This window comes from Mustelus asterias, chromosome 14 (assembly GCF_964213995.1).
Source record: "Mustelus asterias chromosome 14, sMusAst1.hap1.1, whole genome shotgun sequence".
In the NCBI taxonomy this organism is placed as follows: domain Eukaryota; kingdom Metazoa; phylum Chordata; class Chondrichthyes; order Carcharhiniformes; family Triakidae; genus Mustelus; species Mustelus asterias.
The window spans coordinates 49,866,479-50,325,800 of NC_135814.1; the positions used below are offsets into that span (position 1 = coordinate 49,866,479).

Sequence of the window (459,322 nt, forward strand, 5' to 3'; positions counted from 1 at the left end):
TCGACACAGCAGCTAGCAGGGGTCAGCATTATGTTTTACATTCCATGGTACATTATAATCTTTCCAATGTAGATTCTTAAATGATCACTTGGAATCCCACTAAATACTTCATTTGTAAGGATACAAATATACCAGTTTCAAAACGGAAATTTTAGGAAGTTTTAGGAATTATACATATGCTAACATTAAAAACTTGAATGTTTAAAGATATTTGAGTAAATAAAAAAATATATGACAGCTTAAATTAAGTCACAGGAATAGTAACTATGGGATTTGCTGAAAAATGATGTGAAACTAGGATTTCCTATGGTAGAGAATTTCAAGATTAGCGTAAGCAGCTAAAGCAGGTATCCAAAATGTGTTTGTGTGATAGAAATTGTTCAAAAATAGTTATTCTTTGGTATATAGTAACAATAATCTGTACAATACATCAATGAAAAATGTAACCGAACTCTTGTTTTATAATTGTATTGAAATGTGCAGTGTGTGAAGTTTAATTTTAAATTTTACAAATCTTTATATTACAACCTGAAACAGTCTATTCATATCACTATAAATGGTTGGACATTAGGATGACTTCCAAAAAATTGGTTGGCAAAAACAACTCACTTAAAATTTAAAATACTCAACCCTAACTCCCTTTACTTGGACTGATGCTGTCCATCATCCAGACTAAAATTGGCTTAACTTCTCCATTTCACAGGTTATATAACATTCAATATTATACATGTTGTGAGCTTAGATATAAATTTGACACAACAGTGATTATGATGTGTGCACTTTGCAGTTAATCCATGGTCAGCAATTTTTGGCTTTTTTGGCAAAGTATCAATTCAAATTTATAGGTGGGAAGCTGGTCCAGATCAGCAAAGGTGGTTGAGTTGGTCCGTGATATAGACTCGGCTGAATTGGCACAGAGAGTGGATGATACTGAATTTTCCAACAGGACTACCTCCCCCTAACTTGAATTGAATGGTAAGCCTCACCATAGCTTGTTATTAAAGGGAAATTTATGGCATTGATAGAAACAATGATACATTGTTGACAATGGCATAGCTGAACATGTCGGCTGTATTGCTACCACTGGTGCAGAAAGCTTAGAGGTCTTACAGCAGCAGCTCCACCCAAGGAAAGTTTTCCTATTGGTAGCTGCAGCCCAATTTCTAGTCAAATGTTCCAGATGAAATTAGCATGGAGAGATGTCATTGACTCAAGCAATACAGCCAACCCGTTCCCTTATAACTGGTTCCAAGTGAGGAATAACCCTTCTATGTCAGGAGGAAGGTGAAAGTAACTACTCTCAGTTTAGCTCTTAATTCTTGTGGGGACCACATGTACAAACTTAAGTTGGGATTTGCTACACTGTCTGGATGATTCCATTTGAAACACTGTATTTTCCTTGAAAATAGTTTAATCAACAGCAAACATATTATTGACATACTTTTGTGTTGAAGGGTTTCTCAGTAGGATCAGCAGTGGGGATGCAGAAGATCGCCAGCAATCCAATGTTTTCTCAACTTCAAACAAAATGTGGGCACTGCAGGCTGCCATGTAATGAAGACATCATGTCTCCTTCTTAGATAATGGCCACAGATATACATGGTGATATTTCTGTGGTGAATTATCACCTGAACAGTCATTGAATAAAACTGTCTCCGTACATGTAGGCCAAATGTTTGCTATGAGGTGTCATGATGCTTGCACAAGTGCCATCAAAACATATTTCACTCAAGGAGAATTTGTCATCCAGTGAAAGCTAGGTGACCTGTACAGTTGCTGCCTCCTCAACACAGGAAAACTGATGCTTTGCCTCTTCCTGATACAGCAGATGTCCATTGTGATGTATTGGAAGTATGAGGGATGGAAACTTCATGCTGTGGTCGTTTCGCTTTCTTTGAAATACCTGTTTCTCTTCCAAATATTGCCTACACATTTCTATGTTGGTTACTCTTGTGAACAAAGATATTTTTCTCTCTGAAACAAGTAAGCGTGGAAAACATTGGCCCTGGAGGCAGTGCTGAATGCAGGGTAAAATAGCTCTGCTATATTTGCATCTTCAATTGTTGAACTCTTCATTTAGAACCAAATTCTTCTCTGAGTTTTGCACTGTTTTTGGACCGCCTGAAGGAATACTGTGCCAATTAGCAAGGAACAATTTAAAAGTCGGAAGAGAAACCAAGAATAATAAAGGAAAACATTGGCAAGGTAAAAACAACAAAATAAGGAAACCTGCAAGAGTAATTAATGGGAAATGTAATTAAAAATGCAAAGAAGAATTGAAATGGGACCCAAAATGTTCAGAGCAATGGGAATTGAGACATGAAGTGAAAGCTGGATTTTCCAATGTGTTCTTTGCCAGCCAAGCTCCACACTGTGGGTGAAACCTCAGAGATTTAGGACTTCTGAGTTTAAGTGCAGGGATTCTCTAGCTCATCAACAAGCAACTGGATTAGACAATGCTAAACACTCAACTTGAATTTTAGTTCAGTACTATCTAACAATACACTTCGCAATGTCTTATGGCATTATCCTTACATACAAGTTGTATAAGTTTGTGAGTTCCATTCTCAATGTTGGTTTTAGATTCAAAGTGCACATTGTAAAGTGATACAGCAATATTAAAAATAATTTCCTGTTTAATTTTCAAACAGCAGGATTTGGTAACCGATGTTACATTTCTGTGATGTTTACATTCGTAGGGTTTTATTATAAATCAGAAACCAAGCTGTATGTTGTGTGTAGTAATAAAAATGAATAGCTGCTTGGTGAAAGGAAGATGAGGGTGTTGAACTCCTGTTTGAGATCTGTGTTACAAAACCAGTAAAAGCATCAACTGGGTTATTGTCAAAAAATCATATGTGACACATAAAAAGCAATGTGAAAACATTAAAAAATGTAAAAGGTGCAGTGTAATGTAAACAAAATATGTGTTTAAAATATCTTTTGGATCACAGAAAGTTCCATACATCTGCAAGTGAAGACGGTGGATGAGATCCATAAACAAGAATTCATCAGCCTCTCATACATCTGTACATGCAAATTGGGATGTACAAAGAACTGGGTCAATGAACCAAATGATTAAATTGGCAGGTTTCAAAATAACTGGTTTAGAAACATTAGGTCCAAAGAATTCATAAATCCCTCTGAGAAAGAAAGTGATTATTGCTGTAAGTTGGTAAATGTGGGTGAAACTGAATGTTGAATATATAGTACATATGTTGTGGTGTTCACATGGTGATATATCCATCATTAGGTAAGTGGGTGGGTTGTAATCTTAAATTTCTGGGCATGACTGCAGTATTCTGTAGTGATTTCATAGGCATAGAATGCATATATTCATAAACATCTTCCATCCCCTGGAAATATACAAAGAACGTTGCATAGTCAAACCTTTTTTTTTTACATGGGCTTTAGTAGTATAGAATCTAACATCAAATAAAAGGCACATCCAAACAAGCAACACTTTTAATTTGATTCAGTGTTACTCATCTTGCCTTCTTTCATCGTTTCCACAATGAGCTCAGATGTCCAGGTTTCTTCTCCTAGGCTATTGATGGCCTTGCAAGTATATTTACCATCATCGTGTGCAGATACCTCAGAAATAATCAAACAGCAGTTTCCATCTTCATCATATTCAATTTGGTAATGACGAGACTCCTTGATAGGGTGTTCACCCTTGAACCAGATAACTTCAGGATCAGGGTAGCCTATAAATAATACGAAATGACTCTGTTAGAAATACTCATACACACAGATTTTGCAGTTATTTTTCAATAAATAAACACCAATTGTTACCGATGGATTAACTCTTCAGTGCAGTTTATAACTTACCATAATTCTTATCTGAAAATGATTGAATTTTTGGCTGGAATGCTCTATTATAATGTATTTGCTATGCGTAGAGCGCATATTTCAAAATTCTCCACACTCACCTTTGAGGTTCTGAGCAATAACTTTAATGGTTGGAAAATCAAGGGGGCGGTTCTCCCAGAAATAGTCTAAGTGTCAAATTTGTGTGAAAACTGGAGTAAATCACGCTAGTTTTTTCAGCGGGACTTTAAAAATGAATCTCCCACTCTCTGTGCACTGCAGAGTGCACTGGCATGAATCACTTTAACAAGCAGTGGGCAGGGCCTATTCGCGCTGGAGAGGCCGGCAGCATAGCGCTGAGTGGGCCACTGCTCATGCGCCGATCTTTCAATGCCGAGATCAGCGCATATGCAGTGGCCCCTGTCTGCCAGCCTCCCAATCACTGGCCAGCCACGTCCCTGGCAAGACCTGTGACCCCCATATCGCTGGCCCTCTGACTCCCCCCCACGGCCCAATCCCTGGTCTCCCAGACATGTCTGGGCCAGCCTTAACAACCCCTCCCCCCCCCAAACTCTCGGCCTGCCTCGATCCCCTGCCACCCCCCTCAGTGCCAAACCGCACCCCCCTGCAGCCCCAACCCCCCCAGCGGGCTGCCATCCCCCACCCTGGTGGCCAGCCCCAATCACTAGGCTCCCTCCCACCCCCACCGATCCCGAATGCAAAGTGGCAGCAGAACCCTCCATTACCACAGACTCCCCCCCCAGAGTCCCCCCACCCCTCTCCCCCCCCCCAATCAGGCCTTGCCCCCCATTAGGCCCCAACACCTGGCACTGCCTGATGCCCAGTGGACTGTGCCAAGGTGCCCCCTGGGCATTGACATCTTTCCCCTTAGGCAGTGCTGGGCTTTGATTGCCTCCCCTTCACTCCAGCGAGGTCAGGCTGCCAGCTCCCTGTTCGCTAGAATAAACCCCGCTGGAGTGAAATACTCCTGGCGGAGGGCGGGGTGGGGGGGGGGGGGGGGGGGGGGGGTGAGGGGGGAAGAGGTTAGCGGACCCCGAGACTTCAATCCCAGGCGGTTAATTATATTTACATTATATTAATATCAGTGTCTGCATATATAATGCAGCTCCGTGCCGATTTCTGGCGCAAAGCTGATGACGCTGGAAATCTGGCGCTGGGAGACGCACTCAGGGCCGGTCACCCAGGGCCAATTGAGCAAATCAGCTGCTGCTCGAATCTCCCGGCCCACTGCGCACAGCGCCCCGATGTTTGCTGTCTTTATAAAATGAATTATTATACTGTTTTTCCAAGTTCACAGGTGTGAAATTGCCCTGGATGATTTTATCTACAGTATCAAACCTTTCAAATATGAACAGAAAGATTAAGCATTAAGGATGCATTCATTTGTGCTCACATTTCCTACTCATTGGTTGTTATTTATGACTTTAAAAAATTCTTTCATGGGATGTGGGCATCACTGGCTGGGCCAGCATTTATTGCCCATCCCTAATTGACCTTCAGGGGGCATTTAGGAGTCAACCACATTGACATAGGAATTGCATCTTTTAAAAGAGATTAATATTTGTAAGAATACATTGGAATGTTAGGAAATATAGGAAATTAAGACAACAAAGTGATATATCAACATTGCATAAGTAGCGAATTAGATCCAAACTGCAGACAATTTGGATGATGCAGTTGCCAAGGTGGAGCTTCTGAATATGACCAATTGCCAAGTTCACAAAGTAGGCAGGTAAGCAGGGCATTTAGCCGATCTTACATCAAATTGCTCTTGATGCAATATCCCATTAGATCAGTTCCTAGCTCAGCATTTAAGGTGGTGCATGGGATGCTCCTCAAGGTGGTTGCTTTGTTTAGCATGGTGTCGAGATTCTTTAGTATTATTGGAACTGCACTCATCCAGGCAAGTTAACATTATTCCAGCACACTCCTGTGCCTTGTAGATGGTGGCTTTGGGCTGTAAGGAGGTGAGTTATTTGTCACAGAATTTCCAACCTCTGACCCCTTGGAGCCACAGTACTTATATGGCCAGTCTAGTTCAGTTTGTTGTCAGAGGTAGCCCCTAGTTGTTGATGGAAGATTCAGCAATGAGACTGCCATTAAATGTCAAGGAGCGATAGTTAGATTTTCTCTTTTTGGAGATGGTCATTACTGGCACTTGTACAGTGCAAATGTTACTTGCTACTTATCAGCCCAAACCTGAATGTTGCCCAGGTCTTGCTGCATATGGGCACAGGCTACTTTGGAATCTGAGGAGTCGTGAATGCTACTGAACACTCTGCGGTCATCAATGAACATTCCACTTCTGGCTTTATGATGGCAGGTAGGTCCCTTAATAAAATGGTTGGGCCCTGAACGCCAGCCTGAGGAACTCCTGCAGTGATATCCTGGGGCTGGGATGTTTGGCCTCCAACAAAAACTTCAAGAGCAGTCACTCTCACCTCATCTTCTGAATTGAGCTCCTTTTGTCCATGCTCGGTTAAAGATTTTAATGAGGTCAGGTGTCGAGTTTCTCTGCTAGAGCCCACTGTTGAGTGGTTTATTGCTGTGTGAGCGTCACTTGATAGCACTGCTGCTGGCACCTGCCATGCCTTTGTTGATGATCAAGAAGTTTGGATTCGCGTTGCTTTTTGTAAACAGGACACTCCTGGGCAATTTCCCCATTGTTGGGTAGATGCCATTGTTGTAGTTGTACGAGAACAACTTAATCAAAACATATGATCAAAGAGGTATGTTTTCAGCAACATCTCAAAGGAAGAGAGGGAATGGCGAGATGTAGCCATTTTGGAACAGAAGGGACATTAGGGGTCCAATTTTACCACCGCATTGCACGAAAACTTGGTAAAGTTGGGTGTGAGGCGCGTAGCATGATCCGTGCCCGCTTCCATGCCAGTTCCGCCTTTACCACGGCTCGAAAATTGCCGCAATTGGGATTGTGCCCGAAATGGGTGCGACAGCCATTTAAATGTATTTGCATGCATTTAGATAGACTTAATGGGCTGCACGCCCAACTCTACCGGCACTTCCCCCTTTACCACCGCATTCGCCAATCCAGAATCAGCGCGAAACAGGCATGCTCCACAAAAATCTGATTTGGGCGCTCCAGTTAGTGAGGAGGTAGGTGCCGAGCGTCCGATAGCTCTCTGCTTAAGATCAGTGGGCGGGAAGGGGGGGTCCGCTATCACCCTGCCTGAGATCAGTGGGGGGAGGGGGGTCCGCTGCCCCTCTGCCTGTGATCAGTGACGGGGAAGTGGGGTCTGCTGCCACTGTGCCTGAGATCAGTGGGGGGGGGGGGAGGGGGGGGGGGCGGGGAAGAGGGGTCCGCTGCCACTCTGCCTGAGATCAGTGGGGGGGAAGTGGGGTCCGCTGCCACTCTGCCTGAGATCAGTGGGGGGGAAAGGGAGGGTCCGCTGCCACTCTGCCTGTGATCAGAGAGGGAGAAGTGGGGTCTGCCGCCACTCTGCCTGAGATCGGTGGGGGGGAAGGGGGGGGGGGGGGGTGAGGCCCGCATTTGGCCTGGGAGGTGGAGGGGGTGGGGGGATAAGGGGGTCAGTAATACTGTGGGGGTGGGGCAATGTCTGTGGGGGCCGGGGGGAGGCATTATCCAGCCCAGGAGGAATGTGGCAGGGGAGCCGCATTCTATCATTTATTTTTCTGCGCATGCGCAGTTGGATTCGAAATCACTGATATTTTTTCAGGCCGAGTGCGTATGGGAGCGCCTGAGAACGAGTCTAAAAGTCAAATCTGAAACATATCCCAGTTTCAAGTCTGCCCAGCACTTAGAATCAAAATGATAAAACAGGGCCTTAGGACTTTGATGGCTGAAGGCACACCTGCCATTGGTGAGGTGACAGAAGAGAGGATGTATCAGAGGTGTTTATTTAAAAAGAGAAGGCGACCCATTCACAGTGAGATGCCACGCCAGATTTTGCACTTGCAACCTGATTAATTATGCACAGCTGAGTTCCCCTCTGAGTCACCTGGTGGGACGACAGCTGATTCGTCCACTCCCTGTCAGCTGATGAGTTCAAAGTTCTCAGTGCCATATTTAAATATCAATCCAGCACACTCGTATTACTATTTCCAGCCCACCTGTCATAACCCGGATGTGCAAGATGTCAGCAACCCAGAAGGAAGAGGCAAGCAGCCTCAATAAGAAATCTGTTCTCCGATTCAACCATCCTCTCCCTGAGCCCATCGCCTGTGAAGTCCCCAGTGCTTCACTTGGACCTTTACCCACCGCATCTGGCGTCTTTATTCATCCCTTTCGAGAAAGCAATGTGGTATCCCATTGAGCCCCTGGTTTGTGAGCTTTTATACGGCCATGCCAGGGTCGAGCTTCCTTCCCTTCGGTTTTCCCTCTGCCTTCCATTGTTCATCTTCTTCATCCACCTCCTTGTCCCTCTCCCTGCCATTGTGAACCTTCATCCTCACCCCCACCTTACACAGCCCTCCCTCTGCATTACGCTCCTTGTCTTTGTTAGGCGACACTCCTCTGCCCTCACCTTGCACTCCGCTCCCGGTCGAACCTCAGACCTTTGTTGCGTTGGCTGCATGAGTCCCGCAGTGTTGTCCAGAAAGATACCGGTGTGTGGCACCAGGGGGAAGGAGACCCCTGTACTTCCCAGCTTCAAGCGCAGTACTGATCTGACTCAGTCACCCAGGAGGTCCATGGGTCCAGTAGCAAGGATCAGCTCAGCATGGAGGTGTTGGCAGGAACATGCCTGCCCTGGCACAGTGGTGAAGAGTGCATCAGGAGCAGTGCAGCACTATGGCAGAGAATTGTTGCACTCACCCTGAAGTCTCTGGCAAACAGAGGACCATCTTGTGCATACCCCTCTTTAGCAATTGGGTTTGACAACAACATAATTTCCCGCTGGGGTGACGTAAGATTGAAAGGCCTAACAGGATGCTGGCTGTCAAATGTTTTAATGAGAATGCACGGGATGCAAATTAATACAAATGAAATTAATTTGCATCCCGTGAATGCTCATTAAAACCTGCCCCCAGAAAGAGTGACCCGTTATTAACCCGCAATTGGGAGAATTGCAACGTGATTTTACACCGGCAAGTTTCTGATTTTTTTGCCTCTTGCCAGATTCTGTGCCTGCCCGGCCACCAACAAACCTGCCGCGGGTGGGTTGGGAGGATTCCACCCGTAATTTAACTGAATTGACAAATAAGGCTAATGCACAAAACGTAAAGTGCATGAATTTTCACAAATGGTTCTACAAGAGACCTCTTCGAAAAATTAGACACAGGATGAAAGAAGTAACGTAGCAGCATGGACGGAGAGGAAACAAAGAGGGCAAAGGAACATTACTCAGAATGAAAAAATGATGCTAGGGATGGACATCTATAGTTCCAAGGTCAAATCTGAAATGCTGGAAATATTTTCACTCAAGCAGTGGTAAAGAAAAGATTTAATAGAAATACAGTGCAGCCCCGTTGTAACGCGATGGTTGGGGTCCATAAAATGTTATCGCGAATGTTATCGGGGTCGCGCTAAATCGGGGTCGCGCTAAATCACTAAACCGGAAAGAGCAAAAAAAAGGGTCCAATGATCCATCGCGTCATATCCGATTTCACGCTAAATCGGGCGCGTAAAATCAGGGTTATACTGTATTTAAAATTACAAATGCTTTAATCAGTATGAATAGGACAACTATTTCCTGTTTGGCAGTCTGTGCCAACCATTGCAAATGTAAAATTGTCACTAAGTGAGTATAGAGTTGAGGAGAAATTTCTTTATGCACTGGGTTGTTAAATGATGGAACACATTTCCACAGAGATTGGCTGAGGCAATGACAACAATATCGTTCTGTAGAAAAGTGGACAACATTTTGAACAGGGGAAGGACCAGCACCACGGGGAGAAAGTAGGAAATAGTTTTGGGTTGCTCTGGTAGAAGTGGACCATAAGGACTCTGTAAACTTTTATAGTTCTGTGGTCTCTTGCAGCACTTCCCTAAAAAAATATAGCTTCATTTACATGAGTGGTAATTTAACATTTTGATATTCCAATGGCCCTTTGTGCTGTGTTTCAATTCTCTTGTCAACAAGAATCATTGAAGTTATATCAAATAATCTGAATAAATGTTCCATGGCACAAGAAGGCTTTGCTCTTGTGGAATTTGGAATGCATTGGTTCCTCTTGAAAAAAAATTAAATTATTCACCAACAATGATAAACAAAACATGGCTGTTTCACATTGAAATCTGTGCATATGTTTCTCAATGAAAGATTCTGCAAACCACAACCGATGCATTCTGATTCTGAGTCAGAATCTGTGAATTTACCTTCGATCTTGCAGTCAAAGCGAGCAGCACTGCCATCTACAACTTCAGCGTCTTTAAAGGTCTTGGAAAAATATGGCTTAAAATTTTGCCTTTCTTCGGAAACTGCCTCAAGAAGCATCTTGGCTTCATCAGCTGAGATAAGGAAAAACAAAACATTTAAACAGAATATCCATTTTTGGTCACTGTGTGAACATAATACCCGCACATATTGGGCAAATGCCAACGTTAGAGCAGCTGAAGCATGCATTCTACTTTCTACCAGTTGTCAAGAGCCTGAGCTAAAAGTGAAGATTATTACTGTTAATCCATATTTATTGAAATGCATGTTCTAGTGCCAATTTATATTGGGGCTTGTTCAATTAAACTGTCCCATTTTCCACTGGCTATCAGCCAAGTGGGAATGTTGAAATCCACAATGCTACCAAGTTTCTGAAGTTCACACACTGACTTTCCAAATGGTGGCAATACGGTGCTATTGATGATACATGGGGAAAGGTTGCAGACACGGTTCCAAGGCCGAGTCTCCAGTGCATGTCAGGCTTTTCAAATCAATTTAAACTGCTGGCAACGAGCAAAGAAAGGGTTGGAGGGATGCATGCAGATCACAATTTAATTTATTGCTGCTGCACAGGAAAAGTTGTATATATTTTCCCAGCCCACGTGAGGCAGGAACACAACAAGGGGGCAGTTTAATCAGGGGGAGCCCTGTTCGATTGGCTCCTCAACGATGTATCACCATCAGGGAATTTTATCAACTGGGGGATTGGCAACTGGCTTCCCGCTGCAAGGAGGTGGGAAACAATTTTAAATCTTGCGATGTCTACTCCGTGCCATTTTACCAGGCTGCCGGCAGTAGATTGACCCTTGACTGTGTGGGGGAGGCTGCCGTCTGAATGCAGGAGGCCTCCCAGCAGCAGCCTAGAGGGAAAGCATTTTATTATTCAAAGAGGAGGCTGTGGGCAGAGAAGGCAACCCCAGCAATTACCTTGGAGGGGTTTTCCCTCCGCACAACTAACATTCATGTCTTCTTAAATTTTCTTTGGCCTTCCCAGTGTGGACTGCAGGACCCTTATCTTCCTCAGCCGTGGCCCCCATACCTGATGGCACTGCTGGGGCTCGTGAGTGGCTTGTCCTCTGATTGGGCCGATTCTCCTAAGGGACAGGCAACTGTCCTGAACAGCAGCTTATTCATGAGCTGCTATCCATAAGATTTTGGGGGATATCTTGTCAGCTGTCGTACATGTTGCCAACGTGCATTTCTAGCCAAGCTCAATATAGAATCCCTACAGTGCAAAAGGAGGCCAGTTGGCCCATCGAGTCTGCATCATCTCTGACAGAGTATCTTACCCAGGCCCCCTCCTCCACCCTATCCCAGTAACCCTACACATTTACCATGACTAATCCATCTAATCTACGCATCTTGGGACACTAAGGGGCAATCCACCTAATTTACAAGTCTTTGGACTGTGGGAGGAAACTGGAGCACCCAAAGGAAACCCATGCAGGTACATGGAGAGCGTGCAAACTCCACACAGTCACCCAAGGCCGGAATTGAACCCAGGTCCCTGGTGCTGTGAGGCAGCAGTGCTAACCACTGTGCCACCATGTCACCTTTTTCAGGAAAATTTTGCCCATTCTTTCTCAACGATTTGTTCTGCTCAAAGGGCATCTCCAAGCATCCGGCAGCAGTTATGTCATTGAACAAGCTAAGTAGCAAATCACGTTGATATATTCTCACAGACAGAAACCAGGAAGCATAAATTACTCAATTCCATCACTTTTAATTTTAAAATGTTTGCAGATAGCCAATTAAATGTGGGGGACCTTTCACATAGGATTAAGTTAGAAGATAAAGATCATAAACTAACATGAATTATTTAAAAATTATTTGGAATTTCCTATTATAATGGAGAAATTCAACAATCTTAAGAAGTTCGTCTGTGAGGCCATTTAGCAGTAATTCTGAACATAGTATCACATTAAAAACCCGATTACGTCTTATTCAATAGGGTGCAATTTTTTCGATGATTTTTAAAGCAGGATAAGGGCATAAAAAAAAAAGATTTGCACTTATATAACACTGGATATCACAAAGTGCTTTACAACCGATAAAGTATTTTTAAAGTGTAGTCACTGTTGTAATATAAGAAATGCAGCAGCTAATTTCTGTGTAGCAGACAACCAATAAGAGCAATGTGATAAGCACCAGATAATCTGCTTTTGTGATGGTAATTGTGGGATAAATATTGGCCCAGGACACCACTTGTCTTCTTCAAAATAGTACCAGCGGATCTTTGACATGAACATGAGAGGGAAGACAGGACCTCATCCGAAAGATGGATTGAAAGTTCTTGTTAATTCATAGATTTCCAATTGATAGGTAGACCTTGCCAGTGTGCCAGCAGAGAAGCGCACAGCACATCATAGAATCCCTACAGTGCAGAAAGAAGCCATTCAGCCCATCAAGCCTGCACTGACAACAATCCCACCCAGGCCCTATCTACATAACCCGAGTATGTACCCTGCAAATCTCCCTGAGACTAAGGGACAATTGAGCATGGCCAATCAACCTAACCTGCACATCTTTGGACTGTGGGAGGAAACCGGAGCACCCGGAGGAAACCCACACAGACACGGAGAGAACGTGCAAACTCCACACAGGCAGTGACCCAAGCCAGGAATCGAACCCAGGTCCCTGGAGCTCTGAGGCAGCAGTGCTAACCACTGTGCCACCGTGCCGCCCACACATGTTGTCAGTTTCAGAGGGTAAGGATGAAAGGCGTGTGATGAAAGCTTCACAACCATCAAACAGGCCAAACAACCTGTCACATTGACGTATTCTCACAGACAGCAAACTAGAAAGCAAAAATCTGGGCCATTATTTGTAATAAGTGTTGACCAATTGGTCATAAAATCTCTTAAGGGTACTCAAAACAAAGTCATTGGGCTAGAAAGATGGACGGTTGTCTTGGATTTAATGGCATCAAGTAAGGGTTAAAGATTTTAGTTTCCTTCTAATTGTAGAGGAATCTCTCTGTTTATCCGTTCAGTTCCTGCCATCAGCATCCACCCAGCTGCAATTTCAGAACACTTCAGATCTCACATGTTGCAAATACTGGCTCTGTTAGGCATTGGCTACAGTTGATTTCTTGTTTTGAGGCAACATTTGAGTTCTGTTGGGACTATTACCCAGTTACTGGCTAGGTGTTGTGCAATTTGTGGGGGAATTGTGACCGTCAAAATATAAAAATAGAAATGATAAACATTTTAACCTCATGGCTGTGGTACTGATTTATGCTCTTGGTGTAAACATAATGGAATCTTGAAAAAATAAAGCCCACCAACGCCTCTACTTTCTCAGAAGACTAAGGAAATTTGACATGTCAGCTACGACTCTCACCAACTTTTACAGATGCACCATAGAAACCATTCTTTCTGGTTGTATCACAGCTTGGTATGGCTCCTGCTCTGCCCAAGACCGCAAGGAACTACAAAAGGTCGTGAATGTAGCCCAATCCATCACGCAAACCAGCCTCCCATCCATTGATTCTGGCTACACTTCCTGCTGCCTCAGCAAAACAGCCAGCATAATTAAGGACCCCATGCACCCCGGACATTCTCTCTTCCATCTTCTTCCTTCGGGAAAAAGATACAAAAGTCTGAGGTCACGTACCAACCGACTCAAGAACAGCTCTTCCCTGCTGCTGTCAGACTTTTGAATGGACTTACCTTGCATTAAGTTGATCTTTCTCTACACCCTAGCTATGACTGTAACACTACATTCTGCACTCTCACGTTTCCTTCTCTATGAACGGTACGTTTTGTCTGTATAGCGCGCAAGAAACAATGCTTTTCATTGTATGTTAATACATGTGATAATAATAAATCAAATCAAAATCAAATAAAAAACACCCTGAGTTGTATTTACTTTCAGCTTCCGGCTTTTCAGCAGAATCTGGAGGACTGGTGGGTGTGTTTCCCAGTGAGGCTTTCCTTCCACTTAGACCAGCTAGCATTGCCATTGAAGAGAGCCGCCCTATTGCCCTCACTGCATGTCCTGTTTTCTGCAAATCACAAAAGAATTGAATAACATGATATTTCCATACAAGTTTTGTTTCAGGATAAAACATATCACAAATATAATACAGTGGCACACTGTGCATTGATCATTCACTTTATCAAACTCAACAGGGCACAACTTTCAACCATTTCTAGTCTGGGCAATGTATGGCCAGCAGTTGGAGTTCAAAGGGGTGGAATCTTGATTCCCTTACTAATTTGATGTAAATTCCAAGAGGAGTTAGGCCTTCTGCCCATCCTGCCTCTGCACCTGATAGCCTCCTCACTTCTTCCAGGGTCACCCAGCTCGCTCCCCCGTGCCAAAAATCTGACATCCAGGCCGCCATTTTTAAAGTCGGGTTCACAGAGCCTGGAATTCTCTCGTCTCCGCACACCTGACCCACAGATGGGAATCTGGGCCTGAAGATGGTCTTGGCCTCAAAATGCCAGCAGCAGGTGGACAGTAATGACACTCCAGCAGTTTTGTGCCATTCTGAGCAGAAGTCGGAGAGCAATCCCATTGTGCCCCAGGAAGTCGAAAAGTAAGTAGAAAAGCAAATTACATCTAGTAGAAATATGGAAATAATTTTCTCAAAGATCAGCAAATGTAGAAAAAAATAACCCAACTCATGATGGATAGCAATGCCTTCGAACTGTAGTAGATGAGATGGAAATGCATGACTTTCATGAGGGAAGTGGAAGATTAATGGGGAAAAGGGCAACATATTTATTATTGTAAAAGGAAAAAAATGGTTCCCTAACAGTGATATGGCTTGTAATCAGCTTTCAGTCCCAACTGTTGTATGGCAGAATGGAACAATACACAGTGATTTTTTTGCTAGGATCAGGCTTGGTGTAATCTCTATATTGGTCGTTAAAGAAAACTACATGAACTGAGTTTGGGCAGTTTCAACACCACTGTTAATTGGTGGTTGGTTCACAACTCCCAAATTAATCATTGCACAAAGTGAAAGCACAAAGAAGATACCCATAGTAAATGTCACACCGGTGTGGTAAGATAGGTAAGAAACATTCCTGGGGGAGAGGAGATTCAACTTTTCCAACATCTTACTGACTTGTGCCTGATGCTTAATGCTGACAGGTGTGTTAAAAATTGGAAATGCTTCATTAAACAATCCACTTGCCATGAAGGCAAAGACGTTCTCAGGTTCAGTCTTTGCTTTGGGATGAGTTCAGAAGTTAATGTTGATCTGGATTAGGGAGGGATAAACAAAAGCTCACTCATGTTCATTATTTAGTAATCTCTGATGGAAAATGTCAGGCGAGGGTAGTTGTGATGCCAATCCTATCAACACCAACTGTTCAGCTTCATCTGTGAGTAATGACCACTTGGTCATTATTCACAGATGAAGTTGTGCCCTGTAGAGTTTGATAATGTATCAGAGGGCTACAAAACTCTGCTTTATTACAACATTTAGATGAATAGCTTGAAACAGCATCTCCAGGAAGGAAGGAGAAGAAATTTGGGTGAAAGAAAATAATAGAAACATGTTACCTTTCTGCATTTTGTCTCATATTTTCTGAGTTAGTTCAGGGAGGGTATTTCTCAGTGACTCAGTTATTACATTTGCTGTTTTTTTATTGTCAGTTGTACCTGCCATTTCCTCCTGGCCATGTACTTCTTCATTCTTTCCTTTGAAAGCTTCTTCACTGCCATGTTTTTAACATCTTTTTTCAGCCACTTGTGCTCAAGACACTGATCACAGTTCAGGCGGTGTCTGGTAATGTATGAACATATATGGAGAGTTTAGACATGATCGTGAAAATATTTTCAGCATAACATTGATATCTTGAATGACTATCTATGAAAATAATTTGATTAAAAATTAAATCCGAGATGTTGCAAGTGAAAAACTTTACTTCATGTCTTTTTTCAGTAGATTACTAATGAAGTCTTTGGCATCATCTGAAATCTCATCAAAGGCATCATCATCAAAGTCCCAGGTAGCAGACGTTACATTGGCAAGGGTTTCGTTGTCGTTATCACCCATGAATGGAGAGAGTCCACTGACCCTAGAGCACAAAATGAAAATCGCACCATAAAATACCATAAAGACTGACACTTACCAAGATTAATCCATCAAAAATACTACCTGCAGATTTGTAAACTTCCCCTTATTTCTAGAAATGTTATAACCAGATGAAACTAAGAATGGAATTAAAAGTAGTTCCAGGTTGGCTAATGCAATATTATACATTTCTACCTTAACTACAACAAAGCCATTCTAATACATTTCCACTGTATTTACTGCTTCAGTTACTGTAGAATGGGTCATTATCATCAATACAGTTTTTAGTGAAATAGATTGCTGTACAAGCATGTCTGCTGTTGATGACCTTGGAGTGAAGTCGATTTCTTAATCTCAGGTTTAGAGATTGTGCAAACATTAAAAAGGATGGCCTGTCATTATTTATTTAACCGAGCAAATAATCTATTATTACTCTCTCCTTTCTTCACAGACGTTCCCAAAGCACATAATATTACCATTTCTCGCTGAATAACATGCAGTATACTTCAATTGACCATTAAGAGGTCCACAAAACGATCTGGAATTTGTTTCCCTCTTCCCTCTACAGGAGAAGAAAATCTTCTAGACAACCCTCAGTGAGGTTCCTACCTATTGTTTGCCAAATATGACCTGGATGTTGACTGAAAATCTGGGCTTTTATCATATTTTTGACAGTCGGAATTGTCCACCCTATGTTTATCTGGGTAGATGTTTTTTCTGCACAGTATCAATATCTACCAACTCAGCCAATCATTGAGCAGAAAACCATCCAATTTACTGAGGAAGCATTACAATTCTAAATGTGGGATTTATACTTCTCTGGCAATATGTTCTTGTTCTTCTGCAATATGCTTTGCTTAGGGTACTGCAATGATTGAAATCTCAGAGGATGAACAAAGATTGAAAGGGTCAATGATGAAGGTGGAGGTAAGTGGAATAAGTGGGGGCGGCACGGTGGTTAGCATTGCAGCCTCACGTCACCCGGGACCAAGGTTCGATTCCCGGCTTGGGCCACTGTCTGTGTGGAGTTTTCACATTCTCCCAATGTCTGTGTGGGCTTCCTCTGGGTGCTCTGGTTTCCTCCCACACTCCAAAGATGTGCGGGTTAGGTGGATTGGCCATGCTAAATATTTCCTTAGTGTCAGGGGGACTAGTCAGGGGGGACTAGCTTGGCTAAATGCATGAGGTTGTGGGGATAGGGCCTGGGTGGGATTGTGGTCGATGCAGACTCAATGAGCCAAATGGCCTCCTTCTGCACTGTAGGATTCTATGATTCTATGAATCAGATAGACACAGAAAAATGGTGTTGAAGTGATAGATGAGCCATGGTATCACTGAATGGTGGAGAGGGTTCGAAGGGCTGAATGGCCTACTCCTGCTCCTATTTTGTATATTCTTAAGGCTTAGAATGACTTACGGTTTTCTGTTGAAGAGCAAAGTATGTGGAAGAGTGAGCAGAAATAGCATAAAATAATTCTTGGAATCATTTGCCACAGATATAAACATCATAGATTATCATAATGCTACAGGACAGAAATAAAACTTTTGACACAACAGCCTTCACCAATATTTTTCTTCTGGTGAGTCTCATCCCACTTTCATTTCTCAATCCAATAACTTTGACACTTCTCATTTGCAACCACATAATTTATTTTTAAAAAGACCCAAGGAGCTGGATTTTCATTCATGAAATGAGTAGTGGGAGTTGGGAAAATTCCTGGTTTTGCTCGTCCACCTTGGGAGTAAATGTCCACTGAATGGGATTTTAACTGTGGAGGAGGAGGGGGGAGAGGGTGTGGGGGTGTGTGTGGTAACCTGGAAAAAAGTTCAGAGGCAAACAAAGGGGCTGGTGCAGAGGTGGGCTGATCAAATGGCTTTCCTTGGTATTGTGCGACTTCATCCTCATAATAACAAAAATAGAAAGCTCCTCCAGTCCTCACCCTCTCACCTCCACACACTACCCATGCCACCTCATGATTCCCAGCCACCACCCTTGGCTTCTCCTGCACCAACCAATGTTCATGGCTCCTTATGCCCTCATGCTAAGGTATGCCCCCAAACTGTCTTGTATGATCCCCATTCCAAGTCATGGCACTTCCATGCCCATTCACACACTAGACATTGTATAGGACCAATAACTCATGTAGTGATAGTACGGTACGTAAAAAAGCTTAAAAAGCAGTCATGCATTGATAACATTCCATTTTCCCAACAAAAAAATCCTGCTTACTACAAACTGTCAATCATCCAAAACTTTTGGAGTACCAACAGCTGAAACTGCAAGTACTTGAAATCTCGTTACCTCGTGGAAATAAACATTGTGCAATTGACAGTATAGATCAGAAAACCAGAGCTGTCAATCAAGCATAGAGGTCATGAAGGGAATATTTTGAATTTACTTTCAAAACATTCCCTCATGCAGACTACTGTTTATAACACCTCTGAAGTGCCGTGAACCTTGATTCATTGAACAGTCACCCCTACTCCATGAAAGTTGCAGATGACTAGGTCCTGCCTATCCCTGCAATGGAGCCAACCAAGTTGGGAGCACAGGGTGTGGGTTTGTGACCTAAACCAGCCCAACTCTGGAAATGGGGTTGGAAATCCTGGAATTCGGACCCATCTCCCATTTTTAAAGGGCTTCCTAGTCATCCAGACTCAGTGAAAATCCAGCCCATGGACTCTGCTTCAACAAAGGTTTGCAATAGAAAATTTGACATTCTAACCATACTTTGTGGAAACAAGATTTTTTTTCTCTAACCTATTACTTCCTATTACTTCCTTTTGTAATTATGTTAAATTTGTTCTAATTCTTTTCTGTCTCATTGTCCAATGAAAATGATCTATCATTATTTATCCCATCATAAACCTTCAAACCTAATCTGTCAGATTATTCCTTAAACCTTTTGGCTCTGGTGAAGAATCACCAATTTGAACAATGGCTAAAATTAGCACGGGATATACAGCAGGCACCAATGACAACTATATCAGAATATCTTGTATCAGTTCTGTATCATATAACCACAACCGTCAGCTATGCATTATCCAATAGTTATATTCATGCAACTTAAATCAAAATATTTTTCAAAATCACCATAATTCAGGCATAGGCTATAAATATATTTCACTCATAGAAGATAGATTTGTAAACTGCTCTTTGCTTTAACTAATAGATTAATTTTTCAAAAGAATTTATTGGATAGATTCATTACTATATTAGATCTTTAATTCTATCTATAACTTTTCAATAGCTTACATCTCAATTTATATTAATAGTAGCACTATGCTGCATTAAAAAATCTTTATTATTCATTTTGCAGTCTGAAAAAAGTCCCAAAATACATTAAGAGAGAACATTTTACACTCATTATTTATTGGAAGAGTCCATTCTAATGATTACTCACAATTACTCATTATAGGTCACTGCGGCCAAGATATCAGAACACCCTTCAGCATTTGGACAATGTTCAAAAAGGGATGGATTGTAGAGAATAGCTGCAACAACTCAATTTGTCACAATTCAGGAAACCATACTGTCTCCCTGGATTCAGTTCAAAAAAATAGATAACATATTTGTGATTGAAAACGTGCTTGCTTGCTTTTATCTCAAGCTAGAAAAACATGTCTCAGGCTCTTCCATCTGGAAAGATCCTCTGGTGCCTTCATCATAGCATCAAATCATTTGTTAAATTATTCCATGTCTTATACCTTTGCCTCTCTATCAGTGTGTTGCTTTGAGTAGAGAATTCCTAACAGCCTGAAATTCGCCTTTGCAATTTAGAACCTGAGTCCTTGGTCAACCATCAGAATTCAGTTTGAAGTAATGGGCCAGATTCTCCGATCTTGCCCGTGGCTGGGATTCTCTGGTCCCGCTGCACTGAACGGAGATTTGGCTGAGTGCCAAATTCTCCATTCTCACTGGCAGAGCAGCCGGGCATGAACGGCTGGGGAATTCCAGCCAGTATGTCTGATCCATCTTCTTCATACAGTTTATTATCTTGTGTGCCTCGATAAGATCATTTATTAATTGTTTAATTTCAAGAGGGAAAAGGTCAAACTTCACCAATTTCTCATCATTGCTCACTCCAAGAAAAATAATTAATCTCGTGTCTCATTGAGCTGCCTCCAGGTGTGAATATCTCCCTTGGTGGCTAGAATTCCCTGTAGCACTCAAGGTGCAGTCTGACCTCAGGCCTCTACAGTTTGAGCATAACGTCCAGTGACTTGTATTCACTCTGGTCCAACTTTATTAAAATGTCTAGCTGTTTTGCAGTGCAGTCCATCGATAACCTTTTTGCACTAACAGTCCAAATTATCAAGTAAATTGAATTAAGCAATGTAAATAATACACCAAAGTTCAAAGTTAAGACTAAAAAGCTGAATAATTACATAGTTTGAATTAACCAATTTTGAACTGAAACTGTAACACATCAAAGATGTATTGGGAAAAAGACATTTGATTCTCTGTACTCCCATTGAATTGTTTCAAATATATTTAGTTAATCAGATTTTGGTCATTACTGAACTTTTCTTTTTGTAGTAAGCTGCTGGCATTTTGTCGAGTAACTACTTGTAAAATTTTCTCGAAGCAAATATTTCCCAACTGCATTCTGATTTTGGATACTTAATTTTAAAATTGCTTTTAGAACTCAGAGTTTGAAACAGAGAAGTAAACACAAGTCCACACTGATGAGAGTAGCAAATGTATTATGAATATATTGTATAAAATAATACTAATCTGATTGTTGCTTTAACATCCTAACATAATAATTGTTTAGTTTATAGAACCGTTAAGGAATTCTTTGTATTTTCGATCAGCACATTGCTTCATAGCAGTCATTTTTTGTTGCGTACATTAGATTGTATCATTTTCCCCGAAAACAGTTGCAGTAGTTTGCTTCCAGTTGCCTACTCTGTACACAAGAAGATTTTAATATCATACTTTCTCAAAATGATAAGGATGGGCTTTAATTTAGAATACACGGGAAACCACTGATGTCTCTCTGGGGAGCTCATATAATCCCTAGACAAAAAGGTTACCATGCAACAGACATTTCCATTTAAGTCAGGAGTTCGCTTGACTCAATAAGGCATTTGAAGTATGGTATTTTAAAACTGAAGAAAAACATATACAATGTAGCCCAGAACTATAACAGTAAAAGAGTTGCAAAAATTTATGGCATTAAAATTGATTTTCCATATAACAAGTCCTTAGTACAGTTAACCTGCTTTTACTTTATCAGCTCTATTAGATCTGCTTTAGTACAGAGTGTATAAATCTGGAATGAGCACTATGCTCCTTTTATATCCTTTTAAAGTTAATAACTGGTAAGAGTGGATCTACTTTCTATGGAAACAATTTTCCATCCGGAATGCAAAAATAAACTGATTTATCTTCAGACTGTCGAGGGAGCAGATGGCATTGGGCGCAAGCCATCAGCTCCTTCCTACAGTGCTCTGAATTCTTTACAATTCTAGTTTGTTTTAGAATAATTTTAAGTTTATTATCAACTTCAATTCTATTTACACGATTTCTCTTTATCTTAGTCCTTACACCCACTTAATTAATTTTGGCTCCTTTTCAAGCACAAGCTCATAAACACTGTGCTTTTTTGGGATTAAAAATGCACTTATAAACATCATTTCCTTTTAGTTAAAGCTTGCCAAGATGTTTTTTGAACCCATCTGATGAAGCCAAAAAATATAAATGCTTCTCAGTTTTTAACATAGATTACATCTCGTGTAACTTTTGAGGTGTACGGTATAAAATTCATTTCCCATATTTTAATGTTCTGTTACTTGAATGAGCATCATTTTATTATATCATTCACACGAGTTACCTGATGATAAATTAAGAGCTGTTTTATTTTTCTGCCTACTACCAGGGATTATACCAGGGATTTCAATGTGCTTCAATATTAAAAAGCTTGACACCAACCAGGACAAAACAGCCTGCTTGATTGGCACCCCATCCACAAACATTCAATCCCTCCACCACCGACGTACAGTGGCAGCAGTGTGTACCATCTATAAGATGCATTGCAGGAACTCACCAAGGCTCGTTGGCCAGCACCTTCCAAACCCACAACCACTACCATCTAGAAGGACAAGAGCAACAGACACATGGGAACATCATCATCTGCAAGTTCCCCTCCAAGCCACTCACCATCCTGACTCGGAACTATATCACCATTCCTACACTGTTGCCAGATCAAAATCCCGGAACTCCCTTCCTAACAGCACTGTGGATGTTCCTACAGCACATGGACTGCAGTGATTCAAGAAGGCAGCTCACCATCACCATCTCAAGGACAATTAGGGATGGGTAATAAATGCTGGCCTAGCCCACATCCCATGAATGAATAAAAAAACTTTATGACTGGAATGGTTAAAAACAGATAATTTTTTTTCAAAATCCAATATCACTATAAAATGGTGGCATTACTAAACTAAAATGTTTACTTTTTCAACTACAATTTGCTTTCTGCCCTTAAATAAAATCAATAATATCTGCTATTTACTAAAGTATCCCCCTAAAGATAACTGTAATCAGCATTCATCCTTTCTCCAGTTCAGACAGCAGCTGAGTGGACAATGATAACTAAATTCAAAGCTGCATAAAATGGACAAGGAGATTGCAATACATGGTTAACCCATAGCAATACAAGCAATAATCAGTACAGCAGTACTTGTGCTACCTGCTCATTTCAATGACTTCAGCATCTACTCAGTGTTAACTGGCCAATAATACAAGTAATTAAACAACAATTACAACTATACTGCACTGCTTCAAGCTGAATCTTAAAGGAAAGATGCATTATGACACAACATGGGAGAGTATGGCTGCAAGAATTTTGGATGCTGCACTGGAGGTCTTGGTGAAGGGGTTGGAAATGTGAAGAGATATTCTGTATCCACAGGGAGGCAGGAGGTTCTCCAGCCACACACTCAGAAGGCAAGATGAACAATTGGCTATTGAGGTCAATGTCAGGGGTTAGGAGCTGAGTATGGATGCGGTGCTGCACAAAGTTCAATGACCTCACAGGCGTGACCAAGGTAAATAAGAGCATCTTCTAAAGTCATATCCAACCAACTGCCCTATTAGCCTCAGATTCGGCTCATTATAGCCCCATCAATCACCTACTAACGATCTTGAACAATTAGGACATATATGTGATGCTCATATGCTGCACCTCACCCTCATTTAGCAAGCTTCCCACCCACATCTTACACACACAGCCAGCTATGACATCCACATCCCCCAAACAGATAATACCATGCTCCTAGTCACAGTCTCGTGGGACAACTGGATGCAGCAGGAGCGAACTGAAGAGGGAGAGGCATATGTGCATGTTCTACCCGCCCCCCCAAATAGGAGACAGTGTAGGCCATTATTGGAATGATCATTTCTGAAGCTAACGGCATGGCTGAAACCATCAAAGATGATGGCATCTTCATATCGAATCCACCATTCATACCATTCCACTCCCACCTCATCCTGCACTCTCCACGGCTTTACAACCTGTAGTTGGTGTAAGCATGCATATCTAACTTTGTCGCCCTCTCCACACCACAACTGTACCTTCTGCCCTTCTCGAGAAGTGCTACTGGGCCAGAGAGTGGAGGAACAGTAAAATGACAGTAATGGTGGAGACACATTGTCACTCGATTTCACATTTCACCAACTCAGATACTGACACTGCAAATAAATGGGAGGATAGCAGCTGTGAAATCTGAATGTGGTGAGGTACCAGGGACAATTTCTTTTCTTTATTCTTCCAAGGGATGTGGGTGTTGCTGGCCGGGCCATCATTTGTTACCCATTCCTAGTTACTCTTGAACTGAGTGGCTAGGTAGGTCTTTTCAGAGGGCAGTTAAGACACAACCACATTGCTGTGGGCCTGGAGTCACATGTAGGGAAGACCAGGTAAGGATAGAAGACTTCCCTCCTTAAAGGACATTGCCATTACTGAGACGTGTTTTATATTCCAGATTTAATAATTTAAGTCAATTTCCATCAGCTGCCAGAGCATTACCTTGGGGCATCTGGATTACCAGCCTAGTGATGTTACTACTACCCTAACATCTCTCCTTAATGGCCTGATGCAGAAGAGCAAGGGCTGGAACTGCACAGGAAGAGTGGGAACTGGGACAGCTCAAGGAGTGTGGAGCTGGGATAAAGCAGGGAATGTGGGAGCTGGGATAAAGCAGGGACAATGGGAGCTGGGATACAGAAGGGAGGGTGGGAGCTATGATAAAGCAGTAATGTGGGAATTGGGGTGAGAACGGCAATACCAAGGGTAGATGTTTTAAAGTGGCAATAGGCCAATTTGATTAAACCAAAAGTCAGTCCAAAAAATTGGATTGGGAACAGTTACCTGAAGAGAAATCAATGTCAGAACTGCAGGGTGCATTTAAATAGGAAGCAGCTTTCAGGACATAAATGTTCCACTAAAAGAGGGCGTGATTCACAAATGTTGCATTTTCCAAACCTCTCTGTCTACAAACCACGTGCTGGAGAACTGGAGGCCTGCTAAGGTCAAACCATAGTTTAAAAAAGACAAGAGCCTGAGTCTTTGCAGGTCAGTCAGCCTAACCTCAGTGATGGAAAACATTTTGAGTGACTCTATGAACTGTAATTTAGAGAACTATGGAAGGGAAGGTCAAAGGTCAACTCTGACTAACCTGATTGACTTTTTGAGGTAATAACAAGGAGAGTTGTTGTGGGGAGCAGATTTGATGCAGTCTACATGGATTTTGGCAAAGCTATTGATTAGGTTCCAAATGGAAGACTTATTAAAAGCTCACGGGATCTAAGGGAAGGTGGCAATTTGGAGTTTTGGGCACCATATCACAGGATGGATACGATCTGGATGCCACTCCAAATCAAGTATGGCTGACGAGGAGACTCTCCTGCTCGCCACAGGAATATTGGAAGGATTTACAAGTTGATAATCAATGTGTTTGGCTGCGTTATCAACACATCTTCCATGCCCATCAAATCTTGGATGGTGACTCGAACCTGGAGCTTCTGGCTCAGAGACAGGGATGCTACCATTGACTTAGCTGAGTCACATAAAATTATGAAGGGCACAAAGTAATTGGCAGAAGGAATGGAGGTGAGTTGAGGAAGATGTTTTTCAGCCAGATGGTGTTTGGGGTCTGGAATGCTTTGAAAGGAATAGAGACATTTCAAAAAACACCTGGATATACACTTGAGATGTCTTCGCTAACAGGAGAGCAGACCAAGAGCTGGAAAGTGGGATGAGACTGCAGAGCTTTTCCTCAGATGACACACGCATGAAAGGTTGAGTAGCCTCCTTCTGTCTCATAAATCTTCCATTGAATACAGGAAAATAGAATCTCTACAATTCAGAAGGAGGCCATTTGGCCCATTGAGTCTGCACCGACTACAATCCAGGCCCTATTCCCGTAACCATACATATTTATCCTGCTATTCCCCCGACACTAAGGGGCTAATCAATGTAACCTATACATCTATGGAATGTGGGAGGAAACTGGAGCACCCGGATGAAACCCAGGCAGTTACGGGGAGAACATGCAAACTCCACACAGAGAGTCACCTAAGGCTGGAATTGAAACCGGGTCCCTGGTGCTGCCACTGTGCTGCCCAATTTTTCTAAGCATTTGGAAGCATAACAGAAAGCAGTCATTATCAGGATACATGTATGAATCCGACATCAACTTGACACAGGCTTTGTGTGGAGTCTGCAGCCCCTCCTTTCTGGCATGGAAGGGGTCTTCGACTCCGTCAACACATGTGTAGACACAACCATGATGCAGCCTCTAATGGTTGATGTCGCAGCTTTCCATTGCACTGTAAGCAGCAGCTACCAATATTTCAGTGCTGCAGCCACTGGGGTAGCACAGTGTAGGAGAATAAGGACAGCCAGGGGCACAGAGAAAACAGGCACTAACGGAATGCACAAGAGTGATTATTGAGTTTTGCATGCAATGTGGCATGGTTTGATGTATAAATTTGGCTTTGAATGTTTATTTTGTTATGGGTTTAATTTTTGCGCTGTGGATATTGGTCTTGCACTCGGATGAGTTTCTCATGGAGAGCCTGGACAGATAAGCCCCTTTTAGGTCCTCTTTTCTTTCCCTTTTTCTTCCTCCTTGCCCTCATGTTCCTGCCCTTCAGCTGCTCTCTGAATAGCTGACGGCAAGGACTGTCCCCTCATGATATCATGATTATGCACCATGTTGCAGACCATCTTGACACCCGCTCTGCTGCATATTGCAGGCTCCTCCAAAGTGATATCGATGGCAGAAGCATGGGCTACTTGATCCATTGTTTGTGGCAGCATGGCTTTCATTGTATGTATGAAATGCGTATGGGAACCACACCAGAATCATCAGTTGTGATCAGTGGATATGCCACTCTGGTTTGGCATGGTTGTCCAAATGTGGCTGGCATGCTGGACACCTGCAAAATGAAGGCATCATGATTGCTGTCAAGTTATCAGGAATTAATCTGCATGATTTTCTGCTATGGTCCACACAGCTGGACAGCAAGGGAGTGGAATCATTTTCAGTTCCTGTACATGATAGAATTGACATGTGGTGCTTGTAAGTGATGTGCGTGCAGGCAATGACAGCCTGCACCATAGGAAAGACTGTATTCCTAAAGAAGCCATACATTTGCTCCGCCTGCTTCTCTCTGGCAAGAGAGACTGAAATTTAGTTCACCCTCATTGAAAATGGAGCCTCAGTGACCTTCCTTACATAATAGTGGACAGCAAACTGCAAGATGTTGCAAGTATCTCCAGCTCCAGTCTGCAAGAGCCGGAAGCCTAAACACTGATTACAGCGGTCACTATCAGAGCCACTGGCAATGCTGTACTCATCTGTTCTGAGGTTGCAGTTGTGGCTGTGACAGATTTCAATTAAGACGTCCATATTGAACACATATGTTGCATACTCATTGATCCTTGCTGAAATTCAGGTTGGGCAATTGCTTCCTGGACACTCTGCACAGAAATGGCCTCCTGCTGAGAGCTCATTTCCACCTCATCCTCCCTCTTCCAGCAACTTGTTCTGCTCTGTGTAACCTTTGTTCATTCTCTGTGCCATTGTGCATTCAAAGGGGAATATCAACACTTAGAATCCCTACAGTGCAGAAGGAGGCTATTTGGCCCATCGAGTCTGCACCGACAATAATCCTACCCCAGGCTCTATCCCCACAACCCCACACATTTACCCTACTAATCCCTCTAACCTACACATCCCAGGACACTAAGGGGCAATTTAGCATGGCCAATTCACCTAACCCACATCTTTGGATTGTGGGAAGAAACCGGAGCACCCGTAGGAAACCCACGCAGACACGGGAGAATGTGCAAACTCCACACAGACAGTGCCCCAAGCCGGGAATTGAACCCAGGTCCCTGGAGCTGTGAGGCAGCAGTGCTAACTACTGTGCCACCATGCTGCCCTATGGGCGTCGCTGGCAGAGCAGCATTTATTGCACATCCCTAGTTGCTGAGGGCAGTTGCGAGTCACCACATTACTGTGACTCTGGAGTCACATGTAGGCCAGACCAGGGAAGGATGATAGATTTCCTTCCTTAAAGGACATTAGTGAACCAGATGGGTTTTTCTGACAATTGACAGTGATTTTATGGTCATTAGTAGATTCTTAATTCCAAATTTATTTTGTTGAATTCAAATTCTGCCACCTGCTGTAGCAGGATTCGAACCTGAATCCCCAGAACATTAGCTGTGTTTCTGGATTAATAGTCTAGCCATAATACCGCTAGGCCATCGCTTCCAGGGTGACCAGTGCATTTACCAATATGGCATCTGGTGCAACCTGTCCCAAAGTGTGCATGAACTGTACAAATGCCAATTTGGAGCTCCAAGGAGACGCAAAGAAATGATGCAAAGTATTCCAATTTCTCGCCGCATAACTTCTAATGCCATTTTGCCCAGATAATATGACAAAATCAAGGTTTGGCAACAATTTTCAGTACTTTCTCCGAATGGGGAAAAGGAAGCTTAAACCAGTCAAACGTTGTTGACTCTGAATTAGCTAAGAAATTAACAGTGGGTTTAATGTACCCACTGTTACTTTTGCATAAATAATTCAGCAATTTATGGCAAGGAACAAATAGCCCAAACCTCACAAGTTGCTGGATGATTTGTGTCACTTTGCCTTCAGTCTTGTGAAAATGGGAGCCTGTCATGAACCTCCTAATGAGTTTCTACAATTTACTGACAGTTACTAAAGGAGACTCAATGTTCGACAGTTTTGACTTGGATGAAGGAACCAAAGCTATGGTTGCTAAGTTTGCTGATGGCACAAAGATAGATAGTGAAATGTGAAGAGGACACATGGAGGCTGCAAAGGGATATTGAGAGGTTTAGTGACTGGACAAAGACCTGAGAAATGGAGCATGGTGTGGGTGGTTGCAAAATTGTTAATTTTGGCAGGAAGAATAAATAAAAAAATATTATCGAAATGGTGAGAGACTGAAGAGGGCTGAGATGCAGAGGGATCTAGGTGTCCTGGCGCATGAATCGTAAAAGGCTGGTCTGTGGGTATAGCAAGTAATTAGCAAAGCTAATGGAATGCTACCCTTTATTGCGAGCGGAATTGAATACAGAAGAAGGGAGGTTTTGTTTCAGTTATACAGGTCATTGGTGAGACTGCATCTCCTTATTTAAGAAAGGATGTAAATGCATTGGAAGCAGTTCAGAGAAGGTTTACTAGACCTAAACAGGAGTGGGTGGGTGGTCTTATGAGGAAAGGTTGGACAGGCGAGGTTTGTATCCACTGGAGTTTAGAAGAGTCAGAGGTGACTTGATTGATCCTGAGGTGTGGAGAGAGTCTGGTACTAGTGGCCATTGTTCAAAAAAAAAAGTAATTTAGAACTGAGATATGGATATTTTTCTTTCTCTCAGAGAATTGAGTGTCTTTGGAGCTCGATTCCTGAAAAGATATTGGAAGCAAAGCCTTTGAATATTTTTGAGGCAGAGGTAGATTCCTGAAAAGCTGGGAGATGAAAGGTTAGGCGGGAATGTGGAGTTGAGGTTACAATCAGATCAGCCATGTTCTTATTGAATGGTGGAGCAGGCTTGAAGGGCTGAGTGTCTTCCCTTGATCCTAATTAAATGTTTTCTGAAGAAATGCAATAGCTTTCAGTATCAAAGTATCATATTATACTGATAACATTAAAGTAGGCAATTCAAAATGAGTCTTCATTTCAATCAATTAACACGTAGCAAGTAAGGGTGTATAATGGTGAGCATTACTGCCTCACAGCGCCAGGGACCCAGGTGATTCCCAACTTGGGTCACTGTCTCTGTGGACTTTGCACATTGCTCCGTGTCTGTGTGGGTTTCCTCCAGGTGATCCGGTTTCCACCCATAAAATATGTGCTGGTTAGGTGCATTGGCCATGCTAAATTCTCCCTCAGTGTACCTGAACAGGTGCCGGAGTGTAGCAATTAGGTGATTGTCACAGTAACTTATTTGCAGTGTTAATGTAAGCCTACTTGTGACAATAGTAAATAAACTTTAAAAATGTTGTCGAATAAACTGATCCAGAATACATTTAAACCCAATAATTTCTTTGTAGTCACATTCTCAGATTAGGTCAACAATATTATATTCACAAACCTTGGGGATGTGAATTCAAACCCCAACACAGCAATTTGTACTCAATAAATTCGATAATTGTGACTGGTACAAGATAACAAGACAAGAAGCGCTGCTGGATGACAAAAGCCTTACTTGTTCACTAATGCCAAGGTTCGCTAATGCCAAGGAAGGGAGTTTACCATCCCTCACTGTTTTGTCCTACTTGTGAGTCTAGTCCATCACCATATGATTGACTCTTAATGAGGGGTGGCAATAAATGTTGTGCCGCCAGTGCCACCCACAACCCAAGATCAAATAAAGAAAATTCCAAAGAACAATATTACAAATAATATTGCAGTAGAGTATATTATTGCAATGTGGAACAAGATAGAGCTCACACTGTTCTGTTAACTTGAAAATATGCTTGTGTTTATAAAGTTACAACAAGCTTTTAAGTTTCCGAACAAAGGTGCCTGTCAAGTTGCTATCAGACATTAAAAATAGACCCAGAGTTAGATCATTCAGATTTCGAAAACCACTCCTTTTTGCATCAATTTAAGTGAAGCCACCAATCTGATCTAAAATCAATGACACTGGGGAAATTTCCACTTCTATCATCTGCCTGTTGTAAAACACATCAGAATTTTGTCCTATTGGTTTTAAGATGATCGTGTGGGTTCCGCAACAGACATGGGATCCACATTGCCAGGTTATTGCCCAAAGCATGAAGATGAGAATTATCTCCACTAATTCCTTCAGTTACAAAAAAATGAAACAAAGCTATTTGCAACTCAATTGTGAATGAAATAGTTATTTGTGAAACAGGGTAAAAATGGAAATTTGCTTTGACAAAAATATAAAATCTATGTCCGTGTCTAATTTGCACATGCTCATGATACCGTCAGGTTCACATCATGGTTGCAATTAACTTAACTTACAAGATGTAGCAGATGACACCTATGCTCCACATATCTGTTGCATATCCAATTGGTTCATAGTTGATGACTTCAGGAGCCACAAATTCAGGTGTTCCAAATAGAACCTTTAGAGAGGATGTACTTTCTGGAAGAAATAGCAAAAGGATCATGTTATGCATCAATGCTCCATTCTGTGCTGAAACAGGTACAGACTTTGTTGAGTTCTGGCACTATAGTACCCATTGTAAAGGGTCATTTCTAGCCTTAGCAAAACATTTTCATTAACTGTCAACATTAGATAAGGTTTGCCAATGAACTGCTCCATTCATTGGAGAAGGAGTGTGAGTAAAGGTAGGATATAAAACACAATGAGCCATGATAGATGTGACATCTCAGTTTGGAGCAGAGATGCAAGGTGAAGCATTCATGAACCAGTTGCGTCAATTCTTAAAGTTTGAAGTTTATTTATTATCAGAATATATATATAGTTTATATTAAAATATAATATTGTTGATCTAATCTGAGAATGTGATTATAAAGAAATTAATGGGTTTAAATTTATTCTGGATCAATTTATTTGACTTTTTAAAAAAAGTTTATTTATTATTGTCACAATATTAAAACTGCAATAAAGTTACTATGAAAATCCCCTAGTTGCCACACTCTGGCACCTGTTCGGGTACACTGAAGGAGAATTTAGCATGGCCAATGCACCTAACCAGCACTGTGGGAGGAAACTGCAGCACTCAGAGGAAACCCACACAGACACGGGGAGAATGTGCAAACTCCACAAAGACAGTGACCCAAGCCGGGAATCGAACCTGGGTCTCTGGCGCTGTGAGGCAGCAGTGCTAACCTCTGTACCACCATGTCATGCTATGTGCCACTGCGCCGCCCTATGATTCGTAAGTGAGCGCAAGGAAAACCTATTACAAACCCAAAATGAACTACATCAAGGGTGACTTTCAACTGTTGGCTGCCTGGTTCTTGCATGCAAAATAAACAACTAGCAGTGAACAATGTGGGGAGAACCTTGGCTGGCATTTGAATCTCCAAGTTCCTGTCTTGTCTATTATTCAGGTTGGTTGTTAACCGAGCGCACGGAAATCCCACCCCCCAAAAAATAAGACTTGTGCTTATATTGCCCACCTCAGGGTCAATGCAATACTTTTGAAGTGAAGTTACTGTTGTACACTGAGAAATTCAATAGACTCTGCCCATTGGCACCAGTGTTAAGCAGCTTGCCAGGCTGACTTTATAAGGGTCACTCCCATCCATCATAGGGAAGGTGGTCCAGCAAGCTCCCAGCAGCAACATGATAATGAACAGATATCTGTTTGTGAGTGAAGTTGCCTTTGGGGATAAATATTGGATAAGATACCAGGGATAACTCTCCTGTTCTATTTCCAAATAGTGCCATGGGATCATTTACATCTACCTGGGAGATTAGATGGGAAGTTAGGTCTATTTATGCTGCAACCACAATATTCCATTTGGAAGCATGAGTTATAGTATAGGTGGAACCTCAGCCTGGGAATATGTTAATGAGGCTTTGCTGCCTGTTTGAGGATATATTCTGAGAAATTCAATGGACTCTGCCCTTTGGTACCAGTGTTAACAGTTTAACAGGCTGTCTTTAGAAGGGCCACTCCCACCCATTGCTGCAGGTGCATGTCCACTCTGACTGTCAGCTGGCAATATTCATATTTCCACTGCCTCCACTTCCAATTGGCCCAAAGCACGAGCACGAGGCCTGAGCATGGGCTGAATGATTCTGACAATGAGGGTCAACTACTCACCCATTGTGCACTTGAGCTGCAAAGTGACTTGTTCACCTCCTGGTGAGGGTCGGTTTGAGCTGCAGCTGCTTTTAGCAGGAATAAGCTAGAGGTTGCATACAGATACAAATTGGGATGTTTTCATAGAATCCCTACAATGCAGAAGGAGGCCATTCGGCCCATTGAGTCTGCTCCTACTCTTTGAAAGAGCATCTTATCCAGGCCCACCCCCCCCATCCTCGTAACCCCACACATTTATCATGCCGAATCCACCTAAGCAGCACAGCTTTGGCTTGTGGGAGGAAACTGGAGCACCCAGAGGAAACTCAAGCAGACACGAGGAGAATGTGCAAATTCTACACACTGAGGGAGAACTTAGCATGGCCATAGCATGGGGCGGGGGGAGTGAGAGAGATGGGGGGAGATGGGGGGAGGGGGGAAAAGGAGAGAGAGAAGGGGAGAGAGAGTGGAAGGGGGAGAAAGGGGGGAGGGAAAGAGGGGGAGGGGAAGAGGGAGAGTGAGGGGGGGGAGGGGAGAAAGGGGGGAGGGGAAGGGGCAGAGGAGGAGGGGGCAAAGGGGGAATGGGAGGGGTGAAGGGGAAGAGGGGGAAGGGGAGGGGGAAGAAGGGGAGGGGGGAGGGAAGGGAAGAGGAGCAGTGGAGTAGGGCAGGGGAGGAAAGGAGGAGGATGGAGGGGGGAGGAGGAGGGAGTGGGGAAGGAGAGGGGGTGGGGAGGGGGATGGAGGAGGGCAGAAGAAGAGGGAGCGGTCGAGGGGTGGAGGGGAGGGGGAGAGGGGAAGGGAGGGAGGGGAGGGGGGAGGAAGAGGGGGAGGGGGAGAGGAGGGGGGGAGGGAGGGGGACGGAGTGAGGTGGAAGTAGGGGAAGGGGGAGGGGAGGGGTCGGAGTGAGGTGGAAGTAGAGAGAGGGGGCATGGGGAGGGGGTGTGGTCCCAGGGTGGGGAGAGGGAGAGGGGGGAGTGGTCCCAGGGTGGGGGGAGGGGGAGAGGACAGAGGGGGAAGTGGTCCCAGGGTGGGGGTGTGGTAGGGCACCAGGGATAGGGGAATTGTAGGAGGTTGGGAAGGGGGGAGGTTGGGAAGGTGGGGGGTGGGCGGGAGAAGGCCCAGAGTAGGGGGGGTGGGGGAAAGACTAAGGCAGATAAAGAAGTGAGGGAAGACCCCAGGCAGGGCAGGGCGGGCAGGGAGAAGCCCTAAGTCTTCTGCAAGAAGGCATTTTCTTTATAGTTGGCTGAATTCTGAATTGACAGTTGCACCAAATTAAATGCATTGTCTTAAAGATGTTATTGTGAGTCACTTTGAATGACAAGGTTCAGAGAATACCATATCCCTTTCAGTCACATGAGTCCAAGATAACAGAATTCCTACCTTGTTCAGTGGGATCACTCATGCACAGAATCACCTGGCAATATGGAATATGACATAGTTATCAAAGCTGGTATTCTAGTGGAATAATTACCTAATCTTCGAGCAAGACCGAAATCGATAAGTTTTATCCTTGCTCCTGTTTTGTTGACACACATGATGTTTTCTGGCTTTAAGTCCAAATGTACAATTTCCTGCTTGTGGATGAATTGTACACCTTCATTAATTTGTAGCATGTATTTGATGCATTCCCTCTCAGTCAACTCGAAATCCTCATCAATTATTCTCTCAAACAGCTCCCCTCCTGAAACTCTGTGAGACAAAAATATATATAAATCATTGAAGGAGCAAGGGGAGAAGCACATTGACTGACAGGGTGTGAGTTATACATACATTTTTGGGTGGGTTTTGGGTCCATCGACTTCAACGGAGCACATAACCCGTTGGGGTGTAAAGCGGCCGCAATTCCCCCGCATTGAGACTAAGTGCCCACACCGGCGGGAATATGGGAGTGTTTCCCTCTGGCGTTGGCAGTGTCTTTCAGCTGGGATTCACCCACCTGAAAGATGAAGATGAGCTCATTTTGTGGAACCTGCCGGCCAGCCCTGCTGCTCCGAGAACAGGCCGCCATTTTTAAAGTCTCCTCGCTCAGAGACAGGGCCCTCTCCCTGTAAAAAAGGAAATGGTGTCCCCCTCACTGACCAGTGGAACACCACCAACCCCTTATCAAAGAGGGATATCCTCCCCCACCCACAAATAATGATTAACCCCCCAAAACCCCCAACACCACGCAGGCAAGAGGGCAACCCAACCTGACCATCCCCACTCAGACACTTCACTCAGCCCCCTTCCTTCTCAGACATCTCCACTCAGCTCCCCCTCAGACATCACACTTAGCCCCCCTTCCCCCTTAGACACCCTCACTCAGCCACCCTCCCTCTCAAACCCTCTACTCAGACCCTTTGCTCCCTCAGATCCCCCACTCAGCTCCCTCTTCCCCCTTACCTCACATTCAGCCATTCTCTTCCTCAGACTCTCCACACAGCCCCCCTTCCCCCCCCCAGAACCCCCTCTCAACTCCCCCCTCAGTCACTCCACTTAGCCCCCCTTCTGCCTTAGACAGCCCCTCTCAGCCACGCTCCCCCTCAGACCTTCTACTCAGCCCCCTTGCTCCCTCAGACCCCTCACTCAGTCCCCCTTCCCCCTTAGATACCCCCACTCAGTCACCTCTCCCTTAGACACCCATTCAGGGCCCCATACCCCTCAGACCTTCAAAATGATTGTGGTTTGCAAACGAGGAAGTGAAACCATAGGCTGTCAATCAGGATTAGACTCTGCCAACTTTGTGGTTAGGATTAAAGGGGTACTTGAAGTGCATTCAACCATGAAGGGAAATAAAAATAACTACAGGTGGCTAGAGGATGATAGGAATACATTGAGCTGTCAATGGAATCTTCTTCAAAGCAATGCACCGCATCTTGAATTTGTTAGAGATCATAGGATTCCATTGGACTGGAAGGGGATTCAAAGAATTGAACTTGCTAGGAAGCCTCAGCAACTTCAAATCAAAGATGTATGAATACATTGGGGTTGAGTGCACAGCTGCACAGACTGGAATTCTCCACTCATCCCACCCCCAGGTGAAATTGACATCTTCTCTCTGTCAGAGGACTTCAAAAGGGTTTGCTCACACCTGCAGCTTCTGACAGGGAGAAAGGAAAATGTCTGCTCAGAATAGAGTGCTGCAATGAGTTAAAATCCTGCCAGGTGACCAGGGGGCATGGAGGTTAAAGTGACCTGACCTGGAGGATGTCTCTCTTTAGTAAGGTCTCCACTGGTCAGTGAGGGGAGCACCATTTCATTTTTTAGGTGGAGACGGGGCTCTGGAGATCTTTAAAAATGGTGGCCTGGTCTTAGAACAGCGGGACTGGCCTGTGGGTTCTACAGAACAGCGGGTTCTGACCGCTTCAGAATTTTCACAGGTAACAGGCAGGAATGCTGATATTGATCACAGGGCAACCTGAAATCACCATGCCAGGGATGATCTTTAATTCTGCCAGGGCTAGAAAGGGCAGTCCAGCCACAACACCCCCATCCTGGCACCGAATGGCTAGTCAACCCTCTGCACCCAGCCCGAGACCACCCAACCTCCAGGACCGTTGAGGGACCCTTCCTCTGCAGCCTGACAGCAGCAGAGGGGCACATGGCCATTTGACCTACCTCTTCAAGCACCCTCAGGGCCCAAGGCACCAGGTCAAGGTGTTAGTGCCAGGGTGTCGGGGACAGTGCATTGCTGGCACTCTTTGAGGTATACATCAATGATTGAGACGTACATGTAGTGTGCAGGATTAGGAAGACTGTAGATTATATAAAAATTGGCTGAGAGGTTGATAGTGAGGAAGAAAACTGCAGACTGTCGGAAGATATCAGTGGAGTGGTCAGGTAGACATAGAAATGACAAGTGGAATTTAATCCAGAGAAGCGTGAGGTCATGCATTCGCAGAGGATAAAAAGGCAAAAGATTACAGTCGTACCAAACTGCCAGGGATACTGGATAGAATGCAACACATCAAGAAGGCAGCTCATCACTACCACCTCAAGGGTAACTAGGGATGGGCAACAAATGCTGGCCTTGCCATGACCCCCACATCCCATAAAATAATGTGAATAAAATGAATGGTTGGATACTGAGAAATATTGAGGAACAGAGGGACTTTGGAATGTATGCCCACAGATCCCTGAAGGTAGCAGGGCAGGAAGAAAAGGCAATCAAGAAGGCACACAGGATACTTTGATCTACTTGAAATAAGAGATGTTCTGCTGGAATTATATAAAACACTGGCTTGTCCAGCAGATTGAGTACTGCAGACAGCTCTGGGTTGGGATCTTATGGCCACTCTCGCACCAAGACTGGAAAATCCTGCCCGAGGTCAATGGACCTTTGCATGGTCCACCTCCCGCCCACTACATTTCCCATGGCGGGCGGGACGGGAAAACTTCACCCCTGGTCTCTGCATTACAGGAAGGATGTGCTTGCACTAGAGACGGTACAGAAGAGGTCTTGCACTAGAGAGCGTGCAGAGGAGGTTTACAAGGATGTTGCCAGGGATGGATAATGTTAGCTTTTTTCTTAATTCATTTGTGGGACATGGGTGTCGCTGGTTGGCCAGCATTTATTGCCCATCCCTAGTTGCCCTTGGAGGGCAGTTGAGAGTCAACCACATTGCTGTGGCTCTGGAGTCACATATAGGCTAGACCAGGTAAGGACAGCAGATTTCCTTCGCTAAAGGACATTAGTGAACCAGATTGGCTTTTCCAACAATTGAATTCTATTGAATTCAAATTCCACCATCTGCCTTGGCAGGATTCGAACCCGAGTACCCCCAGAACATTAGTTGAGTTTCTGGATTAATAGTCGAGCGATAGTACCACTAGACCATCACCTCTCCATAAAGGGAGGATAAAAGGGCAAAAGATTTGATAGCCTGGAGTTGTTTTCTTTGAAGCAGAGGAGATTGAGGGAAAATTTAATTCAGGTGTATAAAATTATTAGGCACATGGATAGAGTGGGTATAAAGTTCCTATTTTCCTTTAGGAGACAATGGATAGATGCAGGAAAAATAGGGTTGTTGTCGTGGGAGACTTCAATTTCCCCGGTATAGACTGGAAATCGCGTAGGGCTGGGAGTCTGAATGGGGAGGAATTTGTAAAATCCATACAGGAAGGTTCTTTGGAACAATATGTAGATAGCCCGACTAGAGAGGGGGCTGTATTGGACCTAGTACTGGGGAATGAGCCCGGTCAGGTCTTCAAAGTTTCGGTAAGGGAACATGTGGCAAATAATGACCACAATTCTGTTAGCTTTAGGATAGTGATGGAAAAGGGTGAGTGGTGTCCCAAAGGTAAGGTGTTGGATTGGGGGAAGGCTAACTTTAGTGGGATTAGGCAGAAATTGGCAGCTGTTGATTGGGAGAGGCTGTTTGAGGGTAAATCCACATCTGGCATATGGGAGTCTTTTAAGGAACAGTTGTTAGGGCTGCAGGATAGGCATGTGCCTGTAAAAAAGAAGGATAGGAAGGGTAGGATTCGAGAACCGTGGATAACCAGGGAAATTGAGGGATTGGTCAAAAAGAAAAGAGAGGCGTACGTTAGGTCCAGGCAGCTAAAAACGGAGGGAGCTCTGGAGGAATACAAAGAAAGTAGGAAAGAACTCAAATGAGGAATTAGAAGGGCAAAAAGGGGTCACGTAATGTCCTTGGCAGACAGGATTAAGGAGAAACCTAAGGCATTTTATTCATACGTTAGGAACAAAAGGGTTGTCAGGGAAAAAATCGGACCTCTCAGGGACAAAAGTGGGGAATTATGCTTAGAGCCCAAAGAAGTAGGGGAGATCCTAAATGAATACTTTGCGTCGGTATTCACAAAGGAGAGGGATGTGTTGACTGGGAGTGTCTCGGAGGGGAGTGTTGACCCGTTACAGAAAATCTCCATTACAAGGGAGAAAATGTTAGGTTTTTTAGGGAATATAAAGACTGACAAATCCCCAGGGCCTGATGGAATCTATCCAAGGCTGCTCAGGGAGACGAGAGATGAAATCGCTGGGCCTTTGACACAAATCTTTGTCTCGTCACTGGACACAGGTGAGGTCCCAGAGGATTGGAGGATAGCTAATGTGGTCCCATTATTTAAGAAGGGTAGGAAGGATAACCCGGGAAATTATGGGCCGGTGAGCTTGATGTCTGTGGTCGGGAAGTTGTTGGAGAGGATTCTTAGAGATAGGATGTATGCGCATTTAGAAGGGAATAAACTCATTAACGATAGTCAGCATGGTTTTGTGAGAGGGAGGTCATGCCTCACTAACCTGGTGGAGTTTTTTGAAGAAGTGACTAGAATGGTTGACGAGGGAAGGGCCATGGATGTCGTCTATATGGACTTTAGTAAAGCGTTTGACAAAGTCCCTCATGGTAGGTTGGTGCAAAAGGTTGGATCTCATGGGATAAAGGGGGAGGTGGCTAGATGGGTGGAGAACTGGCTTGGTCACAGAAGACAGAGGGTGGTAGTGGAAGGGTCTTTTTCCGGCTGGATGCCTGTGACTAGTGGTGTTCCACAGGGCTCTGTATTGGGACCTCTGCTGTTTGTGATTTATATAAACGATCTGGAAGAAGGTGTAACTGGGGTGATCAGTAAGTTTGCGGACGACATGAAAATGGCTGGACTTGCAGATAGAGAGGAACATTGTCAGAGGCTACAGAAGGATATAGATAGGCTGGAAATTTGGGCAAAGAAATGGCAGATGGAGTTCAATCCAGATAAATGCGAAGTGATGCATTTTGGTAGAACTAATGTAGGGGGGAGCTATACGATAAATGGCAGGACCATAAAGGGTGTAGATACGCAGAGGGACCTGCGTGTGCAAGTCCACAGATCCTTGAAGGTGACGTCACAGGTGGAGGAGGTAGTGAATAAGGCATATGGCATGCTTGCCTTTATAGGACGGGGCATAGAGTATAAAAGTTGGGGTCTGATGTTGCAGTTGTATAGAACGTTGGTTCGGCCGCATTTGGAATACTGCGCCCAGTTCTGGTCGCCACACTACCAGAAGGACGTGGAGGCTTTAGAGAGAGTGCAGAGAAGGTTTACCAGGATGTTGCCTGGTATGGAAGGGCTTAGTTATGAGGAGAGATTGGGTAAACTGGGGTTGTTCTCACTGGAAAGACGGAGGATGAGGGGTGACCTAATAGAGGTGTATAAAATTATGAAAGGCATAGATAGGGTGAACGGTGGGAAGCTTTTTCCCAGGTCGGTGGTGACGTTCACGAGGGGTCATAGGTTCAAGGTGAGGGGGAGGGGGAGGTTTAACACAGATATCAGAAGGACGTATTTTACACAGAGGGTGGTGGGGGCCTGGAATGCGCTGTCGGGCAAGGTGGTGGAGGTGGACACACTGGGAACGTTTAAGACTTATCTAGATAGCCACATGAACGGAGTGGGAATGGAGGGATACAAAAGAATGGTCTAGTTTGGACCAGGGAGTGGCGCGGGCTTGGAGGGCCGAAGGGCCTGTTCCTGTGCTGTATTGTTCTTTGTTCCTTTGAAGAGATGTCAATAACCAGGAGACATAGATCTAAAGAAAATGTTAAAAGATTAGAGGGGAGTTGAAGGTGTATTTTTCACCCAGTGGGTGGCGGATATTTGGAACTTACTGCCTGAGAGGGCCATGGAGACAGTAATTCCCAATTTTAAAAAAATCTGGATCTGCAGTTGAGAGGTTTTAACCCACAGGTGCCAGGCTGAGAGCTGTCCAGTCATTTTTCAACCAGCAAGGGCATGATGCATCAAATGGCCTGCTTTTGTGTCATTCATCTTTCTATGTTTCAAAGCTCAAAGAAATAATGGAGGAATGGATTTTGAGCTGGAAAATTGGCAAAGCCCCCAAAAAGATTATTTTCACAATTATTGCTAAGAATGGTGCGGAATTTCTGGGAACAAAAAGCAAGATACAACAACCGCTGGAAAGCATAATTAGAAATTAGCTAGTAATACTCAGCAGGTGAGGTAGAATCTGTCTAAAGAAGAGTTGAATACCCAAGAAGTCACTCAACAGATCCTGTCCAACCTGCCACTGATCCCTATTAATCTTTGCTTTGCTGGAATTACTAAGACTGGTTCTTAACCCTGTTTTCCCTGTTGCGGGTAAAATGCCTTCTGCCTTTGTTTTACCAAAGATCATCTCAAAGATCACATGATTTTGGCAAGTCATGGTACATAAAAGGCAACAGCGTACAACAGGGTACAAAGGCATTTTCTAAACATCCCCCTTTTTAAAAAAAAACAAATTTGTAAGCACTATGATTTGCAGTTACAAGTTACCCACATCTATGGCCTATAAAGAATGTCATTACACATGAACAGAAAACTTTTTTCTAGTGTTTTCTGGAATGTCATGAGTGATGAGCAGCTCTTTAGCTTGTTTAACTTGCTGTTCATTATAAGCACTGCACTGACTGATGTGGTCCTTAATCTCATTGTTCATATTTGGCCCTTGGAGCACTTCTCTTGTCTTCCTCAGACTTGACTAATTTTCTTGATGGCTTGCATAGGTCTGTTCAGCATCTCTCTTCTCATTTCTTTAGGTATAATGACTCTAGTTCCTTTGTACAAGATGCTATCTTGAGCAATCACTTTATCTCTGTATGCCCAAAACTTTCTTATCATAGAGCCATAGAGGTTCGCAGCATGGAAACAAGCCCTTCGGCTCAACTTGTCCATGCCGCCCTTTCTACCACTAAGCTAGTCCCAATTGCCTGTGTTTGGCCCATATCCCTCTAGACCCATCTTACCCATGTAACTGTCTAAATGCTTTTTGAAAGACAAAAACGCGTCTGCCTCTAATACTACTTCTGGCAGCTTGTTCCAGACACTCACCACCCTCTGTGTGAAAAAATTGGTCATCTGGACCCTCTTGTATCTCTTCCCTCTCACCTTAAACCTATGCGCTCTAGTTTTAGACTCCCCTACCTTTGGGAAAAGATGTTGACTATTTAGCTTATCTATGTCCCTCATTATTTTTTATAAGGTCACTCCTGAGCCTCCTACGCCCGAGGGAAAAAAGTCCCAGTCTATCCAGCCTCTCCTTAGAACTCAAGCCATCAAGTCCTGGTAGCATCCTAGTAAATCATTTTTGCACTCTTTCTAGTTTAATAATATCCTTTCTGTAATAGGGTGACCAGAACGGTACACAGTTTCGCAACAGGTGTGTCCTTGGTAGTTTCTGGCCATCCTTTCATCATTACTTCCTGTGGCACTTGGAGAGTTGCACTTTGTTGCATATTTTGTCTGATCTGAGCAAGACGCTAGTCTGTTAGATTCAATGTTTCTGCTGGGTTGACGATTTCCAGAGCATGATTTTCTATTGCTTCTTGTCGAGTCTGGAAGATTTCACACTCTGCACTAGCATCAAAGAGCGTGCAGCTCTTGATAGCATGTCAGTGCTACACATCTGCTTTCCCTGCTTGTACCTCACTTCCAAATGATATCTCTGCAAATGAAGCAATATCCATTGCATGTATTTCAGAGCAGATAGAAGCGATTTGAAACAGATGCTTTGAAGTGGCTTGTGGTCGGACTCCACCATCACTTTCTCTCTCTCAAACAGGTACAGATTAAACTGCTCAATCAGTGCGAAGTGTCGTTCAGCTTGTATTAACACTCTGAATGCAGACCAGTGGGTTGCTGCACAAGGGTTGCTCCAAGCCCAGTTTCGAAGGCAGCACACTGCAGAGTGATTGTGTTGTTCTTATTATCGTATCTCAGCACCGATGTCTTCACTAGTTGCTTGATGTGAGTGAAAGCTACTTCTTGTTCTATGCCCTAATATCACTGAACATGCTTTGCAATGAGCTTGCACAGAGGTTCACACTCTGATGACAAATTGGGCAAAAACCCTGCTAGGTAGTTCACAAATCCAAATGGTTGCACCGTTTTCACATCTATTGGTTGCTGCATCTCTGCTGCAGTTCACCTCTTATCAGGATTGGGGCAAAGTCCTTTCATTGTCAGTACATGATCTATATACTTGTCTTCCCTTGTCTTCAGTTGCAGCTCTTTCTTGTTCAGCTTCAGGTTCATCTGGTGAGCTTTCTCAAGCAGTCTCACTGGATTCTGTTCATGGTCTGTTATGGCCTTTTCAATCGTATCTCCACATCCATTAACTAACAGATAATCCACAATCACTTCTACTCCTGGAAGATTATTGATCATCTCACGCTGTCTGCGTTGAGACTCAGTAGAAATGTCAACTGGCATGCTTGACCATCCGTACATCCCAAATGCCATCTTGAATGTAGACAGAAAACTGCTGCTTCCATTCAACTTCACTTGCCAGTATCCATCATTTGCATCTTGGATGATACTTGTACCGTAGCAAGTTGTGGAAACATTTCTTCAATGTTTCGCATGGGGTAGTGAGATCTTTTCAAAGCTTTATTGCAATCCTTTGGATCTATGCACAATCTCAATATCCTCGGTTCTTTCACTGTTACCATGCTGCTAATCTAGTATGTAGGAGTCGTCATTTTCTTGGTTACTCCCACCTTTTCGAGTTCCTCTGTCTTTCAGGCTAGACTTGAGGACAGCTGGAACTCTTCCCGAAGATGCTGACACTCACATTCTTATCTACATGGAGGATTATTTTCCAAGCTTTTGACTTGTTTCAGCTGGGATGAGGAGATTTTGCTCAGTGTCTACTATCTAGGACTGGAGATCTTCTTCCTTCCCATTGTACTGGGCTTTCAGATTAGTTTGTCCTCTTGAGTGAGCATCGTTCCATCACTGAGCTTCAATTTTACCTCTGATGGCTCCATTTTCAGGTCATCAACTTCACATGGGCTTGTACATCTCATAATGTTGCACATAGCACCAGTGCCTATCTGACACTTCACGTTAACTTGATGCTCTCCTTCTGCAGGAAGTATCAAGTTCATAGTTCCAAATTATTTTACCCTGAGATGTGACAGTGCCAACCTGTTCTAGGTTATAGAATTGTTCTACAGATTCATCATCTGACATTTCTCTTGCTTTTTCTTCTTGCAGTTAGAGCACTGCTCTTCCCATGCTGGGCATGCTTCCTTTTCTTTTGTGTGGGGGTCCTCCACTATATTTTCACCCAGAACTCTGGCCTTGATCTTTCTACCAGCCTTTCTGTAAATAGTCCTACCTTTTCCTCGTTATCCTGTGCTTAGAAAACCTGAACTGTCTCTCAGTACAGCACAAAGTCTCATCAATTCTCCCATCAATATTCTTCAGCTGATGATTAACCACCTCCGAGTTCCTGCACACGTCAATAGCTTTTCCTGAAAGTAAACTGATATTCTCTCAGCAGATGTGCTGTCTGGGCAGGGCCTCCTGTTCCAAAGATAATCTTGTCTTTGAGCAGATCATCCTTCAGTTGCTCAAACTCACAAGGTTCAGCTAGACGTATGAGTGCAGTTACATTATATCAATATTCTCCCCTCTTCCTGAGTTCTGCTGTTGAACTCATAGCGTTCATAAATAACATTAGTAGAAGGTTCATAGTGTGTCTTGAAGGCCTCCAAAATGTCACAAGACTGGTTTTTCTGCTCCTTGGTGAAGTCTAGGCTGCGTACAATTTGCTGAACTCTTTTGCCAGAACTGATAACAAAGTTGCTACTCTTTAACACTGTGGCAATTTCACCATTCTACCATTGACACCGGAAGAATTTCCAATTAATTTTCAAATCTTTCTTCATTTCCAGGAGTCAGACTGGGAATAGAGGGTTACAAATGGATGGTCTAGTTAGGAACACATGATCGGTGTAGTCTTGGAGGGCCGAAGGGCCTGTTCCTGTGCTGTATTGTTCTTTGGAATATTAAAGCCATTAAGGTGAGAAGGATGAGATACAAAAGGTGCAGAGGGGCAATTTTTTCACACAGAGGGTGGTGAGTGTCTGGAACGGGCTGCCAGAGATATTAGTAGAGGTGGGTACAATTTTGTCTTTTGACAGTTATATGGGTATGATTGGTATAGAGGGATATAGGTCAAATGCAGGCAATTGAGACAAGCCTAATGGTAAAAACTGGGCGGCATGGACAAGTTAGGCTGAAGGACCTGTTTCCATTGTGTGAACCTCTATGACTCTATGATACTGATTCAGCCAGTAAGCCAATGACCTGTGCAACACTGCAGAGTGAAGTTTTCATTATTCTCTGCTGTTTCTTACAGCTACTGGCTCTCTTACAGCTACCACAATCCCCTCAATTACAATTGCACATGTTGTGGCTAAAATGGCTTCTTCCTCAATCCCCTGATGTCCCAAAGATGTCCTTGGCAAGCTCAATACTCAAATGGCAACAATGCACCAAGGCATTTTTCCAAACACACTTATCTCATGACCGGAGAAGCTGAAGCTCCATGAAGAGATGAAAGAGGCTACAAAAATTATCAAACCAAGTCTACTTTTTCTTCTGTTAACAATTTTGAGATCAATTGCCAAAGCATACAAGCCAATGTGAGCGATTTGCAAAGAGCCGGTACAGATGCATACAACATGGAGGGTAGCACAGAGGCGGCACGGTAGCACAGTGGTTAGCACTGCTGCCTCACAGCACCAGGGACCCGGGTTCAATTCCTGCCTTGGGTGACTGTCAGTGCAGTGTTTGCACATTCTCACCTTGTCTGCTTGGATTTCCTTCAGGTGCTCTGGTTTCCTCCCACAGTCCAAAGATGTGCAGGTTAGGTGGAATGGCCATGCTAAATTGCCCCTCAGTGTCCCAAGATGTGTAGTTTAGAGGATTAGTGGAGTAAATGTGTGGGGTTACAGCGTTAGGGTGGGGATGGGCCTGGGTAAGATGCTCTGTCAGAGGGTCAGTGCAAATTCAATGGGCCAAATGGCCTCCTTCCGCACTGTAGTGATTCTATGATTCTATGTTCAAGAGCAGGTTTCTTGTGTACTAACTATAAAGCATTTAGATAGTTCATGGGTACGATGGGTATAGAGGGATATGGGCCAAATGCGGGCAATTGGAATTAGCTTAGGGGTTTAAAAAAAAAGGGCGGCATGGACAAGTTGGGCCGAAGGGCCTGTTTCCATGCTGTAAACCTCTATGACTCTAACTGAAATTTATCAGTTAAATAATTGTACAACATTTTGTTACTAAGAACAAATCAATCATTGGAGTTTCAAGGTAGAGGTCCAGTTGTATGATTTAAAGGGATGAAAAGTCTAATGGGAGTACGTTCTTTAAAGAACTCTTTTATGTTTCTGAAAAAATAGCAATTAATATATTTGTCCCTGTTGCCTTGTGAAGAATTGTCATTTCAGTTTGTCTTCCTCTCTCAATGATTCAATAATATTGTAAAATCAGAGCAGCTCACTAGCAGCAGTTTAATGAAGGCTGAGGCTGAACTTGGTTCAGACATTAGGCCGGCACAGATCAAAAAGAGCAGAAACGAAAGGTATTAGGTTATATTATTCATCAAGTTTAACAACTGCAAGTAAATGTTGCTTTGTTCATTTGAAAGGATTCTTCACAACAGGGAACGTAGAAGTTCAGTATTTGAAGCTTCATACATATTGTATTTGTAGTGAGTTTTTTTTGCTTTCACGGGGCATGGGTATCACTGTCTGGGTCATGAATTTTATTTTCCATCCCTAATTGCCCTTGAGAAGGTGGTGGTGAGCCATCCTCTTGAATCGCTGCCGTCCATGTGGTGCAGGTTAACTCATACTGCTGTTCGGGAGGGAGTTCCAGGAGTTTGACCCAGTGGCACTAAAGGAAAAGCAATATATCTCCAAGTCAGGACGGGGAGTGGTTTGGAAGTGGTGGTGTTCTCATGTATCTGCTGCTCTTGCCCTTCTAGGTGGGAGAGGTCATGGTGTGGAAGGTGTGGTTGAAGGGGCCTCAGTGAGTGGCTGCAGAATCATGGAACCATAGAATCTTACAGTGCAGAAGGAGACCATCTGGCCCATCGAGCCTGTACCAATCACAATCCTACCCAGGCCCTATCCCCATAACCCCATGTATTCACCCTAGCTAGTCCCCCTGACACTAAGGGGCAATTTAGCATGGTCAATCCACCTAACCCGCAAATCTTTGGACCGTGGGAGGAAACCGGAGCACCCAGAGGAAGCTCACGCAGAAGTGAGGAAAACATGCAAACTCCACACAGACAGTGACCCATACCGGGAAGCGAATCCGGGTACCTGGCAATGTGAGACAGCAGTGCTAACAATTATGCCACCATTCCGCCCTGTAGATTGACAGGTGCTTGTATGAGGGAATAGAACAAACATTTTGGGATTCGCAGCTAGTTTTACATCAAGCATTCCTATATTAGATACGGCACAGCTTAGATACAATGCAGCGTTAATCTTCATTACTCTGGCAACGTACATGAATACCATCCCCACAGAATCATTCCACTTTGAAACGGTCTAACTTCACCACCTCACCACATAGCTGCCAAGTTAGTTCCAAAATTGGGATGGCCTCATATAATAGATTTATTCCGTTCCACACCAGACTGGGAGCAGCCAGACATATTTTGCTCATGACCCTTAGGATTGTCATAAAACATTCATCCTTGCGTCAAAGTTAATTTAGAGCTTAACTCCCAATGATGGGAAGTATTACTTTTTAAATCTGCAGCCCTGACATTTAATGAATGCTGTCTTGCTTTCAACTCTTTCGAAGTCTACATTTTGGAGGCTTGTTTTGGATTCACTGTTGCTGAGAGATTGCACACTCTCCACTCTGTTCACCCTGTATCAGCATCAATGGGTGGAATTCTCCCATTTGGATTGAAGTCCTGTAGCGGTGGGAGGATAGAGCAGTGTTTCCCAGTGTGGCAGCCGGAGGGAATACATGCCATACCTTCTGGCCCCAACCTTATTAATTATGCAGCCGGGCGTTTTGCGCCGTATTCCGTGTCGGGCAGCCTGACGGCACGTAGTCCGCCATCATATCAGGGTGTCACATTGAACAGGCACCCAGCACCACAGACCCAGTATTGAAGGAAAAAGATGGAACTCCTGAAAAAACAGATGGACCTCCAGGAACATTCTGAGACTGGAAGACGGGCCTTTTCCAGGACACCAAATCTGGAAGGTCCACTGCGGATGCTTCCCCCATCCACTGCTATGGTGTTCCGGAATCCAGGGTTGTTGGCTGCCTCCATCCACCTGGCAGGTCAGTCCCAACATCTGCACGCCACGTTGTTCCAGATGTGTTCTGCACCCCAACTGATATACCAGAGAATCGAGCGTAGGTGGAAGATTCTGGGCGGGCTTTCGCCTGCATCCCATTAGCAGTTTGCAACTCATTTTCACGCCGGCTTCCAGCGGGCTTCATGATCTGCCATGGCGGGCACCAGCGGAAGATACCATGGGAAATTCACGCTGGTGTGAAACCAATTTTTGCAGTTTCACCACGCTCTCTCCCTCCGCCTGCCATTGAATCCATTGGCAGGACCATGGTAGAATTCTGCCCAACGGCTCTGAGTTCTGACATTAAGCATTGAGGTACAGAGCTACAGTTCTCTGCATTCAGAACCCAAAATCCCAATTTTAAATCAGTCCACAAGGAAGAAGAATGAGGAGGTAGATCATTAAAGTGGCAGTGATTGTGCTGCATTGCTGATAACTCCCTGCCACCCTCAATTTTAACACGGCAGAACTCAGACCCGGGACAGCCTCCTTCCTAGAGGTTACTTAACAAGAGCAGCAAATTACACTTACATCGCTCCTTTAACATAGTAACAAGCATCCCAAAACTGTTCTTAAGTTGTAACCCAATGTTATAGGCTCTGCAATGTCATTTTAGGTTCAAAAGGTGAGAGGCTTGATTGGAGCCAAAATCGTTAGCAAAGCAGCAGAATGGTAAGAAGAGGCCAATGTAAGTTCCTCTTTATATAAGCATTTCTTGTAGTATTGGAGCATCACAGGTTCAGGGCCCCTCGTGAAACTGTTCAGAGAATCATAGAATCCCTATAGTGCAGAAGAAGGCCATTTGGCCCATCGAGCCTGCACCGACAACAATCCCACCCAGGCCCTGTAACCCTATATCTTTACTCTGCTAATTCCCCTGACACTAAGGGGCAATTTAGCATGGCCAATCAACCTAACCCGCACATCTTTAGACTGTGGGAGGAAACCGGAGCACCCAGAGGAAACCCACGCAGACACGGGGGGAACCTGCAAACTCCTGTGTCACTGCAAACTATGAAGGATCCTCTTGGGATGAGTGATCATAATATGGTGGAATTTCTGATACAGATGGAGGGTGAGAAAGTAGGGTCCCAAACCAGTGTCCTCTGCTTGAACAGAGGGGAGCACGATAGGATGAGGGTGGAATTGGCTAATGTAGACTGGGCGAGCAGACTGGTAGGTAGGACAGCTGAGGAACAGTGGAGGATTTTTAAGGAGATTTTTTAAAGTACTCAGCAAAAATATATTCCGGTGATAAGGAAGGACTGTAAGAAAAAGGATAACCGGACGTGGATAACGAAGGAAAAAAGGAGAGTATTAAAATAAAATCAGATGCGTACAGAGTGGCCAAAAATAGTGGAGAATTAGTGGATTGGGAAAGCTTTAAAGAAAAACAAAGAACGACTAAGAAAGCGATTAAGAAAGGAAAGATAGATTATGAAACTAAACTAGCTCAAAATATAAAAAATGATAGTAAAAGTTTTTACAAGTATATAAAAAGGAATAGAGTGGCTAGAGTGAATGTTGGACCCTTGGAAGATGAGAGGGGGGATTTAATAGTGGAAAACGAGGAAATGGCTGAGACTTTAAATAAGTTCTTTGTGTCCGTCTTCACGGTGGAAGACACAAATAGTTTGCCGAATATTAGAGATCGAGAGTTGGTGGGAGGGGAGGTCCTTAACACAATTACTGTTACTAAGGAGGTGGTGCTTGGTAGACTAATAGGACTGAAGGTAGACAAGTCCCCGGGCCCGGATGGAATGCATCCCAGGGTACTGAAAGAAATGGCTGAGGTAATAGCAGATGCGTTAGTAGTAATTTATCAAAATTCGCTGGACTCTGGGGTAGTGCCGGCTGACTGGAAAACAGCTACTGTTACACCGCTGTTTAAAAAAGGAAGTAGACAAAAGGCGGGTAACTACAGGCCGGTTAGCTTAACGTCCGTAGTTGGGAAGATGCTAGAGTCCATTATTAAAGAGGAAATAACAGAGCACCTGAATAAGAATGGTTCGATCAAGCAGACGCAGCATGGATTCATGAAGGGAAAGTCGTGTTTGACGAATCTACTGGACTTTTATGAAGATGTCACTAGTGCGGTTGACAGAGGGGAACCGGTGGATGTGGTGTTTTTAGATTTCCAGAAGGCGTTCGATAAGGTGCCTCACAAAAGGTTGCTGCAGAAGATTGGGGTACACGGAGTTAGGGGTAAGGTGTTGGCGTGGATTGGGGATTGGCTATCTAACAGGAAGCAGAGAGTTGGGATAAATGGGTGCTTTTCTGGTTGGCAGTTGGTGACCAGTGGCGTGCCGCAGGGATCGGTGCTGGGGCCTCAATTGTTTACCATTTACATAGATGATCTGGAGGAGGGGACTGAATGTAGGGTATTCAAGTTTGCTGATGACACGAAGGTGAGTGGGAAAGCGAATTGCGTGGAGGACGCGGAAAGTCTGCAGAGAGATTTGGATAGGTTGAGCGAGTGGGCGAGGATCTGGCAGATGGAATATAACGTTAGCAAATGTGAGGTTATCCACTTTGGAAGAAATAATAGTAAATTGGAATATTATTTAAATGGAGAAAAATTACATCGTGCGACTGTGCAGAGGGACCTGGGGGTCCTTGTGCACGAATCGCAAAAACTCAGTCTGCAGGTGCAGCAGGTGATCAAGAAGGCAAATGGCATGTTGGCCTTTATCGCGAGGGGGATAGAATATAAAAGCAGGGAGGTCTTGCTGCAACTGTACAAGGCACTGGTGAGGCCGCAACTGGAGTACTGTGTGCAGTTTTGGTCCCCTTATTTGCGAAAGGATATATTGGCCTTGGAGGGAGTGCAGAGAAGGTTCACCAGGTTGATACCGGAGATGAGGGGTGTAGCTTATGAGGAGAGATTAAACAGATTGGGTCTGTACTCGTTGGAGTTTAGAAGGGTGAGGGGTGATCTTATAGAGACATTAAGATAATGAAGGGGCTGGATAGGGTAGAGGTGGAGAGATTCTTTCCACTTAGAAGGGAAACCAGAACTAGAGGGCACAGCCTCAAAATAAGGGGGGGCCGGTTCAGAACAGAGTTGAGGGGGAGCTTCTTCTCTCAGAGGGTAGTGAATCTCTGGAATTCTCTGCCCATTGAAGTGGTGGAGGCTTCCTCGTTGAATATGTTTAAATCATGGGTAGATAGTTTTCTGATCGATAAGGGAATTAGGGGATATGGGGAGCAGGCGGGTAAGTGGAACTGATTCGCTTCAGATCAGCCATGATCTTGTTGAATGGCGGGGCAGGCTCGAAGGGCCAGATGGCCTACTCCTGCTCCTATTTCTTATGTTCTTATGTTCTCCACACAGACAGTCACCAGAGGCTGGAATCTAACCCAGATCCCTGGTGCTGTGAGGCAGCAGCGTTAACCACTGTGCCACCATTTCCCCAAATCCAGCTTGACCCTCTTCCTCCCATCTGTGTGTTCACTGATGTTGATGTAATTCCACCCAATTTCAGGCAGGAGACTAAGACTGGGATTTAAAATCTACCAGGCTGCACACTTTGGTGGGGGAGCTGGATGAATTGCTGCTTCTTCCCTGAATTCCTGTTCTTTGTTAAATGCAGGGCTCAACAATTTGCATCACCCCAATCTAAAAAAGTACAGGTGCTACTCCATTAGTGTTATCATATCCACTTTCAGACAGCATTGAGCTTTGTTTTATCATTCCAAACCTTGATATTTATCTAACCTGATTTTAAAGCAATTGATTGATTTTACTGGGAGACTGTGCACTGTCCCTTAATTTCTGGTCTGAAATCAAACAGTTTTTGATCATTTTTATCATCATGCACAGAATTACACTCACCCAAGGCTCCCACCCATTGACACTGTCTACACTTCCCTTTGCATCAGAAAAGCACCCAAGCATCCCAGACATACTCTCTCCTACCTTCTTCCGTCGGAAAAAAGATACAAACGTCTGAGGCCACGTACCAATCGACTCAAGAATAGCTTCTTCCTTGCTGCCATCAGACTTTTGAATGGACCTCCCTCGCATTAAGTTGGTCTTTCTCTACACCTTAGCTATTACTGTAATATGACATTCTGCACTCCTTTCCTTCTCTATGTACGGTATGCTTTTTAGGTATCGTGTGAAAGAAACAATACTTTTCACAATATACTAATACATGTGACAATAATAAATCAAAGCAAATCAAGAATTAACAATAAAAAAATTAATTTTTACTCACATTTCCAGGACCATGACTATGTCTGATCTTGATTCAAAGGCATCAACACATTGGACAAGCTTTGGATGGTGCAGACAATTCATAATACTGATTTCTTGTCTCACATTTTCCTTATCCTTTGCCGAAAAAGCTTTGAAAAACTTCCCTGCCCAAACTTTTCTAGTTTTCTTTTCAACAAGTTTGAAAACTTGTCCAAATTTGCCCCTGCAGACAAGACCACAATACTTTTGAGATACAGTTCTGCTGTTGAGTGGAATCTATTATCAATATGAAGTTGGCTACTACTGCCATATTAACAGGGGCACTCACGTTCCTATCTTCTCCAAAATATCGTAATATTCCGCAACTTTCTGATTTATGTTGATTTTAACATCGCGATAATCTGGCTCACCTTCTTTCTCGTCTGAAAGGTAAATTTTGTGGTAAAGTATCACATAGATTTTACACAATATTTAGAAAGTAAGCAGAAACTAAAAGAGAATACTTACCGTCATCAGACAGATCAGCTTCATCTCTCGGTTCTTAAAATTAAACAAAACTAAGTTAGAGCAAAATGCAACAGATTGACGTTAAAGAGAGAAAATAAACATATTGAAAAGAGTAAACAGTTGGCAGCTAATAAATCCATAAATTCTGTTAAAGCATTTTATAACAGCCCAAGTAAATATTAATAGGAATACCATCAAATTTGTATGAACTCCCTTGGTTTCAGTCCACATGGAAATGGTATTTTGGCTACTTTATGGCTGTCAACTTCAATGCAATAGCATAACTTTGAGTGGCAGCATATGGTTTAAATTAGGAGCTTACATTTTTGTGAGATAAAAAACAAGATTTCCTTTGATGCGGATGAAGCATTTGGAGACAACATAATATAAAAGGAGTCCTGGTAGATGCAGTATTATTTAACAGGACTGAACACAGGATAATAATGAAATATCTTTAAAGCATTGAAAATGTACACTATGCCAGGCATGTATTTGTTAGGGGAGAAAGTCTTGTGTGGACTATTTTACTTCCTTCAGGTAGCACTAACCTTCTTTATCTCCCACTCTGACCAAATCAGATTCTTGACTTGGCTCACTGGTCCCATAAACATTAACAGCTCGGACCCGGAATTTGTACTCTTTGTCGGGAGTTAGGTCACACACGCTGCAGGATGTGCTGCGGCAGGTGGTAAGATCTGTCCATTGGGCCTCCATGGAATTCCAAGTCTCCACATTGTAAGATTGGACAACGCTCCCTCCATCATACGTGGGGCCGTACCAGGACAGAGTCAGGGTAGAGCTACGAATGTCGGAAGAGCATGGTTTTCCAGCAGGTGGTTCGGGTCTGTCTGCAAGTAGAAAAAGGAAAAGTCAACAGCAAGATTTTACAAGGTTTCAGTGGAAGAAAATCAAAGAGTTTTCAATGTACTCCGCCATTTCCTTTATTGTTAATGTTATACCTCAACTGGATTTTTATTTTATAAATTAAAGAATCATTGAAGAGCTGATTTTGGGGGGGTCCCAGGTAGGCATAAATGGAGGGTTTGCGGATTGAAAGTTGTGTTGAGTCACTCACCACCCTTCCAGGCTGGAGCTCCGATACTGCCACCTTGGAAAAGTGGTCCAGGATTTCTGACCTGACTGCTGGCCTCTTTCATAGAGGAAGTCACTTGAGATGTAAATTTGAGTCATATAATGTACATAGGATCAGAATTGCAATTTGGAGGTAGAAATGGCTGCAGTGTGCACTTCACATGCTCCACCCCATGTTCCAGGTACAGAACAACCCGACTGGTGATCCTCACAGGGACTGCAGGAAGCTGCTCAGAAAATGACCCAGGAAATCTGTGACTTTTGTTCAGTTCCTAACTGGGCAGATCTCTTCCCGCAGACTCTGACTGTCAGCCGGTTCAACGTGGCAAAAGACAAATTTCCTGCCTTCCCAAAACCATGAGCTGTAGTAAGGCATCAGTTCGATGTCTGCAGCCTTCCAGTTGCACTTCCATGAAGCCTGGGCTGCAAAATGGGTCAAATTTAACAACAGGAACAGTTGCCAGGCAGGGTCGCTGGTTAAATCACTCCATCTGACGAAGGGGCAGCGTTCCGAAAGCTTATGGTATTTGCTACCAAATAAACCTGTTGGACTTTAACCTGGTGTTGTGAGACTTCTTACTGTAAATCACCCATATCATGGGCAACACGATGACACAGCGGTTAGCACTGCTGCCTCACAGTTCCAGAGACCAGGGTTTGATTCTTGGCTTGGGTAACTGTCTGTGTGGAGTCTGCATGTTCTCCCCATGTCTGCGTGGGTTTCCTCTGGGTACTCTGGTTTCCTCCCACAGTCCAATGACGTGCTGGTTAGGTGCATTGGCCATGTTAAATTCTCCCTTAGTGTACCTGAACAGGCGCTGGAGTGTGGAGACTAGGGGATTTTCACAGTAACTTAATTGCAGTGTTAATGTAAGCCTACTTGTGACATAAAAGATAAACTTATCAGGCCATTCTGTATTCACACGAAGCTATGCCACAGTGGATTAATGCGAGATTGATAACCCAGGTTTTTCTGCAGCACTAAAAGGTGCCATTCCGGGAAGCTGCACGCAGAATGTTTTAATGGCTTAACTTTATTCTCATTGTGTTTCATTTCTTTCAAAGGGCATTATTGGTTTTGGGTCAAGTAATATGACTCAAAGCCTCGAAAACTAAGCAATTTTCTTTTTTGGAGGACGTGAAGCAAAATACAAACTTTAAGCTAAGCTCTTTCCTCCAGTCAGTACTAAAGAAGGTTAAAGACATCAAGCTGTAATTCTGAATGTACGGCTCCAGGCATTATTAGTCTGTCTAATAAAAGTAAATTAAAGATTCTGCATATCAACCTAATTCTACATGCTGTGAATCCCTAGTATTTTCTGCTTGATTGAAGTTAACTTTCAATGTTCTTGATAAGACATGTGAGGAGAAAGTCATGAGCCCTTGAAAGAATTTTATCAGGGAAAGAATGGCAAAAATAAACTGTTAAGACAATTAATTGATATATACTCTTGTAGCCAAAATCTGAAAGGATTTTGATCTTTTGCTAAAGTTAAGCTGGTAGATCAGTGCTGAGCATCTGTCCACTTACAAGCTCTTATTCTGGGGAAAGACTCATTACTTGGAATGGAAGTATCAGACGGTTGATCCAACTGTTAAAGAGGAATTTAGCTTGCTTCACATTTACTTTATACCACTTGGATGCTCGAGGAATAGTTGGTCTTTGTTGTATATGTTCCACAGGTGTAAAACAAGTGCACAAAGATCGAATTCTGGGACACATAGAAACATAGAAGATAGAAGCAGGAGGAGGCCATTCGGCCCTTCGAGCCTGCACCGCCATTCATCACGATCATGGCTGATCGTCCAACTCAATAGCCTAATCCTGCTTTCTCCCCATAACTTTCGATCCCATTCGCCCCAAGTGTTATATCCAGCCACCTCTTGAATACATTCAATGTTTTGGCATCAACTACTCCCTGTGGTAATGAATTCCATAGGCTCACCGCTCTTTGCGTAAAGAAATGTTTCCTCATCTCCGTCCTAAATGGTCTACCGCGAATCTTCAGAGTCTTGTTCTCCAAAAATGTTTGAAATCAGGCTGCATGATGAGGAGCTTGTCTACATTGCCTATTAGATCACCTTCAAATGTCTGTTTAATTACCCACTTTAGACATTAACCCCAGGTCTGCTTTGCTCAGGTTTTCTGAATGTAGATGCAACTTTCCTCCCACAAAGAGGTGCTGTTTAGGTGCACTGGCCATGTTGAATTCTTCCTCAGTGTACCCTAACAGGCACCAGAGTGTGGCGACTAGGGGATTTTCACAGTAACTTCATTGCAGTGTTAATGTAAGCCTACTTGTGACACCAATAAATAAACTTAAAATGTAAAACCTAAACTTAAACCTAGCCAGTGGCAACCATTAAAACAGCGGATACATTTTGTTTTACTTCTAATGTGGGGCCAGAAGGACATTTTGCCTTTTTCTGGCTCTGCAGTATATCTGGCGGCTGTGATTACTTCACAATATCTCCTGCACGGGCTTATACCTGAGGTCTACTGCTAACAAGGCAGGCTACCCAAAAGTAAAGGCTTCCCTTGGGAAAGCTGTTTGTTGAGGCACAGGGAGCTCTGCCAGCTTGATCTGAATATATGGATGAGGATTGAGGATGGTGCTTTAGAAATCTTTGGACCTCTGTCTTTGACAGCTCAGTACCTGTTCCACGCTGTAAAAATGAGTCTGACTAATTGCATGGAATGACTTAGAGCATAGAGCACAGAAACAGACCATGTTAAATGTCTGATAGTCAGATGGTTAAGTAGAAAAACAAATGCCAATGCTTTCTTTAATGCCCGATTTATTTACAGAATGAAACATTACAAACGCCTGCCTCGCCCTTAATCACCACCCAGTGTTCTGGAAATTTCTCTTTATATGCTCTTCTCAAAACCAATAAAATAAACAAATAAACTGGTTAAATTGACAGCCCCTTAAAGGGCCACTGTAACAAAAAACAAAACCTTCAGAGGAAAATTTATCAAATTAAATCAAAATGGTGTTCCCTGGGCTGCCAATGCACTGCAGCCCCTGCTTTGCCCAGTCACGAAAGGCCTTGAACGTACTGGTAGGATCTGCATTCTCTCTCTCCAGGGACATCTGGGCATGAACGTAACCGAGACAGTCTCTCTTTTTTATGATCTCTAAGTTCTTAATCTATCAATGTCCTCCGCTTGTATAGTCTTAAGCCTTAACAATAATACAATAACATATCACGAACGGGTCATTTGTCTCAATCAGTCTATACTGGTGTTTACGCTCCATGCAAGCCTTGTCTCACCCTTGTTCAACTAACCCTATCATCAGAGAATTATTCCCTTCTCCCTCATATACACAGCTAGCTTCCTTTTAAAGGCATCTATAGCTCACTCTGATTGCAAGCTCCACATTTTCACCATTCTCTGGAGGTTTCCTTATTTGATTTCTTGGTAACTATTTTATATTGATTGTCTCTGGTTTTGCACTCCTCCACAAGTCAAAACAAACCCTCTGGCTGGGATTTTCCAGCCGCACTTGGTCCAAGACCAGAAAATCCCACCCAAAGTCAACAGACCCTTGCATAGTCCTGTCCCGCCTGCTACAATTCCCGTGGCGGGTGGGACTGGAAAATTCCAGCCACTGTGTTTACTCTATCAAAGCCTTTCATAATTAAAGAACAAACTTTATTAGGTTACCCCTCAGCCTTCTCCTTTCAAGAGAAAAGACATCCAGCCTGATCATTCTTTCCCCGAAACTTGCTGTTCTGTCAGCATTCTTGTAACTCGTTTTTGCACTCCCTTCAGTGCTTCAATATCCTTTTGCAATATGGGGATCAGAGATGTTCAGAGTATTCCACTTGTGGTCTCACCGAAGTTTGGTACAGATTTAATAATAACTTTTCAACTTTCCAATTTTTTCCTTTCATAAGTAAACCCTGCTTGGTTTGCTACATTTTTACAGCCTATTAACTTGTCTTATTATCGTTAATGATGAGTGTTTGTACTCCAAGATCACTTTGCTCCTCTTTCCCATTGAGATTCTTATTTTCCAAGTAATATGAAATCTCCTTATTTTTCTTAACAAAATGTAATACCTCACACTTGTTCATGCCAAAATCCGCATTTCTATAGTATCTTTAACATAGTAATACATCCAAAGATGCTTCACAGTGCAAGTCAACCTGCTGTAATGTTCCAGTGAAGCCCAATGCAAGCTTGAGGAGCAGCACCTCAATTTCTGATTAGGTACGATATAGGTTTCTGCACTCAACATTGAGCAACTTCAGACCATGAACTCTGTCCTCCATTTTATCTTTCTTTCCCCTAGTGCCAGTCTGTATCTTGCTCTCATGTTTTTGCTTTCCGACAGCATTGACTTTTATTCTGCTCTTCACACATTCTGCTATTTCATTTTCAGACAGCGCTGACCTTTATTCTACTATTAACACCTACTCTGTATCAACGTTTTGTTCCTTTACTACTAGCATTCCCACCCTCTTTGCCATTTGTCTTCCTTGAGATCTTTGCAATTTAATCTCCCCTGCCCTCTCAACTATCCCTGATCTTCCCTTTATGCTTCTGCCTTTTCAACATAAAACCTATCACATTTCTACCTCTGCAGATCCTGGAATCTGAAACAAAAACAGAAAATGCTGGAAAATCTCAGCAGGTCTGACAGCATCTGTGAAGAGAAAATAGAGCCAACAGTTCGAGTCTGGAAGACCCTTTGCCAGAGTGTCTGGTGAAGGATCTGGCAAAGGATCATCCAGACTCGAAATGTCGGCTCTGTTCTCTCTCCACAGATGCTGTCAGACCTGCTGAAAGTTTCCAGCATTTTCTGCATTTATATTTCTACCTCTCTTCAGTTCTAAAGAAGAGTCATATTGGACTTGAGACGTTGGGCAGAATTTTCCTATCCCGCCCATAGCAGCTTTGGTGGCAGGCAGGCAGGTACGGAGAATCCAGCGGGAGCCAAAAAAATCAGAAACCCGCCAGCACTAAAACAGTTTGAAATTCTCCCAGTGTCAGATTATTGGCAGGTCGGTTCTGCCTGGTGGTGTGACCGCCATTTTCATTCATTTGCATCTCATGAGTGCACATTAAAACAGCTGCTTGCTCAAATATCAGGCCTTCCAATTGTGTGTCCCATTGCCGTTGGCATCAAACACGTTTGAAAAAAAATGATGCAGACAGAGTGGAGCTCAGTTTGCTCACTTCAATGTGTGTGCATCATATGTAGCCTACCTGCCATAGCACTGAATGTCACTCTGCTGGGGAAGACCAATTTGTGCCCTTCAGCTCCGTACCGAGCTGGTTTATATGGACAGCATGGTGCTGCGGGACTCATGGACCCTCCAGTCCAACAGCCTGAAGGTCTGACGTTTGACTGGGGCTGGGGTGCCAGGTGAGGGGTGGGTGGGCTGATAAAGCCAAGGGGGGGGACAATGTTGAAGGAGGGTTGTGGAACAATGGGAGAAGGGCGAGAGTGCACAATTACAGGTAGAGGTGCAAGGAGGTGGATAAGGATGATGAATAATGGAAAGCAGAGGGAAGACTGAGGGGGAGGGTGGGGGGGGGGGGGGAATGCTGAGTCCTGACAAGTCTGCGTGAAATGCTCAAATGTAAGGGTCAAAGGGATACCACATTGTTTACCAAATCAAGAATTGCACTGGCTCCAGATGGGATGAGTAGAGGTCTCCGTGGGGCAGGAGATGGGCTCAGGGGAAGGGTGGGGATGTCCACCACAAAAATGACTGGATCTAGAACGTCTACAGGGGTCGCTGCTGGGGAATAAGGGCTGCCCACTTAAACAGTGGCTGATGACTTCAATGCACTCGTGCCAAGGAGAGATACAACACTGCTCACAACTTCACACGCTCCTTCATACAGTAGACGAAAGTAGACCATAAGACTTTGGAAGATGCAATTCAGATGCCTGGACCACTCAGGGTGCTCTATGCAATACTAACTGGAATGGGTTTCCTACATGGCACCACATCTACAAACATCCACTCCCTCCACCACCGATGCTCAGTAGCAGCAGCGTGTATTATCTACAAGATGCACTGCAGCAATTCACAAAGATCCTTAGACAGCACCTTCCAAGCCCATGACCACTTCCATCTGGAAGGACAATGGCAGCAGATACATGGGAACATCATCACCTGCAAGTTCCCCTCCAAGCCACTCACCATCCTGACTTGGAAATATATCGCCGTTCCTTCGCAGTCGTGGGGTCAAAATCCTGGAACTCCCTGTCTAATGGCATTGTGGGTCAACCTACAGCACATGGACTGCAGCGATTCAAGCAGGGGCTCACCACCACCTTTTCAAGCGCAACTAGGGATCAGCAATAAATGCTGGCCAGCGATGCCCATGTTCCACGAATGAATAAAAGATCCCAGTTTGGGCTGAATGGCCTCCATTTACACTGTAGGGATTCTGTGATTTTATGCGTGATATCCGTGAAGAGCGTCATCATTTGAGTATGTGATGCCATGCTGAGGTTGTGGGGGGAGGATGGGAATCAGCAGCTAGAAGGGAGGTGGCTCACAGCACATCCTCTCCATGCTGATTCTGAGTCCTTTGAGTGTCTGAACGATGGATCCCACCCCCATCCCTGGGAGCTCGCAAGCAACCCTGCATCGGTTCCCAACATGGCGGGGTTAATAATGGTTTCATATCAGCAGCCGTGGGATGAGGCCCTTAATTTCTCATTTAAGGACTTCAGTCAGCAGTGGAGTCGGAAGACCTTTCCGTCATGGACTTAATCGGAGTGGAGGCAGGAAGGTGGCAGGGTCCCCATCTGCCGCTCTTCTGCCTGAATAAATATCTCCCTTCCACCCCCACCCTCCCCACTGACACCCCAGGTCATTAAACATACCACAAGAGAGGACACAAGATATCACCCATTATGTGCAAAGTATGGTTGCTCTCATTAGATTAAAAGAAATGGTGGGGCAGGAGTATTGCTATGTGGCCTATCGATTCGATGTTGCTTATCAATAAGATCATGGCTGATCTGCAACCACAATTCCACTTTCCATCCTGATCCCTGTATCTTTTGATTCCCCCTCAGCTCAAACCTCCATCCAATTCAGTTTTGAACATACTCAACAAATGAGCACACGCAGAGCTTTGGGGTAGAGAATTCTAAAGATTCACAACCCACTGAGTGAAGACATTCCTCCTCGTCACAGTCCAGAACGATCGACTGCACAGGCTGCAAATATACATCCCTCGAGAAAAGATCTTCTACATTCTTTGCTCTTGACATGTCATTGTAATGTTGTGGTGTGAAAACCAAAAGTTGAAAATGGAACAAGTATTTATACAGATCCACCCCGCTCCCCCCCCCCGCTCCCTGGAAATTAAACCACAAAACAACTTCTTTGAAGATTACTTGGTTTCCCTGAAATGCAATTAAGTTTTTTTTGGCAACTATCCAGAGGGAGAATTTAAAAGCCCACAGAAGCAAATACTGCGGTATTATTTTTCATACCAAAATAACTTTCCACATGAACATATTAGTAAGTCTGCAGACACAAATTTCTTTTGATGTTTATGGAGCACAGCCTGAAAAGGCCTTTTCGAAGCACTTTCAAAATGGGTTCCCAAACTCATGCCCTAAATTGTATTTTATTTGCATAGGATGGCAATGTAGAGCCTAAAAACAAACAACATAATTCTTCAAACAGAAGTTTAAACCCCATTGTTCATACGCAGCTCAAATTGCTATTCGCCACAAGACAGTTTAGACTACATTCCAGTGTCACTAAAAGGCAGAAAAAAAATTGAAACTAACAAAAGTATGCTATTGATTTAAAAGAACAAGTACCTTAACAAATAAACCTGAGGAAGTCACTAAAGAGTTAATTATCTCTCTCCAATTTCAATCAGACACAGGCTCTTGTTATTAGTATTATTTATTTTAAGCCATTCATAATCATAGCAACATATGCCATTACTCTTTCTCCAATGAAGTAGCATTGATGTTCCAAATGTGTTACAAACTGCAGCAAGCGGTCGCTTTATTCGTTCCATGTATCTTTTCACTGTTAAAAATGTAAATACTAGATGCTACTCTTTGAGACAAGGACATGACAGAGAGAGCCAGTCTGACTATCTGGAAAAGCAAATTTGAGCTTGGAATCTGAAGGAAATTGCATGCCCACAACTTACAAACATTATGGTGAAGGCAATGAAACATTTTTCTGTCTCTACACGTTCTATTTTCCTCGACAAGCACTCCTCCATGTACTCTTTTGGTATTGTAGCTATGAAATGCCATTGGTGTGAGAACATCCAGATAAATCTGACTTGTCAATTGCCATGGAATTTAACAATAAATTCCAGTTCATCACTTGGGATTTAAATTTCATTTTGTTTTTTAAAGCATTCAATAGATCCAAAACTGTAGGAATTATCTTCCTTCAAAATCAGGCAAGATCTCAAGGTTGGAAGGAACCAGATTTATCCCATCTGCTTTTTTAGCAGTTGTATCCAACAAATTATTTATTTTCAAGGTACGTGTCCAATGTTAACTTCAGGAGATCAAAGGCAAGATGTTCTATATCTACTGGGCAATAGTAGAAATACATTCGGTTTGTTCTCTGATACTTTTTCAAGCAGGTTGGTCCAGTATTATTGGCAATGCATGCCTCAAACGGGTCAGTGGTTGATTTTAATACAAATTTGGGTGTGCATCATGTCTGCATACCATTGTTCTAGTGTGCAATACTCCTGACTTTAAAAATGCCCAGTGTAAATGGATGTTCAGAGTTTATAAGTGGCCATAAACAATGAGGTCACAGAAAGGACACAATATAAACAGGAGTGTACTCTTCGCATTTCTTTTTCCTACCAGCCAGTATGACGAGAGCTATCTCACCACATTGCTGCCAATACCATGCCTGCTTATTTTCTAAACTTACTAACAACTTTCTGAGAGTCCAAGTGGATCACATCAATATTCTCATCCTTGTTACGAGTGTGAGGGTTTATAAGATGGTTATGTTTTAAACTGCCTCCTTTAATTCAAGGCAAAATGGAGTATGGAGAGGGGAATGTGATCTCCTATTCATTCAGCCTGATGATAAGCCTATGTCACCTATTTGGAAAGGGCAATGTGGGCCCAGGTCATAGAAAGAATACATTCATAGAAACCCTACAGTGCAGAAGGAGGCCATTCGGCCCATCGAGTCTGCACCGACCACAATCCCATCCAGGCCCTACCCCCACATATTTTACCCGCTAATCCCTCTAACCTACACATCCCAGGACTCGAAGGGGCAATTTTTTTTTTAACCAGGCCAATCAACCTAACCCGCACATCTTTGGACTGTGGGAGGAAACCGGAGCACCCGGAGGAAACCCACACAGACACGAGGAGAATGTGCAAACTCCACACAGACAGTGACCCGAGCCGGGAATCGAACCCGGGACCCTGGAGCTGTGAAGCAGCAGTGCTAACCACTGTGCTACCGTGCCGCCCTGCATACCCATGCGCAAGCTTTCACACCCAGACACAAATAAAGCAGTTGACTTTGTAAAAAATAAAAGCAAATTGCTGCGGATGCTGAAATCTGAAACCAAAAGAGAAAACGCTGGAAAATCTCAGCAGGTCTGGCAGCATCTGTAAGGAGAGAAAAGAACTGATGTTTCGAATCCAGATGACCCTTTGTCAAAGCTTTGACTTTGTAGCTTGGAGACTTTCAGAGTCAGAGACCCTGGACACAGGCAGAGAGAGAGAGAGAGAGCTTAATGACACTGGAAGCTTCGGCCTGGCATGGTGGGGAAAAGGATTCACCAGAGTGGATTTTGCTGCTAGAAGTTGATGGGCAGAATTCTCCCATTTTGAAACTAAATGCCACGGTGGGTGCAGGAATATGGAGTGTTCCCTGCTGTACCGTTCAATGGGTAAACGTGTCAAATTTTCCAACGCAAAGCTCATTAATTGTGTATCCGGGTGTTTCACACTGTATTCAGTGGTGGGGCAGGACTGAATGGGATATATTCCGTCATCATGTCTGGGCACCATACTGAAAAGGTGGCTAACATCACTAACCCGCTATTGAAGAAAGAAGATGGACCATCTGAAAATGAAGAAAGATCTCCAGGAGCACTCTGAGATTGGAAGATGGACCCCTCGAGGACAATGAATCTGGAAGGTCCACTATGCCACTATCACCCTCCCATCCCCGCAGCCCCCCCCACCCCCTCCCAAATCCACCCATGGCTGTGGTGTTCCAGGGTCCAGGATTGCAGGTTGCCTCCATCCTGAACCCCAGAAGCAGCCCCAGACATTGTTCAGATGAGTCCTGGCATCTGCCCATCCATGGTTTTCTGACTATCTTTCAATGCCGGGATGTTTCCCGCTGGTACCACAGAAACTCTGCAGTGGGAAATAGGGCCTAAAACCTTTCCATTTTGTCAACTGATGTCCTTAATAGCTTTTCATGAATTTTCCCTCCCAAACCCCTTCTCATCATGTATCATTTGTATATCACCACCACTTTTTCTCAGTATTGTCGGCTTTGTTGATCATTCTGGAAGCATGGAATTGTGGAGCCCAGAAGGAGGCCATTTAGCCCATTGAGAGTAAATTGTTTCCAGTGCCCAAAAGTCCCAGCAATTTGTGACGAAGAAGAGCAATGCTATGAGTCACGACAAATTACTGGATGGTTTGTATTATTCCACCATTAGCCTTGCAAAAATGGGATCTCAGCCTTAACCTCCCCATGAATGTCATGAAGTTGCTGGATTTTTGCTGCAAATATTAATTACACCCACTGCTGTAAATTAGGTTGTAAGGACCTTTCACTGGGCTGATTTTTGGTCCCGACCTGACACTTGGGTCAGAATTCTCTAGCTGTTTACAATGGCGGGATTCTCTGGTCCTGCTGGCTACACACCCCCTGCCACAGGTTTCCCGCCAACCTGGGGGGGGGGGGGGGGGGGGGGGGGGGTGCGCGTGGCTTCAAAGGAAATTCCCATTAAGTGTGGCAGGACCAGAGTCTCCAACCACTGAGAAAATCGCTGACGAGAGGCCAGAGAATTTCACCCTTAACCTAGACAGGAAACAATTGAAACTATGCAGATTTGTTCCTGCAGATTAAAAAGTATTCCGAGAGGTTTTTTAAATTCTAAATTTTGTTCCGTGTTTTTTCAAAATTACTTTTCCCAGCCGCCTGTTTCGCTCTTTTAATCTAGAGCGTGATCTTACCTGCCGTTTACACCACACTCCCGCTTCAGCGAAGTCGGAGAATTTTTGGCAGCCAGCCAAATTTCCGTTCACTGCAGCAGGATAGGAAAATCCTGCTGGCATGAATAGTGGTAAGATTCTGGCCCTACTCTTTCTTTCCACCTTTTCATTTCTTTTTCTGTATCTTGACTCTAATCCACCCTATTTTCCTCTCTGTTGTTCCTTTCTTCCTTCATTCTTACATTTCATTGGCTCCACCATTCACCAGAGTACCAGATGTCCCATTGGCCTCACTGTGTGGTTATTAGCTCACACCTCCAGCAGTCTGAAGAGCTAAATAACTGGAGCTAAAGGGTGCAGGAAAATGTTCAACACGTGGTGCTCACTGTGAGATGCTCGGCTTCAGCAAATTATGGCCCAATAATTATTTTTATGCTGGAAAGTGATGCCAATAATGCACAACTCATTTATTCTGATGGCAAAGGTATTTGCTGTGTCTATTATAGATTATTTTTAAAGGGCCAAGCTCCCTGTATTTTCACAAGAAATATACAATTAGATGTTTAGATGCTTGAGTGGCAGATGAAGAACAGACACACACTAATATAATTTCTCTTCCTCGACTGTGCAACCACCAAAGCACTTAGTGATCAACAAGCCAACTTGAATAAAATTCATGCTGAGACTGTTGGCAACACCACTCTTTTTAAATAAATTATATGGAGAAACCGAAACCATAAAAGGCTATAATTGAAGTTTCCCTCCAACAGGAACAGCCTCCAGCTACTGACAATCTTTACTGCTTACTGCAAGATTGTTTTAAGCATACTTTTTATGGGACAATCCCTTGTTGGAAACATCTCTGTTATTTTAACAGCAAACAGGGCCTTACGAAATTTTTTTACAACGCTAACATAAAACGCAATCAATTGTGCTTTAAAAACTAGTTGAACAAAGTAGTTAACCAAGATCCATCAAATATGTACTTCACCAGAACATTCTGAATATGTTACTCAATGTTCAGCCCCAATAGAATCATAATGAAACATGTGGGCAGAGATCTCTTTTTTTCAAATTTATTTATTTATTGCTTTTATTTAACAATATTAAATTGAAAAGTGGCCGTGACCATAATGGAATGCATTCCACTGCATTGTGGCCTGAACCCTCTAGCTGTCAATGTTGTCCAACCCTATCAACTTGTGGCTTTGGCTGAACCCCTTCTACACTCCAAACCAAAGATGGACGATCAGGTGCAAATCTCCTCTGCTGCTGTTTGCAATCTCTTGCTCTTGGCTGCATTGCCTCCATTCCCCATGATTCAAAAAAGTTAACAAAAACTGGAGAGAAGAAAGAAAACCAACAAAAAGAGATAGAAGGGACAGGGGGCAGGGGAGACCTACTGAAAGAAAGTGAGGTGCAGAAAGTCGGAAGCTGAATGAATGAAGAAGAGTGAACAGAATCAGTGTACACACCAGAGAAAATGAGAGCAATTATGAGAGAAACTGTGACAAAGAAAGAGAGGAGAGAAAAATAGCATGGAGAGAGAGAGAGAGAAAATGGAGCAACTGTACTTGATGTGACCCAGTCCAAGATGACAGCCCTGGCTTTCCTCCTCACTCCTTTCTAAAGATACATGCCATGCTGCTTGGCCTGTTCCTGACCATCTGTTTCCATTGCACCTGTATCTGTCCATCACTGATTTTACATCACTCCTGAGGTAACTTGCCTCCTTTCCCTATGGAAACCCAGGACCTCATAGCACAGAGAAGCAATGGAAGAGGAATCCCAGCTTCTCGGGACTTGTCTTTTTATTCTTCTTATTTTGGTTTTCTTCTCCAACCCCTTTTCTACTTTTTTCTATTGCTGTCCTTCTGCCGTATCATGACCTGAAATCAGTACTATGTGTCAAAGACACACTGGACCTGATTTTTACCCCTGGTGGAAAACCAGGGGAAGCTCACAGCCTGTGAATCTCCTTGGGAGGTCATACCCAATTTCAAAGACTAGCACCACCCTCAGTTTACAGCTAAGTGTGTGAGGGTGAGGTTAAGCATGTGACTGTTAGTTATGAAACTGATTGATCAAGATTGCTAGTAGGTAAGAGAAGGGACTGTGTTGAATTGGGCAATATGTGAGTCTGGTGGTGCAGCTGAAGATATGTTCACTGATCTTGATCCTTCCCGTGAGCTCGCTAAATTCTTGTGGCAGTGCATCCAGATCCTCAGGGCTGGATTCCTGGCATTGACCGCCATGGCTGTCTGGTCCCACTGCCTTCACAATGTTTGTCTGGAGTGTCTCCTGGTCTCCAGTGGATGTAGGATCCCTTGCTTCCTCTACACCTCCTGCACCAAAGCCCTCACTGCAACATCAGAGAACCTTGGAGCTTACTTCCTGCCATTGAGGTCCATTGTTGTGTTGTTGCTTTGTCAGAATCAGCTGTACAAAGACTTCCAACCCCGGGTCCAGCCAGAATTCCCCCTCTCTTTCAGGGATGCAGGCTGGTTTAAGTAGTGCAGGTAAGATGTCACGCATGCTAAGCTCTTATGATTTTGTAGCCCCTGCTTTGGCATGCAGCTGTAATGACTTCAATGAGGCCCATGAGGTTGGCCTCTTGGAGTATGAGCTCCCTGATTGAGGTCATAATTGCCTGTCCAATCAGGGAGCCTCACCTGTAATAAATAATGAAGTGTCAGGTCCACTGACACTCCTGATTCTGACTTTGTATCTGAAGCACTCTAGGAGTGGAATAGAGTTTGCAAATGAAGGGAATCTGGTGAAGGGACATCGGCCTCTTAGGAGTGGCTGCTGAAATAACTCCTCAATGTGCTTTGTGCTGGCTGCATATGACAATCATTTAAATGATTAGGCATGACAACATTTACATGTTGCCTGTATCAGAAGCAACGGGCACAGTATAATTGCATTAATAATCCCCTAGCCCAATTTCAGGGGTTCTCAAACTTCAAGGCTTAAAGGTTTGCACTGTGTACCTTTTACATGCACTCTGCTCACAGCACAGCCCAAACCTCTGACTTCTACTGTGAGAAATACACCACTAACTACAAGTTCCTCTTCAGGTCACACACCTGATATGGAAATATATCACCGTTCCTTCAGTGTCACTGGGTCAATATCCAGGAAATCCCTCCCTAACAGCACTGTGGGTGCACCTACACCATAAGGATTATAGAAATTCAAGGAGGCAGCTCAAAACCACCTTCTCAAGGACTACTGGGGATGGGCAAAAAATACTGCTCGAGCTAGTGACGACCACATCCTGTGAATGAACAAAACAGAAAGTAAGTGGATTCACTTTGATGCGAAGATTGGAACTGTGGAGGAGGAAAGTAATTAAGATGTCACTGAAAGCAGGTCCATAGGTACAAAAACAATCAGAAGGATGAATGGAACATTGTCTTAAGGGGATTGGAATTCAGGAATTAGGAAGTGATGTTTCAGTTGTGCAGAGCCTTTGGCCAGGAAACATCTGAAGTTTTGCTTTCATTCTGGGCACCAAACCGCAAGTAAGATCAGTTAGCTTTGGGTTGGAGGCAGCGCACTTTCACTTGAGTGATACCAAAGCTTAAAGGGTTAAATTATGAGAAAAGGTTGCATGAACTTGGGCCTGAATTTTCACAAAGCCGGAAGGGCTCCATACGTTAGACAAAATGGTGCTGGAGCCTGAAGTCCAGGAGTCACATCCCAGGACTGCATCCACCATTTTCACTGGATGTGGGGAGAGGGTGTTTTTCATCCATCCACGGTTCACAGAAGCAACTTCACATTTAAAAGTGCAGCAGTGTTCAAACAGGATCATTTTTGAGCACCCAGGCTTCCGAATTTGCAGGCTTTAGACATTTGCGGAAAAGATCTAAACTTGCCAGAGTTATTTGGAGAGGTCATGGTACCCCGTGGGATTGTTAACAGCAGACATGAATATGCACAAAAAGTGGATAAGGTCCGTGGAACTGTCAATCATTTAAAACCCCACCCTATAAATTTTGAAAAAAAGAAACAGCCAGCTTGCTGTTGAAAAAATCAGTGTTGGCAATTTCAACAGATGTTGTTGACATAAGCCTGAGTGCCATCATTATATTACTACTTTTGTTTGATTGCTTCCACAACCTATCATTATCACTGTGGTGGGCCTGTAAGTTCATCGTTTAACCAACACTCATTAAGAGAATAATGTCTTTGATGCGGGGCTATGAATACAAATGTTTGTTTTATAAGGGATTAAGTACTTTGAAGGATTTAAATGTATTAAATAACATTTAGCAGCGAGAATGTTTATAAAATATAGTGAAGTCTGTAGTAGGTACTTAGAACTTCATTTTATTTAATTTCAGCATGGCAGTTGAAGCCCACTCACAGTGGATACTAGATGGAGGATGTAAGAACAAAGAGCACGAGTACTTGCATTGGCACTAAGTCATGAGTTGGAATGAGTGGGGCAGGGGGAGCATTTCTTGCTAGAACTAAATTCTGTCAAATTCTGGTAGGATCGCCCCCACGATTACCGAGTTAAAAACAGAATCATTGGGACACCTCCCCCATCATCTGTCCCATCTCCATTAATATTGGAAATGGGCACATTTGAGATGGGTCAGTTTATTTTCCAGATTCTTGCATTTTAACCTCTGACATAACTCCATCCACCTGTTTTTGGTTAAGTCCAATATTGGCCTAGATTTCTGTCTGCATGTCAGGTGTGCAAAGTCAGGAGACTTCCTGGCATCATGAACCCGACTTTGGATGACGTCTTACCAAATGTCAGATTTACATTTTGTGGTGCCCCTCACCACACCTTCATCCTGCCACGCCGCATCCATGCCACTCATGCCCCTCTGTCCACCTCTGTGGCCCTTTATAGCCCCTATGCCAACCTATGTTGTCTACCCACACCCCCTTGGCCCTTTAATAGCCCTTATGTAAACATAGTGCCAACCCATGCCCATGACCCATCACCCTGTGCCCTTATACCTCAAAAGAAAACTCATCCAGCACCCACCATGGGCACCTAAGGGTCCATTTTGGCACAAATAAAATAATGTTCCAAGTGACTATTGCAGACTTCATTCACAAAGACTCATTCATAAAAACCCAATTTACTATATTCACATTCCTTCAACTACATTATCCTTACAATAGCAAAGATTTAATTCAATTGTTTAATCCCTTATTAAAAAAAACAAGCATTGGAATTCATAGTCCCACTTCAAAGAGTCCATACCACATTGTGCTGTCAATCAAACTGTGAAATTGTAGGCACTCTACTGTGATAATGGACAACATAAGTCATGCAGCAGCTATCCATTAATGGAAACCCAAAGGCTTATGTCATAGGCAGAGTGAAATAGTAAGCAATCATTACTTTTAAGATTCCAGGCAGTTTTTTTCAAAGAGTTGAAGGGTAGGAGTTTTAAATGCCTTCACGGCTTGACAGCTCCTCTTGACATTTCATCTTGACACTTTTGACAGTTCTTTCTGACAGTTATCTTCACAGTTCCAATAAGTTTATATACTTTTTATGCACGTTTATGCCAACTATTAGAAATTCAAAAGGGCATGTGACCTCCCCCATGGGTGAACTGGGACCATATCCAAAGGGGTACCTTACCTCTTCAAAAGGATACCCTGGCTATCCAAACAAATCAACAACGTTCAGGTCTGCTCCTACCAGGTCTAACCTCTGCATATTGGGTTTCAGATTCCTCTCTCACCAAAGTCACGGGAGTGGAAGCAGCTGCTGATTTCAATAACAGCTGCACAGCTGCATCTCTGAAACTTGCATGAATCCTGACCAGGGCCCATTCCTGTTGCGGTGAAAATGGTCAGTGCCGTGTTCAGGGGTGGAACTATTGTATTTGGATTTCTGCCATTTTCACCATGATGGAAAGGCTCTCTGTTCTCCATCCTGGTGAAAATCCAAGCCATTGTCTTTCAGAGAGATGGTTTGCTTATGTCCAACAGGATTTTGAGAACAATATATGCAAATGAATATACAAGTGCTCTGCTTGAAAGAATTATCTACTGCCTAGCATCTAATTGTGTAAAATGCAACAAAAGTTGCTAATTTCCAGAAATATTCTGAAACAAGGATGCTTTTTGTTATCAGTCATTTGATTACATATATATCATCGAATCATGGAATCAAAGGGGGCGATTCTCCCCAAAGTGCTGAATTGGCGGGAAAACTGTTCTAGATCGTGACAATTCTGACAGTTCAGCTTCTCACCTGAATCTCCGCACTCTGTGCACTGAAGAGTCCCAGTCGTGAATCTCATTAAAAACCCAGGGGGGTGGGGCCTATTCGCGCCGGAGTCTGACAGTTCTGGAGCTCAGCGCATGCGCAGTGGCCTCAAACTGTCAAACTCCCGTTTGCTGGCCAGCCCAGGACTCCCACAGTGCTGCCCCTCCAGCCGCACCCCCCCGCCCCCCCCATGGCCCGATCGCGCCCCCACAGCAATCCCCGGGCCAGCCCTGATCCCCCCTCCCCGGCAGATCACCCCCCCCCCCCCCTCCCAGCCTGCCCCAATCGCTGCCCTCCCTCCATCCCAGGCCGATCCCAATGCAGAGTGGCAGTGGGACCCCCAACCCCCACCAATCACCCCTAAGCCTGGCCCACAGTAGGCCCCGCCCCCTTGGCACTGCCCCATGCCCTGTGCCCCCTGGGCAAGGGCACTTTGTTCCTTGGGCAGTGCCGGGGGCACAGGCTGGCACTGCCAGGATGCCCATGCCCAGGGGGCACCACACCCCCACCGCCCGACCCCCTGAGGGGCCCCGATTGCCCCCCTCTTCATTCCGGCGGGGTCTCTCGCTAGTTCTCCGAACGTGGGAAGCTACTTTAAACCTCGCCGGAATGAAGTACTCCTGGTGGGGTGGGAAAGGTCCCACCCACTGAAAGGTCCCGATAATTAACTAATTTACGTATTTAAAATAGGTTTTTAAAAGATTTAAATGACTTACCTGCCTTCTTGCCGGTTTCCAGCATGGTCTGACCGGCGACTGTTCGCCGGCTCTGGAAGATGCGCATCCACAAATCCCCATTCAGGGCCGCAGATGTGCGTCTCCCGGCCGGACCACCAGAAAAGTGGCGGGCGTGGATGGGAGAATCATGGCCATAGAATCCCGACAGTGCAGGAGGGGGCCATTCGGGCCCATCGAGCCTGCACCAACAACAATCCCACGCAGACCCTATCCTCATAACCCCACGTATTTACCTGCTAATCCCCCTGACACTAAGGGTCAATTTAGCATGGCCAATCAACCTAACCCGCACATCTTTGGACAGTGAGAAGAAACCAGAGCACTCGGAGGAAACCCACGCAGACACTGGGAGGATGTACAAATTCTACCCAAGGCCAAAATTGAACTCGGGTCCCGGCATGTGAGGCAGCAGTGCTAACCACTGTGCCACCGTGCCGACCCCATTCCGATAATTTCCTGGGTAAATTAGTGCTAATCAATTCATAACCACATTAACAAGCATTGCATTTATGAATTTGTTAAAATGACACAGTGAGGAAGTTATCAGGAGTGGCTTAATCAACTTACCAACAACTGTGAGGTTCACTTGAACTTGTTTGCTTCCTATCTTGTTTTCTGCAACTAAATTGTAACAGCCACAGTCTTCATGCTTTGTTGAAGAGATGATTAGTTTACTGCTGCAGTCTGTATTCTCGATTTTTATGTGATCAGTTTCTTTAATCTGAAATGAGAACAAAATACTGGATGGATTTTGAAGTGTACAAAATATTGGCCAAGTGAAGTGAGTTCACTACTTTAATCTTCATTTTGGACAGAATTCCAGAGACAATCACAAAGCGTCCACACCACGAGGGTGACTGTTTGAGCACAGGATGCTTCACCTGTTGCTAATGCATATCATAGGATCATAGAATCCTACAGTGTAGAAGGAGGCCATTCAGCCCATCGAGTCTGCACTGACTACAATCCCACCCAGGCCCTATCTCCACAACCCCATGCATTTACCCTAGCTAGTCCCCCTGACACTAAGGGGCAATTTAGCATGGTCAATCAACCTAACCCGCACATCGTTGGCCTATGAGAGGAAACCCACACAGACATGGGGAGAACATGCAAACTCCACACAGACAGTGACCCAAGCCGGGAATCGAACCCGGCTCCTTGGTGCTGTGAGACAGCAGTGCTAACCACTGTGCCACCATGCCAACCATGATGTCGGGCAACACAATCATGGTTTTTGAAAGTGTGTTGCAGGAAGGCCAAAGCTGTGAGCAGCAACATATCCTTGTTGTGAGAGGTGTCTGAAACCCAACATACACAGGCCCATTCATAAAATTGAAAACTACTATTAAATTAGTTGACAGGATTCTTTGATCGTGTCAGTGGCTACCCCGCTCTAAGTGAGAACGGAGAATTTGGCTTTCCAGCCGAAACTCCATTCACTTTTAGCGGCCGCAAATAATTCCCAGCCGCAAATAAGGATGAAGATTGACAGCGGATAATTCAATTGAAAGGATTGATGATGCAGTCAGTTAAACTGTTGTTTTTACCTCTGGTGTCTGGGTTTCATATTCTATTCAACCTGATGATTATTGTAAGTGAACTGCATGAAATGAGTTTATACTTTCTTAACCTTAAGAAGTGTTGCTAAGAATTAATATAATAAACCAAGAGGTTTTTATCATGTAACACAACAGAAGCTCATCTTTACAAGTCTAACTATATCAACAAAAATAATTTAATACAGATTATCAACTGCAGTCCAAAGCAAAATTTAAATTGATTTTTGTTTTAGATGATAAGATAAACTTGGCACTGACATTATAATGGTGCGTTCATTAATTTATTATAGAAGGCTGTATTGTGTGATCTAAAAAAACTGTATCAGAAGAAATAGTTTGTGGATCAGATACTTCACCCAATATGGGCCAGAGTACTCCCATCCCACCCACCACTAGAATTTTAGCAGGCGGGTTGCGGACATTATGAAACCCCATTGGGCGGGAATTTCTGGCTTTTAGACCAACGCGGCCGGAGAATTCTGCCCATGAGCTGTGGAGGATAAGGGCAATTGCAGACTCCTTTTCTCAATGGCAAACCATCTCCACTGACCTCTTACCCTTGCCTGCTCATTCTTCATCTCAAAGCCAAATATGAGAGTGATTTCATCACTAAGATCAAGACCGTTTGGGTGATCACCTGCAGTCGCTATCTTCTCTTCTACCTGTTGCTTCTTATTTCAATGTTGACCCCAGATTATTTTACAAATTCTTTCCATATGCCCCAACTCTGACAAGGCTTAAGTCTTCCTTGAAACCAATTTCCTGCTTCCTTGCCCTTGCCCCATTTAACTCTTTGCCCAAGTGTTTGCTGGTAACACAAATCGTTCCTTTGTTTGTACCTCTGGGTGCTCCAGTTTCATCCCACAGTCTGAAAGATGTGCTGGTTAGGTGCATTGGCCATGCTAAATTCTCCCTCAGTGTATCCAAACAGGTGCCGGAGTGTGGCGACTAGGGGGTTTTCACAGTAACTTCATTGCAGTGTTAATGTAAGCCTATTGTGACATAACAAATAAACTTAAAAACTAAACTTAAAATTAGTGCCTTGGGTACTCCAAGACACTAATATAAGTTATTGCTGTTATTAGGGACATGCTGTAGTAGGTTACAATAAAGATGTTGTGCTGAGGATCATTGAAAACCAGTAACGTGAGTTCCATACTTAGAGAAAACAAGTGATGGTGTAGAAGCAATCATAATGATCAGAGAGGCCAAGCTGATGTGGAATTATCAGTTCTGCAAACATGGTGGTAGACCAAGGTGATTACAATGTGTTTCCCAAGTCCAACTCAGTCTAAACATAAACAATGAACATTTTTTCCTTTAGTGTCATGGGCGGGATTTTATGGCCTCGCTCATCCTGAAACCGTAAAATCCTGCCTGAGGTCAATGGGCCTTTCCATGTTCCGCCCCTTGCCCGCTCTGATTCCCATGGTGGGTGGGGCGGTAAAATTCCGGCTATAGTTTTCAGCTGGGTCCTCATGACTTGTGATTGCATCATGTGTATTCACTCTTACCAGGGGAAGAGGTCACACCCGTTTCTCAGAGATACCCAAGCAGCAGCAGGTTAGCAAGTTAAAAAGCTAAAACTAATATTACATCTTCCTAATATCTGGGGTCAATCAACTTGACACAAATGGATCTTAATCTACCAGTTAAGGACAACATGTTAAGGATAAAGATAGCATCTGCTGCAGGAAACTTTTAATTTATGAACACCTGGCAAATTTTTAATTCCTTTGGAGAGTTTTTACCCAAAGATACAAAGCTTCTTGAACGCTCTTCTATAGAGATGGTATTCCAAAGATGTCCTATATTGATCATTTGGATGCCATTTTGGGACAGTTCACTTCTGCTTTACATTATTCTGACTGACTTTGTTATTTCCCCCCGATCTGACAAATTATAGTCTCTTCTTGGGAAATATTGAGGAAGTGATGGCCAAACAGTGATTTCCTTTGGTTGGGAGGCCTGTTATTTAGGCATCTCATTGATAAAAGCTGTATTTTTCTAAATGCAGAATGGATTTACTAATTTTATCAAGTGATCCATGTAGCTTCTGCACTTCCACATTCAGCATAATCATTAACAATATCATCATACTTGTTATTATGTGATTTCTGTTTGTGTGCAAAAGTATAATGTGTACAGAACTTTGCAAACAGCACACTTTGCATCCTGCATTTTTTCTGCAAAGCAAAAGACAGTTGTGCTATAACAGTAAAAAAAAAGAAAAAAATATTACTGGTTAAGTATCGAAACGAACATGAGTCGGCCATTTAGCCCATCAAACCTGCTCTGCCATTCAGTTAAATCTTGGTTGATCATCGGCCTCAATGCTATTTTCCTGCACCATCTCCACATCTCTTGACATCATTAGTCTCCACAAATCTATCAATTGCTGTCTTGAAAATGCTCAATGATTGAGCCATCTTCTAGGCTAGAGGATTCCAAAAATTCACCACCTACTGAATAAAGTCATTTCTTCTCATCTCAGTCTTAAATGGCCTGCCCCTTATCCTGAGATTATGTCCCCTGGTTTTACACCCACCAAAGTTGGTGGCGTTTCTTTTGAGCTAAGATTTCTCCAATTTTACATATTGTATTAGAATAGTCAACAATGTGCACTATTTTTTTCCTTCTAGAGTAAACTTAGCAGTTAAGCTAAAAAATATTAGCACCATTCCTAACCTTTATCATCACCATTTACATTTCCTTTGTCTTTTTGTCTATGCCTTTCCTATCGATTAAACTCTCCCCCCCCCCCACCACCCTTACAGTTTAATCGTGTCCTATTTTCCTTGTCTTTAGTTCTGATGAAGAGTCATCCTGACTTGAAAAGTTGGCTCTATTCTCTCTCCACAGATGCTGTCGTACCTACCGAGACTTTCCAGCATTTCCTGTTTTTGTTTCAGATCCCAGCATCCAGCAAATGTAAGTACTAAATGGAGGAATTAAACATTACCTGCTTTCTAAACTTTAGCCAAGTGTAGCTGAGCGGTTGTGTTCCAGCGAGCTTACAGAATAGTTCCGCAGATTCTCCAGCTCGGACTTTCATGCTTCCAGGACACTGAAGTATCTGTGGTGGAATAGCTGCTGAAAATGAACGTCATATTGAAAGGTGAGGAGAAGTTGGTTGCTTGCTATCTCGTATTTCATGATCATATATATGGGAAAATATTGTGTGTGTTAATCTCACTGGACAAGGTGATTAAAAACACCTGCGATTATATTTTGGTCCTTAATTCATGGTTTTAAGCAGTAATAACTGAACTGTGGTTCCAGCTTCCAGCTGGATGATTTATCCACTGAAAATAAAAATGCGATTCCCAAAAATATTATTTACAATTATTATGAAATGGTTTCAGAGCAGCTGTGTCCAAAACTCTGAGCAACAGAGCCCGGAAACGTTTAGTGATTATATCTGGCAGTTGTTCCAGATTAGAATGTCTGATCTCTTTATTAAACAATAAGATCTCATTGTATTTAAAGTGGGGAAACCAGGATCCCAGTCTTTACTGGCTTGTTAATGTGGAGATGTAGAAGTTGTCTTTGAATATTTTACTGACATTGGTGGTTATTGTAGTTGTTTCTTTAAATTTAACAAAATAAAATGCAGCATTTGCTTTTTTTTGTCAAAATATGATTCTGACATCCTGTGACATTACAAGTGACAAAATAAACAATCTTATTTAGGAGCTGCTTTATGTGCTGCCAAGGCAATGTTATATATCAAGTTTTTTATGCAAGTCTGCATACCTCGTATTGGAAATAGATAGTAAAATATGATTTAGCAAACATAAATCATAAAAACATAATAATAGAATATATTTAACAGCCTCTTAATATATTATTCACTACACTTACATTGTGATACTATATTCATTCATAATTGTCACAAGGGTGGCACGGTGGCACAGTGGTTAGCATTGCTGCCTCACTGCTCCAGGGACCTGGAGTTCGATTCCCAACTTGGGTCACTGTCTGTGTGGAGTTTGCACATTCTCCCTGTGTCTGCGTGGTTTCCTCCGGGTGCTCCGGTTTCCTCCCACAGTCCAAAGACGTGCGGGTTAGGTGCATTGGCCATGCTAAATTTCCCCTTGGTGTCCTGGGATGCCTAGCTTAGCGGGGTAAATATGTGGGGTTATGGGGATAGGGCCTGGGTGGGATTGTTGTCAGTGCAGACTCGATGGGCTGAATGGCCTCCTTCTGCACTGTAGCGTTCCTATGTTTCTCTCATGCCCTGATGATTGCTCTTTCAAACCTTTGCTCAGCAGAGTTGTAGGTTTTTGATTTTCTCCGCTAGATTGTGAATAGTTGATGTTTCATATACCTAGTCTCTTTTAGTACACTAGGATTTTGAGTGAGATTATATTTTGACAATCTTACTCTTTGACAGAGTAATTGGATTAACAATACTACCTATGGTCATAAGCAGGAGGACATGAGTTCAATTCCAACTGTAGCAGTTCAATAAATTGAATGCAATTTTTAAGAAATCTGGAAATTAAAAAGCTGGTACCATGAAAAGTAACAATGAAGTAGGTGGATCCGATATTTCATAATTTTCCCACCTAGTTTGACCTATATGTGACTCCAGTCCCACACAAATGTGGGACTCCCACATTCCCTCTGAAGTGACCAACTTAACCACCCATTTGTAAAAGAATTGCCTCAAGAAGATCCACCAACACTTATTCAAGGGCGACACGGATTGCTAATAAATCCCAGCCTTGTCAGTGATGCCGGTATTCCAAGAATTGAAAAAAGATATGAAAACATGTGCCGAAAAAAAGTAAAAGAAACCTTCAAAGAGCTAAGCTATGCCTTGGCTTTCACATTCCTCCTACAAACTCTGAGTCACATCTGAAAAACATTGATTTCATTGAACCTCACCAGCTCTGACAAAGCTGGCGGTAGCACAGTGGTTAGCACTGTGGCTTCACAGCTCCAGGGATCTGGGTTCGATTCCCAGCTTGGGTCACCGTCTGTGCGGAATTTGCACATTCTGCCCATGTCTGCGTGGGTTTCCTCCGGGTGCTCCGGTTTCCTCCCACAGTCCAAAGATGTGCGGGTTAGGTACATTGGCCACGCTAAATTCTCCCTCAGCGTAACCAACATGCTAAAATTGCCCCTTAGTGTCCTGGGATGCGTAGGTTAGAGGGATTAGCGGGTAAATGTGTAGGGATATGGGGGTAGGGCCTGGGTGGGATTGTGGTCGGTGCAGACTCGATGGGCCAAATGGCCTCTTTCTGCACTGTAGGTTTTCTAAAGCGTTAATCTCCAAACTTTCAACTTCTCTTTTTGATATGACTGATATGCTGCACGTTTCCAATTTTAGCTCAAATTTCCAGTCGTTGCAGTTTGTTGATCCTATTTGTTTAATTTCAGTGAACTGTTCCTTTCATTGTAGTTTTCATTAAATTCATTAACTATAAAAAAACTTAATTATTACATGACTGACCCACATACCTGCATTAAAACATCTTAATTTAGTCTCACTAGGCTTACTTTTGAACTTCCTGGCTTAATTCCCTTAAGTTCAAAAGCTCATGCGAGATTTTATAAACAAATACCCCAGAGGGTCCCGGCTGACTGTACGAGCATTTTCTTGTCGATCTGATAACTAAAGTAGGAAATAGTTGGTGAAACTTAAGTTTCTTGTTTGATCAGTTGTAAATTATTCGCCAGCTGCGATACGTTAAAGTCAATTTTCCACAACAAATGCAAACACGTGAAAAGAAAGAAACTAGTTCTGTATTAGGGGCTCCTGTTATTGGAGCTCCTTTAATTATAGGGTTGAAGGCCCTAGCAAGGGCAGGGAAATGTTAGCAAAAATTTTGGAATGACACAAGTTGCAAAAAGCTAGATTCCACTGTCTTGAGAATGAACAAAACATTGCGTGCCAGCTTGCAAAAAAAAAGAAAATTAAATTTACTTTCTTGTCAAGAAATATCTTACCTGGTTTGGGAGGAGTTTTGGGAGTCGGTTTCTTTTTTATGGTGGCTTCAACTGAAAGAAATTAAAAAGTATAAACTGAATACAAGGCATCTTAAAATAAATGGAGTGACAGTCCAGCATTCGGATGCTAATCCAATGCAATGTAATTGTCCCGGACTAATATCATTCCTCACTCTGTGATCAAAAGACCAATTATAAACAATTAGAGAGGTGTTTGGGCTCTATTACTATTACATTTAAATTATTCAATTTTCCCTCCCACACCTAGTGGTGCATTAAGGCAGACTTTGGTCTGTGTATAGCTAGTGAATCCTGGAACAGGTCGTTTAATCTGTCACCAGGGGCTTATAACTTGAGGGACGCCACTCCCCATCAAGCATGGATGACCAGGAGTCTCTTTACCTCTCACCGCCAACACTTGATTTGTTTGGAAGGATTTACAGGTTGACACACAGCCGGTTTGACCGCATTGAGAAAGAACCTTCCCAGTCATCAGATCCTGGGGTGGGATTCGAACCCGGAGCTACTGGCTCAGAGACAGGGATGCTAGCCACCCACTGCACCACGAGGCTTTCTTACACAGTTACACAATACAGGGACATTATTAAGGTAGACTTGCCATCCAAAAGATCAGTGTCAAAGATCTTGTGGGCAGCATGGTGGTACAGTGGTTAGCACTGCTGCCTCACAGCGCCAGGGAGCCAGGTTTGATTCTGTACTTGGGTAACTGTGTGGAGTTTACACATTCTCCCTGTGACTGCGTGGGTTTCCTCCCACAGTCCAAAGATGTGCAGGTTAGGTAGATTGGCCATGCTAAATTCTCCCTCAGAGTCCAAAGATGTGCAAGTTAGGTGGATTAGTCTTTTGCGGGATTATGGGATAAGGTGAAGGTGAAGGGGTGAAGATGGGATGCTCTTTTGGAGAGTCAGTGGACTGGATGACCTCTTTCTGCACAGGGATTCTATAGATTCTATGGCCTTGTAGAATTATATTTGAAGCATGGTTCTAACTTCTAGGCGACCATCTTCTTGTTTATGTGATGAAAACTGTTCCATCCAAATTAATATAGATGAAAAGCAAGTGAGCACAGAGCACACAAGGAAGATTTTAAATAGTGCCCTTTTCAGAATTCAGTCACTGACTAAGATAACATAGCATAGCCATCATCAAATTCTCCCTTCAGGTGATCAACTCAAAAGGGGGTTCATTAGGATTTTAAGGACTTTGATTGTTTCTGTAACTTTTGTATTAATTTATTAAGTTACAGATCAGCCATGGTCTCATCGAATGGGGGAAAAGACTTGAAGGGCTAAGTAGCCAACCTCTGTTCTTATATTCCAGTCCTCTTGAACTGGAAACATCTCACACAGATTAAATTATCTCAAAATATTGCGTAAAGCATTATCAATTTTAATGTCCAACACTTTTCGATTGATTATTCCTAAATGAAAGAACATTAGGTGCTTCCTGAACATGTCCAAAGGCTCTATTGCCCACCAGAAATCACCATTTGGAATGAGCATCAATGACCTGGGTGAGTGCTCAGGTGAGGGGATGCACACACTGCATCCTGAGTTTATGATGAGAGACTTGTCCCCACAGACACACAGCTGCAGGGTGAGAATCGCACAAGGTTGGATATTGGAGTGCCAGGGCGATGCCTGTGCCAGTGGCTGGGATGGGCTGAGCTTTGTCAGCTTGAGGTTTTGCAGTGCCTGCACTTATTGCTGAGCTTAGCAGATGCACTCTGAAAGTTGAAAATGAGGTTGACTGACAGCAGTGCACATGAACTCTGAGTATGGGGCTGATGGCATGAAAACCCTGCTGAGAGACAGACAACACATGGAGTTGCATGATATGTGACCCTTCTCCATGTGTGAACACATCTCTCCTCGTACACTGCACCCTCAACTATCGAGAATATAGAGTTAGGTTACAGATAGGAGAACACCTCTGCCTCAGTCTTACACAGCCAAGAATAAACATGACATGACCATGCAAAGCCTGGGAATGAGGTTCCTTCCACAAGCACGCTTAACATTAAGATTAAGACAGCACTGATGTCCAGAATGATGTGGAAAAAGGCACGCACATTGTGGTGATATGGAAACATACTACATAGACGAAAGGCACATGATAGTGACATCTGCGATAAGTGAGGGGGGCGGGGTGGGGGGAGGTGGGTGGGGGGGCATGAAATCGCACTTGATCGACAGCAACGCAGTTCAACATAAAAAGCAGGCAGACACAAGAGGAGATATGAAAGGGGTGCCAATCCATTTACATTTGTGAACATTATACACATGTCATGAACACCCATCCCACTGATGGGCTCCGAAATCTTTTTAACGTTCCTAACTCTACCGCTACGTTATGGTGTTTCCCCGACTTCCACAGTGGGGGTGGAGGCGGCCTTCTGACTGCTACACCCTGTTGTCTGTGATTATCTTGGACAGTCAAGACCTGGATGGCTGCGGCCTGCTTTAGATATCCTGCAGTGGGGCAGATGTACCCGCCTCAGCCTGTGGAGCTAGAGGCAATGGGGTCACAGTAAAGAGGCTATTTGAATCAGCTGGACAGCCCTGAAGTCACCAGTTTGGATGAGTCCAGATTGTCCAGCTAGTGATCCTCCTCCCCATGTGTGCCTGAGTGCCCCTGGCTGACACCTTGAGGAGAAGGGGCAGCTGGAATGCAATCAAGTTGGCCCGCCCCCTGTTGCATAGCTACTGAAGGGTGTAAGCAATGTCTCCAATGATGGAGTGCTGCTGCTGCTGCATCGGGGCAGCGCTGATGTCCTGCACTAAGGTTGTTACGGGAGATGCCAACCTGCCAGTGTTGATTTCAGTGCATTGGCATGCCAGCGCGATGACCCCAGACTGAAGGTGCATGGACTCCTCCATTGGATGTTGCAATGTGAGGAGTGGAGCTGACATCACTTCCTGATATTCCCTTCACTGCTGCTGCAGTCCGAGCAACTGATTTAGTACTGAATCCAGAGGCTTATCATCTACCTCGGACTCAAAGAACAAAGAAAATTACAGCACAGGAACAGGCCCTTCGGTACTCCAAGCCTGCACAGACCATGTTGCCCGACTGAACTAAAACCCCCTACCCTTCTGGGGACCGTATCCCTCTATTCCCATCCTATTCACGTATTTGTCAAGACGCCCCTTAAAAGTCACTATTGTATTTGCTTCCATTACCTCCCCCGGCAGCGAGTTCCAGGCACCCACGACCCTCTGTGTAAAAAACTTACCTCGTACATCTCCTTTAAACCTTGCCCCTCGCACTTTAAACCCATGCCCCCTTGTAATTGACTCTTCCACCCTAGGAAAAAACTTCTGACTATCCACTCTGTCCATGCCCCTCATAATCTTGTAGACTTCTATCGGGTTATCAACAGAATCATGGCCTCCAGCAGTCCTCCAAATGCTGGTAACCTCTGATGTCCCTGGTGCAATGACTTCATTGAGGCCCATGAGGTTGTGTTCTTGGAGTATGAGCTCCCTCATTGAGGTTATAATTGCCTGCCCAATCAGGGAGCCTCATCTGTATATAAATATGGGTCTGTCAGGTCCACTGACTTTGTACCAGAAGCACTTCAGGAGTAGAATAGAGTTTTGTAAAATAAAGGGACACTGGTCTCTGAGGAGTTAATTCACCTGCCTCCTCCTGTTGTGGACCAGGTTGTGCCCATTAAATTGTGATCCGGAGATTGCTCCAGAACTAGGCCTCACTGTGGTGTGTCTCTGTGCTGGTGGGAGGCTGAGGATGAGCACTGTGATGGGTCTTCAAAGCTGCTGCCCTCAGGTTCCTCGCCTGAGGTGTCCTCGGGGCTGGAGTTCAGGGCCTGGCTGGTTGAGGGCCTTGGCGCTTGGCAGAGGTGCCTATTCATAGAATCCGTACAGTGCAGAAGGAGGCCATTCAGCCCATCAAGTCTGCACCGACTCTCTGACAGAGCATTTTACCCAGGTCTACTCCCCCACCCTATCCCTACAACCCTGTGCATTTGCCATGGCCAATCCACCTAACCTGCACATCTTTGAACTACGAAAGAGGAGGGATAATCCTTGCATTGGAACCGAATATAAACAGGACAGTGTGCTTGCTGTAGTATTGACTGAGGGATGAGCTGATGCAGGATCCTCATGTAGGTGTTTGCTGCTGACCTCACTGTCGCCACAGGTAAGGTCCACGTCCTCTCTGGCCAGCTCAATGGCACAATTTTCAAAGAATGTGAGAACCCTGAGTTTGGCCACTCCACCCCTGGTCTGTGGCCTCTCCCTTTTTATTGTGTGGGAGTCTGCCCTGCATAAAGACAGATAGAGCGAGCGTGAGCAAAATACATGCCATGGTTGATGATAGGGATGCCTGGCCTGCGTGGGTGGTGAGTGGAACCATGGACAGGGTGAGGACATGCTCTCTGGAGGAGATAAGGCCAGATGGAGATGTGAAGGTGTGTGTGAGAGTGAGTGGTGATGTCCCTTGAGCTGGTACTGAGTGAGATCCAGGTGTGATGGGTTTGAGAGTTAGAATGATGAGATGGTTCATTTACCCTGGTGGGTGTGGATGAAATCATTCATCCTCTTTCTGCATTGGCTGGCTGACCTCTGGGCAGTGTTGGCACTGAGCACTGATGCCACTGCCTCCCAAGCTGGAGTGGTGACGTTGACGGAACTCCTGCAGCCACCATGGGGATAGAGGACATGGCAACATGCCTCCACAGCATCTAGCAGGCTTCGGACAGTGGCATCGCCAAGCCTGGGGGCTCCTTCCCTTTTGGGGCCATTTGTGGTGCATGCAGCAGTCCTGGGCTGCAGAGACTGAGAAAGCTGTGCTCCAATGCTGTTTGCATATGGCTCACAGAGAGAGGAAGCAGTGAGCCGATGGCAGGGTGGGTGACTCAGAGGCTGCCTGGCAACGATCCAGCATGCATCATTAATGAGATGGAAAGTGGACGATACAGCAGGAAAACATGCCACTGCGGCATTGGGGACACCATTTTTCATGTCCATTCCCGCATTGAGTGCGGTACAGGGAGAATCTCACCCAAAGTCTTGTCTCCACAGTGAGGCCATTCTCTAGTGCGGGGCAGCACAGCTGGCATTTCAAGTTACAGAAACGAAGAGACCTAGAATCCAAAAACTGGGCATCGATGGACAGTAGCAAAACTGTCTATCACCACAGCCGGCAACACAGGCCCCTGAACTGAAGGCACAGGTATTAATGGTGGGGGGTGCAAAATATTCTGTAATTCCTTGCCAATCACAAGTACAAGGTTGAGAGGGATATGGATCACACACAGACAAATGGGACAAGTGCAGTTTAGGAGACCTGGTCGGCATGGACGGGTTGGGCCAAAAGGCCTGTTTCCGTGCTGTATATCTCGATAACTCTCTTTCAGTTCAAAGAGAATGCTCACCAGCATCTCTTAATGTTTTCCACATTCAGAAAACAAAAGATAGAAAAGGTTAGCTGACATGCCATGTGGTAGAGGGGAATATTTCTGATCAAAGTTTGTAGGTGTGATTAGCGCCTCAGCAGCCCATTCCTCACATGAAGTTCCGAAGGACTGTCAAATGTCATGGCCAGCATTTTCTGACCCCATCGTGCTGGGAAACACTGCCGGCAATGCGATGGACCAGCCAAAAGTCCATTGACTCTTGCAAGATTGGACGATCTCAGCATTGGGCAGTGCCAGAAAACAAATTATAGAATCCCTACAGTGCAGAAGGAGGCCATTCGGCCCATCGGGTCTGCACCAACTGTCTGACTACAATCCCACCTGGCCCTATCCCTGTAACCCCTCATATTTGCCCTGCTAATCCCCCTAAGCTACACATTTTAGGACACTAAGGGGCAATTTAGCATGGCCAATCCACCTAACCTGCAGATCTTTGGAGTGTGGGAGGAAACCAGAGCACCCGAAGGAAACCCACACAGACACGGGGAGAACGTGCAAACTCCATACAGACAGTCACCCAAAGCCGGAATTGAACCTGGATCCCTGGCGCTGTGAGACAGCAGTACTAACCATCGTGCGGTCGTGCTATCCCATATGAGTTCCATTTCCTGGTGAGCTGAAATAAATATAGCTCCAGTACTCTCTTTCAGAAACTTACAGCACAGAAGGAGGCAATCTGTCCCATTGTGCTTAGCCTCATCTCACTTTTTACCCGTAACCCTGTAAATTCCTCAGCCGCAAGTTACTTTCTGAACTCCATTTAAAAATTATTAATGAAACCAAATTCCACCTTCCACCTTGTCAGGCAGAGCATTCTGTACTATCGACAATTCTCACTGGGGCAGTACGGTGGCATAGTGGTTAGCACTGCTGCCTCACAGCGCCAGGGACCCGGGTTCAATTCCCGGCTTGGGTCACTGTGTGTGTGGAGTTTGCATGTTCTCCCCGTGTCTACATAAATACATAGAACAGTACAGCACAGAACGGGCCCTTCGGCCCACAATGTTGTGCCGAGCTTTATCTGAAACCAAGATCAAGCTATCCCACTCCCTATCATCCTGGTGTGCTCCATGTGCCTATCCAATAACCGCTTAAATGTTCCTAAAGTGTCTGACTCCACTATCACTGCAGGCAGTCCATTCCACACCCCAACCACTCTCTGCGTAAAGAACCTACCTCTGATATCCTTCCTATATCTCCCACCATGAACCCTATAGTTATGCCCCCTTGTAATAGCTCCATCCACCCGAGGAAATAGTCTTTGAACGTTCACTCTATCTATCCCCTTCATCATTTTATAAACCTCTATTAAGTCTCCCCTCAGCCTCCTCCGCTCCAGAGAGAACAGCCCTAGCTCTCTCAACCTTTCCTCATAAGACCTACCCTCCAAACCAGGCAGCATCCTGGTAAATCTCCTCTGCACTCTTTCCAGCGCTTCCACATCCTTCTTATAGTGAGGTGACCAGAACTGCACACAATATTCCAAATGTGGTCTCACCAAGGTCCTGTACAGTTGCAGCATAACCCCATGGCTCTTAAACTCCAACCCCCTGTTAATAAAAGCTAACTAAAAGCCTTCTTCACAGCTCTATCCACTTGAGTGGCAACCTTTAGAGATCTGTGGATATGGACCCCAAGATCTCTCTGTTCCTCCACAGTCTTCAGAACCCTACCTTTGACCCTGTAATCCACATTTAAATTAGTCCTACCAAAATGATTCACCTCACATTTATCAGGGTTAAACTCCATTTGCCATTTTTCAGCCCAGCTTTGCATCCTATCTATGTCTCTTTGCAGCCTACAACAGCCCTCCACCTCATCCACTACTCCACCAATCTTGGTGTCATCAGCAAATTTATTGATCCACCTTCAGCCCCCTCCTCTAAGTCATTAATAAAAATCACAAAGAGCAGAGGACCAAGCACTGATCCCTGTGGCACTCCGCTAGCAACCTGCCTCCAGTCCGAAAATTTTCCATCCACCACCACCCTCTGTCTTCGATCAGATAGCCAGTTACCTATCCAATCGGCCAACTTTTCCTCTATCCCACACCTCCTTACTTTCATCATAAGCCGACCATGGGGGACCTTATCAAACACCTTACTAAAATCCATGTATATGACATCAACTGCCCTACCTTCATCAACACACTTAGTTACCTCCTCAAAAAATTCAATCAAATTTGTGAGGCACGGCTTGCCCTTCACGAATCTGTGCTGACTATCCTGGATTAATCCGCATCTTTCTAAATGGTCGTAAATCCCATCCCTAAGGACCTTTTCCATCAATTTACCAACCACCGAAGTAAGACTAACCGGTCTATAATTACCAGGGTCATTTCTATTCCCTTTCTTAAACAGAGGAACAACATTCGCCACTCTCCAGTCCTCTGGCACCATCCCCGTGGACAGTGAAGACCCAAAGATCAAAGCCAAAGGCTCTGCAATCTCATCCCTTGCCTCCCAAAGAATCCTAGGATATATTTCATCAGGCCCAGGGGACTTATCGACCTTCAGTTTATTCAAAACTGCCAGTACATCCTCCCTCCGAACATCTATTTCCTCCAGCCTATTAGCCTGTAACACCTTCTCTTCCTCAAAAACATGGCCCCTCTCCTTGGTGAACACTGAAGAAAAGTATTCATTCATCACCTCGCCTATCTCTACTGACTCCATACACAAGTTCCCACTACTGTCCTTGACCGGCCCTAACCTCACCCTGGTCAAAAGCCCACGTGTCTGCGTGGGTTTTTTCTGGGTGCTCCGGTTTCCTCCCACACTCCAAAGATGTGCAGGTTCAGTGGATTACCCCTTAATGCCAGGGGGACTAGCAGGGTAAATATGGGGGGTTACGGGGATAGGGGCTGGGTGGGATTGTGATTGTTGCAGACTCGATGGGCCAAATGACCTCCTTCTGCACTGTAAGGATTCTATGATAAATAAAGTTCCCCTCATCTTGATCTTTTGCCAATCAGTTAAAATCTATTACCTCTACCTTTGATCCACTAACCAGCTGAAATTGCTTGAAAAGCTTCACTGGATTACTGCCTAACCTTATCTGGTTTCAAGGAATACAATCCTAACTTTTCCCATCTCTGCTCATTTTAGAATGAAGTCAGATGCAGAATACAACAAGTCCTTCTCTATGTTTAACACTTACAAATGCCAGAGACTTGCCAGTCGTTAAAGTGAGATTAGCCACAATTTTCCTATTATGAGATAGACTGGAACATACACATTAAAATTCATCCAGTTTTTTTACATAAAGAAGTAAAATAAACCAATAATTTGTCATGTCTAACCAGAGCTGTTATTATTCCAAGTATTTCTTTTTGTTGCGATCCGATTCATTGTTGATGCAGTTATTGAATAGAACTGGAAAAGTCGTCAATCTTATTCTTTTGACATGCAATCTATGAATCATCAATTTACCCATATGTGGTGATTGGAGCAAGAATGCACATCCTAAATAAAATCCAACATTTAGGCATGTACCCGCAAGGATTGTTTTGTCCTTTATGAGCCCGTACTGGGTAATAAATTGAAAGCTTATGAGTACTGATGAAAAGAATCTAACACTGGGCCTCACTCTGACATGTTCCTTTCTGATTGCTTCATGAGTCTTCATGCTTCATGGGCAGGCAGCGTGCCAACAGAAAGAGCCATCTTAAGAGCGACTGCCATCAATTAGATTCTTTACTGGTTTTTGATGTTTACTAGGGTTTCCCTTCTTGAGGGCAGAAACTACAATTTCAAACTGGAATACAAAGAAGATGTTTCCCTCAATAGAATCCTCAGTACCAGCCCACAAGGGCAGTTTCAAGATAAGCCTGTGGGTTTCTGGCAGTGTTGACCAAGACAATTGCTGTTCTTCCATGTTCTCTGACATGAACACTGACCATGCTTTCCTCACACATTATGGGCAATGTGCACCGCAACTCCTCTTGACAAATTAGTTAATTAAGGCCCTCTATATGGGCAGCACATCATACCAATTTTTCCAAGATCCATGCAGTTTAGTCAGATGTTCAATACGATGCTCACTACAAACGTCATGGATGGCCTCAAAGGTTTGCTACTAATCCAGATGCAAATGTTTATAATTATAAATTATTTATATGTGTTGAATTAATCGGGTAACCAAATTTTTCATTTGAATGCAGACATACCAGGGTGGCACAGTGGTTAGCACTGCTGCCTCACAGCGCCAGGAACCCAGGTTCGATTCTGGCCTTGGGTAACCGTCTTTGTGGAGTTTGTACATTCTCCCCATGTCTGTATGGGTTTCCTCTGGATTCTCCTGTTTCCTCCCACAATCCAAGATGTGCAGTTTACATGGATTGGCCATGCTAAATTGTCCTTTAGTGTCCAAAGATGTGTAGGTTAGGGGGATTAGCCATGGCAAATATGTGGGGTTATGGGGATAGGGCCTGAGTGGGATTGTTGCTGGTGCAGGCTCAATGGGCTGAATGGCCTTATTCAGCACTAAAGGAATTCTATGATAGAAAACTAAAAGACCGATGTGTTAGCCCTTGGGAGGGAAAAGTTTTTAATAATCATTTGCTTCTGGAATGAGTCAACAGGAATTTAACATGCGATATCATTGGCAGGCAGAAACGAGAATTTCTGTAAAAACAGTGTAACATTACCAAAAAAATCCGAACCAAGATGAATTTATGATATCATTCAGATATTTAAATCCCTTTTCGCAAATGGTTTAAAATATTCTTACTGCATTTTTTTTGAAGCAAAATGGGTCATTTGAAATTTTGTACATTAAAAAAGTCTTTGTGAAAAGAGCAGCAATTGTGACATCATCATAAAGTGACCAAATGAAAATGAGGTTAAACATCTGGCAGAAAATGAAAACTTGCTTCTGAAGTTGGACACACTCGGTGCTTTGCTTGCATTACATTATTTGTCTCAATTAAAATATTTAATTGAAAGTCCATCTTCCATTCTAAGTGCCCATGTCTTTAGGCAGTATAGCATGGTTGGAATATTTTACAGAACTAATGTCTACTGTTTGCTCACATTTTGTGGGGGCATGGAAAGGTTAAGGCTACAACTTGAGAGATATCCTTTTTTGGTAATATTGAAAATAGCTATAAATATCTGTCAAGGAAATGGTTGAATACACAGGTTGTTAAACTCTCATCGTAAATGATTACTGTCCGAGGTCACTGGCAATTCATAGCAATCATTTTATGGCTGTTCCCACATCCCCTTCATCATACTATACCTGGAACCTAACCTTCAGTTTGAAATACAGGAAAACTTGGTGTATTACAATGATTCAATAATTTCCACTTAAAACAAGATGTGATTAAATTATACAATGAAATTGAAGTCTTTCAAAGTTTTGGAGAAAATATGCATTTCAATAAGAAAAATCAAATTTAACATAGCACCACCACCACTATGTATTTTGCTTCAGACACGCAGAGATTTGCAGTAGATTTTAACTTGTGTCCCTTTTTGACATCACACAGCTATCACGTGCACAAACTGAGAGGTCAGAAAATCAATGGACATTGTTCCTCAAGCCTCATCAGCATTCTCGGCTGCCAGTGCTGCTCATATCTCCACAGTGAGTGTGATAACCCCCAGGACTTGCATGGGGAATCACTGATTGACCTCCCTCTAGGACTTATTGAACATGAGCTCCCTGAGGATTGGTAATTAACTGACGAGGTGGAGCTTGTATACCGAGTCCTGTATAAAGCAGGCCCCTGAGTGGGTCCATTATTGTATTGTCCCGGTTGGGATCTGTTGTGTTTACCATAGGCTTGTGGTTTTTGCTTTACCTTATTTTGTGTAATAAAGCACTGTTCCTTTACAGCTGACTCCTGGAGTTATTATAGTGAGGAAATAAATGGGGGACCATCTGCCTCATCAACAGTGGCTGTTAGATAAGCCCCGGAGTGGGCAATGGTGATGGGTGTGGGCAACTGTGATTCCTGTTAAGTCGAAGAAACAGACAATTTGGTTAATTTGTTTCTTCCTAAATTGTCTGGTCCATATTGTAGAAAGCCTCCAGAGTGACCAAGCTGGCTGTAAATTTGCTTCAAAGTGCCAATGCTATCTTCTATGGCAGGTATGCTCCAATTGCTGCCATGCTCTGGGGTACCCTGAGCCCGAGTGTGGACGGAGTGTCTCAGTTCAGCCATTCTCTGATTTTTCTAACTGGTAGAAAAGCGGGACATTGTGTCGCAGAATGATCCCCTCATGCCAAGTGCCACACAATTTGGTGCAGACTTCCATTATCCATCTGCCAATCCTTTTATACTGCTTGACTCTCCCACTCAACTGCCACTGTGTATGGTTTGACTCCTGCTTCGATAAGCCTACAGGTTCCCACCATGTCTCCCGTGGTATTCTCTGAAAGGCTCATCAATGCACTCAGCACTGTCTCCTCATGAGCAGTAACCACAACTAACCCTTTCTAATCTCTCGCTGACATTGATTGGCACTGATTGCTCCCTTTGCTAGTTCAAATGAGGTGACAGTTTCAATGAGTTTATCCGCATTTAACGCACAATCATGTCCACTTTTAATAAACCCAAAGGGCACTTGGTCTCTCCCAAAAGTGTCTTGGAACCATATCCAAAAGAGTACTGTACATCTCTAAAAGTGTACTCTAACTTTCCAAAGGTCTCTGATAAGTTTAGACCTTATACCGCCATGCCTAATGTGCACATGTGATATTTCCTACTACCTCCTTGTTAAAATCAGATCAGATTGAAAGAAGCTGCCCTTTAACATATGCAGCTGCCTCCATGAACCACTGATGTGCAAAGTTTGACCTGCTCTGCACCCCACCCCCATCCCCGCAAAATAGATGGGGGCCCAGTTTGTGGGCAGGACTAATGGATTCAGCCTCAGGCTTTGCAATTGTCCAACAGGTTTGGGTTCAGTCAGCTTGTTTGGATGAGAGTCAGGGCTGCAGAGTGGATGAGCTGACTGACTGTGGCACTGTGGTACAGGAAGACATTCAAGTTTGGGGAGCAAAAAAGAACATAGTGGCCATAGGGGACAGTATAGTGAGGGTATTTGACACTCCTCTCGGCAGCAAAGAGCCAGAGTCCAGACGGCTGTATTACCTGCCCAGTGCCAGGGTTCAGGATGTCTGCTCAAGGCTGGAGTGGAAATTGCAGTGGGAGGGGGAAGATCCAGTAGTTGTGGTCCATGTGGGTACCAACGACATAGACAGGACAAAGAACGAGGTTCTGTTGTGTAATCAGCATGAGGAGCCAGACACCAAATTAGGCAGCACCTCAAGGATAATATTCCCTGGATTATTACCTGAATCACATGCAAATTGGCATGGGGCAAATAAAATTAGAGAAATGAACTTGTGACTCAAAGACTGGTGTGGGAGAGGGGGGTTCCAATTTGTGGGGCACTGGCATCCGTACTGGGGAAAGTGGGATCTGTATGTTGGGACGGTCTACACCTGAACCATGCACGGACCAGTGTTCTGGCAAGCTGCATAACAGGGGAAGTAGAGAGGGTTTTAAACTAAATAGTCCTGTTGAAAGTCAATGGACTTTTGGCTGCCCCACCACATCCCCCACAGTGGGTCCTGCAGTGGCGGGGCTGGAAAATCCCAGCCAAGACAAGAGAGAGAAAGATATTAATATGGAAAATGATAAACAAGCTGTGACAGGAAGTGATAGAGAATACTAATCCAAGACTGCATTGGTGAGTAAGACTAGATTCGCAAAAATAATAAAATGACAAAACTAAAGACTGAATGCATGAAACATTTGTAACAAAACATATGAACTGAGAGCACAAACAGAGATAAGTAAGTAAAATCTAATAGTCAATATAGAGACATGGCCCCAGGATGAGATAGACTGGAACCTGAATATTGAAGGGTACAGGACATTTAGGAAGGACAGGAATCTAGGAAAAAGGTGCATGAGTGGCTTTTTTAATTACTGATGGTATCAACACAATTGAGAGGGAAGACTAAAGTTCAGGAAACCAGGATATAGAAGCGGTTTGGGTAGAGATGTGAAAAGATAGAGACAGGAAGTCACTTGTGGGAGCGGTATACAGGCCGCTAACAGTAACCACATGGTATGGCAAAGTATAAAGGAAGAAATAATGGGAACTTGTCAAAAAGGCACAGCGATAATCATGGGCATTTTCATCTATGTATAGACTGGAAAAATCAGGCGGGCAAAGGTAGCCCAGATGAGGAATTCAAAGAATGTTTTAGGGATATTTTCTCAGAACAGTGCGTTCTGGAGCTAACCACAACTGGAGCTGGCTGTATTAGACATGCAAGAAGACAGGATTAATTAATGAGCTCATTATAAAGGTGCCCCTAGGGAGAAGCAAGCAAAATATGATTGAATTTTACAATCAGTTTGAGGGAGAGAAGGTTGGGTCCAAGACTAGTATTTTAAACTTAAATAAGGGCAATTATGGCAGCATGAAACCAGAGCTAGCTAAGGTGAACTGGCAAATGAGGTTAAGGGAATCGGTCAACAAGAGATGTAGTGGCAGACATTTAAAGGGTTATTTCAGGATACAAAGAATAGATATATTCCATTGAGAAAGAAAAAATCCAAGAGAAGGACCCACCATCAATGGTTAACTAATAAAAGTTAAAATAGTATCAGACATCAAGGAAAAGCATATAATTGTGCAAAGATGGGAGCAAGAATGTAAAGAACGGGAAAATAATAACAAAAAGATTAATAAGGAGCGAAGAATTAGAATACAAGAGAAAACTAGAAATATAAAGATGGATAGTAAGCATTTCTATCGGTACATAAATGAGGAAAGTGCATGTTGGTCTCATTGAAAGTGAGTCTGGGGAACTAATAATGGAAACTAAGGAGATGGCGGATGAATTAAACAGGAATTTTGCATCGGTCTTCACTACAGAAGATACAAGTAACATCCCACAAATAGTTTCAAATCAGGAAATGCAAAGGAGGGATGAACTCAAGAAAATTACAATCACCAGGGAAGTGGCACTGAACAAATTACTGGAGCTATGGGCTGACAAATCCTTGGGTCTGGATGGACTTCATCCCAGGGTCTTAAACAAATCAGTTAGTGAGAGAGTTAGTACTTTGGTTTTAATTTTCAAAATTTCCCTACATTTCAAATTTGTTTTCAAATCCTTCCATGGCTTCACTCCTCCCTCTCCCTGTAATCTCCTCCAGCTCTAAAACCCTCCAGATATCAGCTAGAGCTCTTCGCCTCTCTACCTCCCCTTCCTCCTTTGAGACACTGCATAAAACCTGTCCGTTGTTGTGGGGTGGTGATCACATCCCTGGAAAGGGTGACCTCCTTGTTTGCCTAAGTAATCACATTGATACTTAAGTGTTAAAAAGTGTGAAGGAGCTTCAGTGTTAAAAATTATGAATTACTGCAATATTCATTCGTTATGTGCATACTGTGTTCTTCATTGCAAACAGAAACCCATTGAAATGATTTTATTTATAGTCTGCTGTGTCCAGTGAGAAGCAGTGTAACGTGGGGAGTATTGGCTGGAGACAGGGTTACATAGTAGAAAAGTCAGTAGATGGAGTGCAACGTAAATTATTGAGGGAAGTAAGGGTGGAAATTACTGAGGATGTGGCCACAATTTTCCAATCCTCCTTAGATATGGGGATGGTTCCAAAGATTGGAAATGTTACACATTGTTCAAAAACAATTACGACCCAGTCAGCCTAACACTGGGAGTGGGTAAACTTCTAAAGGGAATAATCTGTGATAAAATGAATTGGTATTGGGAAAAGTATGGGCTAACAATTGAAAGTTAGTACAGATTTATCAAAGGCAAATCATGTTTGCCTAAGCTAAGTGAGTTTTTTGCTGAAGTAACGGGGGGGGAGGTTGATGAGGATGGTGTAATTGATGTTGTGTGCATGGAACTTCAAAAAGTATTTGATAAAGTACTAGATAATAGTGTTGTTTGACAAGTTAAAGCCCATGGGAGCAGAGGGAGTGGAGGTGGACACAAAATTGGCAAAGGGACAAAAAGCAAACGCTGATTTTCAGACTGTAGGGAAGTGGTGTTCCACAGGCATTGGTATTTGGACTACTGCTTTCTCTCTCTCTCTCTTAGCTTTTCCCACATGGGTCACCACAATGTTGGCTAATCACCCTTTGACCCCTCTATTCATAACAACCATAATTTGATTTGTCAGGTGGCCTTCTTGCCGCTAACCCTCCCCAACTATCTGGTCCAGGGACTGGCACTGATACACAATTGCTTTCCTGGTTGGGTTCTTCTATAACCAACAAATCCTTTAGGGGGACGCAAATCTGGAGCGTTCTGGCTCAGAAGCAAGAATGCTACTGCCTGAACCACAGACAGAAAACACCATTATTAGGACCACTGCTCTTTTTGACATTATATCAGTAACCTGGACATAAGTGTACAGAGCATCATTTCAACATTTGCAGATGACACAAATCCCAAAAATGTAATAAATAAGACAGACTGGTGAAAGGGGCAAATGCCTGACACATTAACACAGAGGAAGGAATGTGAAGTGAAATATTGTGTAGGAAGAAGAAGCAAAAGAAACTGAATGATACAGTAATAAAGGCACTGCAGGAACAAAGAGACCTAGGGTGTATGTGCACCAGGTTTCAAGATACAGGGGCAACAGACAAAGTCACCCTCGAAAGCCCCCAAAAAGCCTGAGAAAATATCAACATGGAGGCAACCAATGAGGAAAGTTGCCCACGTACATGGAAGAGACCAAGAGTGGGATTTTCTGGCCATGCTCGCCCTAAGACCGGAAAATCACACCTGAGGTCAACAGAACTTGCATGGTCTGCACCACCAACCCACCCCCCCGCCCCCGCCCACTACGATTCCCATGGGTGGGATGGGAAAATTCCACCCAGAATGTGTGAGGAGTTGCTTTCCCAGACAGCTTCTCTCCCGGGCTTGCTGCTGAGAAGCTGACTGGTAAGTCCACTCACTAAGAATGGCAGTGGGGGTGGCGGTGCTGGAAGCTGGGATGGGGAGAGAGGCTGTTAAAGACAGAAAGGTTGTGAGGAGTGGAGAGAGTTTCCGGGGGTGGGGAGGTTGGCAGATGGGGTAGAGAATTTGAAGGGGAGAGGGGGTTGTATTAGAGTCAAAGACTGCGGAGGAGAGAGAGGCTGCAGAGGGGGAGGAATGAGGCTGCGGGGTGAATGGGGGTAGAAAGGCTGTGAAGGGAGATAACAGTTTTAAAACTATTAACAAAAAGAATACTCCGCTAACTTGAAGTCACTGAGGTAATGAATTCCTTGCAAATGAATGTGGAGCCTCTCGCTTAATTGTGCATTCATTGAGGATGAAAGTGTAATGAACATTGTGTTAATTGGATAATTGAATACTAAACAGTTTCATTTCATAAGAAACATTTGTATTTATGTGTTATTATGCCTCAAAGTGTTTCACATACTGTGAATGATATGGAGTGCAGTGACTGTTAGAGACAAACGTGCAACTATTTTGCTCAGATCCAACACAATAATGAATGATTTGCATTTTATAGTGCTTTTTATAATGTTAGGACATCCCAAAGCACTTTCCAATTAATGAAATACTTTGGAAGTGAGGTTACTGTAGTAATGAAGGAAATGTCATGAGTAAATGATCAATTAATTTAGGGGAAGTCTGAGACCTGGCAGCATAATTAAAAAAAAAGAAGCAGGTCTTTCAGGAGAAATGTTATGAAACACTTCTTCACACAAAGGGTGGGTTGAAGTTTAGAAATTTCTTCCACAAACACCAACTGATGCTAGATCAATATTAATGTTAGATCAATTGTTAAATTTAAATCTGAAATTGAGCCATGAGGTGCAGTAAAAAAGGCTAGTAACGGCCTGGTTAAAATCTTGAAGCTTTGTGCGTATGCAATGAAAATGTGTTGGCTGTGACCATGCCAGTCTGTGGAATGCCTGCTCAAGGTGATGGCTATTTGTGCGTACCAGTTGCTTTTTTAAAAAATTGTTGCTTATTTATGCCTGGTGTTTTCCTGTGCCAATTTAAATACCATGGTGCCTAGGAAATTAATGCCTTCCTTGGGTGCTATGACGTTAAGTTTAATGGAGGAGCGATGATTGTTGAGGATATTGATTGATTCTTCTAATTCTGCCTCTGCGTGTGAGTCCAAATGCCCCATAATGTCAGCACAAATACAAGAGGAAATGTTACTATGTGACTGCATCATCTAATAAAGGGGATCTCTCAGAAACTTTTAAAATTCTAACAGGATTAGACAGGGTGGATTCAGAAAGAATGTTCCCAATGGTGGGGGGAGTCCAGAACTAGGGGTCATACTTTGTGGATAAGGGGTAAACCTTTTAGAACTGAGGTGAGGAGAAATTTCTTCACCCAGAGAGTGGTGAATATGTGGAATTCGCTTCAATTGAATGTAGTTGAGGCCAAAATGTTGTGTGATTTCAAGAAGAAATTAGATATAGCTCGTGGGGCTAAAGGGATCAGGGGGGTGGGGGGAAGACGGGATCAGGATATTGAATTTGATGATCAGTCACGGTCAAAATGAATGGCAGAGCAGGCTCGAAGAGCCGAATGGCCTACTCCTGCTTCTATTTTCTATGTTTCTAATGAAAAAGGAAACACTGAAAATCAAAAAGTGGCCCTTGAGTAAATCTCAAGAGCCCTCAGAAAGAAAGTTATTTTGACCCCTGATGTATACAAATCTTTGAAGGTAGTAGGATAAATTGAGAAGGCTGTTATAAAGTATATAAGATTCTTGACTTTATTATTGGAGACATTGAGTATGAAAGTAAGAATGTTATGCTAATATTTTATAAAAAGTCATTAGAATTCAGCTGGAATATTGTATTCAATTCTGCATATCACATTTTAAGGATGACAAGAGACAGTGCAGAAGAGATTCACTGGAATGGTATCTGGAATGGGGTTCAAAGCATACTATACATAGAGAAGGAAAGGAGAGGGTGCAGAATGTAGTGTCACGGTCATAGCTAGGATGTAGAGAAGAGAGTATGTTCAGGGTGCGTGGGGTCCTTAATTATGCTGGCTGCTTTTCCGAGGCAACGGTCTTCAGTTATTTGGATAAACAGGAATTGTTATCCCAGCAGAGAAGGCTAAGTGGAGATGTTAGAGGTGTTGAAAATCAGAAAGAGTGTTGATTCTTGAATGGGAGGAACTGTTTCCATGGCAGAAAGGTAAATAATCAGAAAGACAGATTTAAAGTGATTGGCAAAAGAACCTGAAGTGAGGTAGGACATTTTGTTGAGGCAGCAAGCTGTTGTGACCTGAAATGCAGTTTGTGCATGCTGGTGAAAGTAGATTTAATAATAATTTTCAATGGGAATTGGATAAATACTTGAAGGAAAGAAATAAGGCAAATGCGATGTGAGAAACAGTTTCACATTTTGGATTGGGTCTAGAATACACTGCCTGGAAGTGTGGTGGAGACAGGTTCAATTGAGGCATTAAGAGGATATTAGCTGATTATTTGAATAGAAACAATTTGCAAAGGTATGGAGAAAAGGCAGGGGAATGGCACTAAGCTATGATGCTCAATTGGAGAGTTGGTGCAGACGCGATGGGCCAAGTGGCCTCTTTCTGTTATGCAGAAAGAGCTGTGGACTGGGACTAATTGGATAGCTCTATCAAAGAGCCAGCACGGGCACAATAGATTGAATGGCCTCCTTATATGGTGCATCATTCTAAAATAATAGGCTTAATTCTCTGATCCATGCCTCATGCAAATGGGACTCACTGCTGGGAATGTGGCAGTGCTGAATTAACCACACTCGAATAATGTACAATATAGGGTATTGAATATTGTAACTGTGATATCAATATTGTTTAATTTCAAAAGTAATGCTACTTTTATTACCAACGAGAGGTAAATTATACTATTGCTCTTTTTTAAAAAAACCTTATGTTTAGGGTTAATTATCATTTTTGATTTTTTTAAAGTTCCTAATCAAAAGCTTTTTAAAAAAATAAGCTAACACATTTTATTTTCTGCCACGTCTATCGCTTGCTTAAAAGGAAGACATCCTGATTCATAATTAAGAAAAAAGTATGGAATTTGCAACAGTTAGCTTCAAACTCCTTCACATCAGCTTATGATATTTAACATTCATAGCATAGTTTGTTTCACAAAGGAGAAATTCACATATCCTGTGCCAAAGGTTAAAACAACATGGTATATCAACATTGCAGATGACAACCTCTTCAGTGAATAGCCTCTAACTAATGGGAAAATAGCTGAAAGCCCAATCCATTCCTTATTTGGAAACAGGTTCGATAAATGATCTTGACTTACCACAGTCTGTTTCTGAAGTTGGACTAGGAGTGGACTTTCCCTTCTTTGAAGTTTTCTCAGTAGTTTTGGGAGCGTTGGGTGAAGCTGCATCTGAAAAACAATCATTCTAAAATAACTTGGGTTGACTGACAAGTAATGTTTATCTTCTATTGAAGATAACAGAATTATATAGGAGTAGTTAAGAAGCACTTTGTTTTGGAGAAACTAAACAAACCTTTCTGTATAAAATTAACTCAATGCTGTTTCACCATTTGTGGTGTTATTTTTGATCGGTTCTTTGGAGAATTTTTTTAGTTTCTGGACAGTTCCACAATATTCAATGTTATATCAACAGTGATCTTATACAATTTTCAGCACTATAATAGGAAATTATTCCATCTTTGACCAACAGAGATTTTGTTTTGAAGATACCAAACAAACCTTTCCATATAAAATTAACTCAAAGCTGTTAAACCATTCGTGGTGTTATTTTTAATTGGTTGTTTGTTCATCTAGTACTCAGAGGGTAAGATTTTAACTCGTTCAAAACCCACCCAGGTGCACAGTGTTAAAATCGGATCCCAAAGGTCTTCAGGCTCCTTGGTTTTAACTGCCCGGGATCATTTTCATTTTCCATTGGGCTGTTAAACGGTTGTTTATTCTGAAGGAAACTTTGGCTCAATCTTGTGACAGTAATTTGTTTCTGCTCTCGACTGGTGGAAGGAATTTTGTTTTTAATTTTGCAGTGTACTGACAGGAAGCAAAGACAAACAACGTTGCATGCAGAGGAATGTTTTCCATTGTGAGTTCTCATGCTGTTGAATGCTCTTACCAGCCACAGTAACCGAACAAGTACATTCCGTTTTCCCTGCAGAATTCTCAGCTTTGCATTTGTACTGTCCTTTATCTTCAGGCAGAACTTCCTCAATTGTAAGTGTACAAAGTGACCCTAATGTAAATAAAAGCTTGTGAGAGTCCACAACCCATATGGATTTTAAACTAAGGTTCAAATACACTTAACTCTTCACAGTGTTTAAGGTCAAGTACACATCAATGTTCTAAACGTTCCACAAACCCTTATTATACAATATCATGTATTACAAAATAAAACTTGCATTAAGCAATATTTTGCCATTTGCAATATTGATATGCAGTTACATCAAAAATCATTAGTGATTTGTATTACCGATATGCACAGTCCTCAAGGCTTTAAAAGATTAAATAGCGATGAAAATTTTCTTAGTGCAATAATTAAATGAAATGTTATCTGATGAACAAATTCTATTGAACAATTTTTCAATACAAGTGCAGCGTACTGTTTGAATATTTACTAAGGCTTAGGATTTAATTTAAATCTTCACCTATCCTTGGAAATCAGTTACCTTCTTGAGATATATTAATGAACTTGGATGACTTGATGGCCTTTCCATTTATAGTCCAGGTGACTATTGGAGCTGGTTCGGCAACAACCCGACATTGCAACAATAACCTTTCACCATCTGCTACCTGAACATCTTTTAATGTTTCCTTAAAGACAGGTGCATTTCCTGTGCTTTTAGATTTCTGATCACCATCGACACATGAACATCCATTTTTACAATCGCCATCATCATTGATGTCCACTTTAACGGATTGAGTGCTTTCAGCAACATTGTTTGCCTCTTTGACAGCCGAAGCTTGTTTCTTTGAGTCTGCAGCACTCCTGAGGTCCGACTGTTCTTGCGTTGGTGTGATATCCTGTGATACTTTGGGGATGTTCTTTTTACCAAGTACTGCCCGGAAATCTACCTGCTGGGGGCTCGGAATCTTTTTCTCTTCTTCAAAAGCATTTGTCGTTTTAACATGTCTGGAAAGAGAGTCTCGGAAGTTCATTTGCTCTGCTGAACGTTCCTTCAGTTCTTCCTCGGAAAAACTTTTCGTGATCACTTTTTTCCCGAGCACACAACGGAAGTCTTTCTGTTCAGCCTCTTGCTGCTTGAGTTGCTCTGCTGACTGCTCTTTGGTTTCAACTTTTCTCCTGAGCACTCCACGGAATGCTTTCTCTTCGTCTGCGCTTGCTTGCGTTTCTGCCGTGCTCTCCTTGGCACTATCGAGTTTGCCAAAATTCCCTATGCCATCACCACCACCTTCCTCCTCTTGAAGGACGCTGGCGTTCCACTGCTCCTTACTGTTAACAGCGGTGAAAAGAAAAGAATTAACAAGAGGTTAGATTGAAAGCCACAGAACAGCCCCAGGCTTGATACAAGAATGTTTATAAAAGGGAAAGGCTTATTACAAGAACACAATCTATTACTGTACTACATCACTGATGACTTCAGTGACCATGTAAGGGCATGAAAAAAAGTGAGACAGACTCTAGTTGGACCATGTACTATGGCACAGCTGTGTGATGTAAACAATTTGTTTGGTCACTTCTGGGGATTAAGTTTGAATCTTTTCCAGACGAGAACTGGCCAACCTCCGTGCAGTAAGTGCAAAAATAGAACTCTCCCAAGTAATGTGGGAATCATACTTACTCTTCCTTGGCTTCTTCTCTGGAAAGGGAGCATTCTTTGACCACCAGCGACACGTGGCAGCTACACTTGCCAACTTGATTTCTGACATTTGTGAAAGAAAACGAGAATGGGGGGTGGTGAAGGGATGAAGTTAAATAATAAATGTGAAAATAATTCACAAAGACAGCGACTAATATTTGCACAAGCATCCAAAACATAGCAAATGCCAGCCCTCTTTTTTAAATGAGCATCATATTGTTTTGGTGTTTTGGTTCAAATACTTGCTATCTGTCCATCGCAATATGGGCAGCATCTGTGCACAGCAGTTTGTATTTAACTGTTCTACTGCTTAACAAAGGAAAACAAGCCTCCTACAATTAGCCGAATCAGATTTGTAAGATGAGATATAATCAGGCTGCTAACACTTCCTTTGCAAAAGAAATAAACTTCTTCTAATAATGAATGCAGTGTCCTGATGAGTTAAAGATTAACGATTGCAAGTAACAAAGCAAAGGCCCTTAATGAACTTCAGGGCCAGGATTTTACGACCCTTTCCACTTGATGGGATATTACAATTCTGTTGAAGTAGGCGGAAGTTTAAATGGCCCCCCACATCTGCATTGGGAGGTGGGGGAGACACGCTGCGGTAGGGCCCTAAAATCCTGATCCAGGAATTAATTGACTGTCTTTGAAATAACTCCTCATTGGCCGGTGTCCCTTCACCAGATTCCCTTTATTTACGAACACAATTCCACTCCTAAGAGTGCTTCAGGTACAAAGTCAGAATCCGGAGTGTTAGTAGCCCTGACACTCATATATATAATATATATATATATGTACATATATATGTACAGGTGAAGTTCCCTTATTGGGCAGGGATTCATTACCTCAATCAGGGAGCTCATTCTCCAACAGGCCAACCTGATGTGCCTCATTGAGGTCATTATAGCCTTCATTCCCCCAAAACCTCACCAAGCAGCAGAACAATATAATCAAAAAGGGTGTTAAACTTCTGATAGCTAGTTGATGAAGGAAGAATCCGTAACCGTAGCAACATTTAAGAGGCATCTAGTTGGGTACATGATAGGGAAAGAATAGAGGGATATGGACCGAGTAAGGGTAGAAGGTTTTTCTTTAGTTTAGTTAGGGCATCATGATTGGCACAGGTTTGGAGGGCAAAAGGGCCTGTTCCTGTGCTGTACTTTTCTTTGTTCTTTGTTTTTTGTAACCAGTCTTTACTTTGATAGATTTATTCACAAAATCAAACATTACAGGTAGATAGGTATCTCTTGATTCCACCAAATTCTTGTGTCAGTAAGTGTCTCTTTATACATACTCAAGTGACCATCTAATCAATGCCCTCGACCTGTGTGTGCTTCACTTCAACTGATATAAGTAACAGAGGGTCCCGGGTACAATCTTCAGTTTGTTCTGATTTACCTGTTCTCAGCTTGGGTACCAATTGTCAATTGTTGTTTTGATAGTAATATATGGAAAAATAAATGGTTTTAGTAGAATGCCTACACCCAGCCTCCTTGCTGCTTGAGGAAATGGTCACATGTGGTGGTGATTCTCCTTTGGTTGAATAGCCTGCTGGCCCACCTGGAACCCCCCTTGTCCGTGCTGCGAGCTGCTTACTGGGGGGAATCTATAAGGTAGAATTCCTTGATTTCTGAAGGTCAATAAGGGTGCTTACTTTGTTATTTGCAACTGTTAATCCTTAATGGCCACTTGGCTTATGTATAAAAGGGTGACTGACACCTATAAAAACATAGCCCAGTGAGGAATTAATGCCTTGACAAACAGCAGGGTGTGAATTAAATTGCTCAGGTTTTAAATTGCCATATGTTTTCTTTTGAAATTCAGCTTCATGGCTCCACAATCCTTAAACTGGAACTAAAGGTGCATGTTATTATTCCAACGAGATAGTCAACTGTCACACAGTTATAGTCTCAGTAACAACGTTATATGTAACTGAGTCATGCAGACCAGTCGGTTCTACCTTTGATTTTGATCTTGGCAGAGCTGGAGTGGCAATATGAATTACGATTCATCGAATCCCCACAGTGCAGAAGGGACGAATCAACCCATCGAATCTGCACCGACTCTCTGACAGAGTATCTGTAACCAATGCCCTCTCCCCGGCCCTATCCCCGTAACCCCACACACATTTCCCATGGCTAATCCATCTATTCCGCGCGTCTTGGGACACCAAAGGGCAATTTAGCATGGCCAATCCACCTAACCAGCACATCTTTGGAGTGTGGGAGGAAACCAGAGCACCCAGAGGAAACCCACACAGACATGGGGAGAACGTGCAAACTCCACACAGTCACTCAAGGTTGGAATTGAACCTGGGTCCCCAGTGCTGCGAGGCAGCAGTGCTAACCACTGCGTCAATGTATTGGTTGAAGATGAAACTAGACATTTATTGTCCTCTACACCTGGCTGCAAGGCCCACATTTGTGAATGTTGGTTAAGGCAACAACAACTTTTATTCTTATAGCACCTTTAAATGTAATCAAATGTCCCAACATCTTTCACAGGAGCGTCATCAAACAAAATTTGACACTGAACCACATAGGGAGACATTAGGGTACCAAAGGTTTGGCAAAAGATGCAGATATGGTGGAGTGCCTTAAAGGAGGAGAGAGAGAGGTAATGACAGAATGAGGCAAGGAAAAAGCTTCAAATGTGAAGAATAGCCTTTTGAGAATAATTAGGGACCCTTTGAATTGGACCCCTGTCTTCAGAATCAGAGAAAAGTCATAAAAAACAAATTAAGAGGAGGAATTTTGATTTATGCCCAGATTACCAACCTAAGGGTTTAGAGCAGATTTGGTGTCGGGACTCATTTGAATGCAAATGGTGAGCTGCATGTAACAAATGGTTGCCCAGATGCAGTTTGTACTTATTTGTACCTAATTACAACCAGCAATAGAAACCTGATATCCTGAATAAAGCAGTCGCGTGCATGTTTCAGCAAACGTTTTGATATTGATAACTAATAGTGAAATCATATGGGCGGCACGGTGGCACAGTAATTAGCACCGCAGCCTCACAGCGCCATGGACCCAGGTTCGATTCCGGCCTCAGGTGATCGTCTGTGCACATTCTCCCCGTGTCTGCTTGGGTTTCCTCTGGGTGCTCCAGTTTCCTCCCACAATCCAAATATGTGCGGGTTAGGTTGATTGGCCATACTAAATTGACTCTAGTGTCAGGGGGATTAGCGGGGTAAATATGTGGGGTTACGGGAATAGGGCCTGGGTGCGATTGTGGTTGGTGCATGCTCGAAGGGCTGAATGGCCTCCTTCTGCACTGTTGGGATTCTATGATGATAAATGCTTTCTTTATACACAATTATAATCATTCCATAAGCACTGAATACTAAAACGCGTTTAGATTGTTGCACAGCAGCTACAGACTTTAGAATGCATCTTAAACATACTTGAGCCGTATTTCGTACTGCCCAGCATGATGAAGCTGGATGTTCCTGATGAACAGTGTATACACATCCTCATTTTGGAGGACTTTGCAATCTTCATCCATGATAACCTCTTTCCCATCTTTCATCCACTTCACAGTTGGGAATGGATCTCCGGCGATGGCACATGAAATGAGGGCGTGTTCCCCTAAAGTCGAAGTCACAGCTTTTGGCTTGCTGATAAACCAGGGTTGTATCCCATCCTGAGGCTCTATAGAATCAGAAGAGACTTCTGTTTGACTTTTGTCCGATATGAAACCGCATTGGACAGCATGAAACATACAATTTATTCCTGTTCAAGCATATCATAACTTCAAGTCGGGTTGCTAATCTTCCCGAGAACTGAAGCTTAATTTCCTGGACGTGGCTGAGCAACCGCAGGGGAAAAAGCATAGTAGGTTTTTAAAAATCTGTTTGTGATTATTTTTCATTTCCTTTGAACGTTATAAAATTATTAGTGACCGGATGAAAGGACTGGTTCTCTGACAATCGAGCTCTACCCAGTCGAGTAGAAGGCATTTCACCGTGAGAATCGTTATGTGGGTGACCAATAGTGGGAGTGCGGCAATCGGAGGGAGGAAGTACTTTGATGAGACCTCCAGGAATACATCCAACCAGAGTTGGCAACCCTACTTCGAAGTCAAAAATGTCTTCATTGTGGACAAGTCTCAGGGAGCTGCTTCATCAAAGTAAGAACTCTGTCACGATCATGGAGAATGTTTAGAACTATGGAATCCTACGTTTATAATAATAGGGTAATATTGCAGGGGGAGTAGTGAATCGAGAATATTGACCTAAAAAGCCATTTGCACCATGAGACCCCTATGGCAGCCAATATGGTGCACACATGCTCATTGTCCATCAAACTCAAGTTCCACAGTCGGCATCCAAGGCAGATCACAAACATTTAAAGCATTTATTTAAATACTTAAATACCTCAGTAAGAGTTCTATGCTTCGTAGGGGCCTTTGGTAAAATCGAGCTGTCCCAACATTGCCAAGTGATAAATTCATTCCACAGTTCATGACATTGACAGGCAGAATAGACTTTTCAGCAATGCAATTTAAAGGATCTATTTACGACATACAACTGATTTGCTGTTTCAGGCTCCTGGTTAATTTCTGGATCATTTTAAGGCCATTTACTGATTTCTTTAACTTAATTCTGACTTCTAAAAATATTTCTTTTTGCTGCATTGGTTTTGGCTGCTTTCATGCAATCATGGTGGTCTGAAATGCTCCCCTTTGGGCTGAAGGATGAGCAGGACAAGCCAAGAAAAGAGAGAGCTCGGTAACAACTGGCAGAAGAGGGAGGAGGGCTCTCTTAGCAGGCCATACTCATAATGGGTCTTCAGGGAACACTCCTCATTCCACTGAGGAACCTCTTTATAAAGGAGGCAATCACTGAACCCTTTCTCCTGCTGCAGTTACCTCCTGAGCCTGAAACCAAATAATCGATAGCACTGCCTGTGGCTGTGAAGATTGCCACAAGCCTTTGTTTTCACATAACATAGCTTCTTCCAGGCTCAGCAAGTAAATCTCTGACATCTCATTGTTTGACACCCACCATTATATCAGTGAGGTCACCAAGGCTCAAGGACTGGACCGAGTAAAGTAGGTTGTAAGAACTTTAGTTTTTGCCAGGACTTAAGGTGCTTCTTTGAAAGTCAAAGCATACATAATGAGGCTTCGTTGAGAGCCCCGCCATCCATTACTCTGATGAAACACCTGAGCCCCAGGGAAAACTTTGTTTGATTGACAGGTCTGACTCTCTGATCTCTGCTATCAATTTAGTAAGGTTTATTTACATTATGTTAAGTTGTTTCAAAGGTTTTGCAGTTTCTGTTATTGATGCTTTAAAGGTCGGGATGATTGCCAATTTTACTGGGCTGCAGTGAAAGGACATTTTTTTATTTATTGGTGTCACAAGTAGGCTGACATTAACACTGCAATGAAGTTACTGTGAAAATAACTGTGAAATGTTACCTGTTTGGGTACACTGAGGGAGAATTAAGTATGGCCAATGCGCCTAACCAGCACATCTTTTGGACTGTGGGAAGAAACAGGAGCACCTGGAGGAAACCCACGCAGACACAGGGAGAACGTGTAGACTCCACACAGATGGGAATCGAACCTGGATCCCTGGCGCTCTGAGGCAGCAGTGCTAACCACTGTGCCACCATGTCTGATTTTTCAACATAGTGGAATGTAATGCATGAATGACTCTACTTAAATTTTTTTTTTACATATTTAAAGTCATTATTGGGTTTATTGGTTCATAAAGCATATAATTGGTCAATGGATATGGAACTGCCATTGTTTGGCATAAAGGCCACGGGGATGTGGTGGGTTCATAGCTTGATATAGAGGAACAAGTGGCCATAGGACTGGATGGGGGCGATAGCCTGGCATAGCGAGCATGAGGGCCATGGTGGGGAGCACAGCTTACTAAAGGGGTAATGAGGAAGATTTTTTGAACTCACCGTTTAAAATGCCCCCTCATGCAAACTGGTTCATGACACCTCTGGACTATTGTGAACCATGACTCTTTAAAAACTTGGCCCAACTCCATGAAAATTGCAGTGGAGTAGGACACGCCTGTCTACACAATGGAGCTGGCCAGGTCGTGAGTGCAGGGTGTGGGCTCAAGACCCCAACCAGCCCTCCCACTTAAAAGGCATTCTGATGAGATCATTGATCCTCCTTTGGGCTTTCAGACAGGTCCGGCCGCTAAGGTCCTGACTTTCACCTCCTCAGTGACATCTTGCGACTGGCTAGATAGGTGATTGCTGGAGACTTGCTGTCCCCTGCAGGAAAGATCCTCCAGCTCCTCTCCCCAGGCTGGACCAGAACTGTCAGTGTAACATCAGAGAATCTGGGTGCCCGATCGGGACCGCTTCAGCCATTCTTTTTCAACAAGTTTCCCTCTTGTCCACAGCCAGAATCCACCTCCCCTTTAGGATGTTCTAGCTGCTCGATTTCCCAATGAATACCGGCTGCAAGCCAGCACTTAATTAACATGGTACCTGGGGCAACCTGAACCAGGCACGTGGCTTGCTATCTATCCACATGCCTATTTCAGGTACAGTTTGATTTCTAGGTCATAAACTTTATCATGAATTGTTCTATTTTCTGTTTCATCCCATTCCCCACTAAGAAAAGCCTCATTGTAAATGATTGGTTAGTTACCAGCCCTTGATAGAAGCAGAAAGGTTTTGCTACCACGCAGAGTGGAGATGACAAGGTCTGAGTGCGATGAGGAATGAGTACCAACTTGAAAATTCGGTGCAGGTGGGAATTTGCTGCAGAAGGGGGAAGCAGGTGGTGCCTTTTATATCTTTTTTCAGCCTCCAGTAATTGGTGAGTGTTCAAAAGCATTAATTAGGGAAACAGGTGGATGAATAGTCGCTGCGTTTTAAGAATTCATCCCTCTAAATGGGGACAGTAGTTTAAACTGGTACTGGAGAAACATAGGCCGGAATTCTCCCACCTTGCCTGCAGCTGGGATTCTCCAGTCCCGCTGCAGTGGGATTTTGGTGGAGTGCCAAATGCGGCAGTAGTGGGGTGTATGACACTGGAGAATTCCAGCCATAACTTAATAACTACTGCAGTAAATTACTAGCATAACGAGCTAAACTACTTAATGTAACTGCAGATAGCAATTGAGTTATATTTCCAAACCTGTAAATGAATTGATTAAATAAAACACAATAAAGCTGGTAGGGTAGGTGATGTGTTGCAGCTGCAGCGTGGTGGTCACTAATTTGATCCACGGCAACCACATCTGCAGTAACTGCAGCTCCAGGAACTTTAGCTCAGGACCGATGAGCTTCAGTCTAAGCTTCAGACACTGCAATGCATCAGCAAAGGGGAAATTTACTTGGACACGGTTCCGGGAGGCATCGGACCGACCCCCTTAGGTGAGATATTTCTGATTTGGTCTCTGATTAGGGACAGATGGGTGTGACTGTAAATGAAGCAGGTTTGGAGATTGAGAAGGTAGCAATGGAGGAACCTCAGCTTTTGCAATTGTCCAACAGGCTGCAATTGTTCTTGCAGCTTGTGTGGGCAAGGACACGGTGGGTGAACAAACTGACCATGGCACCCGGGTTTCAAGCAGGGGGATTGAAAAGAAATATAGTTGTAGTAGTTAGGGGCTTAGATACAGTTCTCTGCAGTTGAGAGTGTAAGTCCAGATGGCGGTGTTGCCTACCCATTGCCAGTTATAAGGGCGTCTCTTCTGAGCTAATGAGGGACTTGGAATGGGAGGGGAATGTTGCAATTGTCATGTTGCATGAGCGTACCGATGACAAGTAGGATGACGGAAGAGGTTCTGCTGAGGGATTATGGGCAGCTAGGGGCTAAATTATAAAGCAGTACCACAAAGATGGGTGATTACCTGAGCCAAAACCAAATTGGCATAAATAAGATCGAAGAATTGAATGCCTGGCTGAAATAGGAGAAATGGGGTTCAATTTAGGGGGTACTGGCATCACTGTTGGAGAATGAGAGTGCTGTACCAATGGGATGAATTTCATTTGAAATCTGTGGGACCAATGTCCTGACTGGACAGAACTGGAGCTGTAAGGAGAACTTTGGGGGGGGGGGGCGCAGCATGGCGGGAAGGTGGTATTCACATGAGGGAAGAGTTGTTAAGTTGAAGAGAAAGGAAAAGGCCAGAGTGCAGGGCAGTGATACAGGTAATGGTAATCAGAATGTGACAGGAAGGGACAGAGTAAACAAACATACAGGGAAAAAAGAATATGAGAGTAAATTAACTAGGAATATAAAAACAGGTTATAAGACTCATATTAATATATGAAAATGAAGAGACTAGCTAAAGTAAAGGAATGAAGAAATGGCAGAGAAATATTTTGTGTTGGTCTTCACAGTAGAAGACACAAGTTACATACCAGCTGAGGGTAATCTAGGGGCTAATAATGAGGAAATTAAAGTACTTAATATTAGCAGAGAAAAAGTACTGGAGTAACCTAAGGGACTAAAATGTGACAAATCCCAGGACCTGGTGAATTCTAAAAGAAAAAGCTGGAAATGAATACAGTAATTTCATTCAGGAGATAGTAGACATGTTGGCAACGATTTTCCAAAGTTCCCTAGATTGGAAATGAGCAAATAAAGCACTTCTCTTCAGGAAAGGAGGGAGAGAGGAAACAGAGAATGGCAAGATAGTCTGACATTAGTGATTGGGAAAGTGCCGGATTCTATTTTTAAGGAAGTCTTCACAATGCACTTGGAAATGCGTATGTTTATCAGACAAAGTCAACCTTGCTTTATGAAAGAGAAATGCTGTGTGACATATTTCTTAGAGCTCTTTGATGATGTACCGAGTAGGGTAGATGTAGGAGAACCAGTAAATGTAGTATACTTGGCTTTCTAAAAGGCATTAAATGGGATACCACACAAAAGATTAATACACACGATAAGGGCTCATGAAGTTGGAAATGATATATTAGCTTGGCTAGAGTAATGGTCAATGGACAGGGAGTAGGGATAAAGAAGCATTTTCAAGTTGGCAGGTTGTGACTATTAGAATGCCGCAAGGAGTAGTGCTGGGGCCTCAGCTACTTACAATCTATATTTATGACTCAGGTAGAGACAGAGAGAAGTGCATGCACGATTATTGAATTATATTTAAGGCTGAGATAGAGAGATTTATGGTCTCTCAGGGAATCAAGAGATTTGGGGAACAGGCGGCAAAATGGAGTTGAAGCCCAAAATCAGCCATGATCAAATTGAATGATGGAGCAGGCTCGGTAAGCCACATAACCTACTCCTGCTCCCATTTCTTATGTTCTTATGTTCTAAATATCTAATTAAATATTATTAATCTTATTACCAATTAGTTGAGCAGATTTTTGCCTTCACCATCTGGGTATTAAAATGTATCTGGGGGCAGTACACAAAGGAATATCTGGTAGGAAGGGTCTCATTGTCACCAACAATTGATAGAAATTCAGGCCGGTTCTGTAGCTTATGTGGGATCCTCCTTGCCCAGTCTTGCTCCCTGGCAGGCTGTGCTTAATGCCTCAATGGTAAAAACAACAGTCCACCCCAATGTTTGCATAAGTGCAGGATATTAAGCGCGCACATTCAAACAGTTCAAGTCAGCATTAGATCTACATACGGAAGCCAGGCTCTCAAAATTCTGAAACATAGGCACTTCTGTGTCATGGATATGGTGAGCATGTTACGTCACACTTTCCCATGCATCCAACATGTTGTGTCACCTAAAGTTATCTATTCTGTGCTGGATGGGGTGGCACAGTTGTTAGCACTGCTGCCTCATAGCGCCAGGGAACCGGGTTCGATTTCTGGCTTGAGTCACTGCCTGTGTGGAGTCTGCACATTCTCCCTGTGTCTGTGTGGGTTTCTTCCGGGTTCTCCTGTTTCCTCCCACAGTCCGAAAGACATGCTGGTTAGGTGCATTGGCCAAGCTAAATTCTCCCTCAATGTACCCGAACAAGCGTTGGAGTGTGGTGACTGGGGATTTTCACAGTAACTCAATTTCAATGTTAATGTAAGTCTACTTGTGACACTAATAAAAAATCCTCTAAAAAATAATACTATGCTCGGAACTGATCTTACAAAGCAATGAAATAGTTCACATTATTTTCAAATCCAGCTATATAAACTACCACTCAATGGAAGTTTAAAACATTGCTTGTTTAAAAAAAAAGTCTTAAATGTTGTGACATAATTTAAAGCATTTAAATAGAAACAGATGTTACTATTTCCATAGTTTCAATTGCTTATTGAAAGCCACCAACTTCTTTCAATGAAAAGGATGATGTATGGGACACAGCTGCACACGGAATTACCATCAATTAATACTTAAACTGTTGAGATACATTTTGGAAAGACTAATACCTTGTACAGTTAGTATTGCCTGTGTCTGCGCTTCCCCAATGTCATTCCAAACTTCACATGTATATTTCCCTGTGTCTTCAGGAAATACCTCCTGAATAAAAAGGCTATATTCATTTCCATTCTTCTCAAACTGGAAGTCTTCTGATTCTTGAATTTCTTTTCCATTGTGGAGCCAGATAATTTCTGGGAGTGGGTTAGCTGATGGAATCAACACATTTATTAGCATCAGTAAATGGAAAACATAGCAATTAAGAAACGTATTGCGTATTAGGATTTTCCAGCCAAGTGCAAATTATTTTCTGAGAGAAAGCAATCACATTCCTGCACAGTACCGAAACCATTAAAACCATTAAATAAATATGCGTTAATGCATTTGTCGCAAACTGCCCTGGGGGATTTTTGGGTGAAACTTTAAAGTGAGGCCCTGTCTGTTCTCTCGGGGCAAAATCAGAGATCCCATGGCAGTATTTTGAAAATGAACAAGGGCGATCTCACTCGTGCTCTGGTCAATATTTAGCCCTCCATCAACACCACATGAACAGATTATCAGGTCATGACCATATTGCTCTTTGTGGGAGCTTGCTGTGTGTAAGTTTGCTGCCATGTTTGCTGTGTTACTACAGAGATTACGGGCCCGATTCTCCCATTGCGACCCGCAACTTTTTTGCCGGTTCCTTGGGAGAATCGCGTGTCGGCCATTTCGTGGGATTCGCACATATGCCGGGAATGCATGCGTGTCTTCCAGAGCCGGAGAACAGTCGCAGTCGAGACCATGCTGGATTTGAATCTTTTTAAATGTAGTTTAAATATATTTTGCATGTGATTATCGGGCCTGGCACAGAACTTGCCGGGCCCGAAAGCATCTCCCACCCCGCCAGGAGTACTTCAATCCAGTGGCGTTTAGATTAGCTCCCCACGTTCTGGGAACTGGCAGGAGACCCCGCCAGAATGAAGGGGAGGCAATCGAGGCCCCCCAGGGGTCAGGCGATGCCCCATGGGCACACTAGCAGTACCAGCCTGTGCCCGAGGGGCAAAGTGCCCATGCCCAGGGAGCACCTTGGCACCACCCACCAGGCATCAGGCAGTGCCAAGGAGTGGGGCCTATTGTGGGTGGGGCCTAGGGGCGATCAGTGGGGGTGGGGGGTCCCGCTGCCACTCTGCATTGGGATCGGTCTATGCTGGGGGGAGGCCAGCAATTGGGGGGGGCTGGGGGGGGAGTGGTCTGCCGGGGGGCGGGGGGGGGGGTCAGCCTCCCGGGAGGGGGGTCTGACACCCGGGGGGGATCAGCGGGATGGGGAGGCTGCCGGGTTGAGGGGGTGGGCTGGACATCGGGGCACTCCGGGACTGCAGGGATCCTGGGCTGGCCAGCGATCGAGTTGGCTAGCAAATGGGAAGACTGACAGATTGGGATCACTGCGCATGCGTAGATTTCAGGAGCTGTCAGACTCCGGCACAAGTAGGCCCCGGGTTTTTAATGAGATTCACGATTGTGACCTCTGCATTGCACAGTGTGCGGGGATTCGGGTCTGAAGTTGCACTGAAATAACAGTCGTGATCTAGACCAGTTTTCCCACCAATTCAGCACTTTTGGGAGAATCACCCCCTACATTTCAAAAGTACTTCATTGAGTAAATGGGACAATCAGGGGTCACGAAAGGTGCTACATAAATGCACATCTTTCTTTATTTTTTCCCACCAAAAAGGTCATTTTCCATCTCAAGTTGTTGCAGAACAGGTAAGTGTTTTGTCCAGAACTAACCCACCTTATTTTACAGTATTATTTTTGTTATTGATTAGTAATAATAGCAACAAGCTGACTCGTCGATGATAATTTAAACAAACATTCTTACTGATATTTTTCTATATATACATGCCATTTATTTTACTCACAATTTGTGTGATTGTGGTGATTGTCCCTTTGAGGGCAACACAGCAGAAGAGGATCATCTGGCTTGAGGGATCAATTGGGACTGAGAGTGGGTAATCACCCCAGGGGTGGAGACCTACCTTAGGCAGAAGACATCTAGGAGGCATGCAGCAGACATGCAGGGACTGGAGCAGCTGGGGGGCTGCTCCAGGGCAGTCAGAGGGCTGCCAGGCTCTGTACAGTTTTTCCTTCTTAATAAATACCCTTTGTGTTCTGAAGTCTGTAAGCTGCGTCATTACATTGGTGACAAGGATGGGATGGACACTGCCTCTAGCCCCAGACGTGTGTGTAGTGAGATGTTGAGATATTGCCAGACCCTGAGAGGTCGGTGAGGAGCAAACCTGAATTGGCCGCTTGATGCGCATTATCATGCACGAGGCTTGATGCTCAGGAAATAAAGGCTTTTATTTGCTGTAACAAAGCAGCTACCAATTATATACACGATCCCAGACTGAGGGGTCCCAGCCAGAGCAGGGACCTTTATACCTCTCCCAGGAGGCGGAGCCCGACTGGGATGTACCACAATACTACAATACAAAGGTGTAACAACCCCACCCTAACCCCAACAGCAACAAGTAGAACAACCCATCCCTAACCCAACAGCAACATATGTACATACTTGTAGTACTGGCCAGACCCTGGCTCAGTACTATCCAGTGGGAACCAACGATGGTTCACCACATTCACCCCTCCTTTGAAAACAAAGGCCGGCGGGGTACAAAAACAGAATAATTTGTCATCAGTCTATAAGTTCAGACGGTCAGGGGGACCGCACCATCGTTGTGACCTCCTCAATACCGGCGGTGACACCGGAGTAGGCACTTGCGGTGGCGTTCTCCCCAAGGCGATGTCCAGCTGTTCCTCCACAGACTCACGGGCCGGTTGACCCTGAGGTGACGGTAATCCATGGATTCCCGACACGCCCTGAAGTGGCGACCATCCTCTGGACTCAGGCAAGCTGTACACGGGAGTAAAAGGTTTAAGCAATGGTCCCGATGCTGCCCGCGCCGTGTCCGGGGGGGAACAAGAGTTATGGGGTTTGTAACAGGGGGTATGGGAGCGACAGGGGTTGCTACGTCCCCTGCTGGCGCCAGGTCTCGGATCGAGACCGTGTCCTCTCGCCCGTCAGGGTATGCCACATAGGCATATTGAGGGTTGGCGTGGAGGAGATGGACCTGTTCGACCAACGGGTCGGACTTGCGGGCCCTTACATGTCGCCGCAGGAGGACAGGTCCTGAGTACGTCAACCAAGACGGTAATGAGGTCCCCAAGGAAGACTTCCCCCCGAAGGAATGAAAACATCCTCTCATGGGGAGTAGCGTTGGTTGCCGTACACAGGAGTGAGCGAATAGAATGGAGCGCATCAGGGAGCACCTTTGCCAACGGGAGACTGGAAGGCTTTTTGACTTCAACGCCAGTAAGACAGCCTTCCAGACTGTAGCATTCTCACGTTCCACCTGTCCGTTACCCCTCGGGTTGTAGCTCGTGGTCCTACTAGAGGCAATCCCGTATGAGAGCAGGAATTGCCTCAAGTCATCGCTCATGAACGATGAGCCCCTGTCGCTGTGAATGTAGCCGGGGTACCCGAACAGGGTAAAAAGATCACGGAATGCCTTGATAACCGTGGCAGCGGATGTATCAGAGCAGGGAACAACAAAAGGGAACCTAGAGTACTCGTCAATGATGTTGAGGAAGTACACATTCCGATCTGTTGAGGGAAGGGGGCCCTTAAAATCGACACTCAGTCTCTCGAAGGGACGAGTGGCCTTGACTAAATGTGCCCGGTCAGGTCGGTAAAAGTGCGGTTTGCATTCCGTGCATACCCGGCAGCTTCTTGTTATGGACCTGACGTCCTCCACCGAGTAGGGCAGATTGCGGGCTTTTATAAAGTGGTAGAGCCGAGTGACCCCAGGATGGCATAGGTCATTATGGAGAGCCTGCAAACGGTCCTCCCATATACTGGCGCATGTTCCACGCGAGAGGGCATCCGAGGGCTCATTGAGTTTCCCTGGACGATACATGATGTCATAGTTATAGGTGGAGAGTTCAATTCTCCACCGCAAGATCTTGTCGTTCTTGATCTTGCCCCTCTGCGTGTTATTAAACATGAACGCCACGGACCGCTGGTCCGTGATCAGGGTGAACCGTTTTCCCGCCAAGTAATGGCGCCAGTGCCTGACGGCCTCCACAATGGCCTGGGCCTCCTTTTCCACCGCTGAATGCCGAATTTCGGGGCCTTGGAGGATGCGGGAAAAAAAGGCGACGGGCCTGCCCGCCTGGTTAAGTGTGGCGGCCAGGGCGAAATCAGATGCATCGCTCTCCACCTGAAAGGGGATGGACTCATCAACCGCGTGCATCGTAGCTTTCGCGATGTCGGCTTTCAATTTATCAATGGCCGATCGGGCCTCTGGCGTTAGGGGAAAAGTAGTGGACTTAATGAGCGGACGGGCTTTGTCTGCGTAATTGGGAACCCACTGCGCATAAGAAAAGAAGCCTAAGCATCTTCTCAGTGCTTTTGCACTAGTGGGCAGGGGAAGTTCAGAAAGGGGGCGCATACGGTCTGGATCAGGGCCAATGACCCCGTTTTCCACCACGTATCCTAGGATGGCTAAACGGCGCGTACGAAACACACACTTCTCCCTGTTGTATTTCAGGTTCAGGCGAGATGCAGTGCATAGGAAATTCAGGAGATTCGTGTTGTGGTCCTGCTGGTCATGGCCACAGATGGTGACATTATCCAGGTACGGGAAGGTAGCCCGCAGCCCGTTCTCGTCCACCATTCGGTCCATAGCACGCTGGAAGACCGAGACCCCATTGGTGACACCAAAGGGAACCCTGAGAAAGTGATACAAGCGACCATCCACCTCAAAAGCCGTGTATTGTCGGTCCTCTGGGCGAATGGGGAGTTGGTGGTAGGCAGACCTGACGTCTATGGTGGAGAACACCCGGTACTGCGCAATCTGATTGACCATGTCAGATATGCGCGGGAGGGGATACGCATCCAGCTGCGTGTATCGATTAATGGTCTGACTATAGTCAATGACCATCTGGGATTTGTTCCCGCTCTTGACCACCACGACCTGCGCTCTCCACGGACTAGCGCTGGGTTGTATGATCCTTTCTTTGAGGAGCCGCTGAACCTCAGATCGAATGAAGATCCGATCCTCAGCGCTGTAACGCCTACTCTTAGTCGCAATGGGCTTGCAGCCTGGCACAAGATTCTGGAACAGGGAGGGTGTGGTGATCTTCAGCATCGAGAGGCTACAGGCAATTTGGCGTTGGGCAATTTGGAGGCTGCTGTTCTCCCACTGAAAGCGAAGGGAGTGGCCCATTGTACTGTAGGGTTACACTCCTCAAGTGGACCATGAAGTTTAGTCCGAGAAGTATTGGCGCGCAAAGGTGCGGCAACACTAGGAGCTTGAAACGCTCGTAAACTGTGCCTTGCACCGTTAAAGTTACCACGCAACTCCCTAGCACGGTGACAGATCGGGACCTCGATGCCATAGAAATTGTCTGTTTGACAGGTTGAATCCGGAGTCCACACCGCTTCACAGTGCCTGGGTGGATAAAGCTCTCAGTGCTCCCGCTGTTAAACAGACAATAAATCAAGTGGTCATTTACCTTAATGTCCATCATAGATTTGTCAAGTCTATGAGGCTTGGCCTGGTCCAGGATGATCGACGCCACCGTTGGTTCATGAGCGCCACTGCAGGCAGCTGAAATTGACGAGGATGACCCCTGCTGGTCGTTCGCGGTCGGTGCTGACCAACATGGCCGCTCCCATAGGTCGCACGTGGGTGATGGCACCAAACTCAGCGACCCCTGGTGGTCACACATCTCCGACTCCGTCGACCGTAATAGCGTCATCCTGGCCTCGTACGTGGACGAAACCCTTGACGATTTCGACGACGAAGAACCGGGCTCTGAGGAATCGCAGGCCGCACTGCTGTTCCTAGATTTGGATCGGCACACTTTCAAATAGTGCCCCTTCTTAACGCAGGAGGAGCACAACACAGCTTTAGCGGGACACCATTGCCGAGTATGCTTCACTCCCCCACAGAAGTAACACCGCGGGCCGCCCGGAGCTGCTGCCGTCGTCTGGCCCGAGTGTGAGCACGCCATTACGCAGCATTTCGAACCCGAGGGACGAGGAGGGATTGGCAACTGCTCCTGCCACGTTGTCTCCACGTGGTCTTCAGGATACAATACTAGGCTTTTGGAGGCCGTCTCCAGCATCTCCGCTAGCTCTATTACCTGGGTAAGGTCAAGGTTACATTTCTCCAGTAGTTTGAGTCGAATGTACTACAATCCGACTCCCGCCACAAACGCATCTCGGGCGAGGTCGTTCATACTCTGCTCAGCCGACACAGCTTTGCAGTTACAGCCCCTGGCTAGCTGTAGGAGCTCGTTCGCGTATTCCTCCATCGTTTCGCCAGACTGCCGTCGTCAAGTGGCTAAGAGGTAACGAGCGTGTATTTCATTGGGCGGTTTGATATAATGCTTCTTCAGAAGCTCGAGGGCCTTTGTGTAATCGGTGGCCGCACGGATCGCGAGGTAGACAGTGTCGCTTACCCTCGCATGGAGGACCCGGAGTCTGTCATCATCTGTGGTGACCGCTGCGGAGGCTGCCAGGTAGTCTTCGAAACACTTCAGCCAGTGGTCGAAGGTGTTAGAGGCGCCCACCACACGTGGATCTAGTGTAAGGCGTTCCGGCTTCAGTATCTGCTCCATACTCTCTTTTTTTTTTCTTTGACGAGAGTTTATTTACAGCAAATAAAATTGATGTGCGTTATCATACACGAGGCTTGATGCTCAGGAAATAAAGGCTTTTATTTGCTGTAACAAAGCAGCTACCAATTATATACACGATCCCAGACTGAGGGGTCCCAGCCAGAGCAGGGACCTTTATACCTCTCCCAGGAGGTGGAGCCCGACTGGAATGTACCACAATACTACAATACAAAGGTGTAACAACCCCACCCTAACCCCAACAGCAACAAGTAGAACAACCCATCCCTAACCCAACAGCAACATATGTACATGCTTGTAGTACTGGCCAGACCCTGGCTCAGTACTATCCAGTGGGAACCAACGATGGTTCACCACACCGCTACAGTCAGAAGTTTAGAAATATATGGGAAAAGAAGGAAGAGAGGGTAGCCCTCAGAAGCAAGAGCTGTGATGTTGCATTTAAGGAAAAGTGGAATTTAAATTTAAGAAAAAGGACAAAGAGATGCTGCAAGTTTTTTTCTCTTAAAAAGAAAGCAAAGAGAATACAGAGCAGAGTTTTGAGTGAAAAAAGAAATGCCCCGAGGATTAAAGCTTGGCCAGTAAAGAGGCTGACGCTGGTCTCATGATCCAAGCAGAACCTATGGGATGGGGGATCCGGATAGTGGTTCCTGCACTGAGAGTCTGTAGATAGCAAGTTCCAATGTTTTAAAAACAAGTCCTCAACCTGTTCAGAAGATAAATTTAAAAGTTTTATAAAATAGCCCCTTGGACCTCGAGTGTGCTGGATCTTGCAATAAAATTGACGAAAGAAACCCAACACATCAATGGATCAGAGGAAAGAAAGCTGCAGAGATCGCTGAGAGAGTTTTCTGTCAGTAAAAAGATGAAAGGAGGACCTGCCAAGTTCACAACAAAACTTCAAAAGCACTGGAAAAGCATATCGAGAGAACTGGCAGCTGCTGACAGTTAAAAAGAAAGCTGACAGTCTTAAAGTGGTAAAGAAAAGTTTATTTATTAGTCACAAGTAGGCTTACATTAACACTGCAATGAAATTACTGTGAAAATCCTCTAGTCGCCACATTCTGGCGTCTGTTCGGGTACACTGAGGGAGAATTTAGCATGGCCAATGCACCTAACCAGCACATCTTTTGAACTGTGGGAGGAAATTGGAGCACCTGGAGGAAACCCACGCAGACACAGGGAGAATGTGCAGACTCCACGCAGACAGTGACCCAAGCTGGGAATCGAACCCGGATCCCTGGCGCTTTGAGGCAGCAGTGCTAACCACTGTGCCACTATGCCGCCCCACAGAATGCATGTAATGCATGTAAAGGGGTAATGCATTTAAAACAGCAACCACAAGAAGAATCAGAGGGCAGTGAACAGGAAATTTGCAGAAGACCCCAGATAGAGGGCAACTCTCAAAAAAGGCCACAAGCAATGAAGACCTTAAGCAACAGGCAACGCAAAACCTCAGAGGACGCAATAAGACCTCAGGGAAGAGACGCCGCGTTACCCCAGAAGAAGGGCACTGAAAGGCCCCAGGTGGGCAATGAACGACTCCAAAAGGAGAGCACTGAAAGACACTGATAGGAGGGTACTGACAGACCACAGAAGGAGGACACTGATGGACCCCAGGAGGACAAGGAAAGAATCCAGAAGGAAGACAACGAAAGGTACTAAATGACCAAATGAAGAACAATGAGAGGATTGCAGAATGGAAACAAGTCAACACTTTGTCAGAGACAGACTCGACCAACAGTGAAGCCAAAAGGGTTTGACTGAAGTTAAGACAAGATTCCATCTGTGAATTGTATATGTCCAGTAAGAACACAGTAGATTCACCTCAGAAGAAGTACAGCAATTGAAGACTTCAAAATAAACTAGGAACTCTTGAACATAACGACCAAAGAGCAAAAATAATTAAAACTTTAGAGAAGACATTGAAACAAGATGAAATGGCTGACAGCAAACTTGAAATAAAAGTTGCAAAATAAAGCTAAGAAAGAAAAATTAATGAGATAAGCTAAACGCTACAGAAACAACCAGAAAATAAGAACAAGTCGTGAAGAATTAAATCAGAATAAGAGCTTGAAGAAGGAAACTTAACAGTGAGAAATTAATCGATGAGGTAAAAACATTGAAATTGAGAGCAGAATGAGCAATTCAGACAGAGAAAGAAACTGAGATTATGTATCAGAACAAGATTGTTGAATTTGTCACACAAATGGAAAAGCAGCAAGCCTGTATGGAAGAGCTCCATGCAAGACAATGGGGAGCGATTCTCCCAAAAAAGTTCTAAGTGCTGAATTCGAGGGAAAACTGGTGTAATTCACGATTGTTTTTTCAGGGAAAAGCCTGGGAACTATAGGCCAGAGAGCCTCATATCTGTGGTGGGTAAGTTGTTGGAAGGTATTTTGAGAAACAGAATCTGCAGGCATTTAGAGACGCAAGGACTGATTAGGGACAGTTAGCATGGCTTTGTGAGTGGAAAATTATGTCTCACAAATTTGATTGAGTTTTTGAAGGGGTGACCAAGAAGGTAGATGAGGGCAGTGCAGTTGATGTTGTCTACATGGACTTTAGCAAGGCCTTTGACAAGGTACCGCATGGTAGGTTGTTGCATAAGGTTAAATCTCACGGGATCCAGGGTGAGGTAGCTAAATGGATACAAGATTGGCTTCTTGACAGAAGCCAGAGGGTGGTTGTAGAGGGTTGTTTTTCAAACTGGAGGCCTGTGACCAGTGGTGTGCCTCAGGGATCAGTGCTGGGTCCACTGTTATCTGTCATTCATATTAATGATTTGGATGAGAATATAGGAGGCATGGTTAGTAAGTTTGGAGAAGACACCAAGATTGGTGGCATAGTGGACAGTGAAGAAGGTTATCTTCGATTGCAACGGGATCTTGATCAATTGGGCCAGTGGGCTGACGAATGGCAGATGGAGTTTAATTTAGACAAATGCAAGGTGATGCATTTTGATAGGTTGAACCAGGGTAGGACTTTCTCAATTAATGGTAGGGTGCTGGGGAGAGTTACAGAACAAAGAGATCTAGGAGTACATGTTCATAGCTCCTTGAAAGTGGAGTCACAGGTAGACAGAATGGTGAAGAAGGCATTCGGCATGCTTGGTTTCATTGGTCAGAACATTGAATACAGGAATTGGGACGTCTTGTTGAAGTTGTACAAGACATTGGTAAGACCACATTGGAATACTGTGTGAGGTTCTGGTCACCCTATTATAGAAAGGATATTATTAAACTAGAAAGAGTGCAGAAAATATTTACTAGGATGCTACCGGGACTTGATGGTTTGGGTTATAAGGAGAGGCTGGTTAGACTGGGACTTTTTTCTCTGAAGTGTAGAAGGCTGAGGGGTGATCTTACAGAGGTCTATAAAATAATGAGGGGCACAGATCAGCTAGATAGTCAATATCTTTTCCCAAAAGTAGGGGAGTCTAAAACTAGAGGGCATAGGTTTAAGGTGAGAGGGGAGAGATACAAAAGTGTCCAGAGGGGCAATTTTTTCACACAGAGGGTGGTGAGTGTCTGGAACAAGCTGCCAGAGGTAGTAGTAGAGACGGGTACAATTTTATCTTTTAAAAGGCATTTAGATAGTTACATGGGTACGATGGGTAACCCTCCATCCTATTAAGTCCCATGTACTCATCCAGGAGTCTCTTAAAAGACCTTATTGAGTTTGCCTCCACCACCACTGATGGCAGCCGATTCCACTCGCCCACCACCCTCTGTGTGAAAAACTTACCCCTAACATTTCCCCTGTACCTACACCCCAGCACCTTAAACCTGTGAGCTCTCGCAGCAGCCATTTCCACCCTGGGAAAAAGCCTCTGAGAGTCCACCCGATCTATGCCTCTCAACATCTTATATACCTCTATTAGGTCTCCTCTCATCCTACGTCTCTCCAAGGAGAAAAGACCGAGCTCCCTCAGCCTATCCTCATAAGGCATGCCACTCAATCCAGGCAACATCCTTGTAAATCTCCTCTGCACCCTTTCAATCTTTTCCACATCCTTCCTGTAATGAAGCGACCAGAACTGAGCACAGTACTCCAAGTGGGGTCTGACGCGGGTCTTATATAGCTGCATCATTATCCCCGGACTCCTAAACTCAATCCCTCGATTGATAAAGGCCAGCACACCATACGCCTTCTTAACCACCTCCTCCACCTGCGGGGCCGATTTTAGAGTCCTATGGACCCAGACCCCAAGGTCCTTCTGATCCTCTACACTGCTAAGAGTCTTTCCCTTTATATTGTACTCCTTCATCCCATTTGACCTGCCAAAATGGACCACTACGCATTTATCTGGGTTGAAGTCCATCTGCCACTTCTCCGCCCAGTCTTGCATCCTATCTATGTCCCTCTGTAACTTCTGACATCCCTCCAGACTATCCACAACCCCACCAACCTTCGTGTCGGCAAACTTACCAACCCATCCCTCCACTTCCTCATCCAGGTCATTTATGAAAATGACAAACAGCAAGGGTCCCAGAACAGATCCCTGGGGCACACCAGTGGTGACCGACCTCCATTTAGAAAAAGACCCATCTATACCCACTCTCTGCCTCCTTTTGGCAAGCCAGTTCTGGATCCACAGGGCAGCAGCCCCTTGGATCCCATGCCCTCTCACTTTTTCTAGAAGCCTTGCATGGGGGACCTTATCGAACGCCTTGCTAAAATCCATATAAACCACATCTACCGCTTTCCCTTCGTCAATGTGTTTAGTCACATTTTCGAAGAACTCCACCAGGCTCGTAAGGCATGATCTGCCTTTGACAAAGCCATGCTGAGCATTCTTGAGCATACTAAACCTCTCTAAATGCTCATAAATCTTGTCCCTCAGGATCTTCTCCATCAGCTTGTTTATCAAATTGTTTAAACATTGCAGACAACTGTGTTACAAGATGCGAGGTTGGAGAATGAGAATCCCTTTGGGATGTGCCACATGACTTGAATGAGAAGGAAATAAAATTGTAAAGAGACATCACCCTTAGGCGCAAAGGCACTTCAGGAGCTGTGCACGTCTGGTGGTGCTCCAGTGTCTGAGTCTAGAGGCCATGGCCATGTATGTGGGGACATCAAGGAAATCTGTTGCTAGTCCCTTTGCTTCAGCAGTTATCTGCCGCAGGCTTATATTCAAAATGGATTGATGACTGACATTGCACTCACCAGCAGAATGGCAGCATCAATTTTTTATGCTGCTTGAACCTTGAGCCCACCATGGGGACATCAGTCAAAGCAGGTGGTCTGCTATTCACAGATGCAGAAAGCAAGTGGCAGGCACTAGGGACTTTTGGAAAAACTCAGGAATTTGTGTACTGCCTACTTCCCAGTTTAGGAGTCTGAAGACGAGTGGGTTTGTAGGGGGCCAAGCAGCCTACAGCCTTCTGATCAGGAGGAGAAGGAGGAAGACTACACAGTGGGAACTCCGTGTGCAAGCTGGAAGAAAAACTCCTTGCATGCCAACTATGTTTAGTGGATGGGTGAGTTCTGTTATTGGCCAGCTGTAGGTGTATTATGAAAGACAAAACATTGGAGTGGCCATTAATGTGACATGCATTCCCATCACTTAACTGGTGTTGCCTTCTTCTGCCCAGTTCACATATTTACAACCTTGCCATAATTACAATCAACAGGCAAGTGACAGATGAAAAAAGTCTCCATTTATTTTGTGGTAACCTGAATGATGTGCTCCCCATTCCCCAATCTTACACTTATCCTAAAGTGTGAACTGAAGTGGCAAGCTCAGAATCACGGAATTGTTATGGTGCAGAAGGAGGCCATTCGGCCCATCATGTCTCCAAATGATATAGTGCCATTTCCCATAACCCGGCATATTGTTTCTATTCAAATAATCATCTAATGCCCTCTTGGATGCCTCAATGGAACCTGCCTCCACCACACTTCCAGTCTGTGCATTCCAGACCCCAAACAACTCACTGTGTGAAAACGTTTCTTCTTATATCCCACTTGCTTCTTTTGTAAACCACTTTAAATCTGTGCCCTCTTGTTCCTGATCCTTTAACGAATGGGAACAGTTTTCCCTGTTGTGTGCCCTGGTTCCATTGGCATGCTTGTGCTTTGAGCTTCTGGGTGCAGGTTTGTGAGAGAGGAACTCTGTTCATTTGTACAACGATAAATCTCATCCACAACACTATTATGCTGCACTGCTGCACACCCTTGGACAGCTGCTGCAGGTTGTTCACAGAGACTGAAAGAAGGTTGACAACGCCTCTTGATCCTGCTTGAAGGCACTGATTCCGTGCTCATTGGAAAAGGGCGCTGGCTGGCGACTAGGTCAGCTTTTTAATTTCTTCACATGTAGTCCCCACTTGTTCCTCCTAATCTTCTCTTCAGTTGCAATCGCCCTTCACCCAGTGGTCCTTCCTCAAACTCACTGGGCAGGATATTCCCAAAATTTGTCAGAGTGTCAGGTTCAGACTGAAAAATGGTGAGTGTCTCTCCAGATGCATAGCTGAGTTTTCAGGCCTGATTTTCCAGCTCTCAATGACATCACACCGGCTGGCTGGGATGGTACATTGAGGGAGGAAGTATTAGCATTTAAGCCCTATAATGATATTCAAATTTATTATAAAATATGCAAATCAGGCCTGCACCAGTCCTGGCCGTGAACCTAATCACATCACCAGAGGGGGGGCTGGGAAGATCGCATTTGGAAATCTAACCAGCATTATATCCCATTTTTGGCCTCTTGTGATATTTAGCGGCCATTATGGGATTTGTGCCTGAGGTCAATGGGGGCATTAGATTGCGGCCACTAACTGTGAGCTTTGCAGTGCTAGCCTTTCTGCTGGAGCTAGCAGTAGGTAGTATGCCTGGTGCAATGTGCTGTGAAGTGCTTGGGGCCAAAACGTCATGGATCTCCTCAACTTGGAAATAACCTACAAGAGAAGAAGAAAATGCTTTACAATGCATCCCCGAGTTGATGGCTTGAAAGATAAGTAAAATCAATCATGCTTCCTGCAGCAGAGGAGCAATTTTAGACCATTTCTAGGATTCTGAAATAGATTTGTAATTTGAAGATCATATCAAAAGAAAAATATTTGTTGGGTGACAGCACAATGACTTCTTACCTCAAGCTCGCCAATGCCGCTGCCTGTCCAAAGAGTGAAGGCCGTCTTCTCCTGGCCCACCCTTTTCCCAATGGTTGTGTGCACCCTTCATCTGAAGCATTTTTTAAATGTATATTTATTAAAGACGTTTGCAAGTGTAGTGTGGATAAATATGATGGTCTACAATGCCACGAGTTCACATATTAGAGTTGTGGCCGTTGTTTGTTAGGAATTATTGACTACCATTCCCATTGGCGATGTGGCATGTAGATTGAAGGAAATGATGGCAACAAGGTTATTATACTAGCTTGGCTGGTCGTCTCTCTGAAGTCCAGACAAACAGACTGTTGTTTTGAGGTCACATCTTGTATAAATGTAGGCAAACGTACCTCTATTTACATTGGCATTTCTTTTGGTGCCAGTGAGGCTCTTTCTCAGCTTCAGATATGGTGACTTCCTTTACTCACCTCATGATCTCCGCCTCGGTAACTTGGGCCCCAGCTTCCAGAAGTGGACAGCCATCTGTTCCAAAGAAGGCCACTTTCCTTCACTGCATCTCATCTAACAGGATCCCCAAGGCATCATTAGTAAAAGCACGAGGCTGTCTTACAAACATCTGCAAAATATTTGCTGCTCCTCCTCCTTCGCTCAGCTGCAGCACTCCTCCACTTCCAGAGCAAACAACACCCTTTAGGTTCAGTCTGTTGGTCTAATCTCTTGCAGCCAACTAGTCTCCATGTCCTATTCTCCAAACAATTTCCATTTACAGCACGATGATTCAGAGGGTATAGCATGGTAAGGGTAGGGTATAGCATGCAGCCTTCTTGGGCCCTGAATACACCTCTCCAAAATGTCCAATGCTGGGACTGGCATCCTGCAACTCACACCGTCCCTGTATTTCAGCGCTCACCTAACCCCCATCTCCTTTCCTCCTTTTGGAAATTCAACCCACTTATACTCCCACAAGGATTCTTGATGCAATGAAGGAGGGACCCTCTGGTGGATGTCTATCGGGTAGCTGCCCAATAGGCCTACTTGGGGGTTAAAATCAGGAGCTAGGTTAATTTTAGGGGTTTTATAGTAGTCCCCTTCATCTAGGGACCACTCAGGACACCTACACTTTTTTTCCAAAGGAACCTAACATGTGTCCAGCATCCCCCAGATCCCCCTCTGCTCTCTGCCATCCAGCTACCACTGACATGGAGGAGACTTTCACAGTGGGTGTTATGCTGCCAAAAGCCAGTCCTATGGGGTCCTCCATAGCCCGGTCAATTAAAGGCAGGGTTAGTGCATTCCCAGCTGACTTTCACAGCTCTGGCCTCTGATCTCTTTCCATACTCTTTATTCCATTTACTCACAATGATTGCCTCACCTGCCACTTCCACCGTCATTCTCACTTGGCTACCATCCATAACCTGCAGGTCAGTCAGCTCCTTCAGGATGACTGGGGCAAAAGTCCTCTTGGAATCTTCAACACTTGCACTCTCGGTCTTCTTGGTGGTCTTTCTTTCTGTTAATGAAACAAAATGCATGCATAAAACCACTTTCCTGGCATTTACAAGGATTCATTTTAAGATGCAATAGCAGAGAATTTTCAACGTGTGAAACCTTCAGCAGAAGTAAGCTCGTGTATGATTCCTGCCCACTTGCTTGAAGTGGGCTGATCCAGGGGTGTCAGTCTAATTCCAACGTTTGGGACTTTCAACGATGCAACTGATTGGGAACTTGCCCATGTATGTCTAAACTTTCTACAGCAGGATTTCAACCACTCACCAAAAGATATTGAGTGCAGAGCACAACTGTCTCTCAAAGAGATGTGCCGGAGGGCAGAGGATCATCATCTCCTCTGATGATGGGATGTAGGATGAACTGAGCCAAAAGACAGAATAATGCAAGCTCCAATCAGGAGTGGAAACAGTTGTTGGTGCACTCAGTGTCACAAAGTCACAAAAATGGCAATTAACTTCCATTTAACAACGTTTAATAGTCCTCCCAGATTAGGCAAACTAAGAGCAACAAATCAAAGCTTCCAAGAATGCAATGATTCACCACAAACATCATCAAAAACACCACTGATATTTTGAAAGAATCCCATTGATCTGTTGGTGTTGGAGGTTGGAAATTAAAAGTACAGACGTGGTAATATGGGCTGATTAGGTTCTCAAGGATCATAATGGTGTACTGCGTACTGCACAATTTTGTCTTATGAAGAGAGCTTCTCCTAGGTATGTTCCAGAAGACAAAGGGCTCTATGGACAGCTGGAAAAAGGAATAGCAGCAATCCGAAAAACTACAAAGGACAACACAAGCTTGTGCCACAACAGCTTCCAAATCTGTGGCCTCTACTGGCTTGAAGAACAAGGGAAGCAAACACTTGGAATCATCACCACTTACAAAATCCCTTCCAAGTCACATGCTATCCTGACTTGAAAATATTTCACCATTCCTTCACTGTCACTGCATCGAAATCCTGGAACTCCCTCCCCAAACAGAACTGTGGGTGCACCTACACCTCAGGGTCTGCAACAGTTCAAGAAAGTGGCTCACTACCATCTTCTCAAGGACAATTATTGATGGGCAATAAATACAGATCTTGCCAATGTGCCTATATCACATGAGTGAATAAAAACATTTAAGACCTTCTTGGAACTATGTCTGACTACTGTATTAACAACCCCCTATAAATCATCTGTAGAGGTCTTGTGACGCAGTGGGTAGTGTCTCCGACTCTGAGCCTGAAGTTCTGGATTCATCCCATCCCAGGACTTGATGGCAATGGAAGGTGTGTTCATGCTGCAGCCAAACTGGTTAAGTATCAAGCTGCAAATCCTTTCAACACATACCAATGGCAGGCAGTAAGAGTGGGAGAGATTCTGAGTCAGCCAAGTGATTGAAAGAATGTTGAAGTTTCTACAATCACTATCCATGGCTCCAGTCTACAACATGCATGTAAGAAGGCATGTTGCCATAGCAACTCCCTGAATGAACTGTAATAGACCACACGAGTCCTCTATTTTTTTAACCTCAAATATGTTAACAGACCAGAATTTCCTGACATAAACAATCCAGTGTCTCATGTGCAGATTGTTCTTAGTGTACAAATTGCCCAATAATTTGTAGCAGGATTTACACAGCTCTGTTGTTGTCTTGTGAAAATGACAACTCCCTGCTAACCTCCCCTCTAATTTCAAGGAATTGCCACAGTTCTGCTGTTAAAATGAATGAAACTAGTCATAGAGAGTTAGGGGTAGTGTTTAATACGGTAAGGACAGTTTTAATGATGAGATTTATGTTTCTCAACCTCTCTGGATCAGAAAGGGAACAGCTGAAATGGTGACGTCTTGCATCTGCAGGCAGTAAAATGATTGTAGAAATTCTAAGAATTTTCTTTTACTTTTCCTCTTTGTCTCTTTTTCTCTACCTCTTAATCTAATCTTTCTTTCTCTCTTTCATTTCCTTTTTGTATCTAGTTTGACTTTAGTTCATCCTCTTCTCTTATCCATCATTCCGTTGTTTTTAAAAAATTATCCTTAAGTCTCATTTGTATTGGGGAAAAGTCATTTCTCGTTGGGGTCTTTTAAGAGACTTCTGGATGAGTACATGGGATTTAATGGGATTGAGGGCTATAGATAGGCCTAGAGGTAGGGATATGATCGGCGCAACTTGTGGGCCGAAGGGCCTGTTTGTTCTGTGGCTTTCTATGTTCTATGTTCTATTAGGCACATTGTTCACCAAGTTCCCAGATGCTCTGTAGTTGCTGCTATCAGCTTGCACTTTCAGCAATTTGCAATGGGAAACCTTCTTGAGCTGAAGTATGAGGAATAAAATCGAATGAAAGGGGTGCAGTGCAAGATGGCCGGCTTCAGCCAAATCTGAACCATTCATCTTGCGTACAATGATCACACACTAAGACATATACAGAGTATTTCTTCATAGACAATGATTAGAAAGTAGCATTCTCTGCAAAAAACTACCATTAAAACAGAATCCATAAATTATTTTCTAAAAGAATTATATTGCAGCTTGAAACGCAGAGAGTAACAAAGAGTGTGAAGTGTGAGCTAATGAGTAAAAGATGAGATGACTTAATTGGAGAAAGCCATTAATAGATTTCATGGGCTAAGTGCTTGCTTCTATACTGCAAAACTCTATGATTCAAAACATCAGTTCTGATGAAGGGTCAGCCTGACTCGAAATGTTGGCTCTATTCTCTCTCCACAGATGCTGTCAGACCTGCTGAGTTTTTCCAACATGTTTTTGTCACATTTTGTGGTGCTTTATTAATTTCAGAGATTAGATTGGATTACTGCTCATCTGAAGAGTTGATTCATGCACCTCAGTTTGGTGTAGGCATATCTAGACCCAGTTCAGGAGTCAATTTCATAGTAACACTGTCATCCAGTCTATCAATCATAATTGCCACAATTTGGATCTAAACTCAAGGATGGCACAGTGGCCCCGCGTTTGGCACTGTTGTCTCACAGTGCCAGGGACTTGGGTTCAATTCCAGCCTTGGGTGATTGTGTGGAGTTTGCACATTCTCCCCGTGTCTGCGTGAGTTTCCTCCCGGTGCTTCAGTTTCCTCCCACAGTCCAAAGATGTGCAGATTAGGTTGATTGGCCATGCTAAATTGTCCCTTAGTGTCGGGGGACTAGCTAGGGTAAAATGCATGGGGTGATGGGGTTAGGCCCTGGGTGGGGTTGTGGTCGGTGCAGACTCGATGGGCCGAATGGCCTCCTTTTGCAGTGTAAATTTTATGATTCTAAGATTCTATGTGAAGGTTAGGTTGATTGGCCATGCTAAATTGCTCCTTAGTGACAGGGGGATTAACAGGGTAAATATGTATGGTTATGGGAATAGGGCCTGAGTGGGACTGTTGTCAGTACAGGCTCGATTGGGCCGAATGGCCTCTTTCTGCACTGTAGGGATTCTAGGATTCTATGATCCTGGGCAGGCTGAACACCATTGATCATTGCAGTGCACTTAGTGGATGATTAGGAGTGTGACTGGCTGTTCATACAAGGAATGGGGATTCAATGAACATATGAAGCAATATACATGAGTTATCAGACAATTGTCACTCATAGGGAAAGGGATATTTATGACAGAAAAGATTATTCATTAATTATTCTATATCATGATGGCCATATTATTTAATGCCAGTTGAAATGAAACTCTTGTTTTCAACTGTTTTCCATACGCTTTTCAGTATGGGAATATTTTAATATTATTTTCAGCTGGTACTTGAATAGAATAGTTTATTTTTGTTCATGGTTTGAATATTTATACAATATTTGAAGAGCAGACTATTTTTCCAGTGTCTGGATGTGAATGATGTGAATAGATGGTTAAGGAGTATCTCACAGATGAATGTACAGAACTGACCTTCATTAAAGGAAATGTGTCTTCACCGTCTCCCCGTAAAGTGAAACTATCGTGAGCCATGAAAAAAGTAAAGGCTTAGGAGAGAACGGAGTTAGTTCCAGAAAATCTTCAAGGAGGAATTTCAAAAGTGTTTAATAAAAATAAAACACTCACTCATGGTCCCCTTTAGAGGTTTTGTATTTTGGGATATATTTATATTTTGGGAACAGGAACCATGACAAAGGCCCATATGGCCCGTCCCTTTTTCCATCCCACAATATCCCTCAATTCCTTCTTTCTACATAAATCAACATCCCAGTAACATGCCCATACAGCACATTTTCCACTTGCTGACTGGCCTATTATGCTCTCAATGTGGTGGCCAGGAAGAGCACACAATTTTCCTGCCGACTCTGTTTGAATAATCTGGGAGAAAATCACAGAGCCATTAAAAATAAGGGCTGAAGTTCATAGATCATAAAATCATACAGTGCAGAAGGAGGCCAGTCGGCCCATCGAGTCTGCACCAACCACAATCCCAACCAGTCTCTATCGCACTACCCGATGCTATTACCCTAGCTAGTCCCTCTGACACTAAGGGACAATTTAGCATGGCCAATCCACGTAACCCGCACATCTTTGGACTGTGGGAGGAAACCGGAGCACCTGGAGGAAACCCACAGAGAGACGGGGAGAACATGCAGAGTCCACACAGACAGTGACCCAAGCCGGGAATCAAACCCGGGTCCCTGGCGCTGTGAACATAAGAACTAAAAGCAGGAGTAAGCCATCTGGCCCCTCGAGCCTGCTCCGCCATTCAATAAGATCATTGCTGATCTTTTTGTGGACTCAGCTCCACTTACCCCCCCGCTTACCATAGCCCTTAATTCCTTTACTGTTCAAAAATGTATCTGTCCTTGCCTTAAAAACATTCAATGAGGTAGCCTCAACTGCTTCACTGGGCAGGGAATTCCACATGTTCACAACCGTTTGTGTGAAGAAGTTCCCCCTCAACTCAGTCCTGAATCTGCTTCCCCTTATTTTGAGGTCATGCCCCCAATTCTAGTTTCACCTGCCAGTGGAAACAACTTCCCTGCTTCTATCTTATCTATTCCCTTCATAATCTTGTATGTTTCTATAAGATCTCCCTTCATTCTTCTGAATTCCAATGAGTATAGTCCCAGTCTACTCAGTCACTCCTCATAAGCCAACCCTCTCAACTCCGGAATCAACCTAGTGAATCTCCTCTGCACCCCCTCCAGTGCCAGTATATCCTTTCTCAAGTAAGGAGACCAAAACTGTACACAGTACTCCAGGTGTGGCCTCACCAGCACCTTATACAGCTGCAACATAACCTCGCTGGTTTTAAACTCCATCCCTCTGGCAATGAAGGACAAAATTCCATTTGCCTTCTTAATTACCTGTTGCATCTTCAAACCAGCTCCTTGTGATTCTTGCACAAGGACACCCAGGTCCCTCTGCACAGCAATGTTGCAATTTTTTACCATTTAAATAATAGTCCATTTTACTGTTATTCCTATCAAAATGCATGACCTCACATTTACTGCAGTGAACACAGGTTTAAGAAGCTTCAAATAAAGGATTCATTCAAGGGCAATAATTGGTCTAAGTATTTGGAAGAAGAATCCCACCCCTAAGTATTTGGAAGAGAGAATGTTCGGGGTGCATGGGTCCTTAATTAGCAGCAGTGCTAACCACTGTGCCACCGTGCCGCCCACAAGTTCTTCGACTTCACCTGCAGCTGGGATTCTCCAGTCCCACTGCCACACTATAGATACAGCTCCTGCTCTGCCCAAGACCGCAAGGAACTACAAAAGGTCGTGAATGTAGCCCAATCCATCACGCAAACCAGCCTCCCATCATTGACTCTGTCTACACTTCCCGCTGCCTTGGCAAAGCAGCCAGCATAATTAAGGACCCCATGCACCCCGGACATTCTCTCTTCCACCTTCTTCCTTCAGGAAAAAGATACAAAAGTCTGAGGTCACGCCCAACTGACTCAAGAACAGCTTCTTCCCTGCTGCTGTCAGACTTTTGAATGGACCTACCTTGCATTAAGTTGATCTTTCTCTACACCCTAGCTATGACTGTAACACTACATTCTGCACTCTCTCGTTTCCTTCTCTATGAACGGTATATTTTGTCTGTATAGCATGAAAGAAACAATACTTTTCACTGTATGTTAATACATGTGACAATAATAAATCAAATCAAATCAAATCATTGAATTGATCCATGAGTGACAATATCAAGGGCACAGACTCAGGGGTGGGATGCTTCTTCCAAATACTTAGACCAATTATTGCCCTTGAATGGATCCTTTATTTGAAGCTTCTTAAACCTGTGTTCTTGCACATTTGAATTCTTCACCAATGAAAACAAAATTTTAAAGTTTATTTATTACACGATATTAACACTGCAATGAAATTACTGTGAAAATCCCCTAGTTGTCACATTCCGGCACTTGTTCGGGTACAATGAGGGAGAATTTGGCATGGTCAATGCATCTAATCAACACGTCGTTCGGACTGTGGGAGGAAACCGGAGCACCCGGAGGAAACCCACGCAGACACAGGGAGAATGTGTATTCTCTACACAGGCAGTGACCCAAGCTGAGAATTGAACCCGGGTCCCTGGCACTGTGAGACAGCAGTGCTAACCACTGTGCCACCATGCCGCCCCATTAGCTTGGATCAATTTTATGAAGCAAATTACTTTATTTTCAGTGAGCAAAAGGCAAGTGTTCCTGAGTATAAGGCTAATCAAGACAATGAACAAAATTGTAAGATTTTACTAGTGCAGTTCCTTGCCAGCCCCAGGCTCAACTCCCCAAAAGGTAAACCGGAAACATAGCAAAAAGTATCTTAATCCTTTTGCAAAAATGTCAAGTTTAAGAAGGTTTGGACACCACAGCATGTGCTGGCAATGCTGGGTTTTGTACTGTCATTTAGAAGAAGTCGAGAGCTTTGGGAACTATAAATCACATGTAAAAGATAATATCACATGGGAAAGTCAACAAGAACACATGGGTCTTCAGTAAGTTAATCTCAAAATGTCAAAATTGAGACTTCGAGATAAAAACAGCCTTAAGTAACTCACGTAACAAGCTCAAGCTTTCTCACTGGGCAATGCATTTCAAGGGACAACATTGGTAACCTTCATCAGTGAGAAACATTGATCATTTCAAATATCTAATTGCAGTGCCTAGCACCCACTGTCCCTCCATATAAAGATATGTTGAAAGGATCTATATTTTGTTTAGAGTAGGAAACTAAAAGCCACTCGACATAAAACAATCATGCGTTTGGCTTCCATTTCCATTATGGAGAACAAAAAGCAAAGCAAACAACACTTGAACAAAAATGATTTCAAAATTACAGAAGCAAAAGATGCAGCATTTGCTCTCCTGACATGCAGTCGAAAGAAAGTCAAAGCATTAAATAAATACAGCCATCATTATAATTGTACACTGACTATTGCTACATTAACTGTTTACAGAATAGTTTTCAGCACATCAGCTTTCAGTGAAAAGATTAATTGTTTAGATTTACAATCAGGGTCAAAAGTTGAATGAGGACAACAACAACAACTTGCATGTATACAGCTCCTTTAATGTAGTAAAACTTAATGGGTGGGATTTTATGGCCTCGCTCGTCCCGAAACCGTAAAATCCCACACGAGGTCAATGGACTTTTCCATGGTCTGTCCCTCGCCCGCTCCAATACCCATGGGGGGCGGGACAGTAAAATTTTGGCCAATGTGCTTCACAGGAGTATTGTCAAACGAAATGCAACGCCAAGTCGCATTAAGGAGGTATTACAGCGGATGATCAAAGGCTTTGTCAAAGAAATGGAGATACAGAAAGAGGGAATTCCAGAGTTGAGGGTTACATTGTTGAAAGCATGGCCACCAATGGTGAGTGATTTAAATTGGGGATGTGCAAGATTCCAGAATTTCAGTAGTACAAGATGCTTTAGCGGTGCGTTGGGTTAGAGGAGATTACAGAGATAGGAAACAGCGAGACCATGGAGGGCTTTGAAAATAAGGGTGAGAATTTTAAAATTGGGAGAGGATACAAGCTTGCTTCTCAGTGTCAGGGATCTGGGTTTGATTCCGGCCTGGAGTCTGTTTGTGTAGAGTTTGCACATACTCCCCGTGTCTTTGTGGGTTTTTGCCAGGTGCTCTGGTTTTCTCCCACAGCCCAAGATATACAGGTTAGGTGGATTGGCTATGCACAAATGCCCTTTAGTTTGTCTCTGTATGGCTACGCTTGATGTGGTGTAATGCCCCTCAAGCTATAAGTCCCTGGTGACAGACTAGCGTCTTGTTCCAGGAATAATTAGCTACAAAACAGATAAAAGTCTGACCTATGCACCACCAGGGTACAGAAAGATTGAGAGCCCTGGGAAAAATCACCTGCAGCATAAATCAGTTGGTTTTGTCAAAAGGAGAGAAAACCTACAAAATGTTTATTCCAGCTTTTCAAAGTGGCTTTGTAGGATAAACTAGAAATTTAGAATCCTATGGCAGAACAGAATTTTAGATGCTAAGATATAGGACACATTTTCAAACATTTCAATTGATCTAATCATCAAGCTATTTTATAAAAATATATTAGCCACAATAACTCTTTCGTAAAAATTTGTCGGGGTGATTTTCAATTTCCAAGGGCCTGAAAAGTAGTTTGCAATTGAGGGATGCAAACAATCACCAAGTGGGGACTATGCCAATTATATAAATTGGTGTCCTTTGCCATTGCAAAGCCCTGATTGTAATGAGCAGAGCTACACAGTGACATGCAACATATTTTGTACTTGATGGCCTAACTAGTGCTCTGTAAAGGGACCACTTGATGACTCCTAAACTACAAGGCTTCAAACATTCCATCAGGAATCTGGTTTCCCTTCTTCCTTATGTAGGATTAGTTTTTAAGTTTATTTATTAGTGTCACAAGTAGGCTTACATTATCACTGCCATTAAGTTACTGTGGAAATCCCCTAGTCACCACACTCTGGCGCCTGTTTGGGTACACTAAGGGAGAATTTAGCTTGGCCAATGCACCTACCAGCACGTCGTTCGGACTGTGGGAGGAAACCAGAGCACCCGGAGGAAACCCACGCAGACACGGGGAGGACATGCAGGCTCCGCACAGATAGTGACCCAAGCTGGGAATCGAAACCGGGACCCTAGTGCTGTGAGGCAGCAGTGCTAACCACTGTGCCACCATGCTGCCCACTTTTATTTTCAGTCAGTTTCCCTGCCCTCCCACAACAAGAGAGCTGCAGTGAGCTGGCTATTTGCTGCCTGCATTTTACGGGTTAACATGCACACACAGCCCAAACTAGAAAATCATTCAAGCCTCTGAATGCCAGCTTCGGGCAGGGGTTATGGCTGCTCCACTGATTTTGGGTAAAAGCCGATGACTTTCTTTCCTGATCCAAGTTGCTCTGAAGTTTCTGTAGAACTACAGAATTGTTTGCTAAAGCTATCTTTGCAATCATGGGAAAATACTCCCGAATGCAACCATCTCCTCAAGCTGATGCCTGGAGTTAGATGGAAAGAGATCAAGGCTTATTCTCCTGACAGCATTCAGCAAACCAACAATTTGCACCTCTTTTCATGGGTGCCTCCAGAGTTGAGTTAGCTCACACAATAATATTTGCATAATCAAACATATGCAGCTTTTAATGCGCAATTAAGATGTAAAGAAAAAGCTGGAAAATGTGGTTAAGATTTTCAGGAATACAGATTTTGGTCATGTTGATTAGGCACAGTATAAGTGACTGCTTCACCAATCCTGGCAATTAAAATATAATTCTAAATAAATCTCCTTGCTGCCAAGAAGAATATCACAGCAGCTCAATTCATTGCCATGGCATCTGGGTGAACATTGCTCTGAATGTAGGTTTCTACTAATTGAGGCCTACATCTGACTCTGGCAACCATTCTCTTAAATTGGCAAGTAACAATTTGCAAATCTTATAAAAAGCAGAACAAAGTAATACGAAGCAACCCTAATCAGATCAGGCATCTACTGCCTTGCTCCAGCGTAGAGTGAATTCTCATAGGCTGACCATGTCCTGTTGAAATCGTTTGAATGTCTTAACAGAAACACAGTCGGGAACAGTCACTTTCTTTCATCATTAGAAACTTAAAAATAGGCAACCATAGTTTCATTGGTCTCAGAGGTTCTGGCTATTGGAATCTGTGTTCACCAGCTTGTAATTCTTATTCTCATTGCCAATGGATGATAGGTTGGTGAATGTAGAAAGGAAAGGCTCTCCCATTAGGCCCATGCTGTAATACTTACACACTGTCCGCAGTGCATGTTAACCATTTTCAGGAAGTTTCTCTATGGGCACCAGGCTACTGTTTCTGTGAGATCACCGTTATTACAACAATTGTATGGTGCTGGGGTGTTACAGTGCACCTGGCTTCAGCTGACAAATTAGCCATATAATTGGTCACTACTTAGCCCACAATTTGGGAAATGGTAAATTCAGACTGGTTCAGTAGAGGGTGCTTTTTGGAGGGAAGTGGCTAAAATTTGATCTGCCCAGGTTTTTGGGCATGAAGTTCATGATTGGTGACCTGTGAAATCAAGGTGGGCAGTATGCACCTCATTTGACTAATAGTAGCATAGGGCCAAGTGGTTCCGCGTTGTTCCCATGCTGCACACGGCCTCTGTGCACAGCAGGAGCACCTAGCAGTGTTGTTTGAAGAGGGACAAGCAAGCTGTCCCTCTTCAAAGCTCTCTGCCTATTAAAGACCTAAAATTATCATTGATGGAAAATCATTTTGAATCATTGGAAAGATGTCACAGCAGGAAAGGTGGAGAACTGCCCAGTGTAGTGAGGTATCGCTGGATGCTCTGCACGTTAAAGTGGACTCCAGGAGGGAGGCAATGTTTGTCTGGATAGAAAGAAGCCCTCAAGCCTTAGCCTGAAGAGGGAATAGGAGCACGTCACCAGGGGAGATGGAATGCCTAAAGTCCTACGCCATGGATGTGGCAGCAGTGCAGGGAAAAATACAATGACCTCACATGAGTGGTCAAGGTGGTGAAGGAACCATCAAAGTGCATCTCATATTTATCACGCTAACAACCTGTCACGGTGCTCAACACACCACACCCCCAGCGGCACTCCGTGGCACATGGGCTGCATACATACTCCACCTCATCCACATACATCTACAAATATAGCCAGTCTCACACCCACCTCTCCACAAAAGCCTAGTTATTCAACCATGGTAGGCATATCACACAGCACAGCATCACATAATTATTATACTCTGCTGTTTTTCTTGCAAGGGAAAGTTAGCCCACCAGACCAGGGAGGGGAAACTCCACAAATTCATCTCTTGAGCCCCCAGAAGAGAGAGTCATATGCATTACAGCACCCAATGCAATGCAGTTCATGACTGTCTGGGTTGGTGATAGGTGACAGCACGAATTCCATGGTAACACCATCTGCAGCTTCCACTTGATGCCACTCCTGTGGCTGAGGGTGAGGAGGGCGTTGAGAAAGACAATAAGGCTGTCATTTATCATCGTCCTGGAGAACCCAGTGCCACTTTTCAACCCCTCCTCACCCTCATCCATAGATGTGGAAACTGCAGGTGATGTGACTATGAAATTCCTGTTCTCTCTCCGTGCCTCTTCCCTCACCCCAGCCTCCCCTTCTGCTTGCATGTTTTCCGGTACTGAAGAGCTGTTGCTTGGATAATCTCAGCAGAGACAGGATGAAGAGGAGGAACTGCCCTACAAAGGTTATGGGGAAACACTATTGCTCGATGTGGCACTGACAGCAACCAGCTCAGATACTGCCATTCAGCAAACTTTAGGGGCAAGTATAATGTTACAGTCAGCACATGGTGAGTCACAGGGCACAACTGGGTTGCTGCCAAACTTGGGTGGGGGACATAGTTGGGGGGGAGTGGGGGTGAGGATTCTTCTCTGCCAGTTCTCCGGAGGGTCAGGTCACAGACCAGAACTCTGTTGCAGAGGATTCGGATCAGGACCTCAATGGGACAGAAGGTGAATGCTGATGATGATGAACACTGAAATGCTGGGTATATTGGCAGGCCTGCCAGACTACCTCCTCTCACTGTCTAGTGTAGTGAGGCCTCCACCAGCCAGGGATGTTGGTGGGCGAGAGCATCGGGTGAGGAAACTGGTTTGCCCCTGTGGGCCCCTCCATGCTGCAAGCAGTGTCTTTGGCATGTTGTTAGGAGATGGTGGTATAACCAGATGCCATGAGAAGAGGAAGGAGGCTGGAGCAAAAGCCCAAGACTTGTGAGTTGCAGTGTGGTATGAGTCAAGGGCATGCATAGGGCTGATAGAAGACTCTGCCAGTGGCTAGAGAACTGGGAAGGGGAATTGGCAGGGAAGGTTGGACTTTAACCTGGTGTTGTTAAACTTCTTACTGTGTTTACCCCAGTCCAACGCCGGCATCTCCACATCAAGGGGAATTGGGGCAGGCATACAGTTACTGGAGACGGCAGTGGATGGTCTGGATGGTACATGAGTCCGAGATATCCCTAGTTTCTAGCAGACAATGTAATCTGGTTCACAAGGTCACAGAAAATTATCAGGGGGAGTTCCACTCTGTTCTCTGACTGTTTAGTGATCAGAGGTTACAGTACCCTGGTGGATCTGGAGTGTTGGCCACAAATATCCATTGTAAATAGTCTGTGCCTCTGGAGGACTGAAGGTCAGCAACTTTCCACCAAACCCTTGCTGCAACCAATGGGATGGACTATGTCAGGCCAAGGCATCATTGCACAAGGTGGTCCTTTCACTCTTTTTTGTATAGTTGGATGTTTTGTTACATAAAGTTGCTTGCTGTTGGTGTTATTTATTGCTGGATGTTGGCCATGGGAACATTGTGGTGGAGAGTATGAGATATTTGTGAGGGTGGTGATTGATGGGTCCAAGCGAGGATGGGAAGTTGTTGAAGTGAAAGTGGAACCCACAATCCTCTATTTGATGTTTGATTCAGTTACATGGGTCCAGGATGTCTCCGCTGTGCATCCTCCTGCTCCTGCTCCTTCTCCATTTCTCCCCCTCCTCGCAGAGCTCGCTCTCTGCCTTCTCTGTTCCATTACCAGGAAGCAAATGAAAAATTGCTCCCACACCTGGCTCATGTAGTCATTTCTCCTCCTTGGCAGCAAACATCTCCAGCAACCCAGACCCAACTAGGCTGAAGAAGAAGCCACTGCAAGTCACCAGTTTGTGGACTGGTCACTGAATTAGGTCCAGGTTCTCTCTTGCAGCTACCATTCAAGTGATGTATGAATTTTAGGGCTAGACTTTTGTCAGTAAAGAATTCAGTCACATTAGCCGATTCTGCTGTGTGACATTAGGATGGCAATGGTCCAAGCCGTTTCTCCGTGTGCAGCACATACACCTTTCTTCTGCCCTTCTGCCATGTGGACCATGCAGGAAGTGGCTGGCAATGTGCTCACACTAGGTAAGCAGTGCAAGGTCTCTGTAGCTTTGCTTGTGCAAGTCAATATCTAGCTATAAGAATATTCAGCAAAGTGGGGGTTAGATCTCTATCTGAGCGTGCTATACCTAAAGCAGAAATGCATATTATTTACACTGGGTGCAAGAAATCTAAGATCATTCAATTCACGAGCACAGACATCTCTTCCTTTGACAAGTGAAACAGGCATCAAAAGTGTTCTGGGGAGAACAAAAAAAACACTCAAAGAAGGACTCTGAAGATCTACTTGAAGCGCAGCAACATTTCCGTTAATGACTGGGAGGAATTCACTACCATTGTTCCAAATGGTGACAACTTGTCCATCAAGCTGCATCATCACTGAGTCCAAACGCTTTAACAATGAGGCAGAACATAGACAGGGAAGGAAAGAGAAGGAAAGATAAGGAAGCAAATGTGTTCCGGATCCCACTACTTCATGGGATGTCCAGCCCCATGTGCCCCGAGATCTGCCAGTTGAGAACTGGTCTTTTCAGTCACGTGTAGACACATGACAGCAACTCGTGACCCTGAATAGTCTCACCCTGGGGTCAAGGGATAACCACCACCAACCCCGATGAGGCATCACAAAAATATTCATTTCAAAAATAAAAACAGAAGTATTAAATAGTTGAGTGTTATAATTGAGACTAGACTGCATCTTATGTTATTCACTGACAATGGCATGAACAGTTCACTTCAGGGATAGAGCGAATAGAAAGCCTTTCGCAAACTCCTACAACACAGCAGAAATACTATCAGGAGATTCTGTTACTTTCAATTGTCGATGCCTGCGGAAATAAAAGCTAATCTGAGTTAAACAGCAAGCACTTACGGTAAATTAATTCAGTGTTTGGATTTCAAACACATTCTCATTTTAAGACATTTGTCTATGGAACAATGGGGCCAGCTGACAATTCAATGGAAACATTATTTTATTACTGGAAGAGGCCATGTTAGAAAGACCCAAGAACACCCTTACTCAGCAGTTGAGGCTTACCATATATGGTATTTGAATGCAGTTTTGGCAGCTCGGATAACAAATGTTATGTGGTGAGCATAAGGATTTAACTCCTAAGGAACTCCTATCCAGAAGAATCGGGCAGTCAGTAGGAGATTGAATATTCAAACTGCTGCTAATCTTTATGGTAAATATTTCAGTTTCAATGTTTTTTCAAGTTGGTTTTCAGTTTTGAGATGAGTAATTGTTTAAAGTATTCCCTCAATATCTGTGTAAATGTCTACATTTACAAACATATGTCACATATAGGCACAATTTGAAAACTAATTGTTCTTTTTAAACAAAAAGATTAATCAGTTGGAATTTTTCTGTCCCGTCCGCCACGGGATTCATAGCATGTGGGACACGGACCGTGCAAAGGTTCACTGAACTCGGGTGGGATTTTCCAGCTTTGGGGCGAGCGTGGCTGGAAAATGTTTCTACTGGCAGGCCACTTCACTCACAGCAACTTCTACTGGCTTCTGATCAGCCCCAAGGCAAGTACAAAGTGGCCATCTGCAAAGTGTCTCTTAAAGCCCTGTTTCCTCCACGTTCACCTCCAACAATAAGTGTGAGGAGCTCATGAATTTCTTTGTCACTGGGATCAAGGCTATCTGATTAGCTGCCTCTGCCATGACCCTCCCTTCCACCAATCCAGTGGGCCAAACTTCCTCAAAAGTTAGTTCCCGGCCCTGAACTTGGATATTTCTTTAGTTTCTCTCTTATTTTTCCCAATGACTTCGCTGAGCTCATCTTGTCCATGAGACCCACCTCCAGCTCTGTCAATCCTATTCCTACTAAACTGCTAACCCAACTTCCCATCTTGATCCCCAAGTTAGCTGATATTGTAACTGGCTCTCTCTCTTTAGGTGTTATAAGCCTGCCATAATCAGCCCCCTCACCCACCCTCAATGAAACAACCTTTCACCCCAATGTGCTGGCAATCTACCTCCTCATCTTCAATCTCCTTTTTTTCACCAAAGCCCTTGAATCTGTTGTCATCTCCAAAATCCTTGCCCATCTTTCCTGGAACTTCATATTTGAATCCATCCCTGATATAATACAGAAACAGTTCCCATCAAAGTCACAAATGCATCTTATCCTTCCATCCTTGTCCTTCTTGAATCAGTTTAAAGTTTATTATATTCGTGTCACAAGTAGGTTTACAGTTACACTGCAATGAAGTTACTGTGAAAATCCTCTAGTCGCCACACTCTGGTGCCTTTGGGTACACTGAGGGAGAATTTAGCATGGCTAATGCACTTAACCAGCACGTCTTTCGGACTGTGGGAGGAAACTGGAGCACCCGAAGGAAACCCACGCAGACACTGAGAGAACATACAGACTCCTAACAGTCACCAAGCCAGGAATCGAACCTGGATTCCTGGCGCTGTGAGGCTTCAGTGCTAACCAGTGTGCCACCGTGTCGCCCGTCCTTGATTCAGTTGTTCACATTATTCTCCTTTAGCACTTCTCCACTGCTGTCCAACTGGATAGCACTGCTCTCACTTGTTCCCTTCTTGTCTATCTAATTGTAACCAGAGTATCATTTGCAATGGCTGCTCTTCTTGTTCCTACACCACTGCCTCTCATCTTCCCCAAGGATCTATCCCCCCTCCCCCCCCCACATTGCCCCTTGGTGCCATCATCTGAAAGCACAGTGTTAGTTTTCACATGTACGCTGACAACACCCAGCTTTACTTCACCACCACCTCTCCTGACTCTCCCACTGTTGCTAAACTATCAGACTGCTTATTTGATATCCAGTACTGGATGAGCAGAAATTTCCTCCAATTAAATATTGAGAAGACAGAAACCATTGTTTTCAGTTCCGGCTCCAAACTCCTTTCTCCAGCTCCTGATTCCATGCTTCTCTCCAGCATGGGATTATCTCAATCTGGTCACAATCGTGGTATCATGTTTGACTCCGCAATGAGCATCCGAACAAATACTCAAATCATCACTAAAATAGCTTATTTCCTCCTCTGTGACATCGTCTAGGTTTGCCTGTCTCAGCTTATCTCCTGCTGAACCTCATTCATGCCTCTGTTACTTTTAGACTTGATTATTTCAATGTATGCCTGGTTGGCTTCCTGCATCTCTTGAGTTCAAACTCTGTCACGCGTGTCTTCACTTGCCCCTATCACTCTTGTGTTCACTTTGGCTACATTTGCAATAACTTGATTTTAAAATTCTCCTCCTTGTTTTCGAGTCCTTCCAAGGTTTCACCTGTAGTATAAGGGTAAATATAGGGTTAATATAGGACTGAGTAAAGTATTGACCACATGGTGATGTAAGAGAACTCATGACCTGCACCCAGGTCAATCTAGTATTGGATAGAGCTGTGTGTACCAACCAGCATGGAGAAAGCTCCTGTACTGTATATCTGTAAACACTTCAATAAATACAGTTAACATACGAGATTACAAAGACCTTTCAGACCTACCGAACTATGACCAACACCCTACAACATGGCGGCAGCTTGTGGAAAAACGCAAAACCTCACAGAAAACGCAGAGAAAAACATTATAGTCAATGGTCACAGGAACCAGCATACCAGTTCTGTTGGACAAAGAACTGCAGCTAAAGGACCTCTGGTTCCGAACAACAGACATACCACTCAATGGGCGCAGAGGAGTATGACTTCCAGTCATAGGCATGATTCTGGAACCACTAAGGTAATGCGGCAAACAAATCTTTGAGCTGATGTACATCGTCCATAACCAGTCTTTTTCTCTCTTGAGCAGAGATGCCTGTGTACCCCTGGATGTCCTCAAATAGCAGAAGATGTCAAGAGAACCACTGTCATTAATCATACAGATCTGCAAATTCCAGAACACTCAAACAGAAAACAGTGTCTTGACTGGGACTTCAGCTCAAAATTGTCTTCTCTCTTTGCAGAACAAGGTTCTCAGTGCCAGAAAACCTTCAATGGTCAGACCAGCCAACAACCCAGGAAGTAAGCGCGATACCTCCAGTGGAGGATGTGAAAGAGAGTGACCAGCAGTCCAATGAGCCTCAAGCTCCAGCCCTGATGGTGGTACAGCAGGTACATTGCAAACACTGAACGTACACTGTAAAGCCCAGCCAGCATGCAAAAGTCATAAAAGATGCAGGAACCTGGTAGCAGCCATCCATTGCCAACAGTGAAACGCAAAAGTAAATGCATCACTAAACCTCATTCTAGTTGCAGGAATGCTCACCCTCCATCACAGAGAACATCACTATGGCCCACAAAATGATGGAAGAAGTGAAAGAAACGACAAAGAGACAAATACAATATTCATCCATTCCACAAAAAATGAGTTAGGGCAGCAACCAATGACCAGTGCAACTGCCAAACTGACCAAGTGTGGTTCAACACAAAAATATGGAAGAAAAGGATGAAAATGTACCCAGATACCAGAACAACCTCCGAACCTACAGGAAGAACAAGCAGCAACAGACTCTACCATTCCTCAGACAGTCTTGTGAATGAGATCTGGAAGAGTTCTAGGGGCTCCAGACCACTTGACCCCTCAAATTCAAAGACTTGAAGGGGATATGGATATTGATAATGTAAATATATTAACATAGTGATAACAATGTAGGACATAGGGTAAACTATGATCACTTAAAATACATTGGATAAAGACTGGAGGGAGGTGTAGTATAAGGGTCCTATGTAAATATAAGTTGTTGTTGAATTAAAATCAGCCACTCTGGATTGCAGACTGATGATCCTTTTTGAGTGATGTTACCAGAGTGGGCTGGAGAAAAAGACAATTATAATTATGGGTCTCCAGTAAGGATGGGAAATATTAATATATATATAAAATATAAACATAGCAATGGGTGTTTTTATAATTTTGGCACAGGAATTTATGAAGTACTGTGATTGAAAAGCTGTAGACTTTTTCATTATAGCATTCATGGTAAATACTAAAACCAACTTCCAATCAAAAATCAAAGTAGAACTAGATTTTTAGTAAAATATTCAGTAAAGAAATGAAGTAATTTTCTTTAAAGATTAGAGTTTTTTTGACAGTTTACTGGAGTAAATCCTCAGCAATGACATTAAAATAAAGGCTACATTGACAAATTCTTACACTTCTGTTTATCTTAAACTCAACTATTAACACTATCCTGAGACTAACAAATGTGGGTGGCTGAACTAAATCTTTGTAATGTGTTTCTGGGTTAAAAAGGTACCGTCATACTTTAGCGCAACTGATGCCATTTAACATAATGCTTGAAATTTAATGCGTGTTTTGCTGAAAACTATTTAGTTTTGCTGGGAACCAGTGCAACTGCAGCTTTTTTCCTGAAAAAACTTGTAATGCTAAATTCTCCCTCAGTGTACCTGAACATGCGCTGGAACATGGCGATTATGGGATTTTCGCAATGACTTCATTGCAGTGTTAATGTAAGCCTACTTGTCCCACTAATAAATAAACATAAACATGAACATGATCTGTCATCTGTAACAGCAACCAATTGCAACATGTCACATAGAATTGTTTGATTAATAGTATCAGTTCTAATCATTGACCTTAATACTTATTATACATTGCGGCCAATTTTCCACATAATTGAGCGCTCTCGATTTTTAGGTGCATCACTATAGGTAGCAACAGGTACTTTGGTTGAGCCTGCTTCTCTCTACAAATATTTTCTGTAGCTATTGTACATTAGTGCAGAGTAGCAGAGGAAGACATCTAGAATCAAGACACTCAAATATTTGCTATATTGGTCACATTGACTACATGGTGCAAGAGATTATGGGTCGACAATGGTAATTCGTTGCCTTGTAGAAAGGAATAGGGGCTATTGCCATCTGGTGGCCAGGAAAAGTAACATTTAATAATCTGGAGGGAAATTTCTTCTGGAAGTATCCGAGGAAACGTTCCCTCCAAGCTGCAAAGCAGCCCAAATGTCCCCCGCGCACGACACGCACAAGTTGACACATTTTAAGATACCACACATGCGTGGCTGTGTGAAAAAGAATTAAAGAGACCAAGCATATAAACGAATCGTCCATATATGACAAAAAAATAATTAGAGGGTAGGTTGGTCTGCCGGTATTTGTAGAAAATCACATGCACCAGTGAAAGTCTAGTCTTGGTTAGGTCCCCTGCCTTGTTTGTCTGCCCTTAATAACCGCTATCATTGGACAAAAAAAGCACCTGAATTGTTATAGTCTATTCAATTATCATTGGTTTATAATATGGGAATAAGGATAAAACCATGTTTGAAAGTATGGTGGGTATGTTGTTTTCAAATGAACATGTCACATTTTGGAAAGACAGCAAAGCGCTGGATAGTTGGGTCAATGGTGTTTTTTAAAACAGATATCACTCCCAAGTTCATGACCTGGTTCAAAAACAAAGTGTATGAGAGGCCAAAGGAAGAATATTTTGGAATTTAAGTTATTAGCGGTGACTCATGGAAGACTGAAATTGCAGAATGATTCAGAATTCATAGATAAAACCAAAATAAAGTGGATACTTATATTGTCTTGGAGCTTTGCAGAAATAATGTTTTGATTTGATTTATTATTGTCACATGTATTGGGACACAGTGAAAAGTATTGTTTCCTGCGCGCTATACGGACAAAGCATACCCATACATAGAGAAGGAAAAGAGAGGGTGGAGGTGTAGAGAAAGATCAACTTAATATAAGGTATGATGTGGAGATGCCGGCGTTGGACTGGAGTGGGCACAGTAAGAAGTTTCACAACACCAGGTTAAAGTGCAACAGGCTTATTTGGTATCACAAGCTTTTGCAGTGCTGCTCACTGATGAAGGAGCAGCACTCCGAAAGCTTGTGATACCAAATAAACCTGTTGGACTTTAGCCTGGTGTTGTGAGACTTCTTAATATAAGGTAGGCGGCGAAACTGTCAGCTTTCACCATCATTACTCCTCTGGAAGTGAAAGCAATTTCTGGGGCCAGATTTTTGTCTCCTTGTGGAGGTGGGAATCAGCTCGCAAAACACAGAGCATAGTTTTCTCTGGAGGAAAAATAATTTTCCTGTGCCTTCCAAACCCCATGCCATTTAAAATGACCTTTTTGTGGGTCAGGAAAGCTTTGTGTGCAGAACGGATGTCCAACCCTGATAAACTCTGGGGTCACTATTAAAAAAAGGTCGAGGAAAGTAATTTTTCCTCACACAACATTTTCCTCTTCTGCGTACCTTATAAGCCTCTAATAAGCATGTTTCCTCATTTGGCCACCTCTGCCAGGTCTGGAAGAGTGCAGGAGGAGTGGAACAACTTCTTGCCAGTGTTTTCTCAACTTTGCCTTTCTGCAAACCAAAGGATTCCCTGCCAGGGAGGGGTAAAACAAGGAGGGGTTCTGCAGGCCATACCCAATACAGCTGCAGACCTGTCGTCTCAAGGGATCTCCATTGCAGCCTAAGAGTCTTTAGCAGTCAGATCTCCCCGTAACAAATCAACTTTTTGTCATGGGTGCAGGGCTAGACCACCTGATACACAGATGGAAAGGTGTAGCAGCAGCAACCTGAAGTGCCTCGTTGTCCACGTGCTCAGATCCAAGGCCGGGAGAACCCAGTTGCTGAGTGTCTCCAAGAAGGAGGTGTTGAATGCTGAGGCCACGCCCATGTGAACAGGTATACAGGGGCAGGGTAACTCCTCTGAACATGACTGAGGAGTAATCTCAGAAGAGGCTGCCTCTGTCTCTAGAGGTGGTGGTTGAGATTCTGCAACAAGAACTATGGCCTAGGGGATGTTAGAGGTCACTTTGATGGTGACTGTAACCCTTAATCTTCTCACTCGCAAGTCATTCCAAGTTTCTGCAGCAGATCTCTGAAACATTTCACAGGCAGCAGCACACACATGCATCCATCAAGCCACCAATGCCCAATTTTTCCAAAGTGAGGCAGTTTCTCTCGATCTCACCGGAAATCCGGGCTCAGTAAGATCGCAAGAAGCAAGAAATCGTGTACGAACCTGACATTTCACCTCTCGCACAATTTTACCGGCCCGCCCCACCCACCGACTGCCAGGGTGAGAAGGTAAGATCACCCCCACGGTGTTTATTTTTCCTATAAAAAGTTTACAATTTTGACTTCAATCAGTGGGATGTATTTCTGAAAATTTGGATAGAAGTGAACATTCGTGAGCTTTAAAACTAAGACAAAGTGTACAAAGAATTCCAAGTACAGGCTTTGGTAAGTTATGCGCTATGAGTAGGAGCAGAGGATGATGATGGAATATTGTTTTTGTGACTGGAAACCTGTGTCCAATAGTATTCCACAAGGATCGGTGCTGGGTCCCTTCTTGTTTGTTGTGTACATTAATGATCTGGACATGAATGTAGGAGGTATGATAATGAAGTTCGTAGATGATACAAAAATTGGTAGTATGGTAAATAGTGAGGAGCCAAGCCTTCAATTTCAGGATGATAAAGAAGGGCTGGTTAGATGGGCAGTCATGATGTGGAGATGCCGGCGTTGGACTGGGGTAAACACAGTAAGAAGTTTAACAACACCAGGTTAAAGTCCAACAGGTTTATTTGGTAGCAAAAGCCACACAAGCTTTCGAGGCTCTGAGCCCCTTCTTCAGGTGAGTGGGAATTCTGTTCACAAACAGAACTTATAAGACACAGACTCAATTTACATGAATAATGGTTGGAATGCGAATACTTACAACTAATCCAGTCTTTAAGAAACAAAACAATGGGAGTGGAGAGAGCATCAAGACAGGCTAAAAAGATGTGTATTGTCTCCAGACAAGACAGCCAGTGAAACTCTGCAGGTCCACGCAACTGTGGGAGTTACAAATAGTGTGACATAAATTCTGATTCTAGGATCGCATGATAAAGACTCAGGAGGAAAAAAGCAGAAATATTTATGTGAAATAGTGTGACATAAACCCAATATCCCGGTTGAGGCCGTCCTTGTGTGTGCGGAACCTGGCTATCAGTTTCTGCTCCGCGACTCTGCGCTGTCGTGTGTCGCGAAGGCCGCCTTGGAGAACGCTTACCCGAATATCAGAGGCCGAATGCCCGTGACCGCTGAAGTGCTCCCCAACAGGAAGAGAACAGTCTTGCCTGGTGATTGTCGAGCGGTGTTCATTCATCCGTTGTCGCAGCGTCTGCATAGTTTCCCCAATGTACCATGCCTCGGGACATCCTTTCTTGCAGCGTATCAGGTAGACAACGTTGGCCGAGTTGCAAGAGTATGTACCGTGTACCTGGTGGATGGTGTTCTCACGTGAGATGATGGCATCTGTGTCGATGATCCGGCACGTCTTGCAGAGGTTGCTGTGGCAGGGTTGTGTGGTGTCTTGGTCACTGTTCTCCTGAAGGCTGGGTAGTTTGCTGCGGACAATGGTCTGTTTGAGGTTGTGCGGTTGTTTGAAGGCCAAGGCCAAGGCCATCCCCACACCCCCACTTCTTGCCTTCAAACAACCGCACAACCTCAAACAGACCATTGTCCGCAGCAAACTACCCAGCCTTCAGGAGAACAGTGACCAAGACACCACACAACCCTGCCACAGCAACCTCTGCAAGACGTGCCGGATCATCGACACAGATGCCATCATCTCACGTGAGAACACCATCCACCAGGTACACGGTACATACTCTTGCAACTCGGCCAACGTTGTCTACCTGATACGCTGCAAGAAAGGATGTCCCGAGGCATGGTACATTGGGGAAACTATGCAGACGCTGCGACAACGGATGAATGAACACCGCTCGACAATCACCAGGCAAGACTGTTCTCTTCCTGTTGGGGAGCACTTCAGCGGTCACGGGCATTCGGCCTCTGATATTCGGGTAAGCGTTCTCCAAGGCGGCCTTCGCGACACACGACAGCGCAGAGTCGCGGAGCAGAAACTGATAGCCAGGTTCCGCACACACAAGGACGGCCTCAACCGGGATATTGGGTTTATGTCACACTATTTCACATAAATATTTCTGCTTTTTTCCTCCTGAGTCTTTATCATGCGATCCTAGAATCAGAATTTATGTCACACTATTTGTAACTCCCACAGTTGCGTGGACCTGCAGAGTTTCACTGGCTGTCTTGTCTGGAGACAATACACATCTTTTTAGCCTGTCTTGATGCTCTCTCCACTCCCATTGTTTTGTTTCTTAAAGACTGGATTAGTTGTAAGTATTCGCATTCCAACCATTATTCATGTAAATTGAGTCTGTGTCTTATAAGTTCTGTTTGTGAACAGAATTCCCACTCACCTGAAGAAGGGGCTCAGAGCCTCGAAAGCTTGTGTGGCTTTTGCTACCAAATAAACCTGTTGGACTTTAACCTGGTGTTGTTAAACTTCTTAGATGGGCAGAACAATGGCAAATGGAATTTAACCCTGAAAAGGGTGAGGTGATGCATTTTAGCAGGACTAACAAAGTAAGGAAATATACAATCAATGCTCAGACCCTAGGAAGTACAGAAGACCAGAGGGACCTTGGGGCGCATGTCCTTGGATCTCTGAAGTCAGCAAGGCAGTGAGATAAGGTGGTTAAAAAGGCACATGGGATACTTGCAATTATTAACCTCGGCATTGAATATAAGAACAGGGAGGTTATGATAGAACTGAATAAAATGTTGGTTAGGTCACAGCTGGAGTACTGTATGCAGTTCTGGTCGCCACACTAAAGGAAGGAAGTGATTGCACTCAGGAAGGTGCAGAGGAGATTCACCAGGATTTTGCCTGGAGTGTTTCAGCTATCAAGAGTGACTAATTAAGCTGGAGTTTTCTTTGGAGCAGAGAAGGCTGAGGGTGGACCTGATTGAGATGTACAAGATTATGAGGGGCATAGATAGGATGGATAGGAAGGAACTTTTCCCCTTAGCAGAGGGGCCAATAACCAGGGGGCATAGATTTAAGTTCAGGGGTGGGGGGTTTATAGGAGATGTGAGAAAAACATTTTCACCCAGAGGGTGGTGGGTATTTGGAACTCACTGCCTGAAAGGATGGTGGAGGTGGGAGCCCTCACAACATTTAAGAAGCATCCAGATGAGCACTTAAACTGCCAAAGCATAAAAGGCTATGGACTAAGTGGTGGAGAATGGGATTAGAGTAGATAGGTGATTGAAGGCTGGTGCGGACATGATGGGCTGAAGGGCTGCTTTCCATGCTATAAAACTCTGTGACTCTATGAGCAAAGCTATGGCTTCTGGAAATATGTATATGTTTAAATTAATAAATAAACAAAGAAAACTAAGAAAGAGGCTGTAACAAATTTATATAAAAAAGGGAGGGTCAGCCGGTGGTGTGCTCCAGTTTGCTGTATTAGGTTGTACCATACACAAGCAGAATGTACTGTTTTCCTTGTGATTCCTTGTGAACTAAGTTTCTGAGTTTTCCTATTTATATCTTGCAGAAATACCAATTAAAATAAGGGCTTTCTGCAAAAGGAAAACTGAAACAATTCTACAATATACATGTCAATACAACACTCGCACAATTAATTGTGACTAATTCAGGGTTTGTGAATGAGTTACCGATCTCCACTCTCAAAGTAAGTAACTGAGGAGCCCAAGGTGGAGAGTGGTATAACTTTTATTCCAAATTTGACTTGCTTGCAAGAATAAACTATGCATGATATTCAAAGTCTAGCTTCATGGACAGTTTAGGTCAAACTTTTCTGCCAAAATTATGGCAAGTTTGATTTGATTTGATTTATTATTGTCACATGTATTAGCATATGGTGAAAAGTATTGTTTCTTGCCCGCTATACAGACAAAGCATACCGTTCATAGAGAAGGAAATGAGAGAGTGGAGAATGTAGCGTTACAGTCATAGCTAGAGTGTAGAGAAAGATCAACTTAATGCAAGGTAGGTCCATTCAAAAGTCTGACAGCAGCCGGGGAGAAGCTGTTCTTGAGTCAGTTGTACGTGACCTCAGGCTTTTATTTCTTTTTCCCGACGGAAGAAGGTGGAAGAGAGAATGTCCGGGGTGCGTGGGGTCCTTAATGACATTATTAATGTGTAAATCGTTCAACAACTTGTGGCGAGGAGAGTTGTAAATTTGCTGGTTCCAGCATTCACCAAGGTTCCTTATTTTTTATTCGTTCATGGGATGTGGGTGTCGCTGGCTGGGCCAGCATTTATTGCCCATCGCTGAGAGCAATTAAGAGTCAATCACATTGCTGTGGATCTGGAGACACATGTAGGCCAGACCAACTAACTTCCTTCCTTGAAAGACATTGGTGAACCAGATGGGTTTTTATGACAATTGACATGGTTTCATGGTCAGCATTAGATATTTAATTCCATATTTTTATTAAATTCAAATTTCACCATCTGCTGTGGTGGGATTTGAACCCAGGTCTGCAGAACATTACCCTGGGTCTCTGGATTACCGGTCCAGCAACAATATCACTCACTACTGCCTCCCCTAGTGCCTGGTTCACCATGGAATCCATCTCACACTTCCAGGGGCGGCACAGTGGCACAGGGGCAGCACGGTGGCACACTGGTTCGCACTACTGACTCACAGCGCCAGGGACCCAGGTTCAATTCCGTCTTGGGTCACTGTCTGTGTGGAGTTTGCATGTTCTCCCCGTGTCTGCGTGGGTTTCCTCCGGGTGCTCCGGTTTCCTCCCACAGTCCAAAGATGTACAGGTTAAGTTGATTGGCCATGCTAAGTTGACCCTAGTATCAGGGGGAGTAGCAGGGTACATGTATGGGGTTGCAGGAATAGGGCCTGGGTGGGATTGTGGTCGGTACAGACTCAATGGGCCGAATGGCCTCCTTCTGTACTGTAGGGATTCTATGATTCTATGAAAGACAACTTTCTTTTGAGCTAAAGGATAAGGGAGATGTCATAGACCAGAACATTTCTAGACTAACGTTTGAGCTAGGTTGAAATAACGAAAGCAGTCCTGTGGAGTGCTTCAGCAAAGTAGTTCATGAGATTATCATTCTGACTGCATCTTTTATCGTGTGGATTTGTAAAGATCGCCTTACCTTTTACTGTCACTTTAGCAGAGCAAGATATCCTTCCACATGTGTTCTCTGCCACACAGGTATAAATAGCATCATCTTCTGGCAACGCATCTTGGATGGACAGTTTTGCGACATTATTTTCAAATGAGCAGTGAGCATACTGAATGGGTTTATCTGTGTATTAAACAGAGAGAGACATTGAAACCATAACACACATCATCTTCAAACAACACCTGTTTCATTGAACTATCACCCTGTCTCATCCAGATGGTGTTCGACAAGCCCCATTCTCCTCCTTGAGCGGTAAGGCGCATCATCAGGTTCCTGAACACCCATTATCCTGTTGGATATTTGAGCACACTTTCTCAGGATCTGGTGCCCTATTAAATTCTTTACAAAGTGAGGGTGGGGCCGCTTCTTCCCATCTCTCTTTCTAAACCCCTGAACATTGTTCGCAAGTTGAACATCTTCCAGCACGCTTCAGGATGTGTTATCTGTAGCTGTGTGCATTCAATTAATGAGGCAGCCAGGGTTGCATTGCTTTGATCTCCTCTCTCCTGAGCAGTTTCTCTATAATCCCCTCAGTTTCTAAGACATTCTCCATTAAAACATTGAACGGCACGGCTGAATGAGCCCTCGCATGCAGGAACCCCATATAATCAAAATATTCCAGTCAAATTTAGCCACAGGTGGCAGCATGGAAACGAGAGCAGGCCATTCAACCCCTCAAGCCTGTTCTGTCATTCAAATAGATGTGCATCTTGATTACATTTACTACCTTAGTTTTATAATCCTTAATACCATTGCCTAATAAAAGAAGATTTTGTTTTGAAATTTTCAGCTGACTTTGCTTTAATAACATTTTGTGAGAGAGAATTACAGATTTCCACTCACTCTGGTGTGGAGTGATGCTTCCTGACATCAGCCCTGAACAACCTACCTCTCATGTTAGTGTTATATACCTTTGTTCTGGACTCTCCCACCTGAGGGAAAGATGTCTCTTTACAATGTGTATGTCGACCTATCCTATCAAATCTTTTGATCATTTTAAACACTGATTAGACCACTCCTGAATCTTCTATTCTCAAGGGTATAAAAGCCTGGTCAATGTGTACAATTCTGGTCGCCCTGACATAGGAAGGATGCTATTAGACTGGAAAGAGTGCAAAAAAGATTTACAAGGATGTTACTGGGATTGGAAGGTTTGAATTATAAGGAGAGGCTGGAGAGGCTGGGACTTTTTTTCCTGGAGAATGAGGGGTGACCTTATAGAGGGTTATAAAATCATGAGGAGCATATTGAATAACCAAGGTCTTTTCCTCAGGGTAGAGGAGTCCGGTTTAAGGTGAGAGGGCAAATGTTTAAAGGGGATCTGAGGGGCAACTTCCTCACACAGAGGGTGGCTCATATATGGAATGAGCTGCCAGAGGAGATGGTAGAGGCGGGTACAATTTCAACATTTCAAAGATATTTGGACAGATACATGGATAAGAAAGGATTAGAGGGGGAGCAAAAAGAAGAGTGATAATGGTAGGGGATTCCATAATTAGGGGGACAGGAGCATCCTTTGGCCTCTTTTAAGGAGGGGGACGGTAGTATCCTTTGGAAGCAGGATAAAGAGTCCTGCATGGCATGTTGCCTACCCAGTGCCAGGGTAAGGGACATCTCTAACCGGCTTGAAAGCATATTGGAATGGGAAGGGGAGGGTCCTGTTGTCGTAGTCCATGTTGGGGTAAACAACATAGGCAGGAATAGGCAGGAGGACCTATTTGGGTAATATCAGGAACTAGGAACCAAATTAAAGAACAGGTCCTCAAGGGTTATAATCTCTGGATTATTACCCGAGCCATGTGTGAATCGGCAAAGAGAGAAGAAGATTAGGGAGGTAAACACGTGGCTAATGGAGTGGTATTGGAAAGAAGGGTTCCACTTTGTGGGACACTGGCATCAGTATTGGAACAGGAGAGAACTGTACCGATGGGACGGGCTCCACCTGAACTGATCTGGGACCAGTACCCGAGCGGAAAGGCCAAACAGGGAAGTCAAAGGACCTTAAACTAGTTAATGCCGGGGCTCAGTAGAAGTTAGTAAAGTTTCCAGAACTAGTCATAGGGCCCTATTTTAGATTTTAATTCTAAGTGCTGGGTGGGCTTGAAACTGGGAGTGTTTCAGATCCGACTTTTAGATCTGTTCTAAAGACCCCCATACGCACTCTGTCTGAAAAATAGCAGCGATTCTGAATCGTGCTGCAGAAGTCTGTGGGCGGGGCTTATCATGCCCAAAACGCTGCAGCTCCAATTGGAGTCTTCAACTGCGCATGCGCAGTAAAAAAAATTAAAATGCTCCCCTGCCACATCGCTCCCGGGCCAGATAATGTCTCCCCACTCGCCCCCACAGATATTGCCCCACCCCCACAACATTACTGACCCCCTTAATCCCCCAGCCTCCTGCTACCCAGATCGATCGCGGCCCCCTGCCCCCCCACCGATCACAGGCAGAGTGGCAGCGGACCCCCCTTCCCTCCACCGATCACAGGCAGAGTGGCAGCGGACCCCCCTTCCCTCCACCGATCACAGGCAGAGTGGCAGCGGACCCCCCTTCCCTCCACCGATCACAGGCAGAGTGGCAGCCGACCACCCCTTCCCCCTCACCGATCACACACAGGACGTTGGACAGAAAATAAATCAGGAGATAGAAAAGGTGTGTAAGAAAGGCAATATTACAGTAATCATGGGGGATTTCACTATGCAGGTGGACTGGGAAAATCAACTTGATAGTGGACCCCAAGATAAAGAATTTGGGGAATGCCTGCGGGATGGTTTTTTTGGAACAGCTTGTGCTAGCACCCACTAGGGAACAGGCACTTCTGGATTTGGTGATGTGTATTGAGACAGACTTGATCAGGGAACTTAAGGTGAAGGAACCCCTAGGGGGCAGTGACCACAATATGATGGAATTCACCTTACAGTTTGATGGGGAGATGTTGGAATTGGATAAACGGTGCTACAATTGAGTAAAGGAAGCTCAAGGCCATGAGGGAGGAGCTGGCCAGATTTCATTGGAAAGGGAACCTAGCAGGAAAGACTGTGGAACAACAGTGGCATGCGCTTTTGGGGATAATTCAGAAGGCACAACATAAATTTATTCCAAGGAAGAGAAAGCATGTTAAGGGGAGGATGAGGCAACCATGGCTGACAAGGGAAGTCAGGGATAACATAAAAGAGGAAAGAGCACACCTTGAGGTGAGGAATAGTGGGAAGCCGGAGTATTGGGAAGCCTTTAAAAGCAACCAGAGGACAACTAAAAAAACAATAAGGGTGGAGAAGATGAAAAATGAGGGTAAGCTAGCTAGTAATATAAAAGAAGATTGCAAGAGTTTTTTTAAAAAAACATAAAAGGTTAGAGAGAGCCAAGAATGGACATTAGACCGCTGGAAAATGAGGCTGGAGAAATAGTAATGGGGGACCAAGAAATGGCAGAAGAACTGAATGGGTACTTTACATCAGTCTTCACGGTGCAATACACCAGAACTTCCAGAATCAGGGGGCAGAGGTAAATGGCATGGCCATCACTAAGGAGAAGGTGTTAGGGAAGCTGAGAAGTCTGAAGGTGGATAAATCACCTGGACCAGATGGATTACACCCAGGGTTCTGATGGAGATAGCTGAGGAGATTATGGAGGCATTGGTGGTGATTTTTCAGGAATCACTGGAGTCAGGAAAGGTTCCCGAGGACTGGAAAAAGCCTAATGTAACACCCCTATTTAAGAAGGGAGGGAGGCAGAAGATAGGAAGTTATAAGCCAGTTAGCCTTATCTCGGTCGTGGGTGACAGCTTGGAGTCCATTATTAAGGATGAAATTACGGAGTACTTGGAAATGCATGGTAAAATAGGGCTGAGTTAGCACAGCTTCGTCAAAAAGAGGTCATGTCTGAAAAATCTGTTAGAATTCTTTGAGGAGGTGACAAAGAAGTTAGACAAAGGAGAGCCAGTGGACGTGATTTATTTGGACTTCCAGAAAGCCTTTGACAAGGTGCCTTATAGGAGGCTTCTAAATACGCTAAGAGCCAATGGTGTCAGAGGCAAGGTACTGGCATGGATAGAAGAGCGGGCCTAGAGACTTCAGTCCTGGGCCTGCTAATCTCATTTAAATTGTATGGAAATGATTATTTCAATCATTTCCGTGTCTCCCCACCGATATCCAGTGTGGATCAGACGCCGCCGGAAATCTGGCACTGGGAAACGCAAGCAGGGCGCGAACACTTGTGCGAACCCCGCAAATTGGCTGCCATGGGATTCTTTGGGCCCGCTGCACTAATTTTTTAGCGCAGAGGGTTGGGAGAATCACAGCCAATGTCTTGATTCATTCTTTGTTTCTCCTTTTCCCTTTTTGTTCACCTCTGCTACGGCCTGTTTTGTGCGACTGCTGGAATTGAATTTTAACCCTCCCATCTTTAAAATGATCATTTATGCCTCAAGCTCACAACACTTGCATTGTGTGGTTGTAATGAACTTTTGCATTCTTGTTTGTATCTGAAAACAGGGCCATCTGCTATTTGTTATGTCTGCCTGCCCTGTAAGAGTCCAACCAATCCATCCAAGTGAACTGTTGTGAACTATAAAAATATTCTTGCGCTGAATAGCGGAACTGTCCAATTTACTTTTGGCAAGCTCAATTGTTGAGAATAAACTGTTTCATGTGACCTGAACTTGGGGAAAAGCTTCCTGGTATTGACTAAAGAAATGGAATTTAGGGAGCTATAAAACAGGTCAAAGTTTAAAATTATTTTTGAAAGTAAATGTCAGTTCAGAACTTTATTTGTGGAGGAAGTTCAGTCCGTCAATTATACATATCCTGAAAATCCTTTCTCTGGGTGATTTTCACTTTATCACAGGAATTGAGAATAATCAGACTACTCTGAAACAAATGCAGTCAGGCCCAACTAAATATTATATTAACTTCATGTTGTTTAGAGCAAAGAATTAATTAAAAAAATACATAGGACATGTTCCACAAGAAGTACAACTAAACCATAGCAGAGAATGATTTTTGAGAATAGAACGGATATATTTATACTGGTATAAAACACAAAGGCCCAGATTTTTCTATACCAGTAAAGGCAAGACCATCAAGGCTCACCTTTATCACTGGGTAAAACTGGCAACAACTTCTGCCACTTCACATATGCACAGTCATATGTGAATGGTCGGACTGGCTCAAGACATTAAATGGCTTATTTCTGCTGCTGCGTTCCTACAAAATAAGCTCAAATCACAAATCCACGCATCATCAAGCCCACCTACCTCTACCTCCATGACAATGGCCAACTCTCAGCTTATCTGCTGCTAAGACCCCCTTTGTTATGCCAACTTGACTATTCCAATGCTCACTTGGTTTGTCCCCCATCTCCACAATCCATAAACTTAACTCATCTTAAATTCTGCTGCCCAGATCCTAAGTTTTATCAAGTCTCATTCACCTATCATCCCTGCGCTCACTGACCATCATCGGCTCCCAGTTAAGAAATGCCTCAATCTTGGGTTCCTATATTCATTTTAAAATCCCCCCATGGCCATGTCATTTTCTATTTCTCTGATCTCCTCCAGTCCTCTGAATCTCTAAGATATTTGCATTCCTCTAATTCTGACATCTTGAGCAACCCTGGTTTTAATTGTACCAAGCACTGGTGGTCATGCCTTCAGCCACTTAGAATATAAAGACTGGAATTTCTTTCCTAAACTCAGCTCGCTACTTCTCTTTTATTATAGAATCATAGAATCCCTGCAGTACAGAAGAGGACCATAGAGTCCTTTCAGACATTTCTTAACATCTATCTCTCTTACTCAAAGCTTTTGGTCATCTGTCCTATCATATCGTTATATGGCTCAGTATTCAATTTTGGTTGATAAAACTCCTGTTAAAGATGCTACATAAATGCAAGTTGTTGTTTTATTATAACTTTTTTATGGGAACTTGTCAAGAGATTGGGGGGAGTCAGGGATTTCAGGGCTGCAGATTGGGTGTCGTGATACATGGGTAAGGAAGCTAGGGGCAAGAGGAAGAGAGATTGTGAATCAGTGAACCCGAGATCAAGAGATCGGGGATCAAGAGTGAGAGACACAGAGAATTGGGGATCTCAGACTGGGGCAAGTTGTTTAGTTCAATGGTTTAGGTCCATCATATGCACAGGTCACTGATGAGACATGAGTGGTGGGTGTTTATGTAAAAGTATCTGAAAAAATATGATTAAGAAAACACTTTAAAGTTATGAATATTATAAACACAATTTGTTCACTTCAGTTTGAATTATATGTAGACTGGTGGTGTCTATTTTTAAAGGAGATAGCAGTGTTTTGGTGCACTTAGGCATTGCAATAAAGCAGAAAGCAAGATTTTGACTCCAAATTTGGGGTTGCATTAGATTTTTGCTGAGTGTAAAAAGGTTCTGCCTTGGATTATTAATGGCTAAAATCATGCATTACAATGGTGGAAGAATTCATTGTTATGCTGGGTGAAATGCTACTTCATCCTGCTTTAAATATTTTGCACATCACAGATCCTGTATTCCAACTCATCTCAAACTTAGATTTTTATACAGTCACAACAGTTCAATATGCTGCTTCTGCTTTTTGCTTCGCATGATAAACATTATAACACAGTCACAGGTAGGAAATAGAAGTCGAGGCATTGTGGGGTACAGAGAAAGGAGATCACTAATGAGGAATCCTCTGGAGAAAACTGAAGAGAAACAGTGAAGAGTCCTATTGGAGCTGACATGAAAACAACAGGTCAGATAGAAAAGAAAAACAGAAATACAGAAACAGCCAAAGTATATTCACACTCACTGAAAACCTTTAATGAAGACTCAAATGACATCTCTGTCACAAATTTGTGGCTGCCTTAAATATTCGCTTCAGTACCACAATGTTGGATCTGCACCACAAGACATCCAAACATTTGTTTTTCAGGAGTGTGCCTATTCTAATCGATATCTAATTATACAATAGTATAACCCAGGAGTGTAACATTGTCAGCCTCTTGAGACCTCAATTAGGTATTGTGTTTTTGCATGCGTTTACATGCTTGTTTCTCCAGTAAATGGATGAAAGGAGGCTGGTGTCACAGTGAACCCCTTCCCCACAAATAAAGGGACCCCCCCCCCCAACCCCGCAATGGAGCTCCCCCGAGCCTCCCCTGGCACTGCCCCCTGCCACCCTGCACTGCCTCTTAGTGGAGGGTTGTGGAAAATTGGGAAACGAGATCTCACTGGCCTGATTCTCATTTTCCAGCTCTTGTGTGATTTTAGAAACAAAGAAAAAAATACAGCACAAACAGGCCCTTCAGCCCACAAATTGCGCCGGTCATGTCCCTACCTACCTAGGCTTATATATAAGCTTACCTATAACCCTCAATCCTATTAAGTTCCATGTACTCATCCAGAAGTCTCTTAAAAGACGCTATCGAGTTTGCCTCCACCACCACTGACGGCAGCCGATTCCACTCACCCACCACCCTGAGTGAAAAACTTACCCCTGACATCTCCTCTGTACCTATTCCCCAGCACCTTAAACCTGTGCCCTCTCATAGCAGCCATTTCAGCCCTGGGAAAAAGCCTCCGAGAATCCACCTGATCTATACCTCTCAACATCTTGTACACCTCTATCAGGTCACCTCTCATCCTTCATCTCTCCAAGGAGAAAAGACCGAGCTCCCTCAACCTATCCTCATAAGACATGCCAACCAATCCAGGCAACATCCTTGTAAATCTTCCCTGCACCCTTTCAATAATTTCCACATCCCTCCTGTAATGAGGCGACCAGAACTGAGCACAGTACTCCAAGTGGGGTCTGGCGAGAATTTACAGCCATATTGCCATTTGTGCTCGCAGTGAACATGGGCGCAAAAATCCCCTCTCCCGCTCTGATTTAACTTTGCCCACTGGACTGGAATGGGATAGATAGGTGATTAAAATCACTGGTTTCAGACTTGCACTTCCCTGCTGCCTAACTGCATATTTATATGATTGGGACAGACACCCATCAAATGGCTGCTGAGGGCCTTATAATAAATATATTAAAATTGGGATTACACCGTACAGTTATGACCCCAGTAACATTTTAACTAATAATTGTGGAAGTCCCATCTGTCTGACCTGAAATTAAAGCCAGCTGGGATTGGTATGTCACAGTTACTGAATTGTCTGTAACTGTCAGTGGATCACAATCATTCTCACTTTGGTTTTGTATTTCCAGTTTGGCAGCTTGCTTCTTTCACACTTCTTTCAATTGACTTTGTCACCCTCAGTAAACTTTCTGTTAAGGGGAGGTGGAGGTATAGTGGTATTTTCACTGGACTAGCAATCCAGTGAACCAGGGTTATGCGATGGATGCTAGGGTTCGAATCCCACCTCGGCAAATGGTGAAATTTGAATTCAGTATAAATCTGGAATTAAAAACTTAATGCTGATCATGAAACCATTGTTTATTGTTATAAAAACCCACCTGGGTCACTTTAGGGAAGGAAATCTGTCCTCCTTACCTGGTCCTGCCTACATGTGACTCCAGATCCACAGCAATCTGGTTGACTCTGACCTCCCTCTGAAAACCACTTAGTTCAAGAACAATTAGGAATGGGCAATAAATTATGGTCCTCTGATGCCCACACTTCATGAATGAATTAAAAAGTAATCAAACATTTCAGTGGTATGCTGCTCTACACATCCTTGTCACACAAAGAGACCAGCACCTGGAGGAGGCATAACAGCAACAATGGATCTCATCCAATGAGAAAGACCAGGGAGAAATTGAGGAAGGAAAATAAGGAGAGCCAATTCTCCACCTTGCACCAAGAGGTGTGAAGGATTGGCTAATTCCACTCAATTTCTCTCACCTTTGCCCTGAAAACTTGGACAGGCCCTTACCATGAAACAGTCCTTCTTGTATCCTTCAACATTACTTTAAGACTGCATCATATCACATTCAGACTCTTTATCCAACTTACTGACAACGCAAACTCCGAAGCTGCTATAAAACCATTGATCACTGATTCAAAGGGCCTCTTCCATTATTTGGGTGAGAGCACTGAAGTTGGTGATTCCTTCCTGCAATCTTGACTTTCCTCTTTGTGTCATGCACTGTTGTAACAATAAGTGCAAATGTGTAAAGGTGGAATCTGGACGGGGAGGTGGTCAATGTAAAGGCAAGTGGGTAGAATATGAACTGCAGAAGGAGTGCTGGGGGGATTTGGTGGTTGTGTAAGTAGCAGTATGTGAGAAGAGACTGGTGGTTGTGGGTGCTGTGAAGATAAGAAAGTAAGGTGAGAATGTTTGGAAAAAGAAATAGCAATGCTGCAGAGTGGTAGAGAGGTTAGAGGCATGTTGCCAGGTGAAGTCATGTACTTGCCTTTGCTGATGTTATTGGGTCATTGAATCTTTCTCTACATTGAACACAAATCCTGGGTGTGAAGCTGGTGGTACAGACCTTGTCAGGCATTTCTATCCGGGCCTGCTTCATGATGGCCATGGGTATACCACCTTCTTGTCCTGACCTTCTCCAAAATGTGACATCTAAAACCCTAGGGACAGCCTCTCAATTAATTTGTGCTGTATAAATATGTTCTACAGTTGATAATGGAAAAATCCAAATAGGCAATACAACCTTGCTTTAAGAGGTGCATGTTCACTTTACATAGGACTTGAGATTAGCACCAGAAACTATGTGCATCCTCTTGGCAGACTGCCTGATTCCAACATGACTGGGAGGGAGGGTGGCCCATCAGCCAAATGAAAATGAATTCTGGGAGTTAAAATTGCTTGCACCTCTGCCCCCAACCCCACCCACCCCCCACCCACTTCACAACCTCACACTGCTTCCAGGTTAACATCAGGGTTTTCTATCTTTGAAAATTCTCTCTACATTTCTTCCCCTGTCTTCTTAAGGTGCTAACTGATGTGTAGCTAGAGCTCTGTCATCTGGAAATTTACTGGATTCTGAGCATTTATGCAGAAAGCATTGAAATGTGATGTAAGTCTTATGGGCAAAGTAAATAGCGATATGCAATATTTAGTTCCCTGTTGCCAATGAAATGGAGGGGGTGAAAGTCAGCTGTTGATAGTTCAAATCACAAAATTGCAAGGTACACTTTTGATCTCCTCTTTTGAGAACACTAACTGGACCAACTTCCTGTTACAGCATCTGCACATTAAATGACTTCAACGTGCTGCCCTCAAGAAACCTTGCTGGCAATCCATTACAGCTGCTGATCACACTCTCCCAAAATGGGAATTTTCCCTGACATCTGTATTGAATTAGCCTTTCACAAACTCTGTCCAGTGCCCTTTTGTCCTATTGTTCCAGCATTTACAAAAGTACCAACTTCGTTACATCTCTTCAGAGACACCACTTTTCAAAACAGAAGATTCCCTGTTTGTCTTGTTCTTCATATACTTCCCTCCTAGCTCCAAGAACTTAGAAACGTCAAAGTTGGATAAATATATAAGTGGCTAGAGGAACTGCAGATGCAGGTTAACGCAGACAGGCATAAGGGACTGCATGTTGGAAAGAAAAACACATATTCCATCTACGGTACTGGAGCAGCTCAGGATGGGACAGTCTTGATGCAAAACATGCCTAGCCAATACAGAGTAACAAACAGCAAAATAAACAGATTAAAAGGCAGAGAAAATGCTGCTCAAACTAATAGTGTGTCCAGTTCTGGTTACTGGTACACAAGGAGAAATTCAAGTACTGAAGCGAAGACTCGCTAGGTTGTTTCCTGCTTTCAATGCTGGGCTTTCAGGTTTGAGTGATATTATAGAGGTGTACAGGATAGTAAATGTCATGGAAAAGGCAAACCCTGAAAATTATCTCATCCTACTCAAATCATAAAAGGCATATTTATACCAAGGAACTCTTCTTCCCATGCAGATTGATATTTGCAAGTCAAAATAGAATCGTGGACTTGATTTCTCTGGAATCATTTAAGAAACAATTAGGTTCCCAATGGGGAGGTTATGATCCTTTTATTTCATTCATGCTGTTTTGGACTGTGCCGGAACTATCAGCAGTTTTCCAGGTGGAGACTGACCAACGCATTCTACAACATTTATCTGTCCTCTCAACATGTGAAGTTAACTTATTTGGCTACACCAACCGACCTTTTTTTTTGGTGTTTGACATTGTTTAGACATGGCTGTGAAAACGTTCGATTCCAGCAATGGGAAAATCTTGGTGTAAAGTTATTTGTCCTGGAGAATATATTGGTTGTTCCCCCCCTTCTATTAATCTTTCACTTGGGTATATCTGCTGAAGCACACATATTAAAGGGTATATCTTTGCTCATCTCCCAGTAAAATTTCCTAAGTTATCATTTAACACGTTAACGATCTCTTGTTCATCTTCACCTTAAAATCCAGGATTTTAGATTTTCACTTCCTTCTATTCTTTTGCTGTTATAGACTTGGAAAAGGTGTTTAGTTCAGAGACTTTTATACTCTCATGTTCTCTTTCAACATTCATATCCATATTCTTCATTTATCTTTTGTCTTGCTTTGGTAAAATCTTATTCTCCACTCAATGGTCACTATAAAGATGCTCGTCCACCAATTTAGAAAAACGCAACTCATTTATTTACAGGTTAAATCTATACAGAAGCTTATAGCCTTGTGGCTACAATCAGCTCCCGAGATGACTCTGAGGACAGAAGCCACACTTACCAGGATGGTCAGGGTATAGAGACAAGCCAGGGAACTACAGACCAGTCTCACATCTGTGGTTGGGAAACTACTGGAGAAGATTCTGAAGGACAGAATCTATCTCCATTTGGAGAGGCAAGGTTTGATCAGGGATAGTTAGCATGGTTTTGTCAGAGGGAGGTCATGCCTAACAAATATTTTGAGCATGTAACCAAGTGTGTGGATGAGGGGAGTGCGGTTGATGTAGTTTACATGGATTTCAGCAAAGCCTTTGACAAAGTCCCACATGGAAGACTTATTAAGAAGGCAAATGCACATGGGATACAGGGTGATCTGATAAGGTGGATTCATAATTGGCTTAGCAGTAGGAGAGAGAGGGTGAGGCTGCTTTAGTGACTGGAGGCCAGTAATTAGTGGCGTATCACAGGAATCCATGCTGGGCCCCCTCTTGTTTGTCATTTATATAAATGACATAGATGACTATGTTGCGAGTAGGATCAGTAAGTTTGCCGATGACACAAAAATTGGCCAGGTGGTTAACAGTGAGGTTGAGTGTTTTGGGGTATAGGAAGATATAGACAAAATAGTCAAATAGGCAGATAAGTGGCAGATGGAATTTAACCCTGAAAAGTGTGAGGTGATACACTTTGAAAGGAGTAATTTGAAAAAGGAAGTATACTATGAAAGGTTTGACACTGGGAAGTTCCAAAGAACAAAGGGACGTTGGCGTGTTTGTTCATAGATCTCTGAAGGCGCAAAGGCAGATTAATAGGGTGGTGAAAAAAGCATTTGGCACACTTGCCTTTATCAATCGGGGTATAGATTACAAAAGCAGAGCGGTCATGATGGAATTATATAGAATTTTGGTGAGGCCACAGCTGGAGTACTGCGTGCAGTTCTGGTCGCCAGATTATAGGAAGGATGTGGACGCGCTGGAAGGGGTGCAGAGGAGGTTCACCAGGATGTTGCCTGGGATGGAACATTTAAGTTATGAAGAGAGGTTGGATAGGCTTGGGTTGTTTTCTCTGGAGCAGAGAAGACTGAGGGGCAACCTGATTCAGGTGGTCAAGATTATGAGGGGCATGGGCAGGGTGGATAGGCAGCAGCTGTTCCCCCTAGTTGAAGGGTCAGTTATGATAGAACACAGTTAAAGGTGAGGGTTGGGAAGTTTAGGGGGGATTTGAGGAAAAACTCTTTTACCCAGAGGGTGGCGACAGTCTGGAATGCACTGCCTGGGAGGGTGGTGGAAGCGGGATGCTTCACATCCTTTAAAAAGTACCTGGATGAGTAGTTAGCATGCCATAACATTCAAGACTATGGGCCAAGTGCTGGCAAGTGGGATTAGGTGGGCAGGTCAAGGCCTTTCATGCATCGGTGCAGACTCGATGGGCTGAAGGCCCTCTTCTGCACTGAAGTATTCTGTGATTCTGATTCCAATCACCCACCCTGCTCCCCAATTGGTTCCCTGCATCATCTGACCCTTTACTCTGCAGATAGATCATTAAAGGGACAATCACCACATACTCCCCATCTCAGTCCCTTCATACAAATGTCAATATTCAGTTTACACAATCCCAGATAACTAAATATTTAGAGCAAGAATTTAGTCAAATATAAATCAAGGCTTTTAGAGGTTTCTGAATCCTTGTAGAGCAGCATAACTCCTCTGTCTGGGGCACTTCCACAGGATTGCTGAAACCACAATAATAGGTACCTCTTCAACTAGTTCAGTTCTATCTGTTTCCATGGAGATGTGGTTGTGTCTGTCAAAAGACGACCAGGTCCTTCAGTGCTAAACCAGTCGGCAACATTTTGTGATGGCAATGTACTTCCTGATAGCAAAATTGGCTGCTGGGGCGTCACTCTTTTTCTCAAACACTCTATATGTTTTTGAACAATCCTTTTTCCTATGTCCACTTGATGAGTCGGGGATCCAGTTTGAGAGACGACGGGCCCTATTTTACCATTTTGATTCTAAGTGCTGGGCGGACTTGAAATTGGGAGTGTTTCAGATCCGACTTTTAGACCCGTTCTCAGGCGCCCCCATACGCACTCTGCCTGAAAATGTAGCAGCAATTCTGAATCGCGCTGCAGAAGCCTGTGGGCGGGGCTTTTCGGGTCGGAAACACTGCAGCTCCGATCAGAGTCTTCAACTGTGCATGCGCAGTAAAAAAAATAGAAAAACGCTCCCCTGCTACATCGGTCCTGGGTTGGATAATGCCTCCTCCTGGCCCCCATAGACATTGCCCCACCCTCACAACGTAACTAACCCCCTTATCCCCCTACACCCCCGCTACTCAGATTGATCGCAGCCCCCTGCTGCCTTCCCCCCCACCGATCACCCGCAGAGTGGCAGCGAACCCCCCTTCCCCCCCACCAATCGCACGCAGAGTGTCAGCGAACCCCCCTTCCCCCCCCCACCAATCACACGCAGAGTGACAGCGGACCCCCCTGCCCCTGCCCCCCACCCCACCCACCCCCAGAGAGCCATCTGACCCATCTCCCTCCCCCACGAGAGAGCCATCTGACCCACCTCCCTCCCCACCACCAGAGAGCCATCTGATCCACCTCCCTCCCCCCCACAAAGAGCCATCTGAACCCCCACCCCTCCCCACCACCAATCTGAGTCAGAGAGCCACCGGAAGCTCTGAACTTATTTCCTTAGAAGCTGGAGCGCCCAAATCAGACCTTTGCGGACCATATCTGTTTCGTGCTGAGTCTGGATGGGTGAACGTGGTGGTAAAGGAGGAAGTGCCGGTAAGTTTGGGCGCGCAGCCCAGTAAGTGAACTTAAATGCTTGCAAATACATTTAAATTGACGTCACGCCCATTTTGGGCGCGGTCCTGACAGCAGCCATTGGTGAAGGGGGAATGGGCGCGGAGGCGGACGCGGATCGTGCTACTCGCCAAACGCCTCACATTGGTGTAATCTTTCAATGATAGCGTGCAATGTAAGAGACTTCACCTCAAAAAAGTCCATTCATTTAGAGTGTGCATTAACAATGAGCAGAAACAATGTTGCCCATGAAAGGACCAACATAATCAATGTAGACTCGTACCCATGGCTGGCCTGGCCGTTCCCAAGGGTGCAGTGGGGCTGCAGCAAGCAACCTTTACTGCAACTGGCAATATTCACAGTGTTTGACTAGGCTTTCGATGTTGGTATCAATGCCAGACCACCACAGATAACCTCTGGCGAGCATCCTCATTTTTGAGATGCCCGGATAAGCATTGTGCGTTTCCATTAGAAATGGCTCTCTGCCTGGTACAGGGGTGACTACTCTTTCTCCTCAGATTTTGATGCCATCCTGGCAATTCCATTCATCTTTGTGGGTAATGAATGGTTTCATTTCTTCAGAAACTGGCCCAACCCGTAAGTATTTTGTTTCTCACTTTGGACAGAAGTGGATCCCGAGTGGTCTAGTACCTGAATTGCTTCACTGAGACTGGCAACATGTCCAAACAATTCAACACCATGACAACTCCCTGTGTGGCACTGAAGCAGCTGTAACACTTTCTTGTAAAAGTAGGCAACCACATGCATCCGCATTCATTATGTGTGTTCCAGGTTGATGCTTGAATGTATATTCCTAGGTGGACAGAATTAATGTTGAATGCTTGCCAATATGATTGGCAGAATAGCCTTGTCCTCTTTAAAAAGACCCAAGAGCAGTTTGCAGTCAGGAATGATGGGAAAGTGCCGACCATATAAGAACTGGTGGAATTTCCTGACACCAAAACTATTGATAATCCTTCTTTCTCAATTTGTGAGTAGCCTTTTTCGGCCTCTGAGAGGGTTCTTGAGACATAGCCTATTGGCTTTTCAGATCCATTGTCCATTTCATGGGACAACACTGCACTAACACCATATGGAGAGGCATCGCAGCTCAACACCATTTCCTTAGAGGGGTCAAATGCACGAACAAGTTGGAAGAATGCAGCAATTGTTTTATCCTGTTGAAAGCTTCTTTCTGGGGAGTGTTCCAAGACCAACACTGGTGTTTCTTTAGCAGAACATGCTCGGGGGCCAATAACATCAACAAATTTGGTACAAAACGCCCACAGTAATTCACCATCCCCAAAAAAACATTTGAGCTCAGATGTGCCTCATTTATGGCCTTAGAAATATAAATAGAAACTAAAAGCAGGAGTAGGCCACTCGACCCTTCGAGCTGCTTCGCCATTCATTTTTGATCATGGCTGATCATTAAATTCAATAATACCTTGATCCCGTTTTTCCCCCAAATCCCTTCATCCCTTTAGCCCCAAGAGCTATATCTCATTATTTCTTGAAATCACAAAGCATTTTGGCCTCAACTACTTTCTGTGGTAGTGAATTCCACAGTTTCACCACTCTCTGGGTGAAGAAATTTCTCATCATCTCAGTCCTAAAAGGTTTACTCCTTATCTTCAAACGATGATCCCTAGTTCTGAACTCCTCCCATCATCGGGAACATTGGCCGTGATTCTCCCAAAAGTGCTGAATTGGCGGGAAAACTGTTCTAAATCCCGAATGATTTGTCAGTTCAGCTTCTCACCCGAATCTCCGCACTCTGTGCACTGCAGAGGTCCCAGTCAGAAATTTCATTAAAAACCCAGGGGGGCAGGGCCTATCCGCACCAGAATCTGACAGTTCTGGAACTCTGCGCACGTGCAGTGGTCCCGATCTGTCAGACTCCCCGTTTGCTGGACAGCTCAATCGTTGGTCAGCCCAGGACGCCCGCAGTGCTGCTTCTCCAGCTCCCCCCATGGCCCGATCGCGCTCCCACAGCAATTCCTGGACCAGCCCTGACCACCCTCCCACCCCCCCCGTCCTGGAGCGCCCCAAAGTACAGCCCACCTCCCCCCCCAGCAGTGGTGATCCCCCCACCCCTGTCACCCCGGCAGACCGCCCCCCACTGATCCCCCCCAGGGTCAGACCCCCCCACCAGAGGCAAGTGCCCCCCCCGGCAGACCACCCCTCGCCCCCTGCCTGCCCCAATCGCTGCCTTCCCTCTATCCCAGGCCGATTCTGTCTGCAGAGCGGCAGCAGGCCCCCCACCCCCACCATTCACCCCTAGGCCTCACCCACAATAGGCCCTGCCCCCTTGGCACTGCCCGATGCCTGATGGGCAGTGCCAAGGTGCGCCCTGGGCATGGGCACTTTGCCCCTTGGGTAGTGCCAGGGGGCATAGGCTGGCACTTTCAGGGTGCCAATGGCCAGGGGGCACCATCGCCTGATCCCCTGGGGGGCCCTGATTGTCCCCCTTTCATTCTGGTGGGGTCTCCCACTAGTTCCTCGAACATGGGGAGCTAGTCTAAACCCCACCGGAACGAAGTACTCCTGGCGGGGTGGGAGATTCAATTGGGACCCGAAAGTTCCCGACAATTAGATTTAAAACATAATTAAAATACATTTAAAAAATCTTGAAATTATTTACCTGCCTTCCCGCCAGTTTCCAGCATGGTCTGACCAGCAACTGTTCTCCGGCTCTGGGAGATGCGTATGCATTCCCGGCGCATGCGCAAATCCCGGTACAAGGCCAGCAACGTGCATCTCCCACCGCGACCCACCAGAACAGTTGTGGTTCGCAATGGGAGAATCGCGGCAATTGTTTCTGAATCTACCCTGTCTAATCCTGTTAGAATTTTATAAGTTTCTACAGCATCCCCCTCACTATTCTAAATTCCAATGAACATAAACCTAACTGACTTAATCGCTCTTCACATGAAAGTCCTGCCATCCCAGGTATTAGCCTGGTAAACCTTCACTGCACTCCGTCTATAGCAAGAAAAGCCTTCCTCAGATAAGGACACTAAGACTGCACACAAATACTCCAAGTGAGGCCTCACCAGCGCTCTATACAATTGCAGTAAAATATCTCTATTCCTCCACTCAAATCCTCTGGCTATGAAGGCCAACATATCATTTGCCTTCTTTACTGCTTGCTGTACTTCCATGTTTACTTTCAGCAACTGATGCACGAGGACACAAAGGTCTCGCTGAGTATCCACCTCTCTCAATTTACAACCATTTAATTAATAATCTGTCTTCCTATTTTTGCCACCGAAGTGGATAACCTCACATTTATCCACATTATACTGCATCTGCCATGGTGACAAAGAGTCATCCTGACTCGAATTGTTAGCTCTATTCTCCCTCTACAGATGCTGTCGCGCCTGCTGATATTTTCAAGCATTTACTGTATTTGTTTCTTCCCCACTGATATCCTGTCACAACGTGCAAACTAAATATTTTAAACTTAAAGTGGTAAGGACACCCAGCTAAAACTGGTAACCTTCTCTGAATATGTAGATCAGGCTCCAATTTCGTCTTTAGGACCCAACTATAACATAATTGGACGCCTGAGACAAAGTTGTCAGGAGGTGGAGCTAACAATAACAACAACTTATATTTAGATAGCACCATTGAATGTGGTAAAACATCGCAAGGTGCTTCACAGCAACATTATCAAACCAAAATTGACACCAAGTCAATTATGGCACGAATTGGCAATAAATTCGCAAAAGGCCATGAAGGCTGGGGAATTAGGGATGGGCAATAAACGTTGGCCTATCCAGGGGTGCCCACATCTTGTAAATGCACTTAAAAAAAGAGGAGCATAGGTTGGCATGGAGCATGTGAGGAGACATGGAGGGATGAGTGCAGGGCATGAGATGTCATGAGTTGGCGTTGGATCCAATATGGCAAGTGTGTGCGTGTGTGTGTGTGTGTGATGAAGGAGTGGGGTGGAGGTTGGGGGAGGTGGTGAGGACTAGAGGGCTGATTTTGGTTTTGTCATTTTTTTTATAGTTGGAACGAAGTCCCAAGGCACAAAGGAGGGCCCACACCTCGGCATCTGGCAGTCCCTGTGGCTGTCTCTGCACTGTTTCCAGGGCAGCATGCCCAAATCCCGCTAACACCCATCACCCCACTGCTATGCCCAACCACCCACACCAGAAAATAAATCTGAATGTCCGGGGCACTTTCTCTCAAGTCGGATTTGCGGAGTTCTCCTGATTCGTGTGATCGAAGAATTGGTCTTATGGCTCCATTCATGACCCCAAGAATCCCATTTGCTTTATTAACAGCTTCATCAACTTCTCCTACTACCTTCAAGGTTTTGTGGCTATCGACCACCGGGTCTCTCTATTCCTTTATAATTGTACCATTTTGTTCAGATTGCCTATTGTTGCAGTCCATTATTCAACGGTTGAAGACAAGATAAGGCAGCTGATAATTGATAGAAATTTCCTGTTTAACTCACCAATCACAGAATCCTGTCCTTATACAGAGTACAGAAGAAAACCATTCAGGCCATTGTGCCCATCCTAGCTCTCTGAAAGAGTTATCAATTAGACTCACTCTCCAGCTTTTTTCTCTACAGCCCAGCAAATGTTTTCCTGAGTATTTCTTAAAACATTCTATTTGAGGACACACATTTCAGATTGTAACACCCTGCTGGGTACAAAAAACTCTCCTCAGCTTCCTCCTGGCTTTTTGTTTAACCAATCACTAGATCTCTGGTTACTGACCCACTGGCTCATAAATCAGTTTCTCACAGTTCAAGACTACTCATCATTTGGAAAATCGCGATTGTATCTCACCTTAACCTTAAAATTACAAATAAATCCTGTAGATGCTGGAAATCTGAAATAAAAACAGGAAATGCTGGAAACACTCAGCATCTGTGGAGAGAGAAACAGAGTTAATGGCCGGAACTCTACTATCGCGCCTGTCACGGAATCGGCGCAGACGAGAGTCCAACAACAGAAATCTCTGTTGACCTCAGGCAAGAATTTCCAGTCTCACCAGAGCAAGGCCTTAAAATCCACCCATTGTTTCCAATCCGGATGACTCTTCTTCAGCTCTGATGCTGCCAGACCTGCCGAGTCTTCCCAGCATTTTCTGTTTTATGGCTCACCTTAACCTTCTCTGATGTTAGGTGAATAATTTCAACTCCTCCCATCTCTCCACATAGCTAAATTCCCTCATCCCTAGTAACTATTTTTGTAAATCTCTTCTGCACCTTTTCCCAAGCAGTGTGGTGCTGAGAATTGGACAGAATACTGAGGCCTGACCAGCGACTTGCAGGAGGTCTTGCAGCGCAGTGGGTAGTGTCCCTGCCGCTGAGACAGAAGCTCCGGGTTTGAGTCCGACCCCAAGATGTGACGGCCAAGGGACGTGCTTTCGTAACGCGGTCAAACAGGTTAAGTGTTCCAAACATGCTAATGGCTGGCGATAAGGGCGGGAGAGACTTCTGGTCACTTGATCTGGAGTGGCACCCCTTGATGCGCTATCAATAAGGCGAAAGACTACCGATATGCCAATATAAGTGTAGGCTTTTATTCACAACAGAATCAGGAGCAGATCCCAACAATTAACCGACCTGGACTGAACAAGGGGGAGGAGACAGCCACCTTTATACTAGGTGCTGAGGGGAGGAACCAAACTGGAAGGGGATGTGTCCAGGTATGACAAACACACACAACGGTGGTCCATATAGGACAAAGGCACAACTGAGGTCCACCACACCCCTCAAGCTATAAGCTGCTGGCGATAAGCTCGCAACCTGTTCCGGAAATTTCTAACTGTACAAATGGAGAGAAGTCTGCCTTAGTGCACCACTAGGTGCAGTAAGTGAATTGGAAACAGTGTCTTACAAAGATTTTGCATAACTTATTGCCTATTGTTGCAATCAATTATTCAATGATTGGACATTCGTGAAGCTGACAATATCATGAGCTTTATTACACGTGCATCAAATTCCAAAGTCAACACTTATAAGCTGTGTGCACAGTGCCAAAAGTAAAAATGTTGGAAACTGAGTTTAAAAGTGGCTTTTTGTTTTCTCAGACTTCATAAGAATTTGACTGCACGGTCCAGTTCATCTTATACAAACCACTGATTCATGAACGAAGAACAACAACTTGTATTTATATAGTGTCTTTAACATCATAAAATACCCTGAGGCACTTCATACAGGCTTTGGCAAACAATTTGACACAGAGACACATAAAGAGATATAATAGGGCAATTGACATTAAGGGATGTTTTAAAGGGTGCCCTAAAAAAGAAAGGGAGGTAGTGAAGTTTAGGGATAGACTTTCAGAGTTGAGGGTCTTAGCAACTGATAGCCCAGCTACCAATGGTGGAGTGATTAAAATTAGGATTGATGGTTAAGAGGCTGGAGTTGAAGGAGGAGATCTGGGAGGGTTGCAGAGCTGGAGAAGATCACAGGGATAGAGGAGGAGTGGAGTCTTGGAGAAAACTGAAAACAAGAAAGAGAATTTTAAAATTGAAGTATTGCTTATCCAGATGCTGGAATCTGAAACAAAAACAGAGGATGCTGGAAAAACTCAGCAGGTCTGGCAGCATCTGTAGTGAGAGAAAACAGAGTTAAGGTTTTGAATCCGCTTGACTCTTTGTTGGAATTATAAGGGAGGGATAATTGTTGGATATTGTGTTGTAGCCAGGAGAGATTGCAACACAGATGTAGCAAACTTAAGAACAAAAGACAGATCGCCTAGCGTTGGGGGACGGGGGTTTGCAATGAGATATATAAATTGCATGGGATATTAAAAAAGGGGTTTAAGATGGAGGAGAAAGGTCACAGTCTGAAGTTGTTGAACTCAATGTTGAGTCCTGAGGGGCTGCAATGTGCCTAGTCAGAAGATGAGATGCTGCTCCTCCAGTTTGCATTGCGCTTCACTGGAGCACTACAGCAGACCAAGGATGGACATGTGGACATAAGAGCAAGATGCTGAGTTAAAATGGCAAGTGACAGGAAGGTTGGGGTCATGCTTGCAGACTGAGCAAAGGTGTTTCACAAAGCAGTCATCCAGTCTGTGTTTAGCAAATACAGTCAATCAAATTGAAGGAGGTGCAAGTGAAATGCTGCTTAATCTGAGAGGAGTGTTTGGAACCTTCAATGGGAAGGAGGGAGGAGGTCAAGGGGCAGGTATTATACCTTCTGTGAATGTGAGGGAAGGTGGGAAAGGGTATGGGGAGTTGGGAAGCATTCTCTGTCTTTGTTTTAGGACTTAGAATGAGTTGGGAGACGGGTATCAGAATGTTAGAGACCTCAAGTTTATGGAGGGTAGAACATTTAAGGCTGGCCAGGAGGGCATTGGAAGTCAAGTTGAGAGGGAACAAAAGCATGAATGAAGGTTTCAGCAGCAATGAGTTGAATAAGGACAATGTCAGGCATGTGGTAGTGACCAAACGCTATGGGTGGGATTTTCCGGCTCGTTCCGAAACCGGAAAATCCTGCCTGAGGTCAAGGGATCTTTCCATGGTCCGTCCTTTACCTGCCACGATTCCCGTGGCGGGCGGAACAGGAAAATTCACCCTATAATTTTTAACAGTCCATCTAAATAAAAGTTCTGAAATACGTATGTTGTATTTCAGGCTTCTAATCTATTTATTCCTCAGGAATAAAAAGTTTCTGACTGATTTCAAAAGTCACATTAAAAATAGGAAAAGAACAACATTTCCAGCTCATCTCTTCTGACCTTTAATTGATCATGTGATCTGCTCAAAGCAATTAGCCTCTAATTGCCTACTGGGCGGCACAGCAAAAGAGACCTTGTGGCCTCAAGGAAACACCATTCAGGCACTTTAATAACAGAATAATGAACGTTGTGTTACACGGGGTAACAGTCCTGTCCTAATAAAACAGCATATCCTCTGACATACTGGAGCTAAGCATGACGTGGAGATGCCGGCGTTGGACTGGGGTAAACACAGTAAGAAGTTTAACAACACCAGGTTAAAGTTCAACAGGTTTATTTGGTAGCAAAAGCCACACAGGCTTTCGGAGCCCCAAGCCCCTTCTTCAGGTGAGTGGGAATTCTGTTCACAAACAGGGCATATAAAGACACAAACTCAATTTACATGAATAATGGTTGGAATGCGAATACTTACAACTAATCAAGTCTTTAAGATACAAACAATGTGAGTGGAGAGAGCCAGTGAAACTCTGCAGGTCCAGGCAAGCTGTGGGGATTACAAATAGTGTGACATGAACCCAATATCCTGGTTGAGGCCGTCCTCGTGTGTGCGGAACTTGGCTATCAGTTTCTGCTCAGCGACTGCGCTGTCGTGTGTCGTGAAGGCCGCCTTGGAGAACGCTTACCCGAATATCAGAGGCCGAATGCCCGTGACCGCTGAAGTGCTCCCCAACAGGATGGCCTCAACTGGGATATTGGGTTCATGTCACACTATTTGTAATCCCCACAGCCTGGCTGGACCTGCAGAGTTTCACTGGCTGTCCTGTCTGGAGACAATACACATCTCTTTAGCCTGTCTTGATGCTCTCTCCACTCACGTTGTTTGTATCTTAAAGACTTGATTAGCTGGAAGTATTCGCATTCCAACCATTATTCATGTAAATTGAGTTTGTGTCTTTATATGGCCTGTTTGTGAACAGAATTCCCACTCACCTGAAGAAGGGGCTTGGGGCTCCGAAAGCTTGTGTGGCTTTTGCTACCAAATAAACCTGTTGGACTTTAACCTGGTGTTGTTAAACTTCTTACTAGAGATAAACCCAAGAAAGATCGATTAGAAATACTCATACATTTGAATACATGTGACAGGAAATTTAGGTAGAATGCAGGATATTCAACAAGAGGTTAATATAATAAGCCAGAAAAAATTTAAAGTTTATAGTTTAAAGTTTATTTATTAGTGTCACAAGTAGGCTTACATTAACACTGTAATGAAGTGAAAATCCCCTCGTCGCCACACTCCGGCGCCTGTTCGGCTACACTGAGGGAGAATTTAGCATAGCCATTGCACCTAACCGGGTGAATAAAGGCACTAAGCAAAGTTTTCTAAGTATAAACATTGCTGAAATATTGGAAAATTCAGAGTCATATGCTTTGATTAACATTGTTGCACATTGCATTTCATCCTGAATTCAAAAATGCGTTTTGGCTTGTCCAGGAAGAGTAAAAGAATCAACAACCTGAATAATTTGATAAAAACTGATGTAAAGAAAGTGACCCCCGAGAAGTTTTCATTGAACTGCAACGTGGCACGTTATTATAAATCCATGACGTAAAACAGAAGCCAACTGTAAAATGGCAGTTTATTGTGTTACAGGACTGTGAAAGCTTCTCTGAAGGACCTATCGTGACGGATTGGAGACTCCTTCTGGCGTTGTTTTAGAACTACACCAAAAAGAACAGATTAAATTCTGCAGCAAATGTGAACACTTTTTACAAATGTTCACAATGATACAACCATTGTCGGTAAAGATTTTAAATCAGAACATATGGTACATTATTTTTACAACCTAGTAAATAAATTGAAAGCCATCTTAAAATTCCAGTTGAATTTCCTGTAAGGGAATCACGATCAAAGGGTGACTGATAAAAGTCTCAAAGCAAAGCTCAAGATTGTGATGTTAAGAACATAGTTGGACTTAATTGATGTCACAACTCTTCTTTATTTCCTTGTTGATTCATCCGCTTAAGGTCACGGATTTGAGCACTAATGTGTTGTATGAATGGTTCATAATAAATGGTTCAAAATAAATAATAACTTGTTACTGTGGAATACAGGTTATAGAAAACATTTAATTCGGATACTTTAATTTTCAGAATGCAATTAGTTTTTGAAAGTTAAGCACTCATACTCCTTCCTTAGCCTTTGAGAAATAGGTTTCTTATTCATCAGAACAAAATAGCTTCACAGTAATGAAAGATGAAGAAAAGTGATTTGTTAAAAGTTAAAGTTTATTTATTAGTCACAAGTAGGCTTACGCATTGCAATGAAGTTACTGTGAAAATCTTCTAGTCGCCACACTCCAGTCCCTGTTTGGGTGCACTGAGGGAGAATTTAACATGGCCAATGCATCTAACCAGCATGCCTTTCAAGAGGAAACTGGAGCACCCAGAGGAAATCCACACAAACACAGGGAGAATGTGCAGACTCTGCACAGTCACCCTAGGCTGGAATTGAACCCGGGTCTCTGGTGCTGTGAGGCAGCAGTGCTAACCACTGTGCCACCATGTGATTTGTAAAGGTTAGATTACCAATTTATACTTTCACAAACAACTTCGATTTCACAAGAACACTACTTAATATTTAATTAGCTCTTTATTTTTGGTGGTTTGATTGATGCAATTTTTGGAGCAATTTTATGTGACTAATATTAATGCAATGTCACGGATGTCCTAAAATCATCGGCTGGAATCTTACCATCGTTCACACCTGCGGGATTTTCCCATCCAGCTGCAGTGAACGGAGATTTGGCTGGGTGCCAAATTCTCCAACCTCGCTGCAGTGGGAGGAAGGCGTAAACAGCCGGTAAGATCATGCCCATAGTGTTCGAATATCAATCAAGAACTATTTAGCAGTTTGTTGCGACAGTGACCAGCATTCTCTGAGCTCGCCTGAAGCTGCGATTCTCCGGTCCCGCTGCAGTGAATGGAGGTTTGGCTGAACGCCAAATTCTCCGACCATTCCCACCCCGCTGTCACTGCCAGCAAGAACGGAGAAGTTGGCGCTCAGCCAAATCTCTAATCACAGCAGCGGGATCAGAGAATCCCAGCTGCAGGTGAGGTCAGAGAATTCCAGCCAGTGTCTGTCACAAGTCAAATTATTTTACTGCCATCTGCACCCATCTGCAGACATTTCAATGACTTCATTGACTCACTGAAATGTGTAAAGTGAAAGGTCTCAAGCTATCCATATGCATTTTAATTTTGAACTTTAGTCTAAGAAATTGGCCAGAGAGATGTTTTTATTGAATGACAAATGCTTGAATGTTGACTAAATTACCTCCTTGAATCAGTTACAGTGCAGATGTTATCCTTACCGTTCACAAGCCAAGTAATCTGAGGCCGGGGTTTGCCCCCCACAGAGCATTGCAGTACAAAATCCTGACCCTCGCTCACTTTGCATTCCTTCAGTACACTCGTGAAAAACGGTGGTAACTCCTCTTCCTGAGAACCTAAAATCGATTCATCAAAGATAATCCATTAATACTGTACACATAAATACTTTGGATTTGCCTGCTTTAAATGAGCAATATAGCCTTCACTCTGGAATTGATATAGAATAGCACTTCTCATTTAAGTAGACTATTACTGTAGGAATCACTTGCAGTGTTTGGCAAGTCGTGGCCAAGTTGCCTCGTTTCAGTTAGTTAATAATCTCCTGAAGGTAAAATTATATTACAACTAAAGCCCAGAAATTACAACATGGGATATAAATGTACTAAATTCAATGCAATTGTCAGAAACTTACTTTTTTAAGCATTAACCCATTTTAAACCGACTCATGTTTCAGCTGAAGAAGTGGAGAAAATAATTTCAGACAAGTATTCATACAGATACATCCCACAACGTAATTTCAAGGCTCATACAAGTTACCTATCATTTGCTTATATTTAGTAAATTTGAAATCATTCAACTGTGCTGCAAAATCAGAAAAACATGTCTAAAGCATAGGAATTATTGTTAATATTATTGCATAAACAGAGTGTACAAAGTGCCAGAGAATCTGGAGAGGAAACTTGGCTGTGCAGCAGGGTAGTCACACGTTGGTTTTCTCACTGAAACTCACCATCTGACAAATTATGAAAAGATTCCACCTTATGTGTGCAAGACTAGGTAGGGATGACATACTTCATTCTGAACTAAGCATACATTAGTCAATGACAATCTGGAAGTTATTGTGGCCATGACCTTTCTGTTGCTGCTAGTCCAGTGCTGCAATCACATGAACATAATCCTAATATTCAATGCACTATTAATAGTGCTTTAAAAATAACAATATGGGAAATAACTTCATGGAACTGGGCTTTTACAAGAAAGCTGGCCTCTGCGGTTTGCCATTGCAGTTATAGGAGCCATTATCTGCCATATTTCCATTGCGACGACAAAGATGCTAAATCCCATCCTTCTCACAAATTTCAACACCACCTTTTTCTTTCAGTGAAACTCCACTTTTAGTCCATTTTGTGGTATTTTCGAAACATAGGCTTGCAGACCATGCAGGTACAAACAAACAACAGCTTTATTGGAAAGGTGTTTACTCTACAGGCTGTTTGGATAGACTGCCTGTTTGCCTGTGAAAACAGCTGATGATGTCATCAATACATCACATGTTCAGACTAACTTGTTCCAACCAGGAACAACATGAATACACAACACTTTCCTCCCCAGTTACATCAGTGTTCCTGCAATGAAATACAGCATAACATTAACAAACAAAATTTACAATGTGAATAATTAATAAACACAACCATCAATAAGTTAGACATTTCGGAGGAAGTCAATTTCTGAGAGGTTGTCAGTGAACGCCAGGCGTCTGCTTTCTCGTGTTGACTGCAACCTCTGATATTTTTGATTTAGTTTGGACATTATCGGTAGTTGTCTCAAACAGAGCTGATAGAGGTTTACTCGGCGTTGAAGTGTCCTCAGCTGTGGTTCTGTCTTCCCCAACTGGTTCTGGTATTCAGGTTCTCAGGAATGTCTAGGTCTTCGCTCGGTACAGTTTGCTGTGGACTTTTGGTTGACTCTGTCTCTGGCAACTAGTTCTAGTGCCTAAAATTTGATCAGTGTGTCTTCTCCACGCTACATCATCCTGAGTTTGAGTGGTGGGGAACAGTCCTGTCTGTGCTAACACGATGGCAGGTATCCACTTCTCACTGGTGATATAGTTCCTTGCCAATACTTCCGGCCCTTTCTGAAAAACATGGCATTTAACCCTGTTCTCATGTCACAAAACTTGACTTTGCTGTTTCCTCTTAACAATTCGTTTCATCTTCAGCAAATCAAACGTTTAGCATAATTGACATTTTATCATCAGTAATGGCGGCGAACCTTGGGTTGTCGAATGTGTTGTACTCCTGTATGTCATCAGGAATTGGCTCAATCATTTAAACAATAACCCTTGCTCATGAGTTACTTCAATGAATGCTTCATTGTCTGAACAAACCTTTCAGCTAACCCATTGTGGCAGAATGGTAAGGAGCAGCTTGGATGTGACGAATTCCATTCTCCTTTAGATAATTTGTTTATTTATTTATTAGTCACAAGTAGGCTTACACTCACACTACAATGAAGTTACTGCGAAAATCCGTAGTCACCACACTCCGGCGCTGTTCAGGTGCACTGAGGGAGAATTGTGAATTCTTCAATTCTTGTGAAACTGAAAGCCCTTCAACCCCTTCCTTCTCTTCCCTCTGCTTTCTGTGACCTGTGTTCATTCTCAAGTCATGTCGTATTGCCGGGGGAATGTCTACTAGTACACCCATGTACACTTTGTGCAGAACTCTGAAGTAGCTGCCACACAATTCCACGCAGAGTTTTGTAACTTTAAACAAATATGGAAAACACCAAACACTTCTGCAATCATGGCAACAACAAGACAAAACTAACCAGTAACAAATTGTACGTAGCTGATGTTCACTTTAAGTAATGCTATTATGGGGTTTTTCCTGCTGCGGAGAAAGGAAAATCAATTTGGACCAGTATTCCTATTTCCCCTGTTTTGCTGGTGTTCCATTTTAAAGTACACAAGACCAGTTCAGACCAGTATTCTTATTTCTCCATTTTACTGTTTTTTCCTTCTGGGTGCTTGTGATAACCCCCAGGATTTGCATGGGGAATCACTGATTCACCTCCCTGTAAGACCCATTGAAAATGAGCACCTTGGAGATTGGTAATTAACTAACCAGGTGGAGCTCGTATACCGAGCCCTGTATAAAGCAGGCCCCTGAGTGGGTCCTGGTTCGGACCTGTTGTGTTCACCACAGTCTTGTGGTTTTTGCTTTACTTTATTTTGTGCAATAAAGCACTGTTCCTTTACAGCTGACCCCTGGAGTTATTATAATGCTGAATATGTGTTCAGTTATATAAGGTTAAAAGAAAGCATGAGCTCTAAAATGGCTGCACTGGATTAAATCAGTATTGCCCACTGAATGCTGTCATTGAACCTACTAACACCTGCATCTATATAGCATTAACTATGATTCACCCAAAAACATGCGCACATGCCGCAGACGCCATTTTAAAGTTCGAAGGGCAATCTTGGTGCTCCAAAAATGGGACCTAATGAGCCCAATATTGCACCCAACAAGAATTTCAGCAGAAAATAAGTTTTAAGCTTGATTAAACTTATTCCATTCTTCAGCTTGTACCAAAACATTTCCATTGCTTTTTGCATATTCAGTTCAACAAAAATCAAGCAGTTTGAGAATGCTCATTGGGATTTTGTAAACACAGCATTGTGGAGTCATTAATCCAAAGCCTGAGTGAAGGTGTACACAAGTGAAACAAAACCTATGGGTAACTGCTTTATCTACTCTTCACCATAAATATTTCTTAAAATATAGGAAAAGAACATCAATACCTACTAAGCTAATTTCAAATATATATTTCCCTGTGCACCAACATAACACAAAAATTAGCTTTTTTACCTGTTAATTTATATGGCAGTTGTTATAAAGTTATCACTTGTAGATATATATCTTGTTTATGTAAAATATATCTTATATACATTCACTTCAAAAATGTACATTGGGAGTACGTTAAAAACTAGGATAATTGTGATTGGAATGCAAATCTCAATGAAAATAAAATTACAACAGGGTCATGACTAAAAATGTTCATTGCGATAATAAAGACATGGAACATGTTATGCCACAAAACAAGTGACATCCTTTGCTCACTTACTTTTACATCTGAACTTGACCTCTTCATCCTCTACCATTGCCTGGCTTTGAGGATAAGTATGAAAGTCTGAGAGTGATCCTCTGGTCACTGGTTTTTGTTCTGTAATCTTCCTACTTTTCTCTTGCAGTTTCCCAGCCTGTGAATACTGCATGGTACTGTAACCTTCTACATTCAACCGTGGGGGGATAACTTTCTTACAGTCTTCTGTCTGTCTTCCTGGAACATCTTTTTTTTCAACGATTGACTGGTCTTCCATCTTGTGTGACTGAAGCATCAGTGTACTCTTGGATTTCTGTTGGCCTTGGCTTGTTGTGATACCTTGCATTTTCTGTTGGTTGGGGTCTGTTGTAAGGCTTTGGATTTTCTGTTGGGAGGGGGTTATTGTAGCCATTTGGGTTTTCTGTAGGATTGGGGCTGTTGTAGTTTGGGATTTCTGTAGGATTGGGGATATTGTAGTTTGAGATTTTTGTAGGATTGGGGATATTGTAGTTTTGGATTTCTGTAAGATTGGGGCTGCTGTAGTTTGGGATTTCTGTAGAGTTGAGGCTGTCATAGTTTGGGTTTTCTGAAGGGTTGGGGATATTGAAGTTTGGGATTTCTGTAGGATTGGGGATATTGAAGTTTGAGATTTCTGTAGCATTGGGGATACTGTTGATTGGGATTTTTGTAGGATTGGGGATATTGTTGTTTGGGATTTTTGTAGAGTTGGGGATGTGGCAGTTTGGGATTTCTGTACAGTTGGGGATGTGGTAGTTTGAGATTTCTGTAGAATTGGGGATGTGGTAATTTGGGATGTCAGTAGAGTTGGGGATGTGGTAGTTTGGGATTTCAGTAGGGTTTCTGCAGTAATTTGGGTTTCCTGTTGGCTGGGGGCTATTGTAGTAATCTGCGTTTTGTGTTGAACTGGGATTTTCTTTATTTCTCCTTTTGATCCTGGAAGAGTCACAGTATTTAGTCCTTTTTGTTGGAGTGTGATTTTTTTTACTTCTGTCTTTGGTTCAAAATGAGATTTGTTTTCTTTGATTGTTTTTTCTGTTCTCTGTTCAATCTCTGCTTTCTGTTTCTCAGAGGCTGCCACAGTACGTTTCACCACTTTCAAACTTTCCTTGGGTTGATTGGTGAATGTGCTGGCCCCCTCTTTCCTCATTTCAACACCATTTGTAGTTGTCTGTTTCGTTTCCAGAGGTTCAAGAGTTTTGGCTCCATTGTTTCTTTGCTGCACCGGTGCACTAGTAATGAACACAAACAATCTTGTTATCTCATTGATATGTCCACCCACAAATTAACAGACTGATACAAAGAAAATTAGAGGGACACACAGGATGACAGATGCAGTGTATATATTTAACATCTGGAATTCACGATGCTGCTTTAAGCACATACTTACATTTCAGGTGTTGAACCCACACCTGTAAAGGAAAAAAAGGAAAATTCACTTGAATGTCAGTTGTTTGAAACAAATCTGTAAGGTTTAAAAATAAATAATCAATAAAAAACTTTATTATTCCAATTTGATTAGAACTAGTTTACCAAAAATGCAAATATCTATGGGTAACAGCCGATATAGAGCTCTGGCATTCTGACCAACTCTTGGAAGAGAAATCTGAATCTGCATGGTTCCTCTATCTATAATGTGTGATACTGTGAAGGAAGCATATTAAAGGAGAAGATTCAAAACTAAAGTGAAGTACACAATGACTGGAATGGGAAGACCAACATGAGGAAATGTATATTAATGAGGTGTCTTATTAAATCAACTAGGAAAGCCTCATGTCAGTTATGCCTGTTACAATGAGATGTACCTGTCAATGTTGTGCTAGATAGATAACACCTGAAACTACTTAAACCCACAGTGGGAAAGAGTAGTATTTTGGATTTTCATGACTATGAAACTTGGGCTTGAAGCGATAGAACCATACAATGGTAACAGCACAGAAGGAGGCCATTTAGTCCATCACGTCCACACTGGCTTACTATAAGAACTACTCAGCCAGTGTCACTCCCTCGTCTTTACCCTGGAGCTCTGCAAATGTTTTCTCTTCAGATAATTATTTAAGTTTGTTTTAAAACTATAATTGAATCTGCTTCCACAACAGTCTCAGGCAGCACATTCCGTACCTTAATCACTCATTGCATGAAAAGGATTTCCTCAGCTCACCTCAATGATTTCTGAACAAACATCCCAGTTCCTATAGTCCTACACCGTCTCTCTTACTGAACTGAGTAGTGGGACTGAGTAACAGGTTTCGCTTTTCCTCATTCTTCCTACCAACATGCATTTCTTCACATTTCTCTGCATTACACCTGACATGTGTCCTTCCTTTCCATCAGCCTGTGTCTATCCTCTTGACATCTATCACTCTCCTCCTCACACTTCACAACATTTCCAAGTCTAGGGGCTGGATTTTGGCAAATACCAAAATGTCTGCCCCCGCCCTAACCCCACCAAACCCCCTCATCGCCTCAACCCAACATTCGAACAGATTCACAGAGGGGAAGCCGAAACTCACGAGGACCATTTGAACTGTGTGCTGAGTACAAACAGGGCCATTTTGGCAAAAATCGTAACCTGCGGTGTGGGAGTCACACACTGATGGTGTCTACGGTAAATGTTCTTGAAGGACAGATTGGGTCTGTTTAAATGTCATGATCTGAAGTTTATTTTAAATCTTCCCCGCTTTAAACATGAACAAACAGGCATAAAATGTCAGCGAGAGTTAAAATATCCCTCTGCTGTACAGCTTTTACTGACAGGACATCAGATGTAGGTTAGAAAGAAACACAGTCCCAAGATATGTGGATTAGGTGGATTGGTTATGCTGAATTGCTCCTTAGTGTCAGGGGGATTAGCAGGGTAAATATGTGGAGATAGGGCCTGGGTGGGATTGCGGTCGGTGCAGGCTCAATAGGCCGAATGGTCTCCTTCTGCACTATCGGGATTCTATGATTATCATGTGGTCATGAAGATTCAATAGAGGTCTTTGTTACCATTTACCCAAGGGATATCATTATATTATTATGAATACTCGGCTAAGTTTCAAAAGCCACAATTATCTCTGCTGGGAGTTCGGAGTTCACAGTATTATTGACAGTTTATACAGTCTATTAAAGAATTAGCTACCTTTGATGTGGGGTCGGAATATAGGCTTGTTTGTTTTTAATTGGAGATTAATCCCTTGAGGAGATTTAAAAGCTTTGAATAGATTTTGCAAATGGAGATTTTGAGTATCAAGGCTCCTTTGATCGGCGCTTGGTGGATACTGCATCAGTAGACATGGATGCGGCATGGGGATCTGAGGGGACATAGGAAGAGAGTGGGGGTCATGAGTTGGCATGGAGGAGCCATGGGGAGTAGGTAGAGGTGTGGTGGGACATGAGGGTTGAGGGTTAGGGGGTTTAACAGCATTGAAAACAACTGGGACAAAATTCCAGAGAACTAAGGCAGGTCTTATAGCCTGCCCACTTGGCCCCTGTGGCCACCTAGGATCTGCTTCCAGCCCAGGGTTGGCATTCCCCACCTGATCCTGTCCCTCCACCCGCAGACTGTGAATTGAGTCTAACAGCCCTGTATGTAGAGGTGGGTCTACTGGTTTGGAAATTTCCCCACTGGAGCTACCCACTTCAGGAGTATAAATCTGGCCCTAGGTCATTAACTTAGGCCAAGAAAAGTAGCAGTGCTATTATCAAATCCTAGAGAACCCCATTTATAGCTTCCTCCAGTCTGAAAAACAACTATCCATACTACTCATAGAAAATCATAGAAACCCTACAGTACAGAAAGAGACCATTCGGCCCATCGAGCCCAATGGAGACACGAGGAGAATGTGCAAACTCCACACAGACAGTGACCCAAGCCGGGAATCGAACCCAGGTCCCTGGAGCTGTGAAGCAACAGTGCTAACCACTGTGCTACCGTGCCGCCCGAACTGTCAGTTCCCCGTCACTAAACCAACTTCATATCAACACTACCACTCTCCCTTTTATGCCATAGGCTTCAATTTTGCTGACAGTCCTGTTATGTGGCACTTTGTCAAAGTGTTGTTTGGAAGTACAAGTACACCACATCAACTGCATTCCCCTCATCAACCTTCGCTGTTACTTCATCGGAAATTTCAATCAAATTAGTTAAATGCAATTTTTCCCCAATAAATCCAAATTCGCTTTCTGTAATTAATCCACATTTATCCAAGTGATTTGTTAATTTTGTCCTGGATTATCATTACTAAAAGCTTTCCCAACATTGACATTGGGTGCATTTCACTGCCTCCCCTCAGCGTTTTTCTCTGTGGCAAAAGATGGTGCGCCATTCACTAATGGCGGGATCTTCTGCTCCTGCCACTATCAATGGGCGTCCCCATTAAAGCCACCTCACACTGCTGGGAAACCTGTGACATGGGGTGCGCCACCAGCAGGACGAGAGGAATTCTCCAGTGGTCTGGCACCATCAACATATCTGAGGAGGATTGGAAGGTTATGATCAGTGCCTCTGCAATTTCCACCCTTACGTCCCACAGTATCCAATGCATCTGTTCTGGTACAGCCAGCCTTTCTAATACCTCCTCATTATCAATTTTTAGGCTATCCACTGTTCAAACTAATTCCTCTCTCATTGTGACTGTGGCAGCATTTCTTCCTTGGTAAAGACAGATACAAAGCATCTGCCCACCATACACACATCCCTTTCTTGGTCTGTAATTGGCCCCACTCTTTCTTGTACCACTCTTATTTATTATATGTTTACAAAAGACATTTGGATTCCCTTTTATGTTGACTGTCAGTCTCTCCTCATGCTCTCTCTTCACTATTCTTATTTTTTTATTCACTGCCTTTCCAAACCTTCCATATTTAGCCTTGCTTTCTTGGATTATCAACCAGACATCTGTCATGCACACCCTTTTCTGTTCCATAAGTTTAGAGCTGAAACGTTTTCAAGTTTTGTGACTGAATTTAGACCTCCCCTGCCATTCTTATGTTTAATGTCTATTCATGCCTGGTGTGTCCATTACATTTTTCTAGCTAACATTTTTCTAGATAACACCCAAAACCAAAGTATAAGTCCATAGACTGTATCGCAGAGTAGTTCAAAGGTTACAGAGAGTGAAAGGATGCTACAACGTTAGAAAGTACCAACATAAGGCCAATATGGCAGCAACTGTGAGCTTAAAAGAAACCATCTTTCTTAAGAATGGAATAAAATTAAGGACATCTTCAAGGAGAAACATTGGTAGAATGGGAGTGGCAGCAATGGGAAATGCTGTCTATAATAAGTCTAAGAGCAGAAAGAGCTAAAATAGAATGGAGAAGTGAGAACACTTCTTTACCATGGGCAAGATGACAAGAAAATTGAATTAATAACTTTTTCTTTAGGTGAACTTGCAGAAGTGCTTATAGAAGTATTTATGGTGAAATGGATGGCTTGTGGAAGTTACAAGAGTGCCTCCGAGAGGGAGAGGAAGATAGCCATTAGTACGTTGTTTCAACAGAGGTGTATTTCACAATTCATCGTGGACATACAAAGATTAAACTTAAAGTTAACTTGATGTTTCCGATTGAGTGATTAAGGTGCCTAACATAAATGGGCCTAAGTTATATGAAAAAGTATGGTTGGAAGATTCATACATTTGAAAATTACAGTCCAATTCTTTTATGGGATGGAATATTTTGCTGAATTTCTTTTGCATTCAATAACTGTCCCTGGGGAAATCAGGAATTTCTTGTGTTGAGCCTTACTAAACTGGGATTGGCTGCAATGAACATGCAGTGAAGTGTGCACAGTCATATTCTTTCCTTAGAAATACACTGGAAAGCTTTAAAGGAAGGCTGGATGCAAGGATTATCTGTTCTGTACCAAGGGTTCACTTTGTATTGCATCTTAAACTGATAATTAATCTACAATAGATGGGTTTCTGTTGACACATTGGAATATGTAGTGAGGCTGCAAAAAGGAGCAGTTAGCATTTCTTGAGGAGCTAAATTCTGTTAATTTTCATTTGCCAGAGATAAAGAAATGAGTATTGTAATGATTACTTTGCACAGATCAAGCATTAGGAAGCTAGAGTTCTAAACGCAGAATTGAAAGAAAGAAAATAATTTTCTGCATTGCCTCCAGATGTGGAATGTGGCTCCAGATCATGCAGACTCAAAACACAGGCCTAAATGAAATTATCCAATGACAATATAAAGTCTGATAGAGATATAAAAGTTAAAAGAGAATAATTCTATGATTGGAAGTTACTTTATTTTGATCAGTACTTTATCAGTACACTTTGTCATCTCAAAATTTATCGTGGTGGATTGTGATCTTTTTTCCTCCAATTAAAAGCTCAGCATTTACAAGATAGCTAAATAGACGAGGGACTTTAAAGGGGCAATGCGAAGAGTCAAGAAAAAACAATTTTCTGAAAAATAGGCCCAAATAGCATTCATACTTTGAAATATGAGCTCTACAGATGCCATTGCTTTTCCAGAATTATTCCTCACTAAACACACATAGTTTCCAGCATCCTCCGCCTGTGCAGCTCGGATTTCCAAACAGTGAATCCCAGACTTCTCAAACATGTTGAAATGATCACTTTGTTGCAACTCCACATCACCCTGGGGAAAAGAAGAGGTGTATTTTATGTTATTAACCAGATAGTTACTGCTCTGTTCTAAAAGCAAATTTTGAATAATTCTCAGCAAACAGCATTTTAATCCCATCATAACTCTCCCACTGCGCAAATTTGGCCTAACTTCAATCCTTCTTGATTCAGCCAGTCTTCGTTCTTATGGTGGGACAGTGATTAGTACTGCTGCCTCATGGTGTCAGGGACCTGGGTTTGATTCCAGCTTTGGGTGACTCTGTTTGAGTTTGCACATTCTGTGTTGGTTTCCTTCAGATGCTCCGGTTTCCAAAGATGTGCAGGTTAGGTGGATTGGCTATGCTAAATTTCCCATTAGCATCCTAAAATGTGTAAATTAGGGGGGATTAGTGGGGTAAATGTGTGGGGTTACGGGGATTTGTCAGGGGGTGGGCCTGGATAAAGTGCTCTGTGGAAGAGTGGGTGCAGACTCAATGGGCCGAATGGCCTCCTTCTGCACTGTGGGGTTCTATGATTCCATGACTCTATGATTATTCTCAGCCTCAGAGATGTTGCATGCAACAAGCATACAACTCATCAGAAAGACTCCTCAATAAAGAGAACTAATAATCAAGGGATGAATTTATTTGTGGTCACTTTCTCAGAGTTGTCTACAATGTGTTCCACTGGGTTCTGCCATTTATTCTGTGGATGTAATCCTTTCTAATGTCCTTTGCCTTTATTTCAGGTGATCCATGTTACACTGGACACAGTGGCTGGGATTTTACCGGTTCGCCCCACCCATCGATGGGTGGACAAGCCAGTAAAATTGCGTGAGAGCCGAGAAATCAGGATCACGCCCGATTTCTCGGCTCCCGTGATCTTACGGGATCTCATTATGGATTTCCTCCGGGTGCTCTGATTTCCTCCCACAGTCCAAAGGTATGTAGGTTATGTGGATTGGCCATGCTAAATTGCCCCTTAGTGTCCCAAGGTGTGTAGATTAGATGCTAAATGTGTGGGGTCACGGAGGTAGGGCAGGGGAGAGACTCTGGGAAAGATACTCTGTCAGAGAGTTGGTGCAGATTCGATGGGCCCATGGGCTCTTCTGCACTTTAGGGACTCTGTGATTCTATGGATTCTTTGATAAATCTTATAACGTCCGCTGCCCTCAATTTATTGATCAGATTGCTCATGAAGCACGTTTCCGAGGGATGAGATAAACTTACACAAGAAGTTCCCTCTGAAAAATCTGCCTTCAGTAAACAGAGCAGCCATCGAAATAGTCAGTGAAATGTACATTGTGAAAGCAAGAGTTTACGTGAAAATATTTAAAGCAATTAAATATAAATTAAAAGATAAAATCAGCCCTGTACTCCAGTTTCCCTTGTAAATTTTCATTATATATTTCTTCCAACTCAGAAGACATAACACGGGCAATTTGATTTGAAATGAAAAAGCAGAAACTGAATCCTGATGCTCTCTGCTCATTTACACGCACATGTTTTGCTTGGATTAAAATTTCTATAAAGCAGGAGTGAAATGAAAAGGGACAGTCTTGAATAGCAAGCATGAGTCTCTGACTCACTTTGATGAGTTAAATGAGAAGGGACGTGTTGGGAAAGTACATTTTATTCGAAAATTTTGTTTCACTTTAAACAAAATATGAATTTTCAGAGTTTGGATTTCAGAGAGATATGCAAAGTCCCTGCTAGGTTGTTACATGACATCACCTACTTGGAATATCCTTGTTCTGAAAGTGAATCCACATTGAAAAAAATTAGATCCACAACTTCAGAATGACATAAGCCTCATAGGATACTTTTGGCATGAGGATACAGAGTGGCGAGAGTCAATAGTGCGAGTTGCCTACTCTAGCACACGGCTTGATTTAAAGTTGCTGTCCTGTTGTTGTTAATCGAGCCATTGCTGACATTTGGGGGGGGGATTTTCCATCCGCAGTCGCCCCAAGACCGGAAAATCTCACCCAAGGTCAACCGACCTCTGTGTGGTCTTGTCCGCCCACTACGATTCCAGTGGTGGGCGGGATGGGAAAATTCCACCCTCAGTCTTGCACCTTCTTGGCTCTCTTTGAGCTCAGAAGATTGGTGCTTAAAATCTAACAACGTTTATGGGAATATATGTTTTTCTCCAAAAAGTGGGAAGCTATTTGAACAAGAAGTGCTCCACTGCCTTGGACCATCCTTCCTTAAATCATCTTTGTAAATTTCAAACGTCCACACTTGACCAGAATTAATCAGGATTTCAAATTAATAGAAAATGATATGAATTAGAAAGAAAGAAATTCCCTGGATAAAGGACTTCTCAAAGTGCTTTACTAGACAAAGTGCTTTTGAAGTGCAGTCACTGTTGTAATGCAGGAAACACAACAGCAACCAGATTGTGATAGCGAGCAGATAATTTGGTCCTGAAGGGAGGTTGCATTCTTTCTTCAGCTGATTTTTCTGCTGGATTAGAGCAGGAGGCAACTGCTGAATAATGAGTCACACATAAACCCCACAGTGATCTCTTGCCTTCCTGGAAATTGAGGGTGTGTTATATATTTAAAAAGGTTGCAGGTTGCCTTAAGAGCTGATCACATGATTTGATGGTGATGTCATTAGGGTGTTTGCAGAGGCTGCTGTTTTAATTTCAGTTTTGTATTCTGTGCAGAGCAGAGAACAGCTCCTCAATAAATCAGTTGTGTGTTAGTTTGAATGTACATGTGCAAACCAAGGCCTGGATTCTCCCAAAAAATTCTAAGTGTTGAATTTGTGTAAAAACTGGAGTAACTCCTGCTGTTTTTTAAACGGGATTTTCAAAATGAATCTCCCACACTCTGTGCACTGCAGAGTGCCTCAGAGAAATTTACGCTGAACAACTGGAGGCGGGCTTATACCCGCTGAAGAGGTCTGCAGCATAGCGCTGAGCGGGCCACTGCTCATGCGCCAATCTGTGGGTGCCAAGATCGACGAGTGCGCAGTGGCCCTGCACTGCTGGCCTCTGAATCACTGGCCAACCCAATCGCTGGCCAGCCCCAAAACCCTACATCGCTGCCCCTCCGATCCGCCCACCCCCTGGTTGCTGGCCTCCCAGATATCTCTGGGCCAGCCCCGATGTCCCCCTCCACCAGCCCCAACCTCCCTGAACATCCCCCCCCCCCCCCCCCGCCACCTGGCAGTCCAGATCTCCCTGATGGCAAATGGAATGTAATCCAGATAAATGCGAAGTGATGCATTTTGGTAGATCTAATGTAAGGGGGAGCTATACAATAAATGGCAGAACCATCAGGCGTATAGACACACAGAGGGACCTGGGTGTACAAGTCCACAGATCCTTAAAGGTGGCAGCACAGGTGGAGGGTGGTGAAGAAGGCATATGGCATGCTTGCCTTTATTGGACGGAGCATAGAATATAAAAGTTGGCATATGATGTTGCAGCTGTATAGAGCGACGGTTAGGCCACATTTGGAACACTGCGTCCAGTTCTGGTCGCCACACTACCAGAAGGACATGGAGGCTTTGGAGAGAGTACAGAGAAGGTTTACCAGGATGTTGCCTGGTATGGAGGGTCTTAGCTATGAGGAGAGATTGGGTAAACTGGGGTTGTTCTCCCTGGAAAGACGGAGGATGAGGGGAGACCTAATAGAGGTGTATAAAATTATGAGGGGCATAGATAGAGTGAACAGTGGGAAGCTTTTTCCCAAGTCGGAGGTGACGAACACAAGGGTTCAAGGTGAGGGGGGCAAGGTTCAACACAGATGTCAGGGGGGCGTATTTTACACAGAGGGTGGTGGGGGCCAAGCAAGGTGATTGAGGCGGACATGCTGGGATCATTTAAGACCTATCTAGATAACCACATGAACAGACTGGGAATAGAGGGATACAAAAGAATGGTCTAGTGGGCACATGAGCGGCGCAGGCTTGGAGGGCCGAAGGGCCTGTTCCTGTGCTGTATTGTTCTTTGCTCTTTGATATCCCCCAGCAGTCCCGAACACCCCCAGCATGCCCAACCCCACCCCCCGGCATCCCCCCCACCCTGAAGGCCAGCCCCGATTAACGCCTTCCCTCACTCTGCCACTGATCCTGATTGCCGAATGGCAACGGGACCCCTCCACCCCCAACCCACCAATCTCCCCCCATAGGTCCTGCCCCTCTGGTTCCACCCCCTTAGCACTGTCCATCAGGCAGTGCCAAGCTGCCTGCCCCTTGTGCATTGTCACTTTGCCCCTTGGGCAGTGCCAGGGCCAGGCTGGCACTGCCAAAGTGGCAATGCCCAAGGGGCATACTCCTTACCCTTGACCCTCTGGAGGGCCGCCAGCAGGGTTGGGTCACCAGCTCACCATCAGTGAGGAGCTGTTGTAAACCCTGCTGGAGTGAAACACTTCTGGTGGGGTGGTAGGGGAGGTGACTTGGGGGGGGGGGGGGGGGAGCGAGGCTAGCGGGCTGTAGACCTAAGTCCTGGGCCCACTAATCATACATAAAATATATTAAAATGGCCATTTGAAAAAATTATGCAGCTCGGTGGCGATTTTTGCTTGAGCCATTTGTCTGTGGCTAACTGCAAAATCCAGCCTGGGTACACTATGCCCCTAGACAGTCGCGTTGCTTGACTGAATAATACCTCCCCTCTTCATTACTCTGTTGCAGCCCATTGGTGCCTGACTGCTTCCCACTTTTCACAGTTCTCTTGTTTTTAAAAAGCCTGACGGGTGTCAGCTTTTAATCAGCCAAATCTCCCCTCTGCATCTCCACGCCACCCCCCCGCCATCAAATCCACTAGTTGAACATGGCAATGACCCCCCCCTTGCTGAGTTCAAATGAATGGACATGTCAAAGGGACAATAAGTGCAATCAGTGGGATGTGAAACTATCTTTTACTGCTTCTAGGAAATTGGTCAGATGCACAGCCTGAAACCTAATCTACCCCAGCCAACCCTGCTGTCCTGCAGCATTAACTCTTTGGGAGCTCGCCACATTGTACTCAACAGTTGGACTTTGAGCATGCATTGCATTCATGTCTCCCCCAGGCAGCACAGTCTGATATCATGAAAGGTAACAATAAATAAAATGAATGCGACAAATAAAGCAAGCAACACAACAACAACTTGCAGATAGCTGGAGTTATAGAATTTATTTTTGCAACATCTATGATAGAAGATGAAAGATAACATGGGTTGATTAAGGGGAACTTAGGGTGGAGATGTTCGAGAATCAATATAGACACACTTCCTCTCATGGATCTTTTCAAAGGAATAGTTGTAGCAATTCTGAGACCTTGTTACTTTAACTCAGGAATCATTAGCCTACGTGGACTCAAGAAAATCTTTTATTAGTTTTCTTTTCTCTTGTAGTTATGGAATATTGTGTCAATTACCTTAAAATGCTTTTTTTGTTATGAATTGATTGAGGATTAGAAAATTGGAGCAGTGTTTTGTGTCCCCTCCGGAGATGCGTTTGGAGGCAGAGAGGGACGGTTTGATCAGGCAGGGAGGTGCAGAGTGAAAACCAGGCATGCTCTGGATGGGAACTGTGAAGGTGGAAATGTACCAGGGAACTTACAACGCAGCACAACTACCCAGCAAACCCCATTGGGTTTACCTGTGGCCTCCCAGTACTTAGGCACTGCTGCCTCACAGCGCCCGGGACCCGGGTTCAATTCCCAGCTTGTGTCACTGTCTGTGTGGAGTTTGTATGTTCTCCCTGTGTGTGCGTGGGTTTCCTCCGCGTGATCCGGTTTCCTCCCACAGTCCGAAAGACGTGCTGGTTAGGTACATTGACCCAAACAGGCGCCATAGTGTGGCGACTAGGGGAATTTCACAGTAACTTCATTGCAGTGTTAATGTAAACTTTACTTGTGACTAATAAATAAATTTTTAAAAAACTTTAGTTCTCTGTACAGCCCAGCTCATCTAAACATTACAATGGTATTACTGCCCTCGAGGTAGTACTGAGACAAACAACAATGATTAGGTTGGGAAAGGTAAATTTTCTTTAAATAATTACGTTCAAGATGCTTTACTTCAAGTTTTCAAGCTTATGAAGGAAATCAATGAAATCCATCCAATGAAATTGACTAATTAATGAGACTTAGTTACCAAAGACTCATTTAAAAACTTCAGAAGTCAACAAATATGTTAAGTCAGACAGAAAATATATGAAAAGCTAAAGGAAGGGAGGCAACTTCAGCAATAAACACATTATTAACAGATTGGGCAAAGGCGTCACAAGAAATAGAAAGAACTTTTCAAAACATTATTCAGTTTAGTAAGTTATGAAACACAATAGTGTTGAGTTCTTTAAACGCAGTGTTGTACAATATTGGAGACCAAGCTAGCTTTACCTTCAGCCAGATGACTTGAGGATGAGGCCGGCCTGTTATCTTACAGGTAAATTTGCCATTCTGTCCTTCTTTGACGATCAGTCGGGTTGGTTTGGTAACAAATTTTGGTGGGCTTTCACCCCAAATACTTGGTCTATTTTCAATTGATGGAGTAGAATATCGACTGTAAATAAAAGAAAGCAAAGCTTTTTAAAGTACTTCTATTATTTTGCACTTTGCAAAGAAAACGATTTGGGAACTTTGAAGTAAAATTGTGGCGTTGTTCAACCATGGCTAAGACCCAAATTACAAAACGTTTCTGATGACACAAATGTCTTTTGCAGCAATGTCGACAGTCGGGGGAGAGGGTGTGGTTAGCGATGGCCTAGCGGTATTATCGTAGACTATTAATCCAGAAACTCAGCTAATGTTCTGGGGACCTGAGTTCGAATCCCACCACAGCAGCTGATGGAATTTGAATTCAATAAAAAATATCTGGAATTAAGAATCTATTGATGACAATTAAACCATTGTCAATTGTCAGAAAAACCCATCTAGTTCACTGGAAACATAGAAAAACTACAGCACAATACAGGCCCTTCAGCCCACAAAGTTGTGCCGAACATGTCCCTACCTTAGCGATTACCAGGCTTACCTATAACCCTCTATCTTACTAAGTTACATGTACTTATCTATAGAAACATAGAAAAACTACCGTCCTTTAGGGAAGGAAATCTGCCGTCCTTACCTGGTCTGGCCTACATGTGACTCCAGAGCCACAGCACTGTGGTTGACTCTCAACTGCCCTCTGAAGTGGCCTAGCAAGCCACTCAGTAAGGGCAACTAGGGATGGGCAACAAATGCTGGCCAGCCCTCGATGCCCATGTCCCACAAATGAATATACATCAAAAAATTATGATAGATATTTGGTTTCAGAATTGTTTGTTGGAGTTGCAAAAGTGCATTGTGGTGGGTTTGAAAAGGTCACTGTTATCACAAGTATTAAGAAATAAAGAAGCAGTTAAGTGCCTCATTAATCAACTGTTTCATTCAGTGCCATGAGTGAGTGCTTTGCTTCTCCCAGGAAATATCATACAGGGCCCATCTCCCAGGAAATATCATACTAAAATGTCTGCAGGATGTTGAGGGGTTGGTTTTGGTACAGAGTATGGTTCTGCACACCCAATGGTATCGGCAGGAAAGTGAATCAATTTGTTGGTTGGCTGTCTGTCTCAATAAAGTAAGAAGTCTCACAACACCAGGTTAAAGTCCAACAGGTTCTGTTGATTTATTGTGATCCCAATACTTTAACCTGTTGGACTTTAACCTGGTGTTGTGAGACTTCTTACTGTGCTTACCCCAGTCCAACGCCGGCATCTCCACATCATGTCTCAATAAAGCCCAGAGATGGAATGGAAGGCTCTTCAGCCAGAAGCCTATAATTTTTGCCCCATTACTGGGCCATTTATTGCATAAATGGGCAGTAGCAAGGCAAAAGTTGCTTGACTAGTACTTAAAATTATAAATAAATCTACTGTGAAAATTATCTGAAAAAGCTTTAGACAAAGTTTTTTCAGAATGTCTATGCACTGGCTGTGGAAGTACGATATTTTAAAGATTGTACACATACCATAGGCAGAATTTTCATCCCAATGGTGTGGTGTCTTGGAGGAGGGTTGCCAGCAAGTTTCTTGCTTAGCTGGCGTGCCAGTAGGCTCCCACCTCTAGCCTATTTTCAGACAGGCAGCTTTTGGTGAGGGTGACAGCTTCCCGCCTATCGGTGGTGGGATGGGCCCCTCCTAGCAGCATGATGGTGCGGGGACAGAGGCACATCCTGCAAAGCAACCCAGTATGGATTTACCAAGTTGTAAGGAGTAAAGCCATAGTCTCAGGCCATCCCCTGGAGAGGATCCCTCTCTGCAATGAGGGTCTGGCAGCTGTGGCCATAGTAAATATCTTGCACAATTTACAAGTTTTCAGAGGACATTCAATAATTAGTACTTAAGTTATAATTATTTAGAATCATAGAATTATAGAATCATACAGTGCAGAAGGAGGCCATTCGGCCCATCAAGTCTGCATCGACCACAATCCCATCCAGGCCCTATTCCCGTAACCTCACATATTTACCTTGCTAATCCCCCTGACACTAGGATTGATTTAGCATGGCCAATCAACCTAACCCGCACATCTTTGGATTGTGGGAGGAAACCGGAGCATCCTGAGGAAACCCACGCAGACATGGGGAGAATGTGCAAACTCCACACGGACAGTGACCTGAGGCCGGAATTGAAACTGGATCCCTGGCGCTGAGGCAGCGGTGCTAACCCCTGTGCCACCGTGCCGCCCATTTAGGTAATGAGTGAAGATATGCACAGTTCCTACTATTGGGAATGTTTAAATGCTACGAACCATTATTATGGGAGATATGATGGAAAAAGGGCATACTGGCCCCAGGTAAAATATCTTTTCAGAAACAGAGTTAATCAACAGGAGATCTGTTCTTCTGAATTTCCTTTAATTTATACCAGACAAAATGCCTGCTGGCTTGAACCCTCCACCCTACCCAGTTTCAAAAGTTGCACCTCATTCATTATAGACAAGGTGAGAACCCAACCTGGAAGTGGAGCCCATTTCTATCAAGGAAAGAGAGATATCCCAACATAGCAGTGGGACATTCATTCAAGCAACTAAAGCGATTGGAAGAGCTTTAAAGGAACAAATGAGACCTAAGGATCTGTCTCCAAAGGGCTGAGATATAAAATCAGTTAAAGTTTGAAGGATTTAGAGCGAGGAGAAGTGCTCACCATTGGGCATTCTCCTACCAAGTTCCTCCTACCTTTGCCTCAGAAACTATGACACCTATTTCCTGGCCATCCCTTGGGTCAGTGGTAGTAGGGATGGGAAGTCAAAGTGATTTGTGGGCTTAGCTCCTCACTGCAACCCAATTGCATAGGGCAGTGAGAGGCCTGCTGAGGGAAGAAACCCAAGGGTAGTGAGCCTCAAAACTAGATTTTTCCATTCAATTTGCCACATGGGAGGTCCTGAATTGGTTTTACATCTGTCAAAACAGATAAAATTGAAATTTAATCCAGAACGCAGGAGTATGTGTTTCTAAATACTTAGGGCTCAGAGTCCATTTGTGCTGCGCATTTCTGATGTATCTGTAAGGGACAATAAATGCTCGTTGATGTCACAAAAATATATATTTTTAAATTACGTTTCTATTTGGTATGTAAAACTGAAGCATTTCCCTCCAAATCTGGTACATCTCCACACCGCATTCTGGTTGGAAACCATAGTTTGCACCGCAAATCATATGATCAGTTTCACAATGTACTAAAGTTGTCAGGAATGTAAATGAAAAATGAATCAGAGATTTATAACATTCCCAGATCACAATGTCCCACTTCTGTAATTAAAAGCATGATACAAAATTACTGTAACCTAACTCCCTTTGCTCTGTATTTTTAAGACTCCAGCAAGTTATCAGACTGATGTTTGATTTGTTAAATGGGTAAGACACAGTCTTAGATCTCCTATCACCTTGTACATCTAGCTGAGAATGTTAATAATAATAATGGAGAAATTTGAGACAGTGACTCTGAATATATCTTGTGTGTGTTAGAATGACATTTTGCTGGAGTTATTATCTATATTCAACCAAAAAAATGAGCTCTTTTACTCACTGTCATTTAGATAAATGATAATTATTTTCTCTAAGTTCAGACAGTCTCCTTTATTTCCTGATTACCGGGACAGTTTCACTGTCGACTTTCATGCAATTGAAGTGTCGTGGGTTTTAAATTTATCAGCATTGCCGTCCACATTTGGATACTGTAATAATTGGTGTAATCAACTTGATGTTGGATTTTGGCAGCTCACTGCCACCTTCCCAAGGGCAATAAGGGATGGGCAATATATGCTGGCCCAGCCAGCGATGCCCACATCCACAAATAAATAGAAATATATATCGGCATACATGCTGCTATAAAAATATTTCTGCCTCTCATAGATGGTTTAGTTCCTCAAGACAATTTACACTGAGCCTCACAGAGCAAATGGTTCCAAGTTTGATTCTTGGTCTATATTGAGTTAGTTGATCTTAATTTTGGTGATAACAGGAGCACCACTCAGCTTCATGTCCGCCATATATTTTCAATTTCATCAATCCAATTACCATCTGTTAGGGACTAGATCAGAAACTCCAAGGTATATTATGAAGCTAGTCTGGTATTAATGCGAGCATAATGTGTTTCACTCCAGGTGTGATTCTATTAACCCACTCGGAAACTTGTATTAAAACAAACTTTATTTAACAATACAGTTAAAATATAACAAAAAGAACTCGCATTACTTTTACCAATTGAAATACTTAAATACAATAAGGTATAATTCTTAACAGCTAGCTATCTCTATAGTTCCAATTTAAGCAATATCCCCTCAGATATATATCCTTCTTCAGAATCAGTTAGCACAAAATCACATATGCACATGTGGGTGCTATGCTTCCAGCCTTTTAACCCCTCTGGAACAAGATACAGAGAGACACATGTCTTCTGATTCCCATACAGCAGCCTCCAGAGAAAGATCTTCAAACAGCAAAACCTCAGAGAAAGAGACCTATTTTCTAGCAGGTCCCACTCTCCAGAGAGTGAAAGAAACACACAGAGAGAGCTACTTCTCTCTAAAGGTTCCAAGTAGCAACAGAACTTTTATCTCTCTGTGAGCCTAGCCTTGCCCAGTCACATGATTTTCCCTGTCACTCAACCTAATCAAGCCCCACTCTGAAAAATCCCCAGGGGAAAACACTCAAATAACAACACCGCATTAGCCCAGATTAAAACAAACATTTCAGCAATTAGGATCAATTATGCTTCTGCAGTATTAACCTGGGCTGCTGGTAACAGACAAAGCGGCACCAGGTGAATAGAACAAACTGCAAAAAAAACTGCACAAAAAACACGACACAAATACATTTCTTAAAGGCACAGTGTCATCACATACATTATCCATAGCATTAACACTGACCGCACGGGTGGAATGATTGCTTTCTCATTATATTCATGAGGTTGGGTTTTCGCTACCAAGGTGGATAGCTCAAGTTTGGAAATTTCTCAACTTAGCAGAGCCAATTTGGTTTAAGGAGTCCCATTTGACCCAATCTTCACGTCAGAGTGTCAGGGGCAGGATAGAGTCAGGTCCACCAACCCTTAGCAGATCCTTGGTGGTCATGGAGAAGGGTGGATGCAGAGACCAGCTGGTTAGAAAGCCTGCCTCAATTCTCAGGGACTTGGCCCCAGTTGTTTTTAATGTTGTTAAGCCCACCAGCCCTCATCTATTACACCCCCACACCCCACCCCAATGCTATGTCCTCTCCTATCCCCATACCACTTTCATACCAAGTCTTGCCCCAGACCCACCCCATATTCCCTTCCACCTCCATAGTCACTCACTCACTCAATATCCACCATATTATTCATGAAGGACCTGCCTTCTTAACCTTGCCTCTCGCCTGAGGTGTGGTGACACACAGATTAAATAACTCACAGTCAGCTCTCCTCCTCAAAAGGGAAAACAGCCTATGGTCATTAAGGACTATGGCAACTTTACCTTTATCCACCATGGACAGATCTCAGGAGCCATGTGGGTATGAAAACATAAATGTTTAACAATTTAATATACCTCTAACTCATACACAGTTGATAATGAAACAACTCCCATTCAACAAGACCATTCAAAGCTTTTAAATCGCTACAAGTGAGTAATCCCTTATAAAAACAAACCTCTGTTCAGTTCCCACATCAAAGGCAACTGCTCCTTTAATAGCCTCTTTAAACTGTCAATCAAACTATTAACTCATCACCCACCATTTTTAAAGGTCTGTGGAATCTTCCCGACAGTGAAAATCTGGCCCATTGTGTACTATCCTTCATGGCCTTCTTCAGTTAGTCGATTGTAATCAGCTTGGTTCATTCTTCTCCACCATCTCTTCTCTCAGAATTATCTCAATAACACTGCCCTCATTGGCTCCATGTTACTGCTTTTGTTTGGCTCCACTACAACCTGTCTCAATATGGCCACCACATTTCCTACAATTGCATTTTAAAAATTATTTTATAAGATCTGAGCATCAGCACTTTTTCCCCTGCCCTAATCATCCTTGAGAAAGTGGTGATGAGCCACCTTCTTGAATTGCCACAGTCCGTCTCTTCCTTTTGCTTCACATTGTTACCTCGATTACATTGTTGGACCCTTTCTTTTCCATTAAATGCAAACTATTAGCAAAATCAATCATTGTTATGGAGACATCCTGTAACTATGCTGGTAACACCCAGCTCTTCCTGCTCACCATCATCCTTGGAGAATTTTTCTGCAGTTTTGACAGCCCTTCTGCCAACATTACGACGGATCGGCAAATTGTGGAAATTCACCCTTAAGAGTGTTGAGCATGCATGATAAATATTAGCAAGTTCAGATTACATCAGAATGGCTCAAAGTGGACTTATGTTCAAATTAATAAGAAAGAATAAAAACATACCCTAACTTTTTTGCAGGACGAAAAGGGGGAAGTGAATTAATGAGTAAATATAAAAACACACAGAAACAAGTTAAAACGATGGTTAGAGGGTTAAAGAAAGACCCGAAAAGAGCTTAGCTGCAGATACAAACTAAATCAGTAATAAGTTCTTCTAGTATTCCAATGATGAGGTGGCAATTAGAGGGGAGAATCATAAAAGAGGCAAACTAGCTTGAATTAAAATATGAATGCCGGATAGTAACTATTCTGAATGATTACTTCCCTTTCAGCTACTCATGAGGGAAAGCATAAGAACCCAGTTCTGGGGCGGCACGGAGCGGAGAAGAATGAACCAAGCTGATTACAACCAACTAACTGAAGAAGGCCATGAAGGATAGTACACAATGGGCCAGATTTTCACTGGCACTGCTGCCTCACTGCGCCAGGGACCCCGGTTCAATTCCAGCCTTGGGTAACTGACTGTATGGAGTTTGCACGTTCTCCCCATGTCTGCATGGGTTTCCTCCGGGTGCTCCTGTTTCCTCCCACATTCCAAAAATGTACAGGTTAGGTAAATTGGCCATGTTAAATTGCCCCTTAGTGTCAGGGAGATTAGTAGGGTAAATACGTGGGTTACGGGGATAGGGGTGGGATTTTTGTTGGTGCAGGCTCGATGGCCAAATTGCCGGTAGGGATTCTATAATACTTCTAATCTAGTCTATGATTCTCCCCAGTGAGAGTTAATCCAGGCAAAATCTTGTCTTTGATGTAATGGAGGTGGAAGTTCTGGTTAACTAAAAGGTCTGAATAGCAATAAATCCCCAAGGGTGGACTATGTTTATTCCAAGTCCCAAAAATAAATTAAAAAGGGGTGATGTTGCCAATCAGTATGAAGGAGTTCCTGGGCACTGCAGATTGGAAATAGATCTACATGATACCTATATTCAAAAGGGATGATACTCAGATTTCAAACCTCTGTAAAATAATAGGATTGGTTATAGGTGTAAAATTGAAGATTATCTATACAATAATAAATTAGCAACTTTAATGTGGACTTCAGAGAGGACAATCCTGCCTGGTGAACTTGCTGGGCTTTTTTAAGAGGAAGTGACATCCCAAGTAGATTGTGAATAGTAACTATCCAAGTAGATTGTGGTCAATATAGTCTTTACTAGACTTCAAGTCAGCACTTGACAAAGTTGCACACAAAATGCTCTCAATGCTCTAAAGAGCTTAGGGGCAAGAAATTGAGTGAAGGGCATAAAACATTGGTTAGGAGAGTTCCGCCAAATTGCAAGGACTTAGTTGGTGGGTTGCTCTGGACATTAGTGTTGCTGCCATTACCAATTTACATCAATGACTTGGTCTCAGATACTCAATTTTCCTTGAAATAATGCTCAAAGGGAGTGTGCAACTGGGGCTGGCAACTCAAATTACAGGATGAGCAGCACAAAATGTGGACATGTGCAAAAATAGGAGATAAAATTTAATTCACAAAAATTGAAACTGTTACATCAGGCGGGAAAAATGAATAGCAGAGGTATGAGCGATGTTAAAATAGTTACGAACAAAGTTTGCAGGTGGCAGGATCCTCAAGGTGATCAACCATTGTGCAGCAGCAAGCAATACAATCAAAAGAATCCTGAACCATATAGCCTGAAGCAAGTATACAAGTAAGGAAATCATCTTCAAACTGTGCAGTGATTTTTTTCCAGATTACACCTTGAGCAATGTATACTGTCTTGGTCATTAAGACACAAGGCGGCCATTCAAACCTTGGAAGCAATGCAAAGCAGAGTCAGAGGATGGTTTTTAGGGTTAGAGGTCTCAAGTACAAAAAAAGACTTGAGGTTTTTCGGTCCCTAAGCCTTCATAGGAGATGTCCGATGGATAATCTTATAAATATCTAGAAGACTGTAAATAGTATGGAAAAGGTAGTTTAATTTATAGTCATCTTCCAGGTTTACCAGAGTAGGACATGTTTTAATTTTTAAAAGCCAAATTTATAATTGGAATCAGGAATGGTTTTCTTCACACAATGAGTATCTAATACATTGAATCGATTCTCTGATTGATCAAGAATAGAGTGGTGGATGTGAAAATCTTGGAATCTCTCAGGAATAGATTGAAATGTAATAAGGGATTTCAGGTTCACTCTGAATAGTTGAGCTGAGTGGCCTTCTTCATCCAGGAGTATCTTGCGAATTATAACAATGGTTGTTTTGTGCAAAGGACTAAGTGACTGGAATAAAAGTAACAAAGAGTAAGGCGAACAGAGGTGACTGGAGTACTATAATGAGTCACTTTGTCAGACTATAGCAGCCAGTTGTATTGGGGTGAAATAGCATGGTGTCCTCACCAACTGCTCAGTAGAATACGTGGAAACCGCAGCTCTCAGCAGTAAATGTCCTCAAGGATTTTGAGTGCCCTCAACTTTATGAGATCAATTTTTAAACTTCCACTTCCATTTTTATTGCAAACGATTACTTGACATTGTATTTAATAAGCATTTACCTGGTAGCATTGGTGTTGGAAGGCCATCCATATTTCCTGTCAGTATCCTCTGTAATATAAAAAGTACAATTCATAAAAGGTCATATTTGCAAATGTAAGGTTTTCTGAACATATGATTGCATATTACATTATACAATGAATGGAGATCCTGTGGCGCAGTGGGTAGCATCCCTGCCTCTGAGCGAGAAGCTCCGAGTTTGAGTCCCACTCCAGGACTTGACGGCCAAGGAAGGCACGTTCATAACGCAGCCAAACAGGTTGAGCGTCAAGTTGCAAATCCTTCCAAACTCGCCACTTGTCAGCAGTAAGAGCGAGAGAGACTCCTGGTCAGCCATGCTTGATGCGGAGTGCCGCCCCCTCAAGCTAAATAAGCCTCTGGCAATAGACTAGTGACCTGTTCCAAGAATTACTAGCTATGGAAACAGAGGAAAGTCTGCCTTAGTGCACCATTAGGTGCAGGAAGAGAATTGGAATGGAATTTTACAATGAATAGATTCTGTGGAGTTATACATTCCCATCACATGCTGCGAAAGGGCTGAGACCTTCTGAGGCATGGGGTGTATAAGTTGCTAACACACTCGTATATTTTGGACAAACACATAAATATGACTTTTTTTGTGTGGGTTTGCTGCATATCACCCAGATACCAGTTTCTACAGAAATGATATTTAGTATTAAGCTGATGTTTCTTCAAATTTAATCAGAAAATTTGAGTTTGGTGGGAAAGATCAATGACTTAGCAAACTCTTAGTCTCAAAAACAAATCACATAAACACAGAATTTCAATTACATTTTTGACACATTAGAATTCCATTTGCTGTAGATCAACATCCCAGTTACAACATAAACGAATAACAGAAAATAAGAGATCTGGTCACTAGAATTCTGTCCCAGGGTGATGGGATAATTGAAAATGGAAGCAACTGTTCCATTTGTAGGAATGTGTTTGTCGTGCAGACCATTTCCTGCTCTATTAAATCATAGCCACGTGAAATAATCATTGAGGGTTACCAGATGGTGTTATGCAAAAATAGAAATAACCTAGTGATACTAAGGGAAGTGAATTTCAAACATTTTTTACTGATTTACCTTCATCATTGCTGGCACTACTGAATTCCCTGAGTAGAATTAGTCCATCTAAGGCAGTTTGACGAATTAGACCTAAACTAAAGAATATCAGGTAATTCAAGCGACGTGAAATGTGTTCTGTAGCTACTCACCCAAAAGTAGAGGCAAAGGTGAACATAGATAGATTTGGCAGATTATTAGTACAGGCAGAGATGCCTATTCCTAACTGAAACATGAAGAATAGACCAATGACAATACCAAGACATCGGAATGCCTGACTAGCTATAAAGCAGAATGCTTCCTCAGAAGCATCCAAATCACAATCATAGAATCATGGAAAGTTTACAGCACAGAAAGAGGCCACTTAGCCCATCACATCTGTGCCGGCTGGAAAATGAGCCACCCAGCCTAACCCTACTTTCCAGCATTTGGTCCGTAGCCCTATAGGGATAAGGCACTTGAGGTGCATATCTAAACACTTTTAAATGAGGGTTTCTGCCTCTACCAACCTACAGGCCATGAGTTCCAAACCTCTACCATTCCCTAATCTTTCTACCAATCACTTTAAATCTATGCCCCCTAGTCACTGACCTCTCTGCTAAGATAAATGGACCCATCCCATCTACTCTAGCCAGGCCCCTCACATATTTTGTACATTCAATCCCGTCAGCCTTAAAGTTTATTTATTAGTCACAAGTAAGGCTTACATTAACACTGCAATGAAGTTACTATGAAATTCCCCTAGTCGCCACAGTCCGGCACCTGTTCGGGTCAACGCACCTAACCAGCACGTCTTCCAGAATGTGGGAGGAAACCAGAGCACCCGGAGGAAACCCACGCAGACACGGGGAGAATGTGCAAACTCCACACAGACAGTGACCCGAGCCAGGAATCGAACCCAGGACCCTGGTGCTGTGAAGCAGCAGTGCTAACCACTGTGCTACTGTGCCGCCTCTCTGTTCCAAGGGGTAAAACTCCAGCCTATCCAAACTTTCCTCAGAGCTGTAATTTTCCAGCCCTGGCCAAATCCTCATATGTTGTCTCTGCACCTTCGTTAGTACAACCACATCCTTTTTGCAGTGAGATAATCAGAGTAGCACACAGTACTTTAGTTGTGTCCTAACTAATGATTTATACAGTTCCAGTACAACCTCCCTACTCTTACGTTCTATACCTCAGCTAATCAAGGAAAGCGTTCCTTATGCATTCTTAACCACCTTATCGACCTGTCCTGTTATCTTTAGGGATCTGTGTACATTCACTCTAAGGTCCCTCACTTCCTCTATATCTCTCAGTATTCTCCCATTTATTGTGTAATCCTTTGCCTTGTTTGACCTCCTCAAATGCCTGAGATGGTGCATTTGAGCTATGAAGAGAGGCTGAATAGGCTCAGGTTGATTTCTTTAGAGCAGAGAAGGCTGAGGGAGGACCTGATTAAACTGTATAAGATTATGAGGAGTATGGACAGGGTGGATAGGAAGCAGCTGTTCCCTTTAGTTGAAGGTCAATAACATGGGGGCATAATTTTAAGGTGAGCAGCAGGAGGTTTGGAGGGGATTTGAGGGAAAACATTTTCACCCAGAAGGTGGTGGAAGTCTGGAATGCATGGCCTGGGAGGATAATCGTGGCGGGAAACCTCACAACCTTTAATAAGTAAGTGGATGAAATATAACATTCAAGGCTATTGGCTTGGAAAGTAGGATTAGTGTAGATTTAGTGTAGCTTTGTCGATGCAGACTCGATGGGCCAAAGGGCCTCTTCTGTACTGTGTGACTGTATGACTATGACTCTAATATAAAACAGATGGGAAAAGAAATGAGAAAACAGAAAAATGATGATAGATCAGATAATTACAAAATGAGGAGTAAAAAAAGAAAAAGCACAAGATACAAGAAAATTAAAAGGCAGAGGGTGAATTCAAACAATTTATGAGAAAGAGAAATTGCAGGACTGAAGGTAGGCAATGCAGAATTTCTGGTTTGGGAGGAGGGGGAAATCAATCCACCAGGGGTTTGCAGCATGGTGACTCCTGCAGAATGTTGGATGAGGTCGGTCAAAATTCAGTGCTTCAGTCAAGCTTACAGGCACTGCTGCCACACCTCCCACTGATCTCCCAGCAGCTGTTTTCCTGTTTCCATGTGTGAAGACTCTTGCAAATGTTTCATAAAAATGTGAACTGTGGTTTCATGACTCAGTCAATGACATTAACCAACCAAGAGAGGGCACTACAAAAGCAGATAGCAAGCAAAGGGAAAGGCAGGAATGAATCTGTGATGGACGTGCTCAAAGGGGGAAGCAGCACTAAGGAAAAGCATGTGATAACACTTGTAAAGTTACACTCAAATCTCATGACTATAGTCCAAAAAATATTTTCTGAGGGCCACAATTTACTGGTATTAATAGGAAACTAATTCATGTGATTAGTTATGTTAATTAATATATATCCATTGTATTTTTGTTATTCATTTGTGTTTTATACACCATCCATTGTGAAAGAGTGGAGGATGTAATGTTTGATACACCCATAAAACGCAGAAACCTCAGGATAGCTGGTTTTAATCTATCTATCCTTTGCAGTGTACACCCGAACTGAGTTGATAATTTTCTCTCAGAGTGAATGCACCATCTCTCGCACAGATTATATTAATAATACAGATTGATGGATGTTGTGTCCATGACATCATTGGTCAAATGCTCTGATTCAAGCTCCAAACTGCAACCTAAAGTGTCTTCTTTCTTTAACATTTCGAGAATTTCTGTGACTTTTTTTTACAAACATTGAGAATGAATGGTATATTTTGGAACACAGTTATAATACATGAAATACTAATTGGGCATATGCCTTTGAAAGTATAGTTGATTAACTCAAAGACTCAGCTTTCATTGGGTTTATCTGTCATGATAACCATTGCATCGTTGATTTCATATATTATACTTGTTAACATTAAGGATTGGATATAATCACTTTGCTTTTGCTCACTTAACACCAGCTGAGTAGTTTCAATTTGCGACAACTGTTCCTCTGTAATTGCTGCTGGGAGCTGCTAAGATGTGATTTTTCCATGATATTAATTCCTCCAGTGCGTCATGTGCCATGTCCAATACCAAGAGCTTGATTTTCACCACAGGCGTGAGAAACCCAATTCAAAAATCCACCTCTGATGGGAAACTGATTGAAGTGCAAATTATGGTGGGGTTGAGCCCTTATTTGATAAGGAGACTGATTTTCTGTCCACATAGAACCAGTCAGGGGAGGAATGGAGCTGTTCAGGTGAAGTGAAGGAGTTGTTTAGACCCCTCACAGCAGCCATCATTGAGTTTACTGGTTGTCCTGGGAGAGGGCTACTGTGGTTTGTGCCAAAGCCTTTAGCTGCTGCACTAGGGAGAAGTGAGATGTCACAGGGAAGCCAGACCCTTGTTTCATTGATGCTAACCTGTATGAAATATTCAAGGCCCCTGCTCCTTTCTGAAGAATGGCAGGAGAAATCATTCATCAGTGACACTTCTCTGTATCAACTCCCTTCAATTCCTTCTCTGCTACTTCTTCCTCCTCCTCCCCAGATGAGCCGGCCCCTCCTGGGGCCTCACTGTCCTCTCCTGAGGGCCATGTTATAAAGAGTGCAGCAGATCACCACAATGGCTGAGACCCTTGCAGAATTGTATTGTAGGGTACCACCTGACCAGTCCAAGCATGGACATCACATCTTCAGAAGCCTGATGAACTAACTGCTCAATGTTTGTCCTGCTAAGCTGGTGACATTGGCCTCTGTGCCTCTGTCTGGGATTCTCACAGCGGTGTCAGTAAACATGTCTTCAAGAGATATCCCTCATCACTTAAATCCATTCATGCACTTTGTAGGTTGGAGTGAGAACGTGAGATAGGTTAGAATGGTGGAGGATGAAGGAGTCAAGGCAGCTGCCATTGGCACCCTGCCAGGAAAGCAGGCACACATGTACGATGCTCTTGTTCTGGTCACAGGTCAGTTGGACATTGAGAGAGTGGAAGTCCTTCCCATTGATCGGTCTCACTGGCTAGGTATTGGGTGACTTGATGGCCATATTGGGTGCAGATGATGATGTCGTGCACTTGGAGTGATCCAGAAATTATGGAAAAGCCCAGTGTCCTCTCTGAGCTTATGATATCCTATCAGTTATGAATCTGATGTATTCTCTAGCCTCGACGAAGAAGACTTCTGCCATTGGGAAAGGTACGAGTGTGCAACTGCCTGTGACACACTGCAGAGGTCTGTATTTGACCTTTGTAAGGATCCAATGGTGGTGAAATTCAAGACCAAAGTTGTTGTAATTGTTACTGGGAGGGTGTGGCTGTAAGTGGAATAAGGTGTAATATCTACACTGATGAGGGCATAGATCTCTGAGATCATGTGCCTAGAAAGTTGCAGACCCCTTTGGCACTGGCTGTTAGTGTTGTCCAGGTAGCTTCACCTCTGTCTGTCAATCCTGTGCTCAGGGTAGTGCCTCTTTATCCTTCGTCCTTCTCCTCTGGCCTCGTCATTTGCATATCATTAGTGAGCCCAGGATGGTATCATCCGGGCTCACTAATGTTTCCCAACCCGCCGGGAGAGGTCTCCACCAATGGGGACCAGGTGTGAAGGGACAGAGGCTACTGAGGCCCATCCGGCAATTGGAGGGGTCATGGAGGTCAGTGATCAGCAGGCCGGTGATGGGGGGTGGTGGGGGGGGGGTTGCAGTGCAGTGCGCATGCACTGACCTCCCGATGGACAGATCGGGGCATTGCAGTGGCTTGCTCAGCACACTGATGCCAGCCTCAGTTAGGCCCCGTTTCCCCCTTCCCAGCCTGAATCCTCCCCCCACCCCCTTGCAAATTTGCTGCAAGTGCAAACTGATAAGGGCACATCGAGAGCAGTGGGTTATCTGGGGAACTGGTCAATAACGGGTCCAACATTGGGTTCGATTTTTAACACTGTGCAAGTGAATGGGCTTTGGAATGAGGTACAACTGGGCCCATTGTACCTCCTTAAACACTTAAAAAAATTAACAGTGGAAGTCTGCGAAGGAGGGGGAATTAGAGTCAAATCGGATACAGAAAAATAAGAGAGGGAAGGAAAGAAAGAAAGATGGAATTAAGAGAGAGGGAAAACAGACAGAAAGGAAAGATATCTGAATGTTTAAAAAAGTGCAACAATTCACTGCCTAAAGAATGAGACTCTGCACTTTCCAGGCCAGAGCGATTGAATGATTAATGATTATCCTGTTGTTAAGAAGATACATGTACTCAATTACTAGACCTAATGTCGTGTTATGAGTTTAATGGCTAATAATGTCCAAATGCAGCAAACTCATGAAACTTAGGGATAGATGAAATACCAGATGCAATTTTTACACTGCCAAAGGTGAAGCAGCAGAGATTGTCCAGCAAATCATTCATGGGCTATCTCTACCTCACCACAGATTGCTGTTTGATTTGTACATTAAAAATGGTGTGACCTTCACACTTTTTTAGGCAAATTCTGCACATTCACGATTCATTCCATGAAATGGTAATTCCTGAGGACTTTCCAACTTTCAGTGAACCTGATCACACCCTCCCAGTGGCAGGCACCATGGACTATTATACATTATCATGCTCAGTAGTACCCAGCAGGAGATGCTGGAAAAATGTATCTGAAACCCATCTTTGTCACTGATATCAATCAATTCAACCCCCACGTAATAAAAAAGTAATCTCTAGAAGGTCTGAACACTGGGTGGATGTCAGGGACATTCTTCTAAGGTTTTATTAGCTTGAATTTCATCTGATTCCAAATAAATCGATACATGCCAACTACAAAACTGACAAATAGCTGCAATAAAGCAGTTCTCAAACAAAAGTATATAAACTGAATAACAGCCTTGAGGGAAGGCCTTTGACCAGTTCTGCTACTTCATGGAGACTGGATAAGTATTATTTACTTTTATTAGATTGGATTGCAGGATTTTCTATTTGAATTTTGCATTCACATTCTGTAATGTAGTGTGCTTAGGAATGAAAATTAAAGCTTTGCATTTATTAACAACAGCTTCAAGCCTTCTGAAGTTAAAACACAAGGTCCTTGTTATAAATGCATCTCCATTGAGCAAGAAGATCAATTCTTGACAGCCACCCAGATATAGCCAGTATCCTCTAAAAATACACTCTATCCACCGGGGTCAATATGCTACTTAGGTTGCTGTAAAAGCATTACTTTAAGGAAGCAAAACTTGAACTGAGCTCACCATGAAGTCACCATGAAGCGCTTAAACATACTTTACACTATTTTGAATCATTTGGGTGCATTATGCGTTTTCAGGATAACATTCTCACTATAGTTTGATTTGATTTATTATTGTCACATGTATTAACATACAGTGAAAAGTATTGTTTCTTGCGCGCTATACAGACAAAGCATACCGTTCATAGAGAAGGAAAGGAGAGAGTGCAGAATGTAGTGTTATTCATAGCTAGGGTGTAGAGAAAGATCAACTTAATGTAAGGTAAGTCCATTCAAAAGTCTGATGGCAACAGGGAAGAAACTGTTCTTGAGTCGGTTGGTACGTGACCTCAGACTTCTGTATCTTTTTCCTGACAGAAGAAGGTGGAAGAGAGAATGTCCGGGGTTCATGGGGTCCTTAATTATGCTGGCTGCTTTGCCGAGGCAGCGGGAAGTGTAGACAGAGTCAATGGATGGGAGGGTGGTTTGTGTGATGGATTGGGCTACATTCATGACCTTTTGTAGTTCCTTGTGGTCTTGGGCAGAGCAGGAGCTGTATCTATAGTGTGGCAGCTATTGTATGTTGCGCAGAATACTGCCTTCAACATTAAATGTACCTAACAAAGTACCATTTACAAGAGTAAAACAAGAGTTCCTGATGATGAGTTTTCATTGAGATGCGAACCATCACTACTGCATTAAATATTGTCATTTCATCTGAAAACTATGGCAGTTCACATAGTTGGGGTTCACATCAATGAATTTGAATTTTTCAAGTGAAACACGATGAATGAAGAGTGTTGTGGGGGGTTGGGAGTTGAGGAACAATATTTTGAGTGACAGGATTGTTATTGTCATTAACGCTTGGGGCTTCTGTGCATTTAGATAGCTTGGTGAGCTTCTAAAGTTCCAAAATCAGTTATCCCAATGGGGGAACTGTGATTACATTTTGACTGACAGTTTTAAGAAGTTATTAAAGGATTGGCTGTGATGTGGCCAGTGAATAGAAGTTTGCTTATTTTCATAACGGATTGACCATTTGAGTGGATTTAAAATCTTTGAATGCATTTTGTGAATGAGTGCCATTTTCAAATTCAAGTGTGTATGAATGAGAGCTCTCTTAGATGGTAAGAAGTTTAATTATTTTCATCTCCACGTGATTCCCGCAGTTTGACACTGGAAGAGGAAAAATAGTTTGAAGAATTTGATTGATTGCTTTGGTAGTTGTTGATTGATATTTTTAAAACAATGCTATCATTGTTATTTCTACAGGACAGCATGGTGGTACACTGCTTAGCACTGCTGTCTCACAGCGACAGGGAACCAGGTTCAATTCCAGCCTCGGATCACTGTCTGTATGGAGTTTGCACGTTCTGACCATATCTGCATAGGTTTCTTTCAGGTGCTCCAGTTTCCTACCAAAGATGTGTAGATTAGGTTGGTTGGCCATGCTAATTTGCCAATTTGTGTCAGGGGGATTAGCAGGGTAAATACGTGGGGTTACGGGGATGGCCTGGGTGGGATTATTGTCGGTACAGGCTCAATGGGCCGAATGGCCTCCGTCTGCACTGTAGTGATTCCATGATTCTAGAAGTGGGTGTATAGCTGCAAAGGCAGGTATGTCCAGTTAGGCCACAGGTCAATGATGATCTTGTTGTTTGGTGGAACAGACCCAAGGGACCACATGTTTTATTCCTGTTCCTAAGTCTCTAAGGACAAAAGGTGAATGGCCTCCTTCTGCATTGTAGAGATTCTATGATTCTATGAGATAATGGTCATATGAGAAAGAACAATTCCCTTAAAGCTAGTGGCTCATTCTTTTTCAGATGGAAACATGAGTCAATCATAATTTTTCTGTCTTTCATATACTTTTGCATGACCATTGAAGCTTTCCCATTTCCTACTAAGACTTTCGATGACGCACGCAGTACAGGCACATACTATGTGCAAAGTTTACAATTATACATGTGTATTATTATTGAGCATATTCATATCGAGAGTAAGTAAAATAGAAAGGAAGATGTGGGTGATGGGGAAGTCCATTCTGCAGTACTAACGTAGGAAAGCTCACAGCTTGCAAAGAATTCATCCTCTGTTTTCACTTTGCTTGCTGTATAATGAGTCACAATCATTATTCTACCAGATTAATCACGTGCACATACCTTGTACAGTTAACTCCACAGTTACTTGGCGAACACCACCAACATTGGCAGTTTCACATGTGTACTTTCCAGCATCTTCCTTTTGCACTTCTTTAATGACTAAGCTGAAAGTTCCACGTGTACTTTGTTCAGTAAAGTACCGATCGCTCTTTGGAACAAGCTGTCCATTCTTGTACCATGTCATGTGAGGTTCTGGACGTCCTCTGACCTGAAAGAAAGATGAATTATTCCTCACTGTGGTTGTTGATGAGTGGCAACAGCTTTTACTTTAAGCACGAGGGGCAACAGATACACCTTATTCTGCTCACTTTGTGTTCCAACGTCCGAAATGCAGCAACCTCACTGAACCAATAATTCCCCTAATTTAAAGCAAAACAGTACAGATCCTGGAAATCTAAAATGAAAACAAAAAATGCTGAAATTATTCAGGAGGTCAGACAGTGGGTAGGATTTTAGGGCCTCGCTCTTCCCAAAACAGTAAAATCCCGCCTTTCCATCGTCCGCCCCTCGCTCACTCCGAGCGGGCGGGACGGTAAAATTCCGGCCAGTGTCTTTGGAAAGAGAAACTGAGTTAGGTTCAGTTCTCAAGCATGACCCCCAGTTTCTGGCCACTTGTCATTTTAATTCACCAAGTTAGTCTCATGTTGAATTTTCCTGCGGTGTCCCAGCGAAGTTCAAAGTAAGCACGAGGAACAACATCTCACCTTTCGAATATGCACTTCACAACAGGACCTGACATTGAATTCAACAATTCAGACTGTAATTTCTGCCCCCATTTTGTTGCCATTTCTTTGCAAGGTTTGGTCTTAATCTTGCATTTGTTTCTTGAATGGCAGCTGTTCATTATTCTGTCATTCACACATCCTTTAGATATATCTTTTATTTTTATTGTTTTATTACTCATTCCATGACCATTCCACCAACATTTTTGTAATTTAATCTTTCCTGTTTTCCACCTAATACAGATCTTCCCATTTGTTCTGATTCCATCTTTCCTCTCTTACTTGCTTGAAAGCTATTACATTTCGAACTCATCCCAGTCCTGATGAAAAGTCACTGAGAAAGTTCATTTGATGCTGCCTTCCCCTAATATTGCTGTTCAGGTTTAACCTCGTTTTAAAGATGAAGTTGGCTAAACCAGGTAATTTGTAAGTGCATCTTGTTGCATGCAGTTGCTGTTTAAGTTTTATTTTTAGGAATTATTTAATTTTTTAAAAATCAAGTAAGTGTGTGGCATCTGCAGAGACAAATTTGGGCCCAATTTCAACTCTGTGTAAGTGAATGTTTTAGAATCTCATCTTCTAATGTGTGAAATTTTTATTGAGAAACCAGAGACATTTTACTGTGGTTTTAGAGACCGTTGAGGGTGGAAATTAGCTTCTATATATGCTAGACATCCATTTGACTTAAAAAATAATTCTGGTCCTGACAATTGCCTAAATGCTCCATAATTGAATGGTAACAAATTAACAACACATACACGCATACAAATTAGGAGCAGCATAGACCTGGGAGGACTAACACTCACTCTCTTTTCCTTTATAAACATCCATAGAAACTCTTACTATCTTGTAGTGAAGAAAACCAGCATGCGAGATCTGGGCATTTCAGAGAAACGTTATTGGCTAGAGAGTGCATGTTTCTCCCTTTCTATCACTTGGAGAAATGAGAAATAAATGGTACAAGGGCTGAAAAGGGAACGTAGCGTGGGTGAATTAAATGTCAAATCAGGTACAGAAAGAGAAACGAAAGAGAGCAGAAGAAAGAGAGGGTTAAAAGATATAGTACAAGGAGACAGAAAGGAATAGTTAAAACAAAGTGATTTTGATTTTACATTACACACTTTTAAATTACCCAACCACAATTATGACCTGAAGAAATGCAGCTCAAAGGGGGCGATCTTACAAAAAAGATTCTAAGTACTAAACGAGCAAAAAAGGGGAGAGTTTCAGATCCGTCTTGTCAGTGAGAGAAAAAAATCAAATCTTATGGAAAAAAATCTCATTTAAAAAAAGGAGACAAACTGTGTTTCTCACCAGTAGGGGGTGTGGACAGAGTCTATTCGTGCCAGAAAGCTAGCTGCTGGCTGCTAGGGGGCACTATTGCACATGCGCCTGATCTCCCAGTGCACAGTGTCAAGAGTACACAGTGCACTGCAAGATTGTCACTACCCCACTCTCCCACACTCCGATTGCACCCCCCCACTCGCACTGCCTCCCCTTCAGGTCCCACCCCTCCTCTTAGGCCCTGCCCCTCAGCCTTGCCTGGTGTCCAGTGAGCAGTGCCAGGATGCCTGGTGGGCACTGCCTATGTGCCAGTCTGGCAGTGCCAGGGTGCCAGTCTGACGGTGCAAGGCTGGCAGTGCCAGGTTGACACTGCCCAGGGGGCATGGCCCCCAACCACCTAGGGGCCTTAATGGTCTCCGGTCCCACCAGTGAGGCCATCACGCCAGGTCCCCGTTGCTGGGGACCATACATGATCCTTGCGGTGAGGACCTCCACCGATGAGGCCGTTAAGGCAAGTGAGCCTGGGCAATTACATTCCGGGCTCACTAATAACATTCAAATGAAGATTTAAATATTTAAATCAGCCTCGCACCCTTCCCCGGCGTGAACCTGATTTTTCGCCTCTTTCGCAATCTTACCGGCTCACCATGCTGATTGACCAGCATAACAAGCCAGTAAGATCACCCCCAAAACTTTTAATTTTCAATGCCAGAGATGTTAATTTGCAGTAATTAATAATTAATAAATTGCCAAAAGAAAAATTTCTTGCATGCTGTCCAATACTAAATATAAGCACTAGGCTTTATGAATTCTATTCTCTAGTTCTGCTGCAGCCTCTGTTAAAATGCAACAACAATATGTGCCTATTTTGTTCAAAATGTAAGTGTGCTGTTGTGCTCTTTCCTTGAAGAGCTTAAGGAGAACAGACTTCCTAGGGATCAGGGATGAACTGATTCCCCAAAAAAGGCATGGAATTCTCCAGGATTTTGATGGAAAGAGGCCCAAACGGCCTTTTTGTACTGAGGCACATCAATTCAGGAACAGAAACAGAGGAGAAATGATTGTTGCACTAAGATGCAGGGCTGAAAATGCCATTTCACCATTCCACCGCACAAGACATGCAATCAACAGAAGTATTTTGGGACCATTTTTTATAATTCAACATGGTGCCAGTTGTTCTAATTGAAACAAAACATAACGGGATGAATCAAAGGATTCCTCAAATTACAAATTCCCTCACAAACATGTCAACATACTCGACCTCTGGCCTGTCGACACAACTGTACTCCCTTAAACACGTGCAGCGGAATGTCTTAAGGATAAAATAAATTAAACACAAAGTATAATTTAATGAAAAGTCTGAGGCAACTCAAGCATAACGAGGATATAAAATCTCGTCTCCAGAAATAAAACACATCTGTTAAACCCTAGTTCTGTCTGATAGAATTTCAGGATTTACTGCTAACATTTGTACACTGACTTTCACTATATACAGCTTGTCCAGTTACACTCGTGAGTAATATCAGGGATCTTAACATTCATCTTTCAAAAGATGACTAGTGTTTCTAATTAAAATCCTAACACTGTTCCTACTAATATATCCAACTGCTATTTAATCAAATAAATGATGTGATTAATGATCAGTACTAAATCTTTTTAGTCTCTACATAAATATTATGCTTTATAATTCCTTTACCTATACTTATTATAATGCTTTATAATTTTAAACTACAGGAGAAGTTGTCCTATAACGTTATAATAAATACAGGCAAAAGCTAAACTGGCTTCCACTAAGCGCTGTATTTGTACAGAGTTGCCCACAAAGGTTACATTTTAAACAAGACAACCAAGCATGTGGTGGAGTCTTCCAAAAATACAAAATACATCTGTGCTGAACTCAGAAATTCAGGCATGTTTATTATTGGGTGCCTTAATATAAATGCGGAGGCATGAGGGGGTCCCAGATTTTGGGTCTGCAATGGCAGCCCAAACTGGTTTGTGATCTAGTTTCCAGTTAAATTATTGGATTGGATCACTGCAGTCCGGAGAGGGAAGAAGTGGGCCTTATAATCCATGATCGGGATTTGTTGGAGAATTGGTAGGAAGATTGCAAAGCTCTGGAATACTGTTGGGGTATTGACAGTGCTCTCATGGTTGGGGTGGGTGGGGACAAGGCAGCTGGAACCAGGCCAGGGCAGGGGCGGGGGAGGTGGGGGCGCTTAGAGGTCAGAATCAGCTGTGAAGTCAGAGATCTTAGGACCGGATACGATGATGATAATGGTGAGTACTTAGTTTCCTTTACTACGGTGTTTTTTAATGTTGTTTTATCCCCCAAGGCAACCAACAGTGGAATTTGCCTTAAAACAAGCCAAAGTTGAGTATGCAAATAAAGTTACACCTGCTTCAGATGTGTCATAGAGTCATAGAGGTTCACAGCACGGAAACAGGCCCTTCAGCCCAACTTGGCCATGCCACCCCTATTTTTAACGATTAAGCTTGTCCCAATTTCCCATGCTTGGCCCATATCCCTCGATAGCCATCTTACCCATGTAACTGTCTAAACACTTTTTAAAAGAGAAAATTGTACCCGCTTCTACTACTCCTCTGGCAGCTTGTTCCAGACATTCACCACCTGCTGTGTGAAAAAGTTGCCCCTCTGGACCCTTTTGTATCTCTCCCCTCTCACCTTAAACTTAGGCCCTCTAGTTTTAGACTCCCCTACCTTTGGAAAAAGATATTGACTAGCTAGCTGATCTATGCCCCTCATTATTTTATAGACCTCTATAAGATCACCCCTCAGCCTTCTATGGTCCAGAGATAAAAGTCCCAGTCTATCCAGCCTCTCCTTAAAACTCAAACCATCAAGTCCCGGTAGCATCTAGTAAATCTTTTCTGCACTCTTTCTAGTTTAATAATATCCTTTCTATAATAGGGTGACCAGAACTGTATACAGTATTCCAAGTGTGGCCTTAACGTCTTGTACCAACTTCAACAAGATGCCCCAACTCCTATATTCAATGTTCTGACCAATGAAACCAAGCATGCTGAATGCCTTCTTCACCACTCTGTCTACCTGTGACTCCACTTTCAATGAACTATGAACATGTACCCCTCGATCTCTTTGCTCTATAACTCTCCCCAACGCCCTACCGTTAACTGAGTAGGTCCTGCCCTGGTTCAATCTACCAAAATGCATCACCCTCGCATTTATCTAAATTAAACTCCATCTGTCATTCGTCAGCCCACAGGCCCAACTGATCAATCTGAGATAACCTGATTCTGTAGGTCGGCCTGCCGGGAGGATCGGGGCTGGGGGGCGGGGGGTGGAATCAGGAGATCGGGACTACCAGGAGGATGGAGATCGAGGCAGGCCGAGCGGGGTCGAGACTGGTCCAGACATATTTGGGTGGGTAAAGGAAAGCTTCTGTTTGTATTTTACCAAAATGGTGTCCACAATTCACAGCAGAGGCATGGACTATCCGGGCCCGCTAGCCTCTTCCCCTCCCCCCGGAGTGTTTCACTCCAGCGGGGTTTACAACAGTTCCCCACTTGCAGGAAGTTGGTGGCCCGACCCTGCTGGAGTGAAGGGGGGGCCATCGAGGCCCTCCAGAGGGTCAGGGGTATAGGGCATCTACCCCCTGGGCATTGCCTCCTTGTCCGTGCCAACCTGGCCCCCAGCACTGCCCAAGAGGCACCTTGACTCTGCCCACTAGGCATCAGGCAGTGCTAAGGGGGCAGGGTCTGAGGGATCAGGGCCTCTGTGGGGGGGGGAGATCGGTGGGGGTGGAATGGTCCCACTGCCACTCTGCAACTCGGTGGTGAGAGAGGGAGGGAGGCCAGCGATCGGGGCTGCCCATCGGGGTGGGGGCAGGGTCAGCCTGCCAGGAGGCTCGGGGCAGAATCAGGAGATCGGAACTACCTGGGGGGGTGCAGATTGAGGCAGGCCGGGCGGGGTCGAGGCTGGCCTGGACATGTTTGGGTGGCCAGCGATTGGGCTGTGGGGGGACTAGAGGGACAGCGTTGCGGGGTTGGCCAGTGATTGAGCTGGCCAGCGATCGGGAGGCTGGCAGTGCGAGGCTACTGTGCATGCGCCAGCTTCAGTGCTGACAGATCGGTGCTATGCTGCCGGCCTCTCCAGCGGGAATAGGCCCCACCCACTGATTTTTCACGTGAATCACACTAGTGCACTCTGCAGTGCACAGAGTGTGGGAGATTCATTTTGAAAATCCCACTGAAAAAAACAATGGGAATTTGCATTAAAACTCCAGTTTTTATGCAAATTTGACACTTAGAATTCTTTTTGGAGAATCACCCTCAATGTTTGTAGTTTAGTGGACTGAAGCAACTGGCTGAATTTTTAAAGACCAAACAATGTAACTTCAGTGACAAACTGCAGCTCTTTTAAGATGTCTGAACATTAAGAACTTTGGACCCTGTAAATTACATTCCAGTATAATCGGGCTGGGTTTCTAGAAGTAACTCACAAGAGAGAATCTAGTGAGAAGAGTGTGTATGAGCGATCTCCTGAACCATTCACAAAGCATCTAGACATAAGTTGACTATCCAGCTGGCTGTGGACTTCTTCTTTCTTCTTTGGCAGTCCCTCAGGGTCGGGGATGACTTGCTTCCACTCCAGGGAGGTGGGTTCTGCGGTGGCTGAATAGTCCAATCCTGACTCTGCCACGGGTTTGGCAGGTGATGTTTGTTGAGACGGATGGGTGGGACGCTCTGGATTCTGCGCTCTCTGCTGTTTACGTTTGATCTCCATGTGCTCCATCTAGTGGCGCGCGAGGCAATTGGCGCCTTTGTGGATGTTTCCTCTCCAGTTTGTGCGTTCTAAGGCAAGCGATTTTCACATATCGATGGGGATGTTCCATTTAGCGTTTCCTCTACCTTTCTGGTGATTGTTTGCCATTGCAGAGCTTGGAGTAGAGCACTTGTTTCGGGAGTCTTCTGTTGGGCATGCAGACAATGTGGCCCGCCCATCACAGCTGGTTGAGCCTGACCAGTGCCTTGATACTGGGGATATTGACCTGGGAGAGGATGCTCACATTGGTACACCTATCCTGCCAGTGGATTTCCAGGATTTTGCAGGGGCAACATTGATGATATCCCTCCAGGAATTTGGGATGTCTGCTGTACATTGTCCATGTTTCTGATGCATACAGAAGAGCGGGGACCTAGGCTGCTCTGTAGACCATGAGCGTGGTACTGGATTTGAGGTCTAGGGCTTTAAACATTCTGTTCCAATGGCTGCACTGGCGCACTGAAATCAATGCTGGATTTCATGATCAATGTCTGCTCTAATGGATCTGTGAACCAAGTCATTAGACAAAGTCATAGAAGCATAGAATCCCTACAGTGCAGACGAAGGTCATTCAGCCCATCGAGTCTGCACCGACCACAATCCCAACCAGTCCCCGGTCCCATAATCCCTCAGATTTACCCTGCTAATCCCCATGATACTAGGGTTAATTTAGCATGGCCAATCAACCTAACCTGCACATCTTTGGACTGTGGGAGGAAACTGGAAGACCCGGAGGAAACCCACGCAGACACAGGTTTATTTGGTAGCAAATACCATAAGCTTTCGGAGCGCTGCTCCTTCCACTCCATCTGACGAAGGAGCAGCTTATGGTATTTGCTACCAAATAAACCTGTTGGACTTTAACCTGGTGTTGTGAGACTTCTTACTGTGAGAAAGGAAATCCACCGACCATAATCTAATAAACTTTAAACAATGGAGTTGGAATCAGCTTACTATGTCCATGTTCGGGTAACTGGCCAATTTGCGACAGGAGGTCATGTGACAAGCAAGTTAACCCTCTTTGCATATTACGAAACTCTTTCTTTCCAGACCAGTCAGAGTGAGGTCAGAGAGTGAGACCAGAAAGAACCTGAGTTGATATTCTCTCTCTCCAACCATCCTGCAAGCTTGTGCCCTGCCTAGTTTTGACCAGCCAACACCACAGGCAGTGTCTAAAAGAAAATCAACTCAGCAGCTGTTAACTTCAGGGGAAGAGACTGAAATCATCCATAAACATCTTTAAATCTTCTCAACACAGTATCTGGAAAAGCGGTTGTGCCCTGCCTGAAACCTTCCATCGATCTACAGAATCCACATATTGGCTTTTTGTGGACTCTTGACCATTTAACCCACCCTCCCATATTGTAACTTATTGCAGTGAGTGTGTGTCAACTTTTGAATGTACGTGTATGTGAAGAGTTGGAATGTTTTATTTTAATTTAGCTTGGATGTTAAGTATAATGAAGTTCCAAGTTGTCCTGCCCGATTAAGTCCTGTCAAAAAAGTTACCTTTGTCTCCGAAAGACTGAATGTCACTGAGGATGTCGCAAACGAAGAGAGGGGTGACGATGAAAGAAGTACTGATAAAGTTGTAAAACTTCTTTTAAAACTTACAATCACTTAAACAGTTAAACACACTGAATTGGCAAGCAAATTCCTGCTGCAGTTAACCAAGGAATAAAAATCATAGAATCATAGAATCCTACAGCACAGAAGGAGGCCATTCAGCCCATCGAGTCTGCACCGACCACAATCCCACCCAGGCCCTATCTCCATAACCCCATGTATTTACCCCAGCTAGTCCCCTGACACTAAGGGGCAATTTAGCATGGCCAATCCACCTAACCCGCACATCTTTGGACTGTGGGATGAAACCGGAGCACCCGGGGGAAACGCACGCAGACACCGGGAGAACGTGCAAACTGCACACAGGCAGTGACCCAAGCTGGGAATCGAACCCGTGTCCCTGGCGCTGTGAGGCAGCAGTGCTAACCATTGTGCCGAATAGAAGGAAAGAGGAGCTATTCAGCTACTTCTCACCTAACTGTAACAGCAATTTGGAAGCTGTGTCCACAATCAGACCCACAGACAGGAGAAATTGAAATGGAACATCAATTTGTTCCAGAGAAATATTTAAAAACATCTGCACAGGTTTCTTTGTGGTTTACATTACAGAATACAAAACGTATCCACATCTGAGGCTACTTACAAAGAACAGAATGAAGTAACTTAGGACAGTTTAAAAGATCTATTGAAGAGTTATGGATTGTAGCTCGGCATGTGGAATTTATTGTATATCCAAATGCTAGGAAGTCTGAAATTCTTCAAACTTTTAGCTAATGGTTTTTAAATTGAACTTGAAGACCAGGAAGTAGACATGGAGTCTGAAACATGCAGATGAGCATTAGCAAAGATACAGCTGGTGCATCAGAAACCAGAGCTACAAGAAAAAGAAAGAGAAAGGCAGGAGAGAAAAGACAAAGAGGAAAGCGAGGGGCAAGAAAGAAAGGAGGAGGAAGAGTTCCAGTAAAGAGAAAGAGAAGTCAAAGTTTGAATATGAGTTAAAGACACAAACTGACTGGGAACTAAAGCAGATGGGACTGAGCAGAGAAAGCGTGGCTGTACGCAGTGTGAATGCCACGAACGAGGTAAATAACCTGAACTCAGGATCGAGCATTGAGCCCTTAATCTTTACCAAGGTTTAATGAGGAAAATGTAGAAGTATTTTTTGTCTCATTTGAAAAGCTTGCAATCAGGTTGAAGCGCCAGTGGAGGCTTGGACAATTATATGGAAAAGCAGATTTACAGGCAAAGCTCTTTAGGTTTATTTCCTATTGTCCAATGAGGATTCATCAAACTGGAGGACAAAAAGTGCTATCCTGTTTGTGTATGAGCTGCTACTGGAGGAGCACTGCCAGAAATGCTGAACTTCCTGGAAGCAGCCCAAGCAAACTTTCATTGAGTTTGAAAGGATGAAGTAACTTGCTTTGATCAATGGATAGGAGCACTTGTGATAAATCTCACTTATAAAAACATCAGGGATATGATTCTTCCCGAGGAATTCAAAAACTAATTCTCCCTTTCCTGTGGGCATTTCCCGTTACAAGCTGGTCCACAAATGTTCATCCCAAGGCAACACCTTTCTAAAAAGCTGAAAAGAATGAAAACTGGGAGAGTGATAGGAGAATAGGCAGCCATGGATAAGTAAAAATGGAAATACAGGGGATCCTCCTCAGGCTGAAAAGAAAGATGCTGAGAACAGGAGTGATGCCCAAAAGCCTACGTGTTTCCACTGTAACAAAGCTGACTTCTGGAAATTAAAGGGAAAATAATCCAGACTGGTGCAGGCAAAGGGGCCCTGCCAGAAAAGGCAGCAGACAGGGCTGTGCCTCCAACCGTGGTAGTAAATCCCTGTAAATCTACAGCTGTGAGTATAGTAGGATTTAAGAGAATTCCTGAAGGTGATCTTGGTTTCAGATAAAGCTCGGCACAACATCGTGGGCCGAAGGGCCTGTTCTGTGCTGTACTGTTCTATGTTCTATGTTACCTGGATTTTGTATTTAAAGGGAAAGTGACATAATACCTCTCAAATAAGGCAAGTAAAAGTTTATTTATTAGTGTCACAAGTAGGTTTACATTAACAAGTAGGCTTACTGCAATGAAGTTACTGTGAAAATCCCCCAGTCGCCACAGTCCGGCACCTGTTCGGGTACACTGAGGGAGAATTTAGCATGGCCAATGCACCTCACCAGCACATTTTTCAGACTGTGGGAGCACCTGAAGGAAACCCACGCAGACAAGGAGAGAATGTGCACACTCTGCACAGACAGTGAGTGAACCAAGCCGGGAATCAAACCCAGGTCCCTGGCACTATGAGGCAGCAGTACTAACCACTGTGCCACTTATAGTCCCACTTAGGAATACAGGGGCCAGACAATCCCTCTTGCTTGGAAAGGCAGGACCTCGCAACCCATGAATGCAATGACTGAAAAAGTGCTGGGGAAAAGTAATGGAGGGAGATGTATACCTGTACCTGTACTGACTACGTCACGATGCGACCTTCTTTCAGGACCGTTTACCATAGCAATTGTCCCGAGTTTGCCTGTGAATGGGATCAAGCTGCTCTTCGGTATTGACCTGGTGGGAGCTAAGGTGGCTGTATTTGCAGTAGTCTTATACAGGCTAAATGAGGTCAGGGAGATTGAGCAGTTAAAGGAGAAGGTTCCTGGCCTTTTCCCCAACTAAATGGTGACCCAGTCCATGGCCAAACAAGCTCTGTCAGAGGAGGCTGGAATGGCACTGCAAAAAGATGACTGCAATCTGGCTGTCTAAACCTTTTCTTCAAAATTTATACAGTCATAGAGGTATGCAGCACAGAAAAAGGCCATTTGGTCCATTGCGTCTGCACCGGTCAAAGACAAACCACCTAACTATTTTAATTCCATTTTCCAGCACTTGGCCCGTAGCCTTGTATGCCTTGCGGATGCCCTAACCTGCAATAAAACCATCTCCACTAATATCCATGCTGGCTTTTGGGGAACCATTCAGCAGGGAATTGGGGAAGCTGTGAGGAGCCCATGTCAAAGACAAAAGAGGGACTACCACTATCTTCTCACCATCATGGACATGGCTACCCAATTTCCAAAGATTATTCCCCTGAAAACTATCTGAGTGGTTGAGGAGCCCATTCAATTCTCTATCAGATATGGGCTGCCGACTGAGATCCAATTGGATCAGGGCACAAATTTTATGTCCTGTATTTTTCAGAAAGTTTTGATTTGATTTATTGTCATATGTATTAGTAAACAGCGAAAAGTATTGTTTCTTGCGTGCTATACAGACAAAACATACCGTTCATAGAGAAGGAAAGGAGAGAGTGCAGAATGTAGTGTTACAGTCATGGCTAGGGTGTAGAGAAAGATCAACTTAATGCAAGGTAAGTCCATTCAAAAGTCTGATGGCAGCAGATCATGAGTGACCTGGGAATAACGCAACCAAAGTCCTCAGTTTATGGCCCATTATCAGAAGGGGCTTTGCTACAGGACCACCAGATCTTAAAGGCAAAGGTCAGTGCCCGCTGCCATGAGTAACCCCATAACGGGATAAAGTGCTGAGATTCCACCTATATGTTACCAGGGACTCACCAAATGAGTCCCCCAACTTCAGCTTCTTTGAATTAGTTAATGGACTTGAGCTTTAAGGTAATCTTAAGCTAATCAAGGACAAGTTTTTTGGACAAAGGGAAGAGACTTCCTTATTAGGCTTACATAATATAAAAGCAAATTACTGCGGATGCTGAAATCTGAAACCAAAAGAGAAAATGCTGGAAAATCTCAGCAGGTCTGATGTTTTGAGTCCAGACGACCCTTTGGCAAAGCTAAACAGCATAGAAACTGGGAGATATTTATACTGCAGGGTGAGGGAATGAAAGATGAGTCATAGCCACAGAAACCAGGGGAAAAAACTGCTAATGGCTGTCCACAGAGAGAATAAAGGATGTGAATGGCCAAACGGCAGAGAAGCTAAAATGAAGATGTTGGGGGAGGCGGGGGAGGGGAATGGGTGGGACAGTGGTAAAATTTAGAAAAGGAGAAGTAAAGGGGGAGAAAATGTAAGGGTAGGGGGAAAAAGTAGGGGGGGTGAAGAAAAATGAAGAAAGACAATGAAGAAATAAAAGATAGAGGACAGTAAAAAATTAAATAAAATAGAATGAAAACAAAGGGGTCGGGGTGGAGTCGAGCAAATCATCTGAAGTTGTTGAATTCGATGTTGAGACCGGAAGGTTGTAATGTGCCTAGCCGGAAGATGAGATGCTGTTCCTCCAGTTTGCGTTGAGCTTCACTGGAACATTGCAGCAGGCCAAGGACAGACATGTGGACATGGGAGCAGGATCGTGTGTTGCAATGGCAAGCAACCGGAAGGTCAGGGTCCTGATTATTGTGCACAGACCGACGGTGCTCAGCAAAGCGATCACTCAGTCTACGCTTGGTCTCTCCGATATAGAGGAGGCCACACTGGGAGCAGCGAATGCAATACATCAAATTGAAAGAGGTGCAAGTGAAACGCTGCTTAACCTGGAATGAGTGTTTTGGACCTTGGATGGTAAGCATAGAAGAGGTAAAGGGACAGGTGTAACACCTTCTGTGATTGCATGGAAAGGTGCCATGAGTGATGGGAGAGGTGTTGGGTATAGTGGAGGAGTGGACAAGGTTATCCCGGAGGGAATGGTCTCTGTGGAATGCTGACAGCCGGAGTGAAGGGAAGATGTGTTTAGTGGTGGCATCACGCTGGGGTTGGTGAAAATGGCGGAGGATTATGCTTTGCATGTGGAGGCTGGCGGGGTGAAATGTGAGAACAAGGGGGACTCTATCCTTGTTCTGGGAGGGACGGGAGGGGGTGAGGGTCGTGGCACAGGAGATGGACTGCATGCTGTTGAGGGCCCTGTCGAACAACTGTAGATCCACGGTTGAGGAAAAAGGAGCACATATTAGAAGCACCACTTTGGAAAGTGGCATCATCGGAACAAATGCGACGGAGGCAAAGGAGCTGAGAGAAATGGATGGAGTCCTTACAGGATGTAGGGTGTGAAGAGCTGTAGTCCAGATAGCTGTGGGAGTCAGTGGGCTTGTAATGGATATTGGTAGATAGTCTATTGCCGGAAATGGAGACAGAAGGGTTAAGGGAGGGAAGGGAAGTGTCTGAGATGGACCTGGTGAAGGCATTGGAGGGGTGGAAACTGGAAGCGAAGTTGACGAATTTTTCGAGATCTGGACGAGAGCATAAAGTGGCACCAAAATAGTCATTGATGTAATGGTAAAGGAGTTGTGGAAGGGGACCTGGGTAGGCCTGGAACAAGGAATGTTCCACATACTCCATAAAAAGACAAGTGTAGCTAAGACCCATACAGGTACCCATTGCTACTCCTTTGATTTGGAGAAAGTGGGATGAGTTAAAGGAGAAGTTGTTGAGAGATAGTTCAGCCAGGCAGAGGAAAGTGGTGGTGGATGGGAATTGTTCAGGCCTCTTTTCAGAAAGAAGCAAAGAGCTCTCAGGCCGTCCTGGTGTGGGATGGAGATGTAGAGAGATTCCATATCCATGGTGAATAGGAAGCAGTTAGGGCCTGCGAACTGGAAGCTGTCAATATGACGCAGGGCATCAGAGGAATCCCGGATGTAGGGGGGCAGGGAATGGACCAAGGGAGTGAAGATGGAGTCAAGGTAAGAGGAAATAAGTCCAGTGGGGCAGGAGCATGTTGACACAATGGGCCTACCAGGACAGTCCTTTTTGTGGATTTTGGGAAGTAGGTAGAAGCGAGCTGTCCGGGGTTGGGAGACTATGAGGTTGGAAGCTGTGGGGGGAAGGCATCCGGAGGAAATGAGGTTGGTGACGGTTGGAGATAATGGCTTGATGTTCAGTGGTGTGGTGTTCTAAATTTTACCTCTGTCCCATCCATTCCACCTCCCCACCCCCTCCACCTTTTTGCTTCTGCCGTTTGGCCATTCATACCCTTTATTCTCTCTGTGGACTGTCATTAGCAGTCTTTTCCCCTGGTTTCTGTGGCTATGACTCATCTTTCATTCCCTCACCCTGCAGTATAAATATCTCCCACTTTTTATGCCTTTTAGCTTTGACAAAGGGTCATCTGGACTCGAAACATCAGCTCTTTTCTCTCCTTACAGATGCTGCCAGACCTGCTGAGATTTTCCAGCGTTTTCTCTTTTGGTTATTAGATTTACATGTCTCCATGTTCTGTACATTGCTCACAAGAGCCTGTGCTGTGATTCAAGTATACCTTAAAGCACCACAGCAATTTATGAAAAGGCAAGCAGATAAACATTTCAAGGCCTGGAAATTTAAGCGAGGGGACCAAGTGTTACTGCCAATACAGGTGAACCGTTGAAAGACAGGTTCAGTGGTCTGTACAACGTAATAAAGAGGATTGGCAAAGTAAATTATTCAATTTCCACTACAGCAGGGTGGACAAAGCAAAGGCCAAAACACTTCAAAATGTGAAAAGCAATATGGCAGCCGGGAAGGAGACAAACAAGCACAGGTATGCCAGATAGTGAGGAACGAGGAAGGCAAAGGCATAATGGAGAGTGAGCTCAAGGGAGAAAGAAGTCTAGGCAATTCCCTGCCATCCAGTAGGCTAACACTGCCCACCTCTTCTGCTGGCACTGCTGAGACTTCAGACCTGCCAGTTATCTGATTGGACTGCCATCCCGGCCCTCATTATGCCAATTAGGAGGCTGCCCACGGTAAAACTGCTGAGACATTCCCACTAGCGGTAAGTTCGGGTTCAGCACTGCCTTTTTGCCATGATGACATGTGGCTAAATTCATGCTTTAATCCGTCAAGTACATAATTTTTCTGCCCAGTTCCAAAACAGTGAGAATAGCAAACTTGCCAATAATGCAGTATTTTAGTTTACCGTTAAAATATTCTTTTTATAAATACTAACATTCTCAGTGAATCAAAAATAAAATGTGTCATTGCTCACAGAATTGTTTTAGTGCAGTATTACTTATATTAACAAAACTTTCCTTATAATCTTGCAGAATTTTGACAAAATCAACAAAGGTGAAGTTTATATATTAGAATCAGCGTCATTGCACAGAATTTCCTAAGAGTAAATCCTATTTAATTATCTGCTTTAGAACAGCACATCCCAGTTAAATTCATTTAAATAGGCAGGATATAGTTAAATTCTGTATACTATATAATGTGAAACATGCCACTGTGCTTTGATTTTTTTGCAATTGTCTTGTTTAAACTAGGACTGACATTTCTAGATATGGATTTGCCATAACCTCTATTTGATGGAAATCACTTATTGTGCAACTGTGTACCTACAAAAGAATTATCTGCATTTGCTCTGAAATCACATTGAGTTTTCCAGACTAAACATCTAAATTGTAATCAGATATACTGCACACTAGAGGCTTACTAGAAGATCATGCCTTCCAGTAAGTGTCTAGTACTGTATGGTTCTCATTGTTAATTCTTGTAAATGTATGATATAATTTCTTAAGCTGTGTGGGTACATGCCCCATCTTCGAGAGGCTAGCATTTACAGCAACATGAACTATGATGCTGACAGATAAGCTAGTATTGACTATTATCTGTACACAAGCTCCAAGATTTCCCCTGGACAGCCACCATAACTTGAAGTGTATCTGGGATTTCAACACCACCCTGAAAGGCAGATAAGGACTGGCACTACCTGCAAACTCTTCAGTTATTGCTAAAGGGATGCCTGTTTGGCTACAGATATTCTACATGTAACTGCATAGCTGAAGAACCATGAAGCAAGGATTTTTTTTTACATTCATTCATGGGACATGGGCGTTGCTGGCTGGCCAGCATTTATTGCCCATCCCTAGTTGCCCGAAGGCAGTTGAGAATCAATCACATTGCTGTGGCTCTGGAGTCACATCTAGGCCAGACCAGGTAAGGATGGCAGATTTCCTTCCTTAAAGAACATTAATGAACCAGATGGGTTTTCCTGACAATTGACAATGGTTTCATGGTCATCAGTAGATTCTTAATTCCAGATATTTTTTATTGAATTCAAATTCCACCATCTGTCATGGTGGGATTCGAACCCAGGTCTCCAGAACATTAGCTGAGTTTCTAGATTAATAGTCTGGCAATAACACCACTAGGCCATCGCTCCCCCATGTCCTCCCAAATGTCCTGTTTTTAAGGACTACAAGGAAACATAGCAGTTTAATTCCAAGAGCATATTTTACCTCCAGAGGTAGAACTGGAGACAGCACTGATGAAATGCACATAAATATTTATATTCCATAGAATTCATCCAAGCTATTGTATTTTATAACTATTATTATTTCACAATTTAACCTGATTAGCTGCTTTGGCCTTTCAAATCTCTATTTTGTGTGTATTATCTTTCCCATAGTGAATATTTGGGTCTATTGACCCCAATTTAAATACTTTAATGGAAGTCCAGTCTGCTCCAGTGAAGGCTCCGAGCAAAACCATGGCAGGCGAGAATGAACAAACGCCTTAGGAATAGAGCAGTAATCACAGCAGTGTTATTTTTAAATGACCAACTGCCCATACCTGCCGGGCAGAGTGAGTTAAAATCAAGCCCTGAGTTCCTGATGACAACTAAAAAGCATTTGACTCTTTCTTCTGTCAGACCTGATAGAGGCCTCATTATTTAATTGACAGCTATATAACCCAATGCTCACCCTCAGTCAGCAACTAATCTGTAGGAGGCAGTTCTGCAGTCTTTGGATGGTGCACATTTTATTTACCTTAAGTACACTACAGTTTCCTAAATTTTATTAGAAGAAGACTTTTCTAACCCTTTTAAGTTCATTACCTTACAGTCTGAGACAAGGAATCTGCAAGAATTAGCTTGCCAGCTAATTACATTTTTAAAATGCCATGCTTTATCTGCTCCACGCATCAGCTGCCATCAAATACAAACAGATAAAAATAGAGTACATTTGTTTTATTTTGCTCTCTCGTGCCAGAACAAAGAACAATACAGCACAGGAACAGGCCCTTCGGCCCTCCAAGCCTGCACCTATCATGTGTTCCTAACTAGACCATCCGTTTGTATCCCTCTATTCCCAGTCTGTTCATGTGGCTATCTAGATAAGTCTTAAATGATCCTAGCATGTCTGCCTCAACCACCTTGCTTGGTAGTGCATTCCAGGCCCCCACCACCCTCTGTGTAAAATACGTCCCCCACATATCTGTATTGAACCTTGCCCCCCTTACCTTGAACTTGTGACCCCTTACAGATGTCAAGTCATTTGTACATTTTTAAATCCTTCTCTATAAAGACATACTTTTACAAGAAAGTAGCTCTTAATTTGTTTTCAACATTTGAGCAAAACTGTTTTACTTATTTGGTGTCAGCTGTGGTTCAGTTGGCACTGCTCTCATCTCAGGGTCAGCAGGTTGTGGATCCATGTCTCACTCCAAAGACTTGAGCACAAAATCTAGGCTAACACTCTAGTGCAGTGCTGAGGGTGTGTTGCAGGTGCCCCTTTATGGATGAGATGTTAAACTGAGATCTGCCCTATGGTGAACGTAAGCGGGTGGCACAGTGGAGTGGTTAGCACTGCTGCCTCACAGTGCCAGGGACCCGGGTTCGATTCCCGGCTTGGGTCACTGTCTACATGGAGTTTGCACTTTCTCCCCGTGCCTGCGTGGGTTTCCTCCGGGTGCTCCGGTTTCCCCCCCACAGACTGAAAGACGTGCTGGTTAGGTACATTGACCCAAACAGGTGCCAGAGTGTGGCGACTAGGGGAATTCCACAGTAACTTCATTGCAGTGTTAATGTAAGCCTTATTTGTGACTAATAAATATACTTTAAACGTTTAAAGATCCCATGGCACAATTCCAAAGAAGAGCAGGGGAGTTCTTCCAGAGTTCTGGCCAATTTTTATTCCTCAACCAACATCGCTGAAACAGATTACCTGGTCATTATCATATTGCTATTTGTGGGAGCTTGTGTGTGCAAGTTAACTGCTGTGTTTCCGACATTGGCTGTAAAGTGGTTTGGGGCATAATAAAAAGTGCTATATAGATACAAAAAAGTCCTGCACTCACCTCAAAAGATTTTTTATTAGCACATTCAATAGTGAGCAGTATTTCAGAGTAGTTTTAATGCAACGTTCCTACCTTTCCATCAAACCTGGCTGTCCCACCAATGGGAATCCGGACATTTCTCGGAGGCAATGTGAACGCTGGTGCTTCAGGAGGGTAAGGGTCAGCCTGAGGTCTTTCCAACGTTAGTGTTGTTTTGGAAATATGAGTGGCAGTTTGAGCAATCTTAACATCTCCCATGGTTAATTATTCAATCTGACAATGTGAAGGAAACATTTTGTTAATATTTAACATATAAATGATGTGAAAAATGTGCTAGAAAACACATTGGCAAACTGGCAAGCTAACATAAATGATGAACATTAGCTAATCTGACAGCAACTCCAAATATGTCACAAAAATTACATAAAGTTTAAAATGCCTATTCCTACTTAATAATATATAACTTTTCCACCACAATTTATGGGTCTATTTAACCCTGAACTGTGCTTCTGACCATTGATATTCTTTCCATCAACAAAACCACTTACTCAAACCTCCGTAATAGCACTCATCTCAGTCAGTGCCTTGGATTATTCAGGAATTCTAATGTGTGAACTCCAGACTGTTCAGATGTATTCCTGACTGGCCTTCCATTCTCACCCCCATAAACTTGAATTCTTCCAAAACTTTGCTGTCCACCTCCTAACTCCCACCAAGTCATACAATGAATCCTTAAGGGGCTGGATTTTCTGGCACTTCCCGTCGGTGGGACCTTCTGGTGCCGCCAAAGGTGCAGGTTCCCGGCGGCAGGATGGGCAAGCCATGCACACTGCTATAGAAATTGGCAGGACTAGGGGATATTGCTGGCGGGCAATGGCAAGCTGCCTTTGTTGCTGGAAAACATGCTACAGCGGGGGGCATCTTGCCCTTGCCTCAAAAAACCTTGATTAAAAATGTTCATTTTCATATTCAAACTCCCCTGTGGGTCTGACCCTCCCTATCTCCATAATCTCCTCGAGCCCTACAACCCTTTGATATCTTTGCATTCCTCCAATTCTGGCCTCTTTTGCATCCTCAACTTCTTTCATCTCACCATTGACAGTCAAGTCTTCAATTATCTAGGCTCTAAGCCCTCGGGGCCCTCTCCGCCTTGAAGTCATTCCTTAAAGCCTACCTCTGAGGTCAAGCTTCATGTCACCTGTCCTAACATCTCCATCTTTGGCTCAGTGGCAATTTCTTTGTCTGATAATGGTCCAGTAAAGTGACTTGTGTAAAGTTACTATGTTAAAGGTGAGCTCCTTTGTTGATGTGATTGCAGAGTCTGTATTGTAGGATGGGAATTTCCAGCCTCGCTCACTTTGAAATCAGAAAATCTCGCCCAAGGTCAACAGACCTTTCCATGGTCCCCGCCTGGCCTGCTCTGATTCCCATGGCGGGCGGAGAGGGAAAATTCCGGTCGTAGAGTCAGAGGTCTGCTCGTAGGAGAGCTTCCACATATTATACAAACTGGGAATCCCTGCCGTTAAAGTCAGAAAGAAGTTTAACAACACCAGGTTAAAGTCCAACAGGTTTATTTGGTAGCAAAAGCCACACAAGCTTTCGAAGCTTTTTTCGAAATTATTTCGAATTATTTTCGAAAGCTTGTGTGGCTTTTGCTACCAAATAAACCTGTTGGACTTTAACCTGGTGTTGTTAAACTTCTTACTGTGTTTACCCCAGTCCAACGCCGGCATCTCCACATCGTTAAAGTCAGAAGCAGCTTTAAAGAAAAACCAATCCAGATTCAGATAGGAGCTGAACAAGGGAAAACGGAATCCAAATTGTGCTGAATCTTGCAATCAAATGTGTAAACACTGATTGGGCTACCAGAAAACTAATGCCAGCCTGAAATACTGATCGTGATAGGAAGGATACTATTACTTGCATATGAAAGTAAAAGCTTATAATGGAATGTCTAGATTGAATATCCATTTGATGGCTTCCTGCGATGCCTGGTAGTAAATGTTTCCCATAAATATTGGAATGGCCAGCTTAGTGTTTTGTTTTCCATGGGCATGTCTGTGCGGATTTGGTTGAGGGAAGTTGGAGCCAGGGTCCTCTGCTGTGGGCTCAGTGATGAGAATCACAGAATGAATAATCACCATCTTCAATCTACCTATAGGCTTTTCTCTTCACTACAGTCATGCCTCAATTCAAATTCGAATGATGAGTAACCATTGGGTTCATGTAAAGAATAGTAAAAGTATGAATATCTTTCAAAACAGCAACAATCTTCAGCTGATGATGATCTTTCATCAGTTAGCAGTTGATTCCGAAGGAACAGGCAAAAGGGGAGGTCTGCCTTGTGCAGCAATCATAGTCAGTGTTTCCATTCACTAAGTTATTTGAACAAGGACAAACATTGAGTGACTGTCTTCCATTCTGTTTTAATTTGGCTTCAAAGAGGCAACTCTTGGTATTTATACCAATAAATCTCTTTTCAGGCAGACTTACAGACCAAGGAAATACAAATCTCCCATCAGACTACAGAAAATGGGGCCAAAATTCCATAATCCTTCTGATTTTCCTCAGCATTCATAGAAAAATGAGGCGGAGATCCAAATATGGCAGGTCCCACCTTTCCTGGCATCCTCTCAATGGACATGTCATGGTATGGAGTCTACACCCCTTCAAAACAATGTCAGAAGCAAATGACATGGCCCCAGGACTACTGCTGATCTTAGGCAAACTGGCCAATAGTTCCCATTTACTCTTTTCTTAAACGGCAGGGTTATGTTTGCTACTTTCCAGTCCTTGGTAACTGTTCTAGAATGATGCAATGTTGTTGCAATGAAACATTTACAAGACTTCAGGAAGCGTAGTGGAGGACATGCCCCTGTCTACATCAACGAGGACAAAGTGGAAATGGTCGAGACCTTCAAGTTTCTTGGTGTCCAGATCACCAACAGCCTGTCCTGGTCCCTCCATGAACCCTCTTGTGGAGAGGGTACGGGGAATTTAATGAGGCAAGGAGGGAGTATGAGGAGGCATGGATGGGTCAGGGCAAATATGAGGTGGCATGGGGAGGGTGGTTGGGAGGTGTGAGGGCCTGATATTCATTCTTAATCCTGGGTCAATATCTCAGTAAATGAAGGCCTGCGAGGCTTGCCATGTTCCCGCCTCTGTTACTGCCTTGGGTCTTCCTCCAGAGGCAACGGGCCAGATTCCCTTCTGCCCCCGTCTTCCCAGCACAAAAATGTAGTGGATAGAGGCCTTTTCAAAAGAGAAAAGTGTGCAGCTGCCACCTCCTCCATGAAAAGTGTCTATTTAAAGGGTGTAGCTGACATTTTGCAGCAGCTTACAGCAGTCATTTGGTCCTTAAAACTACAACCTTGAAATTGCTCCTTAATTTTATTTTTAAAATGATTTCAAATTTATATCCTTTTATTTAGTTCAACTTGTTGCAATAAAACATTTACAAGTGGAGGACATGCCCCTGTCTACATCAACAAGGACAAAGTGGAAATGGTCGAGAGCTTCAAGTTTCTAGGTGTCCAGATCACCAACAGCCTGTCCTGGTCCCTCCATACCGATGCTATAGTTAAGAAAGCCCATCAACGCTTCTACTTTCCCAGGACCCTATGGAGTGGCTGTGTGGGAAGCCAGACCAATCAGGAGCGAGGGCATGGATTCTGGGATGGGGAGGACCTTCAACTGGGGCCAGAGAGGAGAAGAGAGTAGACATGTGCACATATTCTGTCGGATCTAGTATACAGTTAAATTAGTTAATTAACCCTTTGTTGTTGGAGCCATATCGAGCCGCGCCCAGTTACTGCAAGGGGTCATGTAATGTGAGCGCAGAAACAGCTGTATTTTTCGAACTCGAGCACTACTCATTTTTTAATCCTTTCTTTTATCCTGATGCTCGACTTTTAATTAGTTGATCCTGATGTGTATAATCTGTGCAATGTCTGTGGAAAATCCTGATTAACTTTTTTAACTGTGTTGCATATCATACGGAACATAAAGTTGAAAATCCTAAATAAAAACATCATTAGAAAAATTGTTCTTGTGATGAGACATCCAAAATACCTGCTCTGAAAAAACAATGGGCGGAAACCTACAAAAACTGTACAGTGTTGGATCAGGTGAGGAAAGGTCTGTGAAACCCTCTGGCTTCAAGGTGCCTTTTCTCACCTGATTAACAGCACTCTGGGCAATTTCAAAGTGATGGCGAGGATCACACAGCCAGCTGGAGGGACGGAGCCTAAACACCAGCGCGCCATCCACCTCAAATCGGGATTCTGAGATCAGGGTGTCTTTTTCAAAGGGTGCCCTGATCTCAAAGTTACATCTAAGGCCCCCCCTTCCCCCCACGGAGATCTGGACCTCTCCCCTGCCCCGAGCATCAGGGCACCCCCGCACCACAATGCCAACATCGGGGCAACAACCGCCCCTCACCCCGTTGCATTTATTGGGGCTCTCCCCCTTCCCCCTTCCCCCTTCCCCCTCCACCTCCACGCAATCTTTTGAGCTCTCACCTAACACCACCCCGCATAAGGGGAAACGCATGCCCCCAAGTGGAGGAGAGTTACCCCCTGCCAGATCCCCCAAGGCACTTCCCTTTCATGTGCCTGCTTGGCACTGCCCACTTGGCAGTGGCCCCTAGCAGTGCCCCCCAGGGGTACAGCTAGGGTGCTAGCAGCAATGTCCAGACTTGTCCCTCAATCTCCCGGGCCGCCAGGCACCTCTGATCAACCCCCAGGGCCTCCAGGCACCTCTGGCGTTGTCATCATGACTCATTGTAGCTTTTGGAAATGAGTCGTGATTCATGCCAGTATGACATCACACTGTTGAGGGGAGGACACATCATGGGCAGACACTATGGCATCAAGCCCCTTAATCATATTGAAATGTATTTAAATTCATGGAAACCAGGTTCACACCCTCACTGGCCATGAACCTGATCATGCCACCAGCAGGGGTCAGGGAAGATCACACGCAATGACAACAGTCGACATGGATTAATCAAATTCCTCAGGAAAGCACAGCCAGCAGTACTTTAAGAACTTTTTACCAAGCCAGAGAGATCAGAAATCAGAATACTGTAAAGAAAAGGCTGCAAACAAGCGGTCTCTTTCTTTCTTTCCAAAGTGTCATGCCCTGATTTGCAAAGTAAGCGTCCTGAGATGGGACATCTACTGCAAAGAAGCAGTGCCAGTGGGCAGTGTCAAGGGGGGGGGGCCCTCTGGGAGATCCATTGGGAGGGGGGTTTCCCCTTATCCATGAGGGGAGTTCCCCATGTCTATGGAGGGGCAGCTCCCCCCCCCCCCCACCCCCGTGTACGTGTGGGGTTGGGGTTTCCCTTCTGCATGTGTGAGGGTCTCCGTGTGCATGGCAGGGGCAACGGGATTCCTAATCTTTTTATTGGAGATTGTAGCGTCATTTTTTCCGCACCCCACCCACCACCCCCCACTCCCTACCCACCCCCCACCCACCCGCCAGCATGACGGTGTGGGCCATACCTGCAGATTGATTCTGCACAATATGGTGAGAAATGCCACTGTGCAGACGCTGAGTTGCACGCCTATTTTCTCATCCCAGTACGCTATAGAGAAAATTCCACCTAAAACTGCTGCAATGTAGAATGATCAGGACCAGCTAAAGAACAGTTAATTGTATCCTCCTTTATTTTATCTTCTTCTTCGAACTGTAAAAAAATCAATCATCTGTGTGTGTGCGTCTGTGTGTGTGCGTGTGTGTGTGTGCGTCTGTGTGTGTGTGTGTGGGCCCAGGGAATGCATGTGGTGTACAAATGGTGGTTGCAATTTATCTAGTTTTTTTTAAATTTGGGAAGTAGTTTCAATAAACTTATCCTATTTTCTTTGTTTAAACTCGGAATGCCTGTCTGATGAATTCTTTATAATCTGAAAGCGTACATTGTTGGTCTCCTGCCATATTGGCAAAGCACATTGTCTCTAACTTCACAAAGAAATCCTGTTGTAGTCAGATCTGGAGGGGTAGTATAAGGGAGTCATTTTTACCCCTCTTCACGTGGTTATAACACCTGGGCAGCAGGGTGACACAGTGGTTAGCACTTCTGCCTCACAGCGCCAAGGACCCGGGTTCAATTCCCAGCATGGGTCACTGTTTGTGTGGAGTTTGTACATTCTCCCAGTGTCTGCATGGGTTTCCTCTGGGTGCTCCGGTTTCCTCCCACAGTCCAAAAATGTGCGGGTTAGGTGGATTGGTCTTGCTAAATTGCCCCTTAGTGTCGGGGGACTAGTAGGGTGAATAGGTGGGATTATGGGGATCGAGCCTGGGTGGGATTGTTGTCAGTGCAGACCCGATGGTGGAATGGCCTCCTTCTGCACTGTAGAGATCCTATGATTCTGTTATGGAGAATAGAAATTTACATTGCAAATGCACATTTCCATCGAACTTGAAGAAGGGAACTATCCTCAATCATTGGCAGAAAAAGTCCTCAATCCAGGACCCAGTACAAATCTTTGCAGAACCATCTATTGAATCAAGAGGCAAATGGACTAAATGTTTAAACAGACAAACATAGAAAACAGGAGCAGGGGTAGGTCATTCGGTCCTTCAAACCAGCTAATCATTATGATCATGGCTGATCATCCAACTCAGTAACCTGTTCCCACTTTCCCCCCATATCCTTTGATCCCTTTAACAACAACAGGAGGCACAAAGTGAGCGATGTTGGTCCAAGCCCTTTTTATACCCTCCCAATTTTCCATTTCAAATGGATAAGAAGATCAGGTTTTGCATTTATTGGGGTAGTTGATTCATGATGATCCACACAATTCAGTAAGGGACACCTTCACTTAAGTAACTGTACAACAGTTCCTTGCACTTATGTCTGGATAAAAAGTTGGGATCACTACCATTGCTCTCAGCCTTGCTTCAAACCCTGATGAATACTTCTGCATTGTTGCCCAATAAAACTATTTTGCCACATCCCAAATCTTGGAATGCAGAAGGAAAGTTGACACGACAGTTAAGAAAGTATTTAAACAGGGACAATAAAAGTCATGCCAAAACTTTACAAATCACTAACTAGACTTAACTGGAATATGTGACAATTCTGGAGACCAAACTTTAGGAATGCTTTCAAAAGGATACGGAAGAGGTTTACTTGGATGATTCCAAGGACGAGAGACTTCAGTTAGTTGGAGAGATTAGAGAAGCTGGGATCATTTTTTTCACAGCAGAGAATATTTATGGGAAACCCAGTGGAGCTACTGAAAATTATAGGGAGTTTTGATTGACCAAGCAGGGAAAACCTGTTTTCTCTGGGAAGTAGGTGAATAACCAAAGGTGATAGATTTAAAATAAATGGCAAAATGACGAGAGGGGAAATGGTGAGAAACTCTTTCACGTGGTAGGTTAAGATGTGAAATGCATGACCTTGGAAAGGAGGTGGAATCAGAGTCCGAAGAAACACCCAAAATCCAGTCGACATGTACTTGAAGAGGATTAATTTTCAGGATTTGGGGGAGAAAGCTAAGGTTAATGAACTGCACAGCACAGTTCAACAAGTTCAAAAAGGGTGACCAAAAAATGAACTTGTTCTTATGAAGCACCTTCATATTCTTAGGATTTCCCAGGCTGATATCTACCTGAACAGGCAGCACACTTGCTTCAGTTAAATGTTGGGGGGGGGGGGGGGGGAGAGGGGGGAAGCAGCTCTGAAAATGTAGCACTCCAGCTTAAGATCATAGAGTGAGTTAAATCTCAAGCTCTTGACTGCCACGCAAGAGTGATCCTAACTGAGCCAGAATAACACTAAGCCAAAGAACTGAATATTTGAACTGATGCTCTTAGGTTAGTGGTCAACATCAAAATCTTTCTGTGAGTGACTTGGCCTTCTTATTTGACGATAAAACACTATTTGTACATCCACTGTTTGATTTAAGCAGCAATCAGTATGTTGTTGATGTTCAGGGATCCAGGGCACTTCCACAAGGATAAGACACATTTCTCGACCATCAACAAACCCAGAGCTACTAATCCCATGTTAGCATATGGTTCCAGTCATGATCGAGCCAATCAAAATACAGAAACTAAGATTACTTTGTAATGAAAGTAAAATATAATTGTACATTATTAGCAATAAGCATGAATCTAAATGAATGTAATGTCAGGAACGCATGCTAATAGTTTTATTATGAACTGTCAAAGGAAACAATGCTAGGGCAAAGCTTTTCTCAGCACCTACAAATTACAATGAAAGAACTTCAAAAAAACTTGTTTATTAACGGCAGTTTAAGGAACAAAAGTATTTTGCATTATCCGTAAGAATTTTGGATTCTGAATCCTAACTGTATGCTAAGTTTAGAAACACTTGACCTCGCTCTCACTTATGGAGATACATGAGTAAATATGTACACCTCTTGTGGACATACATGCATAAATATGGACACCTCTTATGGAGATACATGAGTAAATATGTACATCTCTTATGGAGATACATGAGTAAATATGTACACCTCTGATGGAGATACATGAGTAAATATGTACACCTCTTATGGAGATACATGAGTAAATATGTACACCTCTGATGGAGATACATGAGTAAATATGTACACCTCTGATGGAGATACATGAGTAAATATGTACACCTCTTATGGAGATACATGCATAAATATGTACATCTTTTCCTCTGTTCACTCAATAATGTAAATTCCAATGCAAACAAGAAGATGGTTTCCCTGTTGCTTGTGTCACTAATGTTTGAGAATGGAGGAACACACATCCTTTCCAAACTGGATTGTACTTTCACTCAGAAAAACATATTCAGCTTGATTTACGCTGCTTATCTAGAAAGGAAATATATGACTGTAGCTTTAGCCATTACACTAAGAAACAAAAAATGCATGGAAAAAACAGGACGTTCTGATGCATTTTATATTGTTAGATTGGCAGATAATTGTGGTATGGAATATATCCAAACTGATGTAACAATGGAACAAAATGTAATGCCAAAGATGAGATTGGAGATCATTTCTCGAAAGGATACAAATACTTTATTATATTATCAGACCACAAATCCTTCTATGGCCTTGCCCTCCTTATCTTTGTAACCTCCTCCAGCACCATAACTTCAATCATCTTTAGCTGCTTTACCAATGATATTTCCTCCATCAAAAGTTCATAAATAAGGGTATTTAGTTCCATTCACAATCCCTCAGATACTGAAACAGTCCATACCTGCATTCAGCAAGACTGGGCAACATTTAAGCTTAGGCTGACAAATACCAAGTAACATTTGTGCTACAAAAGTGCCAGGTAATGACCATCTCTAACAAGAGAGAATCTCCCCTTGCCTTTCGACTAGATTACCCTTGCTAAAGCTCTCAACATCAACATCATGGATCACCATTGACCAGAAACTTAACTGGACCAACCACTTAAATACTGCGGCTATAAAAGCAGGTCAGAGACTCGGAAATTCTGTGGCATCTGACTCACATCATGGCCTTTTCATCATCTACAATGGACAAATCAGGAATGTGATAGAATACTCTTCTCTAACTGGATCTAACTGGAACTGGGGACAAAGTGGAAAGGGTCGAAAGCTTCAAGTTTTTGGGTGTCCAGATCACCAACAACCTGTCCTGGTCCCCCCCATGCTGACACCATAGTTAAGAAAGCCCACCAACGCCTCTACTTTCTCAGAAGACTAAGAAAATTTGGCATGTCAGCTACGACTCTCATCAACTTTTACAGATGCACCATAGGAAGCATTCTTTCTGGTTGTAGCACAGCTTGGTATGGCTCCTGCTCTGCCCAAGACTGCAAGGAACTACAAAAGTATTGTAGCCCAATCCATCACGCAAACCAGCCTCCCATCCATTGACTCTGTCTACAGTTCCCGCTGCCTTGGCAAAGCAGCCAGCATAATTAAGGACGCCATGCACCTCAGACATTCTCTCTTCCACCTTCTTCCGTCGGGAAAAAGATACAAAAGTCTGAGGTCACATACCAACCAACTCAAGAACAGCTTCTTCCCTGCTGCTGTCAGACTTTTGAATGGACTTCCCTTGCGTTAAGTTGATCTTTCTCTACACCCTAGCTATGACTGTAACACTACATTCTGCACTGTCTCGTTTCCTTCTCTATGAATGGTATGTTTTGTCTGTACAGTGCACAGGAAACAATACTTTTCACTGTATATTAATACCTGTGACAATAATAAATCTAATCAAGTCAAATTAAATCAGTACAGCTCCAACAACACTCAAAAATGCTAACACCATCCAGCACAAAAGCAGAACATTTAATTGCCATTTCATGCACTACCTTAAACAATTACTCCCTCCAGCATCAGTACAGCATGGCTCCACTGTGTGTTAATTGCAATAATAATTGAGAATTTAATTGTATTTGGCTGTTGGGAGGGTTCACTTATGTTCTGTTTATAAGCGCAAGCTGGCATGTGGTGGTTGGGTTCAGAGGTGGATGTTTGTAATATATGCTTGATAAATGTGTAAATATTAGGCTCCAGTTCAAAGCTTCACCACCCTAGCTATCAGGATTAGGGTACCGTGTATCATCCACAAGATGCACTGCAACATCTTGCCAAGCCTCCTTCAACATCAGCTTTGAAACTCCTGACCTTTACCACTTAGGAGCAGGCACACGGGAACACCACCACCTGCAACTTTCCTTCCAAGTTACACACTTAGTCATATCCTAACTTAGAAGGATATTGTTCTTCCTTCACCCTCACTGGGTCAAAATCCCTGAACACCCTTCCTTTCAGCACTGTGAATATACCAACACCACATAGACTGCAACCATTTAAGATGGAAGTTCACTACCACATTCTCAAAGGCAATTATTGATGGGCAACTTTCCCAGCGATGCCCGCATCCCATGGACGGAAAAAATAAAAGTCTCAAATTCTGCATTCTTTTGGCTTTGCCTTCTTATGGATCTTCTACCCTGACTTTACCCAACCTCTAGTGGCTGTGCTATCAGTCATCCAAGTCCCACTCTTTGGAATTCTCTCCCTCTCTCCGCTTCCCTCTCCTCTATTTCGACTTCTTAAAACCCCAGCTCTGAACAAACCTTTGGTCACTCCTCCTAATATTTCCCTGCTTGGCTCAGCAGCTGTCTTGGAATTTCTTGGAATCTCTCTGAAGTACATTTAGGAATTCTTAAATAGATTATATAAATTGTGGTGGTTGTGATTTACTTACGTACTTAGGCAGGTCAGTAGTTCTCCCAGTAATCAAGTCAACTTCTGTCCCTTAACAAAGTGATAGATTAACTGGTGAATCACTTATTTACTCTTTGTGGGTTATTGCCATAGACACGTTGGCTTCCTGCTTGTCCACAGTGAGTGAACTACAAAGTTAACCCGTTAACTGGAAAGTGTTTTTGGAAATCCTGAGGATGTGGTAAATCAATGCATGTCTAATCTTCAATCTTTATTTACAGCTTAAAATGAACATGATGGATAATCAGAACAAATATTAATGGTAATAGAATTGATAAAGTAAGTAAAGTGACAGTATATACATGCACGCAAAGAAAATATTTGAAAAGAGAGAGAAGTTTGGAGCTACACGAAGGAGAATATGTATCTGATAACAATCTTTTGCTTTTTCAGTAGCATGAGAGGCTTGAAAAGAACCTTCAAGATAAGTAAATGGTATTCAAGTCTGGGACGAATGTTGGCCTTACTGAGAGCGAATAGTTGTTAAGGGAAAACATGTCTGGCACATAAAAGGAAACCAATCATCTAGCAATGGAAAAACGTGGGCATGCCATCGAAGGTGAAAGTTGATGGGAAATGTCTGTCAGATTTGTGTGAGATATGCAAAAGTTGTGCCTTTGAAGAAACAAATGAAGCAAAGGCATTGATTTTTAATTTGAAGGGTGAGTGGGAGGCAAGATAAAAATGCAGAAGACACTTGCTGGAATGGGTGGGGGGGGGGGGGGAAAGAGTCCATAGTGGGGAAGGCTGGACTTTCATTTGTGGGAGCCCAAGGAAGATTCTGGGTCTGCTTGAACAAAATAAAAATGTTATCTGTTTGGGCTTCTTCATTTCCTCAGCACATCCCTACTCTATCTGGCCTGGTAGTTAACTCCTTGCTCTAGTCTGAGTTAAAATCACAGAGGATCATTCAGAAGTCTGAATGATGCACTACCAATCAAGCAAAGACTAGTTAGTACGCAAGAACAAATAGGCTTTTATTCGCAAAAGACTTGGAGCACACCCATGCTGATGAACTGGTCCGGCAACTGAGGCAGGGGGGTTGGGAGCAGTCACCTTTATACCTGGACCAGAGGGGGGAGGAGTCTCAGGCAGGGCCAGCAGGGTCATGCCCAGGCATGTCACACACACACACACGCACACAGGCAATAAGCTTAACAGTGGTTTACCACATTCACCCCCTGCTTTTAAAAAAGAGTCCGGCGGGGGTGAGGTGGGTGGAACGATATTTACAGAATTACAAATTTACAAATTCAGTCTCTCTGGGGGCTTGATCTGCTACTGCGACCGCCGTAGTGCCGGTTGTGGTGTCGGTTCCGGTGGCCGCGGTGTTGCTTCAGGCACCTGGCCATAATCGCTCGAGTCGTCTGTAGTCCCTTCCGATTGTCGGGTGCGTGGTGGCGGCTCCTGGGGCTCAGGCATGCTGTATACGGGGGTTGGGGGTGTGAGGTTGTGGGTTGTCATGGTCCGTGGGGAACCTGCGGGTGCCAGGTCTCGAATGGAGACTGTGTCCTCCCGTCCGTCGGGGTATGCCACGTAGGCGTATTGGGGGTTGGCGTGGAGGAGCTGGACCCTTTCGACTAGGGGGTCCGACTTATGGGTCCTCACGTGCTTCCGGAGCAGGACAGGGTCTGGGGACGTCAGCCACAACGGTAGTGACGTCCCCGAGGAGGACTTCCTGGGGAAAACAAACATCCTTTCGTGAGGGGTAGCATTGGTAGCTGTGCAAAGGAGTGATCTAATCGAGTGTAGTGCATCAGGGAGGACCTCTTGCCAGCGGGTGACTGGCAAGAGGTCCAGCCTTAACAACTACTACTTGGGCTCTCCAGGGGCTGGTACTGACCTCGATGATCCCCTCCCCTAGGAGCTGTTGTACTTCGAACCTAATAAAAGCCCTGTCTCCAGCACTGTACCGTCTGCTCTTGGTGGCGATGGGCTTGCAGTCAGGGGTGAGATTTTCAAACCGTGAGGGCGGGGCGACTTTAAGGGTCGAGAGGCTGCAGGTGATGCGTGGTGGGCGATCTAAGAACTGGTGATTGCAAACAGAGAGCGGGGGAAAAGGCCCATTATACTCCATGGTGACGCTCGTAAGGTGACACAGGAAATCTAGCCCCAGGAGTACGGCAGCACAGAGTTGTGGCAGCACGAGGAGCCTGAAGCTTTTGTACACTGTGCCCCGTACAGTCAGGGTCGCCACGCAGTACCCGAGGACATCCACCGAGTGGGACTTTGAAGCCATGGAGATCATTTGCTTCACTGGCAGTACTGAAAGGGCGTAGCGACTCACTGTGTTCGGGTGAATAAAGCTCTCCGTACTCCCACAGTCAAATAAACAGTTTGTAGTGTGACCGTTTACCTCGGACTCGGACCTGGCGAGTGGGTGAGGCTTGGATTGGTCCAGCGTAACCGAAGCCACTGTTGGATTTTGCGACGTGGCTGACGACCTCCAAGATGGCGGCCCGCACGGCTCACACGCAGCTGAAGGCGTCCAAGATGGCGGCCCGCACGGCTCACATGCGGCTACCGGCGCCCAAGATGGCGGCCCCCGCAGGTCGCACGCGGCGCTACTGGGCTTGGAGGTCGACTTCGCCCTGCATATCTTCGCGTAATGGCCCTTCTTTCCACACCCAGAGCAGATCACATCCTTGGCCGGGCAGCGTTGTCAGGGGTGCTTCCCCAGGCCGCAGAAGTAGCACTTCGGGCCTCCAGAGACTGCCGCAGCGGTCGGGTCATTGGTGGGACATGGCGTGGCGTGGCATAGGCCTGCGGCCCTTCTGAGTACAGAGGTAGCGGCGACTGCGGCGTCCACGATGCGCCCCCATGGTCGGGGGTGTAGGCCTCGAGATTACGGAAGGCTACCTCTAACGAGTCGGCAAGCGCTACAGTCTTTTGTAGATCCAGCCCACCTTGTTCCAGCAGTCGTTGTCGGATATAGTTTGACCTGATACACGTGACATGGGCATCTCTGACTAAGTCCTGTGTTTTGGGCGGATGTTACGGTCTTGCAGTTGCAGGCCCTGCCAAGTGCTCGCAACACACGCAGGAATTGGTCACATGATTCTCCTGGCTGTTATCTGTGAGTAGCCAGAAGATGTCTGGCGTAGATTACATTCGTCTGTTTGTTGTACTGGCCTTTTAAAAGTTCGATCGCATCCTCGTAAGTTTCAGCGCCTCTAATCATCGACAATACTTGATCGCTTACCCGGGCGTGGAGCACGTGTAGCTTGTCGGTTTCGGTCCGGACGACGGAGGCGGAGGCGGTGAGGAAAGTTTCGAAACATCGCAGCCAGTGATCGAAGCTGTTAGAGGCTCCTACGGCTTGAGGATCCAATTCTAATCTATTGGGTTTTAGTATCTGCTCCATCCCCAAACTTTTTGCGAATAAAATTGATGCACTATCAATCAAGTGAACACTAGTTTGTATGCAAGAACAAATAGGCTTTTATTCGCAAAAGACTTGGAGCACACCCATGCTGAAGAACTGGTCCGGCGACTGAGGCAGCGGGGTTGGGTGCTGTCACCTTTATACCTGGACCGGGGGGGGAGGAGTCTCAGGCAGGGTCGGCAGGGGCATGCCTCGGCATGTCACACACACACATAGGCAATAAGCTTCACAGTGGTTTACCACACTGAATACAAGTCACATTTGGTGACTGTGGATGGTTTTCAAGCAGGTATGTAACCCAGGGCATTTTAGCTGTTCACCGGTCTGACTTATACAGGTAAGGGGTTAAAATCAGGTCCAAAATTCTAATGGTCCCTCAAAAAGGCACTTGTTGATTTCTTCATTATCCTGAGAGAAGTAGCACTGATATTCTGAAGGAGTTAATAGCACGAGAGAAATCAGTAAAGTAGCAGAGGGTTAGTAATATGAAGAAGATGCTGAGATACTCACGAATTGCAATTCTAATGAAAGGTCAGCAAATATCAGTGAGAATTTTCCACTGGACATCGGGAGCCCCTGATTGCTCACACACCACCCTAGTAGGATGGCAAAATGGGTTCCTGAAGCCCAATCTGAGGGCCTGCCAGTAGCCCCAAGTTGGCACTGCTGAGGCAGGCAGCTAAGTGTGAAGGTGCCTCAACATGGAGGCTCCTTCAGCTGCCTGCAGAGAAGCTATCAAATAAAGAAGCTCAAAGCCAGCAAGGCTAATGAGGTGGAGGGGAAAGCCATCCACTCATGGATGTAGTTGCAGCCTTTCATCCCTGTGGCCCTGTGTGGCATCAATATCAAGAATTGCCCCAAGTTAGTAAACTTGCTGTGAGCCCACTGCTTCAAAGGCCACCTGGCTTGCTGCTGGGGGGCTGCCTTGGTTGAGCTGGTAGCCTCTGAAATGGGGCTGTTGAGGGGAGGGGTGTGGGTTGAGGGGGAGGGGGGAGATGTTGCTGTGCACCAATGAGGTGAACTTATCCATGTCATTTCCATATGGCTCCCTAAGAGGAACTATAATTGCGACAATGTGTCCATGCAGCAGGCAGCCAACCCAGATCCCAGTCCTTCAGTGAGCTGCCTTGAAACGCTTCCACCCCATTTTCCCTGCACTTCCCTGTCTCCAGCACCCCATCCACAGGTGTGCAGGTTAGGTGGATTGGCCATACTAAATTGCCACTTAGTGTCCAAAGTTGTGTCGCTTAGATGGATTAGCCAAGGTAAATGTGTGGGGTTACAGGGATAGAGTAGGTAAGATACTCGATGGGCCAAATGGCCTCTTCTGCGCTGTAGGGATTCTATGACTCCACAGAACTGAGAAAATTCATCCATAGATGTTATTGCCAAACCTGTTGAGTATTCGAGTATTTTCAGTTTTTATTTACTGAATTAATAGATCAGGAGTCAGAGGATGCACCTTCAATCACAAGGCAGAGGAGGCAATTCAAAGGCAAACCCGATAATCAACAACACCGTTTGATAGAAAGCCAAATGATAGAATTTGCACTGTAGTACACCTTGCCAGAGTCTTTAGAAATATCTCAAGGTGTAAACCAATTAATCTGTCACACATATAAACTCAAAGTATCAGAAATAATTAACATAAGAGAGAAAGAACTTGCATTATTAATGCACTTGAATCCTTTCTTCATTCTCCTGACTTTCCCAACTGCTTCACAAAAAATAGAATAGTTTTGATCTGCAGTCACTGTTGTCAAATTGTGCCTGGCAAGATCGTTCAGACAGCAATGAGATAAATGATCTGATAATTTGCTTTCACTGTTGTTGGTTAAGGGATGACTGTTGTCCTGGAAACCAGGAGATGTCCCTTGCTCTTCAAACAGTGGCATCTTAGGTCACCATGGAAGACAAACTGAGCTCAGTTTAATATCTCATCACATGGGCAACAGATTCAGGGAACAGCAGCATGGAATATAATTTTGGCCATCTTGGATACATGAAAAGCTCACAGCAGCTTTCCAAACTTTGGGAAATATAATGAGGCAATTATTTATCTTTATTGCCACAGTAGAAATGAAGACTGAGGTACAATAATCTAGCTGTAGGGAGATTTTAAATACATTCTTCAAATTACAAACAGTACCTTCACAATTGAGTAATGCAGTTTTGTTTGTTTGAATGTGAACTTTGGCATTGACTTCGAAGCCAAGTACATAATCACGTTTCAGCATTAATTAGAGGTTAACACTTGAGCTGGTTCAATTTCAACTAAGAATACCAGCAAATATACGTGAAAATCTCTCAAGTGAGTCAGCCATACTGAAAACTCAGATTAAAACAAAAAGAATTGATGAAAACATGTATACACGACTCAAAGTATAAGATATATTTAGAATTGCTCAAAAATAAGTATTGCCATTTCATTCCCATTGGAGAGAACTTGTCTCAATTCAACTCTCTGACCCGAATGTAAGAAACATAGATAATAGCCTTCTTTAAGCACAAGCTGTCTTTGGAGGAGATATGACTTGATGGGCAAGGGGGAAGGGGGGAGTGCGACGGATGTAAATGATTGACTAGTCTCACTCTCACGGGAGTTATCCCCAGTGCCCTAACCAATAATTATTCCTCGATCAACATCACAAAAATAAAGTCATGATCAAATTGCTGTTTGTGGGACTTCGTTGTGGGCAGCATGGTGGCACAGTGGTTAGCACTGCTGTCTCACAGTGCCAGGGACCCGGGTTCGATTCCCAGCTTGGGTCACTGTCTGTCCGGAGCCTGCATGTTCTCCCCGTGTCTGTGTGGGTTTCCTCCGGGCGCTCCGGTTTTCTCCCACAGTTCTAAAGATGTGCTGGTTAGGTGCATTGGCCTTGCTAAATTCTCCCTCAGTGACCCAAACAGGCGCCGGAGTGTGGCAACTAGGGAATTTTCACAGTAACCTCATTGCAGAGTTAATGCAAGCTTACTTGTGACACTAACAAATAAACTTTAAACGGTGGCACAGCGGTTAGCACTGCTGCCTTACAGTGTCAGAGACCTGGGTTCAATTCCAGTCTCGGGTGCCTCTGTGGAGTTTGCACGTTCTCCAGGTGTCTGCGTGTGTTTCCTCTGGGTGCTCTTGTTTCCTCCCACTGTCCAAAGATGTGCAGGTTAGGTGGATTGGCCATGGTAAATTGAGCCTTAGTGTCAGCAGGCTTGATGGGCCGAATGGTCTCCTTCTGCACTGTAGGTATTCTATGATTCTACGATATTCGCTGTCGTATTTCCTACATTCCAACAATTACTACACTTAAAAAAGTACTTCATTGGCTGTAAAGTGCTTTGAGACGTCCAGTGGTCGTGAAAGGCACCATATAAATGCAAGTCCTTTTGCTAGTGACAAAGCTCCTCACACTTGTTAAAGGTAAGGGGGCAAAGGAAAGAAGATGGTAGGTTGTGGATGAAAGAAGCCAGGATTTATCTTTGTTTTCTAGGCCAACCCGAGACTAATCAGTGGTTTTTCGACAGTATTGGCAGAAGGGAGGAAGACTGAATACTGCTTGAAGTGGTCCAGCTCGACCTGGTACATATTGCTGAAATCAGTCCAAAGTTTAGTATGTTAAAAAAAAATCACTGTAACAAGTGTATAATAGGCTGAGATATATTTTACTGGACTATATATTTGACTTTTACAAAGTTTTGACATTTTCATGTTCTACCACTGATGAAAAACACCTGGAACATCTAATCCCTGACCAAGTGGCTGGCAGGCAATCTGTTTCTGATCTACTGGAGGAATATGCAAGTCCAGGGTCAGGCAGCGCTAGGTTTTTTTCATTTTTTTCCTTGTAAAAAAAAATGTGTACCTTCTGCTAAGTATATCCTCTGTTTGATAATGCAGGGAGAGTCACAAAGCATTATCTCCTGGTTGCAAAGTCACATAAATAACACTATTGTCTTGGTATATTGGCTTGAATTCTCTGACCACGCTTGCAACAGGGACTCTTCAGACCCAATGCTGTGAACAGAGATTTGGCTGAGTGCCTAATTCTCCCTTCTCGCGGGCAGTGGCAGCGGGCCGTGCGAGACTGGAGAATTCCAGCCGTTATTAATATGTCAGTAGAACAAACCATTGCCTTACCCTAATCCAATGGTTCTCAAAGTGTAGTAAGGGTCCTCCAGATGTGGTACAGGCTGGTCCAAGGTGCAAGTCAGTGGCCTGCAATATCACAGCCGATGCCATACAAGAGAAAAGGCCAGGACACTCATCCCAACCTCCAGCGTGACATCACATAACAAGACCGTCTCCCACATGCGTGACACACGTTGTCATAATTGTGAGCGACAACAATGTGGTTTTATAAGCAAGATTACTGTTATTGCTGACTTTCATAGAATCCCTACAGTGCAGAAGGAGGCCATTCGGTCCATCGAGTCTGCACCGACTCTCTCTGACAGAGTATTTTACCCATGCCCTTTCCCCCATCCTATCCCCATAACCCCACCCATCTACCATGGCTAATCCTACACATCTTGGGACGCTAAGGGGCAATTTACCATGGCCAAAACAACTAACCAGTCCATTGTTACTTTATTAAAATACAAATTAACATGTAATAATTTAACTTATGATATTTAATAAATATAGTGAACATAAATTTATTATATTTTGTAGCAAAAAAAAGCGCAATGTTGACAGTTTGTCCAGCGAATGTGCTATAGCTATTCTTTCCACTAATTCTGTTAATTATTTTTTGCGATGGCAAGCAAAAATGAGTGAGGTAGGATGAGTAGAGAACTTTGCCACTCTTGGGCGGCACGGTGGCACAGTGTTAGCACTGCTGCCTCACAGTGCCAGGGACTCGGGTTCAATTCCGGCCTCGGGTCACTGTCTGTGTGGAGTTTGCACATTCTCCCCGTGTCCGCGTGGGTTTCCTCCAGGTGCTCCGGTTTCCTCCCATAGTCCAGAGATGTGCGGGTTAGGTGGATTGACCATGCTAAATTGACCCTAGTGTCAGGGGGGGTTGGTAGGGTGAATATGTGGGGTTGCAGGAGTAGGGCCTGGGTGGGATTGTGGTCGGTGCAGACTCGATGGGCCAAATAGCCTCCTTCTGCACTGTAGGGATTCTATGAAGTGGTCAGCAGTTAAAAAGCATGAGACCCATTGGCCTAATCAAAAAATGGCATCCTTGTTTGAGAGTAGAATACTTTTCGACAATTATAGATGCATCATTAGTGTTTATTGAACTGTTCAGAAAATAAACACAATAATTAAACAACACTAAATAAATATATATTGTGCTAAATTCAACAGAATAATGACAGCAGCAACACATTCATATTTTGTTCCTTCACAGAAAGGCCAGATTTGTCCTTATCTTTGTTCACACAGCACCAGAGAGTTATTCATTGTCTTTTGGGCCAATTTTTACAGAAATAACCGTACAAGCTGGGCATTTTTATCTCACTGGTGACAGCTAGTCCTCATTGTACAACCAACATTGAATATAGAAAGTGCAGAGGAGATCTAAAAAAAACACAAAAGGGCAAAAAGACAACATGAAAATAGACTAATAGTTACATAAAAGGGAACCCAAAAATCTTTTACAAGCACATAAATAGTAAAGGATAGATAAAGGGTGGGAATGATTAAGGATCAAAAGGGAGGTTCTGTGATAGTCGAGGGCATGGCTAAGGTACTAAATGATTACTTTGCACCTGTCTTTGTTGGAGAAGAGGATACCACATTGTAGCAATGAAGGAGAAGCATTGGGTGGATAAAAATAGATAAAGGGGAAGCTTGGGATATACCCTCGATTGCTGAGGAAAGTAAAGGTGAAAATTATGGAAACTCTGACTGCAATTTTCCATTCCTCATTAGATATGGAGGTGAGGCCAGAGAATTAAAAATGTTATATCTCTGTTCAAAAAAGGGGAGTAAGATAAGCTGGGCAACAACAGGCCAGTCAGGTTAACGCCAATAGTGGGGAAACTTTTAGAGACAGTAATCCAAAACAAAATTCATTGGCACTCAGAAAAGCATGAGCTGATACCGGAACGTCAGCATGGATTTGTTAAAGCAAATGATGTTTGACTAATATGTTTGAGTTCTTTGATGAAGTAATGGAAAGTGTTGACGAGGGCAGTACAATTATGTCATATGGACATTCAAAAGGCCTACACGGCCTACACAGTTGAAGAACTGTGAACTCAGTAAGAAGTCTCACGACAACAGGTTAAAGTCCAAAAGATTTACTTGGAATCATGAGCTTTCAGAGCGCTGCTCCTTCATCAGGTGAGTGGAGAGGTAGGTAGAAGAACTGTGAGTTGTGCCTGAGGTGTGCTTTGTGCCTGTGAATTATGTATTGGGTGTGAAATGTGTGCCCAGAATTGAACATCAAGGGTGGAATTTTCCTGTCCTGCCGGCCGTGGGAATTGTAGTGGGCAGGACTCGGAAAATGCAAAGATCCGTTAACCTTGGGTGGGATTTTCCGGTCTTGGGGCGAATGTGGTCAGAAAATCCCACCCAAAATGTTCAATGGACTTGTAAGCTCATGTGATTGAAGAGATGAAATTGGCTAAGGAACAAAAGACTGGAGAAGAGTGGTGAATTTTTGTTTCTCAGACTGGAGAAAAGTACTAAGTGGCATTGCCCAACTGGAGATTTTCAGAGCACTCTTCTTTTTGATATATATTAGTGACTTGGACTTGTCCGTACAGGGCACAGTTTCAAAGTTTGCCGATGACAAGAAACATCTGTCATGTGTCTGCCCATTTCACCAGCCTACCTTCCTGAAGTCTGTTATTATCCTCCTTATTGTTTACTACATTGATGTGTTTTGGAAAGTAGAATGAGGAGAGGTAGTATAAAGTAAATAACACAACTTAAAGGGAGCAAAGGAGCAGATAATGTACACAAATCTTTGAAGGTGGATCTATGAGTTGAGGAAATAGTTTAAAAAGCCTTGGTTTTAATGCTAGAGACATAGAGTACACTGGAAGAAAGTTATGCTAAACCTTTATAAAATACAAGTTAGGCCTCAACTTGAATTTGATGTTCAATTCTGGGCACACATCTCACACACTATTACATAATTCACAGGCACTACTCACATCTCAAACACAACTCACAGCTCTTCAATTGTGGAGGACATCACACATACACAAACACACCTGTTAATACACTCACTCACAACTCAATCACCTTTCTATTCAGGCAATAAACAGCAGGTAGAAGACAGTATTGTGGACCCTGACCAGGAAAGGGCAACCATGTCTACATGCCACCATTCCCCTTGAGGAGACAGCACTGTTTCAGGAAGAGAGTGAGAGGCTTGTGGCTATAGGCAGAGGAGGGGGACATCTTGCCTGGAGGCATGAGACCATCCCAGCTTCCTTACTGATGCACACTTTTGAGCTCCATGTTGTCTCATCACACTTTTATCTTCCCATAGCAGCCATACACATTGCGCCCTAACCTTTCCATCTTTATTACTGACTGCAGACTCCAGGGGAACGATCCTCATCACCCTGCTTCCATTTAACACCACCCCCTCTCTGCAGCCACTTTGCATCAGACCCCCCTCCCCCCTCCACCGCCTTGAAGAAGGAGGAAGAAGAGGAGGCAGAGACTGAGGAAGAATACATTACAGCAATTGGTTCCAATGTCACAGGCACCAGCTCAGAAACCAGGACCACAGATAACTTAGGAGGCTAGGTTAAAGAGAGATTTTCACAGTAGAATGTACCAGGCACTAGTCAGTAGCAGCCATGCTGGATGAAGGGACATCGCTCAGTGGGGAGAAGGTCGCATATTAATTCTGCTTTGGAGGAGTCAGAAGAGAATCTTGCAAGGTCAAGCTCCTGAAGAAAGGTGAAGGATGCAACAAAACCAAATACCAAATAGAGAGCCAGACTAAAACGTACTGGTCATGGCTGGGAGCGTGGAGGAATCCGTCTCCATCTTGGATTGTGGTTTGACGTAGAACCTGGAACCCACCATCTCCAGTGTGGATCCCAGACTTATCCAGGTTCCGGGGAAATCTATGGTTGCTCTTCCTCTTGAGCCTCCTACAGAGCTGGCAGTGGGCACTGCTTCTGTGTGGACTGTGGGCTAAAAACTGGCATTTGAGCTCAGAGCCTATCCTGGTCACCTGGGAGGATCTAGTGCCTTAACTGTCCCTTATTCTCAAATAATCCTTCAGGTTGTACCTCAACTGATTCCGTTCAACTCCTTGGAGAATCATAGTCAAAACAGAATCCCAGTGAATTGCCTCTTCCCTCCTGGTACTCACTGCCCACGAGGATGCTGAAAGTAAATTTGATGAATGATTTTCAAAGCAAATTGGGCACTTGAAAGAAATAAACTTGTAGGATTATGGGGGTAGAATGGGGGAATGGGATTGATTGGAATGCAATACAGTGATGGATATGGCAGACCGAATGGCAGCAAGAAGACTATAACCATATTTCGACATTTACCATATCCCAGGTGTCTCGGTTTCAAAACATGCTGTTTTGCAGCAAGTAGCACAGCGATCAGTATTTATTATCATTCGACTATTTTTATTACACTGTTACATTGCTACATAGAAACTGCGTGTCGGATATTAACGGACTGCTGCTTTTGTGTTTGGGGGAGTTCTGTGTACTCAGTTCCTGGAACAACACTGATAGTCTCTTCTTTCAGTTTATGCTTCAGTGCAAACTTTCTACTTTTAAAAATGTTAATCTCAATATTTTGCTAAGGTTAGCTTGAAATTTAACACTCTTCTATTTATAAACAAAGCAGAGTGCTTAATTCCTATCACTGTTGACTGCCACGGGACGAAAGGGCTGCCACTGCACAAGGTCAGCAGATATGATAGTTACATCACACATTTACATGTTGCCATTCAATCAGTAAGCTGGCAAGAATGTACTCCCCAACAAGTGGCTCGGAAGAATGTTGAACAGTTTATTTTCCTTTGTGACCTGTTTAGAATAGGTTTCATCAGAGCCCTATCTGGGACTCGTAATTAGTTGGAAAAATAGAAATCTGGATATCTTTCACATTGGCTGTACTTTTTAAAAAGTATTTTAGAAAATATGAACATCGCAGGCTAGGGCCAGCATTTGTAACACATCCCTAATTGCCCTTGAGAAGGGGGTGACGAGCCCTCTTCTTGAACCTCTGCAGTCCATCTCGTGCTGTAAGGAAGATTCCGATATATCAGATAAAAAGAAAGCGTAGATGTGATCTCAAAGTTTGAAAATCGTCTTATCCAGTGCTTCCTTCCAAGGAAAATTTATAACTTGATGTAAAGTTCTGCCCAATTCGAATAAGTTTATTTTATTGTGTTTATCTGATTTAAGTGTGTTGAAATTATCCAATTAGAAACCCTCCAAGCGATCAAAGAGCCTTTATGTATTCATAGCTAATGTGAATGGAGTGCTCTAACCTACGCTGTTTGTCTTTCAATAAATTGCTTGCATCTGGAGCAGCCACATATTCATTCCAACAAATCGCATGCAATTCTGCTATCCTCCACTGATAGAAAAGGCCAAATATCACATTATTTAAAATTCAAAATCACATTGCATGATAACTCAACAAGCGGACTCTGTGGTTTATTTTAACCATTTTCCCCAACAATCCAAGTAAGTACCTGGAGCCACTTGTTCAACCTCTAGCGCTGACCACATCAAAGGATTAGGTGGAGGCTGCCTAATTTAGTGTTGAAATTTCAGATAGGTCCATCATCTCCCTGTGGTGTGGTTGATTAAGGCTGTAGGCTTGGAAACTCAGTCCCTGAATTTCCTTACCCAGCCACTTACCCTTACACTGCTGTCCTTCTTTGGGGCACATTAGCAATCTGCATAAACAGATGCATCCAGGTCCTGCCCTAACTTCTGGCCAATCTCCTACAATCCAACAGGAAAGACTAAAGATTTTGGCTCCATTGGATTTTGCTGCATGATTTTTCACATTGGCCTATATTAGTCCTGCATTATTTTGCACTCCTGCTGAACTGCTTAATCTTGTACTCTTTAGCAATTTGTTTGTATGAGCGAGAGTGCTTTTTCATGTCCTGAAAATAACATGAAAAGCTATTAGAGCACCAGTCAGCAAATGAGTTCCATCTATCTCTGAACAGACATGACAGGAACACGAGGATCCACTGCCATTCTGGAGCTAATGCTGGATATGTCTTCAACTGTGTTGGAAACATTGATGTGAATGGCAGTGTTTATTATAAACTAGACTCACAGGTAAATAATTGGCTCAAACAGCTAGCAATTATATACAGAGGAAGCAGATTACACCTTTGTTCAAAAAGACAATTCCATTCAGAGAGCAAGGTTTCCAAGGACATTCTTCACGATTTCCTGTTTGTTGTGCACCAGTTTCTGGTTCAGAGTTTGACATACGATGCTAATGTAAATGACAACTTCAACCTGATGATCAACACAAAGAAAACTGAAGTAAGTACCAGTGTGCTCCAGGAAAACCCTATCTTGAGCCCAAGGTTTCAGTCCATGGCCAGAAGCACCAGTCAAATAAACTGCTGCTTCCTGGATGATGTTGAGTTCCTTCACTGTTGTTGTGGTTGGACCCATTCAGCTGAGCGGTGAGTACTCCAGAGATTCAAAGCAATGGATAAATGAATTTATCTCTGGAGCACACTCTCTTGAGCTCTCTGTATTGACAATGAGTCACATGCAAGGAGTGCCAAAGCAAGTATAGCCTTCAGCAGACTTCAAACATTAGGCTGCAAACAAACAGGAGTAAGTCTGCCTACCAAACTGAAAGTCAATGGGGAATAGTGGGGGAAGTGGTGGAAGGATTCCTGAGCTGATTATTAGCCGGTTGACCATGTTGAATACTCCTTCCGTGTCCAACAAGTCCTGGCATTGGACTCAAACCTGATTCAAAGCAGTGGATAAATTCATTTATCTCGGGAGCACACTCTCTTGAGCTGTCTGTAGTGGTAGGGATACTACCACTGCGCCACAAGGCATCCAGCACTCTCCGGGAGTTTAGAAACAAGACCAGACCAATAAAAGAAGTGGCAAAAAACAAACTCATACAGGAATCAGAGGAAAGTTAGTGGAAATGACGTTGGAATTAGCACAATGGTCCAGAACGCTGCTGAAAGGACAAAAGGAAGAAAACTTGTGTATTTGTGTGTAAGTCTATGTTGGTGTTTGGTCTCTGTGGGCGTTAAGTTGTTCAACGGTGAATGTGAATGTGTGTGAAATGTCTCTGAGCAGAGTTGTATTTAATGGGCTAAGTTAAAGAAGAAACTAAAGAACTCCTGATAAAAATATGAATTTGACTGATAGAATGACTGCGAAAGGCTGCTGCATAACCTCTTGGAGTGTGTCTGTTTTGTGAGAAATTATTTTTTCTCTGAAGTTCCCTAATTACAGTTGCTGAAAGGCAATTGAAGATAGAAGAATTGGGGCGGTTGATGTAATTGATTTATTTCTGTCTCCTTCCTTTAAACACACGTGGCACTCTTTTCTGTCTCTGTGTGGATTTATTTTTGTGTGCATCATATTTGTGTGTTTGAATTTGTGACTTTCTGATTTAGATTACAGGGGAAGCATGCTTTAATTGAAAATTTTCAATGATTATAATAAACTCTGAGTTGGTATGGATCAATCTTGGATTAAAATTGCTGCAAAATTTAAAGATTTGAGGATTTTGATTCCTGTCACAGTTCTCAAAAGACTAGGAGGGATTTATTTTAATTTTGGATGTTGCTAATTGGAATTTAGAAATACACATCTTTGGATGATCTAAATTGAAAAGAAGAAACTAAGGCCAGAATTTTATGCTACCCCGGATCCCTAGTGGTGTGGGGGAGCGTAACATAGCATGGGATCCCATCCACCCTGACCCAGATTTGATTTCAGAGTGGGGCGGACAGGAAGATCACCCATGCCTCTATTAAGGCCCTTACATGACCATTTAATGGCCAGTTAAGGGCCTTTTCCCACCCAGTCTCAATTTTTAGGCAGGTGGGTGCCCAATGATTGAGGGTGAGAAACAGAAAAAATTCTCACCCTCACTTTCCGGTGAAGGAGCCTCCATTGGAAGGCCCCTTCAGGTTTGGGGCACCCCCACCTCATGGACCAGAGACCTACTATGGAATTGTCAGGGTACAGCCTATTTTTCACTTCTTTAATAATGGGAAAGCCATGGAAGAAGATGATGGGCTGCTTCTTGAAACACTCCTGTAGGAATGTCCTTGCGTTGTAAAGATTAACCTCCAACAAACACAACATCTTCCTTTGTGTCAGGTATCTAGACATTAGCTTGTTCCTTGATGTCTTGATGTTGAAGGCAGCTACTCTCGCATTTGTCTGGAATTCAATTGTTCTCCATGTCTACATCAGGAGGCAATGTGTTCAGGATATTATTGTACACAAACTTGATTCAAACTCTTTGATTCAGGAGATTAAAACCTGCTGTAAAAAGGATGCCAATACTTGCTAAAACAGTGTACGAAACAATTCTTCACTGTTTATACCTGACTTTATATACTGAATAGAAATTGAGTACATGCTTTTGATTCCTTCCTCCAAAAAAACATGTTGGTTATGATTTTACTGGCTCGCCCCGCCCATCAATGGGGTGGATCACCACTCCTGGTGGCACTGCTGTTCAATCAGATAGACGGCAGCAATTGGAGGCAGGAGCCTCCTTCCCCAGGTAGGGGCAGAAGGCCCACCTCAAATGTTAATGGCTGTAGGGCTGCCATGTGGAGCTGAGGGGAGTTCCCAGCTGAACCTTTCAGGAAACCCTGCCACCCATTAACTTGCTTCTCATGAACTTAGTAAGAAAGTATAGAAGCTGGCTGACCTTCAGCCTCGTGGAGAATCTTCAAGCCTCTAACAAGATAGTTCATATTCTGTATGAAATAATTCAATATGGTGATTACATCAACAATAATTTTGCTTCAGCTTAACCAAACAATCAGAAACGGACGTATACACAGACATTCTACCACAAAGACATCCCAATTACAGTATTCTAAACATTGGCCTGAGTTTCATATACAAAGATAGTGATTTGGAGTTTAAAAATTGTCAAATCGTGGCCAACATTTGCTGCAGATACAGCTTGAGAGGTCAATTGACTTATCTAGAGATGTAATTCGGTCTGCTTATGGTCGTCGTAGTAACAAACATGTTATGTCACTGCACTAGTAATTCAGAGGCCTGCAAGAATAATCCCAGAGCCTTGAGTTCAAATCTCACCACAACAGCTGATAAATTTAAATTCAGTTAATTCAATCAAAATATGGAATTTTAAAATAGTGACCATTAAACTACTGGATTGTTGTTTAAACCCATCTACTTCACTAATGTCCTTTATAGAGCAGTACAGTAAGAAAAAGTAGTGATTTCTTTAAAAGATCTGTGGAATTTGTAATTGTTTTTAATGTTTGAAAAGGACTTTTGAGAGTTTGCATCAATTGTAAAGGAATCAATTGTCATTTTCTTGGACAATAAGAAATACTGTCCATGTGACCTGACGAGCACTAGGTCGCCAACCAATCACAGCACTTTCTTCTCAAGGATCATAAATTGTTCCCTTTATATTTTGTATTCTTCTTAATTAGCCTGATGAGTGCAAGCCAAAAAATTTCAACAATATATGTGTTTTAGCAGCAATCTTTCACTTGTCTGTTCATTCCTGTGATTTGCACTCATTTGAATTTGTGTTTAAGTTGCATAATGTGAAATCTTTTTGGTAATTTCTTATCTGGAGGGCATTCGGGGATTGTATCAGAAGGAAATCTGTTGCTGTATTTGTCCTTGCCTATATATAGCTCCAGTCCACAGGGATGCTTCCCTCTCAAATGGTCTAGTGTGCCATTTAATTGTATTCAAGAAGGCGGCTCACCACCACTTCCTCCAGAATAACTAGTGATGGACAGCACCCACATCCCATGGATGAATAGAACAGAATAGCGAGTCATCTGAAAATCAAAGTGGTGGATTGAAGCTTCCTGCTGCATCCTTTTTCGCTTTGATTTAGTTCCATCAGATATTTTCCTTGTGCAGATTGCCAAAGACTATTGCAATACATTAGTCCTTGCACACTATGAGCTAGGGGATTGCTGCACTTGTGAAGGTGTTGTCTTCCAGATGAAACCATATTTCCTCTCAGATAGACATAAGAATACAAGAAATAAGAGCAGTAGGAGGTCATATGGTCCTTTTGGCCTGTTTTGCCCATCATTCAGCAAGATCATAATAGATCATAGAATCCCTACAGTGCAGAAGGAGGCCATTCGGCTCACCGAGTCTACACCGACCACAATCCCACCCAGGCCCTATCCCCACATATTTACCCTGCTAATCCCTTAACACTAGGGTCAATTTAGCATGGCCAATCAACCTAACCCACACATCTTTGAACTGTTGGAGGAAACCGGAGCACCCGGAGGAAACCCACGCAGACACGGGGAGAATGTGCAAACTCCACACAGTCAATGACCCGAGGCCGAGATTTGAACCCAGGTCCCTGGCGCTGTGAGACGGCAATGCTAACACTGCGTCACCATGCCGCCCACAAGGCTCCTACCTCAGGATCTCCTACCTCAACTCCACTTTTCTGCACTATTCCCACATTTCATATTTTCCTTAATACTCAATCTGTTGACCCCTGCCGTGAATAAACTAAATGACTGAGCTCTCTGGGGTAGAGTTTTCCAAAGATTCACTATTCTAATATAAAAGATTCCATGGCACTATTTTGATAAAGAGCAGGGAAGATCCCGTGGTGGCCTGGCCAATATTTATCCCCCAAATTATCTAGTCATTATCAATTGTTTGTGAGAGTTTGGTGTGGGCAAATCAACTGCTGTGTTCCTCAATTACAACAGTTACTATTGTTCAAAAGTAATTCATTGGCTGTGAAATGCTTTGGGACATCCTGAGACCATAACAAGTGTAATATTATCATGTCTTTCTTTGAAGTATGATTTCACACAATCAATATTTGATAATGAACATGTTGTTCATGCACCAAATTGGTCTAAGCTCGGTGGCAGTGCTCATATTTCTCAATCAGAAGGCTGGGAGTTTAAGTATGTGATGATACTGTGCCTTTAAGGAATATATTTTAGTCGTGTTTCTGTGCTGAATGTGTTTGCTAGTCCCTTATCTTTTATTGGAGTCATTTTGTCTGGATCCAGCAGCACTGTATTGTTTCTGCAGCAGCATAATTGATCTTAATGGCTGCAATGTTTGTTTTAATCTGAACTAATGCAGAATTCTGTTGTTTTTGTGTTTTGCCCTGGGATCTTTCAGAGTGGGGCTTGATTAGGTTGATTGACAGGTAAGGTCATATGACAGGGTGGGGCTAGGCTTTCACTGAGAACTTAAAGCAGTCTGAGATTCTACTGTTTGGGGGTGGAGCTTTCTCTGGAAGTTTCTGCATGAGAACTGGAAAACAGAGCTCTGTCTGGATCACTATCTAAAAGTGTCAAAAGGCTGGAAATCTAGTACCCACATAAGCATCTTTGCTTTCTGTGTTAACTGGTTTTAAAGAAGGGATTTATATCTATGTGAGAATACTGCTAAATTGGAACAATCGAGATAGCTAGCTGTTAAGAATTATACTTTGTAATATTTAAGTATTTTAATTGGTAAAAGTTACGCTAATTATTTTTGTTATATTCTAACTGTGATCTTAAATAAATTTTGCTTTGATTAAAGCTTCCTAGTGGGTCACTTGAATCATATCTGGAGTGAAACACCTTATACTCACCATAATGCCAAAAGCAAATGTAAAAGTTAGAGTCTAGGCTAACTTCATAAAGTACCTTGGAGTTTCTGATCTCATCTGTAACAAGTGCAATTGTAGGAAATTGTGCACATAACCTAGCTGACACTTCTGAGGGTGTGCATCACCATTGGAGGTGCCATCTATTGGATGAGATATGACTCCAGATTACCCTCCCAAACCGCCAATTACCAACCCGACCTGACTAATCCTCCCGACCACATGCAGCTACAACCGACCAGACGTGCCTATCCCCCACCATCTAACTAACCCCACAACCCAATCTGACTAGCCTTGGACCTGATTACACCCACCCATCCAATCTGATTACACCCCTACCCAACTACCACCCCCCAACCACCTACCATTTTACCTATCACCACCTCATCCACCTGCCACCTAACACCTGACCCATCTGCCAGCTCACCCAAATACCACCTTATCTATTTGCCACCCTACTCACCAACTACCTCAACTACCTGCCACCCTACCACCTCACTCACTTTACCACCTCATCCAACTACCACCCTACCCAATTACACACTTGTCTCACCCACCTAGCCATTCGCTTATTCATTCATTCATTCATCCATTTATTAACATCCACACTGCACCTTTAAACTTGTCATATGGCAGCTCATGCCTAAGAAAGGGGGCATGTGTGGGATTACGGGGAATAGGGCCTGGGTGGGATTGTGGTCGGTACAGACTCGATAGGCCAAATAGCCTTCTTCTGGATGTAGGGATTCTATGACCTGTCTTCCCGATTCTACTGCGATCCAATGGAGTTCTCCGAAGGTCACTGTGCTCCGTATTTGCGGGAAAGCTGGACTCTGAAGACCTGACAAGAAATGCGGAACAACATTGTTCCGTGGGGGTGGTGGTGGTGGATGGGGAGAGGTCCAAGTGAAGCAGCAATCCGAAGATGATTGCTGTTCCTCAGAAGATCCCGGTCATTCGCGTTTTTCTGGCTAGGATCATCCTATCCATTAGGGATGTATTAAGAAAAAGACAGATGCTACAATGGGAAGACAGTGGAGTTAATATTCTGGTAGGACTAAATCAAATGGGTGAAATATCTTCTTTATACAAACCTATCTTCTGTTAACATGTGACCTTTAACTGTATGGCAACTTTGCTTACTTTCTGCTGGTCTCAGACTAGTGAATCACTGAAGCTCAGCTAAAAACAATTTCATTTGGTAGCTGTTGAGATGCTACATTTGTGCATTTGTGGGGTTAAAATATTGCCAAGTAAACAGGCCACACATTGGACATCTGTTGACAGCTACAAATGGAGCAGGATTGAATAGAACAATGGACAAGTCCACAGAGAAAATGATTAGCCATGAGCAGATGAGGATCTACCCAAGGAAAGGTTAGGAGGAACAAAATTAGGGATTGAACAATATATTTTATATTGAATCTCCAGTTGATGAGTGCTGACAGGAAATTCTATGGGCCTTTCAAATATTATTTGCAGAAAAATGTATTGGAGTTAAACTCCAACACCATGTTTTTTAAATGTACTTCTACAATTTCTCCAATGGCAAACTGATCAAACATTTGGCGAGATGAGATTTCAAAATAATCAATATGCTCATGATAAAGTTCTGATCCAACTTATTTGATTCAGTTTGAGAATCTGAGCATTATATACTTCCCACATTAACAGGTCGTATGATTTGACTTGAGCAAAATAGTTTCTAGCTGCCCTCTCTTGTCATCCATCCTTTTCAATGCCCTTTCTACCTCACTGCCTGTGTTTGATTCTGTGTTTTATCTCTTGTCGTTCATAGCCAGAAAAGGGAAGCTTGCCAGGTCCCCTGCTGAACACCCAGGACCAGCAACACAATAGGCGCAAGTCATTTATCAAATGTTAAGACAAGCTGGTGAACAACTCATCACCAACAGACTATAAAGAAACAACATCAAAGCTAGTTCATTTGCATCCTAACCACCTGTCATCTCAGAGCCTACTTTATAAACTAGTGTTGATAGAATGCCTTGAGATAGAACATTTGAAGGAAACTTTTTTAACATCATAAATAGACAAATGGTAAATATATTATCTTGGCGCATTGGTGTGGCGCAAGTGGTTGGTTGAAACAGACGCACACACTGTATCCAAGACTGGAATGGAGCTTCTGCTTTAACCAAAAAAGATCTTGCTATAATTGGATTCAACGAACTTATTTCAACATCTTATAAACCAATAAGGTTTATAAGATTTTTATATTTTGGGACTGTATCTTTAAATTTAGGGTAAATGAGCAGGTCATGTGACCGGTTCTGGTTTGATTGTTGGGGTTCAAAGGAAGACTTGAATTGTTTGAGAAGATGGTGCAATATACTCAGAGACAATGTCACCAAATATATCAGAAGTAGACTCAGGGCGGGATTTTTGGGCTGTGCTCACCCCAAGGTCGGATATCTCGCCCGAGGTCAACAGACATTTGCATGGTCCTTGTCCTGTCCACTAAAATTTCTGTGGCAGTTGGGATGGTAAATTTCCACCCTCTGAGCCTCCCAAAGTCCCAGAAAATTGTTGTTGGGATCAGGTTGTAAACAGTCACGTTGTATATTATCCACTTATTTCTAAGATGAAAAGAGATGGGTTAAAAGATAGTTAATTAGCATCTCTACCTAGTGAGCAAATGTGTTTGTCTTGGGGAAGGGGGCGGAGGAAGCCACTTTTGAGATCAGGTTACAAGCTTCCCTACAAGTCCATGAATATTGGACACAGACATCAGTTTTGGTTTGGTGTGGTGTTCAGCCAACTGAGAAGCAGAGAGCATGAGATAGTGGCAGCCAATATGGTACCTGAAGCAGAAAAATGCTGACTCTATTGTTCACTACACAAACATGAGTGGGAGCTTGCAGTCAGATTGAAAAGATCAGTTTGTGAGAATTTAAAGGAGATTCGTCCAGCTAAAGGCCAGAGGGAAAGAATCTGCAATATAACTGTCACTGTGAAAGTCCGTTCTGAGATCAGAAATAAAAACAGAAACTGCTGGAAAGACACAGCAGATCTGGCAGATCTGTGGAGACAGAAATAGAGTTAATGCTTAGACTCCAGACCAGTTTATCACCAGCAGGTGCGAATGGTAACCATTCATCCTCCATTATTTAGCAATGACTTATGGCATGTGTGGGTAACAGACGTATTGATCATATTGTCATATGATTGAAACTGACTTGTGATAACCCAGCTTATTATTCCAAGGACAGACCAGTTGTAGGTCACCTGGGTCAGAAGCACAAAGGGAAACCACCACTCAGAAAGAAATACAGAACCCTGCTGAACAATCAATTAACTCGGGCAGTGAGAGAGGTGCTAGTTTATTCCCACCTGCAAGAATACATCTCTTTCCTACAGAATCATGGCCACAATTTAATGTGAAACCCCGTGACTTTTAACTTCCATTTATCTTCACAGAACTAAGAGAATGAACTCATTAGGCTTGCAATGCTTCCCATCTTAAATTACTAATTCAAAACGCATGATTTGTTTCTTGTTATTCTGTTGATAACCAAAATGCATTCTTCATCTCTAGTACCCATGCTTTCTTGTGTGTGTGTGTGAGTGTGTTACCTTCTGAGTACTGTGTGAATAAAAGTTTATATTTTCTTTCGATTTAAACTTCCCAGAAAGCCTTTTTCATGTCTATTCTCTAAGTCAGGCCACTGGAAAGGTTTAGAATACTTTTTAAACTCATAGGGCAGAGTTTTCCAGTCCTGTCCGCATTGGGACCAGAAATCCCTGTCCAAAGTCAATGGATCTTCTGCTGGTCCATCAAACATTCTGTCCCACTCCCTATGATTTCCATAGCAAATCCTACCCATATATCTTGTTGTGAACAACTAGGAAGTGAGGGGAAAAGAGGAAAAGATTATCCCAATATATCTAATAATGTATTATTCGCAGTACTGGCTATCTTTATAACATAATATTCTATTATCTGATGAAGCAACATTCCATTATTTTCATCAGATAATTGACGATAGTCAGCATGGTTTTGTGAGAGGGAGGTCATGCCTCACTAACCTGGTGGAGTTTTTTGAAGAAGTGACTAGAATGGTTGACGAAGGAAGGGCCGTGGATGTCGTCTATATGGACTTTAGTAAAGCATTTGACAAAGTCCCTCATGGTAGGTTGGTGCAAAAGGTTGGATCTCATGGGATAAAGGGGGAGGTGGCTAGATGGGTGGAGAACTGGCTTGGTCACAGAAGACACAGGGTGGTAGAGTCATAGAGGTTTACAGCATGGAAACAGGCCCTTCGGCCCAACTTGTCCATGCAGCCCTTTTTTTTAAACCCTTAAGCTAATCCCAGTTGCCTGTGTTTGACCCATATCACTCGATAGCCATTTTACTCATGTAACTGCCTAAACGCTTTTTAAAAGACAAAATTGTATCCGCCTCTACTACTACCTCTGGCAGCTTGTTCCAGGCACTCACCACCCTCTGTGTGAAACAATTGCCCCTCTGGACCCTTTTGTATCTCTCCCCTCTCACCTTAAACCTATGCCCTCTAGTTTTAGACTTACCCACCTTTGGAAAAAGATATTGACTCGCTAATCTATGCCCCATATTATTTTATAAACCTCTATAAGATAACCCCTAAGCCTCCTACGCTCCAGAGAAAAAAGTCCCAGTCTATCCAGCCTCTCATAATAACTCAAACCATCAAGTCCTGGTAGCATCCTAGTAAATCTTTTCTGCACTCTTTTTAGTTTAATAATATTCTTTCTATAATAGGGTGACCAGAACTGTGCACAGTATTCCAAGTATGGCCTTATCAATGTCTTGTACAACTTCAACAAGACGTCCCAGCTTCTGTATTGGAATTGTATTGTATTGTATTGTATATTGTATATTCTGTATTGTATTCTGTAGTGGAAAGGTCTTTTTCCGGCTGGATGCCTGTGACTAGTGGTGTGCCGCAGGGCTCTGTATTGGGACCTCTGCTGTTTGTGATTTATATAAACGATCTGGAAGAAGGTGTAACTGGGGTGATCAGTAAGTTTGCGGACGACACGAAAATGGCTGGACTTGCAGATAGTGAGGAACATTGTCAGAGGCTACAGAAGGATATAGATAGGCTGGAAATTTGGGCAAAGAAATGGCAGATGGAGTTCAATCCAGATAAATGCGAAGTGATGCATTTTGGTAGAACTAACGTAGGGGGGGGAGCTATACGATAAATGGCAGAACCATAAAGGGTATAGATACGCAGAGGGACCTGGGTGTGCAAGTCCACAGATCCTTGAAGGTGACGTCACAGGTGGAGAAGGTAGTGAATAAGGCATATGGCATGCTTGCCTTTATAGGACGGGGCATAGAGTATAAAAGTTGGGGTCTGATGTTGCAGTTGTATAGAATGTTGGTTCGGCTGCATTTGGAATACTGCACCCAGTTCTGGTCGCCGCACTACCAGAAGGATGTGGAGGCCTAAGAGAGAGTGCAGAGGAGGTTTACCAGGATGTTGCCTGGTATGGAAGGGCTTAGTTATGAGGAGAGATTGGGTAAACTGGGGTCGTTCCCACTGGAAAGACGGAGGATGAGGGGTGACCTAATAGAGGTGTATAAAATTATGAAAGGCATAGATAGGGTGAACAGTGGGAAGCTTTTTCCCAGGTCGGTGGTGACGTTCACGAGGGGTCATAGGTTCAAGGTGAGACGGGGGGAGGTTTAACACGGATATCAGAAGGACGTATTTTACATAGAGGGTGGTGGGGCCTGGAATGCGCTGTCGGGCAAGGTGGTGGAGGCGGACACACTGGGAACGTTTAAGACTTATCTAGATAGCCACATGAACGGAGTGGGAATGGAGGGATACAAAAGGATGGTCTAGTTTGGACCAGGGAGCGGCGCGGGCTTGGAGGGCCGAAGGACCTGTTCCTGTGCTGTATTGTTCTTCTTTGTTCTTTATTATTGCATACGGGGAATTAATGTCTGTGTGACCAAATATTCCCTCTACCACATAGTACATTATTGTAAGCTAAATAAAAGTCTGTCAGTATTTCCTTGCTGGATCGTCACAAACATCTTTTCTCAAAGTATGCATTTTATAAGATAAAATTGTTCTATACCAAGAGTAGGGGAAAAGACTTAATGTCTATAATATATAGAGAAAAGAGGATCCCACCTGAATCAATTCTAATCCTCTTTGGGTTTGACTGCTGATAACTGGCCTGAAGTAACCGGAGACAATCCAGGACAGTGGGAGTGAAAAAGCTTCCAAGTATTTTGTTGGACTCCAAAGCAGCAGAGTGGTACGATGTCTCTACACGTAGCAGAAAGTACACAGGGTTAAGGTTCATACTTCAATAGCAAATTCAATCCTGTTTGCCAAATAAAATGCAATATAGAGAAATTTGCAGAACAAATCAAGCTTATGCTGATAATTTAACAGTGTATTATAAAATTTGATGAAAATTTCAGTAAGTATGTTGTTGGTAACAGTCTTTAGTAACCTCTCCTGCTTTTAATTCTTCAAATCTTATCAAGTGAGCAGTGTAACAACAATGTAATGTTCTCAACTTGTAAGGTACGTTTGGTCATCAATCAGGTGACAAAAAGCTTAAGCTTAGTCTTAAAAGTCTGACAAGAGGCATCTATAATATATTCAGTTCAATACATGGGGCAGGGATTTAATTGAAATCTCACTTTAAGTATCTAAATTACTTCTTACGTTGTCATAGGTACTTTCAACATTACAGGTGATACATTTCTCTGTCAGTCTATGACCGACACAATAACTATTTATAATGAGAGTATATCACCCTGTGAATGAATCATTTGACCACAAGGTTTTTGCTTTTATTTATTATTAATTGCACTCCTGGTGTACCTTTGCTTTGTGTTTACCAACTTTCAGAAAGGAGCAGAGACTTTGATGTGATTCCTAAACCTCTGTCTTGACACCTTTCTTTCCTTCTACAATCCATAGAATCCTTACAGTGCAGAAGGAGGCCATTTAGTCTATCGAGCCTGCAGACTCTCTGACAGAGCATCTTACCCAGGCCCTATCCCCGTAACACTACATATTTACCCAACTAATGCCTCCTAGCCTATACAACTTAGGGCACTAAGGGGCAATTTAGCATGACCAACCACCCTAACCTGCACATCTTTGGAGGGTGGGTGAAAACCGGAGCACCCAAACAGACATAGGGAGAACATGCAAACTCCACACAGACAGTGACCCAAGGTTGGAATTGAACCCGGGTCCCTGATGCTGTGAGGCAGCAGTGCTAACCATTATGACACTTGTTAAAATCTGTCAATGTCTGTTTGATAACTCTTCTGTGAAGAGGTGTGGGATCTTAAAAGTTTATTTATTAGTGTCACAAGTAGGCTTACATTAACGCTGCAATGAAGTTACTATGAAAATCCCCTAGTTGCCACACTCTGGTGCCTGTTTGGGTACAGTGAGGGAGAATTTAGCATGGCCAATGCACCTGGCCAGCACATCTTTCTGTGGGCGGAAACTGGAGCACCCGGAGGAAACTCATGCAGACACAGGGAGAATGTGCAGACTCCGCACAGATAGTGACCCAAGCTGGGAATCAAACCCGGGTCCTTGACACAGTAGCAGCCGTGCTAACCACTGTGCTGCCTTGTGTAAAAGGTTCTATACACATGTAGATTATTGCTCTCACTATTATTGATCTGTCACTTAACAGATGGGAGTGTTTTTATGGCTGGATGATTTCTATCAATGAGCTGCTCACAGCCTCTCAGCAGCTGACTGAGCAGGTAGGGTGGGAAATGTAGCCAGGTGGGTTAAGGAGAGGGGGGAAGGAAATCCTGAAGAGGGCTGTCGAGGGCCATGCAGTCAGGGTGGTGATTTGTAGTTCCCAAAAGAAGCATGAATCATTTTTTAAAAATGTTCTTGTCAAGACTTTTGGTCTTTTAAGGACCTCGGTTTTTTGGTTTCTCTACAACAATTCTTCAGCAGCACATGTAACAGCCTTTGGTATTTCAAAATTGCATTGAGCCTTATTGACATCATCGCGTCCCAAATTGCCTTCACTGCTGAAGCTCTTTCCTGTTTGCAGTGAGAATGGGCACAACATAATTCCTCACCAAAATAACTGTGGTCTGATCACCAGAGGGGAAGTGCAATAAATGTGCATCCTCAGTTTCCAGCAATGCTATTACTCTGCTCGCAATCATAAACAGGGATGAAAATTGCTTCCACAGCATCCTTCCTCATTGCAATTAAACTCATTATTGAAACAAAATTAATTGAACATTAAAACAAGCAAGCTTTATTAATTCCTGATTATCAGATCTCGTGTTGACGGTGAGGAATGTAAATATTCTAATGACTAATACTGTAGCAGTCAGAATTAGAATCATAGAATCCCAACAGTGCAGAAGGAGGCCATTTAGCCCATCGAGCCTGCACCAACAACAATCCCACCCAAGCCCTATCCCCATAACTCCACATATTTACCCTGCTAATCCCCCTGACACTAAGGGGTAATTTAGCATAGCCTATCAACCGAACCCGTACATCTTTGGACTGTGGGAGGAAACCGGACTACCCGGAGGAAATCCACGCAGACACGGGGAGAACGTACAAACTCCACACAGACAGTGACCCAAGGCCGGAATTAAACCTTGGTCCCCGGCGCTATGAGGCAGCAGTGCTAACCACTGTGCCACCATGCCGCCGCATTATAATGATTAATACAGTAGCTGTCAGAATTAGAAACAGAGCGAGGAGGCAGGATTTTCCCTGAAGGCTTCTGAACCCCACTGTCAGGCTCAGGGAAGGCAATGGCCTAGTGGTATTATCGCTAGACTATTAATCCAGAAACTCAGCTAATGTTCTGGGGACCCAGGTTCGAATTCCCGCCACGCCAGATGGTGGAATTTGAATTCAATAAAAAATATCTGGAATTAAGAGTATACTGATGACCATGAAACCATTGCCAATTGTCGGAAAAACCCATCTGATTCACTCATGTCCTTTAGGGGAGGAAATCTGCCGCCTTACCTGGTCTGGCTTACATGTGACTCCAGAGCCACAGCAATGTGGCTGACTCTCAACTGCCCTCCAGGAGCAACTGGTGATAGGCAACAAATGCTGGCCAGCCAGCAACGCCCGCGTCCCACAAAGGAATAAAAAAAAGAATAAAAGTGGAGGTCAGAAGCCCGCACCATTTGGGGAACAGTCACTCATTGTGATTTTCTCTTCCCTGTCTGCCAAATAGCCGCCAGAGGGTGACGAGGTCTTTGGAGCTGGAGGGTTATCTGAAACCAGTTTGAAAGCAGCAGCAGCATGCGATGGAAGGTCAGTGAAGGAGAAGATGCTTCAGAATGGAGGTGCCCTCTCTCCAACTTTTTAAAAAGATATTCTAAAAAATGGCTTTGGCAGCCAAACTACCGCTGTGAGTTAGGGCTGCTGCAGCACACAGACAGACAGGAAGGACCTCTTGGCCCAGTTGCAGCACTGGCGTCCCAGATCGACCACTGGGAGACCACCTCCAGATAGTTCAACTGACCCCGGTCACCCGTGATTGCATAGATCTGCTACCCTGTGTGTGCGGGCAGGTAGCTCGGCTGCCTCTCATCCTGTTTGCAGAATATGGTCTAAGGGAGGGATGCAGTCAGAATAATAGCAAACAGGTATTGCCCACCTGCCTCCGACCTGAGCCCAATCAGGGCCAAAAATCAGATACCAAAAGAGAGCCAAGCCTGAATTTGCAGCCTCAGCTGTGCTAAACCTTCTGTGATCTCGCCAAACCCAAAGTTATCCCCCCATTGGAATGTCAGATCAAAATGTCCTGGTGTCGCCAAACTGCAGTAATGTCAAACATCCAATGTGACTGAGGCACAGGACAGGCCCCACTATTACTGCATCACACCCTCCAATTAATTGGTGCATCTTGCATACATCTTCTTTACTATGCACAGCTTCAAAAATTGCAGAAGATAAAATATAAATACAAATAAGTAAAGGAAAACATGTAAAGGTCATTCGTTTACAGAAAAGTAAGATACTGCATTTGCTCCAAAATAAAAAACAAAAAAATCCTGGAACCACTCCAGAGTGGAAAAAAGGGTTAACATCTAGGCTCCTTTGTCAGAAACCAATTCAATGGCCTGAATTTTATGGATGACGGGTCTCACTTCCCGCCATCCAAAGATCCCCACTGACTCCATTGAAACCCTACCACTGATTCCGGGGCGGATGAGGTTCCCAGACTGGAAATCTCTGCTGGCCTCAGGCGGGATTTTACGATATTGCCCGAGCCAGGCCGTAAGATCCTGTTTCAAGTGTCCACAGACATTTCACACTGGAATGAGCGTCAAGTGCTGCAGGAGGGATTTCAGCCCCTCGCTGGCCAGCAGCTCTCCACTCCCTTCAGCAACTGCACTGCAGTGGACAGAAGAAGAAATGCAGGAGGACATTAGAGCCTAGGTCTGGACACTGGAGGACCAGGTAAGTTCAAAGGCCCCAAGGTGGAGGAGGAGGGGTAGGAAAGGCCTGAGCAGGACACAAAGGGAGTGATCGGGGTCTCAGAAGGTTGGGGCTCGAGTGCCACTCCAGAGGCTTGAGCTTTCGCTTCAGTGCAATACTGAGGGAGTTCCGCACAATCAGAGGTTGTGACCTCTGATGCAACATTAAACTGAGGCACTATCTACTCTCATAGGTGGGTATCAAAAAAATCCCATGGCATTATTTCATAAAATCATTACAGCACTGAAGGAAACCATTTGCTACTTTGTATCTGTGCAACTATTTCAAGAGCAACTCAGCTAGTCCCACTGATCTGCACTTTCTGTTAGCCCCGCAAATGTTCCTTCTTCAGATAACTATGCACTTCCCTTATGATGCAATGATTGATTCTGCCTCCACCATACTTTCCAGCAGCGCATTCCAAATCCTAACCACTCGCTGCTGATGAAAAACATTTTTCCTCCCGTTGCCTTCGGTTCCCTCTGGTTCTCCAACCTTCTGTCAACTGGAATAGTTTCACCCTATCTACTTTGTCCAGACCCCTTGCGATTTTGAACACCGCTATTGAATCTCCTCTCAACTTTCTCTTCTTCGAAGAGAACAGCTCAGTTTTTCCAATCTATCCACTCACCTCAAGTCCCCCATTCTTGGAACTATTCTCATAAATCTTTTCTGCATCCTTTGTGAGGCTTTCCTAAAGCCCAAGATTATTCACAATACTCCAGTTGAGAAGAAAAGCGCAAAATTCTCCATGGTGCCCTCACCAATACCAGTTTGAACCCACAATCTTTGGATTCAGAGGTGAGAACATTGCCATTGAACCACAAATGACAGCACAAGGACTTCATCGAATTCCTACAGTACAGAAGGAGGCCATTCAGCCCATCGAGTCTGTACCAACCACAATCCCACCCAGGCCCTATTCCCGTAACCCTACATATTTACCCTGCTAATCCCCCTGACAACTAAGGGGAAAATTTAGCATGGCCAATCAACCTAACCCACACATCGTTGGACTGTGGGAGGAACCCAGAGCATCCGGAGGAAACCCACGCAGACACATGGAAAATCTGCAAGGTCCACACAGAAAATGACCTGAGGCTGGAATTGAACCTGGGTCCCTGGCGCTGTGACTCAGCAGTGCCAATCACTGTGCCACTGTGCTGACTTATTGCAGAGTTCTTGATTAGTTGAGGATCAGTATCCAGGAAGGAGGTGATTATGGAGGAGAATGCTAGTGGTCTAAATGGGTGAAGTTCCAGAAATTCCAATGTGCAATTCAAGTATTAGCTTTAGATCAAACAGAACCCCGAAGTTGTGCACTACCAGGTTTTGCCTCAAGGCACAGCCAGGAAAGTAGGTGGAGTCAGGTTCCGATGAAAGCCAAAAAGAATCATTTGCATTCTGCTGATGTTTAACTTTAAAATATTCCAACTCATCTAGGACCTGATGTCAGATGTACCATCGGTTAGTTCAGCAACAGCCCTGAAGTCAATGATGGGAGCAGAAAAGTGGTATCACTGTATATTGGAAGTCAATCGCATGCTTTCAGATGATGTCAATGGGGGAGATATAGGTGATGAGAACCAAGGGGGAAGAATATGGAAACATGCTGGATCCCTTCTGAACATGGGAGGAGAAGATCGAGGAGATGTGATGATTGGGTTGGGACAACGAGGATTGGAGCCATCTTCTGGCACAAACACTTAAAACAATTCAAATGATCATGATGGCTTTTAAAGTTTATTTATTAGTCACAAGTGGGCTTACATTAACACTACAATGAAGTTACTGTGAAAATCCCCCAGTCGCCATGCTCTGGCACCTGTTCGGGTACACTGAGGGAGAATTTAGCGTAGCTAATGTGCCTAACCAGCACATCTTTCGGACTGGGAGGAAATTGGAGCACCCGGAGGAAACCCACGCAAAGAACTTGCAGACTCCACACAGACAATGACCCAAGCTGGGAATTGAACCCTGGTCCCTGGTGCTGTGAGGCAGCAGTGCTAACCACTGTACCACCGTGCCATTTGTATGGTTGGTGGTTCATTGATACTAAATGATGATAGAAGGGCATGCGAACACTCTGTCCAATGCTGTTTTTAAAAGCAGCATTTCTTTGGAGGTATTTTAGTCTCTCACTGAGTCGAATAAATCACTTCAGTCGTCATTTGCAAAGGGATTGTGTCATAGGTTATTTGTTTCTGAAGCGTTGCACTTTCTATAGGTCCTAACCGTTGAAGAGTCAAGCCACGCTGCTTTGAAATGCATCTCAATTTGCTTTTCAGATGTGACCTCCACTCTATTGAGCAGAGACAATTGTGCTAGAGAGACAATGGAGCCTCGAAAGAAAGGAAACCCCAAACACGCATTTCCCTTTGAAGTTTCGATACAGACCAGTTGCAGCTACGTGAAGAACCAGCAGCATATTACTCTTAAGTGTTTGTCAATCACTTCCTTTCCAGTGTGAATGTCAATCAAACTACAAAAACCTAATCTCAGCTCCGAAAGGTGTCTTTTTAAGCAACCTAAAGAAGTGGGATTAATTCACTGCTTTCCCATTAAGCCAACCGAATAAATGAGAAATCGCTATGGAGATGTTTTCAGCGCTTTTCACCTTATTACTGCTTTCAATTATTTCAGTTTCTTTTCAGAGTTGAAGGAGCAACACTTCTTTTCACAAAACGCGAGTTATTTGATGCTGGTTCCTAAGGATACAGGAACATACATGGAAGATGCTTTTACTCTCAGTAGGTTTAAATGTTAAATAGAACCAGTCAAGTTTTGTCCAGAGGAATTGAATACTCCTCATTGTGCAAGCAGATAAAGCCTACAGATTGAATTTAAAATCACTGCATCAGTTCTAATTACCGGAGTGAGTGAAAACAATAGATGTCGTGCAAAACATCACTGGAGACTTAGAAATAATAATCATCCTTATTCTCAATTCACTCAAAGCTGGAAGAAAAAAAATCAATACAACGCTACACAATTGTCTGAAGCCAGGGACCTCAACATAAATAGTTAAAATCAAACCATCTTTAAATTCCAGCTCAGCTACGCAATGCAGCTACTGATGTTTGACAGGAAATCCAGAAGCTTTGGAGAGTAGATAGAGCATCTGAACAAAGCATCCCTGCACTCATTCCAGCAGAAGACCAATTGCTAGAGGAATGTTTGCAACTGCTTACAGCTGGAAACCATTAACCAACTTTGCAACAATTTGTAGCTGGGAAAAACTACGATTGTATGCACACATAATTATGTGCCATGCTGAATAATAAGTTTTCCAAAAGTAATAAAATAATGCATTTTGAACATTAATTTTGACATGAATTAACATGGAACATACTCTATTAAACATCACACTCGGTTTACTGGATTTGGAGATCTCATCAGAAATAGGCGATTGGGTAACTGAGTCAGGTCATCTCACTTGGCAAAATGCACTCATTGGGTTAAATTTTCAGTCTGGGTTATTTTAATCCTGGACCTCAATTAAATACCAGCGATCCGTTTAGGATGAGGGCACAGATCAGCTGCCAGCAGGCTCGGATTGGCTGCCCACCAGCTTATAGTTAGAGTGGAGGAGTGGAGGTTTTATTTATAAGGTCTTACGAGAGAGAAAGGAGGCAAAAGGAGATGAGGCCATGACTTTCCTTGTGAGGCCCAGAGGAGGGTTCCCGCTCTTCCTGACACCTTAAAAGGAAGTGTTTTCCCTTACATGAAAGGCCTCCCTCTCACCAACTGCTGACTTGCTTCAGCATGGCGGATCCCTGGCTCATGCTCCAGGTGAAATGCTACCAGGGTGCTATTATGGGAATAAAATCCTGATTTACATAAATTCATGGACTCCCGACTCCTCTAGGTAGCCAACAAATCGCTTGTAAAATCCTGCAGGTTAAGGGAACACAGAGATATGGAGACAAAGGTGGAGTTGAGATAGAAGATCAGCCATGATCTTGTTGAATGGAGGAGCAGACTCAAAGGGCTGAATGGTCTCTTCCAACTCCCATTCCTTATGTAAAATTGGAAAAGCTGCAAAGGGTTAAGTTCCATGTTTGTTTTAAACTGGTTTCCATTAAGAAGATAAGGTTAATATTTTAGATATTTCACTAACTTAAATCTGATAATCTACCATATGTCCTAAAATATCAAAAAGATGAATCAATGGATGCTCAACCCCTCAAGGTTGCTACACAATTCAATAATTGGTCAACTTGTACCTCAAAGCCTTTTCCTTGTACAACAATTTACCTTTTATATAGCTCCTTTAACATAATGAAACATCCCAAGACACTTCACAGGAGCATTATTAAACCAAGTATGACAAAAAACCAAGTATGAGACTAAGTCACATGACGGGATATTAGGTCAGATGACCAAAAGCTCGAGCAAAGAAGTAGTTTTTAATAAATGTCTTAAAGAAGGAGGCAGGGAGGTGTAGAGAGGCTATTCCAGGTCTTAGGGCCAAGGCAACTGAAGGAATGGATACCACTGATGAAGTGATTATAATTGGGAATGCACAAAAGGCCAAAGTTAGGCGAGCAGATATCTCAGAGGGTTACGAGGTTGGAGGTGATTACTGCGATGTGGAGGGACAAGGCCAGAGACGGAATAGGCAACAAAGAAAAGACACACCTAGACTGGAAACCAATATATCTCTGAGCAGAGGGTGAGAGAGAAACAGGGCTTGTTACAAGTTGCGAGTTGCGGGGGGGTGGATTATGCAGGGAGGATTATACAGCAGGGCTATGCAAGGGGGGCATGGGGGAAGAGGGCCATAGGAGGGGGCCAGGGATCTCATCAGGAGGGTCCTGATGCCCCGATGCTGGTGACCCATGTTTTGATTTGATTTACATTGTCACATGTATTAGTATGCAGTGAAAAGTATAGTTTCTTGCGCGCTATATAGACAAAGCAAGATAGTTCTATTCAAAAGTCTGATGGCAGCAGGGAAGAAGCTGTTCTTGAGTCAGTTGGTACGTGTCCTCAGACCTTTGTACATTTTTCCTGATGGAAGAAGGTGGAAGAGAGTATGTCTGGGGTGCGTGGGGTCCTTAATTATGCTGGCTGTTTTTCCGAGGTAGCAGTAAGTGTAGACGGAGTCAATGGGTGGGAGGCTGGTTTGAGTGATGGACTGGGTTTCGATAATGACCCTTTGTAGTTTTTTGCGGTCTTGGACAGAGCAGGAGCCGTACCAAGCTGTGATACAACCAGAATGGTGCATCTCTAAAGGTTGGTGAGAGACGTAGCGGACATGCCAAATTTCCTTGGACTTCTGAGAAAGTAGAGGCATTGGTGAGCTTTCTTAACTATAGTGTCAGCATGGAAGGACCAGGATAGGTTGTTGGTGATCTGGACACCTAAAAATTTAAAGCTCTCGGCCATTTCTACTTCGTCCCCATTGACATAGACAGGAGCATGTCCTCCACTACGCTTCCTGAAGTCGAGGACTATCTCTTTCGTTTTGTTGACATTCAGGGAGAGATTATTGTCGTCGCACCAGTTCATCACTTTCTCTTTCTCTTTCCTGTACTCTGTGGGGGGGCGAGACTTGCCACACTCCTCCCCAACTGATGCAAATCACACGACTGTCAAAAAAACCTGAGAGTGGTAACGTTTCATTGCCCAAAAAACAGTTGTGAAACACACCCATTTTCAGACTTTTATAACACTTTTAGAATTTTTTGGGTAAGATTGCGGCCGGTGCCTTTGGATGATGTCTCTGGGGGGCAACATGTGGATTGAGAAACAGGAGTGGACCCAGGATAGATCCTCACTATGAGCACGGAACAGGAAGAGAGGTCATTGCCATTGATATTTTTGGCCATGATTAGATAGATAAGAATGGAACCAATCAAAACCGTCCCACCCAGCAGGACAACAGCGGAGAGGCATTGAGGAGGATGGTGTCGCCAACCATGTCAAAGTCTGCAGCCAGGAATATGTTTATTAAACACTCTCAACCGTGCTTTGGTTTTAGTTTATATTAATAGATACTCAATCCTAAAGTCTTTATAGCACCCTCTATCCTCCCACTTTCTACTTGGAGAGACGAAGGATGAGAGGAGACCTAATAGAGGTGTATAAGATGTTGAGAGGCATAGATCAGGTGGACTCTGAGGCTTTTTCCCAGGGTGGAAATGTCTGCTACGAGAGGACACAGGTTTAAGGTGCTGGGGGGTAGGTACAGGGGAGATGTTAGGGGTGGTGGGCGAGTGGAATCGGCTGCCATCAGAGGTGGTGGAGGCGAACTCAATAGGGTCTTTTAAGAGACTCCTGGATGAGTACATGGAGCTTAATAGGATGGAGGGTTATAGGTAGGTCTAGAAGGTAGGGATGTGTTCAGCACAACTTGTGGGCCGAAGGGCCTGTTTGTGCTGTAGTTTTTCTATGTTTCTATGTTTCTTAACGTTCGCAAAATGCAAACCAGAATATTAAAATCTATAGCAACTCATTTTGCAGGATGTTAAACTCCCTCACCTGACGTAAATGTAAAGGAAGTACCCCATTTTAACAGCTGAACTGGGGATTAATCTCTTCATCCTACAACACGTATATAGCACCTGTCTGGTAAAACATCCCAAAACATGTTACATGAGTATTATCAAACAAAATTTAACACAAACCGCATAAAGAGACACAGGGGCATGGGTTTGGTCAAAGAGGTAGGAGTATCTGAAATATGAGAGAGAGGTAAAGGTGTAGGGAGGTTTAGGGAGGAAATTCCTGAACCTACTGCCTAGATAGCCAACAGCTTTCTCCCAAAGTTGCTTCAGCTTCCTGATTGATGTACCATTTATAATCAACTAATAGTCAATTTCATGAAAACGTCAACCCCTCACCCCTGCCCATTCCTACTTACCACCTGCTCACTGCCTCTCCCACAGGCTAACTCTCCCCCTCTACCCTACTCGCTCGTCACTTCCCTGTCCGACATCCCCACGCTTTGCTTCCTTGTTCATCTCTCTCCTTCCCTGCCTGACTCTCTCTCTCTCTGGCATGAAAGGCATAAGGGCAAAGGATGATGGAGCATTGGTTGGCATGAGTTGGCAGAGATTATAAAGAGCTATGGTGATTGGGTGGGGCCATAGGTTGGCATGGAGGTTATGAAGGGTCATGGGACAGGGAAAGAGGCATATAGTGGCATGGATTGGCATGGATGTAACATAAGGGATGTTGGGGTGGGGTGGGGGGATGGTGGTGGGGAGAGCAAAGTGCCAGGTCACTGAAGCTTGCCTGCCTCTGAACCTGGCAGGCCCTGTGCTCCCTCCAAACCTTTTCCAGGTTTGGTGGGCATGACTTCCATTAGATCCACTGACCTCTCACATCCACCCTCCTCACCTTCCAACCATCCTCAGAATGAAGAATGAAAATCAGAACTTCTGGGGTTGTTTTTCAGGAGTTGGGTGGACAAAGCCAGAAATTCTCCTGATGGTTCAGTCCTGACTCAGGAGCACAACTTCAGGCCTTAGACTTCAATTGCTGGCTGCAAGTTGTAATGTGCGCATCAGCAAGCTACAGGCTTCCTACAAATGTTTTAAACCTTCTCCTCACCGGGGATGCAACTTACAGGATTTACCTAAAGAAAGACGGCAGCACGGTGGCACAGCGGTTAGCACTGCTGCCTCACAGCGCCAAGGACCTGGGTTCAATTCTGGCCTCGGGGAGTGGAGTTTGCACATTCTCCCTGTGTCTGTGTGGGTTTCCTCCGGGTGCTCTGGTTTCCTCCCACAGTCCAAAGATGTGCAGCTTAGGTGGATTGGCCATATTAAATTCCCCCTTAATGTCAGGGGGATTTACAGTGCAAATATGTGGGGATACGGGGATAGGTCTTGGGTGGGTTTGTTGTCGGTACAGGTTCGATGGGCTGAATAGCCTCCTTCTGCACTGTAGGGATTCTATGAAAAGCTGACGCCATCCCTGGTATTGATTCCACCAGGTTACCCTAAGTGTTGTAACATCACTTGTAAGCAGTATGATTTTTACAAAAAACATGCTGATCAGTGGAGTCAGCCATCACTCAGCTGGTAGTAGTCTCACCTCTACATCAAAAGGTTGTGGGTTTAATAGGGGAGGTGATGGCCTAGTGGTATTATCGCTAGACTATTAATCCAGAAACTCAGCTAACGTTCTGGGAACCTGGGTTCGAATCCCACGACAGCAGATGGTGGAATTAAATTCAATGAAAAATATCTGGAATTAAGAGTCTACTGATGACCATGAAACCATTGTTGATTGTCGGAAAAACCCATCTGGTTTACTAATGTCCTTTAGGGAAGGAAATCCACCGTCCTTATCCAGTCTGGCCTACATGTGACTCTAGAGCCACAGCAATGTGGCTGACTCTCAACTGCCCTCGGGCAACCAGGATGGGCAATAAACGCTGGCCAGCAAAACAAAAATTTCCAATCCAGGAGAAATCGAGGTTGGTGTTCAGGTTCGGTATTGAGGGAGTGCTGCACTGTCTTTCAAAAAAGACTGAAGCCATGTCTGCTCTCTCAGACGGATGTACAATAATATCCTATGGTACAGTGCCATGGAAGAGTGGGGGAATCATCTCGGGTGTCCATGCCAACATTTATCCTTCAATTAGCATCACAAAATGTAGGTTTTCTGGTCCTTATCCCATTGCTGTTTGTAGGAACCTGTGGTGCACAATTGGGCGGTCACATTTCCTGCACATTACAACAAAGGCTACACTTCAGAAGTGCTTTACTCGCTGTAAACACTTTGGGACATCCTGTGCTTGTGAAAGGTGCTGTATGAATACAAGTGTTCTTTTTCAACCAGGAGTATTTCCAGATTAAAAAGAAAACAAGAAAGAAAATACAGAAGTAAAGAAGGAATGCTACAATTGCACAGTGCTTTGGCCAGACTCCAGTTGGAGAACTGCATTCAGTTTTAGGTATACATCCTCAGTGACTGAGCTTCGAAACGTGCACCAAACTATCTCCAAAAACTATTTCTGGTTAATCCAATATGGATGAAAAGTAGAGCTAAACAAACGTGTACAAAAGATTTGAAGTGTAATTCTTGCTTCATTTGCAGTAAAGCATCCCTTTCAGCACTTGGCGAATGAAACGTCTTATTTTTTTCAAAGGAATGCACTAAAACTGTCAACTGTTATAGCCGGATGAAAAACGGGTGATTACACCCCACACAATTTTCTTTTCCAGTTAAAACTGCCAGCAGGAACTGTCCGCTGAGGTAACGCTATCTTGCCACCAATTTTATCCTGCTTTTTCTCAGCGGCCATGAGGGACATCTGTCAGAGACAGGTGGGTCCTGCTTTGAATATGCAGATCAGGCTCTGATTATGTCATCTGGGCTAAATTGCTATTTCAACCTACAGCAACCAGGAGTCCGAGCTAGAGCTAAAATACATTAAGGGGTGAATATTATGCTTTTCAGGGGTGGGGAGGAATGCAGGAGTCCAAGCTGGAAGTGCGAGATTCGCTGATTCTCACCCCCGCCTTTTACAGATGCTGAGTAAAACATTTTGCAGCCAGATATCAGCTGATTGGCAGGAATCTGGCCGACAACCTTCGAGAAAGGTAATGTGCCGAATCAGGGCAGGACTTCCAGGGACAGAGTGGACTGGAAGCTGGTCACAGCCTCCAGTTAAAGGCACCCTGGCACAGGATGTGGTTTGGAGGTTAGAAATGTGGACCAGGAAGACTTGTAAATCCATTCAACTGTTGCAGCAACAGCAGCAAAGAGCTTGTCCTTAAATTTTGGTGACTGTAGTGCCAGCAGTGTACCAGTCAGGACCCTCACCAGGGAGAAAAAAAACCTTGGCGCACACCTGTCCCATTCCCCTTATGAATAACAAGCGTTTAGGAAGAGACTCAAGTTCTAACCCTACCCCTAACCCTTTAACTCTCTTTGTCTCTTCACAGAGGCTGTAGGCCACATTTGACAGAGAGATTGGAGGGAGCAGCTGCTGATGGGCCCAGGCCGAGGATGACCCCACAGTTTGAAAATTTCTTGCAAGTCCTCCTCCAAGCTATGAGCGATCAGCAGGAAGTCCTTCTTGCATGCTGACGGGAAGAGGAGATTTTCCAGACAGACCAAATAGTCACTGTTGTTGCAGATGGTCATTTATGGAAGATGTGAAGGTGTGATGTGTGTCAAGTGTGGGATTACTTGGTGTCTTGGCCAAGTGCATTGGGTGGCATGAAGCATGGCATTGAGGGATTGTGGGCAGGGGCGTTTATGAACTGCAACACCTATTAGTTGGCAAGGATCATTGAGAATTGGTGACAAAGGACATGCTGGACACACAACTGAAAGCATGGTTTTTCCACAGCACGCTCATTATAATGCCCCTTTTCATTTGCAGGAGAAAAGGGCACATAATGCCTGAGAGAGGGCCATGAGAAAGACGGATGGAACACCAGCTCATAGGGACCAACATTAACCTCCAAGGAGAAGGAACAAGCCTCTGAGGGTGCACTCTCATATCATAGAAACATAGAAGATAGGAGCAGAATGAGGCCATTCAGCCCTTCGAGCCTGCTCCGCCATTCATCACGATCATGGCTGATCGTCCAACTCAATAGCCTACTCTTGCTTTCTCCCCATAACCTTTGATCTCATTCGCCCCAAGTGTTATATCCAGCTGCCTCTTGAATACATTCAATGTTTTGGCATCAACTACTTCCTGCGGTAATGAATTCCACAGGCTCACCACTCTTTGGGTGAAGAAATGTCTCCTCACCTCAGTCCTAAAATGTCTACCCCGAATCCTCAGACTGTGACCCTTGCTTCTGGACACCCCACCATTGGGAACATCCTTCCTGCATCTACTCTGTCTAGTCCTGTTAGAATTTTATAAATCTCTATGAGATGCCCCCTCATTTGTCTGAACTCCAGCGAAAACAATCCTAACCTAGTCAATCTCTCCTCATACATCAATCCCGCCATCCCTGGAATCAGCCTGGTAAACCTTCGCTGCAATCCCTCCAGAGCAAGAACATCCTTACACAATACCTTAGATCAGCGCAGATACATGCACCTTGGTGAGAATGTGCAAATCGACTCAAAGGGATAAACACAAAAGTACTGGCACATCACAATCACCAGAACAGCTGTCAGAGAATGAGATAGTGCAGGCCTCAAGTATTTGGAAGAGTGTTGGACATGAGCTAGTTGCTGAGCCCCAGGCTAATGATGAGTATCTGGAATTGTTCATCAGACAGCAGATGCTGGAAATACAGCACAAGGTTTGGGGAGATATGGGAGAGATTCCTGAGGATTTGTGCACACTGACGTGGACAGTGGAGGAGTCCATGTATGCTATGAGGATTGCAACCACCCTCCAGAACACGACTTCCTCCATTGAAAGAAAGACTCCATTGAAAGTCCCTCATGATGCCATACTGGGTATGCATTCTATCACCTTGTATCTGAGATCCATCCAGAGCCCAGGTGAGAGGGGATGGTACACCCAGAACTGCAGCCAGCTCCTGCTTTGTCTCAGGAAAGCAGGAAGGGCCAAAAGGACCTCTCTGCTTTTAAAAAACAGGATTAGGCCATTGCGTTGGACGGTCAGCCATGATGTGATGATTGGCGGAGCAAGCTCGAAAGGCTGAATGGCCTCATCCTGCTCCTATCTTCTATGTTTCTATGTTTCTGCTTTATGAGAGTGCACCCTCGAAAAGCAGGGAGGGCCAAATGCAGATTCACAGCTGCTGTTGCCATCAGAGGATATTGTTCAGGGAGCTTCCGATGGGGACGCCTCTCCATTGACACAAATGCCTCCGAGTGCCACAGTGAAAGATATGTCTCCTGCACAGTAATCACAGAAATGCTGACTCTGTTTCTCTTTTCACAGATGCTGTCCAACGCCTTGGGTTTTTCCAGCCTTTTCTGTTTTTATTTAGAAAAAATGCCACATTAGTCACAGAGACATTCACAGAGGTGATTAATTACTTTTGTTATTACTGAAAATTCTTGAATGATTTTGTGAATAAATAATTGCCTTTTGCACTCGAGGCTCTGGCTGCATTAGTGTTTCATGTTTGTGTTGTCTTGGTTTTGATTTGGATTGGCCGCATGCTCTTAAGAGAGTTTGTGCTCATGTGGGCCCCTCTGATCGGCCTCATTTGGTACTTCTACATTGGTGTTACAATCCCAGTTAGTGTTATAATTGGACTCAGAGACCCCAGAATGCAACCCTTACTCAAAAGATCATAACTTTTACGTTTTTATAAAACATAGAGGAACAGAGTCACAAGAGCGCTAATTACTTTTAACAAGGAATAAACATGACAATATTGGATTATGATATCATACTCCTTTCCTCCCCCTTATCTTAACAATTACACAAAGATTTTAAGATTAACATGAATTACAAAGTACATGTTAAGATACAATGGTCTCATTAACACAAAGTCCATTTTAAGTACACAAGACGACTGTGGTCAAATACACGCACTCACTCAGAACCCAAGTTAGTGTCTGTGGATTTCTCCTCAGAATCCCCCAGATGATTGTCACATGAGAGCTTACAAACTCCATTCCCCAAAACACACTTTAAAATCTTCTCACAGTCATGTTTTCCCTTAGCAATTTGTATTTTGAACTCCAGTCCAGGTTTTCCAAATGACACTTTTAAACAAAGCTTCCATTCCATTTTTAACAGCAAATCCAGTTCAGAATTTTACACCACCCTCTTTAGGATTTCTTTGTCTTGGCTGTTGTACAAACATCATGACGTACAAACTGTTCCCAACTCTTTTAACTCTCGATTCCTAACTGTATTAAATGGCATCAATTTTTTGCTTCACCTCTGAAGTCTGCTTTCCCGCTCTAAATCTGGTTATTGTAATTGTCTCTTTAACTCAGAACACTTTATTTACTTTTCCTTGAATTCTTCTGAACAATACCTTGGTCTCTCTTCACTTAGCTTCAGTCGTCTTAAGACATTCTTTCTGTCCCAAATCCCTGGTGATCTGGGCAGTAACGTGTTCTTTAGGAAGCCTATCTCTTTGCAATTCCCTTGTTCTGTCCTGCTTCTCATGGTAGAGTTCAGAGATATTCAGTCCCCAGTGTCCTGTCTCCAACTACAATATATCAAGCGAAAACTAACACTTAAAAGCTTTCCTACCTTACTGAGGTCTCCAGTTGCTAAGCAACACCCCCATGCTTATGCCTTTAATTTAATTTTTCTTCACACTGTAACCCTCTCTAAGCACAATAGAGTGACAGTTGGAATTGAAACAAACCCCCAAACATAGAAATACCTTTGTCCAGCAGAAATATAACTATATGTTTTACCTTTCCAGGCACAGAGACATTAACACTTAAAACTACACCTTATTTCTCATATTTATTAATAGAAATAGAAATCCCATAAAACTACCTTTGTTTTCCTAACAACTGGCACATTCACAGGTGCCATGCTGTAGATGAGTAGAAGATACGAAGAGAAGGTGAGAGTGATCATGGTGGTCTCGTAGATCAAATTACAGATTGCTAGTTAAATCTTTGCAACATTAGCGCACCCCTCGCGTGCAAAGCATCCTGCACACCAGCTTGTACCGCTGGCTGGAAGCTTTCATCTTCCTCATTCTCAGATCCTCATCTGTGGCTTGCTCCTATAGATCCTCTTCTGACAGAGCTTCTCCTCTCTGAAGTGCCAGATTGTGCAAGGCACCCTATCCAACAACCTTAAATGAGATCCAAGTGTAGGGTCTCTGGATTCAAAATGTGAACTCTTGTTTCTCTCCTGATAGATGCTGGCAGACCAGCTGAGGTTTTCCAGCATCCCCTGTTCTTGCTCATGCAGCAGGTTATTAAAGAGTGCCATCGGACAGGTCCACGCATCAAAATCTCACTTTGAGCAGATAAATCAATGATGACCCTGGTGGAAGCGTGGGTCTCTGTACCTCCTCTCCGACTCAGTTTCAAACTGAGATCATTAACCATCTCTTCAGGGGAGGCATCCATTGTCACCCAGAAGCCAGCCACAATCTTCCCAAACCATTCCCAGTCACTTACCCTGATGACTGAGGACAGTTCCTTTGGTCATCTGTTTCCAGAACCAGGGATTCAAAACAAGGCTTACACAAATACAGGTGATACTCACAATGGGGTTCAAAGGCTAGCTTCCACTGCCTCCAATCACATAAGATAGCAAACTATTAATCTTCCAGAATCCATGCACTATAATCATCCAGGTAGTAAGAAATGTCTTCGATGTGACCAGCACCAATAACTTTGTAATGATAAAATATTAACATTTTATGCTGTCTTGATTCTTATGAATCAGTTTAATAAGTTCCAGAACATTGCAAGGACTCAATGTTGGAATTTTTTATTCAATATAGATATTTTGGGTCATTTTCACCTTCGCCTCTTGAATGGTTAATTATCCAATTTCCGTTAACAAGCGAGTAGGTGATATAATCAGCAGGAAATCCATTACACCGATTACCACCCCAGCAGTGAATGTAAAAACTATCTGCACTGATTTGTTTCACCTGGGCTTGGGTATTAACTCCTATGACAGGTAGGAGGAAGTCAAAGGAAAGAACTTGCATTTATATAGTGTCTTTCACATTCCCTGAATGTCCTAAAACACTTTACAACCAAAGACTTTGAAGTGTAGTTGCTTTGTAGAGAATAATCTGTGCACCATTTTTTATCGATTGTAATTTGGGAATAGATGTTAGTCAGAACGCTGGGAGAATTCTGCTCTTTTTCAAACTGAGCAAGCAGACAGGGCCCCATTGAATGTCTCATCTGAAACACTATCCTCTGACAATGCAGTGATCCCCAGCAATGCAGTGTCAGCCCAGGTCCGATCCTTGCGCCAATCACCTTCTGACTTGAAGGCAAGAGCGCGACCATGGAGCCGAGGCTGAAACTTAGCAAATTATCAATTAAAGATTAACCTCAATGACTAGAGGTAAGACTAGCGTAACTAGCATTGAAACAATGCATATCTACTTTTTTCTTTAATAAAATGGGCCATTCATTCCAAGGAAAACCAAACCTGCAGTAAATATCTGTAAAGGACTTGCAGATGTTGGGAGTTTTGCCAAAATTCTTTGAACTTTGTTTAAGATATTCAGGATTCCAGAAGAGTGAAGCTTTTTAATTGGAACAGGTCAAGCTGCAGATTTGAAATAGACTAAAGAATTAAACACTTTCATTTAGGGCCGGGGGAAAAAAAAACCTTTTTTTCCTCTCTTTAAAAGGAGTTTGTTAATACCATCTTCTGCTGCCAATTCCATTTTGACAATGAAACATTCACACTGCAATATCTTGCTCAACGTCCACAGGCACAGTCTCTGCAGTGTTAGTGGAAAAGGAAAATAGAAACTAAAGCAAGGATTCTTTGGCCATCATTTTTAACCAGTCAAAATATGGCAGAACGAGGTTCACAAGTTTGTGCGTGCAAGAGTGGGGGAAGGGGTATGAAGAATTAATTGCTATCTGCTGCTGGATCTGAGGGACAAAAGTGTTTCGTTAGGCAGCTAGATGGAATTAAACACAACTAAACTGTGCTGAATGTGCTTGCATTTTTAAAAGTCGCAGTATTCTGAGGAGATAATATATGTGAATGTATTTCAGCAATCTGCTATCTAAAATAATCTGTTAATGCTTCACAAGACTTGACGTGATGTTTTACATCATGCAACACTGCTTTCATCTCCAAACAGACTCCTGCTGCATCAAAGAAATCCGGCAATGCCGATGGAAAATTCACTGCAAACCTATTTTATGTGAAAATTAACTATCCAACATATATCTGCTAAATAATACCAGATGTTTCTCAGCGAATTAAAATAATAGTCCACTCTCTGGAATCAGATGAAGAACATAAACTATTCAAGCTTCATTTTCACATGTTTTCAGTGTCATTTAAACCTTGAGATTGAATTACTATTTAGGCAAATCGCTGAAAGAGATCTTCATCATCTTCCACGTCGGTTTGCTCATTCGTAAGCAATGGCTTTCTGCAAAAACATGATCACTGTGCAATCCTTCATGCCTATGCAGTAATTAGTACTAAATATAGCACAGCTTAATCCTAAGTACCAGTAAGAGGGGAATTAACACTAACTGTGAAAGCAACCCATCCAGATTTGAAAGAAAAGATATGGGAAAGGCAGCACAGCGCACAAAGATTCTCAGTGGCCCATCCTCATAGTTATTTGCTTCTTCTTACATCACACTGTCAAATCTACTGCCATGGGTGGACATGTCAACATTCACATGCACTTGAAACATCCATGAAGGATGGTGTGAAGGTACTGGCATTGAACAAACTAAAGCATGGAGCACGAGACAGTCGGGTTTGCTTTCTTGCCTGCAATAGGACTTTTCCACCTCCCCCACCCCATCACCAGATGTCAGAGCTCTGCATTACTCCGAGAATGTCAGGGAAGTTAGTGCGAAAAGATTGAAGCAAAGACAGCCTTATTCCATTTCATTTGTGATATTACAAATCATACGTATATTAGTAGAAAGTACTTTCATGTGCAAAGGGACATTTTGGGAACGAAGCCAAATATTTCATGTATAAATATTAGCATCTTTATTGTATAGAGCCAATGACATCTTCTTCAATCCAGACGCATCTGTCTTTAATAATTCATGTCACATTATTTTTATATTTGTTATGCCCTCAACACTAAATGGACAGGATGCACAAAGGCATACCAACTGCTAGCCATTTCTTGAGCATCAGGCATCAAAGGAATTGCTTTCTCCAGATACTTTATTTGATCAAGAGTCTCTGCAGTGGCGTCTGAAGCTGCAACATAAGGCTGGTTTGAAAAGGGGCGGGGGGGGGGGGGAGGGGGGGGCTCATGTCAAATCCCGGCCGTCCCCTATCCTATCACCCTGCCGCCACTGCTATTTTACAAGCAGCGCGGGGTGGCTTCGCACAGCCTGCTCAAGAGTGGGCCAATTGAAGCCCTTGAGTGAGTTATTAATTCCCACTTAAAAGCCAAATCCCACCGTTGTCAGCATTTAGCCAGTGGTAGGAGAGGCCCACACTAAGCATGGACTGGTGTCAGTTGAGGGTCCCTCCATAATGGGCCTCATTAGAAGGCTCCCCCGCAAAGTGTTACCCACCCAGGTTCCCCTCCCCCTCACAAACCCCGGATCCCAACACCCTTTGCCAGCATCCAGCAAGGCATCAAACATAGTCACAATCCAGAGCCAGCTCACCTTCTCGAGCTTCGAGTGCAGTACCAGTAGTGGCCATTGCTCCCACTGAAAAAATTGATGTAAAACTTAACATCTTGCAAGCACACAGTAGGTTGGCAAATGGATATTGAGAGTTTAGTTTCTTCCACAGTAACCCCTGTTACACCTGGAATTGAGTTGTTCCACAGTAAGTAATCCACATTGTTTATCTTTCCCTGAATTGATCAATGATGTCCTTGGAAATATATGCAGTTTGTTTCCATTCTGTTGTGAGGAGCATTGGCCTCTAACTGGCTACTTTCTGAGGTGTGTAAACGGCTGTGAGGCAACCATTCCTCTGCCGGGCGGCCGACACCTGACTTTTTAAACCATGATGACGGGGACCACTGCACCTCATAAAATCCAGCTGCCCATGGGTTAACCGTGTCCTGCACACAAGACACCATCTTGGTAAAGGAGTGGAAGTGGAATGGCAGCCCAGAGGATTACTGGGGAGTTGATTGACAATTAAACTCCCTGCGGTACCTATTAAAGAGGCTGCATGGCGTTCTGGTGGATAATGCTACATTTAACAACCTCTCCTAACTGTAAAAAAAAACAGTTGAACAGAAATAAACAAACTTTGTCTGAGGCTTTTGAGCCTTACTTAAAGTCATCTTCATCTTTCCACTCATTAGTTGATTGAAATCAATAGAGTCCATTGCATTTGAAGAGGAGTTTTGACACAATACAGAAGCCTTTCGGGCTACACTTTGCAAGGCTTCATCAACAACATTTTTCCCAGACATTCTCTCAGCATTTCATCGAAGAAATGCTGTGCTGCTCTACCTGATAGGAGTCACCAGGAAAAAAGGGATGGCTTGGTCATGGACAGAGGCCCCCTGGCTCTGCATGAGGAATTGCGGAGCTGATGGGGCCCAAGCACAGCAAGAGAGACAGGGGCAGACAGTACGAGAATGCGAGGTTCATACCCTTAGCACTGGATGAGAAAGGTCGAGTGAAAACTCCTTCCACTTATAAAAAGTGTCTCTCTACTTTGCCAGTGGTCCTGGAACAGTGCAGCACCCATTGATATAGCACTGGTCTCATACGTGTACCTGCACGTGAGCAGTCAAGGTGGAGGCCCCCAACTCACCCCCGCCTACCATCCTCCCACCCCTCACACTCTACCATCCCCCATACCCCTGCCTACCACCCTCCCCGCCTGCTCCGAATTGCCCCTGCCTACACCCCCCACCGGCCCCTGCCTACCACCCCCTGCCTGCCCCTGCCTACCACCCCCTGCCTGCCCCTGCCTACCATCCCCCTGCCAGCCCCTGCCTATCATCCCCCGGCTGCCCCCGCCTACCACCCCCTGCCTGCCCCTGCCTACCATCCTCCTGCCTGCCCCTGCCTACCATCCCACGCCTGCCCCTGCCTACCATCCTCCTTCCTGCCCCTGCCTACCATCCCCCGGCTGCCCCTGCCTATCATCCCCCGGCTGCCCCTGCCTACCATCCTCCTGCCTGCCCCTGCCTACCATCCCGCGGCTGCCCCTGCCTATCATCCCCCTGCCTGCCCCTGCCTATCATCCCCCGGCTGCCCCCGCCTACCAACCACCCCCCCGGCCTGCCCCTGCCTATCATCCCCTGCCTGCCCTGCCTACCACTCCCCCACCTGCCCCTGCCTATCATCCCCTGCCTGCCACCCCCCACCTGCCCCTGCCTACCATACCCCTGCCTGCCCCTGCATACCATACCCCCACCTGCCCCTGCCTTCCACCCCACGCCTGCCCCTGCCTACCACCCCCTGCCTGTCCCTGCCTACCATCCCCCACCTGCCCCTGCCTACCATCCCCTCACCTGCCCCTGCCTACCATCCCCCGCCTGCCCCTGCTACCATCCCCTTGCCTGCCCCTGCCTACCATCCCCTCGCCTGCCCCTGCCTACCATCCCCTGCCTGCCCCTGCCTACCATCCCCCGCCTGCCCCTGCCTACCATCCCCTCGCCTGCCCCTGCCTACCACCCCCGCCTGTCCCTGCCTACCATCCCCCCACCTGCCCCCCTACCAACCCCCAACTGCCCCTGCCTACCACCCTCCCCGCCTGCCCCCGCCTGCCCCCTGCCTACCACCCCCTGCCTTCCCCCGCCTACCACCCCCAGCCTGCCCCCTGCCTGCTCCGCCTACCACCACCACTTACCACCGCCCCTGCCTTCCCCCGCCTACCATCTCACCGCCTGCTCCCACCTACCACCCTCCCCGCCTTTGCCCACCTACCACCCACCCTCCCATCTGCCTCCACCTACCACCCACCCTACCACCCCCACGACCCCCACCCATCCCCGCTCCCACCTACCACCTTTCCCATCCCCACCTCCTCTTCCCACCCCACCCAGAGTGTTCTGACATTACACAGCTGTAATGTACCTGCAGGAGGTAACACACACAGTTCAATGAGTGTAGAGGTTGTCAGGATCTGCTGTTGAAAGCAGGATGGAGCTGAGGTATGAGGCTGAAGATAAAAATAAACACATTTCTGCAGGAAGTAACAAATTGTAAAGCACTTTTGGCAACAGACAGTTTTGCTTGTTTCTGACTGCTGCTCAGAAGGTGAGAGATTGGCAGATGTTTAAACACCCATAACTCCCAGTGTCAGGGGTACTCAGAATTAGTTATGGCATTCCCTACGAACACCTATTCTTCATAGAATCCATAGAATCCATAGAATCCCTACACTGTAGAAGGAGGCCATTCAGCCCATCGAGCCTGCACCAACAACAATCCCACCCAGACCCTATCCCCTTAATCCCATGTATTTACCCTACTAATCTCCCTGACACTAATGGGCAATTTAACATGGCTAATCAACCTAATCTGCACAGCTTTGGAGTGTGGGAGGAAACCAGAGCACCCGGAGGAAACCCACGCAGACACGGGGAGAATGTGCAAACTCCACAAAGTCACCCAAGGCCAGAATTGAACTCAGGTCACTAGCGCGAGGCAATAGGACTAACCACGGTGCCACTGTGACAGAGGGACAGAAGTGTTGGTTGGTGTTGCAGAATGAAGTTGGTTCCTCATGCTGCACTGAAGCACTATGGGACTGAAATAGCCTTCATTCCTGTAGCAGCGGGATTTTGGGTCTGCTACATTTCTGCAGGGGCACATTCCACTGGCTCGGTGAGCAGGAAGGTGGCGTAGGCTTGTTTTGAAGAGACTGAGCGGTTTAAAGGAATTCTAGTGCAAGTCGGAAGTGGCTGCTAATGGGACAAGTAAAACACTAAAGAGGAAGTGTAAATAAAAATGGAATAGCTTCCAACAGAGGCTGTCTCCAAAAATGTGGTTCTGATCTGAAGTTATTGAATTCAGTGTTCAGTCTTAAGGCTATAGTGTGCGCAATCGAAAGTTGAAATGCTAATCTGGTGGTGCTGTTGAGTTTCTTTGGAACAGGATCACACTTTCAGATGGAGCAGAGGTATTCCTCCCCCTCTGACCTTGTTAGTTTGTACACATTCTGACCCATTTACCTGCATTATCCATACCTCGGTGCAGAGAACGAGATCTTTAACTTCTTCCAAAATGCTACAACATATCACAGTTATTATGGGCCGGATTTTCCATACTCCCTGCCCCCGCACACCTTTTTGAATGGTGGAGGCAGTTCGCCCTTGGCTGCCAGTGGGACCTTCCAGTCCTGCCAATGTCTGGGGCATTTTGCGAGGCTCTCCCATCCCGGCACTGAGGCACCTGCTACATGTGGTCACCTTCAGCAGGGCATCCCACCAGCGAGAGGGGCCAGATTCATACAATTAATAATAACTTGTAACAATGCTTTAAACCAGCAACTACACTTTTCGTGTTGCCTTTCTGACCCTCTCACAGTTTTCTGAATACTATCATAAACAGGCAATTTTTTTGCCCCTTTCAATTAAGGGGGAGGAATCACAACAGCATCTTCCCCCAGACCAATCCTTCAGGATTGTTACAATAACATTCAATGTTTAAAAATTTGGATTAACTTCTTACGTATCTGTGTTCTCTGTGAGAACAAGTTCAGGTCCATAAGCTCATCATCATAAATTAGAATCCCAAGATTAAAAATCATTGGGCACAAAATTCAGCTCCAAGCTGCGTGGTTTTTCAACACTTTGAGTGCAGTTTTATCTCCAAAATGACTTCCCTTCTGGCACCATTTTGATGAACACATTGGCACGTACACATGGTGATTCTGCTGGATATATGCAGTGTAAGCAAACTGTAACATTAGTGGGAATGTAGCACTGATTTGATGTCAGCGTGCCATTTTAGGTTTCAATCATAGAATCCCTACAGTGCAGAAGGAGGCCATTCAGCCCATTGAGTCTGCACTGACAACAATCCCACCCAGGCCCTATCCCCGAAACCCCAAATATTTATCCTGCTAATCCCTCTAACACACACATTCCGGGACACAAAGGGGCAATTTAGCATGACCAATCAACCTAACCTGCACATCTTTGGACTGTGGAAGGAAACCGGAGCACCCGGAGGAAACCCACGCAGACACGTGGAGAATGTGCAAACTCCACACAGACAGTGACCCAAGCAGGGAATCAAATCCAGATCCCTGGAGCTGTGAGGCAGCAGTGCTAACCACTGTGCCACCGTGCCATCCACAATGGTCCAACTAATGCTGTCCCTGAAACACGCATAACTGAACATGTGTCCAACAACTGCCAATCCTGTCCCTCTCACAACCATGTCTCCTTGATTGCAACATTGATTCAACAATTGATTCCTTGATTGTGACACCATCTCCTCCTTTACCTCCTTCCCTGTCTCGCCTGAAGAACCTATATCTGGGAATACTGAGCTGCCAATCCTGTCCCTCTCTCAACCATGTCTCAGGGACAGCAATGACATCATATTCCCATGTTTTAATTTCTCAACTCATCTGCCTTGTTCGTCAGACTCCTTGCATTCAAATAAATACCATCCAATCTTGTCAAACTCCCTTGTGCTTTAACTGGCCTATAACGTCTGTGCCTTCCTGACTCGCTTGATGTCTCTTTTTAGTTTTGGCTATGCATCTCCCCCTGCTGATCCTTTTCTCAGGATCCCACCCCTCTTCCAAATTAGTTTAAACCCTCTCCAACAGCACTCGCACACCTCCCTGCGAGGATGCTGGTCCCATTTCGGTTCAGGTGCAACCCATCCGCCTTGTACAGGTTCCACCATCCCCAAAAACAGCTCCAAAGTCCCAGAAATCTAAAGCCCTGCACCATCTCTCCAGCCACACATTCGTCTGGACTAACCTCCTATTTCTAAACTCACTAGCACTTGGCACTGTAAGTAATCCAGAGACTACTTCCTTCTGGGTCCTGCTTTTTAATCTACTTCCTAGCTCCCTAAAATCTGCTTGCAGGACCCTTTTTCTACCTATATCACTGGTATCAATATGTACCTCGACAATCACCAGGCAAGACTGTTCTCTTCCTGTGGGGGAGCACTTCACTAGTCATGGGCATTCAGCCTTGGATCTTCAGGTAAGCGTTCTCCAAGGCGGCCTTCACGACACACGACAGCGCAGAGTCGCTGAGCAGAAACTGATAGCCAAGTTCTGCACACATGAGGACGGCCAAAACCGGGATGTTGGATTTATGTCACATTATCAGTAACCCCCACAGCTTGCCTCCTGGACTTGCAGAATCTCACTAGCTGTTCTGTCTGGAGACAATACACACCTCTTTAACCTGTGTTTAATGCTCCCTCCACCCACATTGTCTGTACCTTTAAGACCTGGCTGGTTGTAGGGATTCGCATTCTAATCAGTATTCTGTAACTTGATTTTGTGTCTGTGCCCTGTTTGAGAGCACATTTCCACTCCATCTGACGAAGGAGCAGCGCTCCGAAAGCTTATGGTATTTGCTACCAAATAAACCTGTTGGACTTTAACCTGGTGTTGTGAGACTTCTTACTGTATCAATATGTACCAGTAATCATTTTTAAACTTGAAGTTTGTTTTTATAGGCTCATGTTTTTTAAAGCTATCTGTTTGTTTGCCCTCCCCCTTCAGAATGCCCTGCAGCTGTTCAGTGACGTCCCTGATCCTGGCACAAGGGAGGTAACATACCATCCTGGAGTTTCTTTTGCTGTCACAGAAACGCCTATCTGTTCCCCTCACAATTAAATCCCCTACCACCATAGTTCTGCCATTCTTCCTCCTCCCCTCTTGTACAGCAGACCCACCCATGGTGCTATAAAGTTGGCTGCCATTGCTTTCCCCTGTACAGTCATGTCCCTCAACAGTATCTAAAGCAGTATATGTGTTAGAAAAGGTGGTCACCCATGCTCTTTCTGCCTGTTCAATCTTCACCTGCAGTGTGACTGCCTCACTGAACTTGTAAATACTAGTAAACACTTACCCAACCGTAACTCACCCAATCAGCTGCTTTCCCTTGCCCCATGTCACTTTTGAATCCTGACGTCACCTCAGGAGTTCTAAACTCTAAGGTAGCTCTCAGACCTCTCCCTGCATCCCCGCAGGCTTTCCTGCCATATCACTTACAGTTTTTTTTCAACAAGAACTGAGTGCAAGGTCGCTCTTCCCAGACTGCTTCACTGTGATGCTGACTGCAGGGACACCATTCCCAGATTAAACATGAATGACATCAGGTGATAAGGCTCAAAGAGAAGATACAAACTATCTTAAATTTGCTACTCGATTTGCCAAATGTTAAAAATTATGCTAAAAGGTGCAGGTAGCGTTCTTGATAAGTAGATAAGGCACATAGAAGAGGTTAGTCAGAGAGAGGTGTGAAGTCTGTAAGAAGCGCTTGTGTCCAATTGTAAGCCTTCCATTAACACGTGGCTTTATTAAGGTAGTTGGCATGGATCCTATGGGACATAGAACATAGAACATAGAAAGCCACAGCACAAACAGGCCCTTCGGCCCACAAGTTGCGCCGATCACATCCCCACCTCTAGGCCTATCTATAGCCCTCAATCCCATTAAATCCCATGTACTCATCCAGAAGTCTCTTAAAAGACCCCAACGAGTTTGCCTCCACCACCACCGACGTCAGCCGATTCCACTCACCCACCACCCTCTGAGTGAAAAACTTACCCCTGACATCTCCTCTGTACCTACCCCCCAGCACCTTAAACCTGTGTCCTCTCGTAGCAACCATTTCAGCCCTTGGAAATAGCCTCTGAGAGTCTACCCTATCCAGACCTCTCAACATCTTGTAAACCTCTATCAGGTCACCTCTCATCCTTCGTCTCTCCAGGGAGAAGAGACCAAGCTCCCTCAACCTATCCTCATAAGGCATGCCCCCCAATCCAGGCAACATCCTTGTAAATCTCCTCTGCACCCTTTCAATGGCTTCAACATCTTTCCTGTAATGAGGTGACCAGAACTGCGCGCAGTACTCCAAGTGGGGTCTAACCAGGGTCCTATAAAGCTGCAGCATTATCTCCCGACTCCTAAACTCAATCCCTCGATTAATGAAGGCCAGTACGCCGTACGCCTTCTTGACCGCATCCTCCACCTGCGAGGCCGATTTAAGAGTCCTATGGACCCGGACCCCAAGGTCCTTCTGATCCTCTACACTGCTAAGAATGGTACCCTTCATATTATACTGCTGCTTCATCCCATTGGATCTGCCAAAATGGATCACCACACACTTATCCGGGTTGAAGTCCATCTGCCACTTCTCCGCCCAGTCTTGCATTCTATCTATGTCTCGCTGCAACTTCTGACATCCCTCCAAACTATCCACAACACCACCTACCTTGGTGTCGTCAGCAAACTTACCAACCCATCCCTCCACTTCCTCATCCAGGTCATTTATGAAAATGACAAACAGCAAGGGTCCCAGAACAGAACATAAATATGTTCATTCCAGACATTTTAGTCCCAGCCACCATAGTTTTTCCATCATAATACACAGTCATCGTCAGTTCCTCAAAACGAGGAAAAGATCATGACTGATCTGATATGATAATCCTTAACTCCACCTTTCTGCGTTATCTCCATAACTCTTGACTCCCTTGCTGATTAAAAATCTGTCTCAACCTTGAACATACTAATGACCCAGCCTCTACAGCCCGTTACAGTAAAGACTTCCACAGATTCATTACCCGCTGAGAGAAGAAATTCTTCCTCATCTCTGTCTTAAACGGGAGATCCCTTACTTTGGGATTATGCCCTCTGGTCTTAGAATCTCCCACAAAGGGAAACAACCTCTCAGCATCTACCCTCTCAGGCCCCCTGAGAATCCTGTATGTCTCAATAAGGTCGCCTCTCATTCTTCTAAATTCCAATGAGTACAGTCCCAACCTACTCAACCTCTCCTCATAAGAAAATCCCACAATACCTTGGATCAACCTAGTGAACCTTCTCTGGACTGCCTCCAAAGCTAGTATATCTTTCCCTATGTAAGGGGGCCAAAACTGTTCATAGTAATCCGCGTGTGGTCTAACCACTGTCTTGTACAGTTTTAGCAAGACCTCCCTATTTTTATACTCCATTCCCTTTGAAATAAAACCCAACATTGCACTTGCCTTCCCTATTGCCTGCTGAACTTGCATGCTCGCTTCTTGTAATTTATGTATGAGGATGCCAAAAATCCTCCGTGTTTCAGCTTTCTGCAGTCTTTCTCCATTTAAATAATATTCAGCTCCTTTATTCTTCCTACCAAAGTGCCTAACTTCACATTTTCCTACATTATACTCCATCTGCCAAGTTTCTGTCTACTCACCTAACCTGTCTACATCCCTCTGCAAACTCTTTGGGTGGGATTTTATGGCCTTGCTCGTCCCGAAACCATAAAGTCCTGCCCGAGGTCAATGGACCTATCCATTGTCCGCCCCTCGCCTGCTCCGATTCCCGTGGTGGGCGGGGCAGTAAAATTACGACCCCTATGTCATTCTCAAGACTAGCCTTCCCACCTAGTTTTGTGTCATCCGCAAACTTGGCAATAATCAGAACCAAAGGGTTATCATTGACAAAATCACGTTGAAATAAATACGAATGACACCTGGAAAATTAACTAAGTTTCTGACTGATAATGAAGGGCAATTTGCCAGTGACAGGTACTGGGACAGATGTGAAAATATGAATGAACATCATAATTATGAATACTGCAACTGAAAGTCCCTTCAGCAGTTGCCTCTGTGAAAGGATTCACTTGATAGTTGATGAAGTGCTGTGTTGAAATTTTAACGGATCAAATGGACTGCAAATTAATAACCACCATGACATGGGCAATTCATGCAAAGAATAAACTTCAGATGGTTAGCGGGCCTCGGCCATGACTGTTTTGCTGTAAATAGTTTGTGTTCAAATAAAAGCAGATCCTGCAATATTTTATTTAAGTCCTAAAGGGAACCTTTTAGGCATCTGCAGAGTGCATAATAATGATCACTTATGGGGGGCACTGCAGAATTTGAAAAAATGTGTTGTTGTGTATTGCAATAAGGCTAATACATGCTCAGCTGCAGGCAGCCATTATTGGACTAACTTTATAAAAAATAAAAGCAAATTACTGCGGATGCTGGAATCTGAAACCAAAAGAGAAAATGCTGGAAAATCTCAGCAGGTCTGGCAGCATCTGTAAGGAGAGAAAAGAGCTGACGTTTCGAGTCCAAATGACCCTTTGTCAAAACTAAAAGACAGAGAAAGTGGGAGATATTTATACTGCAGGGTGAAGGAATTAAAGATGAGTCATAGCCACAGAACGAAGGGGAAAGGCTGTTAATGGCAGCGCATAAAGAGAATAGAAGGTGTGAATGGCCAAAAGGCAGAGAAGCTGAAATCAGAGGATAAGCTGTGACAGATGTGGAGTGAATGGGTGGGAGAGAGGAAAATTGAGAAAAAGAGGAAAAGGGAAGCAAAGGGGGAGAAAAAGATAAGGGGGGGGATAAAATAGGGGAAAAGAGTGGGGGGGGGGGAAGTAAAATAAAGAAAGACAATAAAGAAATAAAAGGTAGACAACAGTATAAAACTAAATAGAGTGAAAACAAAGAGGTCGAGGTGGGGTAGAGCTCATCATCTGGAGTTATTGAATTCAATGTTGAGACCGGAAGGCTGTAATGTGCCGAGTGGAAAATAAGAAGCTATTCCTCCAGTTTGCGTTGAGCTTCACTGGAACATTGCAGCAGGCCACGGACAGACATGTGGGCACGGGAGCAATGGGACAGTCAGGGTCCTGACTGCACACAGGCTGAAGGTGTTCAGCAAAGCATTGAACTAACTTTATTTACACCTCCCCAATAGAGAGGGCAGCAGAGAGAGCAATATAACAAAATGCTCAGATCTTGCATTTAAAAATAACAACCTTTTTAATAAAATGTAAAATGATACATGTACATAAGTTCCAAAAATACAAAATGATGATGGTCTTATCTTGATTGGTAAAGGGATCAAGCATGTCAGGGAAAAAGGAGGAGAATGGCATTGAGAAACTTATCAGCCATGATTGAATGACAGAGCAGACGGGATGGGCTGAATGGCTGAATTTTGCTCCTATATCTTATTGACTAAACCAACATGAACAATATCTGAAATTTAACAGGTTGGGGTGCATATTTGTTTCTACTCTAAATATAACCAAAACATACATAACCAAGTACAGCCAGAGTAATCTACATGTATAACATTGATTTTCCTTAACACCAGTGTGTGCTTAGCAAAAATATCATCATTTGACAAGAAGTAATGAAAATAACAACTTTTTTCTTCTTCCTTCCCACATACTTTCAATTAATCTATCTGGCTTTGTTCTCTCTCTGCTTTATGTATCTCCTTCCATCTCTAAAAGCTCTGACTGTGTCAAACATGAATTTTAACTTTGACTACCAAGTTCACTTCATGGTTGGGTCCGTGACATTGATTCATTTGTCTTAAGTGACTCATTTTGCTCTCCCGATGGATTTCTGTAATACTGGCAGACATTCGGTTTCCTTTTGATTTTCACTTGCTTTCTGATTTTCACTTTGGACTGTAGGAGGAATTTGGATTGTATAAGCTTCTCCCTCTCTCCCTTTGTCAGATTTCCTCTTCTGAACAAATAATCTACATGGCACAGACAGGCAGAGTTGCTCTCTCTAATCTTCACTAGATATGTGAATGCACTTAGTCTCTTTACAACAACTGCAATCACATAATTCTCCTTACCACTTCAGTGGTTTCTCACCAGGACTTTCTCACGGACCTCTTTAGGTTTCATGCCTTGTGTATCATGATTCATCTTCATTTTGACTTGCCTTGACTGATAAGAATGCTTTCTATGGTGCATCTGTAAAAGTTGGTGAGAGTCATAGCAGACATGCCAAATTTCTTTACATTTCTGAGGAAATAGAGGCATTGGTGGGCTTTCTTAACTATAGTGTCAGAATGGGGGGACTAGGACAGTTGGTGCTGATCTGGGCACCTAAAAACTTGAAGTTCTTGACCATTTCTACTTCGTCCCCATTGATGTAGACAGGGGCATGTTCTCCACTACACTTCCTGAAGTCGATGACTATCTCCTTCGTTTTGTTGAGGGAGAGATTATTGTCTCCCTCTTGTGAGGCATTAGCACAAGAGGGAGACATTGTCTCGTCATTGTTTGAGATCTGACCCACTACGGTGATGTCATCAACAAACTTGAAAATTGAGTTAGAGGGGAATTTTGCCACAGTCATAGGTGTGTAAGGAGTAGAGTAGGGGGCTGAGAACACAGCCTTGTGGGGCACCACTGTTGAGGATGATCATAGAGGTGGTGTTGTTGCCTGTCCTGTACTCATTTCTACAGTTTTCTTGTGTTTGACCATAGAATGAAAATAATCTTGGTTGGATTATTTCTCATTCTGAGTCACACTACGCAAACTTTCAGCAATTCTTCAATATCTCTGACTACCTTTGGATACTGAGAATTATTTCTTGCTATTGTTTTCATACAGACTATTCTTGTATGCTCTTCCTCTAACAATCTCTCTCTAAACATGGGCAGGATAATGACTTTTAAATGCCATAGGTGACAGCCTTGATCTACACTTAGTTCATTTCTACATGTGAATTAGTTCTGAAATTTATTATCCTTTAGGCCAGCCATTCATAGCTGATCACTTTACTGAGTGCCACATCCTTGTAAGTTTCTGGACTAATTTCTCCAGAAGACATGACAGTTATGCACGTAAAATAATTCATTTAATGAATTGCTCTTAAGTACTTTGTTTCTACGGACCAGGGTTTCCCAATCAGTTTGCCATGGCACACTGATGTGCTGTGAAGGCTCCAAAAGTGTGCTGTAAAATGATTAAAAATTAATGTAAATAAATTAAATCTAAACTTCAGTCTTCAACTCTGGTCGGCATCTCTAAGTACCGGTGAACCTTGGGCCTTCCTTGCACGTGTAGTCTTGGAAAGGGCACAGTTCAGATTTTTTTATATTGGTCAGGTGCATGTAATCCAAGATCCAAGAAGGTAACCGGAAGGTTAGTAACTCCAGGCTGCACGGCACTGGGACAAGGATACAACTTTGGAGGAGTAGTTTCTGGCTTGGCACAGCTGAAGGGCTTGTAAGTTGACGTTTGATGGTATTATTGTGTAGTGTGGTGTGTGTGGCTACAGTTTGCCACGGATAAGTTCTTAAAGAGAAGTAAAGAATCCTGCTCTAATTCAGGTGTGGCCGAAAGAACAGAACCGCAGGAGAAAACAAAATCAACATTTTTACATAGACAGCTACTTGGCCTTTGGGTTTTCATGGATTGGTGGCATCTCTTGCCCTGTTCCAGAATGCCTAATTTGCAAAGAGAAGCTTTCAAATGCTGCAATGGGGATCAAGTAAGTCGAAGCACCATTTCATTACAAAATACCATTCACTCTCCAGCAAGGATATACAGTGCGTCAAGCGCCTGAGAAAACAAAACAGAAAGCAAAATCAATGTATGATGGAGTGAGTGCAGGTTAAGATAATGCACAGGAGGGGAGTTACCTGGTGGCTGAGCTCAAAGCAAAATTGAAGAAGCCGCACACCATTGTCGAAACCATTATTCCGCAGGTATTGTGAGAGTATTGTTGGGAGCTCGTGCTGTTTTTTTAAAGTTTATTTATTAGTGTCACAAGTACATTAACATTGCAATGAAGTCACTGTGAAAAATCCCCTAGTCGCCATACTCTGACGCCTGTTCAGGTACACGGAGGGAGAATTTAACATGGCCAATGCACCTAACCAGCACATCTTTCGAACTGTGGGAGGAAACCCGAGCACCTGAAGGAAACCCACGCAGACACGGGGAGAACGTGTAGACTCCGCACAGACAGTGACCCAAGCTGGGAATTGAACCCAGGTCCCTGGCGCTGTGAGGCAGCAATGCTAACCGCTAATGGAGAATCTACTGAAGACAATTTCTTCTTTTGCAAAGAATTGCCTGGTCATGTGACCAGAGAGGAAATCATTCATGTCACAACTGCATGTCTGGCAAGAAACAACTTTGACTGGACTATCTGCACTGATGGAGTAGTTCCTATGATGTGAGAAGCCAAAGGATTTGTGAGTAGGGTGAACGAACAGAATTGTGACGTCTAGGTCAGCCACTGTATCCTGCACCATGAAGCCCTCAGTCCCAAAACAATGCCAAATGAGTTAATGGCATTGTTAGATCAAAGAGTGAAGATCGTGAATTATGTAAAGTCATGTCCTTTGAAATTGCACTTGTTTACTATTTTGTGTGAAGAGATGGGAGCAGAGTACCAGGATTTACTTGTGCACGCAGAAGTGCGATGGCTGTCTTGGAAGAAGGTTCCCTCTTGTGTTTATGAACTCTGTAAAGTGTTTAAAGAGTTTTCGGCTCCACATGAATTGTCACACAAAGATTTGATATGTGATGATTCTTGGTATGCTGAGCTTGCGTATCTTTCAGATATACTCAGCCATCTGAATGAGCTGAATGTTATAATGCAGGGAAAATAGGAACATTCTTACTGACACAGATTTTTGTAATGGCGCTACACCTCTTTTTACTATTTAAGTGACTAATATAGTGGAAATAAAATGTATTTCTTCCAATCATGAGAAAGCTTTAATCTTTGCCAATAAATTTAAAATGCTTCTTATAAATACAAGTGAGACGTATGTGTGTATATATATATATATATATATATATTATATATATATAGTATGTTGGGGTTTGGGGTGTGGACTGTCCCTTTAAGAATACGAGTCAGGTGACCCATGGGCTATTAGCTACGCCCATTGTGCGACCCTGTTGGGCAGCCTTAGACCTGACTGTGAATGAGTCATACCTTCAATAAAAAGCTCCCAGTATTGAAGTATTCAAGCTTACCTTGTGATTCTTTATGTCCCTCAGTTCACAGGGGCATACATAATAAGTACAGCTATTTCCTCTATTCATCAGTAAATGAAACCAAATAAAACTTATTTCCATTAAAAAGCTTGCTCAGCCTTACCTAGTGAACTGTTTGGCACCTTAACACCTGTAGCATCAGCAATTCCTTTGGATTTGCTGGTTGACTGGTAATAGGAAAAAAAAACCTGAATTTACACATCATCTCTTGTGACCTTTGAGACACACACACATACACATACACACACACACAGACACACACACACACACACACATACACATACACACACACACAGACACACAGACACAGACTGGAGCTACAATGTGGTCAATTGGCCTATCATGGAAATCTACCAGCCACGATATTGCTTCCTACATTTCACACCGTGATTCTTTAGATTTAAAAAAATAGATTTGCTACATTGAAAGTTTTTAAAGATTGACTTTGACCCACTCCTAAATGTTGTAATAGCGTTCTTATGAGCAGATAGCAAGACAAAAATGACGGTGCTTGTGATTTAGTGATTTGTTTATGGTGCTGTAATGCCTCTGCACGCTGTGACATAAAGAAATCAGTTGCTCATGTTATTCAGTGCCTCCAAAGGCAACTTTTTAAAAACCCTTTTACTGATATTCTTGGCAAAGAACCAAGGACAGGAGTTAGCATTTCTTAATGTCCTTAAAATACTAAGCATAGTTTTATTATTACGACAACAAAACAAGCATATACATCACACAAACTCGTGCACAATGTCAAAAGGAAAATTGGAAGATTGCCCCCAGCAAAACAGGGAGTAAAAATGACAGGTCCTTTCGTCCCTGCTGAACAGAATTCCCAATCTTTCTTCAGTTTCTGGATGCTATTGTGGAGGAGCTCGGTGTTTTATAATGGTTCCTCAGTTTCTCTCAACAAGTCTGCTGCCATTTTACTTCAATTTCTTTGTGTAGTGCTGGAGTTATTTGGTGTTGTGCCATCAGTGTAGTTTGAGAGAAATAGTTACGATATTATTGCTGCAGATAAATGCTGTACTTCAATGATTTTGTTTTTCATAATTTTTATCCCTTTAGTCTTCTCATGCTAATAACTTCATGGTAACAGAGAAAACACAGTGAAGTTGGCAAACAGCTTCACAAAAGCTGACACTGACCTAAAACAGCCAATAAAGAAACAACATATAATTAAAAACGACTCTGAATTAAGGTATGTGACCAAGGCCAATGCTTCAAAGTGATGGCAAATATTAAATTACTTATTATATTAGATTTCTGGATTTTAATTAGCATTTTTGGGCTTAATTCCTTATTTCAGTTTGTTTTACCATGGCAAATGAAATCAAATAACTTCGCTGATAACATACAAAAATAGTTACAATGGGAATGCAGTGGTATATCAACTTGTTATGGCTTCAACTGCAGCTAGAATGCCATTAGTTGCACTGTTGAACGAGTGTGAAAGGGAATGAGAGAGAGTGGGGGGGAGAGAAAGAGTGTGGGAAATGAGAGAGTGTGTGGGAAGGAGAGAAAGAGAGAGAGAGCGGGAAAGAACGAGAGAGTGTGGGAGAGAGAGAGAGAGAGAGTGTGTGTGGGAAAGAGAGAGGGAAAGTGGGGGAGAGAGAAAGTGCATGAGAAAGAGAGAAAGTGGGAGGGAGAGTGCAGTCAGAGAAAGAAAGAGTGAGTTGGGAGAGAAAGTATGGATGTTGGAGAGGCTTGGGAATAGAGAGCGAGTGTGCAAGAGAGAGTGTGCAAGAGAGTGAGTGTGCAAGAGGGCGAGTGTGGAAGAGAGCGAGTGTGGAAGAGAGCGAGTGTGGAAGAGAGCAAGTGTGGAAGAGAGCGAGTGTGGAAGAGGGTGAGTGTGCAAGAGAGTGAGTGTATGAGTGAGTGTTGGAGAGAGAGTATGTGAGCGTGTGCGGGAGAGAGTACATGAGTGTGTGCGGGAGAGAGTGGGAGAGTGTGCGGGAGAGAGTGGGAGCGTGTGCGGGAGAGAGTGGGAGTGTGTGCGGGAGAGAGCAGGAGCGTGTGCAGGAGAGAGCGGGAGTGTGTGCGGGAGAGAGCGGGAGAGTGTGCGGGAGAGAGTGGGAGCGTGTGCGGGAGAGAGTGGGAGTGTGTGCGGGAGAGAGTGGGAGAGTGTGCGGGAGAGAGTGGGAGCGTGTGCGGGAGAGAGTGGGAGTGTGTGCGGGAGAGAGTGGGAGTGTGTGCGGGACAGAGCAGGAGTGTGTGCGGGAAAGAGTGGGAGCGTGTGCGGGAGAGAGCGAGTGAGCGTCTGGTTCCCTCGCAGTCTCATGATTCCCACTCACCCTCACCCCACACACAAGTATAAATGATATTGAGTCAACTACATGAAGTGGGAGTGGAGTTATGCAAGGACAGGCGCGGTAGCTTCTCTCGGGTTGAGTTTTCTAACAACCAGCAATTTGATTGTAATTATTTTATGATGCACACAAAATGCAAATTGCTCAACTTACTTCGATGGATTTTAATCTCACAATTTCTCGGTTACTGACCATAAACTAGAGTCATTGTACTGCTGGAACTCTATAGAGATTATTGTCCATCTATGTGATTTATGTAGCTTCAAATTATTTTGATGGATTCATGCCTGGGTGTCCAAGATGTCTTATCTTCAAACAAAGCCCATTTACTCATATATCAGCAGCACTGCATTACCCAGTGTGAGGTGTGTTGGGGGAGGGGGGGGGGGGTGGCTATGCACTCATGGTTACTGACTTCCAAAAATATTTAGGGCTTGCATAAATGACATCTCATTGCTCCTCACAATTTAATAGGCAATACATCTGAATTCCTGTGCAACTTGTCTCGATTCAGCAATTGCCCCCTTGGTTCTGGATTGGAAAACTGCCAATATCATTCCATTATCTTGGAAGGGTAGGAGAGATAACCTTGAAAATTCTAGGTGTATTAGTGTAATATCAAAGAACAAAGAACAGTACAACACAGCAACAGGCCCTTCGGCCCACCAAGACTGCATCGATCACGTTGTCCTATCTCGACCAGCTGCCTGTATCCTTCGATACCCCGCTGCTCATGTGTTTATCCAGATAAGTGTTAAATGTCACTAACGTGTCTGCCTCAATCACCTCACTTGGCAGTGCATTCCAGGCCCCCATCACCCTCTGTGTAAAAAAACTTCCCCTGCACAACTCTACTGAACCTTTCCCCCCTTACCTTGAACTTGTGCCCCTTTGAGATTGTCATTTCTGCCCTGGGAAAAAGCTTCCAACTGTTCATCCTATCCTTATAATTTTGTAAACTTCTATCAGGTCGCCCCTCAGCTTCCGTCTTTCCGTCTTTCCAAGGAAAACAATCCCAATTTATTCAATCTCTTCTCGTAGCTAATACCCTCCATACCAGGCAACATCCTGGTAAACCATTTCTGTACTTGCTCCAAAGCCTCCACGTCCTTCTGGTAGTGTGGCGAACAGAATTGGACACAATTAAGGAAAAAGGCTGATCAGTTTTTGGGAAGTTACTGGAATCTGTTATTAGGGACAGATTGATTGATAATTTGGGCAAAAAAAAAATGATTTAGAGAAAGCCAGCCTGGATTTGTAAAGGAGAAGTCACGTCTAACAAACATACACTTTGGATTTAAGAAAGATAGAATGGAGTGTTTTCTAAATAGCAATGAGCTGGAAACTGTGGATATGAAGAGATTTTTATGGTCTCAATCGAGATGAAATGGAAGAAGTGCTGGGTAAAAGTGGCAGCCAGGTCCCACATCTGGAGATCCCATCTGTATTCCCAGTGTCAGCTATTTTCGCCGGCATGGGAAAGGGAGCATTCAATGACCCCCCCCCCGCCACCTGTTGTTTAAAATTGGGGCAGTTCCACCATCGGGAAAGCCTCCTGATTTAGGGCCGGTGTGTGAACTGTGACCTGGAGGTGGAAAGAGTGGTTTCTGCTTAACAGTTCATCAGTAAAAGCTGAAATCTGAGGTGTATCTGTGTCACCCATAATCACAACTGGCAGGGAATGCAAAGAATTGTCTTTGACCCAGTGTTGCAGATTGGCACATTTCAAGTTCCAGGACTACGTGCTGGGAGGCATACTCAAGCTTGGGGCAGCCATCATTAAGGCGCAATGGGGAAAGACCACAGTGTAAGGCCTTTCAGCCAATGTACATCGAGGGAGCTTATTTCATTAGTGAAATAACACTATTCCATCAGTTCTATCATTTTCTATCATTTTGGAGCGGCTGGTAAATGTGTAAAACCCTTCGGAGTGTATGTTTAATCCTAACTGTATATAACTGTATTGAAGCATCGCAGAGTGCAACATGACCAATGTATATAATCTGAACAGAGTTGCACTCTCTGTAACAAAAGTTTTGAAATATTAGTAATGTTCTCATTACTGAACTGACGCACCTCAGAGCGCATCTTGATCTCTGGAGAAAATGTGAATACCACAGCACTTTCCTGTCGGGACAATTTGAAATGATTTGTAATATATCTTTCAGAAATCTTATGAATAAATGTATATTCTTGCAAAAGAAGTGTCAAAATATTGTCAGGTTGGTCTTGACAGTTTTCTGACTTTTTCAAAAGACTGATGATTCTTTCAAGTAATTTTTAAATTGCATGATAATTTTGAGAGATTTATGATGCCCTGGCTTATCGGCTTTTTAAAATTTTTTAACAGATCTATGGACATTTGAAGTGATTGTGACATGTTATTATTAGTGAGGGTGGGTATAAAGGTTGACAGTGGTGAAGGGCAGGGTGAAGAGGGTGGGGCCATAAAACTGATCTGCATTACTTCACTCATTGTTCCAGACTGCACATATTTAATCCATGGAGACAGACTTTGAAACCTGGCCGCATTAGCATCGGCTTACCTCCTTCACTGGGCCCAGCCATCTCTGCCTCTAGTCTAACTCCAGACCGAAGTGAGATTGCAGTGTCAGGAAAATAATCAGTCTCAACCATGAAAATCATGACTTAGTAATCTAACTATAGAAATCACTAAAGATTTGTGAACAGTTATTTAAAAAATGGTTAATAGAATGTTGACTTTTTTCTTAAGAGGGCTGGAATTCAACAGGGTGCAAGTTATGTACAGAACTTTGGGTAGACTCCATTACAAGTACTGCAGTCAGTCCTGGGCATTGCATCTCAGGAAGGATTTACTGACATTGGGAAGGTTGCAGACCAAATTTACTCAATGATATCAGAGTTAAAAGCGTTAAGTTATAAGGACAAGGTGCATGGACTAGGCTTGTCTTGCACTGAATCTGGAAGATTAAGGACTGATCTAACTGAGATGATTAAAAGATTGATAGGGTAAATAGAGAGAAACTATTGTCTCCAATTGGAATCCAGAACATTAAAATTACAGTCAGGGGTCACAAAGCATTCCTTCACACAAAGATTAATGGAACACTGCAGCTTTATCCCTCAGAAAGCTGTTGAAGAAAAGTTTATTAAAAATGGCATAGAAGAGGTTTACAGCATGAAAACAGGCCCTTCGGCCCATACCACCCAGTTTTTACCACCAAGCTAGGCCCAATTGCCCGCATTTGATCCATATCCCTCTATACCCATCTTACCCATGTAACTGTCTAAACGCTTTTTAAAACACAAAATTGTACCCGCCTCTACTGCCTCTGGCAGCTCATTCCAGACACTCACCACTCTCTGAGTGAAAAAATTGCCCCTCTGGACCTTTTATATCTCTCCTCTCTCACCTTAAACCTATGCCCTCTAGTTTTAGACTCCCCTACCTTTGGGAAAATATGTTGACTTTCTACCTGATCAATGCCCCTCATTATTTTATAGATCTCTATAAGATCACCCCGAAGCCTCTTACGCTCCAGGGAAAAAAGTCCCAGTCTATCCAGCCTCTCTTTATATCTCAAACCATCAAATCCCAGGAGCTTCCTAGTAAATCTAATAACAAAGATGGATAGATTTAACAAAAACAAAATACTTCAGATGCTGAAAATCTGAAATAAAAACAGAAATTGCTGGAACAATGGGTGGAATAATGCGAGGGCGGGGGGTGCAGGACACCCATGCCAACCAACTCCATAGCAATACAGTGCTGTGCAGCTCTGGGGTGGCACACAGTGGTTAGCACCACTACTTCACAGCACCAAGAACCCGACTTCAATTCCCAGCTTGGGTCACTGTCTATGCAAAGTCTGCACGTTCTCCCCGTGTCTGTGTGGGTTTCCTCCGGGTGCTCCGGTTTCCTCCCACAGTCTGAAAGACGTGCTGGTTAGGTGCATTGGCCATGCTAAATTCTCCCTTAGTGCACCCAAACAGGTACTAAATTGTGGCGACTAGGGGATTTTCACAGTAACTTCATTGCAGTGTTAATGTAAGCTTACTTGTGACACTAATAAATAAACTTAAACTAAACTCAATAACGAGGGCTGAGTGGGACTTCTGCCACCCGTTGGGGCAGACAAGCTGGCCTCTGGAGCTTCTGGCCAATTCGATTGGCAGCCCTGGAGCAAGTTAGTTCAGGGTATTGAGCCATGGGGGTTTAGGAGTTAGGGAGAAGGTGGGTTCAAGGGAGCGAGTAGGTAGGAAGGAAAGGGGTGTTTCAGTCTAAGAGATCGGCAAAGGGCACACCCGACTCGCACCCTGCCCCTTTCCCTTCCTGCCCTTTAACCATTTGAGGTTAAAAACCAGGCTACATGCTTCCACCCCACTGCCCGCAGCAGACACATTATGATATGGTCAGTGTATTATTACGGTCAACAGGCCTGATAACAAGCCTAATTGACCCTTACTTGGCCATTCAATATGCTGTATGAGGGTGAGTTTGGAGTTGGGTGGGAAGATGCTGCAAAGGGCACCCAGCCCATTTTATGTTCCCTTTCTTCCCCCTCCCTGTAGGAAATAAGCCCACCAGGAATATGTAAAATACATCCCAGCACCTATGGACAGAAAAGCTGAGTTAATAAGTCAGATCTGTGTCCTTTCATCAGAATAGTTAGATTTTTGTCAGGCATGAGTGTGAAGAGTTACGGAACCAAGGGGAACAGATGGAATTAAACTAGTAACCAAGATCTAATTGAGAGCTGGCTGAATGCATCACTTCTGTCCCTACATGTCCTGCTGATAAGGCTTCCAATCAAATGCATTCTGGCCATATCAAAGCATTTTGTTTCAAATAGACTTCTGGTTCAATTTATTCAAAATTGTGTTGAGCAAAGGAGTGAGCAGGGAGTTCAGATCTGATTCCAAATATATCTACACTATTGTAGCAGCCAAATATTTGTCAGATTCTGTCAGTCCTGGGATTTGAGCCTATAGTCATCTGTAATGCAGGTCTGTCTGGTGCTCTGGCAGCATCAAGCTACTGAAAAACAAACTTTCTCTGCTCTAGATTTTAACCCTTACTTGTGCTAATTCAACCCACTGAAATAGGCACTCAAATAAGAAGCATTTTATTAGGTACATACATAAAGAGCTTATTTCTGTCCATGACGGATAGCACCATATCCTGAGTTCAGGATAGAAACAATTTGCATTTATACAGAGCTGATGAAGTCATAGAATCCCTACAGATTCTATATGCTGAAGGAGGCCATTCAGCCCATCGAGTCTGCACTGACCACAATCCCACCCAGGCACTATTCCCATAACCCCTCATAACCCTGCGAATCCCCCTGACTCTAAGGGCCAATTTACCATGGCCAATCAACCTAATCCGCACACCTTTGGACTGTGGGAGGAAACTGAAGCACCCAGAGAAAACCCATGCAGGCACAGGGAAAATTGGCAAACTCCACAAACAGTGACCCGAGGCTGGAATCGAACCCAGGTCCCTGGCGCTGTGAGGCAGCAGTGCTAACCACTGTGCCACCAGGCCGCCTGTGATAAACACTGGGTGCAGATGAAAAGCAGTCTTTTTCTAAAGAAACTTAGAGAACAATCTTTGGTGGAAATATTCAGTCTAATCCAACAACAAACTTGAATAGTTTGGATCTGATGATCATAATATCCCATTATATCTCCTTACCCAAACCCAATTTTCACCTTGTGAAGCCTGTAAATGGGACAGAGATCACACCCATTAGATTTTTGTATGGACCTTGATTTAGACAGTTTGAATGCCATAAGAAACAACAGGGGAATGAATTAAAATATTCAGATTTGGTTTGATTTTTTGATTTGATTTGATTTATTATTGTCGCATGTATTAGCATACCGTGAAAAGTATTGTTTCTTGCGCGCAATACAGACAAAGCATACCGTTCGTAGAGAAGGAAAGGGGAGAGTGCAGATCGGGCTAAACTGATATCAGGGTCCCTGGTCCGACTGCTACTTTGTCAACTCAACCACAAAGCAGGGGCAGAACAATTTGGGATGGGAGGGCGCTGGTTGCAGCTTTATATAAAGGAATCATACGGTCAAAGAAAGCGGAAGCAGGTCTGACTCTCATATTTACTTCCATCTTCTGTGAGTTTTAAGTCTCACAGATTTACTTGCTGCTGGATATGCTCATTGAATTTACCTGCTGCTGAAATATGTGATTCCGTTTATCCTCTTATACTTCCAGCTGCGATATCTTTACACCACAGAAACACTGGGGCAGCATCCGCTGCTCCCACCAACAGTGTTAAGCCTGCTGAGTGGAAAACTTAATTTGGCATGAGGCCAACAATCAGTTTCCCAACGTCGGGATGAACTGTAGGAATTCTGTACTCGGGCCTTTAAAGGAGGCTTAAAGTCGAGTCGAACTTCCCGATGAACAATGTTGGGAAGCCGTTTCAATGCCATGCATTAACATGTCATGCAAGCTCATTAAAAGACTACCTCGCCAGAATTAATTTTCCCACCAGCGAGAAATTAGAACATTCGTTTTTAGCACTACACATAAATAATGTGCATATAAATAATATGACGAGCTTGACGTCTTCCACAAAACTGAGAAGGATAGATGCTGCTTTCCCTTTCCTGGGGACCACTCACAACTTGACTCATGTCAGGTGCCAGTCACACAAGCTGTGCCAAGGCTGGACACGGGAGGCAGGCAAAGGATGGAAGTGGGGGGTAGGGTGGAGAGGTGGCATGGAGGCTGGACATGGGAAGTATGCAACAGGGAAAAGGGGCTATCCAGATGCCCTATTAAATATGGCACCTGGATCTTCGCGCTCATGAAGTAATGGCAGGGAGGTTGAACATAGAACATAGAACATTACAGCGCAGAACAGGCCCTTCGGCCCACGATGTTGCACCGACCAGTTAAAAAAAAACTGTGACCCTCCAACCTAAACCAATTTCTTTTCGTCCATGAACCTATCTACGGATCTCTTAAACGCCCCCAAACTAGGCGCATTTACTACTGATGCTGGCAGGGCATTCCAATCCCTCACCACCCTCTGGGTAAAGAACCTACCCCTGACATCGGTTCTATAACTACCCCCCCTCAATTTAAAGCCATGCCCCCTCGTGCTGGATTTCTCCATCAGAGGAAAAAGGCTATCACTATCCACCCTATCTAAACCTCTAATCATCTTATATGTTTCAATAAGATCCCCTCTTAGCCGCCGCCTTTCCAGCGAAAACAATCCCAAATCCCTCAGCCTCTCCTCATAGGATCTCCCCTCCATACCAGGCAACATCCTGGTAAACCTCCTCTGCACCCTCTCCAAAGCCTCCACATCCTTCCTGTAATGTGGGGACCAGAACTGCACACAGTACTCCAAGTGCGGCCGCACCAGAGTTGTGTACAGTTGCAACATAACGCTACGACTCCTAAATTCAATCCCCCTACCAATAAACGCCAAGACACCATATGCCTTCTTAACAACCTTATCTACTTGATTCCCAACTTTCAGGGATCTATGCACACATACACCTAGATCCCTCTGCTCCTCCACACTATTCAAAGTCCTCCCGTTAGCCCTATACTCAACACATCTGTTATTCCTACCAAAGTGAATTACCTCACACTTCTCCGCATTAAACTCCATCCGCCACCTCTCGGCCCAACTTTGCAACCTGTCTAAGTCTTCCTGCAAACTACGACACCCTTCCTCACTGTCTACCACACCACCGACTTTGGTGTCATCAGCAAATTTGCTAATCCACCCAACTATACCCTCATCCAGATCATTAATAAATATTACAAACAGCAGTGGCCCCAAAACAGATCCCTGAGGTACACCACTTGTAACCGCACTCCATGATGAATATTTACTATCAACCACCACCCTCTGTTTCCTATCCGCTAGCCAATTCCTGATCCAATTTCCTAGATCACCCCCAATCCCATACATCTGCATTTTCTGCAGAAGCCTACCATGGTGAACCTTATCAAACGCCTTACTAAAATCCATATATACCACGTCCACTGCCTTGCCCCCATCCACCTCCTTGGTCACTTTCTCAAAAAACTCAATAAGGTTAGTAAGGCACGACCTACCTGCCACAAAACCATGCTGACTATCACCTATCAATTCATTACTCTCCAAATAACTATAAATCCTATCCCTTATAATTTTTTCCAACATCTTGCCGACAACAGAAGTGAGACTCACCGGTCTATAATTCCCGGGGAAGTCTCTGTTCCCCTTCTTAAACAATGGGACAACATTCGCTAACCTCCAATCTTCTGGTACTATACCAGAGGCCAACGACGACCTGAAGATCAGAGCCAGAGGCTCTGCAATCACTTCTCTTGCCTCCCAGAGAATCCTTGGATAAATCCCATCCGGACCAGGGGATTTATCTATTTTCAGACCCTCCAGAATATCCTGCACATCCTCCTTATCAACTGTAATACTGTCTATTCTACTCCCTTGCAACCCAGTGTCCTCCTCAGCTATATTCATGTCCCCTTGCGTGAACACCGAAGAGAAATATTGGTTCAATGCTTCACCAATCTCCTCCGGTTCCACACATAACTTCCCTCTGCCATCTATAACTGGCCCTAAACTTGCCCTAACCAACTTTCTGTTCTTGACATACCTATAGAACGCCTTAGGATTCTCTTTAACCCTATCCGCCAAAGTCTTCTCATGTCCCCTTTTAGCCCTTCTAAGCTCGCTCTTCAACTCCCTCTTAGCCAATCTAAAGCTTTCTAGTGCACTACCCGAGTGCTCACGTCTCATCCGAACATAAGCCTCCTTTTTCTTTTTAACCAACAAAGAAACTTTTTTGGTGCACCACGGTTCCCTAGCCCTACCAATTCCTCCTTGCCTGACAGGGACATACCTATCACAGACTCGCAGTAGCTGCTCCTTGAAAAAACTCCACATGTCGGACGTTCCCAGTCCCTGTAATCTCCTAGTCCAACCTATGTTTCCTAATTCTCTCCTAATAGCCTCATAATTACCCTTCCCCCAGCTAAAACCACTGGCCCGAGGTTCATGCCTATCCCTTTCCATCACTAAGGTGAACGTAACCGAATTGTGGTCACTATCACCAAAATGCACACCAACTTCCAAGTCTAGCACCTGGTCTGGCTCATTTCCCAGCACCAGATCCAATATAGCCTCACCTCTAGTTGGCCTGTCTACATACTGAGTCAAAAAACCTTCCTGCACGCTTTGAACAAAAACTGACCCCTCTAACGAGCTAGAGCTATAACAATTCCAGTCAATATTAGTCAAGTTAAAATCCCCCATAACAATTGCCCTATTACTTTCACTCCTAAGCAGGATTGACTCCGCAATCCTTTCCTCAACCTCTCGAGAACTTTTAGGAGGTCCTAAACTTTTAGGAGGTTGACTTCCTACCCATCCCCGCCATGAGATTCACTGTGCTCGGTATGGATGCATAAGTAATGAGCTGAACAGCGTAAGATCACGCTATCAGCTGTCCTGCCCCAACCGGTCTCTGATGCACTATCAATCAAGTCAAGACTAGTTGTGAGCAAGACAAATAGGCTTTTATTAGCAAGAACTTGGAGCCATCCCTGTCGGAGATCTGGTCTGTACTGAAGGCTAGGGGGAGGAGCCACCGCCATTATACCCAGACCAGGGGGTGGAGTCTTGGGCGGAACCGACAGGGATATGCCACATATACAGGTAATAATAAATACTAACAGTGGTTAACCACACAGATAACAGTGGTTTACCACATTCACCCCCTGTTTAAAAAAAAGAATCCGTCGGGGGTGAGGCAGAGTGAACAATATTTACAATATTTACAGGTTCAGTCTATCCGGGGGCTTGCTCTGCCGATCGCCATAGTGCCGGTTCCGATGTAGTTTCAGGTCGCGGTGTCATTTCAAGCGCCGGAACGTTGCTGTCATCCATAGTCTCGTCCGCTCGTCGGGTGCGTGGTAACGACTCCTGGGGCTCAGGCGAGCTGTATACGGGGGTGAGAGGAGTGAATAGTGGTTCTGATGTGGTAGGGGCAAAGTTGGGGGTTGGGGGTGAGGGGTTGGGGGCCATAGTGGTCCCTGAGTCACCTGCGGGCGCTAGGTTACAGATAGATACCGTGTCCTCCCGCCCATCAGAGTAGTGGGCGGGAGGACGGTAGTGAAGTCCCTGAGGAAGACTTCCTGGGGAACACGAACATCTGTTCGTGGGGGGTGGCACTGGTTTGCCGTGCACAGGAGGGACTTAATGAAGTGTAGTGCCTCCGGTAGGACCTCTTGCCAGCGGGTGACTGGAAGGCCTTTAGACCGTAGCGCTAGTAAAACGGTCTTCCAGACAGTGGTGTTCTCTCTCTCCACCTGTCCGTTACCCGGGGGTTGTAGCTAGTAGTCCTACTTGAGGTTATGCCTTTGGAGAGCAGGTACCGTCGCAGTTCATCACCCATGAAGGAGGATCCCCGGTTGCTATGGATATAGCTGGGGAAACCAAACAGAGTGAAGAGGCTGCGCAGGGCCCTGATGACTGTGACCGAGAACATATCTGGGCAGGGAATAGCGAAGGGGAAACGTGAGTACTCGTCAATGACATTGAGGAAATACATGTTGCGATCAGATGAGGGGAGGGGGCCTTTGAAGTCGATGCTTAGGCGTTCAAAGGGGCGGGTGGCTTTTATGAGGTGTGCCCTGTCTGGTCGGTAGAAGTGCGGCTTGCATTCCGCGCAGACCTGGCAATTCCGAGTTATAGACCTGACATCCTCAACTGAGTAGGGCAGGTTACGGGCTCTAATGAAGTGAAAAAACCTGGTGACCCCCGGGTGGCAGAGGTCGTTGTGGAGAGCCTGTAACCGGTCCACCTGCGCACTGGCGCATGTTCCACGGGACAGGGCATCAGGTGGCTCATTGAGCTTCCTGGGCCGATACAAGATATCGTGATTGTAGGTGGAGAGTTCGATCCTCCACCGTAATATCTTGTCGTTCTTGATCTTGCCCCGCTGCGTATTGTTGAACATGAAGGCAACGGATTGTTGGTCCGTGAGTAGGGTGAACCGTTTACCAGCTAAATAGTGGCGCCAGTGCCGTACAGCTTCCACTATGGCTTCGGCTTCCTTTTCGACAGAGGAGTGTCGAGTTTCGGGGCCTTGGAGGGTTAGTGAAAAGAAGGCCATGGGTCTGCCCGCCTGGTGAAGGGTGGCGGCTATGGCGAAGTCAGATGCATCGCTCTCCACCTGGAATGGGATGGATTCGTCTATAGCGTGCATCGTGGCCTTCGCGATGTCAGCTTTGATGCGGTCGAAGGCCAGACGGGCCTCCGCCGTCAGGGGAAAAAGGGTGGATTTTATAAGCGGACGGGCTTTATCCGCATAGTTGGGGACCCACTGTGCATAGTACGAGAAGAAACCCAGGCATCTTCTCAGTGCTTTGAGGCTAGTGGGGAGGGGAAGTTCCAGGAGGGGACGCATTCGGTCGGGATCGGGGCCGATGACCCCATTCTCCACTACGTACCCGAGGATGGCGAGGCGGTGTGTACTGAACACGCACTTCTCCTTATTGTAGGACAGGTTAAGGAGACTAGCCGTGTGCAGGAATCTGTGGAGGCTGGCTTCGTGGTCCTGCTGGTCATGGCCGCAGATGGTGACGTTATCCAGGTACGGGAAGGTGGCCCGCAGCCCGTTCTGGTCTACCATTCGGTCCATTTCGCGCTGGAAGACCGAGACCCCGTTGGTTTCGCCAAAAGGGACCCTAAGGAAGTGGTAAAGGCGACCATCCGCCTCGAACGCAGTATATTGGCGGCCCTCCAGGCGGATAGGGAGCTGGTGGTATGCCGACTTCAAGTCAATGGTGGAGAACACCCGATATTGTGCAATCTGATTGACCATGTCAGATATGCGGGGAAGGGGGTACGCGTCCAGCTGCGTATATCGATTAATGGTCTGACTGTAGTCAATGACCATTCTGTGTTTCTCCCCAAACTTAATGGCTACCACTTGTGCTCTCCAGGGGCTGGTACTGGCCTCGATGATCCCTTCCCTGAGGAGCCGCTGGACTTCGGACCTGATAAAGGCCCTGTCTCCAGTACTATACGCCTGCTCTTGGTGGCGATGGGCTTGCAGTCAGGAGTGAGATTCGCAAACAAGGAGGGAGGGGCGATTTTAAGGGTCGAGAGACTGCAGGTGGTGCGCGGTGGGCAATTTAGACGCCGCTGATTGCAGACGGAGAGTGGGGGAAAAGGCCCATTATACTGTATAGTGACACTCTTCAGATGGGTCATGAAATCTAGCCCCAGGAGTACAGAAGCGCAGAGGTGTGGCAGCACGAGGAGCCTGAAGTTATCGTATACTGTGCCCTGCATCGTCAGGGTCACCACGCAGCAGCCAAGGACATTTACAGAGCGGGACTGCGATGCCATGGAGATCGTTTGTTTGACGGGCCGCACTGAAAAGGCGTATCGGCGCACCGTATCAGGGTGAATGAAGCTCTCCGTACTCCCGCTGTCAAACAAACAATGCTCCCTGTGCCCGTTTACCTCAATGTCCATCATGGACTTGGCGAGTCGATGAGGCTTGGACTGGTCCAGGGTAACCGATGCCACCGTTGAATCCTGCAGATAGCCGTAGGGGGCTGATGAGGTAGGTGATGGCGGCCTCTGCTGGTCACTCGCGGCCGAAGTTGTCCAGGATGGCAGCCCCCCCACGGGTCGCCGGCGGCCGATGACATCATCCAAGATGGCAGCCCCCACGGGTCGCACGTGGCCGGAGTCGTCCAAGATGGCGGCCCCCGCAGGTCGCACGCGGCCGTGGCCATCCAAGATGGTGGCCCCTGCGGGTCGCACGCGGCCGGGGTCATCCAAGGTGGAGGCCCCCGCGGGTCACACGCGGCGCTCGTGGATTTGGAGGTAGACTTACGGCAGACTTTAGCATAGTGCCCCTTCTTCCCACACGCGGAACAGAACGACTCCCTCACCGGGCAGCGTTGTCAGGGGTGCTTACCCAGGTCGCAGAAGTAGCATTTCGAGCCTCCAGAGGCTGCTGCAGTGGTCAGGTCACCGGTGAGGTGTGGGGTGGCGTTGGTCTGTGGTCCTCCTGGTAGCGACGGCTGCGGTGTCCACGATGCGTCCACGTGGTCAGGTGAGTAGGCTTCAAGGTATTGGGAGGTCACCTCTAAGGATTCGGCCAGTTCCACCATTTTCTTTAAGTCCAGCGCACCCTGTTCCAGTAGCCGTTGTCGGATATAAGTAGTTCCGATGCCCGTGACAAAGGCATCCCTGACTAAGTCCTCTGTATATTGGGTGGCAGTCACAGACTTACAGTTGCAGTTCCAGGCAAGCAGTCGCAACGCGCGCAGGAACTGGTCAACTGATTCACCTGGCTGCCGTCTGCGCGTAGAGAGGAGGTGTCTCACGTAGACTTCATTAGGCCGTTTATTATACTGGCTCTTTAAAAGTTCGATAGCGGCCGTGTAATTTTCCGCGTCTCGGATCGTAGAATATACTACGTCGCTTACCCAGCCGTGGAGCACCCGTAGTTTGTCGGCATCTGTACGGACAGCAGAGGAGGCTTCGATGTAATCTTCGAAGCATTTCAGCCAGTGATCAAACATGTTTGATGCTCCTGCAGTTTGAGGGCCTGATTCAGCCTTTCGGGTTTTAGTAACTGCTCCATTTTACAAAAAAAAACTTGCGAATAAAATTGATGCACTACCAATCAAGTCAAGACTAGTTGTGAGCAAGACAAATAGGCTTTTATTAGCAAGAACTTGGAGCCATCCCTGTCGGAGATCTGGTCTGTACTGAAGGCTAGGGGGAGGAGCCACCGCCTTTATACCCGGACCAGGGGGAGGAGTCTTGGGCGGAACCGACAGGGATGTGCCACATATACAGGTAATAATAAATACTAACCACACAGATAACAGATAACAGTCGTTAACCACAGTCTCCAACTTCTGCTCCTGCTATCCAATTCATCAAACTCATCTGATTCTTCCCAACTCCCATATTCTTTGTGAACCTGTGAAGGTAAAAGAATGGGTGGGATTTTCCTCCCCATCCATAGTGTGTTTCACGGCAGTGGGAGGTAGCGGGAGGTGGCCTGGCACTCACTGGTGGCAGGATCTAATGGTCCCACTGTTGTCAATGGGGTTTCCTGTTGAACACACCGATGGGAAAGCCATGCCAGGGGTGTGCCATCGGAGGAACCATAAGATCCCGCTGACATAAATGGCAGCATGACTTTGGCGGTGATCTCTCTGTACACACTGAACCTTTCCACTACCAAACAATTTGACCAAATATGTGCAAATCCACACATTTTCACAACTCTCCCTGGTAGCCACTCCAGTGTGTGTTACCCCCTTCATTCTCATTAATTTTACAAATTCTTCTGAACAAAACTCCGATCCATTTGTTCTTGGGAACAAACTATTCAAAATATGTAGAGTTTTGCTAGTTGTTGTTCGATTCAATGGAAATCCCTCTACCCAGTCCGGATGGTAATCTATCACAATGGATAGCTGTTGCCCTTCACATTCTGCAAGATCTATGTGCAGCCTCAGCCACTCTCTAGCTTCCATTTCCAGGGTAGTAATGGTACCAATGGCAGCTTCTTTTCCACAGCTTGGCATACTCTTCACTGTGTCTCCTACGTTCCTACCTAACCTTGACCAATGCTGGCTTCTCACTGGACTCTTTGTCAAACTGATCCCTCAGTTTTGATTATGAACTGCGATCTGTACTTTTCAAGAATTACTACTCTGGCACTCGCATAACACAGCATTTATCAAGTAACAACTCATTCTTATCCGTAAAGAAATGGCCTGATTTCTAAAGTAAGAGTTTTAACAACACCAGGTTAAAGTCCAACAGGTTTATTTGGTCGCAAATGCCATTCGCTTTCGGAGCACTGCTCCTTCGTCAGATGGAATGGATATCTGCTCTCAAATAAGGCATACAGAGACACAAACTCAAGTTACAGAATACTGATTAGAATGCGAATCTTTACAGCTAATCAAGTCTTAAAGATAATGTGAGTGGAGAGAGCATTAAACACATGTTAAAGAAATGTGTATTGTCTCCAGACAGGACAGCCAGTGAGATTCTGCAAGTCCAGACAAGCTGTGGGGGTTACCGATAGTGTGACATGAAACTTAATGTTAAAACTCTTACTGTGTTTACCCCAGTCCAACGCCGGCATCTCCACATCCTGATTTCTAAATCCAGTATCTGTGTTGGCCAGCCATTTACAGTATAGTCGTATACCCTTGTCAATACAATATGTGTCCCCAATACAGTGTCCCTGTGACTTATTTTACCAATGTCGTCTAGTGGCCGGAATGTCATCTACATCACCCGCCACAGGAATTGGAGCGGGCAGGGGGCAGAGCATGTGAAGGTCTGATGACCTCGGCGGGATTTTACGGTTTTGGGAAGAGCGAGGCCGTAAAACACCGACCATTATGTCTGGCAACTCCATTACATATGAAAAGAAAAATACATCACTCCTGTTGGGTGCTACTTCAGATGGGGATGGTATTCTAGACGTCCCATTGGCATTGCAGTGATCTTCCAATTTTCTATACTTAATGTTACACTGATAAGCTGACAAAAGCCTATTCCTAACAATAAAAAAGTCCTCACACTTCCTCTTAGGGTTTGCTGAAAGCTTCTCCAAAACAAATTTGTTCAGCTAGAGAATCCACAATCCCATCTCATTACCAGATGTGGTATCTTTACAGGACTGAAACATTTAGAATCATAGAATCTTAGAATCCCTACAGTGCAGAAGGAGGCCATCCGGCCCATCGAGTCTGCACTAACAACAAGCTCACCCAGGCCCTTTCCCCATAACCCCACATATTTAGACATTAAAGCATGTGCATGGAGTTCTAAAAACCCAATTGATATGAGGAGACTTCCAGACAGAATAGGATTAGGTGCAACCACGATACACCCCACACCATGATTGAATAAACTGTTATTACTAATGATTGAACCAGAGAGATGAATAATGACAAGTTGAGGAAGATATTGAGGTGCCTGACATTTATAGAATGTTACAACTATAGCAGATGTTATTTGTTGAGCAATTCAGATCCCAGAGGGAAACCTGTCTCACTGATCATAAACCTTTTTTCAGTATTCTGAAAATGAGGAGGAAGAGCTACTGATCCCCAGAGCACAGAACTCCAGTAATAACTTTAAAATTTTAAAAATTAAAAGATTGCCAAGAAAACAACGTAAGCACATAAGATTAAAGTTACACGGTTAAAACAGTCTTACAGAACAAGCCCCCAAAGAACCCATTTGATCAGAACACACAAGTAAACTATCTTCTTAGCAATGACTCCCTCATAGACTTTTAACCATAAAAATCCAGTAATATTACCCAAGTCTACTTGACTTGTATAAATTTCTTCTGCCCAAAAGATCATTTCTCAGCAGCTTGACCAATTATTAGTGGTCTGTGCCTAGGCAATGTAAAATGTCCACTAAATTAAAATACAACATTCTATTAGGTTCAAAACGTTACTCATTATAAACTCCATATTAAAAGTAGGACATTGGTCATCAGTACCTTGGGAGTAGTGACAACTGTCATTACCTGAACACAATATTTTTTATAGTTCTCCATAAAAGGCTGTTACGTACACAATTTGCTACTAAAACCCACCATCAAGGATCCGTGTTGAACATTGAAACACCCCATTTGGTTTGTTAAATGTCATCAGCGTGATTTATCAGCAACTTATCTCTAAAGGGAACAGTGGAGCAGAAGCAATGCAGACAGACATTACACACTTCAGTGAAATTCAGTAACACCAAGGGTCATTTTTCTTCCAGACGTGCCAACAAAGCTGTTCCTGCCAGTGAGCAACTCAAATAACAGGATTAGGAGGAATATTCGGAATACAAAGTGCCCTTCTCCGATAGTTAAATCAAGTATATTGAAATATGTTTGGCATGATTACCAATCGGGGATTAGAGACACTATCATCCTGGTTGCTTGGGAGGCAGAACAGTAGGAGGGCTGCGTGTTATTTTATTATAAAGACATCAAGTGCAAGCAGCACAATGTTATATTTCATGCCATTACATCATATTGTTTGGAAATAAAAATGTTTACAACCTTTTACAAAATGAACTTGGGACAAAGTACCAAAAATAAATAGAAACAAAGCATATATAGTGTGAAAATACAACATAAAAACTAAAGATGAATCCCAATAATGCCAAGTTTCTAGATAATTCACTCCACGTGTGGGCTCTTCTCATTCACTTCAATCAAATCTACTCCCTAAATAAGGACATGTCTCCTCATTTATATGCTGCCATGGCAAAACTTTTGTACGAAATGTTTTTGTAAGCTGTCTTGTTATATCTCTCAGAAATCCTCTGTTACATGTTATTGCACAATCATCTCACAAGAGCTAGGTTGAATGGCCAATTAATCAGTTATCTATTTAGTAGTGCTGGTTGAAAAAGGAATGTTGGCTGGGGTGCTGAATGCCCTACTATTCTTTCAACAGTCGCTTGAGATATTTAATGTCCACATGAATGGAAAAACAAGGCTTAGTTTAAACTCTTACCTGAAGGGCATTATCAATGCAGCACTCCCAAGTCTAACAAATGAGCCAAGCCAGTTTAGTTTATTCAGCCAATGGCACATGGGCCTCTCATCCTGTTACACAAAGACAGTACTCACAGAGAAGTCTGTGATCCAGGGCATTTGGCATCATGACTGACTTTTTAATATATTTTCCAGTTATTATGTTGCAGATCGCCAGTTTGAAATATCAAAAAAAGTATTCAAACCTTCTCAAGATGTGACATTTTTTGGTATTGAGCAAATCAATTAAAGTTTCACATATGGGTTCTTCTGTTGGCAACAGGGATCTCACCTGAGGCTAAGGAACTGGCAGGAGTTACATCCATTGGGGAAGATCTATCAGAATTAAATGCTTGTCAGGCACTTAACTGCTCAGCATTTGGCCTTCTGTGAGATTTAGGACCCCGGTGGCTGTAATCCTGCCTGCAGAAAACTGCCGCCAATTAGAGGCTAGAAGCTGTCCATTTTTAAAAAATGATATTCCTTTCTCAGAGTTACAAAGCCAATGTGCAGGGTGGATGGGGCAAGCCCTTAATCCATCTCCTTACTTGCTCTGAAAATAATTCACATTGAATCCAATTTATAGTCCCCACAATAGAGACATACTAGATCCAAGCTGACAAGAAGAGGCATTACAACTGATCTCATGCTTAATCTTCGCCAAAAGGCCGAGAAGAACTCCATTGCCTGTCAGTGCCACTGGAAACAGAGGCTGCTGCCAGTAATGCATCTCCCAGAGGCCCAGGATCAATGAGAAACCCAGACCACAGGTAACACCGGCATCGCCACGTCACAAGTAAGTGGGGGTGAGATGGGAGTCGCAGTGAGAGCGGTTGCTAATTGGGGTTGAGAGGTTCCCTCTTCCTCATGCTGGGTTCCTTGATCAGGATTGAGTGTCTTTGACAAGGGAGCCCCACCCGACCCCATCCCAGAAGCCTGTGAACAAACTGAACAAGGGTTTGCTTTATGGGCTCCCAACATGGTGATCCTTTCACCCAGCTTCGGTTGTTTACCAGCGGCAGTGGAATGAGGCCCTTAAGTGGTAAACTGGGCCTCAATTAGCATCCGAGTCGGAAGGCCATCCCTGACTCTTCCCATCCTGGATTTAACTGAGCAGAGGTGGAAGGGCAGAAGGGTCCCCACCACACACCCTCCAGCCTGATTAAATACTGCAATTACCCCAAACCCATCTCGGGGGGGGGCATTATATTCTGTGAGTTCTATGAAAATCGTATTACACAGTTGTTCCTATAATAATTAAGGATTTATAATTTTGGTTTCCACTCTACTTCTAGCATAATTACCCACAAATCACATTTTTCACTCACAGAATTATCTTGCCATAAAATTACTGAATTACACCAATCAGTAAGGTACAGTTTAAGTTTGCATGAAACATGGTTAGCACTGCTGCCTCACAGCGCCAGGGTCCCAGGTTCAATTCCGGCCTCGGGTCACTGTCTGTGTGGAGTTATGTTCTCCCTGTGTCTGCATGGGTTTCCTCCAGGTGCTCCAGTTTCCTCCCACAGTCCAAAGATGTGTGGGTTAGGTGGATTGGCCATGCTAAATTGCCCCTTAGTGTCAGAGGGATTAACAGGGTAAATGCATGGGGTTACGGGAATAGGGCCTGGGTGGTATTGTGGCCGGTACAGACTCAATGGGCCATATGGCCTCCCTCTGCACTGTCGGGATTCTATGAATCTGCAGGCCAATTTGGAACAGAATTTGATTTTTTTCCTCTTTGGTCATGTACTTAGTCCTAAACACTCAACAACACAGGAGAAAATGTTAATTTATCAGAATATTGAAGTATGAATACAAAATGAATACAGATTAAAGTCCTGCATTGTAGATATCTCTTGTCTTACTTTGTTGATTGGCTGGAAATCATAGCTGGAGAGAAAAGGAGGGGGTGAATCAAAAGTGGGGAGAGGGGTGAGAAATCTATCAATAAGAATTCATAAAAACCAATGAAAACCCCAATCCTTAATGATCAGGAGAACGTACAGAATGACAAAGATCACAGGAAAAGACTTCTGAAAATAAATTTCATTCACTACTTTTCCTCCGTATCTGAAATCGCTCACGTTTGTAACATAATTTTCCTGTTATTTATGTTGCACTCTCTCCTTCTCCCCTATATACTCTATGACTAGTATGTTTTGGCTGCGCAAGAAATATAGAACCATAGAACCATAGAACCATAGAAAATTACAGCTCAGAAACAGGCCTTTTGGCCCTTCTTGTCTGTGCCGAACCATTTTATGCCTAGTCCCACTGACCTGCACTTGGACCATATCCCTCCACACCCCTCTCATCCATGAACCCGTCCAAGTTTTTCTTAAATGTTAAAAGTGACCCTGCATTTACCACTTTATCCGGCAGCTCATTCCACACTCCCACCACTCTCTGCGTGAAGAAGCCCCCCCCTAATATTCCCTTTAAACTTTTCTCCTTTCACCCTTAACCCATGCCCTCTGGTTTTTTTCTCCCCTAGCCTCAGCGGAAAAAGCCTGCTTGCATTCACTCTATCTATACCCATCAAAATCTTATACACCTCTATCAAATCTCCCCTCAATCTTCTACGCTCCAGGGAATAAAGTCCCAACCTATTCAATCTCTCTCTGTAACTCAGCTTCTCAAGTCCCGGCAACATCCTTGTGAACCTTCTCTGCGCTCTTTCAATCTTATTTACATCCTTCCTGTAACTAGGTGACCTAAACTGTACACAATACTCCAAATTCGGCCTCACCAATGCCTTATATAACCTTACCATAACACTCCAACATTTTACTGTATCCCAATACATGTGATAATAACAAATCAAATCAAATTATTTATTTTATTTGTACTCGATTTGGCAGTGAAATCACTTGCTCCAATGGACATTTCCTTGCTCATATCTTGTACTGTTTATTTTACAGTGCTTCATTCTGAATGGTTCAGGTGATATAATGGTATATTTAACAATAAAATTGGTGTAGTTTGCAGAAAAATGATTAAATTAAAAAGTGGTCTATTGTGCCTTTGAGTACCTTCATTAGTGTTTCTGCTTGAAGGCCTCTGCTCCTTTCAAAAGTTTGGCCTTAGGTCCAAGATCTAGCTTGGCTGGTGGTGAGAAGGGCACTCCCCGTTAGATCCTTCATGAATGCCCGAAGTCTCGTTGCCACCGCACGCTCTTTGGTCGGCCTGAAACCTGCTGATCTTCCAGTGCAAAGAATGGTCCTTCACCGAGTGTTGCAGACTGGCACATTCCAAGGTCCAGGACTACGTGCTGAGGGTGGCTCTCCAGCTTGGGGCAGCCATTGCAAAGGCACAATGTGGAAAGGCCATCGTGTAAGGCCTTTCACCAATGTAGATCAAGGGGCTAGTAACTGTAAAAAAAAACCCTCGGACTGCATAACTGTGTGTATCTCTGTAAAAGCACCACAAAATGCAATGTGACAAATGTGTATAGTTTGGATTATACTGTAATATATGAAACGTTTTTGAACTGAACACTAAATTTCATTTGTTAGGGAAAATGTAAAAACAACTGTTTTTCACTGTTTGCAACCATTGAAAATGTTTTCTGTAATTTATTTTCAGATTATATATGAATAAAGTATGTTTTTGAAATTAAATATTGGCCCAGAAATTCCTGTCACTAGCTAATGAACAGCACTTGCCATTAGTTAAGCTTGTCAGTGCATATCTAGGTCTTCATTTTGTTTTTATATGTGGCAGGTTGGTGAAAGTGAGAACTGATAATGTTGCAGCCAAGGAAATATGGCATCTGGGATATGAGTGAACTGGCCTGAACCATTCAGAATGAAGCACTGTAAAATAAACAGTACAAGATCTGAGCAAGGAAATATCCATTGGAGTGAGTGATTTCACTGCCAAATCAAGTACAGATTAAATAAATAATTTGATTTGATTTATTATTATCACATGTATTGGGATACAGTGAAAAGTATTTTTCTTGCGCAGACAAAACATACCATTCATAGAGTACGTAGGGGAGAAGGAAGGAGAGAATGCAATATAAGTAACAGGGAAGAGATTGGATTAAAGAAGAGAAAAAGGAACATTAGGAAAAGATTAGAAAATTTAAAAAATCAAATATCCAGCAACAACTAAAACATGGAGGAATGCAATTCCACAGTTGAAGTAGATAAATTTCAGAGTCAAAGAGGTTGACTAATGGTACTTAACACGTTATGTTGTTAAAGGCATTATGGGACTTAAAATGACTTGATTTAAGTTAGTGTTGAAAATATTTTGTATTGACAGTTCATTTCATGCTAGTTAATGCACTTGAACAGGCAGAGATCACTTAACTAAAACAGGCCAACGTATTTCTGGACAGCATTGATTCCAAAACCATTTTTTTGTTTATATTAACTTGCAAAATAGGATAAATGATAGTTTGCATGCAACAGTATTTCAGTTTATGTACTTTTCAAATCAATTTAAATACAAACTGGGTGATGAATTGGATTAATAAATCAAATGGCCAACTTGTTTTTTCTTCAGTAAAATGTGACAAGTTAAGTAATACAATTGCTCATTTCTTTCTATTTATGCTTTAAAAACATATCACTGTTTACAGGAAAGTTGTTTGTATATCTGCGGATTCTTAGTGAAATGCCAATTATTGAGTGGAAAATCTTGGAAATGTAGGAGGTCACTGAATTTTTACATAATAACATGGTAAGAATAAAAACAGTTTTTCAACAAGATATTTTTGATGACTCGAATCCCAAGGACATAATATTTTCTAAGATAAATTCTGGAAGTGTTCATGACAGACCACAAAGCAAGTCCTGGTGGAAGGTGCTGGTAACAGGTCCTGGGTCTTTCATCCATTCTAAAATACACCAGAACTACCTGACTGAATTTTGCTGGTTGAATTTAGAAATAAATATTAGTTAAATTGCTCCAGAGAGACAGAGGGAGAGACAAACTCATCAAATATTTGGGATACGATGGGTGGCAGAGCAAAGTGTGCAGAGGATGCTGAAAGTCTGCAAAGGGATATAGATAGTCTAAGTGAGTGGGCGAGGGTCTGGCAGATGGAGTACAATGTTGGCAAATGTGAGGTCCTCCATTTTGGTAGAAATAACAGCAAAATGGACTATTATTTAAATGGTAAAAAATTGCAGCATGCTGCTGTGTAGAGGGACCTGGGTGTCCTTGTGCAGGAATCTCAAGGAGTTGGTTTGCAGGTGCAGCAGGTAATTAAGAAGGCAAATGGAATTTAGTCCTTCATTGCTAGAGGGATGGAGTTTAAAAACAGCAAGGTTATGTTGCAGCTGTATAAGGTGCTGGTGAGGCCACACCTGGAGTACTGTGTACAGTTTTTATCTCCTTACTTGAGAAAGGATATACTGGCACTGGAGGGGGTGCAGAGGAGATTCAATAGGTTGATTCCAGAGTTGAGAGGGTTGGCTTATGAGGAGAGACTGAGTAGATTGGGGCTATATTCATTGGAATTCAGAAGAATGAGGGAAGATCTTATAGAAACATAAAAGATTATGAAGGGAAGAGATAAGATAGAAGCAGGGAAGTTGTTTCCACTGGCGGGTGAAACTAGAACTAGGGGGCATTGCCTCAAAATAAGTGGAAGCAGATATAGAGTTGAGGAGGAACTTCTTCACACAAAGGGTTGTGAATCTGTGGAATTCCTTGCCCAGTGAAGCAGTTGAGGCTACCTCATTGAGTGTTTTTGAGGCTAGAATAGATAAATTTTTGAACAGTAAAGGAATTAAGGATTATGGTGAGCGGGTGGGTAAGTGGAGCTGAGTCCACAAAAAGATCAGCCATGATTTTATTGAATGGCGGAGCAGGCTCGAGGGGCCAGATGACTTACTCCTGCTTCTAGTTCTTATGTTCTTTGGTTCTTATAAACTTTCTGTGAACGTTCTTTCTGTATCTTGCTACAGCCTCAGTGAAAGATTGACACAAACACTGGAGAAATGCATGAAAATGTCACCCCCATATGTTATTGTGGCTGTGGTTTGTCTCTCTCATCTCCTGAAAGTTCAAGATTTTATTTAAAACTTTTCTTGAATAACTTTGGGGGTCATTTTTGACTTCAATGCCTGCACAATGAATCACCACCCACAAATTCTTTGCATTAGGAAGTGTTTTTTTTTCCAATGAAATGTGAGAGAAAGAAAAAGTTGTCATGATTTTTTTTTTCACAAGTGATATAAATGAGGTATTATAAAATTTCGGATAACATATTCATTCCTAACAACAGACCTGGAGCTACAGATGAAACTGAAAGATTCAAACTTAGTTTGACAAGATTTCTACAATTATTCTTGTGTTATATGAGCTTCCTCTCACCATCCTGTAGACATGCCTCATCATTATCAAGAAAATCCACACAGCAGGGTTGAAATTTTCAAGTTCTTTCTTCAGGCAGCCTTGCGATGTGATACTTATAACAAACATAAAATAATCATTTCAAATTCGCCACTCATGACTGCTTGGGAAGAAAGCTGCTTTGACTATTTTAGTTCCATACATCACAAATACAGCTGGAAATGTTAGTTTGGCACAGTTTGCTGCTGGGTCTGAAGATTGTGAATTTAAGCCCCACCGTGAACAGGACTGAGGGAGTGCTGCATTGTTCATAAAGCATGCTGTGTTTCACCTGACACTTTTAGTGATCTGATTTGAATAGTGGTGAATTGGTGCTCCACCAGTTTTGTGTTGGTGTTGTGCTCTGCACAACACTGAACATTGAATTGAAATCTGTTGTGGAGATTCAAACTGACCGCCAAAGTGAAGCAGAGTGAAGATCTCCCCTTTCCTATGTACCAATGCTATAGTATGTAGTTTGAAGCCATCTTGAAAGCTCTCAATAATATTTGAACAGCTGGAAATTCTCCCAATATTTTAGTCAACATTCACCTCCTCAACCACCGCTCCAAAATGCAGATCAATTGGTCATTGTGATGTCAAGGTTGGAGGTTAATAGATCTAACCCTGAAAGTGAAGATATGAGGGGTTGAGATGAGTAGGAATGGCCTATGATAGTTTCAGTATGAAGCCAAAGCGACTGCAGTTCCTTAATGTTCTCTTCCAGGATTGACAACCCCATAAACATCGCAGGAATGACGGTGATGCTGGGGGGCAGGGTTAATGCCTGACACTAAGCAAAATGACAAGAGGTGGGTTTCTAGATTCCATCACAACAGTGAAAGGGGGAGGTGTAATGGTTGTTTAGGTCTGGTAGAACACTCCTCCTGGTTCACAAGAAAACACTCAAAACTTTAAATATGTGAACTTTCCTGAGCCTTTTCTGGCCAGGATCCTGCCTGCCGCCAGCTTTCATCATTGAACCCAACACTGCCACAATCATCAGTTAAAAGCACAATGGGCACCAGATCCAGATTTTTAAATATCATAGATGATTGCCTATGGTAAGTAGCTCCATTTCTGCTGAAAAACAGAGTTAAAATGGTGGCACACATGAAGATATTGAGTGTGCAAGGAGAAGCCCTGACTGCCACTTTAACCACCTTCCTGCCCCATTTCGGCTGGAAAGCGAGGTTAAAATTAGATATATTTTTACTAGGCTTCATTGAAAAGGGAAAGCAAAACATTGACGTTCCAACAGCAGCACAGCATTTAGAACATAGAACAGATCTGTGTAAAAATTACTGAACACTGAAGGAAACAGTAATGTGGAAACAATATCTGATGACAGTGGAAAACATGTTTGCATCATGTGGCCATGGAAGCCTAAGGCCGAGTAAACACCTGATGTGAATAGTGCACCTACCAACAACCCTGAACACAAATTACACTGTGTATTAACAGTGTATAAAGCTCTTTATCACTTATAATTCAAGATCAATGAGGGAGTCTTCTCCTTTATGTGATCAGGAACAGAATGCATGATAGGCTGACTGCCCATAAAGCACAATTTGGTCCTTTGGTACATTGTTGTTATCATTACATTCCTTATTAACAACTTATTTTTGCATTGTTTTGGTCTGTTTGATTAAGAGTTATTGAAACCTATTGGCCCCCTATTGGATTCAGCAATGGGTACGTCTATGGTTGATGCACCTCAATGAGCACCCGGAAACAAGGCTTTAGAACTGAAGGCTTTAATACATTAACAATGAAACTACTAACACAAATTCACCCGTTCAGACCGAAGGGGTCCTGCCGGAGCAGGGGGTCTTATACCCTGCCACCGGAGGCGGGACCCCACTGGAGTGTGCCATGATAACACTTGGGACAGGTAAACACCCTATCCCAACAACATAGTACAACCCCCATAACAACAACAATAACAACCCCAGTGGTGAACCAACGATGGTTCACCACATTCACCCCTCCTTTAGGAACCAAAGGTGGCGGGGTGGATGAAAACAGACAATGACAAAAAAAATAACAGGATTCACAAGTCCAGACGGTCTGGAGGACCACACCGACGCTGCGATCTTCTCAACACCGGTTGCGAAACCGGAGCAGGTGCTTGCGGTGGCTCTCTCAAAGCAACATCTGGCTGTCCCCTCAAAGACTCCCGGGCCGGCCGGCCCTGATGAGGCGATGGTGTAGGGGATCCTGGAACGTTTGGTGGTGGTGGTGGTGGTGATGATGGTGGCGCCGATCTCCGAGTCTCAGGCAAGCTGTACATGGGAGTAAAAGTGTTATGCACTGGTCCCGGTGCTGACCACGCCACGTCTGGGGAAGTAATGAGGAGTAGTGGATCTGTGACTGGGGGAATAGGAGCGACAGGAGTTGCTACGTCCCCTGCGGGCGCCAGGTCTCTAATGGAGACAGTGTCCTCTCGCCCGTCAGGATATGCCACATAGGCATACTGAGGGTTGGCGTGGAGGAGTTGGACCGGTTCGACCAAGGGGTCGGACTTGCGAGCCCTCACATGGCGCCGCAGAAGGACGGGTCCTGGGTACGTCAACCAGGCTGGCAATGAGGTCCCCGAGGACGACTTCCGAGGGAATGAGAACATCCTCTCGTGGGGAGTAGCATTGGTTGCCGTACACAGGAGGGAGCGGATAGAATGGAGCGCAGTTGGAAGGACCTCCTGCCACCGGGAGACTGGAAGGCCCTTGGATTTCAGTGCCAGTAGGACAGCCTTCCAGACTGTAGCATTCTCCCTTTCCACCTGTCCGTTACCCCTAGGGTTGTAGCTCGTGGTTCTACTAGAGGCAATCCCGAATGAGAGCAGGAATTGCCTCAAGTCGTTGCTCATGAACGACGAGCCCCTGTCGCCATGAATATAGCAGGGGTACCCGAACAGGGTAAAAAGCTCACTGAATGCCTTGATGACGGTGGCAGTCGACGTGTCCGCACAGGGGAAAACAAACGGAAACCGGGAAAATTCGTCTATTATGTTAAGAAAATAGACATTCCGATCCGTTGAGGGAAGGGGGCCCTTAAAATCTACACTCAGCCTCTCAAAAGGGCGAGTGGCCTTGACCAAATGTGCCCGGTCTGGTCGATAAAAGTGTGGTTTGCATTCTGCGCAAATCCGACAACTTCTAGTAACTGACCTGACCTCCTCCACCGAGTAGGGTAGGTTGCGGGCTTTTATGAAGTGGTAGAGTCTGGTGACTCCAGGATGACACAGATCATTGTGGAGAGCCTTCAAGCGGTCCTCCTGCATGATGGCGCATGTTCCGCGCGAGAGGGCATCCGAGGGCTCATTGAGCTTCCCTGGACGATACATAATATCGTAATTATAGGTGGAGAGCTCAATTCTCCACCGCAAGATCTTATCGTTCTTGATCTTGCCCCTCTGCGTGTTACTGAACATAAACGCCACGGATCGTTGATCCGTGATCAGGGTGAACCGCTTACCTGCCAGGTAATGGCGCCAGTGTCTGACTGCCTCCACAATGGCCTGAGCCTCCTTTTCCACCGCTGAGTGCCGAATCTCTGGGCCTTGAAGGGTGCGGGAAAAAAACGCGACGGGCCTGCCTGCCTGGTTTAGTGTGGCGGCTAGGGCGAAGTCCAATGCATCACTCTCCACCTGGAAAGGGATGGATTCATCCACCGCGTGCATCGTGGCTTTCGAGATGTCGCTTTTCAAAACCTTGAAGGCCAATTGGGCCTCCGGCGTAAGTGGGAAGGTCGTGGACTTAATGAGCGGACGAGCTTTGTCCGCGTAGTTGGGGACCCACTGTGCATAATACGAAAAGAACCCGAGGCATCTCCTCAGTGCTTTCGTGCTAGCGGGCAAGGGAAGTTCAGTGAGTGGGCGCATACGGTCTGGATCAGGGCCAATGACCCCGTTTTCCACCACGTATCCGAGGATGGCTAACCTACGCGTACGGAATACGCACTTCTCCCTGTTATAGGTCAGATTCAGGCGAGATGCAGTGCGTAGAAAGTGTTGGAGATTCGTGTCGTGGTCCTGCTGGTCATGGCCGCAGATGGTGACGTTATCCAGGTACGGGAAGGTAGCCCGCAACCCGTTCTGGTCCACCATTCGGTCCATAGCACGCTGGAAGACCGAGACCCCATTGGTGACACCAAATGGAACCCTGAGGAATTGGTATAGACGACCATCCGCCTCAAAAGCCGTATATTGTCGGTCCTCTGGGCGGATGGGGAGTTGATGGTAGGCGGACTTAAGGTCTATGGTAGAAAACACTCGGTACTGCGCAATCTGATTGACCATATCAGAAATGCGCGGGAGAGGATACGCATCCAGCTGCGTGTATCTATTAATGGTCTGACTATAGTCGATGACCATCCGAGGTTTGTTCCCGCTTTTGACTACCACGACCTGCGCTCTCCACGGACTAGCACTGGCCTGTATGATCCCTTCCTTGAGGAGCCGCTGAACCTCAGATCTAATAAAGATCCGGTCCTCAGCGCTGTAACGCCTACTTTTAGTAGCGATGGGCTTGCAGCCAGGTACCAGATTTTTAAAAAGGGATGGTGTCGTGATCTTCAGGGTGGATAGATTGCACGCGGGGCGTTTTGGGCAATTTGGAGGCTGCGGCTGGCTCCCTACGGCCAGTGAAGGGAGTGGCCCACCGTACTGTAGGATCACACTCTTCATGTGGACCATAAAATTTAGTCCGAGGAGAATTGGCGCGCAAAGGTGAGGTAACACAAGGAGCCTGTATTGCTCGTAAACTGTGCCCTGTACCTCAAGAGTTACCATACATTGTCCTTGGATCGGTACAGACCGGGACTGTGATGCCATGGAAATTGTCTGCTTGGCAGGGAGAACCCGGAGTCCACACCTTTTAGCAGTTTCAGGGTGTATGAAACTTTCGGTGCTCCCACTGTCAAACAGACAATTTACAGTTCTGCCACTAACCTTTACCTCCATCATAGAATGTTCCAGTCTGAAATGCCTGGTCTGATCCAGAGAGATCGACGCCACCGTTGGCCCCTGGGCGTCACTGCATGCTGCCGATGTGGATGCTGAGGACCCCTGCTGGTCGCTGCTGCATGCTGCCGATGTGGATGCTGAGGACCCCTGCTGGTCGCTCCTAGTCGTCGTGGACCATGATGGCCGCCCCCATGAATCGCATGTGGCCGAGGGCTCCAAGCGCAGCGACTCCTGGTGGTCTTCCTCCTCCTCTGTTTGCCACGATGGCGCCGTCCTGAGATCGCACGTGGTCGGACCTCGTGGGTACTGCGACGCCGAAGGAGATTGTCTCCGTTCTGGAGGGTTACAAGCTGCACTGCCGTTTTTACGTTTGGACCTGCAGACTTTGCTGTAGTGGCCTTTTTTACCGCACTGGCTGCAGATTGCCGTTCTTGCCGGACACTGCTGCCGTGGATGCTTAGCCCCACCGCAAAAATAGCATCGCTGGCCCCCTGGAGCTGCCGCCGTCGTCGAATCGATCTGGGAGCGCGGGTTCGCGGGGCGAGGAGGGAGCAGAGCTTGCTCCAACCACGTTGACTGCACGTGGTCCTCGGGGTACAGCGCCAAGCTCTTCGACGCCGCCTCCAACCTCACGGCCATCCCCATTGCCTGGGTCAAGTTGAGTTTCCCCTTTTCTAATAATTTAAGTCTGATGTACGAGGACCCTACCCCTGCTACGAACGCGTCTCGGGCGAGGTCTTGCATGTACTGCTCGGCGGAGACATCCTTACAGTCACAACCCCTGGCAAGCTGCAGGAGTTCATTGGCGTAGTCTTCTATGGTCTCGCCCGACTGCCGACGTCGTGTAGCGAGGAGATAACGAGCGTGAATCTCGTTGGGTGGCGTAATGTACCTATTCTTTAGGAGCTCGACGGCACCCTGGTAAGTGGAAGCTGCACGAATGGCTAGGTAAATCGTGTCGCTTACCCTTGCGTGGAGGACCTGGAGTCTATCAGTGTCTGTAGTGATAGCTACCGAGGCTGCCAGGTAGTCCTCGAAGCACTTCCACCAATGTTCGAACGTGTTAGCTGCACCGACCGCACGTGGGTCCAGTGTCAGACGATCCGGTTTTAGGATCTGTTCCATATTCTCAGTTAATGTATTAAATTGATGCACCTCAATGAGCACCCGGAAACAAGGCTTTAGAACTGAAGGTTTTAATACATTAACAATGAAACTACTAACACAAATTCACCCGTTCAGACCGAAGGGGTCCTGCCGGAGCAGGGGGTCTTATACCCTGCCACCGGAGGCGGGACCCCACTGGAGTGTGCCATGATAACACTTGGGACAGGTAAACACCCTATCCCAACAACATAGTACAACCCCCATAACAACAACAATAACAACCCCAGTGGTGAACCAACGATGGTTCACCACAATGGTCATACCTGTTTACTTGCAGGTTCTGTTGAATAAGAATTGGAAAAATAGAAAAATCAGAAGTGTTGCACCAGGCAGGTGATCCTGCATTAAGACATGCCCTTAGACTAAAACTTAGCTATGATTGGCAAGGGTGTCCTATTTCAACTGGTTTTATATGAAGAAATCTACCAGGACCAGCTATTATTCAGAATGGAATCAATCACTGAATCCTGCAGAATTCTGCACCTAGAATTGAAAGCGTAGTTTCAGCACCATAATAGCTGTGTGAGTGCCAGTCAAAGTGATCATGGTTGGAAACTTTTACATGACTTGTTTTTTCCACGCATGTGGGGGAGATATTGGTCACATCTTCCAACTTTAGTCCAAATTGTAACAAGTAGGCTAAATGATACATTGTTTGCCTGCCAGGGACAAACATTTAATTATGTTTCCTGTGAAAATCAACCAGCAGCAAGAAAGACTCTTGCATTCCTACCATTTAGTATCATTCCTACACGTGCATGGTAATTTATTGCAGTCATGTGGCCATGCCTGAGCACAGCACCATTTTGAATAGAAAGGCTACCATTCCATCAACATACAGGTGCTCTACAATCACAAGTGCAGTATAATGCAGGCAAATACACATAAACCTGAAGATTCCCATCCTGGGGCAATCAATAATGTCAGACTTATCTGAAGGACTAGGAAGACTCCAGGTTGTCTTTTCCAGATTCAAGGGTATGTACTTTTACTGTGGCCCATGGCACCAATGCTTTGGGTAAGAGCAAGAGTTCAGGAAAGATACAATACAGCCCATGCATCCACCATTGTGTAACACACATCAATTATTTCATTGCTTTGACTGTTCACTCTCCCACCCCGTGAATACAGATGTCCACTCCTCCAAATTGGACCCTTTGCTGCAGGACTTGCAGAACCTGGTTGTTTAATCAGGCATCTGCAATGCAGCCTAGAAAGATATCTCCCTTTGCGAGTAACCAACAGTCATGATGTTTTGGAGAATACTGACCTTAACCTCTGCATTCCTTGCATGCCATGCACCATGCACTGCCAGCACCAGGTAATTATGCCAAAGAGATTATCTTTGGGGAGGCCAATTTACTGGAAGAGAAGCCACGTCTGTGCCCAATTCACTGATTGCATTTTACACTGATAAAGGTCCACGTTAGTGTGTAACGCAAAAAGATGGGCATTGAACCTGATGGTGAAAATATTGAACAATGTGCCTGTCCAACATTCCTAGTGGTGTCGAAAGGGATTGAATCAGAGTAAAAGACAGTTGGAAAGCTTAAATGAGAGAAGGATCACCAAGTAAAAATAAGCATACTTTGGACATTTGACATCACAAATGTCGTATACTTTCCACAGATTTGTTACATGACTGATTTCTGGGCACTTGATCTGAAGAAAGACTTTGGTAACAGTGGCTTCTCATGCATGGTTATAGTGCAGACAAATCATACACTAAATGACAGATTCCTGTCTTCTGCCAACTTTGCCGGCCATTTTGAAAACCCACTTCCCAAGAATGAGCATTAAAGATTATGGGCTGCCTCAGTTGAAACAGTAAGTAGTCTCACAACGCAAGGTTAAAGTCCAACAGGTTTATTTGGTAGATGGGCATTGAACCTGATGGTGAACGAGCTTTCGGAGGGTTGCCCCTTCATCAGGTGAGTGAACGCTCTGAAAGCTTGTGCTACCAAATAAACCTGTTGGACTTTAACCTGGTGTCGCGAGACTACTTACTGTGCCTCCCCCAGTCCAATGCCAGCACCTCCACATCATAAGTCGAAACAGAATGTGTTTTTGTAGCAAAGAAATAAACAGAATAAATCTGGGGACACATTATTCCCACGTGACGTTATTGCAATATTACAGGAAGGCACAGGGAGGAGGGAGTGTGGGGAACAACTCATTGGCAGGAAGCTGAGATCATGCCAGAGAAGAGAGATGAAGGTTTACCGCTTTATCAGTGGGGCAGGAACAGTGTGCATTTCATCTAACACTGTAATTCATAGAATGCTTACACTGCAGAAGGAGGCCATTCGGCCCATCAAGACTGCAGCGACTCTCTGACTGAACATCTTACCCAGGTCCACCCCCCTGCCTTAACCTGTCGCCCCGCACATTTACCGTGATTAATCCCCGTAACCTGCACATCTTGGAACACTAAGGGACAATTTAGCATTCTAATCCACCTAACTTGCACATCTTTGGAGTGTGGGAGGAAAGCAGAGCACCCGGAGGAAACCCACGCAGGCACGGGGAGACACACAGGGAGACATATCCTAGGCTGGCATCGAACCCAGGTCCCTGGCACTGTGAGGCAGCAGTGCTAACCCATGTGCCACCATTCCGCCCCTAATTCTTTACTATTTTCTCAGGCAAGGGATTTATGGAGCGCAGTAAAATCAAAAGAGTGGAAAATGTTTTGAAAGGTGCAAATAAAAACACAAAACTACAAACAAATCCAAAGTAAAAGTTCCTTCACTGTAATATGTGACGTAATTGCTGAGAGAAACTGACCTCTAAATTCAATATCATTTCAATTTTCATTTTGTTAAGTGTTTAGCTTGTTACTGGCTCAAATGTTAGTTCTTAGAAATGCCCTATGAAATGATTCATTTATGCTTTGTATGTAAATGTTCAAGATGGCATTCATTGCTTATTCATTGCATGTACATTAATGCGCTGTCCAAGATTCCTGGTGGTATCGAAAGGGATTGAATCCCTCATTTTGAATATAGAATCTACAGTGCAGAAGGAGGCCATTTGGCCCATCAAGTCTGCACAACAACAATCCCACTCAGGTCCTATCCCTGTATTTACCGTCCTAATCCCCCTGACACTAAGGGGCAATTTATCATGGCCAATCAACCTAACCCACACATTTTTTTTGGAGTGTGGGAGGAAACTGGAGCACCCAGAGAAAACCCACATAGACACAGGGAGAATGCACAAACTCCACACAGTGAGTGACCTGAAGCAGGAATCGAACCCAGGTCCCTGCCGCTATGAGGCAGCAGTGGAACCACTGTGCCACCGGAAGCTAATTACATTATGATGGGGATTTGTCTTCAGCAAGCAGCGATTTTCTAAGTATGTTTCTCTGTCACTGCACCTGCCCTACACCAGCTGGATGAGGAGTGTGTTATATCCAGTACTGTTCACTGTTTACGTTCAAATCTAATTCCAGGACAACACGACATGAATCCTCATCCTTTTACATTGTTAAAGATGCGCGTCTTCCTGTAGCGGAATTCATTGCAAACACGCAACACAGTAATGCAAAGGTACAAAAGCACTCAGACTTCTCTCATCTTGAGCTTTTTCTAGCTACCGCTACCAACATAAAGATTGACAGAAGAGTCATACGCATAAACTCTCTCCACACATGCTGCCAGACCTGTTGCGTTTATCCCGCAGCATGTTGTATTAATAAAGATAGACAGTGTATGCTTTCACAAAGACCTGTAATCCTGCAAAGCGCGCAGTATGAACAGTATACCCACATTGAGAAGCTGGATCGATGAAAAAAAACACACATTGATGGTAATCAGCTTTCTCACTGGCTGAATTACATTTCGGATTGCACAATACCTTGTTCCAGGTATGGATAAGTGCAATTCTTCCTGGGAGGGAAGACTCAGTTAACAGGAGCGGCTGCTTGGGGACAATTGCAATGATGTCCAGGCACACTAACCTTGCAGAGAGAAAGCTCCAGGGAACTCTTCAATCTGTCCGCCGCTTTGCAGCCACGCACACAGGCTGGGGGCTGGCTGGGAGGAGATGCACCTTCACTGCCGACAATTAGGAGAGAAGGAGACAGCGAGCTCACCACAATTCCCTTCCACATGCTCCATCTGACCAGTCGCAGAATGAAATACTTGGGTAGCCTACTGTTTGCCTCATTCTTCCCCAGCTGTTGTTGCTCCCTCTTTCTCTCTCTCTCTCTCCTCCGGCTTAAAGCCTCCAACAGGACAAGATGTGATCTGCTCTTACTCAGGGCAGCTACAGGTTATTTATGAATTCCAGCCATCGCCAGAAATTAAATGTGACAAGTCAAAACTTCCCTCTCATGGTTGTCAGCACTGGAACTTTCCAAAACAACAGTTCTGGTTACTAATGAGGATATATATATATCAATTCTTAATCCTCACCGCTACAGGTCACAGAATACATAACCCACAAAAGAAAAAGTTTTCCCAACTCTCCAGCACTTTCTGTCTCAGGGGCGCTGGGGAGATTGAAACCTGGTTGTTTCAGTCCAGGTAAAAACTCATCCATTCATTCACACAGTCCATTCGCCGGGTACTGAGTGCTGGGGTTGTGTCGTGAGATGGATGGCACTAAAAACTATTTATTTTCAAGATGCTTGATCTGTTTCGAATAAGAAGCAAAAGAAAAATGACCTTAACCAGTTATAAATTGGTATTTTGTTTCTGGAAATGGAGCTTTCCTTTTTACTTACAGAGTCAGAGAACTGATAGATCGCGGCTGCTCCCGCTGGAGGGATCTTGCCAGTTTGAGATTTCTTGGAGTTCCACAGGATCGACTAACCTTGCGATTTGTTGGGAGTTCAATTGCTGCATGAAAAAGAATCACATTGTTGTGATATATGGCGCCCTGGACCACATTTTTTCACTGATTTCGTGCATTCGCTACCGTCAGCCTTATTAGGTAATGTGTTCACGGGGGGGTGCTTCAGAGCGGCTGTATTAAAACAATGTTAACCGCGAAGTATTCTCCTCAGAGAATCAGCCAGCCGTTTAGCAGTCACAAGACTGGATTTCTCACACAAAACACAGGGAGGAACAGGGCACAATGAGCAGGAAAGGATATCAAACCACAGAACACAGGGAACAGAGGAGAATGTTAAACCATAGCACTGGGAACCTGGAAGAAAATCCTGGAACTCAATGCCTCGCAGCGCTGTGAGGGTACCTGCACCCTAAAGCACGCTTCAGCAGTTCAAAAAAACTCAACACCACTTTCTCGAGGGCAGTAAGGGATGGGCAATAAATGCTGGCTTTACCAGCGATGTCTACATTCTCAATAGGGATTTTGCCATCCTTGAGTAGAGATGGGCAAAGCTTTGCCATTTTCTGTGTAGTCCAGAAGGGTTTAAACTCAAGTTAGCATGTTACTGAACCTCAGATGCCACATATTAATGAATAACTTGATTAGAAGGTCCTGTTCTGTGATTAATAGCTCTGGGCAGCAGGGTGACACAATGGTTAGCACACTGCTGCCTCACAGCGCCAGGGATCCTGGTTCAATTCCCGGCTTGGGTGACTGTCTTTGCGGAGTCTGCACATTCTCCCCATGTCCACATGGGTTTCCTCCGGGTGCCCCAGTTTCCTCCCATAGTCTGAAAGATATGCTGATTAGGTGCATTGGCTGTGCTAAATTCTCCTTCAGTGTACCCAAACAGGCACTGGAGTGTGGCGACTAGGGGGTTTTCACAGTAACTTCATTTCAGTGTTAATATAAGCCTACTTGTTACACTAATAAATAAACTTAAATTGAGGTTGCTGACTGAGCTGATTAAATCAATAGTACACAAAGTTTCTACTTGCACATATTACTGCTTAGCCCATTGTTAGCCATATATGGTTAGCCCATACATTCAATCCCAGGCATGTCAAGTAACAGGAATATGATAGCATGATAGAGAGGGAAGCTTATATGGCTCCTTATACCTGGACAAGCTCTTTGAAAGAGATATCAAAACTCATCTTACTCCCCTATTCTTTCCCCATAATCCTACAAATGTTTTCCCTTCAATTATTTACTAATTCTCTTTTTAAACTAAAACTTTTGAAAGTTACTCTTGAATCTGCTTCCATCTTCCTTTCGAATAGCGCATTCCAGATCACAGTATCTTGCTGTGTAAAACATGTTTCCTCCTGTTGTCTCTGGATTTTTTACCATCTGTGAACATGACAGTATATTAATCATGATATACAGACCATGGGACATTGGCCAGAATACATGGCAGTAATTCTAAAAGGAGCATGTATAACACGGACCAAAAAATCGATCGCCAACCACAGAACAAAGTAACTGAACATCAACCGCAAAATATACATCAGAAAATATACATTTGACATCAGTGGGGGTAAAGTTTTAGAAACAAGAATCAAGAAAAAATTCAACAGGCATCTGAAAAAGTTTGAGTTAATTGAGGAGTGCCAGCACAGATTTGTAAAAGGCTGATTGTCTTTGACTAATTGAATTGAATTTTTTGATGAAGTAACAGAGAAGGCTGATGGAGGGAAAGCAATTTATGTTGTCTTGCTGAATTTTAAACCAGCGTTTGACTAAGTACCACAGAAAAAAGTTGGTTAACAAAACACTGGCTGATGGAATAGCAGGGTCAGTGTCAACTTGGATAACAAAATTGGCTAAAAGACAAAAAACAGCAAGTCTTGGTAAATGGTTATTGTTCAGACTGGAAGATGGCAGATGGTGGTATCCTCAAAGGTCAGTATTTTATGAAATGAGAATGAGAATGGTACAAAAAGGAGAGGAAGGTAGACGACCTCTAAGTAGGCATGAGTGAAGTTTCTCACTTGTAGTTAGAGGGAAGGGGACACCAATTGTACATAATCACTAATAAACAAATGTCCCCTCCATACCGACTGGCCTATCAAAGTTATATCTGTCCCTTAAGGGGAGGGGAATGAGGGAGGGGGGTTATTTTGACTGCTTTGGATCTCTGATCTTCCCACAGGGCTTCCATACTCATTCCTAACTGGGGTCTTTCAGAGCAACAGTGTTAGACACCTGCCACTGACAGCCTTGCCAGCCCATACCTGAAGATCTCACCCTTGAGCCTCCCCTCCCCCTACCCCTTATTGTTATGTGGAATTGAATGAACCCCTTGCTCCAACAAAGATGAACCTGGAGGTAAGTGGGCTGTCATCAGAAAGGCTGGAATCAGACTTCAGATGCTGAGGAGCATCACAGCTTTCCTCACAGCAAGTCATCTTCACTATATAGCCTTGCGACAAAACCTAGTGACACCAGGCCCATCACCCTGGTGTGATGCCATACTGACCTTTGGAAGGGGGAACTGGGAGGAATGTTGCAGGAGCAGGGGAGGAGAAGATAGTACAGAAGGATTGGGGGAGGGGGATCATGAAGGAGACCAGTATGATGGATAAGGGGAAGAAGGGACCAGGCAAGGATCTGAAGAGCAGGGGTCGGTGGGGATTGATCTGTCAGACAATGAAGCTCCTACACCTCGGATCTGGAGGCAGTGAGGGCCTTCCTGATCCTAAGTTCCTGTCGGACCCTGGCCGCCAGGTGCTCAGCTTCTTCGGCATCCTCCTCCTCTGCGCCACCCGATCCTCCTCTGATGAGGCTGCCTGTTCATCCTCCTCCTCTTCCACCATGTCACCTTGCTATTGTGCAAGGTTGTGGAGTGCACAGCTAATGACCACTATCCGTGCCACCCTCTATTATAATGCCCCACCAGAGCAGTCCAAACAGCAGAACCACATCTTGAGGAGGCCTATGCACCACTCAGTGATGCTCCTGGTGGCAGAGTGGGCCTCATTGTAATGGATTTTCCCCCTCGGTCTGAGGCCTCTGCACAGACATCATCAACCTTTACCTTAGCGGTTAGCCCTGGTCCCCCATTAGCTATCTCCTCAGCTGAGGGTGACCCTCAAACACTTCTGTTTTTTGGCACACATAATTTTAATTTTAATTATCTGGAGATGCTAAAACATACACTCAAGTGCAAATTGGAAACTGTCTTTGAGAAACAATGTGTATTTCCACTGAAGGTGTAGAGTGTGCTTGCTGACATACAGAGGCAAGTTTCAGGATGGTGCAGGGACCTAGTGAGAAAATGTACAACTTCTCACGTGCAGCAATGGAGATCCATAGGAGGAGGAATACTTTGTACCCACGTGGGGATGGATGCCTTCCGCCCTCCTGTCCCTCTCTCCTACAGCAGCTGTTGGTCATGTCCTTCTCCCATTCTTCACTCAAACTGAGGGGGATCCCCTAGACCAAGCCTTTTCTGCCGATGACTCCTATATGGTCTCAAATTAGATAGCGTAGCAAAGCAGTCAGTCTCTTTAAGGGAATTCCTCAGAACTGTTGGAATAAATGCTGATAGTGTTGGTGAAATCTAGACAAAGTATCCCAGAAAACTTCTCTGTGTTTTTCAAAAATCCTCCCCGAACCTCCAGCAAGAAGTGAACAATAAAAGGTGACATTCCTTTAAGTAGCACTGAAAATCCTCAGCAGTGACTTGTTTATACTCAATCAGCTGGTCACTGTTAGGAGAGGACATTGACTCAAGCACAGTCCACCAAAATGCCATGCAGCCTTGCTAATGAGTACTAGTGGGCAATTTAAACTGCAGGCTCCTTAGCAGTTGAAGAAACCATTGTAAATCCCCTTCTTACTAAAAATTTGCCTGCCGGTTTTCACCCGCTCCCTCATGTTGATGGCAATATTTGCCTATGGGGACACAATGACGACAGAGTGGTCGGCCTGACTAAGATGGGGGGTTGATAGCTGATGGCATGTGTGGGCAAGGGTCTGGTCAATCAGGGGGGTGTGATGTGGACTGCGGGTGGGGTGGTGGTTCTGAGGGGGATTCTGTATGACAATGTTAGAAGGTGGTGCAGTGGAATTGAGGGGGTTTATGGTGAGATGGCAGAGGTTAGGGACCTGAGGCATGCCAGGGGCAGGGAAGTGGGCACTTACCCTTGCAGACCAGAGCAGGTCATTCATCTTCTTGCGGTATTGCATGCCTGCCCTCCTGGTGTTTACTGACTCGGCCAATGTTTCCCATGCTTCTGCAACCTCGGCCGATGGCAGCCTCTCGGGATGAGAGTTGCCGTCCTCTCCTCCACAGCTTCCAGCATCCTCTCCACCTCTGATTCCAGGAACTTTTGCCATGTTGCCGGCTGAAGTGAGACTGCTGTTGAAGGGAGCGCTGAAACACTGCCCCCACTTGTCAGGAGCCAACAGCTCTGACTACAGTGAATCAGGCGCCAAGCATTGGGAAGTCAGCATGAAACACATGGGGGGGACGAGCTGGCCCATTGGCATATTCTGAATCGTGTGTGCTGGTTGCTGGTAGCACCAGCAGGAAACACTCCAGCTTTCCCACTGGTGTGGATATTTAGTCCCCATGCGGGAGAATCTGAGCCACTGTCTTGCAACATTATAAGGCAGGGTGGGATTTTACGGCCTCGCTTGAGCGAGGCCAGAAATTCCCGCCCGAAGTCAACGGACATTTCCGTTGTCTGCCCTCGCCCGCTCCGATTCCATGGCAGCTGAGGCGGTAGAATTCTGGTGGCAGTGTTTCCAAAACCTTTTCCTAGTCTGACCCCATTTGATGCCTCAGACCTCATGTGACCCCAAGGTGAAAATTTGGGCATTAAAGAGTTGTTGAGTGAGGGGAGGGGTTTGAAGGTTTCGACTGTTGAGTGGGGAGTGGGGTAGGTGGAGCCTTCTGCTGTTGGGTAGGGAGGAAAAGTCTTTAGTTTTTGACTAGAAGCATCAACATTCGCATGGACTTGTCGGGAAGAATAACTTGAATCTATGCCATTAATACTTAAGTAATATGATGTAATAATCATTCTTTAAAAATGTATTTGAACATCGAATGAGATCTGGAATAGGAACTGTGATACCCTTCATGTCAAATAGTCTGACAACATTCATTGCCTAGGATCATGGATAAAGTACCAATAAACAGCCATGAGACTATATGCTAGCAAGAATGAACAATTTCAGGAAAGGGAGGGATCATGTTGGAAGACCAAAATTCTTTATTGCGTATTCAGATGTAACGCTAGAGAAAAGAATGAGACCAGATTATCTTAGTCACGATGGGCACAATTTCTGTGGTCAGGAATGCAGGTAGGCGTGGCCCAAAAACTACCCCACCAGTTGCTCAGCCAATTTGGCAGAATAAAAGCCTTGTTCAAGGCATTGCCAACTTTGACACACCTGTCAGCTTTCAGCTTCCAGGCACAATGGGAGCAGGCAGGAAACAATTTTCCTGTCCAGTAAAGGGGCACCTCTAAAAAGAACCCTGGTCAGTAACTATTTGTCCTTGGGAGAGGCCCAGCTTTTGTTGCTCATCCCAAAGTGAAAATCCTGTAATGAACATAGAGCAAAGTGCACAATGCTAACCATTGGTTAACAACAACATCTGGACCACATGCTCTGATCTGGGCACCAACCAGAGAGCAAAGATGTATACCACCACAGCATATGAACACCAGAATGGAGATCATAAACATTGATAACAGCACACAGAATAGACAACACAAACCTAAGTCATGCACAAATAATGTGACCAACACTTCTAAAGTTGACATTCTGGAACCAGTTGACCTTGTCATCTGCATCTCCATACCCTTTAGTCTATTTACATAACTTTTTTGTGGTATTTTATCCATTCCTTCCTTTGTACAGCTGTTTTCATAATTACACATCTGTTTATCTTCTTTGACCTGTTTCTCTCACATAATACAGTACAAAGACAAAATAAAAAGAAAGATCACATCAGACTGAATTAAGTAATATGCAGGAAAGATGCCCGTGCTTCATGGTCTTCATTTTTTGAACATCCTCATATCCAGGATCAGTCATTGGGACATTGAATGTCAAGGTAATTTTTTAATTGTAATAGATGATCTATGCGACATCCAGAATATTTTCAATTAATTTTTCTCTTGTTTCATTTACCCAAAAATAGAATTATATTGCTTAGGGAATCTTTGTTCATAGAAAATACTGGGATATCAGTTGCACCCTTCTTTCTCTGTTGACAGCCCTCTCTGAAGTCTCTCTTTCCGGTGCGCCCTCCTGATGCAGTGGGGAGGGAGATTCTTCCTTTGATTCTCCATAATTGTTATCAGCTTCACCTTACACAAGCAGCAAATCATTCTTCATCATAATATTATGCAGAAGGCTGCAAACATAAGAACTAGGAGCAGCAATAGGCAATTCGGTCCCCCGAGCTTGCTCCACCATTCAGTACAATCATGGCTGATCTCATCTCAGCCTCATCTGCACCTTCCTCCACATAACCCTTCACCCTGCTACTGATTAAAAACCTATCTATCTCCTCAAATTTGTTTAGTGTTCCAGCATCTACTGTGGTCCAGGGTAGTGAATTCCACAGATTCATGACCCTTTGAGTAAAGTAATTCCTCCTCATTTCTGTTTTAAATCAGCCACCCCTTAGCCTGAAACTATTCAAGTTGCAACCGTAAGTCTCACAGAGCAGTAGTGCAGGATTCTATTGGACTTACCCAGGCATCTAAAACAGGATTCAAGAATTTGTATGGTAGTGGCACATGGCTCATTGCATCTATTATACCCTCTGACTATGAAACCTTTGAGAAATCATCAGCCATGACTGTCAGGAACAGTGCAGATCATCAGTCGATCTCTTGGTTAAAGTATTTGTCATGGTGATTTGTTGCATGATGAAAGCCTTGTACCATGTACCTGGGTGATGTCTCCTCCATAGCTGATAAGCTGTAGGTTTGTGGAGCGTGAAGTGATGTGGGAGAGATCCTCCACAAGTCTGGGGAAATGTTTTTGAATCTAAAGACAATATCTAGCCATGTAATTGATTTTGCCAAGCATCTTAAACTGAAAGTTAATCTGTGTGGTTGGCATAATTGGAAGGTTTGCGTGGGTGAGATATAATATAAGAATGTTAGAGAGATTCCTGAGTACCAGGGTGTGCTGCTGGGTGAATGATGGTGGTGTGGTGCACTGAGCAGTATGAGTGGTGGGTACCTGCATTCAGTCACCTTCAACATTGAAGGTGACTGAACGCAGGTACATCACACGTCTTTCTACGCTACAAGAGGCAACACTCTGGGCATTAATCACCTACTCCCATTCTGACGTTCTAACTGTTCCTGAGCAACAGAAACATGGCACCTTTCTTGGCCTCCACTTGTCCGACCAGTGCCTCCAGCGAATGCCCCCCTCTGAAGGGGAGGGTCCTCTCCCTACAATGATATAACACCTCACTCGACCATGATTATTCCAGAGTCATTATCCAGCAGCCTGCGCTGCATTAGTGCAACTTCCCTTTTATAGAAACTGCACCAAAAGGAGGGAAGGTAGCTGAAAGCATGTGATTTGTCATATGGCCGCTTAGCACCTTGTGATGCAAAGAAGCCACTGACAGCACTAGGGAGAGATAGTGCAATCCCAGAACTCTCCACAGTGGCACAGGTGTAACATGGAGCTGGTGGCTTGGCCCACTGCCTGCAAAGTCAAGGGCAAGCCTGCTTCCGACAGCCCTGGAAACCATGACTGAATTTTACGTTGTTCAGGCAATTCTTATTGCCTGAGGTTGTGGCTTCCATCACTCTGAGTCAGGATACTCCATCTTCTAGAACTCCTGGCCATTCAGAGGGCTGGCAGCTCTTTTGCCTCAGCAGTCCCTACTGAGAACACCGCGATTGGACAGGAATCATTGCTGGAGATCCGCAATAAAGGCAAGTAGGGTGGACTCACCGAGGTCAGTCAGAAAGGTGTGGTGAGGAATAGGGGCAGGTGACTGAAAGGCCTTGGGGAGGGGCGGGGGGGGGGAGGTGCAATAGTTCTTCAGGCAAGGGCAATCCTTACCACTGAGGACCCTCCATGGGGCACAGAGTGTCTGAACGAGAAGGAACTCCTCCCACATCTGCAAAACCACAGGCAAGCCTTTGGGGTTGACCTGGCAGACTTGCCATGAGGTGTGGGCTCTCCTGTGCTGGTAAAATACCAATGGTAGTGCAAAGAGGCTTTACAATAACTATTATTTGGCCACTTAAGGGCCTCAACTGGTCCATGGATAGGAGGGCACCCACCACTTATCCTGACACTGGTAAAATACCAGCAGAGGCAGGCAGGTGGTAGGCACAGCAGTAAATCCGACTATCCCACCTGATTCTATGCCTCCATTGCCTGTCAGTCCGCTCCCAGTGTGGAGTGGGGAGGGAAGGATGGGTGCGAACAATTCCTGCAAGTGATCTTAAGAGGGTATAACTGGAGCTTTGTATGACTGTAACATCACTTCCATTCCTTCATACTCCAGTTTCTCTGAGAAAAAGCCCTGAATTCCATTATTTTTATTTTAGAATTTTTTTTTTGCTCTTAATGATTTCTGGCCATTGATGTCAGCTCACAGTTCCAGCAAGTTACAGAACAAAATATTGTTCAGCTGAAGGGTGCAGATAAAAGAGTAACTAAATGGACACATCATGACAAGTTCTGCTCCAGTAAGGTCTGGACCTAGGAACCCAACTGAAACTTTAATTCCACATGTGTTAACACACAGTCCAATGTCCTTCCTATGATGAAGTGTCCAGTCCGACAGTGTCTTACATTTAAAAAATGTAATTCCTTTTGATTTGCACCCGACCCCTCTGCTAAAGAAACTGATACCTGCTTTATGTACAAATCACAGCACAACAAGAGATACCTCAGCAAGCTGAGTGTTTGCCGTAACTATGATCGATGTGGAGGAGTTGGAAAACAAACTATTTACGGAACTTTAGGTTACAGTGAATCCCTTTTACACGAAAAGTTTTTTTTCCCCTGGAATTACTGAACTGACCATGAACTGTGGTATTTCGTTTCAAGAAAGATTGTTTTGCGATAGTGTGGATTGGATTTCAATGTATGAATTAAAAAACAAGAAAGCTTTTCAGAGAGAAAGAAAATCAGCATTTGCAATCTCCAGAAAGCAAGTATTTACAGTAAGATAAAGGCCAAACTTGTACAGGCATTTCACTCCAGAGTGGGAGAGAAGAACAAAACAAGATCAAATCACATTCAGAATGAAAAGAATTAATGTAAATTCTGCGAGATTTCCTTCCGGTAGCTTTTTGCCACGTGTGTTTATTAATCACAAAGTCTAAAAGCTGACCATTGAATGTTCACTGGCAGTTCTCACAAGCGACTTAAAAGATGTTTAAATGGTATACAAGGTCAAACAGGTTAATACAGTTTAAACAGGTTTTGGACACAACAATGGAGCAACTGATGTTCAGGTCCTTGTAGATGGGCTGTTTGAAAACCAAAATAACTCTTTAGCATGAGAGAACAGCCAAGAATAAGCTCAGAAATCAACTGTCTGGAAAAATATTTATGATTAGGTCATTAGCTTGTAGCACATGACAGAATATTCAAAAAGCATTCCATGATTTGCAGGAGGGAATGGGTTCTACAGCCCTCCCCCATCCCAGTGAGCATGCTCGAGAAGTTGGGGAATGTAAAATAGGACAGCAGAGCTAGCCCCCCACCTTCCTGCCCACCTCCAAGCTGTCCCCCTTAATACAGTTGGCAGATAAGGCACCAGCCAGCCCACCTTCCCTTAGCCCTATTGAGGCCCTTAACTGCCCAAACAAGTGGAAATTAAGGGCCTCACATTCTGTTCTCACCACCATATTACGCTGGGAAGGTGGACCAGAGTGGCCAGACCACTTTTTCACCAAAGTAGGAAGGGAAGGGGTACCTCCTTTGGGGGTGCCCATTGCAGATCAGAAGCATATCATCCTAAGATCGTACCTCCCTTCCACTTTGTGCCTCCCCACCTGACTTCCAAGACGTTCTCCCCAACACACCTAGCCCTTTTCCTTGGTGCCTGATCCCTTCCTGCCCACAAATCCCAGACTTACCTCAGTCCAGTATCCATCCTCAATCCTCATGAGACTCCTTACTGCCCCAGTGGCGCCCATTACTTTCCCTTGGCATGCTGGGACTGTAATAACTGCCAACCTATCTCATCAGCTAACAGCTCTTGAGGATAGGACTTCCTTCCATTGAGGGGCACAAGTCCCAGCCTTAAGGCCTGGGGGCAGCCCTTTATTAAAGTTGGTTAGTTTGCAACAGACTTTTCTTCTGAGGGTGGGGCAGCAAGTTGTATGTGCCCCCCCCCCCACCCCGCCCCCAGCACCCACCCAATTAAATTCAGTCTTTAAAGAACCAAGATGAGAATCTTACTAAAATGGAGTGAAATATGCAATGAAATGATCTGCATTGGAAAGTTAAAACTGTTCATCCATTATGTGTAGAATGTTCTGTTCACCCCAGATTTGAGTTAAAGAAGATGCAATGAGATGGAGTAACTACTGAAACAAGCATGATCATAGCTGTGATTGTAAGAATCTGGAAAGAGTGAGGGCAGCATTTAAATTTGATGCCTGGACCTACAAGCCCATTAGGTGATGGCAAGACGGGCGAATCAGTTCCGAACCAGACACATGATTCAGGTAAATACTTAGCTATGCATAATTAATTAACTCCCGAGTGCAAAATCGGGCATGAATTCCTGGCATGCTGTCTAGCAGGAAAGTTAATGACTATTAGGAGTGATTATACTTTGTCTTACACAGGCAGTAATATCCTATACCATGCTCACTGCCTTATTGTTCAGAAATGTATACAAAAGATTTGAATTCCAGCTCATTTTTCAGCATGAATAGGGTAATAATAAGACCATAATTGCAAGATTTGACTTTCCTCCCGAGTGTGCCCAGAGCTGCCACTTACCAACGTTTAACAGGAAAAAACTCATTTATGCCCATAAATCACGGACCCAAGAAGTAATTAGGATCACTGTGTTTTGGTAAAAGATAGCAATGCACTCACTGAGCACCGGGCCAGACAATCACACGGTGAAGGAAACAGCCAGAATCAGTTAAAAGGCTCAATGAAAGAGGCCTGACAAGATGCAAATACACTCTATGTGGCGCTGTTTGAGCCACATAGATGATTATAGGATGATTATAATTGCCCACCCTACTCACACCTGGCAACCTTACACCTTTCAATCATCTCTCTATCATCCCCAGTTTCTCCTCTAACATTACAAGGCCCATGGCATGACTTTCTGTCTATAATGGGCTGCCTATCAACATTCTAATCATGATGCCAAAAAAATGAATTAAATTTAAACGTGGTTCATCAAAAGAGTTTAGGTTCCTTGCTGATAATGGGCTGGATTCTCTGACCTCGCCCACAGCTGGGATTCTCCCATCCCACTGCAGTGAATGGAGATTTGGCGGAACGCCAAATGCTCCATTCTCACTGGCAGCAGAGGCGAACAGCTGGAGAATTCCGCCCAACATTAGGTAGGTGTTGTTAGTGTAGGACTCACTACTGACCCGTTATAACTTACACTCAAGCAGTTGGACCATGGTAGGCGCTGTGTTAAGATGATAAGCATAAACTTGATGTATTTTAGTTTGCTGAAAACCATTGCTTACAATGCAGGCACAGGATGTGTATTTTATTTTCTGATACCAATGATCTTACTTGATTCTGGGTTGTGATGATAGATATATTTAATACATATGTGGAGGGGAAAGTTCACAGCCTAAAGTTGCTGAAGTCAGTGTTGTGTCCAGAAGGCTGTAGTGCGCCTAATCGAAAGATGAGGTGTTCTTCCAGTTTGCATTGGCCCTCACTGGAGCATTGCAGCAAGCCTCGGATGGACATGGGGGCATGACAGCAAGATGCTGAGTTGAAATGGCAAGGTACGGGAAAGTTGGGGTCATGCTTGCTGATGAAGTGAAGGTGTTCAGTTACCCAGTCTGTGTTTAGTCTCCCCAATGTAGAGGAGACTGCATTGGGAGCAGCGAATACAGTGGACCAACTTGGAGGAGGTGCAACACGAGTGTTTGGGCCCTTGAACAATGAAGAGGGGGGGAAGAAAAGGGGCAGGTGTTGAACCTTCTGCAATTGCAAGTGAAAGGGATGAGGAGTTGGGGATGATGGAGGAGTGGACCTTTGTATTCCAGAGGGCGTGGGGAGGAGGGGCTGGGGGGAAAGATGTGTTTGATGGTGGCATCATGTTGGAGTTGGAAATGGCAGAGGATGATCCTTTCAATGCGCAGGCTGGCAGGATGAAAAATGAGGACAAGGGGACTTTATCTTGATTCTGGAGGGAGGGGAAAGGTAAGGACAGATGGTGGGAGATGGGTCCCACATGGTTGGGTGCCCTGTCAACCATAGTGCAGAGAAATATTTGGTTGAGGAGAAAGGCAGACAGCGCTGTTTTCAAAGATGGTATCATTGGACCAGATACAACAGAGGCAGAGAAACTGAGAGAATGGGATATAGTTCTTATAGGGAGTGGGATGTGAGGAGCAGCAGTCGAGATAGCTGTGGGAGTTAGTGGGTTTGTAATCAATGTTGGTAGACAGTCTATCACCAGAAATGGAAACAGAGAAGTCAGGGAAGGGAAGTGTCGGAAATAGACACTATTTCCGAAGCAAAATTGGAAGCAAAATTAATACATTTTTCTCAGTCCAGATGGGAACATGAAGCAGCACCAATACAGTCATCAATGTACTGGAGGAAGAGTTGCGGGAGTGGGCCCCAAATAGGACTGAAACAAGGAATGTTCCAGAGACCCCACAAAAAGGCAGCCAGAACTGGGGCCCATGCAGGTACACACCACACGTTTTATTTGCAGAAAGTAGGACAAGTTAAAGGAAAAATTATTCAGCGACAGAACAAGTTCAGCTAAGTGGAGAAGAGTGCTGGTGCGTGGGAATTGTTCAGGCCTCTACTCGAGGAAGAAGTAGAGAGCCCTCAGATCCTCATGGTGGGGATGGGGGTATAGTGGGATTGGACACCTAAAGTGAAGAGGAGGCGGTTGGGACCTGGAAACAGGGAATTGTTGATATGAAGTAGGGCATTGGAGGAAACATGAACGTAGGTGGGAAGAGACTGGACAAGGGAGAGAGGATGAAGTTAAGTGAAGAAATCAATTCAATGGGGCAGAAACAGGTTGATACGATGGGTCTACCAGGACAGCCCTGTTTGTGGAGTTTGGTAAGCAGTTAGAAGCGGGCTGTGCAGGGTTGAGGGATAATGAGGTTGGAGGCTGAGGAGAAAAGATCCCCAGAACTGATGAGGTCAGTGACAGTCCTAGAAACAATAGCTTGGTGTTCACTGGTGGGGTCCAGGGAGAGGTAGGAAGATATCTCTGAGAGTTGGCATTCAGCCTCTGCAAGGTAAAGATTAGTATGCCAGATAACAAACAACAGCACCATCCTTATCGGCAGGTTTTAATAATTGAACCGTGTTGACAATGTAACTGGACTAATAATCTAAAGGACATAAATTCAAATCCCATCATGACATGTTGAGATTTGAATTCAGTTTCAAATATTTAGGAAAACAAAATCTGTAAAAATGATCTTGAAGTTCAATAATATCCTTTAGAGAAATACATCTGTCACCCTTACACAGTCTGACCTATACCATACCAGTGTGATCAATGTCTCCAAGTTAGGGGGAACAGGAAGTTGTGTAGATGGCTGCAGGAAGTCGTGAAGGGATATGGACAAATTAAGTGAGTGCCTTACCAATGCCCTGTATAGCCAAAGCATAACCCCCCCTACTTTTGTATCCAATTCTTCTTGCAATAAACGATAACATGCTATTAGCTTTGCTAATTACTTGCATACTAGCCTTTTGTGATTCATGCAATAGGATCCCTAGAACTCTCTCCATCTCAAAGCTCTGCAATTTCTCATCATTTAAGTAATATGCTTCTTTTTTTATTTTTCCTTCCAAAATAGGCAATTTCCCAACATTGTACAAATGGTGCTCAGTATACATCAGACCCTGTTTATCATTTCTGGAATGTAATGTGGGGGCCATGCACTACACATGCTTCATTAACTATCGGTCTAAGCAGAGTCCACAGAAACATTTCACTGTGTAATTTTGGGACTGAGTGGTGCAAGAGTCTGATTTGCAAGATAGAGAGGGTAGTATGATGTGAAGACGACACAAATTGGCTACAAATGGATTTAGATAGGTTAAGTGAGTGGGCAAAAACCTGGCAAATGGAATACAATGTTGGGGAAATTGCCCATTTTGGAAGGAAAAATAAAAAAAGAAGCATATTATCTAAATGATGAGAAATTGCAGACCTTTGAGATGGAGAGGGTTCTAGGGATCCTATTGCATGAATCACAAAAGGCTAGTATGTAGGTAATTAGGAAAGCTAATAGCATGTTATCAATTATTGCAAGGGGAATTGGATACAAAAGTAGGGAGGTTATGCTTTGGCTATACAGGGCATTGGTGAGACCACATCTAGAGTACTGTGTACATTGTTGGTCTTATTTTAAGAAGTACGTAAATGCGTTGGAAGCAGTTCAGAGAAGGTTTATTCGGCTAATACCATGAATGGACGGGTTGTTTTATGACGAAAGGTTGAACAGGCTTGTATTCGCTGGAGTTTAGAAGAGGAAGAGGTGACTTGATTCAAACATGTTAGATCCTGAATGTGGAGAGGATGTTTCCTCTTGTGGGGGAATGTAGAACAAGGGGTCACTGTTTAAAAATAAGGGGTCATCCTTCTTGTGACAGAGATCAAGAGTTTTTTTTCTCTCAGAGGGTCATGAGTCTTTGGAAGTCTCTTTTCCAAAAGGTGGTGGAAGCAGAGTCTTTGAATATTTTAAGGCAGAATGACTTAGATTCTTGATAAGCAAAGGGGTGAAAGGTGACCCAGGGTAGGCAGCAATGTGGTTGAGGTTAGCATCAGATCAGCCATGAACTCAATGAAAGGTAGAGCAGGCTCAAAGGGCCAAGTGGCCTACTCCGGCCTCTAATTCGTATGTCGCCATGGAAAGATTTGAGAACCTGGATGAAAATTTCAAAATTGACATGTTGGTTGGAAGCCTGTGTAAGTCAGTGAGCACAGGAATGATAACCGAGCAGGACGTTTGAATGACCTGAGGTTTACAGAAGGTAGAATGGAACGTGGACAGGATTGGTTTGGAATTGTCAAGTCTAAAGGAAACAAAGGATTGGATGAAGATTTTGGCAGCAGATGGGTGAAGTCAGGCAATGCTATTGAGAGCAAAATAGGCAGTCTTAATGATGACATGGATATTTGGTAGGAAACTCATATCACTGTAAATTATGACACTGACATTATGAACAGCCTTATTAAAAGCCCTATATTAGGCCCAGCAGCCATTTCAATGGCAGGAGTGGGAAAGAAAAACATTTCCATTGCAACAACACTTGTTTCCAGTGGATGGGAGGCATATAAATAAATATGTAGATGGTTATTTAAATAATCTTTATATCCAAAGATGTGCGGGTTAGGTGGATTGGCCATGCTAAACAGTGTCGGGGGACTAGCAGGGTATATGTGGGGTTGTGGGGATAGGGCCTGGATGGGATCTTTGTCGGTGCAGGTTTGATGGGCCGAATGGCCTCCTTTTGCATTGTAGGGACTCTAAGACTCTTCAGTGACTCTATAAATAAAGCAAAACATATGTGCATATGTTTCACACAGTAGATCAGAACACGAGAAATTGCTGTTTTACTCTCCAGTAAAGTACTCTCAAACTTACCTAATAGTCATTGCTTTGTTGGAATAGGCACTGGATAGCTATGGTGCAGCCAAGATGCAATTAATGTTTAGTTACTAAAGCATGATAGAGTCAAGGATTGTTGAGAGGAAAAAAATCAATTTAAAACACTGAAAACTATCATCAAAGCATTTATTCATAAATTTTATAGGCACCTCGTGTATAAATAGAATTAAAATTTAATCTCACATTGAGATTTTACTGAGAAAGACTATTAAACCTCAAAGATATGAGTTTTAAATATGAATATTTCAAAGGTTTTGAAGTAGGTTGTTATGAGGATCAACAGCTCTCTTTAATATATGTCTAAATATTATTTTTAGCTCAGAACACTTCATAATTTCTTGTCCATTCCAATTCATATGAGATCCTTATTTTTATTATTTCATTCCTTCTGCTGGATTTGCCAGTGTTGGTACATTATCATTCATGCCTTAGTGTAATATTGTTTGGAAACATTTAAGGATATCTGGACAAAGAAAAGGATAAATCTGCAGGGTGAGCAGTGCTGGAATACTGGGGTTCACCACAGAACTTAATTCATCGCCATTGTGGTCAGTCTTCTATCATAGTTAGTAATTTGTCATGTCAATGTGTTAAAACCCGGGCCAGAAACTTCAAGATGGTTTATGAAGTTAGCTTAGACCCTAAGTTTTACATTTGATTTTAGCACGGATGAGCATAACGTGTTTCACTTCAGATATGATTCATGTAACCCATGAGGAAGCTTTTATCAAACAAAGTTAATTTAAGAACACAGTTAAAATATGGCAAAAAGAATTAGCATAGTTTTTTTACCAATTATGAAACTTAAACACGACACAGTATAACTCCTAACAGCTACATATCTATGATGGTGGATCTTCAGCTTTTTAACACCTGCTGTGAACCTTTGAATGTTGGATTAATTCTCTGAGGCTCTCCAGTTCTGGAACTTTCAAAAGGCCGCTGGAGAGAGAGAGAGAGAGAGATGGAGACATTGCCTTCTTCCACCATCTTCTAGCAGCAACTGAAACGAAACTAAAAACTGGACGTTTCTGTGAAGCATAGCTGTCCCTAGCCACATGACATGACCTGTCAATCAACCTCGATCAAGTTCCACTCAGCAATCCCAGGGGATACATTAAAACCTGCAGAACACTGCATAAAACCCAGATTAAAAATAAACATGATATCAATTATACTGCTCCAGTAACAATAAAAGGACACCAGCTACAGACGACATGGTGCCAATAAATTCCAAGGCCTGCTAGAAACATCCTGCAGAGAAACATGATCAAAATACATCTCTTAAAGGCACAGTACCATCACAAATGGCACACGTTTGGGGGTTCAGTAAAGGTTTGCAGTTTTAACGATGCAGGAGCATTCAGCAAACCAGTCGGAGTGCTGTCTGAATGAATCATCTATCCCTCAAGCACCTATGCAGAATTTTTCACTTCACTATGTTGAAACTCTCAGACAAATGATGTTCTTCACCATTATTCGATAAATTATCTAGCGTACTGCACAAATATTTTCACCGATGAAACCATTTCTGCAGCCCAACCAGTGGAACAAAATATTGCTTTACTGGGTTTTCTGAAAGCTTCTCAGAAAATCTTCAAAGTCTACCTGACATTTTACAGAACATTTTGGGTGATAATAATAAGTATGAGGATCAGCATGATCCACACTATTCTTCTGTAGTCAAATTACAATTACAAATTACAGTCCAAAGATGTGCAAGTTAGGTTGATTGGCCATGCTAAATTGCTCCTTAGTGTCAGGGGAATTAGCAGGGTAAATACGTGGGGTTACGGGGATGGGACCTGGATGGGATTGTTGTCAGTGCAGACTCGATGGGCTGAATGGCCTCCTTCTGCATTGTAGGAAGTCTATGATTCTATTTTTATGATTCTACAAGTAATTTTTTAAAATGTAAGAAGTTATTTTAGTTAATAATATGGTGCAGCAAACTTGACAGACTGGATGATCTGTAAGTTAGTTGATGTGTATCATACAGAATAATAAATAAATGTTACATTGAATTGTTACTTGCTTTCTGAACTTTTTCTTAACATTTAACACTCGGGTTTGATTGGTTATTACTACAAATTCTTTTACCTCTTCAATAAAACTGCAATATCGCCGTGTTTTGAAAGCCATCATTACATTTTTTTGGAGATAAAATCTTGAAACCTTTGACCAAGTTTTGTTCCAGACAGAAGATTGCTCACAACTTATGTTATGCTCAGGTTCCTGTTAACAACTTTGCAATGAAATGGAAAATGTTGTTCAAAAGCATCAAGTCATCAGGGGTGGGATTCGTAAGAAAATACTATATGGGGGTCATTTATCACTGCAGAAGGTTACAACTGGATGAAAAACTTATTTTTATAAAGCAGTTGCAAACCTCGCCAATGTCACATCACGTTTGTGAGGGAGAATTTCAGATGTGAAGGGATGATGCGGCGGGGAAGCCTTCGAATTATATTTAAAATACATTAGCAGGAATTTTCCCAAAATCTAGCTAAGGGTCACATTCGGCGAGTAAACCAGTGCAATTCCCATCAGCTCCGGTGGTGCAATGCAAACCACAATTTTTAGGCACTTCTGGATAAAACATTTCACCACCTGAAAAACACCGCATCCAAGGATCATCTGAACCCTTTAGTCAAGGGGGTACTGTATTTAAATGGCTCCACAGCATGATGCACTATCAATCAAGCAAAGACTGGTTTGTATGCAAGAACAAATAGGCTTTTATTCGCAAAAGACTTGGAGCATACCCATGCTGATGAACTGGTCCGGGGACTGAGGCAGGGAGGTTGGGAGCAGTCACCTTTATACCTGGACCAGGGGGGGAGGAGTCTCAGGCAGGGCCGGCAGGGGCATGCCCAGGCATGTCACACACACACACAGGCAATAAGCTTAACAGTGGTTTACCACATTCACCCCCTGCTTTTAACAAAGAGTCTGGCGAGGGTGAGGTGGGTAGAACGATATTTACAGAATTACAAATTTACAAATTCAGTCTCTCTGGGGGCTTGATCTGCCGCTGCAACCACCGTAGTGCCGGTTGTGGTGTCGGTTCCGGTGGCCGCGGTGTTGGTTCAGACGCCAGGCCGTAGTCACTCGAGTCGTCTGTAGTCCCTTCCGATTGTCGGGTGCGTGGTGGCGGCTCCTGGGGCTCAGGCGTGCTGTATACGGGGGTTGGGGGTGTGGGATTGTGGGTCGTCATGGTCCCTGGGGCACCTGCGGGTGCCAGGTCTCGAATGATGACTGTGTCCTCCCGCCCGTCGGGGTACGCCACATAGGCGTATTGGGGGTTGGCGTGGAGGAGCTGGACCCTTTCGACCAGGGGGTCTGACTTATGGGTCCTCACGTGCTTCCGGAGCAGGACAGGGCCTGGGGACGTCAGCCACGACGGTAGTGAGGTCCCCGAGGAGGACTTCCTGGGGAAAACAAACATCCTTTCGTGAGGGGTAGCATTGGTAGCTGTGCAAAGGAGTGATCTAATCGAGTGTAGTGCATCAGGGAGGACCTCTTGCCAGCGGGTGACTGGAACACCTTTAGACCTCAGAGCTAGTAAAACGGCCTTCCAGACTGTCGCGTTCTCCCTCTCTCCCTGTCCGTTCCCCCTGGGGTTGTAGCTGATGGTCCTACTCGAGGCTATGCCTTTGGAGAGCAGGTACTGTAAAGGAGGATCCCCAGTCGCTATGGATATAGCTAGGGAAACCGAACAGGGTGAAGAGGCTGTGCAGGGCCCTGACGACCGTGGCCAAGGTCATATCCGGGCAGCTAAGTAGTGGCGCCAGTGCCGTACAGCTTCCACTATGGTTTGGGCCTCCTTTTCGACAGAGGAGTGTCGAATTTCAGGGCCTTGCAGGGTTCGGGAGAAGAAGGCCACAGGTCTGCCCGCCTGGTTAAGGGTGGCGGCTAGGGCGAAGTCAGACACATCGCTCTCCACCTGGAACGGGATGGATTCGTCTACAGCGTGCATCGTGGCCTTCGCGATGTCTGCTTTGATGCAGTCGAAGGCCAGGCGGGCCTCTGCCGTCAGGGGAAAAGAGGTGGATTTGATGAGCGGACGGGCTTTATCCGCATAATTGGGGACCCACTGGGCGTAATACGAGAAGAAGCCCAGGCATCTCCTCAGTGTTTTGAGGCTGGTGGGGAGGGGAAGTTCCAGGAGGGGACGCATGCGGTCGGGATCGGGACCGATGACCCCGTTTTCCACAACACAACCAAGGATGGCGAGGCGGCGTGTGCGGAATACGCACTTCTCCTTATTATAGGTCAGATTTAGGAGTGTGGCGGTGTGGAGGAATTTGTGGAGGTTGGCGTCGTGGTCCTGCTGATCATGGCCGCAGATGGTGACGTTATCCAGGTACGGGAAGGTGGCCCGCAGCCCGTTCTGGTCTACCATTCGGTCCATCTCACTCTGGAAAACCGAGACCCCGTTGGTGACGCCAAAGGGGACCCTAAGGAAGTGATAGAGGTGACCATCCGCCTCGAAGGCAGTATATTGCCGGTCTTCCGGGCAGATAGGGAGCTGGTGGTATGCAGATTTTAAGTCGATGGTGGAGAACACCCGATATTGCGCAATCTGATTAACCATGTCAGATATGTGGGGGAGGGGGTACGCATCCAGCTGCGTGTAGCGGTTAATGGTCTGACTGTAGTCAATGACCATGCGATGTTACTCCCCAGTCTTAACAACTACTACTTGGGCTCTCCAGGGGCTGGTACTGGCCTCAATGATCCCCTCCCCTCGGAGCCGTTGTACTTCAGACCTGATAAAAGCTCTGTCTCCAGCACTGTACCGTCTGCTCTTGGTGGCGATGGGCTTGCAATCGGGGGTGAGATTTTCAAACAGTGAGGGAGGGGCGACTTTAAGGGTCGAGAGGCTGCAGGTGGTGCGCGGTGGGCGATCTAAGAACTGTTGATTGCAAACAGAGAGCGGGGGAAAAGGCCCATTATACTCCATGGTGACGCTCTTAAGGTGACACAGGAAATCTAGCCCCAGGAGTACGGCAGCGCAGAGTTGTGGCAGCACGAGGAGCCTGAAGTTTTTGTACACTGTGCCCCGTACAGTCAGGGTCGCCACGCAGTACCCGAGAACATCCACCGAGTGGGACTTTGAAGCTATGGAGATCGTTTGCTTCACTGGCAGTACTGAAAGGGCGTAGCGACTCACTGTGTTAGGGTGAATAAAGCTCTCCGTACTCCCACAGTCAAATAAACAGTTTGTAGTGCGACCGTTTACCTCGATGTCCATCATGGTGAGGCCTGGATTGGTCCAGCGTAACCGAAGCCACCGTTGGATTTTGCGACGTGGCTGACAGCCTCCAAGATGGCGGCCCGCACAGCTCACACGCGGCTGAAGGCATCCAAGATGGCGGCCCGCACGGCTCACACGCGGCTACCGGCGCCCAAGATGGCAGCCCCCGCGGGTTGCACGTGGCGCTACTGGGCTTGGAGATCAACTTCGCCCTGCATACCTTCGCGTAATGGCCCTTCTTTCCACACCCGGAGCAGATCGCATCCTTCGCCGGGCAGCGTTGTCGGGGGTGCTTCCCCAGGCTGCACTTCGGGCCTCCAGAGACTGCCGCAGCGGTCGGGTCATTGGTGGGACATGGCGTAGGCCTGCGGCCCTCCCGAGTACAGAGGTGACGGCGACTGCGGCATCCACAATGCGCCCCCGTGGTCAGGGGTGTAGGCCTCGAGATTACCGAAGGCCACCTCTCACGAGTCGGCAAGCGCTACAGTCTTTTGTAGGTCCAGCCCACCCTGTTCCAGCAGTCGTTGTCGGATATAGTTTGACCTGATACTCGTGACATAGGCATCTCTGATTAAGTCCTCAGAGTTTTGGGCAGCTGTTACGGCCTTGCAGTTGCAGGCCCAGCCAAGTGCTCGCAACGCACGTAGGAATTGGTCGCCCAATTCTCCTGGCTGTTGTCTGCGAGTAGCCAGAAGATGTCTGGCGTAGGTTACATTAGTCTGTTTGTTGTACTGGCCTTATAAAAGTTCGATCGCATCATCGTAAGTTTCAGCGTCTCTAATCATCGAGAATACTTGATCGCTTACCCGGGCGTGGAGCACATGTAGCTTGTCGGTTTCAGTCCAGACGACGGAGGCGGAGAGGAAAGTTTTGAAACATCGCAGCTAGTGATCGAAGCTGTTAGAGGCACCTATGGTTTGAGGATCCAATTCTAATCTATCGGGTTTTAGTATCTGCTCCATCCCAAAACTATTTTGCGAATAAAATTGATGCACTATCAATCAAGCAAAGACTAGTTTGTATGCAAGAACAAATAGGCTTTTATTCGCAAAAGACTTGGAGCACACCCATGCTGATGAACTGGTCCGGCGACTGAGGCAGGGGGGTTGGGAGCAGTCACCTTTATACCTGGACCAGGGGGGGAGGAGTCTCAGGCAGGGTCGGTAGGGGCATGCCTAGGCATGTCATACACACACACACAGGCAATAAGCTTAACAGTGGTTTATCGCACAGCACTTGCTCTAATTCAGGCCAGGAGGAATGGCAGTGAGGAAACCTGCCCCTCGGTTCATTGAGGGGACCCTAACCAGAATGCTGGATGCCATGGAGGAGAGGAGGGCAACAATCTACCCTTAGTCTGACAAGAGACTCTCTGGCAAGAACATGAACCAGCGTGGAAGACAGGGACAGCACTGGTAAATTCCAGCACCCTCTACAAGCGGACCCTCCACAGCACCCTCCGCAGGGTGGCACGGTGGCACAGTGGTTAGCACTGTTGTCTCACAGCACCAGGGACCCGGGTTCGATTCTCAGCTTGGGTCACTGTCTGTGCGGAGCCTGCACATTCCCCCATGTCTGCATGGGTTTCCTCCGGGTGTTCCAGTCTGAAAGACATGCTGGTTAGGTGCATTGGCCATGCTAAATTCTCCCTCGGTGTACCCAAACAGGCGCCGGAGTGTGGTGACCAGGGGACTTTTTAAATAGTAATTTCAATGCCGTGTTAATGTAAGCCTACTTGTGACACTAATAAAATTTAAAAATAAAGATGAATGGCCTACTCCATTCTGCCAGGGTAAGTGCTCCCTACCTCCTCCCTGCACTCGACCTTGCCATCACCCCTCGGAATGTCGTCTTGATCCCACATGCTGCCACCTAGCAGGACCCCAGCACCCAAACTCCCACAAATTTCCTCACACCCCCGGGACTTCTCTCCTCACAACCCCTCCCGCCTCATGCATTTGTCTCCCTGCAGGATAAGCCTGCTTACAATTGTTGGGAATGAGAGAAGATGGGCAGTGGGATGCCTCCTGACTCTGTGTGAGGAGACAGCCATGGAACATGCAGGGAAGGAGCAGGAACAGGCCATTTCTGAGACTGAGGTGAGCCTGAGAGAGAAAAGTGAGGAGCCAATGCACCTTCATCCAGATGACCAGTCTCAAGTGAGTTCTGTGTATCCCAGACCATTGGGCTGGCCACGTACTAATGCCATGTCCCTTCCCTTGCAGGAGCTTCATCCGATCGGCCTGGCACACCCACCAGCAACGTCCCACCGTCCACCCTCGACACAAACTCGGAGGCGATCTCGGAAGAAGACAGTGAACATGCGTCGCAGCTGTCGCCCGCACCATCCACCATCGCGGAGACACACACCTCACTGGGCGACCTTAGCGGCAGGATTTTGTGTCACTGTCTGGTGGGCAGCATGCTGCTGCTGAGGCAGGAATCCCAGGGTTCAGACAATCAGAGATCTGCTGGATCCCAGGACTCAGCTGTGCCCCAGCCAGGTGCCATGTTTCTGGACACATTCATTTCTCAGCTGCTGGAGATGCAATGGCAGAGCAGGGAATGCCAGGAGAGGGGGTCAGCGACACTCCTGCGACTGAGAGGCTGAATAGAGGAGTCCCAAAGCCTTCTGTCATAAGAGATACTGCCAGCAATGCCAGGCCAACACTGCAAGGATAACGCCCACGGTGGAAACCTGGGGCAAGGCGTCAAATCCGTGGCCGGAGAACTCCAGAGCGTGGCCCATTCCCTGAGGACCTTGGCTGAGGGGTTCAACTGAATGGTGCAGACAACGGCAGGCCTCCAGGACTGACAGCACCAGATGACATTGAGGCTTCTGGACTTCACTCCAGCTGCTCCTCGATCGCATGGAGTGATCCGGGGGCCCACAAGCATCTGGAGGGAGGAGGAACCACTGGAGCACATCCCAGGACCTTCCACTCAGGAGACCCTGGGTGGAACCAGCCAAACTGAACCCCCCTTCCTGGCAAGCACAATGGGCAGAACAGGGTGAAGCGACAACACAAGTGTCACCCGAACGTTGTCCAGAGCCCTCGAGGTCTCAGCCCTCCAGAGGACGCCCGCCAAGGCATCTCAGGTAACAGGGCATGGAAGGCAGCAGCCACCCCAACTCTGATGTGCATCCTGGGGACACACCTAGATGCAGTAGGAGGGTTCACAAGGCTAAGTCATTGTCAGTGCACAATGTAGACACGGGTGAAGTTCGGCACTAGTAGTTGGAGTCATTGCCACATTTTAATATGCAACTAAATTTAATATTATTGTTGCTCACCATCTTAAACACCATACTTTCTTTAACCCTCCTCCCAGTAGCATGGTGCTTCTCCCTATTGTACACAGCAGTTCTCACTGGGCCCTCCAGACAGTTAGGCCCTCTCAGTGTGAATGTTTCATTCACAGTGATAGGATTCAGACACGGTTCAGTGAACTTTAGATCCTCACCCCTAATCCCCCTCTAGAGCTAAGGGACAGTGGAATGTTACACTGACCCTCACTCAGACACACTGCATCAATGTGCTGACGCAGACAGACAAGAGTCAGACATAAGCAGTAGCTGTAGAGGATCACAGGCCATTCTTCACAGTGAGCCATCATCACCCTCCTGCAGTGACTGGGCTCCCCAGCCTCAGCACCCTGATGATTGAGATCTCAGCCACCTTCACTTCCTGGTCGTGGAGGGGTCACAAATTCTCAGGGCGGTGTCACACTGTAGGACAGCAAGCTAGTCTTCATCCATGAAGTGGGAGGTGTTGAGGTAATCTTTAGCCCCCCTGCCCATGTGCACCCTTTCCCAGTGCACCATCCTCAGACTCCTCAATGGGTTCTTCCTCGATGTCTCCCTGTGTGTTTTCCGCATCTGGGAACAGATGTCCTACCTTGAGGTCATCCTCAGGAAGCTCCTTCAGAGCAAGGTTGTAGAGGGTATACCACAGCAATGCAGGAGACCCTCTGGGGACCGTATTGTAGGGCACCACTCGACCAGTCAAGACAGCGGAACCGCATCTTTAACAGGCCAATGCACCACTCGATGATAGATCGGGTTACACTGTGTGCCTCATTGTAGCTGGTCTTTACAGTGATATATGGCCCCTGCATTAACATCATCAGCCATCAACTGAGGGGATATACCTTGTCCTCAAGGAGCCATCCCTGTAGCCTGGGATTTCCCTCAAAGATTCCAGGGATCTGGGACTGACAGAGGATGAAGCTGTCATCCAGCTGCCTGGAAAAACAGACACATACGTGCATGAAGTGCACCTGGTTTCCACACACAGCTGGACATTGATGGAGTGGAGCCCCTTCTGGTTTATGAAAGAGATTCCCTGGTGCGATGGGGCACAGAGAACAGCGAACATCGGGGAGGGAGCCCAGGAAGACTGAGAAGATTGTGATCTGAAATCTTGCTGGTGCAGATCCCATTCTTGGCCTCTCGCGAGATTTAGCACTCATGATGGGATTTGCACCTGCAGCTCATGGGCCTGCTAAACTGCACCCATTGAAATTAGGTTTCAGACCTTCTTGGGGCGGAAACCTTGTTACAAATGATCCAAAGGTGTGCGGGTTAGGTTGATTGGCCATGCAAAATTGCCCCTTATCATGAGTGGGACTAGCAGGGTAATTACATGGGGTTACGGGGATAGGGCTGGATGGGATTGTTGTCAGTGCAGGCCCGATGGGCTGAATGGCCTCCTTCTGCACTGTAGGGATTCTATGACTTTATGTTACTGGGGAGGGGGTGGGGGTGGGGGGGGTGGGGGGGGGGGCGTGGGGGGGGGGGAGAGAACTTGCTGAAGAGATTCACATTTTGAGTCTCGCAATATTTTATACCCACGTTCACGGTGAACACGGGCGCAAAATCACGGAAGTGAGATGTAAAGACAGGCAGAGCATTCGTGCATTTTGTTTTGTCAGTTGAACTGGTTGCGCATTTTGACTAGATTCGGTGTGTTGGAGCTAAATACAATGGAGAAATACTCAATAGCAGACAATTTGTTCAGGACAAATGAAACATGAAGAAAGGTAACACTGGAGAAACACATACTTATGTTCCCATCCTTGGGTGATCCAAAGAACACAAAGATAGTCATTTTTAGCAATGCTTCACATGTTAATCTACTTGACAGATATTGTAATACAACTCGTTCTGTAATATTCTTGATGGATAGGAATAGGAAAATTTATCCTTTAGCTTGTGAAACTAGGAAAATAAACGCATTGTTTTATAATACTTTGGCTACCCTAACATTGGCTCTTGGGCAGGTAATGAAAATGTGATTCTATTTTTCAAATATTTGAAATGAGGTATTGTACAATTTGTTTTAGAAGATGTAGTCTGTGTACTATGAAAAGTAATTGTTCAGAGTTTAAGGGAAGGAGAGATCACAGTGTCAAGTTTTGTACAATAATGGAGGCCTTTGATTTAGTTTGGCTTGAAATCTAAAGTTTTAAAGTTTATTTATTTGTGTCACAAGTGGGCTTACTTTAACACTGCAATGAAGTTACTGTGAAAATCGTCACACTCTGGCGCCTGTTCGGGTACACCGAGGGAGAATTTAGCATGGCCAATGCACCTAACCAGCACTTCTTTCGAACTGTGGGAGGAAACCGGAGCACCCCGAGGAAACCCACGCAGACATGGGGAGAACGTGCAGATTCCGCACAGTGACCCAGGCCAGGAATCGAACCCCGGTCCATGGCGCTGTGAGGCAGCAGTGCTAGGCGCTGTGAGGCAGCAGTGCTAACCACTGAGCCGCCCTCTGGTTGCCCATATAAACTTTCCATTTTTGCTTAAAGAGAGAGAAGGAATCTGTTAATATTTCTTGTATTTAATTCTGTGCCAGTGTGGTTATTAACTGGGGATTCACTTGTGCTCTATAAACAGGAATGCAAATGTTAAATACAAAAAGGAAGAGACTGAAGCTCGTCATTGAGGTGCATGTTTGTAATGTATACATTTATAAATAAATACTGATAAAAGTGTGTAAAGATTGGCTCATGTTCTATCTTTTACCACCTGGCTTTCTGAAATATAACATCAATTTCTCACCGACTTTCTTTGGCTCAGAGATTTGGTCCATCCCAGTTGAATCATCCAAGATAAATCTGCTAGTTGAAATATCAGCTTGAGCGGACGATTTATACTGGTCTCAGGTTTTGCAGGAGATTACGACAGACTATTTTTGTCTCTCCACCTGTGAGCTGTAGAAATAGAAGTATTTAAACTAACTAGTTTGCTATCTCTGAACAACCAGTCCATATGGAATGGATTTATGTCACATGAAAACAATGTTTCCCTGTGCAAACAAAAATTGAAAAACAAGTTTCTTTATAAATGTGTATTCACTGTTGTCTGAAACAGCGGTGTTACGTTAGTTGCTACTGTGCAGACAATGGAATGTTCCGAATGAACGCTCATTCTGAAATATAATCCTATGCCTTTATTTGGAAATCTCCCACAATTCTGAAGTTGCAACATGTTTTAAAAATGTACTGGTGATTTGAGAGTTTAAAATATTGACTATTATCCAGCAACAAACATGATGTTTAGCAAATTACTCTGAGTATATTTATTTTACTATTGCTGGGTAGCGTAATAACTAGTACTCATCACCATGGAGTCCAGAGCATAAACAGTGGCATTGACTTGTTGGGCTGAATGGCTGCTTTCAGTGTTATAAAGTTGCATGCAATTCGAGGAGCTCCAACCTCAGAACATAAATGGTCCAATGGCATTATTTTAAGAAGGGTAGTCAAATTCAGTTTTCTTTTATCCATTCATGGGATTAGGGCACCATTGGCACGGCCAGAATTTATTGCCCATCCTTACTTACACTTGAGAAGGCGGTAGTGAACTGCCTTCTTGATCCTTTCAGTCCATGAGGTGTAGGTACACCCACAGAGCTGTTAGGGAGCGAATTCCAGCATTTTGACCCAGCGACAGTGAAGGAAGGGCAATATATTTCCAAGTCAGGATGGTGAGTGGTTTGGAGGGAAACTCCCAGATGATGGTGTTTCTATGTGTCCGTTGCCCTTGTCCGTCTGGATGGTAGTGGTCATGGGTTTGGAAGATGCCACCTAAGGAACATTGGTGAGTTCCTCAGATGCACACAGCTGCCGCTGTGCATCACTGGTGGACGGAGTGAATGTTTGTAGATATAGTGCAAATCAAGTGGGCTGCTTTATCCTGGATGGTGCTGAGCTTCATGAGTGTTGTTGGAGCTGCACTCATTTTTACAATATGCAACAACTTCAGAATTGTGGGAGATTTTCAATGATATATAATCTTGTACATTTAAAGTGCATGTTCATTAGGATATTCCACTCTCAGTAAATTAGCAAGTGGAGAGTATTCCATCACACTCCTGATTTGTGCCTTGTAGATGGTGGTCAGTTTATAAATTACTTTCTGCAGGATTCTAAGCCTCTGACCTGCTCTTATTGCCACAATGTGTATATGCCTAGTCCAGTTCTGTTTCTAGTTAATGATAACCCCAGAATGTTGATAGTGGGGGATTCAGCGATGGTAATGCCATTGAATGTCAAGGGATGATGGTTAGATCCTCTCTTGTTGGAGATGGCGTTGTCTGACACTTTTATGGCAAGAATGTTACTTGCCACTTGTCAGCCCAAGCCTGGATATTGTCCAGGTCTTGCTGCGTTTGGTCATCGACTTCAGGGAGTGTAGTGGAGGACATGCCCCTGTCTACATCAATGGGAACTTCAAGTTTTTAGGTGTCCAGATGATCAACAAGCTGTCCTGGTGCCCCTATGCCGACACTATAGTTAAGAAAGCCCACTAACGTCTCTACTTTCTCAGAAGACAAAATAAATTTGGCATGTCCACTACGACTCTCACCAACTTTTACAGATGCACCACAAAAAGCATTTTTTCTGGTTGTATCACAGCTTGGTGTGGTTCCTGCTCTGTCCAAGATCGCAAGAAACTACAAAGGGCCATGAACGAAGCCCAGTCCATCACTCAAAACAGACTCCGAACCATTGACACTGTCTGTACTTCCCGCTGCCTCGGGAAAGCAGCTAGCATAATTAAGGACCCCACGCACATACTCTCTTCCACCTTCTTCCATCGGGAAAAAGATACAAAAGTCTGAGGACACATACCAACCGACTCAAAAACAGCTTCTTCCCTGCTACCATCAGACTTTTGAATGGATCAACCTCACATTAAGTTGATCTTTCTCTACACCCTAGCTATGACTATAACTCTACATTCTGCACTCTCTCGTTTCCTTCTCTATATATGGTATGCTTTGTCTGTATAGCGCGCAAGAAACAATACTTTTCACTGTATACTAATACATGTGACAATAATAAATCAAATCAAATCAAACATGGACTGCTTCGGTACCTGGAGTCATGAATGGTGCTGAACATTGTGCAGTCATCAGTGAACATCCCCACTTCTGACCTTATAATGGAAGAAAGTTAAATGATGAAGCAGCTGAAGATGGTTGGGCCTAGGACACTACCCTGAGAAACACCTGAAATGATGTCCTGGGACTGAGATGACTAACCTCCAACAACTACAACCATCTTCCTTTGTGGCAGGTATGTCTCCAAACAATGGAGAGAGTTTCCCCCCCGATTCTCATTGACCACAGTTTTGCTAGTCCTCCTTAATGCCACACTTAGTCAAATGCTGCCTTGATGTCAAGAACAAAGACTCTCTCCTCACCTCTGGAGTTCAGCTCTTTTGTCCATGTTCGAGTTCAGGCCAGGTTGGATTTGTCCTGCTTTTTGTGTACAGGACATACCTGAACAATTTTTTACATTGCGGGATATGTCGTGTTGTAGCTGTACTGGAACACCTTGGCTAGGGGTGCGGCAAGTTCTAGAGCATAGATCTTCAAAACTATTGCCAGGATATTGTCAGGGCCCATAGCCTTTGCAGTATCCAATACTGTCAGGCATTTCTTGATGGTTTCTTCTTCCTCCTCCAGTGCATTGTTTAATTGATCACCACCATTTATGACTGGAGGTGGCATGACTGCAGAGCTTAGATTTGATCGGTTGATTATGGAATCACTTAGCTTTGTCTATTGTTTGCTGGTTATGCTGTTTGGCACACAAGTTGTACTGGCAAAATCAACATCACTAAAACAGATTATGTGGTCAGTTGCTTCAATGCTGCTTGTGACAGCTTGCTGTGTGCAATCTGGCAGCTATTTTTCATATGGTACACCAGGAACTACACTTTAAACAAATAGGTTCTAAAGTGTTTAGTGTCCAATGTGCACTGAAATGTGGAACCCGAGTTGACTTGGATTTGTGTCAATTGCAACAGGATCACTCTGAAATATTTCCAGTGTTCTCCACTTTGAAGATAAATCCAAGCTGCCTATATTGAAATGGAACTGGATTTCATAAAAAAGAACATTTGCAATAAGAAAAAGCCATTAAGGTCACTCCTACTTTCGATCACATGGTTGCCCAGACATGGAATCAGTAAACAAAATGAAGGAGATTATCATCGACTTCAGGAAATGTAGAGGAGAACATGTCTCTGTCTACATCAACGGAGACAAAGTAGAAAGGGACGAGAGCTTCAAGTTTTTAGGTGTCCACATCACCAACAACCTGCCCTGGTCCCTCCATGTCAACACTATTAAGTTAAGAAAGCCCACCAACAGCTCTACTTTCTCAGAAGACTAAGGAAATTTGGCATGTCAGCTACGACTCTCACCAACTTTTACAGATGCACCGTAGAAAGCATTCTTTCTGGCTGTATCACGGCTTGGTATGGCTCCTGCTCTGCCCAAGACCGCAAGGAACTATAAAAGGTCATGAATGTAGCCCAATCCATCACGCAAAACAGTCTCCCATCCATTGAATCTGTCTACACTTCCCCTTGCCTCGCCAAAACAGCCAGCATAATTAAGAACCCCACGCACTCTGGACATTCTCTCTTCCACCTTCTTCCGTCGGGAAAAAGATACAAAAGTCTGAGGTCACATACTAACCGACTCAAGAATGGCTTCTTCCCTGCTGCTGTCAGACTTTTGAATGGACTTACCTTGCATTAAGTTGCTCTTTCTCTACACCTTGGTTTTAACTCTGACACTACATTCTGCACTCTCTCATTTCCTTCTCTATGAATGGTATGCTTTGTCTGTATAGCGCGCACGAAACAATACTTTTCGCTATATGTTAATACATGTGACAATAATAAATCAAATCAAATCAAATCAAAACCTGTCCACCAAGTCTTAAATATATCCAACAATGGGGTATCCACATCCTTCTTGAGTAGAACATTCCAAAGATCAAAATAGTCAGGTTGAAGAAATTTCTCCTCATTTCAGTCCTTAAATGATTGACTCCTTATGTATTACTGAGAGGCAACATGGTTTTGTGAAGGGGAGGTCATGTCTCACGAACTTGATCGAGTTTTTTGAGGAAGTGACGAAGATGATTGATGAGGGTAGGGCAGTGGATGTTGTCTACATGGACTTCAGTGAGGCCTTTGACAAGGTCCCTCATGGCAGACTAGTGCAGAAGGTGAAGTTGCATGGGATCAGAAATGAGCTGGCAAGGTGGATACAAAACTGGCTCGGTCAAAGAAGACAGAGTGTAACAGTGGAAGAGTGCATTTCTGAATGGAGGGCTGTAACAAGTGGTGTTTCTCAGGGATCAGTGCTGGACCTTTGCTATTGTAATATATATAAATGATTTGGAGGAAAATGTAACTGGTTTGATTAGTAAGTTTGCAGACGACACAAAGGTTGGTGGATTTGCGGATAGCGATGAGGAACATCAAAGGATACAGCAGGATATAGATCAGTTGGAGACTTGGGCGGAGAGGTGGCAGATGGAGTTTTATCCAGACAAATGTGAGGTAATGCATTTTGGAAGGCCTAATACAGATAGGAAATATACAGTAAATGGCAGAACTCTTAAGAGTATTGATAGGCAAAGGGTTCTGGGTGTACAGGTACACAGGTCACTGAAAGTGGCAATGCAGGTGGAGAAGGTGGTCAAGAAGGCATAAGGCATGCTTGCCTTCATCGGCCGGGACATTGAGTTTAAAAATTGGCAAGTCATGTTGCAGCTTTATAGAACCTTAGTTAGGCTGCACTTGGAATATAATGTTCAATTCTGGTCGCCACACTACCAGAAGGATGTGGAGGCTTTGGAGAGGGTACAGAAAAGATTTACCAGGATGTTGCCTGGTATGGAGGGCATTAACTATGAGGAAAGGTTGGAGAAACTTGGTTTGTTCGCACTGGAATGACGGAGGTTGAGGGGCGACCTGATAGAAGTCTACAAGATTATGAGAGGCATGGACAGAGTGGATAATCAGAAGCTTTTTCCCAGAGTGGAAGAGTCAATTACTAGGGGGCACAGGTTTAAGGTGCGAGGGGCAAGGTTTAAAGGAGATGTACGAGGCAGATTTTTACACAGTGGGTGCCTGGAACTCATTGCCGGGGGAGGTAGTGGAAGCAGATACGGTAGTGACTTTTAAGGGGCGTCTTGACAAATACATGAATCGGATGGGAATAGAGGGATATGGTCCCTGGAAGGGTAGGAGGTTTTAGTTCAGTCGGGCAGCATGGTCGGTGCAGGTTTGGAGGGCCAAAGCGCCTGTTCCTGTGTTGTAATTTTCCTTGTTCTTTGTTCTTATCCTGAGGCTGTGCCCCTGTGTCTTAGATTCCCCAGCCAGGGAAACAACCTTTCAGTGCTTACCTGTCAAGTCTCTTCAGAATTTTATATATTTCAGTGAGATCACCTCTCAATCTTCTAAACTCCAGAGAGTATAGGCTTAATTTACCATAATTCTCATCATATGACACCACTCTCAAGAACCAATCTAGTGAACCTTCACTCAACCTGTTACAACTTTAATTTCACCTGAGAATCAACCACAGGAAGCCTCGCAGATCACTAAACAGTCATCTGCCAGAAGACTTTCACTTCAACTTGGGGACCAAGTGTAGCGTGTCAAAGTTCAGAGATGACTAAGATGAATGGTAGAGCAAAGTGTGCAGAGGATACTGAAAGTCTGCAGAGGGATATAGATAAGCTGGAGTTTAGAAGATTGAGAGGTAATCCATTTTGGCAGGAATACAACAAAATGGACTATTATTTAAAATGGTAAAACAATTGCAGCATGCTGCTGTGCAAAGGGACCTGGGAGTCCTTGTTCATGAATCGCAAGAAGTTGGTTTCCAGGTTTTAGCGGGATTTAGGATAACCTGGTACTGAAAAACTAATAAATCGAGATAGACTAATTTAGAAATGAATATAGTAAAGGTACTGTTTTGCATAGAAACACATATAACCATTGTTAGAGAATTTAAATTTGTGTTTTTATATATTCTGTATTAAAATATACACCTTGGCCAACTACAGACTGTCCCAAGGCATAATGGGATAAAAGCTGAGTAAGACGAACCACATTCTTTAAGAACAATACAGCCACAGAGCACAGTTTTTATCAGTATGGGCTATAGAAAGTGCAAGTATCCCAGACACTAGAATGAATGGAATAATTCAATTTCTATTGCGAAGAGGTTGCTCAGCAGAAAGTGGGAAAAGAACTCTTGAATTCTACGACCTACGTAATTGGTGTTGTTCAAGAGACAGCGCGAAAGGTACCTTTGAACTCTACGACCTACGTAATTCAGGTTGCTAAGAGCTATTGGGCAGGAGCTTTCAGATTCTACGGACCAATAAATTCTCATGTTGCCAGAGAGTAGGATGTTATTGACCAAGGTAAATAATTCACACTAACATGATTGGCTCATTTGGTTAGGATGACAGAGTACGTGGGCAAATTATTTCTGAAAAATGTATAATTGCAGTACGTCTTAATAATGTAATTTAGAGTAGTTTGAGCCACCTCAACTGCTCTCCCTCACGTGTAGACTAGGCCTGGGAAAAATAAAGTACATCTTCAACCAGAATTTACTGTCTCCATTAGTTCTTTGTATTTGCTAAGCTGTAATTGATAAAGAGAAATCTCTCGCATGAAAGCCAGCATAATACACAGGTCTCTGAAAAAGCACCTACAGAGGTGCAGTAGGCAATTCAAAAGGCAAATGGAATTTTCTCCTTCATTGCTAGAGGGATGGAGTTTAAAAACAGTGAGGTTATGTTGCAGCTGTAAAATGTGCTGGTGAGGCCACACCCGCAGTACTGTGTACAATTTTGGTCTCCTTACTTGAGAAAGGATGCACTGGCACTGGAGGAGGTGCAGAGGAGATTCACTAGGTTGATTCCTGAGTTGAGAGGGTTGACTTATGAGGAGAGACTGAGTAGACCAGGACTATACTCATTGGAATTTAGAAGAATGAGAAGGGCTCTTATAGAAACATATAATATAGAAGCAGGGAGGTTGTTTCTACTGGCAGGTGAAAGTAGAACTAGGGGGCATAACCTCAAAATAAGGGGGAGCAGATTTAGGACTGAGTTGAAAAGGAACTTCTTCACCCAAAAGGTTGTGAATCTGTGGAACTCCCTGACCAGTGAAGCAGTTGAGGCTACCTCATTGAATGTTTTTAAGGCAAGGATAGATAATTTTTGAACAGTAAAGGAATTAAGGTGATCGGGCGGGTAAGTGGAACTGAGTCCAAGAAAAGATCAGCCATGATCTGATTAAATGGCGCAGCAGGCTCGAGGGGCCAAATGGCCTATTCCTGCTCCTAGTTCTTATGTTCTTAACTAAAAACATCAACTCATCTAAGAAACTACATACCTGCAACAAAAGCCAGACTGAGACAATTATATAATAAAAATAAAATTCTGTGGATGCTGCAGATCTACAATAAAAGCAGAAAGTGCTGGAAAACCTCAGCAGGTCTGGCAGCACCTGTGGAGAGTGAAGCAAAGTTAACTTATTTGGAGCTGAAGAGAGGAACTGAGACAATCATGCTTTGTAATCATATTGTTCTTTCTTTCCCTGCATCTCCCCCAAAGGTAGGGGAGTCTAAAACTAGAGGGCATAGGTTTAAGGTGAGAGGGGAGAGATACAAAAGTGTCCAGAGGGGCAATTTTTTCACACAGAGGGTGGTGAGTGTCTGGAACAAGCTGCCAGAGGTAGTAGTAGAGGCGGGTACAATTTTATCTTTTAAAAAGCATTTAGATATTTACATGGGTATGATGGGTATAGAGGGATATGGGCCAAATGTGGGCAATTGGGATTAGCTTAGGGGTTTTAAAAAAAAGGCAGCATGGACAAGTTGGGCCGAAGGGCCTGTTTCCATGCTGTAAACCTATATGACTCTATGACTCTAATCTAAACATTGATTATTGTATCTGGGAGTCACTAAGTGGCAAAAGAGGGATAAGGTGACACCTCCTGAGGGCTGGTGTGCCCAGTGGCTTGGCAACAATGCCAAAAACAACAACACGTAAGGTCACTTTGCCACTTTATGTGCCTCTGAAGGATTATAAGAACATAAGAACTAGGAGCAGGAGTAGGCCATCTGGCCCCTCGAGCCTGCTCTGCCATTCAATAAGATCATGGCTGATCTTTTCGTGAACTCAGCTTCACTTAACCACGCACTCACCATAGCCCTTAACTCCTTTACTGTTCAAAAATTTATCAATCCTTGTCTTATAAACATTAAGTATGGTAGCTTCAACTGCTTCACTGGGCAGGAATTTCCACAGATTCACAACCCTTTGTGTGAACAAGTTCCTCCTCAACTCAGTCCTAAATCTGCTCCCCCTTATTTTGAGGCTATGCCCCCTACTTTTAGTTTCTCCTGCCAATGGAAACAACTTCCCTGCTTCTATCTTATCTATTCCCTTCATAATCTTTTATGTCTCTATAAGATCCCTCCTCATTCTTCTGAATTCCAATGAGTATAGTCCCAGTCTACTCAGTCTCTCCTCATAAGCCAACCCTCTCAACTCTGGAATCAACCTAGTGAATCTCCTCTGCACCCCTTGCAGTGCCAGTATATCCTTTCCCAAGTAAGGAGACCAAAACCGTACACAGTACTCCAGGTGTGGCCTCACCAGCACCTTATACAACTGCAACATAACTTCACTGTTTTTAAGCTCCATCCCTCTAGTAATGAAGGACAAAATTCCATTTGCCTTCTTAATTACCTGCTGCACCTGCAAACCAACTCCTGTGATTCTTGCACAAAGACAGCCAGGTCCCTCTGCACAGCAGCATGCTGCAATTTTTTACCATTTAAATAATAGTCCATTTTGATGACCTCACATTTACCAACATTGTACTCTATCTGCCAGACCCTTGCCCACTCACTTAAACAATCTATATCCCTTTGCAGACTTTCAGCGTCCTTTGCACAGCCACTCATCTTAGAGGCACCTGCAAATTTTGACACACTACACTTGGTCCGCAACTCCAAATTATCTATGTAAATCGTAAACAATTGCGGTCCCCACACTGATCCTGAGGCACACCCCTAGCCACTGATTGCCAACCAGAAAAACACCCATTTACCCCCACTCTTTGCTTTCTGTTAGGTAACCAATCCTCTATCCAAGCTAATACATTACCTGTAACACCGTGCACCTTTATCTTATGCAGCAGTCTTTGGTGCGGCACCTTGTCAAATGCCTTCTGGAAATCCAGATACACCACACCCACAGGTTCCCCTGCAGGATTAGCCTGCACACTCATTGCAAAGGTGCATCAAATGAAGATACCCCACCTAACTGGATTGTTTGTGGCATGCCCACCATCTCTCATAGTTGGAAGGATGCCAATAATCCAGCGAAGGAAATGTGGCAACCAATAGGTGCACAAACTCCCCAAACAACAATGTGAGAAGTAATCTGTTCTTGTGATATTGATTGAGGGATAAATATTGGCCAGGACACCGAGGATAACTCCTCTGCTCTTCCTCAAAATAATGGAATCTTTTACATCTACCCAAACAGGCGGACAGGGCCTGGTTTAACATCTCATGCAAAAGGCAGCACCTCTAACAATGTGGCACATCCTATTGTCTTGAGTTTTGTGTTCCAACCCTAGAGTGAGATTTGAACCCAGAACTGGTTAATTCAGAAACAAGATTCCACCAATTGAGCCACAAACCTTCATAAACAAATTGCGGGACCTACTCCACAGCTTAATCTAATGCCTTGCCTTGTCTGCCCACTCAGGCGGGCATAAAAGATCCCCTGGCACTATTTTGAAGAGCAGGAATGTTATCCCCAGTGTTTTGTTCAATATTTATCACTCAATCAACATCATAAAAAGGTATCAGCTCATTGCCGCATTGCTGTTAGTGGTGGCTTGGTGTGTACCAATTGATCGCTGATTTTCCTACATTACAACAGTGACTATACATCAAAAGTACTTAATAGGCTATAAAGCATTTTGGGATGTGCCCAGAAAACAAAAGGTGCCATCTGAATGCAAATCATTTCTTTCTTATACGTTCCGGTCAACACATTTCATTTTCAGCAAAAATAATTTTAAAATACAAAAACAAAAATGTTGGAAATCTGAAATAAAAACAACTAAAATGTTGGAAAAACACAGCAGGTCTAGAGAACCTATTAACGTTTCAGGTCAACAACCTTTCATCAGAACTACTTGAACATAATATATTAAACCGCATGAAACCGGAGGCGTTACTGAATAAATCTCATCGTTAGAAATGGTCAGACTATTGTGTTAAAAGCAATTTGTAGTTTACACAATTGTATCATTGACAATTACGTGTTTTGACTAATTTATTAGCGCGGTTTTAAATGGGGGAGGCTTTTTACACGTGTGAATTGTAACTAATAGAATCATCAAAGTAGGCTGAGTTTGTCATAAGTGGTTTATGATGGAATCGAGAGATGGGGCAGTGATGCTTAAAATCACACTGTTTGCTCTTCACCTGCTCTTTTTGGTAATGTTAAATGTGTTTTATTTGAAGAGTTAATACTTTCCTTCCATTTAAATAACTTCGTTGAATTGAATCTAATTAAATACTAGTGTAAATGCTGCGCACACTTGATTAAGTCGCATTAATGATTAGTGTGGATTTTTAACGGTATGGGCAATTGTTTTTACCCGACCATTTTAGATCTCTTCCTAATTCACCATAGTTAGTTCCATCATTTATTTTCTTGAGAAACGTAGCGAGAATAACATCTAAGTAATGACTTCAACAATCTGTGCGGTTCTCAAGTTTCTGGACATAATCACTGGTGTTAAGGGCGAGAAGGCGAACGCTCTCCCCAAACTAGCCCAAAACATTATACTTAATGTTGTTTCATCAAAATGATTTATGTTCCTTTCAACGGAAATTCTATGCTTATCTTTTAAATGTTAGAGACTCAAACAGCACTTCCTGCGGGTGGAAGTTTTGGTCATTGCTGCCTGTCGATGATTGGGTGGAGCTATGAATTTGATTTTTTTTAGAAACTTATTAATCGCTCCTTTTGAAGGCTTATTTGCCCCATGCCCAAATTACTAGAACAAAGATGTTTTGAACAGACTGCCACTTAACCTCTTTCAAATGAATGAAATTCCCTTGCATTCATCCACCAAAAATCCGAGATCAGTAAAATAAAATTCGACAGCTCCCGTCTCAGCTGTGTGGCTCTCCCATCAGGCTAAGGGAGGAAACTTTTAAGGCAACAGGCACTGATTTAGGAAAGCAAATACTTCCTTTTTAAAAATGTAATCTAACCCTAATCTCTGACAGTCTTTGCCTCGCTCAGTATATTGATGGGCTGGCTGTCAAAATGTATTTGCCTGGGTGAACTCTCTCCTTGCATTTACAGCCAGTAAATACTTGGCCCATTGGTCAGTATGTTCTAATGGTGAACCTTTAGTCTGTTGTGAATTTCTAGTCTACCTCATGGCATTGAACAGTACTTCTCAGTCCTTTGACTAAGATCAAGCATAAGATGAGACATAATGCCTGTTCTTGTTGTTGTTGTTGGGGTTGGGGGGGGGATTAATTGAATTCATTTTAAATTGGTTTTTTTTGGAGCAAGCAAGGGGCTGGCCCTGTTCACTCAACGCATTGCCTTTATAGTGAGGAAGGGCAATTACACAACAATTGTCTCAATTTTGAGTATCGAGTCTTTATTGGGGTGGGGGTTGGGTTTGGGGTTGGAGTCAAAAGTTCCCACCTCCCAAATACAGGTCACCGTTTGGAAGACCAAAATAATCAACTGCCATTCCAAATAACTCAATGAAAAGCCAATTTAATTCAACTTCTCAGTATTGAGTTATTGAAAAGGCTACTGCTTCTTAGGAGCCTTTGTTAGCCACATGAAGTTTCTTTCTACCATCTTCCTCCCTTCCCCCCACCAAAGTTGTGTGATGTGGCATGTTTACTTTTCCTCCTGCTCTGCAGAATTTGACAATACTATTCTAGGATCTTCCAGATGTGTAACTTTGCTAAAACGTTTTTAAAAAGCAAATGTTTTTCTTCCAGGTATTTGGTATTGAACTTGTGTGGATGGGTGCTTCAATTCACCTGAACCTGTATCCCATCTCCCTACTGGCTGGGAAATTGATCACTGGAGTCCCTGCTGTGCTCCTGATTGTTGGTGTCCTCATTTCTTTCATGGCTATCTTTGGGATTGCTTCTGTTTGGAAGGCGAACGTCACTATGGTGAAAGTGGTAAAAACTGTACTTTACTTCCATGAATTTGTGGGGGGGGTTTTTGTGTTCCTATCTAAATTTATGTTTAAAATGAAGTTAAACAGTGGAAAGGGCTAGAGAAGAGTAAAAGATTAAATACTTTGGTCAATCATTCAGGGGAAGAGAGCGGACAGGAAAAGAAACAAATAATAAAGATTTAACTTCTCCCAAATACAGACATTCTTCTTGTGACTACATTATCACCCCTTGTGTAAGATGACATTTACTACTAAAAAACAAGATGGTCTGCGAGGAACTCTTAGTATATGTGATAGGTTAGGGGATTGGTTAGTATCATCAAACTTTAAGTCAGCATGCTTTTAGAGATCAAATGTTTTCTATATATCACCTTTTTAGATTTCTCTGCATTTTGGGAAGAGCTGACTTGATGTTTTTCTCAGTTATGGTATTTTTTTTCCAGAAGCTTGTTTGCTATGTGTCTTCACCTCCCTGTATCTTGTGCTGCTTCTGCATGTTATACATGAGTCAGCTACATTTAGATATTCTCTTCTGTTTTCCCGCTCCTACACTTTTCTGTTTCTTTTCCTGTCCACTCTCTTCCCCTGAATGATTGATTGACCAAAGTATTTAATCTTTTACTCTTCTCCAGCCATTTCCAGCACTTCCTCTTTGAATATCCACCTATATGTCCACAACTCAAATGCATTCAGTTTCTTGCACGTTGTGCTGTACTTTTAAACTGATAAGTCTGACATGAGTTCTTCGAGTTTGCTGGGAATGAAGGGGTGTACTCTTCCAGAAAAATGCAATAAACAAACTTGTACAGTTTGCATGTTAGTTTACCAGAAACAGCTGGAAGCTTATTACAGACTAAAGAACAGAATTGGCAGCGAGCCTTCCACTTGGCTATGGTTTCATTTTAGTATTAGATTCAATTTTTAAACCCTTCTTCCCACTGCTACAATAGAGTCTGTTGATTTTTGACTTAGTGCCTAATAACAATGCCCAAGGTGATTCACAGGAAGATATTACTAACAAAATTGATAAGAGTTGAGGGATGTAGTATATTTCAGAAAATTTCCCCACAGGAGGTTAATTAGCAAAATAAGTGTAGCAACTTTAATTGGCTCCACCAGTTAACTTGTAAAGCACAACAATTTATTAGAACTATAAACAACTATTTACGGAGTGCTTTAAACAATCTTTCCATACTCGGCTCGAGGGTCTAAATACTAGGACAAGTCCAACACTTCCCAGTGAGTTCCCAACTCCATTCCTGACTGGACCAGTGGGTCGCATGACTCCTCCCTCAGAGGACTCCTCCCTCAGAGGACACCTCTTAAAGGGGTAAGCTTTAGATCCCTCTCTCAAGAACCTTATTACACATTGGAATATTTAAATTAGACATTTTGGCAAAGCAGTAACAATTTTACAATAGTCCATCAGTAACTCTGTCCACTGAAGACCTCTTTCACGTAGAGCAACGCAGCTCAAGTGATGATTCTTCTACTGAGGTAGTTACTATTGGCTTTATTTTACAAGGACTCATTCCTTGTGCTGACATTTCACCTTCCTCTGTTTCCTGGGGAGTAACATTCTGGCTATTACTGGCTGATTTGACTATTTACTCCTCAGGCAACCCACAATGCTTCCCTCTAGCACAATTAGATCAGGTTGTAACACTGGCTATTGGATGGCTCTTGCCCACGCAAGTGGTCTACATGCTTCTTTAAAATTTTATATTGTAATTGCTGCAGGTGCAAATGGTTTTATTTGGTTTCACTGCTAGCAAAATGGTTGCTGCCCATTATGCAAATCAGTGGTTGAATGATGCCTAGGTCTGTGGCTAGTGGGTACCACAAGGATCAATACTTGGGGGCCTCAGCTGTTCAATGATTTGGATGTGAGGACCAAATGTAACATTTGTGGATGATACAAAGCTGGACAGGAATGTGTTGTGAGGAAGATGTAAAGCAAAGAGAATTTGGACAAACTTGGTGAGTGGGCAAGAACATGGCAGAGGGAATATAATGAGGAAAAATGTGAGGTAATCCATTTTGATAGAAGGAATAGATGTGCAGCATTTTTTTTCAAAATGGTAAGAAATGTGGATGTACAAAAGGACCTGGGTGTCATTGTCCATAAGTTACTGAAGGCTAGCGCACAGGTGCAGCAAGCTATTAGGAAGGCTAATGAAATTTTAGGCTTTAGCAAGAGGATTTGAGTACAGGAGTAGTGAGGTCTTACTTCAATTGTATAGGACAGTGGTTCCCAAAGGATACGGCGCGCCACACTGGTGCGGCGAGAGAGGATGGCAAGTGTGGCGGGAAGATTCAAGGACAATCAAAGAAACATTTAAACATGGTTTAAACAAGCATTGTTTTATACTTTCCGGATGTCCCATGATATTATAAAGTAGTTGTGTTTCTATGTTATGAATCAACACTGCTAGGAGTTTTTTTTTGTTTTGAATGTATTTCTTATCAATAGACAATTTGGTGTGGCACGAGCAAATTTTTATTCCGAAAGTGCGGCCCAGTGAAAAACGCTTGGGAACCACTGGTATAGGAGCTTGGATAGACCACACCTGGAGTATTGTGTGTAATTTTGATCGCCTTACCTCAAAGAATATTATTGCCATAGAAGGAGTGCAACAAAGGTGCACCAGACTTGTTCTGGGGATGGTGAGACTGTAAGAGTTTTAACAACACCAGGTTAAAGTTCAACAGGTTTATTTGGTAGCAAATGCCATTAGCTTTCAGAGCGCTGCTCCTTCGTCAGATGGAGTGGAAATCTACTCCATTTCCACTCCATCTGACGAAGGAGCAGCGCTCCAAAAGCTAATGGCATTTGCTACCAAATAAACCTGTCGGACTTTAACCTGGTGTTGTTCAAACTCCTTACTGTGTTTACCCCAGTCCAACGCCGGCATCTCCACATGATGGTGAGACTGTCATATGAAGAGAGATGGGGCAAGCTGGCCTATATTCACAGTTTTGAAGATGAGGTGATCTCATTGAAACCTACAAAATATCTAAAGGAATAGACAGGATAGATGCAGGTAAGATGCTTCCCTTGTTTAGGGAGTCAAGAATCAGGGAGTACAATTTCAAAATAAAGGGAAGTCACTTAGGACTGAGATAAGGAGAAATTTCTTCACACAGGGTTGTGAATCTTTTGGAATTCTATACCCCAGAGGGCTGTGGAAGCTCAGTTATTGCGTATGTTTAAAATAGAGGTTGATAGATTTCTGATTAACAACGCAAAGGGTTATGGGGATAGTGTGGGATTAAAGGCATCAGCCATGTTGTATTGAATGGTTTAAAGTTATTTATTAGTATCAGAAGTAGGCTTACAGTAACACTGCAATGAAGTTACTGTGAAAATCCCCTAGTCACCTGTTTGGGTATACTGAAGGAGAATTTAGCATAGCCAATGCAGCTAACCAGCACGTCTTTTGGACTGTGGGAAGCACCTGGAGGAAACACACGGGGAGAACGTGCAAATTACACACGGACAGTGACGCAAGCCAGGAATTGAACCTGGGTCCTTGGCACTGAGACAGCAGTGCTAACCACTGTGCCACCATGGAGCAGGTTCAATGGGCTAAATGGAACTAACACCTTTTGAAAGTAAACTTGTAGCTCAGCCACTTTGATCTGGGTCTAGTGTTTAGATCAGTTTGGATATAGCTGAAGGAGATGGATGCATGTATTTTTTAAAAATCTGTTCCACATGCCGATAGACCCCCCCACCCACTCCCCAGAATTGTATATTTTCTGCCATGTCTGAAGATGGTCACAAACCTGGCTGATAACTGACGGTGTTCCAACTCAAACACTAGTTCATTGTGGCGTATAGTTCAGTCTACAGGAACAGTGTAAAAGGCTGCGTGAGATGTCCAGTGAGAACAGTAACCAGCCCAGCCATAGTATGACACTTATTAAAGATTATTTATTACAATAAAGGAAAGAGACATATTCACGAACAGGATTATAATAATCTAAGCCAGTTATGTACAAGACTACCATCGTTCACTCACTGCTATTTTTGCACCACATACAGGAGTTCTGTCACTTGCAGCAAGTAGAATGCAAAAATGGCATTGCCTTGTCTGTACATACTTGTACCATTAAGTACCGACAGTCAAGTCTACATTATAATGTAGATGGACTTTCAAGATTTCTGCAACTGGGCAGTTCATCAGACTGCTTCAAGGGGAAGATCTTCTACTTTGAACATGTTGACAACATCCCTATTGCTTGCAGGAACGTGAGAAAATGCACTCTGAGCGATCCTGTGCTCTCATGGATATGGTTTGACGAGGAAAGAATTCTGAACTAACATCTAACTTTAAACTGCTACTCCAGGAGAATGGAGCTGTCGGTACAGTAAGGTTGTCTTCTATGGGGGTTTGGTTCATTTCACAACCATTGAAGATGTTAGAGAAGCTACAGGAGGGTAATTGCAGAATCATACACATGAAGAAAATAGCAAGAAGTTATTTCTGGTGGCCTGGACTGGATGTGGAAATTGAGAAAGCTAGAACATGTTTTTGTGAGGTGGCCATTAGGCACACTTTGAAAGCAACTAAGAAACAAAGTTTGCTTATCAAACACTTTAAATTCTTTCTGGTCTACCGGAGTACCCTACATTCCACCGCCAAGACCTTTCCTAGAAGATCACAGAATCCCTACAGCGCAGAAGGAGGCCATTTGGCCCATTGTGTCTGCACCAACTCTCTGAAAGAGCATCTTACCCAGGCTTAATCCCTGTAACCTCACATATTTATCACACGAGTCCCCATTAATCTACACATCTTGAGACATTAAGGGACAATTTAGCATAGCCAATCTATCTAACCTGCATATCTTTGGACTGTGGAAGGAAACCCACACAGACATGGGGAAAATATGCAAACTCCACAGTCACCCAAGGCTGGAATTGAGCCTGAGTCCCTGGCGATGTGAAGCAGCAGTGCTAACCACTGCCACTATGCGGTCAGCTGATGATAAAAACGCAGCTGCATTCCACATTTGATCCTTTAAAACATCCAAAACTAAGAAGATTGTGCAACAGAAAGTGGGAAGGCAAAGCAAAGACCAAGAAAAAGGAGTTTTGGCTCTGAACCCAAGTCAATGCCGGTTAAACCAACCGCTGATGACATCAAGGACAAGCGCCAGAGATTTCCATCAGTGTGAAAAGGACCCCAGAGGTTCACTGTCAACAGTTCTACAACCTCCAGCCTGTCTGGCTTATTGACAATTGTACATGTTGAACTTGTTTGGGGAGGAAATGTTATGTATTTTTATTTATTCTTCTTGGCTCACTGGAGCCCTGCTGAATAATGTATGCACCAGAAATGATGTGATAGACCTAGTGCGGGAAACAGAGAAGCAGCAGCCATGGAAGAGATCATACACTATTAATAAAGCTTTATTCATTTTTAACCTCTGTCCTATGTCTCACATCTCCAATATACAACAATCTAGAACCCTGTGTGCCTTCAACTTCTGTTGTCTTTGTGCATTCCCCATGCCGTCAGACATTTTCAGCTCTGAACTCTGGAATTTCCTCCTTGCCTCTCCACCCCTCTCTTTTCAAAAACTCTCCTTTTAAACCCAAATCTTTAATCATTCTAATTGTTTTCTTTCAAATTTGCCCTGTATGAAGTGCCTATGTGCTTTTATTTTGCTTAAAAATGCAAGTTATTAAGCTGAATAGCTTGGTCCCTCCCTTGGATAACAATCTCGGGCATTGTCTTTGCATTGATTTCAATGCAATATATCTTGATGCTTTAAAACTAATTATCTGCAGGGGCATCATAGAAAATAAAAATTACCTTCCTTTCAAATGAAAGGAGTGTTTCCCAGAGAAATGGTTGAAATTCTAGCAGACAAAATCCCCATGGATATTCGGCCCCCCCCCCCCAATATTCAAGAGTTATTAGGTCATTGTTTCTAGAGTTGCAGTTTAGTATTTTTTTTATACTTTCAAGTTCTACATGAGAGCCCATACTTTCACCAGAAGAATTACAACCCGGTATTTTTGCTTTAAATGTTATTCAAAATCTCTAACTGTAATCTCTACTGTGCCAAAAATAGACCGTAAACCTAGAAAATTTAAGTTCTGTGAAATAGAAGGAAAATTGGTCATTTGATTTATATTGGAACATATTTTCTTCCACAGTCTCTGATTCTGATGATCCTGGTCTTTCTAGTGGAAGTAACTGTTGAGGTGTTTATGTACATCTTCAGGAGCCAGGCAAGTATTGATTTAATGGAAGCAGTACCTTTTTGTTTGATTTCTACCAAATGTACTAAAGTTTTGACATCATGTAATTATGTTGTCCTTTTCTGAAAATACTTAAGTTCTGAGTTTTGCTTTCCCTTTTCTGTAGATGTACAGCAACCTAACTGACAGTCTGGAGAAATCTATTCCAGACTATGCACAACCTCATGGATTTGAGTCAAATCTGGAAGCTTTGATAGATCAACTGCAAATCAAGGTTTGCTTTTTAAAATAAAAAAGTTGTTTCTCTGCTTCATCTGTTGCTGAATTGTTTAACAAACCAGTGGCTTTGTGATGTCTTTGTTACTCTATTCAATTATTTTTGTCTGCATTCCATTTACATTTTTCTTTGGAATTTAAAACTGCTCTGGGAAGTGGGAATTTCTGACATTTTAAACTGAAGTTTTATTCTAAGGACTATTCCAGTCCTTTTATAGTGAAATTAAATGGTTTTCTTTATATATAATTGGCATAACTTGAACTGGTTTATTTTTATATATAGTATAACATGAAAGAAGCCAAGTAGTGAAATGGGGCAAGAATAGATTTTGTTCCAACCTGAACAAATGCTATGAAGTTGGATTACTTTAAAAATAGTGTGATATTAACTGTTATAGTTGGGGCTTCCATATGCTAAGTGTACCACAGACTGAGAGAAATGTAGGCTTGTAATCTCAATTTCCCACAAGGAAAGGATTTCCTTCAATATTGTATCAAGATTGTAAATTTCTTCTTTTATAGATATATTAATATTTCTGCCACAGATGGTAAGAGTCCATAATTCTGAATTAACTATATTTTTGAAAAAATCTCAAGCAAATACCAAATAAGAGATAAATGCAAAATATTGCGGATGCTAGAATCTGAAACACAGATGCTGGAGAATCTCAGCAGGTCTGACGGCATCTGTGGAGAGAGAATAGAGCCTACGTTTCATGTCCAGATGGCCTGACCTGCTCTGACAAAGGGTCATCTAGACTCAAACGCTGGCTCTATACTCTCTCCACAGATGCTGTCAGACCAAATTAGAGATGTTGTGGCTTGTGTTTTCTATTTTATCTCTTCCTTTTTGCTCCTTTTAAGCTCCTGCTTAAAGTTGTTTCTTTTTAAACTCGTGCAGTTTTTCAGGCCCGAAATTCTGATTTGCGTTTCCCATTTTGATTTTGGGTTGTTTCGCATTGTCGGGTGGCATTACTCTTTGTTGTTTTATGTTGCTCAGCACCAGACTGCATAGAGCAGAGAGAGAAGTGTTTCATTGCAATTAGAACCATTCACAATTCTTTCAAAAACAAACATTTTACCATAAAGAATATCCAAACAAACAGGATTTTGTTTTGCAAGGAAGTTGAATTCCTGGACAGGTCATCTCTGAGAAAAGGACCATTTCTTGACTGAGTAATTTTAATTTTGAAGACCTGGATGTGCCTGCTGTGCTGACCCAATTGGGTAATCATGATGTGGAGATGCTGGCGTTGGACTGGGGTAAACACAGTAAGAAGTTTAGAATTCCCACTCACCTGAAGAAGGAGCTTAAGGCTCCGAAAGCTTGTGGCTTTTGCTACCAAATAAACCTGTTGGACTTTAACCTGGTGTTGTTAAACTTCTTACCAATTGGGTAAGGCAGAGGCCATTTTAAACTTTCTGAGCACCATGTTTGCTATTGTGGAATTGTAAAATTGCTTTCCTTCTCTCTGGCTTGTTTGGCTGAAAAATACAGGGTGCAGTACTTATCCTTCAGCAACCTGACTGCAGTTTTCTGATTACATTCGGAACCCCAGATCTGACCCTTGTTCAATTCCTCTGCAGCAAGTGAGACTGCAGGGTCACTATAAAGCCATTTGCTGAAGTGAGACATAAAAACCCATTTTAAAGTTCCTTGAGATTGTTTCAGGCTTGTGATTTAGTGCTGCAAATCCTTGGAATCACTCTTAAACATTGCCAGAAACAATACCAGCGACAATACCATTACATCACTGCCTCTATGGTAGAGTGTGTGGGCTATCACTTACATTGGAGAGTACAATGCTTGGTACCGCCAACATCAAACTGTTAAGTGTAGGTAGGTGAGTCGGACTAGAGGCAGCATAATAGAGAACAAGGAAAGATTCTTGGCAGTCTGGATCGAAGACCAAAACCAACATGAGCTGCCTCTGTTTGGTCGTCTGGTCAAAATCCTGGATAAAGGCTTAGAGGGAGAGTTGTCAGTTGGTGCTTCAGTGCTATAGTATTGGATGGTTTGAGCTTTGAGAGGCATTCCTATCAGCACATTAGTGAATGGCAAAAGTGGCCAATGAATTCCCTGCCCATTTGAAGTGAAGCATTGAAGATGGTGACTACTTAACCAATGAGATGCCACTTTATTGACAAGAATGCCACAGGTGTCCAAAAAAGATGACACAAGATTTAAAGCAAACAAAGATCACCTGACTTTTCTGGGTGGGTAGGCTACAGTTGGTTTTTCTTTTTAGCGTATTTTCTCGCCTACACATTTTTCCCCTTTTGGGGAATAATAGGGAGAAGTTGGAGAAGGATTTCCCAAGCCTTATTAGCCCATTGAATGTTCCTTCCATGGCCAACAAGTCCTAGCATTGGACTCAAACTGAGAGCTTCTGGTCCAGTCCAGGTGCTACCCTGCGCTACAAGGCCTGCTATGAAGTTGATGATAGAAAATGACATTAAACTGTCCCGGCAGCTGGAGCTGCTAATATATGGGTAAGAAACCAGATGGGTTGCAGTGATTATTGCAAAGTTAATGCAGTTAAAATAGCGATTCATGTCCAATTCCACTAATCTGACAAAGTTAATTCCCAAAATTGAATTTATTGAAGGGATATGGCATGTTCTACTAACTGATATAGCCAAAGAGATATTGGCTTTCATCCCCAGATGGACTTCTTTTGGATTGAGTGTTCCAACGTTTCAAAGATTAACCAAGAAGGTCATTGAAGGATTATGCAACCATGTGGTATATGTGGATGAATTAGTGGTTTTCCGTCAAACCTGGGAGGAACATTTGCAACAAATTGTTTGATCGGTTACAAAGAACCAATTTGGTTATAAACCTGGCAAAAATGAATTTGCCAAAACAAAACTAACTTGTTTGGACCATGCTGGGAAAAGGCCTCAGAGAAACAAAGATGAGGGCTATCTCTAATTTACCAGTGTCAGTGTATTATGAAAATCATGGGTGGAATTTTCCCATCCCGCTCGCCATGGGAATCATAGCAGGTGGGGGTGGACAAAAGTCTGTTGACCTCTGGCTGGAATTTCCAGCCTTGAGGCGAGTGTGGCCAGAAAATCCCGCCCCATACATTTCAAAATCTTAAATATGGAAAATCATTGCATTATCTGAACACTTGGATGTTGAGCTGAGTTTTTTTTAAAAGAGTGCCATAAGTTCACCTTGGATTGGGTGCAATCCTGTCTTCATCCAAGAAATCACTATCACTTGACTTGTGTGGCACTTGGAGTTGTTTGTTGAACTGCAACAATCCCTTTAATTGTTGGGGGCAAAACCTTAAAGGCAAAGACTTACTGAAAATCACATCACAGAGATGAGCTTTAAGTCTTGAACTTGCTGGTTTTGGATGTCTGTCTTGTTGGGAAATAAGTGGAGAGATGGTTGTATTATCTTCTCTCTCGCTTGCCTGCCTGAAATGGTGTGTGGGGTTCTCGGCAATGTAGGTGTTGGTGCAGTTTCATTTTGGGAGGATAAGATGGGGTGCAAACCACCAGTAGCTTTCTTTCCAAAGTTTTTGTCAGCGGAAATATTTAACTGTGGAAAAAGAAACTTGGAGTTTGGCGTTGGCTCGACAACGTTTTAAACATTACTTGGGATCGTAACACATGATAGTACATAGCATGTGAAATGTCACTACTAAGGGGATGACTGGAGATTTTGTTTTTAATAAAAACACAATGTGGAGCTGCTAAAGTGATTAAAAACAGATCATCATCGTGGGCACAGAGCTTCCACCACAACCATCTGCATTTGTATAGTGCCTTTAAAATCATAAAATGATCCATGATCCTTAACAGGAGTATTATAAATCAAAATATGACACAGCCACATGGGGAGATATTGGGTCAGATAACCAAATGCCTTGTCAAATGTATGTAGATTTGTAGGACCCACCCTTAAGTACAGACCTGGGCAACTGAAGGAATGACAACCAATGGTGATGTCATTAATTGGAGGTCAGAATTGGTGAATGCAGATATGGAATGGAACTGGATGGGATTATAGAAATGGGGAGGGGTGAGGTCAGGTTTTGGCTTTGCACAGCTTCCTGAAGTGTGCTATTTTGTTACATTGAAGCATTGGGCTGGAATTGCTGGAAATTAATTGTGCCTGTGGAGGTGTTTCACACGATGTGGAGATGCCGGCATTGGACTGGGGTGAACACAGTAAGAAGTCTAACACCAGGTTAAAGTCCAACAGGTTTATTTGGTAGCAAAAGCCACTAGCTTTCGGAACAGGCTGTTCCTTCGTCAGGTGGGTGGGAGTTCTGATCACAAACAGGGCACAAAGACACAAACTCAATTTACATGAATAATGATTGGAATGTGAGTCTTTACAGCTAATCAAGTCTTAAAGGTACAGACAATGTGAGTGGAGGGAGCATTAAGCACAGGTTAAAGAGATGTGTATTGTCTCCAGGCAGGACAGCTAGTGAGATTTTGCACATCCAGACAAGTTGTGGGGGTTACAGATAGTGTGACATGAATCCAATATCCCAGTTGAGGCCGTCCTCATGTGTGCGGAACCTGGCTATCAGTCTCTGCTCAGCGACTCTGCGCTGTCGTGAAGGCCGCCTTGGAAAACGCATGCCCGGAGATCAGAGGCTGAATGTCCGTGACTGCCGAAGCACTCCCCAACAGGAAGAGAACAGTCTTGAGGTGTTTCACACCACAGTGCTGGCATGATTCCTCTGCTGGTTGGTTATGGTATTACCTCCCTTGGCCTGGAGTATTCCTGTTCCTGTGCTGCTTCACTGACTGGATCGTGGGGTTACTTTGTACAATAGTTTGTTTTCTCTTCTCCCCTCCATATGGACCTGTGCAAACAGCTTTCTGATTGCCCGACAATCTGGCTATTTTAGAGATTAGATCTTCCTTTGCTTGAAGCATGTGTCATCTACCACTGTAACTAATTCTATCCCTGATTTAGCTCCGATTTCGGGTCACTGTAATCTCAGCAGTCAGCCATTCTGGACGGCTCTGTAATGAAACAATTGGCATTTTCTTCTGACTGCTGGACACATTTATTAAATATAGCCCTTGTTACTTTGGAGGTTAAGTTTTGAATTGCTTTAAAACTTCATCAAACTTTGCAGATGGTTTTGTTGATTCCTTGTCTAGCTATTATTGTCAGTTATTAGTTAATAAAGCAGTGTGTTAACTTGTTCAGCTTCAGGGTAAAATCCTGTCCAGATATAATCGTGTATCTAAGGAATCTTGGATGTCCATTTTTGAGATTTATCTGGGCCTTGGATAAGTCCAAATTGATCTGTAGATTTATGATCCAGAGTTTATTTTAAGTTGCAGGTACAGCTTTTAAGAGATTTTTGAAAATCCAAGATAGTGCCTCTACGCTTCTTCAAGGGTTTTACCTGCTTGCTGGTTTTGGTGGGCTCCCGCAGTAATTGCATTCGTGATCCCCGCATTTAAAACCTTTTTCAGCAATGTCTGCCTGGATGATTGGTTTGAGTCTTTGCTGTTTTAGCACAATGTTCTCGAGCCTTGGAAGCATTGACTCCCAGCTTTTGCTTTTTTAAACTAGCTATTTGGTAGCGATTATTAACTTTTAATCGGTTTCTTTGATCTAAGCAAGCTCGGCAGCCACATGCTCAGGTTCTGGTTTGAGAGCCAGGTTTCTCGAATTGCAATTTGTGATCACTGCAATTTTTTTTTAGGCATTTGTGTGTTGTCCATGAATTTTAAAATTTTAGCTCACCCCTTGCTTGGTCTGCTGACTCCAAAAATAAGAACATAAGAAATAGGAGCAGGAGTAGGCCATCTAGCCCTTCGAGCCTGCCCCGCCATTCAATAAGATCATGGCTGATCTGATGGTGGTTTAGTTCCACTTTGTGCAGGTTAAGTTGATTGGCCATGCTAAATTGCTCCTTAGTGTTGGGGGGGGGGGGGGAGATGTCAGAGGATTAGTAGGGTAAATATGTGGGGTTACGGGGATAGGGCCTGGGTGGGATTGTTGTCAGTGCAGGCTCAATGGGTCGAATGGCCTCCTTCTGTGCTGTAGGGATTCTATGACTCTGCACACTCTGGTATTAAATCTGGATTTCCATCAGATTGAATGGAGTCTTCTGCTGCAGTGATAAATTTAATTTTTGGCTTTCTGCTTTCATGCTTACTTTGGAACTTTACCCTGGCGGTTTTCTTAAGTCTGAGGTTTTTCTATTTGCTGCCATCATTTTATAAGGTATTGTGTGTAGTTTGGTAGGTCTTATTAAGGTATTTGTAGTCTTGGGTAGTTTAACCATAAGTATTTATTAACTAGTAGAACCTATATACATTGGTACAGAAAAGATCCAAGCTTGCTATTCATCCTTGCTTCTACACATTAGTCTGTCCAATACAACTTTGACTTTTGACTCTTTTCAGCAGAGTTGGAGCGCAGGTCATGTGTTCTTGTGTCACTGGGCAGGATTTGATTCAGTCCCTCGTTAACTTTTATGTGCCAGAGGAACAAACAGATTTCAAAGATTGAATTTTATTTGAATCCCTGAGACTGCCAGGATCATTGGACTTGTTATTTATTGTTCACCTGCTGCAGGTAGCAGTCAAAGCCAGAGGCAAATTGCCAGTCCTGGGAAGAATAAAGATTGGTCAACTCAAATACCAGCTGTAACTAAAGAGCTTGACAACTCTCATCAAATTTAGTGTGGAAAGATCACTGTTCCCCTCTTAGCCCCCATGATTGTTGCAGTTTTTTTAAACGTGTATATTTGGAGGTAATCCCTAGTGGTTCCTTTTTTTAAGGAGCACTGGCTGAGAAGTACCTGTGCACAAGGTGCTCCATTCAGTCACCAACTAATTTTTGGAAAAGAATGTGGCACCAAGAGATTTCTAGGCCATTGGCAGGGTGCTTGAAGGAATTAGAAAAAGGGAAATGGGTTCTGGATAGACAGAAAGAAGAAAACCCTTAGACTGTGGAATTCACTACAACTAGGGACCGTGTCTACATTTGAGAGGCTGGATGTGTGGGTGAAGGAGAAAAGAATAAGGGGTAGGAGAGCAAAATGGATAAATGGGATTAGAATCGTGAATGAAACAATGCGGGATGCTATTCAGCATAGTATTCCTGGGATGGCTCCTTGAAAGGACAATCCAATTAATATCACATCAATGCTTTTGCCCCATGGCCTTTCAAAATGTTCTTCAGATATTTGTCCAATTTCATTTGATGTTTTATTCTTTGAGACAGTACATTCCAAATTATAACTTGCTGCATTCATGCATTTAAAGAATACCACACCTCCTGATATCACTTCTGGTTCTTTTGTCAATTGCTGCTTATATCAGATCGATGTCAAAATGAGCTGATTGGACTGAATAGTTTTTCTATATTAGAATTCCTATATAATTAACAAATGTTAACTTCCTTATCTTATCACACTGCCATTATACTAACAGATCCACAGTGTTCTCCCCACCTCTGCTGGAAAAAGTCATATCTGACTCAAATTAACAAGTAAGATTTCATATCAGAAAGGGCTGTAGCATACCCAGCAGAGATACTGTTGTGTTGGGGAGAATTAGAATAATGGAAGATGGAACAGATCAAAATGAGAGCTTAGGCTGGGCCAGTTAGTGGTAAATCAGGACTACACTTGAGAACGGAAAATAAGTGCTTGGCAAAATATTCTGATTCCTGATCTGCCCCATGTATGGGAGATTTTCTGTGAGCAGCAAATACAGTATATAGTGACAAAAGCGGTTGACGAAGGAAGGGCCGTGGATGTTGTCTAAATGGATTTCAGTAAGGCATTTGACAAAGTCCCTCATGGCAGGTTGGTTAAGAAGGTTAAGGCTCATGGGATACAAGGAGAGATGGCTAGATGTGTAGAAAACTGGCTTGGCCACAGGAGACAGAGGGTAGCAGTCGAAGGGTCTTTTTCCGGCTGGAGGTCTGTGACCAGTGGTGTTCCGCAGGGCTCTGTACTGGGACCTCTGCTATTTGTGATATATATAAATGATTTGGAAGAAGGTGTAACTGGTGTTATCAGCAAGTTTGCGGATGACACTAAGATGGCTGGACTTGCGGATAGCGATGAACATTGTCGGACAATACAGTAGGATATAGATAGGCTGGAAAATTGGGCGGAGAAATGGCAGATGGAATTTAATCCAGATAAATGCGAAGTGATGCATTTTGGAAGAACTAATGTAGGGGGGAGTTATACAATAAATGGCAGAGCCATCAAGAGTATAGGTACGCAGAGGGACCTAGGTGTGCAAGTCCACAAATCCTTGAAGGTGGCAACACAGGTGGAGAAGGTGGTGAAGAAGGCATATGGTATGCTTGCCTTTATAGGATGGGGTATAGAGTATAAAAGCTGGAGTCTGATGTTGCAGCTGTATAGAACGCTGGTTAGGCCACATTTGGAGTACTGCGTCCAGTTCTGGTCGCCGCACTACCAGAAGGACGTGGAGGCTTTAGAGAGAGTGCAGAGAAGGTTTACCAGGATGATGCCTGGTATGGAGGGTCTTAGCTATGAAGAGAGATTGGGTAAACTGGGCTTGTTCTCCCTGGAAAGATGGAGAATGAGAGGAGACCTAATAGAGGTGTACAAAATTATGACGGGTATAGATAGGGTGAATAGTGGGAAGCTTTTTCCCAGGTCGGAGGTGACGATCACAAGGGGTCACGGGCTCAAGGTGAGAGGGGCGAGGTATAACTCAGATATCAGAGGGATGTTTTTTACACAGAAGGTGGTGGGGGCCTGGAATGCGTTGCCAAGTAGGGTGGTGGAGTCAGACACGCTGGCATCGTTTAAGACTTACCTGGATAGTCACATGAGCAGTCTGGGAATGGAGGGATACAAACGAATGGTCTAGTTGGACCAATGAGCGGCACAGGCTTGGAGGGCCGAAGGGCCTGTTTCCTGTGCTGTACTGTTTTTTGTTGTTATACATTATATACATTGCAATCTTATGTGAAGGTCCTGTTTAATAGGGTTGAGAATAGGTCTCAGAATAGGTATAATTGGGGGAAGGGCTGGTATGGTGAAAGAATAAGCAAGGATCTCCCAGGGGGTTGGTGAGGGAACTTCCTTCCTAACAGCACTTGAGTTTACAGTGCACTAATTCAAAAAGGTGACTTGTGACTCAACACTACCTTCTCGAGGCAATTGGGGATGGGCAACAGATAGTGGCCATGACAGCGATGACTAAATCCTGTGGGGGTCTTTTCAGTATTATTTGAATGAAGTTTTTGAGCCATTTAAATGAAAAACATTTGTATGTTTGGCTGCAGGAAAGCGTGTATATGAAATATTGATATGAATAATGCAGGGTACTATGCCCTGCAATCATTTCATCAATACATTGAATTCACCTGCACTCGCAAAAATATTAAAATGTTGCGTGTCAAATATTGGTTCAAGGTTCTGCCCGGACAGCTCCTGTCAGCTAATTTGGGTGGATATAGATAGCTGACCTGGCAGAGCATAAACAACTAACTATTCTTTGTTCAGTAGATTTAAATGCACAATAATATCCATGTACTTTTTTGTGCAAATTGTTGGAATGTTGTAGCTCAGTCTGACAAGTAACTGTGACGTGTGATGTTCATTTGGTCGAACACAGTTGACTGAATCCACTTCAATTTATTGTAGCTGCAAGTATATAAAGTTTGACTACTTGTTTCTGGTCTTAGACTTCTATTTGAATGTTCTTTCCTTTTGTCTCCACAGTTTCATTGTTGTGGTTCTAATAATTACACTGACTGGTTTAAGACAACATTTGGACAGGCAACTTTATCTGTTCCATTGAGCTGCTGTATCAATGTTACTGAGTCTTGTGGAAGTAGAGTTTCCTACCAAATAGCAAATATCCATACTGCGGTAAGATTCTGTTACAAATTAGTATGATGGTGCAAGGTTTTAGAAACCACTTGCAATCATGTGCAAACTAATATGGCCTTTTCATAAGATTTTATTTTGTTTTCTAATCATTATCTATGGATACATTCAGGGCTGTACCAGAATGATGGCAACATGGATTGAAGAGCATTTTTCATTTATTAGAGGAACTGGAATTGGCTTTGGAGTCGCACAGGTAAGGACAGATTAGAATGGTGTAGGTGATTTTACTTTGGGGATAATGGAGCAATATCTGATTCTACCTTGTCATGCCAGTTTTTGGGTGCAGAGGTGAAGTGTCAGGGTAGATGCTCCACAGTGCAGAGTTCCCATCAAATGAACAAGAGGTTTTTGTGTATAAGCCAATAGAGGTTGAATGAAATCGTCAAGCAAAGTAATTCTCTGATCTTTCTAACCCTTTGGCCTGTCCACAAGCTTTGGGTGGTAGGAGATCTTGGCATTGCCAACTATATTGACAGGGAGCTGGAGCTGCTCAAAGTACCCCTTTTTTAAAAAATCCAGCTTCTCTGTAAGCTTCTATGAAACATTGCATTAAGTAGTTGCAGAAAACTAATTTGTAATTCCTCATTGACCAAATGGATATATGCCCAGGCCAACATACCTGCAGTTCTGAGGAACATTAGCAGAAAGTGTATTTTTCCATGCAGATACTGACAGCCTCATCAGCAACCCCAGAGCCAACTGCAAGTACAAGATCACTGCAACCTTGAACATTTTAACCTCTGGCTCGCTCCAGGCTGCCACAAGATATATCCATAAGATCAGCCAATTTGCAGTTTATGCTTGTATTAAACAGTTGATTTAAGACCTTAAGAAATTTGGTGACAGGATTGGAAGCCGAGAAACTACCCACAGTTCCAAGACCATCACCCAACCCCATACTAATTGCTTCCACCTTTTGCGTGGAAGCATCTTGGGGGTTGTCTGTGTGCGTGGAGTCTGCTACTCACTTATAAACAGCTGTGGAAAATGAATAATTTAAGTGAAGGTTAGATTGTACACAATGTTGAGCAGAAATGGGAGCTAGTCGTAGAAGTTTACAGCATGGAAACAGGCCCTTCAGCTTAACCTGTCCATGCCGCCCTTTTTTTTTTAAACTCCTAAGCTAGTCCCAATTGCCCGCTTTTGGCCCATATCCCTCTATACACATCTTAACTGTCTAAATGCTGTTTAGAAGACAAAATTGTACCTGCCTCTACTACTACCTCTGGCAGCTTGTTCCAGACACTTACCACCCTCTGCTAACAAATTGCCACTCTGGACCCTTTTGTATCTCTCCCCTCTCACCTTAAACTTATGCTCTCTAGTTTTAGACTCCCCTACCTTTGGGAAAAGATATTGACTATCTATGCCCCTCATTATTTTACAGACCTCTATAAGATCACCCCTAAGCCTCCTACGCTCCAGAGAAAAAGTCCCAGTCTATCCAGCCTCTCCTTATAACTCAAACCATCAAGTCCCGGTAGCATCCTAGGAAATCTTTTCTGCACTCTTTCTAGTTAAAAATGTCCTTTCTATAATAGGGTAACCAGAACTGTACACAGTATTCCAAGTATGGCCTTACCAATGTCTTGTACAACTTCAGGATGTCCCAAATCCTGTATTTGGTGTTCTGACCAATGAAACCAAGCATGTTGACTGCCTTCTTCACCACACTGTCCACCTGTGACTCCACTTTCAAGGAGCTATGAACATGTACCCCTAGATCTTTGTTCTGTAACTCTCCAATGCACTGCCATTAACTGAGTAAGTCCTGCCCTGGTTCGATCTACCAAAATGCATCACCTCGCATTTATCTAAATTAAACTCCATTTGCCATTCGTTAGCCCACTGGCCCAATTGATCAAGATCCTGTTGCAATCCAAGATAACCTTCTTCACTGTCCACTATGCCACCAATCTTGGTGTTATCTGCAAACTTACTAACCATGTCTCCTATATTCTCGTCCAAATCATTAATATAAATAACAAATAACAGTGGACCCAGCACTGATGCCTGAGACACACCACTGGTCACAGGCCTCCAGTTTGAAAAACAATCCTCTACAACCACCTTCTGGCTTCTGTTATCAAGCCAATTTTGTATCCATTTAGCTACCTCACCCTGGATCCCGTGAGATTTAACCTTATCCAACGACCTACCATGTGGTACCTTGTCAAGAGCCTTGCTAAAATCCACGTAGACAACACCAACTGTACTGTCCTCATCTACCTTCTTGGTTACCCCTTCAAAAAATTCAATCAAATTTGTGAGACATGATTTTCCACTCTCAAAACCATGCTGACTGTCCCTAATCAGTCCTTGCATCTCTAAATGCCTGTAGATCCTGTCTCTCAAAATACCTCCCAACAACTTACCACAGATGTGAGGCTCACCAGCCTGTAGTTCCCAGACTTTTCCCTGCAGCCCTTTTTAAACAAAGGCACAACATTTGCCACCCTCCAATCTTCAGGCACCTCGCCTGTGACTATCGATGATTCAAATATCTCTGCTAGGGGACCCACAATTTCCTCCGCAATTTGGCAGGAGCTTCCACCAATAATATTGTTGGACCAGATCATCAAAATTCTTTCTCATCAGTTCATTGTGTACATTATTACTCACATTCACATGCACTATTACCTCATTCCCAACCCTTTCCACAACTTGTGTTGTAACACAATCGATTGACAAACAAAGAACAAAGAACAATACAGCACAGGAACAGGCCCTTCGGCCCTCCAAGCCCACGCCGCTCCCTGGTCCAAACTAGACCATTCTTTTGTATCCCTCCATTCCCACTCCGTTCATATGGCTATCTAGATAAGTCTTAAACGTTCCCAGTGTGTCCGCCTCCACCACCTTGCCCGGCAGCGCATTCCAGGCCCCCACCACCCTCTGCGTAAAATACGTCCGTCTGATATCCGTGTTAAACCTCCCCCCCTCACCTTGAACCTATAACCCCTCGTGAACGTCACCACCGACCTGGGAAAAAGCTTCCCAGCGTTCACCCTATCTATGCCTTTCATAATTTTATACACCTCTATTAGATCACCCCTCATCCTCCGTCTTTCCAGTGAGAACAACCCCAGTTTACCCAATCTCTCCTCATAACTAAGCCCTTCCATACCAGGCAACATCCTGGTAAACCTCCTCTGCACTCTCTCTAAAGCCTCCATGTCCTTCCGGTAGTGTGGCGACCAGAACTGGGTGCAGTATTCCAAATGCGGCCGAACCAACGTTCTATACAACTGCAACATCAGACCCCAACGTTTATACTCTATGCCCCGTCCTATCAAGGCAAGCATGCCATATGCCTTCTTCACTACCTTCTCCACCTGTGACGTCACCTTCAAGGATCTGTGGACTTGCACACCCAGGTCCCTCTGCGTATCTACATCTTTATGGTTCTGCCATTTACCGTATAGCTCCCCCGTACGTTAGTTCTACCAAAATGCATCACTTTGCATTTATCTGGATTGAACTCCATCTGCCATTTCTTTGCCCAAATTTCCAGCCTATCTATATCCTTCTGTAGCCTCTGACAATGTTCCTCACTATCTGCAAGTCCAGCCATTTTCGTGTCGTCCGCAAACTTACTGATCACCCCAGTTACACCACCTTCCAGATCGTTTATATAAATCACAAACAGCAGAGGTCCCAATACAGAGCCCTGCGGAACACCACTAGTCACAAGCATCCAGCCGGAAAAAGCCCCTTCCACTACCACCCTCTGTCTTCTGTGACCAAGCCAGTTCTCCACCCATCTAGCCACCTCCCCCTTTATCCCATGAGATCCAACCTTTTGCACCAACCTACCATGAGGGACTTTATCAAACGCCTTACTAAAGTCCATATAGATGACATCCACAGCCCTTCCCTCGTCAACCATTCTAGTCACTTCTTCAAAAAACTCCACCAGGTTAGTGAGGCATGACCTCCCTCTCACAAAACCTTCGTAGAATGTTTCTTGATGTTTGCTCTCCCGGTAACCCCCCCCCTGCAATAGCATGTTTATGTAGTATTTGCAGCATACAAAAAGACTATTTGGCCCAACTGGTTAATGTCGGTGTTTTAGATTTCACACAAGCCTCATCTCTGTCCTTCTATTGCTTTCTCCTTTTGTGTTTATCTAACTTCCAGGGCTTTTCCTTGAATATATCTGTGCTAGTTGCCTCAACTACTCTTCTAACCACTCTCTGGATAAAGAATCATCTCCTGGATTTCCTATAGGACTGCCTAGTGCCTAATGTCCCTAGTTTTAGGTTCTCCCACAAGTGGATATGTCTTCTCCATGGCTGCTCTGTTAAAGCCTCTCATAAACTAAAATACCACTATTACGGTACCTTCTTCTAAAGATCCCCAGCTTCTTTGGCTGTACTTCAGTTCTGCATCATTCTAGTAATTTTTAACTTTCTCCAATATTTCTATCTCTTTATTATAATATGGAGAGAAGAATTGTTCACAGTACTTGAACGTGGCCTAATACACAAGTTTAATGTGACTTCTCCAATTCCATTTCATTCCCTAGGAATGAACCCAAGTAGCTTTTTTTATGATATTATAAACCTGCATCATTTGATGTTGTGTTATCTGTACCGAATCCCTATGCTTTCTGTTTTGAAGACTGCTGTACGTTCTACTTACTTGTCTCTGATACCTTAACAAAGGCCTTTTGGGAATCCAAATATATTACATCTAGTACAGCAGCCTATGACATTACCATCAAATCATGTGTTCAGCTCTTAAAGCAACTTGCAATGCTTTTAAATATGTAACAGTCCATGGCAAAACAATCATATTGGAAGGCCCATGACAAAATGGGTTCGGCAGTTTACATATCCAATGGCAGCCAACAATGAGAGCATTTTTTTAAAACTACAGTTATTAAATGTAAAAGTGCTATAGATTATACCTACCTGGCTAACTTATTCACTTGGTAGGAAGAATAGAAAATCATAGTTTGCAAAAGGTGAGAAACATTTAAATGTTGAGTCCCAGAAAGGTTTGGTTGACCTTGTACAGAAGCATAGCATGCAGATACAAGCAAGCTATTAAGAGGCAAATAGCATGTTGACCGAGGAAGCAGAGCTTTTAAAAAAGAAATTGCTACAGTATGTAAGGCGTCATCGAAACCACACATGAAGTAGTGTGTATAGTTATGCTTCTTGCATTGCTCCCCCCCCCCCCCCCGTCCCCACCAAAACCTTGAGAAAGAAGTGCCTTCAGGTAAGTCTGAGGATTTTGAATGAGCCTTGGAGTGGTAGTCAGCTGAAAGGCCAGGGAGGGTTAAGATTTTTTGCACAGGGGATGCATCTGGGCACGGGACCCCAGAAGCTGAAGCCTCCTTTGCTGTCCAACAGCAGCCTGCGCAGTGAAAGGCTACCTGCCTTGCCTCCATCTTTCCCTACACCATGTGAAATAATGCAATAAGGCCCTTGTGACTGGTCAAGGGTGGGCAGAATGCAGTGGGAGGGCCACCCATTTTATTTTATGAATCCCAACGTTCAAATATTCCAATAATACCCTAGCTGGAGCGTCCAGAACTAGAGGATAGAGTCTCAGGATAAGGGATTGGCCATTTAAGACCGAGATGAGAGAGAATTTCTTCACACGGAATTATGTACCTTTTGAAGTTCTCTACCCCTGTGAATGCTTGTTTTCTGTGCATGTTCAATGTTAAGATAAATATTTGAACTGGCTTGGACAGGTTAAAATCAAGGTTTTATTGAATAATGGAACAGATCGAGGGACTGTATGGCCTAGACCTGTTTCCTATGTTGTCTTAAAGTAGAAGGATGTTAGTAGAAACATGCTGTGTATTAGAGAATTGTTAAAATGACTTAAATCAATTTTTCCCTCCATAGGTTATTGGGATTTTCACCTCCTACGTATATATCAAGAAACTTCAAGATGACTATATACCGAGTTACTGATGGAAGTTTTACAGCTTATATACTAAACAATCAGAATTCTTCAATTTCCCTTTCTCTGCCCACTTCAGATTTGTACATTAGGTCTAGCTATTGAGTTCTACCCTGTTTCTAATCATTTAGAATAGTGTCTGCTTGCCAAATGTGCAGAGTGCATTTAATGTAGTTGGTACTAATACTTATGTCAATTGCTTTTATAAATTTGTGAGCATTCTTATATAAATAAAATCTTCATCCCAAACCATTTTTTGAGTGAATGAAAGTAGCAAATTGACAGTTGGACAAACTGAATCCAAACCAAAAATATCTTCAGTCATAATTTAAATTTGCATAATGCCTTAAATGTAGAAGCAGAGATGCTTTAAGTGAGGCGGGGAAAACTGAGCAGTGACTGGGGCTATGGAGGAATTTGTGCACAACTTATTATTGAACTACTGGAAGATTGCAGGTCAATGAGGATAGAGGTGGAGAGTGAATGGGACTTGATGTGAGGTTGGTTACAGAGCAGCAGAGTTTCAAATAAGCTGTATTCTCCAAAGTGGATAATGGGTAGTTATTAGGAGGCCATTGAGAGGGGACAGGGAGAAAGGTGTCAGCAACAGAATGGCCGAGAAGGGGTCGAAGCACGTTGGGAAAAATGGGAGCGGGTTCTTTGAGTCCTGAAACTTAGCTGAGGGTGAAATTAAATACAGAGCTTGTGAATGGTCTGCTCCAACCTGCAACAGTGGGAATATTATTAATGCAGTTGGTGAGGTTATGGCAGAAGCTAAAAGTAATGGTTACTGTGTTCTTAATAAATTAAAACTGTGGTCTTTTTCCTGGAGCTCAGAAAAATAGTCTGACAACTGTAAAGGTAATGGAAGAATATTAATGCTTTGCATACACGTCAAAGCTGACCCTATTAAGTGATGCTGCCAAGTGGTTTTTGGTTTTGTTTCCACCAAGAATACTATTCAGATCTCTGTTCAGCTAACTTCTGACTTGTTCTTTATTGGGAAGATTTCCCACTAATGAATGACTTAAGCTTAACTCTATGGTAGATTTCTTCAATAATTACACTTAATATATTCTAAGCTTCTAGGTAAGTGCATCTCTCTCCTGTACATGCTATTTCTTCTTCTTTTCTTGGTCTCTTCACATGAAAGCTGATGTCACTTATCATGATGCACATCACTATCTTACTACTGTAACTATTAACATCCATATCTCCCCCTCTCCCTGTATAATAGCTGTTTTAATCCTCTTTTATTCATATTTTCAAACTTCCATAAATCTCCTGTACTGTTACAGACTCTATCCAGAGTGTTCTCAGCTCTCTGGGAGGAAGTTGTAGACATGTGATTGCTTGTTTTTGCCCTGAAAGACAAACACATTGGAGTGGGGCAGTAGCTTTCCATGACTGCTGGTAGCTGAGCTGTGATCTTTACAGCAACTGAGTGAAACCTTTGTCAATGAATGAATGATTGACCCAAGAGTGAAGACTTCAGGACATGGATGATCTCTCTCTCTCTCTCTCTCTTGAACAGGGAGAGTACAAACAAATATGTTTTACAATCTTTTAGAAGTTCCTTTTTCTGAATTTCTAGGTCTTTTCTGTTTTGACTACAATCTTTTTGGATAAAAGTAAACTTGCAATTTTGCATCATCCATTTATGATTGATGTCAATTATACATGTTTAATAGTTAGTCACTTCCCTTATCTTGATGCAAATTTCTTTCCATGCTGCACATGATGCTCTGTTCGAACTAGTTGTTTTCACACCTAACCACCTTTTTTGATGTCTGAACCTTGCAATTTACTGTCTTCAGTTCAATTAAGTTATTCATCCTCCGATATTGGGGAAAACTGAAAAATATAATATTTCTTCACAGCTGTACGATCCATTTTGGTGATTCTTGGCTTTTAAATCCAAGTCTGACTGAAAAGTCAAACATTGCTGCAAAATCCAAATCTTCGTTTCAAACATAGCCAATTCACCAGGTTGATTTGCATAAAAATTGGAATGAGCCCTGCATCTGAGGTTTGATTTAGTCTCTCAAAATGAACATATTTGCATGTTGGGAGCATGGTTCTATTTTAGCTCTTGGACCTTTTTCAGTGGGTGCATGGAATGAAGAAAAACTAGCTCCAAAATTTCAACATTTACCTGTTTAGCTGTTCAGAGGAATACAATTAAAAGTGCCTGTTTTGTTTGCAAAAACAACATGATATCCATTTTAAAGAGTTACAAAATGCTCTGCCAATTCAATGCCTTAATAGCATTATATATAACTAATGGAGCTTGCTGGAATGTCTCCAGTGAAGTGAACAGGTTCAAATACCATCATGATTTACACATACAGTTCGCAGTGGCTGGAGGCTTGCAAACATTAAAGCATTCCAGTAATAGTTTCCCTCTTTCTACTGACAGAAGAAAATTGAGAAAATAAGTAGAAGCAATATTTTTCCTATGAATGAGATGTTTTTGCCATTTTTAGACATTTCTCCTCTTGAGTAAGATAAACTCACTTTTACCACCCTCTACACATTCCAGACACATTTCTGTGGCTTAGATTGTCTTGTGTTCAGTCAGCCAAATTTGGCATAAACAGCTTATCTGAAACAATCAGACTAACAAAGACACTAATTCCTCCTGACTTTAGGAATACAAGATTCATTTTACCAAGAAACCCAAAATCAATGACTGTAACATAGTGGAATTGCACAGTACCTTGATAAATGTGCAACTAATTTGCCCTGACGATTACTGCTTGGTTTAGGATTTGCGAGGAAAGAGAGGTTTGGATCTGGTACAAGTTTATTCTGACTCCAGTGTTTAATTTTCAGTCTTGCATATGTAGTGAGCTCAATATTTTCCTGAAATTAGATGTTGTAGAATAACTTTGCTAAATTATAGGCTCCATTTCAAATGAATGGAGTTGCCCCAAGATACATGTATCATCTCAGATAAATAGGGTATGGTAACACAGTGGTTATATTAGTGGAGCAGTAAGCCAGAGGTCTGGCTTAACAATTCAGACATGAGTTCAAAATAAACTTTGGCAGCTGGAGAGTTTAAATTTAGTTAAATGAATAAATCTTTAATTGAAAATGAGTGTCAGTAATGGTGACTGTGACATTACTAGATTGTTGTATAAGCTCATGGTTCATTAATGTTCTTTAGAGAATTAAATTTCTCCTCCTTACCTGGTCTTTGATTTTGATTTATTATTGTCACATGTATTAGGATACAGTGAAAAGTATTGTTTCTTGCGTGCTATACAAAGCATACCATGCATAGAGAAGGGGAGGAGAGAGTGCAGAATGTAGTGTTACAGTCATAGCTAGGGTGTAGAGAAAGATCAATTTAATACAAGGTCAAGAGTCTGATGGCAGCAGGGAAGAAACTGTTCTTGAGTCGGTTGCTACGTGACCTCAGACTTTTGTATCTTTTTCCCAACGGAAGGAGGTGGAAGAGAGAAAGTCTAGGGTGCGTGGGGTCCTTGATTATGCTGGCTACTTTTCTGAGGCAGTGGCAAGTATAGACCGAGTCAATGGATGGGAGGCTGGTTTGCATGATGGACTAGGTTTCGTTCATAATCCTTCGTAGTTTTTTGCGGTCTTGGACAGAGCAGGAGCCATACCAAGCAATGATACAACCAGAAAGAATGCTTTCTGTGGTGCATCCATAAAAGTTGGTGAGAGTCGTAGCGGTCATGCCAAATTTCCTTAGCCTCTTGAAAAAGTAGAGGTGTTTGTGGGCTTCCTTAACTATAGCATCTGTGTGGAGGGACCAGGGCAGGTTGTTGGTGATCTCTATACCAAGAAACTGGATGCTCTCAACCACTTCCACTTTGATCCTGTTGATGTAGACAGAGGCATGTCCTCCACTGCGCTTCCTGAAGTTGATGACCATCTCCTTCATTTTGTTGACATTGAGGGAGAGATTATTGTCAATGCACCAGATTCTGTATATCTTTCCTGTACTCCATCTCATCATTGTTTGAGATCCGACCCACTAAGATGGTGTCATCAGTGAACTTGAAAATCGAGTTGGAGGTGAATTTGGGCACACAGTCATAGGTGTATAAGGAATACAGTAGGGGGCTGAAAACACAGCCTTGTGAAAATGATCGTGGAGGAGTTGTTGCCTATCCTTGGTGATTGTGGTCTGTAGGTTAGGAAGTTGAGAATCCAGTCACAAAGGGAGAAGCCAAGCCCCAGGCCAGAGTTTGGAGATGAGCTTCATAGGAATAATGGTGTTGAAGGTTGAACTGTAGTCGATAAATAGGAGTCTGACATTGGTGTCTTTGTCTAGGTCTTACAGGGTTGAGTGTAGGGCCAGGGAGATGGTGTCTGCTGTGAACCTGTTGTGGCAGTAAGTGAACTGTAGTGGATCCAGGCAATCTGGGAGGCCAGAATTGATTATTGCCATGACTAGCTTTTCAAAGCATTTCATAATGATGGATGTCAGCCACTGGACGATAGTGATTAAGACACACTGCCTGCCTTTTCTTTAGTACTGGGATGATGGTCGTCATCTTGAAGCAGATAGAGACCTCATTGATGTGGAGAGGTTGAAGGTGTCTGCAAAAACCTCTGCCAGCTGGTCCATGCAGGGTTGGAGTGTTCATCCAGGTACCCCATTTGGGCCAGTCGCTTTTCATGGATTCACTTTTTACAAGGAAATTCTGACATCTGCGATGGTGACCTCCGATACAGGTTCGTCCAAAGCTTCTGGGGTGAAGGGTGTGCTCTCGCTGACCTCTTGCTCAAAATGGGCATAGGATGCATTGAGCTCATTGGGGAAGGGTGCATTGGTGCTGGCGATTTTACATGCCTTCATCTCGTAGCCTGTTACGTCTTGCAGACCTTGCCGTAGATGATGGGATTCCTTGTGGCGAGCCTGGGACTCTAGCTTGGTCCGGTACTGTCTTTTGACATCTCTGATGGATCTCCACAGATCATATCTGGCCTGCATGTTCAAGTTCATTTATTAGTGTCACAAGTAGGCTTGCATTAAAACTCTGCAATGAAGTACTGTGAAAATCCCCTAGTTGCCACACTCTGGCACCTGTTCGGGTACACTGAGGGAGAATTTAGCATAGCCAATGTACCTAACCAGCACACCTTTCGGACTGTGGGTGGAAACCGGAGCAGTCAGAGGAAACCCAGAAACAGGGAGAATGTGCAGACTCAGACAGGATCAACAAGCATTTAGAGAGGCAGACTGATTAGGGACAGCATGGCTTTGAGTGGAAAAATCATGTGTCTCAAATTTGATTCAGTTTTTTTTGAAGGGGTAACCAAGAAGGTAGATGAGGGCACTGCAGTTGATGTTGTCTACATGGACTTTAACAAGGCCTTTGACAAGGTACCACATGGTAGGTTGTTGCATAAGGTTAAATCTCAGGGGATCCAGGGTGAGGTAGCCAATTGGATACAAAATTGGCTTGATGACAGAACACAGGGTGGTTGTAGATGGTTGTTTTTCAAACTGGAGGCCTGTGACCAGCGGTGTGCCTCAGGGATTGGTGCTGGGTCCACTGTTATTTGTCATTATGTTAATATTTGGATGAGAATCTAGGAGGCATGGTTAGTAAGTTTGCAGATGACACCACAATAGGTGGCATAGTGGACAGTGAAGAAGGTTATCTAGGATTGCAATGGGATCTTGATCAATTGGGTCAGTGGGCCAATGAATGGCAGATGGAGTTTAATTTAGATAAATGTGAGGTGATGAATTTTGGTAGATAAAATTGGGGCATGACCTACTCAGTTAATGGGGAGAGTTATAGAACAGAGATCAGAGTCAGGTTCATAGCTCTTTGAAAGTGGATTACATGTGAATAATGGTGAAGAAGGCATTCAACATGCTTGGTTTCATTAGTCAGAACATTGAACACAGGAATTGGGACATCTTGTTGAAGTTTTACAAGATGTTAGTAAGGCCATACTTGGAATATTGTGTATAGTTCTGGTCACCCTATTAAGGAAAGGATATTATTAAACTAGAAAGGGTGCAGAAAAGATTTACGAGGATGCTACCGGGACTTGGTGGTTTGAGTTATAAGGAGAGGTTGGATAGACTGGGACTTTTCCCCCTGGAGGGTATAAGGCTTAGAGATAGTTAGGTAGGGGAGTCTAAAACTAGAGGGCTTGGGTTTAAGGGGAGAGACACAAAAGGGTCCAGTAGGGCATTTTTTTCACTCGAGGGTGTTTAGTGTCTGGAACGAGCTGCCAGAGGCAGTAGTAGAGACTGATACAATTTTGTCTTTTTAAAAGCATTTAGGCAGTTGCATGGTTATTAGAGGGATATGAACCAAATGTGGACAACTGGGACTAGCTTAGTGGTTAAAAACTGGGTGCCATGGACAAGTTGGGCCAAAGGGCCTGTTTCCATGCTGTAAATCTCTATGACTCTGTCAGTGACCCAAGCTGGGAATCTAATCTGGGTCCCTGGTGCTGTGAGGCAGCAGTGCTAATCACAGTGCCACCAGCAACATAGTTGACTCTTGACTACATGCTGAAATGTCCTAGTAAGCCACTCACACGGCTACAAAAAAAGGACAGACCATCGACTGGACACCAGGCATGCTCAGCACAGAAAATGTTGTAAGGACCTCATCACTAACATTTTGGGGACTTTGTGGGATAGTTTAACTTGCAGCAGACATATTCACAGAATTGAATCATACCTTACAGCCAACATCCCAGATTCTGCTGTCCCATCCCTGGGTATATCCTGTCCTACTGACGGACAGGTGGCAGTACTGGTGTACAGTCGGAGGGAGTGCACTAGAAGTCCTTAACATTTGCATTCAGACTCAAGTTTCATGGTATCAGGTAAAAGATGGGCGAGGAATTATCATCTATCATTCTCAGCTGAAGCATCAATACCTCCTGATATGGAAAGCTACATGGAAGAAGCCTTGAGAGTAGCAGGAATGCAGAAGGTACTCTGCTTGGTGACGGATATTGAAATTCTCCGAGAATAGCTCTGTAGCACCATTACTGACAAAGCTGGCTGTGTCCTGAAGGAGATTGCTACTAGACTAAGCTTGCAGTGGATGGTGAGAAAACAACAGGGAAAACCCTACTTGACCTTGTCCACATTTATCTACCTGTTAGAGTATTGGTCAGAGTTATTTTGTAGATGCTTGTCTCTATTTTCAAAGTTAAGGAATGATTCAAAGGAGCTGGAAAAAATTAAATTTTTTTGGATAATAACTAAAATATCTTTCAATAAACCTGTTGTGCATTACTTTGAATTTACGTGTGCAAACCACATTTTTGTTTAAAACCCACAACCCCTAACATAGTTAGGAGATTACAAAAATAAAATTGGCGATGAAACAAAGTAGAGAAAAAATATCATGGGTCCTTGCACGTCAAATATTAGAAGGCTGAGGAAAATTAACAACAGGATTAAAGATTGAACTGCCAGTGAAGGAAGTCCAAGTAAGGATAAAAATAAATATTGGGCTCAACATGCCCATTGATCAATGTTGGAAACTGGGAAGTTAGGGTGAGGGGCCAAAAATTCGATTTACACCCATGAATCAGAATTCTATCTTCCCAGTCCTGTTTTACTGGCGAGAATGGCTTCGCACCCAGAAATGGCTTGAAGCTCATTGCCATCCGATTGCCTGGATCTCCATATCATTAGAGAGTCCGGCACAGCTGCGTGACGGCACTCTGGTAAGAATCACTACTGGTCTCCACCAGTGGAGACCAGATGCTGTGGCCAAGCCAGATTAATCAGAGGCCACCGAAGCCCTTGGTGGTCAAGGGCATTGCCTGGCAGTGCCCATTGAGGATCATTGTGTCATAAGGCTTAGCTTGGTGATGAAAAGGAGCAATTCAGAGTATGAATAATTAACTAGCGAAAAGCCAACTTCAATGGGGTAGGAATAGATCTGATCCAGATGGATTAGATTCAAATTTTGGCTGGTAAGAATGTAACTGAACAATGGGATACCTTTAAAGAAGTGTTTAAGCACAGTCAATGTATATTCCAATGAAAAGGAAAAGGTAGGGAAAACAAATCCAAAAAGATGTAGCGATTAAGATAAAGAAAACAATTCTGCTTGTGATAGATGACAGGTGGATGATACAATTGAAACAATGGTTCTATTCTCTCTCCACAGATAGTCAAATCTGTTGAGATTTTGCAGCATTTTCTGTTTTTGTTTCAGATTCCAGCATCTGCAATATTTTGCTTTCAAATTATGGTACTCTTCCCTTGTGTATTCCTAAACCTTCTCCAAAAATATGAATACTCCTGTTTCCTTATCCCCATAACTCTCTCCTCTCTTTGTGATGTCAACCCCTGAGCAACTTCCCATCTAAGTTCACACCTTAGATTCCTTCTGCACTTCTACCATATCTCATTCAGGCCTCAGTCTTCTCTCCCTTTCGCCAACTGAAGAGCTGAAACTAAAGAACCGAAAACTTGTGTGGCTTTTGCTACCAAATAAACCTGTTGGACTTTAACCTGGTGTTGTTAAACTTCTTACACAGGTTACATATGCATTTGTGTATGACCATGAACAGAACATGCTAATGCCTCTCAGCAGAGCTTGGCCTCCAATTGTCTTGGAACTGTGGCTAAGCTATTCCGGGCTTCCCCACAGTTCCAAGACTCCATTCTGCTGAGACCATGTGGTGTCAGAGTGCAAGGGCCACCACACATTTAAAAAATTCATGCACACCTTCCATTCGTTGAAACTAAGTTTGGGATCTGGACACTGGACAATTCCAACCACCAGTGACAGGCCTGAGCGCTGCATCACTCACATAACTCAGGAATATTGACATTGCTGCTGGAATTGAGACATTATGTGCAGGAACAAAGTGGCAGGTACACCTTTTCTGGAAGGGCCTGCCATAATAGAAATGACACTTCCACAGCATGAACTTCGCCGTCAACAGTAAGCTTGTCTGGTATTTGTGACTCCCTCTGTGGGATGAGTGAGCACCCCAGGACTGCATAGCTCACCCTAACAAGAAATCAGCATGCCACAAGACATAGGATCAGAGACCCATCGAGTATGCTCTGCCATTCAATCATGACTGATACTTTTCTCATTCCCATTCTCCTGCCTTTTCCTCATAACCCATGATCCCCTTATTAATCAAGAACCTATCTATCTCTGTCTTAAAGACACTCAATAACCTGGCCTCCACAGCCTTCTGCGGCAAAGAGTTCCACAGATTCACCACTCTCCAGCTGAAGAAATTCCTCATCTCTGTTTTAAAGGATCGTCCCTTTAGCCTGAGGTTGTGCCTCTGGTTCTAGTTTTTCCTACTAGTGGAAACATCCTCTCCACATCCACTCTATCCAGGCCTCACAGTATCCTGTAAGTTTCAATAAGATCCCCCGTCATCCTTCTAAACTCCAACATGTACAGATCCAGAGTCTTCAACCGTTCCTCATATGACAAGCTCTTCATTCCAGGGATCATTCCTGTGAACCTCCTCTGGACCCTTTCCAAGGCCGGTACATCCTTCCTTAGATATGGGGCCCAAAACTGCTCAGAATACTTCTAATGGGTTCTAACCAGAGCTTTATACAGCCTCAGAAGTACATCCCTGCTCTTGTATTCTAGCCCTCTCGACATGAATGCTAACATTGCATTTGCCTTCCTAACTGCCGACTGAACCTGCACGTTAACCTAAAGAGAATCTTGAACAAGGACTCCCAAGTCCCTTTGTGTTTCTGATTTCCTAAGCATTTTCCCATTTAGAAAATAGTCTATGCCTCCATTCCTCCTTCCAAAGCGCATAACTTCACATTTTTCCACATTGTATTCCATCTGCCACTTCTTTGCCCACTCTCCTAGCCTGTCCAAGTCCTTCCGCAGCCCTCCTGCTTCCTCAATATTACCTGTCCCTCTACATATCTTTGTATCATCTGCAAACTTAGCAACAGTGCCTTCAGTTCCTTCCTCCAAATCGTTAATGTATATTGTGAAAAGTTGTGGTCCCAGCACTGACCCCTGAGACACACCACTAGTCACTGGCTGCCATCCTGAAAAAGACCCCTTTATCCCCACTCTCTGCATTCTGCCAGTCAGCCAATCCTCTATCCATGCCAGGATCTTACCCTTAACACCATGGGCGCTTAACGTATTTAACAGTCTCCTATGTGGCACCTTGTCAAAGCCCTTCTGGAAATCTGAATAAATTATGTCCACTGGTTCTCCTTTATCTAATTTCCTTGTTACCTCCTCAAAGAATTCTAATAGATTTGTCAAACGTGACCTCCCCTTTACAAAGCCATGCTGACTCAGTCCTACTTTATCATGCACTTCCAAGTACTCTGCGATCCCATCTTTAATAATGGATGCTAAAATATTGGCATTGACTGAAGTCAGGCTAACCAGCCTATAATTTCCCATCTACTGCCTCCCTCCCTTCTTAAACAGTGTGTTACATTAGCTACTTTCCAGTCCTCTGGTACCCTCCCTGGCTCCAGTGATTGCTGAAAGATCACCACCAATGCCTCCACAATTTCCTCAGCTATCTCTTTTAGAACCCTGGGGTGTAGTCCATCCAGTCCAGTTGACTTATCCATCTTCAGACCTTTCAGTTTCCCCAGAACCTTCTCCTTAGTGATGGCCACGACACTCACCTGTGCCCCCTGACTCTCCTGGAGCTCTGACATCCCACTGGTGTCTTCCACCAGTACTTGCATTAACATACAGCAGACATCTAAAGCCATTAGAGAAGTATCACCAATAGTGCCTATGCAAGAGGCTCCAAATACTAGGGCAAGAAAGGGGTCCAACAGCAGCATCCTCTATCAAGTGAATTTGTCCATCATTGAGGTGCTGATTATTCAAAGTCAGCTCCACTGTCGTCCATATGCCTGGCACCAAACTTCCAAAGAAACTGCTTTACTCTGAACATTTCACAGCAGGAGACTCCCAAAAAGACAGAAGAAACACTTTAGGGATGCTTTGAGGACATTCTTAAAGAAACATAGAAACATAGAAGATAGGAGCAGGAGGAGGCCATTTGGCCCTTTGAGCATGCTCTGCCATTCATTACGATCATGGCTGATCATCCAACTCAATAGCCTAATCCTGCTTTTCCCCCATAACCTTTGATCCCATTCGCCCCAAGTGTTATATCCAGCCGCCTCTTGAATACATTCAATATTTTGGCATCAAGTACTTCCTGTGGTAATGAATTCCACAGGCTCACCACTCTTTGGGTGAAGTAATGTCTCCTCACCCCCATCCTAAATGATCTACCCTGAATCTTCAGACTGTGACCCCTGGTTCTCGACTCCCCCACCATTGGGAATATCCTCCCTGTATCTACCCTGTCTGATCCTGTTAGAATTTTATAAGTCTCTATGAGATCCCCACTCATTCATCTGAACTCCAGCGAAAACAATGCTAACCTAGTCAATCTCTCCTCATACATCAGTCCCGCCATCTCTGGAATCAGCCTGGTAAACCTTCGCTGTACTCCCTCGAGGGCAAGAACATCCTTACTCAGAAAAGGAGACCAAAACTGCAACAACACTGAAGGTGTGGCCTCACCAAGGCCCTGTACAATTGCAACAACATTGCAAATGTTGCAACAAAAGAGGTCAAACACACCCTGGCTATCAAGGGAGAGGCACTGAACACATAAAGAGATTTTGGAATCATGCAGGGGCAAAGTCAAGGAGTCTGAGGGAGCAAACAAACCCACCTGCCCCATGTGAATCTGCAGATCTCACACTGAATTCATCAGCCTGATGCACGACAATCGAGCACGAGACACAAGGCTTCTGTAATTGAAGGCTTTTATTGTCTAACAATGGAACTATTTAAACACGAGTACACCATTCCAGACTGGAGGGGTCCCGCCCGAGCAGAGGGTCTTATACCTCTCCCAGGAGGCGGGGCCCGACTGGGATGTGCCACAACAGCAACCACCACAGGTATATTAATCCCACAGTGTAAACACCCTAGCCCAACAACAACATTATAACAACCCCACAGTGTGAACACCCTAGCCCAACAACAACATTAGAATAACCCCACAGTGGTAACCAACGATGGTTCACCACACAGCCTTCTCTGAACCCATTGAATTGGAGTGGAAACAATTCATCCTTCATCCTGAGGGACGGCCTAAGTCTGCCTTCTTATGGTCATGTATGTGAATTTTCACCTCGCTGTATTTCATACAATCGATTTGTTTACAGATAGCACTGCCTTTTAAGATACAGTAACATAAAAAAATCAAAGGAGGTATATAATGTTTCAAATTATATTTGGTTTCCAAGTATCTTTATACTTCTTTACGAACCAGGTTTTCCAGGTGTTTCCTTTGCAGTCTAGACATTGCTCAGACTGTGTCCCATTTTTCCATATCTTTTTAAAGATGTTATCCTGGATATTCTGTTTTTCTTGCCTTTCTAATCCCTTTTGTCTGCAAGTTTCAAATAATTGCTTCAGGACGACTTCTAGATTTTAGCAGACTAAGACCAGGTGGTATAATTTCATATATGTGCTCCATTAATTGCAGTGGGTATATTTATGGACTAAATCATCTGGAGGATTTTTCTTTTAATAAGTAATAATTTTTATTTGTTCAAGATCTGAAACTCTAAATTAGAATTTCACATTTTAAACAATTGATCTTTAATATAGTTAGGTTTGGATATAAAATATATGTTTAACATTGTTAGTTTGCTGAAAGTGTTCTCGATTAGCTGAGAACAGCTTGGAAACATCAAGTACCACAAGTGTTAAATGCTCCATTGAGCATCCAGCCATAAACAAAATAATCATTTTAATTAAACAAATGTGAAACAAGATCAAAGAGAAACAATGGAGTAGTGCAGAAGACTCTGGTCAAACATTCATCCTTTTATCTGTGGCAGCTACAATTCAAATCCAACATAGACATAAAAGGGCAAATTTTCATTTTGAATGTTAACCGTGTTGTGAAAATTTATTCTGGCCTAGAATCCTGCTTGGAGTTCGTAAAATGACTTTTAAAACATTATTTGAAATCTACAGTGTCGTTTATGTTTTCAGAAGCTGTTAGGATAGTAGATGCTGCAAATCTGAAAGGAAGGAAAAATTCCAGAAATACTCCACAGATCTCACAGTATCTATGGAGAAAGCAGTAGAATTAATGGGAAACTTTCCATCTACCCAGTGGAAGAGCTTTCCGTCTGCTCTGTGAAGGAACTTTCCCCCTGTCCTGTGCAGGAGCTTTCCATCAGCCATTGACAAGTGTTGGTAAGATTTGCAGGTTGATAATCAATCTGTTTTTCTGTGTTGTGAACACACTTTCCTTGGCCAGCAAGTCCTGGGGGTGAGGCTCAAACCTGGGGCTTCTAGCTCAGAGGCAGGGATACTACCCCACTGCACCTATAAATCTACCAATAGGCCTACGGCAGGCAGCAAGAATGGGAGAGTCTCCAGGTCAATCAGCCTTAATGCAGAATGCACTCTCAAGCTGTAGCCTTTGGTGACAGGCTGGTGACTGTTCCAGGAAAAACTAACAACAGCAACAGACATAAGTATGTGTTTCATAGACATGGAAAGCTTTTAAGTCTCAGTAGGTTTCATGTAATAAAACATTCCAAGGTGTTTCATGAGAACATACATGATAAAATATTGCACCAAGCTATTTCAGGAGTCCAAAGATGTGCACATTAGGTGGATTGGCCATGCTAAATTGACCCTTAGTGTCAGGGGATTAGCAGGGTAAATACATGGGATAACAGGGATAGGACCTGGGTGGGATTGTTGTCGGTGCAGGCTCAATGGGCTGAATGGCCTCCTTCTGCACTGTAGGGATTCTATATTGTGTCAGATGACCAGTTAGTCAGACCTCCAATTTTAATTCTCCAACATTGGTGGCCACACCTTCAGGTGCCTAGATCCCAGGTTCTGGAATTTTCTCCCTACACCTCTCTATCTTGCAGTAAGACATTGGCTGAAATTTTCCCGTCTTGCCATGGGAATTGTAATGGGTGAGAAAGAAAATTCGGCAGACCATTCAAAGGTCTGTTGCGATCAGGTGGGAAATTCTGGTCTTGGGGTGTGCGCGGCCGGAGAATCCCACCCACTACTTAAAACCTACCTTTTTGACCTGATTCGGTCAGAATTCGATGCAGATATCTGTATAGTGCGTGATGCGCGATTAAATCACTCGGGAGGCTAGAATGTACCCGGGAAATAAAGGGTTTTATTACTGACAAGAATGGAGCACACTATATACAATACAATCCCAGACTAAAGGGTCTCCAGGCAGTGCAGTGACCTTTATACTTCCCCTGGTAGGCGGAGCCAACTGGAGTGTACCACAGAACAATATCAACAGGTAGAACAGCCCAACCCTAACACCAACAGTAATTACAGTTACATATCTACAAACCCCATAGTGCTGACCATCCATGGCTCAGCACTCATAGTGGTAACCAACTATGGTTCACCACATTCACCCCTCCTTTAAAAACATAGGCCGGTGGGGCAATAAAAACAGAACAACTGTTCATATAATCACAAGTTCAGTCGTATTGGAGGACCGCACCGTCTCTGCGACCTCCTTAACACTGGCAGGAACGCCGGTTCTGGTGACCGTGTGACCTTCTCTCCAAGGCGGTGTCCAGTGACTCCTCCAGTTCCTCACGGACAGGTGAACCACGAGGTGGCGACAATCTGCTGGACTCGAGCACGCCTCGAGGTGGTGACAATCTCCTGGACTCAGGCAAGCTGTACACGGGAGTAAGAGGATTAAGTGGTGGTCCCGATACTGCCCGCGCCGTGTCAGGAGGGGAGATAAGGGTCGGGGGGTCCCTAACTAGGGGTGTGGGAGCGACTGGGGTGACCAAGTCCCCTGCTGGCGCCAGATCTCTAATAGAGACCGTGTCCTCTCGCCCGTCAGGATATGCCACATAGGCATATTGAGGGTTGGCGTGGAGGAGATGGACCTGTTCAACCAAAGGGTCGGACTTGCGGGTCCTAACATGCCGCCGCAGGAGGACAGGTCCCGAGTGCGTCAACCAAGATAGTAATGAGGTCCCAGAGGAAGACTTCCTAGAGAAGGAAAACATCTTCTCATGTGGAGTAGCGTTGGTTGCCGTACACAGGAGTGAGCGGATAGAATGGAGCGCATCAGAGAGTACCTCTTGCCAACGGGAGACTGGAAGACCTTTGGACCTCAACGCCAGTAAGACAGCCTTCCAGACTGTAGCATTTTCTCGTTCAACCTGTCCGTTACCCCTAGGGTTGTAACTCGTAGTTGTACTTGAGGCAATCCCTTTTGAGAGCGAGTATTGCCTCAAGTCGTCACTCATGAATGACGAGCCCCTATCACTGTGGATATAGCTGGGGTAACCGAACAGGGTGAAAAGATCCCGTAATGCTTTAATGACCGTGGCAGTGGTCGTATCAGAACAGGGAATGACAAAAGAGAATCGTGAGTACTCATCAATCACATTGAGGAAGTACACATTCCGATCTGTCAAAGGAAGGGGGCCCTTAAAGTCCACACTCAGTCTTTCAAAAGGGCGAGTGGCTTTAATGAGGTGTGCCCTGTCAGGTCGGTAGAAGTGCGGTTTGCATTCAGCACATACCTGGCAGCTTCGGGTTATGGACCTGACACCCTCCACTGAGTAGGGTAGATTCCGGGCCTTTACGAAATGGAAGAGCCGAGTGACCCCCGGATGGCAGAGATCATTGTGGAGGGCCTGTAATCGATTCTCCTGCACACTTGCACATGTTCCACGCGACAGGGCGTCTGAAGGCTCATTGAGCTTCCCTGGACGGTACATGATATCATAATTGTAGGTGGAGAGTTCGATTCTCCACCTCAAGATTTTATCATTTCTTGATCTTACCCCGTAACGTGTTGTTGAACATGAACGCCACGGACCGCTGGTCCGTGAGCAGGGTGAATCGTTTTCCCGCCAAGTAATGGCGCCAATGCCGAACGGCCTCCACAATGGCCTGGGCCTCCTTTTCCACCACAGAGTGTCGAATTTCGGGGCCTTGGGGGGTGCGAGAGAAAAAGGCGACGGGCCTGCCCACCTGGTTAAGTGTGGCGGCCAAGGCGAAATCCGATGCATCACTCTCCACCTGAAAGGGGATGGACTCATCAACAGCGTGCATCGTGGCTTTCGCGATGTCGGCTTTTATCCCTTCAAAGGCTAAGCGAGCCTCTGTTGCTAGGGGAAAGGAGGTAGACTTGATGAGCGGACGGGCTTTGTCCGCGTAATTGGGAACCCACTGTGCATAGTAAGAGAAGAAGCCTAAGCATCTTCTCAGTGCTTTGATGCTAGTGGGCAGGGGAAGTTCCAGTAGGGGACGCATACGGTCTGGATCAGGGCCAAGGACCCCGTTTTCCACCACGTATCCGAGAATTGCTAAACGGCGCTTGCGAAATACGCACTTCTCCCTGTTGTAGGTCAGATTCAGGCGAGACGCAGTGCGTAAAAATCTAAGGAGGTTGGCATCGTGGTCCTGCTGGTCATGGCCGCAGGTAGTGACGTTATCCAGGTACGGGAAGGTAGCCCGCAGCCTGTTTTGGTCCACCATTCGGTCCATTGCACGCTGGAAGACCGAGACCCCATTCGTGACGCCAAAGGGAACCCTTAAAAAGTGATAAAGGCGACCATCCGCCTCAAAGGCCGTGTATTTTCGGTCCTCTGGGCGAATGGGGAGCTGGTGGTAAGCTGACTTCAAGTCAATGGTGGAGAACACCCAGTACTGCGCAATCTGGTTGACCATGTCAGATATGCGCGGGAGAGGATACGCATCCAGCTCCATGTATCTATTAATGGTCTGACTATAGTCTATGACCATCCGGGGTTTGTGTCCAGTTTTAACCACCACTACTTGCGCTCTCCATGGACTAGAGCTAGGTTGGATGATCCCTTCCTTGAGGAGCCGCTGAACCTCAGATCGAATAAAGATCCGATCCTCAGCACTGTAACGCCTGCTCTTGGTTGCGATGGGCTTGCAGCCTGGCACTAGATTCTCGAATAAGGATGGTGGGGTGATTCTGAGTGTCGAGAGGCTACACGTGGAGCGCGCTGGGCAATTTGGAGGCTGCTGTGCTCCCACTGAAAGTGGAGGGAGCGGCCCATCATACTGCAGGGTTACACTCCTCAGGTGGACCATAAAGTCTAGTCCCAGGAGCATCGGAGCGCAAAGGTGCGGTAACACAAGGAGCCTGAAGTTCTCGTAAACTGTGCCCCGCACCGTCAAGTTGACCATGCAGCTCCCTAGCACGGTAACAGACCGGGACCTCGACGCCATCGAAATTGTCTGTCTGACAGTCCGTACTCGGAGACCGCACCGTTTCACGGTGTCAGGGTGAATGAAACTCTCCGTGCTCCCGCTGTCAAACAAACAATGAATTTGGCGTCCGTTTACCTCCATGTCCATCATGGACTTGTCGAGTCTGTGAGGCTTGGCCTGGTCCAGGATGATTGACGCCACCGTCGGATCTTGGGTGCCGCTGCAGGCAGCTGAGATGGTTGATGATGATGACCCCTGCTGGTCGTCCGCGGTCGGTGCCGACCAAAATGGCTGTGCCCATGGATCGCACGTGGTCGATGTCGCTAAAAGTGGCGGCCCCTGCAGGTCGCACATGTCTTGCGTCTCCGTCGTCAGGAATGGCGGCGCTCTGGAATCGCACGTGGTGGAGGACCTCGAAGACACTGGAGACAAGGAGACAGGCTCAGGAGAATCACACGCCGCACTGCTATGTTTGGAGGGTGGTTTGGTCCTGCAGACTTTGGCAGAATGCCCTTTCTTTCCGCACGCGGAGCACAATACCGTTCTGGCTGGACATCGTTGCCGAGGGTGCTTCGCCAATCCACAGAAGTAACACCGCGGGCCTCCTGGAGCTGCCGCCGTCGTCAGGTCCGAGGTTGGGAACACAATCGCGCAGTTTTTCGGAGCTGCTGAATAAAGCAGAGTCGGTGGCTGTACTTGCCACGATGTTCCCACATGGTCGGTGGGGTACGTTTCTAGGCTTCTGGAGGCCGTCTCCATAGCGTCAGCCAATTCCACTGTCTTACCGAGGTCTAGGTTACCTTGCTCTAACAGCCGGAGGCGAATGTACAACGAGCCGATTCCCACCACAAACGCATCGCGGATCAAGTCGCTCGTATACTGGGCCGCCGACACTGACTTGCAGTTGCAGGCTCTGGCTAGCTGCTGGAGTTCACCCAGGTACTGTTCTGTCGTTTCGCCGGGCTGCCGCCGTCGAGTGGCTAGAAGGTGTCGAGCATGGATCTCGTTTGGCGGTTTGTTGTACCGCTTCTTAAGTAGTTCGATGGCCCCTTTGTAGTCTTGGGCATCGCGGATTGCTAAGTATACGGTGTCGCTTACCCTCGCGTGGAGGACCCGCAGTCTATCGTCGTCGTTTTGAATGGCTGTTGAGGCATCGATGTCGTCTTGAAAACACTTTAACCAATGGTCGAAAGTGTTCGACGCTCCTGCCGCACGTGGGTCTAGTGTCAGCCGATCGGGTTTCAACATTTGCTCCATGGTTTTCAAAATTTTGTCAGTAATAAAATTGATGCGCGATTAAATCACTCGGGAGGCTAGAATGTACCCGGGAAATAAAGGCTTTTATTACTGACAAGAATGGAGCACACTATATACAATCCAATCCCAGACTAAAGGGTCTCCAGGCAGTGCAGTGACCTTTATACTTCCCCTGGTAGGCGGAGCCAACTGGAGTGTACCACAGAACAATATCAACAGGTAGAACAGCCCAACCCTAACACCAACAGTAATTACAGTAACATATCTACAAACCCCATGGTGCTGACCATCCATGGCTCAGCACTCATAGTGGTAACCAACTATGGTTCACCACAGTGCGCAAGAAACAATACTTTTCACAGTATATTAATACATGTGACAATAATAAATCAAATCAAACCTCATTCGCTGGATATCTAGCCATTTTGAATGTGCATCATCTGTCCCATGAACAGTCCAGTGCAATCTATGTGCAAACACGATAATGGCTGACCCAGCCACTCCCACAGATGCATATTTGCTGGTGGCAGCAATGACTGCTGGGCTTCATAACTTGGGCACTGGCTGATCACTCTTTCAATCTCCTGATTGATTCCAGGTCACCAGACAGGTTTGGGTCAATGTCTTCATCCTGCTCTGCCCAGGATGTGCATCATGCAACTCCTGTGATGGCACTATAACATGAGTTCCACCCCCCCCGCCTCCCCCTCCCCCCCAACAACACGCCATCCTCATGTTACCTCTGTCCTATACTGTTGGTAGGGTCTGATCTACTCCGACTTGTCATGGTGCCAACCTTGTAGCACCATCTTCTTAACTTTGGAGAGCAATGGATCTCTCTCAGTCCAGGACTTTATATTGGCAGCTGAGAGCGGCAATGTGCAATGCCAACACTATTTCTTGTGGCACCAGGGTTCAAATAAATTTTGGCTTCTGCCAAAATTTTGGCTTTTATTTGGCCCAGTTCCTTGTGGAAAACTTCAGAGTATCTGCACAGGAGCTCTTGAAAACCTCCATCCCTGACATTCAATATCTCCAGCCAGTCCAATTTTATCTGTTTCAACTAGTCATGACCCATTAGACAAGGTCTGTGATCCTCAATTGCTACAACTGATAACCAAACTGTTTGGTTCCTGTAAAATATCGGTAGTAGAACTTTGTCTTCAGCATCTCGCCTTTATAGGTTGATAAAATGGTCTCGGAATGACAACCTCAAGGGTTGCAGCACTTTCTGGAGATATCTAAATGTTTATTCACTTACGACCGTGGCCACGGCTCCAGTGTCGACTTCCAGCTTCAGGAATCTGTCATTGACCATCTCGATAGGTGGTACCCTGTTGAGCTGGACCTGATTTACCGTATAAGGTTTGGATACCTTGTTGGTTTACTCAGCCAGTTAGGTTAACAGTGTTGCCTTAACCATCATTTTTATTGTGCATTCTGTCCTACCCGTTTTGCTCTGCACAAAGCATGCAAATGACCCTTTTACTAGCAGCAAAACATACATAATTTTTGCATTGGCACATCTCCTGGGAGTGCTCTTCCCACATTGCAAATATGCTTCCATCCCTGGTGCTGTACTACCCCTCTCGGGCTCTGCTGTACCCTCACCTGGGCTGTCCCTCGCAGCAGTGTATTTCCATCTCAAATGGTTCATGTTGTTGGGCATGTTTTGTATTTCATTCACAACTTGCTCAGCGCAAACCGTTCCTGGGCTATCTCTACAGTGTTTTTCAAAGAGATTTTAGTCCTAGCCAGCAGCTTTTTTTGTATGGTGAGACTGTTGATCCGACAGAACAACCGGTCTCCCCCAAAGCTGGGCTGAAATCACAGTGCTTTGTTAAGCGTCGCAGTCTGGCCATGAGCGCAGACATTGATGGTTGAAGGTTGGGGGTTAAAATGGTTTTTGACTAGTTCCACAATTTGATCGAAAGACTTCATGTCCAGAGCTTCAGGTGATGTTAAGCTTCTCATCAGGCTGTAAGTTTATGGGTCACAGACTGTGAATAGTATCATGTTTTGTTTTCCCTCTGTAGCGAATTTGTTAACCACAAAGAAATGCAACCTTTCGATTATATTGACCATAGCTTCTGAGTCAAACAACTCTATCTTCCCGATTAAAAGCATCTTAAGCACATCTGTACCTTCCTCTTTGTGGCTTCAATTATCATTTTCCTCCCCCTCTAACCAGGGTGGAGGTCTCCTGCTGACTGACATAGTTTTTCCTGGTCACCAGTGTAAGCAATTGAAGTCGACTCGATATGGTTCCAACAACTGATGTTTTTAGAATGATAACTATTTACACACTGAGGGCCTGACAGAACATATGCACAGGTCTACTCTTCTCCATGTCTCCAACAAGGCCTCCCAGTCCCAAGACTCATGCCTTTGTTCCTGATTGGCCCGGCTTTCCGTGCCTCCAGGCCCGAACATATGACCTGCACAGGATTAGCCCTTAAAGGGCCATGTTACCACACTATGTCTAACATTTTCACTCTATTTTGTAAATGCATCTTGAAGCTTATTCAGATATATTAATTACATAACAACTGCATTTACAAAACACTTTTGATGGACTAAAAACCTCTCAAGTTGCTTTACAAGTGTTATCAAACAAAATTTGACAGCAAACCATATAAGGAGATTAGATGGCCAAATTCTAAGTCAAAGAGGTATGTTTGAAGGAGCATTTTAAAGGAGGAAAATAGAGTGGTGAAGAGAGAGGGAATTCCAGAGCTTAGGACCTTGGCAACTGAAGATGGAGCTGCTATTGGGAATGCTCAAGAGGCCAGAATTGGCAGAGCGCAGAGATCTAAGTGGGGCTGCAAGTTTGAAAGAAATCACAAAAGTAGGGAGGGACAAGGTCATGAAGGGAATTGAGAACAAGGCTGAGAATTTAAAAATGGAGGCATTGCTTAACTGGATGCAAATGTAAGGGAGATGGGCGAATGGCACTAGATGCGAGTTAGGACCTGGGCAATATATCATAGAGACATAGAGGTTTACAGAATGGAAAGAGGCCCTTCGGCCCAACTTGTCCACGCTGCCCCTTTTTAAAAAATCACCAAACTAGTCACAATTGCCCGCGTTTGGCCATATCCCTCGAAAGCCATCTTACCCATGTAACTGTCTAAACATTTTTTAAAAGCCAAAATTCTACTGCTACCTCTGGCAGCTTGTTCCAGGCACTCACCACCCTCTGTGAAAAAATTGTCTCTCTGCACCCTTTTGTATCTCTCCCCTATCTTTGGGAAAAGATATTGACTATCTATGCCCCTCATTATTTTATAGACCTCTATAAGATCACCCCCAAGCCTCCCACGCCCCTGCAAAAAAAGTCTCAGTCTTTCCAGCCTCTCCTTATAACTCAAACCATCAAGTGTGGCCTTACCAATGTGTTGTACAACTTCAACAAGACGTCCCAACTCCTGTATTCAATGTTCTGACCAATGAAATCAAGCATGCTGAATGCCTTCTTCACCATTCAGTCCACCTGTGGCTCCACTTTCAAGGAGCTATGAATCTGTACTCCTAGATCTCTTTGTTCAATAACTCTCCCCAATGCCTGACCATTAACTGAGTAAGTCCTGCCCTGGTTCGATCTACCAAAATGCAGCTCCTCACATTTATGTAAATTAAACTCCATCTGCCATTCGTCAGCTGGTCACAGGCCTCCAGTTTGAAAAACAACTCTCTACAACCATCCTCTGGCTTTTGTCATCAAGCCAATTTTGTGTCCATTTAGCTACCTCACCCTGGATCCCGTGAGATTTAACCTTATGCAACAACCTACCATGAGGTACCTTGTCAAAGGCCTTGCTAAAGTCCATGTAGACAACATCAACTGCACTGCCCTTATCTACCTTCTTGGTCACCCCTTCAAAAAACTCAATCAAATTTGTGATTCATGATTTTTCCTTCACAAAGCCATGCTGACTGTCCCTAATCAGACCGTGCCTCTCTAAATGCCTGTAGATCCTCTCAGAATACCTTCTAACAACTTACCCACTACAGATATGAGGCTCACCAGCCTGTAGTTCCCAGGCTTTCCCTGCAGCTCTTTTAAACAAAGGCACAACATTTGCCACCCTCCAATCTTCAGGCCCCTCATCTGTGGCTATTGATGATTCAAATATCTCTGCTAGGGGACCCGCAATTTCCTCCCTAGCCTCCCACAACATCCTGGGATACACTTTGTCAGGTCCTGGGGATTTATCTACCTTGATGCGCTTTAAGACTTCCAGCATCTCCTTCTCTGTTATATGTACACTCCTCAAGACATTACTATTTATTTCCCCAAGTTCCCCAACATTCATGCCTTTCTCAACAGTAAAAACTGATGAGAAATATTCATTTAGGATCTCACTCATCTCTTGTGGATCCACACATAGATGACTTTGTTGATCCTTAAGGGGCCCTAACCTCTCCCTAGTTGCTCTTTTGGCTTTTATGTATTTGTAGGATCTCTTTGGATTCTCCTTTGCCTTATCTGCCAAAGCAATCTCGGGCCCCTTTTTGCCCTCCTAATTTCTCTCTTAACTCTACTCCTACACCCTCTATACTCTTCAAGGGATCCACTTGATCCCAGCTGCCTATGCATGTCATGTGCTTCCTTCTTCTTCTTGACCAGGGCCTCAATATCCTGAGTCATCCAGGGTTCCCTACTTCTACCAGCCTTGCCCTTCACTCTAAGAGGAATGTGCTTAACCTGAATCCTGCTTAACACACTTTTGAAAGCCTCCCACTTATCAGATATCCCTTTGCCTGCAACAGACTCCCCCAATTAACTTTTGAAAGTTCCTGTCTGATACCATCAAAATTGGCTTTGCCCCAATTTAGAATTTTAACTTTTGGGCTAGACCTATTGTTCTCCACAGCTTTCTTAAAACGAATGGAATTATGGTCACTGGTCCCAACGTGATCACTCACTAACATATCGTTGAATGACTTCAAATGTGTGCCTGGTAGAATGAGGTTGAACGATGAGAAGTGCATTGGAATAGTCAAGAGCTAACCAACGCATGACTGAGGGTTTCAGCAGCAGATCAGCTGAGGCAAGAGCAGAGTTGAATGATGCTACAGTGGTGAAATTCAATCTTAGTAATGATGTGAATCTTGGTGTCAAATATAACACCAAAGTTACAAACAGTCTGGTTCAACCTTAGCCAGTTGCCAGTGAGAGTGGTGCAGTTGATGTCAAGAGCTATAATAAATTTATACTTAAAATAACAAAATCAGAGCAATTGGAGAAGTTGAAGCACAGGAGTTTCTGTGCTGTACAAACTGAAGAATTCAGTGAAACAAATGTGGTGATTTACTGCCAATCCCTGGTCAGAAAGTGTAATGACAGTGATAAGTTTACTAAAACAGTTTAAAGAATTTGGAAATGGAAAAAGGTTGGCATATATGTGATAAAATGGTAATAGGAAGAAATGTTTTGTGAACCAGATGTAAAATTTTTGATTGTGGATATGGCAACAAAAATATATTCTTGGAGGTATAAAATTACCAGTGGAAAATTTACAATGGCGAATTTCAACAGGATACTTTCCAACTGCAGTTTAAGATGTAGATTTATCTTACTTATACATTAATGGGTAAGTTACACTACTGGAATTATGAGTAATTAATTATTGGCAAAGAAATGTGAAGGCAACCTTTATACATCATAAAACAAGAATCAAAGGGCGGCACAGTGGTTAGCACTGCTGCATCACAGCGCCAGGGACCCAGGTTCAATTCCTGCCTCGGGTCACTGTCTATGTGGAGTTTGCACATTCTCTCCATGTCTGTGTGGGTTTCCTCCAAGTGCTGTTGTTGATTGGCTATGCTAAATTATTCCTAGTGCTAGGGGGATTAGCAGGATAAATGTCTGGGCCTGGGTGGGATTGTGGTTGGTACAAACTCGATGAGCCAAATGGCCTCCTTCTGCACTGTAGAGATTCTATGATCCAAGATTGGAAAATGCTTTCCCATGTCTTAGTGAGTTAAGAACCACAGATATAAAAGGTGCCAGATTTGATTGCAGAAGTGCAAGGTTTATAGTCCTACAGAAATTGGTGTTATTCAGATTGATAGGATGTAATTAGCAGTGAATCCAAGGATCTCTGTCAGGAACTCTGTTGTTCCATGGAGCTAAAGGGAATATCATATTTGTCTGACAATAGTAAATTTGGGATATGGGATACCTGTGGATATGCCTGGCATCGACAGATTAATGCAATAAGAATATGGCAAGAGCAGTTCAACATAAATAAGTAGTTTGTTTTAAGAAAATATAAATATACCTTAAATGATAACAATATCAATAGAGTGGAGGAACAGAAAACTCCACAGGTGCAAATACACAGATCTTTAGGAATGGAATTGCAGGTAGAAAAGCCTCTTATAAAGAGGAATGGTAGCCTTTTTTATGCTTGGCGGATTGAATCCAAAAGTAAGAAGGCAATGATGAATCAATATAAAACAATGGCTGCGTTACATTTAGAGTACTGTGTAATTTTGGGTACATGTAACAGGAATAATATTGGGGCCATGAAAATGGTGTAACATATGGGAAGGGTGGGGGAGTACCCAAAATCATCAATAAAATGCTAGGACAGCTTTAAATCAAGTCAGAATGGGAATTCCTTCCCCAACTGGGGGGCGGTCTTGCCCTTGCCTTAGAATGCTGCTAGCCAATTTGATTGGCCGGCAGCTCTGTGGTCCCAGGAGTGCCAAAATCAAGTAGTGGCCATGGGTGGACTAAAGCAGTTCCTGAGGAAGAAATGTCATTGGATTGTAAACTCCAGGGATATTAGATGCGACTGTCTGGCAGACGCCAGCGAGGTGGGGTTGGCTTAAATGGGTTTAAAGTATTGGGGATTGAGGGTGGGGGAGTACAATCTTGGGGCAAGGCGGACCCCAATCCTGTCCAACAGTAGCCCCACAGTGAAAACTGTTGGACTGCTTGCTTTGCTTCCTCCTTCCTCTGCCACACATATATTGGTGGTGGAAATGGAATGAGACAGTTGAAGTGGCCAGTTAACAGCCTCAATTGGTCCAAGAGCGGGTGGGCCATCTGTCACCTTATCCACTCATCGTAATATGGTAGGTTGGGGATGAGCATGAAGGCAGTGGGTAGCACCCCCCCAGCTTCAAATATGCTGGCGGTGAGCTACAAAATTCACCACATAGATCCACTGCATTTATACCAAGAGAATGCAATTGATTTGAAAAGTGATAGAAGCCCTATAATGCTGAAAGAGGCCATTCTGCCAATCAAGTCTGCACCAACCCTCGAAAAGAGCATCCCACCTAGACCCTCCCCATACTCTGTTCCCATAGTTCTGAGCATTTACCATGGGCAATCCACATAACTTACCCATCTTTTGACATTAAGGGGCAATTTAGCATGGCCGATCCACCTAACCTGCACATCTTTGGATGCTGGATTGACTGCCTCAGACATGTAAATGGAGGATTCAAATTTAAGATTTCAGAGTTTTTAAAAGGTTGCTGAAGGTAAATATTGAAATATTATTCCCATTGTTGAGTAATTTGAAGAGAAATGTTTAGGATTAGTGCTAGAGGCATAAGGGAGGAACTGAGAAGGAATGTTTTCATTGAGGGTTTTTAGAATTGAGACCCTGACAATATTGGAAGGTTCGTCAATCCCCTGCCAATTGTTCATCCTCTGCAGAGGACAGTCAGCAGATCCCAGCTATCCCCGCTTAGTGACATTTAAAAGCATGGGGTTGCATTCCAGATGTGTGTTGCTGTCACACAGCTTTACCTATCGCCTCACTTTATAAGGCTTTTGCTCAAATCTGCAAGTCTCAGATGAATCAAAAATTCCTTCAAATTAATATAGACAAATCTCAAGCCATACCTTCTGGCTTCCATCAGCTCCTACGTGCCTCTTTTAATTATTTCAACTTCCCAGCTGTGTTGGACCAAGTTCAGTACTTTGGAGCCTTTGGGTATTATTTCATCTGGAACATACTTGTTTCCCTGCATTTGTTCTGTCACAAAGACTTAAGTTCATGTCTTTCTGTTATTTCTCTAATGTTCTTCTCAGTGCCCTTCCTGCTCCCTTCCCTCCATAAATTCCAATATATTATAAATGCTGCTGACTACATCTTTACCAGCTTAAAGCTCCGCACTTGCATCACCCCAGTTTTTGCTAGGGTCTTTGTTGCTACCTTCAGCACAGACTAGCCAACACTAAGGTTCAGTTGCATGTTCTTTAGTCTGCTGACTATAGTCTGCTCTTTTAAATCTTAGAATCCTAGTGCATTCGGCCCATCGAGTCTGTACTGACCACAATCCCACTCAGGCTCTATCCCCATAACCCCCTGCATTAACCCTACCTTGTCTCCCTGACACTAAAGGGCAATTTAGCATGGTTAATCCACCAAGCTCACACGTTTTTGGACTGTGGGAGGAAACCTACGCAGACACGGGGAAAATGTGCAAACTCCACACAGACAGTGACCCAAGCCAGGAATCAAACCCAGCTCCCTGGCACTGTGAGGCACCAGTGCTAACCACTGTGCCACCAGCAACATTCTTTATATTTCAACTTCAGTGGCAGCACAGTGGCAAGCACTGGTGCCTCAGCGTCAAGGATCTGAGTTCAATTCGAGTTGGGTTACTGTGCAAACTCCACACAGACATACTCCCCGTGTTTGCGTGAGTTTCCTCCGGGTGCACTGGTTTCCTCTCAGTCCAAAGATATGCAGGTTAGGTAGTTTGGCTATGCTAAATTGCCCCTAGTATCAGGGGGATTGGCCAGGTAAATATGTGGGATTATGGGGATAGGGCTTGGATGGAATTAATGTCGGTGCAGGCTTGACTGGCCAAACAGCATTCTTCTGCACTGTAAGGGATTCTATGATTCTTTTTCAGTCAATATTTCTCTACGGAACTTTCACCTTAAATCTCAACCTTCCTGCCTGTTTCCTTTAAAATTTCCCACAACTTTTTAAAAAAACATCCCGCACCTGTTTTTTTCCTTTGCCTTGGTGCCCTTTTGTTGCCCCCCCCCTCCCCCCCCCTCCCCCCCCCTCCCTCCCCCTCCACAAAAAAAATTGCTCAGTGATAGCTTTCTGGCAACAATATAAATGTATTTTGAAATGTTACTATCACTGCTGTTTAACTAGTTCAGTTTTGCCAATGATTTTCACAAAGTAGATAGGGACTAGTAAGGGCACTCAGTCTATATATTCCATTTAGAAATCCCACTTGGTCCCCAATTCATAGCATCCAGCTGTTTCTTAAATGATTCAGGAGTCCAGGGTTTCACCTTCCATTACCTAAACCAGAGCCGTTCCATTATTCTGCTGTTAAGAATTCCTCAGGTGACCTTACAGGTCCCACAAAAGATTTTCAATGGCTAATTTGTATCCATTTTGTTTCCAGTAGATGATGCTCGGTTACCGTTAATACATTGTACAGTTGACACTACACTTGCAAATGACAATGTATGAAGAGGTAATCTAGGAAATAATATTCAAATTGGGCTACTGCTAGATGAGCTGCTTGATTGTGTATTTAATATCTTGCTGAGGATTGTTCCCAGAAACTTGAAGAGAACTAATAGTGGATGAATATTCAAAAAGAGAAACAAACCAAAGCTAGAAACTACAGATTGTTTTGTTTTAAAATAGGCTAGTTGCTAAAGGGATAATTAGTGATACTCTGTACGATCACCTTGAAAGAGACAACGGATGAATGGACACCGCGCAACAATCGCTAGGCAGGAGTGTTCCCTTCCAGTTAGGGGGGCACTTCAGCAGTCAAGAGAATTCAGCCTCCGATCTTCGGGCAAGCGTCCTCCAAGGCGGCCTTCAAGACACATGACAATGCAGAATCGCCGAGCAGAAACTAATAGCCAAGTTCTGCATGCATAAGATTGGCCTCAACCAGGATCTTGGGTTCATGTCACACTACTTGTAACCCTGCCTGGGTTTGCAAAATCCTACTGTCCTGGCTTAAGACAATTCACACCTCTTTAACCTGTGATTATCTCTCTCTCCACGCACACTGTTCATACCTGTAAAGACTTGAGGACCTGAAAAGACTTGCATTCCAACCATTCTCCATTCCAATCTGTAATCAACTTGCAATTGTGTCTTTGCCTATATATGCCATGTTTGTGAACTTACATCCACTCACCTGATGAAGGAGTAATGCTCCGAAAGCTTGTGATTCCAAATAAACCTATTGTTGTGAGATTTCTTATAGTGCCCACCCCAGTCCAATGCTGGCATCTCCACCTCTTGAAAGAGACTGGATCATTAGAACTCTCAACATGGCTTCTGGAAAAGATGGTCCTGTCCCAGCAACCTGGTTGGATTTTTAAAAACTTTCTTTTTGAGGCAGGCTCCTTTATGTATAAAAAAAAGTATACTTGGATTTTATAGAAGATTTTGACAAGGTGCCACATGATACATTTCTTGATAAGATCATCCTGTAGTGTAGGAGGTTAGAGTCCTGTAGAGTAGCAGTATAGATTCTGGATTGAATAAATGATCAGTTGCATTCTTGTAGGCAGATGGTAGTTCTTGATGGTAGTTGCTCTGCAGGAAGACTAGTTAAAAGTAGGGTCCTTCATGGATCAGTGTGACATCCATTGCACTCCATTATTCATGTCAGCATGTCAGTAAACTGTCTGTAGGTTCAATAATGTCAACCATTAATAGTGTTAGATTTTTAGATGTGAATGCAAGACTCCAAACACATCTAAATAAAGTCGTACATGTAGTTTGTATGGATTTCAGCAAAGCCTTTGACAAGGTTCCACATGGGAGACTTGTAAAGAAGGTAAATTCACATGGGATACAGGGTAATTTGATTAAGCGGATTCAAAATTGGCTCAGTTGTAGGAGACAGTGAGGCAGAGTGTCTTGAGCTACAAGAAGATATAAACGGAATGGTCAAATGGGCAGATAGAATTTAACCCTGAAAAGGTGTGAGGTGATACACTTTGAATACTTTCTCGTTAAATTACTCCTTCCAATGAATGGTAGGACATCAGAAAGTTCTGTGGAACAAAAGGACCTTGGCGTGTTTGTCTACAGATCTCTGAAAGCGGAAGGGCATGTTAGTAGAGTGGTGAAAAAGGCATATGGGACACATGCCTTTGTCAATCGAGGCATAGATTACAAAAGCAGGGAAGTCATGTTGGAGTTGCATATAACTTTGGTGAGGCCACAGCTAGAGTACTATGTGCAATTCTGATTGCCACATTATTGGAAGGATGTGATTGCACTGGAAGGAGTGCAAAGGAGATTTACCAGGATGCTGCCTGGGATGGAACATTTACGTTATGGAGAGAGGATGGAGAGGCTTGGGTTGTTTTCGTTGGAGCAAAGAAGACAGAGGGGTGACCTGATGAAGGTATACAAGATTGAGACATGGACAGAGTGGATAAGGAGCAGCTATTCCCCTTCATTGAAGGGTCAGTGATGAGGGGACATAGGTTCGAGGTTAGGGGCAGGAGATTTAGGGGGATGTGAGGAAAAACCCAGAGGGTGCACTGCCTGGGAGGGTGGTGGTGGTGGGTTGCCTCACATCCTTCAGAAAGTACCTAGATGAGCACTTGGTGCATCAAAACATTCAGGGCTATAGGTCAAGTACTTGCAGATGGGATTAGGTGGAAGTTCAGGTGTTTCTAATGTGTTGGTGCAGACTCAATGGGCCTCTTCTGCACTGTACATCATACTTAGACGCAAGTGCTGTAATGCAAAAGTCTCAAGGTTCACAACTAGCGCCATGAATCTTTAGCTTAAAATGTTATTTTGGTAGAATAATCTAGTATAAAAACAAAAAAAGCATTGGAATATCCTTGTGGAAGACCTAAGTTAGGCTTCACCCAGAATCCTGTCAGGCTTTGGCCCTTTCACGTGCTGGGTGATGTAAAGGTTCAGTGAACTACCTAACTGGTATGTTGGGTGGGATTTTCTAGCCACGCCTATCACCAGGATCATTAGTCCTGCTGAAAGTCAATGAACTTTTAGCTAGGTCACTGAATCTTCCACAGCGGGTCCCACCCTAACAGGGCTGAAAAATCTCAGCCGTAGTTAACACGTTAGGTTCGTAGTATACTTGCCAAGTTGAGTGCAGCTCCAACATCATGAGAAGATGTCAGCATCATTCAGGACAAAGCAGCCCATTTGATTGGCACCCCATCCACCATCTCAAACATTCACTCCTTCCATGCTTAATGCACAGTCATTGGAACTGAAATATAATCATTGTTCCTGTATCATTGCTGGGTAAAAATCCTAGAACTCCACCTGTAACAGTATTGTAGGAGCACCTATATAACATGATGAACGATTCAGGAACGTGGCTCACCATCACCTTCTTGCGCGCAATTAGGGATGAGCACCAAATCCTGGCCTTGTTATCAAACACCCTCATCTTATAAATGAATAAAAACATATAGATAAGTAAAGACTCCTATTTATACTCGGTCAAGGAACTTAAATAATCATATGTAAGCCAGTAAACTGTGCAGGAAACTAACAGCCACTGTCTTTAAAAGGATGAATAACACAAGCATCTCCCGTCTTTCCTCAATTTTGGATTACCTATTTACAGTGACTGAATTATTTCTTCTCGGATTTTCCCACCTTTTGGGATTATCATGCTATTCCATTTCTTCATAAATCTATAATTTAACATACATGTGGCTCTTCTTTGCACAGTTTCATCATTATCAAGTGTTTGAAAGGTGAAACATGGCAATGGTTAGATGCATTCTACTCAAACAACGTGCCTCAGCTCTGAAACACTGCTGCCTCAGCTTTTCCATTTCTCATTCAAGTGCAAAAACTAGGGGGTGTTTCAGCTCTGGGTGTGTGCATTGCCACTGGGAACTGGATTAAGGCTGTGCAGACTTGTTGCACATAGGATTCAGAAAAAATAAAATCAGTCCATAACTTCCTGGCCCACTGGATTTGAGGAGTTGCCCTAAAAGTATGCTGGGGAATCCTTCTTGGAACTTCTCGGATTAGGGTTTACCCTGCAATTGTACAGAGGTGCTAACTTTGAACAACTGCGCTGCACTGGGTACCATCCAATAAAGGAATTTAAAATCACTAACTTTGGATAGTTCTGCTAGAGTAATGCTAATAGTTACTCTGAAAGAGTTAGAAGTCGTAAAAGCACTTCTAACTTCAGCATAACTATTTTAAATACCCAGACCAAACCCCACACAGGACACCCCTCCCACCCCCACCATATTCCCCACCCATATCCAACCCCCCACATCTCATGCACTTATCTTCTTCCTGGCCTGTTATTTTCAATGGGACATTTATATTCACCTGCTTTGCGGCAGCTACTGCTATATAAAAAAGGGGCATATTCTCCTTCACTCCACTTCTTTTACACTCAAGACGCTGGAGCTGGGGATGCACTGTGCTGCTTGAACTTCACCTGGCCAGAGTCTGAAAGGTGGGTGAAATAGGTGCTTAAGAATTTTAGCACTGGTGAGTCAGTACGGAGTGGCAATCTGCCGCTGATTGCCAGTCCGAGGAAGTTATGAGCATCATCTTGTCAATTTCAGCTGGATTTGAACCTAGGCCTCAAAAAGGTGAGAAGCTAGTGTGCAACTCATGGCTGTAGTCAGTCCCTCAAAATAACTGTTAAATCTCTGGGGATGATTTTAATTTATAAGCACTAGTAAATGCAAAAATGTATCAGAGTTCAAAAAGGAGGTAATTAGGTTGAAGTGTTGCATTTTGTTGGAAGCATCCAAGTCGGGCAAGGTAAGCCTGCTTTCCAATTTGATTATTTTGCAAACAATGCGCAGGGAGCGGGACTTTCTGGCCACACTTGCCCCAAGATTGAAAATTCCTCCCAAGGTCAACTGACCTTTGAACGGTCTGCCAAATTTCCTGTCCCATCTGCTACAATTCCCTTGGTGGATGGGACAGTACTTTGGAGGGATGCAGATACTGGGAAGGAAAATTGTTTCCTTGGAGTGATATCCTGATGTATCTCAAAATGCCTAGAGATTGGTTAGTTACCTGCATCTTCAAAGGAAATGACCATGGCTTGTACAAATGAGGAGACACAAACAAATCCTTAAAAAGACAATATGCACTTAGAGTCCAATTTTTATAATCAGTAATTATCCATGTATAAAATTAAGGGATTTCACCTGCAGTAAGTTTCTGGATTGCAAAAAACTAGCAAAGAAGCACCAGAATCTGTTTTCTGAAATTAAAATCTAATTACAAAAAAGCAACATCCATGATTGTAAAACACCTAAAAAGAAAATAAAAGCTTACACAATACATGGGGCAGTTCAGTGCACATAGTATTAAAATAAAATTCTATTATATCACATTATATAATGTTAAAAACTGATTCCAAAGAACACGCCCTCCAAACATCAATTTAACATTAAATATTTTGAGATCGATTTATCTCAAGGTCCGCCTGCAAGCTCTTTTGTAGTCTTGCAATGTTAGCATCCAAGGCTGCTAAACTATTCCTGAAGTCTTGCTCATCATGAGAATTAAAAGAAGAAATAGATGACATACTCCAGCCAGATTTTATACATTTATAATCAATACTTGAGAAGCTTGAATCTACTGTTGAAACCTTGTCTTTATGTAATTGTGTCCTGTTTATTTGATGTGGGAGAGAGGTACATTCATTTAAATTAGATTTCAGAAGACTTGTAATATTGTCTGGAAAATCAATACCAGTTATGTCTAAAGATCTCGAATGAAACTGGTTATTTTCTGCCACTGCCTTCTCCTTTGACTTGTGAGTATTGGGTATTTCTTCAGGGAGTGCTTTTTCTGTTTTTTCTAATCCATCCGGGATACATGGCATTGCTACCATTCCATTATATGAACTTTCATTGTTATAGTGCAACTTCTTTGATCCAGTGTTCAACTGTAGTGGTATATATTTCTTCTTTTCAGTGGATTCGTTTTCTTGCTTGGAGGCATTGCCAACTAATGGAATGTATGTGGTTTCATCCAGGTTAGAGTCCTCATATCCTCTAATGGAATGATTTTCAGACTGTGCACTGTACTTGGAAAAGCGTGTGGGTGAAGACTTTGTGGACAGGCCATTACTTTGGTAGGTTTCTGTGTTTGCAGATGTTAAATAAGGTTGAATTGGAATGGTCAAAGGTTCAGATTCAGGTATTTTACATGATGATGATGCAGCTTGTGCGTCATATTCAGAATTAGTATCCAAATTTTTCAGATAAACTGTCACAGAGCTTAAACTTGGATCATCCTGTAGCTGTTTCTCATATTCCTGTAGGAGGTTTCTAGTAAGTCTAGATGAGGGTTTGGCTTTCTTGCAATCTATGCTAAGGTCAGAAAGGAGTCTTGCCATGCTGCTTTGCAGGTTTCTGTTAAAACAAACAAGCACATATAGTCAGTTGATGACAACAGTTAAAATTTCCTACCAATTACAAAAGTTACTAATACTACATCAGTAGAGCAGTTAACAAAAAAAAAATCATCAAGACTGCAATTTCAATGTGAACACCTTTCAAAATGAAACAGAGGTGTTCAAGAACAGGAATTCCCTGCAAGTTCATGGTGTAGAATGAAAGATAATGATGATGAAATATGTAATGCCTGGTTTTTAGCTTTTTATTGTGATCCGGAGTTGATTAGGTTTTGGGAGAGAGATGAAGCAGCGAATAAGTTTATGTTGGGAATCATGTTGCAGCTTGAACCATGACCATGAAGTTGGACTGCTGTGTTCTTGTTGCGGAAATGCTTTAAAAAAAAAACTCATGATGTTGTCACCTTGGCTATGCTGGCATTTATTGCCACAAAAAGGTGGTAGTGGGCTTTCTTGAAATGTTGTACTCCATGTCAGGAACTTGCTGTGTAGGAATTTTCAGTATTCTGATCCAATGACCATGAAAAAACAGCAATATATACCTATGTCATGGAGTATGACTTGGATAAGAATGCAGGTAATGATGTTCCCATGCACCTGCTGCCCTTGTCAGTCTAAGGTGGGGCAGTTGGGCAGTGTTGCCAAAGAATCCTTGGCAAATTGCTTCAGTGCATCCTGTAAATGGTACACATTGCAGCCATGGTACAGTGCACAGTGATGGATTTTTAAAAGATATTTTAACAGGAAGTGGATGCCACTGCTTAGGCCAGCATTTTTACTGCCCACACCTAACTGAAGATGGTGGCATGCTGCCTTCTTGAACTGCTGCCGCCTATGTGGTATAGGTGCACTTAGTACTGTTAGGAAGGGAGTTCCAGGATTTTTGTTTAGCGGCAGCGAAATAATTCAAAGTTAGGATGGTGTGTGGCTTGGGAGGGGAATTTCAATGTGGTGAAGTTCCCATGCATCTTCTGCCCTTGTCCTTCTAGGAGGTAGAGGTTATGGGTTTGGAAGGTGCTGTTGAAGGTGCTTTCATGAGTTGCTGCAGTGCTGCAGTGGTTAAGGCATCAGATAGTGAAGGTGGTGGACAGCATGTCAATTAAAGAGGCTGCTTGGTCTTGGATGGTGTCGAGCTTCTGAAGCTGCACTAATCCAAGCAAGTGGAGCGTTCCATCATACTTCTGACTTCTGCCTTGTCTATGGTGGACAGGCTTTGGGGAGTAAGGAGGTGAGTTACTCACAGCAGAATTCCCAGGCTCGAATTTGCTCTTATAGCTAGTGTTATTTGGCTGGTCCATGGTAACCTGAAGGATGTGGACAGTTTTAGTTTATTAATGTCACAAGTAGGCTTACATTAACACTGCAATGAAGTTACTGTGAAAATCCTGGACAGTGGCAAATTCAGCGATGGCAAGATTCTCTCCTGTTGGAGATGGTCATTGAATGGCACTGTGTGGCACGAATGTTACTTGCCATGTATCAGCCCAAGACTGAATGTTCTCCAGGTCTTACTGCAGTTGGGCATGGACAGCTTTAGTATTTGAGGAGTTGTGATTGCTGTTACCTACTTCTGACATTATGAAAGGGAAGACCATTGATAGAGCAGCTGAGGAACTCCTGCAATGATGTCCCGGGACTGAGATGATTGACCTCCAACAACCACAATCATTTTCCTTTGTTCTAGGTGTGACTCCAACTTGGAGAGTTTTCCTCCTGATAGGAAGGCAGTGGCATAGTAGTAATGTCATTGGATTAGTAATCCAAAGCACCAGGTTAATTCTCGAGGGACATTAGTTTGAATCCCGCCATGGCAACTGGTGGAATTTAAATTCAATCAATAAACCTAGAACTTAAAAAGCTAGACTCAGTAATAGTGACCATGAAACCATTGTTTGTCATAAAAATGTATCCGGTTCACTGATGTCCTTTCGAAAAGGAAATCTACTGCCCTGCATTTGACTCCAGACCCATAAAAATGTGGTTGACTCGGAAATGGCCTAGCAAGCTACACAGTTGTATCAAACCACAATGAAGTCTACAAAAATAAAAGAAACCAGTCATATCACCTGGCATCGATCTAGGCACTGAAAATGACAACAGCAAACCCAGCCTTGTCGACCCTGCAAAGTCCTCCCTAGTAATATCTGGGAGCTTGTGCCAAAATTAGGAGTGCTATCCAACAGACTAGTCACACAAAGGCCTGATGTCGGCATACTCATGGAATAATACCTTTCTGACAATGTCCCAGACACCACCATCCCTTGGAATGGCCTGTTCCACCGATAAGAGAGAACTGCCAGAGATGAGTGGCAGTGGTATACAGGCATGAGGGAGTTGCCCTGGGAGTTCTCAACATTTACTCTAGACCCCATGAAATCTTATGGCATCAGGTCAAACATGGGCACAGAAACTTCCTGCTTATTACCACATTCACCACCCACCCTCGCACACGGCTGATGAATCCATACTCCTCAGGTGTTGAACACCACTTGGAGAAAACACTCAGCATGGCAAGACACAGAATGTACTCTGGGTAGGGAATCCAAAGTCCATCCCAAGAGAGGCTGGGTAGCACCACTTCTGACCAAACCCTAAAAGACATAACTGCTAGTTGATTCTGTAGCAGGTGTTGCACCTATTCAACCTCATTTTCACTAATCTACCAGTCATAGATGCATCTGTCCATGGCTCTATTGGTAGGATTGACTACCACACAGTCCTTGTATCCATTGAGGATACCCTCCATTTTGTGTGTGGTACTACCATCATGTTAAATAAGGATAAAATTTGAACAGACCTGGCAACTCAATATTGGACATTCTTGAAGGCCATCAGCAGCAGCAGAATTGTATACAACCATAACCTGTAATCGCTTGGCCCAGCATATCATCCCGTCTACTATTACCATCAAGCCAGGGATCAACTCTGGTTTAAAGAAAAGTGCAGGAGGATATGCCAGGAGCATCACCAGGCACACCAGAAATGAGGTATCAACTGGTGAAGCTACAGCACAAGACTACTTGTATGCCACCAGCAAAAGCAGCTTGCAGCTGACAGCTAAACAATCCCACAACCAATGGATCAGATCTTAACTCTACAGTCCTGCCACATCCAGTCGTGAACAACTAAATAGCTAACTGGAGGAAGCTCCACTAATATCCCCATTCTCAGTGATGGGGGAGCTCACCACAGTGCAAAAGCAAAAGGCTGAAGCATTTGCAATCTTCAGCCATAAGTGTTGAGTGGATGATCCATCTTGGCCTCCTCCAGAACTCCCCAGAATCAGAAGCATATCTTCAGCCAGTTTGATTCACGCCATGTTAAAAAAAAATGCTGAAGGCACTAAATACTGTAAATGCTATGGGCCCTGACAACTTTTCAGCAATAATACTGACGATTTGGGCACCAGACCTAACTGCATCCCTAGCCAAGCTCTTCCAGTACAGCTACAACACCGGCATCTACTGGCAATGTGGAAAAGAATCCAGCTATATCCTGTCCACAAAAAAGCATGACAAATCCAATCTATCAGTCTACTCTTGATCATCAACAAAGTGATGCAAGGGGAAAGTGATGGAGGGGGTGCTATCAAGTGACACTTGCTCAGCAGTAACTTTTTCAGAGTGAGTGGATGATTGTTCATCACACTGAATAGAATTGACCTGCTAGAGAGTTTTGTTAAATTGCATCCTTCCAAGCAGGTGAAGAATATTGGGAGTGGGTAAAGAAGCTTTGGGCAGTCAGGAGGCAAGCCACTTGCTGCAGAATACCCAGTCACTGACCTGTTCTAGTAGTCATGGGTTGATCCAGTTGAGGGTCAGATCAATAGTGAACCCTGAGGTTTATGGTGGGGAAAAATTGATGATGCTAATTCTGTTGAATGTCAGGGTCAAGTAATTAGATTCTCCCTTGTTGGAAGTGTTCATTGCCAGACAGTTGGGCGGCATGAATGTTACTTGCCACTTATCAGCCCAAGCATGGACGTTTATCAGTATGTGTATAGAAGGCTTCATTATCTTGAAGAATTATGAATGAAGCTGAATACTGCAATTGTTGGTGAAAAGAGACTCCTTCTGACTTTCTAGAGGGAAGGTAATTGACTAGGCAGCTCAAGATAGCTGTAACTCCCTGCAGTGATGTCCCAGAGCTGAGAGAATTGAACAGAGAATAATTTTGCAGGGCAAAATACTTTTCGTGAGCCTTTAAAGAATCAGTTATCGTAAATCTACAGAATGAATAAAATTCTTCATTATCCACGAAATGTCTTGAAATACCTTGAGCGAAGTTTTGCCCAGAAAAATAAACCCTGCAGATTTTCTCAAAGGTTAGAGTAGATTTACAATTCTCATATGTCTAGTGGGGAAATGTGTTTGAAGGGAACTTGGGTTGGATATAGAGCTACAACTCTGTAACCCAGTCTGCAGTGCTGAATCTCCACTTCAGGCTCTGAGCACAGCTCAGTTCAAGACTGGTGAATTCAACTAAAACAGTAACTGTTGACTTCACACCAGTGAAATTACATTTTAGTAAATTTTTATTTTGTACAGGAGCTTTGACTTAATTCTTACATTGGCATACAATGTAACTTAGATACTCCTTTTCCATAATGATCCCATCCAAATGCATTTCTCAAGCAATCAGATGTCAATGAGGGCCATCTAGTGGTCAAAATTATGCTATGGACAGATATGAACCTGCTTCCCAAGAAGGATCCCCACTCCACCTGATAGTCAATTAGATATAATAGGTTGGATTTAAGCCAGCTATATTACTCTGTATGAAATTACATCATTTAAAAATGAGCAAATAAGTAACAGTAAGTTAATATGAAAAAAGAGGAATTAGAAATCCAAGATATCAACATCATGGAATAAGCAGCAATAAGTACTAAAGATTTACTCCATTCTGGAGGTGAGTTTGAAGTTATGAAATGCTTTATGCTAGGTGATACTGAAAAGGGGAAAGTAATTGGTTTTCATTAAAATGTTCTTGTCTTGTTGCAAATGGGAAGAGGAATAAGATTTGTTAAGATTAAAAATGTAAAAAGCCAGCACCGAAGTTACACGTCATTTGAATTTGGTTTGGATTTTTGCATCCATCATCCAAAAAGATTTAGGAATTTTCATTTTTGGTATATTTCTAGTGTGTAGTCAAAATACATTCTCAAATGCAGAACCCAGATTTCATTTTGTCAAATAACCTACAAGAAGTACCAAGGTGACATAAGTAGCCAATTCAAACAGCCTACAACATTAGTCACAATACCAGTTAGGGTTCCACCAATGGTGCAAATAACACCTTTATCCTCTTAACCCAAACTTCTTGGCAACTATTGAATCACACAAACCAGCCAACACAAAGTGACTGAGACACCTCCAGGCACGAATTACAGATTAGGAGAGTTTGATATAATCTTTAAAATATCTTCTGCATGTAATTTAGTCTGAACTCACTTTTCACCCTCCTTCTCTAAAAGGTCATGCCCTTGGGTTGCAAAATCTGCGTCTCTGTTGAATGCATGGACATTGGTCTTGTGTAAGCCTTCCACAATCTAGATTATCTGAATAAAAATCAATGTTGCTCCCATAACTGTTGCCAGCCTTTATAGTCTCACCCCATAACCAAAGTGCTTAATCCCAACTTTCAATAGGAATGTTGTTCAACCTTTCCAATGCTTAGATGTCATTCTCTTAATTTGGTAATCAGGGCTCTCTGTACACAGTACTCCAAGTGAAGTTGGTTCTCTGATTAACAGTTCAACATGTCCACCTAATCTCCAGTTTAGTGATCTTATGAGCTTGGAAGCTGGTTACAATCTGCTTGTCTCTACAAAGTTTAGCTGGTTCACTTCAAGTCTTGCTGTTTTTAATAGTTCATGACCTGTTGCCAAGGATTGCCAGAAGTGTCAGCTTCATCCAATAAATAGCAGCATATCATATTCAAAACTTAATTAATCCATGAAGTCTGCATAAATTTGAAAATTGTGTTAAAACTTTCTCTCAAACCTGTTGCCATGCAATGACAAACTTCACAAAACCTGTAATGATATTGATGGAGGTGGTGTACGTGTCATTATAAACCCTCATGAATTGTCCACTAAACGCTCAGCATAGTATCATGTACTCAAAGCAGCCATTCTTTTCACAGATCTCACACATCCTTTAGCCAGGATCGCTCCCGTGGCAACACAACCTAGTATGGATCTCAGCTCCATCACTTCATCCAATCCTGCAATTCAAAATGAGTTAATCCACTAAAACTGTCTTTTTAGTGATTGCAGTCAGCTCGTCAGCCAAGTAACTCTCTTAGCCCCTGGAGCATGCCTGAAGATGAAGGGACTCTGGAAGTACCATCACAACACTCACCCACACCCTCCACCAGTGCAGGCACATACCTCAGTGGGGCATAGTTCAAGGTTAAACTCGGGATCTGGAATATATCTCACAGACACGTCCCCACAGCAGTCAATGGCAGGATCAGCCCAGGTCTTCGGCACTGAGGGGGCTGTTGGGGACCAACCACCCGCTCAGTCCCAGGTGATGAGACTCTGGAAGCAGCTGCGTGCTCGCTGGTGAAGATGCAAAGGGAGGCAGTAGAACATCAGGCAGAGCTTCAACAGTCACTCAGAGTAAAATGCATGATGGAGTCCTTCTGCTTTCTGTTAGTGTTGTGGCCCCAAGATGCAAGCGCCCTGAGGCCACAATGGAGACCTTGGTCTTGCAGGTTCTACTGCATTTGCATTCAGCCATGCACCCCACGGCCACAAACTCTGGTGGGCACCTTCAGGATTCAGGCTACATGGAGACCAGGCATTTTAACCTCTCTTCAGGTGCCCCATCTCCTCTAGGAATCACACTGGCGTCCTCTCACAGGGAGGATGAGCATCACTCAAGCACAAGGCCTCCACTCAGGGCACTCCAAGAATGTACAGTCATTCAACAGTGCCCTCTGCCTGTGTCTGCACCAATTGCAGCAGTGCAAGCCACAGGAGGTGTTGCTGCCCCTGAGCAGGAGTCCCTTGGGAGGCTGGGCCCACCAAGGCTCAGGCCACTAGAGGACATCCACCAAGGTCATCACAGGCATAGCAGTCAGCAGGCTATCTCCACCCCTGCGATGGATGTCAGGGCTTAATCAAGATGTAATGGCTGTGTTAGGAAAGATAAAATGTTTTGATGTCACCTCAGGGTCATGGATACTCTATTATAGTGAATAAATTGCACTTTAAAAACCATTCCATTGGTATGTGAATGTAATGGTCAGATGAAAGCAGTCTGCTTGAATCTTTGCAATCCTCTTATTCCGTGGCTCAACCTCTCACACACCCAGTCTCTTTTTTAGATTAACGTTCATATGATGCCAATTGGTCCCGTACCCTTGTTTGTTGTCAGGGAGGTGTGTGTAATTCTTTATTAGGAGCATATGATGGGTGCATTCTCAAGGAATGGCAATGGCTAGTGAGGGCTCATTAGGTGACTCTGTGCGCATCTGGCTTTCCTAACTGACAGTGCTCTCATCCTAAAGTGCATGTCTGGGGACACAATGCTGGTCTTCACTACTCTCATCAGTATTTGTATCCTTACATGGCATGGGAAATGTCCAGCCTCAACTCATATCGCTGTTCTTCCTTGCTGAAACCTTTACGTTGACAGAGTGAGCATATTACCAGAACATCAATGACCACAGCCAACACCTGACCCGACCGAGTCATGAGCACTTAAGACCCAACTGTGAATGCAGGACCTGTCCTCTCAGTGATGGTTCAGCTATTCCTTCAGAAATCACAAAATGGCTTGGAGAGTATCTTCTAATGGTCAAATTTCTTGAGATTTTTCAGCTATTAGGGTATCATAGGCACACATCCATCTCCCCTCCTTCATGACATCATGGCGCTCATGTTGTCCCTTGGCATCCCCCGGGCCTTCTGAATTCAGAGAGAGACATTCAGAGAGAGAGAGAGAGAGAGACAGCCAAACACAGTAAGAGAGAGAGAGAGAGAGACAGCCAGACACAGAGAGAGAGCCAGACACAGTCAGAGAGAGAGAGAGAGAGAGAGAGAGACAGCCAGACATAGTAAGAGAGAGAGTGAGATAACCAGACACAGAGAGAGAGCCAGACACAGTCAGAGAGAGAGAGAGAGAGAGACAGCCAGACACAGTAAGAGAGAGAGAGACAGCCAGACACAGAGAGAGAGCCAGACACAGTCAGAGAGAGAGAGAGAGAGAGAGACAGCCAGACACAGTCAGAGAGAGAGAGAGAGCCAGACACAGTCAGAGAGAGAGAGAGAGAGAGAGACACAGCCAGACACAGTCAGAGAGAAAGAGAGAGAGAGCCAGACACAGTCAGAGAGGGAGAGAGAGAGCCAGACACAGTCGGAGAGAGAGAGCCAGACACAGTCAGAGAGAGAGAGAGAGAGAGAGCCAGACACAGTCAGAGAGAGAGAGAGAGAGCCAGACACAGTCAGAGAGAAAGAGAGAGAGAGCTAGACACAGTCAGAGAGAGAGAGAGAGAGCCAGACACAGTCAGAGAGGGAGAGAGAGAGCCAGACACAGTCGGAGAGAGAGAGCCAGACACAGTCAGAGAGAGAGAGAGAGAGTGCCAGACACAGTCGGAGAGAGAGAGCCAGACACAGTCAGAGAGAGAGAGAGAGAGAGAGAGAGCCAGACACAGTCAGAGAGAAAGAGAGAGAGAGCCAGACACAGTCAGAGAGAGAGAGAGAGAGAGAGCCAGACACAGTCAGAGAGAAAGAGAGAGAGAGCCAGGCACAGTCAGAGAGAGAGAGAGAGAGAGAGCCAGACACAGTCAGAGAGAAAGAGAGAGAGAGCCAGACACAGTCGGAGAGAGAGAGCCAGACACAGTCAGAGAGAAAGAGAGAGAGAGCCAGACACAGTCAGAGAGGGAGAGAGAGAGCCAGACACAGTCGGAGAGAGAGAGCCAGACACAGTCAGAGAGAGAGAGAGAGAGAGAGCCAGACACAGTCAGAGAGAGAGAGAGAGAGAGAGCCAGACACAGTCAGAGAGAAAGAGAGAGAGAGCCAGACACAGTCGGAGAGAGAGAGCCAGACACAGTCAGAGAGAAAGAGAGAGAGAGCCAGACACAGTCAGAGAGAGAGAGAGAGAGAGAGAGCCAGACACAGTCAGAGAGAGAGAGAGAGAGAGAGAGCCAGACACAGTCAGAGAGAGAAAGAGAGAGAGCCAGACACATTAGAGAGAGAGAGAGAGAGAGCCAGACACAGTCAGAGAGAGAAAGAGAGCCAGACACATTAGAGAGAGAGAGAGAGAGAGCCAGACACAGTCAGAGAGAGAGAGAGAGAGAGAGAGAGAGCCAGACACAGTCAGAGAGAGAGAGAGAGAGAGAGCCAGACACAGTCAGAGAGAGAGAGAGAGAGAGCTAGACACAGTCAGAGAGAGAGAGAGCCAGACACAGTCAGAGAGAGAGAGAGAGAGCCGGACACAGTCAGAGAGAGAGAGAGAGAGAGAGAGAGAGAGACAGCCAGACATAGTAAGAGAGAGAGTGAGATAACCAGACACAGAGAGAGAGCCAGACACAGTCAGAGAGAGAGAGAGAGACAGCCAGACACAGTAAGAGAGAGAGAGACAGCCAGACACAGAGAGAGAGCCAGACACAGTCAGAGAGAGAGAGAGAGAGACAGCCAGACACAGTCAGAGAGAGAGAGAGAGCCAGACACAGTCAGAGAGAGAGAGAGAGAGAGAGACACAGCCAGACACAGTCAGAGAGAAAGAGAGAGAGAGCCAGACACAGTCAGAGAGGGAGAGAGAGAGCCAGACACAGTCGGAGAGAGAGAGCCAGACACAGTCAGAGAGAGAGAGAGAGAGAGACCAGACACAGTCAGAGAGAGAGAGAGAGAGCCAGACACAGTCAGAGAGAAAGAGAGAGAGAGCTAGACACAGTCAGAGAGAGAGAGAGAGAGCCAGACACAGTCAGAGAGGGAGAGAGAGAGCCAGACACAGTCGGAGAGAGAGAGCCAGACACAGTCAGAGAGAGAGAGAGAGAGAGTGCCAGACACAGTCGGAGAGAGAGAGCCAGACACAGTCAGAGAGAGAGAGAGAGAGAGCCAGACACAGTCAGAGAGAAAGAGAGAGAGAGCCAGACACAGTCAGAGAGAGAGAGAGAGAGAGAGCCAGACACAGTCAGAGAGAAAGAGAGAGAGAGCCAGGCACAGTCAGAGAGAGAGAGAGAGAGAGAGCCAGACACAGTCAGAGAGAAAGAGAGAGAGAGCCAGACACAGTCGGAGAGAGAGAGCCAGACACAGTCAGAGAGAAAGAGAGAGAGAGCCAGACACAGTCAGAGAGGGAGAGAGAGAGCCAGACACAGTCGGAGAGAGAGAGCCAGACACAGTCAGAGAGAGAGAGAGAGAGAGAGCCAGACACAGTCAGAGAGAGAGAGAGAGAGCCAGACACAGTCAGAGAGAAAGAGAGAGAGAGCCAGACACAGTCGGAGAGAGAGAGCCAGACACAGTCAGAGAGAAAGAGAGAGAGAGCCAGACACAGTCAGAGAGAGAGAGAGAGAGAGAGCCAGACACAGTCAGAGAGAGAAAGAGAGAGAGCCAGACACATTAGAGAGAGAGAGAGAGAGAGCCAGACACAGTCAGAGAGAGAAAGAGAGCCAGACACATTAGAGAGAGAGAGAGAGAGAGCCAGACACAGTCAGAGAGAGAGAGAGAGAGAGAGAGAGAGCCAGACACAGTCAGAGAGAGAGAGAGAGAGAGAGCCAGACACAGTCAGAGAGAGAGAGAGAGAGAGCTAGACACAGTCAGAGAGAGAGAGAGAGAGAGCCAGACACAGTCAGAGAGAGAGAGAGAGAGCCGGACACAGTCAGAGAGAGAGAGAGAGAGCCAGACACAGTCAGAGAGAGAGAGAGCCAGACACTGTCAGAGAGAGAGAGAGAGAGAGCCAGACACAGTCAGAGAGAGAGAGAGAGCTAGACACAGTCAGAGAGAGAGAGAAAGAGAGAGAGAGAGCCAGACACAGTCAGAGAGAGAGAGAGCCAGACACAGTCAGAGAGAGAGAGAGAGAGAGAGAGCCAGACACAGTCAGAGAGAGAGAGAGAGAGAGCCAGACACAGTCAGAGAGAGAGAGAGCCAGACACAGTCAGAGAGAGAGAGAGAGAGCCAGACACAGTCAGAGAGAGAGAGAGAGCTAGACACAGTCAGAGAGAGAGAGAAAGAGAGAGAGAGCCAGACACAGTCAGAGAGAGAGAGAGCCAGACACAGTCAGAGAGAGAGAGAGAGAGAGCCAGACACAGTCAGAGAGAGAGAGAGAGAGAGAGAGCCAGACACAGTCAGAGAGAGAGAGAGAGAGAGCCAGACACAGTCAGAGAGAGAGAGAGCCAGACACAGTCAGAGAGAGAGAGAGAGAGAGCCAGACACAGTCAGAGAGAGAGAGAGCCAGACACAGTCAGAGAGAGAGAGAGAGAGAGCCAGACACAGTCAGAGAGAGAGAGAGAGAGAGAGCCAGACACAGTCAGAGAGAGAGAGAGAAAGAGCCAGACACAGTCAGAGAGAGAGAGAGAGAGAGAGAGCCAGACACAGTCAGAGAGAGAGAGAGCCAGACACAGTCAGAGAGAGAGCTAGACACAGTCAGAGAGCGAGAGAAAGAGAGAGAGAGCCAGACACAGTCAGAGAAAGAGAGAGCCAGACACACTCAGAGAGAGAGAGCCAGACACATTAGAGAGAGAGAGAGCCAGACACAGTCAGAGAGAGAGAGAGAGCCAGACACATTAGAGAGAGAGAGAGAGAGAGCCAGACACAGTCAGAGAGAGAGCTAGACACAGTCAGAGAGCGAGAGAAAGAGAGAGAGAGCCAGACACAGTCAGAGAAAGAGAGAGCCAGACACACTCAGAGAGAGAGAGAGCCAGACACAGTCAGAGAGAGAGAGAGAGCCAGACACAGTCAGAGAGAGAGAGAGAGAGAGAGAGAGAGCCGGACACAGACAGAGAGAGAGAGAGAGAGAGAGAGAGCCAGACACAGAGAGAGAGAGAGAGAGAGCCAGACACAGTCAGAGAGGGAGAGAGAGAGCCAGACACAGTCAGAGAGAGAGAGAGAGCCAGACACAGTCAGAGAGAGAGAGAGAGCCAGACACAGTCAGAGAGAGAGAGAGAGAGCCAGACACAGTCAGAGAGAGAGAGAGAGAGAGAGCCATACACAGTCAGAGAGAGAGAGCCACACACAGTCAGAGAGAGAGAGAGCCAGACACAGAGAGAGAGAGAGAGAGAGAGCCAGACACAGTCAGAGAGGGAGAGAGAGAGCCAGACACAGTCAGAGAGAGAGAGAGAGCCAGACACAGTCAGAGAGAGAGAGAGAGAGAGAGAGCCAGACACAGTCAGAGAGAGAGAGAGAGAGAGAGAGAGCCAGACACAGTCAGAGAGAGAGAGAGAGAGAGAGAGAGCCAGACACAGTCAGAGAGAGAGAGAGAGCCAGACACAGAGAGAGAGAGAGAGAGAGAGAGCCAGACACAGTCAGAGAGGGAGAGAGAGAGCCAGACACAGTCGGACAGAGAGAGAGCCAGACACAGTCAGAGAGAGAGAGAGAGCCAGACACAGTCAGAGAGAGAGAGCCAGACACAGTCAGAGAGAGAGAGAGAGCCAGACACAGTCAGAGAGAGAGAGAGAGCCAGACACATTAGAGAGAGAGAGAGAGAGAGAGCCAGACACAGTCAGAGAGAGAGAGAGAGCCAGACACATTAGAGAGAGAGAGAGAGAGAGCCAGACACAGTCAGAGAGAGAGAGAGCCAGACAGATTAGAGAGAGAGAGAGAGAGAGCCAGACACAGTCAGAGAGAGAGAGCCAGACACATTAGAGAGAGAGAGAGAGAGAGCCAGACACAGTCAGAGAGAGAGAGAGCCAGACACAGTCAGAGAGAGAGGAAGAGAAAGAGAGAGAGCCAGACACAGTCAGAGAGAGAGAGAGAGCCAGACACATTAGAGAGAGAGAGAGAGAGAGCCAGACACAGTCAGAGAGAGAGAGAGAGAGCCAGACACAGTCAGAGAGAGAGAGAGAGAGAGCCGGACACAGAGAGAGAGAGAGAGAGCCGGACACAGTCAGGGAGAGAGAGAGCCGGACACAGTCAGAGAGAGAGAGAGAGAGAGCCAGACACAGTCAGAGAGAGAGAGAGAGAGAGAGCCGGACAGAGAGAGAGAGAGCCGGACACAGTCAGGGAGAGAGAGAGCCGGACACAGTCAGAGAGAGAGAGAGAGAGCCGGACACAGAGAGAGAGAGAGAGAGCCGGACACAGTCAGAGAGAGAGAGAGCCAGACACAGTCAGAGAGAGAGAGAGCCAGACACAGTCAGAGAGAGAGAGAGAGAGCCGGACACAGAGAGAGAGAGAGAGAGCCGGACACAGTCAGGGAGAGAGAGAGCCGGACACAGTCAGGGAGAGAGAGAGAGAGAGCCGGACACAGTCAGAGAGAGGGAGAGAGAGAGCCAGACACAGTCAGAGAGGGAGAGAGAGAGCCAGACACAGCCGGAGAGAGAGAGAGAGAGAGAGAGCCAGACACAGTCAGAGAGAGAGAGAGAGAGCCAGACACAGTCAGAGAGAGAGAGAGAGAGAGCCAGACACAGTCAGAGAGAGAGAGAGCGCCAGACACAGTCAGAGAGAGAGAGAGAGAGCCAGACACAGTCAGAGAGAGAGAGAGAGAGAGCCAGACACAGTCAGGGAGAGAGAGAGCCGGACACAGTCAGAGAGAGAGAGAGAGCCGGACACAGTCAGAGAGAGAGAGAGAGAGAGAGAGAGCCGGACACAGTCAGAGAGAGAGAGAGAGAGAGAGCCAGACACAGTCAGAGAGGGAGAGAGAGAGCCAGACACAGCCGGAGAGAGAGAGAGAGAGCCAGACACAGTCAGAGAGAGAGAGAGAGAGCCAGACACAGTCAGAGAGAGAGAGAGAGAGCCAGACACAGTCAGAGAGAGAGAGAGAGAGAGCCAGACACAGTCAGAGAGAGAGAGAGAGCCAGACACAGTCAGAGAGAGAGAGAGAGAGAGCCAGACACAGTCAGAGAGAGAGAGAGAGAGAGCCAGACACAGTCAGGGAGAGAGAGAGAGAGAGAGCCAGACACAGTCAGAGAGAGAGAGAGAGCCAGACACAGTCAGAGAGAGAGAGAGAGAGAGCCAGACACAGTCAGAGAGAGAGAGCCAGACACAGTCAGAGAGAGAGCCAGACACAGTCAGAGAGAGAGAGAGCGCGCCAGACACAGTCAGAGAGAGAGAGAGAGAGAGAGAGAGCCAGACACAGTCAGAGAGAGAGAGAGAGCCAGACACAGTCAGAGAGAGAGAGAGAGAGCCAGACACAGTCAGAGAGAGAGAGAGAGAGCCAGACAGTCAGAAAGAGAGAGAGAGCCAGACACAGTCAGAGAGAGAGAGAGACAGCCAGACACAGTCAGAGAGAGAGAGAGAGAGCCAGACACAGTCAGAGAGCGAGAGAGAGAGAGAGAGCCGGACACATTCAGAGAGAGAGAGAGCCGGACACATTCAGAGAGAGAGAGCCAGACACAGTCAGAGAGAGAGAGAGAGAGAGAGAGAGCCAGACACAGTCAGAGAGAGAGAGAGCGCCAGACACAGTCAGAGAGAGAGAGAGAGAGAGCCAGACACAGTCAGAGAGAGAGAGAGCCAGACAGTCAGAAAGAGAGAGAGAGCCAGACACAGTCAGAGAGAGAGAGAGACAGCCAGACACAGTCAGAGAGAGAGAGAGAGAGCCAGACACAGTCAGAGAGCGAGAGAGAGAGAGAGAGCCGGACACATTCAGAGAGAGAGAGAGCCGGACACATTCAGAGAGAGAGAGAGCCGGACACATTCAGAGAGAGAGAGCCAGACACAGTCAGAGAGAGAGAGAGAGAGAGAGAGAGCCGGACACAGTCAGAGAGAGAGAGAGAGAGAGAGCCAGACACATTCAGAGAGAGAGAGAGCCAGACACAGTCAGAGAGAGAGAGAGAGAGCCAGACACAGTCAGAGAGGGAGAGAGAGAGCCAGACACAGTCAGAGAGAGAGAGAGAGCCAGACACAGTCAGAGAGAGAGAGAGAGCCAGACACAGTCAGAGAGAGAGAGAGAGAGCCAGACACAGTCAGAGAGAGAGAGAGAGAGAGAGCCAGACACAGTCAGAGAGAGAGAGCCACACACAGTCAGAGAGAGAGAGAGAGAGCCAGACACAGAGAGAGAGAGAGAGAGAGAGCCAGACACAGTCAGAGAGAGAGAGAGAGAGAGCCAGACACAGTCAGAGAGAGAGAGAGAGAGAGCCAGACACAGTCAGAGAGAGAGAGAGAGCCAGACACAGAGAGAGAGAGAGAGAGAGCCAGACACAGTCAGAGAGGGAGAGAGAGAGCCAGACACAGTCGGACAGAGAGAGAGCCAGACACAGTCAGAGAGAGAGAGAGAGCCAGACACAGTCAGAGAGAGAGAGCCAGACACAGTCAGAGAGAGAGAGAGAGCCAGACACAGTCAGAGAGAGAGAGAGAGCCAGACACATTAGAGAGAGAGAGAGAGAGAGAGCCAGACACAGTCAGAGAGAGAGAGCCAGACACATTAGAGAGAGAGAGAGAGAGAGCCAGACACAGTCAGAGAGAGAGAGAGCCAGACAGATTAGAGAGAGAGAGCCAGACACAGTCAGAGAGAGAGAGCCAGACACATTAGAGAGAGAGAGAGAGAGAGCCAGACACAGTCAGAGAGAGAGAGAGAGAGCCAGACACAGTCAGAGAGAGAAAGAGAGAGAGCCAGACACAGTCAGAGAGAGAGAGAGAGCCAGACACATTAGAGAGAGAGAGAGAGAGAGAGCCAGACACAGTCAGAGAGAGAGAGAGAGAGCCAGACACAGTCAGAGAGAGAGAGAGAGAGAGCCGGACACAGAGAGAGAGAGAGAGAGCCGGACACAGTCAGGGAGAGAGAGAGCCGGACACAGTCAGAGAGAGAGAGAGAGCCAGACACAGTCAGAGAGAGAGAGAGAGAGAGAGCCGGACACAGAGAGAGAGAGAGAGAGCCGGACACAGTCAGGGAGAGAGGGAGCCGGACACAGTCAGAGAGAGAGAGAGAGAGCCGGACACAGAGAGAGAGAGAGAGAGCCGGACACAGTCAGAGAGAGAGAGAGCCAGACACAGTCAGAGAGAGAGAGAGCCAGACACAGTCAGAGAGAGAGAGAGAGAGCCGGACACAGAGAGAGAGAGAGAGAGCCGGACACAGTCAGGGAGAGAGAGAGCCGGACACAGTCAGGAGAGAGAGAGAGAGAGCCGGACACAGTCAGAGAGAGAGAGAGAGAGAGCCAGACACAGTCAGAGAGGGAGAGAGAGAGCCAGACACAGCCGGAGAGAGAGAGAGAGAGAGAGAGAGAGCCAGACACAGTCAGAGAGAGAGAGAGAGAGCCAGACACAGTCAGAGAGAGAGAGAGAGAGCGCCAGACACAGTCAGAGAGAGAGAGAGAGAGCCAGACACAGTCAGAGAGAGAGAGAGAGGGAGCCAGACACAGTCAGGGAGAGAGAGAGCCGGACACAGTCAGAGAGAGAGAGAGAGCCGGACACAGTCAGAGAGAGAGAGAGAGAGAGAGAGAGCCGGACACAGTCAGAGAGAGAGAGAGAGAGAGAGCCAGACACAGTCAGAGAGGGAGAGAGAGAGCCAGACACAGTCGGAGAGAGAGAGCCAGACACAGTCAGAGAGAGAGAGAGAGAGAGTGCCAGACACAGTCGGAGAGAGAGAGCCAGACACAGTCAGAGAGAGAGAGAGAGAGAGAGAGAGCCAGACACAGTCAGAGAGAAAGAGAGAGAGAGCCAGACACAGTCAGAGAGAGAGAGAGAGAGAGAGCCAGACACAGTCAGAGAGAAAGAGAGAGAGAGCCAGGCACAGTCAGAGAGAGAGAGAGAGAGAGAGCCAGACACAGTCAGAGAGAAAGAGAGAGAGAGCCAGACACAGTCGGAGAGAGAGAGCCAGACACAGTCAGAGAGAAAGAGAGAGAGAGCCAGACACAGTCAGAGAGGGAGAGAGAGAGCCAGACACAGTCGGAGAGAGAGAGCCAGACACAGTCAGAGAGAGAGAGAGAGAGAGAGCCAGACACAGTCAGAGAGAGAGAGAGAGAGAGAGCCAGACACAGTCAGAGAGAAAGAGAGAGAGAGCCAGACACAGTCGGAGAGAGAGAGCCAGACACAGTCAGAGAGAAAGAGAGAGAGAGCCAGACACAGTCAGAGAGAGAGAGAGAGAGAGAGAGCCAGACACAGTCAGAGAGAGAGAGAGAGAGAGAGAGCCAGACACAGTCAGAGAGAGAAAGAGAGAGAGCCAGACACATTAGAGAGAGAGAGAGAGAGAGCCAGACACAGTCAGAGAGAGAAAGAGAGCCAGACACATTAGAGAGAGAGAGAGAGAGAGCCAGACACAGTCAGAGAGAGAGAGAGAGAGAGAGAGAGAGCCAGACACAGTCAGAGAGAGAGAGAGAGAGAGAGCCAGACACAGTCAGAGAGAGAGAGAGAGAGAGCTAGACACAGTCAGAGAGAGAGAGAGCCAGACACAGTCAGAGAGAGAGAGAGAGAGCCGGACACAGTCAGAGAGAGAGAGAGAGAGAGAGAGAGAGACAGCCAGACATAGTAAGAGAGAGAGTGAGATAACCAGACACAGAGAGAGAGCCAGACACAGTCAGAGAGAGAGAGAGAGACAGCCAGACACAGTAAGAGAGAGAGAGACAGCCAGACACAGAGAGAGAGCCAGACACAGTCAGAGAGAGAGAGAGAGAGACAGCCAGACACAGTCAGAGAGAGAGAGAGAGCCAGACACAGTCAGAGAGAGAGAGAGAGAGAGAGACACAGCCAGACACAGTCAGAGAGAAAGAGAGAGAGAGCCAGACACAGTCAGAGAGGGAGAGAGAGAGCCAGACACAGTCGGAGAGAGAGAGCCAGACACAGTCAGAGAGAGAGAGAGAGAGAGAGCCAGACACAGTCAGAGAGAGAGAGAGAGAGCCAGACACAGTCAGAGAGAAAGAGAGAGAGAGCTAGACACAGTCAGAGAGAGAGAGAGAGAGCCAGACACAGTCAGAGAGGGAGAGAGAGAGCCAGACACAGTCGGAGAGAGAGAGCCAGACACAGTCAGAGAGAGAGAGAGAGAGAGTGCCAGACACAGTCGGAGAGAGAGAGCCAGACACAGTCAGAGAGAGAGAGAGAGAGAGCCAGACACAGTCAGAGAGAAAGAGAGAGAGAGCCAGACACAGTCAGAGAGAGAGAGAGAGAGAGAGCCAGACACAGTCAGAGAGAAAGAGAGAGAGAGCCAGGCACAGTCAGAGAGAGAGAGAGAGAGAGAGCCAGACACAGTCAGAGAGAAAGAGAGAGAGAGCCAGACACAGTCGGAGAGAGAGAGCCAGACACAGTCAGAGAGAAAGAGAGAGAGAGCCAGACACAGTCAGAGAGGGAGAGAGAGAGCCAGACACAGTCGGAGAGAGAGAGCCAGACACAGTCAGAGAGAGAGAGAGAGAGAGAGCCAGACACAGTCAGAGAGAGAGAGAGAGAGCCAGACACAGTCAGAGAGAAAGAGAGAGAGAGCCAGACACAGTCGGAGAGAGAGAGCCAGACACAGTCAGAGAGAAAGAGAGAGAGAGCCAGACACAGTCAGAGAGAGAGAGAGAGAGAGAGAGCCAGACACAGTCAGAGAGAGAGAGAGAGAGAGAGCCAGACACAGTCAGAGAGAGAAAGAGAGAGAGCCAGACACATTAGAGAGAGAGAGAGAGAGAGCCAGACACAGTCAGAGAGAGAAAGAGAGCCAGACACATTAGAGAGAGAGAGAGAGAGAGCCAGACACAGTCAGAGAGAGAGAGAGAGAGAGAGAGAGAGCCAGACACAGTCAGAGAGAGAGAGAGAGAGAGAGCCAGACACAGTCAGAGAGAGAGAGAGAGAGAGCTAGACACAGTCAGAGAGAGAGAGAGAGAGAGCCAGACACAGTCAGAGAGAGAGAGAGAGAGCCGGACACAGTCAGAGAGAGAGAGAGAGAGCCAGACACAGTCAGAGAGAGAGAGAGCCAGACACTGTCAGAGAGAGAGAGAGAGAGAGCCAGACACAGTCAGAGAGAGAGAGAGAGCTAGACACAGTCAGAGAGAGAGAGAAAGAGAGAGAGAGAGCCAGACACAGTCAGAGAGAGAGAGAGCCAGACACAGTCAGAGAGAGAGAGAGAGAGAGAGAGCCAGACACAGTCAGAGAGAGAGAGAGAGAGAGCCAGACACAGTCAGAGAGAGAGAGAGCCAGACACAGTCAGAGAGAGAGAGAGAGAGAGCCAGACACAGTCAGAGAGAGAGAGAGAGCTAGACACAGTCAGAGAGAGAGAGAAAGAGAGAGAGAGCCAGACACAGTCAGAGAGAGAGAGAGCCAGACACAGTCAGAGAGAGAGAGAGAGAGAGCCAGACACAGTCAGAGAGAGAGAGAGAGAGAGAGAGCCAGACACAGTCAGAGAGAGAGAGAGAGAGAGCCAGACACAGTCAGAGAGAGAGAGAGCCAGACACAGTCAGAGAGAGAGAGAGAGAGAGCCAGACACAGTCAGAGAGAGAGAGAGCCAGACACAGTCAGAGAGAGAGAGAGAGAGAGCCAGACACAGTCAGAGAGAGAGAGAGAGAGAGAGCCAGACACAGTCAGAGAGAGAGAGAGAAAGAGCCAGACACAGTCAGAGAGAGAGAGAGAGAGAGAGAGCCAGACACAGTCAGAGAGAGAGAGAGCCAGACACAGTCAGAGAGAGAGCTAGACACAGTCAGAGAGCGAGAGAAAGAGAGAGAGAGCCAGACACAGTCAGAGAAAGAGAGAGCCAGACACACTCAGAGAGAGAGAGCCAGACACATTAGAGAGAGAGAGAGCCAGACACAGTCAGAGAGAGAGAGAGAGCCAGACACATTAGAGAGAGAGAGAGAGAGAGCCAGACACAGTCAGAGAGAGAGCTAGACACAGTCAGAGAGCGAGAGAAAGAGAGAGAGAGCCAGACACAGTCAGAGAAAGAGAGAGCCAGACACACTCAGAGAGAGAGAGAGCCAGACACAGTCAGAGAGAGAGAGAGAGCCAGACACAGTCAGAGAGAGAGAGAGAGAGAGAGAGAGAGCCGGACACAGACAGAGAGAGAGAGAGAGAGAGAGAGAGCCAGACACAGAGAGAGAGAGAGAGAGAGCCAGACACAGTCAGAGAGGGAGAGAGAGAGCCAGACACAGTCAGAGAGAGAGAGAGAGCCAGACACAGTCAGAGAGAGAGAGAGAGCCAGACACAGTCAGAGAGAGAGAGAGAGAGCCAGACACAGTCAGAGAGAGAGAGAGAGAGAGAGCCATACACAGTCAGAGAGAGAGAGCCACACACAGTCAGAGAGAGAGAGAGCCAGACACAGAGAGAGAGAGAGAGAGAGAGCCAGACACAGTCAGAGAGGGAGAGAGAGAGCCAGACACAGTCAGAGAGAGAGAGAGAGCCAGACACAGTCAGAGAGAGAGAGAGAGAGAGAGCCAGACACAGTCAGAGAGAGAGAGAGAGAGAGAGAGCCAGACACAGTCAGAGAGAGAGAGAGAGAGAGAGAGAGCCAGACACAGTCAGAGAGAGAGAGAGAGCCAGACACAGAGAGAGAGAGAGAGAGAGAGAGCCAGACACAGTCAGAGAGGGAGAGAGAGAGCCAGACACAGTCGGACAGAGAGAGAGCCAGACACAGTCAGAGAGAGAGAGAGAGCCAGACACAGTCAGAGAGAGAGAGCCAGACACAGTCAGAGAGAGAGAGAGAGCCAGACACAGTCAGAGAGAGAGAGAGAGCCAGACACATTAGAGAGAGAGAGAGAGAGAGAGCCAGACACAGTCAGAGAGAGAGAGAGAGCCAGACACATTAGAGAGAGAGAGAGAGAGCCAGACACAGTCAGAGAGAGAGAGAGCCAGACAGATTAGAGAGAGAGAGAGAGAGAGCCAGACACAGTCAGAGAGAGAGAGCCAGACACATTAGAGAGAGAGAGAGAGAGAGCCAGACACAGTCAGAGAGAGAGAGAGCCAGACACAGTCAGAGAGAGAAAGAGAGAGAGCCAGACACAGTCAGAGAGAGAGAGAGAGCCAGACACATTAGAGAGAGAGAGAGAGAGAGCCAGACACAGTCAGAGAGAGAGAGAGAGAGCCAGACACAGTCAGAGAGAGAGAGAGAGAGAGCCGGACACAGAGAGAGAGAGAGAGAGCCGGACACAGTCAGGGAGAGAGAGAGCCGGACACAGTCAGAGAGAGAGAGAGAGAGAGCCAGACACAGTCAGAGAGAGAGAGAGAGAGAGAGCCGGACACAGAGAGAGAGAGAGAGAGCCGGACACAGTCAGGGAGAGAGAGAGCCGGACACAGTCAGAGAGAGAGAGAGAGAGCCGGACACAGAGAGAGAGAGAGAGCCGGACACAGTCAGAGAGAGAGAGAGCCAGACACAGTCAGAGAGAGAGAGAGCCAGACACAGTCAGAGAGAGAGAGAGAGAGCCGGACACAGAGAGAGAGAGAGAGAGCCGGACACAGTCAGGGAGAGAGAGAGCCGGACACAGTCAGGGAGAGAGAGAGAGAGAGCCGGACACAGTCAGAGAGAGAGAGAGAGAGAGC

At 44.2% G+C, this 459,322-nt stretch overlaps 3 protein-coding genes across 4 annotated transcripts; 1 reads left to right on the forward strand and 2 right to left on the reverse strand.

Moving 5' to 3' along the window:
- Positions 1–436: 436 nt before the first annotated feature.
- Positions 437–341,984, reverse strand: mylkb (myosin light chain kinase b). 2 transcript variants are annotated; one of them, XM_078228351.1, is made up of 32 exons: positions 341,813–341,984; positions 268,885–269,022; positions 232,448–232,627; positions 213,971–214,178; positions 204,529–204,577; positions 195,516–195,678; positions 189,042–189,207; positions 184,001–184,022; positions 182,614–183,842; positions 178,749–178,883; positions 153,275–153,427; positions 126,847–126,984; positions 111,723–111,920; positions 104,800–105,046; positions 101,373–101,453; positions 100,239–101,023; positions 99,689–99,805; positions 98,878–98,967; positions 79,112–79,162; positions 76,116–76,243; positions 72,159–72,312; positions 52,875–53,174; positions 52,327–52,359; positions 52,148–52,241; positions 51,839–52,042; positions 33,989–34,206; positions 30,761–30,884; positions 16,070–16,222; positions 15,804–15,927; positions 14,058–14,193; positions 10,130–10,261; positions 437–3,707 (listed from the first exon to the last, which is right to left on the reverse strand). In XM_078228351.1, exons 3-32 carry the CDS (start codon positions 232,610–232,612, stop codon positions 3,466–3,468), a joined length of 6,039 nt encoding a protein of 2,012 aa, XP_078084477.1. In that variant the 5' UTR covers positions 232,613–232,627; positions 268,885–269,022; positions 341,813–341,984; the 3' UTR covers positions 437–3,465. The 2 variants fall into 2 exon arrangements, with proteins under 2 accessions (XP_078084477.1, XP_078084476.1); XM_078228350.1 differs by lacking the exons at positions 101,373–101,453; positions 104,800–105,046; positions 111,723–111,920; ... (10 more) ...; positions 268,885–269,022; positions 341,813–341,984 and having other exon boundaries at positions 76,116–76,246; positions 100,239–101,099.
- Positions 341,985–365,057: 23,073 nt separating this feature from the next.
- LOC144503393 (CD63 antigen-like) lies at positions 365,058–403,917 on the forward strand. Its single transcript, XM_078227703.1, has 7 exons — positions 365,058–365,165; positions 381,417–381,605; positions 387,777–387,851; positions 387,988–388,095; positions 397,814–397,963; positions 398,094–398,177; positions 403,849–403,917. Exons 1-7 carry the CDS (start codon positions 365,058–365,060, stop codon positions 403,915–403,917), a joined length of 783 nt encoding a protein of 260 aa, XP_078083829.1.
- A 32,585-nt stretch (positions 403,918–436,502) lies between these two features.
- On the reverse strand, positions 436,503–437,782 carry LOC144504039 (coiled-coil domain-containing protein 14-like). Its single transcript, XM_078229196.1, has one exon. The coding sequence runs from the start codon at positions 437,767–437,769 to the stop codon at positions 436,816–436,818; it is 954 nt and encodes a 317-aa protein (XP_078085322.1). The 5' UTR covers positions 437,770–437,782; the 3' UTR covers positions 436,503–436,815.
- Positions 437,783–459,322: the final 21,540 nt, after the last annotated feature.

Bases quoted from the DNA above. Each gene is read 5' to 3' on its own strand.
- mylkb (XM_078228351.1), bottom strand. From the start codon at position 232,612: ATGGGAGATGTTAAGATTGCTCAAACTGCCACTCATATTTCCAAAACA. The intron at 98,968-99,688 runs GTAAGAGCATTC...ATTGTTTTTCAG, and splicing joins TTGTTCGGTTACTGTGGCTG to ATGCAGCTTCACCCAACGCT. The intron at 79,163-98,877 runs GTAAGTCAAGAT...AATTTCTTTCAG, and splicing joins AACTTCAGAAACAGACTGTG to TTGAAGCCACCATAAAAAAG.
- LOC144503393 (XM_078227703.1), top strand. From the start codon at position 365,058: ATGGAACATGCAGGGAAGGAGCAGGAACAGGCCATTTCTGAGACTGAG. The intron at 397,964-398,093 runs GTAAGATTCTGT...GGATACATTCAG, and splicing joins TAGCAAATATCCATACTGCG to GGCTGTACCAGAATGATGGC. The intron at 398,178-403,848 runs GTAAGGACAGAT...TTCCCTCCATAG, and splicing joins TTGGCTTTGGAGTCGCACAG to GTTATTGGGATTTTCACCTC.
- LOC144504039 (XM_078229196.1), bottom strand. From the start codon at position 437,769: ATGGCAAGACTCCTTTCTGACCTTAGCATAGATTGCAAGAAAGCCAAA.